At 50.0% G+C, this 459994-nt stretch overlaps 7 protein-coding genes and 2 long non-coding RNA genes across 32 annotated transcripts; 6 read left to right on the plus strand and 3 right to left on the minus strand.

Annotated features, from left to right (window-relative positions):
* Positions 1-4034: 4034 nt before the first annotated feature.
* On the minus strand, positions 4035-261241 carry MSI2 (musashi RNA binding protein 2). 15 transcript variants are annotated; one of them, XM_075440219.1, is made up of 15 exons: positions 261126-261241; positions 260876-260916; positions 260646-260727; positions 260201-260285; positions 255849-255890; positions 173423-173515; positions 106741-106789; positions 63152-63234; positions 54280-54394; positions 47118-47192; positions 32184-32207; positions 31067-31129; positions 13003-13157; positions 10943-11020; positions 4035-8751 (listed from the first exon to the last, which is right to left on the minus strand). In XM_075440219.1, the coding sequence occupies exons 1-14, from the start codon at positions 261185-261187 to the stop codon at positions 10979-10981; spliced, it is 1011 nt and encodes a 336-aa protein (XP_075296334.1). In that variant the 5' UTR covers positions 261188-261241; the 3' UTR covers positions 4035-8751; positions 10943-10978. The 15 variants fall into 15 exon arrangements, with proteins under 15 accessions (XP_075296334.1, XP_075296329.1, XP_075296330.1 ...); XM_075440214.1 differs by having other exon boundaries at positions 13003-13211; XM_075440215.1 differs by having other exon boundaries at positions 31022-31129.
* A 27666-nt stretch (positions 261242-288907) lies between these two features.
* AKAP1 (A-kinase anchoring protein 1) lies at positions 288908-320907 on the minus strand. 2 transcript variants are annotated; one of them, XM_075440201.1, is made up of 12 exons: positions 320814-320897; positions 320168-320274; positions 301966-303781; positions 299821-299954; positions 298269-298395; positions 297573-297703; positions 295028-295205; positions 294178-294328; positions 293455-293522; positions 291524-291597; positions 290668-290733; positions 288908-290527 (listed from the first exon to the last, which is right to left on the minus strand). In XM_075440201.1, the coding sequence occupies exons 3-12, from the start codon at positions 303755-303757 to the stop codon at positions 290468-290470; spliced, it is 2781 nt and encodes a 926-aa protein (XP_075296316.1). In that variant the 5' UTR covers positions 303758-303781; positions 320168-320274; positions 320814-320897; the 3' UTR covers positions 288908-290467. The 2 variants fall into 2 exon arrangements, with proteins under 2 accessions (XP_075296316.1, XP_075296315.1); XM_075440200.1 differs by lacking the exon at positions 320168-320274 and having other exon boundaries at positions 320814-320907.
* Positions 320908-321415: 508 nt separating this feature from the next.
* LOC142363721 (uncharacterized) lies at positions 321416-330019 on the plus strand. 5 transcript variants are annotated; one of them, XR_012765911.1, is made up of 6 exons: positions 321416-321609; positions 323195-323264; positions 323883-323997; positions 324218-324366; positions 327335-327643; positions 328612-330019. It is a non-coding gene; the product is annotated as an uncharacterized LOC142363721 (long non-coding RNA). The 5 variants fall into 5 exon arrangements; XR_012765908.1 differs by having other exon boundaries at positions 321416-323997; positions 328612-329335; positions 329429-330019; XR_012765909.1 differs by having other exon boundaries at positions 321416-323264.
* A 46-nt stretch (positions 330020-330065) lies between these two features.
* On the minus strand, positions 330066-425935 carry NF1 (neurofibromin 1). 5 transcript variants are annotated; one of them, XM_075440099.1, is made up of 58 exons: positions 425716-425935; positions 415644-415787; positions 413003-413086; positions 410692-410882; positions 408283-408389; positions 407955-408022; positions 407637-407712; positions 406974-407131; positions 406140-406313; positions 405836-405958; positions 405463-405537; positions 404160-404291; positions 401048-401182; positions 400379-400492; positions 398196-398275; positions 396710-396833; positions 395091-395234; positions 394161-394407; positions 393760-393833; positions 393565-393648; positions 392501-392941; positions 391929-392068; positions 391232-391354; positions 390719-390802; positions 390011-390127; positions 389288-389469; positions 388971-389182; positions 388177-388338; positions 387040-387143; positions 386019-386154; positions 381391-381453; positions 379297-379455; positions 378361-378458; positions 378068-378214; positions 377530-377676; positions 377079-377189; positions 355208-355640; positions 354627-354967; positions 353687-353889; positions 352470-352663; positions 350763-350903; positions 350255-350534; positions 348929-349143; positions 348649-348710; positions 348407-348521; positions 347671-347772; positions 346578-346718; positions 346348-346474; positions 345665-345796; positions 345006-345141; positions 344012-344169; positions 342970-343092; positions 342142-342269; positions 341326-341426; positions 340008-340150; positions 339120-339166; positions 338114-338330; positions 330066-331767 (listed from the first exon to the last, which is right to left on the minus strand). In XM_075440099.1, exons 1-58 carry the CDS (start codon positions 425773-425775, stop codon positions 331625-331627), a joined length of 8502 nt encoding a protein of 2833 aa, XP_075296214.1. In that variant the 5' UTR covers positions 425776-425935; the 3' UTR covers positions 330066-331624. The 5 variants fall into 5 exon arrangements, with proteins under 5 accessions (XP_075296214.1, XP_075296215.1, XP_075296216.1 ...); XM_075440100.1 differs by lacking the exon at positions 381391-381453; XM_075440101.1 differs by lacking the exons at positions 330066-331767; positions 338114-338330; positions 339120-339166; ... (12 more) ...; positions 348929-349143; positions 350255-350534 and adding an exon at positions 351590-351840 and having other exon boundaries at positions 350822-350903.
* On the plus strand, positions 356903-360586 carry EVI2A (ecotropic viral integration site 2A). The gene is made up of 2 exons (XM_009933004.2): positions 356903-357058; positions 359202-360586. Exon 2 carries the CDS (start codon positions 359218-359220, stop codon positions 359977-359979), a length of 762 nt encoding a protein of 253 aa, XP_009931306.1. The 5' UTR covers positions 356903-357058; positions 359202-359217; the 3' UTR covers positions 359980-360586.
* On the plus strand, positions 362860-365485 carry EVI2B (ecotropic viral integration site 2B). Its single transcript, XM_009933011.2, has 2 exons — positions 362860-363001; positions 364216-365485. The coding sequence occupies exon 2, from the start codon at positions 364247-364249 to the stop codon at positions 365108-365110; it is 864 nt and encodes a 287-aa protein (XP_009931313.1). The 5' UTR covers positions 362860-363001; positions 364216-364246; the 3' UTR covers positions 365111-365485.
* Positions 367079-371030, plus strand: OMG (oligodendrocyte myelin glycoprotein). Its single transcript, XM_009933003.2, has 2 exons — positions 367079-367350; positions 368091-371030. The coding sequence occupies exon 2, from the start codon at positions 368097-368099 to the stop codon at positions 369408-369410; it is 1314 nt and encodes a 437-aa protein (XP_009931305.1). The 5' UTR covers positions 367079-367350; positions 368091-368096; the 3' UTR covers positions 369411-371030.
* Positions 425936-426357: 422 nt separating the features above from the next.
* LOC142363725 (uncharacterized) lies at positions 426358-430732 on the plus strand. The gene is made up of 3 exons (XR_012765915.1): positions 426358-427159; positions 427703-427878; positions 430265-430732. It is a non-coding gene; the product is annotated as an uncharacterized LOC142363725 (long non-coding RNA).
* Positions 430733-447595: 16863 nt separating this feature from the next.
* On the plus strand, positions 447596-456366 carry WSB1 (WD repeat and SOCS box containing 1). Its single transcript, XM_075440127.1, has 9 exons — positions 447596-447736; positions 448266-448434; positions 449390-449658; positions 450501-450632; positions 451035-451135; positions 453297-453469; positions 453711-453824; positions 454549-454656; positions 455206-456366. The coding sequence occupies exons 1-9, from the start codon at positions 447697-447699 to the stop codon at positions 455363-455365; spliced, it is 1266 nt and encodes a 421-aa protein (XP_075296242.1). The 5' UTR covers positions 447596-447696; the 3' UTR covers positions 455366-456366.
* Positions 456367-459994: the final 3628 nt, after the last annotated feature.

Raw genomic sequence — 459994 nt, forward strand, 5'->3', positions numbered from 1 at the left:
CTCCCAGCGCTGCCGCGCACGGATCGATAGGGCCAGCGCGGCATAAAGCGGAGAGGCTGCGTTTACACAGTGTCACGACTGTCAATATTGACAGCTCGGCCGCGCGTCCTTCGAACCGGCGTGTGCTGTCAGCACCGGGTTATTAATGCCCCAGGAGCCCCCCATGCCCTGAGCCCTGCGGTGCTGCCAAGGGGGTCACCGGCGGCAGGAGCCTGGTGCCCAGGCAGCGATTCTGAGCCCGGCTCTGGGTGCTGCATCCCTCCAGGGTGCTGCATCCCTCCAGGGTGCTGAGCCCGGCTCTGGGTGCTGCATCCCTCCAGGGTGCTGAGCCCGGCTCTGGGTGCTGCATCCCTCCAGGGTGCTGCATCCCTCCAGGGTGCTGAGCCCGGCTCTGGGTGCTGCATCCCTCCAGGGTGCTGAGCCCGGCTCTGGGTGCTGCATCCCTCCAGGGTGCTGCATCCCTCCAGGGTGCTGAGCCCGGCTCTGGGTGCTGCATCCCTCCAGGGTGGTGCATCCCTCCAGGGTGCTGAGCCCGGCTCTGGGTGCTGCATCCCTCCAGGGTGCTGCATTCCTTCAGGGTGCTGAGCCCGGCTCCGGGTGCTGCATCCCTCCAGGGTGCTGCATCCCTCCAGGGTGCTGAGCCCGGCTCTGGGTGCTGCATCCCTCCAGGGTGCTGCCCTCCCCGTAGCATCTCGGCTCCGGCATCCTTCGAACGGGTGCTGTGCTACCCAGCCACCGGCGCGGCGAGGAGGGACAGGGGACAGGGCTGTGGCTCCGGCTCCGGTTGGGAGAGTTGGGAGCCCACAGCCCCATTCAGGCTCACTTTTTCCGGATGAAAGAGAGGAATTCCCCACCCATCAGAAGGTGGTGGAAGAACGGTAGGAAGCGCTTTGGATCCTCAGATGAAAGGGGCTGAGGAGGACGAGCAAAACACTGCCTGCCTTTGAAGATGCAAAGCCCTGTATAAATCCAGGGCAGGTTTATTAGTGGCTCAAACGAACCGCAGGCTTTAAAAAGGCAAAAGTACCCACCTTCCCGTGCTGATTATTCTTGCTGATGTTCACGCTGCATCAGTGCCCGCAGTCGCTGGGTGCCCTTCGGCTGCCGGAGGTGATGGAGCCCAGCTGTGCGGGGGCTGCGGGGCTCCAGGGCCAGGGAAGGGGCACCCACGTCCCGACAAGGCGGGCGCAGGCTGGGGTGCTGCGGGGGGAGTTGAAGCTGGACCCGAGGCCCCACGGCTCCTGGGGCACCCGGGCAAGGCGGGGAGGAGGGAGGGCTGTGGAGCATCCTGCCGCGGGGCTGTGCCCGGACCCTCAGCAGCGCTTGGGAACCCCCTCGGCACAAAGCTGTCAGGGCAGGGAAGAAATACCCCAAATTGGTGCAAAACGGGGTTCAGCTGGGCCCATTCTCAAAGCCACCAGGAGCTGCGAGTGAAGCGCAGTGACCAGGCAGAAAAAACAATTTTAATTCAGATGGTTTTTGGAAAGCAGGACCCAGCGAAGGGCAGCTCGGGTGCCGTTTCCCAAGCAGAACAGAGTTCCACCCCAAGCAGAGGGGCTGCCGGGGGGTCTCCCTCCCTTCGTTCCCCCTCGTTCTCCATTTTTCTGCAGGAACAGCTCTTCCCCATGGCTCACCCTGCACCGGGGCGGCTGGCACGGCCGCTGCGCACGAGGTGCCGACGGGTGAGCGGGTGAAGGAAGGGAGCTCGTTCTGTCCAATTTTCCAAACCACAGGGCAGACTTCTTCAAATTACAGGGTGAGACACAGCAGGAACAGCCGCGCTCTTTATTTTCCCGTCGAGCGGCAGGCGGCAGCGCCCTTCCCACCCGGATCACCGGGCAATGCCGCCTTGGTTTGGTGCCAGCCTGGAGCTGGGGACAGAGCTGTTCCCACCCGGTGACGTGCACACTCGTGTCGGTTTGTTATCACGGGGCTTCGCCGCCTGCCCTGGGCTGTGGCTGGGGCGGGAGGGAGGTCCCGGGCAGCGCGGGGTGTCCAGGACCACGCGCGCACCCCGGAGCCGCGAGGAGCGGTGCCCTCCTGCACTGTGACCCCCCCTGGGCTGCCGAAACCCCACCCGGCCACATCCTGGCTGTGCTTCAAGGGGCAACGGGCACAAACTGAAGCAGAGGAAGCTCCAGCTGAACCCGAGGAAGAACTTCTTCCCTCTGAGGGTGACGGAGCCCTGGCCCAGGCTGCCCAGGGAGGCTGTGGAGTCTCCTTCTCTGGAGATATTCCAGCCCCGCCTGGACGCGGTGCTGTGCAGCCTGCTCTGGGTGACCCTGCTTGGGCAGGGGGTTGGGCTGGGTGACCCACAGAGGGCCCTGCCAACCCCTACTATTCTGTAATTACAGCCACTGCCATGGAGGTAAACGGCAGGGAAGGCAGCCGTCGAGCGGTTCAGAGACGCAGTCGAGCGTGGGTGCCCTTTGCAAGCAGCCAGCGAACGACGCGTGTCCCTGCACACGGGAGCTGCCATCACCCCACCAGCGACGGAACGCCCCGGCCAGGCGCCCTCAGAACGCTCTGATGGTTCATGTCTTATGATATTTAAAATAATTGAATGCAGGATGGTATAAAGGATTTGGGTTTTTTTTTTGGGGGGGGGGGGGTGGGGTGTCACTGTCATCAGGGTTTCGGTGCTTGGTGCTCTTACACTGCACACTGGGTGGCATCAGGGCTCGCACCCACCACAGGGATCAGCACCCTGCGGAACAAATGAGCTTTAAAACCCCTCTATTTTATTATTCTTTATTAATAACGAGGAGGCCCTTGTAAATAGCCATGAAAGGAAGTGCTTAAGCTCGTAATTAATAAATGCTGGCTGGGTTTCTGCTGCCGAGGCGCAGCCTGGAGATGCCCGGCGGGGGACACAGCTCTGCCGAAGCGGCGGGCGCTGCTTCCGTCCGCGCCGCAGGTCGATAAACCTGGGCAATGTCACCGGCGTCCCCGGGAGAGCCGGGACGTCTCCTCCGCGGCAGGCAGGGCGCGGGGGCTCACCCATCCCATGGGTGCTGCGGTGGGGGGTCCCCCGGGCTCGCTGCCCGCCGCATGCAAACCCCAGAGCCCCGCTGCCTCCCGAAACCCGCCGTTACGGCTCGGTCGTAAATGTTTATGACAGGAGGGAAAGGAAGTAAATCACATTTATACCCCTTGTTTTCTTTATCGGGGCACTAATTCGACAGGGAAGGGAAATTTTTGCTTATTTTACAACTCTGCTTTTGGCTGCAATTTGATTTCAGTAGCTGGGAGGCGAACACAAAATCTTATTTTTATTCCGGAGTCGGTATAAAAATTTACATTTTGACACAGACCCCCGCTAACATTTTAGTGCAGATATAGCGGGCCTCCGGGCCTTTCGCAGAACACATAACCCAGCCTGTAATACACTCATAATTCACTAATGTTTGCTGAATGACAGGGTTAAGTGGCTGCTATTCCCGGCCTCCCACCACACTAATGCACTCCAGACCTGCGCTCCTTTTCTTCTGGATCGCAGTCAAATCGTTTCCTGCAGCCCTCGCAGTGGCAGCTCCTTCCACCCCGAATAAACACCACTTCCAAAATTATTTTCGTTTGTTTTTCTAATCTAATTTTCCCCTTGGTGCTCCACTAATCATCCACCCCATTAAGGGCTCGATGTGTTGACTGCTTTCCAGAGAGGAGCCCGTCCTGCATCCCGCCGCGCGCTGACCTTCGCCGGCACGACGCCGGCTGAGCCCCCGGCTGCCACACGCCGGGACCCCGCGGCGGGGCCGGACCCGGAGGCGATGCCCGTGGCGGGGGCTGCCGGTGTGGAGAGGTTTGTGGGTGCTGGTGGGGCTGGGTGGTCCCCTCCATCCCAGCCCAAACCCCGATCCCGGCCTCCCGGCCGAGCCCCCGCCTGCGGGAGCCCCGTGCACGGGGACAGGGACGGGGAGGCGTGGGTGCAGCCCCACCACGCGGGAGCAGGGGGGGTGACGGGCGACGGGGCTGCGCGCTGGCCTCCCCCCAGGAACCAACATTTCACCCCCCAATGAAAAGGACGCCCGGGATCTGTTCAAAACAGTTTATTGTATTTTTTCGTCAGACAAACACATTGATTTCTGGACCACAGTAGAGGATGGAAACCTTTCACAAACTTATTTATTTGAAAATACAAATATAAAATTATACTTTCCACATCTGTGATGTGAGAGACCCCCATCCACATAGTATTTTACAACAGGGCTTTAGAAAGCCATACACAGAGACCTGAAAGATGCTTGATATATATAGATACATATATATATGTATATATATAAAAAAAAAGTCACTACCAAAGTTCTCATCAGTTCATACTAAAGTATAAAAGGAAGGGCTAGGCCTGCCACTGTGCCATAGTTTATTTAGGTACATTTATGACCACCTGAAATGCTTAGACTTGCATCCTAGTACTGATGGAGTTCAGACCTCGTACAACAGAGAATGGCGGGGATTCGCTACCTACGACGGTCGACGCGACACACGAGCCCACGCGCGGTGTGACGAGTATGTACAGACCCGAGAGGCGGGCGCTCGGCGAGTCCCGCGGCCCCCCCGGCTGCCGGGGCTTCGCCCTGCTCGGGCACCGAGCTCTCTCGAGACAACACAGTCGGACTGGTTGGGAACCGAGCACGAGGATTGACTTTCTCGAACTACTATTTTTTTTTTTTCTTTTTTTTTTTTTTTTTGGTAATTTTTATTACAGTATTAAAGTATTGCTTAGCTTACAGAATCTCCTCACGTAGTGTTCGCACACGGCAACGGGTTCGCCTTGGATTCTGTACGTATGAAACTCTACAGTGTCTGTGCGCAGACCGGGATCTGCCGGTGTGTCTTCGATGCATCCTGTCTCTTCACCTGACACTAACTTCAGCTTTCTGTTTGAACTATTTCGCTTAAAAAAACAAACCAAACCACTAAAAAAAAGAATTCGGAAAATTCCACCCAAGAGACATTTCCATAGCATAAAAGACAGCTATGAGTTAGTGTTGTTTGTTTGTTTTTTTTGTTTTTTTTTTTTTGTAAACAGTTTCATATGCAATATCATACATAACCATGGCTGGCCTTCAGTAAAAATGTAGTAAACTATATTGCTTTATTATTGATTATGTTGCATTGAGTGAACGGCAGAAACGAAACGGGAAGGTGACTGTGGCTGGAGTCGCTAGCCCGCGTTCACGCTGCGGATGCAAGCGGCATCCCAGGCTTCAGAGCAGGGCAGAGAGCGACCCGAACCCCTTTCAGGCCGTCACCCGACAATCGCCCCGCGGCTGAGCTAGCCTAGCCAGACGCGTGACATGCACCAGCGGCACGCTGCTGTACAATGGAGAACAGAAACACCAAAGAGAGCCATGCTACCTTAAAGTCCAAGCTACAAGTTCAACTTAAAACGAACAGTTATGAAGGATAAGAAAAAAATAACCCCCAAAGGACAGAGCAGGCTTCATTTTAATCAAGCCAGTCCCCAAGGACGTGGTTATTCTGCGCTGGGGAGGGTACCCCAGCTCCGCTCCAACCACCCCCGGTCTCCGGGCACGGCCGGCGCGGTGCCAGCCCTCCGGGCAGGGACCAACCTGCTGGGGCGGGCGGTGGGCGCCCGCTTGGCACCGCGGGGTGGGAATCGCCCTCCTCTCGCTCACGCCGGGGGCAGCGGGGCCGTACGAGGTGTTTGGGAAGCAAAGGGCAAGAGCCCTGGGGCCAGGACCCCTCGCCCCTCGTGCCCGACTAAAACAAAGGCGGAGCCGGACCTCTGGGCTGAAAAATTTACAAAAAACCCCCAAACGAGGGAACAGAGGAAAATAAACCCCCCTTCGAAATGGACTTCTAGATGAGCGGGGGACTAACGTGAACCTCAGTCTAGGTAGCCACATCGAAACATCTCGGATTCCACGACATTTGTGCTATGGGCCACGGGGACTTCTCAAAAGGTATATAAACATCTAAAACATATTCACACAGATTAGCAATTTCTTCTGAGCATTCTTAAAAAAATATTTTTTTTTCTCTTAGTAAAATCGTTTTAATATACCGTGCCTCCCTCTTTTAAAAAATAAATTAAAAAAATCCAGTTTTGCATATCTAGCGTTAGCATTTAAGGTAGTATGGCACATCCCCCTTTCAAAGTCAAGGGTGGGGATCTAGAAATGCCTTCGAGTTTGCCAGCATTTTTAACATTGTGAGACCTTTGGTTAGTTGAAACCGCATCAGATCAGCAAAAGAAAAAAATAAAAACCAAGAGAAAAAAACCCAAAGTAAAGAGGAAAGAAAAAAAACCAGGAAAACCTTCCCAAAAGTATTAGCATTTTTTTCTTAAATAAGAGAAAGTTCTATCCTTACTGGTCCTAAATCTGAATAACTACATCTAAATTTTTAACCTTAATTACGATACACCTACCAATATGTACTAGAAGAGGAAGAGAGAAAGAGGGGGGGAAAAATTCACTACACTAGCATCAGGACAGCACTCTTACAAGATCGCCATTTTGTACACTATTAACATACAACAATGATCAACAAAGAATATTCTATGAGGTGACAGGGAATGGAGAGGAAAACCAACTGGTAGTACAGTACATCATCAACATCGACAAAAGAGCGATAAAAAATTCCCCGACCGTACACTGAATTCCAGGGAATTTGGTTCGTCGTCTTTTTTTTTTTTTTTCGTTTTTGTTTTTTAAAGAATTGTTTTGTTTCTTTTATTACTTGATCAAGTCTCAATATTTAAAAAGCGTCCAGCATTTTGCTTAAACCTGGTTGTTCTGAAATAAGAAAAAAACCTAAAATATTACATAAAAAGCATGATTCTTTTTTTAAAAACAAGAAAAACAAGGTTCTCCCCTTCCGGTTAGCAGTATGGTGCCTTGTTTCTGTTAAAGATGCCTTGCTCTACCTTGTCTATCGAATGTCTACGTTAGTCTACTTGTTAGTAAAATTTACAAAAATAGGAGTGCAGCAGCTCTTTTTAACAAATGTCGCATTCAGTGTCTTATACTGGCTGTACCTAAAGTACCAAATTTATAAACGTAACAATTTAAAAAAATATTAATAAAACTTGTCAATATTACGTTAAAAAAAGAAGAAATATATCCACACTACAGTATGTTCTTAATGCCACCTACCATGTTGTACTTCTAGTTTGCTGTTGCAGGCCTATTTACCAATATTAAAAAAATTAAATTAAAAAATATCCTTCATAAGTTTCCTCCCCCGACAGAGGACCATATATATAACAGCCAAATATTAAACATGTGCAAATAGGAAACTGTCAGTTTTTCCCCTACCAGTCACAGTGCAATGATGTTTTATACTTTATTTTTTTTTTTAAATTCTGTTTACAACTACAATAAATTAAAATCTTCCGTTGCTTCTAGGGTGAAACTTGTAGCACTGAGGTATTCCCAAAAAAAAATTAAAAAAAAAGAAAAAAAAACCAAAACCAAAGTCGCTTTCCTAATTTGTTAATACGGAAAATAATGGATAAAAAAGGTAAGCACGTGAGCGTGCGAGCCGCTCTGCCGGCGGCGGGCGGGCGCGGGGCAGGACCCTCGCCCTGCCCGGGCTGCCCGGGGTGCCCAGAGCAGCTGAGCTGGCCGGACAGCACATCGCTCCGGTCTGAAAACAACCACCAAAAATGAAATAAAACAAAATACAGGTGTGCTTTGAACCGTAAATGCGTTCAATAGGAAAATTGTAGCTTCTTTGTCAGTCTTGGGAAAAGCAGGTTTGAAATGCAAATAATACCACTCGCCGGTTGCCGTGTACGCTGCGCCCGGCCGCCAGCGCAGCCGCTGGTCCGACGCGCGCCGGGGCGAGCGGAGCAGCGCGCACCCAGCGCCGTGGACCAGCTCCGGCAGTTGGCCAAAAAGTCGCAAACTTCCTTTTTTTTTTTTCTTCCATTTTCATAGAGAAACTGCCTTAGGCTGACTCCATCACAAAAATAGGTTTGTATTTCTCTTTCTTAATAGTTTCTATGTAGTTAATGGAATTGTATTTACAGTATTTTTTTTTTTTTTCAGAATTCACAATTTCAAAAAACCTTATATCACCTCTTTCAACAAAAAAAAGCACTTATAGAAAAAGGACGCACAAAAAGTTTGTAGTCCTTGCCTTATTGCCGAAAATAGATAGAATTAGGTTAACGAAGACGCCAGAAACGAAAAGAAGGGCTAGAGAACCCGCTGCTCCCCCGCGCCCCGCACAAGCCCGCCCCAGCCCGCGCCCGCCGCCGGCTCTGCTCCCCCGGCAGCGGCAGGGCTGGCGCCGGCGGCCGAGACTCCTGTCACCATCTCAGCATCCTTTAAGCAATGACGACTACGTAAAACAGCAGGGAGAAGGAGGGGAGGCGGGAAAGAAAAACGAAAGAAAACTCCTTACTCTCAACAGTTACGCTATGGTTAGGCTCTCGCTAGGTACACAAAGAATGAGAACTACGTGGCTACGAGACTATGTCAAAACGCTACGAAAAATCGGGGTTCGGAGAGGTTTAAAAAGAGGGGGGGGGGAACCCATCAAGAAAATAAAACGAACCAGAAATGGATTTTATATACATACTTTTAAAAGCTGTTGTTTTTATAGTACAGCAGATTCATGAGATGATGAGAGAGATTCTAAAACAACCTAAGTCCACCGAGTGCCACCTCCAGTTTGTTGGCGTTAGCGGTGATGATGTCAAAGTCTGATGAGATCACCCCAACGTCGGCCCGGTCAGAAACTTCGCCCCGTCTTGCCCGGACATCCAGAGAGACTCTGTGGGGAGGAGAAGGCAGAAGAGGACACAGCAGGCGGTCAGAGCCAGCTGAGGGCAATCGGGATTTTTAACCAACCCCCCCCAAGCGTTTGCCAACCTTTGGCCACGCCAAGATTGACCTGCACCGGCGGCGAGCCCGGCTGCAACGCCGAGGCACAGCGGTTACTGGTCCCCTTCCCAGCTCCATCCCGGTGGGAAGCAGCCAGCCGGTTACTGGTCCCCTTCCCAGGCGGGCCATGCTCAGCCCCGCGCTCGTCCGGCTGAGGAGCAATAAAACGCGACTTGATCTATGGGAAGGACAACAAGTGCTCCTCAGGCAGCTGCCGCGCCAGGAATTTACAAGGCTTCGGTGAAATGAGCTTTTTCTAAAGGCACAGCTCAAGTACTTGAAAGGTAACAACTCCTACCCAGGCGCGCAGCAGTGGCGGTGATCGATTTGATAACGGAGGCTCCAGCCACTAACGCTCTGCTCCCGCCGGCGCTCAGCGCCGGGATGGGAATCAGCGTCGGGGGACCGGTTCTGCGGGCGGCCGCTCGCGGGGCTGCCTGCGGCCGGCAACGTGCCCGGCTCGCGCGTTTTTGGGGGTCAGCTCCAGAACCGGTCCCCAGACAGCTGTGCCGGGGGTGAGGTCCCACCGGCACCCGGGGACCCGCAGCTCAGCCCCACTCCTCCCTGCGGCCGCATCCTGCCCGGGGAGCGGGCCAGGGAGCAGCGGCCTCGGGATGCGCCGCCGCAATGAAAGCGTCAAACTCAGTGGTCCTTGAGGAATTAATAATAAGGCTCATTTCCTCCTCTCAAAATGTATTTTAATTAGTAACGAGCAACATTAAAAGCACTTTCTGTTTTTAAGTCATTAACGGTTTGAGCCTTCATACTGGCCAGTAAATGATGGCTACAGTTTGACGTGTTGTGGAAAGTGTAAAATGATTACAGGGCATTAATCTGATGAACGCTGCCCTCATCGCCGCGTTCCTAGCGTGAATGATGATGTTCTGCCTAGGTCTCCAGCCGGCGTCGTGTGCCTCCTCGTTATTACAAAGGCTGACGGCCCAGAAATCGAGGAGGACTCGGACAAATTGATCTGTGAACACACACCGATACGTGCAAGTAATAACGGGGATCCAAGCCGGAGCGCTTAGGCCACCTTTTTCTTCCCCATGAAAAATACTGCTTGGTGGAGCAACTCAATTGATGGAACAATTTCAGGTAATCTTAGGTGTGTGTGGGTAGAGGAAGAGTCAATAGAAACCCCCTTTATCCCCTAGTATTTAGGTGCAGATCTATTTTTATACAATTTAAAGCCTCCAAATGTTTCCCGCAGTTCCCAGCCCCCTGACTACCTGTAATTCTAATTTCATACACCGATTTTGAACGCAAGCCATGTGACATTGACCAGGGAGAGCTGGGCAAAAGGCAGCGAAATAAACTCTGTCACATCCGTTACGTTTGTCTGTACGGAGGAAGAGCTCCAGAGGTAAACCCGTGCCGTTTCACCTCTGGGTTTCATCGACTGGCTTCTCTAATCTACGCTGTTCTCGGTGTAAGAATATTTGTTTGCAAAGATGAATATGTCGAAGGCCAACAAAATCATAAAAAAATAAATTAAACATTTAATTAACTTGAGCTCAGTTCAAAGGGTAGGAAACTGGCGGCGATCCAAGGATGCATTACGCAGGTAATGTCTGTAATTTAATTTGCTTAGGTTTAATTTTTTTTTAATCTTGATAATTGCTCTATGGTTACTAGTTACAATGTTATCTTTTAGCGACAATATTTGGTGCAGCACTTCATTAAGAACGACGGCTTCTCTGCAATAGAGCAGTGGGGCTCATCGACCTTCAGCCCAGCGCGCTGGTAGCAGACCTACGCTCCCCATCGGGACGCTGTCAGCTGGCACCGGGTCCCCTCCCCACGGCGTTCTGCCCTCGCTGGTTTTTCGGTGGGGTTTTGGCTCTCCACATGACTGCGCTAAGGGCCGTGAACATCAAAATGGGACTTTTGGGGGGTTCAGCTCCCGATCTGCCTCCCAGTTTCCAACCCGTGAGAGCGATTTGGATAACACGAATCACAGAAAGGAATGATTAAAGGCCAAGGAAAGACGAAATGAAGATAAAATAATTGTTCACTTAAAGTAAATATAGGGGAGATGGTAGTTTAGCACAAAGTACAAATGGTATATACTGCAATACCTCCAAGTGAGATGGCAACCAACCATGTGTAACGTTTCAATGGTATCCATTTGTAAAAGCCGTTGCAATCAAAGGTCCCTAAAATTGTACAATTGTTAAGTTCATCAGTGCTCTATACATGGGAACAGATGATTATTAATTTTGGCAAGAAATTATCAAAGGACTTGAAAGACTGTGTTGCCAGCATGAACAGGTATTTCCGAGAGCTGCTCTGGTCGCCTGGGCGTGCTGAGCCCTGCGGTTACCTTTCCAAGACCATCATCGTCTCATTCCCCCAGGTGCAAAAATGAGCTTTGGCTTTGCCCTTCTTTACTTTCCATCCAGGGTTAGTAAATGGACACTGTTAAATAAATATACACGTAAAAAAAGCTAGGGGATTCTTTGCAGTTATTGGGGGAAATTAAGAGGCTGCCAATCTGCAAGTCAAATGCAAAAACGTTCTTTGGAGCAGTGTTAGTGCAGACAAATCCGGACACCCAGGCTTGGACCTCGGACCCCGCTCCTTGAAAAACGGGGCTGTTGCTGAAGCCAAAGCGCCCAGGATTGCAAGAACAAACAGGTCTTTTTCTTTAGGTGAGAAATGGAAACAAGAGGTGTTGCAAGGGGTGAGAGATAGCAGTTTAAATTGACGTAGCTCTTCGCAGAGCGATAATGTTCCGCATTCGGCACCAGAATTGATCCGAAGGGATTGTCACGTCCCCGGTGTGACCACGGGAGGGGCAGCAGGGCTTTTTGTCTTTTTGGGTACTGGCACGCAATCGAAATAACACAATCTCAGCAACTTTGTCTGCACTACGCTCCTGCTTCCCCCGCTCGTCCAATTTGGCCAGAGTGAATTTCTCCGCTCGGTTTGCGGGATCTTGGGGGAGCCCTCGGTACTTCGCCATCTTTACCGTACCAGAGGGAAAAAGTCTCATCATTTCACTACGAAAAGGGGGAACCGCTTCAGTTGCAGTTCTTCTGCGTGGGAGACTGACGGCCACCACCGAGGTCCAACCACATTCATGCTAACGCACACAGGTCGAACAGCGCGATCCGCAAACCAGCATGCAGCTTCGTTAAGCCAATCTCCGTCGCCCATCATTAGCCGGGCTGCGGAGCCACGCGGCGTTAAAGCGCGGCTTTGCCGATGACCTGATGACAGAACGGGAGCGACTTGCTGGTACCCTGCGGGTTTTAGGGACTGTCGGCGACGCCGGAACCGGCCGGCAGTGACCCGGGAGGTCAGCAAGCGTCAGCGTCCACCCCCCGTCCAGCGCCGCAGTTATGGGGACGGGCGGTGGGGAGCGGCACGGCCCCGTGGCCAGCAGCTGTCTGTCTGTCCCCTCGCCAGGGTGGCCGTGGGCAGCCTTGGGTCCCGTCAGCCAAATTAATGAGCTGCTTTTTGCTCGTTGGGGTGGGAGCAGGGACTGGTGCGTTGTCTGCACACGGGCGCAGCAGCCGGGACGGGCGGCTGTGCTGATGTAAAGCCCGTAATTATTAAATATTTCCCTGTGAAATGTGTCAAGTTGAGTCAAATGGCCTCAAGTTGCGCCAGGGGAGGTTCAGATTGGATATTTGGAAAAATTTCTTTACTGGGGGAGTGGTCAGGCACTGGACCAGGCTGCCCAGGGCAGCAGTGGAGTCCCCATCCCTGGAGGGGTTTAGAAATGTGCAGACATGGCGCACCGGGACGTGGTTTAGCAGGCATGGCGGGGATGGGGTGACGGTTGGACTTGATGACCTTAGAGGTCTTTTCCAACCTTCGTGATTCTCCAAGTCTGGACTGCAGAAGGTGCCAGACGAGCGCTTCCAGCCACGCCGGTACTGGAGCAGCATCGGCAGCTCCCGCGGGCTGGGCACAGCTCCAGCAGGCTACGGCAGCAAGGCGCTACGCTTGCCATCAGGTCATAATTAACCAAAATGCTTGCCATCAGGTCGTAATTAACCAAAATGCTTGCCATCAGGTCGTAATTAACCAAAACACCAACAGACCACCCCCTCAACGTCATTAAACACCCTCCCCTCCCCACCCCTGCCCGGGAAGCGCGGGCGGCGGCCGCGGCGCATGCGGTACTTACGGCGATCCCGTGGCCGAAGCCGGAGCCCGGCTGCGGGCTGGCGGCGCTTATGTAGTTACCGACGCCGGAGTCCTGGCTGGCCGTGCCGTAGAGGTCCGCGACGGGCCCTGGGCTGTTGGCCCCGGGGAAGCCTCCGGGTCGGGCTGGGTTGGAGCCTGCCGGGGAAGCGGGTGCGCCAAAATTCGGTTGAGCACTGTAGCTATTCAAGACTGGTGTGCAGAGAATAAAGCTGGGTATGAGGCCAGACGCCGGGCATGCACCGTTATTACAAAGCCAAACACCAGAATAAACAGCCTAGGCCCAACTTCTAACACTTAACCAAGGCCATGCGATAGGAGAGCAAGTACTGGATAAGAGTCAGCCCGTACTACTACGAAGCTTAGAGCTCCAAAAATATATATATGGAGATATATGAAAAAAAAAGAACAGTCATTCAACACACTACTGCAACCAGAGACTGGAGGTGCTCATTTTCACCAAATTATCACAAAATATAATAGATATTTTTCAACATCTGACTTGATGCTCATGCAGTAGTAACAAGTTCTCTAGGTCTGGGCACGCCGAGACAGCATTCACATCCCATGCAAACTACAAAGGAACTAGTTTGAGACTACACATTGTGGTAATATTGATATTAAAATGTTGACAGCAAGTAACTTCAATCGCGTCTAGGAAAATCGTTTTTGGATCCATTCAATACTTTTGAAAAAAAACCCGCCCTTTTAAATCAGTGAGCTGTAGAAATAGTTCAACAGTTGTTGTATTTTCTTTTTCCTTAAATGGTATGGAATGGAACAGTTTGGAATTTTTTTTTTTTTTTAATATGACCAAGGAGAGTGTTAGTTTATTTAATTTTCTTTCCTTTTGATTTGGAGAGCGAAGATCTACCTTCGTCTCCAAAACCATGCTTGGGACATCAACCAAAACTAAACAAATAAATAAAGATCAAAAGCAAAAAAGAATTCCAGAGGGTGTATGACAACTCACCTCCTAATGTGGAAGTAAATGAAAATTTTATTTTTTTCCTCCCTTTACATTTTTTTTTTTTGAGACAGAAAAACAATGTAAATAAGAATGAGACTAAAGAATAAATTTAGATATTAAAGCATGTTAGATGGTCAGGCTTCTGGCATTTCTCACATTGCTCTTGGATGTAAAATTTATGAGTAAGAGGTTTCAATGGGAAAGAAAAGTTAGCGGACTGGGAGGAGCTGGATGGAAATGGCTTGCGGGAAGCTGGAGCTACACCTGCGTGGCACTCGCGAGGTCCTTCGGGAGCACACGGAGCCCGGCCACCCGCGCCGACTACCGTCCCACCGCGTCCCCGCCGCGCCGAGACGCGCCCTGCAAACCGCTCCCGGCTGCCCGTCGGCCCCCCGCTCCCCCGGGCTGAGCACGCTGCTGCACGGACGCCCGGGCCAACGCACCCACACCGCTGCGCCCGATCCCACCACCTCCGCAGCCGAGGCTGCGCCCCGACTCCCGCAGCCTTTTCCTCTGGCCGCAGCTTCCCGCGTGTCTCCGTTAGGCACTAAAAAGGGGTTATAAAGTTTGACAGCCTGCAGCAACCCCGGCCGCACTGAGCTTCACTGGGGACGGACACCAGCCCGGGAGAACGCCCGAGAGGAGGCTGCGGTGGGCTCAGCCTCTCCTGCCCCGGCTCCTTCCCGCTGCACCGCCTGCCCAAGAGGTCCCCATTTATCAAATGAATTCATTTAACTGCTCAAAAAAAGTCAACGCGGCAGCTGTCGGCTCTGCAATGACAGGAAAGTAAATTTCACAAAATAAATGATTTAATGCAGCTCTGAACTGGTAGAAGGGGAAAGTAAGTAGGATATCTAAGCTAGCAAGTTAAAAGAAATAAGGCATGAGCGAGTAAACAGATTTTGGAATTCACTGGCAAACAAAGCACCTTTTTCTATTATTAAAGATTAAATGTCAAGATAACATTTGGCCTTCTCACGCATGAAGAAAAATACCCAGCTGAGGTGTTCAAAAGCCTTTATTACTATAAGCTAGCACTTTTCTTCCCTTTTCTTCCTCCTGGTTCAATCAAACGGACGCGAGTTTCACTGCCAGGTCCCACAGCCAGCCCAGCTGGCCGCAGGCAGGAGTGGGGCAGAGGGACACGGCAAGGCGAGGGGACCCGTCAGCGTCCCCCTCCTGCAAGCCCCGTGGCAGCGCCAGCAGAGCCCAGCGCACCGGCACCGCCTCGCGCCTCGGCCCCGGCCAACTGCCCACGCCATGCCCAGAGCCGCCGGTCACCGCGCCCGGCGCGGGGAGGAGCGACGCACGCGAGGCGGTGACGAGCCGCGGGGATGCCGTGGCGGGCAGGACGGACAGACACACACCGCGGCAGCCGGAGGTTGGTCGGCATCATTAACCCACGACCACAGAACCGCGTGCGAGGGACAAGGGGACACGCGTGGCCGCGTCCTGGAGCCTCGCAAAGAGAACGGCAAATGGAGACTGAGGAGCCACGGCGAGACACCCTGTCCCCCCAGACATCCCACCCCGGCCACTGCCACGTCGCCAAGAAGACTGGGAGCGCCGGCTCCCATGCATGCAGAAAGAGCTGGCAGCTGGTTATTCCAGTGTCCTGACTGCGGGTATGTAACGTGAGAAAAAGGTAAGCTCACGGCAGCGGGCACGCCAGACGCCGCTCCGTCACCCGGGACGTGCCACGGGGAGGCTGGGGATGCCCCGGCACCGCTCCACGCCGCCTGCTGAACGGCACGGAAAGGGCTGGCAGCTTTTACAGAGCCGACACTTTGCTCTGGACCCAATAAATGAAATGGAAAAGCTCTCCTAATTACTAGGCGGCTACGCACGCCGCAGAAAGCTGTATTTTAGCGACTCACTCAGCCGTGGCGAGTTGCTGAGTACTTGTCTTCCTACAAGAGCTGCCCACGAGCTCGCCGGGAGCCAGAGACCATTTTAACATCGCTTTGAAACAACAGCAAAGGGACCTTGAACAACCTTCCCAACACACAAAACGTGATGCGTTCTGGTAAGAAACACCTGGAAACAAATTTGTTTTACACAAACCTGTAATAATCTGAGACTAGAAAGAAGAAGGAAAAAAATCCCCAAAATAAAGGCTCTTTGGAGATGTGTATCTTTCTGACAAAGTTCTCGATGTCATCTCTGCCACCGGAGGAGGCAGAAGCTGTCCAAGAGCCACGGGAACGCTCCAGGAATGCTGCAGGGATCACCGAGTGCTGAGATCAGTGCCTTGCAGGCTGGAAGGAATTTCCACCGGCCACCGACATCCCGCAGTCAGAACGGGAAATAATTACGGGCAGAAGTTCAGAAGCACGTTGCTGAAAAACTCCGGGGATGGCACTGTCCCGGGAGAGGGGAGGCAACCGCTGGCCATGCCGTGAGGCCACCCAGCAGAGACCAGGAGCAAAGCCCGACCTGCTGCCTGGTCCCAGCAGAGGTACTGGCCGAGCCGACCCACCATCTCCCGGCTCTGCTCTGCCAGGAGGACCTGGCTGACCGAGTCAGCATTGCCTGGGGGTTGGCAGGGCCATCTCCTCCCATTCCGAGGACTGCCAGCACTCAGTGCCCGTTTCCAGCATGCTCCAAAAGGTTCAGGTCCAATTTACAAACCAGCTGCGCAGGAGACTATCCTGTACCGGACCTTCCCACAGCTCTGAGACTGCGGCTAAGTGCCTCCAACTCCAGGGGTTCCTCTGCATACAATTTACAATCCCAAGGGTCACCGGGAAGCCCTGTGATAGTTCAAGGTCAGAAGAGATACGGAAAAGAGGAGATGTGTCTGTAAGTCACAACCACGCAACGTTCATCTTCTGCAGCCCCCACTGTCCCCCACCCTCTGGGTTACAGGAGCTCCTTCCTGCGCCTGTGGAGATGAGGAGGCAGCAGCCGAGGTGGGGCAGTGATGGGAACAAGGAATTTAATGCAGTGCTTGCTTCACTTTCAATTTGCTCAGTTTTTTTTTTATGGAAGAGGCTCCCAGCCCGTGAAATTTGCTCAGTAAGCGAACGTTTTCCTGCTGGCTGGAGAGACAGGCGCTGGGGAGCCTCGCGGTCTACGCTGCCCCGCACCATGGTGGCTTGGGGAGCCCTGAAAAGCAACGAGGGAAAGCGAGACGGGGCAGGAGACGCTGAAGCAAATGTGGGTTCATAAAGCAGTCCTGGAAAAGGGTCGCTTTTAATGCAAAGTGTTGGCGATGGTGGAGCGGGGAGCTGCTGCTCGCGGCTGACACGGCGAGAGCCGGACCTTGTCCGAAGGGATGGCTGGCAGAGCCCTGGTACGCATCGGCGCTGTCTCCATCCTCCAGAGGCGATGGGAAGAGACAGGGAAATGCCACTGCTGACAAGGCTGGAAATGGATAGAAGGACCTCACACTCGGTGCCTTGCCACAAACCTCTGCCAGCGTGCGGTATTCACAGCCGCCAGGTTTTGCTACGGGAAAACCAGGGTTTGCTGCGCTTCCCTGCTGCAGCACGCGCCCGCCGCGGGGTCCCGTCTCGGGGAGGTGTTTGGTGCAGCCACGCACCTTCACTGCACCCTCTCCTCTGCCCAAGCTGCATCTCCTCAAAGGAGAAGCTGCTGAAAGGCTTTCTGCTAAAATAAATAGGAATTTGGAGAGAATTTTAAAACACATCCATCAGCTCAAGACAGTGCTCCAGCGAGCAAGGCTATTTTATTACTAACTCATCTTGGCGTCCTTTAGCAGAGTCATCTTTATCCACACGGGTGTAAGATGCTTCTCAATGCAACGTCTGGACAAGTGATTTGTGCCGAGGAGCCGAGAGCCGGAGCCCGAAACGTGCTGGGGAGCGCAGGCTCAGGCCGGGGCAGGAGGCTCGGTGCTGCGGGATGCTCTGCCGGGAGCAGGGACGGAGCTGCCGGGAGCTCGCGCATCGGGCGCCCGCTCCTGCGAACCGCCGCGCTAACACCGGCCCTGCCCGCGCATTAATCCGTCTGCAACAAGAAAGGTCACCACTGGAAGGGAAACTCTCTTCCGATGAACTCTGGAGAGACTTCCGAGTCGGGATTCATTAGGACATCTGCCTTGGCCAACGGCGCATTACACTAACGAGGATCCAAACGCCTCGCTGCGGGGGCGGAGAGGGCAGCTGGGTAGAGAGCACAAGTCGGATGCTGAAACCCTACCCAAATAAACTCCATTCAGCCATGAATGACAAAGGGCAAGAGGGAGGGAACGGGAGAAGAAGTGTAAGGATTCAGATCCTGCTGTCCTGGTGCCGGGCTGATGGCCAGTCCCTTGGCGCCCAGTAAGTTCGACGTGACGACAAAGCGACACTGTAAGCACCACTACAGTACGTTGTATTTCAAAGGAAATAAAAAATGTGAAATACATACAGAGGTGTGAGATGGGCACTGCTCAGGGATCGCTGTCCCCCGCAGGCAGCCCACGGGGAGCCTGTGGTGACACCACTTTGTTCTCTCCTACGGCACCAAAACCCAAAGACTTCAACACGACTGTGGGGGAGGACTGGCTCCTACGGCGTTCTCTTCACCGTTAACTACTGTGGTTTTGCTTTTTTCTTAACACATAACAAATAAGAGTATTTTAAAAGTGAAAAAAAAAAAAAAAAGGTGAAGAATGGTGAAAAAGTTGTTAGAGGAACTCGTGGCTGCCTTCCCAGCCACAGTGCACAAAAAACCTCAAATTTAAAAGAAACCACCACGTGATTTACTGGATTTCCTCCCTGAGAAGAGGCAGGATACTTCAGGATGAAATACAGTGCCCCATTTTCACAGCCAGAAATACATTTCGCACCCGAGAGAGCAGCCGAGAGCAGAACGGAGCCACCCCAGCTTCTCCCCCTCGGTGGGCGCCGGCGTCCCCAGCCCGCACCCCGCGGGGACACGGCTGCGGGCGACGCTGCGACCCACGACTGCAGGCGCTCGCCCCGAAGTGCGCGTCGGTCGGTGCCAAACCACAGCCCCCAGCGACCCGCCTCGGGACACTGGCCTGCTGCCTGCACCTCCTTCTCCCGTGGCAACAGCCCGGGTGGGCGAGCGGCTGCGCGGTGCCGGCACGGCTGGAGGCAGAGCCCGGCCCCAGGCAGGCTGCTTCTGCACGGGGACGCTCCCCAGAAAGCAGACCCCGTTATCCAAATGCCACTCGGGGAGCACAGTGATGTGTGTAAAGAAACTTGCTTTTCACCTCTTGCCTTTCTACACCCGGCGCTGGCCGTCTCCAGCACTTCTTTCCTCCAAGGCCCTCCCCACTGCCGCCTGGCCCCGCGGCAGCTTTCCGTCCAGACACGCTTCTCGACAACTTGTTGATCCGGCGCTCCGATTGCTGCACGACGCTCTCATCTACCACAAACAGCCACGCACAATTTGGCAGGCATTTCCGCCATCAATGTTTATGATAATAACTACACGTGCTTGAAAGCAGCAGGAAACGTTCAATATAACCATCATTAAGACAAAATGCTTTAAATCAAAGCCATTACCCACCACCAAGGCTCAAGGCTCGCAAGATTAGACTGCTTTTCTCTCTTTATGAAAAATTCATACAACACGCTGCAAACATCATCTTCCAGCTCGAAGGAGTAAATGATATAATAACACTGCACGCTGCTGGCAGCGACGGGAACGGGCAGGGGCTGGGGGGCAGAGGGCGGGGGGCCGCTGGCAGCAGCAAGCCGAGCCGGCACCCCAGTGCCGCGGGCAGCGGCGAGCGGCTGGTGCTGGTCTGCACACCCTGTGCCCACGACGGGCTCAGCGGAGCTGCAAAGCAGAGCCCCAAGCTGCGATGGGGAACACTCTGAGGGCATTTCATCCCAGTCTCTCGGGATCTACCGCTGGATTTTAAGCGGGGTTGCATGGATTTTCGCAAAAGGAGCATCACCCATTAGCCAAGCGTTCCGGCCTCTGACAGCGCGAGCGCCAGCGCTGCGGAGGACGCTGCAGCAAAGCCACGGCGACGGGCGCAGGGAGGGGACGCCACGTCTCCTGCAGCAGGAGCGCCAACGGCCGCGTTGCAGCCTGCGTGACTACCAGAGCAGCAGTCACAGCGTGACGCTGACACTTTAAACAACCAGCCACGGTACGGACTGCGGGAAAACTTCAGCACCGCGTGCAAATCTTACATCATTAGTGCTCAGAGCCTTACAAATATCATTAGCTGGCACTGCACCCACGTTACAGATAGCTTGGCCAAAGCTAATTCTCTGTGCATCCATGGCTGAAGTTAATGGGAGCTTGTACCTTGCTTTTCAGAGATGCTAACAACCAAGATGTGATTTACCCGAGACTGGATGTACAAATTAACGCCAGTCTGAAAGGAGATGTCGGCGCTCCGGGCTCTTGGTTGCCTATTCAGGCTGCAAGCATGCACAGGCACAGCACTGAGAATTAAATGCTCACCTTCAGGCTCTTTTTTTCTATACCAGTCACCGCACACAGCTCCAGCCAGAGGCACAGAGACGTTCGTTTCTGATCAGGCAGCGTCACCTCCTCGGAGCTGCGCGTTTACGGACAGTGTTGTTTCATGGCCGAGGCAGCACGCGGCACACCTCCAATTCAGATCAATGCCCAAACTCAAAAATCTCTCATAAATACTAAGCTGGGAGCACACAGCTATTCTGGAGAGTACCAACATACCAAGCACCTCCCAGCTAGCTGAAACAGAGAGTGGGAGAGAAACCAGAACAGCAACCAACGCCAGCGTCCCAACCGGAGGTGCCACTCCGTGCGTCTCCGGCAGGGACCCGCAAGGCGCAGCGCTGCGCTCCGGCTCGTCCCGAGCAGACTCGAAAGGCAAAGACCTCTCTGGGAGCAGCCTGTGGCAGACAGAGCTCCTCTGAACATAGGATGAGCTGGAGATATTTCGCTCGCGACAGCCAGTTCAGTCCTAACTCTGGAAAATCAACCCGCGAGCTCCGCGCCTTCCCCGTCGGCCCTGGCACGGCTCTGCAGCGGGCGGGCAGCAGCCATCCCTCCCCTGCAGCTATATTGGCCCCGCAAGGAAAAAAAATAAAATAAAACAACTGTTGGGCTCATCAGTAAAAGAGGTGGTGATGAGGCCAAGCGACACTGGCAGCAGCTATCTGCCGTAACAAGGTACTATTTGTACGTTATTTTCTATCTGCAGTCACACTTCAAAAGGTTGCTCTGCCGCCGCGGCCGCTCTGGAAACGGCTTCACACGTGGAAATCTCGCAGGGCTAACGACAGAACGCAGCGGGTGGTGAGCAGGCTCCTGGCTCAGCAATCACCGCTGGCAGCACGCAGAGCCCGGGGTGGGAGCAGTGCCCGTCCCTGTCCCCGCTGCCGCCGGCACCCAGCCCCTGCGCGGGCGGCTGCCAGCACCCCCCAGCCCCCTGACCCGCTCCTCGCCGGCAGCCGAGCCGGACACGCCGGCGTGGTAACGGCACTTGGGATCTTGTGGCAACTGCTCCTCCGCAGTGCAGCACCGGGAGTCCTGCTCCGGCACCAGCGCGGATGCCGAGCGGCGGCACGGACCCAATGCGCGACTGCTAAGCTGCCTCGGACGAGCAGGGAGCAAGAGCTGGGCAGTTTCCAGAAGCTTCCACTACAAAGGCAGCTGTGTAGGTGTTTCACGAGCCCCCCACGGTCCCTCCCGTGCACGCCACGGGCACGCGAGCAGCGCCTGCTTCTGCTGAACGCCGCGGTTACCGCACCCAGAGCAGCAGCCGCGTCTGGAAGCTGTCGGCGTGCACCAATTTGCAGAAGAAAAGACACAAAATTCCACGTATTCAAGCCCAGCTTTTTGAAGTCCCGCAGTTGCGTAGCAGGACAAATAAATGCACTTCCCAGCTCGGCTGTAATTTTTCGCGAAGGATCAATATTTATCACCTAATCGCATTTCCCATCTTGCAGGTTAGCGGTGTCACTCTCGCGCCGGAGGCCACGCCAGGCTCCGCCTGCAGAAGCTGCAGTCAGCGAGCCGGCTCTTGTCACTGCCATACAAAAGGATTTCCTCTCCAGCGGCTCATCTTTAATCATTATAAAAGCACAGAAGTTTAATCCATTTTTGATGTAAGCGCTAATAGCTTTGTGTCCTTGAAGTTCAAAGTGGTCTTCGTGCATGTCGCTAATTAGCCGAGCAAGCAGCCATTCAGCTCCCTCTCATGTTTCTAATTAGATCCTTAACAACAAACAAATGTCGACCTTACAAAGGCTCTGCTACGTTTCCCTCCATTAGTTAAACAGTTTGGGAGGGACGCGGTCCCCACGCGCCCGCATCCCCCCCAGCACAGCCCTCGAGGCTTCGGGCTGGGGGCACCCGGGTGCCGCCCGCAGGAGAGGTCCCACCGCGCTGACGGCGTCCTCAGGGGTGCTGAGACCCGGGGCTGCGGGGAGGGGGTGACCACCCCACGGCCCCCCGTGCCTACCGGGCCAGCCAGGACAGCTAAATAAACTCCACTGCCAGAGGTAAATCAACTCTGTCCCGTTAGCCATCTTCCTAACAGTTTTCTCTGTCAATTCAACTGGTTTTACAGTTAATTTAAAAAATTTAAAATCCGGTGTGCTTTCACGTTCACACACTTCCCACCAAATGCCGGGGGCTGCTTGCTTCCGCTCTTTTCTGAGGCTCCATGTCTGTAACGCGGCGCGCCGGAGCCGCTTCGGCAGCACCGCCCTCGCACTTCCACGCGCTCGGGTTTTCGGGCAAGCGCTTTGCTCAAGCCCTGGCTCCGCGGTGGAGCAGCCCCGGAGAGGGCACCGGCACGGCCCCGCACCCTCCCTCGGGGGGTAACGGGGAGCCCTCTGCACCAGGGAGATCTCTGCGTCGGGGAGCCGCTGCCTCTCGCCCACCCCTCGGGGGGCTGCGGCTGCTCGCTGTCTCGCGGGACCCGACCCCGGCGCTGTACCTGCCGCCTGGGTCTCCGCATGATGCTTTAACACTTATTACCACCCATCCAGCTGGCAAATGTGGGGCAAAGCTCGCGGCGCTGTGCGAACGCAGGCCTCTCTCTAATAATTTTTCTATTTAAAATGACGGAAGAGCTGAGCCAGGCGACGCCGTCGCTGTCACCTCGCGCCGGGTAACGCGAAAGCTGTTGCTACTCTTACCACGGGCAACCACATCTGCATTAATTGTTTACCACAGCCCGGACAGGTCTTTTATTAATATTAATGAGTAACAGGGAACAAAAGGCCCCTTTATTTTTAGCCTACTCTAATTGCGTAGTAATTACTCATCTACAAAACAAATGAGCCGAACTCCATCGCCATAGCAACAGAAACTCCGGCCTCCCACTGTACCACATTAACTGGCTATCGCTCCGGTTAATTTTAAATTGAAGCCTTTTGTGCAATAACAGACAATAAGGGAGGAAAATGAAAGCAAACCCGGGTCTTTGTTTCACTGCGTATTTTAAGCGGCGGTCGCAGGAGGGCACTGCCCGCGGGCACCTTCCCATCGCTGACGGACGCCCAGGGGCTGGATGGACGGACAGGAGCAAGGGGGGTGATCCAGCCAACAGCAGAGGAATCCAGCCCAGAGACCCCGGTGCGTCCTGCACACCGATCCCCTCCCGCGCGAGGGTCTGTGCCAGGCGCCGGCGCAGAGCGGGGTGCTGAGCACACTGAGCAGGCGGCACCAAGGCCATGTCCGAGCAAAGCGTCCTCCCCAGCTGGTACCAACCACCCCCCAAACGAGAACCTGAGCTCATCGACGAGGAGACACGGAGGGAAGCTGGCACCCAGCCCGCGGTGTCTGGGGCCGAGCCGGCGGCACCAGCCCCGCTGTCAGCAGCCAAGACCCCAGCCCCTCGGCAGGGGAGGATTCGGGCACAGACACCCCAGAGTCCTCATGGCACGAAGCTCTGGGCTCTTGCTTTATTTAACTGGTGGGAAATACCCTTAATAAGACCCAGCTGCGTGAATTCATTATTTTTAAACAGCTCAAGTTTATATACCTGCAGACCAATTTTGCATTCTCTGGCAACTACTAATCCAGCACACTCCTCAAGCTAATCCAGAGCCAGATGCACGCTAACATCTGCTGCAAGGAAAAACTCCACCGCTTCTCCTTCAGTTTTCTATTTCAGAAAGGAGAGAGAGCAAAAAAAACCCCAGCTGTAATTATGGATTTACTTTTGAAGCATTTGGGGAGAGAAGCAGCATGAAAATGCTCACAGTAGTATGTCAGTACGATGTGCGCTGCGTCACGTTTAGTAGTTGCTCCAGTAATGGGTAACAGCCTGCGAGTGCCACCAGACAGGCAAGCCGCCCCTCAGCTCAGCGAGCTCCTCACGCCTTCAGTGATTAAAATGCACCAGACGTGCCCATGTGCTCAAGTGTCTCCTTGCACTGGAGAGCTCCCGCTGAAGGCCCCGCTGCCAACTCCGCAGCGACCCGCCCGCGTCTCGCCCGGAACACGGTCTGACGACAACGGCCAGGAGCTCCATCCCTCTGCTTCCGCCGGGAGAAAGGAATAAAACCCCGGTCAACGGCTGCTGGGGGGCTCCGTGGGGCTGGTGCGTGGCTGCCCGGCGTGGTCCTGCGCATCGGCGAGCCGGTCCCTGCCCGCGGCACGAGGCAGCGGCAGCGCCCGCGCCGTCACCGCTCGCCAAGGGACGCTGGGGTGAGCGCTGCCGAGGAGTGTTTTCCCATCGAAAATCATTCTCCTGATTGAAAGGACTGTTAAAAGTTAGCCGCTAAATTCGTTAAAGATTAACTTCCACTGTACTTCAGTCTGCACTCCAGAGCTGGTCACTAATTGCACTGGAGATGATTTATCAAGCGCACAAGATTTTCTATTACAAAATTATTGATTCAAGCTGATGTATTTTAACCACAGCAGACTCCAGCCAGGAGCTCTGCGCAGCGACCGCCGCCGTGGGCAAGGCCGATCAGCGGCAGCACCAGATTGCTTCAGATCTGCTGCTCGGCGCTGCAGGAAGCTCCATCCCTCATGGACCAAAGAAATCCCATGGTGGCAGCCCACAGTAGAGCACGGCGAAGCGTTTTCGCGTGCAGCCAGCGCTCTGGAACCCGGACCAGCACAGCCCCTCTGACCCGAGTCAGGAACGACTCCCCTCCCATGATGTTAACTTTGGGGCAGCAGCCAGAGAAGTGACGGCAGCGCTCACCAACGAGTAAGAGGATATTGGCAGTAACGGGGCCAACGCCACGCAGAGCCGTGCAGAACGGCCTCCTCCAGAGCCGCTGCGCTTCCCGGAGCCGCACGGTGCCTTCACCGCTCGGGCAGAGCCCGGCCGCTGCTCTTCAACACGCGGCGCTGGTCCCCGTGCGCACCCCTCGCCGAAGCCCCGCGCCGCGCGGCGTCCCCCCGCCTCACCCGTCCTGCCGCGCTGCCCGCAGCTCTCGCCGGCACAGACCGCACAGGAGGAGCAAAAGACAAAATCTGATGCAGCCATTAATTTCCCGACGTTTCAGCCACCCAGGCTCTGTCACGTAATTACCGGCGGTTCCAGCGGAGCGAGGAATTTCAGCCCGCGTGCTGCTCCCAAGCGGTCCGCTTGTTAGGTTCTGGCTTTTGAGATTACATAGCTCGGATTAAACTTTATGTACTTTTATATGGTAGAATAAAAGCAGGAGAGCAGTTCCATCAGAGCTGCCGTGCCACAAGGGAGCCCTCTCCGCGGGCCCCATAAATCGCAAACTGGTTCACCGCTGGATCTCGGTAACGCTCCTCCTCACGACGTTTCCGCGAGCCACGCCGGCTCCTCTCCCTCCGCACACACAGACCAACCCTGCCCGCTTTTTTACGGCCGCAATTCGCTAACGCTACGGGTGCCTAACGAGGCGATTCAATTTTTAGAGCACCTTCTCTAAGCGTAAGACAAGGCTTCCGAAACCCCACGCAATTTTGTCGCTCCGCTGGCTGTTAGCCACGCTCCTCACTTCACCGTGTGCCTGGCGCCTTAACCAGCGGGTCGGGTCCCCTCGTCGCCCCGGCGGCTCGAGATCGTGGGGGGAAGCCGTTCTCCCCCCGACGCAGAAGCGTCTCAGCTCCCTGGCAGCAATAGGGACAGTAACAGGGGTGGCTCCGATCGCCTGGCGCAGGCTGGCACTGCGGCAGCCCCATCCGAGCGGCTGTTTGGTTGATTTACTTGATGTTCTATTAGAGGTAAGGAGCGGATACAAATCCTTAATTACATTTTGAAAGCCCATTCTGGATGTTTTATTTCCTTTGAAAGCACTTGCTGGAGGAGCGCGCTGGAGGCGGCCGTGCCTCTCCGCAGCGGAGCGGGAGGACGCTCCAGCCCAGCGCGGCGGCCGGGCGGGGAGGGGGGAAGGTCTGACCGTGCCTCACCGTCGCTTTCCCAGTTTCCCACAGACATTTTCTGACAAGCAACACCACTAAGCAAATCACCAACAGCCGACTTCGGGATCTCAGCTACCGTCTGTGACACCTACTGACTGCAGCTTCGTCTGCACGAGACCTCCCGAAGCTCAGCACCGAGACCCGGGCGCACGCAGCACGGACACTTCGACAGCAGAGACGACAAACGTGCCTCGACCTCCTCACGCTGATATTTATGAAATGCTAAATCTTCATTTAAAAACGTTCCCTCGAGCTGGGTGACATGGCAATGAGTAGGACCCACCGCTAGCTCCGAGCCTCTGCTGCGTAACGAGATTTCAGGTTTCTGACCGAAACCCGGCTGCCTCGTGTCGGAGCGCAGTCGGCGGGACGCGGCCTCCCACACCCGGCGTTCTCCGGACACCCACACGGAGCGGCTGGCGCTTGGCACATCTGGTCTGCGACTGCCAACGAATGATTCTATGGGCTAACATGGACGAGTAACAGGCTGATGAGGAGACCATGATTGTAAAATGATTTAAAAAATATCTTAAGCTCTTTTTAATACAAAATAAAAAGAAGAGTCATCTTAGTTATGTAACGTAGTCAGCGTTTTAATTCCTAGGGGGTTTAATTTGAGAAAAAAAAAGGCAAATTTACTCTCAGCGTAACAGCATGTGCGGGTTCTGGTACCAAGGGGGTAGGTTGCCTACGGTCGGCTTCAATTGAAGCTTCCAGATAAGGGGATTTAACAAATGCGGTACTGTGGATCCAAGCCGTCAGCAGCTCCCTGCTGCGTTGGCAGCCCTACGCTCTCGAGCAGACCAAGGCTCTGCCGTGCACTGCCACGCTGGCTCGCGTTGGTGATTCCTATAATATCAACTCAACAATGCATGTTCTACAACTACATCTACTGCTACCAGTACGACTACTACAGTGCATGCATTTAGTTCAGTCCCACAGATACATACACTCTAAGAACAGGCAAGGGGAGATGTGAAATGTTTTACGGGACGACAGGTGTTTTGCTTTTTAAGTAAGGGAAATTAATAAAAACATCAAAAGAAAGAAAGTGTACAAAAAAATAGAGACATTTCTCGAGAGTTGATATGAGTCGTTTCTCGAACCGTTTCGTCCGAACAAGCAAAAAACATGCAACCAGCTGCTACTAACAAGAAGCTGGACACTGAGAGAGGATTAATAGGTGTGGACAAACCTTCCCGCTGAGAGCGCTCAGAAGAGTGTTTGAGAGGAGGTGTGCACGTCCGAGTGTAAGAGAGGCCGGCAAGTATGCCTCAGAGACACCCTCTCTCACAGCAGCCCCAACCAAGCAAGAGAGAAAACAACAGAACATAACTGCTCACACTCACCATCAAGGTCAGTAGCTCACGTTACGAGGTTTGTTATAGCTGGCAAGTATAAAGTACAGTAAGGGGTTGTCAGGGCGCCGGGCTCAAAGGCAGCGCTGGCAAGCCGGGACTGGCGCCCAAAATCCAGATGTGCCGGGGGTCGGGGTAGGGGGGGGGAGCAGCTCCGGCGCCGCGGCACCGCGCTGTCCCGCCGCGCCGCGTGCCGCCGGCCGTCTCGGCGGGCAAAGCGTGCCCGTGGGAGCCTGCGCCGCTCACCTGGCTCCTCCCGGTGCCGAGCAGCGGCGATCGGGCTGGGTTACGGCGGGCCTGGGCGGTTTTGTCTCCAGTCCTCAGGGAGGAATAGCTGGTGGCAACAGGTTGGGAACTGGAAAAATCTCAGACTGGTCAATGAACCAAAGAGGAAGGAACGAAAACCCTCGCCTGCCAAATTTTCCTTGTCTCGCTCTCCTGCCAAATGAATCCCTCCCGTGGCAAATGCAAGATAAAAATGTGTCCCCCCCTGCCCATGATCGTATTTTAAAAAAAGCACTTACACGACAAAAATGTTTTACACGTAAAAGATGTCAGGTGAGTTCAAAAGAAAGGTGACACTGATAGTGAAGTTGTCTAGGAGGAGTTTGCAGCAGTCAGGCTTTTAGGTTTGCTCGTTTTCCGTGGCTCAGGTCCCAATTCATTAAAAAAAAACCCCAGGAACGGATGAGGTTGTCAAAACCAGCTGAGGGATCCGGCAGCTCGGACCCACCCGGCGTGAACGGAGGTGGCCAAACCCCCCGGTCTGCTCGAGGGCCCTCAGCTACCGCCTCACCGCCGGGACGTTGCCCAGGCACGTGCTTTGTGAAGAGCAGCATGGCTGCGGTCACCCCGCCGGCGCGCGGCGGCTGGGCTGGGCGAGGGTCTGCGAGTGGCACCGAGCACGGGCAGCGGGAAATGTCCCTGTCTGCCGTGACAGAGAAGAGGGCTCGTTCCTCCAGCAAGGCAAACTGGTGACTGCGTCCTGACGCGCTGCGACAGCAAAAGAAGGGGTGAGGGCAGGGAAGACCGGGCTGCAGCTTCCTCCGAAGACCAAGACGCACATCTGGAGGCCGACGCTGTCCCCGGGCGCTCGGCCCCGCCGGCAGGCACGGGTGCGCGGGGCGAGCTCCTGGCCGTGACGCCGGGGAGGTGGGGAAGAGCCGGCGGGACGGGGTCAATTTGGAGTGAGCTGACGGGGCCGGCGCGCTGCGGAAGGGCGGCAGCGATGGGGACGTCCCCGCAGGCTGCGGGCAGAGCAGTCCCCGCGGGCGGCGGGACGCCCTGCCCTGGCGCTTGCCAGCTCTTTTCCATTCACCAGCAGAAAGGGGCCGGTAAGGGCCGGCTGTGCTGCGCTCTCTGCGTTCGGCTTCGGCAGGCGTGAAGGAGGGGTGCGCAAATTTGCAAAGGAAAAAGAAAAACCGAAAAGAAGAAGAAGAAAAAAAAAACCCCAAACCCCAGCCATTTTTCTTGTAATGAATGGGGCCCACACACTGCAGCGCGAGATGGATCGCACTCCTGAACACAATTCACTACCACTGCCGGATGGAAGCGGCGAGCCCAGGGTGTCCCTTCCGAAAACCGCCTGGGGATGGCAATGACCCTGCGTGACACAGCGCTGCTCCCACTGCACGTCGGGCCGGGCGGGGGCAAACCCATCTTCCTCCTCCTCCAGCTCCCGGGGCCGGGGCGGCTCTTTGGATTCAGTTTTGGGGTTTTGCCAGTTGTGTGCACAGAGGCAATTTTGAGGCTTGAGAGGCATTTCCAAACACCATACTGCTCTTTAGACTTGCCAGGAAGGGTGTTGTTAATCTAGGGTTAGATTTAGTTTCGTATTGCAAGTTCAAATAAAAAACAAACAGAAAAAAAAAACGAAAAACCAAAACGAAACAGAAAACCCAACAGAAGGAAAACCAAAAAACACTCAAATTAAAGACAAATGATTTTCAGGCACAGAATTGTTCAATGCTCAGTTCAGTTGTAATGGGCACCAAAAGCACTCCGATTAAAAAATAAAAATAATAAAAATAATCAGGGAAGCAACGTTAATCCAGCCAAACCCTCTGTGCCTCGCTAAGGGGCAACTCACCAGGTCTGTTTGCACCAACAACGGAACCTGCAGGGCAAAGCGTCAGCGAGAGGCAGGGACCATGCCGCCTGCCTTCCCGAAATCGCGGGCAAAACCAATCTCTTTTTTCAGTTTTTGCTTGTTTTCTTTCTCTTTTTTTTTTTGGGTTTGTTTTTCCCCCTCCGGGAAGGGGCAGAAGGAAAAGCCGGGAGAGGGGGGATCCCCACAACCAGTCTGGCAAGTCACCCCTTAGGCGCTCTCTACATGCCACGAGATGGAACTGGTACAGAAAATCCTTTGTAGCCTGCAAGCAGTGCCAGTTTGCATGGAACGGAGTTCTCCTGGTGTCTTTCTTTGGCCTCCACGGCATCGGGCTCGCACTCGAGACACACCCGGGCCTGCGCCCTCCTCGAAACCCCTCGCGCAGCGGTTTCGTCGCGTCTTTTCGGCGACAGCCCGGCCAACCCACCGGCGCTGCCAGAAAAGCCACCGAGAAACCCCCGCTTCAGGACTGCGCCATGAGCGTGCTGGAGACCCCCGCCCCGGCGCCGCGCACGCCAGCGAGCCGGCCCGGCGAGGGGCTGGCAGCGGGGCCCGGCGAGGGGCGCGGGGCGGCAGGCGCGGGAGCCGGGGCGGCGGCGGGCGCTGCCGAGCCGACAGCTCGCTGATGGCCGTGCTGAACACCGAATTACCTGAGCAAAGCGCTGACCCACGTGTTGAGCTCAATTTAAAACCTGAGGTAATCACGGCAATTGGTAACGATTTATTTATTTCCCTTAAGGGGAAAAAAATAAAAGTTTTCAGCAGGACAAAGAAGAAAAGCTTTGACGCTCCCCATGGCAGCAGGCCGGGCTGCGAAGCGCTGGCCGCGGCGGAGGAGGCGAGAGCGGCTCCGGGCATGGCGGGAGCGCCCGGGGCCGCCGCCGCCGCCTCAGCCCGGCCCCAGCTTCCCATGAGAAACGAAAACTTTTTTTCAAAAACACGAATTAAGTTTTTTTTGGGGGTGTCCTTTATCACCTCGAATTTAAACCAAAGAAACAAAGAAACCAACGTAATAAAGGAATAAATAAAGAAACAAATCGGAATATCTACCCTGCTTTTGGCAGTTCCTACGCCAATCTCCTGCAAGGTGCTCCAGGCCCCGTGGCCTCTGCTTGTAGTTTGGGTTTGGTTTGGGGTTTTTTATTTTTTATGTAACTTTTAAATTTTTTTTTTCTTTCCGATCGTTTGTTTTCAGGTCCCCAGGATAAGCGTGAGGAAAATCAGAGAAATGACGGAGAGCTGCAGCCACACAGAATACCGACAGAGCGTTTACCTGACCCTGCACTCTGAGGGTTTGCTCTTCCACGGGCCCCCCTACCTGATCCTCTTGCTGCCGCCACGGCCGCCGCTGCTACTGGTCCATAAGCCGCTGCCGGAAAACCTGGCCGTGGAGAAAAGGAGAAGGGTAAAGAACGAGGCCAGCGGGTACCGCCAGTCCCTGCGGGGCGCGGGCGGCCGCCGCGGTGTTCCAGAGCTCGCCGTCCCGGCTCTCCATGCCCCGGCACCGCTGCTCCGAGCCGAGGGACCCGCTGCCGGTGGTCTCTGCCGGCGCAGAGCCGGCCCGCAGCCCCCCGCCGCGGAGGTGCCCGGCCACGGCACGCTGCGACGGCCGCGGTGCCGGCGCGGGCAGAGCCTGCAGCGCTTGGCTCGGGTCACACCGCGCCGCCAAACAACGAGGGAGTTCTGCTCGTTGCTTATTTGCAAGTGATAATAACGTGCCGATGTACAGACGTAGCAGTAATGGGAAATACGAGGAGGTCCTCACGTCGAGATCACAGATTTTGCTGGGATCAAGCAGAAAAAAGTCACTGGAATGTAATTTAGAAAAAGAAAGCAAGGAAGGAAGCGTTTGAAAGCAAAACAGCCGCAGATCAAGGAGCGCTGAGACACGCACCCTGCTAGAGGGGGACCAAGCCCGTGCAGAGGAACGGAATGCTGCTAGCGAGAGTGCAGGTTTAGTTTCTCAATTAATATTCAAAAGCTCTGCCAGAGGCTCTGACTTTAAATATATATCTTTTAAGAGGGCAAAGGCAAGGTCCAGGTGACCAGCAAGAAGCCCAGCCCCCCTCGCTGCAAAGTCAACAGAACCCTGGGAGGCTTTTGGTCCCCGGGGAGCTGCGATGGCTCCCGGTGACAGGGACATCCCTGGGGCAGCCACCACCGCGGGACCTGCCCCGCGAGCGGGCTCCGGGACTTTGATCAGAGCTGCTTTGCAGTGCTGAAGAACCACAGAAAAACACCCGAGACAAGAGAAGCAGCGAGCAGCGAGCTGGAGGAACAGAGAGAGAGACCCCGAGCGACCGGCAGACTACGAGCCCGCTACCTCTAGCACTACCGTCTCAGCTACAAGAAGTCTACCAGGGGGAAAGGAGCAGAGAACAACTAGGCTAAAGTGACTTGAAGCTACTGAAAACATCAATGAAAAAAAGACATACTTGCATTTAAATATGGTAATAGGGCTGTTGGGGAAAAAAAAAAAAATTGTTGGTAAATATATGCACAGCTACCCCAGGCTGGTGTCTGCTGCCGCTCCCCCTGCGCAGAGCCCACGCTCCACACGGCAAACGCTGCTCCTCAACGCCAGCGTGAATCTGTTTGCATTCTGTTGCTGAGCTGCTGCGATCTCTGGGGAGTGGGATGCAGGAGGGAGCGCAGCCAGACCGGGGGATGCTCTAACCCAAAACCCGAGCGCGGGATTCCCTCTTGCTGATGATGGAGCCATCAGCCCTGGTTGGGTCCCCCCACCGTGCATTCAGGGCTGGAGCTGAGATTTCCAGGAGCGAGACGACCTCGGTGTTTGAGTCAAACCAACGTCCAAAGAGCAGGGAAAGCATCTGCAGGACAAGGGCTGAGGCTCTGCGGCTGCGTTCTCACGCCCAGCCATGCCTGGGCCAAGCCCCGAGCCCTCCCGTGGTGGGTCAGGAGGGAGCAGAGCTGGCTCTGTCCCTACGGCCTCTCCTCCTCCGCTCCCTGCCCACCACAGCACGCGTCCCGAGAGCAGCGTCCTCAGCATTCCCACGGCACGTCCAGGACCAGCTGGCCACCAGCAAACCTCGCGTTTGGAGGCTCCAGGGGCTCCCTAAACCATCCATCAGGCATCACAGGAGCTGTGGATTTTCCACGGAATAAAATGCCTCCGCCAAAACCAATCAAACACCCTTCAAATCACCAAGCATCCCCTGAAAGCAGCATAAAAAGCAGCACTGCAAAGTTTGTTTCTCTTGTTCAGCTGCCAGAGCAGCTCAGTGTCTATTTGAAATGCAGGACGAGAAGTTTTGCTACGCAAAAGCAGAATGAAATAACAAGGGTGGAGAAGGCACTCCACAGAAAGAGCCTGAACAAAGAACCTGGTACCGCGTTCCAGCAGACAGATGTGTGAAAAATTAATCCCTCCACCTCCAAAGAAAGCTATTATCCCAGTTCTGAGATAAAAGCATCTGTGCGACATGGCACTCCAAACAACTCAAGCGTGATCGGCTGCTCCTGCTCTGCCCGGGAACGCCGTGGCCGGGCAGACGCTGAGCGACAGCGGCACGGCCGCTGCGGGGCCCTTACGGCTGCAGAAGTGGGAGACAGAAACAGGGATCGATTACTGAGATCGGCAAAAACCTGCTCGCCGACAGAGACCCAGGGGCTGGCTCCACCACTGCAGGACCCCCGAGTCAACCCCACGTGCTGCAAGCCATCAGCCCCCCACGCCGGAATTGGATTTCCAGGCACCGCATCGCTCAGCCGAAGCCAGATTTCCCCGTCGCCACGCTGCTGCGCGCACTGACGCCGCGCGACGTCTCTCAGCCCTGATCTGGCTGTTTGCTCCCGAAGGTCTTGGCAGCGATCGGCAGCTGACGCTGTCCCCATTTCACAGACGGGATAAAACGAGGCACAACGAAGCAAAACGACTGGAGAAAGACACCTGCGGCCAGCCAAGGGTGCAGCCGGGCTCTGGTGGGTTCTGGTCTCAAGCTCCACCGCTGCAATTCCCTCGTACCAACCCCCCAGCGCTATTTAAGCACTTCTGTCACACTGTACAGCTCCCTCCCGCTGTTCATAATCCTCGGCACCAGTGAAGCCCTCACAGAACAGCACTACACTGACAGTACAATTCATACTGAACCCGTTTTGCGTACCACGCGGAATTTCTGCCGCTCTCCCCGCTCTGCCTGCGTGGTCACACCACCCCGTCGTCGCAAAATTCGAGCGCTGCGCTATCTGCAGCTCTTTAGCGAAGAGGAAAGCATCCGCAGGCACTTCTGCCGGTTTCCAGGCCCCCAGAAGGAACCTGCTTCTCCATGGAGCCCGGTCCCCCAGGCCACAGCGGTGCTTCGGTGAGGCTGCGTGCCCGCGGGCATCCCCTCCCCTGGCACCAGGGTGTAACACAGGGCGAAATCACAGAATCACAGAATAGTAGGGGTTGGCAGGGACCTCTGTGGGTCACCCAGCCCAACCCCCTGCCAAAGCAGGGTCACCCAGAACAGGCTGCACAGGACCTTGTCCAGCCGGGGCTGGAATATCTCCAGAGAAGGAGACTCCACAGCCTCCCTGGGCAGCCTGGGCCAGGGCTCCGTCACCCTCAGAGGGAAGAAGTTCTTCCTCATCTTCAGCTGGAGCTTCCTCTGCTTCAGTTTGTGCCCGTTGCCCCTTGTCCTGTCACTGGGCACCACTGAAAAGAGTCTGGCCCCATCCTCCTGACCCCCACCCTGCAGATATTTATCAGCATTTCTAAGGTCCCCTCGCAGCCTTCTCTTCTCCAGGCTGAACAAGCCCAGCTCCCTCAGCCTCTCCTCGTAGGAGAGATGCTCCAGTCCCCTCATCATCCTCACAGCCCTCCGCTGGACTCTCTCCAGCAGCTCCTCATCTTTCTTGAAGTGGGGAGCCCAGCACTGGACACAGTACTCCAGATGAGGCCTCACCAGAGCAGTGTAGAGGGGAAGGAGAACCTCCCTCGTCCTGCTGGCCGAGTCCCAGCGGCACCTTCTCAGCTGCCGTTCCCCATCGGAACGGATGCGATCCACCCGCCCTGACCCATGGGGACCCCAGCACGGGGACCCCCCCGAGGGCCGGAGCAGGGGACAAGGAGCCCGGCGTGTGACATGCCAGCACCGCCGCTTTCCCTTAGCAGCGCCGGGAGACGCGAGCGGTGCTGCGGGGACGCGGGACTGCGGGGCGCGGGGGACCCCCGGGGCCGCGGAGGGCTGGGGGGTACCGGCAGGCTCTGCGCACCCTGCAGCCAGCTGCTGGGGGGCTTGCACGCTCCCGGTTCCTTCCTAACAGGTAACTGGGTGCCAGGGACGCCTTGAAGGCGACGGAGCATCGACCGCAGCGTGCTCTGGATCCCACCCCCAGCCAGGCAGCCCGGCTCCCTCCGAGCCCTCTGCTCTCAGAAGTCAACTGGGAAACCCAAAGGGGCGCAGGGGGAGATCAATTAATTCACCGTGTTTGCTTTCGGCGCTCCGATCCCTGCCGAAACGATCCCTGCCCCGCTTTGTGTATCCGCTGCTTACGATCGCCCAGAGAAAACAAGACACCAGAGCTGCTCAAAAGGACACAAGTGCCCACTTTCGGCACTGCAATTAGAAGATATTTTACAATAAATGTTTTGCAGCGGGCTTGCACGCTGCCCAGGAAAGCCCTGAGGATTCACACCAATTTCATGCTCTCTTATGCTCTGAACGAGCTAAAGCCAGTATTTGGAGTTCAATTTTTCACAGATAAATTTTTCTGCTTCCTGCATCAATAGTTCCACTCCGAATCCTGAAGCAGCCTCGCAGGAGGGAAGATGGACACATCTGTTTTTAAATGCCTCGCCCTAAGGTCGCAGATTTAGCCGAGGGCTGGCTGCAAGCTACCGCCTTCTCCAGGGCACAGAGGGGTCTGGGCGAGGGGGGATTGAGGGGTGCCCCCCGCCCCGAGCAGCAGGGCTGGAGCCGGGCAGGCAGCGCACAGCCCCGCCGGGAGCCCGGGGTTTAGCAGCTCTGCCAGGGATTTGGGAACAAATCTGGCGAGAGCTACGCTGCCCGCGCAGGGCCAGGGGTCCCTGCCCTGCTCCATCTCCCGCTCCGGCGGGATCGCTCCCTCCTCAAATCACCGATTCCTCCCTTCGCCCCGCCTGAAGCCAGCTGCAAGGCAGCCAGGAGTGAGTGAAGAGCACAAGAACCAAGTTACAGCCCCTTCCTCCACTCCAGCTGCCAGGACTCCTCGCATGCAGCCCTGGCTTCTCTGTGAGAAGTCACTGACTCATTCTGCAGACCCCAAATACCCCCAAAGGACACAAGACCCTCTAGAGCCAGCCAGACAACAGGAATCAAACCAAAAAGAAGTCACAAAGAACACGAAATTCGTTCTTCTATCAAAGAATATCACGCAAAGAATTTTCTCTGCTCCTAACGGCTCAGGCACTGGGGGCACGGGAGGTCGTACGCCCAGACTTCAGCAAGAAGCACAGGGATTCAAAACCAGAATAAAACCAGAAGCCGAGATTCTCAAATCACCACCTGACTCCAGCACCAGACTTCAGAAAATCACCAGAATTACGGGACACGCGTGGAGAATAAAACCAAAGCCACCACAAAGCCACCCCTAGCAAGCAAAACCCCTGCTCTCTGTCTCGGGGTGCCAGGAGCCTCCGCAGACGCCGGCAGCGGGGCTGCGGCGCGGTCTGACGCGGGGCGTTTCGGAGGGCCCTGGGCCGACGGGACGGAGCTGGGAGGCTGCATCCCCCCCGCACTCTGCCGACGGCGCTCCCCAGCGCGCCCGACGCCGGTCGTTTAGGAGGTTCACTTGATCTCCCAGGAAAAAAGTGCCAAGTCTGGAACATAAAATCGTCTGCAAGTTGAGGGGGAACAGGAGCAGGGGAACCCGATACCCTCTTTTCAAAAAACGTTACCAGCTGCTTTGATCAGCGCAGCGAGGCTTGGCGAGGCTCACAGCTGTCATTTCAAATGGGCTCTCGCTTGCATTATTCTTTCCATTAGCCAGTGTTATCCTGTTTGTAGGATCTTTCGGCTTCATTTCAAAAGTATCAGAGACTCAGAATCACCAAGCAGAAGAGCCTGGTCGCTTTTTTTTCTTTTTTGAAGGCAGGCAGGCGTGGGTCCAATTTACTGGACAAAAATGTAGTCTTCCATGGTGAGCACGCACAAGGGAAAGCTCCATCCCAAAACAATCCCTTTACGTTCCAAACCTTCATCTCTCAGACTGCTCTGTCTCAGACTCCCCCTCCCTTTCCGTAAGAAAACAAGGACGAGAAAGAAAAAAATCTGCCACCACTTCAAGCTTTAGATTAACAACGAAATGCTCAATATTTAAAGAGTATATACCCAGAGAAACCCCATTTCATCTAGAACTGATGGAAGATCATGATTCTACCACATCGCTCGCAACCCGTTACTGCGGTTTAGTGGCAATTAACTCTGGGATTTGATTGAAGACTCTACCAAAGCTCTCCCCAAGTCCGTCGGAAGCGAACGCGGAAGTAGCTACCAGCCCTGCTTGAAATGTCTCGTGTTACCCACCAGTGACCCCAGTTTGTCCGTCAGCAGTGGGGTAGGGCCGTCCAGGCAGCAGCAAACGGAGGGCACCGAGCAAGGCGCCGGGCAGACCGCCACGGAGATGGTGGAAAATTTCTTTCCCAAGCTATTGATCAAGTCTATTAACACTTCAGCATCTCCAAGCCCGCTCTGAGCCCTTTACCGTGACAGCCCCATTAAGCGTTTCCCTTTGTCTTTATACGCTGTGTTACACCAAGCTTATTAAAATCTATTTCACCAGGTCAGAAAATTAGCGAACTTCAGATCCAGCGCATCGCGCATCCCGGCAGCCTCATTAAGCAGCCCGCTGCGTTATTCAAGGCACACTCATCTGCTGCTTCAAATGTGCGGCGCGTGGCGAGATGCGGTGGGAGGCTCCTCCGCGCCAGACACCCGCGACGCGCTGCACACCGGACGCCTGTTTGCGGGCGGACGTTATTGCGAACAAACAGTTCTGCTTCGGAATTTCAACAAAACAATAAAACCCTACAGTTCATTTAAAATTTGGCACTTCCACTTTACGTACAGTAAACGGCTCATTTTTCAGCTGTTTACCACTCTCAGGCCACGGTTTTTAAAATGAGAATGATGCACTTTTGCCCAGTAATTACTTTCTGCATCAGTGAGACAAAGCCCTGTTTGTCTCCAAATTATCATTCTGTGTCGTTTGGAGTGTAATAACCCCTCTGCAGTTATTTCACCGTACAGAAAACTGGGAATCTTCTCAAAGGCAAACAGTTTATTCTAAGAAAACTGTTCTAAATTACCTGAACCAAAACGCCAGAGCTGGTAGCTCATTTAATTTATTGACTGTACTTAAAAACTGCTCCTACTCTGCAGCAGCTTCACGGCGTCCGCTGCACTTCTCCAACGTGTCCTGCGCAAACTGCACCTCCCACCACCCACCACTCGAACCCAGTATGTCATCTGGATTCTCCCTAATTTAGTAACTGGTGAAACACAGAGAATTATGAGCTTCAAGCGAACGCAGCTGATGTGGATGAAAGAGGATCTCAACCAAATCGCTTCCCAAAAGCAAGTATTTCTCTTCAATACTAAGTTGATGGCTCTGATGAAATCATTTCTCATTTTAAAGCCCAAAGCCAAACATTTACCATCGATTTTTAATAAGCAAGGTAAGTACAAAGGAAAGGATGACTGCAGGGGGAGGACCACCTGCGAGCTCCCTGCGCCCGCGCTGCCAGGCAGCGCAGCAGCTCCGGGCTGCGGTCACCTGCTGCCGCAGGAACCAGCGCAGGTTACACGGAGCAGCGCTCGGGCACCTATTTAAAGACCAGCAAAGTGGCGCTGATTTGCTTCAGGCCTCATTTCAGTTGCTTCGATGGTACAGAAAATGAGCTATTTGGTTAAACTGCTTGCTTAAATTTTTATGAATGACCTAAACTATCTGGGTAAGTATTATTAAAAGACAGATCCTTGACGATGAACACAGGCATTAAAAGAACTCATGTCTGGAGGCTGAAGCTGGAAAAATTCAACGCAGAGAAGCAGTAACTAGGCAAAAGAGAAGGTAATTAATCAGAGGACAAGGTTATCAGAGGGTAGGAAATTCTCCGCAACCTACATGTTTCGAGGTGGCGAGCGAATGCCCCCCTCGGAGAGACAGCGCAGCTCACCGGGCACGGCAGCCGTCGCGGGCGGAATCGGGGAGCTTCCCACCGCCCAGCTGGGACCGCGCCGGGCACTCCGTGAGAGCAGAGGGCTGTGGTGCTGAGCCCGGACGCCCGGAGGGCATCGCTGCAGCAACGACGCATCGCTGCGCCGGGGCAAAGGACAGCTTGGAAGCTGCTTAATTCTCCGCCTGAAATCCCGCTACCGAGCGTGATCGAAAACCACTCACGTTTGAACATTTTTGTGCTGGAAGGAGGCTCATCTCTTCAAGTTCTTTGCAACCCCTAGCACCCAGGTTTACAGTTCAAAATTGTATCTACAGAGGCACAACAGCAGGCCAGCTCTCTCGCTCCGGCTACCTCGGACACGTCGAATTCCTTTCAGCAGAACTGGCGTTACCAGATCACGTTCTCCTTTCTATAGGGTTATCTGTGTTTTCTTCCATACGTGCCTGTTTGCGTTCTGCCTCTTTACTCTTGTGAATAATTATTCTCATCTCCCTTCCCTGCTGCTGCAGCTGTGGCCTGCTCGCAGCCGAAGCGATGGCTCGGGAGCTCTGCTGCTGCAGCAGCACCCCGAAATGCAGAGAGATCCTGAGACTGCCAGGTTTGGGGTGTTCTTCCCCTTTCTCTCCTCCCTGACTCTTGAAGATCACTCCGTTTCAGGGCAACGAGCCTGAAGCTTTAAAGCCTGTCTCAAACTCCACGCACGGATCAGCGAGCAGCTGAGAACAGGACAGTCGGCATCTACGTTCGATGTTCAGGATGTTCCTACTGCTCAGGCAGTCACGCGAGGTACCAGCAGAGAAGAACCTCGCGGGGATCTGGGCAGTCGGGTCCTCAGCCAGACGTGCGGACGGGGAAACCTTCAGCGCAGCCTCTCCGGCGCAGGGGTGACGGGGCACGAGCTGGAACCGGCGGAAGCTGGGCCACCAGCTCAGGTCAACAGCTCATCTCTCAAAAACCTCACCTTAAATTCAATATCCAGGAGATTATTTCAAGGAGTGGGCAAAGGGGAGGTGCAAAAGGAACTTTGTGCAGTTCTCTGCAGCACTGAAAAAAAGCAACTCTTCTCAGGAAAAAGGTGCCCAAGAGGCAATGGTGCTCCAGCTCTGCTCGGATGCAGGGAGCAGCTCCAGACACCATTTTTCCCTGCGTCAAAACAAAAGCTACTGTCATCTAAGCAGAACTTGAAGGAGTACCTTCTGGCTGGAAATTTATGGGCTCTGCTATATTAATTTCTCAGCTTGCTGTCTGCAGTTCCAGCTGCTCCTCACTCCAGGGATGCACCTGCAATGCGAACAGTCCTGCCCTCCGCCAGCAAAAGAAACCCAAAATCTTAATTTTAAAACAGGTCCAGTCTACAGTCTTTGTTTTCTCTGATGGAGGCTGAAACGGAGAGGTTTGAAGAGCGGTAATTAAGGTGGTTCTAGCAGATTTCAAATGCACTCTGTAAACGATCTTACGCCATGCAGACGCAGTAACGTGTTCTAGGTGGAAAAAAGCAAGCAGCGCAGGGATGAGGGGAGCAGATTTTAAACAGTCAAGAAAGGGTTAGACAAGGGAGCGAGAAACATCTCCAGCTTCGTGCCACATCTCTTACGGTTACGAGGTTTAACTAACTGAATAGACAATTTAAAATATATTTTGTACTTCCTCCTCCTATTTTGCAGCTGCCAGCAATTTCTCCTTCTTTCTTTATGTTAAGTTTGATCATTCAAGTATCATGACCAGACAAACTTTGCTCCCACTACTAAATATTCTACAAGTCTTAGACTTCACAGCGCTTTAAAAGACCGTTTGACAGCGTTGACTCTTACTGATGCCAACTTCGTTGCTCCCCACCGGTAAAGCAGCGACGCGTAGGCAGCATCTCCACTTTCAGATCGCTTCACATCACCAGAGCAGACAGCTGGGTGCTCGCGTACACGGGAGCGTGGCTCGGGGTCGTCGAAGCACCGTGCACACCGCGCTGGGAGCCAGCCCTTGGCTGGTATCACCTGGCCACGTCCTCTGGGGGGGTTGGGTTTGGTTTGGCTGCGTCTGCTGCGCTGAGCGTGTCGGCTCCCCGGCCGTGCCAGCCGCGCGCAGGTGGCAGAGCCGCAGCTCCCCAGCAGGGCCACCGCTTCGCCCCGCCGCAGCCCGCTGCAGGGACCGGCCAGCTTCGCAGCGTGCCGAGGCCACGGACACGCTCTTCTCCTCGCTCCCACCACGCTCCCCTTAGCAGGGTACCGGGAGCGACGCAGCCCACAGCTCCCCAGTATCGCAGGGGGTCCTACAGAATGGAGACGAGACCTTCCTTACCTCACCTCCTTCTCTCAGACACTACGAAGAAACACCCTTAAGCATGACATTCTTACAACAATTACCCTTGTCTTTGGTACCAGCTCCTTTTCCTGAACCAGAAAATAACTATTAGCCCTGCCAGGCAAGCATCACAAATAACTTTCACAGAAGAACACCTTCCTGCCCAGAACCGGCGGCCGACAAGTGAACAGTCTGCAACCGGTATCAGGAAAGAAGCTAAATTAAGCTCTACAGAATAACAAAAATTTGGTGTAAAATGCTCTCATAACAACAAAACCCATCAGTTCAGACTTTGAACTGATCCGCGTTGCATTTCCACAGCACCAGGCAATGCAGGAGCGCGACCCACGGCTGGGCTTCGCGGACCGTGGAGCACCACTATTAATAAGCAAGTGCATTTCCCTGAGCTCTGAAAAGTTTCTGAAAATATTTGTTTTCCCCACCTCTTCCCACGTACAAAGGTTTTAATCAGCTTTAACAAACATGCAAGCAAACAAACCCTTAATTAAAAAGAAAAAAAAGAACTCAATTCCTGAGCTGAAGGCTTCTAAGTAACTTTGACGCTCCCCAACCACCCCGGTAACGATGGAAGGAAGCGGCACCGAGACACGGGCAGCGACGGGGACCTCGCCGTCCCGCCGCGGGGCCGCCCCGAGGGCACCGGCCGCCCCCCCAGCCCACGACCTCCTCGCAGCGGCACCGGTTACCTGCTTCTCCTTTCCACTTCCAAGGAGCAGCCACCGCCTCCCGTGCGCCCGCGCTGCCGGCTTTGCGGCGCTCCCCCCGCTTACAAGCGCACTGCGGTCTTTTTTGGGGTTCAGTTTTGGCCGCAAACGCACCTCGTACGTCACCGTCCCCCTGCAGACTCTTCAAACACTGGGTCACACGCTTGGAGTGAGGGTTGTTTTATTCTTTTATTCAGTTGTCATTGGTACTGGTTATTTGGGGCGTCCAAACCAAAATATTCAAACTGCAAGCTAAGAGAGCAGCAACACAGCACATCCGTTGTAAACAATTTATTATTATTTTCTACCTCAGTTACTTACAGGAAAAAGGTCATAAAAAAGAAAAAAAGAAAAGCACAGATGGACTATTTACAAAAAAATGAGAAAATTCACAATAGCCGAAATGTTTGCAAATCATGCACACTAAGACAAGTTCACAAAAGCAAAGCAATTCATAGCAAAAGAATCCAAACAAAATAATAAGAAGCCATACAGATTAAAAAAAGCTATTGCCTGCAGAAAGTAAAAAGAAAACTAACCAATTATTACATCAAGCATCTTTAATGAAATGAACAGCACAGCCGTGTATCGCAGAGCCTTTGACACCGACATTTTGAACAAGCGGATTAACAAACATTAAAATGCATTACAGTTCTACTGTAAGCATGCAGTTTACTTCTCACAAACTTATAAAACGGGTAGAAACACTTCAAGAAAAGCAGGATTTAAATACAAGGCGTGTTTTCTACCCCAAAGCTCAGAAGCTGGCCGTGCCGAGGATCTGGCCGGCGGGGAGGCAGCGCCCGCAGACCTGCGGCGCGACGCAGCCGGGGCTGGCAGCGGGGGCTCGCCCCGCTGGCCCCCAGCTACGCGGTCTGCCCAGGACCTGCAAAAGCCAAGTCTGGAAGCAGAAGCGACCGGCCGAGCGAGCGCGAGCGTCGCGGCTGCCGGAGGAGCGGGCGGCTCGGCGCCGGGGCAGGGATGGCGGCGGAGCCGCGGGAACCGTCCCAGCCTGTTTCTGGGGGCTTCCAGCCATGGCCCTGGCACGATCGCGGCGACTCGGGGAAGAGCCACCAGCCCCGAGCCAACGGAGCAGGACAACCCCGCGGGGCCGGCTACGCCCGCAGCCGCCGCAGCGGGACACCTGCGGACGCAGGGAACTGGGTTTAAATTGATTAAACCCCGCGTCGCTAACGATCCGAGTGACCGGAGACGCTAGTCTCGCTCCACCCTGATCACGATTCGTGCTGCTGCGGAACGTCCCATGTCACAAAGCGCCAATGTCTCTCTTTGGGGCCGCTTGTGAGACCCACCCATCATTTTTGCTTCCTTGATAAAATTATTTCTAAAAAGTTTGTGAGAAGTCATGCCTTCGTAACGCCCCTAACCCCAGTCCTTGTGAGTTACATTCCAAGTGGGCATTAAAAACTCATAACAAAGCAGAGGAAAAAAAAAAAAAAACAAAAATAAAAAAAATAAAAAGCAAACTCAAAGCAGTGAGGATATGGAGCCTTTAAAAAAATAAAAATAAAATAAAAAGTCCAGTCAATCAAACCAGCCAGTAAGAGCAGCAATTTTTCAGTGGACATTGATATTAAACATGGACCACCCAGGCTTTTTCTGTCTCTCTCTCTCATTAGCACTGTAGTAAACCCCGATTAATTTGTTATGCATCTTTAAGAACTAGTTGATAAAAATTATGTCTTGTGAAATCGGCAAATAGTCTGCAAAGTGAAATAAGAACAGAAATTAATAGATTAAACTGAAAAGATAAGTCCCAGAAATTTAAAAAAAAAAAAAAAAGACACAGAAAGGGAGCGATTGCAATTAAAAAAAAGGCTGTGTACTGAGTTCTGAAGGCCTAGGGGGAAAAAATAACGTGATGGGAGAAGACAGAGCAGTCGCCAAAGTGATTGCGTGTGTCTCGCCCGCGAGCGAGGGGCCGTCCCGTGCCGACGGGAAACGGCGGCGATGGGGCAGCGGGTCCGGCCAGGGGACCCTGCCAGCAGCTCCGGCAGCCCCGGCGCAGAACCGGAGACGCAAACCGGTGCGTGGTGACATCCGTAGCTCCCTTTCGCTGGGACAGCAGCAAATACCAACGGGACGGTCCGACTCACGGGCAAGGGCAGAGACCCTGGGACGGCGGCTGCTGGCACCGCAGCTCGGCCACGGCCCCCGCGGGGCCCACCCCGACCCACGGCAGCGCCGGAGGACGGGCTGCACAGCTGTACCACGCACGCAAGCGCTGCCAGGGCTCCTCGTCGCGACCCGCAGGAACCCAGCGGCGCGTTCACGCCGATCGCACCCATACGGACACCGGGACACGCGCAGCGGGGCCGCCCCACCGCTGGCGAGGTACCGGGCAGCCGGGGCTCTGCGCACGCTGCCTGCGAAACGGCCAAGCACTTTTCTTTTCAAATCACGACACCGAGCATTTCGGCACGACAACTTATTAAAAATCCCGACTCCCCTCCACCGGGCTCGCACGTGCTCCCACGTCACGTTCACGACCTCAGGCTCCAAGCCACCGTTGTACCATGGGCCCCGCCGCGCTTCCGCAGGCGTCACGACGCGCCGAGGGAAGGGTGGGGGGTTCGGGCTCTCCCGAGGAGGGGGGCTCTACGGGCTGGAACCGCACTTACGTCTGTCCCACGGCACCAAATGCCTTTGCCCACGGCTGGTGGGTCAGGCCGCCCGCTCGATGCCTTCCCACCGGGGTGTGGAGTAGCAGCGAGGGCGGACGCAGCCCCCTCCGTCTGCGAGGGGCGAAGGGGGCGCGGGGAGAGCCCCCGGGACACAGCAGCACACATGGCTGCCATCGCCATTCCCACGGCGGGAGTGAGCAGCCGACGCTGGCACATCCCCGTCCTCACACCCCGACCCGCTGCCGCAACGCTCCCCGGCACCCCGGGCTGTGCCCCCGCGGCACGGGGTTCTTTGCCCCCCGAAACCCCCTGCCCCAGAGAGAGCATCACCCCCGCACACGGGGCTCCGTGCCCACGCCGCTCCGATGGGTCGCGGCTCTGGAGACGGGAGGGCCAAGCCGTCGGAGAAATCGGCCCAACACCTCCACCAACCGCCCGGCCGCTGTTGGGGAATAAATTATCCGAGTGCAGCAAGGGCTGCGGGCAGAGCTCGAGGCAGGGAAATCCAGGCAAGGCGACGGAGGACCCCGGGCATCTCCCCTTCGCCGCCCTGCTCCCAAAGGCACAGCTGGTGCCCGCCGTGAGCTGCGCCTGCGTTCCCGTGGGGACAATCCACCTTTTCTTCTGCGCATTCAATCTCTGCAAGGGACTGAAGATAGAATCATAGGAAGTTTGGGGTCGGAAGGGACCCCCAGAGGTCATCTAGCCCAACCCCCCCACAGCGAGCAGGGACACCGCTAACTGGATCAGGGTGCTCAGAGCCCTGTCCAACCTGGGCTTGAATGTTTCCAGGGATGGGGCCTCCACCACTTCTCTGGGCAGCCCGTTCCAGTCTTTCAGCACCCTCATTGTAAAGAATTTCTTCCTTATATCCAGCCTAAACCTACCCTGTTTTAGTTTAAAACCATTACCCCTCGTCCTGTCACTGCTGTCTCTACTAAAAAGATTGTCCCCATCTTTCCTGTCGGCTCCCTTTAAGCACTGAAAGGCTGCAATCAGGTCTCCCCACAGCCTTCTCTTCTCCAGGCTGAACAAGCCCAACTCCCTCAGCCTGTCCTCATAGGAGATATAAGATAATATAATATATATAACATAACTGGCAAGTAACTGGAAGGCCTGTTTGGAAAACCGAAGCCCTTCATAAAAATATATGTAACGAGGACTAAAGTCAAACGGCACCTCTGCTGTCAGCTGGCAGACACGTTCATTTCAGACATGTTTATAATTAATCTAATGATTTTCATCATTTAACTCCTCAAAGGTGTCTCTCATTTAGCTGTCTTCACACCAATCAGCTGGTACAAGAGCCGTGAGGACCTGGGGGAAAGCCTGATACCAGGAGGGTACGCCCGGGTGGGGAGGGGGCAGAGGACTTCGCAGCAGAGCCCTGGCACTTGTGACGTTGAGCAGTTGGGAAAACCAACCCTGAGAGCGCTGTTCCCCGTGGTGTCAACAGTCCCACGACAACCAGCGCCACGGACACCGCCGTCCCAAGGACGCTCTTCGTCCTACAGATGTTCCTAACACGCAACGTGGCTTCATCCTGACGACCCAGTGCCGAGCACAGGGCTGTATCTTCGCCCCAGTGTGCCGCAGGCAGAGCCCAGCACCCCTCCGCATCGCCCCGCACCCCAAGGGACCTGCCCGGGAGGGCGCTGGGTTCTCCTCCCCGCGGCGCTGCTGCCCTCCCGCACCCGCCGGTGCTCACCATGGGGGGTTTCACCATGGGGGGCTCCAGCCCTCGCTTTCCAAGCCCCCAAGGAGCGTGGCAGCGGGCGGGGGGACGGCTTGCGCGTGCGCCCCGTGATGAGCGCGCTCGCAAGCCGGACGCAGCGCCCGCCGGGGTCTCCTTGCCGCCGCGGCCGGGTGAGCCCCAGCCACCAGCAAGCCCTCACCACGGCAGCGTCGCTTCGCCCGCCCGGGAAACCCGGCGCACACGGAAAGGGAGCTCTGTCCTGCGCGGTGCCAGCCCCGTGGCGTGACGTGCCGCAGGGGGGAAGGGCTCTTCACACCCCCGCCGTGCCCCGCGCCAGCCCGCCCCGACCCGCTCCCGTCACTGAGATAAAACCAAACCAAAGCCAAACCGAACGGCCGGCACCCGGGTAAAAGCTCTCCCCGTGAAGGACGGCAGCGACGCCGACGGCGGACACAGCGGGGCTGGGCAGCGCGGGAAGGTGCGTGCGAGTCTCTGCGCGCGTGTGTGTCTGCCTGCGTACGTCTCTGCAGTACACAGGAAAGGAGAAAACCCATCAAAGGGAGGGTAACAGCTCTTATTATCTCTGTTGCTTTATGTTTTAATTTAAGAAGTTCGTTTTCAAATAACCAGTACCAATTTACACGTTAGTAAAAACATATTTAAAATATGTATATATAAATATCTATTTTAAAATTGTAAAAAAAATTGTTGTTGTGTGAGATGCTCCCTGCAGACTCGCCTGTCTCAGCTTGCAGCTATGGACTGAAAAAAAAAAAGGAAAAAAAAAAAAGAAAGGAAAGAGGGGCAAAAAAGTAAAACTGCAAATGAAATGTACGTACCTGGGAACTGATAGCTGTAACTTGGGGCAAATCCAGGGTATCCTCGGCCATACGTTGCGACAAAATTTGGGTAACCTTGATCACAGAAATGTAAAAAAAAAAAAAGAGAGGGAGAGAGAGAAAAAGAGAGGTTTGAAGATTAATAAAGGCTTTCTGTTTTTCAACACAACACAAAATGACACGGGGGATGGGCGAGGCGTGATTTTACAGCAGGTATTCAACCCCCGGATCCACACAGCTCCCGCAGAACCGCAGACGGGTTTCGTCGTGATCTCGCGGAGCGACGCCCAGAGCTGCCGCCCGCCCGGCGCTGCGCTGAGACGCTCCGGTAATTAACATGCGCTGCGGCACCCCGAGCCCAAGGACTGCGCATACTTGTTAGCTGGCAGAGTAAATGCCAAATGCTAAGGCTAAACACATAGCGCAGGTTTGCTCTGACATTTGGAGAGCTTACGATGAATGTACTTTGCTCCAGAGCTATTGACAGTCGGAGATTAAGGCAGGAGTAATTCTTTATCCCGGGAGTGTGAAGGACAACAGTTAACACATCAAAGAGTTACAGGCAGCGACAACCACGAGCCAGAGAGTCAAAGAGCTTCTAATTTTTCAGGAAAGTAAAACCCAGGTAGGAGCAGCGCTTCCCACAGCGATCTCCGAGGGACACGCAGAGCCGCGCCCAACCTCGGGCAGCTTCTGAAGCTTCACCACGAGAAAAGCCCCACTCCGGATCCCCTCGGTGAGAAAGATGCCCCAGTAAATGCTCTACGGGGCAGCTCTGCCACGTCCGACGCCGCGGCCGGAGCGAGCGGCAGCGCCGGCAGGAGGGCAGAGCGCAGGGGGTGGTGGGCACGGGGTCTGCCCGCGGGTGCCCGATGGATGGAGGTACCACCGCTCAGTGGCCAGCCCTGCCAGCTCTGCCAGGGAGGCCAGGGGAGAGGGCTTCCCTCCCGGCGGCAGGGGGGCTCAGCTGGGCAGAGGCTGGCAGCAGCCACGGGGTCACACGCTGGGACCCCCCCGTGTTTCACCTTCCCAGCCTGCACGCGAAGCAGCTGTCCTCTCCGGGCCCACCACGGCTGTTTGCTGCGACTGGGATGGCCGATGCCACCAGCTGTCCTGTGCACCGAGACCTCCTAAACCTGTATCCTCACGTCTGATCCCCAGCACTTCCTTGCCTGGTTTTCCCAAAACCAGGAATTCTCCTGGGCAATTCCGGCTGCTGCGCAACCTTCCCGCGGGCTGTTAGCGTCCGCCCAGACTCCACCGGTCTCCAGGAAAGACCTCTCCAGACCAAGCAGCCATCACACAGGGTTGGCTCTCCCTCTGCCTGAAGCCACTGGGAGTCTCGGCAGCAGCGACAGAGCAGCGGGGCTGTACCCCGAGAACAGCTTCAGCAGCCGAGGGGCTCTTCTGGGGGTCTCCTGCCGCTGCCTTCATTTATTCCTCAATGCGCTCCTACTTCGTACAGCCATTCTGCTGCCACAGCAAGTCCCTCCATTTCTGATTAGATTTATATATACATATAGCATACTATTAATCATAACCTAAAACTGGAAGATAAAAACGCTCGGATGAATTCTGATTATGGGATTAAGCAGTGCCAGGGGAAAGCAGCCCTGCGATCCCCGGACAGCACGCTGCGGCTTTCAGCGCTATGTACACACCGCTTAGCCCTTGTGTATTTATTTCACAGCTCAACAGCTGGATTCCCTTAGAAATTAATCACCTCTGTCATTAAATCAGATCTTTCAGAGTTAAGCTTAACAAACCTTTTTTCCTTTTTTTTTTAAGAACAACACCATTGATAAATGGATTGTTTGCTAAGTAAGTAGCGCCATGAACACCACCGCGAGCTCCACCGTGAAAAATCGCTCCGCGGCGTCCAACCGCAGCCCCTCTCCTTGCCAAGTGGAAACAAGGAAGTTTTCTCCCGATTCAAACGACTCCGACGCAGATCCGACTGCGGGGGCCCGGCAGCGCTGGAGGTCTGCACGCTTGGTCCCCGGGTGCCGGCCGGCCCGGCACAGCGGTGGATGGCAGCCGCCCGCGTGCCCGCGGTGTTTTTGGAGCCGGCAGCTCAGCGGTGGATGCCGTCTGCTCCCCTGCCCTGCCCCGCGGGGTCAGGGATGCCCCTGCCCTGGTGCGTTTGCCTCCAAAGCCAGGGCAGCAGCGGCCAAACCCGGCTGTGTCCGATGGCACCGGCGGAGCTGCCCGGGGGGCTCTCGCCGGCATCGCCAGCGCTCAGTGCTCTCTAGGTCAGGCAGATGAAATCATAAATTTATAATACAACATTACTTCAATTTTCCTCTTCATTTACCGCTGCAGTGCCCAGCTCTGCTCTCACGCGTCAAAGCCTGATCTGCACAGGGGAAATTGCCAGGCTGAATATCAACAGCGCATTAACACCAGGCCCACGTGGGTGCTTCATCAAGCCAGATTACAGCCATGCCGACCTACCCACCATTTCCATTAGATGCCGTTCTCTTCTGGCATCGGGCACCTAACAGTTTATTTGCTTCACTAGTCCTGGGGCATGATCAATCTCTCTAATTATCCCTCGCTGCTAAACCAAAAATCCAAGTTTTGCCTGGGTCACCTCCTGCGAAGCGAGACCCTCCCGTCCACGGCAGCAGAACTCAAACCAACCACCAGAACTGCTTTCACACCACCACCTCCGCCCGGCTCCCGCCCCCGACATCCCCAGCGGGTCCGACGCTCTCGCCCTGCAGCCGGGGTGAGCTTCCAGCCGTGTGCCGGAGCCGGGCAGCAGCCCAGATCCTGCCCTACCTTCCGCTCTGCACGGGGGAGCCGCGGCCCTGGAGCCCGAGCAGCTCGCCACGGCACACGCACAAGGTCACTGCAAAGGCCGGAGACCCCAGCCGGAGTCCCGACCCCCCTCCGTGCCACCAGCACCTCCGGAGGGAGAAAAGGCTCCTCTGCTCCAAGCGGGGAAGGGGCCACGACCACTGAACCAGGCAATGGAAATGTCCTTTTGTTCTTAAATTGGGTGATCCAAGATGGACAAAGCTCACGGTTAACACACCGGAACACCGAGCACACCGGCGCCTGGGGACCTCGGCAAAATTAATTCCAATGCTCCACTAAGTGTAAGAAAAGCATCGCCTCGCCGTGCTGCTCAGCGCAAAGCATGGCCAGGTCCTTTGCGAGGAAAGGGATGGGCCTTCTGCCAAAGCACAGCACCACGCTGCGCCAAAGCTGCTCCGGGTCTTTCTCAAAAGAAACGTGCCGTGACCTTGACATAAACACCTGCGGCACGAGCGAACGGAAACCAAAAACCCTCTCCTACGGACGCAGGGGGTGGTCACCTGCTAGGGAGCAGCTACGGAGAAGAAACACGTCTGCTGTAGAAGGTTCTCCCTTGGTCCAACGAAGTCCTGCTTCCACGGAACCGAAGAGCTCAGCTGCCGCTGGCCGCGGTCGCTGCACCAGCGATGGCGACGGCGGCCGCTGCTGCGGGAGCCCGGCGAGGCGTGGGAAGCCTCTGCGCACGGAGGGCTGCCCTTCCGAACCCCGCTACTCCGCTGAGCAGAGCCTGACGGAAAACAGGAACGGCTTTCTCCGAAGGGCACGAGCTCCCCTGACGCGTGAGCTGAGCCCGCCTGGCCTGAACGCGCGCAGCGCAGCGGGGCCGCGCTCCGCCTCGCGCAGGACTCCCGCACCCGGCGCTCCCGCCAGACGCCGTTTCGGCGGTCTGGGGGTGTCAGCTTCACGGGCCAAGCGCTCCTGCCTCTGCAGGGGTTTGGAAGTTAAAAAGAGCCCGACTTTCATATTAAACACCATCCCTGGAGGGGTTCAAAAAGCGTGGAGATGTGGCACTGCGGGACGTGGTTTAGCAGGCATGGTGGGGATGGGGTGACGGTTGGACTTGCTGAGCTTGCAGGTCTTTTCCAACCTTAATGATTTTATTCTATGATTCTAAGTCTCAGACGCCCACTGGCAGAAGAAACGAGTGCTGCAGGGCAGCGTGACAGCCACCTCCAGAGACGGACATCCCCGCTGGGACCACCGCAACGGCAGCGGCGACGTCGCAGACGCAGAGAGCTGCTCCAGACGGGAGGGCAGGCTGCTATGACTGCTGCTCCTCGGTTGCTTTCTTCTTTTCTCTCTTTTTTTCAAGTTTTCGGTTACAGACCTGAACAGAGAGCAAAAAGGCACAGGGCAACACAGCACCGTCCACACGCTCGCGGGTGACGGGGCTGCTGGTCTGCACACCGGGACCAGGGGACCGCGGGCAGGCTCCTGGGTGCGTGGCAGCTTCTCGGCCACCGAGCTGCTCCCAGGCAGCTCCAGCCACGCGTGTTGCCGGCTGCGGGGGACACGGTGCCTGCTCACACGCGTCCCGGGGCTGGGGGCAGCTCCACCGCCGGGTGGGCTGCCCAGGAGACAGAGATCACTGGAACGGAGACCACTCCGGCCCGCTCTTTATGTGGAGCGGCTGATTAACGTCCCTGATCTCGCCCGCGGCCGCGCGTGTCCCGCCAGCAGACCGAGCCCGAGACAGCCCAGAAGCAGTCCTGGCGGCAGGCTCATCCTGCCTGTGCTCTCGAAGTCAAAAAATCCTTTCAGAAGAACACTTTAATTTTGTTCCAATCAACCAAATCATGGCAGAAGCGGCTGCCGACGCACCTTTAGACCCCGGCTGCTGCAGGCTCCTCGGGGAGGCTGTGATTAATGAAAAAGACCAACTTCCTTAATAGCTTTGGAGGGAGTCGCTCCCCGCTCTTTCCTTTGGGTTGTCTCGTGCGTTCGTTCCCCCGATTCCCTCCTCTGCCCATGAACAGCATCTGGAGAAGGTGACCTTGAACGAGGGCGTCTGGAAACAGGTACAGAAATCCTTCCAGAGCAGCCCCGGCCGCCCTGGTTCAGCCCAGCTTGGCACCTACCAGGAGGAGCAGGGCAGGGCAGCCCCGGCCGCCCGGGACCTCGGCATCCTGCTCGGCTGCGGCAGGCGCTGGCCCAGGCGGTGCGTGGCTTCGTGGGTCTCGTCGTTTGACGGGTTAATTACCCCCCTCTCCCCACGGGGATGGGGCCGGCGAGGAGCTGCGGCCTCGGGAAGGAGCGATTCGGGCTCCCCGCTGAGCCCCTGCCCGTCGGCCCCTGGCAGCCAGCTCCTACAGCAGCCCGTGCCAAGGGGATTCATAGCGGCCCTCCAGACCGCGTCGCTCTCCTGCGCCGCAGTTCCCTTGTCCGGCACTTCAATATTGAACACGGTGCCACCGCAGCAAGCAGGAACGGGGAAGATAAAAAAACCAGCGAGAGCAGATAATGAAGCATCTGGCCTTCAACACGAATCAATCATTAATTCTGAGCAGGTCACCCTGATTTGAAGCCTAACAGGAGGGTGTCGTGAGGCCGGCCGGAGCAGAGCCGGTCGGGGTGACCCGACCCACCCCACGGCAGCGGGACGGGGATTTGCCAGCAGGCGCCCGTGGCCCTTGCTCTGCGTAGAAGGAGATCCGATCGCTGAGGGCTTCTTCCCTTACTTCTTGCGGCTTGAGGCCATCTTCTTCCAGAGAGGCAGTCCCAGTGGGAACGGATCACGCCGCACCGAGGGCTGAGTTCTCCCTTCAGGTCGCTGGGGTGGACCCCGGCACCACTCGCTCCTTGCCCGGCTGCGAGGAGCAGGGCTGGGCGGCTCTGCCCGGGGCGAGCAGACGAGGGGTGCTGCCTGGGAGCGTCTGCCCACCCAGGGGACCCTGGCTGTCTCCTCCAGCAGCCGGGTGGGACGGGCCGGCACGGCTGCCCGCACCACCTCCACCACCCCAAACCTCGGGCACCGCAAGCGGGACAGAGCGAAGCAGCAGAAGCACGGTACCTACGCTGAAGCGCACTGCGAAATCACAGACTGACGAGAAGAAGATCCGTATTTTAAGACTAAAACGTAATTTCCAAACGCTATGGGGCAGGGTGGCGGTGGAGCACGGGGACAGAGAAACAATAACTGGATGACACGTCCCAGAAACGGGTCGTTCCAGCCACACAGACAGAAGCACTCTTCGGTCAGAGATACAGCAAACGTGGCAGGGAAGTTTTCCCTCTCAAATCAGGTGGGGCCTGAAGTCAGACATCTCGGCGTCAGAGCTGGACCCCCACAGGAGCTGAGTCCTCTGGCCTGACGCCCGCTCCAGGAGCCTCGGGGTCCTCCAGCGTCGCAGACAGCCCAGGGACCCGCTCGGCAGAGCTCGGGACAGCGAGCACCAGCTTTCAAGGCCGGTTTTTGCGCTCAGTTTCTGCGATCACCTAAACCCAGGACAAAAAATTCCAGGCGTCCCGGAGAGGCCACGTACCGGGGACGCCAGCCCGGGCAAGGCTCCTTTCTGCCTGGGAACACCTCCAGACGCCCTCTGGTTCCTGCGTGCTTTAGGGACACAGCAGGTGACAACCGAGGGAGAGGCCAGTGACACAAACGGAGCAGAAAGTTGAAAATATACAGAGTTTTAAAAAAACATATTGGCAATGGATCAGCAGGATTGTGGCTTAGTAAACCTGAGGACAGAGTATCAAGAGGTTGCCACGTTATATAGAAAGAAGAACTATCTAGGCAGAAACAAATGAGAACCAATTATAACTAAACAGACCTCATGCACAAACAGCCATTAAATATCATTTATCCCATTTAATTAGTATTTTCTGGACACAATACTCTGGACTAAAATACCATTCCATCTCCTTGCAACTTGTAATTATTGTTGCGACCTGTACCGTTACACCTCTCCCTGCTTCCTCCATCTCACATGCCATTTAAGAACCGGCAAGATTTTCAATTATCTATGCTGAACTGTCAAAGATACCTTTAAAAGAAGGGGAATAATGTGTGACTCAATTCCTCTAAAAAAGGGGAGAGATCATTTTTAGTCAGAATGAACACACTGCATCTTTCATCATTCTATTTTTGCGAGTAAAACAGGCTATTTAAAACACCCATTTAAATGCAAATTTTTATATTCCGGGATGGGGGGGGGGGGAGGGTTCATCATTTACCACAGACAGGATTCTTTTCCCCACTCCACCCCTGCCGAAGTTTCAGGCTCGCGCCCGCAGAGGTGCAGGACGTGCTCCCCCCTGCGCCCCGGGCGTTTGGAGATCAGGGAGCGGAGACGGGAGCCGCTGGCTGCGGGGGACGTGCGGTGGCGACGGCACTTACCCAACATTCCCATCCCTAGCATAAAAGCGTCCATGGTATACGGTAATCCACGTGCCCTTCCTCTCGTCCCTGGTGGAAACATCACTTCTTTAGGTTGTGCTTTCTTACATTCTACCTATTGAGCAGAAACATGTACAAATGAGATGCAAATGAATTCCATGTAAATGTCAAATGCAGAACTGATCTACTTAAGGGGGGAGTTTTATTTTTAGCATTTACCTCCCCACACCGCCTCCCCCTCAAAGGTGAACTTTAAGAATAGTGTAAAGGGATTGGAAAGAGCACGCGTGCACGTCTCCTTAACCACACAGAGCCAGACCCCGCTGGAGGGTGACAGAAACGCTGGCTGCAGCCGCTGCCTGGATGGAAACGCTGCGCCGCGTCCCCTCGCCATGGGACTCGTGGGCGTGGGATGAATGGCGGGGGGTCTCCAGCACAGCAATCGATAACAGAAAACGACCCCCGGTGATCATCACAAAAAGCTCCTTTTAGAATAGCAATCAAGAATCAATATTTCTACCCAGCAGAAAATTTCTGTAAACCCTATTAATAAAGGATCTGCATTCTTTCACTCCCAGTCGCTCCTCCTGCCTTTTGCTGTTGCTCTTTGCCACCCGGCCCCCGGCGCGAGCCCCCACCAGCACCCCGTGCGAGGCAGCGAGCCAGCCCAGCCGGCGGTGGGACCCCGGCCCCCAGCCACACCGCTGGGCGCCGGCTCCCAGGCTCTTTTTTGATGGGAAAAGGGAGAAATAAAGCACTTTTCCACGTCCTCCTGCTCCGGCGCTGCCGACTCGCCCCCCAGCAGACCTGGTGCTATGGCCGTGCCGGTAAGCCGGCCCGGAGCCAGCCGGAGCTACCCCAAGCCATTCCGATGGCTCGACACCGCGGTCCACGCTCTGAGCAAAAGGAAAACGCGCAGACAGGTCGCGCGGCCCTGCATGGGGAAGCCCTGAGCTGTGCCACCGCCTGCCCCTCCCGCACGGTTTGCACGACAAGAATCGCTGGTCTGAGGGCCCAGGTCCCGGGCTGGATCTAGGGGTTTGAGCTCCGTGCCTCCAACTTCGTTCTTTAACCAGTTTCTCGCCCTCTTTGCACATCTACGCTCCCCCCAGCCCCTGGCTGGCCAGACCGGCGTGGGAGCAGCCGTGCCGTGATCCGGGGCAGCCGCAGTGGCACAGCTGCTCGCAGCCCCGCTGCCCACAGCCCCCCGTCCCGGCCGGGGCACCGCCAGCCCGCGGGCAGGGGCTCGGCCACAGGGCTGCCTGTCACGCTGGCCTGGGAGGGCTGGCTCCACGCAGCGTCGGGTCCCCGCATCGCCTCCATCGCCCGCTCCAGCGGGCAGAGGTGGGTGCGTGGCGCGCGGGCAGGCAGCCGCCCCCGGCGCACCCGGGGGTGTGGGCTCATACGGCTGAGCGTCGCGGTGCGAACAGCCCGGGCGGTGACTGCGTGTTCAGTGTCTCATGAAAACCAACCGCCTGTTCCTAGGCAACCCCATCAGCAAAACTTTCGGGTTTACACAATTTTCATTTAGGTAACATAAAGGTTAACTGGCTGTAATGGGAGAATTTGAAACAAAACCACCCACTCCTCCCCTTTGGGCTGCCAGCCGCCACAGACCGTATTCACCCAGCTTGCTCGCAGCACCTCCCGGAGCTGCAGGGCTCAGACACTGCCAGCGTCGTGGAAACAGGCGCGTCTCGCAAACCAGCTGCCCCATCCTGCGAAGTCTGGAGAGAAATCCTCCCCGAGTTCAGCTTCTGCTGCTTTGCTGCCCAGCAGCGTCTGGGTCCTTGCAGGAGGCAGTGGGAGCAGGGCAGAGCGGGAGCCGGGACAACCTCCCCGGGCAGCCTGTTCCAGGGCTCCGTCACCCTCAGAGGGAAGAAGTTCTTCCTCATGTTCAGCTGGAGCTTCCTCTGCTTCAGTTTGTGCCCGTTGCCCCTTGTCCTGTCGCTGGGCACCACTGGAAAGAGCTTGGCCCCATCCTCCTGACACCCACCCTGCAGATATTTAGAGGCATTTCTAAGGTCCCCTCTCAGCCTTCTCTTCTCCAGGCTGAACAAGCCCAGCTCCCTCAGCCTCTCCTCGTAGGAGAGATGCTCCAGTCCCCTCATCCTCGCAGCCCTGCGCTGGACTCTCTCCAGTAGCTCCTCATCTTTCTTGAACTGGGGAGCGCAGAACTGGACAGAGTTCAGTGCTCCCCAGCGAGGCGTCACCCCCCGCCTGACAGCGGGTTTCGCAACACCGAGCACCAGCGCCAGCCTCCCTCCCCGCGCAGCACCAACGCCCTCCCAAAGCGTCCTTTGCTTCTTTTTTCATCGCAGGGGCACTGAGCAGGATGATGCCAACCCCGTGCCTCGAGCCGGACGGCCGGGGCTCAGCCCCAGAAGCGTGTCGCTTCATTCCGCAGCCGCATTTCTCGGGTTCGCCGCCGCTCCGCGCGTCACGGCGGCATCGGTTACACCTCGCGGCCGCCCGCGCTGCCAACAGCCAGGATGATAAAAACAATCTAGCCTGGCTCGACGGACAATTAACAGGAAAATGAAGTCTGGATTAGCGCCGTTAGAAACAATAACCCAGTAATTAGCTTCTGCAACCACAAACCAGCCTACCGCTGCTCTCGGAAAGACGAGCCTAATTTATGATTTTCACAGCACACGAGGATATAAAGGGAACGGCAGTGAGCTGCAAAGAAGTTTTAACTGGGATTTCAAGGGGAAGAAAACGCCCCCAGTAGGAAAGAAAAGTAATTCCTAAAGCCTTTGTAAACAAATCTACCCCATATCGAGGGGAAAACCATTCTCCGTTACCAGCAGAGCCTCCCTCCCCTGGGCGGGACGACGTGCCAGCGACGGCCCAGGAGCTCGGCCATGCTCGCGGTCCCTCGGCAGGGGCTGGGTGATGCCGGCCCCGGGAGCACACCTCGGGGGTCCGTCAGGCTCCCCGTCCAGCAGCGCCAGGCCCCGGGCTGCTCTGCAGAAGCTGCCCAGGCACCATCCCACCAGCACGGGGGGCAAACAGAATCACAGAACCCCAGCATGGCAGGGGTTGGCAGGGCCCTCTGGGGGTCCCCCAGCCCAGCCACCTGCCCAAGCAGGGTCACCCAGAGCAGGCTGCACAGCACCGCGGCCAGGCGGGGCTGGAATATCTCCAGAGAAGGAGACTCCACAGCCTCCCTGGGCAGCCTGGGCCAGGGCTCCGGCACCCTCAGAGGGAAGAAGTTCTTCCTCGGGTTCAGCTGGAGCTTCCTCTGCTCCAGTTTGTGCCCGTTGCCCCTTGTCCTGTCGCTGGGCACCACTGGAAAGAGTCTGACCCCGTCCTCCTGACCCCCACCCCGCAGATATTTATCAGCATTTCTAAGGTCCCCTCTCAGCCTTCTCCTCTCCAGGCTGAACAAGCCCAGCTCCCTCAGCCTCTCCTCACGCGGCCGCGGGAGGTGAAGCACCATGGCAGCAAGCAGAAGGGGGAAAAAAGTGGCCAGGCTGCTTTCCTGCCAGACGCCAGCCTGCTCCTCCACAGGGAACGGGATGGTGACAGCCGCCACCTCCCCGCAGCCACCGTCACCGGGAGGGTAAAACCCCGGCGGCAGCAGGGACGCCACGCGTGTGCCGGCAAAGCGGGACGTGCAGCGGGGCTGCTCCCAGAGGGAACCTCTCTGGATTTACGAGTCGGTTGCTCAGCTCTGTACCGCGTCACCCCCGGAGCCCGCCCGACGCGGGTGCTCTGTACAGAAATCTGGGTCTGGCACAGACTTTCCGCTCAGCACTTCTGCACACCTGAATCACTTCCAGATTTTTTCCGCCTCCCCTGACCGAGGGATGTGCTTCGCTTTCAGCAGCCTCACAAAGAAAGGTTTAACTCTAAGGCTAAAAAAAAAAAAAAAAAGGCAGGGAAACTAAAATTCACTATTTTTGTTTAGTCTAGTTTGGAGAATTAACGTTACACTGGGGTACTCTTGCATCAAGCGGAGCGGTCAGAGCCACCAGAACCCCGGAGGGCTGAGCCGGGGAGGGCAAAGCCACCCCCCCCCAGCGCAGCAGAGCGGGCTGCCAGCCCCCCGCCCCGCAGGCTCAGCCCCGCGGCCGCAGCCCGCCGGGGAACCGCGGCTCGGCCCGGGACAGCGCAGCACGCACGCCCACAGAACCCCATTTCACCGCCCAAAGACAAGGCAACTCTGTCTTGCCAGCAGCGTGCCATTCGCACGGAGACTCGACCACCTCGGCGACGCCGCGTCCCTCATGCCACGGCCAGCCCAAACTATCGCTCCTCCGACGGAGAAATCTGCGTTTGTCAGGTCCTGCCAAAAAGGCAAGAGGAGAAAGGTTCTAACATCTAAAAAAATGCGTTAGATCACAAAGGTGGGGTGGGGACAACGCGACGCCACGTCCTCAGAGCGTCAGGGAGACATCGTCAGCTACGGGTGAGCAGAGGATTCTGCCAGAGTTTCTTGCGATTTGTCAGCTGAGTTTGTCCCCAAAACCCGGTGACACCCAGCACCGGGCCGCTCCTTGTCCTGCATGGGCTGGAGAACCCAGCCACCCGCGGGGAACCTGGCAAGCTGTACAGCTCCCCAGCGACATCGTTTAAAGCATTTTGAAGGCAACGCTGCAGGCGTGCATCCAGCCTACGAGCGGCCTCAGCGTCCTCCAGCTGGGACATGGGCTGTCCCAAGCCACCGCACCTCCTGCCTCTCCCTCACCCCAGTGACACCTTGGGTACCTGCCGCCCCGCGCCGGTCCCATTGCCCTCGCTGCAACGGGTTCTCCGCAGAGCACCCATCACCACGGCCATCGGCTCTTTGCACGGCAGACACGCTCCCCACAACACCCCGCCGCGTGTCCGGTGTCCTACGAGCTGCGAGCGTGATCCCACAGGAGGAGACACGGAGCGGCGGCACTCTCCTGCGACCTGCTGGCAGCCAGAGTCCCCAGAGGCAGGGCCACTTCTAGCCTCGGTGACACACACCTCGGCCACGACGACAGCTCCTTTTTGGTAGGTCCTACAGATGGGTCAAACGGAGGGACAACCCCAGCTCCACAGAGCTTCCCAGGGACTGCAGTAGGGTCCTGGAACTGGAGCTGCTGCATTTGGCTTCTGGCCACTGGAGGTTGTTTCTCCACAATCTGGTTACTGGCTTTGAGGGTAAGACAAGGGCTGATGCCCCCACGGTGGGCTGGCAGAGCAGCAAGGTGTGATGAGCTGGTGTGCTCTGCAGATACGGCACAAAAGCATCAGACCATGCTCACGGCACTAAAACCATCTCTCCACAAGGAGAAGGGCGATTTCCAGACCCAGATTAAGCACATGCCCACAGGAAAATCTCTCATGCCCTAGAACTTTCCCCTTTGTCCCCTGCCATGCCTTCTGGGCAAGCCAGTGCCACACCTCACGTTCAGCCCTGCAGCCACCCCCCGACCCGGGTGCTTTGTACGCAGAGACGGCAGGCTCGTTTGCCCAAGCCTCCCTGAAGACATCTGCTCCAGAACCAGCCACCTCCAACACCCCGAACGCCTGCAGACACCCGCGCAGCACAACAAGCGTTACCCCACGCCACGCTCCACGGATCCCCCCAACACGGCCAGCAAACCCATCACCGCCGCCAGCAAGACACCAGCTGGAATCACAGAATCACAGAATAGTAGGGGTTGGAAGGGACCTCTGTGGGTCATCTAGTCCAACCTCCTGCCGAAGCAGGGTCGTCTACAGCAGGCTGCACAGGACCTTGTCCAGGCGGGTCTTGAATATCTCCAGAGAAGGAGACTCCACAACCTCCCTGGGCAGCCTGGGCCAGGGCTCCGTCACCCTCAGAGGGAAGAAGTTCTTCCTCGGGTTCAGCTGGAGCTTCCTCTGCTTCAGTTTGTGCCCGCTGCCCCTTGTCCTGTCACTGGGCACCACTGAAAAGAGCTTGGGAGAGGCAGCAGGACCATGTACGAGGTCCAGAGCCACATCTGGGGCCTGACCCCTGCCTTCCACAGCATCCAGTGGCTTCCCAAGATGCCTGTGCGAGGCTGGGGGTGGTTTGCCGGCTGCACGCCGTGTGTCCTCCGCTCCTGGTTACTGCAGGGACCTTGGAGACCGGTGGCCCCGTGCGCCCTCCCGCACGTGGCGCACGCTTCAGTCTTCCCAGGGATGAAGGTGCCTCAGAGTGCGAAATATTTGCACAAAAACCCAAGGGCACGTGGCACGCGACACACACGTCCAAAGCGTCACCGCACAGCGAAGGCTGCCCGTCCGGGGAGGAGCCTGAGGAGTGCTGCTACGTTAAAAAACCCCGCAACCAAAAACCCGCAAACCCCACAAAATCCCACCACGAGAGCCAGAACCAGCCACAGGTGCTCTGCAGCGTCCAGGCCTGTTTCAAAACCACCCAACGCTTTTGTCAGCTGCTCCAGAGCTGGACTCGAGATCCTGGCTCCCAGTGCAAAGCACCCGGGCCGGGCTCGGCGCATCGCACCGCTCACCGGCGCCTGGCCCACCGCACCCGCGACGTGAACAGCTCCATCACAGCGGGGTCTAGAGGAAAAGAAATTACTCCACTGCATTTCTTTTCCAGCTACTTTCACACCCCCTTAGAAAACCAGGAGCTTGCAAACCAGCCTGCTTGTGCCAAGGGAACAACATTCTGGCGATAGCTTGTTTGGGTTTTATTTGTTCCCTCCGCCCCCAAATGTTTGGAGAGCATCTTTGGCCTCCCACGTAAATTCCACGTTTCATTTATTAAATACCTCGCTGGCATTTTCTTTTCACTTTCACACTGCTCGTTTAATATCGCATTTGACATTCTCAGCTTTACGGATGGCAACAGCAGCAGAACGCACGGGCTAAAAATAGCCTCCCAGGGAGACGGAGGCCAGAAATAGGCTCGTGAGCGCGCGCAGCCCCGCTGCCCTTTGCCTGCCCCCGCGCTTTGGGAAGTGACGGCACTCGGGGAGACAGGCAAGAGCGAGCTCAGGGCGAGCCAGTGCCCGCGGAGCCGCGGATGCCCCAGCAGAGCAGCCCAGGGCTGGGGACAGGGATGGGGACAGGGTTGGGGACGTCCCCATCCCAGCTCACCGAGCGGCTGCAAACCCCCTCGCCCCGCGCTGGGGCTGCGAGGAGCCGTCCCCTTCGCAGCTCAGCGCTGGAGCGGGACACGTTAAGGACGAAGCAGGGGTGGTCGGTGTCCAAGGGTGCTGCGGGAAGCACCTCCGCGCCCGACTCCGACCCAGCCAGCCGTGTGTCACCTCCGGCCACCGCACCAGCTCACCGCCACGCGTGCACACGCTCTCCTGCCCCTGCACGGGTTCGGTAATTAATCTGCAGACCCATCAGCCACACGATGAGTCAGTCCCAACACAGGATCATGTCTCATCTCCTCCCTCGTGGGCTGCTTTTAAAGTCAGTGCTGCAGAAGGAGTGACAAGAGGAGAATGCTCAAAGCGTCCTGGCACCCGGATCGGGCACCACGCGAGCTCCGAGAGCCGCAATATATTTTAATTATCCGCAACAACAAAACACCAACAGCCCACGTGGTTCTTTTGCTCTTTGTGATGTTCCCCGAGTGTTTTCGCCCTGTCCCATCCTCCACGTTCCCTGCACTGCTGCTACCTCCCCACGCAGCTTTTCATCCGCGGAGAAACCCTCCCCGCAGCTCTCCCCCCACCCCTACCTTGTTGCTGGGTCTGGCGTCTGGGTGCCGGGGTGGGGGCGGCTGGGGCTCGTTCTTTTTGGTTTGATTAAGGCAGATTAATCAGCATTTAGTAACTACGCGGGGGAGAGAGCCTCCCCACGAGCCCCCCGTGCCTCGGGCCCGGCGGGCGCAGGCAGGAGGCGGCTGGGGAAGCAGCGCGATGCTCGGGCAGGGCAGGGGCACAGCCCGCGGCGCCCACCCGAGCTGGAGCGAGGGGCTTCCCGCAGGGCACGGGGAGCGGCCCCAGCCCTGCCTGCCGTCCCACCACCCAGTTTGCCAAGGGAACCCTTCCTTTGATTTCCGATGCATATTGCAGTGAGGAACAATATGAAGAATATTATTTCAGTGCCCTGGGAAAAATTAGCAAGTCAAATATTGAATCAGGCCTCCAGCATATGCCAAGGAGATTGCTTTGATCTTATCCACACTAAAAGCTCTATTATTGAATTTAAAGCCTGTGAACACATATCAGACCAATATACAATGCATATCTGAATACATATTTAAGAAGCAAAGGATGTTTTGACAAAGGGAAAAAGAATATTTTAGCTGAAAATATCAAAGTTACTGCGTCAATTGAAACACAAATGGCCTTTTCCATCTGGCTCACGGCTTTCCTGACAGGGCAACCCACAACCTGGGACCCGACTGTCGTTGAGGAGAAACCTCACCCCGGTCTGGCCCCGGGTGGGAAGGGATTGCGGCTCGGCGGCAGAGAGCCACCGCTTCCCAGGGGACACGGTCCAGCGGGCAGCGGCAACCGCAGAGCCGCGTCGGGCTGCGGGAGCTCGACCAGACCGGCGATCTGGGAGCCGTCCGTAACGGCCACCCCGGCCCAGTCCCTCCCGAGCCTCCCAGCGCAGCCGTTCGGCGGCTGCCCCGGCCCCTCCCCACGGCAAGGCGAGGAGGTGGGCTCCTCCAAGGCCCCTCGAGAAGCCGAGCGGGTCCATTCACCCCATCTTCAGCCCCTGGGCTCCCCACTCCAAAACCCAAGGCCTGAGCTCCCGGGGGGACAGACCCCCGTCCTGCTGGTGGGGGACAGGAGCAGGGTCCAGGCACCACTTCACCAGCACCGGTGCCCAGCACCCAGTTAACCCCACGGAGAAGCCTGTCCCGAAGGGCCACCACCCAGGCGCGGCACAGATCTGTGACAACGGGCGAGAGCTCGCTGCCACCGACACGCGCTGTGGAGCAAAACCGACTTACCATTTTATTATTGATTTCGTGGAAATGAATTTCACAGACTTTTTCCACCACGTCTTCATTTTCAAAAGTTACGAAGCCAAATCCTGTTTCATAAAGAAACAAAAAGGGGAGGGGGAAAGGAAAATATTAGTTAAGTAAAGCAATTTCATTTTAATAAAGCATTACTTAGCCACTGGGACTTTGGAAAACTTTCACACAAAACTGGCACGTGTGAATACACCTGCTGCCTGCGAGCCGTGGCTGAACACGTCACAGAGCAGCGGAGGGAAGAAGCATCGTCTCGGGGAAAATTCATATGGTTCTGTTCCAGCTCTGCCATAGGATTTAATAGAGAATTAAAACCTCCTTATAGATTTTTTGAACCATCCTGCAGAACTTAATGGATAGTTACACCCCGGCTACATGTTGGCTCAGAAGCTACAATAAGGCTGTATTTTCTTTTACACCTTATAGGTTTTTAAGAGCAATCTCTACAAAACCCAATTATATTTCTATAGAACCATATTGATTTTATCTCTTGTTTAATTCCACGGGACTTCTCCATTAGAGCTGACTCATTACACGACCCACAAAAATAAAAATCCGGGAAGACAGGAGATGATTCCTCATTTAGCCCTGGCGAGCCAAAAAGTGCCGATGTTTCCCCGAAGACGCAGCAGCGCGTGGCGTTTCCACCTGCTTGGAGCAAACGCCCACCGTCCCCGCCGCTCGTGCTCCGTCCCGCGCGGACGCAGCCGCCCCGCGGGTCAGCCCGGCTCCGGAGGTGGTTATTTGTCCCCTGCTTCCTGAATTGCTTCCTCTAACACCTCATCAGGACATCCTGAGGCCTCTGAGAAACCACGACGTTGAGGCCTCTGATCTAATCACTCCTCTCTTCCCCGCTGCTGCTTCAAAGGAGCCGGGGATTTGGGCTGCTCCGGGGCCGCTGGACGCCCGCCGCCCGCCCGCAGCCCTGCGCGCATTTGCTCGGCTGGGGCCAGGCTGAAGGTACCCGGTGGCCCATCACAGCCACGCGCGTGCGTGTTCCCTGCTCCTTCCTTAATCAAAAAAAAAAGTCAAGCTGACAAATTAAAAACAACCTAGTGCGCTACGTTTCTGGCAAAGGCTTGGTGAGTCAACACCACCACCGATTAAGCTCATGAAATCTTGGATATGTAACAACAGAAGGAACCTCGTCCCCCGAACTGCACCGAACACTCGGCGCTGGTGGGACGGCACGCGCCGTCGCCATCGCACCGGGCTCCCAGCCAGCGAGCCGGGGAAGCCCGGCAGCAGCCCTCACCCCTGGCTGGGGCCACGGGGGAAGGAAGAGAGAGGGGAAACCAGCGCCGTGAGGCGTCGTTTTCCGCGAACAGCTTTGCCCGGCGAGCATCCCTCCGCGCAGCCACGCGCGGCATCAAAGCGGTGTCTGCTGACGCCGAAGGAGCCGGCTCCCGCCCGCCGCCGGCCGCCCCCAGCCCAGCCCCCGGCAGTGAAGCCTCATCTCAAACCCACGTTGCTACTGCCACGTCCCACCCGGCACTGGCAGCTCCCGGCGCCGGGTCTGCTCCCGCCCCAGCAGCGGTGCCGGGGCCACGTCGCACCGGTCCCGAGTGCCGCCCGACCCGCTCCCCGGCCAGAGCCGCTGCTCCCGGCGGGCGCCCAGCCTGGGGTCCCCAAGCAATACACCATCATTTTAAACACACCCTAGATTTCCTTTGATGGGGCACAGCAGAAAATATTAAAACTACACCAGATTTTTGGCACCCTACAGGTACAAGATACATTTTGCAGCCTCCAGTATTTGAAGTTGTAAAGTGCATTTCAAGGTGAGGTCCGAGCGGCTCCCAGACGGCTTCTTTGGGAATGCACTGGACATGCAGCGACGAGGAATGCTCCCATCCCTCACTGGACCTTCTTAGTGGGGTAAAACCCACCAGAAATGGTTCCTAGATCTCCTCCAAGGCACAACACGTCATCTGGCAGCACAGCAGGCTCTCACCCAGCGCTCAGAACACTATTTTACTTTGTACTTACAGCATGTAGCAGCTTGAAGTATTTTACTTAAGTCTTTCATTTGCCTTCTAAATCACTCCATTTCAATCTACCTTAAACAGACCTGTAGTTAAAACCAAGATTTTTGTGGTTAACTGGCTGAAGGCGGCATCCCAGGAATCCCAGCGCACGCTGCGTCGGGCGGTTACCGGAGCTGGGAGCAGCGTGCCGCGGGGACCAGCTCTGCCCGGCGCAGCGAGACGGCCAGTCCGGGTCTACAAGTCGTTAATTGTTTGAGCACCAGCAACATCTTCATCATTAGTAATTCATTAGCGAGTACTGCAGTCGAGGATTTCTCTTTCAACTTTTGTCAGGTCTCATTGCCAGGATGGAGCAGAGAGAGGGAATTAGAGGGGATTAGCCTTAATATGCATAACGCAGTGAGAAAGCCCAGCGCACGTTTGGGCTCGGGAGCAAGTTTCCCACTCTCATCCCACTCCGTACGGCTTCAGCACAGGTTTACCACAGAATCACAGAATAGTAGGGGTTGGAAGGGACCTCTGTGGGTCATCTAGTCCAACCCCCTGCCCAAGCAGGGTCACCCAGAGTAGGCTGCACAGCACCGCGGCCAGGCGGGTCTTGAATATCTCCAGAGAAGGAGACTCCACAACCTCCCTGGGCAGCCTGGGCCAGGGCTCCGTCACCCTCAGAGGGAAGAAGTTCTTCCTCGGGTTCAGCTGGAGCTTCCTCTGCTTCAGTTTGTGCCCGTTGCCCCTTGTCCTGTCGCTGGGCACCACTGAAAAGAGCTTGGCCCCATCCTCCTGACACCCACCCTGCAGATATTTGTAAGCATTTATAAGGTCCCCTCGCAATTATTTGTCTGATCAAATCAGATAGGCACCCAGCTTTCTGTATTCACAGACTTTATAACAATTTTATAATGTTACTATAAGAATAAAATAACAATCCACAGGTGTCAACACTCATTTGCAGGTTTTTAGGAGATCTGTGTCGTTTCGCACAGGCCAGTCTGGCCACCTAGGCAAGACAAACCGGACGCGATCTGGTGTCCCAGCAAACCCACCGCCCCCCCGACTCCTCGCTCCCGGAGCCGGCGGGCGGGCAGGGGCTCGCAGGATCGGGCCCAGAGCCGACGCGGGGCACGCGACCCTCGCCGCAGGCTCACGGTGTTTTACCTTCACGACTACCGACAGCCTGAACTGCTTGGAAAGCAACCAGGGGACTGCAACCCGCACACGTCCAGGCACTTCAGACCCACAGGACGCTCTTCAGGAGATCCGATCGCTGCTGGAACCAACAATCCCCCAGAGACCACGCGCCCCAGAATTAAAAACTTCATAAAAGTGACCGGTAATGGGCCCTTTTATTGTTTCCCTTTTTGAATATCCGATTCCAACTTTTAATAATTGCACATAGAAAAAAAAAATTATTGCGTGCATGCCTTATTAGTTAGCATAATGAATACAGGCTCATTTTTAAATTACCAAAACTCTCAGAAACTTCCTGGACTAAATAGACAATTATTTCTTCTGAGAGGTGCTAAGAGTCAACAAAAAACGGTTCTCGGAAAGTGTACGAGAAAGATTAACACAAAACAAAGCAGGCTGTTCAAAATGGTGACATAAATAGGATTCCGGTTGTCAAGGAGCACACATTTTAAAATGAAATTATACTGCATCCTTCTGAATGAAGCTATTATTGGAAGCTAACAAGCTCTATTTAAGAGATAAGCATTTAACAGAGTCAAACGGTTGGGTTTTTTATTCAAATGAATAAAACTGAATATTCATTTGAATAATCTTTTCTGTAAAAGAAAAGACAAAGAAGAGGGAAAAAATAAAACAAGAGGCAAACAGATGCCCCCGAGCGCGAGGCTCCGAGCCAAGCGCCATCACCAAAGGCAGCTGAGACGTATTCCTGACCTTCAGGTGAAGCCCCCTCCTCCAGCATCCGCTCAGAAGAAGGAGCCATTTCACTCCATTCACCCACCAGTTAATGGGTGCCAGCAGGCACTGACACGATGCAGGAGGACCTCCCGGCCGGCGGCGAGCAAGCTGGTGCCTCCAAGGGAGAGGGTTTCACAGAATCACAGAACGGTAGGGGTTGGAAGGGACCTCTGGGGGTCACCCAGCCCAACCCTCCTGCTGAATCAGGGTCACCTACAGCAGGCTGCAGAGGACCTTGTCCAGGTGGGTCTGGAATATCTCCAGAGAAGGAGACTCCACAGCCTCCCTGGGCAGCCTGGGCCAGGGCTCCGTCACCCTCAGAGGGAAGAAGTTCTTCCTCGGGTTCAGCTGGAGCTTCCTCTGCTCCAGTTTGTGCCCGTTGCCCCTTGGTTTGCTCGGCTCCTCCAAGGGAGAGGGTTTGCTCAGCTCCTGGAAAAGGCTCTGGTTAACGCCAGGCATGACTGGGGCAAGAGATGGAGACGGAGGAGCCCGTCCAGCAGAGAAGCTGCTTGGCAACGACCGGAGAAGGCGGCCCAGCACGTCCGTCCAAACAAGCGCTCGCAACCAGCGCGCGGGTGGCCCCTCCATTCTTCCCCCCCCGCCCACCAAAGCCCCTTCCTTCCCGCTCCCCAGGCGCACGTCAGCGTGGCGGCACTCAGGACACCCAGCAAAGCACCCTGTTCCACCTCCAGCTCCCCGCAGCCCCCCGCCACGACGCGGAGAGGCCACGGCTCCGTTACAGAGCCGCGAGGATGAAGACGGCAGGCGCTGGGGAGGTCCCCTCCGCTCGCAGCTCGCGGCCTCCCCGGCAGTGGGTCTCGGCGAGGGGACGGCTCATTCCAGCACCCCGCAGCGGCTGGTCTGCTCCCGCCCGGTCCAGCCACGCGCCCACCCCTGCCCACGCAACACGGGGCGGGCACCGGGGCCACCCTTCAGGGGACTTCTACTGCCGGGGACTTTCTGCTTCTGCTAATCGGAAGCTCAAGCGTTTGGGGTGGAATCGCCCGAGGATGCCAAGCGAGCTGCGGGCACTGGGTGCCCCTGCAGCCCAGATGCCCTCCGGGGTGGGCGGCTGACACAGCGGTGTTCTCTTAACAGTGACTCACAACAGGGGATGTTTTGCTCTAGGCAACAGATGCAGGCGTGTTATTCACAGGGGAGGGAAAATCTGGCGAAATATATTTCCCAGTGCAAGGCAAGATAGCGTCAACTATCTGAATAACCCTGAGTTCCCCTGGAAACCCTTCCAACGCACCCGCAGATGCCAGCCCAGATGTCTGATGGCACAGGACGCATCCTCCGACGCGCCCTCGCTCCACCCAGAAGCCTCCTTTGATCCAGAGCCTTCGTCGGCCAAGGAAGCTGCCCAGGCCTGGGGGTGGACAGCCCCGGGCAGCCAAGCAAAGCTCGGCTGCAGCACTTTCTGCCATGGCATTCCAGAAATAAGAAGAAACATTGTTCAGAGAAAGCGACTGAAACCATAAAGAGATTAAAATATTTAAAAAAAAATCGGTAGAAGCCATAAATAATATTAAGCAGCCGTGCTGAAGATACCAAATGTCAGTGCTCCCCTGTTCTGCGTTTGGCTTTTTTCACACTCGAACCAACGATATTTCACACCTTCGTTGTCACTCGAGAGGTTTTATGCCAACCTTGGTAAAATACAGCCGAGATGCTGACACCGTTGCTGTGAAATATATCCACTTTCTCTTGCTAGCTGGCCGCAGCGCTCCCGCAGCCGGGGCTTTACCTGCGCGCACAGCCGTACGCGCCGCGGCTGCGGCTCACGGAGGGGACGTCGCTCCGCAGTCGAATTGCACGAAAGCAGCTCACCGGGTTCAAGGTCTCGCTGGGGTTAGGGCTCTGATGGGCAAGCTGGGACCCCTGCCGCAGCCCGGCGCCCGCCGACCCCCAGCCAGGGCAGTGCCACGGGGGTCGGCTCCTCCAGCGCCGGCTCGCAGCCCGGCACCCCGGCCAGAACCGGCGGCACCGCTGCCCCGGGACGGGGCTCTCTCATCGGCAGCGGAACGAGAGCCGGAGGAGCCTGTCTCACCTCCCAGGCTGTCTCGGGGTCACCCGATGACGTGGAGCGCGTCACGTCACCTCCTCCGCGGCCCCCCTCCTCCCCCCAGCAGGGTCTCTGCAGCCTGGGGTGCCCCTCAAAGCACCGGGGAGCTCCATCCTCCCGCGCTGTCGGATGGGAGCACCCAGCCCGGCGCCCGCTGCGGCACCCAGCAGCAGAACGGGGACACGTTAGCTGAGGTGGGGTCCCAGGCCCCGATCCGCGCGCCTGCTCCACACCTCTTCGCTGCTCCCCAGACCGCAGTTACTCCAGCTTGGGAACAGAGGAAGGTCCGGTCCTGCTGTGGCTTTATTTCTGCACCTGCTTTCTTGTTTATACCAATAGTTTTGGCAGCTGGTCCTGTAAACCATAATAAAACGCCTTTCAAAAAGTCAAAAAAAATTAAAAATGAAGAAATGTGACCAGACAAGCCAGGCATAATAGCATTAAAGCCTGTGTCAATTAATTTTTCCTCTTCTTGATAAACAAGCCCCATTCCATCCATTAATAATGAGGGAAGAAACAAGAAAAGTTGACACCAGTTTAATTCATTTTCTCAACTTGCCTGGTCGTATTTCTCCCTGTTGCAAAGCTTGTTGGTGCTGCTGGGAATTGCACGCGGCTCCCACGCAGTCGATGCACAGATTGGTGTGAATCAATACCGCGCCGCTTTATTCACACATCCCTTCTCATCAGAGGGGAAAAAGTTACTCAGGAAGCTAGCGCATCCCAGACTGCCACACCACCTTGTAATAATAATAATAATAACAACAACAACAACAATAATAACAACCTGCTGGGGAGGGGAGAGAGGGGGACATGAAACCCAGTCCCGTGATCGCTGCCACCGAACCTCGTCTTTATGGATAAACAGAATGACCCGAGCGAAGGGGCCAGGACATTTTAATTGCTCAGACATAGAACCACGGACGTTTCTAACATCTTGCTGCCCACGAAGGCAATGCGAGTCACTGCCCGGAGAGTCTGGGAAGCTGTGGGTCCAATCCTGCCTCTGGGAACAGCCAGGACTGGGAGACTCAGCCCCAGCTCTGCCGCCTTTTGATTTGGTGTCTCTGGACAAGTCGCTTCAATCTTCCTCGCGGTCCAGGTCCCACTTTTCTTCCCCCCACTTGCTCGTCCCTTCCCCAGGTTTTCATCTGACGTACTGCATCTCGGCTCATTAAAGCTCACAGTCATCTGGGATAAAAGCTGCCAACCCTGACTTCTTATTTCTTCTCACTCCAACTTCCTCTGCTGCAGACACGCGGAAGCAGAGGTTTCGGCTCCCGACGCAGCTCTCCCCAGGCTGGCAGAACGCAGCCGCACTCTGCGGCTCACGCTCCCCGGATTTTGTCCCCTTACCTCTCCGGAGGGCTTTGCCGGGAGGAGTGATGGCCGCCCCTGAAGGCACCTCCGGCAGGCACCTCCCGCTCCCCAGCCACCAGCTCCCACCCACCCTCGTCACAGCCGCGCCGGGAGACGCAAGGGGAAAGAGCAGGTTAACACCCACGGGCTAGGCTAGGAAATATCGTCCTCATTTAACTGTAAAGCGTGCTCTCGAGCGGCGCGTCTGCGAATGACGCTCATCAAGACCGATGATGAGCCTGCCCTTCCACCCCGTGCTTATGTGCATCTGGGGCTGGGCACGGAGAGCAGCCAGGCTCCCCGGCAGACACCGCAGGTATTACTGCTGCTTAAAGTGTCAATATAAACGCCATGGCAGGAGAGTAAATTCTCAAAATTAAATCAGCAGACAACCGCCTCGCATCAAAACCTCCGCAGAAGGTGCTGGCGTTTCGCTGCCCGCGCGGCAGGAGAGCCAAGAGCCGAGGTCAGCCGCGCAGCGGGAGAAAGGGCACCAGCAAGACGCTCCTGCGCTTCTGCGCCGGGGAGCTGCGGGGCTCAGGCTCCTCGCTCCGTCGCCGCCGCGTCTGCCAAGGGAGCACCGTGCAGAGAAAAAGGCACCTTCGGACACGCAGCCGCTGCGCCACGTCGCAGCCTGCCCCGGGAACCGATCGAAAGCCACCCGACCCGCTGCTGGGGAACGACTGTCCCCAGAGGAAGGATAAAGGGCGCAAGGGACTTGTCCCTCTCTCTGACGACCGACTGCAGCCAAAGCCCGCACGGTCGCGCCGGGCCCCGGCAGGGAACCCCACCGCGTGTCACGGACCGCACTCCTGTAAGCGGTGCCTGAACTTACCGTAATAAATTTTTCATAACAACAAATCTTCATTAAAATTTTATTCTATTAACATTCTGAAATCAAACCAAAGCACTGAGTACATAATGACTGCAACGCACACTACACAGCAACTCACTAAATGCCAGTTTTATCATATTGTTAATTAACAGAAACCATTAATGCATTCACAGATAATTTAGAAGCATTAGCGGTGACCTAAGAAAAATTGCGTGTACGTGTGATACACTTACGTCTGCAGTTTCTGCATCTGAATTTTCCACGCAGGAGCTCGCAGGGTTTGCTCCCAACTCCGCTCTCTCCGTTGGAGACTCCGTGTCTCAGCAGGCGCGTGTTTGTCAGCGGCCCGAGCACTGACGCGCGGGGCTGGAATAGCAGACACTGCAGGAGCAAGCTCTCTCGGGCAGCGCTGGGTTTTCCATCGGTACCTAACTCCAGCTCCTCAGTCGCGTTGGGAGCAGACCCCCCTTCGCTCCTCACCGCTCCGTTCGGTTCAGGTACGGATTTCCCAGCTCTCTATCGAGCTGGCGGTACAGAAACGACGGGAGTGCAGCTGGGCGGGGAAGCGCGGCATAAACCACAGGCCTTCTCTTTGCTATCAGAGAAGAAACCCCCAAACGCCTGTAAAACCCAATTACCCGCCCACAGCCAGAATGGGAACCTCACGCTTCAAGCAAACCCTTCTGTCTGTTCGTTAGCGAGACCCGCGGCACACAGAGCCAGCCACAAACCCAAAAGCTGCTTCCCAGCACCAAAACGAGCCCTGTCCCCCTGCCCCGCGGCCCCTCACCGTGCCACGAGGCGAGCCAGGACTTCCAGCACCGCTCCTGCAGCCAAAGGGTGCAGAGCTGCCCGCGGGAGCCAGCATCGGGCCCGGTCCCCTGCCCCTGGCTGCCAGCCCCGCAGGGCAGCGGACGGGGACACGCAGCAGGCAGGGACGAAGGGCCACCGCTCCCCGGGTGCCAGCTGCCCCGTCCGAGACGAAAGCTGCTGCTCACGCGCCTGCAGCGGCCGCTGCCCGCCCAGCACAACGTCCTGCCATCTTCCTCTGTTTGCCTACAGGCGTCAAGCACTCTCTGCCTGTCAATTCTTCCAGAGTTTATTATCAAATTTCTAAAATATTACATTTTTTATTATATCCAAATTCACTTTATTGCGTTTGACAATACAGATAATCACATACCATATGCTCCAATGTTTTGAAACCAATGCATGTTGACAGCAGTTTTTATTCATGATGCATAATTCCATCCGGGGCTGACAAAGGCAGCGCCGCGCCGAGCCCGGTGGCACGGTTTCGCTGGTGGGGGGACCCTTTTTCCATTTCCTTCCCTCCACTTTAACAACGGGTTTACGATACTGGGAGGAAAGATGCTTTGCTTTCAGCAGAAATAGGATATCGGCTGAAAAGCGGGCCTTATCAAGGAGATGTCTCCAAAATATTAATAACGGGTGGGGGTGGGTTATTGTAATTACTTGCATGTGAAACCTGCTGCTGACGGGGTGAGGGAAGCGTGACGGCCCACCCACGGGCGAGCAGAGGCTGGGGCAGCACGGTGGGCTCCAGGCTGGAGCCCTGCTCCCGCACACCGTCCTACACCTTCATTTAAGCCCCACCGATTTGAAAAAGATGTGAAATTAAACGGGATCGTTCATTGCCACCACTCCTTCCTGCCCCTTCCCCAAATCAGCGCTCCCGGAACCCACCAGCGCAGCCCCTCGTCCGCTCCCCGCCGCGCCGTCCCCACGTCCCCGAGCCCGAGCGAACGCCCAGCCCCTCGCTCAGCTGCCGGGAGGGGGAAAACCCGAGCAACCCCGGCACCCACCCACGGCACCCACCCATGGCACCTACCCACGGCATTCCAGCAAAGGATTTGACAGCTTGAAAGATGGCGACACTGCCCCAACAAGCAGGACGCTACGTCTACCCCAGGCTGTACCGTCCCGCTCGGAGGTCTCTGTTACCCAGGTCATGCTCACTTAAGAGGAGGTTCCTATCTTGAGCCAAGGGCACCTCACGCCACTACTGAACTTGTTAAAACCTGCCAAGCAAGTCATTATTTCTAAAGTTATTTTCTTTTTCACACGCTGCATGGACCGCCGGCAGCTCGGCTGTGCCGCGAGGCGCTGAACCACTCCCCCAGCCCCCACGGATTCTGGGGCCGGGGAGAAACCGAGCAGCTTCCGAGCCCACGCGGGGCCCACCCGCCTGGCGAGAGGGCACTGCTCAACCCCACCATGGCTCCACGCCAAGAGCTGCCGGGCAGCGAGGCTGCAGCCAGGCCAGGGCAGATCTGCTGCGGACTCTGAGAACGACAAGATGTTAACGGGCTTTCCTTCTTGCCCTGGTTATGCCCAGGAAAATAATACTTCATCCCCTCCGTTCCCCTTGCCCATCTTCAGTCCTACAGAGGCTCAACGTAACGAAAAGAAAAAAGAAAATAAAACCCCAAATCAAGCACGCAGCTGCTCTACGACTGCAAAAAACCCTCACTGCGTGCTTGCACGCAGGGCGACCCGCTCGGCCGGAGCAGCGCAGGGTCCCGCCGCGGCCGTGGCTCTGCCCCGGGCATCGCCCCCAGCTCCCCGCACTCTGCCCCGGGACGGAGAGGGTCCGGCGCCCGGATCACAGAATCACAGAATAGCAGGGGTTGGAAGGGCCCTCTGTGGGTCATCTAGTCCAACCCCCCTGCCCAAGCAGGGTCACCCAGAGCAGGCTGCACAGGACCTTGTCCAGGCGGGGCTGGAATATCTCCAGAGAAGGAGACTCCACAGCCTCCCTGGGCAGCCTGGGCCAGGGCTCCGTCACCCTCAGAGGGAAGAAGTTCTTCCTCATGTTCAGCTGGAGCTTCCTGTGCTTCAGTTTGTGCCCATTGCCCCTTGTCCTGTCACTGGGCACCACTGAAAAGAGCTTGGCCCCATCCTCCCGACACCCACCCTGCAGATATTTGTAGGCATTTATAAGGTCCCCTGGCGACCCCGGCTGGGGAGGAGTCGAGGCGGCTGCGCTGTGCTGTAACCCAGCGTGGACAATATCCTGAATGACACCAGCGAGCCGCCAGCTCGGGAACTCATTACTGTCAAGGTACAGCGTGGCTGGCTGCCAGGCCCCCAGCTCTCACTCTCGCTATGCCAGAACATCCACACACAATTTAATTGCATTATAATTTCAAAAGTGCTTTTCAAACTGGAAAAAGGCATTCACTGATTAACCAGCGAAGAGCAAAATTGTTTATGAAATTGAATACAAAAAGCTACAGAAATGTAATTGGGTCGTTCTAGCACCTAATTTTCAAGCCATTTTCCCACTTATTTAATCACGAGATACAAAAGGAACTAGTGAATTGACTTCATACTAATTAGATTACTCCCCGCGATACTCCAAGCCCATATTCCAACTGGTTGATAGCGCTGCTTTAAAATGAAACAAAAAATGTAGCAACAGCTTGTCTGGGGCCATAACGCATTTGTTTCCCATCCACCCTCTCCTACTGGAGGGCCATAAACTCCAGGCCACGTTCCCCTAACCTGCCGCAGCTCGTCCCCCCGCAACCGCTCGCCTTCCCCGAAAGGAACGCGGAACCTTCGCCAAAGGACGGGGCTGCTCCCTGGCGCTCGGCCGAGCGGGGCTGAGCCCGGGGCTGCCCACCACGCCGGGCATCGCCAGCGCCCGCGGCCAGAAGTGACGGTGTCCCAGGTGACGGAGCGGGAGCGGCTGCCCGAGCGGGCTGGGACGCGTCGCCCTGCCCCGGGACGGGCTCCTCGCCCTGCCCCGGGACGGGCTCCCCGCACTGGGAAGAGCCGCTGAGCCCTGCGCTCGCTGTCGGGTTGCTCCCACTGAAACCCCAACACGCAGAGCTGAACTCCGGGTCTGGCCACGGCGAGAAGGTCCCTGCGAGGCCAGCTCAGCACCGCTGCCAGGCCTATCCGAGCTGTTATAAAAACGCGGTGCAAGGTCATCTCCTGCTAGAAAACGCCGGAAAGTCTTCCGGCAGCAGAGGAGGAGAGCGACGGGGCAAGCTGCGCGTGACGACGGTTTCTGCTCCCTCCTTCCTCTCCCCCAGCCACGCACCCCACCCCGGGCGAGAGGAACCCGGGTGCCGGCCCCACGCTGCCGGCCAGGAGCGGGGCACCGAGACGGGGGCTGCCCAAGCTGCACTGGGCACCGACTGCACCGTCACGTCTGCCGGGCAGCCCCAGGGACAGCAGCAGCCCCAGGCACTGGATTTGGTTTTAAATCAAGTCACCAAATTAACCGGGAGCGGCTGTTCTGAAGAGCCACGGCGCGCACGCGCGCTCCCTCCCAGCAGAAGTTTCTTTCAAGCTGCCCAAGGCCCGCTCCGCACCTGATACAATCTGCTCGTGGCTTTTTCACTGATTTTACATTTTATTAGGTGCAACGTAATTGATTATATAATCAAATGTAGGACGTACATTATCAAGATATTGTAGCACTTCACAGGCCATTTAATCAGCATATCTGGGACTGTGCCAAAATGAATTAGCTTGCATTAAATTTCAAGTAGATATTATTGGTTGTATTTGTCTCCATGTTTAAGCAGGCGCCTGCTCTTACAAAAGAAATCTGAAATCCTTCAATTACAGAAATAGATAATGAAAAAAATGGAAGAACCCTTTCCCAGAGCTGTTTCGTCTGCGACAGAGCCCAGAGAAGCTCCCTCCCTTCCGGACAATCACCGTGATTGACCAAGGGAGTGGAAGTTTTTAGTGTTTTTAGTGTTTATTGACTTTGCAAAAGTAAAACATAAAAACTATGCAGTGCCTTTGTATTCTGAGGATGCAGTGAGCAAATACAGGGGAAGCAGAGGCCGGTAATGGCACGAGGAACGCGATGGTTTCTACGTCAGCACAGCAGCGGTTCTGCTTGGGGCTAAAGAAGACAAAACCAGAGCACCCACAGTGCTGCATCTTGCTGTGACCTCGCCAAGGGCTTTGCACCCCCACCCACCCGCACGCCGGAGCCCCCCGACCCTGACCGTCCCTTCGAGGGAGGAAGGTGCCGTCCTCCCCCTCCTCACCCCTGAGAAACGGAGCTGAAGGCAGAGCTCGTGCAGATGGAGACCTCCCACCCCTGTGTCCCCCCCACCCCGAGACCCTTTGGCTGGGCTCCGTGCAGCACCGGGGCCAACCAGCCTCAACAGCTTGGACGAGCCACGTGTTCCACAGCACCCAAAAGCACGCACAGCTCCTCTTCCTCCCAGCCGTGCCCACCGAGGAGACGCACCCGGGGTCCCCGGCACGGCCCCGAGCAGGAGAGCCCTTTCCACCACTCCAGCCCTTGCTCCAGCTGTGGTGGGAAGGGCCGCTCCAGGGGCTGGGCACGGCGGGGACGATGGGTGCCCACCTGCAACAGGGGCATTTGGTGGTGCCCCGCGGGGAGGCCGGCAGGGACAGAACCTCTGCTTGCCCCCATCAAGGCCCATTTGTGCCCCATGTCAGCAAAGGTCCAATTTCGGGCTCTTCCACCAGACAACCCGCCACACCAGCGTCCCTGGTGCGGATCCAGCCCGGGGTCGGTGACGGGGCCGCGGGTCACCACCACGCCGGGCACCCAGCGCCTGCCGAGCCTGGCAGCCCCTGCCTGGTTCCCGCGTCCTCGAAGCCAACTCCAGACAAGAACAGGGATTTACAAAGACAGGCGTTCCTGCTCGATTTCAGCAAGCGGAGGAGAAGCGAGAGGCAGCTCCGCGGCGAAGGAACGAAGCCAAAACCCACCGCCAGCACTCCTCCTCTCCAAGGCACCAGCCAGCCCCAGAACCTTCTCCTTGTTCCTGCCTCCGAAATCTAATTACCACTGCCGGAGAGTTGAGGGGCGCAGCAGCTGCCGGAGGCGCCCCGAGAGAAATGACGTGGCTACAGAACCGCCTTCGCGGGGGAAATGTTTCACGCGGCTGAGAGGCTGCGCTCAAGGTGACTCCTGCCCACCTGGTTACTGCAGCGGCACGGTGACAGCCCAGGGCTGGAGGGGACGGACCCCCCACGCCCCCAAAACACCGTCCCCGCATGTCAGCCCCGCTCGCCGGGCGGTCTCCTCTTCCAGTCCTCCCTCCCAAACCGCAGAGGACGCAGCACAAAGCGAAGGATGCTTTCCCATCAACGTGCAGGCATCCTCGTCCCTCTCGTTAACGCAGAAGCCCCAGGTCAGGTAGGAGGGAAGGCGAAAGGCCAGGCCTTACCACGAGCGCAGTCCCCAGCGGGCTGGGGCGATGCTGCTGGCAGCCGCTGCCGCAGTCCCCAGGCCGAGCACCCAGCCGGGGCAGCTCCGGCAAGGACGTCCTTCCCCTTCGGCCCCGCACTGGGGGGACAGGAGAGCTCACCCGAGAGGGGTACAGCCCCAGCATGGCAGCCCACAGCAGCCCGGTGCTCCTCCGAGCCGCCGTGGGAGCTGCCAACACGCAGCCCCCGTGAGCCAGCATGCCAGGGCACGTCTGCACAGGCTGCACCTCCGCGCAGGGACCCTCCCTGCAAAAAGCCCCCGGTCCCCGTTAACCTGCTTCTCACAGCTGCCGTTTCCCTCCAGTGTTCACATCGCGCTTCCAAGGCAAACCGCAGGCGAAAACCGAAGGCAGGCTGGGTGACAGGCTCTGCTGCGGGCCTGCGGGCTGCCCGCACGTTCTGCCCACGCTGCGCTGCGTCCCACCGAGCTGCCGGCCCTGGACGGGAAGGAGAGCGTGGACTCCCCGTTGCCCTGCTGCCTCTATACATCATAATGCAAAGGAATAAAGAATTAGGCACCAAACAACGAAAAGCTATTCAAGGGATTGAAATAAATACCGACTAGGGTCAAGGGAAATACCAGCAAAAACAAGCAGCTTAGCCTCAGGTTACAGTAACACCTCTGAGCTGTGCAGAACGACCCCTCCAGGTACCGCTTCAGGCAGACGCTGCATTTTGGGGCTTTATGAATATCCCCGGCCAGGGCTCCGTCCCTGCTGCTCACGCACCGGAGCAGCGCTTGCCTAAGCAAACAGCACGGACTGCCGTGAGCGGGAGTGTCTGGCCACGCCAGATGCTGTGAATACACGCACCGTTCGTTCCTCCGGATACACACGTGAAGAGCGAAGTATTTGCTGAGCTATTCCTGGAAACCAGCGCCGAGGAGCGGCCAGCGCACGGCAGCCTGCCCGAGGGGGCGCGGGGGACAGCCTCCAGCACCCCGCAAATGCTGAGATACCCACGCTTTTCCCCTGTGTGCATGGGTTAAAAACGGGAGACAAGTTCAGGGCTCTCTGGTGTGCCGTTCCCAGGAAAGCTCGGATCAGGAGAACCAGAGAAGCGGGGGGAAATCGCCCTGTTTTAGTATGAGATCAAAGTCTGCTTCCTTGCTCAAGACCATGGGCCTTTAAAGAGAGACACCATCAATTCCTTCAGTACATAAATGCTCATCAGAGCGAACAGGTTCAGGTTTGGAGTGCACTTGGAGCAAATGATGAATTACACGAGGAGAATCACTTTCTTACATCTATATTTAGAGTTGGTGTATGGGGGAAAAGCCCTCTTCACCTACACTAACACCATTTAGAAATCCATGTCAGCGCTTCCGTGACACCTGGGGAATCGCCTGCAGGTTTCACTGAGGGGCTTGTCCCACAGAATCCCAGCATGGTCAGGGTTGGCAGGGCCCTCTGTGGGTCACCCAGCCCAACCCCCTGCCCAAGCAGGGTCACCCAGAGCAGGCCGGGCGGCTGTGCGGACGGTGGCCGTCCTTCCCGGCTGCCGGCGAGCGTGCCGAGCGACGCGTCCTCACGAAGCGCAGGCGTCTCCGCGGGGCGACAACCTGCCGAGAGCCGAGACGCACGCAGACGCGGCGGCATCGGCGGCAGCGGCGCAGGCAGGGCTGCTCCTCAGGACGCACACAGCAACGCTCACCTGTTTACTCCTCCTTTTCTTTTCCCCCGGCGACGTCTGTACCAAAAGGAGACAGGCTTTTCTGAAAGACCCCGCGGTCAATTTGCAGGGCCCTTTATTGCAGAAAGCCGGGCTTTGATTTCAATGGCACTACACTTTTTTTTTTTAAAGGCACTATATAAAGCAGAAATCTTCAACCACCGCACACAGACTCTTTTCTTTCCCAGGACGCCGGACGCAGCCCGCTGCGGAGATGCACCGTTTCGAAGCGGCAGGCACGCCAGCCAAGGGCCGGAACAAGCACCTGACGTCTGCAGGAAAACAAAGGCCGCATAGTAAAGCCCTCCAAAAGAATTGACAAATAAATAAAAATATTATATGGCACGTGCACTCCCGAGGCAAAACCCTGTGTGTTCCCTGAGGCTGCAAAGCATACTCTGCGCCAAGGCACAACCGCCGACACACAGCTCTGCTCTCCTGTTTGGGGGGTTTTGATGGTTTTGGTCGGTTGCTTTTTGAAGAATGTCACAAACCGAAGGACGCTTCTGGAAGCGCTGTCTGTGGCGGGCGCCCGAGCCTCCCCTACGCTGAGCACCGCACGCCGAGCAGCGCGGTGGTCTCCGCGCACATCGAACGCGTGGACGCGGTGCCGGCGCCTGTGCCCCCTCCCCGTGGGGACGCCCAGCCCTGGGGCCCCGCAGCCCCTCGACGGTCCCCCGGCTCCGCTGCCGGCCGCCAAGCAGGACCCTTCCCGCACAGCCACGGGGTCCTGGGCAGAGCTCCCGCTCGCTCCCCCCTCCCTGCCACGCTGGCAGGTATTCCTGCGCGCTCTCGACGCCGCGGGCCCACTTCGCAGCCCTGCCTGCCGCTGCAGGAGGGTTTTTAGCATCTTGCAAGGTGGCTCCCTTAAATCAGCGCTACCTAACGCAGCACCGGGTCCCAGGCAGTGCTGGTGGCCGTCACAGTGTCTCCTCAGCAGCACCAGCGCTCAGCCCCAGCATCCATCCAAAGCCTCTTCTGCCACAGGGCCAACAGCTTTGGTTTTACAACAATCGTTAAAGATAGTCAGGAGCCATCAGGTTTCACGCATGTCCAGGGGGCAAAGACTGGCAGTGGCCATTAAAATATATTTATACGAATTCTTAATATGGCATATATATTTTTTTATGTGGCAGACACACTTACCCTGACATCTGTTCACATGGAAAACCCAAAGCCCGCACCCAGACACTACGCAAAGCTCAGTTCACGCACAGAGCAGCACTGGTTCCACGTCTCTGCTCACCCTCCCCTGCTCCCCGGCTCCGCACAGACGGGAAATTGCATCTCCAGGCCACGGCGGGTGCAGTCACTGTATGAGCAGCGACCACGCACGTCGGACCGGTTGCAATCACCCTCCAGTGACCTGCCACAAGCCCAGCGCCATCATCTTTGCCTAACCCGGTCTGCGCTCCATTAAATCGCGGCTGCTTTCTGCTTCTTCAGCTGCCTGTCTTGCAGAAAGAGCACGGACAGGGCAAGCACGCATCGCTTCAGCCTTGCTGGAGCAGAGGAGCTAATCCATTTACTGGAATCATTTGTTGGTATTACCAGTCTCCCGGTGAAGTGACCACAGTAAACCTAACACAGCTTAATCATTTTTTCCACTGTCGGAAGCCAGGCATAAAGACACAAGCCACGAGCGTATTTTGGGAGCGCTGTCGGAAAGACCCCGTTGTTCTTCGCCACATCAATAAAAGCAGTTTTGCTGTTTGATAGTATAAAGTGTTCAGGAACCAGATGCAACAAAGGGGCAGAATCACCCTGGGAAAGAAAACTATTAATAGGGACCACCCAGAGCCCACCAGCTCTGTAAAACGGATCTGCTGGTGATGGAAAAGGAAAACAAGACTCGGGCAGGCTCACTGCGGGCACAGAACCAGAGCCCTGGGCCAGTAACCACGTCTACGATGCCAGTGCGCCTTCTGACGCTCCTCAGCTGCGGTGGGTGCTCTGCTTCCTCCACAGCTGCTCTCCGAGACCACGCACCTACCGGCAAGGCGACAGCGAGGTGCTGTCTCTGCTGAGCACCAGACCTCAAAGAACCTCGATTTTGTCATCACTGGGTGCTTAATGCCACCTTCTAACGTCCCCTGACAGCCGGCCTGGGGCAGCTACGAGCTGCTCCCTGCTGTGGATGGTTTCCTTCACGTTTGCTCCCCTCCGTCTCCTCCCCACCCCCACCCAAGCACAAGCACCTTCCCGGGGACGGCTGCTCCGCTGAGCCCCGGCACGCCGGGGAATCGCACGCCGGAGGACGGCCCAGCCGAGCACCTACGGACTGATGGGTTTCTGCCAAAGCTCCCCCGAGAAGAGCGGCCCGTGCTGCTTTCTCATCTGCCGCCTTCCGAGGTGACCTTCTCCAGCGTCCTCCCTCCCGTTGGAGCTCATCGAGCCCAGCTCCCAGGTGCACGTGCCCAGCAGGGCGTTATTAAAAGCCGCCTTCTCCTCGGCGTGTTGTGGTGACACCGCTTTATGGATCTCCCCACGCGCTCAGCCTTTCCTCAAACCATCGCGGGAAACGCTGAAATCTTTATGCTGAAAAACAAAGGTGCCACAGGCAGAGGAAAAGGTGAACTAATTACAGACCCCGGAGCGTTCCCTGAAGTGTTTTCACCGCCTGGGTGCCACCGGCCCGGACCTCCAGCTCTCGCCTGCTGCATCCCCCCCGCCGCGCTCATACCCAGCCCGCCGGGCTCCGTTCTCGCCGCCGCGGGAGCCTGCGCACGCTGCCATTAGCAGCCAAATCCCCGCGGATCGCGCGCTGGAGAAGCTCGTGACCCGACGATGTGCTCGAGAGCAGGACGGGGCGGCGGGGGGGGGCACTCCCGGCACCTCGAGCAGGCAGCGCGGCTCACAGCGGAATACCCTGTGCTTCCCGGCCTTAAAAACAGACAAAGCAACTGCCTTTGGAGAGGTGGTGTTTATGCAGTGACCTTTTCCTTTTGTGTCTGCAGGCACTTGAGAACAAAGCTGTGGCAGAATCTCACGGCAACTTCTGGGTGAGGAGGAACGCAGCCATTTCATCGCTGCCGTGGCAGCCGGGGAGGCGGTTCAGGGTCTGCGGGGTTTTTTCGCTGGCGTTCTTTTGCTGGGTGATTCAACCAGCGCTGAGGACGCGACACCCACCGCAAGGGCTCAGCCTCACGGCCCGCCCGAGCTTCGCACGCTGCTTCCAGCAACCGGCTCCGTGTTTGTGGCACTCGGAGCTTCTCAGTGCTGCTCTCCGGCTTCTCGGCTGGCTCAGATCGCGTTTTGTAAGGGGTAACGCAATCCACAGGGATCCGCGCGCACTCAGCGGGAGCAGGAGCTGCTCATGGTGCCGCTCCAGCACAAAGGCACTGGGCCAGGTCCTCTCTGCAGGTTTGCACTTGCGCAAGGATTCACCGTGTCGGAGCAGGGCACTGCCAGCCCACGGGCTTCCGCGGACCAAGTCCTCATCCCCTCCAACTCATGGGCTGCAGCCGAGCAGCGCAGCTCCCGCTGCTGCCTCAGCACACGCAGCCACCCCGCTCAGAACGCCCCGTCTCCAAACTCTCCTCTGTGAACACACAGCCGGCTCCCCAAGCCGAGAGGCAACACCAGAACTTTCAGGGCACAGCATATACGAAAGCAGCCCGTCTTACCAACGCAGTAAGGGCTGGTCGCTCCCGGGAGGCCACGCAGTGGCACGGGAGAGGCGGGGAGCCCATCCCCATCCCTGCCCTGGTCCTTGGGAAAGGACGAGAGCCGAGGGACCAGAGGACGGAGCTGCCAGTGCCCACCTCGTTCACCCACTAACCCCCCTGCGTGACCTTGGGCAAAGCTCTGCAGGCGCTTCCCTTCCAGACCCGGAGCGGGAGCAGTGCTGTTGGTAAAGCAAGAGGCATGAACAGACCTGCAGCACGTATGGAGGGGAAAGAAGAAAACCCAGCAAACCAAGAAAAGCCTTGCGGCTCTGCGAGGCACGGTACAAAAGCCTTCTTGCCAGTCAATGGGAACAGACTATTTATAGCTGAGGATCATTAACTGTATTAAAAAAATTTGATGTTCTCTAACGGTCTCTGTCATTTTAAAACGCCGGCCTTGCCCCTGACGGCCGGCTGGTAACTGGAGCGGCAGGGCGCAGGGAGGTAATTACACGCCAGTTCAATAGGCTGAGCCCACAACGGCGCCGAGCCCCGCTCTGAATGCGAGCGCGTCCTTTCCCCAGGGCTCTTATTTAAATATTATGCCAGCTCCCACAGCCTACCACGGGAAGAACACGACTATGTATACTCTCATAAAACTGCATAATTATGAATAATGCCTTGGGTTTTAACAAAATAAATCACCACACACCAAAAAAGTGCTTATTCCAACCTAGCGCTGGAAGAGATTAAACTGCCAAGTGAAGCGAAGCATCCCTCTCCTGAAACACCAGCGCTCAGTGCTATTTATTTCTGCTGGCCACACCAGCTCCCCAGCCATGGGGTAGGGGCAGGGCTGGCAGGGCCACCGGAGCCCACCGCCGCCGGAGGCAGGACCTGGACCAGAGGGGCTGAGCATCGCCCGCAGCAGCAGTTCCTGGGCTGCTCCGCTACCAACCCCCCGGCACGCTCCTCCAGCCCCGATCCAGACCTTAACCTCACTGGATTCTCACCCAGCTCAAAGTTTATCAGCTTGCAAGAAATGTACAAGCGAGAAACCACAGATAACGCGCTGTCGATCGTTATCAGCAAGAATATAAAGCTCTTGTGATATGACACATCGAACATATGGTTTTAAAGACTTAGTGTTTTGATCCACTACATGATGCCACTGTCATCTCAGCCCGGTAAGAGTGACACCCGCCTGATGCCAGCTTTCACCCGTCACGGGATGCAACTTCATCCCCTGCTGGGGAGCGCAGGACCCGGACACAACGCAGCCACCACGGACGCCTCTGCACGGCTCCCGCTCGAGCCGAGCGGTGAAAATCACCTCCTTCACCGGGCCGCGCGACCGAGGGAACCGGTATGAAAAAAGCTATTGATCATTCTGATGATTTCAGCATCTACCGAGCCCAGCTGATGCTATCTCCGCTCTGCCAGAGCCCGGCTAATCCCACGAGCCGCCCCCAGCCCCGTCAATCCAACGCCCGGGAAGGCTGCAGGAACGCACTGACCCGGCACAGCCGGCAGCACCGGCTCCCTGCCAGCGCCCGCTCCGCGCCTGCTCCTTCACCACCACCGCCCCGAGCCCGGCAAGCGGAAGCCGTCACCATCCAAGCGCTGGCTGGCAGCTGGTGTGAAACACAGGCCACGAAGCTGCGCTGGAAACGGGCGTCACGCACGCACAGCACGGGCAGGGAAGTCACTGGCGACCTTGCCAGAAGCCGGAGGAGGGAGCGGGAGGCTGCCGGGGCGGGCAGGCTGTCTGCTGGCTCCTCGCCGCCACGCTCTGCGGCACGGGCAGGGCAGGGCACAGCAAGGCGGGACGCTGCTGGAGGCTCTCTGTCTGCGAGCAGGATGAAAAGAGGGCTTTGGTCCCTTGGCCGTCAGTCCAGCGTCCCTCACCAGCACTGATTGCACTGCACCATTCTGGAAGATGAGAGGCAGAGGCCAATGGTCCTTTGCTTTCGGTGGAAATCACCCCTTCCACCCGAGCATCGCTTTGCTTCTCCTTTAACACAGCCTGGCACCCGCACGCTGTGAAAACCCTTTAAGGAGCTCCAGGCAGATGGCAAAAAACGAGCGCATCGCCATCAGTCACGCAGCACAGGCAGGGAAACTGAGGCACGGAGCTGCGAGGAGGTTTGCCACCGGCACGGAGAGAACCAGCAGCGAAGCCGGTGCCAGAGCCTGCCCCGAGCTCGCTTTCGGCTGCCTGAGCAGAGCTCCGCAGGCGTGGGGGCACCAGGGACTCGGCGTGACCGTCACACCGTAACTCACTCACCGGCTGCATTTTGACTTCCAGCGTCTGCACTGGGGCACCAGGAACCCGCGGCGCGTGGGCAGGTGGGCCCCAGGGAAGTCTGGAAACCACCGGCAACGCCGAGCTCAGAAGCAAGCTCCCAGCTAACCGAGCCCCCGACCCGGTACATAACCATGCTCCTGGCCCCCGGACCCGGGTGCAAGCTTTAGGCTTTGATCTGTACCGTATCTCTGGCTGAGAAACGACGAGATTTCCCCCCCAGAGCAGCAGAGCTGGGGTCTGCAGCCACACTAGGCAGGAGACCGGCTAACAGCAGCGGCCAGACCACTAGCGCAGGGGATTGGCAAGGTGAGAGTGCAAACCAGGAGCTCCACGGCAGAAAACCCTCCGGTGTGGGCACCATCCCAGCCTGGGGTCTGACATCCTCCTCTTCTGAGTGGTTCTGCATTTTCCTGGTTCTGTCTTTTCTCCGCGAGAGGCCAGACGCGCCGGTAACGCTCTGTGCAGCCGCACATTCCACTCTGAAAGCAGCCAGCCTAATCACCCCGCCAAGCCTCTCCGCGTTTCTAAGCACCTTCCCTTTAAGCTCTCCATAACAAGGGCTCTCCTTCCAAATACTCCACGCAGCTCTGGCTTCTCCAGTTGCCATCGCTACGGAGCACGGTTGGCGGGTCCTTCCAGCCTGGCGCGGCTTCCTTAGCGCCCGGCTGCCCGAGGAGGAGGAGGAGGAGGGAGCAGGGGTCTGGAGGGCGCTGATCCCGAGGGAAGGGGCACGCTGGCTTCTGCCGCCTGCCCAAGCTGCGAAAGGGCCCTCGCCACCAGCCGAAGACTCGGCCAAGCCCCACGCGTGCTCCGAGGGGGTTTCAGAGCACGTTTTGTGGCAGATCCTCCCGCTCCGCTCCCCGTGCGGAGAAAGTTTCCAACCCATCGTCGTGGCTGGCCTGGGGCTCCTGCCTCGCCACGCTGCTCTCTCCAGATAAACATGGTGCTTTTTAAAATTATCTTTTGCCCATGAGCGAGAGACGCACAAAAGCAGCCTTTCTGCCAGTCAATAATGGAAACTTTCAGCAGATCAGGAACAGAGATATTTTCAGCCTGTTTTGAGTCAAGTTCAGAAAGACAGCTGGGGAAGGGGGGAAAAACATTCAGATATTTGGAGGTTTTCCAGCATTTGGGTAATTTTTCCACCTTCAGCACAAGAATAAAGGTTTGAGGGTTTTTTGTAAACAAACGGCACCTTTACGTTCTGTATTTTTCTCCTCTCCAAAAGACTTTCCCCCAAAGCAGAATTCAGTCTGACCAGAAAACGCAGGGAAGTTGCTGTTACCTGTTCTCTGGAGGTCAGTACTTTCTTCACGGCCACGCGTACACCCAACACATCTACCCTGGCTACCCAGCTCCTCCAGCTGCAAGGAACTCCAAACCCTCAGGAAAAGGGAAAAAAAGACAAAGCCAATGGCTGCCGAGGTGCCCGGCCGCCGCGCAGGGAGCACGGGGCTCGGGGACAACCCCGTCGGCCTCTCGCTTGCTGGCAGCAGCCCCCCGCGCCCCACCGAGGTCTCCCACTCGGTGCTGCTGGTCTGAGACTTTGCGGGAGATCATTTGGGGCTCAAGGCCCCCAGTAGCAATGCCTGTCCCTCAGCTCATCAGCAGGCAATTAGCGGGAAGGATTCAGGACGAAGCTTCAGACGGAGAGTAAACCTTCAGCCAGTAAATTCCATCCTCAAATGATGAGAGTTTAATTTCACAGCGATAATATTGTACAGCTTCTCCTCCTCTTATTTACCCCTAGGAAGTAACATTAGCATTAGAAAAAAAAAAAATTAAAAAAAAATTTCCAGCAACCAGCTTTCACCTATTCCTACCTATCACTCATCATTTAATTTGAGAATTAAGCTCTGTTAATGGATGGAAACTATCATTTTGAGAGTGTTAGTATTTGAACAAGCTAACAACAACAACAAAACATAGAAGGCTAATACATGCACGGTCATTCTTTCTAACAGGAAGGATTCAGTTCTAATTTTCACAGAATATTAAACCAAATTTTAATTAGATTGTACCAGTGCCTTCCTAATAAGCGCTTGCCAGGGGAACTTCATTGTGCAGAAACAGGCTCCGCAGCAGAGGAGAAAAACTTGCCCGTTAAGTGGCTTAATCACCGAAGAGCTGGGAGGTGGCTCCTTTATTTTCTTCATCGTAGCCTTCTCACACTTTGCAAAGAGGTTGTCAGAGATGTTTAGTCATAATCATCTCCCCGGAAAATGAAAAGTGGGCTTGACAAACAGGAGTGAGATCAGAAAGAGAAGCAAAAACCCTGCCAATATGGGAAAGACGCCCTGTTCCTTCCCAGGGACCCAAACCGCCAAGGTTTGCTACTTTAAACAGTGAAAAAGGGAACAGTCTCCGAGGAGCAGCGCGGACGCGACGGCGAGCAGCGCTGCCTCCGCTGTGCTGCTCTGCAACAGCTCGCGAAACCGCTCCGGCACCGACGCTACGAAGGAGAACTCAAAACCAGCAAAGCACTTCAACGTGTAGATACAGCATCACCCTGACGCGAGCCCACCTCTGCCACGGGGTCAGAGCTCCCGCCGCAGCCACGCGGCGCGAGACGGGCCAGCCAGCCGCGCAGAACATGGCTGCTCGGCGCCTCCTCCTCGCTCCGCCGCGGTGAGCGCACGGGGACGACCCGCTCGCGCCTCGCGCTCAGGGCATCCTGCAGCTCCTGCTACAGCGGGCAACTCAGCACATCCCAACCCCAGAACCGACCCACCACCGTTTGATTTCCCACCTTGACAGAACGAACCGCGTCCGCCGAGCCCTCGGCCGCGGGCCCCACGGGGCTGGACCTCTCCTGGCGCGAGGACGGGCGCAGGCGCGACGCGGGGATGTCTCCGGGGACGGCTCCTCAACCAGGCAGAGCCACAGCGGACTGCGCCTGGGGAAACGGAGATCCCGCCAATCTCCTTTCTCCATCATGCGGGATAATCAGGAAAACAGTTTAAAAATAATCTCTATTTTTAAGTGTTCCAATTCTAATTAACGAAGCCTCAGCAGGACAGGGGGCGGGAAGCCATTACGCGCAGTCCCGTGGTGACACAGTCCTGTGGTTACAGGTGCAGCTACCAAACGCACGCAGGGACTAGAAACCTCTCCGCTCCCGTGCATCCCCTTCCAGAGCAAGACCTGGAAGCCATCTAACAACGGGGAGTCAGGGCGAAACCCAACCGTTACTTTGCCAGCTACACTCGCGCAGCTGCTCCTCTAACGCTGCTCGGAAGCTGCCCGGTCCCCTCCCGGGCTTGGGCAGGCGATGGGTGACGTCCCGCTCGCCGCAGAGCCGAAAGGCGAAGGCAGCGGGAGGCTGGTCCTGTGCTGAACAGCAGGATGGAGAACACACGGAGACACGCCGAGGAGGATGGAAAGGCAGGATGCAGAGCTACGGGGTGTCAGGAGCACAGGGCCAGACTCTGTTCAGTGGTGCCCAGCGACAGGACAAGGGGCAACGGGCACAAACTGGAGCAGAGGAAGCTCCAGCTGAACCCGAGGAAGAACTTCTTCCCTCTGAGGGTGACGGAGCCCTGGCCCAGGCTGCCCAGGGAGGCTGTGGAGTCTCCTTCTCTGGAGATATTCCAGCCCCGCCTGGCCGCGGTGCTGTGCAGCCTGCTCTGGGTGACCCTGCTTGGGCAGGGGGTTGGGCTGGGTGACCCACAGAGGTCCCTGCCAACCCCGACCATGCTGTGATTCTGGCTCCGAAGAGCAGGTCTGGGGACACGTGGAATGAGAGGGCCTTTTCGCCACGAGGCGCAGCATCGCACGCTCCCCCAGGGCAGCAGCGGGGAGTTCACTCCTGCGGCTGCGGCTGAGCTCCACCCCGGCACTGCGCGAGGCTCGGTGCGTGTCCCGGGCTCTCCGGCTCCGCAGAGGACGCAGGGCTGCTCAACCCTTGCAGCTGTCCTGAGAATGAAGGTGTCTTCACACATAAGCACCCCACATGTCTCAAGTTTTCAAACACAGTGAAGAAAAGCTCTGAAAGCTGCCAGCCGACTTGGCAAGCAGACCAAAGCGGTGAGGAGCAGGACCCAGCCCTTGGCCTGCTAAGAACCAGCTCCCTTTTCAGCTCCTCGAGTCGAGCATCCTGAAAAATCACAGCTGACTTCCAGAACGCCTTGGCCGCCCGCTGCTCCGAGGCGGGGGCTGCCGGCGCGGGGGGAGGGGGCTGCTCCTGCCCGCGGCCTCGCCAGCCGACGCAGCGGGACCAACGGCTCTGCAGGACGGGACCGAAGCCACGGGACGGCCGCAGACCTCCGCGTTCGCCTCTGGTTAGGACACACTGACGCCACGGCCCGGCTGGCACACGGCTCCTCCAGCCGCAGCGCCGGCCCCCACCGCCGCTTTCTGTCCCCGACGCCGGCGCAGGGCAGTGGGTGCCGGACCACGGGCACCCCGACAGAACCAGCACCCGATTCCGGCACGTGCCAAGCTGGCTGCGGGTGACACGGCATCGCGGCACGCCCAGCCCCACGGGTCGGGTACAGGCTGCCCCACACAGAGTGCATCCCCCTCTCCATCATACAGACTCGTGACCAGTGGCCTTTTTAACGTATTTTTCTTCCTTTATTTTTTTTTTCCTTTCCACTTTTTACTCAGCCAGCCCCCGTGTTTACAGCTCACTACACCACAAATCCTGATTTCATGTCACCCACTGGCCCAAGCTGTCCCCACTCACTGTTTCTCCTAGACAAGTTAATAAGACGGAAGGCTCCCCGGAGGCCTGGAGCCAGCAAACATTATCACTTGGAAGCAAGGCAGAAATACTGACACATCGGAAATGACTTCAAGCCTATTAATTACCCTTTCTTCTCTGGCAGATCTTTGAGAGAGCGCTTGACAAATTGAAAGGCAGGAGAGATCATCCTTCCCTGCCGCAGAAAGAGCCCCCACCCACACCAACAACCGCAAAGCACCCCTCCTCCCCCCCAAAACCCTGCTTCGTTTTGTTATCAATTAATGCATCAGAAATCGGCTGAAGCGGGGGCCCGAGGAGGCGGGATGCCGAGGCGCAGCCCCACGGCAAGGGGCTGGGGGGCTGGGGAGCCCCGCAGGCACCACGGGCCATGGCACAGCTCTCCCAGCCATCGGGGACACGGAAAATCACCGGCTGCACCGGGACAGCGGGTCTTGGCTTGGAGCTTCCCATCGCTGATGGTCAGTAATCCCCATCGGTAGGATCAGCCCTGGGCTGGGACCCCAGATGTTCTTCAACACCTCGGTGAAAACCCCTCAGCCCCTGCTTCCCCTCCCTCAAAATGTACTTTAAAAGCCTTGCTGGCATAACTGATCCAAATTATTACAAGCATTAGATATTGAATGCATTCCTCCACGCACCATAGCTTCAGCTGCAGGCTTTCAGCAAAGTCTACTGTATAAATGAATGACTGGATTTCTTATTCAAGAGCTTCACATTTGACAGTATTAATTTTGATGCAAAGTAGCCACGCAAGTCTAGATGAAGTCACTACCTTCCCGTACAGCTTTATTTTTAAGGTGATTTTCATAATTTCTGGTTGAAAAAAACCCTACAAAATAACTTGAGCAAATATCTTCAAGCCATTACCTAGAAAACTATCATTAAAGCATTTGTTCATTTTTTATTAGTACCATCGTAATTAAAGAGAATCATATTTCAAAAATGTATCTTCAACAGCACTTATCAAAACCCATCCCCGCAGCCTATCAATTAGTATTACAATAACCTCGCTCCCTCGTTGCCGTCGCTATTAGCATTTTGATTGAACGGCTGTTGCAAAGTGACTGCTGACAGGAGATTGTGTTCGGAAAGCAATGTTTCTTTCTCCGCTTTCACTGAACCTTGTCTAGTTGTCTCCAGCTCCTACTCAAAAGAGACACGACAGTTCCAAAAGCAGTAATTTTGATGCAGGATTATTTTTTTTTTCTTCTCTGCGAGGTGAGCTAGATTGGGTTAGGCTGGACACAAATGCCATTAAATCACTTGACAGCGGGCTCGGGGTCTGCTGTCGGCTCCGACCTAAAGGCACCTGAACAGGCACCACCCGCCCGCGGTGTCACGGCCACAGCAGCCCAAGAACGCGCCCCAGCAAGCGGGGCAAACACATCCCATGGGTCTTCGCCAATGACCTTTCAAAAGATTCAGTAATAATAATAATTAATACTGCATCAACTACTCAGGGAAGTTTTTGGCTATGTTTATTACTAATGGCGTTGAATGTAAAAGGAAATAATTTGTTAGCCAACCCTTCGCGCTTTGGGAAGGTGTCACTGCAACTTGGAGAGAGGGAAGCTCGCCAGCCGCAAGAAAGCCTCTAACGAAGGACAGGTCTGTAACCAGCACCATTACGGAGAGGAAATGGATGCATCCAGCAAGCACCATGAATTATAAAGACAGGAGTTCACTAAATCTACTACATGAAAACAAAACTGATCTGCCATGCCAGACAGTTGCATTTACTGACGCTACGCCCACGGCTGATGCCTTCCCCTGACAAACCCCACTCCGCAGGCGCAACCAGCAGCCACCCCACGACACCTCAATCACTTGGACGCGCTGGAGACTCGCACGCAACGTTGGGTTGCCCTACAAAAACGCCACGATCCCCAGGTTTGCTGCTTGTAGGCCTTCGAGGGGAAAACAGACCGAGCCCACCGCCGAGTCACCCTCTCACCTCTCCCCCAACACGCTCCCTCGGCTTCCAGCACTGCGGCGACGGCAGGCAATTAGACTAACGAGCAATCTAGCAGGGAGGAAAGAGAGGGAAGCGTTCAGCCACCGTTGGCATCGCCGGGATGGGGCTGGGGCTGGTGCCGACCCTGCTCAAACATCTGCCCCTGCCACAGCGCGGCGTCCGCCACGCCACGCCGAACGCGACGGGCTCGGGGAGGTCTCCGCCGCGGCCGGGGGCTCCGAAGGCAACGGCGGGGCGAGGAGAGGAGCCGAGCCCGGCGGCAGCAGGCAGCGGCCGGTCCTGCTGTGCTTCCTCCCCTTCCTCAGCCTCCTCCATCCCACCTGCAAGCTGCCCAGCCCCTGCGCTCCCCGGGCTGCGGGGAAGGCTTCCCGAAGGCAGCACCCGTCTCCGCTGGCAGGCAGCCAGGAGCGCGTAATGGTGTCAGGTAGCAATTCCATTTTTAAAACGCTCTTATCAAAGATTTAAGGTGAAAGATAAGAAGAGCGTACTAAATCATCATAAAGGAAACATTGTATGAGGCACGGTATTTTACAAATCAAAACAGTTCTCAGAATGAAAAGGTATGAATATAAAAACAACCGGAGCCGGCGCTGGGGAGCGAGGGGGGAGACACTGAGCAGATCGCGGGTTTTCTTGGCAAGTCTCAAAGCCTGCGAAGAGCGGGAGCAGCGACACTTTCGCTGTCATTTTAGAACAGAAATAGATGCCAGGTACATTTATACATCAGCACGTCCACACACACCTCCATACGCAAACACGCGCTTATTTATATGCCTTTTCATATAGATTGATCTATAAATATAGATACATATTTTTCATACCATTACCCACGGCTGTTGGGTGCTTTTATCAAAGTCACCTGACCTGGAAAGCATCTGTTGTTAATACCACTGTTTTATTATTTATCAAATCCATTTCTTCATAGAATGACTAATTTCATACCCACAGCTGCTCCCCTCTTCCCTCGGCAGCTGCTCCTTCCCCGCGCAGCCAGGCAGGCTGTCAGCCCCTCCATCCCCCCCAAGCCCCCCGCACCCGGGCCGGGTACAGCGCCAGCGCCCCGCGCTCCCCCCTGCGCGGGGCCGAACGGCCCGGAGAACCCCGGAGCGGCACCGCCGGGAGCAGGGAGGGGGCTGCTGATTCGCAAGCAAACAAATCCCACGCTCCTGTCATCTGGGGATTTTGTCGTCCTTGTTTTCCTGCGTTTGCAGGGAAATTCCAGAGACTGGAGGAAAACCGAGGTTTTCGCTCCGTGGTGCCCGCAGGACGGAGCTCGCCAGCGGGGGGGAAGCAAGCCCTCCGCTGCGGGGACGCGCTGGCAGCGCGAGCGGAGGTGCAAGCGGAGGGCAGAGGGCTTGCAGGAGCAGGACTTGGCAAAAGCCAAACCTGCCTCCAACACACCCAGCGATTCCTGCTCATCCGAGCTTCCTGCGAGCTGACGGGGGAATATTCGTAGCTCCAAGGACGCCGAACGCCTGTTCTCCTGCCAGGGTTCTCCCTCCGGATCCTGCCCCAGTTCCGAGTGCGCTGCTGAACACGTGCGTTCACGCGTGACTCACGGATGGGTGAGGAGGGCGGTTTCCATCACCGGAGCCTTGCTGCGACGGAAGCCAACCACACAACTCTCAAACGACTTACAGCGGGGCCGGCGACGGTCCCACTAAGGGGAAACACGGCGAGCTGGGGCCGTGCTCGAAGTCCCCGCTCTGGCAGGAGCCGCCGGCGAGGCAGCTCACTGCCCCGACGCCCACCGCCCCGACGCCCACCGGGCCGCGGCCGGGCTGAATGCGCCTCGTGCCTGCGAAGAGCTGCGCAGTCGCTCACGGGAGGGCTGCGCAGGGTTCGTGGCATCTGCTCGCTCCTGGTCTTCTTCCAAAGCGGAGAAATAATGAAGCTGCTAGCGTGGACGGGCGTTTTGAAATTGAGAATAATCTGCAAATTACGACACTAGTTGAAGGTACTTTTTCTGGTCCAGAAAACACTCCATCAATTAAAACACCAAATCCCCACGGCCCAAATCTGTTGACCTGCAGTTCTCTGAAAGAAGCTGTTTTTCAACCTACTTATTCTATCGGACCCAGCAATAAAAGTGCCAGATGTTCTTACTTCAGCTCATATATACAAAAAACATACGGAATAAGCAAAATGACTCCTTGCCAGTACCTATTAATCAACCTAATTAAAGAAATATTCAGTCAAAACTTAGTGTTTTGGGAAAAACGCTATGGAGTACAGGTAAGAGGGCACCGCCGTGAACCGGCGCGGACTCCACGAGCTCCGTGCGACACAGCCCACCCGGCGCCGCTCCGCACGCACCGGCAGAGTCCCGACGCCTCGTGCGAAGGGAGGAAAGAAAAGGATGAAGAAATGGGGGAAGAATGACGCTTTTTGGAGGTGTTCTGTTCTTGTCTTGCTGCTAACGCCGGTGGGGAGGCGAAGACAGTCACAGAAATCGACCCTGGCCCTTTCCAGCCAGGACGGGGGAAGGAGCCAGCGCGGCCAAGGGCAACGCCAAGCGCAGGCACAGCCCGGCGCTCAGTGCCACCGTCACCTCCCGCCATCGCGGCGAGTCAGGGCCCTGCCGCTCGCAGCCGCTTGCCACGGGCTCATCGAAGCCACCAGACGATTTACAGCAGCAAACCATCTGCCCTCGCAGCTCCTGTCTGCTCAGTCCCAGTGTGGGAGCTCGGCTCTAGCTGTGGTTCAGGGCTCCTGCTTTCACAGAATCACAGAATAGTAGGGGTTGGAAGGGACCTCTGTGGGTCATCTAGTCCAACCCTCCTGCCGAAGCAGGGTCACCTAATTCCTCTCTCTGGTGGAACAGCCCCTGAGATGCAGGGTACACGGTACACGGACGCAGCCGAGCGCTCGCGTCACAGCTGCCGGCTGCTGCAAGGAGCGGCAAGACCCAAGCCCTCCGCGTGTCCCGGTCACCACCTGCAAACCACCGCGGTGACACAGGGCAGGGACGCAGTGTCCCCGCAGGCTGGAGAGCCGGCAGAGACACCGGGGCTGCCGAGAGCTGCAGCGACCTGAACCTTCTCCCACCCACAGCAGTCCGACGGCTCCCGGGAGCACCGAACACCACGGACCCTCGCTCCGGCACAGCGGAAAACCAGAGCTGTTATCAGAGGAAACCAGAAAAAAGCAGTGGGCTTTCTTGGCCCCCTCTCCAAGAGCATTTTCAGCTGTGAAATCCTGAAGAGCATCCCATGGGAAAATCGCTGCCCGGACCAACCGCTGTCTTGCCCTGCGAGATGGCTCCTTCTGCAGACACTGGGCTCACGGCGGCACCGAGATCCCGGGGCCGGAGCCGCAATGGTGCTGGCTCTGTGGCCACCGAAACCAGGCGGAAGAGGACGGTGGACGTGGTGCGGGTCAAGCTGTAAATGCTCCAGGGAGCGAGCGGGAGAAGGGGCAGAGGCAGCCGCCTGCCCTTCGCTGCCCAGGCAAGCCAGCCGGCAGCGAGCGTGCGCAGGAGGGGAGCAGGCTACGGCGGCGGCTGGCGAGAGCCGGAGGCGAGGAAGGCTCTGCGGGACCTGCCCGGAGACCCGACACCGTGTCACTGCAGCACACGTTCTGCGTATCTAAGCTAGTAATTTTAACAGCTTCTAATTTCCTAATACAAGAGGATTGATTAGGTGGAATGTATCCACCAAGAGCTGTAAACCGCTAATTGCAGGGTAGCAATGTTTCTGTTTACACACCCCACTGCCGAGCCCTCCTCCGGGCAGCAGAGCCACTCGCAGCTCTCGCCTCGCAAAAACGACCCCGGGAGCAATTCCTGCTCCGCCGGCGCAGCGCGGGGCCCGGGTCAGCCTCCGGCTCCAGCACACGCACCCCGTCAGCAGGTTCCTGCACCCCACAGCTTGGACCAGCAGCCCCCACCCGAGGTACCAACACTCAAACCGAAACCCCCAGCGCAGCAGAAGCGCAGCCGGGAGGCGAGGACAGCAGAGAGCCCACCCAACAGCAGGCTGGGGGTCAAAGCCTTTCCTTCTGCTAGCAGCATTCTTTGTGCAACCCGCGTTTCTGCTGAGTCTCCAGGTTTTGGGGATAGGGGATGTGTTATCTGTTTATACAGATCACCGGGAGGCTCCACACACCGCGATGACCTTGGAAAATGAAAGGCTTCGGCACCGCCCCAGCAACGTCCTGCTCACCTTCAGTAAAAGCCTTATGATCAAAACCAGCAGATCGAAAACACAGATATTAAAAAAAAGCCCCCCTCCCCCCCAAGGCGAGGACTCGCCCAGTCTGCTTTCAGCAATCCACTGGGAAAAGCAAACAGCCCACCAGGCAGCGCAAGCCGCTCAGTGTCGCTCCGTATTTCCATATCACATTTTTGGGCACAGCCATGCTGCGAGTAGCTGCCTATTTTCTCAAGGTCACCACGCTGATTTTAATTCTGCTCGTTGCATTAAGACTGCCTGTCTATGTAAATGTTGCATTTTGTTCTCCTCCTGTTTCTGGCCTTTCCTCAATTAACATTTTCAAACGGTCCCCCAAGACCTGAGGCGCTACCTGCTAATCACTTCGCTCCCGCGTTCTGGGAAGCAAAAGGGGTTTGGTTTCATCAGCTGAAGAGATTCATAAGCAAGAACTTCTTCGCAGCATTGAGGGTTTCTTTCCATTCACAGATCATCAGGATTTTTGCTAATTTATCTGTCACTCAACCCGGCTGCTCAGCAGCGACAACCACGCTGGCAACCCGAAGCCGCACTGCGACGACCTCACCGTCTTCGCGGCACAGCTTCAGCCCGCTCCCAACGCCCGCGCTCATCCCAGCAAAGCTCCTCTCGCGACTTTCTGCAGCTGAACCACTATCACAATTGTTAAAAAGTTCTTAAATATTTGCACAACTCTTGCTTTATGCTTCCTGGAGAACCCTTCAGAGCTGAGCAAGGCTCCACCGATTTACTTTGCGCTCTCCGACACACGCGTAGTCCAGCTGCATGAAGTCATCGACACTGGTCGGTACTAAGCCAACAGGAAGATTTTTTCTTTTGAAGCCAGCGACCCTTACCCGTGGTGCTACGGGAAGGGAACGCCCAGCGCTCCGCGCGTGGTCCTGCCCGCGCCGAGCCCCGGCTGCCACACCGACACCTCTGCGCCCCGCGCTGCCGTCGCCCACCTCTCTGTGCTCTGCGTCTCCGCCCGCGGCGTCGGGCCAGCTGCAAACCCATCGCTTGCTGCACCCCAGAACGCGAAACTCTTCTCTGAAAAGCTGTTTAATATCTTCTGCGCACAGGCGCCACGGAACATGCTAAACCTCCTCCTGCGCGCCGCTTCCTCCCTGCCCGTTTTACGCTCTGGCCCTGACCCTCCCGTCCTGCAGCCCTTTCCATCACGGCGACGAGGGCAGGACGCTGGCCCCCATCCCCTTTCCCAGTGCCTGCCATCCGCTCTGCAGCCCCTGTCCCTGTCCCCAGCACCTGCCATCCGCTCTGCGGCCCCCATCGCCGTCCCCAGCGCCTGCCACCCGCTCTGCGGCCCCCGTCCTTGACCCCAGCACCTGCCATCCGCTCTGCGGCCCCCATCCCTGTCCCCAGCACCTGCCATCCGCTCTGCAGCCCCTGTCCCTGTCCCCAGCACCTGCCACCCGCTCTGCAGCCCCCGTCCCCAGCGCCTGCCACCCGCTCTGCAGCCCCCATCCCCTTCCCCAGTGCCTGCCATCCGCTCTGCCACCCCCGTCCCCAGCACCTGCCACCCGCTCTGCGGCCCCCATCCCTGTCCCCAGCACCTGCCATCCGCTCTGCGGCCCCCATCCCTGTCCCCAGTGCCTGCCATCCACTCTGCAGCCCCTGTCCCTGTCCCCAGCACCTGCCATCCACTCTGCAGCCCCTGTCCCCAGCACCTGCCACCCGCTCTGTGGCCCCCGTCCCCAATGCTTGCCATCCGCTCTGTGGCCCCCGGCCACCCAGCGCCGGCCGTCGGGGACGCCTGTCCCCCGCTCGTCCCCCCAGGGGGGCTGCGCAGGGAGAGCGCCCGGCACCGAACGCTTCGCTCTGCGGCTGCTCCTCGTGCTACCTGCATGAGGGCTAATCAAAAGGAAGCCGGAGAAATGAAGAAGGCCAAAAGGTCTGGCTGTGTGGGGCTCTCCAGCCGGGGAGAGGGAATGAGATAATTGGTTTACAGGCGTTAGCTATGAAGACAAGATACAAACGAGTTTCACAAACCTCCGGTCCTTTACGATGTACTTTGAAGTTGATATTTACCTTAAAGTCTGATTGTGTAACTGGAGACTTCCAAACTAATTGTTGGGCTGCGTTTGCAACCTTTACCGGAGGCTGCCATGATAATTTTTTTCCTTATTATTACTGCATTTGTTTGTTAAATAAGAAAATAAAAATGTCAAGCCATCTCCCAAGCGCTGCTGGCAAGCCCCGTCTCTCCTCTTCTTCAGAGCATCCACTCCTTCGGTGCGTCCCGGCCAGGGCAGCTGTTCGCTCGTTCTCCTCCTCTGGATGCAATTTTCATTACTGGTATAAAATTAAGCAATAAGGTATGACAGACAGTACATAGCCGGGCAATTATTCCAAGCCTCAGGTGGCGTTCTCCAGCGCCAGGCTGGGGGCAGAATGACTGTAACCACCCGAGACGTTCAATAATCGCCTTGAAAAGCGTGGCCGGGAGCCTGATTCGCTATTCTGCAGCCGAGCCTACCGGGACGCGGGGCTCACACTGGCTCGGACGCGGTTATTTTTACACCTCACGTCAGGTGCCCCCATGCAGCAGCAATAGGCGCTGGCCAGGAAATTAAAAGACAAGGGAGACGGATCCAAGAATTGGCAGCTTTTCCTTTTTGCTTTGTGTTTATTAACACCGAGGCAGGGAGCAGGACCAAGCCTGGCGAGCTCGGGGCCACGGGCACGCCGTCGGGCGCAAGCCACCGCCCCGGCAGCGGCTGCCACCCTGGCCCGGGGGGTGACACCCACGGTCCCCACCGCTGACACAGAGGCTAAGGGGGAGAAATTGATGCCAAATGGGAAACTGGTGGGACGCGGCCGGCCGGCCCCGAGAGCGGGGCTGAAACCACGAGCCCCCTCCCCACGTTCCATCTCGCCCGCCGCAGCCGTGCCCGCTCCCACCTCGGTTCCGCCCGCGATGGAGGGGGACTCGCGGCACGAAGCAGGGAGGTGTGAACACCGCTCTTCACCGCGCAGCCCTTCATGTGTTTTACCACATGAATATTTATCAGTGAGGATGTAATATTAAAAACATACACATATAAAATATTAATATGGCACATGTCATAGCTGCAATCTAAATAGCTCGGTATGACTGACGGTATCATCGCTTAGCCGTCACCACGCTCACCGACAGGTCTCTGAATGGTAAATAATATTAACTAATGAACCTTCACAGCCCTCACGCAAAGTTTTGTAGCAAATATTTGTTTAAAAATCACTCAAAAGCACCCAGCCTGCAGCTCTCCCGCCTCCGCTCGTCTGTGCCTCCGGCAGAAGACGAACACCCTCATCCCTGCGCATCCAGGGTTAAAGTCTCTCTGCGCGTTGCCAGCCCCGGGTCCCTGGGATGGATTTCACCGGCGAGGCCGAGCCGAGCGAGCGCTTCCCTCAAAACAGCCACGCTCTCTGGAGTGCCATTGATGAAGTGATACAGCTGACAAGGGAATAAAAGCCCATCTCGTCGAGGAAAGCAATAACAATAATACCACCTCCGTTTTTATCTTATGTCGCACTTCTCATCCAAAGCCCTTCAAGCACTTTATGCTCTAAAAAAACACCACCACCGCATTTGGGGATGCTTTTCCCAAACCCTCTGGGTCAGACAGCAGCCCTCCCTTCAGCCCCGTCCTTCTAAAAGCAAAACTATGTGAGCAGGCAAAAGCTGCCCTCCGAGCTGTCCTCAAAGCGCTTGGGACTATTGCTAGGCTGCTGCCAAGACAAGCTACGCTGAAAATGACCAAATGAGGCAATTATTTCTATATATTTTAAATACTCTTTACTCAAAACTGCCTGGGGATGTATTTTTAAATGCACACGACCTTGCCTTACTTGAGGGAGATGGCAATAAACAAATAATTGCAGTGACTCTTAATTATATTTATATCTCATCTATAAAAATGTCAATTATAACTTCAGAGGTCAACTACAAAACGGAGGTTTTGGCAGCCGGACAGAACACAAAAGGCTATTTTTCTCCTAAGAAAAGCACCATCCTTCGCCGAGGCACAGACAGTATCTCACGAACATCACCCCTGTCTCTTCCAATGCACACAACCCTTACGCCAGCTGCTTCCACCTGGACAATCACTCTTCTGCACTGAAATCTCCTGGATGGGGACGGTGCAAACACGCAGCACGACCCTCGCGACCCCCCGGGAGAGGAGACCCCGCGCTCCCGCCTGCGGTCTCGGTGGTACCAGGCGCACAAATCCTTCCCTCTGATTTTTGCAGTTTTAGATCAAGCCCACACCTCAGGCACAGCTCTCCACGCGGCTGCGGAGCTCCCACGGCCCCACCAGAAGGTGCGGGAGGGGGCCGGGAGCGTCACTGTGCCCCGCTCGAGGGCACGGTGGGCAGCCCCCGGGTGCTGCGGGGGCTCGGGGGAGCAGCCCGGGGAGCCGCCAAGCTGAGGGGATGCTGAGCTGGAGGGGGGGGGGATGCTGAGCTGGAAGAAGGGATGCTGAGCTGGAGGGTGGGGGGATGCTGAGCTGGAGGGTGGGGGGATGCTGAGCTGGAAGAAGGGATGCTGAGCTGCAGGGTGGGAGATTTTGAGCTGGAGGGAAGGGAGATGTTGAGCTGGAGGGAAGGGATGCTGAGCTGGAGGGTGGGGGGGATGCTGAGCTGGAGGAAGGGATGCTGAGCTGGAGGGTGGGGGGATGCTGAGGTGGAGGAAGGGATGCTGAGCTGGAGGGTGGGGGGATGCTGAGGTGGAGGAAGGGATGCTGAGCTGGAGGGTGGGGGGGATGCTGAGGTGGAGGAAGGGATGCTGAGCTGGAGGGTGGGGGGATGCTGAGGTGGAGGAAGGGATGCTGAGCTGGAGGGTGGGGGGATGCTGAGGTGGAGGAAGGGATGCTGAGCTGGAGGGTGGGGGGATGCTGAGGTGGAGGAAGGGATGCTGAGCTGGAGGGTGGGGGGGATGCTGAGGTGGAGGAAGGGATGCTGAGCTGGAGGGTGGGGGGATGCTGAGGTGGAGGAAGGGATGCTGAGCTGGAGGGTGGGGGGGATGCTGAGCTGGAGGAAGGGATGCTGAGCTGCAGGGTGGGGGGATGCTGAGGTGGAGGAAGGGATGCTGAGCTGGAGGGTGGGGGGATGCTGAGGTGGAGGAAGGGATGCTGAGCTGGAGGGTGGGGGGATGCTGAGCTGGAGGGTGGGAGGATGCTGAGCTGGAGGGTGGGGGGATGCTGAGCTGGAGGGTGGGGGGATGCTGAGCTGGAGGGTGGGGGGATGCTGAGCTGGAGGGTGGGGGGATGCTGAGCTGGAGGGTGGGGGGATGCTGAGCTGGAGGGTGGGGGGATGCTGAGCTGGAGGGTGGGGGGATGCTGAGCTGGAGGGTGAGGGGATGCTGAGCTGCAGGAAGGGAGATTTTGAGCTGGAGGAAGGGAGATGTTGAGCTGAGGGTGGGGGGATGCTGAGCTGGAAGAAGGGAGATGTTGAGCTGGAGGAAGGGATGCTGAGCTGGGGGTGGGGGGACGCTGAGGTGGAGGGACCCTCAGCGCGACGCAGCCCCTCGCACAGCACCACGGGGCTCCCAGCCCAGCCCCTGCCCGAGGCAGCCTCCTCCCAGACACGGGGAACGACGGGGAGGTTTGCAACCACTGCAAAAACCCAGCTCCTTTCAAAGCTCCGCCACGATCGATGCCCGTCTTTTGGAGATGTTCTAACCTCTGACACATAGGATATTGTCTGCATCACACAGCCAGCCTGCCTTCCTTTAATTTTGTGGAGTTTCAAGGAAAAAAAGGTCCAAATCACCTGCTGTCACTTCCCTCCTCTCTCCCCTGCCATTCCTAACCATGTGAGAGAATTAATTGATATGAAAATAACTCTGGGGGTGTATGGCTTCGGAAAACATACAGCATTACATTCAATACCGGCAATTACAGCTTGGGGGATTCACTCGCTCAACATCTTTATTGGTCTTTTCGCAAGTCGAAGACGCGGGACCGCCGCGCTGCACGCCGCGGGCAGCTTCTGGAGCGGCCGACGGCGACAGGCAAGCACGAAGCAGCGACGTGCTGGTGGCGAGCGGTGCAGGCTGTGACCAAGAGCAGCCTATTACAGCAACCAACGAACACGTCACCTTCTCTCAACTCATCTCTACCCTCCTGCTTAGCAGTCGCAGAAATAAAGGGGAGTTGCCAAACAAATTTATCAGCAGACACTGCACTCGCTGCGCTCTCCTTTCCGCAGCGCGGGAAGGGCTGAGCCCGCTCCCGCACCCCTCGGTTCAGACACCTCCGCCGAACCCTTCCCTCGCTCCTCCGAATCCGCCCGCCGTGTTGCCTCAGCTCGGCTGGACACACCAAACCAGACCCCGCTGCCGGGGGCTGCGGCAAAGCACAAGGGCACGGCGGCCGCCCCGGCCGGCTCGGCGGCTCGCCCTGCTCGCCAGCAAACCCGGGTGCTTGCGGGAGCTCCCTCCCGTAATCAAGTTAGAAGGACATCAGCATCTTGCCAGGCTCCCTCCCACCCCAAAGATCAATAACTCATGCTGAACTCCAGATTTTATCTGCACTTTTCAAGGGTAACAAAATAACACCACCCTGGGTTTTTGCTTTCCAATTACAAAATCCTTTCAAGATTGACCCAGTAATTCTCAGCTCTATGAAATTCCAGCCAGCGAAGCAAGTGATGAAAGTGATCTTCCAGAGTGCTTGGAGAATTTGTGTGCGTGGTTTTGCTCGATGGGCAGAAGTGTAAAAGCACAGCAGAGGGCACAGAAACAGAGCATTACCCACACTTTCCTTCCAAAAAGAAACGGTGCCCTAGCTAAGCTGACCGGAGATATTCGCGTTCTAAGCGCGGGCTCGTTGCACGCCGCTATCACAACGAAGGGGCCAAGCCAGAAGGAAAACCCTTGCAGGCAGACACGGCACCCCCGGGATGGCTTTACCTACAATACTCTAAAAAATAACCACTCCTCCAATGAAATTCTCACAGCTTTTGTAGCCTGCCTTTAATAAGCTAAGCTGGACAGACAGACATGAAACGCAACAGCCCAGAGTCTTCTTTTCCTTGGAGAACATCCACGAAGAGTGGGACACCAAAACAGAAAGAGCCACCAGCAGAGGCACCACGTGGTCAGCTTGATGACATTTTCAATGTTCTAAAAGTTCTGTGCTCCACTGGCAAGGCGTGAAGTTTTGTTCTGGGTGGGGTCCTGAAGCCTTCCCAAGGTATTAATAAAACTGTTCAAGGATGAGCGGTTCTGAAAATCCCTCTTACCACGCCCGGTTAAACCTGTGCAGCTCCACCAAGTGCTCGGTGCCGGTCCGGCGCCGCGCGGGCGGGCGAGTCACACGCGCTCGGAATACGCACCCCTGCGCCAGCAGGGCGAGGGAGGTTCTCCTTCCCCTCTACACTGCCCTGGTGAGGCCCCATCTGGAGCACTGTGTCCAGTTCTGGGCTCCCCAGTTCAAGAAAGATGAGGAGCTACTGGAGAGAGTCCAGCGCAGGGCTACGAGGATGAGGAGGGGACTGGAGCATCTCCCCTACGAGGAGAGGCTGAGGGAACTGGGCTTGTTCAGCCTGGAGAAGAGAAGGCTGCGAGGGGACCTTATAAATGCCTACAAATATCTGCAGGGTGGGGGTCAGGAGGATGGGGCCAAGCTCTTTTCAGTGGTGCCCAGCGACAGGACAAGGGGCAATGGGCACAAACTGAGGCACAGGAAGTTCCGTCTGAACATGAGGAAGAACTTCTTCCCTCTGAGGGTGACGGAGCACTGGAACAGGCTGCCCAGGGAGGCTGTGGAGTCTCCTTCTCTGGAGATATTCCAGCCCTGGCTGGACAAGGTCCTGTGCAGCCTGCTGTGGGTGACCCTGCTTGGGCAGGGGGTTGGACTAGATGACCCACAGAGGTCCCTGCCAACCCCGACCATTCTCTGATTCTGTGATTCTGTGTAACTGCGTCCACAAATATTCCCCAGTTGCTCGCAAGGAAACTGATCTCGTCCCACAGCAGCAGAAGTGAACGGTCACACTGCCTTCCCCTCGCCTGCACTGAGGACTCCAGGCCCAGACCAACTATGGCAAACCACAACGGGTATTTTCTCTGCCGTTTCTCCTTCCCTTGGCTAATTTGAAGACACAGATTGCAACCCGCGAGTGGTTTTAAGAATTGCCATTAACACCGTTGCTGCACGCTACTGCATTCTAAACATGTTCCCAACACAATCAGAATGTCACAATTTGTAAAATCTGGGGTGATTTTATAAACGATCGATGCAGCAGACCTCGCTTCATCACCACAGCTACTGGCCAGCTCATTAGCCTGATTAGTGGTAGCTGCCTGCACAGAGAAGGAGAAAACATCAGGAAAGACTGGATAAATTCAAGTGTGAAGACGAAGAGGACTCTCTGCTCTGCCTTTTACACCTCTGTCTTCCTTTCATCTGTACTTGGCAGAGCTCAAGAGCGGGGCTCAGACCTTCACACCCCGCTGGCAGCAGCGCAGCCCCTCGGCACCGGCCGGGCTTCACCCGCCCGCAGGAGTCCTGGCTGACCCCAGCGAACAGGCAGCAGTGTCCTGCACCCAGCAGAAGGGCACGCCTGATCCCTGGGAAGCAGCCCCACGAACAGAGCCGACCCTCCCGGGAGCCCCAGAAGGAGCCCCACGAACAGAGCCGACCCTCCCGGGAGCCCCAGAACTCCCTCATCTGCCCGGAGCGGGGAGGGGGCTCCAGCCCACCCTGCCCCGGACGGCACAAGCCGGGGGACAGAGCCTGACTCCGGGAGGTGTGGGAGCATCACCTCCAGCCAGCTGCTCTGCAGGTGACACGGAGACAAGCAGCCGCAGGCCAGGGACCTGCGTGCTGGGCTGCAGGAGCCTCAGGAGAGGGCACGGAGCTGAACGCCAGGACGCACCGCCAGCCTCCCCGATGCACACCACGTGAACTTGCCGGGTTAGGACACAGGTTAAGAGAAGAAAACGAGGAGTACAAACAGAAGCAGGCAGCAGCCTTGCTGAAACACCTTCACGGGGCCAGATCTGCCCAGTGTGTGCCTTGCTGGGACCAAAGCCCCCGGTAGCCTTTAAGCCCAGCTCCCAGCAGACCACGTCAGAGCGGGGCCGCTGGGACCTCGTGCCCAGCACAAAAGCAACAAATAACGCAGCTCTTCAACGCCACAAACAACGCGCCCAGATCCTGAACGGGGATGGGTATTTACGGCCCGTTTCAGGGTGGTTACAAAGAGAAGGGTGGAAAATTCCCTGGATATAGAAGGAAGTTGTCAGGCATTGAACTTTCCAAACTACGCAGGAGTTTTGAACGCTTGGTTCCTGTTACAAAACTGCTGGGCACTGGCTGCTCCCGCGCCTTCCCCGGCTCTGAGGAGCTTCTCTTTCCAAGCAAGCCTTTCGCTCGCTGCTGCTGGACCTTCCAGGGCACTCCAGTCCCCGACCGCGGAGCGGGACCCGTGCCTAGGGCGCTGCTGGCGGCAGGGCACGCTGTCCTGGAGGCTGCCGACTCGCCCAGCCATCTGCACGCCCGAGGCTGCTCGTTGAGGCAAACATCAGAGCAGGGAATGATCCGGACTGCGCTGGGAGGTCAGGTCTTCTGACCCTGCCGTGCGGACGACGGCGAGGCGGCAGCGGCCGGGCTCTCGGGGCTGCTCCCCTTGCCCGCTCCCAGGGCTGCCATCGCTGCCCGGCCGGGCGCAGGCTCCTTTACACCTTCTGGCAGCCGCCCTGGACAAACGGGCCACGTGCACCACGCCGAGGAGCTGAGACAGCAACTGCACCCCCCAAGAGAGCCCCCCCCAGAGGCCGGAGCGCGAAGGGGCCAGTGACAAACCTCGGGGCTCGCGTCCACGCCGTGGCACGGGGGCAGAAGCCACAAGCTGCGCTGGCTTCCGCGCCGCCCCCAAACACACGCTGTCCTAAAGCAGGGGGACCGGGGCATGAAATCCATCTCGTTCGGAGGGAAGGGTCTCGGAGCCTGAACCCAGTACAGCTTCTGGTGCTGCTGTGAGAGCCTGGGTACGTTTTATCCCCTCCCAGCTGAACGGAGCGGCTGCCAGGCTGCTCGCTGCCTGGAGCTCGGCGTCTCTGCTGCAGCGATAGCGTGGACCACTCGCGAGGGACAGAGGAGCATCATTTATTTCCACTGAAAGGAATGGCCGTAACACTGGAAATAATCCTCAGCTCATTCTCACAGAACTGTACAAGCGGTGATGGAACCTCATCTCTCTTGTGAAATATGTGGAGGGAAATTCCTCGTCTGGAGACCCCGCTTATTCTGAGCTACCAGCACCTGAGGACGAGCAGCCCTCGGCTTCAAAGTTCCAGCATACTTGAAACCCCAGCAGAGGGGCTGAGCGCCGCAATGTCCTGCTGCCTCAGCCCAGCTGGCCTTGGGCCCAGTTTAGTCTAACGCTAGCCACCGTGGCACAAACCCCCCGCTTCCCTGCAGCCTCCCCACACAGCTCCCCGGGCTCTGCTACCTCCAGCGACTCCGCGGAGCCTGAGAATGGTCCTCCCAAAGGTAAGTCATTAGACCGACCAGAAAAGTCATCTCTAACACAAAAATCCAGGTGACACGTAGCGTTATCTGCCGAAGAGAGGCAGGACAGCGGGATTTAGCCCCACGGGGCTCAGCCACCGGCTCATCGCGTTGACGCTGGCTTTGGGCTGTGCTCACCAGGCAGAAGCTGTCGCAAAAGGTGACGCCTGAGCTCCCGCTCTCTTACCTCTATGCCTGTTGGTCGTCTTGTCAAACATCAGCATGGCGTCCTCTACCTGCAAGAGAGAAGAGGGGAGATGCATGCTTTAACACACCGCCTGCACGGTCACACAGACACACCGGACAGACTGCGGAGGGGAGACAAGGGCAGGGGCTGCCTCGGCTCGGGGACAAACGACGCGTCGGATCTCCTTGCTTTTGCCCAGTCAGCTCCTCCTCCGGAACTGTGCTGCTTTCAGCCCACGTCCTGCCTGACATTTGATCCTCAAGCGGAAAAGCGAACGTTCTGCTGCCCTGCAAAGCCAGATGTGGAGGCAGCTCTTCCACCTCTGGCCGGTCCCTGCCTGTGCCTCTCTCCCAGGCTCCTTCCCCTTTGCAGGGAGATCAGGAAGGGCCAAGAGAGGAATCATGGACGCAAACCAAGCCCATGACTTCTCCATATTAAGAGTCGCTGTCTTGGCTGAGAATTAGATGGTTACAAGAAGTAAGAGCAGGGTGAAATCTGGTCAGCCAAGCAAGGTATTCAGAGGTTTTCCAAAGGCCTTTTGAACAGCTAGAGGAGAGAGGGGAGAGGGAGGAGGGAGAGAGTTTAATTCGCATCAGGCTTGGCATTTCCACTTCAGAAGAGAGATGACTGATGAAACACTGAAGTGCAACCAAATTGCTTTCAACTTTCATTACTATTTGCATGATTTATTCCACCTCCATCTAATCTGTGCAGCCACACCTAAGATTTTACACTTATTTTAGAAGGATGTTGTGCCGGGGTTTATTTTCCAGCGTTATCACCCTTTCCGTGCTGCTCAGAGCTGCGGGAGCCGGGCCAGGTCGGTCCTGCGTGCGGCGGGCAGCGGCCCGGGCAGTCTCTCTGCGGAGAAACGAGACTCGCCACTCCCCGCTCTAAACGAGGGGCTGATGGAAACCTGCACCACTGCGAAACCGCAGAAGACGCTGGGGGAAGGGAGCAGATCTTTAAAGAAAAGGTTTTATTCTTTAAAGGACTCCACTGCTTATCTGTGGGGGTGGGTTTTTTGTTTGTTTAGCTTTTTTTTTTTTTAGTTTTTTCCCCCCAGTAATTTTTACGATACTTCCACATTGTGTCTTTCTATAAATCACTTATTCCAGGAGCAGTGATTTACAATGCAGTTACATGCTCGCTTCACCTCACACCGTGCCACCGAAGGGCCCTCCTTTCACCCCACCTGCCCGTGCCCGCTGCGCGCTGACCTCCTCCTCCTCCTCCTCGCCTCCCCGCCTGCGCACCAGCCCAGGCCAGGGAACCTCTCCAGGTTAAAACAAACCGCCGTTTCTCTCCCAGCTCACTCTGAAGTCAGAGCAGTTTCCCAGCACGGCCAAACCAGCGCTTGCGCTGAGGCCAGGGCCAGGCTGCTGCACCTTCTGCGAAGGTGGGACCGCCTTCGGTGGCTGTGCCGGCTTCTGCTGCCTTCACGTGATCCCAGAGTCACAGCGGGATTTGAAAGCTCCCACCTGGATAAAATTCAGGGCTGGGGGAGTAGTTTCACTGTAGCCCTTCTATGCACGCATCCAGCCCCCTTCTGTGCAGGGCTACAGCGTCAGCCTTGGCTGGGCAGAGACTTGCTTTGGGAAGTTGGTAAAACCACGGCTTGAACCTCTCTTCACTACAGCACCGGAGTCTGTTCCAGGATATAGTAAAAAAATACACTGCAGCAAAACCTTACATTATGCCTCAACTCATCTAAAAACCTGTCTCTGGTTAACTTGTTCTTGACTTTGAAAAAGTGGTCTGCAAAGCGTGTTAGCAATGGCCCGAGATGGAGGAGAACAGCATGCCTCCTTGACACCCATCTTGAATGAGACCCAAAGCTGCTGATGCACTGAAAAATCCAAACCACACTAAGCACAGAGCCATATGTCCTGCTGTCCTCCTTCACTCCAAGGAGGAAAATTCACCAGTATGAGCAATATCAGAAGGCAGATAAGGACAGAGCTCCCCTTCACCGTACCACCACCGCTTATCTCTGCCCTGGGGTTATGTTTGCACAGCAATCTTTATTTTTCATTCCCAGAGGTCTTGGCCTCACTGGAACCAAAAATTACACATCGCACCTAACGCTGTCTCCTAGAGCATCGCTGCTTCCTCCGCCTCGGTCCACGCGCGCGTGCTGCCCACCCTTTTGTCCCCACGCCAACCGCCGCTGCTGAAGCTCTAACACGCGACTCTTCCTTCTGCCTCATACCCCGTACCAAAGCGGGCTTGGACACAGCGCAGCACAGATCCCACCAGCCCAGGGAGGTCCTCTGTCCCCCGACCCGGGGGCTGCCGCTGTGTGCAGGCTCTCCTGGCTGAACCCGCACCGAAAGGGCTGTCATTTCAAAATGACACCTCCTCCTGCAAGAACATCCCTGGGGACTTCAAAAAGCCTGCTTTGTATTGCTGTTAGGGGGAGAAAAGACACCAGACGAGGCACAACCCAGCTGTAACCTTGCTTTGGCATGGCCACATCCAGCCCAAAGCCTCCCAGCAGGCTGAAGCCGGAGCTGCAGGGTGCAGAACCCTCTCCTGGGCTCAGCTGTGGCCGGCAGCAGCCCCAGCACGGGGCTGGACCTCTCGTGCAGCCCCATCCTGCTCCTCCCAGGGCTGCCACCACGGAGGAGGGACAGCTCCAGGCACAGGACCAGGCGCTGGATGGGGTGAGGGGCTCTGGGGACGGCTCCTGGGCATACTGGGGAGCTGCGCTTTGTTCGCCTCTCCCACCAGTACAACGCGACGCAGCATCTCGTCCACCAGATCCGCGTCCTCCGGGTAAACACCCGTTCGTGCCACGGGCGCTAAGGCCCCGCTGCGCTGGAATGATGGTCTTGGCAGAGATCTTTTTTATGCAAATAAATCCTTATTAGCAGTGACAAATGCAGCCTGCATGGGCTGACCCAGGAGGTTTCCACGGTGCTGGCGGGGACCCCGAGGGGCGCAGGCACCCTGGAGGTGGGTGCTCCAGCCCTCCGAGCAGTGGCACCGACTGCCGGGATCAGCGCCGGGCGCGCAGCCGCCTGCCAATGGGTCAGCCCCGCCGGTTCACATCTGAACACCGGCAAGGGGCGAAGCGGCTGGGCAGCCGAGTGTCAGATGCGGACCAAGCACGCCTTGAAGAAAAAATAATCAGTGGGGTGTTCTTTAAGCCAGCTGGTGCCCTTTCAACAATGTCTAATTGGTTATCTTTTCTGTTTCCTAAGGTCAGAACATTTTATCTCCGTCTCTGCCCTTTCTGAGTGTACCCCACCCTGCGTTATTTTTTAGGGCAGCCATTGTAGCAGAAGAATAGCCGCTTTCCTCCATAGTCCAGTGACACAATGAGACTTCTTGAAACCTCCTGAATAGATAAAGTGCAACGGCAAAAGGAAAATTCTATTAACGCTTTGCAAAATAAAACATCTAAGAGCTGGTTAGACAAGCAAGAGAAGAAAATCAATCTGGAGAGGGCAGCGCGCTTCGAAAAACTTTTCACCAGTCGCAAAAAGGTGGCGAGGGTATGGGAGGGAGGGGGAGAAAGCAACTTATTAATTCAGAAGCCCCATCAATGGTATGGAAATCTGGCAGAACAGCAAGAACTGAAACTCGAAGAATCTGAATATACAAAGGGCTGAATAGAATGAGAAAACCACACTGCCTCACACACACAGCCCCTTTCTCACGGTTCTCTGTGAATCAAACACAAGCGGCTTGTTCAAGTTTTCAGCAAGGAGAAATAAGGGACACGGCCAAGGTAACCGGCAGTAAACCCTGTAGTAAGCAACTCGATCCCTGTTTCAGGGGAAGGAAAAAAAAACCCACCCTAACCCACAGAGGAAGCTCCAGGACATGGCGGAGCTGTGACTGTCCGAAAGCTGAAGTTCACCCCTCCTCCGGCGCGAGGCTCCCTGGCTCGCCCCGTCTTTGAGAGACGCCCGAACCGCAAATTTTCCAGGTCTCGACTCCAACCATGCCACCAGCACCCGGCTGACGAAAGGGAAGGAAGTTTTTTCCGGGGTTAGAAACGGGACTGGGAGATGCAGCTGGCGCCTGCGAGGCCTGGCTGGGCACACCGGGGCTCAGCACCCACCGCGCGCCGCAGCGGAACCCTGGGCACGGCGAGAAACCAGGCGGGAGCTGGATTTCCTCCCCAGGAGAGCCGGGAGACGCTGCGCGGCGAGCCACCTCCCGCCCAGCGCGCTCGGAAAGCTCCCCGCAACCCAACAATTCACCTCTTGTCAGATGCAGCACGGCTCAACACGGAGGCTTAACGGAGCCGATGAATCTAAACTAATTCAGGGCACCGAATGAGAGTGTATCACAAAATCAACAGTCTTAGCACTTAAGATAAATTAAAAAAAAAAGAAGAAAAAAAGACTTGCCAGATAATACCAGTTACAAGCAGACACCTAAGCCCAACCGACTTCTCCTCTGTCCCAGCATACCCCATACAGATACCCAGTTTAGACCCAGTTTCTTATACAAAGTCTAACTAATGGGCTTTAGTTTATTTAACTTTTTTTTTCCAACCCATTTGGGGCTCTGAGAAAAGGAAGGGCCACACCACTTCATTACTCACTGCCTGGAAGGAGGAATAAGGGAGAACAGGAGGAAAGAAAAAAAACTGGAGGAGCCAAGGGCTTTAATAATCCTAACAGTTCTCAGGGTTATTTAAAATATGCCCAACCGTTTCACAAAAGGCTCCGCAGAGATAAATGTATTTGATTTTCTTCCACTTTAATGGAAGCATACATTTAAAGCAACAAAACCAGGGTGACCTAAATAAAACGACTATTAATTGTACTCAGAAAGGCTCTGAATTTAGTGCAACCGATCCAGCCCGGCGCAAGCACACACAATATTCTCCATCCGTTCCTCCCGCTTTCCTCCCCAGGACTTCCAGCTCCTCTCTTCTCCACGGGGCAGCCAGGGGTGACCAAGCCAGGTGCCAGCCCATCGCCGCTCGCAGCGCGTCGAGCGGGCTGAGCCCTCTGCTAGGGCCCTGCCACCGCCAGCCGGGACGGCCGAACCGGGGCGGTTCCTGGAGACTGCCCACCTGGTCGGGTGTTTCTGCAACCGTGAGATGTCCGCACGGAGCAGCGAAGCCAAGAGGGGGTCCGTGTACACGCAGCCTGCGGAGCCGACACTCATTTGCCAGCTGCTTGCACGCACAGCCAGGAGGAACAACGGCCACGATCCCACATCACAGAATCCCAGCATGGCAGGGGTTGGCAGGGCCCTCTGTGGGTCACCCAGCCCAACCCCCTGCCCAAGCAGGGTCACCCAGAGCAGGCTGCACAGCACCGTGGCCAGGCGGGGCTGGAATATCTCCAGAGAAGGAGACTCCACAGCCTCCCTGGGCAGCCTGGGCCAGGGCTCCGTCACCCTCAGAGGGAAGAAGTTCTTCCTCGGGTTCAGCTGGAGCTTCCTCTGCTTCCGTTTGTGCCCGTTGCCCCTTGTCCTGTCGCTGGGCACCACTGGAAAGAGTCTGGCCCCGTCCTCCTGACACCCACCCTGCAGATATTTATCGGCATTTATAAGGTCCCCTCGCAGCCTTCTCTTCTCCAGGCTGAACAAGCCCAGCTCCCTCAGCCTCTCCTCGCAGGAGAGATGCTCCAGTCCCCTCCTCATCCTCGTAGCCCTCCGCTGGACTCTCTCCAGTAGCTCCTCATCTTTCTGGAACTGGGGAGCCCAGAACTGGACACAGTACTCCAGATGGGGCCTCAGCAGGGCAGTGTAGAGGGGAAGGAGAACCTCCCTCGTCCTGCTGGCCACACTATTCTTGATGCACACAGCGGGGTTGTGTTCCTACCCGCTCCGTCCCAACTCGGAAACTTCGCAGGTCTGTCACTTCTTCTGCTCTCCCAAGAAGAGCATGCTGGATATTCTGCTTTAACTCCTCAAATTATTTACACAAACTGCACAACTCCTCCAATATTTTCCTTTCTGAAGCAGAAAAACCTCTTAGCTGCTAGTAGACTGTCAGGTGCCATTACTTTCAACGCGCCTGTGAAATCTGAGCGCCAGCAAAGCGCTTCTGCAGATTTACAACCTCCCCCCACATAAATTAAGACAAATGCATATCGCACGCCAGACTGTTAGAAAACACGGTTCCCCCACACCAGGCCTCCGGGTTGGATCACAACGGAATTAAACAAAGAAACAAACACATCAGCCATCTCCCCTCTTTCTGTCAAGCACGTCCCCCCTCCTGGCGCGGCTCCTTCCCGCCCCGGGGCACCCTCGCCATCGCCCTCGCTGCAGGGCCGGCTCCCTCCCGCCCCAGCCCGCCGGGTTTGCAGCACCGTGTCCCGGCACGGACAACGGCACCGGGCCATGGGCTCCCTCCCGGAGCACGGCCGGTCCCCGCTCCAGCACCCCATGACGGCCAAGGGCTCGCTCCTGCGCTCGCCGCTGCCTTGGCCACCGCGGCCGGGAGCAAAGCGAGACCACTGGAACATCTCCCCTACGAGGAGAGGCTGAGGGAGCTGGGCTTGTTCAGCCTGAAGAAGAGAAGGCTGCGAGGGGACCTAATAAATGCCTACAAATATCTGCAGGGTGGGGGTCAGGAGGATGGGGCCAAGCTCTTTTCAGTGGTGCCCAGCGACAGGACAAGGGGCAATGGGCACAAATTGAAGCAGAGGAAGCTCCATCTGAACATGAGGAAGAACTTCTTCCCTCTGAGGATGCCGGAGCCCTGGCCCAGGCTGCCCAGGGAGGCTGTGGAGTTTCCTTCTCTGGAGATATTCAAGACCCACCTGGACAAGGTCCTGTGCAGCCTGCTCTGGGTGACCCTGCTTCGGCAGGGGGGTTGGACTAGATGACCCACAGAGGTCCCTTCCAACCCCTACTATTCTGTGATTCTGTGATTCTGTGACCACTGCGGTGGGAGGCACGAGCCGCGGCAGCTTCACCGAGCAGCCCCGGCCCCCGCCGCGGCGAGAGCTCGGCGTCCCCTGCGAGGCGGCACGGCTTGCGCAGCGCTCCCCGGGGCTGCAGGCGCGCGGCGAGGGCCCTCGCTGAGCGCGGTGATGACTTGGCAACCCAGGACTGACATCTGACACACCAGGGTAATCATCAATGCCGTACTGTGCAAGAACAAATTCCAGCGCTAGTGATTTTCCCCCCCAGCAGTCAAGTCTTTAAAAAGTCTTCTTCAGCAATTATAGCTAATAAAACCACAATTTTATTCCACACACACATATCATTGTAACTAATTTTGCTCCATCAGGGCTGAAATTAAAACAGTCATTCAATCACGTTAATCTCGGGGCTTGCTCTCCAGCCGTGACATGGCAAAGAGCATCCCAAGCGCTTGCCAAAAAGCACAGTGGCTACTCCTGGACTTCAAAACGCTCCTGCAAAACACCAACACGTTACTCAATGTTTACTCGACAAGGGGGACGTAAGAATGACTAACGCTCTCCAGAAATAACAGCTTTCGACACCAGGACAAATTAAAGATGACTCCATAGACGATTTCTCATGAATTCCTCCTCTGGCATTAATAACATGAAGTCCTGATGAAAGCACGGCGCTCTGCCACGCTCAGAGCAAGTTACAAACTATGGGAGGGCTCTTGGAGCTTTCCTCTGACCTGCTGTTCTGGCTGAGAACTTCCCTTGTCCTCATCAGATTTCCAGCACACATTGGCCAACATCGATGAGCGGGTAGACAAGGTTCTTGCAAAAAAAAAAACCCTGAAATCCCCAACCAGCAAATAAACAACCTGGAAACATAACGACAGCGCTTTCCTCGGCATGGGGGGCTGCCGTGCCGTGCCAGGACCACCAGCAGCGAAGGCAGTGAACACGGGAAGGAAGAGCAGCAGGGCCAGCGCCAGTAAGACTCGGGCTGGTAACGACCTCCAGCCAGCAGCAAGGCTGGCACGGCACGGTTTCTGCACAAGGCACGCCATGCCCACGCAGCCAGGACCCCACCGGCGCGAGGCATGGGGGTCCCTGCGAGGCGCAGGGGTGCAGAGCAAACCCCCCCGGAGGCAGCCCCAGCAGCTCATCGTGGAGCCGGGCACCGGCAGCGCCTCGCTCACCTCCTGGTTACCTGCCACGCTGGGTACTCCAGGGATGCTCTCATGGTGGAAACCAAGCTGAAGGCGACAGCGACAGCGAGAGCCAAGCAAAAGCATCCCAGCGCTACCCTCCCCTCGGCCGCAGGGCGCGTGTCTGTCTGCCCTGCTTTCACGGAGACAGCAGGGCCTGCCCCGTCGGAGCGAGCAAGCCTCGGGCTCGGTCCGATCCGCGCAATCAGGTCCTGCAGCCAGGTCTAATTGCCCAGAACAATTTATGCCCGCCAGCATGCAGGCAGCTGTCCCCTGGGTCTCCTTAGCTCGACGGGAAAATAGGTTCCAGCGCTGCGTATCTGAAACGGAGTACGAGATTCGGAGGAGCCGACACGAGAGCGCGCCTCGGAGAGCTCACCGGAGCCAGCGAGACCTCCTTGCTCCTCCTGCCCTTCTCCCAGGCCAGCAGCGCTGCAGCTCAGCGCGCCGAGATCCCGACGGGAAAGGGCACAGCGGGTACACACGCCCACCCTCCAGCCGGAACCGCAGCCGTGACCCCAGGTGGTCACTGGCAGCACACACAAACCCCAAACGACGGGCCAAGCACAGCTTGCTGGACGCTGTGCTGCTTACAGCCCCGCGCCGATCGAGTATTTCACCAACAAACTTCAGATTTCACCGCAGAAGAGCGGCGGCGTTTGCTGAGCAGGGGCAGAGGGTGGCACTGCCCCGTGCCCCAGCGCTCACGGCCCCGGTGGTCTCTGGGGACAGACGCAGGTCCCACTGCTCAGGACAGCCTACGCGCTGACGTCTCTCCGGACGGCAGCAGAGCTGACAAACGCCCCACCAGTGAAGCCAGAGCTGCCACGATGACCCTTGCTGTGCCCCCCAGAGTAACGCACGCACCGACCTGGCCCAACGTTGTGTGAAGTCCCCTCGGCCAGCCCAGCGAGGCCGGGACACACGACCACCCCGCGGCGGGGCACGCAGACAAACACGTCCAACTCCGCAGCCACGCAGGTCTCCACGCCACCGAGAGCGGCTGCTCTGCGCCGACAGAGCCCATCGCCCGCGCCCACCCCAGCTAATCCAGTCCTGCACTGGTGGGTTTTCACCCACGGATGGGGTTCGAGGCAAGGGCAACGCGAGCTGCAGCCGGAGCCAGCTCTGCAGCCTGGGGCGTCCCGGCGAGCCGCTGCCCAGGCCGGGACGCGGGGTCAGCAGGGGAGGCCCCCGCCCCGGGGCCACGTCTCCTGGGGCAGAGCTGCTCCCCTCTTTCCTCCGCAGCGTTCCAGACGCCTGCCGCCACGCACGCCATCGCGTCCCCGTCCCAGACGGGCTGCCTGCTTCAGAAGAAGCACAAGCTAACCTAGCACGGGACCGAACGCAGACACCCAGACTTGTGTCCGGCAGCAGACGGACCTCCTGCCACGCGATACGCGTGTTTGCACGAAGCTGTAGCACTTGGTTAACAAAATGTATTTGTGAATTAGAGCAGCGCTTCCATCCCTGCTATAATAAAGCTCCAATCAACATTTCTGCCAGAAATCAGTGCCACAGAAATTTCTTCTCTGATCAAAGTTGGTCCATGCTACGTTATGAACCAGGGAGCGATCGATAACTCTAAAAGATGTGTCAACAGCTAAAAACACGTCAGTATGCCCTAAAAAACGAGAGAAGGAGCATATTCTGGCCTCGTTCCAGCTGAAGTCAGTGTTAAACCACGGCGCTCCCGTTGCCGCCCTTCGCCGGAGAGGCAAGAACAGCACCTAGTTCACAACATCTGCTGGAGAGCCTCCAAACTCTCGTACAAACATTTAATTCACCAGGCCTCAAAACACCTCTGTGTTTCAGCCATCCAACAGGCGAGGCAGAGGGTGGGAGCAGCAGGGAAATTCAGCTACGGGCACGCACGTGGCCCCAGGGCCAGCCTGGAAACCTTTGCCTTCGGGTCCCGGCCGGCATCAGGAGATCCATCTCCCGTACGCGTCCTTGTGTATCTCTTGACTCCAGACATCTTGTCTCCCTGTACACATGCACATGCACGTGCCACACATTATTTTCTACAGATTTCCCCAACAACTGACTTTTGATCGGTATTTTCTTGCAAGATCCACAAACAAAGAAGCCCAGCTCCATCCGTCCTGCTCCAGCCCTGTCCCCTCACCAGCCGCCTGAAGGACTTCTCACCAGGTAAAAGCATCAGACAGACACACACAAACTGTACTTCTTTAATGCACACACAATGATTTTAAAACCTTCTTTTTGGCGCTGGCACGGGAGCCATTAGGGTTTACACGTTTCAGCTGCTGCAACGTTGGAGAGCTTTTGCTCTTCTGCAAGCAAACGCCAAGAGCTCCACGTAACCACACCGCTGAAAACCGAGCTCAAATACATCAAACCTCCCAAGAACCACGGCACAACCACAAGAGCCGACAACACCGAAGCTCCTCCGGGCTCCTTCGCTCCCCCGGGAGCTCTGTCCGGGTTCTCCCGCGCAGGTCGATGCCGGGAAGGGGCCGCTCTCCTCCCAGCCATGCCACCGCGGGGATGCTGGGGGAACATTGCTCCTTCAGCATTTCACCAAGCCAGGTGCAAGGCGGATGGCGATCTTACTTTCACGGAACATTAGCTGCCGTCAGCAGAAATAATTCTTCCTCCCTTCACAGTGCTCGTTTGCATATTAGCACCGCAAAGTTGCAATCTGTTTTCCTTTCCAGACAATACTTCAGGGGTGCCCGGCGCGGGTTTTGGAAGCCACGCGGCTGCTACGGACTCCACCAGGAGAGGCAGCTCCCGGCGAACACGCGGCTGCACGCCCCGACAGCCGACGTGCATCCCCCTCTCCCTCCCGACGGGCTTTCGCCATACTGAGCACCGCAGCCACCTGAAAAGCCAGCAGACTTCAACATCTGTCCTCCCTTCTGGGCTGCAGCACGTGGAACGCGGTCACGTCATGGAATTGCAGCGTCGGTTCAGGCTCTGCCTACCTCCGCTTGCTTCGCGGCAAAGGATGCGGCTCCCAGGCCGGGCGGGCACGCAGTGTTTTCCCTACAAAAAAGTCCGGTTTTACAGCTGGGGAGCCAGTTAAAGCCCAAGCTGGCTTGGACCTGGACCCCTCTGGGAGTGCCATCCTGCTCCAGCCCCCAGCAGCCCCCCTGCCCATCCCACCACCCCGCTGTCACGCTCCACACAGGCAGGCAGAGGATGTCTGAATTAGTGGTTTTCTGGGAAAAAAAAAGGGTGAACCGCACAGCGACAACCCATCAGAACTGTGCAAGGGACCGTCTGGGGCCACCAAGAAGCCGTGCAGCAAATACCTCTGGCCAGAATCACAGAATGGTTTGGGTTGGAAGGGACCTTACAGATCATCTGGTTCCAACCCCCTGCCATGAGCAGGGACACCTTCCACCAGCCCAGGTGGCTCCATCCAGCCTGGCCTTGAACACTTCCTTCGCCCGCTCCCCCGAAGCCTGGGAGCCTGACTCTCTGCACGAGGCGCCGGGCGTTTCGGCTGTCGGCCGCTGCCGGAGCCGCTCTCCCCTGCGGCACGCGGCGAGGAGCTCACGCGAGCAGGAGACCAGGCTCCAGCAGCCCCGGCCAGCAGCTCCCGCACCGGCCCTCAGGCTCCGGGCAGGGCCCAGGCTCTGCCAGGCACACGTGGAATAGGGACCCAGCAACACCCAGGACTAACCAGGCTACGGCCTCTCTCCGCGGAGAAGGGCCTTCAGATGTCTGCAGAGCACTCGCAGGCCCTCGAACGCAGCGTGCTACACCAGGGTGAAGCCTGCCCTTCCCAAACCCAGCATGCTCCCCGTTGACGCAACAGCAAAACGTGAGCAGCTGGGTTGTCTCCCGCAGGCAAACACGCAAATAACGAGATGCAGAGAGACCATTCAAAGCCACGTGCCAGCACGGGGAACAGGACCCATCCCTCTGAACACCAGAGCGTGGCACGTCGGACGCCCAGCCACGCGCGGACCCTTTCAGGAACAACCCCCAATAAACCAGAACTACCATGAAGCGTGGCTCAATTTCAAACACGGCGTTGAGTCCAATTGAGCCCTTCCAAGATGTGGTTTCTGAAGACAACAACGGCGTTTTCACATTTTCTTTCTGGAACCAAGGCCTAAGGGACCCACTGGTCCGCACCGCATGATTCAGCGCGTCCCTGCGCTACCGCGTTACTCCGAGCAGAAAAGCAGCTCCCGCTCCCGCAGTGACGAAGCCCACAGAGCAGTCACCTCACCACACACCTCTCCCACGTCTGAGAGTACAAACTCACGGCATTTAGAGCGCAGGTCTTCCTCACCCGCTAAACAGACCTCGATAACCTGTGGGTTTTCGTTCCGTGCCCTTCGGCCGCACAGTGAGACGAGCTCGGAGCGCGGCCCGGCGTCGAGGACGTTCCCCAGGAGCCACGGGGCTGTGCTCGGCTGCCGTCGAGCAGCCCCAGGGCAGGACGGCCACGGGTGAACGGGGCTGATGAGGAGACATCCCGGCAATGGAACGGGACCGAGTTCAAAGAGCTTCCTCCTGCCCTTCTGTAAATACCTGCTGAGTAAGTGTGAAGATGATAAGACAAGCATTGCATGACGATGCTTCCTGATGCATGAAGGGCTTTTTTATTGCCCAGAGTTTAAAAAAAAATAAAATTTGAACAATTGCCACAGTCAGCTTCAGCAAAAGGCTCAGCTGCAAAATGAAACAGTGTAGTTTATTAGCAAAGAAAAACTCATCTAAGTTTCCCTTGACTGTAATGAAAAAAAAGTTTCATTTTATTTCCTGCTAGATCCTTTCTCCTTTTATTGCTCTTTTCACACACTGACTTGCATATTAAAGAATACTTTTCCAGGGCTAGTTCTTCTAAGCAGAACTCTCTCCCCCCTTTGTCCTTCAAACCCAAATCAAACTGAGCTTATATATCTACATTTAGGGATCTTTTAATTTATGGAAAAACCACTCGCAACGCAGACGCCTGCTGTAAGCAGTGCTGCATGGTGCTGCGCTCGAGAACGGTGCCAAGCCATCGGCTGGGGAGCAGCGGAACGCGAGCCCCGGTTCGTGCTGTTCCTGGGTTACAACTCGTCCTCCACCTCTCTTCAAACATGCCCACCAGTCTTGACGAGGAGACAGCAGCCCAAAGCCACCTGGGGGAATGGGTCTTTTCTCCTGTTCACGGCAGAAAAGCATCATTTGCAGGAACCGCAGGGGCAATCACCGGCCCACCGCCCGCCCGAAGCCCCCAATCCCGGGGGCTGCGCAGAACGAGGAGCGCTGGGCACGGTCTGCCCTTGGCATCACTCCAGACCCGGGGACGCTGGCTGCAGCCCGGCCTCCTTCGATCTGAGCTCAGTCAGGGAGCTCAGACGGGAACGTCGGTTCGGGCTGTCAGGATGGATGGTGAAAGCACCACCTTGATTCCACTCCCTCCAGCTCCAGCCCTTCCCGCTCCCCGGCCGGGCTCCGCAGCGCCCGTGTGAGTGCTGGGAAAGGCAATCCAGCAGCGGAACGGGCTGTTAAGGCTGAATGCAATATTCAAAAGAAAGCAATTAGCGGGGCTGGCTGCGGCTCGGCACAGCTCCTCGCACACCCCGGCCCCTCGCCGAGCCCCGCGAACGCGTGCGTCCCGCTGTGCCCCAGTGTCGCATTGTTTGGAGAGAAATTTAATGCCCACGAACTGCGGTTATTGGTGGGTAAATTGAGTTTTACACGTGTCAACAACGCAAGCTCTCATCAGTTTGACAGAGCCTCACCCAGTCACTCGGAACCCAGGTTCAGCTGCAATTTTTAATTACCCCTGGACAGCACGGGGATTACCGGCATAATCACCGTGCCCAGATTGCTGGAACTACGTTACCACTCTCTTACAGCCTAATGCAGAAAACCCATTGCTTTCTGCTGTGAGGGTTTTTCTGTTTAAAACCACGCTGAAGCCATTCAACCTCCCAGAGCAACTCAAATCATCAAAATGATTTCTGTGAAAAACAAATCATTTTCTTCAGTTTCTAAATGAAAATTAAAGCAAGGATCCTCCTCCGCCCTGACGATCCAGACGAGGGGGATTCACGGCACAGGCAGGGAGTGAACTTCCCGTGCAAAGTGCGACGGCCGAGTAACGCCCGGCACGTGGAGACGGCCACCGAGGGCTGCCCGGGCGGGCAGGCGGCACGGCGGGGCCGCGGGCAGCGCAGACGGGCGCAGGCTGGGCAGGGGCACGCTGTCGCTGGGGGAGGCAACCCCGCCACCGGCGCAGCGCCGGGCCCCGGACACCTCTGCAGCACCCGCTGGGAGCCCTGCAGAGAAGGGTGCTGGTGTCTTCCCGGGGGACAGCGACGCGCTCTGCGGTCCCCGCCGTCACGCACCGCGTCTTCCCAGGCTGCGGGGCAGCTGCTCACGGCCAGCTGAAGCTGCCTCAACCCATCACGCTGACCGGGGCTAAAAGCAGAAAAACAGCCCAAACACCTTAACCAAAACCCCCAGTTCTACCCCCAAAGAGGGCACTCTGGTTACTGAGGCAGCATTACACGTGGGCGCAGTGTAAACCCACAGAACTGCCTTTCACACTTTGGTCCAGTTTATTTTTTTTTAAAGGATAGCTTATTTTCGCTGCTGACCAAAACAACACATATTTGCAGTGGTTTTCCACAATAAGGGGTACCTGTAAGCACTGCCCAGAGCTGCCGGGGCCCCCCGCCCCCTCCCCGGGCACGCACGGGACGTCTGCCCGCTCCCCGCGCAGCGTTCCCCCGGGAAGGGCCGGCGAGCAGCGGGTGTCCCGAGCACCTCGCCCGCGCCGGGGGAGCGGGACGGGGAAGGCAGCTCCCACCTTTGGGCTCACTTTCCCCCCCCTGAAGCCCTGGAGAGGAGCGAAGCGCTGCCGTCTCCTCCCGTACGGGGCCCAACAGCTGCCCTTGGGCGTGCTGCTGGACACCTCTGGGCGTCAAACCCGCCACACTTCTTGCCCAAAAGCTGCTTGAATGGATTATGCCCCAGTGATGAATCTCTCCTAGAAACGTTACAGGAGACTCTTGAATCACGGCAAACAGGCTCGGTAAATCAAACAAACTGCAAGAACTGGCAGAGAGAGGCTTTTGGTGCCAAGAAGAAGGCGACAGGCCCACCCATCAGCCCCGCAGGTCCGACAAGACGTCCTTCGGAGCTGCGTACATGGATTTTTTAACTTTGCTTCACTGACTACACTTTATGACACCAAAATAATGCACGATACAATAATTGAGCTGCGATCTCAGCGGATTGTTCACACTGATAATTCCACCTTTGCAATTCAGCTTCAAATGAACCCCCTTTGTTCTTTCTTCTTACCCAGATCCTGGTATCACTCAACTATATTAACTGCAGCCCATTACTGTCACACACAAATGCTCCCTGAGCCATAGCAAAAGGCTCCCCAGACAAAACTTGATGTCATGTTAATCCAAGCTTTCATAACTATGAGGATATATAACTGTATTCTAATTGTGCTTTGTGTTTCTGCACGCAAAAACCAGATCTCCAAAGAGGCAGAGGCAGCCTTCCCCCCGCCCAGCCCCAGCCCCTCGCCCCGCATCTCCCCGGCCGCATTCCCACGCCGAGCAGCGGGGCTGAGCGCGGGGCTGAGCGCGGGGCTGGGCAGCTCCGGCCAAACCCAACCTCGGGCGCCGGGGAAAGCCGGGCCGGCAGCACGAGGTGCGGCGGCTGTTACCGCAGCAGAGATGAATGCCCTCTAAAACAGCACTTCCACAGGGATGATCGGTATTATGGAAATCGTACATATTTAATTCTTGAGTGTCTGCTAAAAACATTGCATGATAACGGACTGTAGAAAGCATTCATTTTGTAGCCAACGTTTAAAACAGGCAAAGGAAAAAAAGAAGGAAAAGGAAAGAAGGAAAACCAAGCTGGAAACCAGCAACGGGAAGATTCACAAATTTCTACTAGTGCATTTTCAAGTGCCGGCTGCAAGCTGGGAAATGTTTTTAAGAAAAAGTGGAAGGATCTGACCCACCCCCACGAAGCTGACGCAAAAGTGCTCTCTACTGTGTTCTGCTCATGGTTTTGCTAATCCGGTTTTAAGTGCCTCGAGAAATGAGATTTATATCCCTTCTTTATGTAAGGTTACAGTGCTGATCTCGCAACTAAATCCACGGCGGGCTACAAGTGGCCAGATTTTAACCTTGCTGCTCAGCTGTAGGACACACACGTCCTCCTCACCCTCACCCTCTGCTCATCTTCCCCATTTTATTCCTGTAAAATTCGCTTCGATACAGTAAATCCCAAGCTAACCTAACAACAAAGAAAAAGCGGACAAGACCAAAATAAATCGGGAGGAGGAAAGGGGGAGCCGCGACTTGCTCCGGGTCAGACGGCAGAGCGGGGCCGGCAGTAAAACCGCGCCGACGCGCGCAGCGTGCCGGGTCTCGCTGTCGCCCTTCTCCCCTCCCGGAGGTGCCCGTCTGCTTGGCCTCTTCTGCAACCTCGGCAACAACCCCCTGCCACCCCCTTCCTCCCACCCCGCTTAGTGCGAGCTGGGGGGCCTCATTAGCAGAACTTCGATAACGATTAGCCAAAACCGAAGGAAACACGACGGTTTTCCTTCCTGGGTGCTCACCATTGCCCCCCCCGAGGACATTCCCAGTGCTTCAGTGCCAGGAGAGGATGGGTAATGGAAAGAAATATTTTACCTTATTTACCTGCTACTGACTTATAACACTTCACTACCACAAAGGTCACAAAAAGAGACCCCGTACTTCACACGAAGCTTACCGACAGCCTGGGTCAGGTTCTACCCCTCTCTGCCCGAGGAGCTCTGCAAAGCGCCGCGTGAAAGCAACCGCAGCGCTGTCCGTCAGGATGCAGCCCTTTCCGCGCTCTCAACTTTGCACCACCCAAACCTATGGAAACATTATTTCCTATTATTTTTTAAGTTATTCTGGATCGACAGTCTCTCCAGCAAATTACTGCAAGAGAAGCTAATTTCAGGGACCGAGGTACAGAGGTGTTAGGGCTGGCTCCGCCTTCTCAGGTCTGGTGCCGGCGCTCCCCGGTCCTACACACAGCAGTTGGGTTTGAAGTGCCCGGCCCGTTTCATCGCTCTGAAGGGCACATCAAACCAGGAGGAGACTTACTGACAACTCTGACCAGCCCTTTCGGCAGTGGGCTCTCCAAGGTCTTTCCTCAGGCCAGCAGCAGCGAAGCTTCCTCACCCGCACCCCTCTCCGCAGGCACCCTCCCACCCCCGTTTGTCACTGACCTCCTCTCGCTCGAGACGGGATTTGCAGACTTTCCAGATCTACACATCGGGCCCCCCGGGAGATCATAAGGATCAAATCCACATCTGTCTCGAGTGTCAGAAATTCAAAAACAGCTCCTTCAGCTCCCCAGACTCTAATTAGGTGGCATCTTCCAAACGTTTCGAGGAGAAAGCCCAAAAGGTATACAACGCTGTCCATTTTGGCGACAGGAGGTTCTGTTTATTGGTGTGAATTAACCTGAGACAAACTTGGAAAACTTCACTGGATATGTTAAAAAGAAATACAGGTGAGTTCAAATGAGACTGAAAGAAACCACGAGAAAATCCTGGGTTTACTCCTGCAGACGCAGCGTCCACCTCGGCTGAGCAGGGAAGGGTCTGCAAGCGCTGCGGCTCGGGCAGAGCTGGGTGCGGGGGGCGAAACAGCCCATTTCTCAAACCCTAGCATTTTAATATGTCCCACCTTGAAAGAAATGAGCATTGAAGACAGAGCACGGAGATGGGACTGGGGCCCTTTGAGGGCAACAGCGACCTTTCATCTCCCCAGAGCACCAACGCGGACACAAAGGGCTGCAGAGATGCGGCAGCTTGGTTTTGCTTGGCCAAAAGCAACAGAGAACACGAGCAGCTCTGCTCCTGTGCCCCCGGGACGCTGGGGGGAAGGCCAGCACACCCCCGGGCACGGCGTCCCCACCACCGGCGCCCGCGCCGCTCGGTAACTGCTCTCACCGGGAAACCAGAAGCAGCATCAAAAGCAAGGAAGCTCAGAGGGAACGGGAGAACAGGTCGGATGGACTTACCTTGTCCTTCCGTGGACATGATCAAAATAAAAAATACACCCAATAGCCCTGAGAAGTCAGCCCTCTCCCGGTTCCCAAGGACTCTGACACTCCAAAACCCCCCGGCTCCAAACCAGGAGCTGCACTTGAAAAGCCACCAGGTTTTAAACGCAATACAGTGGAGGATTTCATTGGCCTGCTGACACCAGAGCCTCTCGATTCCGTATTTTGAGGCTGTTTTCTACAACATGTTTTAAAAATGAAAATGAACAATCTTGTGTAAATCACAAGGCTCCAGAAACTGGAGTATTCAGAAGAAAAAAAAATATCACTGAACAGCCTGGAATTCTTGATAAATCGCAAAATTTGGCAGCACCCATCTGACAATGTTTATTTTTTTCCCCTCTAAGTTGTACTATGCTGAACATCAGAGCAAAACAGTTTTCTTTGGCAGACACAGGTTCTGCTCCGCACTCCCCTTCTCCTGACACACCATATGGACCCCTCTTAATGGAATGTGTCTGGAGAGGGATACCGAAGTAGCTCGGCGCTGGTGTCAGCGCTGCTTCTCTGGAAGCCAGAGACTGAAAAACATCGCGCATTTTTTGAGCTAGCACTTTTGATTTGAAAGTCCTTAAAAGTGCAGTCAGTAAGCCCAGATTAAAATACCAAATAAAGCTTCAGTAATATAAAACACATGCACACATATATATATGTAAAGTAAAATAACTGCTATTTTTACAAAATGCCTTAAAAGTAGCATGCTACAAAAAGAGCTCAATGAAATGAGGAAAAACTGGCTTGGACAGCTGCAGTACAGAAGAGATAACACAAGCAGAAATTCATTAAAAAGCGAGAGGTGTTTTCTTCTGCAGCAAGATTGGAAGGGTAATTCCAGGCTTTAGAATATGTTCAGAACATAGGTACAAGGCCAACGTACAGGCAGCTTCCAAGGAAAGCTCTACAGCTCCAGACAGGTTACTCGGGGAGCTCACTGGCGGTTCATTTACTGGCAGATGGTCAATAACCCATGGGTGCTACAGGTGCCCATGGCAAGCGCGGACCCTGTCCGGCTGTGGCACCCGTCGCTCTCGCAGCCCCCCGCAGCCCTCCCCGCGCCGGATGCCCCCGGGACCAGGAGCAGGACCCCCGAGCAGGCCGGGGCTGGCAGGGCTGCAGGCGACAGGGTCCCGGCCGAGATGCTGCCCTCCTCCTCCTCCTCAGCTTCCTGGTGGAAACCAGCAGCGCTCCACAAACTCTGGCCAACCGCCGCTGTGAAACCACGGAGCCCTGAGCCCCCGTGCCCGGGCAGCAGCCGGGGGTCTCAAGGGGAGCAGGGGCCAAAGCCCAGGGCAGCTGGGCACAGCCTCCCCCCGACCCGCGGGGCCGCACCAGCCCCTGGGGAAGGCACTGTGCACCCAGACACACCGAGCCAAAGGACAGTCTTTTTTTAGAATGACCAAATTATCCACCCACGAGCTGGGCAACTCCCTTGGGATTTCTACTGACTTGCAGGAAATCTGCCAGTAATCCAATCTGCAGCAACACGGCAGGAGCCTTGCAGCAGAACAAATCTTTTAAGGAGTAAAGTGCTCTTATTTTGGGGAGGAGATGCGTGTCAAGTTGCTTTTAGTTTCGCATTTCCTCCCTCCCTCTTCTTTCCTCCTCCTCGAGCAAGAGGCAGGATGGACAAGCATTATCTAAAAAGAATCTTGCCGCGTAATGTCAAGATCGATACGTTGACCTAACGAGTAATGCCAGCTTTAGTAGCGTCTTAATGATGTGATCATTATCTTCTTACCTGAAGTGCAGCAGCGGCCAGCACGTGTGCCAGCAGAAGACTTGAGACTATTCAGTGCAGAAGACCACAAACACTTCCCCACACGCACACGGATACTCTGCATGTGGTGTCTCGGGGAAGAACCCTGGGCTACCCGCGCTCCCGAACATCCGCAGTGGGCTCAGTTAACCCAGCACAGCGGAAGAGACACCACTGCTGTGGACCCGCCGCCGTTTGCCTCCGGGTGACGCAGCCTCGCAGGCTCCTGGTCATTCGCACCGACGTCCCCCAGGGTTGCTTCAGGGATGGCGGGGAACCGGCACGGCGTGCGGAGGCAGCGGGGACAGGGACGGCGCCAGTCTGGGGTCCCCTCTCTCCGGCTGAGCGTACCTGGCTTTTGTGACGCTGGTGGACTCGCTCCACCCGACGTCCCGCTTCTCTAGGCAGCGCTCGGCGTTTTTGTTCACACACAAGCACACTGCAACACTCATCTTGCCGGGCTGCTGTACCCAGGTTAGCCCAAGGGACTCACACTTTCCAAAAGCAGTGGGTTTGCAACGAAACGGAGTCTCCGTCGCAGTTCCAAGCTGCTGACTTCACCCTTGTGAACGTTACAGGCCGGTTCTGTGCCTGCCCTTTCCACTCCCTGTGCATGGTGCCAGCCCTCACCGGGCAGCTTGGCTGCCCGAGCACGGCATCCCCATCCGCCGGACAAGGGCACAGTCAGTCCAAGCCCCTTGGAAATGCCCTGGGAGCGAAGGTGCAAGTGTCCAACGACGCAAGGATCAAAGACAGAACCCCCAGAACAGACCCCTGCGGCTCTGTAACCAGCAGACAGACCAAAGAGCCCGACCAACGTCTGTCAAAGACGATATTAACTCAACCCAAGCTCTCTGCTGACCACAGGAGCATCTTCCTGCAGCAAACGCCTCCAGGAACAGCTGCCACACCAACCAAAAGATACGACCAGCACTCGCAGAGATCCCTTCCTACCACCACCCTCCAAGCCCCAACCAGTCCTGCTGTTTTGCCTGCAAGTTTAACGTGCTTGAAAGGCTAAAATTGCATCTGACAGCGGCGCATCCAGCGCTGCCGCACACAGCGAGGGTAGCAAAGCGGTACAGGCAAACATCTACGGATTAGCAGGAAGCCAGCATTCTCCTGTCCATTAAAATATTAATCCAAAACACTCCCAAAGCCAACAGAAGAGAATGCCCCCCTCTTAAAACAGCAGTTAGAGGAAGATCCCTTTCCCACAAGAAGCTTTCGCTGGCCACCACCAGCAGCAGGGAGTGGCAATGCCCAAGCATGGAAGCGGCCCCAAAAGTTAGGTTTCAGACTGTTGTGATTTGTCTGTCTCCAGAGACAGACTGAGAAGAGATGCCACTAAGACAACGCATACTTAAACAGATTTCAAGACTGAAATGTGTGATTTTTGGTCTAATTCCAAAAAACGCTAGCTAGTGTGAAACATCTCTTTCAGCTGCCTGCCTTGGATCTCCCTGGACAACGCTAGATAAAGAGGCAATTTATCATTCAGCTGAAGGTTGTGTGCAAGGCGTTATCAGTCTTCCACAAAGACCCGCGCGTTTCGTGCGAGCCCCGTGTTTCGCCGACTGACCTCCCCCCTCCATTCTGAGGTACCATAGCAACATGAAATTAGCACGCACGGAACTGTTAAATGAGTAATTTACTGATTTCATAAGAACCTGTCTTGCAATTTATAGTTCTATTATCTCTTATATCCGTGTCTTAACTCCTTTTGTAAGAAGGTTGCAATCAAGCTAAATAACATTTGAAAACCTAATAAGCAGAGGCGGAGTCCCCGCGCCAGGGCGAGGGACGTGCAGCCCGATCTGCCGGTTCCCGTCTGCGCCGCAGGTCGGTGCCCCCGGCGAGAGGGGCACGGGGAGGTGGCCCCCGAGGAGCGGTGCCGGCGTCCCTTCCCCTCCCGGGCAGGGAGATGGTTTTCCCTTCCCACCTACTCAGGCCCAGCCAAGGACGCACCAAGCCGCACTGACACGTGTCTCCACCTCCAATCTCCCCACTGTAATTTTCAAAGCCGCAGCCAGCGCAGGGCAAGGCGGGCAGCGAGGGTACGTACGGCTGCAATGACAACTGGGGTATAAAATATATCTGAAAAGGCTTCTCCAACGCTATCAGAGATGCTCTTCTAGCCACTCAACCACTTCTTGTCACTCACACTCAATTTAAAAGATATTTATGAAGACAGCACGACAGGAGATTTATTTTCAGACTTATTTATTTGGGTGGAATAGGTTAGATGATTTTTGTTATACGCTCTTCAGCAGAACGGATACCTCCATTCGCTATACATTACAAGCCACAGATGAGTTTGAGAGATGCTGCGGGCTGCAGCTTCGCAGCCTTTCACGCCGCCGAGAGGCATCAGTTTAAAGCACTGGATTCAGCGTCCCCCGAGATGCCGCTAACCAAACATGCCCAGAGAGCAGGACAGCTTTCCTTTGATTGCTTTGTTTTTCAGTTTCTATTCCTACCGGAGAGCTACTCACGGGGTTTCAAAATTAAGAACAGTGCAGCTATTAAAAACAGCGTTTCTGAAGAAGGTGGAGATTTTTTGCACCAGTACAGGCTTGGGGTGGACCTGCTGGAGAGCAGCTCTGCGGAGAGGGACCTGGGTGTCCTGGTGGACGACAGGTTAACCATGAGCCAGCAGTGTGCCCTGGCTGCCAAGAAAGCCAATGGGATCCTGGGGTGCATCAAGAAGAGTGCGGCCAGCAGGACGAGGGAGGTTCTCCTTCCCCTCTGCACTGCCCTGGTGAGGCCTCATCTGGAGTACTGTGTCCAGTGCTGGGCTCCCCAGTTCAAGAAAGATGAAGAGCTACTGGAGAGAGTCCAGCGGAGGGCTACGAGGATGATGAGGGGACTGGAGCATCTCCACTACGAGGAGAGGTTGAGGGAACTGGGCTTGTTCAGCCTGAAGAAGAGAAGGCTGCGAGGGGACCTTAGAAATGCCTACAAATATCTGCAGGGTGGGGGTCAGGAGGATGGGGCCAAGCTCTTTTCAGTGGTGCCCAGTGACAGGACAAGGGGCAATGGGCACAAACTGAGGCACAGGAGGTTCCGTCTGAACCCGAGGAAGAACTTCTTCCCTCTGAGGGTGACGGAGCACTGGAACAGGCTGCCCAGGGAGGTTGTGGAGTCTCCTTCTCTGGAGATATTCCAGCCCCGCCTGGACAAGGTCCTGTGCAGCCTGCTCTGGGTGACCCTGCTTCGGCAGGGGGGTTGGACTAGATGACCCACAGAGGTCCCTTCCAACCCCTACTATTGTGTGATTCTGTGATTTTCACAGGGAGATCCAGAGATCTTCCCGCGAGGAGGGGTGGGTAGGAAGCCCAGCGAGGACGGGGCCGACGAGCACACCCGCCTCGGGGCCCGGCCTCGCCTGCCCCTCCGCAACAACGTGGGAGCTGCCGGGTGCCCAACGGCCCCGCACGGCCGGAGCGGGACCCTCCTGCCCGGCACAGCCCGGCGCCGGCACAGCCCGCTGCGACCCCGGCCACAGACACGCGAGCCCGCAGGCATCCAGCAGCCGCTTGGAGATGAAATTTTACAACAAGATGAAGAAAGGGATAGCGCCATATTACTTACTTGGTACTTATCTGAAACAAAAACAGTGAGGAAATTTTCTTTTATCACCCAGGAGCCCTGGGATTCTTAGTGCAGGACGGAGCAGAAGGCTGCGGCCGCCGGCCTCCCTCTGCTGCCTCATGCCCAGGGATGCTCACCAGCGCGCGGCTCAGCCAAACAAAAGATGAAAGCTTACACGGAGAAGGGTTTAAATGGGAAAGATTTACCTCTGTGTGCCTAAAAGCTGGCTCATACAACAAAACCGGCCGAGCAATACTGCTCTCTGCCAGGTTCCTTCATGTTCTGATCAACAGCGTAAATTAATCGCCCTGCCACGGAGAAAAGAAAGGGGCTGGGGCTGAGAGAACAGCCCACAAAAATACAGGAGGCCAAATGATAAAAACTACGGGGGGGGGGAAATTTCAAAACAGTGACCTGAGACAGCAAAGTCTTCTTGCAGACATCCTTACAAGTCACATTAAACCAACAGGCAAACCACTCACACCAGGGTCTGAACCCAGGTTTAATTGGTAGAAAGCAGAAAAAAAGTGAAGACTTTGGTGTCTGCTGCATGACTTGGAGACAGGACCTTCCAAGCAGCCTCAGACAGGAAGGTGTCCAGCTTCCCACGGAGCTGCAAGCGAACAAAGTGGGTATAAAGCAGCCACAAATAACTCGGGTGGGCTTGTAGGCCTCGTGCAGTGGGGTGTCAAACCGGCTCTCAGCAGTGCTAGGGCAGGGACGAGGAGCGGGCGCCTGCCAGGAGCCCCCCAGGAGCTCAGGGGAGGCTGCGGGATGGGGCTGTCCAAGCTGGCCACAAACTTGGTGCCGAAGCCCCTTCGAGCACGGTGCTCCCGACAGCCCAGGCCAAACCACTGCGGCCCGAGGGACCGACGTTAGGAGCAGTCGTCACCAAATAGAATTGCTTCTTTTTCAGCACCTTCAGAACGTGCAGACCGCCCCAAACCCACGCACCCACACACGGAGATGTAAGCATAAAAACATTTAACGAAACCCGCAACTGCTCCGAGCTGTGCCGAACGCACCTTGCCTTGTTATTCTCACTAATCCAGTTGGGACTGAAAACCAAACTGTGTCAGATTCCAGGAACAGCGGAACAGGAAGAAAAGAAACAGTTCTGTTTCAAATCCCTGCTTCCTCTCACTGCTCTTGTTCCCCAGGTCTGTTGCTGTCTCCAGCACAGCTGGACAACAGCAAACAAAGGCCTGTTAAACCCTGCTCGTCGCCTTTTATTCCCCAAATACCCATCACCTACACGAGAGCAGAGATAAAAGCGAGGAGTTTGACCTGACCACGCTCACCATGCAACTGCTTCCCTGTCTTCCGAACAACATAAAAAGGATGTCAGGAGAGCAGATGGATTGGAAGGCAATTTGGAAAACAACAAAAACAACAACGAAATGAAACCCCAGACCTAAAAGCTGTCTCCATCCAAATAAAGCTCCTCGCTCCGTTCCGCTCCCCCCGGACCGTGTGGCGGACGTCACACAGCACCTTTATTGGCATCGGGAACCCGGGCCCGGGCTGTCACAGGCCCCCCACCACGGGAGGAAGGCAGGGGTGTAATGGGACCCGAGCATTCGCCTCAGCCACTTCTGAGCACTTCACCAACACCGATCGCGTCACCCCATGCTCCGGCAGCGCTGGCAGCTCGCCGCGACGTTTTCTGGCTGGGAGACTGGCACCGCAGCGCCGAGTGCTCCCCCACCGCCAGCCAGCCCCCCGACCCCCCGGCATTAACCATCGCCCAGTGAGGTCCACGGTTGAGGAAGAACTTCTTTACTTTGCGGGTGACAGAGCACTGGAACAGGCTGCCCAGGGAGGCTGTGGAGTCTCCTTCTCTGGAGATATTCCAGCCCCGCCTGGCCGCGGTGCTGTGCAGCCTGCTGTAGGTGACCCTGCTTCAGCAGGAGGGTTGGACTAGATGACCCACAGAGGTCCTTTCCAACCCCTACCATTCTGTGACTCTGTGGTTACTCAGGACACAAGCAGTTCCTTTAGGTAAGGTTTCACATCTTCCCAAGACCACAAAATTAAATGATTCTTAATTATTTCTCGAAGAAAATAACCTAGGAACACCAAACGTCACCCGCTCCCACTGTTCAGCTGAAACAGCAACGCTTTGCTCTCAGCACAGGACACGCTGCTGGTCTGTCACCCAGAGGAGCCCCACGTCGACAAGCCTGGAGCCCACCTAGCACTGCCATCGTAACGCAACACCGAGAGCTTCCACAGAAGCACTTCCCTCGGGGCTTCCAAGGAAAATTCTCAACCACTGGTACCGAAGCACCCGCCTCTTTAGAGGGGGTATTTTTGGCTGATGACTTCAGGGAGCGTTTCACACCGCTCTCACCAGGAGACGGCAGGAGCAGAGCGAGCCACGGCTCAGGACTGAGGTGCTGCTCCCCCCCAAGCCCTTCCCCGCAGAGCAGCCACCCGGCATGGGGACACCTGGGAGCACAGCAACACCCAGGGACACGCAACGCAAGCTCCAAGCATGGTGGTGAGGAGGACTTGGCTCCAACCCTTGGCTATTCCACCAGGAAGTTTTAATTCTGTGCTACGAAGCAGCAGAAGCCGAACTCACGGCGGGTGCCCTTCCCCCCGAATGGCGCAGTGGCAGCAGCCACCGGCTCCGGAACAGTCGCGGCGGGAAGGCTGCTGCGCACTTCAGCGAACCCGAAGGACAGGTCTCTGCGGTTACCAGCTAACTGAAAGCTTACGCCGTGCTGCTGCGTGGCTCGCAGTAAATGGCCAACCGTCTGGGCTCTACAGCTTCTCCCAGGAGCTGCTCCCCGCCAGCCGTCGCTCCGCTCCGCCGCGCCGGAGGACGCACGCAGGGACACGGGGCGGCCCGTGCCGTGCTGCAAACAGAACACGCAACGCTTGCACAGGGCCTGGTGGGCTGCAGGAGGGGCTGCCCGCGAGCTCTGCGCGGTGCCAGTCACCAGACGCCCACCCGCGCTGACAGCGTCGCTCCCATCCGGCTGCCCGGCCGGCGTCCCACCGACCAGCCCGGGAAAGAAAACCCCGGGAAAATGGAGAAGTCCCCGCAATTATCCCAAAAAGCACCAGTGCACACACTCAACGCGGAGGAAAGCAGACTGCCACGGAGCGGCCGCTTCCCCACAGCCCCGCTCCACAGACGTGCCGCGGCCCCAGCGCGCGCTGCCTGTCCTCTCCGGTGTCCTCGGCTTTTCCCTCCGACGCAACAGTGCCAGCCGGGCCTGACCCGCGAAGAGTAACAGCACTCCGCTCTCTCCTTGGGCTTTTACTACATCATCAGTGCAACAACAGGGAGTAGAAGAAAAGGTTCAATTAACATCTTGGTGGAGAAGACCGCCTCGGTTTCTGGTGGGTCTTCGCCAGCATTCACACTGAACGCTTTGGGCTTGTGCGATCCCACACAGTGCTAGGCTGGCGTTGGTGCTACCCCGTGACAGCAGCCCAGCACCCTCTCTCCTCTCTGGGGGGGAGGACAGGCCAGGACAGCCCCCTGCCCAGCTCCCTTCTGCCCCTGCAAGGGCTTCGTCCATTGCTGAAGGAGAAACCCCCTGCTGCTGCAGCACACGGCTTCTTACCAGTGTTCTTTTCTCTTCACAAATAAATCGAATTTTAAAAAAGGTTTTGAGTTTAATTACCTGTGCGCTTGCTCAGAGCCTGTTTTCAAAGCAGAGGCACAAAGCAAACCAGGCGCCAGAAGACGACTGGTTTCTGACGGCAGTGCCAAGGCGCGGGGAGCAGAGCGCCCACGGACCCCCGGCTTCGCAGCCGTTACCAGTCCGTGGCGGCTGCAGGTTCCACACCACCGGGGATCCAGGGCTGCCTGTGCGCAGCCCTTACCACGCGGACACCGCCCTCACCCTTCCCGAGCCTCCGCTGAACCACGCGAGGCTGCGCAGCCTGGGACGGTCTCGGCTCTCCAGCCAGGAGACAGAACCCCGGGAAACACTCCGGAAGCAGAAAACAATGTTAAGGAAATACACCCCAGTAACAGGCCAAAACACCATGTTATACACGAGATACACAGCAGAATTTAAAGGAATTATTGTGAATTACTGCAAAAAAAAAAAAATTACATAATGGAATTCTTTCATTTATGAAGCTTCTTTGCAAAAATCAATTTCTTGCTGCTTTGATTCAATTCAAGATGCTCCAGAACATCCACATGCTGATCAAAACAAGACCTGGGGGTTTATGATCTTCAGAGATGCTGGGGATGGGGAAAGGGAATGGCACGCCACAGGCCTGGGCTGTAGCTGAGACAGAGCCCGTTACCGTCGGGCTCGTTAGGGCCTTGCCCGTGGAGCGCCTGCACGCCAAAGGCAGCCCCTCGCCCGGACGCAGACCCCACGTCCAGTCTGCCATCACCAGCCCAGACACCAGATTTCTGTTAAGAACGCTGTGGCTTGCCAGGACAGCATCAGAGAGGAGAAGTGTCCTCATTAGACGCTCTCTCCATGCGCTGAAGTGACTCCCTGCACCGAGCAACGGCCGAGACGGAGATGCAAATCACGGCAGATAGCTCTATGTGTTTCCGAGCCGCAAACAATCCCAGCGTGTTTGACATCTCTTCCTGGAGAGGAAGCTAAACTGCCCTTTTGTGCCAATTAAAGACTCACCAGAACAGAGTCTGAACCTACACTATTGTTTAATAAAAAAGGGAAGAAACAATTTTGCTTCCCTTTTAAAAATATATATAAGCGTCTTGCAGAGGATTCTTCTGACAGGGTGTTTTTCAGTTCATTAGTACCCTCAGACAATAACCAGGAGAACAGACAGCTCCTGCTCCAGGCAGTTCAGAGGAAGGACCCTCCTTTTAGGGCCCCCAGTCCACCCTGCAAACACCTCCGGCCAGACCGGGCTCTCCAGCCCTGCGCTGCCGACACCTGGAAAGCCAAGCAGGACAACGCAGCCTGCGCGGCCCCGTCCTCCCCACCACTCGGCGCAGGAAGGCACCTACCAAAGCGGGCACTGCTTGATTACGCCAAGGGAGGAGCGGGGAAGCAAGACCGGGGCGAGCTCTTCCCATGCCCCAAGGGAGGGGAAAAAAGAGAGGAGAACAGGTCTGCGTGTGGACATGACTACCTGTGAGACTCCAGTTTGATCTGTGCTCCCTCCAGCTAAGAGAGTTGAAGAAAGAAACAAACAAATAAAACACCCCATCAGCCCGCAGCGTGACCAGAAACCCGACAAAACCCGCCGCCCCGAATGGCCCAGTCCCTCGCAGCTCGGCAGCTCCCCCGAGCAAACCACACCAGCGCCCAGCGGGCACGGGGCCGGCGAGGCCCTCTGCGCAGCGCCCGCCGCTCGCGGCCGTTCCTCCCCTCCCAGAATCATGAACCACAGTCAGCCAAAACATATTTTTCCGTTTCCACAGGGAGGTCCTTCCCCAGTGCCCCGCAGCTGGCCGGGCTTCGCACAACCTCCCCATGCCAGTGCCCTGCACCCTCGGCCCCTCGTGTGCCCGGGCACCGCTCTGCACCCACAGCAGCCGCTCGGCGCGGAGCCCGGGCTGCCTGCCGGCCCAGGGCAGGTGATGTGGAATGCCTGTGTGTGCATGGATACCATCATCTCCTTTTTTATACAAAGGAAAATCATCCATTTTTTTTACACACACACACACACATATATATACACATATATATATATATATATATATATATATAAAAAGTAATTCCCACTGGCCCACAGACAAAAGTGCCCCATCTCTGGGAATGTTTGTTTTTATTTTTTTTGCTGTCAATGAATTTTGCTCATGGCAATGATTTAAAGCTGGACATATTCCATACAGAAGCTAACCAGAAGCATTTGTTTCTCAAATAAAAGACTCAATTGGGAATAGGCTATATAAAAATATTTTTAAAAGAAAGGAAAAAAAAAAGGAGAGAGAGAAAAAAAAAGAGTCCTTTCTTAGTGTTGCAAGTCAAACACTGAAAAAGAGGGATGAAATGTTAAGTGGGAAAGTCATGGGAAGGCAGCACTGGAAGGGACGTCCTGTGGCTTACAGTCCTTCACTGTCCTAAGCCACAGTGGACATTATTCCTTTCACTTACTGATAGTCTGAAACTTCAACCTCCAGGCGAAATCTCTTCCTCTCCCTTCCCCGGGGCCTCTTGCTGACTCCGCTCCTCGGTCACAGGACCCTCCGTCCGGCGCTTCACCCCGCGCACCGCGGGAGAGGCAGCGGCCCCGCCGTGTTGCCAGACCAAACACCCCTTCCTCCCTTCTTCCCCAGCCACCCCACAGCTGCTGCGGGAAGGCCCCGCGCGATTCCTGTCTCCACCGAGGGCTCAGCGAGCGGAGGCACCAGCACCTGGAACCAGAAACACCCGGGCACCGGGCAGCGTCGGCTCCCCTTCACACTCGAAGCCTCCTCACACGCTTCTCCTAAAGCTATTTTTTTTTTAATGAGTCCCTCATGGTGCTTTATTCCATTAATTTATCACACTTTACCATTCCAGCCTTCGCTGTAATTTCCAGCTGGTCCTGTGAGAGGGCTGGATCCTCCTCGGCAACAAGGATGCTCAGCAGCTCCGCGTCACCAGAGCCCTCCCGGCACACGGCGGGCGCCGCAGACACCCACGGTGACTGCCGGCCCCGCAGAGCTGCCAAAAACACAGCCACCATTAAAATGCATTTTAAAAAAAAAAAATCATAAAATAAAAGTAAGTTTTTGGATTTGGACCGTGCTCCCCCTTGGAAAGCTCGCAACGCAAACGCTGCTCCCCAGCAGCGCAGCCCGAGCTGGAAAGCAAAACCTAGCAGCGACACGTGAACGCAATGCAAGGCGTAAACACACGGACTCCGGGACGTACAATCAAATTATCAGCTTGCTGGATGGAATCCAAACTTAGTAGCACAGAAGGAAGTGAACGTTGAACTTGCGGATTTTTAACCTCCAGTGTCTGCTTGATCCTAAAAAACAGCTGCTGGCTGCATATTGGCACGCGGCGGTTCCACGCACGCGGCCTGCGAGAGCCTCCTGCGCGGAGCAGCGGGCAGACGGGGCCGACTATCACCAGAAGGAGAAAGGACCTGCCCGAGCCGCCGCTCCCCGCGCAGCCGGGCAAACCCTCCGGCCGGAGCCCCGTGTCCCGCTCTGCCTGCCCGCAGCGTCCCGCGAGCGGGCGGCAGCTCCCACCCGACGGAGGCCACGCACGCCAGCCGTCGCCCCATGGACGCCCAGCTCCCCGCTACGAGCCGTCCTCGCCGCGAGAAGGGCTCCGAAGGCTCCGGAGCTGGACCATCCTCACCCTCCCGGCAGCCCCTTCCGCCGGAGCGTGGCCACGCAAAGCCCGGCACTGCCTTAACCCTTCCTCGTCCCGCCCTGGGGACACGGGCACGCAGAGCGCCGCACGGAGAAAAATATGCTCCAAAACGGGCCATCTATTCCGTCCCCTTGTTATTTGCAGCTAAGTATAATGGAAAAAATTGACTGTTTGCTTGGTGCAATAGGGCATGACTCTGTTTACACAGAAATAATAGCTAAACAGTGATGGATTCTAAATCTCCATTACAGTGAAAGATTTGAAGGAGTAAAGCAGTTAGAAAAATAATTGGTTTTCTTGTTTAGCTTTAAAAAGCCTCTACACACTGCCAAATGGAGAAGACTTCTCACTTTATTTTGTTTTTTCCTTGGAGGGGTTGTGTCTGTGTGTGTTATATTAACACAGGGAATAAGAACCACCCCCCAGTCTACTTCGGGGAAAAGGCAGGCCTCTGACCTTCACCGTCCATCCCGAAGGTCGCCCAGGAGACGCAGGACCACAGCCCACGCAGCCCCGTCCCCGACGCGCCAGGAACAAGACGATAAACACGGCTTTGCACTCAGGCTTGGGCTCTTGTTGTTCCGGGGTTTTTTTTGGATGAAGCAAGCGATTATTACAGCAACCTGGAAACCTTTTAAGTTTTCAAGGCAAAGAGAAGAGAGAGATTTCACTCCAGCACCCTCAGCCCAGCCCCGAACCAGGAGAGGGAGGCAGGAGTCTGTCTGTCCTGGAGGAAGAGGCGCAGTCGGAGACCTCGGGAGACGGACAAAGTCAGGTCCAGCTTGAAAACGGAGCCTTCCCAGCACCTTTCCTTTCAAAGCCAGGCTGGGAAACAAGCGCCGGCTAACTGGAAATAGTGTGATAATCATGGCCATGAAAGCCATGCAGGACTGCTCTGTAATGGAAGAAAGCAGACACTTACGAGTTCAGAGCCCTCCAGGACGCTTCTGAATATTTCAAACGCTAAAACGAGAGACTTTGTGTTTTCTGAGGGCAGAGATCTTTCCTCTGCCCCCAGCTCCTCGGAGGCAGCTCTGTAAATTATTTAGCAGCAGGGTGATTACGCTTGGTGCTGGCGGAGACGGCGGCACCCACACAGCAGGACGGGGATACAGCTGCCGGTGACATTTGCAGCATCTCGGCGGAGCGTCTCGGGGACCCGGGGTGACAGCGGCCAAGGGCTCCCCACGCCGCGTTAGGTCACATTTACACACAAAAGAGCAGCTGCTGTGCAGCCGTTACGCTGGGAACTTTTCAGCGGTGACCCGCGGTGGGTGCGGGCGAGGGGGGAGCAGCGGACGCAAAGCGCCCACTGAGGCCCCATTAATTTTTCAGGAATTCTCAGGCTTTGGCCTTTACAGAGCGCGGCAGGAGGGGGGAAGAGGAGAAAGAGGCTCCAGCCAGGGGGAGAGTCTCCCCCCAGCAATCCCCCTCCCCATCAGACAGCTCTGTCAAAACAGAGAAATGAATAGAAGCTGCTCTGAACCGCTCGCACTCGCTAATGAGAAGGGAGAACTCCCGGGCGGTGACTGCAGCGAGACGCGGCCCCTCGCAGGGGCACGGCTGCGAGCTCACCAGCACGCTGCACGCGCGCACAGAAAGAAGTTTCTCTCTGCGGCCCAATTTCCGGAAATTTATTCCAGTTGTAAACCATTAGGTGCCAATTTTTCAAATCAGCCTTACGATTCAATAGCACTGGCTGCCTAATAGACTCTGAAAAATCTTCTGCCGGCTCGCAGCTGAGCAAACGTTATCTAAAAACATCTTAATAAGGCTCTTGCTATTCTTTCACCTGGCTGCTTGCAAAAGGGGAGACAGCTCCAGGCAGCTGCGGGGAGCAGGGACGCTGGGCAGGGGGTGACGGTCCACGCCAGCCCGCTCCGAAGGGACGCCGTCACCCCGCAGGACCACGCGCTAGCGACGGCCGGAGGGGGGGAAAGCCCACGGCCCGCCCCGCACAGCCCTGCCGCCCGCGTCTCCTGCTCTCTGGTCCTTACCGAGGGGCTGGGGAAAAAACCCACCGTTTCTTTGCAGTGTGGAGAAAGAGGGTCTGGAGAAGCACTCGCCTCTCGTCCCACTGTCAGCCATGAATTACGGCCCAGTGAATTACAGAAAACGAAAATCAGCATCGGTTTAGTCTTCATGTTCCTGGCTGTGGATTTTCAGCGGCTCAGTGGCTCAAGGTCACGCTGGGACGGAGCAGACCGGGACCACAGAGCTCAGCTCCAGCCATGGAACATCCCTCTCCCCAGCTCTCTCCTCCTCCGAGGGGCAGCTTGGCCAAAAGGTGCCCAAAGTTCTCACTGGAGCTGTTGTTTAAGAACCGCTATATGAAACAAGTCACATTAGGCAGGCTGGAAAGCCAGTCAGCAATGACCTTGGCTAACTCAAAGGCCTGTGCTCAGGATGGAGGACAGAGATCCAATATCCTATCTGCAGCTATCTGAAAATTCAGATTATGTGTCTAATGCACCTCCTGATTTTTCTAGCTATCCCTGGGGCAATCCGACAGCACGCATCTTCCCAATACTTTTATGTTTGAATAAAAGCAAATACTCTTATTGGATTCCTTTATGAATTCCTGCACACAACTTAAGGAAATAAACGTCTCATTCCAAAACCACCCCCAGGCTCAACCTCTCCTCCCTACTTTGCATGCCATTTATATTTAATTGCCTCCGCAAACAATGCCAGGTGGGTCAGAGCAGGGGTTCGCCGCCTTTTGTAGCAAGTTCTGCTGGCTTCACAGAACAGCACACACACACAAAGCTGAAAATCAGAGCAGCCCCAAGTTCCCAAATTTGCTCCTGTGTAAATGCCATGGCTGAATGCTTTTTGAAGAATGCACGGAGAGAAGAGAGAGCACTTGCCATGTTTTAAGCTCTGAATTCAAAGCCCCAAAAGGGGTGGAAAAAAAAAAATTAGGCTTATAATGTTAATGCTGACAGATTTCCCTTCCCTGTTACTAGAACATCGCCGTACTTCGGACGAGACGGAGCCGCACACGGTAACCAACGCCTGCACAATATCCACTCGACTGCGTGAACATCCCAACTCTGCTCCTCTGAGCAGCTTACAGGAATTACAAAGGCTGAGCTAGCGAGGAGAGAAAGGATTACTGAGGGCCACAGTTCATTCTATTTCTGAATAAACAAAATATGACCTTGATTAAATTAATAATCAAACTTAACATTCCCATTAAACTGTTGCCGGAGAGCAGCGCAGGCCAGAGAGATAACCACCCCCGCGTCTCCAGCCCCAGTGGACAAATGGACACGCTCGGGCTTTCCATCTCCAAAAAGCCTGAACAACCGCTTAGCAGGATTAATTTTTAATAACTCAGCACTTTGTTTTTATGTACTTATTAAAATTTAAGACACCGAGTCATTGACCCCTGTAATTTTTCAATTGTTCCAACCACCAAGTCTGGGCTGGCTAATTACGCCTGAACAGCTGTTGGAGACGACCTTGTGATCAGTGGGGAAAAGTGATGCAATCCTATCGGTTTACGAAGCTCCACAACGGTTCCTCTCCTCCTCCCTACCCCGTTATCATTTTAAATAAGTTCATGAGTTAATTACACAGAATAATGCAGAGGGTTATTTGGGAAAACAAACCCTCTTGATAGCCTAATAACGGCAGCCGCAGCCACATGCATCTGGGGTACTGGCAAATTTCACCTTCACCGACACCACGAGAAATCCGGTACTCGCCTGCCAGCCCTCCTCTGCAATGAAGCTGGAGCAGAAGCGAGGAGCCAGCGGTACCCAGACCCAAACCCTTCCACGCAGAAACGCAGCAGCATCGTGGCTGTCGGTGTCTGCTCCCGGCCCTGGGGGAGTGTCACAGCATTTTGTCAGGGTAGAAACAAAAGCTGGGCCTGTGCAGATGGCCCAGCAGAAACTGGAGAACTCCCTGTGACAACTGCCGTAGCGACTGAAGAGTCTGGGGTAAACAGTCACGACTTCTCTCGAGGCATCGGTCTCCAGCAGTTTCTGGACTGACTTTCAGGAAGAGGGAGAACACAATTCCTAAGAAAACAACTAGGAGGAATTCTCATCTCCGGGCAAAGGGAAGAGATCACTGAAATGAAGGAAAAGCTGGAAGACAGAGGGGCAAAAGAACAGGTAATTATCACACGCATAAATAACGTGCTGCGTGTCCACTTACCGTGTCTGCCTGGGGACAAACACAGAGCGACGTGAGAACCCTTGATGGCGACGGCCCCAAGCCAGCCCGGGCCAGCAGCCCCTGCTCTGCCTGCCCGCCTGCCTCCAGCCGCCACCACCGCCCACCGACGCTCAAGAAAGCTTTTATACACGTTTTTCTTTCATGTCAGAGGACCCTTCTATTGCACGCACTGCGGGCTGAGACACTTTCTGGAGGAGTCGCTGGGTTTAAGATGCCACCTTAAGCTGTTCACCTTGCTGCTGAGCCTGACAAAGAGGTTCCCTTGCCCATCGCGTCCGACCATCCTCCCCCCCACCATCCAACACGCCCAGCCCCACCACGGGTTGCTGGCGACCAAGCCGAGTAAAAACTATTCGGCCTAAAAAAAGATCTAGTTCATTCTCTTCATTCTCAGCTTTTGGTCAATACGCTTGCAGTGGCTGAGAGCACATCACCCCGTCCTCCTCCAACAGCAGCACCCACACAACGTCCCCACCAGCACCCATCAGTGCTCACCAGCTCCCGGCTTCCACTGCTGTAACCAGAGCGAGTTATACAGCCTCAGGCCACTGCGACGGCCGTCAGGATTCCTCACGCTCCTGGGAGAGGTAAAAACGCCTTTGAATCTGCAAAGGCCACTGAGAAAGATGCTACAAACGCAGGAGGCGATCAGCACCGGCAGCTATAGGTACCGGAGACCAAGCAGGAGCACTAGGCAACGCCCAGCACCTGGCACCAAAGCCCTCCAATTCCATAAAAAGTTTCTTGCTATCCACAAACAAGCCACCTAAAAACCAAAAATCCCCCACCAAGAGCTTGGAAGTGACGGTTTCTAAAGCAATTAACAGCCAAGCACTAAGCAAGCAGCGCTGGGGCCCAGGCGTGCGGGGAAGGCAGACGCTGCTGCTCCGACCGCGGACGCGTGAGCAGGCTGCCTGCCGCGCTCCTCTCCGACGCGCTGCCCGCGTCGCTCCCCAGCAAGGGCCGCAGCCGACACCGCAACACCCGCAGCCGGGGGAAACGCGCGCAAAACAGGCGCAGGTAGATGGGAATTCCTTCTGGAAGGCCGACAAAACGCTGCGCTTACGGTACTGAGCGCATCGCTGCGTGCATTCCGAGAGCGTTATTTCACAGCAAAACTTTTGCTGGAGCAAGTCTATAAAAAGCAGAGGGGTTCGCTGTTTAAATTACTCCCGCTCCCCGGGACGCGTGCACGTGGTGGGTAAACGCATTTAAAAGATGAGAAGACCAAAAGGGAACTGAATAGACAAGTGCTGCAATCAGTAGTCCAAACGATCGACTTTGAAGTTTTCCATTAAATCAGAGAGAAAAATTACTGCATCGAGACGCTGGAAAACACATTTCCTCTTCTGCAGACAGCAGTGTTTATAAACACACACAAGCACCGCAAAGGCCTTAGGGTTTGTTTCCACCAAAAATAGCAATTGTCAACAGAGACACCATATTTCAGCATCATGAGCTGTTACAGATTTCTATTAAAAATTAATATGCATTTGCTATTCTTACACACAATTTGTAACTGCAGACAAACCCAAACGTGCAGTGCCACGACCACACATCTGGGTGTGACCAGGAGCCTGACCGCAGAGCAGCTCGATGCCCTCTGTGAACTCCTCTCTGGGTTCAGCTGCAGTCAGGCGAGCGGGCTTTCCTTTGCAGCTTTCTTTTTTAAGCTATGCATTAGCAGATGTTCTTTCCTTTTTCCTGTTTTTTGGAGGGGTGGGCAGGGGTGGCAATAAAGCAGAGCTAAGTACTTGCAAGCCGCGCGCACGGCAGCGGCTCTGCTCAGCTCCTCCCGCTGCCCGAGCTGCACACGTGCGCGTTGCTTCAGACCCAGGGCCCCGCATCTGCCACTGCTGAGCACGTGTGTTTGTCCTGGAACAAATGCACGCAAATTTTATTGTGTTTTTTTCAAATGTGCCTTGTTTAAAAGATTATATCCTTCCAGGCGGGCAGATTCTTCTATTCTTCGCTGTCCTGCGTACAAATACACAAGGCAGAAAAAATCCCGCATTCGTCTGCTTTGCCCGGGTTTCTCACCACCACCGCAGGAGCGGGGAGCGGGGCGGTGTCTTCGCAGCGCCCGCGGCTCCCGATCCTCCTGCAAGCCGAGAGCTGCCGGCGTTGGCAGGGGCAGGCACTGCTCCCCGGGCGAGCGCGGGCGGCTGCTCCACGCCTCCACGCTCCCGAGCCCACGGAGGTGCCGCCCGTCGAGTCCCCGCCGCGTCCTCGCCAGAAGTTAGCCTTGAGTCCCAGTTCGCGGGAGGCTGAGCATCAACACACATCAGTGCTCCTTACGGTCCCAGGGTCCCTCAAGAACTCATAGAGATTTGGTGTGCATTTAGGTTTTAGGGTGCTGAAGCCATGAGCGAGGCCGTGGGGGGCGGAGGGGAGCTGCGCTGAAGCTACCGTCAGAAAGAAGTCTTTTGTTGAAACAGAATTAGTCAGTTGTTTTCAAACACTTCCAGAAAAAAACTGGGTAATTTTCTTTATCTCCTATAGTTAGGAGAAATTGCAGGTGTCCTGCAAAAACCCTTCTGATCACTCTTAGCCACTTGCTCCTCCACTCTAATCCCTTTCTTATCCAGGTGTGGCAAAGGGGCCTCAAGTTCTTCCCTCTCTGCTCAGCCAGTGCCTCCTTTGGGGGCAAGTCTGTAACTGTTGAGAGAAACCTTCAGCTCCTGCCATTCCCCTAAAACAAAACACAAGCTGCCGCCCAGATCACTGACCCGTTCGTGGACTTCTCACAGAGATTCCTCTCCTTCCCTGGCATGGAAACCAGCTGGCCGCAGAGCAGCTGCTGGGAACACTGTTTCCCTTTTGCAGTCTTCATCACCCCGGGACAGTCACTGGTCTGGAAATGTTCGCCATTTCCCAGGAACCAACCAAGTGGAGCAATGTTCCTTCCTCTGCACAGGTCGAGCTGATGGATGGCCGTTGCCGGAGAGAGGGATTTCTCTCGGAGACGCTGGGACCGCACACTAAAACACCCCAGGCAAGGAGAGCAGACGGCGGCACAAGGCTGACCAGCTCAGCAAACCTAACCTGAGGGTCTGCTGCAAGCCCAACTGTGACCTCAAACCCTTAGAGACCACCAGGTCCAACCCCAGCGACACCGCGTGCTGGACAGACCCCAACCCACCTGTGTGCAGCGTCACACCCCGCAGCGGGGCACTGCCCCGGGTGCGTACCGTGGCTGCGGCGTGCCGAGCGCGCAGTGCTGCTGCCCGAGAGGCTCCACAGCCACCAGCAGACCTGTACTCGGGGTCACCCCCAGCTCAAGCGGCTGTTAAAGAGGAGGTGAGAGGGAAAACAAGTTATTAGTCTCCTTTTGCAAGTGAAGCTGTAAAATCCAAAGCAGACAGGCTGAAGTTTGAACTCGAATCAAATTAGGCTGATGCCAGGGCAGCAAGGGGAGCACCTCCGTCGCACACGGCGGGCAGCGCTGGCCCCAGAGCTCCACGGCCTGCTCTCGCCCCGTGCTACAGTGGCCAGAGGAGAGGTCCAGACAGGGCCAAAGCTCCTCTCCAAAACCTGGGGACGTCACAGCAGCGATGCCAGAGGGAGCGGGTGCGGCCCTGGTCACCCCTGCTGTCTCGCAGTCACGTCGGCGCGGTCAGGGGAAGGGCTCCGGCTGCAGCGCAGCTCTGACTGCTGACGAACGAGGCAAAAGGCAAGCTACAAGATAAGCAAAAAGCACCTAAAGGCACTTAAATCCAGTCGCCAGCAACCGGCTGAGTGACAGTGGAGTACAGGGCGGAGACTGAACCGCAATCAGGAATCAATTTCAGCACCCTAACTAGACAATTCTCATTTCTAATACAGCTGTAACGAGGAGGAAGGTCCGTATTTCAGCAGCCTCGCTGTGTCCCACCCTGCATCATGGTTTTCCCACGCGAAAATTGACTGAATTCAGGATCCTGTTCAAAACATTTAATTTTTCTTCTCCCAAGCATCCATCCACCCTGCACACCAAATTTCAGCTCCTGGCTCCTGCTGCTACCAGAGAGCGAAGCAGGGAGCCGGCCCGAGCACAGCTCTGGGCTCCGCAGCACCAAAAGCGACGAAGCTTTTCTGTTTGCTTTCGGGAGGCCAGACAGATGCGACTCAGAGGAAACAGCAGCCAAACCCTGGCCGGCGGCTCGGCCCATGCACGCCAGCGAACCTGCGGCCAGGAGCAGGGAGCAGCGAGCGCAGCCCGCCCAGCCGCCGGCTGCCCTCCAGCGCGACGCACGGAAAGGCAGCTTGGCAGAGCGGCGCGGGCAGGGGACACGGGGACAAGTCCTTGGAACAGCGGGGGAAAGCTCCACGCCCTTCCCCTACCTGCATCACCCAGGCCAGGCAGATCACTTGGGTTATTATACGGGCTAATTTGCTGGTGTGCTTCAGGCTGGGCCAAATTGCTGTAATGCGAGAGCGCTGGGCAAAGGTGTGCTGCCCTCAGCCCTGCTTCTCTGAGCACCGGTCACCTCTGGAGATACTGCACTTGCTAAAAGAGAGCGCAGGACAGAGCAGGGAAAGCCAGAAACCATCACTCATCCCCTCTGCCGACTCCAGGCAGTTTAGCATGAGATAAAAAGCCCTCTGCTCAGCAAATACGCAAATAACAAAGGATGCTCAGGTGACAGAAAGAAAAACGCCATCCAGAAGCAGGCCTCGGATGGCACTGCCTAGGAACCCTGAACGCCTGCGCCAGGCGTGCAGACCCCAAACCCTTGAGATCCATCGTAAAACAATATTGTACAAGAAAACAGCAACATCTTCAACAAAAGCCGTGTATCCGGGGAGCTTTTCAGACACCTCTCGGCTGGAGTTTGCGGGTGTACTCCAGACTCGGGACCCTCTGCCTGAATGCAGCCCCCTGGAAGAGCAGCCAGCCCTACCCGCCTCTGGGAACCTGGGCTTCACCAGTCACACTCACCACCTCCACGCCTCAAAACACATCGCAAGACTCTGTCCACCCATAGTTAATATTCAACCCCGCTCACTCCTAAACACTTCATAACCTCCAACGCACGTGCCTCCACCGCTCTGCTGCAACACAGGCAGGGACACCTCAACCAGATCTCACAGTCGGGAGGCTGACGCAGAGAAGAAGTAAGTGACTTGCTCAAAGTCCCAAAGAAAATCTGTAACAGTGCTGAGACTTGAATCCAAATATTTTTTCTAACTCCTAGGCACTTCCAAGCTCTCAGTGAGCCCTTGGGACCATTCCTCTCGCCATCTGCACAAGCGAGGACAAACAAGCAAGTACCTTTTTTCCTTTGAGGCCATCTAACGATGATGCATTACTCCCCAAAGAACGCTTCCCAACCTTGAAATGACCAAAAAGCTTCTTACCAGCTGCCTCACATACTTGTTTTTGCCTCCATTTATTCTGCAAAAAACGCTGTATTTAAAAGACTTTTTTTAAAATGCACTTGAAGACGACAGCTTAACTGTCAAAGGGATCAAGAGCAAAAGCTCCTGCACCTCCATTAAACTCTAACTGCTCAACAATTCTGGCAATCTGCTCTGAGGACTCCTGACAAGGGGGCACACATAAACCACTCAATCCCATCTGCTTTTAAATCACCCAGAAGCAGCATGTTTCCATGACACTCCTCCTCCTCCTCCTCCTCCAACCAGATTTAAGTGGTAATTCCATAGGAAGGGTGATTATCACTAAAGTTTTAATGAATCGCCATCTGTACTCTGCACTCCATAAATGGAGAGCGTTCCACTACCGTGCTGTCCAGGAACATGAAGTGTGGCAACAAAGCATTACAAGGTGATCTAAAATCATACTTCCCTTCTCTCAAAATTAATGGCTTTAACTTGGCGAAGAGATAGGCTGCAGAGAAGAAAATGAGGACTGCGTTTGGAGTCCTAGGAAATGTATGAGAAAGCTTTATTTAGCATCATCAAGACTCATGGCTCTTATTTGGCTGGATCTGAACTTCAGAATGAAATTATTAAGCATTAAGAAACATGATAAATTTCATATGCCATCGGAGATGGAAACTGTGTAGTGAGTTACCAAAACACGTCCTGCAAACTGGCTATGGACAATGTAATAACCACATGGGTAAGAGCCGCTCCTGGTTTTACGGCCAACACAAGCCTACCCTTTTGTCCCCTGAAAGTTCAAAGTCATACATCACCGAGGCTGGCGTGTTTGCTCCTGAAGTATCTCAACTGTTGCAGCTGTCTCAAAGGATTTAGAGAACCAGGAGCCAACAAGGAATTTTTCATTAACCACGTGGAGAGCAGAAATCAATGGTCCCCCAGTGTCACGTCTTTTCACCGGGGAAGGGGAGGAGACAGAGGGAGAAGGAATTCTGAGGGTCCACGTGCTGCAGGCAGGCTGCCAAGCCGCGGCGCACACCGTCCTCCCCTGCTCCCCGCAGCTCACAAACGATGTGCAGAGCAATCGCTCCCGGTCAGTCTCCTACCTGCCTACGGATATCACGACAGCTTGGCGCGTCCACTTGTACTGTCCCACATGCACACTGCTCACAGGAGGATGCTACTGAAAAAAAGACCAGCGGTGACATTTTCTTTTCAAGAGAGCTGGCCCAGAACTCAGCCTGGAAAGAGTCCGGGAGGCTTCAAAGCACCTCGTGTTCATCCCACTGCCGAATCCTTCAAGCTGGAAATCACCTGGCCTGTCCTAGGGGCTGGTCCCCCCAGTCACTGGGCACCAGCGGGAGGAGCAGGAGCTGCCACAAGGCAGCGGAGCAAAGTCAAAGCTCTTTGCAGGCTTTTCGAGCCCAACCGATATAAAATTGCCAATTGATGTTTGTCATGGAAGTAATTCCTGCTTTGAAGGAGAAGTGAAGAGTGATTTTGATTTCGCTTACTCTTTCCACAAAAGAGAACTCCAAACCAGAGCTTGCATGTCCCACTCGACCTCCACCGCGCAGCCAGCGCAGGAGCGCTGGCAGCGTTTTGCTGACGAGGAGCGGAGCTCCAGGGCGCTCAGCACCGCACGGCACCGGCCGTTCAGTTCCACGGACTAAACCTGGCGTCACGCTCGGGTCTCCAGGCCAGCCCATGGCACTGCAATAAAGCAGAGCCGGGACTGCTTCCCCCTCCGTGCCAGGAGGAACGCAGAGGACGAGAAGGAAGAGGGCAGAGGATTAAGCTTGTAGAAGAAATACTGGAGGCAGCCCAAACTCATCCAAGTCAGCAAGAGTCAGTCCTCCGTTAGGATTACATAAAACTTGCTGAGTGTTAATACGTGCTGCCTCCATTCTCCAAACAGTTTATGAACACTATAATTTTCCTCACTAAAACGCTGTCTAAAAGCACCAATCCCCCCTTCTAATTATAGACATCTCCTATGCGTGATAATCTTTATACAATTAAGCCCACTTAAAAGAATAAGATTAAATAGAAAAGTGTTTAAATAACACATAAGGTTGTGATAAAAAAAATGACAAAAGCTCAAGAGATTAAAAATCCACGCAGAAACTCTACCCTTAAGTGTATATTAGTGAGTGAAACAGCAGCCCCAACTTTCCATGCTGAACTGGCAGTCCAAAGTTGAAATATTAATATAAAAATTACCCTTCCATTAAAAAAATAAAAATAATAAAGAACTCACAACTGCCCTTCTATGAATTTTTTACTGGAAAGACATTTATCTCCCCTCGATACGCTCTCTGGAATAAAACCAGCTGGTTTCATTTCAAGTGCAAAAAGCTCCCTCACAAAACGTTACTGAAACTTCACATCTAATTCAGGCAAAGGGTCCGCTAGGTACAAATGTATTTAGGCAGAGTCTCAACGCTTGCTGGGAAGACTGGAGCAACCAAAAACATCACCTCTGCCGGACAGGTCCTGGAATTTCACTGAGCATAAACATCCAGATAACGAACAGAGCATTCCTGGGTGCTGGATCGACAATCTCAAAGGAAACACTCCCTAGACACGCTTTTTTCCTTTCTTTTTTTTTTTTTTTGATGTATGTAAAAAAAATCACAGCTTTGCCCTCGGCCCTATATAATTAAGATTTAATTAGATAAAGTTTCAACTAGGAGCAGATACTTTTATAAGCAGGGGTTTGTAATGGAAGCAATGGCACAGGTTTCCTTTTAGGAAAGCAAAAGCTCATGAGAATACACTCTCCCAAACTCCCTCTAATTTAGAGTAGGAAGCTGAAAATAAATTGGAGGAAAAAACCCCTCACAATTAAGAACAGACTGTACGTGAAACACATTGCCATCTCTGCCCTGGTCAGTGTCTGTGCTAGCAAAGAGGCGATCTGGCTTCCCAGCCAACGCAGGGGACGGGGAGCCGCAGCGTGATCGCGGCAGACGCACACGGGCACTCGCGCTGACAGAATCACAGAATCACAGAATAGTAGGGGTTGGAAGGGACCTCTGTGGGTCATCTAGTCCAACCCCCCTGCCCAAGCAGGGTCACCTACAGCAGGCTGCACAGGACCTTGTCCAGGAGGGTCTTGAATATCTCCAGAGAAGGAGACTCCACAGCCTCCGTGGGCAGCCTGGGCCAGGGCTCCGTCACCCTCAGAGGGAAGAAGTTCTTCCTCGGGTTCAGACGGAACTTCCTGTGCCTCAGTTTGTGCCCATTGCCCCTTGTCCTGTCACTGGGCACCACTGAAAAGAGCTTGGCCCCATCCTCCTGACACCCACCCTGCAGATATTTGTAGGCATTTATAAGGTCCCCTTGCAGCCTTCTCTTCTTCAGGCAGGACGACCCGGCCACCCGCCGCGGACGGCTTCTGCTTGCTCCGTGACGCAGGGCAGCTCATGGGGCTCCTTGTGGGGCTCTTCCCTCCATCCTGCCATGCCTGTCCAGGCGACGCACCGAGCGCGCAGCAGCAGCTCCCTGGGGTCCAGCGCCTCGCCAGACCCAGGGACAGCGCGTGGCATCACCCCTGCGGCAAAGCGGCGACAGCGGCTGCAGGCGCTGCGCAGCTCCCCGGCTCTGCCAGCCTTCGCACCGAGGGGTCCCCGTGTCACCGGGCCGGGCAGCAGCACGGCAGGGAGACAGACACCAAAATACGCAAGCCGACACCGCGCTCTGAAGCCACAGCAAACTCTCCCTCCCGTCCCAAGCCGTGGGTTTCCCACTCCACCTGCCAGCCCGAGCCATCTTAAGGGTCTCTCTCCGCTCAGCCGCCACCTTCGCTCTTCCCAGCGAGGTCAAAAACGTCTCATTTTCCACTTACATTCAAAAAACCCAAAGGCAGCTCAGAAACTATCGAAGACAACACAAAACCCTGCGCAGGAACAGAAGGAAGGGAGGGATGAACCAGGAACACAAACAGCACCGGAGCCGCGGGGCGAGCAGCCTCCCGGCCGTGGCACGCCGAGCCACTGCGCTGGCTTTTCCCCAGCCCTGCTCTGCTGCTAGGCCAAACGCCTCCCGGCCACGAGGAAACACCTGGAGAACCGGGAGCGACGTGGCTCTGCCCCACTGGAAAGAAACGCAGCCGCGAGGGCGTGCGTGGTAACTTGCGTGGCCGCTCTGCGCGGCGGGTAACTCCGCTCCTGCCCTCCTTCCTCTCCGAGGCTGGTTAACGGCGCTGAACCAACGCCGGTCTCTGCTGTTGGCTCCGTCTACAAACCGGAGGACTCGTCTGCGATCGACATGTGGCAATTAGACGCGTGTTTACATCACACCTCCCTCCTTGCCGGCAGCAGCAGCGCAGGAGGCCACCCACACGCTAGCTGGGCATCTCACAGCACAGGCGTACAGGAAAACGACACCCAAACGGCTCGCGCCAGGGCGGGAGCACCGCGAACCTCCGCGCTGCCAGCAGCTCTGCAGCACGGCCCACGCCCAGCGCCGGCCCCGGGGACGGCCGCGCCGGCACCAGCCATGCCGGTACCCACAGTCCCGCGGCACCGGCCGGAGAGGCGCCTGGCCGAGGCACCGTTGCTGCGGAGGGGCTGGGGAAGAGCGATGGAGCAAGGCCCCAGCGCCCCACGGCTCCGGCAGCAGCGTCCCGCGGGGCGTGCGGCGTGCCCCGCAGCGCTGGCGCGTGGTGCAGCGCACCCAGCCCCTTCTCCGGCCGGCGTGCGCCCGCGACGCGTGCGCATCTAGCGGGCGCAGCGGCAGACAGGCTGCAGCACTCGCCGCCGGGGCAGCAGCGGCCTGCCAATGCTATAAATAGATGGGTCTATTTTTAAGTTGACCATCACTTAGCGCAGTCAAACTTCCTCCCCTTCTGCTCCCGCTGTCACCGCTACGGTTTACGTCCTCGCTCAGCTGCGCACGCAGCTCCGGGCTCCAGGACCAAGCACCTCTGCGCTGCCTGGCCGCACACCGAGCTCGCCTGGTCTTTGGTAACCGACGCCGCGTCGCTGGGCGGCTTCTCCCCCAACAGCAGCCTGCGAAAGCCGCGGCACACGGCAGCGCTGGGCCCGTTTCTGGAGGTCCTGCCACAAGCACGAGAGCTCCCTCCTCTCCAACCACGTCGCTGCCCTGCTGCGCACCTACATAGCAAGAGAGGTTCAGATTCATTTTTTAGTAGAGCTACTCATAAGAGGGATTCCCCCCTCCATTCCATATTGTAACGAATATTATATAAAACCCAAAAGAAATTCAACTACAGCTTTTATTTACCATTGTGCAGATGGGCCGATGGCTGTGGCAGGCTACCAAGTTTGCTGCCAAGCTGGCCAAGTTTGCTTTTATTGCCTCACTCCTCCTGCGCCTCTCGCTTCCGAGCAGGGGCTGCTCCTGACGGCAGCCCGCGGGCGACGGCAGCGCTGGACGGAGGGCTGCGCTGCCGCGGCCGGTCCAGCCGGCCGGCTCCTCGGGAGGGAGGCAGCTCCCCTGCCAAGGACGGCGCAGCGTCACCGCCGAGCTACTGACCCCACCGAAGAAGCGACAGTCCCACCCGTGCCCTGCAGCACCCACCCGGGTGAGAGCTGTAGGGATTGATACGGACCCTTCTGGAACAGCACCCGGGCTGATGCACCTAAGGTTTCTCTGGGGAGGACTGGATGCTTCTAAGGGATTAATCCAACAGCAACAGCTTACCTGGGTGATGCCTGGGGACCTCTTCTTCATCAAGGTTTCATCTCCTGGGATTGCCGAGATTGCAATAGCGTCCGAAAGCAAGCACCAGGCACAGGAAAGGCCGCATCCCAGGCGTGGGGCTGGACAGACACCCCCACAGCCACCGCCCGTGGAGAAGGCACCGCACGAGTGCTGCCACCAGCCCCTTCGCGTTGGGCTTGGTGTGAAACGGGCACGCTATAACTGCGACAGACACCAGCAAACGCAGGGCCTTGTACAGAAAGGCGGCTCACAGCCTGCTCCATTGCCAATTAAATCCTCCCGTTCCTTGGGTAAGCCCATGCTGCTGCAGGTAACTGAAGTCTCCCAAGAGATCTGGCACCACCCGAGAACCCCGCCGCAGAGATGCTCCGAGGCAAACACACGCGACTCCGAGAGGCTCAGGTACCACGCGCCGTGTCAGACATTCACAGCCCGACGGCAGGACGCCTCTTCCAGCAGCTCCCTCAGAAAAAAGAGGGGGTAGCACCAGCTTCCTTCACGAGGAGGTGATCCTACAGCTCCGCAGCAGCCCCAGCACTTCAGGCCGCTCACTCGTGCCAATAACGACCTCCCCCTCCTCGCAGAGCGCAGTGTTTCCCACTGCCTAAGGCTGCCATATTGCTTGGCCTGGGCACGTTTAAAAAAGAAAAAAACAAACCAAAGACTGACCTGTTGGTTACTTTTTTAAGCCAAGTTGTGCTTGCTAAATTGTTATGACCTTCCTCCTTCCCCTCTCTCCCCTCCCAGTCCTGAGCAATAGGAATTAAATTGATTCAGTCTATCAGTGTTCTGCATCTAAGTGATTAAATTCAGCCACTAGAAAAATCTGTTTTGTGCTGCATCTGAGGAGCAGCAGCGCTGCCATCGGATCCAGCCCCCGCCTCCGAGGGAGGCCGGCGGCAGCGTGCGGAGGAGAGGCACAGGAGGAAAAATACACACTTGGTCACTGTGCTGATATCACAGGCATCATCTCCCCCTCCCCCCCCCTTTTTAAGCTGGATCAGTTATTAGATGCACCATTAAAAGTAGCTCCACAGCCAGAGACTCCCGGGGCAGAGCAAAGGGGCAGCAGCGCTGCCAGGGCAGCGGCGCCAGCAGCAGCACCAGCACCTCGGTGGTTCAGACCCGCGATCTCCACGATCAGCGAGTTATGGATTCCCAGACGGATGCTGGAGGATGGAGCACGCAGCCTCCCCGGCACCTCGGGCACGTTCCCATCCCCAGCACAGCCTGTCTCCCGCAGACACACAGCCCAGTCCTAGTCCTAATTGATCCGGCCTGATGGCCAGGCAGCGCTCCTGGGAGACAGATGCCGTGCTCTCGGGGCTAGTGCCGGCCCTGCCAACCAGCTGACCATCTATTTTAAGCTGCTCAGCTGGGATTTTACTTTGGGACATCCAAGCTGAGAGGAGCATTCTTCCTCCTTCCCTTTCTTCCACAAGGCAATTAGAGAAATTAAAAAGGCTGGAGTATTTAACACATCTGTGTTACGCCCTTCTTCAGAAAACAAGCTGCAAGGAAGGAGACAGACCCGAAGGGGCTGGGAAGGAGGAGACGGGCAGGCAGGGCTGCAATTTGTGCGCATCTGCGTAAGCCTCGAGCCACCCACCGGACAGGCTATGAGACCCAGAGAGACTCCAGCTCCGGCGCTGCCGCGGCGTCCTCGCCCCCTGCCCCTTCCATCCTCCGAGCGCCGTCCGCGGGGACCCCCCACCCCGCCTGCGAGAGGCAGAGGCATGAGCTGACCCCGCGCTGCAGAGGAGCCGGCCCTCTCTGTTTCAGTTCAGTGAGAGCACGAACGCAGACGGGGAAAGCACAGAGCGCAGTAACTGCCTGCGCAGCCCGCATCCTCCAGAAGTTCCTGGCTTCCTGCGTCTGTGGGATTCCTGGCACGGCCAGAGCTCCGACCTCACCCGACCTCCCCAACTGCATCAAAGGCCTCATCTCAACAGGGCACTCCGCGCAGGGGGAGGAAAGTTCAGAGGAAGCCGAGAGACTTACCGGCTGCCTTAATCATCACACCCCCCTCCACCACCTCTGCTGGGAAGAAAGAGAGAAAAGAAGAAAAAAAGAAGATATCCACAGTGGCAGAGACAAAACGCTATAGAGAAGAGAATGCGGATCTACATACTGTGGCAGCTGAATTTTAAGCAGTACAAAGTCTGAGGATACATCTGGAAACACACATGCAAACTCTTCATCGCTAAAAATAAATGTCTCTGCTGTACATTACTCTCCAGAGTAAGAGAGAAGTGCTAATATTAATTGCAGGGTTTTGTTTCATTTGTTGTATTTTATTTTTATTCAAGATCAGTGCTGATAAATTATTTCTGTAAAATCACATAGATTAAATTATCCAGATAATTTAAAGAATTAAACACTTAAATTAATATGACTTATAGCAAACTACCAACTTGCCCCAGGCAAGCCACATTACCAACAGTTTCACTACATTTTTGAAGTCAATATGCTTCGCTCTGGAATCAGGTGTCCTTCAGGTCACCTCTGCAGAACGCCACATCCTCTTTCCCCGTGTGCTTTCAGGGTTTAGGACCAGCAAACACAAACCCACCCAGACTCACGAGCCAGAGCTCTGCAGCGACGGACCCAGCGCTGACTCACAGCAGCAGAGGCTGTTGCTGTGTTTTCCCCATCAGTTCCTTAGAGGAAAGCTTACAAACTTAATTCCCTCTTTACATTTGCTTATTCAAGTTCCAGCTGCATCTCCCCCTAACGTCCCATTAGGGCTTTCCTTTTAATTACTTTTTCATGTCATCTGCGCATTCCTTGCAAGGCCCTCTTTCTAGGAACTCGGCTCTCTCCCCCCCCGGCCCCTTCCCTTACGGATGTTTTCCTCCCTCCTTCACCCTTCCCACAAGCCATCGCCCGGCACCGCGCCTGCACGCTCCGCGCCCTCGGCACTGCTCGGTCCGACACCCCGGGTCCCACCCGCGCGAGGAGCAGAGCGCAGAGACGCTGAGCAAAGAGAACCAGGGCCGGGCGCGGAGCATTTCTTTCCTGAGCGTTACGCTCTTGGCTTCATGACAATTCTGCATTACACCGACTGTCCTTGTGACTGTCATAGGAGATTAAGGAGCATAAAAACAAACCACTTAATTGCAGGCAGGTGTGCAAACCTATCCCCCTGCCTGCACCTAATGCTCTTTGGAAACACCTTCAAAGGAAAGCAAACCCTTGGAGGGATTACATCAGAGAGGTGCATGGCAGAGCTGCAATGGCCGTCCCTGTGCCACGCAGAGACAGGCAGCCTGGGCACGGCCCGACAGCGTCCGGGCTCCTCGGGGGCCGGGAGGACCCTCGTCCGACCCACCCCGTCCTCGCAGCGACGAGGCGCAGGCCGGCAATCGCAGGGAACGTCTCTGCCCCCAGTGCCCCCAGTGCCTCCAGAGCTCGTGGCGTGCTGCCTGCCCCGGTCCCCACCCCACGGAACCACAGAAGCTGGTTTTGCCAGCAGAGTCCAGGCTGAAGGCAACGAACCGTCCCACGGGCAGAACAAGGAGGGGTTCACCCCAATTAGCAGGAAACAGCAATCACTGCAGCCGCCATCAGCTGCACCCGAGCACGCCAAGCACGTACTGAGCCAGCGCGTGGCTAAGAGTCAGCAAAGCCATTCCACAGGACAAAAGCACACTCCTTCTAAGAAGCTCTAAATTCATTTATATGTTATACAGGCTGAGAAAAAGAACACCCTTTTTCTGTAAAGCTGTGCTCATCTTTATTGTAGTGCAATAGGCAGAGAGACATCTTTCTGCACCATTCTGCTTAAAGATCATCTTCGCTACCCAGATGAAAGACTGAAATCAATGTCAAGATACACAGGAGAAATCAGTTCACTCTCACAGTACGAAACAGCAGCAAAGTAAATTCACCCACAGACGTGGCTGATAAACTGCTACAAATTCAGGCCAATATCCTTCAAGTTTAACTACACACCGCTGCAAAAGACAAGACAGATCAGCTACTTGGACAGCACTTTGAAAATGTAAAGTGCCATGTAAGTATTATTATTACTAGCAGGCTGATGAGGATGTCTCCTGTATTTACCATCTGGGGAAAATAACGGCTTCAAACCGGCTGTTTGAAAAAGCCCCCAGAGCAGTTAACATTTTCCAAATATCCTCCCCATCAGCCACAGACGACACAAAATAGCGAAGCTCCTTTTCCCATTTCTCCTTAGCTCCCAGGAACCCGGGGAAGGGTTCAGGACCGAAACTTTCCCCACTCCCATGCCCCAGCAGACCCTCCTGCCCACCCGACACAGCCAGGAGGATTCAGCCGCCGCAGAGGCGCGTTCTCCCTCACAAACCACGGAGAGCATCGCACACCATTTCTCTCTCCTCGGTCTGATGCTCGGTTTAAACCAGACGATTTGTTCTGCGTTAATATTTCAGCAACCCTACAAGCAAAGGGAGGGATTCCTTCCTGAGCTGTAAGCAAACAGGCACGCGTGTGGCTGCCGCCGCGCCTGCGTGCCGACACCGCTGCTTCGCTGCGAACCCCTGCTTGTCGAGGCCACGACAGCACAGAGCGGAACGAGCGGGGGAAGAGTGCGGGCCGACCCTTCATTCAGCTGGGACGTTTTTTCCAGCCCAACATAAAGCCTCCAGTTCGCAGCTCGTGTGAGCCAGCGCGGGCTGCTGGCGTGGGGACCGCGCTCCTTCGCACCCGTGGGCGCCCATCAGCACAGCTCCGCTCACCTCCCGGGGCTGTGCCAGATCACATGCACAACCTGCCTGAAATCACCCACTACTTCCAATTCTTTTATTTTTAGAGCACTTCCCTGATCACCAAAGGCCGTGGCAAAACCGTGCCACGTATCAGGGTTTTTACGCAGCGGTCTCACCGCGATGAGGCTGAACAGCCCCGACACACGAGCTGGCCTGTCCTATTTCCACAGCTCTACTCCAGTTTGATTTACATCATGTAAATAGAGGTCAAAAGCAAGCCTCCAGTCCCAAAAGATGCGTTATCTCAGACTGCACATTCTCTACATTTTATGGAGCAAATTTTTAGGTCAAGGAACAGTATATAAACCTACCCGCTTCAACAGAACAGCAGGAATAGAAAATGTGACCTATGAGTCAACCAAGCACAAAGCTTACGTTTCACCGAGAACTCCTACTCTAATTATTGATGAACAAGGTGCAGTTCTAGCATCAGAGGTTTTCATTGATCCTCCGCAGCCGTTTTGGGGGTGGCAAACAGCCAACATTTACTACTTATTCACTTCAGAAAAGCCACCACAAACTGCAACCTGCTAAAGATGCCTCTGCTGATGCCACGGAGGTATTTAAGCAAGTGGCACTCAAGAGGCTTGTCCGCCAACGGAGCCAAGCCACAAAGCCTCACGCCTTGCACCGGCCAGCTGCCAACAGCTGTGGTGCCTGAGGAAGAGAGCCCAAAGCCACCCAAACGGACTCCAGCGACCTGAGCACGCCCATGTCCGACCCAGCCAGTCAGCAGTGCCGCAGCCGCTCCCGTGAGAGCTCTCGGGCTCCATTTTCAGCCAAGCAAACGCTGAGGTTAGAACCAACGCTCTGGCCACTGGCACCAGGAAGGCTCGTTAGGCTCCCCGATTCACCAAAAAGGAAAAGCAAAACGTGGTGTGCTTTGAAACATCCGACAGCAGCAAAGCAGAGGACGTCCTTCCTTCAGCTATGAATCTGATTGCTTATTCTTGCTTTACGAGTACAAATCCAGCACCTTAGTCAACCTGCAGGAAAAAGCAGCTGAACTCTTCACTAAAAGCAACGCTTGAGCCCCCTTCTCGCTCCCCCCGAGGACAACCGCCCGCCCCGGGACAGCCGCCGGCCGCCAGCAGTGCCGGGAGGTTGGGGAGCAGGGGGACGCCCCTCGCTGCGCTCCCACCACGGCCGGCACCGGGGACCGCAGCACCAACAGACAGGGCCACGTTCCAGGCTGGGCGCGAAGACGGAGCGATGTTTCTGTTGATTCACTTGCTTTCGCCACCGCCGGGTGTTTCATCTCCGCGGCTCGTTTGCTTTGACACAACGGGCTCCGCTGGAGCCATCGCAGCCTGCGGAGCCCAGCACGGACACGAACCCAGGTTTCACAGCCAGCCAGCACAGCTCGCTCCCACGCTGCCGACCCGGCAGAGCTCACCTCCGTTTTGACCGGCGGGCTTTCCAAGCTCCGAGCTGCCGGCATTTCGAGTGGCCAGCAGGTACACGCACAGTGAAAGCTCACTGACCCCCGCAGCACGGCCCGCGGAGCAGGCAGGGTGGGAGCACAGCGTGGGCCCCTGCGCTCTGCAGACCCTTCAGACGGCAGGCAGCGGTTGTCACGCTTCCTCTCTCCTTCGCTCAGAGCGGCTGTTGCTGGGCTTGGAAGTGATGCAGCCTGGTCTTTACCAGGTATTTTTACGTTCTCAAAGTCAAAATACAGTCAGAAGGTCAAACGAAATACAGCTTTTCCCTAGCACCCACCCGACTTTGTGAACTTTGGAGCATAGATCTAACTGAAGAAGATGGAGGGGGCAGGGGGAGAAAACAAACAAAATCAATAACTGTTACTTCTAGTATTTTACTGCAGTTCTCTTTTATGATTGTTTTCCGAAAGTAGAGGAGGGAGGAGAGTTTCAAACCATCCAAAAATGGCAAAATTTGTGTTACGCTTACACAAGCCTCTGGTTTAAGTTGCTGTGAACTCAAGATCAGTATCTGCTCTGTATTATCAGGCAACGTCTGATTTTTGTTCCTTCTCTTTTGTTTTCCTTTTTAGAGGTTTATTTTTGCAAGAGGGCTATGTAACAGGGCCTCTTCCATTTCAGGAAAAGTAAACAAAACCCTTCGCAGGGAGGATCAGGGCTGAAGGAACACAGCCAGCTAGACTAAACTGTATGAAGGTGAATTTATTTGTCATCATTTGGTATCGCAGCAGCACTGTGACTTTGATCAAGGTCACGGCAAGGTGCTGCTCACAGACATGCTCACTCCCCCTCAGAGCAGCCTGCAGTTAGGGCAGCAACAGGAAAGCCACGCTATTAGTCCCAGATTTTGGGGGAGGACCTGAATGAGACCAAAATAACACAGGAACTCAGTGCCACGTCCACAAAGTGAAGTTCCTAAACAGTGGTCCCAGCACAGCCATAACTCCGTCTTTCTCCTCTTTACTCCGAGATTCACCTGACAGACCACACCAGCTCAAAACACCATCTTTCCTCGGTACTAACTTCTCTAAACTCAGCTAAAACCATCAGCAGTCCAAAGCCCCGAAAGACATCTTCCCAGGGCAAAAAGCAACCAAGTCACCATGGAGGATCCACCAAGTCCTGAGCAGTTTTAGCACTAATACCCAAGGGCAAAGAAACCACAAGTGCAAAGGATTTGGTGGGATCTCTAGGGCTTCTGGGGCTAACTTGGCTTTCCTATCTGGGATAGCTAAGGGCTATGCACTGCTGCTAAGACCAAGGTCCCTGCAAGAGTCCAGGTGCTACACCAAGGCTAATCCTCTGGGTGCAGACATGCTCTTCAACACAAGAAATATTGGGGTGGACTCTTAAAACCAGAGTAGGAGAACCCTAGGAAAGTCCTCTCAGCAGGAGGACTGGACTCTGCCAGAGCTGGGCTTTGTCCAGAGAGCTCAGGAATAGGAAATTAAATGGACAGGAGAGAGGCCAACAACTTCTTCAGCCTGGTGGGAACAGCAGGCAAGCATGATAAATATTTAAGTTCCTGCTTATTAGGAAACGCTTGGCAAATAACGTGAAGCCTGAAGGGGGTGTTAAAGAGAAGTATATTCAGTGTTATGGGAAAGTTAACGAGAAGCTGTAACCATTATGTATGTATCATATATGGAAAACTAGGTGAGGCCCCTATGGACCATTATATACTGCATGAAACTTTATGGACACTGCAATGCATTATTTTTAATGATTCCCTTGCCTACTTCAGGCCCTGGAAACCAAGAAGAGCTTGCCTAGTTTCCTGGTGGTGTTTTAGCAATGACACCTTGCTTGTTGCTAGATTTCTGGGTTATTTTAATGAGAAATAATTGGGTTACTTTCCAAGATTCCACAAAGCTGATACGCACGGAACAAACTCTGAGGAAGTTGCTGCCGTGTTGCAGTGCTCTTCCCATCCTCTGCCTTCCAGAGGGCTGCCTCCCCTGGCAAACCATTTATCTACAAATATGTCCAGAAAAACACTGGCACTTCTGCTAGTTCAAGTTTGCATTGTCATCATCCATCTCTCGGGAGAGCCAGGCCACAGAAATAACCAGCTGCAACATCACAACGATTGCCCCTGCAGGAGATGTATATAATGAAAATTGAAAGCTGCAGGATGAACTTCTTACATACTTGTCCTTTTGGTTTATTCATCAGAAATAATTATCTGTGCTCGCATTCGCAGGAGCACATACTTTATGATGTACATTAAAATTTAATGGATTTTTAATAATACTGTAACTACAGCAGAAGCAGAAAAAAAGACAGCCATTAAACCATATGGGCTGCGTTGGTGGGTAAGAGGTGTTGAGCAAACATCATCAACAGCAACCAGCTTAGCATCAGCGACGGGAAGAAGGAACTGTTACTTCCAGTATTTGAAAATCACAGTGATCTCCGACCCTGGACGTTTAGCTTCATCTCCCTCCACCACAGAAATTAGTTTATGCGTGAAAAGCCCAAACGTGAGTTTCTGAATTTCAGGGCCCTGCAGGTGATACCCTTGGCCTTTGACAACAGTCCCAACTTCCCAGCTCAGGTTCTCCACCCCTGCCACAGGGAGAAGCAACACGAATACACCCCACGACAGCGGCACGGGAACGCGTCTGAATTCCGACTTCCGTCGTGCCAGCTGAAGTACTCCCAGTATTTTACGAAGCCATTGATGTCTATTCCTTAAGCATCAGCAGAAATTACTGCTCTGGCAGGAGAGACTGACACTCCAAACTCTTCCCTCAGAAGCCACTCTGAAGCTAACGAGTCAGTGCAAAGCATCACCATGTCACCAGTACTTGGACTGACATCTATTTATAGACTAAGAAATTATATACGTGGTGTCCCCACCAACAGTGACACATCTTCATTCAGGCATGAGTCACCTATTCACAAGCACGTTTCCAAAAATAAATCCTATTTACCAGAACGAAATTCCACACGCTCAGGAGAAAATGTGTCCTTAAAAACAAAGCAACAGGGAAAAGGCATGTTAGAAACCCAGACAACAGCAAGCGAGCGCTGAGGTCTTCAGCCTGCAGGTCTCCACGTCTCGTACGCTCGTGCTGAGGCTGGAACGTTTAAGATCCAACAATGAAGACGGTCGTACGTTGTCATTACAAACCCCTGCCAAGGTCACCCGAGCGCTACCGTCCAAAAGGAAGTATCCAGAATATTCTTGGCAAGTCGCGCTTTGCAGAAATCGTAAGTATATTGCAGTTATTAGAGAGAACAGACAGAGCGAGCGCCAAGTAATCCCAGAAAACGTAGTGTTAAATAGAGGGTTCAAACCACAAAGCTGTTGATGGGGAATGTTAAAAATGTCAGCGTGGCTGAAAGACACTCGCCAGTGGTGAATGTCAAGTAGCGAGCTACTGTTCAGCAGATGCAATAAAAAATCGTCAGGGTACTTGGGTAATGGGACCAACGCTACAGTTGTTGATACAAATTATATCCAGAAAGCAAAGAAATAAATGGATAAATAAATAAATAATGCAAAAATGGAACAAGTTCAAACTTCTTTTATAGTAATAGTCTCCAGTTGAGCATAATCACCAAAGCTATAGTGATAAGATTGCCAAAACTAGACAAACATCTGTGAGATGAATTCATCTCCGAGGGGAAGCCAACAGCTTGTTATCATTAAAGAGGCAATGCTCTCTCTGCGTTTGAACTGCAGGCCGCCTTGTTACTGCGTTTGCTGCGGCAATTGCACCAGATGTTGGCAGCTATCTTCAGATGGATGACAAGCACCTGCTGTTGGGGAAATTAAATGCTCGGCGGCCTCCTATCCTTCAGGGGAGGGTGGGCTGGGAGGGGAAGAGGGGGAGTGCTGACGGCTGACCCTCTGAAATAAACCTATTTATGCAAAGTGACAGTAAGTGCTGGTTTGCCAAGCAGGGAAACAGAGTGGAAATTCATTGGATCTCTTCCATTGCCCCCGGTGAAATCTGCTCCCACCCTCCCAGTCCTGACAATTAACATGGCACCAATCTGAACTCGCTAAACCACTCATCAGAGTAATAGAGTCAACAGAGGGACCTTCTCCCGAAAAGTCACCGCTCGCGCAGCAGCTTCCCCAGAACGGAGCATCGCCACGGCGGGGGCTGCCGCACACCCTCGTTCCCAATAAACACCACGAGAACAAGCCCACAGCCCGGCGCCTTCAGGCAACACCGACCCGAAACACCTCGTGATGCCAGCGTTAAAACACACAGCAGCTCAAAGTGGAACATTACACACGCTCGTATTTGCTCAGATTTAAAATCAATGCGCTGGAACAGGGGTGCAAATGTAATCTCACTTCCACTGCCAGCCGGCGGTGGGTGAACGTGCCTCACCAGCTCGTTTCAGACCAGCCTCCCTCAGTATCAGGAGCAGCAGGAAAGGTCAGGATGAGCACTGCAACTCATTTTTAAGAAGAAAACACATAGCAGCTTCTTCTCCGACAGACTTGCTAGTGTTTTCAACTTTCTGTGAAAAGAAAAGCTGCAAAATGTGAACTCCTTTTATGTGAGCAATCACTTCTTTACGATAGATCCAATACTCCGAGCTGTTCAAGCTTCCACGGTGACGACACCACAGCAAGGAGGTACACGCTGTGATGTATTCTGCCAGCAGGACCCATCCGAGCCCGGACCGCTATTTCAGCAGCGCTTTGCCAGGACAGGAAGCTGGAAACACCGCTGTCAATTCCCACTCACCCCAAAGCCCTGGCGAACGTCCCCGACAGAGACAACGTTCGTTTGATGCAGACTGGCCACATGCACTTTAGGTATCCTTCAGATTATGAGGCAGTTAATCCTCATTCTGCTTAGATTATCTTAATTGGCTCTTCATTTGAGCTACTTCGCCCTTGTCCCCGTTCCTGCAGTTACATTTATAAATACACACACCGCACCACGCGGGCAGCGCACCCACACGCGCCGCTCCCTCTCAGCGCCGGCAGGCATCGCCCGGCACCGGGTGATTATCGCCAGGGCTGGCGCAGACCAGCCTGCCGCGCTCGGCTGCCACGCCACTTCTTCCAAAATACGCTCAGGTGCAGTTTTTCCCCAGGAAAATAAAATACTCCGTTCTCCTAAGAGAGGTACACATGAGCAAGATGGACGTCACATGAATCCATGTTCTACCTCTGCAGAATTAGCGTGAGTTCAATCAAGCTGGTCGCACCTCAAAATCACACGTGTGAGCAAAGCTCGGTTATTTCACCTCCAGCACTGACTGAAAATCACCTTGTTGATTTTTAGCACCCTGACAGAAAAACCATAGAAACAAATGAAAGAGAACAAGCACATAAAGAGAACAAGAACCGTCAGGCTCTGCACAGAACCCTCACTTTGAAGACAAATTTTCCATCGGAAAAATGTCAGCCTTTAAAACCCCAGCCGCAGCCCACAGGAGGCATTTCCTTCACGCTCTGCAGCAGGGCGAGGGGCCGGCACGGCTGGAAGCAGGGCTCGGCGGCGGCTGCTGAGTGCAGGGCTGCACCCCCGGGAGCCCAGCGAGCTCCGCGCCGCGGGGCTGGGCACGGGGTCCCCGAGTCGCGGGGCCGGAGGGGAGGGAGCGCCTGGCAGCCCCTGCTCCCCAGCGCCGTGCCCGGTGCCCTGCCAGCTGAACTGGTTGCCACGGACCAAGTATGGCCATTCATTTCCATGTGGAAAAAAGTTATTGCATCTCTGCCCAGTAATGTGTGCTCTTTTTCCACCTTTGGAACAATTTCCGTGAAGTTCCTCACAGATACTTTTAAAAGCCCGTCTCTTCAGGGCCCGGACTCAGAGCTGCATTTAAAAAACCCCCACATTTCACATCCTCTCACTCAGTGCTGCTGTATTTACTGTGTAGTATGACGACAACCATCAAACGCTTACTTGCCCATCAATTACATTTTAACTCGCTCACTTTAGCTGACGAGCCTACCCCAAATGTATGAGCGGTATGGCGCAAGCTTCAGTTACACCATACAAAGTTTTAAATAACTGCTGCTATTTCTTCCTTAGAGAACCCATGGTAAAACCTGAGTTACCCCAAGGCAAAGCTTCAGCACCCTCAGCTGCACCGGGGAACAGGGGCACTGCTCCGGGCGCCGGCTGTCCCCTCCGAGGCTGCCAGGAGCAGCACCGACGTTCACGGACGCCCTCCTGGAGAGTCCAAAGGCTGCACTTCCAGACGAGTGTCAAGGTGGGATCTGATGCAGTTTCGCAGCATATATTGGAAATATCCCTCAGAAAGCGCTGCCTCACTCCCATTGCTGCGGTTTAACACCACTACCTGCTGCTCCCAACGCAGCTTGCCGGGGCCAAGCTCATCTCGCGGCTGCCTTCCCGCGCAGCAGCCACCCCCCGGCCCCGCTCCCAGCTCCCCCCACAGCGCGGCAAAACCAAGCACTCCCTCCCAGAGCAGCCCCACAGCCCCAGGCCCACTCCCCCACGCCAGGGCTGAATCCAAGAACACTCCAGGGGTCATTTAAAGATGTTACCAAACACGATTAACCAAATTTGTCAGGTGTTTTAAATACCCTATCGCACCTGCATAAACTAAAAGTGGGGGTGAAAAACCAAACTGACTTTCTTGTGGCCTCAGCAGAGATACAGGTCAGGAGGATGGGGCCAAGCTCTTTTCAGTGGTGCCCAGTGACAGGACAAGGGGCAATGGGCACAAACTGAGGCACAGGAAGTTCCGTCTGAACACGAGGAAGAACTTCTTCCCTCTGAGGGTGACGGAGCCCTGGCCCAGGCTGCCCAGGGAGGTTGTGGAGTCTCCTTCTCTGGAGATATTCAAGACCCGCCTGGACAAGGTCCTGTGCAGCCTACTGTAGGTGACCCTGCTTCGGCAGGGGGGTTGGACTAGATGACCCACAGAGGTCCCTTCCAACCCCTACTATTCTGTGATTCTGTGATTCCAGGGGTCTGGCTCAGGTGCAAAACCAATACGAAGACACTACAAGCAAACACACACATGGTGAAGGAGGAAATGTATATTTTCTTACAATTTTTTCTCCCCAAACAGGGCCCCCAGTTGATCACTGATTTCAGCTGGGCTCTTGGTCTGCTCCTGGGTCGCCAGCGGTGCATCACGCTCTGCAAGCTCAGGACCACACTGCTCCCCTGCTATTTCTTAAGGTACGTGAGAGAGAATACAGGGCACCAGCCGTAACTTTATGCCAAAGAAATCAAAGGATGTAACAGACTTGTCTTAAAATAAATACATTTGAAACGAAGGACGCAGGCCCTGCCCTCAGGGCTGCCGGGAGCCGGGGACGCCCAAGCCGTGCCTACGGCCGAGCTGCCGAGCCCAGGCCCCGAACCAGCCCGGGTGCTGCCAGCCCCGGCACGCTGCTACCAGGGCGAGCTCTCCAGCCTGCGCCAAGCCCACGCTGACGACGGCTGCAGGGGCAGGAGCATGTTCACAGTGCCCATGCCCTCAGAGCTCATGAAGCAAGCAAGGCAAGGAAGCGCAAGGCGAGATAAAACAGCTTGCCCAAAGGCAGGCAGCACGTGGGTGGCACAGTGGGAAACAGAAGACAGATGCTCGGGGCCCCGACTCGCCGCCACAATTACCTCATCTCACGCAGGTTACGGCGCTACAGCATAAAAGCTTCCTTGCCATTTCATTTAACCGGGGTAGAAAAGGAAATAAAACGGTACTTCAAGCTTCTGCTGAGTTCTGATACAGCCTTCTTGCCCACAAAGCCTGCCTCAACATTTCCTCTTTTCGTAAAATCCAGGTAGAAACCAACATCTAATTTATAACAAAACCACTTCCACAAAGCATGTGTCTTGTTACAGACCACCTAAAAACTGACTTCCTGTGTACGACTTCTCATCGACAGGATGAAAACACGGGCTGCTTTTCAAGCAACGATCGAGTTTCTCAGTTTGTTTAAAAAAAAAAAAGATAAGAGTATGCGTGGGAGGGAGAAGAAATAACAAAAGTGCTTCAGGCCATGAGGGACCACTATATCCCAGATGCCTTTGTCACATGCTGAATCAAAAATTTAAAGGGACATTCATTATCCTTTGGAATATCATGGACGTAACATTCAAATAAGGAAATCCAGAAATACTGGAACTTCAAAGCACAAGCAGAGGGCAGAGGCAGCAGCGCGAACGCGGCTGGATGCGGCTCCGTGTCGCTGTACCGGAACAGCCCCCACTAATGGTGTTCGCCACTGTCCCAGACTCACCAGAAGCTGCAAACGATGACGTATTTGTTGCTCGTTCTGTTTTAAGGAGGTGCAACGGGTTCAAGTTAAGCAACTTCTCCCAAGGTACACCCAGTTAACTTGGATAGAAAAAAGAATATCATGAGCTACAAGCTATTCAACATCACGTCTGGAGCTCAGAATCACTTTGGAAGGGAACAGTGAGGTTAGCATCAGTTAAAAAAAGAAAAGCCAACGCATTCTCCATTTTATGGCAGATTACAAAAGTTTCAGGAACTCCGGCTGTGACAGACAGAATGTAAACAAGAGTCTCGATCTGTCTCTTCGTTTCATAACACGTAACCAATTCACAAATATTGAATCTGGAAATACCGTGCTGAAAAGTGTGGAAGGCGAACAACTTGTCAAACCGAAAAATGACTTTTCTGCAAACCATCCGTGTATCCTATTGACCGTTAAATCTACATATCAATGTCCAGCAGATGCAGCAATACAATTCCGACTGTACGCCAAGTCTAAATTAACGAAGTTTTCACTTTCAAGCAAGCAAAATCCCGTGCACCTCCTGACTGACCCCAGCTCCACACAGCCTTCGAAATCCCCCCAAAACGAAGCCATGGCAAGAAAACCCCCTTTTCTCATGCTAACAGCTCCATTGTAATAACATCTTCAGAGGCCATACTCCAGGTCTCAGGCAAAAGTAAACCACTGGAGTGCTTAATACCGCAACAGCGCATTAACTCGTTCACACCCAGGCAGCCTGGCCAAATGAGGAGGAGCTCTCTCTCCTGTTTTCCTGATTTATATTTTCACAGCTGTCAGAGGGAAGCATGTAGGAAGCGAGTTACGTAAAGCACGCGATTCGCCTGAACTCCTTCGGTGCAGATGACACCTCCTTCCCTCTCTCCCCTCCCAGCACACTTCCACAGAGAAAGCAGAGAGGCTTTATTACAAAAGATTATTTTTTCAAAGGTTAGACTGGCCATTATTTGCATTGCTGTCTGAGTCACAAAGCACGACATCGTACAACCAGCGAGGGAAGCGCTCCTTCTCGCGTCCCGCGGCCCCGCCGCTCTCCGCGTTCGCCTCCTCGCCGGGCAGCAGCGTGGCCCTGCCCAGGCGCCTGGAGCGGAGACAGCGTTTGAGAAGTTCCCTCCTCTCGCGTGCCACCGGGCAGCAAGTCATGGCTACAGAAGGGAGAGATGAGAGTCACCATCGTGCAAAGGCTCAGCAGCTGCACAGGAGAAACACAACATCCGAAGCGAGATCTTACGACTCCGCCGGTCTGGTTTGCATCTCACAGGAAATAACAAGTGACTGTGCAAAAGGCTCCAGACCCAGAGAGGTAATTCAGAAATCCTGTCTTGTTTCAAAATCTCCAAATCTTACAAGGCATTCTGGAGGAAACAGCATGTTCCAAGCAAAGTGGAAACACGCCTACGATTTGTCTGAGGGACCTCGTGGGAAGCCAGAAGAGAAAACAAAATGAATGCATACTGGTTTGTTCCAACTGCATCTGAAAATTTTAAATAAAAAGCAAATGCCACAGCCCCCTTCCCCAAAAGTCATTTGAGGATTGCTGTGAAAGAAAAAACGTAGAGCCAATGCTCCTGCTTCGAGATTTTTAGAAGTAGTAAAACCGCCAGGGCCACCAGCACCAATGCTGCTTTTCTAGAAGTTGGAAAAAACGATCTGCAAAAACATTGTTTGTCCACAGAACCGTTTCTCACACCTCCTTTAAAAACCACCATTCTTTTTCAAAAAAGGTATAAATTTAAAGGTATTCTCTCCCACACGAGAAAACAGGACTCTCCTACAAGAACAGCCACACACGGGCTGATCTAACAGCTCACGACAGCCGCAAGGTACCTCTGACTTCCGCCCGTTCCCACCGCGCCGGAAGCAGGGCGGAAGGACACAGCGGCCTTTTCATTCACAGGACTGTTCCCAGCAAGCCTGATTACGGTATTTACAGTAAGAAGGTTTTTACTCGGAATTCTGTTCCAATAATCGGGTCAAAAAGCGTACGTGGAGCCCAGCCCCGTTACCGCAGCCATTAACGACCGCACGCAAGCGTTCAGCAGCCGTAAGCTCACCAGGCAGCCCCTCCAACCCAGCGCTCGAGCCTGGCCCGCCCGCGCCGAGGCAGCCGCGCCCAGCGGCACCGCAGGGGTTAAGATCCCGTGTCGGACAGCAGGCCCTGGCTCCAGACCAGAAGGGACATGGGAACCAGGGCAGCTGAGTTATAAAGGCCGTATTGTAGCAGCCCACTGGATTGGAAATGACTTGTAGGCCTAATGAAACAAAACTTTGGCAGTAAAACAGAATGAAAGGAATGAGACAATAAAAGAGAGGAACAAAGGGAGCAGAGTTGTTTCAGCTTAGGAAAATAAGCTCACTTTGTTGTTGGGAAAAGCCAAAGCCGATTAGGATAAACCAATGACTAGGCATAAGTCTTCCAAACTAATTACACAGTTCGCCATGTGAAGTATAATTGCAAGTCGCAAAATAAGGACTACACTACTTTCACAGGAGCTCTATAAAGGGAGCATTACCTAGTAAAAAACAAACCCTAAGAAGTCGCTTATCATCCGTTGCTCGCAGCTTAAAAGGTGCAGAACATGCACGTCCCGAGAGAAGTGCAATTCATTAGCGTTCGGGGGCTTGCCGCTGCTGGTCTCAGTCCTGCGGGTGAGGCTTTAAGAGGCTGCTGAGTTTTTTTTTTTCCTTTTTTAAATGATACCAGAAGCCTTAAACGCTCCAGCATGTCCCGATCTTGGAGAGCCCCATTCTGCTTACGCTTTCAGAAAGCCATAAAGCAGGCAGCCCTGCAGCCACAGCCCCGCTGCTGGCTCAGGGCACCGCTGGCCTCTCCAGAGGGGAGGAAAGCGCAGCCCCACCACGATTCCCTTCGCGTCTCCTCACTTCCCACGCTTTGGCATTTACATTTTTTTAAAACTCGGGTCTTAACAGCCAGGTTTTTGCACAGGGGCAGCGCTGCAGACCCTGAATGGGGCAGCCCGGCCAGTGAACTTGTTTTGTTTGCAAGAACGTTTGAAACATCTTCAGCTGAACCAAGAGAGGCTCACAGAAACAACTGCATTAGACTATCAGGATTAGGTGGTAAGACGATGGCTTTTTTGTTTCCTGCCGATTGTAAATGGCTATGGTTTAGTTTGGAGGGATGTTTTCCCAGCTTAGCCTCCTTGTGTCGTCCTGTGGATCCTGAAACCCCGGGAAGGAGAAGCCTCAAGCCCCCACGCTCGCCCAGACATGCCTCCCACCAGCCGCCCTCCCCGACGGCTGCAGCGGGAGCGTGCCGGGCCGCGTGCCGGCATGGCCGACGGGCCCCGCTGCCGAGCCAGAGCCTCGCCGAGCTGCCCCGGGGAGCCCCACAACACCCACACTGCACGGGCTGAGCATCAGCAGCTCTCAGCAATCACCGGGCTGTTAACCACGCTGCTCCGGGCTCCTTCTGTTGAGCCTTTTGGTCTCAAACAGGCGATTCTTCTTCCCAGCCTTCCTCCGCGCCGTACAGCAGCTAGGGATGCCCGTCTTTGCGAAACAAAGCTGGGACACTTACAGATCCCAGGCTTTACAGAGAGAAAAAATAATCGCTATCAGAAACTTCACAATCAAAGTCTCAGGAGTTATCATTACCACTTATTTTGGTGCTCTAACGGGCAGGCATTTTCAGTGGTGAAGTCAGGGAAGAGGGTTTATTAAAGCAATTTTCTTTTTACTGAGGAAAAAGGTTCTGGCATTTACTTTTCAAAAAGCTGCAGTTTCAAATTCAACACTTTAGCCCTTCCCTGCCAACTCCAGCTAAACGAGCGAGCCAGCCTGGTCCCAAAGCTGGTAGCTGTTCTAACCACGTCGTGTATTTTGAGTGCTACCTCCGGTTACCAAAACAACCTCCCCTGGTTGCAAAGCTCTTCTCTGCAACAAGTACAGACAGGATTTCAAGAATCACAGCAGTAGGTAAGCAATTTTTTCCACACCAATAAATAAGCTCAGTGTTTCAAAGAGCAAGTCACCTGAGATGCTCTTATCAAATATGGACGGCTCCTCTACCCGTTAATGATGTAATGCAATTTTCTTTATTTTAAGCGCTAAGCAAACGCAAACCTTGCCAATCGAAGATGATGCGCTGTTTGCAATGTAACGGCTTGACTGGAGAGGGAGGCTCAGGTGCTAAGCAGTGCGCAGACGTACCGCCAGGCCCTGCCACCAAGAGCTTCCATCTCAGCAAGTCGAGGGAAGGGAGGAAGCGGCAGGGACACGGAGAAGGAAGCAGCTCTGAGAAACCTGCTCTGGTGGAAGGTGTCCCTGCCCATGGCAGGGGGGTTGGAACCAGGTGATCTTTAAGGTCCCTTCCAACCCAAACCATTCTGTGATTCTGTGAAGGAAGCAGCTCCTACAAGGTCCCACAGGGCCAATCCTGGGTTACATCTGAATGCAGCATCCCACCCACCACAGTGGATTAACTAGGTTTCCAATTTAGCTGAGCCACAAGTCCCCATTTCCTAGAGTCATTAACTAGCTCTGCATCTTCTCACAACCAGAGCCTTGGGGAGAATCACCTCAAAACACCCCACAACCCAAACAGTCTCAGCTGATAAACAGCAAAGTGCAGTGGAGAGAACTTGAACGCCAGCATACGAGGTCGAGTCACGGTGACCCAGCTGAGAAGGGTCTTCTCCAGAACACCACCGACTTACCAAACTCATCTCCTTTCATCTCATCTCATTTCCTGCAACTGGAAACAGCCACCCCGGTACCACAGGGACCAGGGCCCATGAACCCCAGGTCCTACAGGAGCTGAGCTCTCACGACCGGACCGCCCAGCCTGGGCAGGACATGTCCCAGCCCTGCTGCCAGAGGAACGGGTTCCAGCCTTGATCACAACTTGTGCAATTGTTTTTAGTGCCTTGATTTCCTAGGCTTCAAACTAAGACACTTGAAAAAATATTTAATTTTCCGAAGGTGTTGCCTCTGGAAAGCCAGATCTCTTTCAAGCTATCTCCAGCAAGGCAGAGCACGGAAGCAGGACTGAAGCGTCCCGAATCACTAGTCAGCACTGCAACGCGCAGCCTCGCTGGCTGCGTTCTCAGGGACTGTAAAATTGCAAGTATGAAACTACCAGATGGTGAAATTAAAAAGACTATATTAAGACAGCATCCAGACAATATGCAAAGCACTTATACTGAAACTATTATTAACTTCAAAAATACAGGTTAGAGGAGTTCTGCAATTAGAAGTAACTACAGAAGAAACATCCAAAAGCTCATGTAATCCTTTAATAAAAGGCTCAGCAGGCTGTAAACATCCTGCCGGAATCGAAGATTATTATTGAAAATAAAATGAACGGTTTGCAAAACAACCATCAATCCAGCACAGGAACAACTTATAAACTCCCCTCCTCACCCCTCAACAGAATCCTGCCTGGCCACGGCTCTTCGGGGCAGATAAAAGAAACAAACCACCTCCAAGGAAGGGGAGCTGCCTTGCCGTGGGACATCCTGCTGTGGTCTCATGCAATCCTGCATTTACATCGCCAGCCGCTGCGTTCCACAAGAGAGGAATCGAGCTGCACGGAGCCCACGGACACGGGTCTCCGCGGAAGGTGGTACCACGAGCTGCTGTCAGACAGACGGCTCTGCAAGCTCCTCACCCCAGCGGAGTCCCGACCAAGCCCCCAGGAGCCCTGGGGATGCAGGGAGCTCCAGGGCACTCAGTGGCACTAAGCTCCAGCTAGGCAGAGCCTGGACTGGGGGTCTGAGCTGGCCCAGCACTGCAGAGACCATTCTGGCAAGGTTCAGGTTTCCTTCCTTGTATAAACTTAAAAAAAAAAAAAAAAAAGCCAGGATTCTACACATTTCCAGAGGATCTTGCATAACATTTTTTAAAATAAGAAATTAAATTGATATTCTAGTGACTTCCATATTATTCTTGCTATTCATGTGGTTCCTTCAAGCATTTTTACAACTTAATGAGCTCTCTCCGATACATTTATCTGCTCCTTTTGCCACTGGAATCAGGAGTACACAGAGGGCTGATTTTGTGGAGAAGACAACTCCCTAATCACTCAGCTAAGGGTCAAGTTCTTCCTGAACATACACAAATTCACCTCCCAACGATTCTTTTTTCTCTAACGAAGGCAAACATTGTTGGCAATGTTGTACACTTACACATGCAACAAACAGAAAAGGAATTCCAGAAGCGATTCCAGAGGCTTCAAGAAATTACAATGAAACGCAAAAAAATGTGGCCCTCCTCTGAGCATAGGCCTCACTGCACTTTTGTTTTTCAAAACACACTTTAAAAAGAAAGGAAAAAAAATAGGAGGAATTCAAAATATGTAGTGCTCACTAGGGCAGGAACTTACCTTGCCAAACTGTTCAAAGTATTGCTTTACGTCTTCCACTACCGTATTAGCCGATAATCCACCTACAAATATTTTCTTTGTTCTTGTGACCATCTGTAAGAAATTACAAGACAAGCATACGGTTTAACCAGATTATTTCAAACAGTATGTGGAAAAAGAAATATTCTGCAGATGCCATCCCTAACCCAGTTAATGAGAATATTTCTTTACAAAAGCAATTCAGATTCTATTTGATTAGATACTTTTTTTTTGTCTTATTTTGTTTTTCTTTGAGAAATGGCTGAGTAAAGGCACTCAATAACAACTCTAGCCCCCGGATATTTTTTTTTAATAAATGATTTTTATTGTGCTTCTCAATGCAAATATAAGTGAAAGAGCAGTCCAAGCGTTGCATCCTCACAGCTACTGTCTCACAAAGATGTGCCATTCCCCCCCCTCTTTCTCCTAAAGACAGAGTGCGTGCTCTGTGGCAGACGTAGGGTAATCACATCAAAATCAAAGCGATGTGTTATGCTTAATAACTCATGTTAAGCTCATGTTAAGCATGAAGTTTCCATGGGTCAGTTCAAAAGGAACTTGCACAGTTCCTTTAAAAATAATCAAATGACAGAAGACAGCAAGAGCTACCGAGGCAGTGCGCTGGCTGCCATGAACCATGCTGCAGTGAAATGCTCGCAGTATCGCCAGCCGTCAGGGGCTGGATCGGGCCCTTCAGAAACCCCTTCGTGTTCCCCAAGACCCCAGCTAAGCACCCAGCTCTTCCTCCAGACCCACGCGCCCCCAGGTTTGGTCCGTACGAGGTGACGGGACAGTGCTGGGCTTCCTGCGTAGGACGTACCACCAGACAACCCATTACCCATAGCCTGGAACCCCTTCAGACAGGCAGGATCCAGCCTGGAGACCCAAACCCCAACGGTGGCAGGGGAACCTGGTGTCTTTGGTGGGCTGACCCCAGTTCACTTGAGCCTTGTGGGCCACCTCAAACCCAGGCAGATCCAGGACACGGCTGCCAGCACGCTCCGAAGGGGCAGGCATCCTCCCCATGTGCTTGGACAGCAACTGCTCAGCAGCCCACCCCACCACATAGAGATGTTTTTTAAGTCAACGTTGCATGTTAACTCAAGAAACCAACAGACACGTCAACAACAAATTCATGCATTAAAATGCTGGAGTTTGTTTTCTGCATGGCAGAAACTGGACGAAGCGGCCAACTTCCAAAAGCAGAAGGGAAAAACCACCCCATACCTCCAGAGCCAGGGCTTCCTTGGTTAAACAGAGACCAGCAAATGCCGGAGCGATGCAACGGGAGCAACCCCGGGCAGCTGCAGCTGCTGAGCACAGGGCCTGGCGGTTTCTCACTTGTGCACCGAAGACGAGCCGCGTTTTACAGTCGCTACCGAAGGTCGCACGGTGCAGCCCCACGCGGTCTCGGCCCCGCAGGTCAGCACGGCCACGGCGGCAGCCACGCGGCTCTGCCGCGGGACCCCGGCCCGCACGCCGGCCCCGCGGAGCGCGGTGCTAGGCGAGCGGAGCGCGGTGACAAGCCGTGCCGCGCGGCGCTGCCAAAGCCTTCGCGCAACTGAGACATCGAACAAAACGCTTGGAGGGGCCCCAGATTCTCTCAGCGCAGAACAAATTAAACATCGCTCCCATCTCCACCGCCACTCAAACCAACCAGGGCAGGCGCTGCCCTCAATCAGCCCCTGACCATGCTTTACAGAGCTTCACTATTTTTATTTTTTTTTAATTTAGGAAGAAAAGAAGAAAAAAAAAACAGGGTAAAAATTCAATTATTTTTTTCTGGCTGCAATCTAGGACTCCAAAATTGAAGCCCAAGCATATATTTTTCTGTAGAAAATTGTCATTTACAAATAAAGAATTGGCTAAAGCCGACTTGTAACTAAAGGATTTTGCAGGGCTGTCAAGAGCCCTCCGCCTGCCAGCATCTGATTTAAGATCAGGCCAAGCTTCTGTTGTCATACAAAAGAGGGAGGAAAGCAATTATTCTAAAGCAATATTTGAAATTATCATAATTTTTATATTTGACCAAGAAAGAAAGAAAAAGAGCGCTACTTCTTTTAGCAGTGAGATTGAAGGTTAAAGAAAAAAAAAAAAAAGACTACTTTGTTTCAATAGCTTCAGACAAAGAAAATATTGGTAATGACAAGCAAATTCACAACTTTCAATGCCTAGAGACGTGTTGTTAGCTGGGAAATGGTTTCAGAAATCAGCTCTTTGGTACGAAAGTGAAGCACAAGATTAAGTCTGCTTTTACAGTCGACGTTCTCCTGAAGGGCCGGTTCCATCGCTCTGCTGCACGCACTCCCCTCAGCACAGGGCCAGGAGCGACGCGCAGACCCAGCAACTCCTCCCATCCGCCATTCCACCCGCCACGGGGCACCGCCGGGCCCCCATCCTCGCCCCGGGCCCAGCCAGGAGCCCCCTCCCCGGACCCAGAGACCACCGCAGCCCAGGAGACGCGGCCGAGAGACCCGCGCAGGTTTGGAAACCGGCCTCTCCCCCGTCCAGGCGTGGACACGCACAGCGGAAGCGACCGAACGAAGGCCGCTCGCTGCGGTGCCACGACGGGCTGCCACGGCCGGCGACGAGGCCAGCACCGTGCCCGGCTCAGATTCAGCCTGGGGCGCCCAGGAGAGCCCCAGCAGCCGAGAACAGCTGCTGGAAGCACCCATTTCCTTCTCAAACATTAACTCAGGGAAACTGCTGTATGCCACCGACTTGTCTGTGCTGGTACAGCCTCACCAATTTTCAGTTATTAGATAACTGCAGCAGGACCAAAGCCTCCAGCTCCTGCTCTAACCTGCAAACCCTCCGCCGCCAGCGCAGCAGGCGAGCTACGAGGCGAGGCTGCGTCGGGGTGAAGCCGGAGAGCGCTGTGGCCCGGCTCCGCGCAGGGCTCCCGTGCAGCAGGGCAGAGCTCCGCGCCGGCCCCGCAGCCCGGGGACGCAGGACGCAGACCCCTGGCCTCGCAGCTGCCGCCAGAGGTTTGCCAACGTCGCAGCCAAACGCCATGGAGTGTTCAAGAGACATTTAAGCAAAAAAAAGTATTCACTAACTGAGGGATTTTACTACACGAGGGACACTGCTGGTGCAGATCAGCCACTGAATCACCAATATAAAATATTTTAAAGCACATGGGGCTGCCAGGAGCAGGTGCATTCACACACATGATTTCTGAGAAAACTCACGTTAAGCAGAAACTCCCCAGACCTCCCACTGCCGATGGCTGGCAGGCACGTGACGAGAGCACCTGATTTCCCACCAAGCCCTCTCAGCTGCCTACAGTACGGGACAGGGCACCGCCACCGATGGGCTTCTGGTTCATGCTGGTTAGGGATGTTCGCACTGTCTGACACGGTAGCCTCCTCTGTCACCTCCCCACATCTGTGCTTGTATCATGGTGGAAAAACAAGGGGCTAAAAAGCATTTAATGAAGTACACTTCAGGCTGTTCAGTAAACATAAAGATGACAAATGATCATGCAGAAGTGAGGCAACTGAAGTTTCTCTTCACAAAATTAAAGTTTTTTAGATCAAAATTTCTCCTTTGGCTGTTAAATCAGCATATCTTTAACAACCCCACAAAAATTATGATTTCATAAAAGCATTTATGTATATATCCAAGAAAAACACCCATTATTAAAAAAAAAAAAGCCCCAAACCTAAGAGCCCCCAGCGTGCAGTCCCTTCGGTGACGGTCACTGAGGATCTGCACCTTTCCCTGCACGTCCCTTCAGAGCCTGCTTTCTGGAGGCTGCTGACAGCGGGGACGTTCCTGCAAATGGCCTGCTGGGGTTTTGGGGTCGGTCCCTCAGCCAGCCGCTCCGCCTGCTCCCTGCCCGGGCTGGAACGGCAGCGCCTGGGCAATAAGCAGTGATTTGTGTGAATCAATCCCAAATCCACGCTTTATGAATGACTCCGAGAGGTCTAGGTCACTCAGAAACCACAATACTTCCAGCCTCGCGTCTGTGTTTTTAATCTGCAGTATAATATATCCATCATTCACTACTGCAGGGCTCCGCAAAATGAGATATTAAATGGTTTTGGAGCTTTTGGATACTGAAGGTGTCTGTCTCTCACCGCAGAAGGAATCGGCAGCAGAGAGTTAGTTCTAAGGCTGGTTATAAAGTCCGTTAATTATAAGTACCGGCAGAATTGCTCTGTTTGTCTACTGGGTTGGTGTGGCAGTTAATCAAAACACATGTGACTACTACTGCGAAGAGTCATTCAAGGTTACAATCTCTCCAGCGCTTGGCTTTTGAGAAACACCTTCACCTTTGTGTTCTGAATGGGAGCAAACACTTAGGTGGTGCAGAAGCAGGAAAAAACCCACCCTGCGTTAGCGAGACGAGTCCTCCGATTTTCTGCCATTTTTTGCAAGATTAAGGTTGTAATTAGACCAGTTTGGGGCATGTCAGGTAAACATTCTCCCAACAAGAGGCCGAAGATAGAGCCTCCAGGAACAAAAATCCTGTCCCACTCGCACACGTCAAAGCCCTGCGCGAGCCGAAACCAGCCGGCTCGGGGAAAAGGCAGGAACTGCAGCGGTGCGGTCAGAGCCTCCCGGCCAGCGCCCGGTCATCTGCTCGCACTCTCACGTACCAACGCTCTTTGTGTTCTTGGCGTTTCCCCCTCCCACTGAAACTGTCTTATTATCACAACTATTAAAAAGGAATAAAGGGGATTTTTAATCTCATTAAATATTTTGCAGAATTCCCAGAATTTCAAGACCTCAAGCAACAAGTACCCGCCGCTCTCCTCCGGTGAGCCGAGCCCGGCCCATGTTTAACACAGGAGCTACATGTTTGACTTCAGGGTAACGGCCTTACGGGTCACTTCCCTACGCAGCCTTCGTCTGCTGCTCCCCCCACCAGCTTTAGCGAAGCGCTCCTGGCTGCGGAGGCACGGACGATGAGGTGGGGAAGGATGAGCGCTCACAGCCAGCCAGCACCGGGAAGAGACTGCGCGTGTCACTGGCAGGTCTCGCTGCAAAGCAGAACGCACGTGCTTTGAAACGGGGTGGCCAAAGGTGCAGTTACGAGTGACCTGGGCCAACGCAGACGGCAGCAGAGTCAGAAACGCCGGGATATTCTGCACGCCATCGCACCTCTGCTTGAACCAGGACTGCTTTCTCAAGGGGCAGCCGGCCCCTAGAAGCAAGAGACAGAGACCCAGGGCTCAGAGAACCAAACCCCGGGCACCGGTGCGTGCGCGCCTGCCTGGACTCCATTAGGGCTTTGCACCCTCGACTTCTCAACAGGGTGGAAGTGGACTAGAGTACCAATAGCCAATCTGCATCACAAATTGCTGAAATTAGCATTAATTTCAGATTAAACTAATTATGCATGTATAACTGTTTTCCAGAGCACATTCGACAGCGTGCATGCGTGGGTGCATGTGTATTCCAGCTTGCTCACCTAATCTGCAGTTTGACATTTCATCATTTCTAATGTATCCGCCTTCTAAACAGGTTTATAATTGGAAAAATCATCTTTAGTATATATGCTGAACTGCATTTTATACCCCATTGTATTGCACATTCAAACTACAGCATTACCTCTAATTAAAAACAACAATAACTCATGTAATAGGGGAAGTGATCTTGTTAACTAAATTGCTAGGCTTCTTTGGCAGAGCACAAACCATAAGCAAGAATTCTCCAGTTTGGTTTTTTTTGCCTCCAGGATCCTCACAGCAAGTTCCAAAAAGCTCAAGTTCCAAAAAGCTATTAAAAACCAAACTGAAACACCTCGCAAAGCCCACGATGAAAAAGGCAACACCCACTGCAAGCTGCCAACCCTTCCCCATCCACCGAGCCGGAGAACCCGGGGGACCGTCCCCATTCCCAGCGCCGCTGTCCGGCTGCCAACCGATGGACACGGTTTGCTGAGCGCTCCACACAGCAAGAGGAACTCAACCCTGTGCAAAGGCAGCGTGGCTCTGTGTGCCACGTACTACACGCCGAAGTATTCAAAATAGGATTTCAGCAAGCCTTAAATGGTGCAAACCCCTTGTGCCTGACCCCCGTGCAAGCTAACGTCGCCCTGCGAGCAACCAACCCAGCTGCAGAAGGGTACGCAGCAACGCAGGAGCTCTGTCTAATCCAAACAAGTGGCACAGATTTTGCTTACAAATAAATGCTTATAAATATCTGCAGGGTGGGTGTCAGGAGGACGGGGCCAGACTCTTCCCAGTGGTGCCCAGCGACAGGACAAGGGGCAATGGGCACAAACTGAAGCAGAGGAAGCTCCAGCTGAACCCGAGGAAGAACTTCTTCCCTCTGAGGGTGACGGAGCCCCGGCCCAGGCTGCCCAGGGAGGCTGTGGAGTCTCCTTCTCTGGAGATATTCCAGCCCCGCCTGGACACGGTGCTGTGCAGCCTGCTCTGGGTGACCCTGCCTGGGCAGGGGGTTGGACTGGGTGACCTATGGAGGTCCCTTCCAACCCCGACCATTCTGCGATTCCCAGTGGCGTAAATCACTTCCCTTGATTTCGGTGGAAAACACAGATGGATTCCCTTCTCCCGATCCATTCGCAAATGAAACTGTTAACTTCCTCCCTGCTGTATTCCTCGCTTTTGGCTGCCTCTGGTTTTGCTGCTGACTTGGGGAGTGCCAGGTTTTGGCTGGTGGTTTAGTTTCTCCCTCCCTCGATGACTACGGTATCAGCAGGAGGCAGAACACACAAAGTGATTTTTATACGACAGATCGAATTGGCAGCAATCGCCAAAACCGTCCTTGGAGTTTCACAAGCAAATCTGGCCTGGCTCCAGAGGAGCCCTTCCCGACCACCCCCACACCGCACCCTCCCGCCTGCCCCCCTGGGAGGGCCAGCCCCTTCGCCCCTCGTGGGGCAGCCCGTCAGGGGCCCTCCCCAGCGAAGGGCTCGCTGTGCGGGCAGGAGCCCCCGCAGATCCCCTCGGCACCCCGCAAACCAGCCCCTGCTCTCCAGGCACAGCAACGCCTTGACGTGCCCCACCACGAAGAGCTAGCTCCCCGCACGGGAGATCCGACCTCCGGAAAATTAACCCCAGCTGCGAGAGCTCAGCGTTTTTGTTGAGCAAAATCTGGCTTCAAGCTTCGTATCAAAAGGTACAGTAAAATTCACCAGAGCCAGACCTCACACCCTCCGGAGAAGAGGAACAGATCACAGCCCCACAGCCTGGCTGCACGCCCGTGTACCGTATCCCTCAGGGCTGCTCCTTTCTGCTGTGCTCTCGTTAACTCTTTTAGGGGCTACAGAAGCGAGGTACAGGGGCAGGCAGAGGGGAGCAGAGAGAAAATCCATCTAAATCCCGCTGGTTGCTCTAGCTTCTCACCCACGGCACGGTAAGGAAGGAAACCGAACGTTCGCTGAGTGCAGACAACTTATTTAACATGCCTGCCTGATTACTGTTCAGCAGTGCTTAAAAAATGCATTAATACATTTAAATGAAGATAATTATTTTTAAAGGAACACATCTCTGGACCACAGGTGGAGATCACCGCCCAATGTGACGATGTACTAGGGGTGGGATTTCTGCAATTCCCATGTCATGTAGGGACAAAGGTCTCAGTGGGAAGCAATTAAGACTCTGCTCCTAAATCTACAGGCTACTGGCCAAACTCCACCTTGGAGAGGGAGCGAGAGAGACAGAGAGATGGCATTCTGCCCGGGGACCTCACATTCAAAGCCATGGCAGCAATATTTGATGGGAACACAGCATTAACTGACCATTACAGCGTTCATCAATTCCCCCATTTATATTATCCTGCCTCCTGGAAAGAAACGTCCTGTGCCATATCCAAAATACAACCAGAAAACTTGTGTTTTCCAGCAGGGCATACAACTGTGAAAGAACACGTTTACAAGGGCACGTTCAAGGTCGATTTAGAGTAGGGCTCTACAGGTGAAGCAGCCCTTCTGCCAGGGTGGACTGATGCAGGTCAAAGTGGAAAACCAACCTAAGCAGCTTCCCCAAATGTACCCAAGTCCTCGTTTTTTAATCTGGAACAACACAAGAAGGTAACACAGCCACCCAGCCGCCCCTGCTTTCCCAAACCCAGCAGGGGTGTGCAGTGAGACAGACCATGCATGGAGCCTGGATACAGCGGTGAGCAGCATGTTCTTCTGTCCTCCCCAGGACACGCCGCACTGCTGCAGATCTGCTGGAGGCAGGAATTTGCGTGGGGCTTCCACAATTAAGAGCGGCCGAGGGCCGGCCCCAGAGGACAGCTGGCCACGGAGGCCAACAACTTCAAAACTGTGTGTCTGGAGCTGGATGCCAACCGAGGCAACCTAAGTGGTCTAATTTTTCCAGGTCCTGCAGCTTCCATTGACTTAAAACCCTCATCCAAGAGTCCTCACAACATTTTTGTGGTTTGAGTCATATCATCTCAATTAAAATCTATAAATCTGTTAGAGGAAGAGCAGTAGGCAACGTCGAGTAAGTACCTTCGATTGGTGCCGTATTTGCACGCAGCTCTGGTTGCTGGTGGAAGCGTCGCCAGCTCCCGGGCGCTGCAGGCACAAGGGCAGATGTTTCCACCAGCTTTCCCCGAGGGTGAGCACCAAACAGCTCATGGAAGCTCAGGCAGAGCCACCTTCAACCCAAAGCTGCTGCCTACAAGCCAGGCGGGCTGGCCAAGGCCGCGAAGCCACACTGCCGCACCACGGCTGCCAGCTGGGAGCCGCAGCGCGGGCCCTGCGCTGGCCTCTTCCATCAGCTGCTGGAGTAACTGTCGCAGGGCCAGGCATCAACCAGTCTGCAGGGGACACGCTCCTATCCTACAGGCGAAAACTTCTCCTTCTGCGCCGCACGCTTACCTCTGCCGTCAGGGAGCACGCACAGGCAGTTACGCTGTCCAGCCAGCCGTAGCTTTTAGCATGCAAGCGGCTTGCTCTGTCAGTACGCCCCAGAGCACGCGGTGCTGCAGCTAGAATGGCTTTTATGGGGCTGTCAATGAACCTTTCTTTAAGCGTACACTCACAAAAAGGAGAGGGAAGAAACGTAACTGGAGGTTTAAGACAGCGTTCAACAAAAACCAATGGCACAGCCCAATTCGGGGACTAAGAGAAGTGCACGTTCTGTGAGAGTTTATAAATTCTTCCAGCTCCAAACACTGAGGTCGCTCCAAAGAAAAAAGTTTATTGCCTCTACAGTGCAGAGAGCAGAAGTAATTTAAATACTTCTAAGTTAGTATCAACTAATTTTTCATTATAACCCTGTCAAATCAGTGATGAGAGCTCTCTGTTAAGACTCTAGATAATGTTCTGCTAAAGCAAGAAAAATTCACAGGAAGGGAAAAGAAACGTGTAAAGCAATTTACCTCCCTCCCAGCACACTCCAGATGATTTCTCCGAAAAGAACAAATGGAAAACTTTAACCCTTAGCCGTGATTAATTTCATCTACATAATACAGATGCACATGGCAATCAGTTACTGATGAGCAAGTTTTACCTCATCTGCTGAGTCAAGCTCATGTCTATGCAACACGCTGCTTGGCTTTTTCGTAAGGGTGATCTCTTCCTCTGATGCGAGACCAGTGAAATCTTGCCAAATGTCCAGATTTGCTTATTACTGCTGTTGAAATACTTTCACAATTTTACGAAATGCCGCATTTTCTTTTATCCTCTTCCCCACACACAAATGGGTTGGTGAATTGCAAGAATTACCGTACTCCCACCTTCATCTCACAAAAGAAAGATGTTTTCCTTGCCAGGGAAGGAACCCACCAGCCATTATGGAAGCAACATAGCTGTTGCTCTAAAGCAGATCAAATAACCCTTGACTAGGAATAAAAGGGCCCCTGAGGAGCAGCATCGAGAATGAAGAGTGGAAGCAAGACAAGAGAAAACATTCATACTTTTTCCAAAGGAAGACAGCACCTCGCAGCTACAAGAGCTCGTCTCCCTTGTGTGATGTTTACTCACTTCTTGACCACAGGGCAAGTCCTTTCAATCTCCATAGGGCTGATGCGTCAAAGAATCTTGGGAGAAACTCAGCTGGAGTCTGCAGGGCTCAGCATTTAGGCATACATTTTAACTCGCAGTGTTTGTGGAAGCCTCATTAGGTTGAGTAGGTTGCACAATCAAGTGCTATGTGCCTTGATTTCCACGAAAAGAAGAACAAAAATATATCCCCACAGCTCACTGGAGCCTCTGAGGCTTCACTCATTAAATGTCTGACCCACTGGAAGTCTGATTTGAAGGTGCTGGAATAGTGCAAGACATTGTTACCGACATTATTGTTATTAAAGGAGGAATAAAAAAAATATTATTCCTAGCTAGGAAGGTCACACCAAACTAGCAAGCAAGAGATAAATCAGCCAAGGTCTCCAAAAAAAGGCATTATTTCTCCTTTACTCCAACATCTTAATGTGCATGACTTTTTTTGTGCTGGAAATATATTTCTATAAATCCTCCTCTACAGAAAGCTTTGCTTTCAGAAGGGGAAAAGTAGCAGATAAAATACTACCCATCAGAATGAACTCAAGTCTCTAGTAACATAACTAAATGTGCAATGTTACAGATGTTTTATAGCCAGGATGTCAGATCCATTTAGATCATTTTTACAAACCCAGCAAGAAATATCTCCCCGACGCTGGAAACCATGCTAACAGGTCTTGGACCAATTGTTTACCCAAACAACGGTGCCGTCAGGGAACAGCAATAATTACTGACCAAAGCTTGGAGGGCTCATTCCTCAGCCTTGTTCCGGCCAGATGAGAGCCAGAGAAGGATGCTGGGCTGAAAGAGGAGCTACATTAAGACAGTGGCAGGAAAGGGGGGAACTGTGAGAAAAAAGTGGCAAAGGAGTAAGGGTGGATTACCACTGAAAACAGAGAAAGCAGTACGGACTGAGGGCAACCGCTACGTCCCGGAGAGCGCAGGGGACAGAGCACGCAACTGCAGCCCGAGCTATCCCCTGCCTCTGCTCGCGGTCACAGCCCTTTGCTTTTCCAGGCTCTGAGTCCCAGGAGCACCACTGAGCAACCATTCCGTAGGGGACAGAAGACCAGACGGATGGGAACCACCTCATTTTCTGCGGGCGCTCCCGTTGCGAGGCCGGCCATCACCGCCGCCCCGCGCAGCAGGGCCCGGAGCCTGAGCACCGGTGGAGGCAGGGCCTGGGGGAGAGCACGCTCCAGCCCAAAGACCACCCTGCAGCACTCCGAACGCTTTCAGGTACCACCCACACCTCATCTGGTGGCAAACACAGCATCACCAGTGTGCTGGAACGGCCTCATCCAGCGCCAGTGCAAGCTCTACCTGCAAAGGGCTTTCATGGCTGTAGGTTCAGCAGCTCCAGCTGCTCCCCCTCGGCCGGACCCAGACCTCCTCCACACAGATGCACCCCACAGCCAGCACACCCTGAAGCCTCAAAAGAACTATGTGCAAAAAGTAGTCCTTTTCCAGGAGTAACTAAGTAGATACAACTCCAGCTGCTGCCAAGGAAAACCAAAGAAAAGAGAGGAACGGCGCGATCTAACTCAAAACCTTAGGTAGCTTGATCTGCCTCCAGACTTCACGTAGCCCTTGTTGTACGCCAGCAGCAGAATCCAAATGGCTCATTTGCCCACTGCACGCTGAACCCCGAGCTAACGTACTTCTCCTGTTCATTTGAGTGAGGAAAGCAAAGCCCCACTGCCCCTCTACTGCTACCCCCACTAAAGCAAACGGGTCGCTGGTTCCCACGCGCGTACGCCCTGCCGAGGCCAAGGCGTGCGGACACAACGCGCAGCCTGTCCGACGCGCCGTCAGCGCGCCCAGGGACACCCGCGCCGGAGCAGGGACGACTCGGGCACGGCTGCGAGGGGTCGCACCGCACGGCTGCCTCTGCCCCGACACAAACCCGCCGTCCAACGCGCGCCCGGGTACGCACACGGGCGCCGCATCCACAGCCGTTACACCACACGCACCCACGTCGTCCGCGCACACGCTGCCTGCACCCTTCCACTGACGTATGGTTCTACTTTCAAAGCCCGTTAGCAAGTGGTACCCAGCACTGAAAGATTTATTACCCAGAATGATAACGGCCTCATGCTGCGTTGTTTGTTAATTGTGACTAGCTTTGCCTTCAGAAGGGCAGGAGCCTAATAAATCAGTTATCTCCAGGAAGAATTTATTTAAAGCTGTTAACATTGTAAACCCGAGTACTTGGCAAGAGATTCTGCGAAAACGGATGTGTTTATACGTTGGCATTTGGATGGCAGAACCCACAGTGTGACTCAGCACCCAGGCTTTAATGAGACCATCTCTAAGCAAGACCTTGATGGGTTCAGGCGGACTTCTGTCCACCAGAACAGGCCAACTCTCACGCACGTGGGGCTGTGCTGGGACAACCACAACCACGCACCGCTGGGCCTGGACTTACAGCATGCCAACTCCCCACAGCAGCTCCGGGTCCTTGTAACAGCGAGAGGGAACTGGGCCCGGCCCAACTTCAAGCACACGTAACTAAGCTCGGGCTCACCCTCGGCCTCCCAGCAGAAACAGCAAGGCACACTGCCAAGCTCTGTGCCGCTAACCAGGTTGCAACCACAGAATCACAGAACAGTTTGGGTTGGAAGGGACCTTAAAGATCACCTTGTTCCAACCCCAGTGCCATGGGCAAGGACACCTTCCACTAGACCCGGTTGTTCAAAGCCCTGTCCAACCTGGTGGCCTTGAACACTTGTCATAGACAAAAAGCTGGTATTAAAAGAACTGTGCCAGAAAATGCAAGCGCAAGGGTAGGAGACAGTTCAAGTTTACACTCAGCTATAGGGAAACCACTACCTCCATTCTCAGACGATCCGGTTGTTCCTAGTCGCAGTGCTCATTAGGTGTTGAAACCTTCGTAGATCTCGAGAACCATGGTACATTTGATCCTCAGCACAGCTCCATCACAGCTCCCTGTCCAAAGTGAGGATTTGGGGGAAAGAAACGCATGACACGGAAGTGGAGGCTCTGGGACAGGAGGCAGAGAGCCAGCAAACCACACCGCAGCTCACAAGGACTCCCTGCTGCCTCTCGGCCAAGCGTGCAGATGATCTGCACATCTCACCGGGCAATGCCTCCAGCTCTGAGCCCGCCTGACCCCAGCAGGTCTCACTTCAGAGACACGCTCGCCTGCTCTCCAGGAAGATCAGCAAGAATGAGCTCCCTGCACATCACATCAAAACCACAGGTTTTCACACTGCACCTCTCTCTGTTCTCAAATGCGAGGCTCCCCTTGTTCCAGCACTTGCAAAATTTGGCACAGATAGTGGATTAAAAGAAGATTGTTGTCATGTTGACAGGCCTGTCATTTCTTTTTCTCCCTAGGGCTGCAAGACCTGCAGAGCTCAAAGCAATCACTGAATTGTGGCATTTCGGTCACTAGCTTAGCCTCCTACCTACTGAAGGATAAGAGGGGCTGCTGGTTTCTTCCTTCCCCATCAAGGCTCAGAAACACAGTGCTGCACTGCATAGCTGCCTTACGGGCTCCCGGAGCAACGGCTGCTATGGTGCAGGGACTCTTTCCTACCTGATCTATAATACCAACAGGCCTCTAATAATAATGACATTACTGAAAATAAGCAACTGGCTGGAAATACACACCTTCTCCATCTTTCCCTGTACAAGAACTCCGCTGGTATCAAAGACTATCACAGCTCAACGCACTTACAGACCTGAAAGTGCCTAGATCGTTACAACACTGCCAAAAATCTCACATAAAAAGGCCAAGTCACTGAGACGACTGGATTTCCAGGTCTGGCAGAACATGAAAAGCTGGGACAACATCCCATGAACAGCCACTTGTGTAGTTCGACTCAAGCCAAATCTGAACACCATTAGCATCTGCCTCCTGCCTGACACACGGGGATTGAGCTGAAGACCTCTAAAGCTAGCTCCTGCAATTTGAGCTTGAACTCTTATTGCAGGAGAAGAGATGCTCAGAGGACACAGTACTGGGAGGAAAGCAGCAAATCCCTCGCCTGCAGGTCAAGAGACAGACGTGCTGTTGGCACTGGAGAAACCTACCTCAGCTTGAAGTCCCAACTGGCACACTAGCTGAACGCCGCTGCCCGGCTAGCTGCAGGGTGGTGGGAGAAATCATTCCTCCCACGGAATCACAAGGTCCGTAACTAAACTGGAAATTTTAACATAAGACTAGCACCAGGCCTCGACCTGCATAGTTATACACAGGGCTAAAGACCACTCCAATGTTTGTAAGAAATAACCCATGAACCATGTGAGCATCTCTAAGCCACACATGGCTCCGTACAACAAAACAGTCTGTACAGGTGAACAACAAAATCTCTCAGAGGTTCATCTCCCACCTGTCCAGCCTCGTGTCTTTAGAGTGATATCAAGTACGTAAATACGCTGTCCAGACTGAATTAATGCGGGGGAAATGTTCTCCTTTTACATGAAGGCTAACATCACCAGAAGTCGTCTGGTGCAGCAGAAGAACATCACTCTTTTCAGTGGTGCCCAGTGACAGGACAAGGGGCAATGGGCACAAACTGAGGCACAGGAAGTTCCGTCTGAACATGAGGAAGAACTTCTTCCCTCTGAGGGTGACGGAGCCCTGGCCCAGGCTGCCCAGGGAGGTTGTGGAGTCTCCTTCTCTGGAGATATTCCAGCCCCGCCTGGACAAGGTCCTGTGCAGCCTGCTGTAGGTGACCCTGCTTCGGCAGGAGGATTGGACTAGATGATCCACAGAGGTCCCTTCCAACCCCTACTATTCTGTGATTCTGTGATTCTGTGAAGGGGGTCACCACGAGCTGCACCCCCAGCCAGATGAAGCCAGTGGTAAGCCAGGGGCAATTCCCTCCCGCCCTCCAAGAGAACCTGCAGCCCTAACGCAGAGCCTCAGAACTGTGTGGCAGCCAGACACCTTGCTTGCCTCTTTTCGACAGGGATTTGCTACCCATTTTTATGAACCACGGTCTGCCAGTCTTTCCAGCTCCAAAATTCTGCCCTGAAGGCAAACGCGCTGCCAGCTGTGGCAGGGTTTTGATGGATCTTCTCCACAGAGAAGGGGAGAGGAGAAAGCAAAGGGGCTGCAGGTTTGAAAATTTGAGGTTATACATTCAGCTCAAGTTCAGCAATCCTTCACCCATTGTTAAATCACAGACCACACGCTGCGAGTTAAAGACTTCTATAGGACTCCGGGGACTAATCGAGGAATGATTTCAGCTTCTAACTGTGCTCTAACCAGGCACTTAGGATGCAAAGCACAAGTTTGTGATACTATTGTACACTGCATCAAAATGACTTTTTGATACATTTCTGCAAATAACTAATAAGGAAAAAAAAAAAACCATCACCCTGGCATTTAACTTAATTCTTCCCCTCCGTCCCCCATCCTTATATTCACGTTTGTGACAAACAGCCTCTGTCTTCAATTAGGTCTACTTTATGCATGCATGAAGCCCCCAAAATATGAAAGAGCTTTTATGCAACACCGGATTATCTAATGTGCACATATTTTGCAAAAGAGCACTTTTAAAATACCTAGTCACAGAGAAGGGGAGAAAAAAAAGCACTCCATTCAGCAAGAGAGAAAGGGGAAAAAAAACCTACATAAAAGCTGCAAAAAAGAAACTGAATGCATTTTTATATTAAGCAATCAAGTGCTGTCACACACTGAAAACACAAAGCATTGGAAGTTTAAGTGGGCATACACTAAGGGCCTTACCATGGGACACACTTTTTCAGCAATACAGAAAGCGCTCCCTTATCAACCTAGCACAGTAAGAAGCAGGATCTCTGCCTGTTTGAAAAAAACCCAGAGAAATAACTTCTCTTGACAGCCTGACAGCTGACATTCTTAACTGAAAAAGCTATGTGCCAAGAATTATCAGGCCTGGCTTTTCTCCCCCTGATAGATGACAGAGCAAAAAACAACAACGGCCACACACATCTCATAAATCACAACTTTTATTGAATGCCTCGCCACATAATGGCAACAGTCAAACTGAATAAAGACGCTTTTCAGTGCTCATCTGTAAAATACTGGGGGAGAATAGAGATCATTCCTAGCACTAACAGCCTACCCCAGACAGAACAGGTATTAATATCAGTGCTGCCGTATTTCTTATGGAGTTACCTGAAGAGTTTGGAGGGGGTTTTAATCTTTCATTGTTTTTCTGGGGGTTTTTTTTGGTTTTTTTTTTGTTTGTTTGTTTTTTTTAAGCAATACAAAAGAATGTAGAGAGGAAAAACAGAAATTATGTGCATGAGGGACAGGGGCAGAAGGAAAGACCACAAGCTCTAAACAGGTAAACAGAGGAAGTCCTGTTGCTGACAGTAATGTCTGCACTGAGAATTACAATCTGGCCTTCAGGATAAAGCCGGTCCACAGAGACACAACCACTTGTTGCAGAAACTGCTGTCACGTGCCAGGGTTCTTCCCTCTGAAGCACCAGGCATCTGCCGACAGACTTTCAAGAACTGAAGAGACAGGCGAACAGAGAATACGTGCATGCCAGATTAGGAGAAAGCAAAGGTGGCAGCCCCAATCAAGAAAAATTAGCATGATCTCCCAAGTCAATTAACTGGGAGGAAGACTGAAGTGACAGTAAAAGGAGTTGGGACCGCAGATGAATACTAGATGGACCAGTAAAGGGGAGGAGGGAAGCAAAGGATAATTCCCTAAAATAGAAACGTTATCTGACAGGTCCTGATTTAAGAGCACAGCCCCCTGACTACAGCACCAGCCGGCAGAAGCCAAGTCCTTCCGACATCATCTGTCAGGGCGTCTCAAGTGAAACAGGTCCCCAGGACCAGCGCTGTACCTCATAAAGCATCAAAGGCAACACATCTCCCCATCCCAAAAGGGAATTTCTAGGCACTCTGGAAGACAAGCAGCTTAATTAATGGCCCTTTATAGAAAGATATGGACAAGAGCAGGTCAAATTTCTTTCTGGCAAAGTCCTGTGATCTTGGGTTTTTTGATTTTTGATGTTTTCTTTTTTCCCCAGAAAAAAATGCCATCCTTTACATGAAATTTTGTGGGAAAGTAACAATAAAAGAAAATCCCATAATGTTTTGAAGGAAGAAAAAGGGAAGAGGAAGATTAACTTCTGAAACCAGCTGCATGTTAGATACACCTCAGCCTTGGGATCTCCCGAGCAGCATCTCGCCAGGGGCCATCTGCAGGAGGACAACTCCCCAGACAAGATGGAGGCGGCACTTGAAGCTAAGGCCTCTTCAAAAGCAAGGTACATTGGCTACAGTAGCCCTTTACAACACACACAAAATAGTTCCAGGTTTAGAGACACAAAATATTGGGGGGAGTTCATTACATTTTAATATTAGCTATGAAATGTCCCTTCCTCGAGCAGCTCAATTTTGCCTTCTGACAACTGTCTGACTCTTCAAAGTTTCCACATTTGATGGCGAAATTACCTTATCAGAAACCACGACGACTAACTTTGTTACCCAGGGCACTGTCCCTCTAGGGACAGCGAGTGTAAAACCTGGTAAATGTGTTAACCACCAGCAAACCCCCCAGCAGCACACGGCCACAGCAACGCTAGCACAGCCTGCTCGCTCGGGACAGCGCTAAGAGCCGCTGCGTTCACCTCTCCGCAGTCACCCGAGACATCACCGGGAGAGCGGTGCTCCTGCTTCAGCTCTCAGGAGCAGGAACGCCCGCGACACGGACACCACGCTGCATTTCACAAAGAGGATGCCACAGCCACGAATTCCTGCTGCACGCAGAAGACGAAAACACTTTATATTCCGCTAATATAATGTGTGCTGTAATGTTCATGGCAAGAGGATGGTGCTTTGCAACTGGCTGAACCAAAGAGCACTTGGATTTGTTGAGTCACCTCCGACTGCGTAAATTCCACTGTCAGTGACTGGTTCCATTAAGCTAATAATGATAACAATAATAATATTTTCTCCTTTTATCTGAAATATTGAAATATCAATAGTAACTTTCATCTGAATAGTTTAGAGGCACTTCAATTTTTGATTTCAAGAAAATCCTAAAAATGCATTTTAATCTCCCTTGTAATAGAAAATTTCTAATACAATCTTTCCAGCACATAAACCAAAGAAAGCAGAAGGGCATTTGTATATTAAATCAATTACCAGAACTTCCCTTCCCTTCACCCAAGCTAATTAAAATTTCATGTGATCCATACCAATAACAGTATAGAGGATCACAGCTGGTGTTTTCAAAGCCAAATGACAAAATAAAAATACAAGGGGATCTTGGTCTGCAACCCTACTGCTATAAGACAAAAATAGACACCCAGCTCCTACTGAAATTCAAGTCAGTGCAAGTTTGACACCTAACTCCTTTGAAACTTTAAACCTGAGTGTAATATCAGAGTGCCTCAACCCACTAGGCCAGAGCCTACAATTCCCACCACAACAAGGAGCCTCCAAGGACCCATGGCCAGTTTTATGCAAGCAATCTGGGCTCCAGGACCCTCCAAGTCTTGTTTCTTTCTGCGTGTGGCTGCACCACACACAAGCACAAAGCATTTTCTAGTAAGTGGAAGTCTGACACAAGATTCTGCTCAAGGCTTTGCAGGAACAAGAAGAATCAGTTTAGGCAGAAGATCACTGAGGTTCACCTGTCTTCTCCTCCTTAGCGACAAGTCCATAGAGGAAAATCCCTTTGACATCTGGAAGGGCCTGGCACACTTGCTGAAACCCAATGACTTGCATTACAGTTCCACGAGATCAATCAGGCTTATAAAGAAGGGACAAGGTTACTTCGATGGGAGGAGGAAACCCAAGTTCAGAGGGGGCCATGACAAAGGACCAGCGCCCTCGCTCCATCACCAGGCCGGTACCTCCTCCATGCATTAGCACTGTCATGCAACTCAGGAAGGAATACGCCGAGCGACACTGCCAATGCAGCATCTGCTATCCACAACTCACCAGTGGTCACCAGTAAGGAGAAAGCCTTCCAGTCTGTATGAACATGTTTACAAAGCAAGCAAGCACCAATCACTCGCCAAGTCCACAGGGTTTGAGGGTATAGAAAGACATGAGCTGAACCTGGAGGACAGCAGATGTAACTTAGACATGAGAGAAAACTTGATAAAATTACAAGATTATTTGGAGAAATTGGGAAACCACTTCAAGCCTCCAAGACCATGTCACACAAACACCTGTTGGTTTGATGTTGTTATAACCAACCTTACCTTTTCTGTGACTTCTGAAACAAACTGCCAGCACAGAAGACCACAGGTGTATCTCCCAGCAGCAGAGCTACGAGGAGGCTGTGCACCCAGCGCGTGCTCTGCAGCTCCAGCCACAGCTTCCCACCACCCGCGGCTTTGGCTCGGGACACCGGGTTAGTGCCAGGCGGGTCCCCACGGGCTGCCCATCCCCGTGGCCTCGCTGGAGCCCCTGCACAACACCAGCCCACGCGCAAGCGGCAGCAATTGCTCCCAGGACACACCAAGCCTTCTGCACAAGGCACCGACGGCTCTGCCCTCACACTCTGCAAGGCACAGGACGCCCCAACACGTTATTGCAGGTCCTCACCACCCGACTCGAACCAGCTGGTGATAAGCAAACGGTGGACATCCGGCTTCTCTCCTCATGTATTTGTCAGGCTTCGACAGGGAGCACAAAGAACGACTTGCTTGGTCTTCCCCTGCACCCCAGCTTTATTTGCTGCGTGTCCATCCCATGGTGACTTCTGCAAGCTGCCCAGAGAGCCTTCAACTGGAACACCGAACCAATTCCACCTTTTTCAAACCAGAGGCCCTGACCTCCAATTTTGTTAAGTGCAAACCCTTTCTGTGTCTGTTTCCAATATCACCTTTTTTGAGGAAACAGACTGAGCATATGCTCCTGAGGATTTTGCCCACACGGTGGGTGGGTGTTACGATAAACTTCTACGCAAGAAGGCTACCAAATGTGTCTAAATACCTAAGGTGAGGGCTGGTTGGTTTGTTTGGTAAGTTCAGCATTAATAGATTCAGGCCACTATCAAAGTTAATGAAACCACTTCCAGGCTAAATCTGAGCCCAAACTCCCAAGCGAGCTCATTTTCCCTACAGCAGCCCCAAAGTTACAAAAGGCAGGGCATTCCTCTCCCTGCCCTGTTCCAGCACCCTGACGTTGTCAAGGCAGTGCTGCCACAAACTCGGGGAGCACGCTGCACCCCAGCACTTGCTGCTTATTCAACTGCACAGCAGAAAAAAATTCATGCAAGTTATGCCACATGCTGGAAGATCTGCAGAGAGAGACGTTATGAGAAGGGCTTTTATTTCTTTCGGAAGAAGCGTAAGAAGGCAAAGGGAGGGGGTGGGGATTTTGTTTCCAATATCCATCTGCTCCTGCTGCTGTTCTGCATGTAAAATCACACTTCTGAATTTGTGACATCCTGCCCGGTTGCTGTGGAAATAGCTACGCCGTCACCAGCAAGGCCAGTTCCTTCAGTTTGGGAAGGAGCGGCAACAAAGATAATGTGCTCACTTAAGTGTTGCTCTTAAACAACCAACCAGCCAAAAAGCCTAGATAAGGGGAAAAAAATTAAGAGAGAAAACAACGACCAGAGCAGATTTGCCTCTAGACCAAATGTTTTCTATGTTTCCCAGGAAGGCATTAGCATTTCTTTAATTTCCAGTGTTTTTCCTTTGTTCCATTAAAACCCACCATTAATGAAAATTCAGGAATGTCTCTGTTCACTAAGTGTGTAGCCATAAACATCAGCAGGCATTGTATTATTTCTCATCTGCTTCATGGGAAGGAGACATATATTTGTCTAAAGTGCTGCATCATTCTTTCTATACAAGGGCCCCATTACCAGACTGTACTTATTTGCAAGTCAAATTACGATGCCACTATTTGAATACATTTTCAAGCCCAAGAAAACAAGCCGGTAGTTCAGGCTATCCACAGCTAACTCGATCTGACAGCCATAGCATTGATGCCTGCCAGTGCTGATTGACTGGGTGGATATATTTAGGCACACGAGGGGAGAAAGAGGGAAGGGAGCAGTCGAGTTACCGAATTCAAGTACACTGTTAGTAACCAAAAATAACAAGCACTGATTCAGCTACATCCCTCATAACGGATTCAGCGCTATCATGCAGAATCCGGCTAACGGAGAATTTACTACCACAAGGGCAATGCCAAAAAAGACACATAACGCTTTCAGATCTGCACCCTGAGTTTACAACATCTACAATGAAATGGTCACTCTCCTCTTGCATCCATCTTCTAACACTGCCTAAATCAAGACAACAGTATGAAATTGCAAGTTCAAAAATTTTCTTCTTTTTTTAGCAAGGGAAAAATGAATATTGCATATGCAGGTGTGTATATACATATATACTACGTAGATCTATTATGTAGTTTGATAGTCCCTCTCTCTCGACTCCCAACCTTGTTCAAAACACTTTGAGAGGGCAAGTGCCACTAGCTTCAGGAAAAGGCCCTCTCCAGCATTAAAGGACAACATGCAAAGTGTATTTGAAGAGCTGGAGTCAATTTTTTCTGTCCCCTTCTCTGAAGTGCTCTGCCAAGCCTTGGAAAGGGAACTGTATTTACACATGGAAATCAAAAACACAGAGACAAAATATCCCTGATCTATCTTCAGTTTAGAAAAGGGGAAAACAGGGCTGGTTTGTTTTACTAAACTCTACAGGCATCCAGAATGTCACGTGAAGCTGTTCTCGGGTCTGCTGCAGGACCCCTGGAGATGTGCTCTCGGTTCCCTCACACCAACACAAAGCGGTGGGGAGCTCTCAGCAACACGCAAGCAAGGGGACAAACATAAAACCAGCCCAGAACCCCCTAAGAGAGATAGTCAATGCATGCAAGCGACGGCAGCAGTGAGATGTTACTCACCGTCCCTCCAGGCTTGGTTCCCAAGGCTGACCAGCCTAGTGCTAGGAAGGACTTGCAAAGGGGAATACAGAGCTCTGAAGGATTGGCATTTGCCGATAATGTGGTCCAAAAGTGGACAGACAGCTGTAAAGGTACAGACAAGCAAGCTGAAAAGCTTTTCAAAGCTGCGAGGGATTATTTCACTACCTGCCCCAGCACACAGCGGAGGTCCACAGGGGCTGAGCTCTAAATACCTGAGATTCCAGTGAAGTGCCTACCAACAACATACCGCATCTTTTCTGGAACGAAAGGCAGACAAGGAAAACACAAACCAAACACCTTCTCCATTTAACAGGGAAAGAGTTGATCTCTCAATCCAAAAAACACAGGACAGCTTGTTCTGTTTTCAGAACAGTGACGAAGCCTTAAAATTTTAAGGTTTTGTTTAAGAAAAGAGAACCCTTGAACGTAAGCAGAATCAGGCACCAGAACCTTAATTTATCAATTAGACGCCATCTGTGGATTGTGTTCCTTGAAATAATTGTTGAATTTGACAATGCACTGCTACTTTACAAAGTTTCTGCCAGCCTTGCTACCATTTAATTAAATTTCTGCACTTAACTTTGATTGCACTGAAAGCACTGCTGGTTTCTGTCGATGGAGTCCCTTAGCCACCTGCTGTGTTAGAACTAACCCTGTTTCCACAGTTATATCAAAAATTATGGCTTTTATTTTTAGTCTTTGTCTTTTTTCAGTCTTCACCAAAAGGAAAAATAATAATAAAACAACCCCAATAGTTCCAGCGTGCTAAAGCCCTAATACCCAATATGTATCGAAGCAGCAACTTTCACCTCTCCCAACAAAAGCCAGACGCTTCCCTTTTTGTTTTCCACTACGAAACAAGTGTCAGGGCATGATAGCTTAATGTGCTGCGTTTTGTTTAAACAAAACGAGCTTCCTGGGCCTCCTCATTATATTTGTATACATCTCTTGTATTTGTATCTAGAGATAAAGGCAAACATACTAGCAATTTACATACATAAATATTGCACACACAAATAAAGATCAAGCTGTCATTCCCTCCTTAACCCACAGCACGGGTTGGGAAACAGAACTCCAGTAATGTGAAATCAGCTGAGTGAAGAGCCCTGAACGCCGGCAAACACCACCCGGCCAGGTCAGACGTACCTGGGCGCAACGCACCAAGCGGGGCAGGCGGCACCGCGGGTTCTCCTCCCACCCTTCTGACTTCAAACGGCAAAAGCGTTTCCTCAACTCTGATGAAGGAGTTCATGCTAAATTAAGGCATGCTAAGTATTTTTAAATCCATCACTGTAAATATTGTGTGAGTACAAAAATATATTTTACCTAATCATGTTAAAAAAAAAAAATCGGGTTTAATGGCAGAAGAAATCCAAAGCCAGCAAGAACAAGCCTGTGTTTATGTAGGGTCTACACTTCAGGGCATTCTAATGGCACGCCAGGAGAGGAGAGGTCACAAATGAACCAAAGTCTGCTTCTGGGCTTTGCTTGAGCCAAGGAGAGCCAGTGATTTAGATATTTGAATTATTTTAATAATCCTTCATAGAAGGTTATGAAATATTTATTAGCAACCTGTGGGGCTGACTACCATCGCTCCAAGAAAAATAGATTTAGGCAATTTCCTAAAGTGTGTATTCCACAACTGGAGAGGCTGGAATAACTCTTTCAAGCCAATATAAGGCATGAATAGGTTTTATTATGCATTTTATAGAAAATTACAATTGCATAATTAAGTCACAGTAGCAACCCTCCAGTTGGTACCTCTGATTAAGACCACACAGCTAATTTAGTGCCGAGGGATGCAGCCGGACTGCCCTCTCCGCAGCCGTGGCGCGGAGGCGGAGGGATGGAGGACGCCTGTGACTCCTTCAGCCCAGGGCTTGCAAAAAGACTTTGGAGAGAGGTTCCAGCTAATGCTACTAGGGGAGGAAGGGAACCATGAGGAATATGGCAGTGGTGCATATATAAATACAGTAAGTTGTATTTTCTCTTCCACAAGGCTGAGACCACCCCGGATTTCTCCTACCTATATATTTATACAAACCCGTTCTTCTCTCCGGCTTTGTGGTATCAAAAGCTTTTATCAATCTCAGCAGTGACAAGAGCTGTCCTAGGGAAAATCCTGTTTCCATGACCACAATCTGAATTAATTTGTCCTCTTTAATAGTCTGCTATGCCCAAAGTCAGCATGAGACCAAAGTATTCCTGTAAGAGACAAGGACACAAACCAACTCAGAGCTAAGACTTGGCACCGGCACAAATTATGCCTTTCAAATCAGCCCCCATCCCAGCTGGCCAAGGGGACTGCCACAGTTGGGGCGCAGCAGCCTTCTACAGCTCCCAGCCACAAAGAACATGGTCAGCATTCAGGCCCAGTGGCCTAGAGGTTCTTCAGTCCTCATGGCCAGGTACCCGCTTACACCCAGACCAACCAGCGACGGGCTCTGAACCCGGCTGTGGGCTGGGGCCGCACTCGCTCCTCTAGCCCCGTGCGAAGCAGCCTGCGCACCGCTCCGGCTCACCGCTCCTGCTCAGCGCTCCCAAGCAGCCAGCGGCATCTCCCCTGCTGCCCACGTCCAGCACCACACGCTCTGCCTTCGACGGGAACATGCCTTACCAGACCTGCTTCAAAACCCCTGAACACAGCAAGTTTTACTGCGCTTGGGCAAACCCCTTCCGCTGTGTTAGCGCTGCGCCCCTGGGCAGTTCGCTTCCGCTGCCCGAGTGCCAGATCTTGCAGAGGTATTAGGGGTCAATTACATTACAAGGAGGTACAGGAAAATAAGACACTTTTCTTGGTCTGCAGTTCTGCCCTAAATTAACTTTTAATACGGAACAGAATGTCACATTTGCTTCTTCCTATAATCTAAAAATTTCTCCCTATGCAGCAGCAATGAGGGCTTTTAAAAATTAAAAAGACCTGAAAACCACACAAGGGTATATTTCATGGCTGTAACAAAGCATCTAAAATGTAGAGTTAAAAAGGTGTTTCAAGTGTTTTCATCAAAGGAGGGTGAAAACAGAAGGAAAAATAGGATTTAAAAAAACGCCCATTTTCTTTATCAGCTTCACCAGCCAGAGCACGCAGAAACCTTTTTGCCCCTGTGAGGATCCTGCATTTACCCCCAGCCAGCACTGCACCCAGTCTGTTTGCTGAGCCCAACACTGCAATCGTCAGCGACGCGCTGCTCCTACGGCACAGTCTCTGCTGCCGCAGCGGCCGCGCTCCCTGCTAAAGCGGGCCTGCTCACGGCCCTTCCACGCCCACAGCAAACAAGACACGGGTGCAAACCCAAAACCCCAACATGAGCTGCGAGCTCAGCCCAGTTATCAAGCACAGGTTCCCCTCCTCAGGAGCACCCTCCCAAGCCAAGCCGCCGGGTCTCGGGTACGTCGCAGCGGTGGCTCTGACCGCGCAGTAGCTGCGCGGAGCCTGGCATCCAGCTTGGCACGCCAACACGCAACACGGCCGGCGGGCAGGAAACCTGCTCCTTGTGTTGGGAGCAGACAGGGCAGCCTCCGCGGAGCTCCGTCTGCAACTTCCACTCACCAGCAATTACAACAACCATTATATCAATAACAACAACAACAATATTCAAACTACCCATGTTGGTGAGGGAACTGCTCCAGAGCTCTGGGGAAGGCAGCATCAACCAGGACCCAACCCGCTGCTCTGCGCCGTCACCATCTGCAGCCCTCGCTGCACAGTTCAAATTTAACCTGACACCTCTTTGCAGTCCCATTTTATTTTCACGTGTTTCAAAACACAAACAGTGTATTTGCCGTTACCAAAGTTAGAACACAGCCAACCCAAGGCCACCGAGGCGCTGGGAAGGATGCTGTGGGCAGGACCCAGAGCCACTTCAGGATTGTTTAGAGGTCTCTTTGTCCCAGCATGAGGTCCTGGCCTGCCACGAAGCCACACGGTAGCTACAAAACACACAGAGAACAGCAACCAGGATATCCCACCAGCTCTGGAAGGGAAAGCCCAAATTCAGAAAGTAGCCAGAGGACACGTTCTCAGGGGAGGCTTCAGAATCACGTGCATCTAACACAACCATGGGGCAGGAGCGGAAACCTCTTACCTGGGCTGGCTCATCTTGGGCAGGTCTCAATCTGACAGATTCCAGGACACACAAAACTGGTGCAAAGTAAAAAAGCTTTATACTGGTGCTGGCTGGACACTGCCTCGGAGGGCTCCCCTGCTTGCACGGGTTTTTTTTACGCACACTGGCCCATGACAAGATGCAGTGGCACCAATGCAGCTCTACTGCAGAAACAACAACAACAATCCTCCAAGTTCAGACAGGACTCCACGGCCTGCCAACTAGTCGCTGGGAAACAGCAGACTGGAATTTACTCATCTCCCCTCCCAATACCTATCCCCCTCCGATCTTGATTTTGTTAAAAACCACAGCAGACTGACCAGCATGACCTGATACCTGGAGACCGGTATCTTTTCAACAAAGCGAGCCCCTGGGATCCGATGGCAGCCCCTTGGAGCCGGCTACCGCAGGCACCGGCTGCCATGCAGCGGAGCTCTGGAGATGTCCGAGCGTTTGCTCAACACCAGGTGACACGTCATGCTGCTACTCAGCAGTGCCCTGTAGTGTTTCTTCCCTTCCTTCATTATTTTCAGTCAGCAAACCGCAGAGTTTATTTTCCTAAATTTTTGCAACAACTCTTAAAGTAATACCCTTCAGCTCACCATTTTTGATCCCATCCTCCAAGCGCCTCAGACCTTTCCCACCAAACCCCAAACCAATATTGCAGCTGTAAATCAAGCCAAGCAAGCTCCCATTTACCTCTCACCTTAAACCAACAGGATATTACAACAAAAATATCCTGGTTTGGTTGCCTGAAGGAAGCAAAGCATGCACGTTACAATCAGCTAGTACTAGCACCATATGTAAATCCGCGTACGCTGCCACTCGGACCTTCCCTCCCTTCAGCTGAGCAAGTGCAGCTGAGCAGCGCTGAAATGCAAATCACCCACAAGAGAGTGCGGGGACACGACGGAAACATAAGGACTTGGCGTCTGGACGCAGGCCAACCTGACGAGTTGCAAACTAAAACAACATTCAAGAATGCATATGAGGAAGCTTTTATTAAAAAAAGAATCTGCTCTCTTCAGTTAATAGTGGGAACGATGCAATTACAAGAAGGAGCCAGCACACCCTCAGGCCCCAAACCCTAACTACAGAGAAGGTAGAACAGAAGAACCAGAATCGTTCTGATCATTCCCGGAGCACCACAGGGACCAAGCCCAGCAGCCGCTCGGCCTTCGGGCACAGAAGGGAAACGACACTCGCACGCGGCGAAGGTGCGCTGCAAACCGGAAAGCTCAGTTCTGCCCTTTCATTACGAAGAAATTCCACCAGACAACAGCAATCAGACCCCGTAAATCCACGCAGCGCAGGCCAACGCCACACGGATCTTCGGAGAGACGCGCTCGTGTGATTCCAACTGTCTCCACCACCGGTTAATTGATTCAACGGAGAGTTATCTATGGTTTCAGTAGGTTCCACGACCCAGATTTCTTCATCAGGAAGAAACCACCATGTAGGGATGGATTAAGAACAGGAGAGACTATGACGAACTCCCCGCTGCTTCGGAAAGACATCAGATGAAATTTGCAGCAGAAGGGCCGTCCAAGGAAACGGTGAATCAGGAATACTTCCTGCATTAAATATAACAGTAACCATAATTTTTGACCTACACCGAAATGAATTTGCGAATGACTAGTAACACACAAAACGGAAAGACAGGGCCTCAACTGACTGCTGATCTTCACTAAATAATTACATTTACATGCAAATGTAAACATACGTACATATCTACATCAGTAAAAAGCTTATAACAATACAACTGTAAAGCTCTGTCATTCCTTTCAAAAAATGAAGTCAAATTCAAAGACCAAACACTGTAGCATATCCAATACAAACAGTGCAAAGTGGCTTCAGCACAGATATCACTCACTGCAGATTAACACGTATTTTTTCTTCCCCCTTTATAAATCGTTTGTGTATTGAGACACACAGCCAAATCAGCTAAAGCACAGATCTAACTGTAAAACCTGGAAACTGATTACTGAACTATGTAACACATCAAGGGGTTTTTCTTCTTTTTTTTTTTTTTTTTAAAAAGAAGGGTCTGGCCAGAAATCTTATCAGTCCCACACATGCCAGAATTAGTCCCTGCTTCTGTGTCAGATGGAAAACGCATCTACAAGTCATGGAGCAGAGCTCATGCTTGAGCTGAGCAAAATGCAGCTGTCTTCATCTGTTAGATTATATTCTGTGCTTTCCACCATCAGGAGACAAACTGCAGGTGTACTGCTCTTCAAAGCCAGACACCAAGAACTAAAATAGAAATACAAGTGGTTAAACTGAAAAAAGTTACATGCCTGTTTCTCTAGGCCAGGTGTGAAGACCCGGGAGCCTCTCTGCTGGCGTGGCAGGGGCGGCTGGGACACACCAGAGGTAGCTTGCGCTGTCTCCCTGCTCTTCTGACTCGTCAGGTTTCACAGAGCTGCTGCAAAGCAGAGCTCTTTTGCCCGTGTGCTACCACGTCCTTGGTCTGGCCTTCGACAGCTCTTACCCTCGCGGGAGCACTAAATAAAGTTCCATTCACACCTGCCTTACCTTAAAAGAAGAGACTTTTATTTTTTGACCTTAACTGCCCAAAGTGCCCAACTTCAAGGAGCCCTGACTCCCCCCCAACAGACGCCTGGGGAGGGATTTCAGCTGTAGCTTTCACTGCGGGCAGGAGGAATGAGGACGCAACTGGGCCAGCGGCTGGTTTTATGGACCGGGGCCAACGCCAGCAGAGCAGATGCTGGCAGGGGGGCCAGGGGCACAGAGACAGGAACCGACGTGCAGGAGCTTCCCATTTCTGCTGCAACTGTCAACAACTTATTAAAAAGCTAATCAGGAGGACGGTCTGGTGGCAGCGGCCCCTTCACCGTGCATCCTCCCTGCGGCGTCACGGCAGATTTCTCCACGTGTACGGCGCTTTCCCTCCGGCTCCCAAGGAGCTCAAACTGGGCCACGCGGCCTCGCTGGAGGGGGCACCGGGAAGCACAGAGCCGGAGCCCACGTCCCGCTTCCACCCACTCGGCAGCGTGAATCACCAAGCGCTGTTAACTTTTCAGCACCTTCGCACAGCTCCCAGCCTGTACCAAGACAGGCAATTTTCTGTCTCATTCCCAGGAGCATCTCAGCCTCTCGCACGGCGCTCAAGGAGTGGTGGGATATGCCTGCAAGAAGTCTCAGCAACTCCCCCCTGAACGCAGCAGCATGGCAGGCTTTGTGCTTCCAGTCAGTGCAGTGTCAGTTCATCCCAGGAAGGCTTGGCTTACCTGGGTACCAACCCCCTGACTCACCTCTCCAGCAGAGACACTTTCCCCAGGGGGAAATTCACGGACCTGCTGTGGATGCTCAAGGCAGTCGCCACCAAGGACTGAAGTGAAAGGCACTGGGACATTTTTGCTTTAGAGTATTAACTACTTAATAACAAATATATCTGCCATAGCATCAATTTGTTCTGAAGGACTGGCAATAAGTATTAAGAAATGATCCTTCCGTAGTTCCCTGCACTCTGTTTCCACCACCCCCGGTGTCCAGGCTGGAACCACCCACTGGTGACAGATGAGGGTCAGGAGCAGCGCGCGCGAGCCCAGCACCAGCGATCAATAGGATCCAAAGCCCTGCCGGATAAAACCCCTCCTTCATCCTGCCACTGCTCCTAACCACAGCACCGGGGTAAAGAACCTGTTCACTTCTGACAGAGGGAAAAAATGAATGGGTTTACGGCCCCTCTTTTTCTCAATTAGACACTTTCGATTCATCTGTTCTAGACTGGCTTAGCACAAAAGCTGATGATGATGGCCATTAGATCAGACACGCTTTAACACCATATATTGCCATTTTAAAACATGTTGATGCTGCTCTGAAATAACATTTTACACTTACACCCTAATCATCGTTATGGCTTCTGACAGGTTTTAAATACAATAGTATTAACTGCAATTAATTCATTTGAAATTAATGCGGATATTGCAAGCACTTCAGCAAGATCTCCACTGCAATTCACCATTCATTATTGCACCATTATTTTTTAAGTGTTATCCATAAAACAGGCTGCCAGGGCATTTGCATTTAGGTGACAGAAGTAGGAATATAGAGGAGCAATAAATTAGTACAAAAATTAAGCAGAAGGAGGCAGGAGAATTACCACAGCCGATTGTCTGAAGTTTTAATATTCCTAATGACTTTATGATTCACAGCATGGCAGCCCTGCAAGAGCAGGCGGTGGGCTGCGCACCGCTTCCCCCCGCGCCGGGCACGCACGCCCAGCCCAAAGCCAGCACACGCTCGTGCTGCTGCTTCAGTGCTCTGCACTCTTCGCATCGCGCACTCCAGCTGGCTGGAGGATCAGTCATCAGCAGACAGAAAATAAACAGGTTTTTTCCAACACAGCCATTAGAAAAAGCCAGCATATCCGGAAGGTAAGGCAGAAATAAAACATATTAGACCATTAAATATGGTGCACAGCAGCAGCCCTCCTTGGGCAAAAAAAAATGTCTTTGGTGCAGTTAACAGCCATTTTTAGAGCATTAATGACCTCAGGTGAAAACAAACTGGTCATTAAAAACACCTTTTAAGGGGATTGGCTATCATCAGAACATACGAGTTACTTAAACTGAAGTAGTTCCATATGGTTAATTTATAATTTCCAAGGTATTAATCGGCAAACAAATGCTGATGGTTCCCAGATAAAGTGTAAAAGAGGGAGATTCACACGACCTCCTCAGAGCAATCCTAACTGGAAGTAGCGCTGGCAGAACTGTTTCGTTTTTCAATTTGCTGGCTAAACCGAAAACAAAACAGAACCAAGAAAACAGGCGGATAAATTTGCCTATGATTAAACAAACATGTTTTCAGTTTGCTGGCAAAACTTAAAAGAAAAAAAAAAGAAAAATTTCATTTTGAGTCAATCCATAACATCTTGTTTTAACTCTGAACGGAAATACACTGCGGGTTTTTTCAGTGTATTTAACCCCTTCTAAACTTTTTGTCTTTTAGGCCCGCTTTTAAATAAGGCGAACCCACAATCAAAACAAACAAATAAAAAGTTTGTTTTAGAAAATATCAACATTGTGGCTTACAATTCCTGTCTGGTCGTTTAAGCTTCACTTCCTACCCTTGTCCTCCAAGCTCCATCTCACAGAGACGCTGTTTATGAAAAGAATTCACCCAGGTGCACTCGGGGGTGTTGCTGGGTGCCCCAGTCCCCCGGAGCAGGACTTGGTGCCACTGCGGATATCCAGCCGTCAGCCAAGAGGAACGGCGTGCCCACACCGCAAACCTCGCTGAGCCACCAGCGCATTGTACAAATGCAAAATATCAGAGTGTTAATGTACAAGCCAGCTAAATAAAATACTCCATCTTGTTCGGGTTAGTGTCGAGCGCTGAGCAGCGGGCACACAAGCGGAGCCAGCGCCCAGGAGCGGCACTGCCTGCAGCCAGCACTGCAGCCAGCTCCGGCTAACCCCGTCTCCAGGCCCATCGCTCTGCGCCTGCAGCCTGAAAAGCCCCCGGCTGGCGGTCCAGCAGGGAACGATTCACCCCACAGGCAACACGGGAGACAGGGGCTGGGAAGGCTCCCGGCGCCTCGGCCCCAGCGAGCCACGGTGCTGGGGCTGCCCAGCCGGCAGACGCCCGCCATGCCGACATGCCCAGATGGAGGGGGAACAGAGGCTGGTGCTGCAGGAGCAGTCTGCAGCCAGCATTCACGCGTCTGCGCTAGGAAAATTCTACTAACAGACAGCTCCCCGAGCAGGGGTGAGCCACGTGGACAGACGGAAACGCTGCACAGCAGAGGTCCAAGGGACACCAGTCAAACGTCACTGAGCAGTGCCTCGCCACGGGCCTCGCTGGGACACAGACACAGTCCAGCCTCAGCGGCCACCAGTCCTAATCCAGCGTTCTAAGACTTGCAACGCAGTTCACAGAATCCCAGAATCCCAGCATGGCAGGGGTTGGCAGGGCCCTCTGTGGGTCCCCCAGCCCAACCCCCTGCCCAAGCAGGGTCACCCAGAGCAGGCTGCACAGCACCGCGTCCAGGCGGGGCTGGAATATCTCCAGAGAAGGAGACTCCACAGCCTCCCTGAGCAGCCTGGGCCAGGGCTCCGGCACCCTCAGAGGGAAGAAGTTCTTCCTCATCTTCAGCTGGAGCTTCCTCTGCTCCAGTTTGTGCCTGTTGCCCCTTGTCCTGTCGCTGGGCACCACTGGGAAGAGTCTGGCCCCGTCCTCCTGACACCCACCCTGCAGACATTTATAAGCATTTATAAGGTCCCCTCGCAGCCTTCTCTTCTTCAGGCTAAAGTTCAGTGTCACCTATGATACCTAAAAAGAAAGATATCCAAGCCATCTAGACACTTGCAGTGTCTAAAGATAAAGCCTCAAGACACTGAAGGGCACTGAAGCTGTAGCACAATAAACACACAAACAAAGCTTAAAGCAGGATCCCAACTTTCATATTGACTTGACTTACACTTGGAAAGCAGGCAAGTAAAACCACTCAGAAAAGGCACAAGCGTACCCGCCACGAGAAGCGAGAAAAGACACACCTGGGAAGTGAAGAAAACCACATTTTGTTGATTGAAAGACCGAATCTATTTAAATAACACATACACTGCTGAATACATACTCCCCAGAACCTAAAGTCACTTTAAAAAGCGTTCCCACTGAAACCCTGGGGGAAATTTTAGAAGTTCTCTTCGTTTTCATAAAATAATTTTATTAAGATGATTGTATGGGGCTCTGCAGAGAGCCAACAACAGGTTTGAGACTTCAATTTGTAGCACAAAACACTAGCTATATCAAATACACTGAAATTCTGTACAGCTGAATCTTTACTGCTCAGTTTATCTCTCCGTCTAAGAAATGCATCTTCCCTTACTGAATTTCCAGAAACTCCACTCACTCCAAACCCACCGAATGCGTAGGGGATGCAAATCCGAAGGCCCTCCAGTGGGCCTGTCAACGGAAAGACTCCCCCAGCAACTCGAGATCCAAACAGTGTGTCTGAAGCGAGCAGGCAGTCGACACCTCCCCAGTGTCTTCACCATCAGAGACAGGACGGAAGATTCTGAGCGCAAACACTGGCCAAAGAAAACATCCTGCATGTTTCCAGATCTGCCTCCTATTCCACTCAGCTCAAGAACTACATTTGTTCTAATCTTTTCGTCAAAAAAACAAAACAAAAAACCCCAAACAAGCAACAACAACAAAACCTTTCCAAGCACGCAGAAAGGCAGAAATCCAAACCCAGTTTAGCTCAAATCTCTGCTTTACTAAGGTCTGAACTAAGTACTTCTTTGGAAAAAGAGGGGCTAATCTCCTTCCAAGGTCATTTCAAGGTTTTCACGTCAGAGAGAGAAGAATTATTTACATGTGGCAATGCATCCCGTGTATTCAATTGGGAAGGTAAATATGGGTTTAATAAATCAAAAACCCAAAAGACAAATCCCTGCCTCAAAGCACCTGCTTCTGCAGTTAAATGGGAGTACAGGATGTCCATGTCCCAAGGAGGTGTTGTGCCAACATCCCTTAGAGCTACATCAAATATAATTTTCAAACCAATTAGCTCAAAAAGCATCAACACCAAAGCAATGCCTTCCACATTCTAATTACTAGGCCATCCTATTCAATTCTTAATGAGAGAAGAGACAAAGGCGGTATATGTATTAGGGTCTACTTCAAGAATTCTTTTTCTTTTAGCAAACAGATCCTCTTTTGTTCTGGTTAAACACCAATTACTCCGTTCCCTCTAACATGCAAATCAGCTGAAAATAGGGCATGATGTATCTCGATCCTGCACCACTACAAGTTTGAATGAAGGGGGAAAATAAAGCAACCCTCTAGGGGCTTTCAATTCCAAGTACTTTGTACTCTGATAAAGCTCTTTTCAAAGAGCTTTTTGTATTATCTACGGCAGTTCCCATAAGCAGCGATTTTGCCATTATGCCCAAAGAAACAGCACATTTAAGGTGTACAATATAAGCAAGGCAAGTAAAAGTAGCCAACAAAGCTGTTTACATGTAGCTTTCAGTTGTTATGTCCCCACTGCAAACAGCAAAACTCGGAAGCATTATGAGCATTGCCACACCTAGGGAAAGAGCTCCGGCAGCAGGTAGGGAGTCGGCGCCCACCTTCCCAGCGCATGGCGCGGACAGCTCGGCCGACAGCTCGGCCAGCGGCCCCGAACAGGGCTGCAGGCTCAACCCCAGCCTTCGCCCCGCCGCCTCGCCACAGCCCCGGGCCTCGCTGGCATGAACCACCCTGCCTACGCTCCACCGGAGAGGTTTTAAGAGAAGTCTCTGCTGTCCTGGAGTCCGTTTGTTCACCGCAGTCGTTGGCTTCCGCAGCGCTCGCGGTGCTCGGCCGATACCTTCAAGGCTCTGCTGGCAGCAGATGGAAGGCGTCTTCTTCTCCAGAGCTGTCGCTTCCAAACCCAGCAGCCACGCCCGAAGGGTCAGCCTGAAGATTTATTTTGGAAACCAAACTGATAACTGTTTTCACATCTTTCGTCATTGCTCCAGTCACTTGTAGTTGATAGTTTTTAAGTGTTGCCCTCTCTTTGTAAACACTTCAAGCAGTGTCAGTAACAATTTAGGACCTGTTACATACACTGACGTGCAAGCATTTCTGTACAGAAAGATGCCTTTTAAAAAATGGCAATTTGTAGATCTCTGCAAGATGACCCTAAGTTTGCAGCTGAGTTTCGGAGCGCAAACTGTGCCAGACAGCGTCACTGCAGCGACCAGCGTACGAGGGTTTAAATCTCTTCCCCTGCAAAGCTTCAGTCTCCACGCTGGGAGAAAAGGGGAAAAAAAAGGTATCCATTTTGTATAACACACGTCTCACAGGGCAGCGACGGTACCAGACTCCCAGCCTAGAAGGAAGGGTGATAGAAACTTTTTGAATCCGAACAACCTCCCTAGATTAAAAGTAAACGAGCACACACAGTCCAGAGGGTGACTGCCCTTGCTCGAATCCTCAGACACATCCTAGAAATCAGAGGCAGAAGGCCAGAGCATCAGAGGAGGAAGCAGTGGCTTTAACTGATTATCCCACACTACGGCCTTTGTGGTGCAACTCGGTTACACAGAACACAACCACATAACTAAATTTAAAAAAGCATTAAAAGGGGAAGAAACATGTCATAAAAAAGTTTACTGAAGAGCAAGCACACGCAGAGCCAACTCATTGTGCTCCACTTGGCCTGATCGCTTCCATCCGGCTGCTCCGAGAGACAAGGCAAGCCTCAGCAGCTCCTGGCTGTCCTCACAGCCCCTGCCAAATACTGGATGGAGCGGTTCATCAAAAAAAGGCTGAGCACACACATAAGGTAACACACGTACGCTTCACTAGAAGCACGTTATTCTGTCTACAGATGTGTGTACATGTATCAGAGAGAAACTCATCTACACGAAAAATTATGTACTGCCAGCCCTGCAGTCAACAAGTGGATACAGAATTTCTTGGCTGAGGTCAAGATATCTATGAGCGATTGCACTACAAAAATAACTTTGTAATTTAATATTCTATGTAAAGTTCTAATTGATTTTACAGAATGTAGTATATATACTTCACATAAATTACACACACGCTAACAGATATGTTATATACACACACAAGTAACCTCTGCTTTTTTTTTTATATAAATACATAAAATACATAAAAATAGCTCCTTTCAAGGAGATGGACCCTGGAGTATTTCACATTTATAAATTCAGCCAAAAACCACAGCACATTAGTCTCTTCTGCCAAACATCATAGACAATCTTCCAAAAAAGTTTTCATCTGTTATGTTGGCCTTTAATATATTTTTGATTTATGTCATTTTGAAATTTTTTCCCTTCTGTAGCTTAAGAGAAAAAAGCATTCTTCTGATTCCAGATTCAGGATTTCTTTAAAGAGAAACCAAAAGTAATAAATCTGAAGTGTCATGCTGCTACTGTATCACACGAGCGAGAAGTATTACAGCATGTGTTGACTATAGCTTCTAAGCAAAAAATGTACTAAGTAACCATGTTTTCTTACATTACACATTATTTTTCTTGCCTGGAGAGTGTATTTCTTCAAGTTTTCACACAGATGTTCTTCATATACCAATATTCTACACACACAGCAAGTTGCTAATGCTCAGGCTCTCTCCCATCCCCATCTTTCCCCATAAACACGTGGTAAAGCTGCGGGGCCAGGCGTGGTAACCCTGCCTTGGGAAGCACCAACAGCTATGCTCTTACCCGTTTCATGGTGGCCACAACCACAACAAGCTCCCCAGCATGCTACTCTTTGTACGGTTTCCACCTCAACTCCAAGACAAAGTGTGGGAGAGCAACAGGGCACAATTAGTTCCTTTTAAACAGAAAAGGAACTGAACTGGCATTAATGCTTTTACTTCTTACAAGTACCAAGAATGCCAGTTTCTTAGCGAAAATCCTTATGCCAGTCCAAACCCAAACATGTATGCACCAATATCTTACACAGCTACCTTATCTTTCTGAACATGGCAGTCTGCTGCGATACACAGATTTATTTGTACAGTACATCAAGTGGGACAACTTCCTCGCTGAGAAAAGTCTTGGGACATAGCGAGATGAAGACCTGACCAAGCTCATGAGCAGCTCCAACAAAGTTGGCACAACTCCCCTGAGCTTACCGGCATGCCCCTAGACACTTCCGAGTCAGTGAACTCCCTGCAAACCCCAGCCTTCCCCCTCCCGCTCCTCTCAACGGAACAGGGTCTCTCAGCCACCTCCAGTCCTGGCAGCAGAGTAATACAGTCAAACGTTGAGTTCTACAGACCACGTACAGGTATCAGAACTCAACTGTGTCCAAAATCAGCTGCACTAACCATAATATTCTTCTTTGGGGGTCACTATGAAAGAGGAGGGAGAACAGCCTGAGAGAAGCCTGGAAATGGAAGAAAAAATGAGCAATAAACCATGTAATGCAATAAAAATGGCGGTTAGTCTAGTGAGTACATAGATACCAGGCTTATTTCGGTTTACCACCGAAAACTAAGGATAACTGCAGGGCACTGTAAAAACATTCATTCCTTCGCGTTAATTGCTGTTAGAGTCATGGTTCAGTATATCCTACCAGCCTCAGCTTGCTCTAATTCCTTATCCCATTTGCTTTAGCCAGGACACTTGAGAAAAAAAAAGAGAAAATGCTTTTAACAATTATTCAAGGCGGTACGTGAAAAGGTATTACTGAGATGTTCTGCAAGACACAAGGATGCTCCTCAAGGCATCCACTTCCACTCCATAAGACGTACAGCTGACAACACAGCTTTCGCATGCACACAGCAAAGTCGAGCAGAGCCTCCTCCCACACACCACAGCTGAAGATGTTGGGCCAAGGATCCGCAAACCAGCTCTCATGGAAACCTGCCTGGACGAGGTCCTTTGCAGCCTGCTGTAGGCGACCCTGCTTGGGCAGGGGGTTGGACTAGATGACCCACAGAGGTCCCTTCCAACCCCTGCCACTCTGTGATTCTGTGATAAGCAAGCGCACGTTCGAAAGCAGGGCCAGACGCACAGAGCACTGTGCCCATGCCCGGCAGGACACACTTCTACACCAACACCTTCTGCTACCCTTGAAAACGGGCACAAGCTTGTACACGCACACCTACACGCAAGCGAAAGGGCCCAGGTCATCGGCCCTGCCAGGGCTGAGCACGCCGAGGGCAGCGGAGGGCTCTCCCCACAGGGGCAGGGCTGGGGCTCCCCGGGAGCTGGGGACACGGCCGCCCTCCTGCCTCGCCGTCCCTGCCGGGCCCGGAGGCTTGCGAGCGAGACACAGCTCTGCAGAGCCACCAGCAAACTCCCTGACACAGATCCAGAACACAGAAAGAAACAATGGCAATTAGGCCCCAGAATGAGTATTTGAATTTAAAAACAACAAACAAGCAAACGAGCCCACACACCAACAAACCACACAGACACAGAAAATCAGATATCGCCAGTGCTGATGGTATCATCCCTGGCTTCACAAGTGATTGACACCAGTCAAGTCTCTCCATGTTCCTGGGGAGGGAATATAGCACCTCTGTGCCTCAGAAGAGACAACCTAGACACACAAATGCAAAGCAACCTGCATTAAAAAAAAAAAGGCAGGCAGAGGCAAGAGCCAGCTCATTTCACTCCTGAGGTATGAACACCCAATACAAGACATAAGAGCTGGCATGGCTGCTTCAGAACTGGGTTGCCAAACTCCAGCAAGAGTCTCATTACCAAATAATTGAAAAACAAAGCTTTGTCATCTTCTCTTTCTCTGAGGTTAGCCCCTTGGTGCTAGCACACCTGCCTCCCCGGAGGGCACGGGTTTGGTGCGTGGTTTTATTTGCATCGCTTTGCAGCGGAACAGGAACCCTCTGACCACAGGTCAGGGCACACGCGTGGCATGGGGCCAGCACACTGCAATCCAGTTCAGCACGCTGCCTACTGCTCAGCTCGTGGAAAGAAAAATAATTGGTGCTTTCTATACAACTTCATACCTATATTAATTTAATGTACATAATCATACAGATTACTTAATAACTGCATTATAAATATATTTACCTATACACAAATCATTAAGAATCAGAAAAGCACTAAACAGAAAAAGGGAAGTAAAAGCTTTTACAAAGCCACAAAAGTTAAGTCACAACTCCGCACAGAAGTTTGCTTCCTCGAGACTAGAATTACAATGCACATTCATTTTGTATCCTTTTATATGAATGATATCTCTAAACGCTTTATGATGTTAAATAACACACAGCTGCACAATTTAATGAGCTACAGCAACAGGGAAAAGCTGTATTAGGAAGTAAAAAGAAAAGATAGGGAAGCATCTGATTTTCAAGTGAAAGTCAGTGAAATGAAACAGCAATGTAGCAAGCATTATACAGCGAAATCATTCAAGATGGCAGGGTCTTCTAAGGTAAAAGCTCTGAGAAAACAGAGCAACAAAGGAAGCAGATTCACTCACTGGGTGGTTAAAACCAAGTGGGTTTTTGAACTTGGAGTGAAGGATGACATCTTGGTTAAAGGACTGGATTGTGAAAAACAAGAGTTTCAGACCCTGGCTTCATCACAGACCTCCTGGGTGACCTCAGACAAATTTCTTCACCTCTCCCCAGAGTTCAGCTCTCCCTCTTCTAGGCAAAGATGATCTTGTTGATCCGTTTCCCCAAAACATTTCCTGCCCATTCTATTTACCTTCAAAATCTCTTCAGCGAGGTCCCATGCCTGGCAGCTGATACATACCAGGCAAAAAGGGATTGAAAAGGCAACACATCTTAAGGGCAAAAACGAGCCTCAGGTTTCATCTTAGGGAGCTTTTTATGACAAACAGACTTTCAACAGAATACAAATAAATCAACAAGTAAGTTGTGTCAGTGGTCGGCAGTGTTACTGGACTGAATACTCACTAAGGGTCTCATTTACAGGACATAGCTCCTGCACTGCGTATGCCCTGCAACGAACTGGAAACTCTAGCATTCACCCTCTAAAGTCATTATTCAACAACAAACGAGTACTATATTTAGAACTTTTTCCATGAAGTAGCAGTATCCAAGGGCCAGAGAGCCAAGAGGCATTCAAAGGTTAAACAAGCCTACCAGGCTCTCCCCCCACGCCTCAGCTTCTCTAGGCAGGTTACACTTCAGCTCTCTCTTACACGTGCATCTCAGTTGTATAAAGCATCTTTGATCCAAGGAGTGAGATGCTGCACCAGAAATTATCCTCTCTGGTGCATGTGTCTGGGTAGTGACCTTACAATTACAGAAGCACATATACACAATTACTTTGACTTAATTTAAAAGGTTTCGCTAGCAAAGATTAGTTCAACGCATTAAACAATCCAGAAAAAAAAAAAAACATAAAACCCCCTACCTCCTTTTCTTTCAGCTACTTCAGTCAATATTTCAGCTTCTCATGCTGCTCTGAACAACACACATTCTTCATTCTTTGATTTTGTTCATATTTTAGGAAACAACTGTTAGATCATGTAGAGATTTAGATTTCATTCTCTGCAAGGAAGTACGGCCTAGCTACCGAAACAAGCAGAGAACAACTCTTAGCTCCACTGGAGTTATAGGTAGTCTTCAGGAAATTAAAACTACTCCAGCACCAGTCATCAGCAGGGCTGGAAAACTGGGACTTGCAGCTCCTTAACACAATATCCCATCACTTGAGCTAAAAGAGCAGCATGACTACATCGCCGTAGGAGTTCACTGCTGTCCATGTACAGAAGCCATGTGGGAGGACGGGGCATAACGCAACACATTTTAGAAGTGTGTTACAAGGACAATTTCTCTGTGCATCATTCCTCTGCCTCCCCCTGCCTCCAAAGGGTAAGGCTGTGTTACTTTTCTTCCAGAGATGACACATGGCTTGAACGATGTTTGCAAAGCTCTTTTGCACCCTGCGATAACCAACATAAAGACACATAAAAGCTCGAGACAAACAGATGAAAGTTCAACAACAGCTGTGGTCTGCTAAACTGAAGTAACGGATAAACCAGTCCGATCATGTTAATAAAAAAACATCCACCTTGCTAAACAGACCAAGACAGAAAAGCAGTCTTGACCAATCAGTGTCTTAAATTGTTGATTGTGTTTCCCCCCAAGCTCTTACGAAACCCAGCCAGCAGGGCTGGAAGACTCAGCATTCAAGGACAAAGAATCAGCAGGCATGTAAGCACCAACATTTATGTAGCGTATGTCATGTTCACAGCCACAATGAAATCATTGTCTTCCAAGGGGGCTGGTATGTTTGCAGCACTTGTTTGTTATTTCTAAGGATGCAGGAGGCAAAGCAGTTAAAAATAAAGAGGTCACTGCATGCAAAATTAATCTTTAACTGCCTACATTGCTTTAAATGACTTGTAAGGATTATAGTGCTCTCCCCAAGCTGCAAGTACCTTTGTTAACAAACAACTCCTCAAGAGGTGGTAGAGGGTAGACCACTAATAAAAGTCAGCTGGCATGCTCCATCAGCTTTATTTACTCCCAGTGGCTGCTCTTTCCCTGTTTTCATTCGGTGGGAGCTCTGCCCCCACACGCTGCAGCGAGCACGAGGATGGGCGCACTCCAGGAGACCTTCGAAAGGCCGGCAGGAGGGGCATCGCTTGAGAAGCGGGCAAGGCAAAGCCTTACCCAGCCTTACCTAAACCCATGCTTAAAATGGAAGGAACAGAGTTTTAAAGTAGTCTCATTCCTCCTGTGGGGAGACAGCAGAGGATTCCTTTAAAATGCAACTTGTGGCAACAAGAGTTGTTGAATGCTTAACACGATGTTACATGCAGCACGACTTTAATGCTACGCACATAATCCAACCCTGAAGAAAAGCAGGAGGCGGCACACGGCGGAGATGTTGTTTCTTCCCCCTGTAGCAAAGGATGGTTGTTAAGTACGTGGCTATCAGCAAAGAAGAAACTTCAGCATTAGTTACCAAGGTGCATCATAAAAATGTAACTTCAAAGAATTTAAAACCTGAACCTATACTTGGCATCTCCAAAGAGGAGCCGCCCAGCTCCGAGATTCACGGCCTGCAGTATAAATCCACAATGGACAGTCTGGAAAACTCTCTTAAAGACAGGTATTATAAATATATGTTAATATAAACACAGAAGCCTGTTTTTAGTCTAAGAGGTAATCCCTGGACGGCCTCTGGCAGTTTCCCACAAGTCACAGTGCCATGTCTCAGTTTACCTATCTGAGAAACAGGAACAGCAGCTTCCTATCTCCCAGCGCCTTCTGAAGATTCACGTTTCTCAAAGCACTTCTAAATCAGGACAACTCTCTTCACGTCACCTTTTCGAGCACAAAAGAGACAAAGCAGCAAACTGCTGCAAAATTCACCAATTCAAAGCAGCCTCATCACAGATGCAACAGTTGGAAACTGCTTTTTCTGAGAGGTAAGGACCAAGGATACAGCCACCCACTTTGTTCACTAAGAAGTGTCTAAACCATGTCAGCTGTATGTGAAGTGGCTTGCTGCACTCCAGACAACTGGCAGGGTAACAAACTGTCACCTAGGTGACAAAATAATGACCCTTCTGTGAAGCTCTTGCAGCGTCTCCTGGCCATAATTGGACACTGCTGTTCAAAACGCTAAGTGTGGGAGGGAACGAGATGGTACGACCATGGATTTGGAAAGGCTGCAAGCTAACCTTTGGCTCAGCAGGCTAAAATGGACTGCTGCACGACGCTGTACTCAAGAGATCGTGATGAGGGCAGTGGAGAGTCTTGCTGCATTGGCAGGTCTGCAAAATGCTGGGCAGAATCAGATGGCGCTTAGAAGGCAGGTCTGGCCTCCACCAGTTCTCAGCCACCAGCTCAGCCTCCTTCCGCACCGCAAGGCGATGCGACCCGTTGACACACCTGCCACGGTTGTCATTAGAATAACAAAAACATTAAACGTGAGACACCACTAAGTATTTTTCCCACTCTGTAAAACACTCATCATATATTTAGCATCTTGTAAGCACTATATCCATCTGAGAATAGCCTACCTGAGCTCCACAACAACAGGAATGCTGTTCTGCAAGATCTCAGAAGCTACACAGGCCTATCTAAACACAACAGCAAGAAGGAGGGGGCTAGAGAATTTGAAGAAAGCAATAGCAGGCTTTGAACTCCACAAATTTTTAGTCTTCCAACATACAATCCTCTAAAAACAGTACAGCTTTAGCTGGCATGACGTTAACTACATTGATTTCCAGCGAAAGTATGAAGGGCTTTGCCAGTCCAGCAACAGCCTGAAGCTGCCGTTGCAAGAACTGAAAGCGCAAGTATTCCCTCCACACTCCTGCCTAGGGCAAGCAGGGCTGTGCCTGCCACCAGCACGTTGAACAAAACCGAGCTCTTCAAGAACTCGGAGGAAATGCACTGAAGAAAGCAGAGACAGATATAGCCGACAGCTCCACACTCAAAGATCAGCGCAGGTGGAACGTAAGCTACAGACACCGGTCTGTGGTGGCAGAGGGTCTCCCACCTCTTGGCCCCAAAGGCGGGCAGCCAACAAGACAGAAGCAAGCTGGCTCAAGTTAATGGAGTCTAATTCACAATAAAACAAACAGCAGTAAGACTTCATGGGTTTTGTTCCCAAATGAGCCTTACACACTCGGTTTTCCTCAGGAATAAGCAAGTTCACTCACGAATTCAGGAGGCATTACTGCCCTCTGAAGAGGAGCCAAGGAGTGAGGCCACCAGGTCTTGCACAGATAGCCATTTGCAGCTGAAAAGTCATTCCAAAGAGGTCTGGCCTGGAAAGGGTTACAAACCACCTTGCTGCTGGTTTGTGAGGTGGCACAGAACCAGCTTCCCAGCTACCTACCACTTCCTTAACGCAATGGGAGAGGAAAACACAGTATACAATTCATCTATTTGAAAGAATCAGGTTTAGTTACAGGCTTGCTGTACCAGCAGACTTGCTACAACTTCAAGTCAAGTACATCTTCCCCTCAGGTCTGTTAGATTGATTCTAACATTTTAAAGTGTTGAAATACATTTGCTAAAGCCATGTAATGCACATACTTGAACTCTTACTTTCTACAGAACCAGCTCCCTGGCAGCAGACGGTGTCTGAACTCATCAGGCTGTCACACTTCATTAGAGTTAACTGAAGAAGATAAGCAACCTGGCTGTAATGACAACCGCTTGGTCAAGTGGGCTAGGCATGCTATCCTCATCTGAGGAAACATAAGCTTTGGCCAGTCACAAAATAAAAGCCCAAGAATACAAGTTTAGGCTCATTAACCTGGAATGCAGCGGAGCAACCACCGCACCGGACACGGCCTGCCCCGGAGAGCTCAGGAAAGCCAAGTTTCCACCTGAGCCTGGAGCGCATGCTGGCACATAGCCATGTCAGGTAAGGAGGAAAGTGAAAAGTAATAAAATAATACTAGGTGATAAAATAACGTAGAATAAAAATATCACTTCCCGTGGCTCCACTGAAGCAGCACTTCACAAGAAGTAGGGCCATTGCTTTTCACAACCCTTTGTTGCACATCACAAATCCACAGTAAATATTAGACACATGCAAAGAAAAAGCATTTGCTTAGTGGAAACTCACTGCCGTTCAGGACCAGGAATGGCCCAGGAGAAGTCTGACTTCAGAAGAAAAAGTGAACTGAGCACACTCATTTCTGTTCCTCTTGGCTTACTCCTGTACGTCAGCTTCTAAACAGCCAGGAATAGTTTCCACTGTATTTCCCCATAAATTCTGCCCTGATCATTCAGATAAGCATTTGTTGCCTTCCCCCTGAAACAAGCATAAACTTTTCCATTCCTGCTCATTCCAAATCCAAACATCTGAGAAATGAAGGCAAAGAATAGAAAATATTTATATGCCCAGGAGTAGGTACGGCTCCTTGCAGCCATCGGGGTAATGCAGTAATGGGGGTTACATCAGAAGTTTAAGGAGGCAAGCTATAGCTTGACATGAGCCATGGAAGCCCAACATAACTCCAGATGAAATGGAAATCACCCTCTGACTAAGAGGTTTAACCAAGATTAAAATGGCAAAATAGGAAAAACGCATTGCTCAGCTAATCTTGCAACCCTCTTCAAGTCCTATCACATCTGCACTGGCACATCTGCACATACCACTAGAGCGGCTCCAGCCAGGTGAGCTACGGCAGACGCAGGAGAAAAAACCGTCCATGTGCCGAAAGACTTCCTGCGCTCAGGTCAAGCGAAGATGAGACACCCAATGCTGGGAGGACTACATTTCTTTCTCTAAAAGGGGTATTTCCATAACCAACATTTGAGAAGAGTGTTTTGCTTGTTCAGGGACGACAAAAGGTTGGCTCCTTTTGATCTTTCCCTTTATCCTCCTCAATAGAACTTTTTTAAGTCATTTTCTTTGGTGAGCTACAGATCTACCCGTGAACTACATTCCCAGGTGTCAGCACGTCAACTCATAGCCTCGACGGGACGACATCAGCTCCCAGGTGGGTACAGAGGAGAAGACACTGTATGATGTGCAGTGTTTCTAATCCAGGTCGTAGGTAAAAATAGTAACACATGCCTTGTGTTTCCCGTTTCCTTCAAGCAACATTTCCTATGGCTACTGGCAAGTTTAATTGTTTTGTTCCTTGATTACTCAAGAAGGTCCTCCTTCCAAAAGGCAGAGCTGGAGACTGTAATCACTAACATCTAATCCAACAGTCAATCTCATGAGAGACAATGAGAAAAAAGTGAACTAAAAGGCAGCAGGTAAAAAGACGACAGCGTAGGACTCTGACAGTATTTCTGTCAGTGCTACCAGCTGGCAAAAGAACAGCCTCCAAAGCGATATTGTCTACTCTCCCGTTACTGTTATGGACATTCACACACCTAAAACTTCCCTTTAGCCATTAAGAAACCAGTGGTACGACAGCAGGACCCTTGTGACCGCTTGCTCAGGACTGGCCCCCCAGGGTCCTGCGCGTGGGTTGGCACTGCCAACGCCACTGTCACCAAGGAGTACACGAGGGGGGAAGCCTGCAAACCATTTGCCCAGAAAAGCTCCAGAGTAAACTACGTACAAGATGAACAAATGAGTTATCACTAGGTACCTATAATGCATGACATGCTACTAAATGAAGGAGAAGAGACACGTTTATACAGATTTCCTGCCTACATCCTGCGGCAATGCTGTAAACATCAGAAAATTTACATTTAACAAATCAGCATCTAAATTTTAACCGGAACAGGTGTTCCAGCCTGTAAGAACCCTCTTGAAAGCCTTACTGGAGTCTTAATCCTTCACGTCGTGCTCTCTTGAGGTGATGAGACAGCAGCTTGTGGATTTGGCAGGTAGAAGGCGTGGCTGCAGACGGGGTCCGCTGAGCAACCCCTGCAATAGCAGCGGTGCTGTGCGTGCAGCTGTACCCACAGAACGGGCGACGGTCTGCGCCAGGCTCAGGGCACCTCCTTGCTGCCAGTAATTTAGTCACACGTCCAAGCTCTTAATTTCTAAAAAGGCATCTTTCAAAAAGATTTAGCAATGCCTCAGTTATTTTGAGGCTCCAAAAAAGAGATTCACTAAAGCAGATAAGCCCATTTTGTTTATTTTTAAAAAACTGTTTTCTTGACCTTGGATTTGAATGGAAGATTTGACTCCTGGAAAGCCTATGAAGTGAACGAACACACAAACACACACACCAGGCCCCCCAGCGTTACAGCAACTTTGGACAGCCAGAGCTACAACCCGGTCACCTCCTGATGGAAAGCCACAGCTTCGGAACCGCTTGCTCTTGCAAAGACCTGCAGTTAGCTCCTGAAATACAGATATCGTTATTGTCTCTGGGCTCCCCATGGTAGCAAAGACTTTGCTCTGAGAGCGCCCAACTGGCACAGTTAGCCAGGTCCTCTGAGCCCCAGAAATCTAATTAGATAGACTAAAAACCACAAAAGCCTCGAAACACACCAGCAAATGAATTTGAGAGGAACTGTAGGGAAATAAATGCTGCATAACCTTTGAATCCAAACTGTATATCCAAAACTGGATTTATTTTTTCTTTTAAATAATCACCAGTCAGAAAGCCAACATCCAAGGGTAGGTAGCAGAAAACATTTTCAGAATGTTGCAAGAGTAAAAACTTTCATGCACATCTAATGGAGAACCTTCAAATATGAGGATGTTGATAAAAGTAAGAAGGATGCATCTGTAAAATCCCATTTAGGTGCAACAGTCACAGCAAGCTGCAGACTTGATCAAATTTTTTTCTACTCTTTGCTTTTTGGACAAATACTCAGGTTCTAGAGCCACAGAGGGACAGTTCTGTCTCCAGTCTTTATCAAGGGCTTGGCAGTCGGAGGGTGAGATTTCCCAGGAACTGTTCTACCAGCCAGCCACACAGCAAAGGTCACTTTGCCATCCAGACACCCCTTGTAACTCCTCCTGCCCCCAGGTTTTCTGCTCTTGTCCTAGGGAGGGAAACACAGGGGATAAGAATCCCATCTGTCTGGGGACACGGAGCAGAGGGATCAACGTCTGCTTCTCCTGTGGGCTGTTGCATTCCTCCACAGCTACTGAAGAACTGAGCCTTGTCCCAAGCCCCAAGCTGTTCCTCTCACAAGCTACTGAACTGAAGCCACATCAGGGCTAACTGGTAATGGAAACAAGATGGTGGCAGTGCCTACAGATACTAGTTCAACAGGCTTCGTTATCTTTCAAATTAAGTTTACACATGAAATCTGACTTTCAGTTTCTTTGGAGTCCCCCGCTACCCTCCGAAGGAACCAGAAAATAGTTTTCTACCCTTACTGATCCATCCGTCATTCATTTACGGAAACGTGAATTTTCTCTCCCCTGCATTCTGGAGAGGAACCAAGCCAACAGGGTTTTCATGCACTCCCTTCCCTGCGTGCCAGAACCTCCCAAGGCGTGCAGAAGGGCGAGCTGAGCACACAGCAGGGCTGCTCAGAGGGTGCCTGGGGTTTGTCTCTGCAGGGGGGTTCTTCTTGACGATCACAGCTAACTTAGGTTTACCGGCTGGCGAAGGATCGGCTCAGACGCTCATTACTTTCCAGCCAATTAATGAACCAGGATTTACAGGAACATAAAAATTCACAAGGAAGCTTCACAAATCTCAGCTAGTGTGTAAATTTACATCCAATATGTTTGGAACATGTCAATAAAATATTTACCATTACATTGTGCCTCTCCCAACTGTTGTGTTTTCCTCTTGGCAGAGGTTAAAATGACTCCCCCTCACCATCCTGTGTGTATGTTATAGATACACTTTCAAAACTGACTGCCAGCAGGGAACAACAAATTTGGTTCAGGAGCATACTCTTTAACATTAAACTTTCACAGAACAATTCAGATTAGGAGAGCAAGACTAAGTGTTTAATCTTCCCCTGCAATTCTTGACAATGTTCCTTCAGGGGGAAGAGAAATGCATAGCAAATCAGTTTTTCTAGTAAGCGTTTCCTATCACCAAAACCAATTCAGGACATGGAAACCTGACTGCTCAAATCAGAGTACAGCTGAAGAGTAATGGAAATCTGTATCGATACAAACCACCTGCACCTCTGTGCAACGTTGCAGGTTTGGCTAGTGACACTCACCCACAACAGCTTGCTACTTGAATGCTAAACAGCATCCAAAGAGAAGCGGGCACTCACATCAGCACCGCACTCCCAACACCCACTCGTTCTGTAAAATGCCCCTTTAAAAAGCCTGAAACCATCAGGTACGAATTTGTTAAGAAAAAATTACAAACACATTGACAGACTTACACACATGAAGTATACACACATGCACAAAACCAGAAAATCCCATTTGTTCAGAGACTTTTAGCCCTAAAGGATCCCAGTTGCTTTCCAAAGTGCAGGAATTCATCGGCTGCAGCACGGTCAGATCTACACAATCACCTTCCGAGCAAAACACCACCACTGCTTTAGCGATAAACGAAACAACTGGAAACAAAGAAAGGACAACAAGGAGTCATTTCAGGTAGGCAGTTTCTTTTATCAAAAAAGTAAAATGAAAGCAGGCCTGAGCTTCAAGTGCCAGGGAACCCTCGGCGGCTGGTAGCTTACGTCTTAACCTTGCACTTCAGTAGCACCAGAATTAATATTCGTCACTTATCTCCTCTGGCTAATGTCACCAGAAGATGTGCAAAAGGAAAAGGAGGGCAAATATCAGCCTCTTTCACCCTCACCATTTTCCAGATGTGGGTGGTTGTGGGAAGACACAGATCTCCCGATTCCTCTTTTCAAGCAGGCTTATGCCTCTCCTCCTTCCCCACAAGTGCCCCGTTCAGAAGGAATTCCCCTTGTGGGCTTAAAAAAAAAATCTGCCTGATACAACTTGAACTTAATTTTCTTTGGGCAATTTTCCTGAAAGAAAATAATAATAATATGGGAGTGTCCTGCTGAGGTTAACCACTAATGTGGTAAAATAAGATGGAAGGCAAACGGTGTAAACCTACTTTGAATTCCAATCAGAAGCTGGGGGAGTATTAGCTGTCAAACAGCCCGTGGCACTTACATTGCTCCCTCCCTTCTTTAACTGCTACCATAAGAGAGCAACAAGCTTTTACTACTCTACATATGGCTTCAAATACATATGTAACAAAGCCTGAGAAATGAGAGGCAGATGAGCTGTCTTAGCCCAGAGGTAGGAGGTTAAAGTGACCTCAAATCATAAAGTCTAGTACAAGTTCAATTTTCTTTGAAACTAGAAATGCTTATAAAAGTCAGTATTGATCAGCTCTTCGTGCTGGCCGCCCTCCTGCTGCAATGGAGGCACTTTGCTCCAAAGCAAAACCAAGGAGCAAAGGCTCATCTGTGGAAGAGGAGGAGACTGCTGCTAACGGGGACATAATTTATAAAAGTCAACAGAAGAGAAACATCATCCAAGTTTTCAAGATATAAAATAAAATATTAGTTTTACAGGGTAGGGAGGAAGATTTGCTTCAATTTGTTCCATTTCACGCTGGTTAGACTTGGAACTCCACTTCGTTAATAAATACATGCAGTGAGCCATGTTCTGGTAGCACACGATCTCCGTTACTGAGACTTTGGTGCTGCAAAGCTGGAGCAAGAAGAGTACAACTATTACGGTGGCTGAAGACGGGAAGGAATGAGAGACAAGACTCACTGCACTTGAACTAAGTTCCACTGGCCCTGTCACCAAGCTCTTGCTTTTCACTAGCAATTTATTTAAAGGAAGCACTGAAGTTGCTCCTCACATTTCATTAAAAGAGGCTCAAGAGATTCCTTTCAGTGAGAACTTCCCTTCAAATTTCATTAATAAGAGATGGCCTTTATGCTGCAACATGTTTAACAATCTTTCCCTCCTGATCCAGGAAAAACTTCTCCTCTTCCGGACTACGCAGCCTGTGCACCAAGGAACATCCTTGAAGAGTCAGGCAGGATCCCAAAGCTCACGCTACGAAGCTCTGACAGCGCTCGCACACTTGGCTACGCACAGTCACAGCCATATCTCTGCTAGCAGAGACCTCGTCCTCCCTGGCTCCTTGAGTACGGGCTCCAAAGCCCAGGGTCACTGATGTTTATATTTTGGCAAGTATTCAGATCTCCCAGCAAACCAGGATTTCAGTAAACGTTTATTTCAAGTATCCATTCTTAAACAAGGAAAAGGCCACAAAAAACAGCAAGCAGAAGAAAAGTTATTTGCTTAACATCATACATACGAAACAGCAAATCATAGAATCACAGAACCGTTTGGGTTGGAAGGAACCTTCAAAGGCCATCTAGACCAACGCCCTGCAGTGAGGAGGGACATCTGCCACTGGGCAGTAGCAATCTCAGTATCAGTGCAGACCTTCCTTCTCCCAAGAGCTCACCCTCCAGCACTGCCGAGCTAAGCTCGCAGCTCTGGGAGTTGCTTTTTTCCTTTTGTATGCTTCAAACCTGAAGCCGTCTCTTCGGGTTCAGACTGTTATAGGACAGAGCCTCTGAAGTTTCTAAACAGCAAGGCACATCTGAAATTTCACACGTTGAGCTTCCAAAATTACAGCCACTTGAAAAAAACCCGCCCACAGTCTTCAGCAACCCTGAAACGGGGGACAAGCTACGCCCAGCTCAGACAGCAGCAGGCAAGTCCCCTTGCCTTGCATTACCACCATTCGGCGTGACTTCGGGGGACTCCTCCATGAAGCCAAAATGCATCTTCCCCCTTGCTGAGGGACTTGGCATTTGCTCTTTTTCTGGAGATTGCTCTTACTAGCAAGCCCTTGCCCCTACTCTTCCCAAGACACGACTCTTACATGAAATGCTTAGCCATGCCAAGAGCACTACACAAATGGAAGTAGAACGGGCCCCGTTACCACAACCACCACCTCTGCAGGGTACTCAAAGGGTCCTTGGACCTCACCCGCAGGGAAAGAAGAATTCTCAGTGCCCAGAAAAGGGAATGCATCATATTTTCCAACAGCAGTCCTGCTGGCTCAGGAAGCAAGTTCTTATCTGTAGGATGGCAGCTGCAAGCAACGTTACAAGATGCGAAGGAATGACAGTGATGGCTTTAAAGCTGCTTTGCCCCACAAACTTTAAACTCTGTCAGAGAGGAGACTGGAAGGACAGAAAACAACATTAACATGCGCTTCAGATTCATTTTTCAGGGAAAGAAAGCTTTCTCTCTCCTCAGTATCACCCAAATATATCAAAGTGATGGAAATCGTATTATGATAGATAGATCAGTCACTATGATATATATGTTTATCACGTAAGTAGCTAATTGCAAACATTCCCTTCTCTACCCTTAACTTCCACTCCTGGATCAACAAGACTGCTAAACCTGAAATGACATCAGCAGGTGACCTAAACGAAATATAAACAAAAAACATGGGAACCAAACTACATACAACTTCTCTCAATCCCAGCACTTCCATACATCTGGAACCAGTGGCTCTTTACTGCAATATTTTTAAAACTCCCTGCCACTGTACTGCATTACGGATTAAATTGCCTACAATATTTTCCTTTGGCATAAGTGGGATTGGAGTTGCATGCGTGTCAAAAGGCATTTAAGGACGCTTTCATCATCCCTGTTATTCTCCTCATGTTCTGCCAGCACCCGCAGAGGTCCAGGGGAGAGCAGGGCCCTACCCCATTAAGGCACCGCACGTAGACAGAGCAAGACTCCCTGCTCCAGAAAGCTCACAACGAGAGCAGACAAGATACACAGAGACAGCAAAGCACTGGAGGCACCGAGAGGACACGGGACGAGCCCTAACCCATGCAACAGCAGGAGCTGAGCACAGGTTAGATACCCAGTACAGCAGGCTGACCACTGGCCCTGGCTGCTTTTTACTGTTTAAGCTCATCTTTGGCAGTCGAGCCTTCTTTGCAAAGTAGTCTGAAATCCCTGGAATCTGACATGCCGGACACAGGAAAGGAAAAACTCAACAGTGAAAAGACACAACTATTAATACACACAAAAAACTACAGCAGCTCTTCAGCGTGAGAGGGAGAGCACGCCACGTGTTTCACTATCTGAACGTTTCAGCGCAGCCCAGAGCATGTCAATACGCTGCATTACCTCACACAGTTGTCACAGCCAGCTTTTCCCAAGGACTTAAAAATACCTACCAAAAATACACAATTCCACAAACATACTACCACGTCCAGCTTTTTCCTCTTGCATGGTAACTTGTACCCAGATGATATAAAATCTTGAGTCTGGACAGCTGAAGGCAATGGCAGCAGAACACAATTATTTTTTATTGTCTAAAATCCCGCTTTGGTCAGTAGAAGCTTAAAATAACTGCTGCCTTCTACCCTGCTCGGTGCCCTTGCAAATGGAGTCTGAATGACCTAATGTTTTCTCCCAAGGGATGGGTGAGGCCAGCCAGAAACACCAGCTGGAACCTTCAAAGACACCAAAGACAAAATAGTCTGTAAAACAAAATTTCTGCATCGACTTCAAGGCACAGCCATTTCCTCAGCTATCAAGCAGCCAGAAAAGTAAGGTCAAACTGGGGATGCGCAAGTTCCCCCCACCCCGACAATCAAATGAAAGCTCTTTGCAAAAGGAGACCACCTTTCATTTCCGTGTGTTCCTCCTCTGGTGCTGAGCCCACAACCGCAGCTCCTCGCCACTGCTGCAGCACGAGCAAACGCAGCAAACCCTCCTGCACCGCACCGACCACTGCACTCAGCATTCGCTTCCACGACCGATTTCACACTGCTTCCTGCGCACAAAGGATCTCAATGTCTTCCGACCCCATGAAAGCATGAAAAGCAACACAGAAAAAGAGAAGGAAAAACCTCTGAAACATCAGGTGTTAGGTGTTGGGGAAGCATGCCATTGTTCCTGCAGTCCTCCAAGAGAAAAGAATGGGAAGAGGGCTGTATCATGCTTAATTAGCATGATAAGACAACTGTGTCATCTGCTCCTCACTTTTTTGCCTTCAGCTCTGACCACAAATTCATTGCTTCAAGAAAAGGCAACTAAAGTTTCCTATTCTGCATCTATACAGTGTCCACTGATCCATTTCTGCAAGAAACTCTTCCTGTTTTCTGCTGCCTATTAGTACACCTCAGCTTCGACCAGCCATGTTGGGTTTTTAGCAAATAATCTTACAGAACATGAGTTTACACATGACGGGGAGGGAGAGAAGGTGGTTTGTTTGAACTCAGCCATAGCACTGGTCCCAAGCTCCCGTGGCAGGAACTTCCAGCCTGTCCCTCTCTGAGCAGAGAACAGGTCTTTGATTTCAGTTTGACTATTCTTGATCTTCAAAGTACTTTCCTACTGTCATATTCAGTCACAGATCTGAAAAGAAAACCAGAGACCCCTGAATAGCTTTCAGTAGGCCTACCAGTTTTGATTAGCTCAAGCCAGTACTCACAATGCAGTCTAGTTGACACAACTTGGGTTTCAAGACTAGGCATTCATGGAAACATGGCTCCAGCACCAACCGTCAGGCGCTGTCACCCCTCTACCAGCCTCCACGCCTTCGTTTTCCACATCTGCACTACGGGTAGCGGTATTTCCCAATGGAGGATTAAACGATTGCATATTGCTTTGGAAATTGAAGTTGCTAAGCGTGCACTCACCATCTTTTCATCCCCTCCTCCGATTATTCTAGTCTTCACAGCATCCCTGCACGCCGCGCCCACCCCAGTGACAATCACAACTCCGACCTCCCAGTCCATGCTGTACCTCCGCGGCAAGGCAGGCGCAAGTGCTGTCTTGTAAGATAAAGCTTCTGACTCCAAACATTTTTTCCTTGAGCTTTCGTAATGACTGCAGCAGGGTGAGGCAGGGACCATCCGTGTACCAACATCCCTGTGTTCCAGGGCACTTCTTCTCCAGCAGCTTAATCAACACTGTCATATGTAAATGGCTGCAACTCTGGCCTAGCAACTTCTTGTCAAAGCTGCCTTCCTTCACAGTGCTCAATGAGCAAATGGCTTATCGAGGTAATGGCCCTGCATCACGGAACACCAACCTCTGAAATTGCAACAGCTACCTGAAGTTAGAACCAATATGCTCACATATTGCCAACTCCTCCTTTCCCCTGACGGAGGTGACTTCAGACAGGCCACCCGACGGCTCTGGGAGCACCTCGCCAAGCCCACAGCTGGGACGCCGGACAACCTGGCCGCATTTGCCTCGCGGGGCATCTCCCGACAGATCAATTTACCAAACCCTCCGGGCGGCTCCTTGGAGAGGTCTGAAACCACCTCCAGGTGAGCACGTTGCTATGGAAAACCACACAGCATCTTTATTTACCTAACAATAAGCGTTATTCATGCCTTTCCCATGAAAGCTAATAACAGTCCAAAGCCAAGAAAGTAAGGCTACTGCATTCCTCAGACATGAAAGGCAACACTGAGAGGAGTGGAAGGAGAGAGCAAGAGTGCAAGCTTACAGCACGCAAAACTCTCACTGTAGCAACTGGGTAATACAATAAAAGAAAAACTAAAAACAAACTTCATTGAAAAATTCACATACATTTTTAGAAGCAGAATTGGTTCAGTGAAGTAAGAATTAAAACAAACTTTTCCTATTTCCAAGTCCCCCTAAAAGAAATTTTGGTTTGTAGATAACCAGTCATTACTGAGACCTGTAACAAGTAAACTCCTTTTTAAAGAGAAAAACATACAAAACAAAAATATATGTGGACTATTTGTATAGTTTTCTCCCTTTTTCAACTACAGCCTTTCTCTCTGTTGTGCCCTATCCTTCCAAATCAGCTGAAAAAATTAAAATCCTGGCTTTGCATAACACTGCTCCCTCACTAAGCAGAGCTGGCAGCGCTTCCCTCCGGAGCTTGCAGTGAAAATTCAGGTTGCGAAGCACAGAGCACACTGTTCACTGCCTGTCCCTGTCACACGCCCTCCGAAAAAACAAAACCTCAAAGCACGCACAAAAAAAAGCTCCCCCCCTTGGGCAGAGCAGCCGTCCCTACGTCACCAGCCATGACAGCAGCGCTGGCGCGAGCGAGCAACGCGGTGCCCACCGAGCCCAGCGTGATCCATGAGCAAGAGCCGGCTGGCCCCGGCACAGGGGGCTCCCTCTGCCCACCAGCCCAGCCTGCCCACCCCACCCAGGGAGCGTGGCCAGCGTCACGGAGGCTGCCCAAGCCCACGCAGGAGACCGTGGGCTCCCGGCTCGCAGTGGAAAGGCTCCACGGAGGTGACCGGCACAGAGCCAGCTGCCAGCCAGCTCCACAGAGTCCTCCAGCACAATCCCACGCTTTTTTGCTTTTCTTAGTTTAATTTTTATTTTAAGAGGAAACATTTATGGTAAGTATATTGCTCTCAATCACAACGGGAAAAGACTCCAGCTGGCAGGAAACCAAGAGCTGCGACGTTAAAACACACCACCGCCACCAGCTTTGGCAGCTGAGTGCACCCACATCATGGGCTAGAGGATGAGAACATCTGCCCGGGACTCGGGATCCCTCCCGCAGCTGATGAGCGCTGCAGCCTTGGAGAGCCGCTCTGCTTGCCGTGCCTCACCTCCAGTGGCAGACGGGGACACGCCGGCTCTCCGCAGGCATCTGTGGCCGTGTCCCCCAGCAGACCAGCTCCATCCACGGCCCGGAAAGCCACCACCTCGCACGTGAGACAGCGCTGTGCTGCTTGCAGCTGAAAAGCCTCCCCTTCTCTAGACAACAGTCTGACACAGAAACTAAGATTAATTGAACAGCTGCCCAACAAAGTCTGCTTTAAATAATCCAGATGGAAGCTTGTGCAGATGATAAATTAAGAATAATAATCTCTCCCTCTGTGGTGTGCACAGAAAACACGCACGCACCTTTCCTTCACACCCACCTGCATGTCTGTGTGAGCGCTCACAGCCCCGTTCCCAGCAACAGGCCCTTACTTCACAGGGAACTCCAGTAAAATCTGATTCTTGACAGTCAGGATTCAATAGGCAGCCTTGAAAGAAAGCCATGTTATTCAGGTGGATCTGCCCCAAAAGGCCATTTTTAGGCTGTGAAAATAGAGAGACATCTAAAAGAGCTGGTAATTGTCCCCAGAACTCAAAACACCACTACAGTTGAAAGAAATTCAACCACTGCAACAGAATAATCACCAGCCCCAAGTCAAATTGTTGTTCTCCTCCCCTACAACACGCATGCTAACTGCCCCCACAAGAGCATTTACCAGAGGCTTGCATTTGGCAAGTCAGCAAGCAGCCCTGCTACAGTTCGTTAGCTCTCCTCTCCAGACCGGTTTGGAAAGGTTCTTACTCATTTTGGTGCTTGTGGCCATCCTATCCAAACCCAGCTCCTCAGCAAAAAGAAGTCCTCTCCTTCATGGTACGCTTCACTATCTTAACTTCATCATCACATCATCTTGAAAAAGAATTTGCAGAATCTGCAAACAGCCATTTGCAGGTTGTTTTCCCCTTGGAGGAAAAGCAGGAACTGGAAAGGGTGGGAAGCGAGCGGATCCTCATTCCAAATTGCTAGAACTCCGTTTCAGCTCTGCCGTCACCTCCCCTGTGATGTACAGAGCACATCCGTACTGCCCTTGAGGCTCCATCCCGAGGAGGGGTGTGCACCCCTCGCACCTCCCAGGTACAGCTTCCACCCCACCGTGGGATTAACCCTCCTCGATTTCAGGTCACAGGCAGCAGCACTGAGGACTGTAATAATCCTGGCAGGATTTGAACCAACTCTGTCACTGATGGCTTTGGACAACAGACAGACAAGCACAGCAGAAAATGTCTGTGATGAAGGTCCCAATCCATCAAAGCAGCAAGTTTAAGCATGTGGTTGGACCAATTTTACTGGAAAAGCTCAAGCACTTGACTTCCACACACACAAACCTTGGCAAAAATGGAAATTGTTTGGTATTTGTGGGGTGGGAGGGTGTTAACAGCCGCTCCCACCTGGCTTCTAACAGAGGTTTTGTTATTTCTGTCACTGTCATCAGAATCGAGCCAAATATCCAAAAGGCATATTGACATGAAATGAATGGACTGAAAGAAGAACAATTCAAATGCTATTTTAAAATAAGCTTGAGAAGTACCTACGTAAAGATTTCAAGGCTCCATCACGACACTATCCAATGGAGACAAGGGAACAAATGTTAATCTAACACAAGATGTATGCACAGCATAAATCTCCACATTCATTGTGCAGAGACAATAACATCTTCCCACAGCATATAACTGTATTTAAAATTCATTTATGTAAATTACAATAGCACACATATGCTAAAATTGTTAAAGCAGAATGAGCCCTTTGCTCAAAACAAAAGGACTGACAAAAAAGATATTTTTAATAGTAATAAAAAAAATATCTATTTCTAGTTCAACTTGAAATATATGCTCTCAATCACACACTATTAATCTCCCCAATTTATTATGAAGCCAAATGCAACAAATCGCTGTTGGGGAAGCAAAGACAAAAACCACCATGTAGGGGGTGGGGGGAGAAAACAGGCATCAAGCTGGCAGTCAAGTTTGATGAACGACGAGAATGAAGGAAAAGCCTGTGATGATGTGAACCGCGAAGTGCGAGTTACAGCACTAAAGACAGATAGCAGAAAAAGTGTTTCAAGCCTTCCTGTAAGAACAGGCATTGTGGCAGAGTGTCTGTGCTTAAGGCAAAAGCCAGTTTTAAAACTAATGTACTGCTCACATTGTTGTTAGAGCACAGGAGAGCAGAACCTGTACCATGAACCAGAGAGGAAAGAATGGACTTTACTGTGGGAGATTTCATTCAACTGTGTTTAAAAATGAAAACGCACAAAGCTCAGGAGATAATGCCAAGTTGTATCTGGTTCCAATGAATCTCTGACTCTGAACTCTAAAGCAAGATATTAACTTACACCACACTCCCCCACAACATTGAAAATAGAAGCATTATGTAATCAGAACGTGGTCACACTGGCCAACGATGTCCAGACGCAGGCAGGACACTGATTCCAGTCACTTCAGCAACTAACTCTTCCTTTAGAGCCATGAAAGCTGGCTGGTAACTGAGCGGAGTCACTTCTTGGTATGTGCGTTCACCAGCACGCAGCGGCTTTCTCAGAGACTGACAGCCTTACCTGCAAACGAAGCAGCTTTTAGGAAAACTCCGTGGGATCCAGTAAACCTCATCGCAGTTTCTGAAGAATGTGCATGTGCAACTGCTCACACCAAAATTTTCCCATTAGCGTCCAAATCAGCAAGAATAACAGCATACATTAAGAACAACTCTTACAATGTTTCATCCGCACGAAGCCGCTTCCCTTCAGACTCTTATTTCGATTATTCTGCATATAGTCACGACCTAAACGCAACTTAAAAACACCAAATAAGCAGTTAGTGCTTGATGGACATTGCTGATTTCTGATGGTACTGGAGGCAGCGACGGGAAGCGAGAGAACATCAGCCAAGCCCAGGCTTCTCGCTAACCTCTTCTCAAACGTCACATCTCTGTGGGACGAGGCACAGGGATGTACACCCAGTCATGCAACACCTTCCCTTCCTCCCACCGCTATTCTGAAGACAGATTGGCATGGGGCAGATTAATAACGACAATTACGCTCACCAGATGCTAAGGAGACGCGTCTCTGAGTCACCAGACATGCTCAAAGACGAACACGTCTCCTGAAGCATCAGCTGAGGGAACATAATCAGAACTACAAGTACAAGAAGAATTAGTACAGCACAGAAGGGCAAATACTGGACCTAGTTAGAACACAGTGTTAATTTTTCCATGGGAAATTAAAACAAAGTTAGTATTCCCACTCTCGGGGAAATTGTCAGAGAATTCTCCCCCCTCTGCCCAAACCGTAAAAGGAACCGTACAGGTTTCAAAAACTCAAGAAAAGCTCCAATTCTGGCTCCCAAGCTCTCAGCTCCCTTCAACACCCTAACACAAAAAGTGAGTACAGAAGAGCAAAAGACAGAGGGAAGCAATAAATTTTGCAATATTTTCTCAAACATGACTTGGATTAAAATAAGTTTTTATGGAAGCTCTCAAGCAGCCTTATCGAATGCGACATTTCAGCCCAGATTTCTCAAAAGCACTTCACAATAGAATCCTTGAGAAGTAAGATTGTTACTCTATCCATTGAACAGATAAGAAACTGAGGCATGGAGAACCTCATCCAGAAGGAACAGGACTACACAGAATAAGAATGAAAAAAAAAAAAAAAGAAAAAAGAAATCAGAAATGTTCTCTCCAATGGCACCACCACATCAACCAACAAAGCAGTCGCATTCCTGCAGCCAGGCCATCGGACTTGGTACTTACCATCAACTGATGCTAAAGTTTTGACAACGACATGAAAATACATAATTTCTAGGCTTTTAAAACAAAAAATCCATTTGCATTTATACATCTCTCCTGATGCAAGCACTATGCAAATACCAGAGATACAAGACTGGGGGAATTTCCTGTGACACACCCTGGAAAAGACATAGGAGATAGCTTTTGTTTCCTTTTGCTTCGGAACACTGTTTATTTCGGAAAAGTGTTTAAAATAGCACATTTTGCCAGTTTGCAAAACAGGTATCTCTGGGGCTTTTCCTCCTCCTCCACCTCAATCCACACTACCCGGTTCACCTCCGCCACTCGGCTCTGGAAGCACGGCCATCGCTCTCTCCCCTCCGCCAGGCGCTCAGGGCTACGTGGCCCCCCGTCCCGCTCCGCGCTCAGCCTCAGCACACGCCTTGCAGATCCTGCCTCTCTCCACGCTTCCCTCACCAGCTTCTCACAACCGAAAGCCCGAACCCTAAACAGTGACTAACTGAAGTGTTGGACCAACGCTACGGACTAGAAAGATTTATTACAAAGAGTTGCTGGACTTCTTCCCAGTAGTGAGGGATAAAAAGGTCAAACAGATATTTGCTTTGTGCTAGGAGACACCAAGCTTTGCACGCCCCCCCCTCCAGTCATGCCCATGGACACCCCCCATACTCCCCCAGTAGCCGGAACGGCATCTGCTTCAGAACTGAGAACTGGAGCGTTGACGAAGAAACACACACCAGACTCACTCCTCTGCCTCCAGCAAGTGCTGGATGAGATTTGTTTAGCACAGCATGCATCAGGATACATGTGCCCACATGAATGCCTGAATTAGAAAAAATTAAGCATTCATATGCATACCCATCTATTCCTAATACGTTTTCTTCGCTGATTACATATTCCAAATGAAGGCAACAGGGGGAAGGAAAACTCAGAGAAAAATTAATCAATCAGCTACTTGAGCCTTTTACGCTTTCACAAATAATCAAGTAATGGTGGCAAAGTATCATAGAGCATCTTCCCCATTATGTGCAGGGAGAAGTATTCAGCTCCACATCACGATGAGCTGAGGAGGGCTGCACGGGCAGGCAAGCTCACCAGCCCCTGCTCGTGTGAAAAATACAGCAGCGGGAAGCAGAGGAAGAGCTTAAAGCCAGGCTAAGGTTGTATTTTTATGCATACTCACACAGATACCCACTTCAACTTTTTTTACTTTGTTCATTTGAAAAAAGAGCGGAAGGGGATTTAAAAAACCAAAACAGAAATAGCAAACATGCAGACAAGCTAACGCAGAGCGCTGCCTGTGTACACCTATGCAGGGGCTCTTCTACCAGAGAGGTTTTTTTAAACACAGTCCCCTTTTCCAGTCTCGGAGGAGGGATGAACAGAAGACACGCCACTAGCAAGTGGAGAGGCTCCAGGGAACTATGACTTCTTGTTTGTTATTTGCTCACATCCCCAGGGTGAGATCCCACACCTTCAGAGCTCCAGTCCTCCTCCCCTGCACGTCGAGCCATCCCCAGCACAGCACCATGAAGTCAGCCAAGAAAGTAACAAGCTACATCTGCTGTTTTACAGAAGCTGCTGTTAGATGATGAAGCAGAGATGGGATAGCTTGCATCAGTATATTAAATTGGACTTTGTTATGGCATAAGTTGACTTAAAGTGGCATTAATGGCTATGGAATAATACCCCCTCCCCCAAAAACAAGAGAGGCTGATCAGACCAACGAGAGCCCTGCTTGTAACGCTGCTTATTTCACTTAAAGCCTTATTACAGTACCACAGTGCTGTGCTGCTCTTAGAGAGACATCTTTACAGCATTAAAAAGGTCTTGTGTTTAATTAAATTAGCTGCACCTGTATATATTATGTGCAATAAATCAACTATAATTTGCTACCATAGAAAGCTATTAATCTTCCCTGTGTTATTTATTGCTCGGCATCATTAGTACAAAGGCTCTTCCAGGATACAGTAAGAAACAGCAGTTTAGGGACCAAAAGCTACAACTCATTTTGCTTTCCCCTCTCCCTTTTTCAGTGGTGTCAATCACATTTCTTGTACACTTGAACAAATAGAAATATGTAAGAGACTCCGGCATCCATTATGTGTGTGTGCTCATACATACATTCATATTTAAAATAAAATTAATGTTCCCCACACAACTTGGACTTGACTTCTACTTGGACATGTCTGCTAGCAAAATGACACAGCCCAAAATGTTAAGCTGAAATTTAAAAAAGGAAAAAAAAAAAAGCAGCCCACAAAATGAAACAACAGTCCTGGATTCTTGCTCCTTCACATTACGCAGTGAGGTAACGCTGCAGCACTCCACCTGTGCCATACACCACCTCTGAATACACTCTCGAGACTTACTCACCAGGGATCATAGGCTGCACTCCACCGCTTCAGCAAACAGCAGCAGCCAACTGTACGACCAGCACTTTGCGATTTATTTGGGGTTTTTTAGACACAGAAACACACTACCAGATTTTGCACAACGTGGCTCAGTCACGATCATGACGGCATTATCAGTTTCGCTTCGTTATTTACTCGCAGGCAGTTTCGGAAGTACTAGCTACTGGCGTACGAGGTGGCAAGGGCAATACTTGCCTACGTTTGCAAAAGAAACTAAACATCTCTGCCCTGCCCACCTCCCTACCTTTTTTCCCCCTCACCTAGCTCCTGCCTCACTCGTAGCTAAGCCATCATTTAAAGTAGCAAAAACAAAGCAAGGACCCAGGACATCAAAAAACACCCAAGCTCAGAATCCTCTACCTCGGTTCAGCACGCTGCCAGCGTGTCTGCAGGAAGCAGTCTCTGTGTACGGCTCTGAAGTTTATTACTTTCTTGAACAGCTGCTACAATGCACTGACGTTCACAATGCATTAAACACTTTCCTTGCAATATTTTTCAACTGCTTTAACTGACACGAGAATGTTATGCAACAGCTAACGTAAGAGAAGCTGTCTCAGTGAATGCAAAAGTTATTCCGAGTGCTTGAGGCTCCTGCTAAATCACAAGTCCGCTCTAAACACACATATTTTGCGGTTTCTATTTGATTCCTAGACTTGGATCTGAAATAACATCTCAGTTCCTCCTCCCCCTTACAAATGTATGTGTGTATATATATGCATACACTCTTTTAATTATGTTATTCTTTCAAATAAAAATGACGGCTGACACTGACATCACCAGTGCTAGGGCTTTCAGAAAAACATCAGACATCAGGACACACACAAGAAATTAGTGACAGTCCTAGCAGGAGTAGAGAATAACTGCAAAGGCACCTACTTATGGAGTTAGGGATGAGGGACAAAGCACTGGCATCCCAAATCACACAACCCTTCAGCATCCAAACCCACTGCTGCTCTGTCTCCACAGAATTGCTGGCCTTTACTACACCCAAGAAAAACAGTGAAGAGCCTGAACTTTATTTACAAAAACAAAACAGCCCTTTTCAAAATCAGCAAGCTAAGTTTCAAAAAAATTTAGTCCATCTGATAGATCTGTGGTTGCAATGAGTAGGACTCCGTCCAGGTGGAGCCAGAGCTTGCCAGCTGTGGTCTCTCTTATCTCACCTTCACCATCAGCTTCATCACGTTACCACCACTGTGCTGGTCTTCTCCAACCGGGCCTCTGTTCTCCAAGAGGGCCTCACGAGCTTCATCCCTGAATGAAAACAGCCACCTCATCGTGCAAGCTCTGTCCTTGGTCACTCCTCCTGCTTCCTTCCCCACAACATTTTTTTCAAACAAGTCTCTGGAACTAGCAAAGAAAACACATGTGAAAAGCTCCAGGCTGGTGGAAGAGCAGGAAGCATGGGCGGTGGAGACCTCAGAGAGCAGAGGAACGAACTCTGAGGCACGCATACCACATAAAGCCAGGGAGAGAGCACACTACAGTAAGAGAACTATTAATAAAGAGAAAAATTAAAAGGACATTCAGGAGTATTACGAGCCAGATTGGAAGCTGGCACTCGATGGGGCTCGGGGAGGCCTGACATTAAACCCAGGAGAGATTATGTAACCTAAGCTGCCCAGCGATCATCTGTTCCTCCGGTCTGGCTTTAAAGCGGCAGCGCGGCCGGCAGCCGCCGCAGCAGGGACCCAGGCCGGGACCACTCGCTCAGCGTCCCCGCGCTCCCGAGACTCACGCCACTGTCGCCCGCCTGGTGCATCGCCAACACGCGCTGCGTTGTTCCCTTCTCCACTCCAAGACCCGCTGACGCACGTTTCACGCAGCGAGTGACCGAAGAGCACGCGTGCAGGGCTGAAGCTCGTTCTGCTCTGCCATTTCAACGCTACGTCCTGCTTGTAAATCCCTGCAGCAAGCACTGGAAAACGCAAACCTGTTTCTCCACCTGAGGCATGCACTGCCCTGCGCACAGCGCCGGCTCCCATCCAGACGGACAAAATGAAAAACCCTCGTTATTTTTGCAAAATGCTTCAGTCAAAGCAATATGCTCGGCTTCTCCACCTGCAAAGCAAAGCAAGAGGATTTGCCCTGCTCTCCTTGACCCAGCAGACCAACACCTACAAAAAAGACATGCCCCATAGCTAATGGGGTCTTCCTCAGCAAGGCTCTTATTTCCTCCTGTTTTTTCATGGTCCGGGATCAACTGCTGTTCTACATCAAGTCATTAGAAAAGCCTGCCAGCCATGATCACCTCTCGTCCCTCTCTCCACAGCCTCCGTCGAGCCTCAATCCAGCCAGGCAAGGCAACAGGCCTGATGCGCGCGGGGTGGTTTGCTGAAGTGGACACGCAGAGAGCAGAGCACCCGCACACAACGCGCCACGCCGACGGGACAGGACACTGCGCAGCAGTCACTACAGAGCAGCAGCCTCCTCTGCTCACCCCTCCTGACTGAGCTAACTGCAGGACGCAGACATTTTCATCAGCCCCTGCTTCATTTTGAACAGAGTCTGCAGAACCCACAGCACACAAACGCCCTCCCTAACTGAACCCAGAAGAGGAAAGAAGTCCATCTGAAAAAAATAAAATAAGAAGCAACTACTGCACGGGTTCAGAATCATTTCCGCAGGCCGGCGCAGGCAGACAACTGCTTCGGACTGCACTGACTGGCAGGAAGGGCTGCGAAGGCCCGTGCTGCCGCAGCTCTCCGAGCGCTCCCTCTTCCCCCAGACCCAGCGGCAAGCCTTGCCCTTCGCCTCTCGTTTTGGCGGGACAGGTCAGGGGTACAACAGCTCCCTGTTTATCAAGCCTGAATACCAATAACTTCGTCGCCTCCGAGAATTAACAATATGAGAGCTCAAAACGCACTTTACTAGTTACGTCAAAGGCTGGAAGACGCTGCCCGAATCCTGGTGGAATGGCAGAAAACAAAAGTGGTCTCAGCGTGAGCAGGGACTTGATTATCTGCAATTAGCGAATCGATGATTCTCCAAGACACTGATTTAGGCCAGCATTTCTTATTAGCAACAGTCAAGGAAAGCACAAGGGCAAACTGCATCAGCGCCGAGCCCAGCTCCCAAATACCATCTCGTTTAAAAATTAATATCCAAGCTTGCAGGAACTCAAATACACACACACAGCAGCATTGCTCAGACCAGCCCGCCAGATACACGCAGAACCCAACCATCAGACAGGAGGCCCGACTCACTACCACCACGGACACAAGTAATTTGATTATTGTGCTCCACATACATCAGTATCTCGGGGAGTCAGACGTGAACCGCCCGCTCCTGAGGGCACACACACGTTTGAGCAACTTTGCTGCTGCTACAGGCCGGCACCCTCGCTGCGGGCTGGAAAAGGCTGAACGCGAAGCTCGGCGAAGTCCGGGGAAGGCACCCGCTGGTTCTGGGTGAGGCCCTTCTGGTTTTAAATACTTGATCTAATTTTGTCTTGTAAAATTACACAAGAACACAACTGTATATTTAATCTCAGAGTTAAACTATTAATTTGCAAATTACAATTTAGTAATACTCCCTATTAATAATGCCATTACATGGGTTATGTTCACTTTCTGTCTGGAAGTTTAAACACAACAGGTCTCGCTCACACAGCTTAAAATTAAACCATTACATCCATTTGAGATCAGGCACAAAGACAGGTATGGTGTAAAATATACAACAGCAGACAGCTCGAATATACATTTTACTTTCATTTGTCCGAGTCGCTTGTGCCAAGAATCCATTTGAGTCTGCTCTTCACTCAGTTAAGGAGCAAAATTTGTTTTTAAAATGATTAAAAGCATAACACTGCCCAGTGTCACGTACCCTCCAATAATCTTCAACTTGTGTGACTGTCTTTGAAACTGTATCAGAGCAGTTTTATCACTCGCAGCGTGTATTCTCGGTTTACTAATCTCTACGCTTCCAGAGGGAAGAAGAGGAAAAAAAACCGTAACGCCTTTATTTTAAAATAAAAACAGAAAAGCCCCAACATTTAGATATTTTAAGTAAGAATCAGACAGGCTTCAACCCTGCTGCAGAGCAGCAAGAGAAGTTTTAATTTATACGCTAACATGATAAAATTAAAAAGGCCGAATCGGATTTCAACACCGTTCGCTACTTAGCCGGCTTTCTGCACAAACACCTCCGGAACAATGCGGCCATTTACAGACCCCTCGCACCGCTCCGGCGCAGCCCCAGCAGGCCTCGCTGCGCAGAAAGTTGCTGAGTTCTGCTCTTATCGACACAAAAGGACAAGCGCCTTCGTTCTTCCCCTTCGCCAAGCCCAGATAAATTCCAGCCCTGAAGTACAGGAAATTAAAACAGAGTAATAAACGAAGCAGAAATTATTCCACCGCGGAAGGAAACCCCGACGCCGTGCTGGTGCCCCACAAAGAGTTAAAGCCTGCAGCTCCAGCCATGCCTCCCCGGGCTCCCGGCCCCAGCCCCGCTGATTTTAGCGCAGCTGCTACCTGCAGCCACGTCCCCTCGGTAGCAATGCACAAGGGGAAAGTGCAATTTTGAGCTTCTCTTTTCATCTCTATGGTGACAAAAAGCTCCGCGGAGGGAAATCAGGGTGCCTTCCACTCAAAAGGTTTCTCATTTTCAATGACTGCCTTTCACAATATTTTAATTAAATCTCTGGTGGGGAAGCTTTAAAGAAAAAAATTTTTTTTTCAGATTCTGGGGCTCACTTACAACAACAGTTATAGTAAAAAGGGGGGAAAAAAGGTACTTTAAGCATTTTTAAAATAGAAAGATTCTCTAGTTGAAGACATAAGAATAAATCCACCAGCTGCAAAGTTTTACAAAACCAGCATGCGGAGGGGCCATCCCGGGGAACATTCAAGGCCAGGCTGGACGGGGCTCTGAGCAGCCTGGTCTGGTGGAACATACCCCTGCTCACTGCCGGGGGGCTGGGCGAGATGACCTCTGAAGGTCCCTTCCAACCCAAAGCATTCTACGATTCTCTGAAAAGTCTTCCGATAACAAAAACATTCTGTTGCATGCAACACGTCTCTTGAATTTTAGCAGAGGTTGAAGGACCACATGGGAAAGTGCCCCTTCCCAAGGGGACCGAGCACAGCCCAGGACGAGCGAGGCGTCAGCAGGACGGTAGGTTCTGGAGAAGCCCCTTGGTTCCCCTGAAGCCATACCACCGTTGCACTGTGCTTGGCAAGTCAGAAGACACACCAGACTGACGGTGTTTGAAGACAGCAGTATCAAAGCAAGGTTGTGGCATTTATCTTTGTTTTTCAAAATCTCGGCTCGCTGCTACCGACCAGACACAGAGAACAGCCACAACCTCAAAGGAAGAGGCAAGCCCGTTCTGCAAACCGGTGCACACCACCGCCGAAGGACAGTATGTACAAAGTGCTTTCAGTTCTTCCCCACAAAACATGTTGATCATCAGTATCTTCTCCCAGCAGGACATCCTAGAGAACGCGGTATGCCCGTCGTCCCTAGGCTCGGACCCAGCCTTTCTGCAGCCGCCCCACTCTCCGCTCTGTCCCGTGGTGCGTGACCTTGGCCCCCGTGAGCTGGGGACAGCAGCCGAGCCTGGTGCCCTCCCGCCGCACCAGCCTGGAGACGGCAGGGCTTGCATGGGCACTGCGACGCGTGCCAGATGCACCCCAGCCCTGCAAGCAGCCCGAGCCCCTGAGCTCCCCGCAGAGCAGACCTGTGGCCCCCGCCATCCACAGAGCGAAAACGGGCGAGTGCTCCCCAGGCCAAGAGGAACAGCTCTCTGCGACGGCCCATCTAGTGCAAGAGGGACGGAACCACTGAAGAGGAGCTAGAAAGTCTGGGTAAAAACAACTGAACACATCTGGAAAACCAGAACGCAGGAAGGTCAGCTTGGGCAGCCGTGGTTCTGCAGGACAGCCCTAACAAAGGTCACCAAAAGCCTCACAGAGCAGAACACCTTCTCTGCAATGCCCGTTCCAATAGCACGGCAGAAGCGGTTTGGTGTGCTGAAGAGGGACAGCGTAGAAAAACGGATGACTCTGCAATTAAAGCCTACAAACGGCGCCAAGAGATCCAAGTGTGTTAACAAACGTGAAGCTCTGGAAAAGCACTGCAACTCTCATCCAAGCTCTCTTGTACAATGTGGCAATCACACCGCCTCTTTATTGACTCTAATTGCTAGAAGAACATACTCCTACTGTAGGTACGGCGAACTTCGAAAGCAGGCTCCGCAACCGTGCAAAGCTTTCAGGCAAGACACAAACCAGGACAAGCATGTTGCTAATTTTTTTTTTTTAAAGTTTAACAGTCTACTGAAGTAGAAAGCAAAGTCTAACTAGTCATAGGAAAAGAAATACTCTCATTTTATTTTTAAAACTCAAGTTTGGGCGCAGGGAGATGCAGTGACACGACAGCCTGTAACAGACCAGCCCAGAGCCCCTGAATCCCAGACCGGTGCCTTTGTCACCACGCTCAATAGAAAAGTTATTCAGCCAGGCTGGCCACTTACCCAGCATCGCCGCCTGTTCGCTGGAAATTGCTATTCTAGGAGCTATCCAATCTTCAACGGCTTCTGGACTTGCCTGCCATTTGATTTCTGGGCAAAGGCCAAGCCAAGAGGGAGACCCTGCAAGGAACTCCTCCCTCCAGCTCTCCGTTCATTTTTAAGGCTGTCTCCAAGATGAAAACAAAATGTTTTAGTGCTCACAGAGGCTAAATATCTAGAGCTCTAAAATGAAATACAACCTCCTTTCAAAGCTACTGATAGGCAAAAAGTATGTTCTTTAAAATAAAACGCTGGGGCAGGGGTGGGAGTCATTCAGGACCACAGGTTTATTTTAAACTGACACAAACAGAACTGCCTATTTTTCCACGTAAGTTGTTATTTTTTTTTTAAATCATAATCACTGCTGCAAGTCCAGCTACCCCTGTACGTAAAACCCTTTCCACATAAATATTTTCCTGGGGGAAAAAAGGCTTATCCCCACAAAGGAGTATGAAATAAATTGCTTTACTGAAGGTTAATAATATCCTGTCGCCGTGGTAAAAGACTCAATTACAAAACCTTCAGAAGAGCTCCCAAGGAACTCATCTGCCTGCAGTGACAGAGGCTTAAATAGCCAAAATACACAGAAAGGCTAAGCACTTCCCAAAAGAGAGAAAAAGGGGAAAAAGATGGGGGGGTTAAGTAAAAAACCTGGAAACTGGACACTCAAGGTTATAAAGCAAACCCAAACACACACAACCACAATTCCTCTCTGCACACACAATTCTCTATAATCTCAGCAAGAATTATGGCCTAGGGAGACCAGCACTAATTTTAGTATCAGATTTATTATGCAGCAGGGAGCAGAAATCAGTCAGGCCCGTCTCTCACTCCTAATGGGCAGAACTAGATCACGCTTCGGGAAGGCTCTACTGAAGAATAGCTCAGGCCTGGTGAAAAACAAAGCCCCTGGGGCTCCCCGAAGCACAAACACACTGCGTTCTTAGAAGCCACAATAAAACACAATGATGCTCCTCATTTCTACAGCGCTGCCTGCCAGAGGATCCCAAAGCACATGAATTAAAGCTTCCAGCACGCCTGGCAGAGGAGCCTGCGGCAGCGAGGGACGACAGCACGGTCTTCAGGGTATTCAGCCTGGGACCCAGAAGCCCGGGCTGCAATTTTTCTTCCTCTACAGACGCGCCATACAGGCAAGTCCTCCACGTGCAGAAGGGAAGCTCCGCTCCCCGGGCAGAGGGCTGCTGAGCGCGTGCAGGGCGCTCGGAGCTACGGCAGCAGCGGTGGCCGTAGAAGCAGCATTTCACAGCGACGGAAGCGGACACAGCAGCTGAGCACTGCTCCGAAACTAGCATGGAGCACCGACTCCCACACGGCCTCCCCTTACCACGCAGACAGCAAAACCTCTCAGCACTCGAGTCACCAGCACACCTTCGTGCAGCGAGCCCTGGGTTTCAGCACTGCCACGCGCTCACTCGCGCAGAGCCTCCCCCAGACATGAACCAAGCTCCGGCAGGCAGCAGTTCTGTACTAGTTCCTTCCCTTCCTTGCCCCATGCTACAGTAGCTGACTGCAGGTTTTGAAGCATCCGGCAGATGGGCACGCTGCATTCGCTCTGTCCTTCTGGGCACTCGCTCCTCCATCTTAAACCTTCTATAGCTTACCCCCGCGTCTGCTCGTGCCCCCCTCAGACTTTGAGCACCACTAGCACCATTCTTAAGATGCTTCAAATGCCCAGTGAAACCAGGCCTATTCTCAACAACTGTTTCTAATAAGCCATTATTAGCTGCAACAGCCTTTTGCAGAGGGTTTTCATGACTGGCTCAGACCCGTCTCCAATGATGCAACACTAAGGCAATCATCACACATAGCTTCGGCACCTTGTGGGGACTGAAGAAAATGCAGAGTTACTCACACGGCGCTGGCCGTGGCACAGCCGGGACGCCGGCTTCTCAAACCCCGCGCCTCCTCCAGCACCCACAAACACGCGGCACGGCTCGCGCAGCTCCAGCTCCGCATCGGGGCTGGAATCGCCCTCTCCTGAGGCACCAGCGATTCCCACCGCTTCGCGTGCTGCGGAACACGTGAGCAGCACTTCTGTTTTCCACACCCGTAAAACAAAGGTGATGACAATCACTTACCTCATCTCCATATGATAAGCATAAGGGTCAGATTTAAACTAGTTTAAGTCATTTCAGCACGTAAGTCTTTTGCAGAAGTCGGATGCTGATGTCTCCGGCAATACACGTCCCAAAGACTTTCAACTACGTTTTCAATAAAACTTTTCCAAGAATCAATTTTTCATTGGCAGCTCGCCGAGATGAACATCAGAAACTTTCAAAACATTGCTATCTCATTTTGATTTCAAATAAAGTAATGGCAGGCACGTGCCTCCAGAAACTGCACTGCCTACTACTTTGTGTATCTAGGTATTTCACTAGTAGTTTTCTGGTTTTGTTTTTAAAATGGCCTTGAGCCTATTAGGCAATTTAGCAGCTTTGCTTTGACCTGCTCTAACTGAAGTTAGTGGTTAACTCCTGCGAACTTCAATGAAAGCAAAGACTACCATCACTGAAAAACGCAGAAAAGTCCACCAAAAACATACCTGGTCAGTTGTGTTTTTTACCTGGTCCTAATTCAGTGCTAGAGCAAATAAAAACAGATTTAGAAGTTTTGGATTCCTCTGCATCTATTTCCCTCCCTCAAAATAGCTGTCTTTTTGCCTCCAAGTTTCAGAAAAAACTTGAAGAAAGTATAGCAAGCTTCCTGTCCAACAAGTACCTCCCCTACCCCAAAACCATCCACAAAACTGTTACCTTCTTAAGGTCCAAGCTCAGCCCCGGACTATTCATGTACTGTTCTTTAAGAGATCCCAGGACTTGTGGCTCCTGTCTCCTCTCTTCCACTGACCTCCCCACCTCACCCGGAGCAGGTGACTGCAATGACAATTACCAAGCTTACAAATTGTCTTCAGGCAACAAATACACCTGCCTGGAAAGCACCAACAGCAAGAGAGCAAGGGGTAGAAGAGACAGCAAGCAGACTCTAGTACCACTGGCCTGGATAAAGCAAACTCAAACCATCTCAGCCTGTGCTGACCTTGGGATTACCAACTTCAACGCAAAACACCAGAGCTCTGCATATACTGCTCCTGCTACCACTCTGGCTGCCAAGCAGCAGAAGGTCTCTCACTCCACTTTTCTTAGGGCAGCGGAAACTTAAAAGCCTCTTTACAAAATGGGCACCAGATTCCAGTTCAGGAATGTCACGTTAGGTTTAGTCACTTGATTGTACCAGCAGTGCAAGCTCCCCTTCTGCAGAGCAGCACCAGGTCCTGTACGCAGTCCTCTGAAGCGCCCAGCAAGTTCACCAAAAGCTACCAGGCAGTTAATACTGAGAATGTGAGATCTTTCGGCCTGCCGAGCAGCAGGAAAAGAATCTTGCATACAACCACCAAATTACCTCTTCCTCTTTACAGCCCAGAGCACGTTTTCACCTGCATAACCAGCACCAGTAATCAGGCCAAGCAGTTCAGGACTTGCTCTCTGATCTCTGTTCCACCTCAAGAAGCACCTGGCAGCGTCCATTTGTCTGCCTTGATCCAATGATCTCCAGTTCTCAGGAATGCACGACAAACAGGTGCTGTTGTCCTTCTTTCAGCTGGAGGAAATTCAGAACATTTCAAGGAAAAAAAAAAGGGAGGCACCCTCCATAGATGAAGGGCTGCACCTGCCGAAGACCTACAGGAACACTAAGAAACAGCAGAATTTCTTTTCCCCACATCCATACAAGATGATTACCCTGTCAACTGCGTTCTTTCAGCTGCAAAATGGATGAAACAAGGTTATGTTTTCTGCAAGGACACTTGTCCTCTCCCACCCTTTTCTTTCCCCATCATTTTCAAATGAATTGACACTTTATTTTACTTTCCACATACTGCAAAAGATCACAATTACACAGCATCAGCCGAGTAATGTTCTGCACACACTCTCAGCAGCTTCATGTGTCCAAATGACAGTGATGGGGACTATAAAAGTATGAAGACAGATAATCACTGCTTATGTCTGCAATTACAGTTGCAATAAAGTTTCTTCATGGCTCTTTAGCATTAAAGCCTTCGGACTGGTAACTAAATTGCTTTAATTTTTTTCTTTTCTATTCTGTATTTTATTCTTTTCCTATTGCACACACATCATTGAGAGAGAAGAGAAATGCCCCTACTGAAATATCCACCAGAGATACCTGCAAAATAGAAGTCCAGAAATCTAAACTGACTTCTAATAACTACAACATAATCAAAGCCATGCTCACAAAACTTTGGGGGAATCATAATTATGGAGGACTTTCAACTATCATTTTATCTGATCTGGAAGATTAATGACACAAAGGATGTGACCAGATGAAAAACAGGGGGAAACAAAATAAAAATTGCAGCAGATGATCCCAGCTCCCTCTTCATACATAAATTGCCGGGCACATGGCCTGCACAACCTGCTGCTTTGATCACAGTTCACCGGATTAGGTGCGCCAGGAATTTAAAGCACAAAGCTACCGTGGCAGGAGACTCTCTCCAGGTGCTTTTCACCACCATCCACCCAGCCCCGGGATCCCAGGCCGGCCAGGGCAGGAAATCCCCGCTCAGCAGGCAGAAGAGGGATGGAGGCACGCAGATACGCTGCAGCCTGACCCGTAGGTGCAGTGCAAGCACGTCAGGACACACTCCTCAACCACCGCAGCCACCCCTCCGAGCTCCAACAGGGAGGAACGACAGGCCACACAGAGAGAAGTGGGTACGGTCCTGCAGCACAAAGGAGAAAGCCAGCTCCCAGGAGCCGGACCATGGGGGTGGAGGAGCGTCCGGCATGGCTGAGCGCCCAGCTCTGCGGGGAAGAGAGGAGCCAACGCTTATCTGGAGGCCGAGGGACTCCAGGACACCTGCAGCTTAGCATGCTTCCTCCTCTCCTCCTGTTACTGAGGGCACCAGGATCGACCCTGCATTGCAACGCGCTGCTGAGTCCAGTTCAATCCACTGCCAGGCTCCCCCCCCAGCCCCCACGCTCGTTTGTAACCACCACGTGACCGGCCTCAGCCATAATTCACACCACAAACTACCTTCCACACGCTGCGGCCCAGCGCCCTTATCTCGCTTCCCCCTCCCCGCGACCTCGCCTCGCCGCGGCTGTTCGCAAACCCCAGCGTACGGCAGGAACCTCGGGACCCAGCAGCTGCAACCTCCGCCACACAGCAAAGCGCTGGCACTCCAGTCAGGGCCTCCCTTAGAAATTTTCCAAGCAAAAGTTGTTAAAAACAACAAAAAAAAACCCCACCTCAGTTTAACCCCTCAAAGACAAGTCGCATCAAGAGTTGGCAGCGTATGATACTGCTTTGCTTCACACGCTTCCTTCCCAGCATCCAGGGCTGCTGCCAACATCTCTTTCAGACAGGGGCGGCCGTTTACCACCAGGCATCAGGAAACGACCGTGTTCTCTGCCACACTGAGATGCTCTGGGTAAACCCCCATGGGCCTTTTCTCCTCCAAACCTCACCTCTCCCGGCTCAACGGCAGCATCAGCACCAGGCCTGCCAGGGCCTTATTTGGGTTCCCACACGCTGACACCAAGACAGACCAAACTCTTGCTGACTGCGACGCCGTGCTTCCTCGGAGGTCAAACCCAGCTAACAGCGGTCCCAGGACGTTGTCACCGCAGGTTTCACACGGGGCTTTTTCACCAAGTCATATTTGAACAGGGTAGGGCTCAGCTGTCAGCCACGCTGTGTATTCTGCAGGCCACCCATCCAGGGCTGGAGCTGCAGAAAGCATCTGGGGAGGAAGGCGAGCTGTCTAGTGCGAACACGTCAGTCAGAAAAAACCCCAAACACCTTGTACTAGAGACTTTTGGAGTAGAGGGAGCCCCAGCCACAAGACGCCGACATCTTTTGCCATAGCTGGCTCGGAGGGGCTCACTCGGACTCACATGAGAGATCCCAGGGATCCTCAGGACAGGGCAGAGAGCAACGGCCTCACGCCATCCAATACGACGGCCGGTGGCAGCCCCGCACCAAGATGTGGGGCGATAACCCTGTGCCCTCAGAAAATGCCTATCACGTTTCGCCTCTCAGCATTAACTCCAGATTTCTTTTCAATGTTTTCTGTTCCCTTCCACAATTCAGTGAGCACACAGCTCTGCTATAGGCTTTGTGGGCCTGCCAAATACAACACCAGAAGTACGCGAAATCCACCAGCAGATGAACACCTTTATACTCATTTACAGCACTTTGCAGACCTTTGGCAAAAGGATAAACGCTCTGTGTGTGTATCGGGCTCTGTGCACAGCTTGGGATCAGAGCAGGGAATAGCACCAATGCATCTCTGAACATAAATGACCGATAACATGGCTCAGTGGAAAACTCTACAGAAGTTTCACTCCTTCAGTAAGCACTGCAGAAAAATCACTAGCAACGTCCCCTTCAGCAACACCATTTTTCCAGCAGTGCAACAAACAGCAAACCTGCTGCCAGTGCGGAGGGTCTGCAGCTGACAAGCTTTTGCCACAAGCCAAGCCTCCGACTTGAGCGATACCTCTCAGCCCAGTGGGATTTACGGATACTTGGGACAGATGCTCAGGACCTTGCAACCTCTTTACACACCACAGCAAATCACCCTTTGGGAAGATTCCTGAACAATGTTTACTCAGCAATTGTTATAAAAACCTCTACTGACTCTCTATCTAGCAGGCATTCTGTTTCCACCAGCATTCAAGAAGCTGAAAGTCTTGCTGGCACTTCACAGTCCCTATTTTAAACAAACCAAATTTTCAAAACACTTCTTCACTCGGTGCCTCTCACCTTCTCTTTGACACAAACCTGACCCACAGAACAACACAGAGGTGAGCTCAGAGTCAGGAGTACCAAAACACAAATCAAAACAGCACAGTGCAGGTTTGGGGACACTACAGCAGAGTTTTGTATCCCCTGGACAACACCAGCACTCCCAGTGACCCAGCCGGGAGCCACAAGGACCGGAGCTGCACCAAGACGCTGCCCGTGTCCTCGGCCAAGGAGGCCTTGCTCCAAGCCATATCTCGTAGTAGTATGGCACATACAGAGGAAAATAAAACCAACAGGACTTAACAACGTCAAACCCTGGGAACTACTTAATGCACTAGATATTAGTTTCTTTCCCCCTCCCCACCATTTTCCCTCCCACCTGCCAGGCCACCTCATTACTGTCACTCCACATCAGTTCTTGCTACAGTAGTTTTCTTGGACCTTTGCCCCTTCAGTCAGCTTGAAACCTCTTCCCTATTGTACATCAGAGTCAATGGGAAATTAATGCAAGTCTTTGCTGGGGGGAGGGAAGGGCAGAGGGAACAGCGCTTTCTGCTGCTGTCAATACTTCTCTTCCTTCACCCTTCTTGCCACGTACACTTCACCAACATACTAAGAAGCCTTGTATGCATTTAACTGCGCTTGCTGAGGTCTCTGGAACTATTCCTCGTGCAGAATTGCGTAAGTCTTAGCAGGGTAGGGACCTTCTTTATAATACAAAGTTCCCAAAGTACAATTTTAATATTTAATTTAAGCCTACTCCGCCACAACAATACACCCAGCAGCAGATGTCCCAGCACGAAGAATGGTTGAGCCGCGGAGAAGAACTTCCTAACATTCTTCAGATTTTCTCTGCACTCAAAAAATAACGGAAATATTTGCAACAGGAGAACAGCAAAATGCCAAAGTTTAGAAGTAACTTATTAATACCGCATGCTGATCTGACTACAGAGATTCACATTAACTTTCAAATTACTCAGCAAACCACAATTTCTACAGCAATAATATCTTAGAAACTTAAGCCACGTTGAACACTGCTCACAGTTTACAGAATTATTTCAGTGACTAAGGCAAACAGAATGTGTGATTGCAGGGCTAGAGACTAAATTAAGCTTAGACAATGATTTTTAAAAAAAAAAGTCTGATGCTACACTGACCTTGCAATCATTTTTTTGAGGAAACGGCAGATGAATAGTTTCTTGTAAGTAAGATCCTCTGGTGGAGGGGGGGAAATAAGAGAGAGACGAAACTGGCTATCTCTGAAAGAAGTGATGGGACTGACCATATACAAAGTACTGTCAAATATACAAAGTAATCTTTTAATCTTTTTCTGCTACAAGCTCCACAGTTCAACAAAGCATTTAATAATGTGCTTTTAGTCCATCCTGATTCAGCAAAGCTCTTACCCACATGCTTATGCCAACTTAAGTATATGCTTAAGTGCTTTCACACAATAGGGACAGAGAAGATTCAGGCCCTGCATATGAGCCATTTTCTGAAATAAGCCATTTTTTACCTAAGATGACTGGCTCTATTTACAGCTTCTCCTCCCTTTAGAGCATGACCCAAAATGCATTTAAAGAGAACATTAAAATACAACTGAAAAGCCAAGTAACTATCAGGAACAGCAAAGACATGTATGTATAGCTTAATGAAACAGAGGAGGTGTTCTTTTTCCTTCTCAACATAACAAACACCTTGATCTACACACACCACGTTACCCTGTTCCGATGGCTCTCCTCTAAAAATAAGTTACAAGTTCCCTTAATGCTTTGGATTTCACAACATTTATGAGACTATCACCAGAGTCAACAGTCTAAAAAAAGAATCCATTAGCATTAACTGGCCTGTCACTGGCAGTGACAAATAAATGAATTTGATGGTTTTAGATCAGTCATTAGTAGACCTACCCCCGGGCTGATAAAGGCTCAGCACTTTGCAGATGAGATGTACTCAATCTAGAAGCAGAGAGGAACACACAAGGGTGTTAGCATGCTGCTGCTCTTCCATTTCCCTGACCTCCCTCATTTTGGACCCTTTCCTGGCATATCCAAGCAGCAAGGTCTCAGTGCAGAGAAGTTGCCAGATAGATGCCATTAAAAATAACCCAACAATACAGAAAAGCATGGGGAATGTAGAACGCCCTTTAAAAAATAAATCCCAAGTTAGATGATGTTCAATTTTAATTTTTAGTTAGCAGTAAGTCAAAGGGAAGGAAAATACATTAGGATTATTCTTAACTTGAAAGACATCCTTAGGCAATGATAATGGAAACATACACATTTCACACAACTACAAGATAGTCTGTGGGGATTAAGGACAACCTGAGCAACCTACCTGAGTGGTTAGGGAGAAGAAATAAATGTTTACATCTCCAAAAACAATAAAATTACAAAAATCCAGCTCAGCTCTTGCTTCTGACAAAACTCACTGCACTCCACAGAACGCCTTGCACAGTCACTTTTTCCCCCAGCTGCCAGCATCCAAGAACAGAGACTATGCTCTGCCTTGAACAGATCGCAGAGAGCAAGAACCTGAGCCCAAGAACTGCGGGTTTCAAATCCCTGATCCTCTGCTACCTGAGTAGACTTGGGTTGATTAGCCAAGACTCAGACTCATCAACTTTTCCATCTAATACAGTGCCAGAGGGAGACAAGTTCTAGGAGCAGCTGACCCTGGACCACAGATCTACATCAAGCCTGGCTGAACAAGATACCTGAACACTGGCCATCAGCCACAAAAAGAAATCCCTCATACTGTCTGGTAAGGACTTCCTAGCACTCTGTATGAAGAAGATATAGCAACATTATGAAGGTACACATCCATACCCAAAGCCAAGAGCAGGAAATACTTCTCTCTTACTCCATGCAGACCCACAGAGGAATAATAAAAAAGAAAAAGAAAGAAAAAAAAAAACATAAAACAGAGAAAAGGTTTGACCTTGCTGCTCTTCACAGCCTGGTGGGGAAGGAAGGGTGGCAGGAAAGGAAGAATCCCGAGTTCTGCTAGTGTGTTCAGTTCACATTCCTTTGAAAAAGACTTCAAAGTCTACGCAATACTTAAAATACGATGGGAAGTAGTGGGACTAACCTGGAGGAGTTTACGGGCAGAAGCAGGGGAGGAAACAAACAACACAGCTCTTGATTTTCAAGGTCCATCATTTGCTTTGGAATAAAGTCTCTGCTACTCTGGCTCAAGCTTATCAGGCAGCCAAGGGACACAGACACCCCACCCACAGTTAACTTAATTGGAATCAGACATCCAAATCCACTGGTTAGCTTTAAAAAAAAAAAAAATCCCAGGTTAGCCTGGCTGTTATTCCAAAAGGGCATGCCCTCCATTTGCTGCTCTGGAATAGCCAGCGTCACCTGGGTTTAACTAGGGGCGGCTCAAATGAAAGGAGAGTTGTTGACACTGTTTTTCACCAAAGAAGGAGGAACAGATGTGCACAACTGCACCTCTTAAAGTCCATGTGCCTGGTCAGACAGGAAACCAGCTAGTCCACAGACAAGGTACGCACAGTTCACAGATACACTGATGGACTGAAGCAGAGATGCCAGAACCAGTAATCGATCCTGCACTGTGCTCTGCTAGAATAAAATATGTCTAATGAAAACATCAGTGTTCACCATCAGCGTCTGATTATCAGACAAAAGGCTTCCCTCACCGAATAAAGACCTTTTGCTCTGTTGTGACCACATGGTCACCAGAACACTGTACCCAACCTACGTAGATCAGACCCCAAACTAAAATATGCAATCTTGACAACAACCAGCTCTGCTCCGGGCCATCAGCAGACCGGATGCTGGACATCCAGCACACGCCACCGAGCTACAGGAACAGCTCCCGTAGCTAGCAGCAGTAGCTGGCTTGCCCTTTTTATTTAACAGCTGCTGAAGAGGATGCATAGAGACTACAGTCAGCAGGGTCACATACACAATGCCATGAACGCCACCGAATGCTACAACTAGTTCCAGCTTGTTGACTTGCCAGAGCAATCCCCAGCCACATGCACTATGTCCCTGGAGTAAGTGCCGGGAAGAACAGGCCCCTCAGTCCCATCCTGGAGGAACCCGAGCACAAAATACAGCTCGGTGGGTAGCCTCACCAACTGTACACTTTGACTTAAGTTTTACCTGCCTTTATTTCATACGTGGCTTTGCACTAGAAAGCACCCAAATTTCTATACTAGTAAGTCACACCAACATATTTTCATGGCCAAGGAGCTTCTTCACGGACTGAGGCTGCTGTCCTTTTGCTCTTCAGGTTTTGGTTTTAAATAAATCCCCAAGGCAGGGGGGTGAGAGTGGAAATTGCTTACATTAGAAAATATCTAATGAACGTGCTAAATTTGATAAGGCTTCTCCAACCTAACATAGCAGGCAATGCCAGAACTGACAAGCTATGTATATTAATAAGTCAAATTATTGTAGCCTTCAGTATTCAAAAGGGGGTACAAAGCTACTACCCCCCCCCATCACTGCTGCTTTTTAAGGATTTTTAACCAAGCAGAGTTATAAATGATCAACTGTTACAGAGCGCCTTCCAGCACTTGGAAGCAAGACAGATTTTTATCAAGGAACAGCAGCCGCGAGAAAGCATACGTATATTTTTTTCATCTCGCTGTTAGCCATCTACCAGAACCTCAACAAGTTAAACCCCTGCAGCAAACACCCTGAAACAATGGCTTCAAGTCATCCTGCACTTCACAAGGAGAGCAGGATTACACATCATGGCGTAATCCACTGGAGGCAATCACCGAGGATTTTCTGCGAGGGTCATTCTAAGAAAATCAGGGAAGAATGCTCTGCTGTTACAACCTGCCACTTGGTGCTCAGTAACCAATTTGCATCACCAGAGAGGTGTCAGATCATGGAGACGCAGTTTAAAAAGCCCAAAAGAAAGCATTTTACTGGGCGATGGTTTGAAAGGGGAAGACGAGCCAATTAAAATGAATCAGAAAGGAGGAAGGAACGAGCACAAATTATTGTGCGCGCACAAATAAGCTGAGCTTGACCCCGCAGCCCACAGCGAGCATGTGATCTGGCACGGGAGGCGAAGGCGGCCCGAGAACCGGCGCAGCCGCTGCCCGCTGAAGAGTTCATCGCGCCGAGGCAGGTCAAGAGGGCCACCGAAGGAAGGGGAGGACGGAGGGAAGCGCTGCCAGGAGGCCTGCCTGCACAAGAACGGGGAACACGCCCGCAGCCGGACGGACTTCCACCTCGGCACCCAGGCGCTGCCAGGCAGCCCACTGAAAAAAGCCCAATGCTCATTTTGCTAAACACATCAGGAATGAAGACTGGGGGGGGGGGGGGGAATCTCCTTTCACACCTAGAGAGACAGAGACATTTCATTAAATGCCATTAATCGCCACAGACCCAAGCATTAGCTAGTTAATTAGACTAAAGTACAGTCACATTTTAACGCTGAGCATTTGCTATTCAACTGGGATAAATGAAAAACTGAAGTCCAAAACCTCAATTCGGTCTCTAATTAAAAAACAGAAAACAAAAAATTCGGATTATGAAATGCAGTCCAGAATAATACATCATAACTGATGAAAAAAATCTGTTCTTTATTGCATCTGATTTTCTCCAATTTCCTAATAAGGCTCCTTTCAATCTGAAGATTTTTTTTTTTTTCAAGTGCCTTGTAGAAATCCCAACACTTTAAAAAGGACAAGTGTGTAAAAAGCAGAAACAGACACTGCTGACCCCTCCAGAGAGGGCGAGTTCCTGCTAAGAGTGGAATCCAGCGAACGTTCCAGGATTTGCCCCACAGTTGAAAGATGTCTGTTACCAATAAATAAAACAAACAAAAACACACCCAGAAAACACCACCCTACGTGGAGAAAAACAAAATCCCCTTTGTAAAAATAACCTGATTTTGCATTCTTTAACATGAAAGTTCAAGTCACCGATATCCTCGGCATAAGACTTGCCCTGGTTTTTTTAATTGTTATAGAAGAAATCACATGGGACAGCTTAACAGCTCTATTGTAAGCATTATAAACTTTTACAAATAACACTGTAGAAACAGATAAGTGGTAACTGAAGACAGTTTAAAATGTAAATAAGCCTTTAAAAGGTATTGGGAAGGGAGAATGGAACATCAGTCACAGTGCAAAATTATCTTCATACTTTAATTATGAAACCCTTCAAAATTCTGATAACTTGTAAATTGTATCTTAAAGACAGCATTAGTCCAACAACGGAACGCAGAAGCCACAAATCCTACAAAATATAAACTCTTTGCTTAGCACAGAAGAAAGTCAGGCATGCCATTATTCACTAATCAGTTATTAGACACGTCCTATGAAGAAAAGAACCTCTAAATATTTGACTACGTTAGTTTGGTTTAAAATTCTGCAAGTAGGCTGTGGGATTTTGTTCTTTTTTTTTTTTTTCCTCTTTTAAAGAAATCACTAGCACCTCTCCTGCTATATGCCCAGGGCTTTTAAAATCACACATAATTTTTCCTAGATGCAGGTTTTGTACAATATTCAACATTATGGTTCCACATGCTATTAAACTGCTTGCTTTCATGAGGAGCTATATGCAATAAAATTGCTAGGCTGAACTTGTTCAGGTAGTCTCTTGCCACCCACTTTAAAGCACTTTTCCTTACTGACTTGCATCCACAACTTTGCAGCCTTGTCCTTCCATTTTTCAACAGAACAGTGAAGTAACCCAAGATGATTAGAGTGTATGCAAGTGGCATACACCAATTAAATTAAGTTCTTCCAATACACTCTCAAAAACAAATAAAAAACTCAAAAAAAAGTCAATTACAAAAGTTTTCTTTCAGCCTCTGGCTTTCAAAATTCAAATACAACTGACCACATGTTTGGATTTGAAACTGATCTGTTGTTTTCATTAGGCACAGCCTGAAGAGCAACAACCACTTCCATTCCATAAGCAACCCCTCCAGAAGAAAGGGCACCCAGTGATATTTCAGAGTAAGCATGCACACAGAAGTCTCTCCGCACATTGCGACAGCGTCTTTGTCCCAACGTGGAAACCGGCCTCACTATAGCAGGAGTGGCCTGGAAGAAGGAGGTCACGTCTCCAGCCAGCCCGATCGGCTAAGAGACTTAAACCTCATTGTTTCACTGTTCTGGCAAAATAATACCCTGTGGCCTGAAGAGTTCAGAGCTTCATCAGAAACTTGCTATCCGATGCTTACTAGTCTCCAAACACAACTCTGAAGTTATACAAAAGAAAATCTGCAAACAATGAAGGCAGAGATATATTCCCATCCATCACGACCACAGAACTGAAAGCTCAGCTCAGAACAAGCCTGAAGTCTGCACTTAATCCAAACGCTCTTCACAAACACCAGGCAAAACATATTGTGTAAAATAGCACAACAAACGCAAGTAATGCAGCAACAATCTCCCCCCCGAACTAGAGCAGTCTCTGCTTTTCAGCCAGCCGCAGCTGACCGGGACTCTGGGAGGAGACGGTTAAACTGGAGACACGCAATATCGCACAAAGCCGCTCTCCTGTAGTTTCACAGCCATACGCTGATACCCTTAAGACGCCATGCACTCCGGCTTTAAAAGCTTTCATTGCCAATTCCCTGTTTGAAACCTGAACTGCCTGGCAACAATGATTCTCTGTGTGCCTAAAATCCTATTATCGATCCTCCTACTTACCTTAGGCTGTGCTCGTCGGGGAAATGCAACTTTAGGGTCAATCTGAGGAAAAAGAAAGGGGAAATCAACAAGATAGCTTTTGTTGTCAATTTATTTTTTTTTTTAATCACTGAATTATTAATCCCTCATTTCTCAGGCTTATAATTCAGCACACTGAGTCATCTAGAACTACTCTGGAACTGACGGATCGCAGTCTGGGTTTGTTTGCGGGGGGTTCTGGCATGGGGAAGGAGACGGGAAGAGAGGAAGAAAACATCTCTTCTGCACACCTCCTACATCATCTGCTGGGCAACAATCTCCGCTGGTGCCCAGGGAGCTCTGTATTAGTCTCTGGGTGCTGCCTCTACAACCAAAACTGAGTGTTAAATGTTATCTGCATCCTCTGGAGGTTACCCAGAAAGATGGCCAGCATTCCTGACCGAGATCTTAACCTGTTGGTTTTGACACCTGCACCTTCCTTCAGCTGGGTTTGGGGTTACTTTATTTTTCCTTTATTTTCCTGTTTTGTCAACTGACTAGCAACACCACATAAAAAAGAAATGCAAAACACAAAGTCAAATTATTCACATTTCAAAGACTAAAACTGAAACATTAAAAGGGCTACAAGATTATCCTTGATAACTAGATGCCAAATTGATCCGGTTTGCTCACCCTCAAAAAACATACGCGAGCAATGAAAGACTACGAAGGGGCATTTATGGGAAGGGGTGGGAAGAGGGGAGAGCAAGACACAAGCAAAACATACAGGCATTTAAAAATAGAAGAAACCACGTTCTTAAAAAAGATCTTCCGTAAAGGAGTTACCTAAAGTATTCTTGGATGAAGCATGCCACCAGAGACAAAAAGGAAGGGGGGTGGGAATATCTTTGTTTTACCCCACGCTCCCTTGTTTCAAGATGCAGCATTGACTCCTATTGCGCTGCATAAATTAGAAAGCGTGTCCGCTCTGCAATTCCAAAATGCTAATTCTGCAATTTTAAAAACAACTTCCACATGGGTCATCTTTAAAAGCGACTCTTCTCTACCATTCAAAAATCACTTAAAAAGACACCACCGCAGATGCATGTCTGCATGCAAACAAAAATCATACCTTTTAAACAACTGCCCGTCTTAAATTGCCATCATTAAAAATGACTGCAATAAAATGTCTATGTGCTGCTGATTTCACCTCCGTTTTTCAGCAGCATCTGCATGCAGACATGTTCTAAATAAAAGACTCTGGAAAAGGATGTTTTAAAGGACTAAATCCTACCTAAATCCTACCTGTGCAACTTGCAACTGCTTTCAGCGTAGTCTGACTACGTAAGAAACCGACGAAACTAATCCTGATTGCATTAAGGCATATTTAGAAGTAGAGGCTTTCTTCAATAGTTTGGGTTTTGTTGGTTTCCCCACCCCCCCGCCTCAAGCTAATCCTGATTCGAGAAAGGAGATATTTCCATTTGGTACTGTTACTCCTGTGGTGATAAATACTCCTGTCACTGATAAATAATCATGGGCCTCTTCTAAAAAGCAGTTTTACTCAATTAATTTGTCAAAATTGTAAAGAGCACAAACATTCGATGTGCAACTGATAAAGTGATTTGTCTACATCAGATACAAATGCAGTATCTTTTTTAGGACATACCTGAGAAATGAGCGATTACATGCCACTTTATTGTTCAAAAAGCATAAAATGTAAAATTCTTTATCTAGAAAGCTAACCTTTTCAGAGATTAACATTATCTACAAATATATTCAGCACCGACTAGGCATTTGTCTACTGGGGAAATACAACAGGTACGGATTTTCCACAGCAATACCCAAAGGTGGAAGCAAATATGCACGTTTCTACATTTGCTTCAAAAGTGAAAGTCTTCTCAACAAAGAACACCAGTCCCACCAGAAGGGCATCACGGCAAAGTCCCACTGGTAAAAAGTTGGAAGAGCCATTAACTCAAAAGCAACGCATTCATTTTTGAAGGTCAGTTCAAAGAGCGTGGAGTTCTTTGCACCACAGCGACAGCCCTTCTTAAATAACTGAATTTTCCTTCACAAAACCTTTTGGATAAACACCATCAGCGTTTGAAGGTGAACACTAGCAATCAACGTGGCAAATCCATACCTTTTGCACATCCCTGTCAACTATTTAAACAATAACCAAAAAAAAAAAAACCAAACGACTACCAAAAAAAAAAATTAGTTAGTTAGGTACAATTCTACTTACTGTATCTACAAGTCCTCTAGGAAATGACTATAATACTATTTCTGATATGAATGGCCATTACCTAAACAAAGCTTTTAACGTAACTGTAAACAAGAGCGACGTTTCCATGCCAATACCCAACCGATCTGCCTCCTGTGCTGAACGTTGAAACAGAGTCAAATGCTATGTTATACTAAAGAACAGTTACTATAACACTTCTACAAATAAACGGCTGAAAGGGAACCTGGCTAGTTTCATGCTTTACTTCTAAGCTGCGCTACTGATTCTCAGGTCAGTTTCTTGCTGAGACTGATCCGATCATTATCATACAATCAAAACTGAGGCAAATTTGTCCTGGTCAAGCTTTTCACCCCTCCCCCAGAGAAAAGCAAATTAATACATTGCAGGGACTAGACTGTGACACAGGAAAAGAGCTGGGGGAGGACGTAATTATAGTCAGAAATATGACAGGGTGTCCTCCCGTGATTTTTTTTTTTTAAACCCTCGTTCAAGATAGTGTTTGCCTTTGTTCTTCTTATCTAAATTTATCTTTAAAAACACATAGAGAATATAGCTGTACATTAAAAGTCTGGTGAGTTTAATCTCAGAAGCACAGCTGAATCAGTTATCTTACCATCTCTGATTAAACCTAAAATCAAATTATTAAGACATGTGAAAGCATGGGCTACGTGTTCAGACAAGCCCAGCAGAATTTGTAGGTCGAATTAAAACACTAGATTCCACCTGCTTCTATGAGAGCTTTGGGCTTTTTTTTTTTGCATATAAATGACATTTTTTTGAAAAATCATACACTCGGGTTTGCTCCCTGCTTCTTCTATTTGTCATGTAACTGTAATCTCACGCACACAAGGCACCCACGAGATGTTCCAGCACTGAGACAGGATTCCTCCTAACACCATGCTCACGTCAAATAAAACCTTTAACATCCAGAACACATACTATAAAGGACAGTTACAGCAACGAACCCGTTCGATAGGTTCAGCAGAAGCTCTCTGCCAGACAGTTAAACCAACACAACCCTTCCCTTCCCAAAAACACGACCCCCTTCAGACCGACCAGGACCAAAGCAACAATGACCTCTACCAGTGTCCTTCCCCCCCCTCCCCTTCCAGGTTTGCTGAGGCTTAAAATTGCCACAAAGTAAGCGGCACAAAAACTTCATCTTTTTGCACGGCCTTGATTGCAGGGAGGAAAACAGGGCCTAAAGCTACACATGCTTGCTATCTTTTGTTTGACCCGACACTGAAAACACTGTATCAGGTCAAGGGGTAAACTTACATGCGGGTTGTTTTTTAGTTTGGTTTTCTTTTAAAAAAAAAAAAAAAAAGCAAATGTAACATTTACTTAAAAAAATAAATAAATAAATAGATTGGCTGAATCCACTTTCCTTATGTTATCCACCGGAGAGCGAATGTAGCAAAAAAGCTCTGGAGAAACAACAACAAATCAGGACTCGTGATTCTCTGCTCTCCAGCTCTCCGCTAGCTCGCCATAAATCCAGGCGCACGTTTCGTAAGAGCCCTGCCATCACAGGTGAGGGGGCTCTCTCCAAAAAATGACTTTGGGAAATGACACCAGAAGCAGCTTTTATGATCTGACAGTAAGTCACTCCCACCTTGAAACGCGTGCACTGATAAATAAATAATCAATCAAAAGAAGCAGAAAGTTCCCTGCAGAAAGCATTCTGCAGCCGAACACCAAAAAAAGTTGGATTTTACTCCACAGTTTTTTTGTCAATGTCACCGCTCAATAAAACATAAGGCTGGGGGAGGAGCCATCGGTCACGATGGGTAAATTTGGATTTAAAAAAAAAGGAAAGTTACCGCTTTCTTTGAGTTAAAGGCAGAATGGAGGGGGAAAAAAAAAACAAGGAAGAACCCCACCATGCAAAGTCCCGGTTCAATGACAGCTGGACACCGCCCCGCAAAGCGACCGAAGCTCCCCAGGCAAAGCGGGCGAGGGCAGGGTCCCGCGGCGCGGGGGGGAGCCCCACGCAGGGTGGGCAGCCCCACGCAGGGGCGAGGGCAGGGTCCCCGCGGCGGGGGGGGGAGCCCCACGCAGGGTAGGCAGCCCCACGCAGGGGCGAGGGCAGGGTCCCCGCGGCGTGGGAGGGGTGGGGGGGGGGGGAGCCCCACGCAGGACCTACCGTCTTGGAGTCCAGCTCGTGGTGGGGCTGCGCCAGGACTTTGTCTACACTCGCCGGATCCGCGAACGTAACGAACCCGAATCCTCTGCGAGAGACAAAGAGCGAGGGGATGGGGGGGGAGCGGGAAGAGGTGGGGGGGTGATGAGAACCAGCGACCGGGAGAGAAGTCATAAAAATAAACGGCGGGTTCCTCCCCCCTCCCCTTCCCCGCAGCCCCGGGGTCCGGGGGGGGGGGGGGGGGGGGGGCGGGCAGCCCCTCTCCGCCCGCCGCTTTGTTTCCTCCTCCCGGCTGAGGGGATGCACGGAGAAACCCCCCGAGCCCACGCGTGGGATGGCACTGGGGGGGATAGGGGGGTGGTTTGGGGGGGATAGGGGGGGTCCCACCCGCCCCGGCGGCAACTCGCGAAGTTTGTCAGCGCGACTCGGGGTGGGCGGCGGTTTTTACCTGGAGCGCTTGGTGGTGGGGTCCCGCATGACCATACACTCTCTAATTTCTCCGAATTTGCTAAAATAGTCTCTAAGGCTGTCTGCGGAGAGAGGGAGAAGCGAAGAGGCAGAGGAGGGAAGGGGGGGGGGCGCGGGCAGGCCCCGGCGCGGCGGGACGCGGCCCACGCGGGGCGGGACGCGCGAGGAGGGCTGTGAGGTGAGGTGAGGGGGGGGGGCGGCTGCCCTTACCTGGTGAGGTTTGCCAGCTGAGGCCGCCGATGAACATCTTGCTGGAGGGAGAGAAGAGAGCGGAGTTGAACGCCGGTGCGGGATCGGCCATTTTGACGGGGCACCTCACGGCGGCGCGGAGAGGCGCGGAGCGGAGCGGCGAGGAGCGGGGAGGGGAGGGGGGGGGGGCCGGCCGACCGGCCGGCCCCCCCCCCCCTCCCCTCCCCGCTCCTCGCCGCTCCGCTCCTCGCCCCGCCACCCGCCGACTTACCCGGGGTCGTGCTGCGCCTCGCCGGGGCTCCCCGAGGTAGCCTGGCTCCCGTCCGCCTCCATGGCCGCGCGGAGCCCTCAGCGATCCGCGCCGAGCGAGAGCCCCCTGAGAGGACCCCCCCCCCCCTCTGCCCGCCCGACCCGCCCCCCCCCCCCCCCCCGGCCCGGCTACGGCTCTGTTCGCTCCGGTTGCCTTTCCCCTTCCCTTCCCCCCTCCTCCTCCTCCTCCCTCCGCTACCGGAGGATCTCACTGGAGAGGCGCTGGGGAAGCAGCCAGATCCGTCACACGTGGGATCGGCTTAGCTCAGCGCCGCGCCGTCCCTCCCCTCCCTCCATGCCGCGCCGCCTCCCTCCCCTCCCTGCCTCCCTCCCTCCCCCCCCCCCCCCGCGACACCGGGGCGGGGCCCGCCGCCGTCGCGTGGCCCGGCCGTGACGTCACCGCCGCGCGCGCGCCACCCCCCACCACACCCCCCCTCCTCCCCCCCCCCCCACGCGCGGCGGCAGGGGGAGGCTCCATACGCCCCCCCCCCAGGGCCGACACGCGTGGCCGTGGGCAGGTTCGCAGCGGCGAAGCGGACCCCCAACCCCCCCCCCCTCCCCCCCGCACACACGCGCGCGTGCGGGGGGGGCTCTCGGGGTGAAGGTGGCGCGAGGTGTGGGGTGTCCCGCCGCTGCCCCCGCCCTGCGTCCCCCTCGGCGCCGATGGCGGGTCGGTCGCTCCAGGGAGTGGGGAGGGGGGTCCGGGGGGGGGGGGGCAGCAGGGGCAACTGAGAGCGGCGGGTGCCGGGTGCCCCCGTGTCCCAGTGCCCCCACCGCCCTGCGTTTCCATGCACCGGAGCCCCCGCACCCCGGGCTCCTGCGTCCCAGTGTACCCCTGTACTGGGGCTCCCACATCCCAGTGCCCCCACGTCCCAGTGCCCCCACATCCCAGGCTCCTGCATCCCAGTGTACCCCTGCACCGGGGCTCCTGCACCCCACGGCCTCCGCGTCTCAGGGCTCCCACATCCCAGTGCCCCCGCGTCGCAATGCCCCCACATCCCGGTCCCCCCGCATCCCAGTGTACCCCTGTACTGGGGCTCTTGCATCCCAGTGCCCCCGTGTCTCAGGGTTTCCATAAATTGGTGTCCCCTAGTCCTGGGGCTCCTGCACGCCTGTGGCCCCACATCCCAGGGCTCCTGCATTCTGGTGCTCCTGTTTCCTGGGGTTCCTGCTTCCCACTGCCCCTGCATCCCAGGGCTGCCACATCCCGGTGTCCCTGCGTCCCAGGGCTCCCACATCCCAGTGCCCCCATATCCCTGGGTTCCTGCATTCCAGGGCTCCCACATCCTGGTGCCCCTGCATCCCGGGGCTCCCACATCCCACTGCCCCCATGTCCCTGGATTCCCACATCCCACTGCCCCCGTATCCATGGTTTCCTGTATTCCAAGGCTCCCACGTCTTGGTGCCCCCATGTCCCAGGGCTCCCACATCCCGGTCCCCCCATGTGCCAGGCTCCCACCTCCCACTGCCCGTGCGTCCCAGGACTCCCACATCCCAGTGCCCCCGTGTCCTGGTCTCCCACATCCCAGTGCCCCCATGTCCTGGTCTCCCACATCCCGGTGCCCCCGTGTCCCGGGGCTCCGGCAGCGCCGCTGCAGCCTTCGGCCCCAGCAGGGCACTGCCCGGCGCGGTGACAGCCTTTACCCTCTGCTCCTTCATTTTACGCCCGGGGTTCGAACAGCGCTGCGGCGTCAGACGGAAGCGGCGACGGGGCTGCCGAGCGTTGTCGTAATTCTATAAGGTGAAAGCAATCAGTTTCACCCAAATTAGTAAGTGCTGAGCGGGAGCGTGGGCCGCCCACCCGCCGGGACCGAGCCACGGTGCCCTACATTTTCCGAACCATCCACTGGTTTTGAGGACCTCAGCTCGCCCAAGACCGCGTGCCTCCTAGCTGAAGCCCTCCCGGCTCCATGGCCGTGCCTCCACGAGCGATCCTGGGGTCACCAATGATTTCGAGCTCAGGAATTATAATTTTTGTTGGGGGGGAGGGGGGGATGAGGGCAGGGGGTAAATGTGCTTTCCAGCAGCAGCTAATGAACCGGGTGTGAGCCAGAGGACACGCGCGGGTCGGGTGGGTCAGGCCTGCTGGAGAAACAGTCTGCATCACCTTTTGATGCAGACCACTGTAAAAACCTGATTAAATGCCCTTTACTGGGCTTGTTTCATCACAAAGTGCTGACCGGTGGTCCAGCAGCCTGGCAGGCGCCCGGGGGGTCTCCGTGCTCCTCCTCAGAGGGGCTGCACTGGCAGGCAGGGAAGACCCCGGCTGCTCCGGCCGGGACGGGAGCGGACCTGGCCCTGCCCAGGTGGGGCGAGCGGCACCAATGTGCCGAGTAAATGGACAGGGGGGATTAAAGAACAGTGTTTTTCTCCCTGCTCTGAGTCTCCTTTAGATCTTAGCTATTTCTCGTAATAATCACCGGGAAATTGCTCGTCAGGAGTGTGGTTCCTGGGGTTATATTGGCTCTTTAATCTCTCTGACCGCGGCGCAGAATTTTAAAGGGGTTCCAGAAAGAACAAGCGTGACGTGGATTTTGCTGATGGACAGAGGGAACTTCAGTGGAGCTGATTACAGCTCAGGAGAAAAAAATTTGGATTTCTAGATATTAAAACGAAATCTCCACTGTAATCCCTTACATCAGTGAAAATTAGGGGTCAAATGGCTGGTGAAAGACTTTATCGGCGCTTTCTCTTTTCCGCCTTTCTCAGCGCTGTGGCCGGGTTCAGGCAGGGGACCAGTTCCAATCTGTTCAGTCAGTTTTGCTATTTCTCCTGCATGGGCTGCTGAGATTTACAAATTCAGCTCATTTTCAGCCAGCCTTCCATTACCGTGTGTGTTTTTGCCCTCGGTGAGGTTTGCAAACCTGAGCAGTTGATGTACGTACACTAAGCTGGAAACACCCCGCACCCTCACTCCGGGTGTTTTGGCAAGGGCCATTCGATGGGGCTCGCAGGAGGAAAATCCCACTGGTGACCGATTTTGAGAAAGCCCGGGGCAGCGCAGCCAGGAAAGCGGGTGCAGGGCTCTCCCCTCTCTTGGGGGCTGCCCTCGCCCCTCTCCACGCCCAGCCCAGCCGCCGGTGATCCTCTGTAACGTCACCAAACACCAGTGAGCCCGTTCACCCTACCGGCCACCTCCACTCACATCCCAGTCAGCGCGCACCCACGGCAGGTAGTTACACCCACCTTTCTGAGGAGCGAATCATTCTAATATTACCTAGGGCAGAATTTGGCCCAGGGAGTTACTAAAACCAGTAAAACGTCTGGGCTACATCCAGAAGAAACCAGTTTCCCCGCTGTCTGGCCCGAGTACAGAGCACCCAGGCACCCACTTTGCTGCCCTGCACGCAGACGTAGCAAGAGGCGAAGGGCTCACAAGCGGGGTCAGCACTGCCATGCTTCTGTCCCCAGACCCTCCGCGGTCAGCGTAGCCCTGAAACAGGGACTGACCGCGTCGCTGCCCCGAACAGCCGCCATAACCACTTCTCCAGGGATGCTCTGGGGCCGCGCCCAGCGCCTGAAGCCCACGGGTGCCAAACAGGACCCCCTGTCCCACTCCCCGCAGCAGGCAGCCAGCAGCGCCCGTCTCCAACGGTGCTGTTCCAGCCCCGGTCCCCAGCCGCTGCTCCAAACCAGGGAGAGCCTGGAGCCTTGCCCTTTGCTCTCCTCTCCGAGCTCGAACATTCATGCTAAAAATCTGAAGTCCCAGCAGACTTTCAGGAGTAGGTAATGAACCGCAAAGCTGATATCTGTAGCTGCTGGTCAGGGGTAGCATTCTCCCTGGCTGCACAATTAAAAATTGGAGCATTTGTTCCAATAACAAGGAAAGTTACTGCTCTTGGTGCAAAGAAACCCAAGTTCTAGGCGGCAGCTCTGTAGGCAGAATTCAGGAAGACCGCATCTGTCCGTGTGCTCGTACAGCACCTAATTCTCATTAACGGGTTTTAGCCTTTCTGGTTTCCTTCCGATATACGGCAACTCTGTTTCACCGATCAGAGGTTGAGATGCCGAGTTTGTTAAGATAAATATTTATAAGGCCTGAGTAACATGTCACTCATCTCAGTGAAGATGCCTGGGTCCATAAACAGACCTTGGGCTCCTAAACCAGCCGGGCGCTTTTGAAAGCACTATGCCAGGCGAGGAAGCTGGCAGCTGAGCGGGGTGTAGGTCCTGATGGCCCGCGTTGCCGTCGTGTGCCCCAGCTGCTTGGACATCTTGTCTATGCCGTGCAGTGATGCGGAATGGCTGCATCTAACCCACGCTGCCTGGAGAAGGAGTTCATCTGTCTGGTGCGGGAGAGATCTGCATTTATGTGTTGTATGCTCTATAAATTCAGTGTCGTAATAAAAAGGGTCTAAATCTTTACTGAATAATTCATTTTTGTGCATAGGGAAGAAATAATGACCTATATTATATTCCATCTATCATTTAGTGAGTTCTTGAGATTGATCGGCCAGTGGGTTTTGGAAGTCCCCGATGACTAACAGCGCGCTGCGGACTGGCCTGCCTGTTCCCCAGAGGTGGCTTCACCTGACACACATTATTTAGACAGCATTACGGAGCGGCAAGACACTAGGGAGCTGCCAGGATATCAAAGATCATTTAAAATGCAGAATATGTCGTTGCAAACAATTGTTCTTGTTGACACAACTCTGCCTTTGGCGTTACCCCCAGTGTCGGCAGCAAGCTACAGCAACACGCGGGGAGATCAGCTTTGCCAACCCTGCCTCGGAGGAGATACGGCACGGAGGAAGGAAGCGACGTCTCCAGGGCCGTGGTTTCAGACCGGTCGTGGGGGTCTGGGAGGGTTGGCCAGAGACGGTCCACATCTCCAGAGAGCTGGGAGAAGGCTTGCTACACGTCACCGGCATTCGTAACAGAGGACAAGCTTTCACCTGCACAGCCCCCAGAAGTTTTGTTGTGATACTCATAGGCATAATTTCAGCAGAGCGCAGGCTCCGTGGCTCAGATATTTTTTACTGTGGTTTTTTTTCCGGCTGTCCATCCTTTAACACCCACCTGCATTTCCTAGCAGTGAGCTCTACACGTCTTCCCCGGTCCTTCTTGTTGTTATCAGCTGCCGAACTGCGTGAGATGAAACCACAACGCCCAGCACCCGATCACTACCCTTCTGCGGGGTCTGTGGGTGCCCGAGACCGGGCGCTGCCCCGGCCCAGCAGCACGCCCGGGCAAAGCTAGCAAAAGCCCCTCCAGTCTGGCTGTGCGTACAGGAGTTATTTCAAACCACGGCGGCCAGTCCCCAAACTGGACTGGGTTATCCTGGAACCAGCAGCTGTGGGGAAGCGACGCCGGCTCGCACACAGCGCCAAGGTGGCTCCGGACTTTTTGGGCAGGCACTGAAGTTTTTGCCAGTGGAAGTTCCAGACCTGCACCAAGTTACTTCAGCATCTTGCTAACAGAGACATTACACTGACCTTCTTAAAAACGTTGGGATTTTCATCTTAATTGAGAAAACAGCATTTTTCAACTGTTTCAAAAGAAGAATAAAACCCCAGTGTTATCAGGCCCATCTTTTAGATAATTGGGGGGGGGGGGGGGGGGGGAAGCTCTGTGAGGAAAGATTTCAAAGCCTGCTTTGTTTTCTTCAGCTTTGAAATCGACAGCCAGCCCTGAGAATTTTGTTTTTCAGAACTGCAGTGTTTAATTCTATTTACTACTTCCAGGCAATGCTATATATACACACACTGAAAAACCCAACCAGACCACTTTCAACAAATCCTCCTGCCTCCTTCAGATGTGTCATTTCTCCTGTGGGCAGGAGTGCAGGATACCGATCAATTCCGTTAAAAACAAAAACAAAATGGGGAGGAGAAGTAGGGGAAGAGGAGGGCTGGTTTCGTCCCCGTGCAGCTCTCCCTGCGTGACCCAGCTCAGGCGACCATCTCGCAGACACCTGCACTTCATCTTAAGGAAGGTTTTAATGCGGATTTTTTTCGAGGAGCTTTCCTTGACTACGCCAGTTGATAGCAGCTGGAAATCCAGGCACCCGTTTCTGTGCTTAGCAGCCTTGGAGCAGCCGGAGCTGTCCCTCGCGTTGCCTCTCGCCGCGGGACAGTTGGGTGCTCGCTTGGCTGTGCCGTGCGTGGCCGTGCCGGGGCAGAGGCCGAGCGCAGGACGGGGCTCCAGCGGCGCTGCCAGCGCTCCGCCGGCACCGTGCCCCAGTGCAGGCCACGGCAGCTGCGTGTGGGACATCCTTGTGCCGCTTCTGTGCCCCCGTCCAAGAGAGCACCCGGGAGCCTGGGCCGTGGCACCGCCTCTTGCCGGGGCTGCTCGGTGGGGAGAAGCACTCTGTGGGCCACCAGTACTCGTGGCTGGAGTTATGGCAGCAATCCCATCTCCTTCCCTCTACCTAAATGAGGCTGTCTACCTTGCTTTTCTGCCTGATTGATTGTAACCAAAGGCCTTTAAGATCCTCTGACAAACCGTGCCTGAAGTCCAAACTAATATTATTAACTATGAATCTTCTCCTATAAATAATTCCCAAAAGTAGATCAATGCTACAACTGAGTCAATGGATTCACTGGAATAATTTCTTCCTGCTACTCCTGGATTTTTTTTCCCTGTCTCCACTAATCAATTATGATGATAAAACTGCCCTGGAACACCCCCAAAATAAAGATAAACAGTGTGTATTATCAGAGGCTGGGGATACGCGCAGCTCTGAAGATGTGTTACCTTCTCTGTGGCACATTTGTTTTCCCCTACAGACAGTTAAGGGAAAAAAAAGCAGAGGCACGGTAAATGAATGGTCTGGATGTAACACAGCATTAATTCCCTGACCTTCTGCATTGAGTGACTAAGAATCTCAATCTCAATTATTCCTTTCATGATGGAATCTAAAATAGACACAGCAAGTCCTCACATTCTTGCTCAAAACTGGGAGAGGTGGAATGAGACGAGCCGGCCTGATCATTTGGTACTGAAACCACATTCATTACCAGTTCCGTGTCATTCAAAAAAATTGACTGCAGGAGAAAGCAAGAGCATCCAAGGAGAATTGCTGCAAAGCATGCACAGGCAGTGTCTGTGTAAATACAGACACACAGCTACATATGCAGATGCACTGAAAAGTCACAGGTCCGAGGCTGAATCGGGGGTAGGAAAAACAAGTCGCTCCCTAGAGGGCATCACCGCTAGAAATTCCCAACAGGCAAACCAAAACTGATGAAAACGCCCTGAAAGGTTGATAAAAAAATCGACTCTCTGTAGATGGTGGGGATCCTTGGAACTATGCGAGTTCACCCCGCTAACAGGGACCATCTGAGGGACCCCGTCCCAAGGTCTGGGCACACCACGCGACCTGGCAAGGCTCGAGGATGGGAGACCCGAGGGGAAGCCAAAGGGAGCCGTTCACTCTGCAGGGTTAATTGCTCTGCAGATCACCTCTGTTGCACAGCTATGTCCCAAAGCATCTGCGTGCAGTGGCTGATCTAATGGTGAGAACAAAGAATTTTTCAGATCTTGCCTGGCTGTCGGGAGTGTGGGAAGGACACGTCCCACCACGTCCCCTCGCCCAGAGGAGAGGCACCGAGGTGGCGGCTGCTCTCCCTCCACAGTGCTTTGTCCCTGGAGCTGTCTGAGCCATACCCTCCTCTGGCCCATGGTCCCGTTTCGACATCTTGGCATTCCCGCCCCTCTGGCAGACTGGAAATGGCAAAACTACCAATTTCTGGTGTTTCTTGCCTGACTTCAGGCCAGTTTATTTACTTCTCCACAGTTGAGCCAATAATTCTTATTGCTGGTACAGCAAATATCATCACCATCAAGTTCACGTCAAAGCTTCCATGAAGCTTGAGACTACCTCAGCACAGATCTTCAATGGGTATAAAACTGTCGTGGTTAAGCAATGTAAATTGGCTAAAGATCAACCGCTCACGCACGCACCTTTGAGGCACTTTCCTGCAACTGAAAAGCGAGGATAAAAAGGCCCCAGACCCAGCTGTGCCACCCCCCCACGCAAGGGTCTGCGTCCTCAGCCACCGCCAGCCCTGTCGCAGCGTCGCGGCACGGCAGTGCGCAGGCAGGAGCCTCGCCCGCTGAACGCCGTGGCTATTCCCAAGGCTCACAGAATCACAGAATCACAGAATAGTAGGGGTTGGAAGGGACCTCTGTGGGTCATCTAGTCCAACCCCCTGCCAAAGCAGGGTCACCTACAGCAGGCTGCACAGGATCTTGTCCAGGCAGGGCTTGAATATCTCCAGAGAAGGAGACTCCACAGCCTCCCTGGGCAGCCTGTTCCAGTGCTCCGTCACCCTCAGAGGGAAGAAGTTCTTCCTCATGTTCAGACGGAACTTCCTGCGCCTCAGTTTGTGCCCATTGCCCCTTGTCCTGTCACTGGGCACCACTGAAAAGAGCTTGGCCCCATCCTCCTGACACCCACCCTTCAGATATTTGTAGGCATTTATAAGGTCCCCTCGCAGCCTTCTCTTCTTCAGGTTGAACAAGCCCAGTTCCCTCAGCCTCTCCTCGTAGGGGAGATGCTTCAGTCCCCTCACCATCCTCGTAGCCCTATGCTCCTTGGTCCCTCCATCCTGGAGTTACCTGTAACGTCATTCCCTGGCTTTCCGGCAGCAGAAGCGACCTGGACTCCCCAGCTTGCCTCTCTGGCCAGGGCCTGGCGCAGCGCGTGGGAAGTCTGCGACGAGCCTGGGAGACAAGAAGTCACACGCAGCCTCTGGCCATATCTTAAATTCCAGCACTGTACGTCAGGAAGAAATGTGCCCGGTAAATGTAGCTGTAACTGCATTAAACCACCATAATTTAATTCTAACCACATCATTACGGAGGCGCAGATCAGATAAGCACGAAGAGCTCAGGAGAGATGAAGCCGGCGTTTGCCCGCTGCACCGACCGCACCAGGAGCCGTGCCCCGCCGACACCCGGCCCAACCCTGCCCACCACCGCACCCGCCACATGGACCCCATTTCGGGCTTGGAGACCATCGTGCTTCTTCCTCGTGGGATGTCGTGCGCATTTCAGCTGCAAAGCCGCCTCTGCAGAGGCATCCCCGCTCCCCTTTTCTGCTCCAGCCTGCCATTCGGCAAAACCGCTGCTCCCAAACCGGGCAGATCTCTGCACCCCCTCACCTGGGAGGGTGCTGGGATCCACAGACCTCTGCCAGTCGCAGTCCTGCCCGTGTCCGAGGGGCTTCGTCAGTGCTTTCAGTGGGAGGGAGCACGGCAGCCCATCGCTGTGCTCCTGCCCCGGCACCCCACCACGCTCGTCACTTCGTTGGGCTGCCCAGGGATCTCCAGCATCCCAGCCTGGAGCCCAGAGAGGAGGAGTTGCTGCGTTCCCCCCACAGCCTCTTCCAGACTCATCCGTCCCCACATGCTGTCACCTGAATGTTGTCCTTCGTCAGGGCGTCGGTGCCCTGGCCTAGATGACACCAGACCCCCCCGTCTGGCCACGGACCAAAGCCCAGTCTTTGAGTCAGTACCAGTAAACATCCTCCTATCAGGAAGAGCTCTTCTTCTTCTCCTTTTGTCCTCTTCCAATATTTAAGAAATTCCTCATCTCTGAGTGTCCTCTCCCCTGAGATTTAAAACACTGCTGCACCGACTGTCAAGGTCCTGGATTCCCTGCCTGACTTTTGGGCAGCCATGAGATGAACTCTTTTGTTCCACATCATCTTAAGCAGAGGTTAACGATGAACTTGTGCTTGTGCTGTTGCTGAATCAGGGCTTTGCAGACTTCCTGCTTTATTTATTTGGCTTTCTGCGATTGCAGAGCCGAGGCGGCAAGGATCCTACCTTGAACCTCCCCTGGGACTTCTTGTGATAGAAAGCAAAGGCTGCAAACACTGTGGAGTCTCTGCTGCATTAGGAGAGCAGTTTCATGAAGATTCATGTCTTTCATATTCTTCTATGAAATTAAAGAGCAGAGGAAAATCATTCTCGAGGAAGTAACGATCTACTGCAGCAATTTAGATGTAAACATAATTAAGCAACTGGTCCTGACATACATGTCCCTTCTTGGCCAAAGTTAAAATGGAGCTTTCATCGATGTAAAGATCAAGCTATGCAAGTAATTTGAACAGGCTTCATCAGGAAAGTAAGACCCAAAACAGATGTTGGGTGGCAAGATCTATAGGAACGCTCCCCTCAGTCCTTCTGAGCCATATCCAGCTTTTTGGGTCCTTTGTTTCTCTTCTTACTTCCTCCACCTGCCACATCACGGATTATTATTCACACTTCAACACGTATAAAAGCCTGTGCAAGCCACAGCTGACAACACAGCAAACCCGGTTTTCAGAGCCCAAATCAGGAAATGCTGCGATCACACTGGGATTACATCCCTCCATCCCACCCACAGCGGTTTGCCTTGGCGTGACGATGTGGGGTGCAGAGCCTGGAGCTGGGGTACCGCACCCCGGGAGAGGGAGATCGTTAAACCTTCAATCCGTTCAGCTACGACTGCGGGAGCCACGCTGTGAGCTCCCGGTGTTGGATCAGAAACGCTACACCCCCAAGCCTCGAGAACCAAACCAGTACAAAATCCTCCCTGCCCAGTTAGAGTCCGTTCGAAGCACTGCGTAGGCATGACTGCGTCTAAGCTGCCGTTGTGCCAGATTGGGTGCGACCTTTTTTTTCCACAGCCTCAGCACGATTAACACGCACACCCTAACTAATTCAGCCGAAAGCAGGCTCTGTGTTTACCCCGGTGCAGACCGTGCCCGTCCTGCCCAGCAGCGCTCGGTCCCCGCACGAGGAGCTGGAGACTCAGCTTCAGGCCAGGTCTGCGGGGCTGCGCCTACCGAAGCAAAAGAGATTTAAACCCAGGTCAGCCAGGGGATTTTCTGTGCAAGCTTTTCTGAATTAGTTTAAACCTGGCCGGCACAGGGTTAGTTGTACATTTAACAAACTGAAGTAAGAACTGAGGATTTAACATTTGGGTTTGGTAACTTGATTTCAAACAGGCACAACTACAAATAGACAATTTATAAGTGTAAATGCACTTAGAAACTGGTTATAGGTAAGCAAAATCAAGCTGCTCTTAAGCTGAGCTGGGAGCATCGAGCTTTGGCGGTGATATTTAGAGCTTTCCCAAGTCCCTGGGTGTGGAGTGATTTCCTAAAATTGCTCGTTTTTTTCTTGTCTTTTTGTTTAATGTAAATGCATAGTCTTTGAAGCTCCAAGGGAGGAACTTGAAAAATGTGACCTTTAGAGCTTTGATACTAGATGACAAATAAAAAGAATCCAAAGGACAATCGCTTTCAAAATATACATGGCTATTACTTAGCGAGCAGAGAATGGAAAGAAGGATGACATTTTTTTGCCTGGAGGCTAAGATTGACAGCAGGTTCTTATTTTATTCTTAAAATATTGGTGGGATAACATGGTACTGGCAAACTTCTGCTGTGTGCGACGTTGCCTGCCCCATCTTGCAGGACCAGGTGCTGCCTGGGTTCGGGGCTCGCTGGGCTGAGACCCCAGCCCTGCACAGACCCGAGCAGCGTTGGTGCGTTCCCAGCAGAGCTGGTGCCAAGTTACCTGAGAAGGCTGAGGCTGAAGGCACGGTGGCACCCTCGAAGGTGACATTTGTTGAGCTGGCACCTCAGAGCATTTCAGCTTCACCTTTCCAGATCCAAATCTCGGCGTTGTTTGGGAACCACAGCTGGAGGCCCACCAGTATCCTCAGCAGCTGCTCTTTATGTTACTTCTTACCAGGATGCCCTTTCAAGAAAAAGAAAAAGCTTGGAAAATTTGGGCAGTACTTAGCTGGGGTGGACAGGGTCTCCTGGACTCGTTCTTCCTGACTGAGGCCGTTTTGGAGTAATACATCATTAAGGCTCTGTCGCTCTCGTGGCGTATTGGTGTAACGCATCACCAGAGGAGCACTGCTCCAGTGACGCATTGCTCGTCACGTAACGTCAGCCTCTCACCTCCCGAACCTCCACCAGCAAGAACATGCTCAGGACAGCCGGTACATTTTAATTTACTATTTTCAAAAACTTTTGGAAACTTGCACTGTTTATTTGAAACTCGGGTTAATTTCCTTCTGGGTACCCAGCTGGGCCCAGCGGCACCGTTTTCAGGTCCCTGGAGAAGAGCTGCCATTCCTGGAGAATACCCTGCAGGCTTTACCATGCCAGGCTGCTTAAAAGGCGAAAACAATTTCAGGAACATACTGAAGCCAATGGAAACCCCCTAGGGTTTCTTCACATTTTACACTGCTGGCGCTAGCAGCCCAGAAGAGTTCTGTTTGCAGTTATCCAAAGAGCAAGTACTGCAGGGACTGCATTCCCACCGACATCCTCAGACCAACCCCCCCAGCTGCCAAAAGTAGGTTGAAGACAAGATTCAGAAAACCTTACAAGCTTAGGGTTAATTTATAGCCAGATTCTCCACCCAGACACCAAACTCCTTGTGCTGTGTTTCCCACGGACCATCTCAGAGCCGTCGGTGGTACCTAGCTGGTGGGAAACACCGTGCACGAGGAAGAGCTCGGTTTGCATCGTCCGAGCCCACGTGCCTCAGTTTCCGTGTTTAAGCCAGCAGGCTTCTGCTCAAGATTCCCAACATTGTTCTCTGGAATAACCCAGCAACCTGACTCGGATACAGTGGGATATTTAAGCCCCTGGCTGCTGTGTGTACAGGACAGAGGAACGAGAGAGAGCAGTGCCATGCCTGACTTCCACCTCTTCCCCATCAGCCGGCTGCCCCAAGGTGGGAGCTCCCGCCAGCCCCCACCGGCCCCTGCCCGCCTGATCCCCCCAGCCCGGAGCAGCCCTCCGCAGGCAGCACGGGCGGGAGAGCCCAGCCCCAGGCGGAGGGGACGCTGCAGACGGGAAGGGTGAGCATCACCCCAACGCTTCCCCCCTCACCAGGGCTTTGCTCCTCTCCCCTCTCCCCCCGGCGCAGAGCCGTGGCTGGAGCTCGCAGCGAGCAGGGCTGGGGACAGCCCCGCAGTGCTGCTCTCCGTTCCGCATCTGCCCCGAGAGACACCCGACAAACACCAACTGCACGGGACGGACCCCATCCCGGCTGCCGGTCTCTCCTTGGGAACCAACCCCGGCACGACGCCGTCTCGCCGGAAAGCTCTTCCTCGCTCATGCGGAGGAAGCACCGCAAACACCGAGGGCTCTCCGCACGCTGCCAGGTGTCCGTGGGATTTGTTATAAAACCATCACCCAGGTAAACAGGCAACAACAAAGCTGCTCAGCAGACTAAATATAATCTGATGAAGAAATCCGGCTTGAAAGTTTGGTCACAGCAGCTCATAACACTATTTTGGAGACAAATTTCTGAGCCTTTCCCTTCAAACACGCTCCTCCAGCCGTGTGTGTGTGGCTACTCAGCACAGCAAAGCTTTTTGCCAGAAAATGAGGGCTGGCTGCTGCCTTCGAGTCACCTCCCTGGTGGCCAGCAAGACTAAATATCTCCAAAGGCGAAAAGGAGAGTTGTTTCCCAAGCTCTTTGCTTTCTAACCCATTTCGCTTCCATTTTAGCACCGTGCACCCCTAAGACCCACTGCAGACGGTGCCCGCCGTCGCGCCGGGGGATGGACCCGAGGGAAAGGAGAAACGCAGGAGCTGCCACCGCAGAGGAGGACACCGATCCGCACGGCTCGCTGTCCCGTCTGGGGACCGTGCCAGGACCCGCTGCTGCTGCCGGCAATGCTGTCCAGAGGCACAAAACCCCTCACCTTAGGGGAGAGAGCCCTGCAGCCTTAGTGCTCGTATCCCTTTCAGATCTCTGCCTTTGTTTTTTTAACCCTGGTTGCAACTATCCAAATATCCCACGTTTCCCCTGAGAGTTTCTCATCCTCCTCTGAAATTCCAGCCCAGCACAGGGAGTTACTGGAGACTGAAAAAGAGCAGGGATTTTGGCATGTCCGTGCCAACCCATCTCTCTCTGCGTCCATTTTCCCGTGGTCAGAGCACACAGCAGACGCTGGCTGCAGCAGCGCCCGCGGGGCCCGAGCCGGTGGACAGCTATGGTGGCACGGGGATGGATGGCACCCAGCCTGGCATAAAACACAAAGCCATCCCATACATAACAGGCCCTTCAAAATATTTTGAATACGTGGTGGATCTGGATGATGAGTTTATATCTGAGCACTTCATATCCAGATTTACTCTATTGTCACACCAGGACTGGAGAAAAAGTCCTGTAAATACCACGCGGTCTAGAGGCTGAGGACCTCAGTTCTGTTTCAGGTGTTGCCTTTTAAAAGTTGAGACATCAGGGAAGTCCCATTTTACCTTGCTGACTCCCTGCCTTCCTTATTGCTCCAGTTCCCTCCCCGGGGCTGCCCCTCTGCGCCCAGCCGAGCCGCTGCGGGCAGCAAACGGCTGCTGCACCGGCACGAGAGCCGCGGCGCGTCCCTGCCCTGCTCGGCAGCCCCGTGCGTTGCTTTGACAGCTCTGTGGCTACAACCCCACTGTTAATACAAATCACTCCAAGGAGCAGGTGATGGGAGGTGACAATTATCAAAACTTTATCTCTTCTAGGGGCTTTACTTTTTTGAAAGACGCAGAAGTTTTTAAAACTTTTTACAGTTACTCCTTCCTCCGCTTTTTGCTCACCTCTCTGTCCGCTTTTTGCTCACCTCTCTGTGTCGCTGTGGTTTACTGTAGATATAACGTGGCTGGTTCGAATCAATAGGGGGACAATATTCAGCTGTTCTGTATCAACAACAACAAAAAGAATAAAATTAAAACCAACACAAACTCAGCTGAGAAAGTAATAAGAAAGGAAACTCAATTACTGTTTCATTTGGCATTATTGTAGCTCTGCTGCTCTTTGTGAGGGACTTCTTCCAGGCAAAATTGGAGAGATTATCTTGTCTGGATGTTATGAAGTAGCTAATCCCTCCCGCAAGCGGAGGAGAGCCAGATGCTTCACGTTGGGCCAGCAGCAGCGTCAAACGGTGACAAAGCGCTGCCCCGGCTCCCGGGCTGCCCCTGCCCTCGCCTCCAAAGGCAGCCTGTTGCCAGGGCTTGCCACAGCCCGCAAGATACCAAGATCTCTCCAAGACAGCCCCAGAGATGTCCCCTGTCCCCGCACAGCCCCGGGGAGCGAGCCGCAGCTGCGCAGCCTGCCTGCCTCTCCGCCCCGGCAGACAAGCCCCGCGCACGGCCGCGCAGAGCCCTCCGCGCGCGTCACCCCAGCAGCTCATCGCCAGCTAGCACGAAGGCAGCAACCGGCACCGCGACGTGCAGAGATGCCGGGGCCGGCAGCGAGCAGAGCGGGGCTCACCCGGACCCCAGAAGGCAGCTTGGGGCGAGGGGTGCAGGGTGGGAGCCCCTCGCGTGCCCCAGCACCGACACCCATGGCAGGCACGGCTCCAGCCGGCGCGGCCCAGCGAGGTGTTGGGGAACCGAGAGCCACGGGCAGGGACGGGGTTCGGCAGCGGGTGAGTAAATCCCCCGCAGCCAGCTGTCTCCTCCTCTGCTTGCGGGGAACGGGAGGGAAATGGTATTTTTAGAAGAGAGCAAGGCTGCTGTTGGGCGTCGCTGTGCCTGGTGAGGTAGCTCCAACATCCCCGCCGGGCAGCGAGCGCGGGTGGTGGGCGGCAGGGACTCCCCTCCGCAGGCCCCCCGGCACAGTCACCGGGCCCAGCTCCACACCGCTTCTGTGCCAAGTCTTCCTGACGAAGAGCTGAGGGTTTGGTCCTGCTGCGATGGGAAGGGAGGCAGAAGCCCTGCCGTTCCCACACCACGCTGCTGACCCCCGGCAAAGCCGAGCTGGCAGCCCCGTCCCTGCTGCCTTCCCCACGGCAGCACCCTCGACCCAGCCTGGACCACCCCACCGCAGCCGGCTCATCCCCGGCGTTACCATTGGTCTGCGTGAGGAAGACGACAGCATGAAAGGACAAGGTGGGCCCGGAGAGCTCAGCTCTCTGCCCCAGCAGACTGCAGCGGCTCCCCCTCCTCACTGAACAGAGATGAGGATGAGGATGTTCCTGCCTTCCTCCGTCCAACCAGCTACAGGACACCCCGCGGCAAGGCATGGAGTAGAGACCTCAGAAAGCAACGTAGCAGAAACAACCTACCCACCGGTGTTGTCTTCACTGGATTTTACACGGCACTTCTGATAAAACTCCAGGGCCGTTCTTTCCAGTAAAGACAAAGTCTCATTCTCATGTAAGAATAGCTATTTTTTTGTCACTTCATACTTAAACGTAACCAGGGTAAAGTTGCCTCAAACAGAAATTCATCAAGGTCTAATCTTTAATCACGCTGTACATTAACCCAGAGCAACGTATTTACGCAGACAGCGCTGACACAACCAACACCCATCAGCTCAGGGAGAGGTCTCTGTTACAGCCCTCAGAAAATGGCAATCACGAGCCCTCAGGTCTCACCAGCTCCGGGACTAAGCCCGCTTGCCCTCCCTCTTCCGTAAAGATAACGGAGAGATAAAACAGCCTCTCCCCTGCCCATCCCCGCCGCCCCTCGAGCCCCGCCGCGCAGGCAGAACGCGTTGGCGACGCTGGGGAAAGGCAGGAGGTCGCTCGGCTGGAACAGCTGCCCTGCCCGGGTGGCTGCGGCTCTGTCCACACACACGCACACATTTCATACATGCATACATTTAATGATAATTACTTCTTTTCAGCAGCAAGCAATGTGCCTGTTACAACCAAAAATGATTTTGCTATTTCAGCGTTGGGAAATCTGCAAGTCAAAGGTGAGGGAACGACCGCACAGAGCAGCCAATATTAAAAAATCCCAATCTGGCAGCCAGCAGTGGCCTGCGATTCCGGGAGAGCTGGATTGCCAATCATCCTTCCACCTCTGCGCTTTAAATAGCAATAATGTGTTGAATGTGAAATTGCCTGTGCTGATGTGGTTTGCTTCATGCTATTAAAATACAAGCGTTGGGACACATCTTACACAGTTGTGATTCCTCTGAGACATTGTTGGGGGAAAAATACAAAATCCAGTAGAAATTGGGGGGACCAAGAGGTGAAGGGGAGGGAGAAGCGGCCCGTCAGGTCTCTGAGAGAGCACAAGTGTACAAAAGGAAGCAGGGAGAGCATTGCTGAGCTCATCTGGATATGCCCAGGAAACAGCCAATTATCTCAAAGTCACTGGAGTACATTAAGTGACAGAGATTATTTCCTATAATATTTATTCCCTGTTTGATTTCCATTGGTTTTGCCAGATCAACACTCGGCCCAACACCTGAGCCCCTGGGTTGGAGCTGGGCTGCTGCCGTGCTTCCCGGCAGCATTTTTCCCTTCACAGAGACGCAGGCACCAGCAGCAGGCGCCCGCTGCCCCGCGCCCGTCGCACGGAGGCACCGAGCGGCTGAGCCGTTTGCCCGAGAAACGGGCAGCCCGGCCGCGGAGGAGGGGAGGGCAGGAGCCAGCTCCAGCAGTTTGTGTGTGGAAGGTACCTGGTTTTGCCAGCAAGCCGAGCAGCGTCCGCGTCCCGCGCTGGCCGGTGTTCCCCTCCCGAGGGGCCTCGGGGGGAGCGGAGGTGATGCCCGCACCGCAGCATCCCTCCACGCCCGGCTGCGAGGCTCCGTCTGCTTGCAGGCAACTCCAGCCGGGTCCGTACGAGCGGGGTGGGAGCTGTTGGGCTGGTCCAAGAGCGAAGCCGAAGGCAGGATGAAGCACTGGACACCGCACAGGTAACCTGGCTCCAACTGAATTTTGGGCTCGCAGGAGGTGTCCCACGGGTGCCTGCTGCAGTGTGCCTGACCCGGCGTCTTGCGTCAGGGAAAGCAGCGCAGGCTCGTGCAGGAGCTGCGGGACGCGGGCAGTTGGTCAAACCGCGCTCTCGTGTTTGGGTTGGTCGCCCAAACCACGCAGCAGCGTTCCATCGCACGCCCTCCTCCGAGCGGCCGGCTTGGCCAGGGCTTTCCCGCGCCGTCAGTAAGGACACGGCGCGCTGAATCCTCACCAAGCACGGCGCTTCGCATCTTCGTAGGAGCGGTCTTCCTCCTGAAGCAGGTTGTCATTACGCACTCTGACAGCCACATAACTCTTTTTGGGTGAACAGATCCCTTAATCTATCATTTTACAGCCTTACTTATATACAAGTATCCACATATGATGCATATCTGTGTAAAAAATTACGCAAGCCATCTCTGCATAAACAGCTATACTGCTGAAAGAGGAAAGCACTGTGATGGACGCAGTCTCATTTCCGTCCATCCAAGAAGTTATTGCGTGGTTCAGTAACCTCCACCCCTCTTCTCTGTCTACACGCACTGAGCCGTTTCTCAGCCACACCGCCCAGGAGCCCAACCTCTGCAAAGCCTTTCAAGGCCATTCCTAGCTCAGATGCACGACCATGGGCTGAGGGTGAAGAAAATAAACTTAAAAATGAGCCTTTAATATTCTCAGGATTTATTTAGCTACAGCACTGACTAGTGTGCGGGCCAGGCAGGGCGGCCGCCGTGCCGGGAGCTGCACGGAGCAGCAGCGGGATGGGGGTCCTGCCGTCGGCAGACGGGCGAGACATGGGAGCGGGAGGTGGAGAACCGGGATGCACAGCGTACAGCTGGGGGGCAAAGCAAAGAGATTTAAGGTCCTTGAGAGTTTTATTAGTCCATCTGCAGCAGATCTAGGACTGAATCTTTTTATGAATATTTTTTAAGAGAATAGGCATACCAGTAAAGTCCTAGCAATAAAAGGTGCCAGGATGGAATAAAACCAGAAGTATCTCTGTTCATCACACTCACGGAGCCCACGCTCTTCAAACAAGGTCACACAAAACCAGTGCTCGAACCCATCTTTCTCCAGCCCCTTCACTGCCGAGCTGTCCCAGGGCCCTCCGTCCGGCCCCGCACACAGCACCGCTCCTCTCCCCACCACGCTCCAACTCTGCAGGTTTGTCCCTCGCAGCCGGCGATGTCCCCTGGCACGGCCACATCCTCCGTCCACCCTGCAGCACCTCCACCGGGACCGCAAACCCAGCCGGCCAGAGAGCGCAGCATAACCCAAACCAAAAGGCCAAGAAAATTAACTTGAACACGTTAAATGAGAAGAACAAAGGCCTTTGAGGCGAGCTGGAAGAGGAGTTGTGCAGAGAGGAGAAAACAGCCTGGGCAGTGAGGTGCAAAGGTGCCGTGCTTACAGCGGTCGCGGCGCAGAGGAGATGGCGAGCGAGATATTGATCTGATAAGCAGATGAGCTGAAATTCTGAGTGCATCGGAGACGCTGATAGGAAAGAAGAGGTAGCTGGAGAGACAGGGGAACGCAAGAGAAACAGCTGTGTACACTGAGATGCATGAGATGTTATGGAAAATAGAAGGTCATCGTGATCCATGAAATTCTCAGAAGAAATAGGAGAAGTGGAGATCGCAGGGAGACAGCAGATGTTTTCATGCCAAGACAATGATGGAACCGTAATTACAGCGAGATAGAGCATCCTGCACAGCCACAGCAACGAAGAAACAAAACCCAGCCCCAAACCAGACACGTCTGATTGGCATCTGCTAAAGGCTGCAAAAAAGTAATAAGCATTTAGCCCTTCTATTACCCCGGAGTCAGAGAAGTGGAAGGAGGAGGCCACCTCTTCGCCGCGGAGCACGAACACTGCCCAGGAGGTCGAGCTGCTGACAAAGCCGTGTATTTGTACGGCCGTCACACGTGGCAGAGCTGGGGGCTCGGGAGCTGGGTTTTCTCCCCGTTTCCAATAAGGGGGAGACCAGGCACGCACGGCTCGAGGCTGGGACGTTCAGCAGGCAACGGGGCAAGCGCTTCTCCCCGTTCCTGGGCAAACCCGTCCCAGGAGTCCTGCGCAAGGGCACGTCCCCAGCGAGCGGCAGAGCCAGGGCCCCGCACACCCCAGGGCTCTCGTCCCGTGGCGAGGTCCAGAGGAGGACGAGCGTGGTCTGAACCTGGGGTCGGGGTTGCGTGCTGGGAGCGCGGCTGTCCCTGCGAGCTGCCAGCCCTGCGGCGCGGTGACAGCCCTGCGAGCCGCAGCAGCGCTGGGACACCAGGGGACCAGCCCCTGTGAGACCAAGCAGAGCCCAGGCAGGCCCAGCAGATGCCATGAGCCCGGTCCCAGGGCTTTGAAAGCATCACTGGGCACAAAAATTTACATCAAGCAAAGGCAACTAATGGAGGAAAAATAGAAACTCACGGGCAGTGGAGCAGCACAGAGCACCACAGGAGGTAAAGAGAGCCCTCGGGTACCTGTGTCTGCATGACCATCAGCAGAGGTTCCCAGCTTCCGACTCAGGTCTGCGCGAGGGCCAGACTTCTTCTGCAAGAGGGTTTGCCCTCCAGTTTGCCACCCTCTGCGTCTGTTAATGCACAGCTCACGAGGTCTGTCCGAGTAGACTACCTGGCGCTCACTGCCTTCGGGAGGAGGAGGAGAAGGGAAGGGAGAGGACCAAGATGTACTTCCAAACACAAAAGTGGCCACTGGTACAGTAAATCTGCACCATGCCTTTAAAATCCTGGGCTGAGGCAGCAGCCGGACAGCCAGCACAGCCCCGCTGCCTGCGTTTGCTCTGCACGACCTTACACCGGCAGCGGCTGAGCCTTCGTCTGCACGACGAGTCTCCGAGGAGACCTTTCCCCCTGCTTCCCCAGGGCAGCACCGTGCCGTGCGGCTCGCAGGCAGCCGTCCTGCCTGGCCCACGGTGCTGCTCCCGCGGCACCGGGCTCCTCAGGAGCACCGGGAGAGGCAGAGCTGGGCCCCCTGAGCCCTCGCTTCCTTCTCCCTCAGCGGTGAGAACAGGCTCCAATTATTTTTGTCAGGTCTTAAACAGAACAAGGTGACAGTCATGACACATGGCATCTTTCGCCGACCGAAAGGCTCCCGGACGCGCCAGTGCTGCCTGCGCCAGCGTAGTGACACACGCTCAGGTTGTGAACCACCTCTGGAATACAAATGGGCTTGGAAAGATAAAAATAAGGTTTGAATTTATTGCTGATTAAACAAATTAAAGACACGTTCCTGCACCACACCTGCAGCATACCAACTGGGACATTTTTCCTGGCTCACTGGCACTTGCTGGGTTGGTGCCTCTCTCCAAGAAGCAGACCCAACTGTGCTTTTCAGTGTCCGCACCTACAAGTCCATTTTTCAGTGCGAGCACAACCAGCTCGCTTCATTTTGGCTAGGGGGGGGGGAAAATTATCTGACTTAGGATAAAGAAAAAAAATCTTGCTTCTGTGCGCGGGGGCAGCTCTGTGCGGAAAGGCACGCCGCAATCTCAGGAAAAAACCGCAAGCAAATCGGGGGTCAGCCTCTGCCAGCGAAGAGCAACACTTCTTTATCACCCCCAGCCCAGACACTGCGTAAGGACAAATCTGCACAAGCAGAGATAGGATCTGGACCTGCGAGCAGAGAGGAACATCCAAAGCATGTAAATCAAGGTCCTATAGATGCGTCTTATGGCTCAAGATTACGCGTCTGCCGTCAAGGACTGGGAGCCCGGCGCGCTGCGCTTCTCCCGCACCGTTCAGGCAAAAATCATTCCGACTCCCCGACGGGCTGCGGCGCTCGGCTGATGCTCGAGTGCCATCTGCTGCTCTCCCCTCGCTCCCAGGGCCCAAAGCTGGGACGGGACCGAGCCTGGGAGCTGAGCTGTTGTCCCTCAGGTCACGCTGGATGTGGGCACTAGACGCTGGCGGTCTCCTGGGGAAGGAGCAGAACCCGGGGGCTGTGGGATGGGGACAGGGCAGGTACAAAAAAACCAACGCCAAACCGACTTTTCTCCACCACGGCTCTTTCCTCACTCATTCGTGTTTGGTTTTCTGGCCTCAGCAGGCGTCTGGGGCAGGACTGGAGACCTGCAGCGCTTCGGGCTGCAGCTCCTCGCCGTGTGCCTGCGTAGAACACACCGCCGGACGCCGCAGCAGCGCAGCCACGCTGCCTGCGCTGGCAGAGGAGAGGCTGTGTTCTAACTTTCGGAAACACAGGAGAAGAATTAGAGCTACGGACTTGACGAGGCAGCCAAACACTTTTTTCCTGCTCTGACAAAACAATCCTTCCCGTGGAGAACAAGCATCTCTCAAGGAAGGGCTGGGCTCCCTGGTGTCCCTCCCCAGCGTCACTTCTGCGCCGGGGACAGCACAGCCGAGGAAGACCAGGCGGCTGCGGGCAGCACTGGCAGACCCGCTGGGCGATGGTGGGCAGCCGAGGGACCGCCGTCTGCTCCCCTGCGACCGACAGCGTCCCTCTGCGACCGATAGCGTCCCTTGGCCACCCAGCCGCCATTCCGCTCCACGTGCTGCTTGTGGCAGGAGAAGGGGAGCCACGCGTGGGTCGTGGCAGAGCTCTGGGCACTGCCAGGCCCGGTGCTGCCCGGCGAGGGCTGTTCGGCAGCGGCACGCGAAGGGAAGGCAGCCAGCGGAGAGCAAACCAGCTCCGGGAGAGGAGTCGTGCAGGAGGGCAGAGCCCCAGCGCGGGAGCCAGCCGGCCCCTTGCCCTCTGCGTGTGCGTGGGGACCTGCGAGCACACAGGAATCGGGGAAAGACCCGACATATTTCCTACTGGGATTCTGGCAGCTTCTCTGGGCGCTAGCTTCCAGCAAGCATCGAGATGGCTGGAGCAAACCTCGGGTCAGCCGCTGCCGCAGCCCTGCGCAGAGCTTCGCAGGGGAACGCGGTACGACCAAGAGATGCTTCTGCTGCTATCTGCAGCTACAAACGAAAGAGCGCTTCTTGAGAGGGCCAGAAAAGTGGTTTAGGAGCACTCAGAGAGAGACACTCTCGACCCAGACAACACACAGGAGAGAGGCCCAGATCCACAAATTACTCTGAAAGTGCTGTTTTCCAGAAATGAGGGCACCTCGCTTGAAACAGCACCGAAACACCTCGTCAGCATTCTTGAATCCAAACCGCGGAGCTCGGGTACAAAAAAAGAACCTCACACACACCACGCACAGCGTTCTGAAGCTGGGACACCAACCGCACAAGGCAGCGAGAACGTCTGATCCCACTTCCCCTCTCCCAGGGGAAGGCTGAAACCTCAGCGCAGTCACGGCTACAGCACCACGCCTGCCACCTCCTCCCGCTCTCCGCCAGGACGGACAATACCTTTAGGAACATCCAACCCCGTCCTTGACACCAAAACACACACGTGGGGGTCTGCTGCAGCTCTTCTACGTTCTTGATTCAGCAAAAGGAGGAAAGCTTCCGGCACGCGTTGGCCTCGGCAGAGGGACAGCAGGGCGAGGGCAGCGCCAGGGCTGGGTGCAGGGAGGATGCGTGGTACCCACCAGCTCCCACCTACGGAGCTCAAGAGCTCTGATGCCTCAGCCTGGAACAGACAGGTGACAGAAGAGAAGTCTGTGAACTGGCAGGCAGTACAGACCAGCCAAAGCAGGGGCCATTCCTCACCTTTCTGTGGCAGCAGGGTGATGGATTAGCCAGGGCTGCTTTCAGGCAATTTAGAAAACAAACAGGAAGCCCTTTTTCCACTCGCACATAATTAGGTTGTGGGACATCTTGCCACAGGACATCATGAAGGTCAGGAGGACAAATGGACTCAGAACACCACCACACAAACTCACCAGAGGTGTTTATGTGTCTGTGCAGTGCAGCATCTGGCTCGGCAGCCCCTGCACTGCTCGTAGCTGGGAACCGGGAGCGTGCCGGGACAGAACTGCTCGGCAGGGCATCCCTCTCTCCTACCTTTTGCTGAATTACCCGGGCTGCCAGAGCGGGCGCGGGCCAGGCAGCCCTCCAGTCCGACCGGCTGCGGGGAGCGGTCTCACAGGGCAGAGCCCCGTCCCCCGGCGCTGCTGCCGCACAGGAACCGCTCACAGTTCCCTGGCGCAAAGCCCGAGCCCCCGGGCTCTCCTCCCAGCGCCTTCATCCCCGCTGTCGCCCAGTGCAGCCAGAATTCTTTCCTCTTGGGTTGCAGGGTTGCTGGCTGCTCTGTTGAAGGGGGCAGGGAAGGAGGGGGAGAGGAAGCAGAGGTGGCTGAAGCCAAAACACAGCCCCTGAGGCAACGAACCAAACGCAAGACACGTGTTCTTTAATTTTAGCTCAGCAGCCTCTGACACGCAGGCTTCCCAGGGACAGCACCGAGACGGGACCCGGCAGATCTGTGTGACGCACTAGAATGAAAGTAAAAATAAAGCCTGCATCTGATTTTTTTCTTCTTTTTAGGAAAAGCCTGCTGCCAATGAAGTTTCCACTGCAGAACCTGGTTCCCTGCCGCGCGGGGAGCGGCTGCAGCCGTGGCTGCGAGAGGCCAGGACCTGGACCGCTCCCAGTGCCGGCATCAGACAGGGCCACCATTATTCTCCATCTGCTCCAGAGCCACCCTCTTCGCTCCTCCCTCCCCACGGAGCCTTCGAGTCCTCCTGCTGAAGAACTTTCCCCGGGCTTTGCCAAAGGACTGGCCCCGGTGCTCGGAGGGTCTGGCAGGAAGGTGCCGCTTGCCCCGCGCCGCTGCCCAGGGCAGGAGGACGAGGGGCAGAGGCTGTGGGGTGCGGAAGCACCCCTCACCCTTGGGAAAAGCCCCAGGAGGGGAGGTCTGGGCTTCCAAGGGGAACGCCGGAGCGTGCCTCCTGGCCGGCACAAAGCTCTCCAGGCGGAAGTCATAAATTAGGCATCTCCAGAGACCTCATTCATTTTCCCTGTAACAAAATTACCACTTTTCAAAGGGGAAAGCCCCTTTGAATGGCTTCAGTCAAACCAACCCCGTGGGACGGCTTAGCTCAGACGCACGTACGCTCAGCCCCAGGTTTGCAGCCAAGAGTGAGCAGCTGCTCTGGGGACGTGGCTGGTATTACGAGCAGCACAACCCCTGCGGAACCCGCCCCGGCTCCGCTCCTGAGGTCTGACGGGGCTCCAAGCACCACCGCTGCATCTCGGAAAGGAAAACAGAAATACAACTGCATTGCTTCAGCCTCCCCTGTTCCTTTTTTGACCTGCACCTCTTCTCCAGGCAGTCCATATTCAACTCTCTCCGTCTCAGCAAAGCCATTGACCCTTGTCCATAGCATAAAACAAAACAAAAAAGCCCCACACCCCTGGGGTGCTACTGAAGCTATTAATGTATCTATACAGGCTGAGACTTGTGATTTTAAAGCAAGAAGAGATGCCTGTTTGTTACTTGCCAACACCTCCCTCTTTTGGTTACTCTCACCCTACAATGTTCTATTTACTACAGCTGAAAAGCCCCGGCAGCCTACCACACGAGTGAGGAACAGGATGTTTTTCCATCTCAGGAGCCAGACGAAGACAAGGGACAGAGAGCAGACACGGGGAGAGCTCCCTGCGCCGGCTGCCAGCAGCGGCCGCAGATTCCTGACTTTGACGCAGCCCTCAAAGCCAGGGAAAACACCAACGTTAAGATGAATTCAACTTTGTCATGAACAGCAAGTAGTAACACATTCATCCCCGTGGGTGCAGACTAAGAAGTCTGGGGCTATTCTAAGCTCCTCAGAAAAAAAACCAGCCACCACTTCCACACTAACCTGCATTTGTTTGAATCTGATGACCGTGGACTGTATCTCGGGAAGCGCTCTCAGACACGGGGACAGAGCTGAGGGAGACCCGTTTGCTTCCAAACCCTAAAACTGCAGCGTCTGCGTTCCCATGGGATGGTGCCACCACCTCGGGACTGTCTGAATTAAAATTATTCCTCCTCTCCTCTGACTTCTGGTGAGCAAGCCTCCTGCACTGCAGCCACCCTGCCCCTGCGTCCCATAGAGACAGCGGCAGCCCCGCTCCACCCGCCCAGCAAGACTCCAGCGTTGGGACCAGCTCCAGAGGAACAGCAGTCTGTAGAGAATCACAGAATGGCAGGGGTTGGCAGGGCCCTCTGTGGGTCACCCAGCCCAACCCCCTGCCCAAGCAGGGTCACCCAGAGCAGGCTGCACAGGACTTTGTCCAGGTGGGTCTGGAATATCTCCAGAGAAGGAGACTCCACAGCCTCCCTGGGCAGCCTGGGCCAGGGCTCCATCACCCTCAGAGGGAAGAAGTTCTTCCTCATGTTCAGCTGGACCTTCCTCTGCTCCAGTTTGTGCCCGTTGCCTCTTGAGGTATGCAGTGAGGCAGAAGAGCAGAGGTGTGAGGTGAAGGGCTACGACAGCGCCCGCACCGAGCCGTGCTCGTGAGGGCCCAGCACCTTCCCAAGAGCGAGAGCTGCGCTGGCCGCCTCGCGTGGAGCTGCAGCTTCCCCGGCAGCAGCTCACTGCAGCAAGCAAAGCCCCGGCCCAGCCGCTTCCACGCTCTGATTATTTTATACTGCCAGGCTGGGGCAAGGTTGCAGCCAGAGAAGGCAGCAACAAGTCTCCCCTCCTCGCACAGCCACCGACAGTTCGCAGTTCTGTGTCCCCGTGTGAGCCTAGCACCAGGGGACCGAGCTTCCCTGAGCAAAGAAAAAGCCCTGGAGACAAGCTCAGAAGAAATCACAGAATGGTGAATGCAAGCAAACTCCTCTGGGCACCGCACGCGCCCGCATCAGACTGACACCGGAGCGCAGGGGGTTCATTTCCTCCTGGCCTCTCACCTCCAGCCTGTCCACCACGCCGGACGCTGGCAGGAGAGAGCTGCAAGGTCACTGCCGTGAGGCTGAAAGGCAAAACCCTGCCCAAGAGGCTGGCTCCTGCCCAACAGAACGGGTTTAGTTAGGGGAGACCTCGCCTGGCAGGGAAGGTCTCCAGTCAGGCATCGCTGAGCTGCTGAACCTTGCAAGTTATGTAGCAGAGGGACAGACAACCTCCTGCACAGCTACAGCACAGCTTCTTCCCCCCTCCCCGGGAGGGACAACTGGCAGGCGACCTGAGGCAAAGTCACCCAGGCTGCCTGCGACAGCGGCAGAGAGGCTGCGCACGCACAGCCCAGCACGCCTCGCACCGCGCTCAGGGTGCCAACGTGTTACCCACCCGCACCGCAAGCAGCCAGCTACCAAATTTCCACCGGGAGATCATGCCCGATGGCGAAAGCCATCCCTCGGCAGATTCTTGAGGCTAGCAAGGCCGGAGAAGCCCTGTGAAGTGAAACCCCCCTTCCTGGGGGGAGAACAAGGAGGGACATTGCCGAACATTGCTGACTTCCAACCCCGCTACTCCCCCACCAACATCCCCACGTTTTGTTCTTCACCTGCTACTTGCCTAAGCAGCACAAAGTTGTAGTCCAGAGCATCTACAGCTTGTGTGTATAACTCTGCAATGAACCCAATGGATTGGTTTCAACCCTTGAGATCAGGCAGACTGACATCTGGAAGCCTGAAGAACCGCGTGCGCACGTGCACGCATCCCCAGACCAAAGGCAGCACTCGAGTCCAAGGCCTTTTGCTCTGTGCAGCCCTGGCGCAGCCAGCCCAGCCCACGCCTTCGCTTGTTTTCCAGGCGGAGAGCGTGAGCACGTCCTGCTGCAAGAACGGACTTTTCCAGCTGGGAGGCTCTCCAGCACCAGGGGGTAAGGGCAAACTGCTCACCGGGACACCACTTCACAGCACTGCTGGGCTTGGACAAGAAACCCGTCAACACTTTAAAGAGGGGATTTTATAGCCTGCGCAATAGAAAGACTCCCAAGTTTCACTTCTCAACACAAAAGTGGGACAAAACGGATGTCCTGGGTCCAGAGTAAATGAATTCCACAAATACATAACAGTTTCAACAGCCTTGAGCACCAGTGCTCAGACTAAGGCTTCCCAATAAGCAGTTCTTCATAAAAATAATCCCAGTTTTCAGCTGGAAGTAAAAGGAACCCCCGGCGATCTGAAGCTCGACCTTTCTGCGCCTGCTGAAAAACCATCAGGATCGTCTCACCTGCTCACCCCAGCGAGCTCCCTTCCCAACTCTACATCGCAGCAAGTCGGGAAATGAAGGCTCTCAGTCATCACAGTTTGATTAAGACAGCTTAAAATTCGAGCTTTAATTGAAACGGAAAGACACATTGCAAGAGGATATATGTTTTATAGATTTAACCGAGTAACCAAATTTAGTTGTCATTGGATGTTATTGCAAACATGAACATTAAATCATAAGCGCCACATAGGAGAGAACTCAAAAAAGGATATAACCATACTGTATCAGAGATCGGACCAAATGCTTTTGTAGGCAACTCCCCAAACGTGTGATGCACGGACGTGTCAGCTCACAGGATGTAAGGACATCCTTGAATCCACCTGAAAAAACTTCTCAGGACTGACTACATCAACATTTTCCTGGCAAGTATCTTCTCCGCCAGCAACAAACCCCAGCTCCACACATATCCAAAATGATATACACTAGAGGGGCATGAGTTTAAGAGTACTAAGTCAGCTTAAATTACTGGAGCAAAATTTTAAATACGTGATAGAAATCTAAAAAGGAGAAAAAAAAAAATGAGAGAAAACACCACCGCAATATTAATGCCAAATTGTAACTTTTTTTTTTTTTAAACAGATCTGTACAGCAACATAGCAAAGAATGCAGTGCTCACGATTCGAACCAGACAGCAATCCAGGGGAATGCTAATCCTGCATACAGCAGAGCTGAAACACTCGCAGCATTCAGATGCTCCAAGCATGTCGGCTACCCTAATGCACTCCAAACCAGTTCTACCTACATCGGACATTTTGGTATGAAAAAGTTTCTGTAAAGTTCCCTTTGTTTCCAGTGTTTTTCTTGTACAAAATATTACAATGTTTTTTTATATATATTTACAGACTTGCACAGCTAGAAAAATATAAACTACAATTGGGCTTGGCAATCAGTTTTTTTCTTTAAATACATGACATTTCAGAGGAAAAACCGTAGTGGTAACATCCTGCCCTTCGAGCTCTGCACAGAGAAGCTTTCCTCCTCAAGTGCATCAAGCCTAAAAACCACGACTGTGGCGAGACACGTGCCACAGCAAGCGCAACGAACGCAATTCATCTACCTCCCGGCATCAGAAAGACGCAGATGAATGTTGTTTGTGCAGGTTAGTGGCACAATACCAAAAAATCCATAATTGAACATTAAATTCCTTAATTACATTCATTAATTTCATAGGCAGAGCCTGTTAAAAACAGGACAACCGATGTAACTTTCAGGAAAAGCAGACACGAAGTTCACGGGGCACGGGACATCTCGAACAAAAACGCGACCGCAGTTAGTGTTTCAGGGGCATTTGCTGGCTGCAGGCAAGCCCCAAGGTTTTTCCCATTCCGCTTTTGAGCGGCCAGGGAGGATTTTTTGCTTTAAAGCTACAGTATCTGTCATTATGGCTTTTAACACCCGCCCTTCACCGAGATGAGGTATGTGTTTCTAGTGACATGGTAACAGCTGAGCAAAACCGGTTTCAATGGACCACACAACTCGGGACACAGGTGTAAACAGGTCGTCTACGAAAGGTTGCCAAACCAAATTGTAACAGTGCAAAACAAGACTTATTCTTTTGTTTTTCTCTGCAGAAAGCGTCGAGGCATCTAGGACATTGCTAGTAGTCAAGCCACTGAGCAAATCCTCTTTCCACCAGAGTTCTGTTTATGGACACCACCTGAAGGGAGGTGAAAGAAAAGTAGAAAGGTGAACAAACCACTAGCAAGAAACATCAGCAAGTTCCTAACCAACAATGAGAAGTCTGCAGAAACATAAACTTTAACAGTGCTGAAAAAATGCGTATGTTGACATACACACCTCATCTCCCATCAAGTTCCACAGCTGTATCAGCGGCAGACCTGTCGCACTGTCATAATTCGTGACCTGGAAACACAGAAGAACATCAGCATGCAGCAATTCTGGTCTCAGCCATGGCGGATGGGGGCTGGCATCATTCACCGCCTAGCAGATACTCCGTACTTCAACTCACGTGGAGGCTAGAGGAACAGCAGCTGCTGCCACCAGGCAGCGGGGACACCGTGCTGCCAAGCTGGCTCCAGTCACTCAAAGCCAGGCCCTTGCCAGCATCAGCGACGCATTTGAGCACTGCATCAAACCAAGCCGTGAGACTGAGCATCACAAACGCTGCCAGCTGCCCCCTCCTCCCAGCTAGCTCACGTGGACAGCTACAGCCACTGTCAGGAGCCCTTCAGAGCTAAAGGTCTCATCAAGATCACGCACTGCGTGCAGAAGCCTTCGGGACACTGCCAGCAGCCTTACTTCTCCCTCTGGCCAGCCCAAGGCCAGCACCTGGCCAATGGCGTTGTAAAGGCAGCAGAGACCAGCAAAGCAGCGCAGACCCAGGCGAATACTTGATCTGTGGACAACGGGCTGCTTTGTGCTCTGCAAACCCACCCAGGTGCCCTTCCTCCCTGTCCGCACCCCTAACAAGAGGCAATAGTCCTCCCTTCCCAGCCACAGTCCCAAACGATGCTGGTGCTACACGAGGAAGCCCTCCGCACCAGGATTTCTCGACAAGAACCCTGCCCAGCTGCCGGGCTTAAAGGCTCTGGCTTTGCTTTCAGTTTTAGCATGCACAGCGTGCTCGGGGACAGAGAGGGTACCAGTAGCGGTCAACTCAGCAACGAGGCTTTTCCAGACAGCTCTCGCGTACCTGTGCCACCAGGACTGCGCCTCTGGTCATCTCTCTAACAGCCGCGTCAGCTTCAGATGAAAAGTGATCCTCATCTTTGGAAAGAAAAGAGAAGAAAACAAATGAGATTCACAGGCTTTAAAGGCCAGAAGGGACTATTAAGCTCATCTTGCCCAACCTCCCACATCAGTTAGGCCAGGGAACCCTCACTGTTGCTGTAGGCATTGGCCGAAACCGGTCTATTCAGCTGGAGATCACGCAGCACCATGCCCGCTGCGCTGCTGAAGGCAAGGATGAAGTACTCTCTAAAGCCACTAGCTAAGCTAACGTTGATGCAAGTGGCTGCTGAATTAGGAGGCTTTGAAGACAGAAGAGTATACTTCCGCAGTACCTTTGAGCTGCCGTTAGTGTTTTGATCCTTAATAAGCTAAGCTTAGGGCTCTCAGGACTTTACTGACCCTGCACAGAGTGCAATGCTGTAAGCAGAACTCAAAGGTGTTTTTGTGGTGTTATGGTTCGGCTGCGGCCGGCAACAAAAGCGCCACGTGGCCGCCCCTCCCCCTGCCGGGGTGCGGAGGAGAATGAGAACAAAACAGGCAGAAACCGGTGGGTTGGGATAAGGGCAGTTTAACAGAACAGCAAACAGAGGGAACAGGAACAACAACGATACAGAAAAGGGGAATACGCAAAACAAACCCACAGAACAGAGCCGCTCTCTCCTGGACCGGCGCCACGCGCTCCCGAGCCGCGAGTGAGTTCCCGCCGCCCAGCTCCCCCCCACCGGCACCCAGCATGAGGGCACATGGTATGGAATACCCTGCTCTGTTTGGCCAGGTTGGGTCAGCCCGCCTGGCTGTGCCCCTTCCTGGATTCCAGTGAAAATTAACCCTGTCCTGGCCAAACCCAGGACATACAGCAGGCTGGCTGGCACCCGGACAGTGCCAAACGGCGTCTCGGCAAGCCCTGGCAGCTCTAAGCTCTCAGCCTGCACAGCTTACGTGGGTCCCGCTGCTAACTCCATACCTCCTGCTGCAGGAAACCCCTGTGTCCTTGGCAATACAGTTACAGCCTACACTGTGGACCGGACATAAGTGTTTTCATTTTGGAGGAAAGTTGCTTATTTCCAACCAATTTGCTGCAAATAAAGTTTCTCCTTTGTGCTCTCCACCCTGAGACCACCTCCAGCAGCAAGCGAGCTCCTGACAACCCCACAAATACTGGCAGGAGCCGATGACCTCAGGGAACACGCAGAACACTGACTGCGGCTAGAAGCAGCCTAAACCTTGTGTCCACCAACAGCAGAGGCAGAACCTGTACCTCCCGCAGTGCCGCCAGCCAAAGCCCCGCGGCGAAGCCTGGCCGGACCCCTCGCTCCTGCAGCCACCCCTTCCACACCCAGAGGGGTGGTGTCAGACGCCAGCACAGCACGCGGCCCTAACACCACTAGGAAAGGGGAAAAATGCATAACAGAAAGCATTTCTAGGCAGTGACTGACATTCTTCCAGTGCCTGGAGGGTAGTCTTTTGAACACAGAACTATACACCTCAGTCAATTTAGTAGGAAAAATGTCAGATACTTCTCTAGCAGATTAAAAACTAAGTTTGTATTTACAGCTACTCTATGACAGAAGAAGGCAGAGTAGTTACAGCTACTTCACCTACACTCTGCCAGTCCTGCCAACTTGCTGTTTCAGAAAGTAATTCACTCTCTCCTTCATGCAGGAAAAAGCCTGGACGTTTTATCATCTTTCCCCTGGAGTCTGACAGCTTATGCTGTGCTAGCACATCTAGAAGAACACAATACAATTTTTCCAGTCCTTGCTTTAGTCACATCAGAGGCTGTGGTTGCAATAGTAGGGAGAAAGTTTAGACAGAATTATTGCTTCAACACAGTTGGCAACCATTTAAATCTGCAGGAGGAGTGCCAATGGTACGTCTCGAGAGCTCCATTACCTGGAAGCGGCACCACGTTGTCTAGTAAAACTTCCGCTCCTTGGAAAGGTAGTGATAAAAAGTCAGACCTTAAAGAAAACAGAATCAGAATAAGAACATGGCTTTAAGTTACTCTCATATTCTTTAAGGGGACACTGATTAATCAATTGTTCTCATAGGAAATCAGTTTAAAACTGATGACAGTCAGAAAAAAACAAAAACAAAAAACAGACTACTCTCCCTGCACTCCAAGCAGCAGCAATAAACCATCCGATGAGGTGATTAGCATGCTGAGCTGGACTGGGCTCCAAGCAAAAAACACCTCCGTAACGGAGACCACTCTGCTTTTCTCCCACCTCTGGGGCACAATCAAGTATTCAGTGGCCTTGTGTAAGAAAACCCTCATCCAATATGGCTCACCCAGCCAAAGAGGCCAGGCCATAGCGAATCTGAATCCTGTTCCTAGCTCAATTAACTACACTTTGGGCCTCCTGAAGGCATCCTTTTGTTCAGCTTCCATGCTGAAGTGGCAGCAGTTGCCATTTCCTTTCCCCTCCCCTTCAAAAAAGCCTTGCAAGAGCTTGCTGTGCTCCCAAGGAATCCACAGCCGCTGCCGAGACAAACTTTCCTACCATTTCCCACTTCAGCTGTGGAAAAACCCATAAGCAATGCAAATGACATGGATGGCTCTGATGAAGATTCAAGCCAGCTATGGCCTCAGGCTATGGAAGAGGAGCTACAGACCTGATTTGTCTGAGTGTGTTGATCTTCACTTTGTCATATCCTCCATAGTCCACGTATCTGAGCTCCACTTCATCAGTCTCTTCGAAGTAGCTAATAACTTGAGCCCGTAACCACGCCCCATCCAGGCCTGGAGCCGCGCAGATAATACCAACTGCAAAACGTAAGAGTACAGAGGAGAAAGGCTCAGTATAAGTGGATTTCCAGAAATCAGCACTTCTAGCATTAGTAGTGCTGCACAGTTATCTACCGAGAATCAACAGCTTTTCTTACGCTGCTTCCATCTTCTTTCAACGCCACCCACAGCCCCATCAGACCAGGCCTGCAGCTGGGACACCGGAGAGGTGGGTTTTACTCTCAAGTCTGTTTGCCAGTACCATGCTGTCCTACCCAGGTGTCCAGTTCCCTTCCAGCCTTTGGGCACTAATGGTGAGGTCTGCCTCCGAAAAGGAACATAAGCGCTAACAAACCCTTCCATGTGATGCCCCCTCTGCTTTACACCAAGTGCAGACAGTGCCACTATGAAGATCTGGGAGTAGTTCCACACTTTGTTAACAATCACACACCAAATGACAAGCTGATTAGAAACAACCTGCGATGGACTTTATCTCATTCTGAATTTCAACATGCAGCTAAGTGGCTGAGCAAGCACTCCAGGGATGGTCGTGGGGTAAGGAGGAGCAGAACACCTGTACTCTGGCAGTGACTTAAAAAAAGATGAAATGACAGGTCATCTACCCCATTGTCATCCACTGCAAAGCTTCCCAAGCCTGACTCAGGGGCACCAGGCTTTTGCATGACCCTAAAAGAAGGGTTCTCAGCTGACCAGTCTGTAAGAAGTCAAGTTACTTGCCTTCTACTGGAGTTGGTAGGGTTGGAATTTCAGGTTGAGAATAGCAGACACACATCTGCTGGTCCAGGCTACGCAGGACGTGGAACGTGGGGTGTGTATGCTGCTGTAGAAACATGTGCCCTGCATCAACTTGGTTTGCCACGACCACCTCTATAGTGACTCCATCCGGGAGGAACAGCTGTCGCGTGGAGGAAAGAAATTCTCATTAGTGTTCATTGCAACACAAGCTTCATTCACAGCAACTCCACGTTCCACCAGCAGCTCCTGAGGCTTACAGCCATGGGTGGAAGAGCCCTGGCACACTGGTATTTTCACCTCCAAAGGCCACTTTGGATCAGGAGCAGAAAGCTACTCACTGTTACTCCATGCTGTTCTAAAGGAAATCAGACTTGGGGTGGGGCCCATCTTGTACACAAAAAGGCTATCGCCACAGAGCAGCTGTAGGACCGACTTACCCAAGAGATCAGTGAGCAGAGTCAGACGCGATGCAAGCCAAGTCACGCTGCGCTATCAACACAGTACAACTTGCAAGAACTCCCTGCCCACGGGCTTTTTAAAGATCAAGGTAACCTTTGCAGAGATTGTCCAAGATTTGTCACAGAGGCCTCATTTTCAAGTAATTTGCCCTGGCTGCTAGAGAGCCGTTGTGCTGGGCAGCTTCCAAGCATTACTTTGCTTGGGATGCATCTAAAATGCCTTTAATTTTTTCTCAGGAGGACTACAAGGATGTCATGAGGTTATGCAAGGAGAAAATCAGAAGGGCCAAAGCCCAACTAGAACTTTATCCAGCTACTGCTGTAAAAGAGAATAAAACATGTTTCTGTAAATACATTAGCAACAAAAGGAGGGATAAGGAGAATCTCCATCCTTTACTGGTTGTGGCGGGGAAACAGTGACAAAGGATGAGGAAAACACTGAGGTACTCAATGCCTTCTTTGCCTCAGTCTTCAATAGTAAGACCAGTTGTTCTCAGGGTACCCAGCCCCCTAACCTAGAAGACCGCGACGAGGAGCAGAATGAAGCCCCCATAATCCAAGGGGAAATGGTTAATGACTTGCTACACTGATTAGACACACACAGGTCCATGGGGTCAGATGGGATCCACCCGTAGGTACTGAGGAGCTGGCGGAAGCACTCACTGAGCCACTTTCAGCCATTTATCAGCAGTCCTGACGAGGCAGGCAGGTCTCGGTTGACTGGAGGTTAGCAAATGATGCCCATCTACAAGAATGGCCAGAAGGAGGATCCAGGGAACCACCAGCCTGTCAGCCTGACCTCGGTACTGGGGAAGGTTATGGAGAAGCTCATCTTGAGTGCCATCAAACAGCACATACAGGACCAACCAGGCAATCAGGCCCAGCCAGCATGGGTTCATGAAAGGCAGGTCCTGCTTGACTAACCTGATCTCCTTCTAGGACAAGGTGACTTGCTTAGTGGATGAGGGAAAGGCTGTGAATGTTGTCTACGTGGACTTCAGGAATGCGTTTGACACCGTTTCTCACAGCATTCTCCTGGAGAAAGTGGCTGCTCATGGCCTGAATGGGTGTAGTCTTCGCTGGGTAAAAACACTGGCTGGATGGCCAAGCCCAAAGAGTTGTCGTGAGTGGAGTTAAATCCACCGTGCAGCTGGTCATGAATGGTGTTCCCCAGGGTTCAGTACTGGGGCCAGTTCTGTTTAACATCTTTATCCACTATCTGGACAAGGGGATGCAGTGCACCCTCAGTAAGTCTGCAGATGACACCAAGGGGGGCAAGAGTGTTGATGCTGCTTGAGGGTAGGAAGGCTCTGCTGCAGGGTCTGGACAGGTTGGATTGATTGGCCCAGGCCAAAAGTATGAGATACAAGGCTAAGTGCTGGGTCCTACACTTCGGTCACAACAACCCCACACAAAGCCACAGGTTTGGGGAAGAGTGGCTAGAAAGCTGTCTGGCAGAAAAGGACCTTGGGGTGCTGGTTGACAGCCAGCTGAACATAAGCCAGCAGTGTGCCCAGGTGGCCAAGAAAGCCAGTGGCACCCTGGCTAGTATCAGGAACAGTGTGGCCAGCACCAGGGCAGTGATCGTCCCCCTGTACTCAGCACTGCCGAGGCTGCACGTCGAATAGTTTTGGGCCCCTCACTACAAGAAGGACATTGAGGTGCTGCAGTGCGTGCAGAGAAGAGCAGCGAAGCTGGTGAAGGGTGTGAACAACTCTTATGAGGAGTGGCTCAGGGAACTGGGGTTGTTTAGCCTGGAGAAAAAGGAGGCTCAGGGGAGACCTTATCACTCTGCTTGGACTTGATGATCTTAGAGTTCTTTTCCAATCTAAATTATTCTACGATTCTACATTTCTCAGCTCAGGCAGAATGGAAACAGTAGTGAAAGAATAGGTAGATAAATCTGATCTGCAACAGTCACACAAGCTGGACGACAGATAGCCACACAAAATCAAACTGGTTTTGAGGGCATTTGTGAAGCAGCCACACAGATCCAGCACACCATGACAGCAGTGACCAGCAACAGCCTTCCCCCCTAATATCAGCAAGGCCAGCAAGCTGGGACTTACCCAGGCAGTCATAAGGAGGGAATGAAGCGTCAATGGTGTCGGCGGAGGTAGACCGTAGATGTTGGTGAGACACAGCTCTTTGAACTTCTTGCCAATCAGGCTCAGTGCTTTTTCTACTTGATCCGGGTAGCCTGGAAGACAAAAATTCCACAGAAAGTCTGTAGCACACATATGCTGGGGACACTCCCAGCATGCAAAGCAATACAGCTAACAGAAGCCTTCTGCACTACATCAATAATTTCAGTTTTAATAGATTGGCCGTGTAACCTGGTATCAGACCAACATGAGCAGCTCAGACCGCCAGGCCCCAGTTTCAACAGCTTTAGCCTCCGGTATAAACCCAATTCACTGGCAGATATTTTTCAGCCACAATTAATCTAACATCCTTCCCAGTCAAGACTGCAATTGCTGATACACATCCCATAGCTCCTCCTTCAAGCCTGTGATCCTGCAAAAGGTGTTGGTTAAACTGCAGCAGCCAAAGATGCTAAAGTGCACTCTCACCTCTAGAACAGAGGGTTCACATGCCAAGGCACAAGCGACTTGACATATACCTCTACTGTAACAGCATGGAACAGAACAGGTTTGTAAAGCACTGGACTTACCAAGCCACCAAATCTGTCTAAATTCCTTGCCCATCCAATTAAGGCCCCCAAGCTACATATTAGACCATGAATAAAGAGACATTCCACTTACCTTCGATGTGACAGATCTGGGAGTCACAGAAATAAGGCAGTGTTGAGACATAAATTTTGGCACCAGACGCTTGCCTCAAGAAGTTCATATATCTTCCTTGTTTGCCAATCAAGCGGCCAACTAACTCCTTGATGAAAGGGACAAGAAAGCAACAGTCAGGAAGAGAAACACCGATCAAACAACACTGTTCTCTGGAGCTTATTTCACCCATGTTCCCAGTTCCCGTAGTGCAAGGCCAGGCAGGACAAATATAAGGCAATGCTGGACCAGTGCAGAGTTCAGCTGGTCTGTGAGAAGTCAAGGCAGATAGAGATCAGCAAGCACAGCTTATTTTGATAGATCCATCTTCATATCTTGCAGAATGACACAAAGACACAATGGGACAAAACCAGGCTACTGTCTTCCTACAGTCAACTGAAGTCACATCCTCTCTCCATCTTCCACCATTTTTTTTTTTCAAAAAGCATGCTACATGCATTTTCCATTCAAATACGAAATACTAAGTTTTGGCAATTTTTAAACAAGCTAATTAGATTAGAAAGGGATTGGACACATACACAGGAGAGTAAACCAGGCTACCATGCCCATTAGACTGCAGCGTCCCCGGACAGCCATGCGGGGTGATGAGGAGATGTCTGTGGTCTGTGCAAGCCCTGCCACTGACTCCTCCACTGGTACCTGCCACCACTTGCTCTCAGAGCCCAGACTCCAGAAGCATTGGGCCCGAGTCAGTATGGGTAACCCTGCGCAATGGGAAGTTAGCTACTTCAAGAACAGTGCCAGCCTGTCTGCACTAACCACTGAAATGTACATATCTGCTGCAGAGCTGCTTCCTTAGCCTGTGTTTTACTGACCCATTAAAAGCACGTTACGTGCCTTCCCCGGGCTCACAGCACCCAAGCACCAAAGCAGCGTGCTTGTCCTGCTGGGAGCTGCTGTCTCCTGGTACCGGCTGTCAGCATTCGGGTCGGCTGAGAAGCAGAACTGCAAGAGCAATGCTGTGCAGGACAGCCACTGGTGATTTTACATATACAAAGACAGGAAGAAGGTATAAACTGGCCCAAAAATCACAAGCTCTCTCTCAACCCAAAAGAAAGCTCACTATGAAGACAGAGGTACAGCAGCTCCACAGAATAGCTCAGATGAGCATTCAGCTTCCGAGGAAGGGTTTGGATGGGCAATTGAAACATAACCCTCCTGCACACTGGAAAGAAAAAAATTATCATCTGCTCTTAATAACTGTGTACCCTCAAAGCCTTAGTCTGATGCTTTGAAAGCATTCTGAACAGATTGAGGTGGAAGATAATGGGCAATAATGAGCCCCACAACCAACATTAGCCTGGATGCAGCCCTGACATGCCTCTTGTTTGCAGCTGCGTATTGGCTCTTCATTCCTGGCCTAATGGGAGCTAAATGCTAAAATCCTCCTTGCTTTGTTGTTGATCTCCCTGGGACGGCACCGAGCCAGTACCAGACTGGAAGAACCAGAAGATGGCTGTGTAGGGCAGGGCAGGGCAGGGCAGGGCACGCGAGCAGGCCAGCGGCTGGTTACCTTTGGGACCTCTATTTCCCAGATAATGAAGTCAGAATTGCTGGATTTTCTTCCTAGCTTACAGTTCTGGTGAGTCACTGTCTTCCTCATGGCACAGCCACTGTCCACAAATTCCACGCTATTTATCTCCAAACCTACAAGACATGCAGATGGGTCAGCCTTCAGACAGCCCACACAACCCAGCTACCAGACACACTGCCACGAAAACACGTCATTTCATTGAGAGATTACATTGAGCTCTTCCTGTGCATTCAGTTGGGATGTTCCTGTACCTGGTTCGTCAGTATTTCAGAAAGGGTAAAGTCCTGTCACACACAGCCTACTGAAATCTTCCCTTCATTCCTGGAGAAAGACCTGCATGCCTCTGGGAATGTGACAGAAGGGGGCCCATGTTCGGCAGGAGTCCTTCCGACACCTCACACAGCCGCAGAGACAAGGCACTAGAAGTCAAAGTTACCAGCTGAACGAGAGCTATGCTAACACCAACACTGAGCTGCTGCAGCAAGGTATTCTGCTTTTTCCCCATGGCTTACCCGGGGCTCTTCACAGGGAGTTCAGCAGGCAGGGAGGGACCTGCAGTCTCTTGCCCTGCTCTCTGCTCTGCCACTGCCTGTCCCACGGGCGTTGCGCAGGGACCCGAGCGCCCATCACTAGCCGTGGTAGGTGGTGGCCTCTTGCCCACATTTCTCATATGCTTCAAGAAACAAGGTGCCAGAGCTGAGCTGTTTGTTCCCAAACCATCAGCCAACACCAGGAACATTTCCACTCGGGAAGGGGACAAACTCAAGCAGCTTCCTCCTGGTCAGATCCCAGACAGTCCGTGCAACACCAGGTTGATCCTTACTCCAGATTAACAAGCAGAAGCATGAAGATCCTCACTTGCTTGCAAGTATTCAGACCATCCAGCGTAAGACCAAAAGGGAAAAACAAACCAAACAGCTGCTCCACGTTTGCCACATCTTAAATAGCAGCACAGCACAGAAGCCCTGAAAGCCAAAGATAAACAGTGCAGCTGTTTGCCATAGACTTCCTAGACGAGGACAAAGACTTAAGTCTCACAGCCTGGGTGTGAAGGTCAGCTGTAGGACCTCTTATCCAGCATAGCCACATCATCAACTTTACCTGCTAGATCCCCTGTCCCTACCCTTCAGCTGTCTCAGTGCAGAGCTTTCAGCCCTTGTCATCACCTGGCTCCACAACACACTCTTGTACCTTGTTGCCACACCAGCATTCACAAGAAGACAAAACCATCCTCTTCCTCGGTTACTCTCACTAGTGAAAATGTTCTGTGGGTTTAATCCTTAATTGTTGGCACACTCAATCCCCACGTCTTGCAACAAGTAGCGTTCCAACTACTTTGTAGCAATTACAAAGACATCCTGTCATTATGGTCTGTTGGCACCACAGGGTCCTATAAAGGATTTTCACATCCACCCCCAAGGTCACACAGGTTAACATTTGCCCAGGCAGCTTTGTATTCTGCCAGGCACACAGCATCCAGGACCTAGAAGGCAAGAGCAACACAGAGACAGATGGAGAAACTCCACGAACGTTGCTCCCTGTTGGGATTTCTTGGCATGCACCTACCCTTCCAAGCTAAAGGGCTTCAGGGTAATTGGTCTGCAACCAACTGATTTTATCACAGTTCATCAGAGCACTTCCCGGGTTCGTCCAGCAGCACCTCAGAAGCCTGCCTTACAGCTTCCTTTCAGCAGCAGCCCACAGACACAGATAAGAACCCAGTACTTACTAGAGGCTGCCTGAACTTAAGCAGAAACCACGTGTATTAGCAGGTCTCAAACCAGCAAGGTGCTCAGCAGCCTGGCCGACATCCAGGCACCGTCCATTTCACTGGGCCACTCCAGAACATGGTTAGCTTTGGACAGTACACTTTGTGCCGAAAGGGGACCGGCCTGTTCACCCCCTGCAGTACACCCTGAGGATCACCGGGCTAACACTGGATCCTACAGAGATGCGAATTCCCAGAGCAAAGGCACACCCACCTGCACCAGAGGGCTACCTACTCATCCACTGGGGCAGTTAACATGAAGAGGATTTATCCAAACATGTTCTGAAGCAGAAGGGTTACAGCACGTAAAATGCACATTCACCACGTTTTTGTAGGAAGATTTTCAAATCCCTTACCTCCTGAGTGATCTTCATCCATCCCTGCTGCCCTGCTACACCCATGGCACAAGTCTGGACCATCCTCTTTCAGTATCCCATTACTGTACGGTACTTCGCTGTCTTCAAGTAGCTTCAGAGTAGGAGGCTTTTCACCCGGTACTAAGTTCTGCTCAGCAGACGTGTCTTGGATGGCAGATATGCTCAGCGAGACCAAATGCTGGCCTGACGCGACAGCCAGCATCGTGTTCTGCAACGCGTCCTCAACACTTGTGCCACCTTCGGATGCATACAAGCTGCACACAGAGTCCTCCATAACCAAAGGCAACTTTTCCAGTGCCTCTCCATGGTTTTCCACAAGAGTCCTATCAACTCCTCTGGACTCACTGCACACACGGTTCTTCATCCGACAGTCTTCTGTGTCTCCCTGAGCAGGGCCAGATAAACAGCCGTGTGTTAAACAGCTGGAACCTGCCACACTCTGAACCTGTTCCCCTGTCTGCAGGGATGTCAGTACCACAGCATCACTCTTTACAGCAGTGTTCTCATCTGCTCTCGTAGCCTCCTCCACAAGCACCTTGGAGGAAACAAAGCTGGCCATCTCCAGAGGTCTCTCAACTCGGCCGGCAGCAGCCTGGCAGATCCGAGTGGACCCATCGCTTGCAGAACCAGACAGCACCTCCTCGCTGCACACGCTGTTCTCCATCCGACAGTCTTTTGTGTCTCCTTGAACAGGGCCAGATAAACAGCCGTGTGCTGAACAGCTGGAACCTGCCACACTCTGATCCCATTGCCGTGTTTGCAGGGATGTCAGTACCGCAACATCACCCTTCGCAGCAGCGTTCCCATCTGCTCCCGCAGCTTCCTGCACGAGCATCTGATCAGAGGAAACAACACTGGCCGCCTTCTCTCTTTCCAGTTCATCTTCTTTTGGCTGTGCGTCCTCCTCCTGACACACAGGTACAGTACTGGCAATTGGCTCAGACATCTCTTCCTCCCTGGACAGCTCCAGACAGGCAGGCTCCAAGCTATCCGGTAACACGCTCACGGCAGAATCCTTGTGACTTGATACAACTTCAGTTTCACTATTGAGAAAGGCTTGTGGGGTACTGGCTTCCTTCTCCCATCCCAAGCAGAGGGCTGTCACAGAGCCAGGATCCGACAGCACAGTTTCTGGCATCTTGCTTTCCTTAGGGGGCTTAAGTGAAGAATCATCTGACTGCTCTGCATTGCTGTTCTCTGTGATTCCCAAGGGCTTTTGCGTCAGTGTCACCGATGCTGACGGCCACCGGTCTTGGTTTGCACTAGAGCCCGAATCCTGTACGAGGCTCACTGCTGCACTGCCGTGACACTCTGCGCTCTCTGAGACCAGAGGGAGAGAAACACAAGCAGGGATGCTGCTTTCATCTTCAGATCCTATTGTTTCTAGTTTTTCACTGTCGTCTTCCAGGGTGCTGGGCTGAATAGTCGTTACTGACAGGTCTGGAAGGTCCTGTGAGAGATCTAGCCTCTCGTGACTTCGACACAGAAGAGAGGGTGTCGTCGACCCTGCTGACAGCAGGGAGGTCGAGGTTTCATTCTCTGGGCATTCCTCTTCAGATGAGACAGGCAGTCTTCGAGGAACATGTGCTTCTGTTCCGGCTGTTGAATCATTCTCTGGTACTTCTTCCAGGTGCTCTTCTTCAATGGCTATTGCCTGTTTGTCGTGATAGCTTGCATGCTTTTTTCTATGGGAATAGATCCACCAGCAGCTAAGAAGTGCCAGCACTCCAGGTATGGCATATGGCATGAAACTGCGGAAGCGTAAAGCCATTTTACAGAGCCTCAGCAATTATATCTAGAAGGAGAAACAGAAGCCACGTTAAAGTAGTCACAGGGAAAATAACAGGAAGGCTAAGGTTTTATAAACATCTTGGGCTATTTCTATTAGCATGGACAGGCTTGTTTTCTAGCCACTCTAAATTCGTATCTCTGCCAGCAGACCACAGAACAACATCCCCACCTAAGACTCGAGGTGTCTGGACATTTCTCACCATTGCACTCATCAATTTCACCTTACTTCACCTTTACACTTCAAACAATTTCACCATCTTTCTCCTGGCTCACCACTGCAGGGCAGTACTACGGACCAGCACAGCACCCAGCACCGCAAGCTCCTCCAGCATCGGGCTGGCTTCACAGCACGGCATTCCCAGACACACATTTGCTGCACCGCAGCTCTCCCCAGTTCTCCTCCTGAAAGGCAGCACCGCATGCCGGAGAGTTTCAGAGGCTGACAACACACACTCCTCCAAAACAGAACAGCTCGCCGAAGGTGAAGCACTTTGCAAACGCTCTCACCCACGGCGCTGCGAGAGGCTGGTGTGCAGGCACACGACAGAAGTCTGCAGTTGTGCAGGAGCCAGACAGCAACACGCAGCCACTCCGTTCACTTTTACGCACACAGCTGTCTTGGTTTCGGCTGCCGCCGGCAACAAAAGCGCCACGCGGCCGCCCCTCCCCCCGCCGGCGTGCGGAGGAGAATGGAAAGAAAGAGGCAGAAACCGGTGGGTCGGGATAAGGGCAGTTTAACAGAACAGCAAACAGAGGGAAACAGGAACAACAACGATACAAATAAGGAGAAAAAAACCACAACAACGAACCGCAGGAACCAGACAGCACCGGCACCGCGCCCCCCCCAAGCCGCGAGAGCCTTCCCGCCGCGCCGCCCCCCCCACCGGAACCCAGCGTGACGTCACACAGTATGGAACACCGGGCTCTGTTTGGCCAGGTGGGGTCAGCCCCCACCCCCCGGCTGTGCCCCTTCCTGGATTCCGGTGAAAATTAACCCTGTTCTGGCCAAACCCAGGACATTATCCACCCCTTATTCCATACCATCTACGTCATGCCCAGGTCCCCCATTGTCCAGTTGATCACCACCACTTCTCCTGTCTCCAGATATCATTCCCTTAGTCTATGGATCATCACTCTAAAGTGTCCGTTGAGTTCATTTAATCCATGACTTCGGGCTCCATCTGTCGTAATGGTCTTCCGTGGCAGGAGAGGTGATGCGTGGTGATGGGCGGTCACTTGCTGCTTCCGGAGCTCACGGCTGATGTATCTGGTGCGGCCCGTGCCCACAGTCTGCAGGAGATGTTGATCTTGATGAAGTTGCGGGATGCCAGTTGTTGAAAACCAGGTCCAGTTCCATCATCGCTGTGCTCTGCTAGGTTTTCATCGAAAAAGTTCATCCTTCTTTAATCTGGACAATTCTTACTATGCTACTACTGGTACAAAATATAACAATTATAACAGTGATAACAGACAGTGACAGGGTTATTTAACAACTAACTTTGTACAATTTATTTATGGACTATTCTCGCCCAAAATTAAATCCCCATGAGGTACACATCGGACTTCCCCATCCTTCCGCATTACCCACCAGGTACACCCAGGTCCTTGAGCAAAAGCAATCCCGCAGACGGGCTTGCCTTTGCCCGAGGCAGGACTAACCCAAACCGTCTTCCCTAACATGTTCCGCATGTGCACTACAGGGACTTTATCCCCTTCCACGGGGCGCTGAGGTTTTGACTGGGCAGGACCAGCCCGGTTGGTGGACCCTCTGGTGTTAACCAACCAGGTGGCCTTTGCTAAATGGGTATCCCAATTTTTGAAAGTCCCACCCCCCACTGCCCTCAAAGTGGTTTTTAGCAGCCCATTGTAACGTTCGATCTTTCCAGAGGCTGGTGCATGGTAGGGGATATGATACACCCACTCGATACCGTGTTCTTTGGCCCAGGTGTCTATGAGGCTGTTGTGAAAGTGAGTCCCGTTGTCCGACTCGATTCTTTCGGGGGTGCCATGTCGCCACAGGACTTGTTTTTCCAGGCCCAGGATGGTATTCCGGGCGGTGGCATGGGGCACAGGGTAGGTTTCCAGCCATCCGGTGGTGGCCTCCACCATTGTGAGCACATAGGGCTTGCCTTGGCGGGTCTGTGGCAGTGTGATGTAATCAATCTGCCAAGCCTCCCCATATTGATATTTTAGCCATCGTCCTCCATACCACTGAGGCTTTACCCGCTTGGCTTGCTTGATTGCAGCGCATGTCTCACATTCATGGATAACCTGTGCGATGGTATCCATGGTCAAGTCCACCCCTCGGTCACGAGCCCATCTGTATGTCGCGTCTCTTCCTTGGTGGCCCGAGGTGTCATGGGCCCACCGAGCTATAAAGAGTTCACCCTTATGTTGCCAGTCCAGATCCACCTGAGCCACTTCAATCTTAGCAGCCTGATCTACCTGGTGGTTGTTTTGATGTTCTTCAGTGGCCCGACTCTTAGGGACGTGGGCGTCCACGTGACGGACTTTTACAGCCAACTGCTCTAGCCGGGCAGCAATATCTTGCCACAATGGGGCAGCCCAGATGGGTTTGCCTCTGCGCTGCCAGTTGTTCCTCTTCCATTGCTGCAGCCACCCCCACAAGGCATTGGCCACCATCCAAGAGTCGGTGTAAAGATAGAGCACTGGCCACTTCTCTCGACTGGCAATGTCTAAAGCCAGCTGGATGGCTTTCACTTCTGCAAACTGGCTGGACTCACCTTCTCCCTCGGCAGTTTCCGCGACTTGTCATGTAGGGCTCCATACAGCAGCCTTCCACCTCCGCTGCTTCCCCACAATGCGACAGGACCCATCCGTGAACAGGGCATACTGTTTCTTATCTTCTGGCAGCTGGTTATACAGTGGGGCCTCTTCAGCACGTGTCACCTCCTCCTCTGGCGATGCTCCAAAATCTTTGCCTTCTGGCCAGTCCATGATTACCTCCAGAATTCCTGGGCGACTGGGGTTTCCCATTCGGGCGCGCTGGGTGATCAGCGCGACCCACTTACTCCACGTAGCATCGGTGGCATGATGCGTAGAGGGGACCCTCTCTTTGAACATCCAGCCCAGGACCTGCAATCGTGGAGCTAGGAGGAGCTGTGCTTCAGTGCCGACCACTTCTGAAGCACCTCGAACGCCTTCATATGCTGCCAGAATCTCTTTTTCGGTGGGAGTATAGCGGGCCTCGGATCCTTTGTATCCCCGGCTCCAGAACCCCAGGGGTCGACCTCGAGTCTCCCCTGGTGCTTTCTGCCAGAGACTCCAGGTTGGGCCATTCTCCCCGGCTGCGGTGTAGAGCACGTTTTTAACATCTTGCCCTGACCGGACTGGACCAAGGGCTACGGCATGAACTATCTCCCGTTTAATCTGTTCAAATGCCTGTCGTTGCTCAGGGCCCCATTCAAAATCATTCTTCTTCCGGGTCACGTGGTACAGAGGACTTACAATCTGGCTGTAATTTGGGATGTGCATCCCCCAAAAACCCACAACACCCAGGAAGGCCTGTGCTTCCTTTTTGCTGGTTGGTGGAGACATAGCTGCTATTTTGTTGATGACATCCATTGGGATTTGACGGCGCCCATCCTGCCACTTTATTCCCAAAAACTGGATCTCTTGTGCAGGTCCCTTGACTTTACTTCGCTTAATGGCGAAACCGGCTTTCAGAAGGATCTGAACTATTTTCTCCCCTTTCTCAAAAACTTCCTCCGCTGTGTCGCCCCATATAATGATGTCATCGATGTACTGCAGATGTTCTGGGGCTTCATCCTTTTCCAGTGCAGTCTGGATTAGTCCATGGCAAATGGTGGGACTGTGTTTCCACCCCTGGGGCAGTCGATTCCAGGTGTACTGGATGCCCCTCCAGATGAAAGCAAACTGTGGCCTGCACTCTGCTGCCAAAGGGATGGAGAAGAATGCATTAGCAATGTCAATTGTAGCGTACCACTTGGCTGCCTTTGACTCCAGCTGATATTGAAGTTCTAGCATGTCTGGCACGGCAGCACTCAGCGGTGGTGTGACTTCATTCAGGCCACGGTAGTCTATTGTCAGTCTCCACTCTCCAGTAGATTTTCTCACTGGCCATATGGGACTATGAAAGGGTGAGCGAGTTTTGCTGATCACTCCTTGACTCTCCAGTTGATGGATCAGCTGATGAATGGGGAGAAGGGAGTCTCGGTTGGTACGATACTGTCGCCGGTGCACCGCTGTGGTTGCAATTGGCACCTGTTGTTCTTCCACCCTCAGCAACCCCACAACGGAAGGATCCTCCGAGAGACCAGGGAAAATGGACAGCTGTTTAATTTCTTCCGTCTCCACAGCAGCTATGCCAAAAGCCCACCGATACCCCTTTGGGTCCTTGAAATACCCTCTCCTAAGATAGTCTATCCCAAGGATGCACGGAGCCTCGGGGCCAGTTACAATGGGGTGCTTCTGCCAGTCCTTCCCAGTGAGGCTCACTTCAGCCTCCAGTACACTCAGCTCTTGGGACCCCCCTGTCACTCCCGAAATGCAAATGGACTCTGACCCTTTGAACTCTGATGGCATTAAAGTACACTGTGCACCAGTGTCCACTAGAGCTTTATACTCTTGTGGATCTGACGTGCCAGGCCACCGAATCCACACCGTCCAATAGACACGGTTGTCCCTTTCCTCCACCTGGCTGGAGGCAGGGCCCCTCTAATCCTCGTCAGAGAATTTGCTGCTCACCTGCTGTAAAAATGACTTGGAGGTCCCCTCCAGAGGATCGGAATCAAGGTCAAACTGTCTACCTGGTCTGGAGAGCTGGCTGCTGGAAACTGGAGCGGCACTTTTCCTAACAGAATCCCCTTTTGTGATTGTTTTACCTCGCAACTCACGGACTCGTGCCTCTAGACTTGAGGTGGGTTTTCCATCCCACTTCCTCATGTCCTCTCCGTGGTCACACAGGTAGAACCACAGGGTGCCCCGGGGTGTATAGCCTCTGTATTCCCTCTCCTGAGCAGAGAAACGCCTGCCCCTAATAGCTGAGACACTGGCCCGTACAGGTGGGGAGTAGGACATATTCCTGTCTAGTCGCTTGACCAGTTTCTCCACGGCTGAGACAAGGGAAGAAGAGAGACTTTCCTCATATTGGCGGAGTCTGACAGCCACCTCGTCCACTGTTGGTGCGTCTTTACCTTTCCAGTTTACAACTGCCAGTGAGTTGGCATGCGAGGAGGGTGCACTCCGCACAAACTTCCTCCACATGGATTGTGAGCACTGGAGTTCATCTGGGTCTGTGGGTACCTGCTCATCGTCTGTGTCACAGTAAACCAGCTCCCGCACAGCCAATTCCCTCAAGTACTGAATACCCCTTTCCATATTGGTCCACTTGCCAGGATAGCATACAAAATCGTCACTGAAGGGGTACCTCTCCCTCACGCCTGACAGAAGTCTCCTCCAGAGGCTGAGGATTTGTTCCTTTTTCCCAATGGCCTTGTCAATGCCCCCATCCCTGGCCAGGGATCCCAGCTGCTTGGCTTCCTTGCCCTCTAACTCCAAGCTGCTGGCCCCGTTATCCCAGCACCGCAGCAGCCAGGTGGCAATGTGCTCTCCTGGGTGGCGGCTGAAATCTTTCCGCATGTCTCGCAGCTCGCCCAGGGACAGGGACCGGGTGATGATCTCTGTCTCTATCTCCCGTGATGACCCTGGCTCATCGTCATCCCTCCCGGAGCGATCTGCTCTCTTTGCATCTTTCTTTAGTTTTACAGGGGCGACTGCTACCGGCACAGGTTGGTCATTGGGCTCAGCTGCGATGCCTGCAGCTGGAGCTGGGGCTGGAGCAGCTGCTGTGCCTGCCAGGGAAACCGAGGCAGACCCTGCAGCTGTGGCTGCAGCAGCCGTGGTGCCAGTTGGGGGGGCTGTGACTGCCTGCTGGGCTGGAGGGGCTGCAGGGCCGCCTGGGGGGGCAGCGCCAGCCGCAGTGCCTGCTGCTTCGTTTCCCCCTCTTTCCCCTTTAGGGCACTGAACAGTGTTGAACAGGGCTCGGTAGGCGTGGGCCAGACCCCAGCACGTTGCAGTGATTTGTGTCTCTCTGGAGTTCCCCGGGTGGCAGCACACTTTTTGCAGATATTTTACTAGACTGTCTGGATTCTTTATTTGTTCAGGGGTGAGTTTAAAAAACACCGGTGGTGCCCACTGCCCTAGGTACTTGCCCATGTTGTCCCACACACCCAGCCACTCACAGCTATCCGGCCCCGGGGCAGGTCTCTGCACGATGTTCTTAACGACTTGCTTAACCCTAAACAAAACCTGCAACCCATTCAGGAGGCATAACAAAAGGAGAGTGCTGCCCTGAGCATCCCACGGGTACTCGAAATTCTCAAAAGCAGTTAGGACCAGCCTGAGGGAGAGAGGGGGGGCGAAAGAGTGGGGGAAGGTATCCCCTTCGGCTTTCTCCACAGGCTGGGTTTGATTATTAACAAATTCTAAGACATAGGATCCAAGGTATGGAAATGACCGTAGTGCCGCATGCAAATACAAGACTAATTTCATGCACAGTGATGTTATCATATCATAAGTCGATATCGTAAGGTAGAGCAAAATTATCATCCTGATCTTTTTCCCAGCGATGATGAACAGCACGGCATTGAATACATACTGCAAATAAGGATTCAGAAACCACAGCCATCTGATCAAAGACAGAAACATTTTTACCGGCGACTATTTAACACAGAAAAATGCATATAACAAAATTTAACAAAATCTAAGAAAGCTGTTTTAACACCTGCTGCTCAGCCCTGCCGTTATCCCTGCCCCACGCTTGGGCGCCAAATTAATGTCTTGGTTTCGGCTGCTGCCGGCAACAAAAGCGCCACGCGGCCGCCCCTCCCCCCGCCGGCGTGCGGAGGAGAATGGAAAGAAAGAGGCAGAAACTGGTGGGTCGGGATAAGGGCAGTTTAACAGAACAGCAAACAGAGGGAAACAGGAACAACAACGATACAAATAAGGAGAAAAAAACCACAACAACGAACCGTATGGTCCAGACAGCACCGGTGCCGCGCCCCCCCAAGCCGCGAGTCAGTTCCCTCCGCGCCGCCCCCCCACCACCGGAACCCAGCGTGACGTCACATGGTATGGAACACCGGGCTCTGTTTGGCCAGGTGGGGTCAGCCCCCACCCCCCGGCTGTGCCCCTTCCTGGATTCCGGTGAAAATTAACCCTGTTCTGGCCAAACCCAGGACAACAGCGTAGGAACTCCTAAACAAAGAGCAACTACAGCCTGATGAAGCAAAAGTCTCCCAAAACCAGAAGTCTCTCTAAAAGATTTTGCAGCAGTGAAGATGGGATATATGCTATAACACCCTTATAACTTCGGTACTTGCATACCAAAAGCAGCCTGGATGGAGACACTACTACTTAGGAACCCAGCTCCAAACTTTGTTCTGCATCTAGTTTACTACATTGACAGCTGCTACACCTCTGACTTCCTAGAGTTGAAAGAGCTGTCCCTTCTACTCTAGGAAGTGTGTGGACCCTTCCCAGCCATGCTCCTCCAGGTACAAGCCTCACCTGGGTTACACGAGGCAGGGCGGACATGCCTTTCCTTTTCCTGAAGGGAAGTCTGCAGCTGGAACACAAAGCTGAACAGTATCCCCAGACAGCCCTGCTGCAAAGCACTCCCAGTTTATACTTTCACTGGGCAGGAATTAAAGCAAAACACCACGTGCCTGACGATGCTTACACACGACAGGCTTTTCTCCAAACAGGTCTCAAGACTTTTGCCAATGAGCAACAAAAATAAAGATTGTTTTCAGCAGATAGCAAAGTCCTAGAAACGGGAACCACCCACTGGAAAAGAGTATTATCTAGCTCCTCTTCAGAAGCACGATATTTCTTAGACAGGAGAAGACAATCAAGTCAGTCTGTCAACTATGCTTAGTCTGGCTCAACTGGAAAAAACCTTCTGTTATCAGAGCAAGTGTTCTGACCACTGCTTCCAAATACAACTCTCCTTCGGGGCCTCAATCTTCACAAGGAGCTGATTACATTCTAGCTAGGGGACACAAACATGCCTCCCTCCGGCTCAAACCGAGTGCCCGAGCCTCAGATAGTTTCATATTCTCTCCAGATTCCTCACCTCCCCCAGCTCCACGAGCAAACACACAACATTATCCAAGCCAGCTCGGACACCAGCCTTGCTTCTGTACTGTTTAACGCAGAGCCCCAACGACGGAGGCAAGTAAATCAATGCATGGCAAAACCAGTGACTAGACAACTGCTTGCTCAATCCCAAATCACAGGTCAGCTGCAGACATGATCTAAGAAATCCAGTAGCATCTCCAGTATATCACGAATGAGGTATTTAATTTGTTCTACACAGGAAACTTCAGTCTGCATTCATTGGCCATTCATATCCGATACCTTCTAAATACAAGTGACTTCCAGCTGACTTTATAGAGCAGGGCTCACTGCCGACTACGAAATTCCACTTAACGACAACATCTAAGATTTGGAATTAAAAAAAACCCCAAACCTACGCAATAACTTGGATGCTTGGTTTTTGGAACTCGGTAAACAGCAAGGGTGAAGCCCGTGCATTCCTGAGACACAAGGTTCACGTTTCTGCTCTGCAGCACAATGGCACACTGTGAGCCACTGCAAGCACTCATCTGCTGTCTGCTGAAGCTGTTCTAATTAACGCAGAACCACCCCACAAGCTGTCTCACTGGCGTACCACAAACTCACATTGAAGTAGCTCACAAGTCCATTCCCAGCGAGCTTTCCTGATTAAACCGACAGCCCTATTATTATCCAGTTCCCTGTTCAGCTGCACCCACTGTACAAACAATGGTCCCACCGCGTTCTGTGGCACAGGAGGGCAGCAGCAGGATGCCCCGGAGAGGGACAAGCCTGTCACAAAGCCTGCCAGACAAAAGAGTTCCAAGAGTCACTTTAAACACTAGTGTCATTTAAGATAAAGATCTCCACTCTTCTAAGATATTTAGATCAGTGAGGGCTGGTGGACTAGCTGACTACTCCTTGCAAAGCTCATTTGATGTCATGGGGTTTATTTGACTAGTTTTAGCAAGAGCTGCATTCTACTACCAGTGATGATGTTAAGTGATCAGCTAGCAAGGGATAAAGGCCATGGCTCTGCACAAGATGCCTGCAGACATCCTAAAGCACTGGGCTGGCTAGGGCTAACGCCAACAAACACCTCCTTACGTCAATACCACAGGAAGACTTTGGTGGCCTGATCTTGATACGCTGGGCACAACGTCGCTTTTTATGTGATGCCAAGGAGATGGACGATTTTTAACCTGCTCAACCGAACAGCTGTGAGATGCAGCACATAATTCTCTTTCATTTCCTCCACAGGACTGCTCCTATATGCGTTTTCCAACATGTTTAACAGCAACAAAACCCTCCCTCCATCGCCAGTTTGACAGCCAGTTCGGGACTGCAGCAGCAATGGGATCCTTTAAACACGTGGGGGGAGGAAAGCCTGGGATTTTCCTGCCAGCAGCAGAACAGAAGATGGCACCCTGTCAAATCACGTGGCCTTGGGCACTGCCAGAGCGGCGGGCACCCGGCCCGACAGCCCTCGCGCTCTCCAGGCAGGAGCAGCCAGCCCCTCCAGAGGCTTTGGACCAGAGACGAGCAGTTTGCAAAAGCCAGGACCAGTGCGAAGCATCCAGCTGGATGCCCAGCGCCGTTTCTCAACACGCAGGGCCTCGTGCAGTCCCGTACCAGAAACAGAGCTGAGCTAGTGCCGAGCTCGCACACTGTACACGCTCGCCCCGCACCACCAGCCCCTGCCACTTCCCTCTGGCACGTCGGGAATCCCGTCTAAATGTCACACCTGATGTCAAGGCACGGCTGGAGAGCTGTAGCTCGGACATGAGACTTCTCCAGCTTGCTAAATAATCCCCATGGTAGGTCAGAATTGGATTAAGACACCAAGGGGAGAGTAGGGGTCAGTCGGCTCTCCAAATCTGTATCCTGACTTGATCTACGGAAAACTCCTATTAGAAATCAGGGAGATGAGGACAAGAATGAGTGTACTCACTTCTCCTATCTTAAAAAAAAAAAAAAAAAGCCAAGGACATTCAACTTACTCTGCTTGTTCACACTGTTGCACTGGGGTCCCAGAGCAGTTTTCAGCCACCTTGTTTCTCTAGCCAGGACAAACAACTCCTCAGTACACACATCCTTATAAGGTTAGAAATGTTTGCAGCACGAGGTTCACAGAGAAGCCAGATAATTCATTCTCAAGGTCCGAGAGGAGACTTCAGCAAGCACTCGTTCCAGATTTTCAGGGCTTTCTACACACGAGGAGGTCTGTTCTGGGGCAAGCTGCTTCAAGTCTCTACAAGCAGAGTGACGAGGACAGACCCCACGTGACTGAGCCCCACGCTCTGCAGGGACGTACGCCGCAGTGCTGCTGGCCCCTGCCGCCTCCGCTCCCCTCCTGCCCCAGCACTTGAGAGGTTACGCTTCCAGACGCCAAAAGCAGTAGAAATCAAGGCTGGAATTACAGATCATCCTGAAGGATCACAAAGCAAACAAGCACACAGCTAAATTGGAAATGTAGCTTCAACAGCAAGGCCGGGATGCCTGCCTACAAACCCTATAGTTAGCAATACAGCACACGGGAAATAAATATTCTCTTGGTGAAAGAGAACTGGACAAGGCTGGCACAGTTAAAACTACATCAGACCACGTGTGCTCTTAAAACTTTCCATGCTAAAAATAACCAGTAGCACATGCTCTGCCTTACAGAAGGCATAAGAACAGGAGCTGAAAAAAACCTAAAGAACATGAGGCCCTACCATTAAGATTAAAATAAGAGAAATTACTGCACAGAAACAGACGTAGAAGGACTTACTTGACCCCACCCTTAGCACAGCACATATTTCCATCGAAAGCTGAATTGGCATACAGCATGGCAACATCCAAACTGCAGCTTCGCTGCTTTTCATGCAGAGATAAAGGAGGTAGAGCGTCCACAACGGAGGAGCCACCTGCTTCTTCCACGTCCTGCATGGAAGCCTCTCTGAAGCATCGTTCACAGGTGGGATCTGCGAGGTCTCCGCGGCTGCAAGCCCTTGCCTCGCACTCCTGGTCACCAGTGTGTCAGCACGACCCAGCAGCCTTCCCCACGATCTTCTCCTGGCCAGCCTGGTGTGCCACCAGCAAAATCAGCATCGCCCGGAGGCGAGAGCTCCGCAAACAACACTGCGTAGCTACAAACACCCAGAGCCAGGCAGGAGCCAGGCAAGCGGCACGCCAAACTGGATGGCACTTATCTCAAAGAAGCAAACAGGTAAGTTTCTCTGTACTTAAACACTTGAAGGTAAGTGTTCTGCACCAATTTCTGCTTCAAACACCAGTACTGAGAGGCAGGAGCAGCAAGAGACAGCCCTTTTGGCAATACCACCTTCACACAGCCCAGCTAACACAGGCTACAGAGATCAAGAGTCTTCTCTGTGAATGCAAACTACTGATGAAGCCACTCCACAACCTTCAATATTTCAGAATCAACAGTCCTATTTGCAGAGGGATAAATCATGACAGAAGTTAAAGGCTGGAAAAGCTGGTTGTTGTAGAGCTAAACTGGAGCTCTGGGACAAGAAACACCACCGACACCAGGCTGCCTTTTATCTCCAAGATAAAAACTGCTTGCGGCGTAATCAGCTTCCCTGATGTTCCTACAACAGCTCAGTCCCCTCCTTTGCAGCTGAAGCTGCTACACTGATGGCCCAGGCTTTATTAATATTTCATTTTATGGTCGCTGCTTCTGTGGATTTTCTCCCACTCCGGAGCCAAAGAGCAGCCCAGTATAGCCCCGCACCCCACCAGCATCGCTCCGAGGCCGAAGCATGAGTCGGAACAGTTCCTATTTGCTTTTACTGCAAACCTCTGCTTTCTAGCGTGTATCAGCCCAGCCACACTGCAGGGGAGGTTGGTTGGTTGTTTTGCAGATGTCTTGGCAATCCCCAAGCTGCTCACATACACGCAAACACCGACCACCAGCAGCCCTCACCCCTGCACTGCCTCCGGGATCAGCGCAAGGCACCGAGCCGATCACTCCCGCTATGCAATAAGCCACAGGTTACACTTTGTAATTAACATTAACCCTATCAGATTATCAAGCTCCTTACTGCACTTTGTATCTTATTACCTTCCTGCTCCCAACCGTTTCATTATTTATAGTTTCCTCAACCAAGCCAGTGTCTCCCTGTGAATCCCCTATGACAGAGGAAGGCAAGGCCAGTTTTTCACGGCGTTGCCAGAAAGGTCTCTCAGATACAGAAGCAAACTTCAGAAACGGCTTCTGCACCACCTTACCAACACCACCTCTAGCTTTCTTGGCTATCCCTCAAAATTTGGTGGGGGTTGGGTTCTTTGCCAGTTTTGCAGCCCACTCCAGAAACGGAGCCAGACCCAGTGTTCTGCTTCCAGCTAGCCAAAAGAGTTCAGCACACAAGCCAGAGACCACACGACCTTTCGCTTCCCAGCCGGCTTTAAACTGCAGAGAACGTCCTCCGGCGCAGGCGAACCCACTCCGCGCGCAGGTAGCCCTGACCGGGGAGTGAACACCACTTCCACAGCCGAGAGGCTAAGCCAGCCGTTGTCGGGACTCTTCCTGGACAGCCACCTCCTCGACACACCTACCAGGCCAGATTCAACTCTCTTAAAAGCATTTTTCACAGAAGACTAAAGAGAATCGGTCCTCCACAGTAAAGGCAAAGCAGCTTTTATTACACTTATAATCCACGAACACATTACAAAAATTCTCCCCACATTCAGATTCTTTCTGCATTTTCACCCAGGTTGGAGTGAAATTACTTTCCAGAATTTCTGCACAAATTATTTTCCAGAATTTCAGAAAAACTACACCCAATGCATAGCATTTTGTTTGCTTCTGTACCAATGAAGCCAATGCAGCCCTGGCTATGTGGAACACAGTGCAGTGTCCACTACAGGTGCAGCTGATAAATTAGAATTTGAAATCATCCAGCTAAGTCAGACGCCTGGCACCTGCATTAACCTCCACCAAACAGGCATGCACAACACTGGGGAGCAGAGACCAAGCTAACCAGAGGCTTCCAGTATGCTCTGCACACAGGACAGAAAACAGGCGTGAATTCTCAAGGAGACAGAAGCGTGAGGTTTACATCACAACACACTGATATCGCTGTAAGAGACGGCGAGAAAAGAGGCAGCGCTGAGACCAAACAGGTATCTGGAGGACAGCATCAAGACCTGCTCACCAGGAGGTTTACTGGGCCCAGCAACAAGACCTTGATAAACAGCTGCTCAAAACAAAAGCTGGACTAGACTTAAACAGAAAAGCAAAAAGGAGTGTTGTTCAGTTGGAAGCCTTGTGCCCAGAGCTTGGCTTGCTGAGAACGAGCCGCAGCAGCACAGAGAAAGGAAGAACAGAGAGGAAGAATATCAGACATTTGTGGAAAAGGCACTCGATATCCACCTGCCCTAGGAGGGAACGGCAAAGGTTTTGCCAAGAGTCATTCAGACTGAACAAGAGCAGGAAGATAACTTGTCTGCTTTAACAAGCTTGCTACAAGAAGCTGCACAACATACTTGCGAGCTCACCAGGGAGAGACACGCTTCGCTTTGATCCCCAGTCGGGCAGCACCTACACGCCCTCGCCCAAATTACGCTCGGGGCTGTTTGACACAGAACAGCCTCCCCCAGAGATTGCAGGCTGCCTCCTCTCCTCAGCCCTTTTGTTAAAAAGCAAAGCCCAGACTCAGATTAAGTAACCTTCCCAGAGTCACGTCGAGTTGGAGGAAAGGAGTAGAAAATGGGTACTCCAGCTCGAGAGACGGGAGCCCATTCTCTTTACCAGGCAGCAAACAGAACACTATACTCCATTCAACCTGAAATATTTCAGGGAAGTGATGTGCAAATCTCTTTCCTGCACCCCTGAACACCAAAAAATATCTCCTGGCCCTGCATTTCAACAAGAAAGGGACTAAAAGTCCGAGCTCCTAACAAAAGGGGCCCCTCTTTAAGGAAGGGGAGGCTGCAGGGTCACAGCCCTAAGATTTAGGGGGATACACACCGCAATCCTTGTTCCAGAGACTTCAGGCTTCCAGTTCAGAGCTTTATGCCCATGCCCAGCTAACGGCCCGAGACAAGAGGCACATGCAGATCACGAGCTTTTGCCAGGAATCCCCGCTATTTATACACAGGGAGTCAAAAATCAGCTGGAGCACACGGCAAGCTCCTCCTCGCCATTGCCAGGTGGCAGCGGAGGTCAGAGGCAACCCGGACCTCTTTGGGCCTACAAGCAGTGATTTGTTTGCTGAAGAATGTTTTTAAATGATCTTTTTATGAAGTGTTCAACTCCGCTAACAGTAATGTACAGGGCCTATAAATTCAGAGTCAGCTTTCAGCCAGGAGCAAAGTTAAGACAGAATCCATACAGTGGACAATAAAACACTCACAGTAAAACAGCCGAAGACAGACCATTTGCAAAAGCTGTGAGTGACATACAAACACATCACTTTCAGCAACCCCCACGAGAAGCAAACCTGACAACTTTAATTTCCAGGAAATATTAAGTACCTGCTGAATAAAAAAAAAAGCTCCTTCCAACTATCTGAAAGTGGCCACCCGAAGTTAATCATCACTTCATAAAGTTTAACCAGCCATTTGCATTAAGAGCTCCACAGAAACACTGTAGTTAGAAATCAGAATTTAAAACAGGCTAGTCATTAGATCTGAAACATTAGAAAAAGTAATTAATGTTTGAATTAACGTTTTTATTGCTTCTAGATGTTGCTAAGGGCACCTGGGATACCAGCCCTGATCTTATTACAGTCTCCCTGGACACTGGAAATACCTCAAGTAATTTTTGCCCATCAGTTACGCGCACCTGAAAGAGGAGAGCCATAGGTAAGCGTGGTACGCTGCTTTTGAAGCGTTATGCTCTTCAGGTGACTGCTACTGCACAAGTACACTCGCTCTCAAATGCCCCCGAAGTCAGCCTGCGCTGTTTCCAAAGTGAGCACAAGAGTCTCAACACAGCCATCAACTGCTGCTGGCTCGGAACAGCTTTGGCTGCAGCCCTCCAATAAACAAACTCCAGCCACGGCTGGCTCCCAAGGGAATCTGCACGAACTGGGAACCCACGCACCGTGGCAGCCCCGAACTGCAGGTACCTCCACCTGGCACCCGGGGCGGCGAGGGGAATTCCTGTTGTCTAATTTCAGGCATGGGGGAATGTCTCGGTTAAAGCCAAGGCTTTCTAGGCAGCTGATGATCGTTAGCGTTAGTATCCCAAAGCATCTCTGGAGATCTTTAAGGAGGAATCTGGTTCCTAGGAGGAGTAGCTGAATTCAGTGTGAGTAAGGAGAGCACACCTTAGTGCGGGGCAGCTACCACAACACGCAACATCTGGGCACCTGCAGCACCCTCCACACCGCATCCTTCACTGCACATCCCAGAGGAAACAGCCCGCAGCCCCCTTGTACAGCAGACTGCTACAGCCATGGCGAGAGCCACCCGCCTACATCCCCAGCGCTGGTGTCCCACCAGAGCTCTTAAACGTCCTGCAAGAGCTCAGTGGAACACTGAAACAGCAGCTGAGGGACTGTCAGATGAGTGGTACCAGGACAGCAGGCGATGCAATTAGAGCTTCAAGCACAGCTCAAGTCCTACAGGCTTCTTGCTCCTTTTAACTTACTAAAAGGTTGTCATTTCCTTCAGCGCACCACGCGCCAGCAAAGCAGTTAATCAAGAACTAAACTGTACCATCAAGACACATGCAGTAAAGCTGCACTATCCTTCCTCAGAATCACAGGGACCCTGAGATTACGAGATGACAGGTACAGCAGCTCAGCAGACGCCCGCAGAGTATTCCACCCCTTACAGAGGAAGCTCATTAAAGAAGGCAGAGGTTAAGCGACTCGAACTGGGTCATGCAGTGACCCCCGGCAGAGGAGGGAGCTCGCTGCAGTTGCTCTGACAGCTCTGGTCCACACGCCACCAAGAAGTGGCCGTAGCAGCCTCGGGAGCAGCCGTGCCGCACTCCAGCGTGCCACGTGCTCTTCCTCGGCTGTACCGCGCACACACGGAGGGCTGTAACACCAGAGAGCAGTCACAGGCACAAAACAAACAGGAGAAAAGTAAAGTTACCATCCCCTGCTCCTACTTTCCCCAGCAACGAGCCGTTTCCTTTCACCTGAGACAAAGTCCACAGAGGCTCTGATAAGACGCAGCGGGTGCTAGCACGGCCGCCGACCTGCCCTCGGCAGCACCGCTCCCGAGCTGCAGCCCCTCACCTCCCCGCAACGGACAGACTGCGGGGTCCGACGCAGCTTTTGGTGCCGTTTCCTGCTATTACGGGTAACTTTCACGAGCAGGATGCCCTCACCGAAGCGTCCGTCCATTTGGTGCTCCAACACCCCAGCCTGCAACGCAGACCTCAGCCAGACACGGACCAGGCTGCCCAGTTCTGGAACGTCACTGAGCTCTTACTCCCTTCGAGGAAGGAGAAGAAAAAAGAAAGAAGGGAAAAAAGTCAGAGAAGGAGGATTCTTCCAGGAGAGCGGGGCTACTGGAGCACGGCTTCCTCGGCGCCTAGCTGCGGGCTGTCCCCCGCGCCGGCTCCCCGGACAGCAGTCGCTGCCGTACGCAACGCATTCGCTCTGGACGGTCTGTCCCAGCCCTCCCCGCAGCGGGAGCCGCGCCGAGCCGCCCCGCACACCGGGGCACAGCGCGGGGCCCCCCGCCCCTGCCCGCCGAGAGGTACGCACGGAGACTCCCGAGCCTGGCAACGGCCCCGCCGAGGGAGTCGTGTGTCCGCCCCCCCCTCCCCGGGCCCCAGTGCTGCGGGCGGCCCCGCCGGGGTGAGCTCCGGGCCGGGCCGGGGGCCGAGCGCGGCGGCGCTGACCTTGGGAGCGCTCCCGCGGCCTAGCGAGCGGCGGGGAGGCGGCGGCGGCCAGCACGGCAGCCAGCCGGGGGCAGCGGGCTCCGCCGCTCGACCGAGGGCCCTGCCGGGAGCCCGTCGCGGTACTTACGGACTGTCGGGCGCGGCGCCGCTCCCCGCGCCGGTGCCCGGAGCAGGCCCCGGCCCCGGCCCCGGTCCCGGTCCCGCCCGCCGCGCCGAGCCCCACGTGCAGCCCGGCCGGGCCGGGACATGCAGCGGCTCCCGCCGCCCCGCCCGCGCGCCACGCCCCTCTCGCGAGAGCCTCCTCCCCGCGCGCGGCGCCTGCGCAGTGCGCCCGCCGCCGGTAGCTGAGGGGAGCGGCGCGCCCGGCTCCGGGTTCCGGCCTGGTCCCATTGGCGCGGCTCGGGGCGGGCGCTCGGTCCGCCGCCCCCTTCCTCCGCTCCTTCTCCTGCGCTCGGTGGAGAGGGGGCCGCGCTCTGCCTGAGGCGAGCGGAGCTGAGCCGGGCCGCCGAGGCCCGGTCAGCACCTGCCGCGGCGGCGAGGCCGGGCCTTGTGGTTTTCCTAAGTCCCCGGTCCAGCGCCTCGCCCGGCGGCAGAGCGCGGGCTGCGGTAATGGCGGGTTCGGCCCGGCCCGTCTGGCGGCCCGCTCCGCCCCGGGGCCCGCCGGGTGCCGCGCCGCCTCCCCGCGTAGCGGCCGGGCCTGCGGCCTGCCCCGCTGCGGGGCCTCGGCGGGCTGAGTCACCTCCCCGCAGCGCTGGGAGCGGCTCTCAAGGGCCGCGTCTGAGCACTCTCCTCCGCCCCAGCCGCTGAGTCCTGTCCTCCGCCGGGATCACCAGGTTCCTCAGCCCCGGAGCCAAAGCTCTTGATCTCCTGACAGAGCCCGACACTGCTAGCTGCCACCGTGCTGGTCAAACGAGTCAACAGAGGTGAATCTGCTTCATAAGAAGTTCCAGGCAGATGCTGCGAGCGCTTAGATGGTGGCAAAATGTCAGGCAGTAAGCAGATGGACTGGCAAGCAGCCGCAGCAATGCAAGTTTGGAGCTGCCGTCTGCCCGGGCTGCACCAGAACGAGAGATGAAAATCTGTGTTCAGGCGAGGTTACTGCTTAGCTGCAGTCACACAAAGTTGAAGTTAATGGAGACTTTTGTTTTCATCTTGTTAAATACTTGCAACGTTTCTCCCTAGAGCTTTTTTCATCCTTAAAGAAAATATGGTGTGTAAATGATTTGTGTCCTGAGGAATCCCCAGGGCTTGCGGGGGAATACGTGGTAGAAAAGCGTGGTCTGTCGTTGCTGGCACTGGCACGCGCTTTGGGGTGCCAGGGCCTGTTTGACAGTAGCTTGAAGGACAGCTCTGGGCAAGTCACTTGGAGGAGACTGTGGGAAATTGTTGTAGTTATTCTAAGGAGCCTGGGAGGTGGCACAGCAGGCTGGTACGAAAGAGGAAAAGGATGTGGGGTGTGGCTCGAGCAATCTGAGAAGCAGCCATGCCCTGGGAGAAGTTCTGCGCTGACCTTGATGGGGAATCGTTGTTGATTTCTGTGTTAATAACCTGGGAGGGGGGAGTTTGGCCCCCGCACGTGGTGTGTGCAGGAAGAGCAGTTGGGGAGTGGCGTGTCTACTCCGCATAATCCAGCACGGTTGCATGGAAAGGCATGAAATCACAGGAGTCAGCTGCGTCTGGGTGCTTCTCCTTCCCGGGCAGCCTGGCACTGTGTTGGCATCTGCTGCCTCCGGGCCCTGGGACGCTGCGGAACCGGCACCTTTCCAGGATTCGGTTCTGCGGCGACGAGGACGCTGTTCGTGGTTTGTCACTGGACCTGTGTATTTTGTGGTGACAGAGACGGCTCTGGATTTCCCAGCGGAACAGCTTAGGTTCCTGTTGTATCTTTTGGAAACTTGGAGGCAAAGTCAGGGGGAAGAAATAGGCCAGGGAGAGATGGCTCATGCAAGCATGCATAGGGGCAAGAAGACGTAGCAGGGAACAGCAGAGCAAGGTGAAGTGAGGCTACAAACCGGAGTAATTCCTGGTGGTAACCAGTGGGAGCTGCAGCAGTGTAGGAAAGCGTCGGTCTCCTTGCAGCCTGCGTACCTGTGAAAGCCTGATCTTCCCTTTCATCTAGAGTTAATAGATTACTCCAAAATTAGCCTCCTTTTTCCAGTAACCAAGTCTTTAATTCTGCAGAGCCTTTTCCGTTCCTCTGAGCTTGCCCGGCTGTTAGCAGCATGCTCTGCGCTATGTAGTGATGCAGGAAATCTCCTGTTGTAAACACCTTACCAGCGGGGCACCAGGGCGGTTTTATTGGCCTAACCAACTGGGCTGGCTGGAGCTGAACCTGCTCAGTTGTTTACTTACACATGTATGCAGCAAGCAGTTGCTACATTAGTGTAAATGAGTAACTTGGAAAAATCACAGCATCATGTCTGAGCGGGGTTGTCCTTCCTAAATTACTAATTTGTGTAAGTATTTTTCTGTGACAAGTTCCTGATGTGCCTCAATCTTTTTGTCTAGAGCGGTGGGAAATGGGTAACAAATATCTGCTTAAAGACTACAAACATGAAGCAGAAAAAATACAACAGCGGTAAGACTTTGCCCTTTTAATGTCTTTAATCTGAAGATCTCAGGAGTTTGTCTGTTAAGAATTCCCCCAACTGATGGCCATCCGGGACTGTTACAGTTGGGCAATTTGGGCGTTTATGATGCCTGAGCGTAAGATGACGAGAGATGTGTCCAAGGTCACAGCCAGCCCGAGGCAGACACGCGTGGTGACCATAAACATTTTAAGCTCTCGGGGCAAAACCAGTATCTTGCTCTGTGTGCAGTGCATAGCTGAGCTCTTACAGCAGTCAAAGTCCATAAGCTTTACTATAAAGAAAAATATATTCTACTGAGTAATAACAAAATTATACCGATGTCAAATAAAACAAACACTGCTAACAGAACGATGAACTGCTTCCATGGCTGACAAGCCACGTTCTTCTTACAGAAACAGTTCATGTCTCTGAATTTTTCATGAGTGGGAAGCAGCTTTCTAGCCTGCTAGTTCAATTTTCGTGATGATTTAAAAAGCAAATAAATGTTCCCAGCAAGAAAAATTGGCACCATACAAATTAAAGGGATGACTGAAAAGGAGAAGAGAACAGGTAAGGTACGTCAGCATCCCCGAGGCCAATTTATTCTTCTTTGTTGTAAATTACAGGTATACCCATGAACATCTCCAACAGACCTGGAAAATGAAGGCCAGCAGAGGTGTACTCGTCGAGCTGCTTTGCAGGGTCTCTGATCCAGTGCTGCAGTAGTTCCCAGCGCTCGGCGTGAGTCTGGTTTCGTGTCTGTACGCTCCTCCTGCGTCGCAGGGGCACGTGGCTGCCAGCATCCCGCTCCACGGCCAGCGCTGGGGCAGGGAGCTGCACTGGCGAGGGCTGGGTCGCTTCCGAGCGCCGCGCCGGCCTCTGCGGGGCTGGCTCTGAGCAGCGCGGCTGTGTTTGCACTGCAGCTGGTGCAGCAGGTAGCAGCGATTTTTCCCTCTCTCAGGAACTGTGTGAGACCAGGGTTTAAAAACAGGGACGGGCCCAGCTGGAGGCAGAGCGGAGGAGAATCGGCCCTTGGAGACAAAACGACGCAGCGCAGCCTTCGGAAGGACCGAGCGCGCAGAGCTGGCGATGGCCCCTTCTCCCCTTTCGGTGAGCGTCTCTTCACGTGAGTACTTCAACATACAGCGGGATTCGGCAGCACAGAGACAGCCTTTGCTTCTTGATCCCTGCTGCACGGAGACTTGGATGCTAAGAGTTTTGGGAAATGCAGAAGTTCCTTCCCTCGCTGTGCTGCGCTGCCCCACCCACCCCAGTGGCCTCCCTCGCGTCTGTGGTGTGGGGCCTTGAAGCCGTTGTCTGTTTTGCATTTCTCCCAACCAGCCTCCTGTTTGGCTCTGCGCCGCTGTTCTGCGCTGTCTCTGGCCCACGCTCAGTCATGCCTGTTCCTGACAGCTGGGTGGGTCTCTCACACCACGCAGAGCTTTTCCTTGTGCCCTCTTTGCCTGTGCTACCACTGTGAGCAGAGCCGAAAGCCTCCTTTTTTCCTTGCCTGGTACTGCACGAAGTGGACTCCAGGCTTCTCAGAAATGAGAAGGGCTGTCAGGCCGGGAGGGGCGGGGGGCAGTTAGGAAAGGGAAAGGGGAAAACCCCACGGCTGATACTGCAGGGAGCTGGGGAGCACAGCCAGCAAGTGGGGGAACTTCACAGAAAGCAAACAAGGGCAAAGGGAACGGAGCCCGGGGCGGGTGAGGCAGAGGCACCCGCTTCTGTCTGGAACAAATGGAGCTGCAGGGAGTGGGGCTTGGAAAACTCACTCCCCGCCAGGCCTGTCCCAGATCCGCCGCTTCTGGACCCATTTCGATCGCCTGTGTCGCAGGCGCAGAGGAGGTCTGGATGACCAGCTCTGCTTGGGTTTATGCCATGTGTTCTACTGAGTGCCCGGCTCTCCCAGGCAGACCTCGCTCTCTAGGTACGCTAACCAGGGGTAGAAGCAGTGGAACAGGTACCTCGAGTTTTTCTGAAGGACAGTATGCTATGAGGAAAAAAAATTAAAACACAATTTAATAGTTCCGTGGGATTTTCTTGAAAAAAGTTATCACTATTTATAGCACTATCATTTGAATATCCCTAAAGATGCAGTCATCAGACTTTTTTTCATTACTGCTTTGAAGAACAAACCTGTACTTGTTCCAACAAGTCGCATCATGGGAGATGTTGTTCTGCACTCTCCACCCACACAGCCCTGGGATTTATTGTCATCTGAGAGCTTGTTAAACACAGCCGCAGTCACTGAAGACACCCATGTTCCAAGACACACAGGATTCGCACCTGTAAATCATGAACCATAGTAGTGGGAAAAGACCATCATGCTCTGAGAGGGGTCGGTGGCACTATTCACAGCTGCAAGAGGTTGGCTTTAGTTTTTAGTTCTGCAACGCTGAACGACTGGTCACATCGTATCTGTTTCGGTTCGGGGGTTTGCTGTCCACCTTCCCTATAGGGATGGGCCTAAGGGGCAGGTAGAAAAGTAAAAAGCATTTGGCAGTCTCGGAAGGGACAAACTTGCAGAAGAATTGAATCCTGTGGTAGGACGGAAGGGACCAGACATGGTCGCTGGAGCAGCAGTTCACCGGTGACAGCGTGCGGGCACCCACAGGGATGGCTCCAAGCCCCTTGGGGGGCAGCCACAGCCAAGAGGACATGGTCTCCCTCTGACCGCGCAGCATCTCGCTGTGACACAGGGCAGCTGCTTCCCTTCACGCCCCATGCATTTTCCTAAGCCCGCTGCTCGGCGCGGCGGCCGGAGATGCTGATGCTCGCAGCGAGGCATCGCGCTCATCCCAAGATCCGTGCCGTGGTTTCCCCCAGGGGCAGCATCCCACCAGCCTCGGGAGAGGCCGTGCACTTCTGCTGTTTGTGCACGGTGGTTCAGTGTGCTTAGTAACATCTCCTATCAAGGGAATTACAAGTTTAGTACAAAACTTCTCGGATATCTAAAATCTGAATATTGTGAAGACTTATTATTCCAAGCCAGAGGTATTTGGAAATATTTATGCCAGTCAGAGAGAGAAAATACTGAACTCCTAATATTTAGGAATTACCCACTCACATTATGGGTCAGCCTTACTGCCTGGGATTAACAAGCTCCTTTCTCTTCCTCCTCGTGCAGTTTTGCCCTGCTTAACTCTAGAACAGAATTTATGCCCCCACATCAAGAAAGTTCCGAGTTTTTATTTTTTCCCCTTTGTAAAATACTTTAGCAGCACCAGCGTCAGCTAGGCAGGGATGTTGAAGCTGTCATTCTAAGACAGAACTGCTGGCTCCAAAGGTGCATTTTTTCCCCTAAGTACAGCTTTTCCAACTGCATAAAGCTGTAACTAAAATAGAATTCTTTCTCCTTTCATTCCCTCCCTGTGGCTACACTGTATTTTGGTGATCTCCAGTAGCCAGGAAGCTCAACCGTCCAAAAGAGGAACTCTGAGAATGTTTGTAGCAGCAGTGATTTCACGCTCCCGTAGGGCTCCCCGCGCTGGGCAGTGCCGCTATTTCTGATTTAGGATTAATGAACATTTCCTCTAAGGTAAAGAAAATGTGCTCCTGATATTTAACAGTTCGGGAACTGCAGCTCGTCCGTTCACGCGATCCCTGCCCGTGAGAGGAGCGCTGCGGAGCCCCCGCGCCCGCCTGCCTTCAGCTGCGCAGGCCTAATGCTGCGGTCGGTGCGCAGGAACAAGACGATGTCGCAGAGGGAGTCAATGCAGTCACGCTTTAATGTGTTTTTACATCCTTTCACGATTCGCAAAGCCAGAATATAAGTACTTATACATTTTTTAATAGGAAAGTAATATATTCCTTTAAAAGAAAAATAGATTTGATTAATCATTTGTCATAAAAGTTGCCTGACAGTTGAAACTTGTTCAAGCTTCTAAGCTAGAAAAGCTCAAATAGACAAATTCTACTGAAATGTTCTTTAAAGACCAAGCAGCTGTTTTATTAAAATATTAAATTTACATTTTAAAAAGAAATACTCTGATGCATTATTCAGTTACGATAATCTTATTGAAGTGACACGAAATTCATGACAACGGACTTTACTCATTCCATGCTCTGTCCTCAGTTATCCACAGGCAATCGCTTCTGCCATTATTTGGAACTGTGCAAGATCACGCACGCACTCAGAGAAGCGCCCTTGGGAAAGACCAATCCGAGACCCCGCATTGCAACTCGATTCTGATTTTCCCCAGAGAAAGGGGCTTTTCAGGTCTGGGACGAGCGCTGGATCCAGCGCGGGCTGCGCGGAGGCCCCTGGGTCGGACCCAAAGGACCCCCCCCCAACCTCCGGTCACACGAAACGGAGAGAGGACTGCAGAGCACACCGACCTCATCCCGCAGCACCAGTGAATGACCTTCGAACAACGTGAAGCAGGTTGAATTTACATTTTACTTCAAAAAAAAAAAAAAAAAAAAAAGGGAAAGTACATACATGAGGGGAAAATGGGGCGAACAATTCTCGGAACCCAGGCTTCCAGCGTTTGCACCCCCAGGCGCCAGCTGCCCCGGGGCAGCGGGGCTCCTGCCAGCTGTCGCACACTTGCTCACAACAGGAACAGGATTCTGGATCAAGGAAACATTTGCAAAGTGGAGGCCCAAATGGAAATAGTAAGATATACACAGTGTAAGTTTATAGTACACAGCATTTTTTTTTTAAATGATGTAACGCAACAGCAGGAAGGAGTAGTAGTAGTTAACAGTTACTAACACTAATCAAATTTGTATGTTATACATATACAGCAACTAACTGCTTTACAAAAAAAGCAAAATAATACAATATATTGTCACATGTATTTACAGTGTAGTAAATATACTTTTCTGTCAAATTTTACACAAAAACTATTTACAGGTGAATATACTGCATTAAAAAAAAATTGTGGGACCAACACTAAAAGTGACTTTCTGTGGTAAGTTTGTTGCATAACAATAAGACGTGCTTCATTACATTAAAAAAAAAAAAAAATTAACCTTAGAATGAAACAGAACAAAGCCCTAAACCCTACAACCCAGTTAGGAATCGAGCACTGGAAGGCTCCTGGGTGCTCAGTCCACAATACTCACCGACAGGCTTCCCGCTCGTGGAAACCTCATGCACGTTAAAGCAGAAACATTGGCATCATTAACAGGTAGGTTATGCACTATTCAAATACTACTGAATTATCTTTAAGTCAGGGAAAATACAAACACAAACAAAACGTTAATCATCTTTACAGTACTTAACTGTGGTTAGTGCGTAACGGTAACGCGTTCTGAACAGGGGTGTCAAACGTACAGTCCCCGTGACGTAGCCGTCTGGTCCACACGTTCAGATCGGGTGTTTCTACATCTAAGTTCTCCTTTCAGCGCACGCAGACTCCACGGCTGCAGCAGCGGCTGCCCCATCGTCCGCAGGCTGCCGGGAGCAGCGACACGAAGGCCGAACTCCCGGATCTCTCCCCCTCGCCAGGTCAGGTCTCACCTCGCCGTCACCGGCAGCGACCCGCTGCTCCCGGCGGGAATGGAGCAAGGGGATGCGGGGCAGGCGGGAGCGGGAACGGAGAGCGGTGCTCCGCGGGACGGAGCGGAGCAGCATGGAGAATACTCAAAAGAGGAGAAGGGAACAAACAAAGGAGGATGTGCGAAAGAAAATGGAAAGGCAAACCAGTGGCTGCGGCAGGGAGCAGGCCAAGTGACGAGCGCGACAGTAAGGCACCGAACACCTACTCACTGACAGAGGGCAGTCACTAAGGAAAGGCCGTGCTTCCCCCTTGGTCTGAGCACACGCTTCCCAGCGGCTGGCACTGCGAGACAACGGTCCTGCGTATCGGCGCGCACCTGACCCTGAATTGGACCTCGGCCACCGACTGTAACTACACCCAACCTCAGCCCCCGCTACCCAACGTGTGTGACACCCCTGCTCTAAGAACGCTCAGGTCCTCTCGCTGAACCACACAGTGAAAACACCAAGTGACTCTCCCTCCTTCCAGGAAACAGAATAAATTCAATTTTGTCGACTTGCTTCATGAAGATAGCAGTTTTTGTCAGCTGGGACTGAGAGCCTGGAGTAGTTCTAGTTCCCATGTGAAAGGTAATTTTAATCACTGCCCACTCTGAGTTCACATTATATGTATTTCAAAGAATGCGTTCCTTCTAATTTAGGGACACTTATTTTTTTATACAGGTAACGCAAAACACTGAAAAAGCTGCTCTCAAATGCACCCAGGCCAAACAAAACGGATTTGGTCATTCATCTGGAATTACTACTGTTTAAAGAAAATCTGCTCGTAGCAGAAACAACGGAAAGCTGTATTGTTCTAACAGCAAATTATGTTTACAAGAAACTCCTTCCTCCTCCTACCTACAAATCTTCAGGCTTCTACAATTCATTGTCTTCAGCACCACAGAAAGGGCTGGAGTTCGCTTGACTCAGCAGAACCAAGCGCAAACCGCAGCGACGCTGCAGGCGGCTCCCCGCAATCTGACGTACGAGGCGAGAACGATTTTACCTCGGCGCCTCCCCGAGCTCCACACGCGCGGCAGCGCAGGGCACGGCCCGAGTCGCTGCTCTGCTCCCACACTCACTCCGAGCCTCCCAGTCCCTGTCAGAGCTCTGACCAGCCCAGTAACCACGCTTCCACTGCAGCTCCTACACGGCCAGGAATAAAAACGTTTGGTTAATTGCACAAGTCTTCGTATTTTTTCCAAAATCTCCAACTCAAGACTGCTAATTCTAAGTTTTCCTCTTCTGGCAAACTATTTGCATATTAAGTATGTGTTCATAGTTTTTCCAGGACTGTAAACAAATTAAAGAAATTAAATTGTTATTTTATGAATCAATACAATAAAGGTATTTTTATTTACATAAATGTTACATTGTTACTGTGTGGATACATGTGAATGATGTGCTCTATCAATGAAACCGGAACACTTCGTTGTACCATTCTCTAATAGTTTAGCTGTGGAGTTTGATTTACTGACAGCCACTAACACTAGAGGGTTTTATTTTACAGAGCGGATATACTTTTTTCCTTTAACACCACTCCGGGACCGTTAGTTTCTGTCATACAGCAGGGATCTGAAATGGGGCAGCTGGAGCGCTCCTGAGCAGGAGCCCACGCAGCCTGGCGCAGGCTCCGCTCGCCATCGTCTGCGGCACCCCCGGCGCAGCCTGTTCTCGTGGTCGTCCACGTGGCTGGTGAGTCCTTCACAGTGACAGCGATTTCAGCTTCGTGCAGCCCTCGAGTGCGAGCCCTCCCAAACCGGACCCCCGGAGAGCTCTGCGAGGCGGCCATGGCTGCCGCCGGCTGCGCGGGCGCTGGGATGGCGCCGCAAACCTGACTGTGACACAGCGTCAGTTATTTTCAAATTCATGTACCTTACGCAAACGTTACTGTTTTCGTCTCACCACTTGGGCAGCACAAAAGCAGCTTTGCCAAACACCGTGTCCCAGAGCTGGAGGCCAATTCATCAATTCTCCGCTCCGCGCCCCGCGGGCTGTTCTGCCGAGGCGGCTCAAAGGCGCGTACTGGCAGGAAGGGCAGAACTAAAGGACGTGCGAAGTGGAAGAAAGAAGCAATAGATCTTCAATTCTGCTACAATGACAGCTTAATAGTCAGTTCTCAGCGACTTTCTTTCCACTACACAACCTTTTTTAGTGCAGGTAACGTACAGCAAAAAAAAACTGCTTTGGAAAAAAGCCCGTTAGTCCAGTCTGGTAGGCATACGGTCCAAGTGTGTGGAGCTACGGTCTGGGGAATGGAAGGGGCTCATGCAGCCTCCTTGTCCTCTCAAATTTATTGCTAATTACTCGGAATTTAATCTAATCAACCACTTCTGGTTAAGCTCCTTGTACTGTGGCTATCATAAGTTGCTTTTAAATATGGTAAAAAAAAGTCCACAGCTAAAAAACTTACAGGTTTGAAATAAAACCAGGATGACGGTAACTTCCCGCGGCTCACACAGCCACCACCTCGCCAAGGGCACCAACAGGCCTGAGGACGAACACCTTCCCGAGGAGCAGACACGAACGGGGCAGGCAACAGCAGCGAGGCAGAACCGTCCGCGGGAAATGGCTTTCGCGTCTGGGCAGGGGACGGTTCTGCAGCGCTAAAGGGCTCCACACCTCCTTCGGCTACAAAGTCTGTCAGGGTCTACACGAGCGGCTCTGAAACACCGGCTTAAACCAAGAACAGAAGGAAAGAAATGAAGGCATTAAAATTCAGGTCATGTTTCAGGAGTTGATCATCTGGCAACATGGCTGACAGGGTGGGTACTTTAAAAATTAAGTGCAGCATCACAACCAGGGAGGGCCCTTTGCGAGAGGCCCGCGAGTGTCAGTCAGTCTCCAACATCAACAAAAAAGAATTAAAATAAACAGTCACACAATCTTTTTGATGCTGTGACGTTTGAAACTGCCCGCGCTGCGCTGCTTCTGCACTTGGCTGGCGGAGCCGTGGCGCATCCTCCCGCCGCTGGCGTGTCCAGCGCTGGGCGAGAGCTCCACGTTCTCCTTGTCGATCCCTGCGGAGACACAAGCACCGGTGACCCACGCGTGGCCCGGAGGACGCTGCTCCCGCAGGTCGGGGCAACAGCCCCGCAAACCGGCGTGCTGGCCGGCAGCGGCTCGTCCAAACCAGCGGTGCCGCCCCGCCCGGGAGAGCGCTGCCGAGCCGGGGCCTCTGCAAACCCCGACCCAGGATCTGCAGGAGCGCCGCCCCGCAGCGAGGTACGTGCCAGGCACCGCTCACTCTTCCCCCCACCCCAGCGGGGCTGGAGTGGAGAGGAAGAGTCAAAAGCAAGAAAATGGGGGCAAAGATTAAGAAAATGATCTAATAAGTGAGGAGCTCCCTGCCCTGCGCAAACGCTGCTCGGCCCCACTCTGTGCTGGTCACGGAGCGGAACCACAGCCCCACGCCAGCCGCTGGAAACGGACCCCAGCGCAGCCGGGCGCGGGACACTGGGTTAGCCGACGTCCTACAACCTCACTGCTGATGGTGCCTGACAAACGGCAGATCTGAGGCAGCTGTTTTACTGCAGCTCTGTGGTGTTTTTTCAGGATCTGATGTACAATCTGATGTTCAGTGGAAGCCTGGACTTTGACCAGATACGACACCTCCCCAGGTTACAGCGCGATGCCGGCTCACGCAGACGTATGCACTCACCTACACACAACGTGACTCGCATGACGCGTCTGAATACTCTTCCCTGCCCCCCCCCAGTTGCAGACAGAGTTTGATGTTAGTTTAATCTGCCTCCAACAACAAAAGACAAAATACTCTGGCCTACAGGCACTGGCTGATCTATTTCAATCCGTGCTACTTCCCTGAAACCATATGAAAATAGAGAGGGGTATGAACTGTTCACTGAGTGCACCTTACAGCTCTTGAAACAGAAATAGGAATTTTATTTCGTATGGGAAATAGCACTCAAAAATGTTCACCTGGCAGATGAAGGGTTCCCCTCCATCCGCAAAGCATTCGCACCAGCACCCGTACCCACGGAACACACCAAATGCAAGCCCTCCCTTCCTGACGCGTTCTGAGAGGACCAAGCAATGACAGAGTTTGACTCCAGGCTCTTCCAGCTGTTGCGCTCTCTAGGAGGAAGAATCGACAGACTCGGATCTGTCTGCTCCTTCCAGCCAAAAATCCACGACTGCTACGAAACAGGGGAATGGCGGAGTGGGGAAGGCTCAGTTCTGAACCCGCAGAACTCTGCTGCAATGGCAGAGGCTGATTCTTGCTACCAGGGAAGATCCGTATGTATTCGAGCACCTAAAACTCCCCTCCACGCTGAATCTTGGCTCACAAACGAAGATCAGTACAAGTACAGAACGTACAAATCAATGTCTGGAGGACTCTGTCTCATTGCCAGGAGGCAGGAAAGGCTCAGCTGGCTTCTTTTGCACACAGCAGAACAGAACTGATGCAGGTATTCACTTCCAGAGTGAAGTGTCCAAGTGCAGACACCAATTGCAATGATGTAAACTCTGGCGAATTGAGAGTAAAAAAAAAGAATCAACATTAACTTCTAACAAGGACAACTACAGAACCAGTTGTCTAAGCAGGGTGTTAACAGGAAACACAGCGGGAACAGAGGAGTCTGGAAATCCTTCCAAGATCTGCTGTCGCAGAAGTTCAGCTCCACCAAAAGCAGGAGGCAGGTTATGGCGTACGAGCTGTGGATGGAACCTGACGGGCTTTATATCGCAGTGCACACTCTTTTCTGTGAAGCTTTGGACGTTCTCTGCAGGACAAAGTAACTCTATTATGTTTTGCTGAAAGAACAACACCAAACCAACCTCAAAATGAACTGCTTTAGCCTAAGTGTCATGCTGACGTGACGACAGCACCCGAAAGCCTTGCTGTGAGCCATTAACTCCAACGCTTTGGACACGGGAACCTGAAGATATAAAAGCTGAGACTTCCGTCTAACACAGACATGCTTCCAATCAATTATTACTTCTATGCTCACGCTACCATGAGTTAATTGTTCCTGCAGCAGTATCTCAGTGTAGCTGTCACACTATTTCTGCAAAAAAACGGGTACGTTTGACGTGTGTTTGGCAACACTCTCCACACTTCTGGTACATGTGCAGCATCAGAATGAATAGCAGGAGGGGTGCTTTTATGCGAGAGGCTAAAAGTACCATCAGCAGCAAAAATTACAATGTCTGACAGTGAATAAAGAGGTTAGAACAAAATCCTATTACTGTAAATGACATATCCCACAGTTATGTCTCGTTCCCATAAGAAACTGATTCTGACTGGCATTAGCAAGAACAAAGACCGCTCTGCATTGCACAGACGTATAGGGACAATTCCAAAGCTCCAGCCAGAAGCCGGCTGCAGGCTACATCGTCCTTCCCCTCCTCGTATGAGCTCACAAAAACCACACACTATGATGGGAATAGGAAGCAACCCACAGGTGTGAGCAAAAAACCCTCTCCTGCAGCTTTTTCTTATTTCTCCATACAGCAGCAGAAATCCAGCGGTGCTGAGTACCCACTTGAGTGAGCTTCTGTCTGCTGCAATTTCGTCCAAAGAACTCCTGTCTGGTTGCCGGTAGCGGGTCACTGAAGTTACAGCTGACTCCCTGTGAACCTAAAGAGCTCACATGAAACAGTTCTTCATTTTAGCTTCACTCCTGCAGCGGAGCAATTTCACACACCAAGCAGCCAAATCTATTCCCTATTGCCAAATCTATGTCCTCCTTACGCATCTGACTGACCTGCTTTGCCCGCACTGTCATCGGCTGTTACTAGCATCACACAAGGAAAGCCACAGCTTTGCACTTACATTGCAGCCATTCCCATCTCAAAAGATCAGTGAACCACTTCTCACGCCACAAGCCCGACCGTGAAGCAGCAGATCAAGCAGTATTTTGTGCAAATACGATGAAAGTAGTGTACCTTGATGAGGAAGCTGCATGAAAGCTGCCTATTTAGAGCAAGGCAGAGAAGCTTCACAGACACAGAATGAAAGAAAAAAATGTAAGTGAACCATGTCCACGACAAGGGGAAGGGAAAGGAGAAGGGACGATGACAGACAAAACATTTCTAAAGAATGATCTCACCTAGTTGCCTCCAGATGCAAGAAAACATTTTTTCATCTATCTGCAACTTAATATATTTGTAACCATAATAAACAACTCACTTGGCTGAAACTAACTTGGTGTGAAGAAGTAACTCAGCTAAATACTTGATTCTCTTGCCCAGCAGCTCTCACATCCGCGTAAGGGGATGACAGATCTGCATCCCTTATTAGTCCCACAGCTGCCTTGCTGTTACAACAAATCCTGTGGCCCACCTCCACGTTCTGTGACTCTTTCAGCAATGATTATCATCTTGGCAGGCATCAGGTCTTCCACCGCTTCCTCCCTCGCTCTCGTCTCTACAGTGTAAACATGACAGCAACGACAATGCCATCCCACACCTCTGGGCACAGCTAATGAGAATGCAAAATTCATGTACGCAGCCATAGAGCTGTACGAAGTGCCAGAGACCAATTACATTTTTAATACAATTAAACAACGTAAGCAGCAAAGCATGTTTTATGCTAAGTTGCACTGGTTAACGTACCAGTTTAAACTAGTGAAACTGTACTTGGACTAAAGTGGAGCAGTGTGATAAATATGGGATGAAGGAGCAGAACGAAAAGCTCCGTGTCGTGACCTGGTCCACAGCTTGAGAGAGCTGGAGATCCTGATCAAACCCCAAGGCTTTGTATTCAAACCGCTAGACTGACGCGAGCATGCTCAAGGACATGGGCAAGACACTAATGAACCGCAAGCGATGATGGGCAAACGCCGCTTGGACTGCACAGCAAGAGCAAGGCTTTCGTAGAGCAGTCAGCACTCCAGGCTGTTCCACACCAGCCGGAAACACCTGGCAAGGCCGACTCTGCATAAAGATGCCTCCAGTCTGGTTACAGAAAAATGGAACCGTTCGTAATCTCCTGGCCTTCATATTGGTCTTTCAAAATTTAATTTCCAAGCAAACCATGCCCAGAGCGTCACAACTGCATTGGCACAGACCCCACAGTCTCCTGAACACGCTCACTAGCTCCTAACTCCAGCCATGGGCATGGGTTTGTAACCAGCGTTTGCTAAAAGCCATCTGTTTGCAGAACACTTAAAGAAATTTTTGACGAGCTGGATTGTTTCCTTCCTCTTAGCTAACAAAGGAAGAAGGAATAGAAAGTGAGGCATAAGGAAGGAAGACATTCACGTAGTGAAGCGCTTTTTTCACTAGTAGAGGGCCTAATTCTGCATCACCACTTCATCCTCGCAAAAAGAACCGGCAGAGCTGCCGCCGACACCACGTTCTGAGTGGAAAGATGCTGCCATAACGTGCCTGCTTTCACACTGACAGCAAGGGCTATTTTTTCCCTGTTTAATTTTATCCTTCTCCCTGTTCTAACATCACAGATAATTCTTAGCTGTATATTAAATAAGAAAGTTTCTATTGCACCACTTTCCTTTTCCATAACCTTGGTTGTTATCTGTACCTGCAGTCTGTTAGGAGTTTTAATACAGAAATATTTCTATATACCAGACGAATTGCATGACGATATAATACAGAGGCTGCATTACATATTCATAACATATAACGGACATAGTGAACTGTTAAGTAGAACAGCAGTCTGTAGAACTCCTTCAAACTCAGCTTCTGCCTGTTCCCATCACCCAAATCCCACGGGATTCCCGGACGGCCCCAGGAAGCCCCTTTCAGGCCAGCGCTCCCGGTGTTCTCAGGCAGGAACACAGGACAGGGAACAGCAGCAACAGCTGTCTCCTTCAGGCTACAAAGTAGCAGAGAAAGAGGTAACAACTGGGCAAAATATGCTTCATCCCACTTTCTCTCCTCACTTTGGATAATGGTATTTAATGGAACAAATCATCTTGAATTGGCAGGAAACTGGAAAGCAAATCCTGGTTTGAGTCTATTTAGACCGACAGGCATCTTCAAATCGAAGTCTAGAACACAGCACCAGTGTCAAGAAGGCGATCTCCCCAGATCTGAACTGTTTAAACTGGCTTCTCATACTGGGAAATATCAAGTAGTAATCATTTTTCACTGCATTAAACAGAAATCCCTATTCCCAAATACTCGCACACAGAGCACTGTCTCCCCTCTGCACGTGCCTCGCGCCTGCGCCACCCACCACAGCGCACAGAGCACACGCGCAGCATCTCTGAGCAAAGCGGTACCCAGAGGAGCAGATTTCTCGCAGAGAGCTAAATGAAGCTCAGCAGAGCTCACTGCAGGGCCGGCAGAAACCAGCGAACAAGAGAGTGAAAAAACCCAGCACCCTCTGTAAATGTGACCCCTAAACACAAATGGTTTCCAGCCCTCCATCGAGGGTAGCAACAAAGCAGAAACAAAAGTCGACTGACTTCAGTGTTTGGAACTGCAACAGCTAAATCATCCTTTAAGAAGTATCACACAGTATAACTTCTATGACAAAGAAGAGTAAAGAACCTCCTCAGTATACCAGACACTAATCCAAAATCACTTCAGGAAGAGTCTTCATGCAGATTTCTTTGACGTAAATTCCATTTTCTTCCTATATTTAACTTCCTCTAGCTTATGCCTCATCTGCTATACTGAGTAATTTTTACTCTCTTTTTTTCATTTTTCACCCTGAACGTTTATGCTGTTGAATTTAACCCCTGCATTTCCCTGGAACCCCCTTCTCCCCAAGCCAGAAGGAATTTAGTGGGTTTTTTCATTTACCACCTTTGATGGCTATTGTTTTCCTGAATGCCTTCATTTCCTCAGCAGCATGTTTCTGACAATCCAATAGTCTGAACTGACCCAGCATTCCACACATATCCCCATGAACACTTTTCTTCCTTCAAGGGAGAATACGACCGCCATGGATGCTGCCTACAAGAGCCCTGGCATAAATCATCTCGTCAGCTGCCACCGTGCCAGCCCAGACACCCTCTTCCAAGGCACAGTGCCGCACTATTTTTCCTACTATGTGCTACCTTGGAGTGCCCAGACAGGTGTTATTCTCCTTGCAAAATATCGTTCTTGCATATTTATATTTATCAGTTTACAAGGCTCCACTGCTGCATATGTTCCACATCAAGATGCAGTTGCCGTTCGTTCTGATGCATTGAATGCTATTTCTGTCACGTGTAACGACCTGGAAGACAGCTTTGGTGCTGGACAAAATCCAGCATCGGAAAGAGCAGTGCAGCAGCTTAGTGAACAGTTTGATCTTCATTTGACTTCAGAATGCAGTGATGTTTGATGCACAAACACACCCAAAGAGACGAGGAGACTAAGTGTTTGGCTACAAAACCAGTAAATTCACTACGTTTCCCTCATGGATGTAGTACCAGAAGAGCTACTGACCTGGGGAGTGCTGGGAAGTCGCGAGCGAGGTCATGGAATTGGAAAGGTTAAGGTTAGCAGTAATGCTAAGCTGGCTCTGCACTGCAGGAGGATACGGAGATGTGGGCGTCAGGAGAGATTCTTCACTGGTCTCCTCATCAATTCCAGGCAAATACGTGTCAATCAAGGCATCAAGAAACTTCACTATGAGCTCAGCATAATCTGGGATTTGTGTTTGCTGTGGGTGACAGGACAGGGAAGGAAAAAAAATATTACATCTTTTCTTTCTACTTGTCTGTCCATATGAGCTTCGCCCCAGAACTCACTCTAATACCGCACTGGTTTTCCGTGAAAATTTTAAGAAGCATTTGGTGTGAGTATGCGTAAAACCTGATCTGTGGTCTTTGCCAGATTAATCTAAATGCACAACTAAAGACCACCTGTAGGCATAATTTCAGGAGTGCGTGGAAGGACGAAGCCAAAAAGCAGAGACTGCTTGGGCCCTGAGGTGAGCTGCCACCGCCCCCCGCCCCCACCCCGCTCCCGAAGGCCACGGCCCCGTGCGCTGCCTCTCCTGCTGCGATGCCAGAGGCAACAACCGGCAGCACAGCTGGCCAGTGCTCGATGCATTGGTTCTGCTGTAACACTGAACTTATCCTTACGGAATTCTCACACCAATTATCAGCTTAATCCCCTACACTGTAAGAGGGACACAGCGAACCAAGGACTCTGAACTACGCTGCACACCCAAGGCCCCTCAGGGAATTTGGGAGCAGTAGCCAGGTGCCTTCCCACACCCGACTGCTTCCACCCAGCTTCGGGAACTGGACCTTACTGAGTCTATCAAGGTATCTGCTGCAGGCTCAGAAACTGTTGTACCTATAAAAGTGAGCCTGACATTGCTAACTTTCTTGTATAAATTCTACGGCTTGTCATTTATCAGCATCTTTCCTGGAGCACCAATGTGCTTTACACAGAAAATGAAGACAGATCACCCATGAATTTATACACAGTGTGCTGTTCTTACCTTAGAAAATGGGCCAGCGAACCTCCATAACCCATTAAATCCGAAACCTACAACAACAAATTGAACGTTAGCACAAAACCACAGTGGTCACCTGACAGAAAACAACAGAAAGTACAGGCAGGTCATCACCGGGACTCGCTTAGGCACGGAAATGAAATATTTTGAGTTGGAAACGCAACACTAGATGCTGTCCAAACCATGTAGAAGATAAAATCCCAACATTTTAATTTGTATATGAAATACGTGAGTTAGAAAAACCTTGAGATCTCAGGACTGTTATGCAAGAAATTCTGGATGGTATTTTAAAAGGTAAATTTAGCCTGTGAATACACATTTCACTTTAAAAGTTACATCAACATTTACGTTTTTCTCAGCTGTCATCTGTTTCTCATGGATCTTCCTGGCAAGTTCTTGATTAAGGACTACAAAAAAATATTTAGGTTTTAAGTGCTGACGTGTCACATGAAATTGAGCTTATGCACTGAAAAACAAACACTGTTCTATGGAATTTACCAATAGTTACATCAACCCCTAACTTACAAGGTTAACTTAAAACTCATCGTTTATCACCACCATTCATGTTCTGTATTTCTCTGAATTGGTTAGTGGAAACAGAATACTGAGTTTCAACTTCTTTGGACTCATGTACATGGTGTAATACTTTTAATTTTTGGTGCACAGCTGCAGCAAGCAGTTTTGATATTCGTGTCAGCAGGGTTTTATTAACACACAACTCTTATTTTTACTAGGATATATGACGTTGGAGAGATGCCACACGAGACTGACTGCCTGTTCTATTAGGGCTGCAATAATTTTGAAACATTTTCGGTAGTAAATCTGACTTAAAATACAGCGTTTTTAAAAAAAAAAAAACAGGAAAATATTTACTCTGTAGATAAGAAGTTTGGTACTGGGGTGGAGACTCTTCATGGTAGACAACACTCTGAACAATCCCATGAATCGGATTCAACAAATTTGGATCCTGGCACAGCGATAACAGGGTATTGATCTTGGAATCCAATAAATTATGCCTGAAGAAAAGAGAAGTGGCTTGGTTTTTGTTCATTAAACAAAATAATTCTGCAGTTCCCAACTGACTTTAGCAAACAGCAGTTCAGGTGGGATTTTCAAAACCTCCGTGATTTCAGAAGCAGAACACAATTCCTATACATGGTCAGCGAGAACTCTTACGATCTGTAATACTTTCGAAAAATTGTACCAACCAGATAACCCATTAAAGCATTTACCTAGCACTTGAAATTGCAAGTATTTTAATTGTTTTCAACCAGAAAATTATTCACTGGATCTGTGCACATGTCAGAGCTGGAATTTCAAGGCAGCTTTTTACAGGGTTCTGCCTCGTTCGAGCTCCCTTGCGGATCTCATGCACTTTTGGGGTTTTTTTATACAAATGCCAGTTACTTACAATTGTGGTTTCAATAAGTCACAGAACTTGTATGTGGCTTTGACCATTACTTTATAAAGCCAGAAAAAGGTAGCGTCATTTTTAACTCAGGCACAGGTCAGTTTTAAAAGTCTACTGATGTTAATCTCTGATAGTTGGCTTCCCCTTACACACACTGACTCCAGCGAATACTACTTTTAACTGGTATCCAAAGAAATACGTCCAAAAAATATCCTGAACAATGCTTCCAACCAGTTTTGATACACACTTGGGGTACTGATTAAAAAACCTGAGTCTGACTGGGGACAAAACAATATTCAAGCAGCAGTATATGCTGCCTTCTACGGGAAGGTACATGAACGCATGACGATGTAATCGGAGTCTCCGCAGTAAGTGCTAACGCCATGCCAGGTCACCAGCGCAGAGCAACGGCAGCAGGGATGCCGCAAGCTGCTGGACGCAGCCGGTGGCTGCACAGCCAGCTCCCCCGCCGCAGGCACAGAGCTCTGCCACCCTCTGCCACCCGCCTGGCCAGGTGACGCTGCACAGCGTGGCGGGGGACCACCCGTGGCGGGGGGATCTGAGGATGCCTCTTCTGGTAAGGACACTATATTCACTTAACACAGGGAAAAAGGATGATTCTCAGATTGCTATGGACATCTGTCTCCACCAGCCACGGACAGATGGCAGCGAGTGACCTGCAAGTCAGCAGGCACCCTGCACACGCTTGTGCTGCTCCAGAGACCTCTCGCAGGAAGGGCCGAGCACAGAGTCATCAGAAACAGAGCTCTGGATACTCACACAACAGGAAAGACCTTTGGGAAGACAACACTGGCTTCTGCCAGATACTCGTACAGAATCCGCTGGTCAAACTCATCAGTAGTGTACTTCACTAATGTTGCCTGTCATAAGGTAAAGGATTTAATTAGCACGCGTCTAACGCAGTTTGAGTAGTTACAGGTTTCTGTTCTCGTTGAGCTTAAGGTTTTAAGATTTCTGAATCGCAGAGAGCAGCATTACCAAAAGATTAATTTATGTCCTCTTTGGACATGGAATCACGTTATTTTATGTGTATGTGGGAAACAATAAAAACAGTTGGTAATAGCTTCTATTTCGGAAAAAAATTCAGCTAGTCAATTTTTGACAGAAGTGGGCAACTGAGTCTTTCTGAATTATATCAGGAGTGGTAACTGTATCGGTACACCTGAAGAAAGCATGACCATACTGTACTCGGATTACTAGTTAACCATTTTGAAATGGAATCATGCTGCAATTCCAACAATTTTCATTTCTTAACTTTACCTATATTAATACTGTTTTATTATATAAAATTGGTTCGTGATAAAAATCTGCCAGGAAAACGGGACAATTGTTGGACATGTTCTACAAAACAACACAGAATAATGAAAATTCAGTATTTGCTCTTAAAGAGCATTTAAATACATTTCTAAAGGTGATTCCTAGAAAGTTGGAAGCACAGCATCAAAAGAATGGACTTGACCATCACAGTGGCTCTGATCTATGTGAATTTCAAAACACTGCGGGGAACGCGTATGCTTCTTTGGAAGACAAGAGAGAATCAGCAAATAACAGACAGCACACAGAAAGAAAGCTTACAAGAACTGTAAGCAGCAGGGCTTGAATTTTTGGGTCAGTCAGAACTTCTTCATCTAGGAGGACATTGGACTCCGAAACAGAAACCTTTCGAAGATGTGGGTGTTGCTGCGGTGATATTCTCTGGGTTTCTGCCAGACAAAAAAGAGCAACTCATCCAAAGCAAAATACACCCAAACTCAAAACAGAATTAGCTCTTGCACAACAACTTCAGACACACGCAAACTTCAGAATTCAGCAGCCTTTTCATAAAGTAGAAAAGCAACAACTACGCTGTCAGACTAGACCACTACATGGGATGTATTACCAAATGGTAGAGAAGAACCCCAATTTCCCACTTAGTGAAATACAGGCCCAGGGGTGTAAGTACCATCCTCGGGGTCAGGCAGCAGACTGACGTCAGATGCAACAGAAGAACCCTGGTCTTGCATTGCAATTGGGGATGGGGGCACAGGAAGCAGATGTGGGAGAAGATGAAGAGAGGCATTCTAGGCATTAGGTCACATTCCATCTCCTGCAGAAATCTGCAGCTAGGGCTTATTCACTTCTAAAAAGCCAAATTTTATTTATTTCATTTCACTCCTGTATGCAGTACTTTCTAGCGGCCCTTTATTCTGCACCTGCAAACTGAGCGACTCTAATTCAAACCTCAGTTGCCAGCAATATGGCAGACTCTGCTCTCCAGAAGCCACTGTTTCTAAGAAAGATATTTCTCCCTTACCTTGTAGTAACCTAGGCACATCAACATTGAATTTTGAAATAATCCTTTGTATATATATACAAAGCATTTATAATTAGTATTACTCTTAAAATGTTAGTCCTGTTTCTCACCCATTTCATAATCATTTTCGGCTACTCTCCTCATTTTGGGAGGCGTTGTGATTCCAGATTCCATGTCTTGCCTTTTAGGAGCCTTTGTGTCCGATATCAAATGGTCAAAACTTTTCCTTGTACCTAAAAACAATTTATCAGGCAATTAAAAACATTAAACCTAAATCCATTTCCTAACTATTTCTGATTTTCTGGCCAAGCCACTCTCCTATCTACAACGTATTGATAGGAATCTGGGGACATTTTCACCATTTTCAGGGATGGTACAGAAAATACGATCACACCATGCCGCTCTCCATCACAGTTTCCAAAATGCTTCACAATACATATGAGGAAAGCATGCAATTTATTCAAATATGTAAGCTGTGGGCATGCTATGGTTTCCTGGTCAACACATCACATCAAATAAACATGCCAAAATGTGACTACTGAAAAGGAAGCAGTAATAGGATTGTCATGAAAGAAATGCCCTTCTTCTTCCACATACACCGTATAACGTAAAAGGGTAACCACAAGTTACGCAAAGCAACTCATCTCGTCTCTCTGGTATTAAGACTTTGCTTGTAAACACGATGCACTGAGAAGCCATGGACAAAAATCAGATTGCTTCCAAAACATGCACGATGTTTTGGGACCATCTCTTCTAGCGCAGGACACAGCATCCAATGTAGTAGCTAAGCTAAGGTGCTCAGCTTCTCGGTTTTGCTGAAAGAGGGCTGGTGGCAGAAAATTGGCACTATGACACTTCAGTATCTGCAATATCTTTTTTTTCTTCTTTTTTTTTTAAATTTTTTCTTTTTTCTCCACTGTAACATGCACATTTTGAGTGTCATTCTTGCTTCCCTCCCCATGATCAAAAGAACAGCATTAGTCCTCTTTAACTGTACAGTGTTCTCTGACTTGTATTTTGTAGAAAGTGCATATATTCCTCTGAATCAGGAATAAGCACCTAATGTCAGAATAAATACAAGTATAATTTTTTGCCAGTAACACTTCCTGAGGTATTCTGTAAACAAATTAGTAAATTAGTTATCTTAGTAACCTAGAAGCTTTTTAGTGTTCGCTTGTGAAGGCTGCCCCATATCCAAACTCATGGACTTTCGTGTTCGAGGGCTTATCTGTCCCACTGTCGGGTAACTGGCAGCCAGATGTCTGTCTGACCCCTTTGGTGATGACCAGGGTTGATTTTCCTTTAGTGTCCTGAAAGTGCAGAAAAATTAAATTAAGAAAAATCTTCAAAACTGCGCACATTTAGGCAAAAAACTGTCTTACTTATAACTAGCCAAACTATTCTTTGTTAAATCCTTCTTTCCTAACCAGGTTAATCTCCCAAAAATACATATTAAGAAATAGTAATTACTTTCCTTGCAAAAAAAGTCTGAGCTAGTAATAACTACCAGTCTGATATAAATGTAACGATCAAGACATAAAATATAAAGCATGGAAAGAACACAGGCAAATCAGCCTAAGAGGCAAGATAAAAGATATTTAGTAATCAGCTACTCCATACTGGATGCTAAACAGAGAGACACTGAGTGAAGTGCTCCCCGTTGAGAGCAACTGGCTCTCCACGTCACTTCTAGGCTGATTTCTTAGCTTATCGCTGTGGCTGCTTAAAGACAGGCCATGAGGTGTCAAGATTTTCCAGCGACCCGGACCAAGTGATTACTCAGCACATGCCTTGAAGCTCTTCAAAGCATAAACAAAACTTTCTTCTAAAATACAAACAAAACATGAGCTGAACTAGGTCTTGTAGAAAGACCTTAGGCAAAGACTTTAACAACCTCCAAAGCAGTTAAGCTCTGAAATGGCTTTACCAATCTCAAAATTAAATCTATAGGAATTTGACACCCAAATTTCTTTGATTCTCGATCACAGAGTAAGTAGCACATTGATCTGGAAACCGTAACAGAACATTAACTTAGCTTTATGAATGTGGGTTTCAGTTTTCAATATACCACAAGTTACCTTTAGATAGCTTACTAAAGCAAACAGACATTGAGATTTGGATAACTTCTAAAAGCTAGACAACCAACCTATAGCTAGTGTCACTGTGATGTACGGGATATGTATCCATAGGAACATTCTCCATTGAAACGTCTGTCAACAGGAGAGACTTCCTATGTTTTAGGCTGCAGCGACTTCGAACTTCCTCAGATACCGTCAGCAAAGCTAAAAATTCACAGAAAGCTAACGTAAGTTTTCCACAGCAGGAATACATTGAAGAATGTAAGCAATATTGCATCAATTTCATTTTTTACTTAGTATAAAGAAGATCTTTGAGATGTAATTACACCTTACTGAAATGTACAGACTAAAAGCAGATCATTTAAAAAGAATCACAGCCCCCACCCAGTTACAATTACGTGATTTAAACGTTTGCCCTCACATGGTCCCAATTTCTATTTCCAGACCACTAGAAGTTTGAATGTTCTAAGGCACGCACTTAAAGCAAGCAGCCTTCAGCCTCCCTGAAGTATTTCCAAAGTCGCACCGTGGGTCCTGCGCTGGAAGCCTTCAGTCCACAAAAAGCTTTATTGATGTACCCCAGCCTAGCCCAGACTCCTGTCCACCCCCAGTTATGAGTTTCCTTTACGCTGGTACAATTTTATCAACCTAAACCCACCAGGATTCCCACAATAACCCATTCCTGTTCAGTTAGCACAAATTTAAAACAATGTCTGTTTCATTTTACCTGCCAGGTAAGCCACACTCTGGGTGTTCACCTCAAACTTGTCGCAGTTCCTATGTTTGTTAACCAGAGCTAGTAGTGTATGTAAAATCCTTACTGTCCTTGCTACAGTGGTAGGAGAAGGATGCCTGTACCCTAAGAAATGAGGTTAAGAAACCAAATATTGTATTTAATTTTTAATGCACATTTATGCAGCATTAATACGTTGAAAACATGTATAAATATTTTTCAGCATGTTCTCAGGAAACCTCATGTGAACAGTATGGAAGCACAATGTTAACAGAAATTGCACACTGAAGACTAATTTTTTTCTGTCCCTCCCCTCAAAATCACTAACTTCAAATGTCTGTACATATATTGTATCTCCTAAAAGAAACGGTGAGCCTGAACACAAGCAAACATACAAAGACAGCATTCTTGGAGGAAGCAGTAAAGAACGGCAGCAAACGAAGCCACACATCCTGTGACAGTCACGAATCTGTATCATCAGCACTAAGGACCTTCACAGGACATGTCCATGGGACACCTGGCAAAGTCCTTTAGTCAAAGAACATTTAATTCTGGATCTAGTCTGTAACCCGAGTTACTTAAAATCCACCACTCATTTTTTCCCCTTTATACTTAGACTTGTTTTTATCTCTGAACTGAGAGTGTTCATTGAAACAAACAGCAAGACGTATTCTTACCTTTCAGGAGGTGTCCCACAAGTGCGAAGTTGAAGTTGGAATTAAAATTTAGCCCAACAAAATGATCCATCTGCTTGCAGTGCCATTCGAGTGGTCTCCTGATCTCCATAAACACCTCTTCTGGGCTCTGACCCAGAAAAAATAAAATACAGGAGTACCTCATAGAAAGTTACTCATCATATCTCAAGTTTAAGAGGTGACAAATCAGTAATTTAAGCGGGCTTGCTTACCTTATCATTGAATACTCGAAGGCTATCCAAGGTATGCAGATTCTGCTCGAGCAGCGCTGTGCCTGCGGAGTACAAGTTGACTTCATCCAGCTGCAGTACGGCCATCGCTACCCAAAAGAGCGCCTTGTGCATGGGCGAGTCCTAGCAGGGAAAACAAAGCTCCAGGACTGCACTTTCAGGTCAGTTCCTGTCAATGCAGGACTGGCAGTGGTTTTGTATGTGCAGCTCTGTCCTCCTCGTAGCAGGTTCTGTCCTCAGCCGCATCCATTCCAACAGAACAGATGCTCCCGTGAACCTGCAGTCTTCATGCACTTATCAGCCAAAGAGCAGAAAGGAAGCGAATTTGGAGCCTCCCCCCAAGCCATTCCTTCTCTCTTCTATTCCATCCCTTGCTTACAGAAACGTCAGGTGCATCCTGCTCTACACCAGACTGGACAGGAACGTGGCTTTTGTTCACAATTTGAGAGCACACACTGAAAATGGATTACAATTCTGCACATACAACTGGCCAGAAAATTTCTTCTCCAAATCAAAAAAGCATGCAGAAAAGAACTGGCATTCAACACATTCTGGGTCTCTTAAGCAGCACATTTGGCCAGGAACAAGTTTTATTTACTAACAGTAACTAGAGGAAGCTCTTCATTAACGGCATACCCATCGGCACGCAGATCAAACCATGAACTTGGACGTAACATACAGATGGGTAACTTCACGCCAGATCAGGCAAGACTGACGTTTGTTACAAGCCGTGATCTGAAAGGCACACATTAGCCACCAAACATTTGAAAGCCAAGACTGAAAATCTTTTGGAAAGAATTAAGCGAGCCTGCTACGGCCTTTGCCTACATCGCTGCGGCCCAGTTTGCTGGAGCGGAACAGGACATTCCGCAGCCTTTCCAACGCCTCCGCGCAGGCCCCACACGAGCACCTGTCGCCGTTTCCCACACGCAGCACTTTCGAGCGTGAGTCACAGCAGTGAAGTGTGAACTACAGATACCACAACACTTCCTTGCATTTTTGAGATTATACCCATACTTATAATTTTCATTTACAAAACATGTTCTCTGTTTACACTAAAATTGCAGTTGTTTACCTTATTCAGAAGCGGCTGCAGCTTGGTGAGTGCTATAACCGTAGCTTCTATCAGAACTTGGCTATTGTAATTATCAGGGCCTTTTAAACAGCTCTCAAGTCCCTTTTCGTTGGGAAAAAAAAGAGTAATTAAAAAGACAATAATAATTAGATTTTGCTTTGCAAAAAGACCATCAAAGCTCTAAACAATAATTGTTGCTCCTAACTAGTTTACAAAGCTTGAGCTCATTTTAAACCAATTCTCAAGAACTTTTACAAACAGGCATTTACACAGCAGTGATCCACACGTTGCTGAAAGGAACCGCACAATGTGCATTAAAAAAACAAGAGGTGCAGGACAGGGTGCAAGAATTAGAGAACAGCTCTTTTACAATTCAGATGCTGTTCAGTTCCAGCTATGGAACTCAGACTTCTTTAGAAAATATGGAACATCATTACCAAGCTAGGCAGTCTGTTTTGAAGATTTTCCTATGAATGTCCTGCTCTTTACTGTCTTACTTGTAACACATCAGTTAATTAACTTCCTTTAAAGAAAAAAAAAAAGGAAGTTGTGAATCATGTGCATGCAGCTAAATGCCTTAACAGAAAATTTCTCATTTATTTAAATACTGACTTCTGGATCAATCTCAGGATCTCACATTTTAAACTCAATATTGAAAACTACTGTTAATCCAGGAGTCTCAGCACTGACCAAACTTATCGCCACCAAATCAATTTATGGTATATGGGTCTATTACCTTGCTAAGAATTCGGATTATTTGTTTTATTTGTCCGTGAGACACACGTTTACTTATACAGCCGAAGACAACAAGTGCTCTTGGCTGCAGGGATGGGTTATATTGGAATGCAAACCTGTGAAGAGAGAGTACACTATATTAAACAAATATACAACAACTAGGCTGTGCAATGGGAAGTGGAGAATTCTAAGTGTACTACACAGGCGGGCAGGGGTTGTCACGTTTTGGGATCTGTGACATACTTTTGAGCTAGTTCAGTCCACTGGTCCAGCCACTTGCACGTTGGAATATCTCTCATACAAGCCTAAAAGGAATGATATTGTTTCAATACACATAACATTAAGAAAAAGTCCTTTTAAAATTCAGACTATACAGTTACATTAGTTCTCAGAAGTCAGCTACTTAGCTATCTACTACGACATCATGGGAGGTACAGCTCACTTGCACTGCCTGCCTGCAGAAAGTGTAAGCAGTGCCATTTTTACCCCTAACGGATAATTTCTTTTGTCTTGACCCACGTACCTCCATGATCTCCAACAAAGCTTCAGTAACAGTCTCCAGTGAAGTCAGTGCAAAAGTCTCCCTCTCATAGGACCCAGGTGAAAAGGACCTGTCTCGATAGCTGGAGCGGAACGCTATGACTGCGGCTGATTTCACTTTGCTGATTCCAAACAGCAAATAAAATTTGGGCAGAGAGAACTCAGTCAGGCTCAGCCTTAACACTTGCTTGGTCTCCTCTGTTGAAAAATTTGTACGCATTAGACTTAAACCACTGAAATTCAATCCGTATTTTAAACACTCTCAGGCTCACCCTCCCGCGAACACAAAAGCAGACAGTCATCCCATGTGCACTGGTCTGCTGCACAGACTGCTGCTACCAGTCACCAGGAAGATGCGTTCTAAAAACGGGTAGAAAGAAACTTGTTTAAAGATGTGGCTCCGTGAGACTTCTCCTCACATTGGTTCAGAAAATGGAAACCTGGAGAGTTCCTGCTTTGAAGTACCACCAACACTGTGAGCTCAAACTGCCACCAGATTCTGCTTTTGGCTCTGGCACTAAAGTGAAGAAAGCCACTTAAATCAGAAGAAAACGATGGCTGTGCTAGTAGCACTGAACATTTTTACAATTCTGAACTTTCATTTTGTTTCAGTGTACTTCAAATTCATTGTTTAAAAAGGAAGGCTTGCCTTTCTGTGCGTCAAAGCAAAGCTTTTCTTTATACAGATATATCTATGTGTGTGTGTCTTCACACACTCACTCTGTCAATATATATAGATATAAAATGAGCTTTCAGCTACTTAAAAGACAAGATTACATAATTTTTAATTTTTTTTTCCTGCACAAAATCTAGCCTGGTTTTATACTGTAGTTCTGCGGTAACAAGTGACAGCTACATATTTGCTAATACAAATTATTTTAGGACTGCTAAAATACAGCAGTATGCAAAAATACCTGTTTTAACAGTATAGTTTCACAATTCCCTTATGTAATTGGTATTTTTATTAACACATTATGCAACCCTTCAAAAGATGCACATCAGCCAGTTTTAGCACAGACGTATTTTCTCCTTTCTCTGCATTACAGGAACTCACTGGTACTTTCTTCTCTTTTTCTAAAACTCGTTATAGAAACAATCTACTTTATGCACCTGCTCTATACCAGAGTCATTTTTAAATCTCATACTCATTTGTTGTAGATCGTATCCTCATTCTGACTTGGACGCAAGCTGAACTACAACATGGTATTTTCAGACACTTGGAATAGTTTAAAGAGACAAAGACGACTCAAGTATTTCTCAAACAAACTAAGGAGTAATCAGCTTAATGGAGAATCTGAAAAAAACTTACCACTAAAGTGAAGCTGTGAACAAGTGCAAAGAGAATGAATGATGTTGATGACGAGACCATGCGTGGAAGCTCTGAGAGAAAGGGGACCAGTGGCCACCAACAAAGTAACAACGTGAAAGAGGTAGGGGAGATGTGCTGCCACATCCAGAGAATTGTTAAAGGAGAGCATCAGCATGTAACGTGCTAGAATAGCGATATCATCCCACATCAGGTGCTGTTCCAGCGTAGGAGTTGGAGACAGACAAGTCTTGTCGATTATTTTACACATCCTCCCGATCACCTGAGAAGACAGCAACCATTTTGTTGCACTCTAACGAAGAGCACAGATCAAAATTTCAGTAAAGACTATTACAGTTTAACATTGGAATTGTTCTAGTGCTTGGAACCTATTTTATCATGTCTTTCGCATTACTGCCTGTACTGAGTTATCAGGAAGCATCTCAGTGCACACGATTATGTAAGTTGAAATTAGTACATAAAAGGAAATCAAGGCAAAGAGGGAACTCACTTTGCTTGAAACCAATTTGACGTTTCCAGAAGCGAGCGCTACAGCCGTGTCTGCCATAACCTCAGCCTTGATGGATCCCAAGCCCCCCGTGGCGCTAGTTTTGATGAAACTGTCCAGCACTACATCAAGGAGATCTGTTATCTGTTAGAGAAAAAAAATCCTCTTTTATCCATCAGATTAACTTTATTTTTCCACAGTAAACCGCCTTTTAAATAAGCAATCATTCCTTTTATTAGTTGAAGATGCATAACTACCGTAAACTGAAGTATCAGTTTCAGTCATTGGTCATCCTTGTGGAAAAAAGCCTAATGTAAATTTTGGAAGTGTAAAGCTGAATTCCATCAGGTTTTACTCCAGATCAAAGTGCTTCAGAACTGTGGAAAACTATAATTTAGTTTGTATTATTTTAATTTTCTTTTCCATTTTGAAGTATTTATAAAATGCTGAACCTAAGAAGAAGAAATTGGATTTGAAGTGGAAGAAAAAAAGCATTTCCAAGAAAATAAGCCAGATCTCATCTGTCAAAGATTTTGCTTAGAGCACTAGCCACGTGTGAATATGGCTACTAGTAAAACAAAGTTGTTCTCATGTTAAACAAAAAAAAAAAAAAAGGACATGTAATATATGCAGGTAAGAACCAAATCTGTCCACGTGCACAGAGAACTCTACCACGCAGGCCAAGATTAATGCTATTTCAGTAGTGGTTCAAATTCAGCTCTCATTGCGTTATGAAAGATGACCCAGAATGGCAACCAGTTAAGTCAGTAATAACATTTCCGACTGCTGTGGAATATTTAATCTTTTAATTTTGCGTTTTCCATATTTACCTGTTAACAGCCTTTCACACTGGACATAACAGTCATATTGCTCTCAGCGTGACTTTAGCTTTCAAAACACATTGTGTTTTGTTTTCGGTTGGGTTTTTTGGGGGGTCTTTTTTTTTTGTTTTTTTGTTTGTTTGTTTCTTTCTTTCCAATTGGACCAAGTAAGAAAACGTGCTCATGCATCCACTTGACAGCTCTCCCACGTTCTCCAAGAGCAGCTTTGTGATGCTGAGCTGCATCAGTTTGGATGACAGCTAAAAAAAATTAAAATAGTAGGACAGTGAGAAAGTCGATACAAAGCTTGTGAGCAAGCCTGGCCACGGCAAGCAAAGCTGGTCTGGACTGTCTAGGCACCTCTCTCATGAATGGCACATATGACGTCAGCTTTATTTTTTCATTTTCTTTGCAGGGAGGATGAGGACAGAATTTGGCTAAGTGATAAGCTAATGACCAACAGGAGGATTAATATATTCTATTAATTGTAATCAAAATGCTTGTTTTAAAAGTGCAAACAGGAATAAAAGAGAAGCAAAATTCTTTCAATTCCACATGCCTAACACAACTCGGAACGCTAGTACTTTGTTCTTTCCATTCAGCAGCCGTACGTTCAGGGGCTTTGATGAAATAATCACTACTAATACCACAGATTTTTAATTTTCAGTTCTCCGGGCAGCCAGGAACACATTCATAGAAGCCAGAGTTCATTAATCATTTTACGAAGTATTTCACAGAACGGACACTTCAGCATAGACAGCACACTACTCTCCATACAGCTAATATACTTAGCTCATGCCAAGAAACATTTTATTTCTCTACGTTAAGTGGTTAAAAACTCTAGAATCTGCTTATAAACAAACCATAATAAATTCTGCAGAATTTGTACCTGTCCAAGACTTCCCCATATCTTAGCTTGAATGGAAGGATACATCTGCTTTTCATTTATTGTCATTGTTATAAGCTTGTCAAGAATAGCAGTGACTCGCTGGCGCTTCGCATCATCGTTGTGTTTACAGAATCGGACCAGATTGGACAGCCAGGGGGTCATATACTCCAGACAAAGATGTTTCAGTTCAATACCTGAAATAAAAATTCACTTTGTAACACAGAATCAGCACTGGTCTCTATTCAAACTAAGGATTTGTGAGCACTCTTCCTTTCAGTTTTATTGTCTAAAATAATTACTGTTGGAGCTGAGCAAATACGACTGGGCAAACAGACAACCTTCAAGAAGAAACCTACTCTAATCACGGCATCCAAGAAACATCTGTAGGAATGTGCAAGGGGATGCTGACATTTTCATATCTTCTCAAGAGATATGACATAAAGATGGGTACATTACTATTAGGCAGGGCTACTTCACATCATTTCTTTCTAATCTTGAGAATGTATTCTAAACAGCTTCCAACAGTGAAGTCAGAGCTGTATGATGCCTGGAAACAGAAGGATGACAGAAGTAGTGCAACAGAACGAGATTGACAATGGAGAGATTTAATCAATCTGCAAAGATCAATTCTGATCTGACTAAAGAACCCTGCAACTCTTCAGTGTATGCCCATTCTAGGGTTCAAACCTTCGCTGTCATGGACATCAAATATTGATCTTTGTTCTGCAAGATTCTCTATTTCTGGTGATTTAATAACAGCCTGATAGAGATCTACAAAACTATCAACAGCAATATGAAACAAATAATTTGTATTGTGATCTCTCTGAACTTAATCCTCTAAACGAATGTCTAGTAAAACTTGTTTTAATATAAATTTTGAAGTTTAAAAGGCAGCTGCCTTTTTTTTTTTTTTTTAAATCTACTTCATGAGAAAGGAAAGGGCACATTCAAATGTGGAAAGTAATGTTTTTGCTCCAACAGATGCCATTCCAGTTTGTGAAACTGCCTGGCTTCAGATTATTACACTACTTCGTTATTAAGAAACAGATACAAATGGATAAACTTGGAAACAGCTAAAACAGCTCTAGGAAGCATTTGCAATTCAAACCTACTGTGATCTAGTAACGTGAAGAAGGTTAATTGACCAAGCTAGACAGCTACCAATTTAAATCTTTTCAAATTCGTGGTTAGCACCAAGGAATACTAGTGTTACTTACTAGATTTGCTAAATCCAGAAATACACTCTTCCAAGAACTCTAAGGTAAGGTGTGGTTCGTTAGCTGCAAGAGTCTTACTAATAGATACAATAAAGAGCGTGTTGTTGGCAGGAATACACAGACCTGAAGTTTCCAGTAACTGGCCCTCAATCTTTAAATTAAAGGTACAGGTTAAGGCACATAGGAGATTATAGGCAGCAGACCTGTAACAAAGCAAGCAACATGACTTGTAATAGTTTTCTTGTACATTTTAGAATACATGCACTACACCAGGGCACCACAGTAGCAGAACTGACATTTTAACAATCAAATCAATATTGCTATATAAAAGATTACATTTAAACCCTGAACTTTTTCCCTGCACCAGTTAAGATTCAACAACTTTTGCCTTGGAGAAATTACTCCTCTACTTGCTTTAAACAATTTCTGATGAGCTTAAAGAGTATGCTTCAAGGACTTTGTACTGGACTCCTCAGCAAGGCCTTCAGTTCCAGGAACTTCTAAATATTTCCACGTGCGCCTGAGCTGCTGGGAGAGAGACTGCCAAGGGCCTGGGTGCCGCTGAGCCAGCACCCAGCCACAGCAGCCCCTCCTGGCAAGACCCAGGAGCCTGCTCTGAGAGGGGCAGCTCCCAGGTTATTAAACAAGGTCAACACCATGAAAATCAAATGCACCTAATAAAGGTATATTGCAAAGCATTAAGCACTTCTCCTTACAAAGAGAAACCAAGCTTCCTATATGCCTTCAGTTACCCTGACAGTAAGTACGCCCTTCTCCACCTACAGAAAACCCAATCATTCTTTATATTAAAAAGTACACTTTACCGAGTTGTGACGAAAGAAAAATTGTTTTGTGCAAGAGAGATCTGATAACACTAAGAAAACATTGGAAAAAATTCACATTTTTGACCAAAGTTGATATTACTTTAAAAGATCTGTACCGCAAACTGGGGTCTGAGCTTCCCAGGTTGAGCAGAGCAATGTTCAGCAGCGTTCCAGGGACGTCCTTGGGGCGGATTTTAGTGTGCTGTGGGATGGAGTCTGGTTGTGACAGCTCCCACCGTGTCCGTATGTGAATGATGGACCTAACGATGGCTTCACACTCCTGGTGCATGAAGGTGAGTGGTGTGCCTTGGTTGGCAATGGTTAAGGTAAACTGGTTCTCATCAACAAGACATATTTCCTCAATTTCAGAGGCATAGTATATATCATTTAAAAATACTGTTTGTCCCAGGACTCTTGTTCGTTCTGCTGACGTCACCTGCACAGCCGTCGATCCAACCTTAGAAAGAGAACAGAAAAACGACTCAGCACTGATTGCTAACAACACAAAGAGAGAAAAGTCTGACACTTCTAATTTTACAAAGATAAATGTATGAAATTTTATACTTCCTGAAGAGGCATACTAGTAATTTGTGGTTTCTCGTCAAGACAGCAGAGGAGAATTGAGAGACAGTAAATTCATATTCAAATCCTTATAAAAATATAACAATTAACGAGGAACAGCATTAAAAGGACTTACTTTAATAGAAACTTTGGTGTCTTTATGAGCCAGTTTGAGAGCATTGTGAAATACTTTCAAGTCCTCCTCCAAAGCCAAGGTAGCTGCTGGGAGTTTCTGCTGGTCGTGTTCGATGTGCTCTGCCAGTTTCCCCGGACAGTCTATGAAAATAAGCCTTTTGCTTCCTTTCAAACCTGTCAAGAGCCTTTCATGGTATTTGGTGTATTCTCTGACCCAAGAGTTACAGTTATAAATAAAAACTGCTGAGACATTTTCATAAGCAAAGCCTGGAAAAACTACAAACCATTTAGAAAGAAAGTCTGTTTTAAAGCGGTTACTGGGGCCGGCGTGTGTGAGGTCCACTACAATTTCATATGGCTTTGCATAGTATGGCTTCAGAGTTAGCAGCACGTGGTAGATCAGTAAATCTCCATTGATCTGACCAGTCTTGAACCTGTAAGAAAACCAGACAGACGTTGTTGGGTGGGCATTTCAGATCCATGTTACAAACGTCCGAGTGGTGCATTACACGTACTACTCCTACATTAAGCCACCCCGATCTTTCACACACTTCTAAAAATACCACCAGTCCAAAGCAGTGACCCCGGACTGGCAGCTAGAGCCTAGCGGCATCTGTTACTGCGCTGCCACGGCTCACGCTCCAGCCAAGGTCAGTGCCCAGCACGATGAAGCTTGACTTGGGATTCACCTCAACCTCATTTCGAAACGTCACGCCACCCACCACAGCCAAGCAACCTCCAGACAGACAGCAGGTTTCATCGACCACAAGGAAAAATAAAACCCATGCGGGAGAGCAACACTGCATCAATTGGATCAAAACTGGATTACAGGAAAAGAGATCAGAGTTTCTTTAAAAATGAATGTAAAGTGTAAGTCCCTCAAACTAACTTATTAACCTCTCTAGAGGTTCAAATAAGATCTATTTTTATATGTGGAAAAATACTTTTATTTCAGAAGTCCTAATTAAGACTAGTTAAGTGTCCGTACAGCAACTTTTTCAAAGGGTCTTAAACTCCTTTCGTTTGCCATATACTGCAGCATGCTCTCATGCTTGCTGGAGTGCTTCTAGGCACAGCCAGTACTCCAAGTGGTACAGAGGATCTCTCTGCAAAGCAAGTCCTTCCAGAAAAACATTCAGATAATACACAAATATTAAGAACCATTTGTTCTCGTTTAATCATTCTCTGAATTTTATGAGAACGGACAGCGCATCTGCTTGAACCAAGTCTCCAGAGTTAGAATAGCAGACAAAATTCTGCTAGGAAGAATCAATCAAAACTCAAACTCCGCCGCAGCCCGAGAACATCCAAGATGCTTTCAAATACCCATCGCTGTTTCAAGCTAGCATTAACTCAACTCTTCCAAGGCAAACCAACAGGCTATGGAAAGAGCTAATAAATACTGTCCGCACGTATGTAGCTCTGCGCGTACTGGGACACTGCTCTTGGTAACATCTGACGTAAACCACCTGAGCGCAGGATAACGGAGGGGATAAGTTTCACGAACGCAGAATATCAGTCTGCCAAAGGCACTTTTTTTCTTCCCTGTTACTTCCTGTTATTCTGAGTGCTAATTTGGGCAAGTTGGTGTTTTTCCCCCTCTAACGTCTCACAGTAGAGTTGTTACAGAAAGGAAGTGTGTCATCTCTGTGGTTTTACTTCTCCACTTAGAGTAAAAGACGTATAATTTCTGTTACAGATTTGCTTAAAAAATACCAGCGTTGTCTAAACCTATGTGCTTTATGTTAACGGTCATTTGCATCCTAAGAGCAAACACACGCACAAAGCAATTTTATTGTTAAAGGACTAAATATCTGAAACACCAACTCTCCTTTGACTACATCTTGGCAAGGTAAGTGCACATTTTCCTTCTCGCATTCTAAGTTCCATTTCAGAGTTTCTTAGATTTTGTAGAAAATTAAATGCCAAAGTATTGTTAAAGAAGTTTAAGAAACTAAAGAACAGTAATCTGTAAAAATCTCCAGCTGAATTAAGGAAGCCGATGTAACTGTATTTTTAGTTGTGTTAAAGGTTATTCCTAATCAGACTCCAAAGAATTAACAGTGACAGTCGCTGCTTCGCTCTGCTGCTGCTCTGTCCTGCAGATCTTGGTGTGCACTGATAGCAGACCCTATCAATACCCAGGCACCAAGGGTTGAACCAAAAAAACACCAAACCAGCTCTTCAACCATCAGTTCCTTTGCTCTCAGGGTTTTCAGAGAAGCCCTTAACAACATCAGTTAGGTTATTTTTTAAAAAAGCACATCTGGTCTAGATGGCTACAATTAACACTGGACTTACTGTGTTCTTGGAGGGAGTGGGCAGAGAGAGGAGCAGCTCTCAGACAGTAACATTAAATGCTGGAGTCTACCTGTACCAGCAAATGTGTCTCTGTTCTGCATGGCATGCAGAAACTTTCTGTGAAATGCTCTTATGATTCAAAAAAAAAAAAAAAAAAAAAAGGCTTTGCTTGTTTTGCTCTTTTCCTTTTTCAAGTATGCTACAAGGCATCCTCCAGGCAACCTTTACCATACAAGATAAAAATTCTATCTGAGCCATAAGATGGTTTCTAGTTCCAGCTTAGCAATAAGGATCCATCTCAGAATGGGGTCCAATGTTCTGTTACGGGTGAACAGCAGAGTGAAAGACAGGCATATCTTGCGTGGCTCCTCCGGCACGCTCCCCGGGGACACACCGGGCCCCAGCTTCTCTCCTGGTCCTGGAGCACTTGGCCAACGGAAGGGCTGCGTCGGGATGTCGCAAGAGAGGCAAGTTCACCCCTCTGATTTTTGGGAGTGACAACAGTAAGTTCTTCAGTAGGCATGCTAACTTTTGGCTATGATCAAAGTAAACATTGCCTGGAGCATTTCCAGATTACCTCACCTTGCAAACATAGAGCTATGCTTTGTTACCTTTAAACCAGTAGCTTCAAGAACAACTGTATTTATAAAAATAGCCGCGTTACTTTTGGTCATTCTCTACAGCAGTATTTACATTTGAACTACACGTAGTCTGTAGCACCCAAAGGAAACAGTTTGTTCTGTTAATAGAGACAGATGACAGAGAGACACTGGAGGGGACAGTAAGTGTCTCACACGTGCAAACCAGACGAAGCCGCAGCAGTGAAGCAGTCCATGACTCGTCTGATCTGTCGCTGTGATTTTGAGGTTATTGTCTCTGGATCAGACTGACCTAAAGATCAGTCTCCTGCCCTCCGGACAAATTCAGCAGGTGCAAATTTGAATACTACACAAATGTGAAACAGAACATACGAATGGTAATTCATTTGCAAAACGATCTCGGGCGTTTTAAAGAAAATGCCACAATCTGTAGCACGTTTGTGAGAAAAATTTTGAGAAGTACATTTGTGATAAACAGCCTTCTGTACAATAAAACAGAAAAATTAGCAAACAAAGATTCTCCTAGGCATTTATGAAATACTCCAGACAGCTGTGCTAAGAAATACAAACAATTAAAATAAGTTACAGCTGTCACTTACAGGAACATTTTTGATTAAAGCTTTTCACTCGACCATCTCTACAAGCAGGGTTGCATCTCCCACAATCAGGGCCACGCAGGAAAGTCAGAAGCAGTAATTCGTAAACTTGACATGGGTTTCTGCTTTCACTGTGTAAAAGCAGAAGTGATGAACTTGAAGTTGTAGTATGGCCAGCTTTAAAGAGGAGGAACTACCACAGAGTCTGCTTCTACACCAGTGAGTCGTTAGTAGGAAACACTTTTCTTTCTCTCTTTGCTCCATGTTCTTTTATAATCTGCACATATTTTCTATAACCTCAAACTGTCAGAAGCTCGAGACAACCTATTATTTCAGAATTCCAAGTACTTGAACTCTTCCCCCTACATCCACTAAAAATGAGGTCAAGTTGCATATTCTTCATCAAAAAGGCTGCTGCCTACTATTGCCCAAGAAGTCCAATTCAAACCTCTAAGAACTAGCATTCGCTAAACTAATACCGTGATTTGTATTTTTGCAGGTGACTAAATAGGAAGATGAAGACAAAGAGACATAGTAAACCACACTTCGCCTTCCCTGTCGGGATAATCTTTTCTTTGTGTTTGCAAACAAGTGCAAACCATACCGGCTATCCTAGGGTTATAAACCAAACCTGGAGTCCTATCAGCCAAAACCTAAGTGGAAGCAGGAACATAACAGAAGTCAACACAAATTCTCCTCTGAGCACCAATTTCAGCAGCAAAACATCTACTTTTGAAATGCAGACAGCTACCCTGCAATCCTTATCTTCAACAAGGGGCCAAAATTCAACATCTTCCCCTGCCAGAAGTGCTGTTTCTGCCAGTGGAGAATCTAGGAATACCAGCAAACCCAAGAATACGATGACAAAAGAAACATGTGAAGACAATAAGTCTCTTATATTGATTTGCTTCATTGTCATAGCAGTACTTGTGCTTATCTGCATCTTCTTACTTCTGTTGACAGTGGTAATAGCAAACAAAATGTCATATCTCAAAAAAACTAAGCAAGGAAAACGTAGGCCCAGGAGCAACGGCCATATCCTGGCAACCAACAGTTTATGGCCAACTGCAGCAGGAACATGGCAGCGGATGCCCAAGGAGACAACTGGAACCAACTTGGTAATGCAAGATTTCATATCGGGGAGAGATGCTGTGATCCAAAGCAAAACTGAAGACGAAGCTACTGAGAAACTCACAAAAGAAACAGATAATGAACAGGAAAACAAAGGTCCAAAGTTACACAAACCCATTTTAACCAATTTTGTAGTTGAGATTTAATTCATACAAAACTCATCTTCTGCCTTTTTTACGTCATTAATATATGGCAAAAGCTTAGCTTTCAAGCAATAACATGAATTCTAACACAGGAAAGCTAAATTCAGATCTTAGTTTTCCTTTTCTGACAGTGGGAATGCTGTAGCAACTTGTAGATCTAGAAGGGAGTAAGATGGTGTTAAATAGCTTTCTATAAATAGTGTCAAGAGTGGTTTTACTCCTTTGACCACAAATCACGGTGATAGGAGCTGAACAACAAAAGGACAGAAGCCTGCCCATTCTCAAAGACCATTAGGGGAACCGAAGGAAAGGACGGTTAGCCTAATAAATAAACCATACCATAAGGTGCTACACAGGTAGAACCAAGTTGTTTTTTTAAGAAAATCATAACTGAGTCACAATTTTGATGCAATTAATGAATCAGGAACCAGTCCCTCTCAAAATGCTCTTTCAAGTTTTTCTATCAAAAACTTTTTAAACCAGCTTAATCGCCTCTGAACCAGATTGACATTTGAATTATATTTATTGTGTTTTGACTCTGTGTATGAATATATGAAGTTTGTATTATATGTTAGGACATGACAACTGTTTCAATTTGTTATCTCCAATAAACTAGCAACATAAGTTTTTAAATAACTAGACTTACGTGATACTATTTCTCTAATCCAAAATATCACAAAAAATATTACACAAGGCGTTTTAGAATATTGTATTCCTATAACATCTGCTGAAAGTCAGTGAAGCTTTTCTGTGAGGACTAGCAGTGCTTTCTTGCATCACGGAAACACACTCCACTTTGTCCCAACACAACCAATTAGAACATGCCAAAAATGTCTTCAAAACCAACACAACTTTTAGTTTCTTTATTCTCATAGAGACCTGATTTTTCCCCTATTTCTGGGGAGCTGTCTATGTTTGGTCTCACTGCAGCAGAGCTTTGTTCTTTGAAGGAAAGATGTGAAGCTTTTCCCAGGCTACTTCTTGCGCTAAAGCCAATCTGTTGCACCAGGGTTACAAGCGCTGGACAAAGCTCTGAACACCCTGCGCGTCGGCAATAAACGTTTTTGACACAAGAGATGGCTCTATGAGTTTGAAAGAATCAGGACCTAAGACTGAATCCCCAGTTCACCCTCCATTACATCACCCATAAACTTCTCTGAAAGGGCACGTAAGAAGCAACAGAGAAACAAGACAACAGTACCATGGAAGCCAAGAGAGCGCAAGATCTCAAAAAAATGCAGCTGCCTGTGTCAAGTGGGTTTGTGTAGTAAGGAAGCTGAAGTTCGAAGGAGTTTGCAAGCTTGGCCCAGAACTGGGAGTCATTAGAACACAAGTTCATTGGAGATGGAGAAGAAAATAAAACCATCTACCAGGCAAATTCCAATGAATCTGCCATAAACCACAGATTCAGACCTTAGAGCTCAAGGGAGGAGGCACAACACAACACACCAGTAGAATGTGAGGACAGGGGATTATGTCAGACATTTTTAAAACATGATGAGAAAGGCCAGAAGAATAAGGGCAAACTGTGACAGATTGGTGATGACAACCCAGCAGTGAGAGGAGATGAGCTGACAGCATCTCACACTGGTGACAGTAAGGGAGCTGAAGGGCAGGGTTGGGGGATGCTGCATTGCAGTTACCTTCTGCCTCCCCAGAATGACCATATGAGCACGAGGCAACAGCAGAGGCTGTGCAAGTACTAAAAAAAGAATCTGAGCTAGCAAACGTGTGAATCTAACCTGGTGTAAAACTGCTCACAGCTATGGAGGCAACAGAACTAAACCAGGAGAACGAATTTGTATGGGGTAGACAGCCTCTGTACAGGAATACAGCAAGTTGCCAGGAGGCAGCAAATTAAAGAGGTAAACCAGTCACCGTGTCATGAAAAAAAGCAGGCAAAAAAAGGAAAGAATCATGATCATTATCAGTGGAAGGAAAAACAGGAAGGAAAAAGAACTGTCAACGAGGTGGGAACTGTGGCAAAAGAGGTGGAGAGGTGGAGACTCTGAGGGTTGAAAAGAATGTGGATGAGATGAAGAAATCAGACAAGAAACTGAGTTATAATGCGAGTGTGGGATCAGGATTTGTGTTTACTGCAGGGGTAGGGAGAGTCTGAAAACGAGAACTAGTGCAATCAGAAGACAGGCACAACAGGAAAAGCAGAAGGAGATGAAGAAGCTGCAGAAGAATCTGGCAGTAGTTCTTTGGCACTAGCAGAATACGCTTGCAAAATGCCGCAAGAACATATTTGTGCAGGTTTCTTTTTGTCAGGCAGCCTTTCTAGGCAAAAACGCTCAAGGAGACAAAGGAAAGTGGTTTGGGTGACACTAAATGGTATGGACAGAGACAGTGGGGAAACCGCTGTTCAGAGAGCACAGCCCCCCATGCGTGATGGCAGCGGGTACCGACGTCGTCCAGACAGAAAAGTAAGATGGAGAGTAGGAGGCAGGAGAAGGGCGAAATCCGTAGTTATCTGCCTTTTAATGCAACTACACAAATGCAGACGCGTAAGCGAGCCAGCATCCTGTGATCAGACAGCTTTTTCTGACTCACTGTAATGAACCTAAGGTTGATTTTTCCACTAATAGTCATGCCAGCGCACCAAACCCACCACTGAAATCAAATCAGTGAGATCCAAATCCCACCCAAACTTGCATATTTTTCGACTCGCACAGAAGTGACCGTAACTATTTGCAACAAAGACAGGAAAACGAGTATTTATGAATTTTTACATAGTATGCGCACACCAGACAAAAGCCACAAACATTTAAATAGTTGAGTTTTTACAACAACAACAGAGCTGAAAAGTTTGCTGCAAGCTCCGCGATAAGGCTCTCGGTGATCTCGCCCCTCGACGCTTCCTGCTGCGAGCGTTGGCACACTTCCTCCGCAGCTGCAGAAATCGCCTTCGACATGAAACAGGCCATTTTGAGCTGCTTGACTTTCAGCACACAGCCTGTCTCCCTAAGGCTTCACAGAAAAAAGTAAGACGATGCTTGCTTGACAGAAGATAAATGGGCAGGTAAGAATAACTTCAAGATGGAAAGGCTTAATATTTGTATTTTTTGGTTTGAACGGGAACTGCACTGTGTACAGCACTGTGTATGTCCTGATTTCAGGCTGTATTCAAAGCTCTTGTCGAATGTCTGTATCTCAGAACTATGAGGGTTTCAAACCCCTGTTGTTTGATGCTGTTACTATGAACTATCACAAACTCTACATTTAAGTATTATTTGGCTATCTTTTGAAGAGTGGAGCAGAAGCAAATGAAATGGAATCATTTGTACCTGTTATAAACCTTACAGAGCTTAGATCATAATGTTATCAAGTATCATTAATTTACTACACACAGGTGTTTACAGTCGCATCTGAAATTTAATTCTGCATATTTGTAAACCCATAAAGATTTATGCATATTAATTTCCCAGAAACAGCTTCACATGATGACCATTATAGTAACTAATAAATCAGCTCACATTGCGAAAGTCACTTCAGATATAAAAACCACTATGCAGTGGATGTGCTTTATGATTTGTTTCACACGGAGACATTCAGAGACCTGAACTCCAACCAGTACAGGGGGGTAGGGGAGAAATCTGTTTCATGCCAACAACTGCACATTAACACAACCTCCATCATTGCAGAAACTGTTCCACATGCAGGAATTTCTTTCTAAAAACAGTTTAACATTAGAATGCCGTTCCATTACAGCATCAGTATTTGGAAACTTTTTAAAAATTACTACACTCTACCCCTAACTGCTGAAGAGAGGCAAGGACAGGAAATCAAAGTTTAAAAGAACTGTAAAGAGCCCTTTACTTCGGTCTTGGCTGATACTCATCAAAACAAGACCATTTTCTTTACTTGTGACAATCCTTTTCGCCAACTCTGCTGCGAGTGTTTCACATTTTCTTCCAGGTCCATAACCATTTACATGACTGATAAATGCTGTTATTCTGAAACACGGTTAGGGCTTCTCTGCTGATACCTTTTTCTGATAGGGTAAAAAAAGTAATAATAATCAAGACCTTCTCTTCAAAGTCATTTAATTAGAATGATCAATAATGTTGAAAATCTGCCTGTTTGTAAAGTCAGCGACAAACCTGCTGATTATGCAACTCGAACAGACAAAATTCAGACATAGTATTAGCATAAAACTGTCTTGTGTCAGTAAAGTGTGACTATACCACAAATGCAGTTTTCAAGTTAATATCTTCTGTTTAATTCCTGCTATAGTAGAGGACATATTTAAAGAGGCTGCAGGAAAATGGCCAGCAACCAAGTAATTCTGTTTCTCTTCTATGGAGCAATCTGGAAATCACTTTCTACAGCAATACCTCAAAACGTTTCCATGAATAAAAGAAACATATACACCAGTGTCAGGAGTCCAGCAGAAGACAGGGATCCTCTATATCAGCCGCAAGCAGCCGGACTCGGTTTACACAAATCTGGAAGAGCACTGACTATCGCACCACCCCAGTTCCCCAAAGCACACCCAGAACCCAGTGATGGCAGCTGGATAGCAGCGCTGATCATTGGCATCATTTTGACTAGTATGATAACTGCTATCATTGTAATTCTTCTGTGGAAATGCTGCAAGAGGCCAGTTCTCGTTGATTCAAACTGGGCAGGTCGTTCTCCATTTGCAGATGGAGACACACCAGATGTCTTTATGGACTCTGACCAGTCTACCAAACGTTCATCGGTTTTATTTATGTTGCCTTGGAAATTGAAACCAGACACAAACTCACAGCAGGATCCCACCGCACCAGAGAAACCATCCCACAGCCCCACCAGTAACGATGCCAGCCCACTGCCTCCACCAGCAGAAGACTGCTCTGCAGCCAGGCTCCCCAGTTCCAGCCCGGATGCACCTCCAGCTCCCACCCCAGAAGCAGCGAGCTGTGCACGCGACTCCTGTCCTCACCCAGCCGCCTTCCCCGAAGCCCCAGATCTGCCGCCTCCACCCGACTGGCTCCAGGAACCCCCCGAAGATCACAGTTCAGATCTCAGCAGGTCCCAGGAATTTCGCTCAGAAACAGAGGAACAGTTGCCCCCCCCACCCGAGTTACTTATTCAAGAGATTCACGAATCACTGCCCCGGCTGTCGCAGCCAGAACACCCTCTGTAGACTGCCGAAACTGATTTCCAGCATACTTCACGTTTTCTTTAAACGAAGTATTCTTCAAATAACTAAAAAAAGCAGAAGCTGATGTAGGCAAGAACAGTGCGACCACAGCATGGGCATTTCCCCTGTGTTTCTTCACTTCAGCTTTCACAAAAGGGAACGACCTGCTTCTGCCTGAAGCAAATCATTTCAAGGCACAATGCAGGCTGTGCCCGCCGTGCACCTCTACCCAGGGACTGCGGACGCTGGAGCCCACAGCAAACAGAGCAGGCACACCTCTGTGCCAGCATACACCTGCGTGTAGCACACCCACTGGCACGGAGCTCTCACGGAACAGTACAGCTGCAGAGGTACTCGGATCTTCTAAACGTTGTTCCACTAGGCTGTGTAAATGAATGCTCATTGCATTAATTTTAATAAAGCTTTCTAATTCAAAGATGTTTTGGTTACTTAAAGCACAACGGAGCATTTGCTTACATACAAAGCTTCGAAGTCAAAAGCAAGCCTCAACGCCTCGACACGCGCACACACCGTCTTCCACACAAAGGCCCGTTTTCTGCACAGGACGGGGTAACCACGGATTACCGGTACCTGAAACAAACCCTCCTAAGAGCCACCACTTGTTCTTTACTCAGAGCAACGAGATTTCCTTTAGATCAAATATTGCCAGAAAGTGCACTGGTGCCAAACCTCCAGCCGCTTCCCCCCACTGAGTGGTAAAGCAGCGAAGAGGGCCAGTGAACAGTTGATACAGCGGTCGCTAAAAAGCCGAAATGGCTCCAAACCCTTGAAGAACAAGTACAAAAAGGCTGCCTTTTACCGAGGTACTTTTGGGTTTTATGGATAAAACAGAAGTAGCTTGCAGAACACCCAGGCAAATGATTAGCAGAATTGGTTGGGCGCATTCATTAATTTCTTCCTTTGGAGCAGTATTCTGAGAATGCACTCAATATTATTAATACAAATTTTAAAAATTAATTTAACACTGTGTGGATGCCAGATTCCTTTTAACTCGAGGTGTCCAGGTGTTCTACACGTTCCTTTCTGGGCCCCGAGTGCAAGCGAAGCTCACTGTCCTGTCCAGAGCCGCGCGCTGTGCTAAGCTGCCTTTCTGGTGGGAACGAGGAGGGTGGTCTCGGAAGTCTTTTTTTTTTTTTTTAACCAGTATTCAATGTTTAGATTTATCGAAAGAAGCTGCTAGATGCTGAAGCCAGCTGTTCTACGACATCTCCGCAAAATGGCAGAGTTCGTAGTGTTGAGTTTGTTTGGCGAGGAAATGCATTCGTGGATGTTGCACTGAGCACATGCTCTCACGTATTGTAACAATAAACTCCAAAATCTTTAAATTACCACTAAAAATTTACATCAGTTATGCAGATGCAATTCTAGGCTGCTATACATACCACGGACATAGGAAAAGATATTTACAATTTTTTGTACTATTTACATACGCTGTGTGATTGCGTATGTTTAAAGAATAGCATTCCAATTACACAAAGATTTTTTTTTTTTTTTTACGGCTTGTTGCATTCCGCCATGTTAAAATTAACAGCATTATAAACTATACCCACTCTTGTCATATTGTTTGGAGAAATTCAGATATAAGATTTCCTACAGAAATCTGTAAAATCCTACAAGCTGAGCTATATTCTACCTGACAATACAGCGATAGCCTGATCTGAGGAGCAGAACACTGAACATTTCAAAAATTATGAAAATATATTCTGCCAGTGTAGCTGAAAAGCGCTTAAGATAGGAAGCCTAAATTAACATTAAACTTTATTACAGGAAGAGAGGTTAATCGAAGCTAAAAAGGAACACAAACTTCATGTGACTTTTTAAATAGGAACATTTAAATGGAACCACAGCTTAAGCTAAAATAGGCTACAGAAATCTCGTTCAGTACTGTTTACGCAGGCAATCGCACACATTGCGTTCGGATGCATTAACACAGCATAAAATACAGATCCAGAGAAGTTAACTGACTGACATGATAAACCCCAGTTATTTTACTGAGTATGCTCGCCGGGCAACCAGTTTGAGTCAGCACCCACGACAGCTCTGCAGTCCTCCCGTGTAGTGCAGATCAGGTGGTTGCAGAGCCCGGCTAGCAGCAATACGATGCAGCTGAAGAGGCAAGCACAACCCACAGACAGCAACTGTAGCTACTCTCCAGAACAAGACGACCTCTAAGCTCCAATCTTTCACAGAAATGATGCGCTGATATTGCAGAAGAGATTACGGTAAGTTTGTGTTTTTTGTTTTTCATCACAAAAACCTACTCCAAAATCCGAGGCAGAAATAAGAATGAAATTATTAGTTGATGACAGATGCTTGCACCAGAAATTTGCTGCAGTGTCAGAGACTTCTTACTAACATTAATTCAGCTTTCAAACATGTGTTACAAGCTCTGAGGATGTAATTAACACTATAATAAGGACAAATAACAATGTGCATGTTAGCATAAACATGAAATCTGGGTTTCAAACTAAACTTGTAACAATTTAGGATGTATTTTAACTGATTCTACTTAAGCAAATAGCATGCATGTATGGGGGGGGGACTGCTACATTGCTGCAGAGATTTGTAACGCAGATCCACTGGACAGCCATTTTTTTCATCCTGTATAAAAGAACACATTATTCCAAACATAATATAGGCTTGAAATCACTAAAAACAAGAAGCAGACATTGTATAACATTTGGAAGAGACTTGCATTTTCGGAAGAAAGCCCTCATTTGAGCTTGAGGGGGAAAGGGAGATGAAAAAACAAGTCTCATTTTGCCAGACAACATGACAGTCTATGAAGGGATGCTTTGTAAAGTCTCTCTCGAACAATTCTAAAAAGGACCGTGCCACAAAGGGCTTTATTGATGTTTTTACTTAATTTCTCCTGCAAGTAGTCATTGCAAAGACAACCCTTCTAAAGAAATAATATATTACATGGACTTTAAGGGTGTCATTTTGGTATATTTATTTTCAGGCAACAATGGAATACCAGATATTGAATACATCTACCGGTCTGCTGGTCCTTCTGTTTTTCATACCCACTGGTTCGGGTATCTGTCCTTCTAACTGTACATGCTCAGGAAACGACAGGAATGTGGACTGTTCAGGCAGAAACTTCACCATACTGCCACACGGACTTCAAGACAACATTACATATTTAAATCTGTCCTTTAACCAGTTCATAGATCTTGATCATCAGCTAACCAGATTCACCAATTTGAGGACCCTTGATATTTCAAATAATTGGCTCAAGAATGTTCCTGCTCATCTGCCCAAGTCCTTATGGGAATTATATGCCACAAATAACAACATTAAAGTTCTTCAGAAACTCGACACAGCTTACCAGTGGAACCTTAAAGTGCTCGATGTTTCCAGGAATATGGTGGAAAGAGCTGTTCTGATCAACAACACACTGAGCAGCCTCAAGTTTCTCAATCTCAGCAGCAACAAACTTTGGACAGTTCCAACCAACATGCCCTACAACATCGAGACAGTGGATCTATCCAATAACTTCTTGTCCCAGATACTTCCAGGAACACTGCTGAGACTACAACACCTTACAAGCCTCTACCTGCACAACAACAAGTTCACGTACATTCCTGACAAAGCTTTCGACCAGCTCTTTCAGCTGCAAGTCGTAACACTGTATAACAACCCATGGTCCTGCAGCGACCAACAAAATATCCCTTATTTGCTTAAATGGGTGCAGGGAACAGCTGCCAGGGTTATTGGGGCTCCCTGTGCTAACCAGTCCGTGCTTTGGCTGAATGCCACACCATCCTCAGCGGCTCCCATGGACCCCAGCCTCATGATCAAAGGAATGAAGGCAGCAGAGAAGGCTACTCCTCCAGGGGCAACCGAACCAACCAAAGTGACAAAAATGCATAAACAGTTGAAAGCTAAGGAAGTTACTAGCTTGGCGACCTTAAGCCAAACTGTCCTGCTTACGAGCACAGACCGACCCCTGCTCCTCTACCCAGAAGATCGGACAAGCAGCAAGGTTGGTTCCCAAGAAGCAGCCGCCACACACACAATCTACGTCAAAGATTCAACCGAGGTGAACTCAAGCCTGACTCGTTCAACAGGATCATCCACTACTCCCATGACTTTAAGCATCACCAGTGGAATGCCAACAAACTACTCCAAAATGCCTCAAAGCACAACTGCTACCTTAAGAAAAGAGGAATCCACTACAAATATTTTGAATACTCGCGTGCCCTCCAAAGCAAGTATCTGTGAAACATATTTGTTTTATGTTGTGATGCTTAATGCAGTGGCAATGTTTATTGGCTAAGGGCTTGTTTCTCGTGAAAACTGAGTTTATTCCTGTGATACATAGCTGGAGTTCAGACATCCAGATGAAATAATGAATCAAAATACAAGAAATTTGAAGTTCTGACTCTGATCTAAAGAAAATAACATTTCTTAAATAAGTGCAAACTAATGTCTTGATACTAAGCTGCTACTTATTTTAATATGTCTTGAGTAAAACTAACCTATGATTTTGTTTTTAAAGATGTGCTTATTTTGTATTTAAATTTTTAATTTTACTTGCACAGAATAAAACACCAGAATTTTAAGTACTGATTTTATGTATAATTTTGTCATTAAACAACTGGGAAAAAACAGCAGGCCTGTATCATATCTGCATTGTCTTGCTTGACTTGCCAGTGAGCAATTCTTGTAAAATAGCAGCACAGATTCTTTGTAAGTTATGACAACATGCAAAGGAAGGGAAAAAATAAAGGAACTAAACCTAGCTGTTTCACTAATCAGAAGTTATTCCTGAGAAAAATCGCTAGCATGTGTATCTATGTTTGCTTCACATGTATTAGGATATTTTAAATATGAAGAACAAGTTTTGAATTTAGGAATTAAATACGACAATGCCATGATGTCTGCTAAGAGGGGGTAAACCGAGAAGGCACGGTCCAACTTCAGCATGGGAAAACTGGTAGGGGCTGATATCTCTTTTTGCTCTGTCTTGACTTCGAGACCGCAGGCAAGTTATTTCTCACTCTCCATATTTAAAAAAAAAGATAAACGTAGAGCAAAATACAAGATGTTCAATGCCATGCCACTCTCCAACAACAAGGAGTTACCTACACAAATTAATGAAATGGAATGCCTTATTTCAAGTGACATCCAAAAATCCGAATTGTTAGAATATTATCCTCAAAACAGTATGACAAAACAGCCAGAATGTATCAAACTACTACTTTTTAATCAGTAAAACTAACTATCAGCCAACTTCTAATGCAAGTTATGTAACAAATCAATTAAGCAATTAGTTCTCAAGCTGTCACTGAAACAATCCTTGAATATGGTGACCTAAACAAAAAAAAAAAAAAATTTAATTCACTCCATGGCATTGAACATGCCCAAATCCTTGCTTTATCAGGATGAGCATGAATGCTATTCTCCTTGACATCCGCACCATCAGTGAGTAGAAATAGTTGCACGCATGGTTCTGTCCACTCTAGGAAAATAATCTAAACTACGTGGCAAAGGTGCTCGATATACTACAGATGAAGTTTTGCAAACAGCATGAAACGAAAACTGAAGAACAAGTTCACTGCAAAAGTATTACTCACTTAGTATTGCAGATCTTTATACAATGTTTTCCATTCATTTCAGGCCATTTAATTTCCAGTTCTTGTAGCATGAAGGTGCTGCAAAACCCAGAAAACCTCACTACCGAGACTGGAGTCCTCCACCTACTTCTCCTAGGTGTCCATGAGGGCTGTAGACCATTTACAACCACTGGTGTCAGAGAAATCACAGCTTTCCAATTGTGAACAGTATTTCTACAACCAGAAATGTATTTTACTTTCTAACAGTAAATGTTACACAATGAATTTGTACAGTTATTTCATTGGCATTTAAGCAAAAATAAAGTTACGTTTGTATTGAACTGAATTAGTGACAGTGCCTCTTTTCAAATAAGCGCAGTAATATCACTGAATAGATAATATTTTATTACACAAACCTATTTCAAGCAGACATTTGGCTTAATCCTCATGTCTTACGGGGGAAAATGATGGTTAAATCAAATTATATTATTTTGATACTGGTGTATCCCTAATACTGTTTATTAATAAGCTGATGAGGTAGGGCCTGCCCTTCCCCTTCCTACCCTTTAGATCCTGCAAACACCTAGGGCATATCTCTGCCCATTAGAACAGCTAGCTCCTTCTCCCTCTCAAAAAATGACTCTCCAGGTTTAATAGGACAGAAAACTTGAGAAAAGAAACACCCTAAAACCAAAGACCGACATTTCATACATACATTTTCGGTATACAAGAACTAGTTATCCAAGTCAACGTGCAGACGACCTAGACCACAAGCAGTGTGTCCCCGGCACCTCCAGCAGCCAGCACGAGTGCCTCACCATGGAGTGGCTACCAGCAGTCTGAAGGAGTTGCCCACCTGCACCAGGTCCGTATATTGTCCCCAGGTTAAATAACGTGACACGACCTGATGAACCCCACTAACTAGGATCAGTATTCAAAAAATGTCACTGCCTGCCACTCTCTTTGGATAGTCAATGTATTTGCTAAGCACTGACTGACGCTAAAACAGTGTCAACCTACTTAGCACATTCAGAACCAGACATTTCCTAGAATTATCCCATTCTTATGGTTTCATCCCACACAGTTTAAATCAGCTTAGCTTGCAAGGTAGGACAGAGATCACAAAATGAGGTTTATGACTAAACTGCCTTGAGTTGAGGAAATTACATGAAATATTGCACGTCTTCACTGAACAATTCAATACACGATGCCAAATTCTACTGCACGCAAAAAAACCTACGTGGATTCAGCTTTAAAAGCTCTGAGAACGTTTCATCCATAATGAGACCATTCAGTGAACAGCAGCTCGATGGAAACTACTGCTTTCCCAAAGTTGTTCAGGGCAAACGGCAAGTCCCCAAACCAAATAACTTCCTACCCAGACTTTGAAGTCTTAAGCATGCTGATAAAGGCCTGGAAGTGGAAATGGGGCTGTGGGGTTTTCCAACTACACATACAGGATTGGGAAGCTAGGAAACAAAAAAAAAAACCAAACAAACAAACAAAAAAAAAAATCACAGAGCTGGCACTCCCAGATTCTAGGGCTGTGCTCTCTGTCCAGACCTTGCCTGTGCTGAGTGCAAGCAAGAGCGATTCTTAGTCACGCTGCTTTCAATAAGGCAGACTGAAATTCAGGTTTCCTTGTATTTTTCTGGAATACAAATGAGTTGATAATGGAGCAAGGAGTAGGCAGACAAATGTGGGAGTCATGCACTTGTTGCTTGGCAACAGTGCAGTCAAATTGAAATAAAACTGATAAGCATGGATGTGAACAAGACAGCACTGGTTTATGTTGTTTTGAATATGCTGGTCATTCAATCCATGACAAATATAAAACAATTGATTCTCAGAGAAATTGTTTTTTCCAAAATAACTATTTACCATTTCAGCACAACATTCAAAATACCCAAAAAAGGTCTAGCACACCTTGTAACAGCGGTACGGTTGCCTTTGAAAGGTTAAAATTGTTGTAGGAATAGCTGCGGTCTGAAGCAATAACTTAGAGGTTTGCATTCCTATTAATTAGTTTGGCATCAGCTTTAAAACTTAATGGCAGTACTTCAGGATCAAGATTTATTCATTTATTGATCACACTAGTAACAGTGTGGGGATTAAAAATGAAAGAGCACTGGCTTCAGAAGTCACGTTGTTGCCCAGGAAACAAAATGTGAAGTAAAATGACAGCAGGGATTAAATTTCACAGCACAAGAAGGATATAAACTGATCCAGATATATCAGTAAAATGACTCAACAATGCCCTAGCAACAAGATCTCAAACTACCAAAAAAACCCCAAACCCACAAAAAAACCCCCAGCCTGCTGCAAGCTCTCAAACACCCTGGCATCTCCAACCTAAGCAGTCTTTCCACATTTCACACCTTAAAAAAGGACACCCGGCTCAGAACCACACGACAAACACCCCAAAGAAGCACCCTTTAGCCACCTCCCTTTCCACAGAACAAATGTCAGAGCACCATTCCAGAGGACAGCCCCACCTGCTAGGTTTGAGAAAGTAGCCTCATGGAGAAAAACTGCAGAATGACGTAGCTGCTGAAGAGAAAGCAAGCAGTAAACAATCAGCATGCTTTTTAGAAACATTTAAGCTGATACATGCTGTCCATGAGTACACATCATTTTTTGAGCCTATGCAAAAATCAACTTCAGCAAAAAACAGAATCCAAGCGCGTGTAATTTCAAGTGTTCACGAGCTAGTCCTCTACACAATGCAGCACTTGAAAATGTGTCCTTAGTTAAACCCTTGAAACTTTGTGTGCAGATTCAGTGTCGAGAATCTCTAGGAAGAAACGAACTTACAAATGGAAGACAGGCAAACTAATTGCCGTTTGGGCCCTGTATACACTCACCTTACTGTCAGTCCTGTACCCCTCGGAATCTTTCCGGCATCACTGACGATTTTTCTACTGCCTAGCACAAACGCAATGTTCAGACTTCGGAGGCAATAAATCTGTTCCCAGTACAGAATCCCATGGATATCCCAGTAAAGTCACTCCACAAGTCATACACTGTTCAACGCTTTCTTCAAAGCAGAAAATGGCATTAGATGCTAGATGTGCAGCTACATGTTCCACGGAACACAAAATGATTTTGGTTTTGTTCCAACAACGATCACTGATGTTCCAACCGGAAAATTTCCAGAAGCTATCCCTCTTCTCAACCATTTTGTTGTAAAATGTGAAAGATACACAAGATAATCCATTTTAACACCGTCAGAACTTACACGGCCAGTCATACTGCAAACTGAAGTTTCACATAAGATTTTATAAAGGCCCACTCCAGCCAACACAACAGGCTCAAAGGTGACTCAAAGACCCTACACAGGACAGAGAAGTGTGGCATGGCTTTTAAAGACAGAAAATTAGGACAGAAGATAAGTGGTACCACCCATCTTGGTTTCTTCCACTCCACCCAAAGAGTTAAGGGTGTTGAAAGGCAGAAAAAGGGTCAAGTTCAAGGCAGCCAGTCTCCCACGCAACAGGAAGGGAAAGCTAACGGCCGACTTGGACAAATGCTCTCCCATACAGATTCGATTTCAGAGCTACAAATCATTGGAAAAAAGTTCAGGCAAATTTTGTCATCTTACCTAGTTCTATGTAATGAGAGACTCTGTGTTATTTAATACTCCTTTGCTTAGCATGAGCTTACAGATTTGCTACGTGCAGAACTGACAAAAAGCACGGGCACTTCCCCCTCATTCACACTAATGTTCTTTCCAAACCGTACCAGCCATATCACACTTCCTTTTCTCTCCCACCTTTGGACTGCCTTGCACTTAAAGTCTTCCTCAGAGCTAGCAGTGAAGCAAGTGAACTTTCACAGCAACAAATGTAAGAGAACGTCAGCATTTCCTCCCTACATCAGCAGCTTGAAAGCAGTTTGTGTCATTTTTTTTTAAGCATGAAAGAAAACCTTTGGCATGCCTGTACAAAATTCCAGAAGAAGGAAGCAGCTTTGAAATTCATTTTACCTTCCACATTGATATTGAACAGAAGTTTTGTTTGTTTGTTGCTCTGAAAATCAAGAACATAATAAAAGAAATGTGAAGAGATGTATTCATTTGTTGGATCGCTAATTGCATCCTGCCCAGGAAACCATATGTAAGTCTCAGAATTCAACTACCAAGTTAGAGGTTATATTTAGAAAGGCTCTTCAAAGCTTGCTCATTACTTGAGCCTCCAACCTGAATTCCAAATACGGTATGTTTATTAGCCGGTGGTAAAACAATAAAATCTTTCAATAGTTAAAATAGTTCCTCATCTGAAAATGTGTAAATTTTGAAAATTTCTGAGGGAAAGGACAAAAGTCACATGGTACAGAGCACAGATTTTCTAGGAAAGTTTGTAACTCAACTGAGAGTAAAAAGGACTACTGGAAACGATGACAAACTATGACAATTAATACAATTAAGAACCTAAAATTTTAATTAATTGAAAAAATCTTACATGCCTGTTGGGTAGGATTTTCATTAGACATAAATAAATTTGAAGAATGCCTTGTTTGCAAGTGTTTACTGACTAATGCAATTGCTGAACGCAAACAGCAGACACTGCTGAAGAAGCGATTTCCTCTGCTTGTTTCCATGTTCTGACACGAACGCCGAGGGTCTGCAGCAGGCTCCCCACTGCTGACATCCTCTCCTCAGACCACAACAGCACCTTCTGCCAGAAGCAACACCATCAATGAATGCCACCACATCCACCACGAGCAGCCGTGCCACTGCCAGCGTGGAGCACACCACGGGCAGCAGCACCGGCACCGCCGCGACAAGCTCTCTTCCAAGCCCTACCCCAAGGAGCAGCTCGAGCAAGAGCTCCCCAGGGACCACAACCATTCCTAAGCATGCCACAGGCAAGCACCTCAGCAGCGAGGGTACCTCCCGCAAGCACCCCACAGGTGCAGCAGCCACCCCGCTGGCATCCCCAACAAGCACCCCACCAGACCCAGAAGCACCAGAAGAGCCAAAGCAATCACATGAACTCCACCAACACTGACGCCATAGGCAGCTCCACCAGCACCAACTCAGCTACCACCAGCACCACCAGCAAAAAACATACTGGCAGTAGCAGCAGAAGCAAAACCAAGCACCCTGCTGGCACAGAATGCATGGGCAACCATCCGGCTACAAACACCCACCCACGTGGGAGCTGCCAGCACCCGTAAGTGCCACACTGACATCAGGACTCTCGCCACCACCATCAGTGCCGGCCAGAACTTCACAGCCCTCGGCAGCACCACCACGCACCCGTTGGTGCCAACACCAGCAGTCCCACTCTGCCAGCCCCGACCTCACCAGCAACACCACTACCCAGAGCAAAGCCACCAGCAACACAGCACAGAAGAGGTACAACAGCTCTCATCTTATTTTTACAGTTCTGTCTTTGATTGCACTTGGTTGTGAGCACAATGATTTTCCTTTTCTTAAAAAGTCTAAGAACGACTTTTAGTGATGAGTGTAATTACTACGGCAACTGTTTTGAACATGCTGTCCTCCATGGATTTTACAGTGCAGCTACTTAATAACTAGATCAAGATATCAAGTATAATTTATATTCTTACTCTAGTTGCAGCTTTACAACTGCAAACATTAATTTAAATAAAACTACCCATTTATTTAAATTTTTTAATATTAAAAAAAACAGACAATTGTGACTGATTTGACGATAAACTGACTAATACGGATCTTGGGATACTCTTCCCAAATTCTTCAATACTGCAGCATACGTTACTTGTGTTATGAATCACTATCTTCTAGAGCAGGGGAGACTTCAAACTTCCAAAATTTTGCCTTATTGGAAAAACAGGGTCTTTCACAAAGTTCACACATCAACAACTGCTTTTCTTATTACTTGATACTTCCACAAATCTCAACGACTTCCAAAAACACGGTACTATTGTCACTTAGAAGATAATGGTGAAACTGAAGCAACATCATGGTCTTGACTACAAGTGAAACTTCTAAATACTTGTGTTACTCTTTAAAATGGGATACGGGGACCATTCTGAGACAATTTACCCCATATTTTAGCTTGTTATTAATTTTATACTTCAGAAAATGAAGATGCTAAAATCACTGATAAAGGGTAAACAGTAATGTGGTGTAGAGGTAGTTTACTTGAGTCAGTGAAAAATTACTAAAATGTATTTAAAATTTTATGTATTTTTCCACACATACTCACATACTCCTGAGTGGAAAAACTATGACAGTTCTCATTTAGGAAACAACTCAACTGAAAAATACTGTCACCAAAATTTGACAAATAAGCTATTTTCAGATTCTTATTTGTTACAAAGTTGGTGTCCGTTTCTTACACATACTTGGTACTTCTGATTTTACCTGTTTATTTCAGAAAGGAAGGTGAAAGGTTCCTTACCGCCGAGCAATGTAGTAGAAAACAGGATTGCCAGCTTTTGACGTCCCAGCTTGGTAGAAAATATTTAGTGTTTTCAGCGCTTTGAACTCCTCTTTCTCATGTACCTGGTGCCTAAAAAGCAGTACAGCGACATCAACTTTTCACAACTGCATTTCCACAAAAAATTAAAAAAAAAAAAACCCAAACCCTCTTTATTTGCATCTTTAAACAAAAGCATTAAGTTCCCACAATCCTGAACCTTTGTTAAATCACAAACTTTACTGCTGTCTCCGGTTCTCAATTAATTTTTGAAATTAAAAAACTACTTAGAAACCTAAAAGGTGTATGTAGACCCAGCTTTTTAAGCTCCCCTTCAAAACAAAAGCTGGAGTCTGAGTAACTACTCATACTGCCCTACAAGCTAAGGGCTAGACACGCACAATGCGTGTCCCCTCCACGATCATAGCATTACCTTGTCATAAATTCTTCAAATTTTGAACTAGTGAGATTTAAACTGGACCAATGGGTATCTGCCACAGGTTTGTGCTCGGGAGGACCCAGATAGGCAAGAAGAGTAGCCATCTTGTCAAAAGGTCGTCTTCCAACAGCCTTGTGGTCCCTAGAAACAGCATATTACTTAAAAGAAGAGCCCTCCTTTACTCGGCAATTCCTATTTTTTTGCCCACTACCCTTCATTACCTTGAACATGCTGGATTTTTTTTTTTTTTTTTTACAATAAAAAAAGTTCAACAAAGAAATAACAAAAATGTTTTGTTACACATAGAATAATGTTTACACAAGATAAGACAACCATACACTTGCACAAGGGGCTGGCAGTAAACTAGGCAGCAAAGATGTCGGGCACGTTCAGCAAGACAGAAGTTTCCAACTGTAAGATTTTTCAGCCATGATATCCTTCTCAGTACTAATAACAATAAAAGCATCTGAAAGTATTTGCAAACATTCACTCCCCATCAGCAGCTCCCTCCATTCTACTCCTGAAGCCTTACCTGTTGCTGGACAGGTACTGGCCAATCTTCTCCTGATTGTTCCACAGCAACCGGTGCAAAGCCAGAACGTTGCCGTCGCTGATGAAAGACAGGCTGTGATTGACAGTGTCGCTAGCCGGGCAGTCAGATGCAATATCAAGGAAAAACCTGGAGTTCAAAACCAGTAACAGCCATAAGCACCTAAGGGACATCTGCCAGGTAGACTCCACGTAAATTCAAAGGCTGTGAGCACATTCTCTGCTTGCTCTTTACACACGAGACAGACTCTGCGCGCGAGTCGCCAAAGGGCCTACCTTCGTGCAGCATCAAAATTGCTTTTTACAAAATCATTAAAAGGCCGCATATGTTCTTCTTTTGTAAACAGGACATGGTTGGCAATACTCTGAAGTATCTAAATAATAAAAAGATGGTAAAGACACATAAAGGTTTAATGTAGTAACTACTGTCGCAGCCAGTGTAACTTCACTATCAGAAATACTCGTTTTAACTTGTGAAACCTCAAGACAAAAAAAGGCCAACAGGCCAACGAATTCAGAATATGTTCACTCTCAAACTATTTTCCTTCACATACTTTCAAATACAAGGAACAACTTCCCTTATATATGAACTTTATTTGGGTTTAGACCAGAAAAATAAATTGTCTTTCAAAACCATCTTTTATTAAATGCTAACTATTTCATCTGGAAATTATACAGACATGTAAAAGCAATAGCATATGCCTATTTAAAGAAAATCATAATTTCTCAACATTTAAAATGGATAATATGCACAAGCCACTGAATTTGTACACCAGCGGTAAACCTTTTTTTTAATTTTACAGAAAATAATACCAAATGAGATTAAAGACAGGAAAAATCACTTCTTTAGCAGTAGTATGAACTTCATCAGTATCCGGCTGCCATTACTGTCACTGTGCTCAAAGTGACACTGGTTTCTCCGTTTGTTTTCACACAAGGTTACAAGTTCACGCAAAGAGCCAGGAGGCATTCTGCTATCTTCGGTACCATTTTGGCATAGTGGTTTTCTCCCATACAGATGGTTCCCCACACTCACACTGCTGTGAGCTGTAACACCAGCACTGTGATGGCATGGGAACTGCACATCACACAAACGCGCTGGTTGCTACAATAAACTACGAGTTTACCTAAATCTTCTCATACTAGTCAAAGAGCAGAACTAAATCAGGTAGAACATACAATAAGGCCAAATAAAAATATTTACTGATTCACCTTCGACATCAGTTTCAATCCCCTTTCAATCCTTGGCGGAGGCTTTTTATCTAAAATCCCTGCCTCGTAAGGGGAGACGATCGCAGGGTTGATGAACCGCAGGAACATGGCGCTGCCGACTGCTCCAATGCTGTTCTGAGGAAACCGCTGACTAACAACCTAGGAAGTTGAGAATTATAAAGAATATCTTTGCATTAAAGACAAGGGAAAGCAATCTGAGAAAAGCCTCGTACGGTACACCCCCTTCCAGCATTCTTCCCACACCAATCAAGCCCAACACACTTGCGGAGGGCTCGCTTGCCTTGCCAGGTCTGGCATCGCAGGACAACCGGGAACGAGGGAGCTGAGAGCAAGGGGCGAGGGGGCTACCAGACACCGGCTAGCTTTCTGCCAGCTTTTGTACAGACTGCCCTGCGAGGGTGAAACTGCTACAACAGCCACTGGCCAAAGACAAGGCAGCGTATTCCAGAGTTACTGACCACTCCATTCCGGGCCCCTGTGCTGGCAGCAGGGCAGACAGACGCCCCATGTCTGTACTCAGGTGGCACAGTCTTCCCATCAAACACAGATCATTCTTTCTAAATTAGTGGGTCTTTTTATAATTTCACTGTTGATCAGAAGAGCCTCTCCAGCAATAAAACTTGTGCTGTAAAGTTCCAGGAATAATTTTAAATTTGTGGGAAGGAGGTATCTGCAGAACTGCTCTTCAGAACCATCACACCTCAGACTTGCCAAAGGAAAGACAGAACGAGCCAGAGCTGAGTGGCCAGTGTTCTCTGCCTACACATACGCTGCCCAAACTCTTTTAGCAGGAATCTGCCAGAAGAACCACAGATTAAAAATATTGTTCTTTGCCACCTAGAAAAAAAAATATTTTTCTGAAAATTTTGTAAGAAAAAAACCCAACCCTTTCTTTTTAGGAAATCAGCTATGTATTATTAAGACGACCATCTATTCTCAGGATATCTTTCATTTGACTTGGAAAAGTTAATGATAAAGCCCCCTGACAAAAATAAAGTTCTTAAATACGCTATATGTGGTTCCATAAAGATTCAATATCTATATGTGTATTTTCTTATGACTAGCAACGGTTAATCAAAACAAGTCAGATTCTACTTTTCCACAGAATAAAAACAGCAAGCTTCGTATTTTGAGTTGTATTGCTTAAAATAAACAAACCCCATATTACTAAAATACTTCAAAACATAACCAGTGCAATCTGAAATCATGCTTCTTAAAACAGGTAAAGCCATTAGTACATACATAATGTATCAAGAATCACCTTGGTTCAGCAGCAACTTCTTGCAGTTACCTTGTGATGCAATCACTGATAATATTTTCTTGTAAAATACTAGTTTGCACACAGATTTTGCATTTAAACACGATTACTACTCTGCTTAGACACAGCAAAAAATAAGAGAGTATTTAATAAAAGTCTAAATTTCTGTTCTGCCTCTGTTTTATTCATACTTTATATTTTAAGGTCATTGTCAATGAAAATTTTAAGTCTTAACCCTTTATAACATCACCCTATCACAATCTACATATCTAAACTCTCACACAGCAAGTAACTTAAAATGGGAAATCTTATTTTCTCAGTAAATAAAGTGCTAAACTTTATTGCTTGGTCAAGGCAAACAGACGAAACTGTATCATAAACAAGTCATGTGAGGCTCTTTTCAGGAACCCATATATGTTAACTGTTCTCCCAGGATGCAAGCTGAAGTCAAGTTACCTGTCAGAGTGTTAAAACAACTAAACAGACTCAGATTTTCCCCCAAAGCAAAGAAAACATTTTTCTTCCACTTTTTTTTTTTAATTTGAAGATGGTGGCAAGGGTAGAAGAATCAGAGTATTAAATACTAAGCAGTAATGTTAAAAATGTCTTTGTTTACTCAAATAGGCACACAGAGAATATTTTAAATATAACTTAATTCCAGTGTTAATTGAAATGAAAGCTATTTTGTGCCAGAATTAGTAGAATGATTTTACAGTGAGGTCAAATAGACTGAAGTGAAGATGTTTTGAACAAACAGCAAAAGATTTCTGTTGTGCTTTGAAAGAAATGGCTAATAAAAAGGTCTCCAAACTTACTGATTTTTTGTTTTCCTTTTTTTCTTTTACGGTAGCTTTATTCAGTAGAGAGTGGCAAGTTGCCTACAGAACAGAGATGAGCACAAACAAGTCACAGCACCAACTACATACAGCAACAAAAAACCAATGTTGACTTGTACATAAATTACACAGTAAAATGTAACAAACAGAACCAACAGAAAATGAAATATATAAATTAAAGACTGATGATGGAGTTTTTATTCCACAATTTTATTACATCTTATTTACAAAGCACTAAATACAAAACAAGCAAATGTTGCGTTTCAATCATTTCTACTATTTCTGGCTAGATTAAAAGTCAAACCACATTAATGTGCTCATGATACACAATATTGGGCATTATATGGTATATTCAGCTTTCAAATCTATTTCACCATCCCCAAATAATTTTAATAGTAAAAACAGTAAAGTGTTATACCTTTGAAATACATATTACTTTTAAAATAAATTTAGAGTTTTAAATCTTCCCAATGTTTCTCTGTGTGTCCTTCAATTTAGTTAGATCTGTGAATCATCATGGTTATTACCACTTTAACAGCTAAACACTGTCATAAACCACTCTGTGGAAAAAGGAAGAAAAAAGCCAGTGGGTCTACATTAATTTCTTACAGATCTCCAAGTCAAGACATCTGTCTCGACTGCGCTTATTTCCGCATTTCGTTTAACTGCACAGGGACCCACCAGGAAGCATCACGTTCTCTGGTGTTTCCCACCAGGAGTTGAGCAGAGCCGCAGCACGGCAGCCCTGGGCTCTGCTGCCCTGCACAGAGGTACATTCTGGTCTTGGCGCTCAAGCCTACATCCTTTGCATGAGCTGGACCAACAACTCAGCACCACGGAGACATCCCACAGCAAGCAACACTTGGAGCTCCACCAACGGCAAGCTAGCAGTATTTAGCAGCTGGAGAGCAAGCATGCACCGACCGTTCCAATCATCTTTAGAGCACCACACAAACTGGAACTAGAAGAGAATTTCTACAACGCAAAAAAAACCCCCAAGCTAATTGTAAATAGTTCAAATTTGTGCGGGATCTATTAATATTTAACCAATGGTGCCTCTGCCCATTTCTGACTTTGTGTAATGCCTACAGAGCTGGCTTCCGAAGCAGCCACCCCCCCCCATTCACCAGGCTACCGCATTTAAAGCAAGTGAAATTTCCATCTCTCTCTATGAAGAAAAACACATATGTTTCTACATTTTTTATGAAACGGCCAGCACAAATTCTCTGTACGAGTCACTCTGACCAGGCTTGCTCATGACCACATGGCACTCCTGAACATACGTTACCTGCAAACGAGCGCGGGCGAACCTGTCAGGGTAAGGAGTGCCCCGATGTAGCTCCCAGATGAAAACACTTACCAGGGCTCTGTTCGGGTACCAGAAACGCCAGCCAGCACAGACCCCAACACGCAACTAAATACATTGTTTCCATTATGTCGCTACAGTGATTAAAATTAGCTACTAATCATTTACAGAACATCCCTGATGAGTGTTTTTTGGATACACATTCACTTTATAACTCTAAGCATAAAAAGACACTGCAAAATTCAGTCTCATTTACTCTTACACTATTACTGGGGATGGAACACTTTCACCTTACAAAAAATGAAGTTACCCTATAAAAATCATCTATTTGGTTCTTATGATAAAACTGATTTTGTATTAATTCATATTTTAATTGCACTTCCTTTCAGACAAAGGCCGGACTCTTCAAAACTTGCTGGAAGTTGGAAGTACAGAATGAACTATCACACTATTTGTGACGAACAAAGATGTGAACACAAATACTGGTGTTACTCGGAACAGTTAAAGTAGTAAACATTGAAGCTGAGTATCAGTTAATACCACCTGTATATTTGCCAGTAAATCATCTCTTTCAGGAACAAATTACCCTTCTTACCAAAAAAATAAAGGCAAGAATAAAGCCAACAGACGATATGCTTCCATAGAAGAATCTCTGGCAATGCTCACTGGTGAGTACGTTTTAGTAATTCCATTTCATAAAGGAATTAAAAATGGTTTGCATAATAATAATTTCTAGCAACGTATCACCAAAATGGAAACAAATCTGATACATCCCAGTAACAGCACATGAAAGCAATTCTAGGAAAAGAGGTGGGACAATGTAACGTCCAGTGATGGAAGCAACCACCAACCCTGCCTGTGACATTTTCTGTAACACACCAGCGCACTCCCAGCCATGTCTGTGAGACTGTGGCCCTTGAAGGACACCAACTTGCCCCTCTCATTTCTCACTTTAGAAAAACAAACCAAAAAGAACCAAAACCCCAAACCATCCCCCGCCAACCTGAATACAACCCCTGTCAGACAGAGAAACTTATGACTTCAGAAGCCACGTGTAGAAGCCGTCATAGCAGAAACAAAGGCACATCATCTGCACGCCTAACGCATTCCAACAGCTCACGGTAACAACCCAAGATCCACAACAGTCACAGCATGCAATTCACTGCCTCTCACTTCCAAGTTCTGAAAATCACAGCAGCTGCATTTCATAATACACCATTCACCGCAAAAATATGACTAGACTACACTGCGTAGAATTTTTTATTACTCATAATTAGTTCGTGCAGCTCAGAAAATCTATTTTCCTTGCTTTACTTTAGACCTAAGACACAGACTGCATGGTTGAAAGGGCAAAAACAGCTCTTCCAAACCACTTAAGTGAGACCACAGCTCAAATACTCTGCCATGCACAGCTCTCCTGTGACAATCCTCCAATAGGACTGGAAATTGTATTTCCTGTGAGTCCTGAGGGCAGCTAGAGTACCCCCGTTGGAATTTTTAGCAGCAACTAAACCCATCAGAAACACATAAAGAGCAAGAGAGAGACGTACAAGCACCCAGGGCTCAGCAACCTGCTGCTGAGCTGCTCCGGAGAGCAGCCGGAGCGGGACAGAGCAGAGGAGTCGGGGCTGGGAACGCAGGTACCTGAACAGGAGGCGGCCAGGAGGGAACTGCTGCAGTAGAAGTTACTCTACAGAGGACAGTGCACCACTCAGGAAGGCTTCTTCTCTTTAAGCATCATGTCTAAGCGGTACCAGAAACAAGCAAGAGGATGGTCCCAGCTTGGTAACTTTCCAGGGTTTGTGTGGCAGCACTAAAGTTTTAGCCACAAATAGAAGTCAGTCCCTGTAATTTGCCTCATCTAAAGAGCTCTATAAATACATTCATCTCTCTCTTCCAGGTCTCTTCCTCCTATTTACCTGCTGAATTTCTCAATACTCCGTGTTTGCAAAATGTCTGGTCAGCCGCTTAGTCAGAGCCCTTTGTGTACGAGAACATACTCCAGGGTTCTGAGGCAGCAGTACCTCCATCAGAACGTGCTGCCCATAGCAGATGGAAGATATTTTACTTCATAGACCAAAATGTATTCCTGTTGTCATTCTACCTACCATATACAAGAACCTATCGTCCTCAGAAGTAGAGAGCACCTGCAGCATCCCAGCTACAAGGCTGATGTTATTTACCAAATCACATGCCAGCAGACCTCCTTCCCCGCACAAATTAACGGCTTTCCTTAGAGGTGCCCACAGCAACCTAGAGACTCCAGCTTTCAGGACATGTTTACGAGACATGACGCTGTGCATGGTCAGAATAAAGACTGAATGATGCAGTGTCTTGACCTCACCTGCCAATGATCTTCTTTAGGGAAGCACATATAACCAACAAACAATTCCCTACCAAACACAGCCAACAGCAATTTAGACACCTATTCCCTTCCATTACACTAGCTTCAAAGCACAGCTTTTAAAATCTAGGACTTGTAACTACTGTGGTCCCACTGAAGACCATACAGGTTTTTTCTTATGAGCATCTTACACCCTTTTTAACCTGCTTTTCTATCAAAGGCAGAAATTATAAGATTGTGCCCACCTGTAATGGACAACTAAAAAATATTCCTGGAGCAATGACCTGAACAATACATTTCATAGACAACTTTTGCAAAAATTTACGTCAGACATCAATGCTCTTGAAGGAATTGCCTCTATTTTTATGCAGAGAACAACTATCTAGAGTCAGTAACTTCACAAGTAGCTATTTTATTCACAAAGGTAATGTTTATCAAAGGCAAGATCCATACCACTCTTAGATAATTAACTTTATTTTTTATTTAATTGATCCTGTATAAAATGTAAACACATACACTTCTATATTGAAAACACAGTTTTGCATTCTCTCAAACCAGCAGTGATTTTTTTTTTATTTTACTTTCCCTTTTTGCTGCCTTCCTTATAGATGGCCCACAGAACAAACTGGTAAAAGCCAGTATAACCATTATCTCCTTAGTTAATGTTTAATCTCCCACAGAGATGCTAAAGCAGAGCTTATTACTGCCATATTAGGTCTGAGTTCTTAGCTGTGATTGAATTCCTTAAAAAAATAGTGTTTAGTCACCTCCTGATTGCCAACCCAAGTCTTAAAACACCATTCAGTCCCCATGTTTGGATTCCTGTTATTTAGCAAACGTCTGAAATCAGGCTTTAAGCAATGCCCCTTATGCACCCACTACTGGACCAAGCTCCAAACTGCTAGAATTATAAAAACAAACCCCAAAGTTCGGGGCCGGCAACCATTGCAGGCATACCTGGTATAAACAATGGCACACACTGCGAAGTTGTGGTGGGAACTCCGAAGAAGAATTAATGATTGCATGAAAAAACTTTTCTGTCATTTGCAAGAGACTCCGCTGGTTCTCTTCAAGGCTTTCTGTAGGCTCCAGCCTGCAACAGACCCACAAATGTATGACCAGCAATCAAATACACCACACTAACTGTACTTACATGTTTGGTAGCAACCTTATTTCTCAGGGTAAATGGAAACCTTACAAAAACATTTATGATCTTTTACACAAAAGTTTCCACGAATATTTTAAACCACCTAAATTATAAATACAAGGTCATTTAAAACTTAGTAATAAAAGACAGCTCTAAGTGGGATTCTCTCACACCATTCCATACAAAGACATGCATACATAATTCCAGCTGATAATTGGATGATGGTTTCTTGGAAAGGAATTTCTGAGGGAGACACAGATATTTGAGAGTTAAACTACTAATAAGAAGGTCTATCTTTTGGTAAGCTATGTAGAAGATGAATACTTAAAGTTTCTCTAAGAGTTAGAGATAATTCAAAGCAATACAGCAACAGCTACTAAATCCAAGTCTCGAAGTGATCCAAGAGAAATTAAAGCAAAACAAAATTACACACAACATGCACGCATTCCACCTGGCTTCTGTAATTAATTCAGTGTCCTCAAGCAGATGCTTTCTGGTACTCCTGGAAATCCCCACATTAGTGGCCTACACAAAGGTATGAAGTAACAAGTAGAAGAGGTCCTGCAAGAGGTCTCTATCTTCCTTACTCTTCTCAGGCTTAGAGGACATGCAGCAAAACCCATCTCACTGTGCTGGGCAGCTCTGTACAACTTTCCCTGGGCACGAGGACTGCAGATACAACTAATGTGTCTGGCAAAGTGAGGAGCGGAAAAGTATGAAAGTATGAGAACAAGATATGCAACAAGGAGAAAGGAATTCTATTATATTTAAAATGACTGGAAATCATGTTTACAAAGAAATGTAAAGGGCTCCCCCCCTTGAATCTCAAACCTTGTCGGATCCACCTCAAAGCTAACATGCTGCCATTCAGAGGATGTGATCACAGTCCTTAATAAAGGTTCCAAAAGCTTCTGCAAATATGTAGCACCGTATACCTGTGTAGAAAGAAAATCGGAATAGGTGGCCAGATCAACATTGCAATCCACAGGAACACTCCGAAATTCTGTAAGTGTTAAGAGCCTGAAAACACTGATTGGTTTTGGCATAAGCCAGATTTCTGTAAAATCACCATTTCTGTACTGTAGTCTCACTTCTGAAACATAACCATAATCAACTTCTAAGAGTATTTTAACTCATTTCCAATTTAGACAAAACTACAGGTCACTTTAACAACCACAATAACCAGATGGGATTCTTTCTTAGAGCACACTGACTCAACATTTCAGCTCTGTTTGTACACAGCTTATTAAATTGAAATGGAAACATAAACAAGACCTCAGACTTTGTCTCCCAACTTTAAATTCCCTGTTACAAAAAGACCATCAGGAACAGTCTTCAACCTGGTCCTAGCCCCAGAATCACTCATATAACTAAACTAGTCAGAAGTTTCAAGACCCCCACTATGACTGAAGATTACTCAGGAAAGGACTTTAAGGTAATCAAAACTTTTACAAATGTTTAGCTGTTTGTATCAAATATGTCATATTTTCTAAATAACTCATAATCTTTGTTGAAATCTAGAAATTTTGCAAGCATTTTTGTTACCGCAACCAGTTTACCTCTTTACAATGGAGACTATACAGACTAGGCAAGATGAAACATTTATTGCCTTGGAAACTTTCAAGAGGACTAACTGCAAGCTTAAGCCTGACTGGTTGAGTCATGAAGTCTTGGCAAAAGATTAGTTCCAGTAGGATTTGTATTTTTAGTTGGGCCTGAGCATAAAACATCTACAAGATTTAGCTCATCAAATGTTAAAACATTAGAAAGTAAAACTCTCCAGACTTAACAGATATGAGAGCTAAGGCTAACTTCAACCAAGACCCAAAGGCAACTCTGTACTATTTTAATCTAACCCAGTTACTCAAGCGCTTAACACCATATACTGGTAGTTTTGTATTTTTATGTTACTAAATTTTTCCTGTTATTGAAGCGAACTGTAGCAGAGAGAAAGATTAGATAATTTACCTTAAAACAAAAAGTCATTATTTTACTGGCTAAGCTGTTTCCTCGGAAGAGTGTCTGCATGGAATCTGCTAGTTCAACTTCCTTTGAAAACATATTCCAGAGTAGCTGGTAGAGCAAGTGCCGGGAGTCAAAGAGTGTGACGAGGACACGAGCTAGCTCATCCTTCAAAGAAGCAACGAAATGTTAGTCTGACTAGCAGTGAGCCAAAGCCAACATGACAGTAAGAATTGTGAAAAAAATACCAAGCAGTTTGTACTAATGCTTTAAATTTGCTATGGAGTCTTGCACATAAATATCAAATTAAGCACACACAATCTTCTCTTTACATCTTTGCTATTACTCGTCTAAAAATCTGCCTCATGATACTCAGTCATACAAATTCATAATGGTTAGTCCAGATAGATAAACAGTTATTCTGGTGCATAACAAAGTCCAATTCATCTTGCTAAAATCTAGAAGAGCAAATACAGTTCTGTTTGTCTGCATTACAGCACACACAATATGGAATAAATAACCAGCCCAAACAGATACAATTATTATGATAACTGTATATAAAATTATTCCTAAACATTCACTAAAAAATCACTACAAAAATGCAGTTTATAATCAAGATCTCTGACAATTAGATTCAGCACGCTTTTCAAGAATATACTAGGAAAGGCTAGCTATCACGAATGGTAGGTCTAATCTCTCTTTAGCAGACTGTTGTTACACCCTTAATACTTGCACTAATTTTCATTTCAAGTCTTAGTATTTTCAGAAATGTAGGAAATAAAATGCATGAATCAACTTACCCACTGAGAACAAGGCACCACATTGGCTAAAGCCATAGCAATAGGAAGCTCCCCCTGATCACCCATCATTGTAACCAACTCCACCAATCTCTCAAACCGATCTGCTAGCACTGTTTCTGCTAACGTATCAAATTCTGTTCCCTGCTGCAGAATTTTGGTGAGGACTTCCATAAACGTAGCTCTTGTTTGGAGGTCTTTATGATAGCCCAAGCCTGATTAAAAAAACCCAGAACTACTAAGGAAGATGTAAAAATAAATTAAATACTAATGTCTTCATAATGTATTCATTTATGCACAGTTATCTCTAACTACTTTACCTATTGAGTGCATCAGACCACTGTCCACATTTGCATTGAGTAAATTTGACATAGCAAGAACAGTGCAGTGCCGCAGCGAAGCCAGTCGTCGAGACATGCCACGCTTCCTGCCCCCTGTCTGGGCACTTTCATCTTCAACTTCACTACAGTCATTCAGAAGGTTCATAAACAGTGTGAAATATCTAAAGAAAAAGCAAGACTTGGATAAGCAAAACAGATTCTGCAAAGGCAACCGTCTGAAAAGATTTGCACATGCTAGCAAACAGACAATAAGCCTCCCAAAAAAACCTTTGAGCTGCCCCCAGTAACCTTTCTTGTACCGTAGTCCAAACTTTCCAATGTGTTGTAACAACCAGAAGGCACTGTCCTAAACTCTGTATGCAAAGCTTCTCAAACCAAGCAAGTGAATTTCACAGACGTGCCTTTACAAACAGATGTCTTGAAAGAGATTAAGTTCCATGGACAAAAATGTAGTATCAAAGCAAGGTAATCCCTCCCACGAGTTAGGCATACATCTGCATTAAGCAGAAACAAAGTCAAATTTTACAATTATTTTCTAAACTGTTTCCATAAACCTAAGAGGCAGAGATTTGTGAAATGTGATTCCTGTTTCAATAATAAAATTATTTCTGCTAGAAGAAAAATCATAGTTTGTAACAGAAGTCATATGGTGCATCTATACAGAGTGATTGTATAGAAAAATAGTTAGAAGTCACTATTTACTTCAGAAATAACTGAGATTTTGCTTCCATCAACTCAACACCATCTCCTTCTTCAGGCTGTAGTGGAAGCCCAGCAAGAAGAGACACCACTGCTTCCATACTTGCTTGGTCCAAATCTCTGAAAAATAACATTTTAAGAAGCTGTGAATCTGTTCAGCAGAATTAGTCTCTCATTCCCCTTGATAATTTTCCTTCTATACCTAGCTGAAAAGTACCTTTTTAAAAAAAAAAAAAAAAAAAGTTATTCTAGAAAAGTTCTGTCCGTCAGGAAAATACCTACTACATTTTATGGTACAGGTTCAAGCAATGTATCTACGAAGGACACAACTGCAAATCAAATTGGTCACTTAAAAAAACAGTTAAATATAAATATAACACTACGATGTTTGATGGTTTTATTCCTCAGAATGCATCATACAAAGATATAGCTCTAGCAGATAAAATGTTCAACCCTAATGCTAAATCAGAAGGGGTATTAAAAGGAATTCAAACTCAGCCAACTTTAAAAAAACCCAAATCACCCGTTCAGACTATGCATTAAATATCATTCTGTTGCTGCTCACCAAAACTTCAGTTTCAATTTTTGTCTTTTCCTTAAAATTACCACCACTAAAGGAAGCCCACAGGAGCCAGCTCATCTGTGGATATCAAATGCCACCTGGAACACCGTCAGCAGCCTCGGAAACAGTTTAAGTGTATTCTTTCTTACCTTGTCAAGCATTTCACATCCTCATCTGTTGCTTGATTAGATGTTCCCATAACCCAGTCTGTCAAATATTCCACCATTTTGTTCCTGTTACATACAGATATGTTGCTTTAGCTTTGGGGTTTTTTGTTTGTGTTTTGTTTGTTAACTTTTTTTAAATAGCCCTTCCCTCCAACACACACTACTGTTAGCTTAATTACTACAAATTCAGCGCAAGAACTATTTGAGCCACCACACACTGCAGATGAACTGAACTGATGTTATTCTACCAAGTAATACCCCAGTCTGTGTCACACACAAAATTTTTATATGTATTTAATATCCCCACATTCAAAACAAAATTTTAGTGCAGCACCAGGCTCTAAATTCTTCTGAAGACAAAGACAGGAGTACCATCCCTACACCAGGAACACTGGTGTGAGACAAGTTTTGGTTTGTTCTTTTAAACATGTAACCAGAAAGAACTGCATTTGTCCATAGTACACTATCCTAGAAGTCATATAATGCCATACTTACCTAAATTTCATTTCTTGGCAAAACGAAAGGTCATCTCTCCTCTCCATCATTACTTCTACTAACTGACATAGCTTCGTTTTGATCTGAATTGCATGTACCAAATTTCCAAGCACACGCACATACCTGAAGAAAAAAACCAAAAAGACTGATTGCTACTTCATAGTACAAGGCCCACACACCCCACAAACATTCCCAGCTCCGGGCTGGAACCGATGTCGGCTGAGCCAGCAGACTCGTCCAATGGGTTAGCATGTGATCGGGCTACCACCACCCCCCAGCACGCCCCCCTTTTTCTCCAGTCAGTAAGCCAGCCCTTATACCAGCTGAAGACCAGTAACAAATTTCTTCTGGCCATGGAAGTTTTCTAATAGTGTGGAACTCAACAGAAGTCTGCCCTTCAGCTGGCTTTTAACCACTAACACCATCGTACAGAAAAGAAACCAGGAATGTTTACAAGAGTGGGGCCAAGCTACAGAATGGTTAGTTCTGTAAAACAAAGTCACCCTCCATCAGCGTACTTTATGCTACAGTATAAATCACCTCCATGATTAATGAAGTTGTCAGAACCACAAAGAGGAGGATCAGAAAATCAGCTGCTGCTTCTCCATGGATGCAAGCATAAGAGATATAAACTACAAAGTCTACCGCACTTCCTAAACACGCTACTTTGCATAGGAATGTCAGCAGGATTTCTTACCTAACCAGATTTAGCATCATTGTCTCAATACTAGCTTGCCCGAGATGTTCTGAGCTCCCTTCTGTGTGATTGTCGAGCAAATTCTTCATTATAGCAATGGTTTGTTCTACAAATTGTGTGTTGGTCTCAGTTAACAAAACCTATAGGAAGAAAATCGCTGGTCTTAATTCTTTACACACAAAACCAAAAAAGGGTATTTATGAAACATACTGGAGCATTTCAGAAATCTAATGCACAAGCATTTTTCTACTTATCACCTAGCCAAAAGAATTCCAATATGTCAAGATTAAATATGTCAGTACTACCAGCCATAACGATTCTGAGAACATTCTCACGGATTCTGTACTCAGAGGTCAATAAGAATTCAAGAATGCTTTCAATTACTTGATGTTAAATATAGCCTGGAATCACAAATACAATAATTATTAATGCATGCTATCAAATACAATCACAATGCTTGCAGGTCTTTTGTACAAAACACGAACATGTATCAATTTCAATTACCTATGTGAAAGACAAGACTGATGCTTTTTAGTAAGACACAAATGTGAAGGACTACATCAACACTTTACCTGTCCTTGAGAATCAAAAAACTTGCTGATGGTATTCTTCAATTTGTTAAAGAGCATTGGATAAAGTGCTGGACTCAACTCCAAACCCACCAGATCTTTAATATTAGTCCGTATCTGAAGTCCCACTTTCTCATGGTTACAGACCATCAGAGTCAACAATCGATCGATGAATTTGCTAACGGGAGTCTCCGCGTTGCCCTCAGTGGACACCATAGAAATCATGGAGCCCTTACGCTCATTGACAGGGCCCATAGGCGGACTGTAAGTTGCTAACCCCGCGTTGCTACGATGCTGTAGGCACACTCCTCCGAGGGCACACAAGAACCCCGTCATGTTGATCCACTCCTGAAGAGAATCTGTGTCAGACAAGTCTATGGAGCCTCCCCCACTAACATGCGACATTCGTCTCTTAACAATTGTCTTATGAAGACTTTCCGTAACCTGAAAAAGAATGGCTGAAGATAACATCTCTTCAATTAAACTTAACCAATGGAGAGAGATCAGAATTTTAAAGTATTCCATAACACATCCTGCCATTTACAATTCCAGCCTCGAGAACTTTCTAAGATTCACCTTTTATAGTTCACTGTGATCATATGAACAGAAATCTGTAGAGAGGCACTGTTTTTAAGGAAGTTGAAAAAGCAAGGCTAAAAAGGACTGAAGGCGGTTGCCCGGTCAGTTCCCCAACCTGGAACAAGGCAGGGATAAAGCACAGTGAAATCTTGATAGCCAGCGGCTTGTTTAAAAACTACCAGTGAAAGGCATTCTGTAATTTCTCTAGTAGTATTCCAGAGTTTTCACTATTCTTTTTTTCAACTCCTTTTTAATTTTTAAGCTCAGTCTCCATCTCCCTTACAGCAATTTACGTCAGATTACTACATGGTCTCTTAGTAAGTACAGACAACAATTGATTATCATTATTTTTCATATATACTTTCATGGAGCTGAAGTCTGCCTACAAAACCCATTTGCTAGATTAAAATCCTATTCCTTAAAATAATTCAGCTTAAACAGTATTCTGAATTTCTAAGGGTTGAACCTATGGAAAAATTCATAGTTACCTGCCCATCTTCCATTTTGGTCTTTGGATAGTTAAGGATTAGTTTTGTAGCTTGTTCCCATTTTGTGTGTGTATCCTCCCACGCCTAAAACAAGAGACATTAAGACTTAACTTCAAAACTACTTGTAGCAACGGTATTTTCTGTTTTCAAAAAAATATGCATGCAAAGAATATATAAATTCAGAAGAAAGTTTACCTCTGTGTTGCCTGCAGTTGGATGTTCAATGCGTCTTAATAACGCCATCACTCTTTTCTGGAGAGCTGCTCTCCCTGCAAAGGGGCACAGAACACTTAACTCATTTTTTTTGAAAACCCACCTACATCAAATATGAGATCTTTGAAAGTAATTATTAAATTAACAGTGGAATATATCCCCTTAAAGTGTTTAGAAAAGGATTCTTCTTGTTATGCTTCAAAATCCTCATGAACTCAGCCACCCACATTCTCTACTCTTTCTAGAAATTGCAATGATTAAGGTATTTCAGTGAAAGCAGGAGCAGCAATCAAATCAAGAATCTCAACCTGTGTAAAGAACAAACACAGATAATAGTCGTCTTATACAGGTAAAAAGGCATTTTACGGATTCATGATTCTTACCTGTCGACATCATATTGCTAACAGATGCAAACTCCATGAAAGTATTGTAGTTTGGCAAAAAATTATGCACTGAGACTTCATCTACTCCACATCTGATGTCTGCTTCCTCACAGAGGTGACGGAAACAGGACATTGCAACGAGGACTGCCTCAATATCTGGGCTCCACAAAAACATGTATAACGCAACTTCCAATTTTGTTTGGGCTTGGCGACATATCGGTGTTCCACTGCATCCTGCTGTACTTTCCTAGGGAAATAGAGAATTCTGAATTTGGTAATACTGCTTATGAATATGACAATTGTAGTAAAATTCAGCTTTCTCCAAATTGCTCTTTAAAACTGCTTTTATTCCAGTAGGAATAAGCAATCCTAAACAAGATCAGAGCTCTATTGTATCTGCTGTTGCACAAACACAGTAGCTAAGAACCTGCTCCTTTCATAAGGACAACCATGTACTTAGGAAAATCTTACTGATACTGGAAAACTGTACATCAAAAAAACAAAATCACAGTTTTGGCTCATGAAAGGTGAACTAAAGACCCTCTTCATTTTTTTTTTCCTGCAGGTAGAGCTAGTAGTAAAACTAGGCTTGAGAAACTTGTCTGTCAAAGGGTTTACCTTACTAAAATGTATAATTTTATGATCCTGCACGGTACATTCAAACTGTGTGACAGACTAATGTGTAGGGATGCGACACCCCATTGTAAGAAAAAAATATTCAACCTTTTCACCTGAAAAAGGTATGACTGTCTGAAGACTGAAACATCGTTATTAACCAGCACATTAGATACATACTTCATGTAGGATACAGACGTCTTTTCCTCCTCAGAAATAATGATTTTTTTTTTTAAGAAAAATTACTCTCAAAGTAATTTAATTGCTACCTGCATACTGGTTTTTCTCCCCAAATGTTAAAAATAATTATCATACCATGGAAGAATTCCCTTTCCCCTTCCTGAGGGTAGCTCCTGGAGCACAGCGTATCATCTCTTCATGGTCAAGAGAAATTTGACTAGTTCCACCTCCAGAGACATCATAAAGGAAGAGAAAGTGGCAGGAACTCCTATCTGATTGCTATAAAGAGAGGGAAGAAAAATAATAAATCCACTTATTTTTTAAAAAGGGTAAAACGGATAGATTTCAGGAAGGTAAAAAGCTCTTCAACATTTCCACAGTACTTTTCACACTGATGCTCTCAGGGTTTTATAAAGTTACTCACATTAATGCTATTTCCCCTTAAGAAATTATCTGGAGAATCACCTTCAAAAAACATCACCTTGAGGTAAGCACAACTTGATGCCTTTTCCTCCCTTGCTCAGAGCCTCCTGAAAGCCCTATAGGTGCCTTGGTTTTACTCCACTGAATACATACTAATGTAAATATCATTTAGATGTAATTAAGTCTAAAGAAGCCAAGCTCGGGACTACTGCACATTTTATTCCATACATTTTATATTTGATCAGCAAAGCAAGAACTGAGATTGTGAAGCAGAACTCTAATAACAACTATTATCTTTTTCTGACCCTGATATTAATGAACATCCTCTAAGCATCAAAAGTAAAGAGATTTTCAAAAACAACTAATTACTTATTAACTGGAAGGAGAAGGATAATATTAAGCATACTTTCTATTCGAAGGACAGTTGTTTTCAACTTAGAGGCCAAATGCAGAAGTCTTCCTGAATTCACAGAAAGCCAGAATGCCTAAAGTCTTCAGCTGCAATCTGAGATCATATTTTTAAAATATATACTAAACTGAATATACCAGAGGAAAAAGCCTACTAGTCAGCATCAACACAGACAAAAAGTAGTGTCCATAAGTAACAGAGCTACCAAAGTTGAAAAGAGGAGAAAAGAAGAAAGGTGTTTAAAGGTAAAAACCCTCTTGCTGAAAGAGGACGTTTTAAGCACGCCATATACTACACGTAAGACAGTATTCTTCTGATGTCAGCACAGCTACTTTCAGGTCAGACAGAAAAAACAGAAACTCTTTTTTTCTAGTAAAACTTAAATTCAAAAAGTAATACTAACAAGGCTGGTTTTAATTACAGCAAATCTAGCATTACAATGTGTGTTTGGCTTGGAAAAAGCCTCCTGAGATTATCAGAAAGAAGCAAGTCAGAATTCTAGGACTCACATGAACATGCGATCCAAAAAGAATTTTTTATTTCATCCATGAAGCAGTATATTTTATCATAACTATCTTTCCCTCTTTCTCACCTTGTGGACTACTTCCCTTTGTATTAGGCACACAGGTATCAGGCACCAGGTTTCTGTGAAACATAATTTTCCAGGCAAGTAAACAACCCGTGTAGCTGAAGTGAAAAAAAAAAAAAAAAAAATCCTAAACCTAACTTCAGTCAACAATTCTAATCAAGGGTGCCTCACAAAGCACCATCTCAGCAGAGAGGAAATCAGAAAACAGAAAGCGTAGGTGTAGCTATTAAATCACTTCCAATCATAAATATAACCTGATAAATACAGGGAGTGACAAAACAGAGTGCAATTCTTTTTAATAATCCTAACAGATAGATGTTAGCATTTCCTTACTTTGTTTTTCAGAAGAAATTTATTCCTACAGATGAGAATCTCTCGCAGCCACTTGAGGATTTCTGTACTGCTGAGCATCTGATGACTAGTTAGTTTCTTGCAGATATAAAAAAGCATTTGTGAACTGCAGCAAAACGAAACTCAGCATTAGCTTTATCATCTAGTAATAAAACTTTTGAAGATATTACCACATTTCACACAGAAATAGGCAATGAGCATGAATATCCTATACATGTACTAGCACCATCTTATAAAATGTACAATAGATAGAATACAGGTGTGTACTCTAAGCCAGAAGCTCCCCTCTGACCCTTCCCACCACCCAGCTGGCCTTTCCAGCTCCCTGGAGGAAGTGAAGCAGTTTGGGTACTTGTCAGCAGTGCAGACTCCGGGGCTGTCGATGCCGAAGTCCTCCGTTTCTCCACAGAACAGATACAGCACAGACAGTGGCAGTACAACTTTACCTACACTGCTCTGACAACGTGTCTCAACTCTGTTCTGGAAGGAACACATCTAGGGATGTTCCTTCTTCATATCCATTCAGGCCTCAAACTCTCTGTTAAAACTGCCAAAGGGTCCAAATTAGTGTCAACTTTAATGGGTTTTTACCCCAGCCCGACCAGACCACAAACTCATTTCTACTACTAGAAATTACAGCAATGAGTTTCAGTTACTGCCCGTCTAGGTGGGGCTCAGCCCCCCACTTCTCCCTTAACCAGCCCCTCGAGCCATGTTTAGCAGTCATGCAGGCCACATGGTCCATGCTGGGCAGAGTCTGCCTGCCAGGCTGTCGCTCCCTTTCCTCTAAACCAAACATCTCTACCAATTCCGGCTAGATCACCAAATGTTTCTTTTCACAATTGTTCAGCTCATGCAATTCTTAGAAATCTGAGTTTACAGATTCCTATTTTTTGGTTTAGCATTTTGTACAATTCTGACTTTTTTGGAACTTCATTTTCCTTAACATTCTCCAAGAAATCAACCACAACAGCTGCTGTGAGTTATAAAAAGCAAGATGACTTCAATGAATACAAAGTCTTTAAAAACACAGGAAAGACAAACGGAGATCACAGGTCAGGGCAAACTACTGCCTTCTTTAGGTGAGGATTCAGAGTCAAGATTAGCAAATACACACTTCTAGCATCGCTCAGCATTACCTTCCCTCAGCCCCGAAAGGATAAAATAGAATTTAAACAAGCAATAAACATCTGGATGAGAGGGAAAAGTCTCTAACTTTTCAAACTAATAATCATTTCTACAGCTTAATATCAGGCTGAAGAGAGTCATTAACAAAGCCAACAAAATGTTCTGTTTTTGTTAAATTCGTATAGTGTAAGGACGATAAAATGTTCTCATGAACACATAAGAATTTTGACTGCAGATTCACGCTGATGTTGCTTATGTATCTCAAACCATTCACAGCTATTTCAAATGAGAAGACAACTCAAACCAGCTATTTCTAATTTACAAAAGTGAACTTACATACCTAATTTCCCAGAATGTTTCTATAGGCGCATCAGGATTCCACAAGTCAATGCTGTCTAACTGGTGAAGAACTAGCAAGGCCTGAAGCCAAAACAAAGCAGAGATTCACTCATAGTGGACATTTACAAAGTGTATCAGTGTAGGCAGAGAAATCGCTGCAATCATTTATTAATTACATTGTTTTTAAAACAACAACAGAAACAAAAAGCATTTTACCTAGAAGAACAAGAGTTCATTGTTAGTCCATGTCAAAAGTATTTAACTTTAGTCTTTACTACATATTTATAATCCATACCTAGAGGTTTTACCTTGTATTTCCTCAAACAAACCCATAACAGACACACAGACAAAATGTTTTTAAAAGACAGGTTTTGGATTTAATACTTAGCTAATGTTCAGCTGCAAAAAAAATAATGCATCCAATCCTATGGATATAAACTTCTAGTGGCAACAACAAAATTTCTGTACTTCAAGCTCTTTGCCAAGTCAGGACAGGCAAATATTTTCCTCTTCGTAACCATTTCCTGCACAAGCAACATGGATCACAACAGGTTCTGAGCACCTCTAAGAACATACCAGTGAGCTACGGCCAAAACTTCAATCTCTGCTTTTGTCAGATTAACCACAAAAATCTCAAAAATCAACTACTCAAAAATTCACTGAAGACAATTTTCAGAGGAAATACATTGTCTGATAAAAATGAAACGGGTCAGGCTATAAGCAAACAGAAAATTATTGATTAGAAGTAGTTTATCCTTAATTATACCAAACAACTATAGCAAACAAAATTTCTCTCCTCTTACGTCACCTATTATTTGGGGTTGTCTGATATGCAAGCAAATAAATTTTCACTTTGGTGAAAACACAAGTTAAAGACAGAAATGAGGAAAGTCTTAGCTATTTTTTCTTACAAATGCAAAAAAAAGTTTTCTGCAAAGGGATTGCTAGTAAAAAATGACATTTAAAAAAACTCAACCCATATTGTCCTCCAACAATATTTTAAGTAGTTATTTCAAACTGCTTCCTATTTTAAACAACTATTCCAAAACTTCTTGAGTAACCTACTCGTTAAAAACAGCCACGAGAGGCTGATCCTCAGCTCGTTAAGGCAAGAGACAGGTAGATTAGGGATTAAGATCACTAAAGAACCAAGACTGCACAGTACACCGAAACTGAATTACATCACAGCCAAAACTTTTCAACCTCTAAGTTCCTGTAAATGACCGTAAGGATGTTACCACCCAACATAAACTTCCCCAGAGACTTTCACACTGGATTATTCTTATACAAGAAATATTCTTGAATTCTACCATTAAACTAACAAGAAATATGTATTTCATACGTTGATAGGTAGCAGTATATTGACACTATTTATGGCAATTCTTGTTGAGGTAAGGTTTAACAAAAACCTTACTTTACCTACTAAAGTTCAACTATTTATGTAAAGCTTTAATAGTATATAGGTATAGTTAATCCTTTTTTCAGTCTACCTGTGAAAGCCTAAAACATGAAAGATGTCAATGAAGCACAAAGGCTACAACGCACTTCTCTGAATAGGAATCTGAAGGTGGCAGGATAATACAACTGACACCACGAATTTAAAAAAAACCCCAAACCTTTCTGTCCCCTCACGCACAAGGAGCAGGTGAGGCCAGCTTTCATTGCATATGAAGTGCTCTGGAGATGCACAGTAGTGTCACAACTGAACTGGCAAAGTCACAGAATTGGCAACTTTACATAGAAAGGCTAAAAATCAGAAGTAACTTTGGTGATTCCTTAGCTTCTTCAGTCAAAGCTGCTGGGAAGAAGATTTCAGTAGCCTTAAAGTCTCCTCTCCATCCCTCCCCCACGCAGAGCCTCCTCCGATTCACAACAGAATACAGGAGCAGCCACTGCACCCAGCATTCTTCCCCCAACCATCCAGAAAACACAGAAGAGAAAGGGCCAGCTTAACAGTGCTCTCTGCCAAGGCAGAGCAGAGAACCGCCCAGCTGGATCTGACCAAGACCAGGGATGAACAGACTGTACGCAGAGGTGCATGGCAGTCACACAAGGCAGTATGAACGGCTTCTTAAAATTTTCTTACAGGCACAGAACTTCATAGCTAATCAATACTTCACAGCTTCTGCAAAAGCCTTGATTTGTCTGCGGACACACTCGGCATGGAGACCATTTGTCCCTTACCTCCATGGCTTCTTGTGCTATATCTGGCATGCTGGATTGCGGAACAAGTTGTACAAGGCCTGTAATTAGTTCAGCCGTGCTACCTTGCGTCTCAGGCCCCTGCTTCCTTGGATTCTAAAGAGCAAAAAGGAAAGCAAGTTGAAGTTGTAAAACTTTGTAATGACTGACCATGTTACTGACCACTACAACAGCATTCCTTTAATTAAACTAGGTGGATTTCTGGATCTTTAAGAGAGTACCTCGTGTCTTTTTTTTAAGCTATGGATACCCCTTGCCTATCATATCTTTAACAGAATTGACTTTTTCTTAAACACTAAACAGACCTGAAAAAATGGAAGACCTAAGAGCGCATCTGTCTTCCTGCTCATCAGAACGATGACTAATTTCCCCTACTCCTTAGTTTTCGTCTTGTTCTGCTCCCCTCTCCTTCCCCTCCACACCCCCTTCAGAGTTACAGAGCTTCATGTTCCCCTTCGTTGTGTTGCTCTGGTTCCGTAAGATTTCTTACAGTTTCTTTTTGGTCTTTTTCCTTAGAAGGAACAGAAGCATTATAACCAGAGAAAAGAATTAGGAAAGTGTCCTAGATGCCACGTTTATGTTTTACATTTTTATTCATGTAGCACCTTCAAAAGTAAACCTTACTATGCATGATGAGTATGCTATACTTACACACAGCAAAAGCTTTGGGTCAGCATGGATCAGTTTTACCAAGGACAACAGCAAGAACTTGTAGTTTTTGGTTTCCAAATCAGTAGGTTTTTCTTTAAATTTAAGGCTTGTCATTTTCTCCTTAAATGTAAGACTCTGGTAGAAGGAAAAATCACAGGAACTGTCAGCAAGGTAGTGTACACAGGAGTTACAATTAAACATCTTATGAAGTGTATTGCTTTTATAATTTATAATTCATGAAAAAGTTTAAAAGTGTATTAAATTCACTTGAGTACAGTCGCATAGCCTTCTACTTTAAAATCCCCTTTTACATATGCATATGCTATTACTTTATTATACGTTTACAGCTTACTTAAGAATTGTTTTAATGAGCTGCATGTGGACATAAGAAAAGTTTTTGCATAAGACAAACTGTGGCAAAAGAAAAATGGATGAGAGGACTAACAAGAATTTACAGGGATTTTTCTCTGGTCTGAAAAAGAAATAAAAATTAATGTTTCCAAGTAAGCTTGAATACTTGACGGGTAGGCAATTTTTTTTCCAAAGGCAAAATATTCTCTTTATTTTCTGCCATAATCACAGGCCAGATGACAGCATTTTCATCTGTACAGCCTCCGAAAAATGCACATTTCAGTTTCTACAAGGTACACAGTGCATTGCTTAAATTAAAAAAAAAAAAATCTAGCTTCATCTGAGAGGGAAAAAAAAAAAAATTTCAACAAACTACTTCTGTACCAGCCAACTTCCACATGTGAAGCGGATTTTAACATCGGTATTGAGAGCTCACATAAGGTATTCTGGTTTGACTCCAGTGTGAACTACAGCATAGCCTACCACTGCTGTTCACACACCCGAATCCAGGCAGCAATATGACCAACACATTCAACGGAGTCACACACAGTGTTGGCCGTGAAATAAGTGCATATGGATGCTGCTGGTTGTGGGGATTTCAAAAACTGAGTTTATGTTTCAATCCTACAGTGTGCACAGCCTTTCAAAGAGAAGCACCCTGCTGTACGGCACTCCACTGCAGTTTCGTCATCTCAACAAAAATAATCTGGACGCATGCTAAAGTCTGTGAAACATACTCTCTCTCTATATACGTGTGTGCGTGCATATACATGCACACACATACAGAAATACATATATTAAAAAAATGTGAACTTGTATTAATTGGTCCCCAGTATGTCCAAAGACAAAAGATTTTCATCTCTCTCCAATAAGTTTACAGAATTTATATTTCCGTTAATTTTAGTCACATATCAGCAGGTATTAAATTAGTATTTGTGTTTACAGCTACCAAAATAGTTACGAGACAGTAGCTTGGACAAAAAAATTGCTTTTGTGGATATTCAATACAAGACAGAATACAACACTCTTCAGCACTCTTTCACTAAACAAGTTTTGAATAAAAAAATAAAACCACCTAAGTTTGAAATCATTCTCAATGTAACTTTAGAATAAATATGACATTGTATAACTAAATTCTAGAAGAAGATAGAACCTCATGCTATTTTACTAAACAGTTAGTGTGAAAATAAACAGTAAAATCTACCACATGAAAAGCATCTGATGAAGAAGCTGCGACCCCGCTGGCAGAGGTACCTAACTCTGGGCTAAACCTTCGTTTGCTACAGCGAAGGGAATTCTGAGCAGAGGCACAGGGCAAAGGCTGATGAGATTCTGTGAAGCGATTTATTTCCTTCACACAATCTAAATAAAGACTCCCCACGAGCAGAGACGGGGACACGACTGCTCTCTGCAAATACGTCGAGGGGATGAACACCGCTCTGCAGCGAACAGACAACACCGGAACAAGAACAAATGGGGATAAATTAGACATAAATAAGTTTAGGCTGGAAATTAGAAAACAGTTCTGACCCCCAGAGCGGGGAGACTCTGGAAGAGCGTCGGGATGGAAAAGCAGGGGCGGCAGGGCCAGGGGAGAACCAGGGCGCGGCCTGTCCCCCTGGGCGGGGGCTCAGCCGGCGGCGCAGGGCTGGCCTGGCCTGGCCTCGCCGCGGGGCTCTCCTCCGGCCTGCGCCCAGGCCCGCTCCGGCACCCGGCGAGGCGCGGGACGGTAACTGCGCAGCAAAGCCCGGGCGAGGCGAGGCTTTCCTGCCGTAGTTACGCGGGGTCATACTTACAGCAACAGAGGCCCACTGCCATGCAAAACAGTGACTGGTTGGCGTCTGACCATGTGAGCGACAGCAGCCAATAAGAACGGAAAATAAGAAGCAGAAGACAAAGCACCACCAATCAGAGTCGCCGTTACAACACCCCTGCTGTTTCTCAACACATCAAGACACACACGTAAAAAGCACGTTAAACACGTCGCAGCTTTCAACGCCACGTTTTTGGGTCATTTGCTTTCATCCGAGAAGCCCAACAGGACTATTCTCACGTATCATTTTAGGCCTTCTGGAACGGCCGGCCCCGTTCACCTGCCACGTCAGACGTTCTACGTGGAAAGCTCAGGAGAACGGCAACGCAGCCGCCCGTGAGCTTACCAACAAGATCTGGATCAACTACAGACTGGAATTTACCTTTTCCAAAAGACATTTCCCAAGGCAACCAAGAACGTTGACTTTATTTCATAATGCTTGAAAAATCTTTTACTTTGTTGCTGTCACCAAGACCAAAAGCCAACTTGCTCAACAGCAAGCACGCACGGCAAACGGAACGAGGAGACACTCGTGCCAAGCGTGATAAAAGCACAGCGGCTTTCAGAACTTGTCTTCACATACAGAACGCTTTTGTTTTTCAGATTAAACGAGATTGGACATATTACCTAGCTATTCACACAGCAAGAAAGCTTAAAATGAACAGTTAGCCACAGCGGACAGTTACGGAGGAAATACTTCTATGTCGCAAATTTAGAAGCAGCATGAAAACTGACACATACATCGCTAACTGACTAGAAACAGTTAGTCAACACACCAAAAGCTGCAAGCTCTACAGAGCATGTATGGCTCTCTGTTGCTTTTTGGATTGCAATGTTCTTCCCCCCTCTAGTTTCCACCTAAAGTTAATGAATAAAAAAGCTGGAATGGAATGGAGACACAGGAAAACCAACAGGTTTGTGTTTTAACAGCTTCTCCAGAAGCCTTACCGGAGTCATGCGAATCGCTGGATGTGTCCCACAGCCTTGAACAGCTTTATGCAGCGTCTCACTGAACATGCTGCGAAGCTCCATGGAATGGCAGTACACAGCATCGATCTTGGGCCACCAGTCCAACGCCGACTAGAGCAAAAACACAGACGTGCTCAAACGTTAAACTGGTAATATATGAGTTAGACTACCATTTATTTTAGACCTCTAAAAGTTACAAAAGCTGTAGTATAACTAACCTTGACATCTGAGTATTTTACACGGCATTACCACTATGTTAATTTTGCATTCTCATCATAAAACTCGTAATATTTAAATGAGTTGTAACAGAAGCATTACTCCCAACTTAACTGCTTACTATATTATTCTTCCTTCTGAACAAGCACAAACTCCAAAACCATAAACACAGGACACCATGGCAGATTTCAGAATACTGAATGCTAGTTAAGCAATACTTCAAAACAAACAATGGGCACTCAGTTCCTTGTGATACACTAAACAAAATGGAAAATTGCCATTTGAAGTGCTTGATAGTATCTGAAAAGCTGTATTACTCCACCACAGATACACCACGACATCTACAGTGGCATTTTCTCCCCTGTTTGTCAAAGTGTCTAATACTTTTTTTTTTTAATATAGCATTTTCATTACAATGTTGGGATAAATGAAATAGAAAATGTTATGCAAATTGAGTAAGGCTGGTTACTCAACACTAACTGATTCTATTTTCATACTGATCAGGAAAGTATTTCTGAACAGTATAAAAATTAAAGTAATATTTTGGTGACTTAAAGTACAATAAGAAACTGAAGATTAAAAACTGCACAAACTTTCAAAATGTTTTTGGCACTTAGCACTTACTACAATTTCATACTATTTAAATTCACACTGGATCAAATCCCTGAGCAAAACCACGAGGCCAGCTCTTCCTCTAAGTTCCCATATTAATATACTAGAAGTAGCAGAAGGTGGTGTAACTGTGCACGTCCTGAGAGTGTTTTTCATATATCAATAACCAATACCTACTATAAAACCAGAGAACATAGGTGTCATTTGTCATCCTGCAATAGAAGGTATTAAAACATATTTGTACTGAAGTTGAATAAAGCTCTCAAACTGGGAACCCAATTGGTGGACAGTGTGAACAAAAATCTGTACACCCTTCCTTGTTAGCAAGCAACTATCGCTGCATGGATACAGGCAGCAAGATTTGGTCTCCTATTCAAATTGTATTTAAGAAGCAGATATTGATCTGAACAGAAGCCACAGATTGCTGGCCTGATTAAATACTTTCAGAACTTACATTTGTGATTATTCGGTGGAGCGAATTTACCAGTACGTAATGAAAAGTTGATGGGGAATTCTGTGCCAAGCAGATCTACAATAAAAATATATAAAAGCCACTTAGGAACATTTTTGTCTTTGCCATCTTTCTTGTCACACTGAACAACATACTGGAGTCTTTTTATTATATCGACAAAGCTGTCAAATCTAAGTAAGAGAAACTCTAATGAGCTAAGAAAAGATTTATAAAAACATGCAGGTATTTAATACCAAGGGATATTTATACAGATGAACTTCTTTATGAGCTTCCAGCTGCTGCTAGCATAACTTTTATGACTGACAGGTCATCAGCAGTATGTGGAGAATGGCTTACCAGTAAGTAGTGTTCTCACCTTGAAGTGCTGGTTATTATGAGGGTTAATGCGGAAGCAGGAAACTAAGCAGTCAATCATAAGGTCTACGTCTGCATTTTGATTGCCTCTTGAAAAAGGTTTGCTTGGATTAAACAGCAAATTCTATATATTTCAAAAAAAAATATAAATACATAAATCAGACAAAGGTTATTCTTGTCTACTTTCAATACAAAACTTCCCACTGAAAAACACTATGGTATTCAATTAAGGAGAACTTCAAAGTTGATTTCAGTATTTTAAAACTCAAATTTCTTCACCACAGTTAGGAAACAGACTTTTTTACCTTAAGATCTACTACCATGGACTGCACTAGTAGGAAAATGACGGAATTATCTTCCCAGTTGATGTAGGTAGATGCTTTACACAGTTTAACACAAGCAATAGCAGCACTCTCCGTCAGCTGTCTGCTCCCACTGTGGCCTGCAAGTGCTTTCCTGAGATTGTCCAGGAACAGTTTCTGCAGAATTCAAATTAGGAACAGTTATAACTGGAGCTTTGGTGATCTGTGGTCAGGGGTTTTAGATCCCGGAATATTAAAAACAAACACCACTGCATTTTCTGATCAGAAATCACAGATATTGGGATTGCAAAAAGAACTTCATGCAGCATTCTGGAGAAACATTCTGTTTATTAAAGTCATTAATTTTGAACGATCTAGAGCAATCAGAATGGCACAAAGATCGATAGTTGTTTACTCTTCACCATAATATTTGCAGTCACATCAAATTCAGCATTTGCTACCGGTACTGCAATTCTGGAACACACTGTACACACACTGCAGAAACCTCCAACAGTCCAACACAGGTCAGTGAGCAGCAGCGCTACGTTGGCTGCTGGTGGAGGCAAGGGAAATCACCACGCTGGGATTCAAATCTTCAAGGAGATATAAAAGTTCTGAAATAACATTGTTTGGGACATACTATCTGTACGAATTATTGACAGTGAAAGAACATATGTTAGGTGAGAACTTAAAAAGGGTGCACAAATTTACATATGGAATTGTAATGTGCTTTTTAAGCAGGAAAAACAAAATAAAATATACCAGAAATACAGAGTAAGCAAAACCAAGCATCCTCTAGAAATCAGAACCAGAATTCAGGTACTTTGCTTCTCTTACCTTGTTAATTTTAGTCTCTTCTACCACATCCTTTGCTATATCTTGGATTATCTCTGGACACAGGACCAGAAGTATGATTTGCAGTGGCCAAACTGCTGCTTTGCGTTTTGTGCTTTCAGCAAAGCCATCCACCAAGTCAAACAACTTCTCCGCACAATCTGCATAAAATACAACCCCAAGGTCAATACCAATTTTAATTACACAGAGGTAAAGAATGGGTCTAAAAGAGCAGAGGGATAGCTCCACCTACACATAAAAAAAAGTTCTGTTTTGTACATTACTGGCAGGCTACTTGGGATAGAATGGTCTCAACCCACTTAAAGACATGGTTTACCTGAAAATATAAATTTTCCTCTCATTTTGACTAGTGACAAATACAGGGGATGTTCTCTTTACGTTTTTGTCCTGTATCAAGATTGAAAATATTTATTTAAAGAGTTTCCATCCTTTGGGATTGTGAACGACAAAAATGAACCTCTTTAAAAGGTGAATCAGGAGAGAAAAGAGATAGCAATATATCCATGCCTGCCCTGACAAGGCTTGACAGAAATGTGTGTCTTATTTGCAGGCCGCACAAGCAGCAAAGAGGACACAAAATGCAAGTGAATGTGGGGATGTCTGAGCAACCAGCTTTCGAACGCTATGTCATGTGTTATGCCTTACCAGCCATATCAGTCTGTGGTGTTTGATACAGCTTTGTGAATTCATCAGGATAGTTTTCCACCCAGTTCCAAAATGCCTGCAGATAATGCAAAACATCTTTACGTTCCAGAGCTTAAAAATATTTTTTCTGAATTATGTATTTAAATGAAGAAACCTAACCTTACTTCTAACCACTTGACATTTCTTGCAAAACATACATGCATCGAAGGGATGCACCAACTTCTATTTTATGGTAAATTACTGAATTGCAACTATTGCTAAATTAGAGAAAGTCTTCAAATAAGCAACGAAACAGAAGATAAATATTAAAATGCTTACCTTTTCAAGACTGTTGATAACAGCTAACTGAGCTACTTTCTTAAGGGCTTTAAACTTGAATATAGTCTCTGTAAAGGCAAAACATTTCTGCATTTAGAAAAGAAACTTGGTTCTAAAAAGCAGCACTGATTACAAAAGATGTTTGAAGTGCAAAGCAATTTTTAAACCAGTATCTTTATGCTACTTAAATATTTTTAAATATTTTGATAAACATATGACTACTTGGAGTAACATACAGCAATAAAGACATACATATCAAGACCACTGTGTCATCTCTAACTAGCCCTATTCAGATTAAAATATTTCAAAACAGAGGCTCAAATCATACCTTGCAGGAGTCGTTTCAGTTTTGAACAATCCACGCTGATGTACTGTAAAAGTTCAATATCATGAACATCAGCATTATCTTCTGAACAAACAGTCAGTTCCTGTAACCTAAAAATAAACGAAGTAAACTAACTTCTCAATCAGACTGTGTCAGCTCGGTCTGAACACATACCTATGATTCTATACATCTGAATAGCAGGAAAATACTGTATGATCTCATATAATACTATCTCCTCAGATAAACTTATCCAGGTTTCGGAATAAAAGACGGATTTTGCACATTTAAGAGTTAATATAGTCTTATTCCATCCTCAAACTGAACATGGATCTAGAAATACCAGTGCTGAGTCTCACAAGATGCCCATACCATCTGGTGATAGACTGTTTACACCCAAGATTCGCCTAAATCCTTCTGTTATCTACCATAATGTAGCAGTAATCTTGTCATCTTTTCAACTAAATATCAAACTCCTGGAATCAGGACACCTTTAGACTACTGCTTCTTAACAGCAAGTCTTGCCCCAGCTAATTTCTCAAGAGTAAAACAGTGGCTGATGGTACTTAATATCACTGAAGTGAGCTACAACCACTCTCGGTAAGCTAAAGGTGGTCCTGATTTTCCTGGCCTAAACAGGACAAAGTTTAATCACACCAGTTTAAACACAATGGCATCTTTTCACACTTTCGTATGAAATGATTCACTAAACATCTCACCAGATACTAAGCCATTAATAGCTAAATCATATGGTCTCACAAACTAAAGATGGCCACGTCTTGTTCCAAAGCTACAGATGTGTTTTAGACCTGGAATGTGATTTCTAGTACTACACACAAAAGCAGTTCTTCATCTCTTCAACGCCAGGGAAACTTCACAGCCCTCCCTGGGAATGGGAAGGTCCCCACTGCTGTGCTTTTCGTGCCAGAATCCCCCAGCTGCTGCACGAGGCCTAGCAATCTGCCTCAACAGGAAGCACGGGTCAAAGGAGCAGCAGCGCTAACTGTCGGCAAGCTGACCCCCGTGGAGATCAGCAACAACCGGTCAAACGTTTAACTAGTTACGTGCGAGCCATCTGGAAGCGAAACACAGGTCAGGGAAAAGGCACTACGTTCCAGCTCAGATGGACGGTAAGCAGGGCTTTGCAGCTTGCGAACTAAACCACGCTACGGACATAAGAATAAATACAGATCCATGGACTAGATTCCAAGACTGTCAAAAAAATTTCAACTGAAAAATACTTCCTATAAAAGGATCAAAACAAATTGTTTCCATTTCCATAAGCAACAAAACATAATCAACTTATTGAGTAAAACCACATCCTCCATGCTAGCTGCCAAGTCTATGTTCGTGAAAGAGAAGTTAAAGGCTCTGTAAAAGTCTGTCAAATACCTAAAATTTCAAATAATTAAACAATTTTAGACTGTTTTGTAAAATGCAAACATTTTCCAAAATGTTGGAAGGAAACTCTTTTTACATTATAAGGAATATATAAATCTTTGTTTCAATTAAATTGGCACACTCATAGCTACATGACAACAGAAGGCTGCCCAAAGTCCACTTCTCATAAATCAAGGACGATGTTAGCTGTAACAATGTGTGACAAGAGCCAAGGTACTTCAGGCCACTTTCAAAAAACATCAAAGTATTTCAGTAATAAAAAGCTTAATACACAACTCTAGTGGACTGACAAATGGTGAAGCATCAGGAGGATCTGGAACAGGGCAAAAAGCGCAAAGAACAGACAGAAAGTTGGGGCCCGTCTCTCTTCCTGCTTAGAATAGCAGAAAAACCAGTAATTTTTACAGTAAATGTGCTGTGAAACTCCAGTCAGTCAGAAGACAAATGGGTCTTTTCCAACAACTAACAGTCCAGCTGTTTTGTCCCTTTCAGGCATGAGAGAGATTTCAGATAAAAGCCTTCGAGCACGAAAAAATAGGAAGGAAAACAGCCTTGGGGCTCCCACAGAGCTGCAGACAATCAGAAATTCTGCATTCTAAACTCCTCAGTAAATGGACACAACCCATTATCTGCAGCATCCCTTTATTTTTTCCCAAAATACCTTGCACTCACAAGAACTTCTCCATCTTATTCAGCTGAGTTATTGTTTTCGCCCTACAACAGCATTTGACTTGTACTTATGAAAGCAGATTAGAAGAGCAATAAATGCAGCTCGTGGAAAATATGCTGGCAGTAACCTAGAATGGATATGAAACAGGTTCATTTTGTAATCTGAAACTCAAGCAAAATTTTGAAAGGCAGAGGGAGTTTCACTTAAGAACTATCTTGTTAAATATCATTTAAACAGTTAACTTCTCTGAAATTCGAAAGACTACAATTCATGACAGATGTTCTAGACACCACTATGTAGTAGATCTTCTAATACACTAAATCAGGCTACTGAAAAACACCTACCTGGTGGAAATGCGGCTGAACACAGCATTAAAGTTATTGCAGCTAAGAGAAAAAAGAACCCCAGAGGCAGAATTACGTAGCTCGGCTGCATGCTGGTTCCCCTCACGGTAAGTGTGGATGAAGTGGCAGATTTCTGGCAGCAACTGCTTTACCAGCATAGTCTCGTCTAGTCGCATGGTATCCTTTGGTTGCTAAAAATAAACGTTCAGTATTTGATGAAATTCAGTTTTGTAGGTTTGGAGGCAAAAAAATGGAGCATCTGCCACTAGTAGGCAGAGGACCTGAATCCAAATTCCTAATTCTGCCTGCAGGCTACCAATGGCTATAGCGTACGTAGTCTACGCAGAAAAGGCTTCTTCCCATTGGAACAATAGCCCATATTATTCAAACCACCTTACATTTTCAGCTAAGGCACCAAAATACGTAGGACACCAAGTTGATGGAGCTCACCAAGTCTCAAGCAAAACATCAAACTAACTAGTTTTTGAAGTAAAATACATTTCTGTTTTGACGAATGAACCCTGTTGACCTGTGCAAGTATCAGCAGTCGAGCTATCTCGGCTTTGACTGGAAGCTCAAAGAGCAAAGACCCACCCTTACTTCTCTTTTGGGCAGTATTCTAACCACTGTACTTTGACAGCAAATAATTTATTTTAAAAAATGAACTGAAAAGGAGGTGCTTCTCCATTGGCCTTGCCTGGGATTGCTCTATACGAGTCAAAAATGGCTCAACTTTCCTGCAAAAGAAAAATCCCACTTTTGCCAGTTTGCACAGTATGAGACATAAGGAAACTATTCACAAAAGAATTCAAAGTGAAACTTTGCTCTACTAAGAGCAAGTTTTAACAGAAGGGTCAGCATTAAAGCTTTCTAAAATTCTACCAATGAATTTACCATAGGGAATTGGGAAGTTTCAGAGACTCCCACTTAGTTGACCTGAGTCCTGTTGCCATGAGAACTTGATGAAACATTGAGCAAGAACAGCGAGCAAGAAATACGCCTGAAGATATCACAGAACACAACGCTCTTTGTATAGAACTTCGGCTCAGTGTTATTAAAACATATACTGGCTCAATTTGCTCTCATCTGGATTGACAAAGCAAGATGTATTCAGCACAATTTTCAGCTGTTCAAATATCATCACGTATCAGGAAAAAAACATTAACGTTGCATACAATATACATAGAAGAAATATCTTAAAGAAATTAATTTCCAAAGCTAAAACAGTTGGTTTTTTTTACTTACTTGCCACTTGACAAATCTAACCGTAATATGGTCATCACCTTATAAAGAAAGAACCTTCAAACACTGTTGCAGGGAAACAGCAAAGAGCTTAGATGCTTTCATGACATTCACCCAGGAATACAGCTTTAAAAAACAAATTCCTTTCTTGCTAAAGGAATAAGCCAGCGTAACTTCTGCTCACAGTGAAGTTTGGCTTTGCAATCATACAGTTTAGCACGGTAAATTGTGCAGCCGTTTACGTCCCAAAGGTAACAGCAAACTGCTGTGCAGCACAGCTCTGACTGGAAACCTCAGGACTGGACTCCCAGTGGAAGTTTGGACGTGGTTTACTAATGTAATCTAGGAAACACCTGCAAAAGTAATCTTCAGAACAGTGATAGCAAAGTTTCTGCTGTATATACAAGTACATAAAAAACTTCTTCACCAAATGAAGGTTGTAAGAAATTTAAAGAAAAATCAACACTGTACGCAGAAAGTTTTCTAGTATAAAACTTCAAACACTTATATTGAATTATCTGCTACTTTTAATGGGATTTACTATCTCATTACTTTTCCAGTTTAAATTGTGGGATGAAAACGTTTTGATGCATCTGTTCAAAAAAGTACTGAGCAGAACATGCCACAAGCACCCAAAGCTTCATAATCACACTTCATTCGTCATCTGGGTTTGTGTTTTCCCTCACTCCAGTTGACACAAGTCTCCGAGTACAGTTGTCTGCAATTCTTTTTAACAAATTATTAGAAGAAAATGATTTTTTATTACTCCACAAATTAGCTGAGAAATGGGAAGGGCAAATTCAAAAGTTTACTTGAATCTATTTAGCTGAAAAACATCACTAATTTTAGGCAAGAAATAAGCACCCTACAAATCCTCAATTATCAATTATATCATCTACTTGCACTTGTAGGAAGTTCTAGTATTTTTTAAATAACATTAATCCTACTTTGCTGTAAATCAGATGAGTTTTAATTTTAGCATCAGTAATAATAGATACACAAGCATTTGACTTGTACTCTCTAACTCATTTGATTCCAACTTAGCAATTCCTTGTGCAAGCCTACTCACCCCTGCCAGACATTTTTCCAGTGTATCCAAGATAATCAGCTGAGATAGATATAAATTCTTTTCAGCAGTTTCTCCAAATATTCTCTAGAAGTAGAAAGGATATGGATTCATCTGAGACACAGAAATTTGACTTGTAACACATCACAGTAATGTTGCAGAGGGGCACAGTACATTACGGCTCCTTTACTGCTCTGGTTTTGAGTTTAGAAATAAAGCCAGCAAAAGTTAGATTAAAATAGGAATTAAAACCTTATTACTGCAGAAATATCTTTGTCCAGTCAAATCGAATAAGGAACGAACAGCTACTGCAAAGTAAGACCAGAGGTACACTGCACCCCCTTACCTTCACCAGGCCTACCAGTTCTTCAGAAATGAAGGTTATACCTTTTCAAAAACTATTTTGGTATCAATTACTGCTGACTCTTTTCCAGTTATGTATTTCATTGCCAGCATCTCAATAAAACTGATGTTACAAGAAATCCATACAGACAAGCTTATTAGAGTGTTGCAAAATTTAGCGCAGACCACAGGAAGCAACCCCCGAAACCCTGCAGAAAGATGCCACGCTGCAGACAGAGGACGAGGCAGAATTCCATCCGGTGTCTGAGCTAGCACCCAGTATTACTGCCAGCAACAGCAACTAGTTCCAGCGATATTAAGACAGCAAATAAAGCAGAAAATATTTAGCAAAAAATATACTGGTACTACTGCCTACACATGGAACACATGTAGCAGTCACCCAAAGGAAGCTACATTTCAAACCTGGGGAGAGGTTCGCTCCACTAAGTATCAGCAAACCCTCCAGACTTCTTGCTAAATGTAAAACCATTACGACAGTATATTGGTCTGTTCTGTTTCAGCTACAGAAATCCTTCAAAAATAATGCTGATTCATACAGGAGCTCAGTCCATCAAACATACCAAACGCTAAGTCTTGCTCCTCAGTGCAAAGCAGAAGTTGGCTTTGTTAGTTGACGTTTTTAGCTAGGTCTTTCCTCTCAAAATCTGCATATCGTATACAGAAACTTCTTTTAACTGTATAGTTTTCTCATTAATCAGACAATCATCTTACACATCCACACATTCCTTCATGCCTATGGAGTTTAATTAAAATAAATTCTCTCTCAAAAGGGATAACAGGTAGCTTTAAGCAGACTAAAGCCCCTGGCAGCAGGACAACCTGTTTTCTGATGTTATCAATCCTTTGTAGTGTTTTAGCAGATGCACATCTCTGTACAACTGACACCCAAAAGAGCTCACTGCAAACTATCGTAGAAACCATAAAAAAAAAAACAAGCACTGCTAGAGTTTGGCCAGTTCTGTTACCTGTTTGTGGAGATTCCACAGGATCACAAATCACAGGGCTTCAAAACTCAATGAACTAAAACTTCCCTCATGACAAATTCAAAATCAGGCCTTCATGAAAAAAAATAATCAAACTGCATCTTTCTCCTTGTTAAGGATTCTTAAACCTTCCATTTACCCAACTTGAAGGTAATAGTTATTTTTCTAGAGTTGACACACTATGGTCTTCCATATTCTTTTTTTTTTTTCTTTCCAGGTTTCTCTTCTCTTTGGTTCTACTGAGATCTATTTTAAAAGACAGTTTTAGTGATGCTGATGAGCCAAATATTTTGGAGGATTTCAGGAATACTTCTATGGTTCCCTTGGAGGCAGATCAAAAAATCAGTAAGCAGAAGGAAACCATCTACTAATACACCTGGCTCTAAAGATTTCTCTCTGGGAACTCGTAGAAAAATCACCTTGGGTCTCATCCCTTCACACCAGTCCACCGCCCTCAGTACCAACATGAAGTTTTTTAATGAGAGGCTGCGATCCGTATCAAACCATAAATGGAGAGATGCGTTATCGTTCCCACACATTTTTCATTCACTTTTCTTTCTGACTGGGAAGGTACACCTTTGGAGGGATGAGTCTATAGTGGCAGCGTTCAACAAGAGATTGTTTTCAAAGATTTTTCTTAAAGGTTCTGACTGAAAATCATCTGGTTGTTAAAATACATAGGCATTTTATATATACACACACACAAATGCTAAAGCAACCAAACAGCCTGGAAAAACCAAACAGCCCAAGTTTTAAATCCTTTTCCCTTCTCCCTTTCCCAAAATGATTCCTGGCAGGTCATGCTCTGGCAGGACAGAGGGCGGGGGGGGAACCTGGTGCTGCTGCTCTACTGACTCTGCTAGCCCTGCTTCCCTAGCTAACCAGAGCATCTTCCCATGCGATGGAAAACATCCTCCCCCATCTCCTACCAAGCAGCGCATTTGACTGGTACCTAAACATCGCTGAGACCCAAGGTGGCAGAAGGCACCTTTACGTACCCCCTCCTTAGCTGGCCACATACCCTGCCCATGACTAACGGAGGGCTCCCCTCAACCACCACCTTCCTTCAGGTCTGTCTGCCACTACGGTCTCACCGCCTTTATACCTAACGTAGCTCAGTTCAGTTGATGAACTTTCGCACGTCAGGATGAAAAGAAAAAAATTAAGTGTAAAAGGCAAGCAATGACCTGACTAAATTTCAAGTGACTCTCTGCAGATTGTATAATATGAATAACAGCCATTTTGAAAAACATTTTTTTGCAAACATTTTGAAAACAATTCAAAATTGGAAAACTTACCATGTTATTAACATTTTTTAAGATATTAGTGAGACCACTGATAACCAGGGAAAACTTGTACTTGGAAATGTTTATGAGACATTCCTTGTTGTGCTCCGTACTGACTTTGGTGTGGGTATTCTGCTGGCCAGCCTTTATTGGAAGCTACAAAAGAAGATACAAGCATTATAAGCTTTTTTACATTGAAAGTTACATCTTTAAGATGGGTTAAAATTTTTTGAGATGCCAGAAACAACCTTGAAAAACATTCTACAAAAGACAACTACAAACACATTATTTCATTTTCTCTACATTCATCTTCCTATTAGTTATCTACAAAACAAAATACTGTTCACCTATTCCTTTTTCTGAATTGAAACTAAACATCTTTTTTGTGATAAATTTTCTACAAACCAAATGTCAAAGCAATCAAAAGGAGCAGAAAAACATAAGACAGAACTCTGAGAAGAAAAGTTTCTTTATTTCAAAAATTGGCTCGTTAAATATCAAAAATCTTCACAAGGCTGACACCTGCAAGAAAACAAGGGCATCTTGAAACCTGCACGGAGGCAGAATCCCCGCAGCCCACAAAGCAGGCGAGCGGGAAGGTGGCAGCAGTGGTTCCACGCGTGTCCTCCACTCCTTCCCGGGACAGAACTGGCTGAGAGGCACAACCGAGTCGCAGGAGGACCCACCACCGGCGGCCTCCACAGGCTCCAGGGCTTGGCTGGCTTGGGGTCCCCACGCGAACACCTCACCACCAGCCCGGCGGCGAAGTCTCAGCCTCCAACACGCTTCGAGCGCTCGCGAGCCCAACACAACTTGTGAGCCCCACCCCACCTACCCAACAGCCAGCGGTAAAATCTTGACTTGAAACGCATCTTTTCTGGGAAAGAGAAGATTCAGTGACTGCGCGCACCCGAGACGTTTCTCCGGCTGTGTGAACACTGGGCACTTTGTTCTGCGCTGGACCCAAATTCTTCCAGGGTCACAAACGAGTCACTTCCCAAGCACGCACTCACTGCCCTGCCCGCTCCTCGCTGGAGCCGCCCGTCACCAACCACCACGCAAAAAGGTGAGAAGCGATTCTTCGCAAAAATTCATTTCACTGAGGATTTATATTTTTAAAAAGCAAACAAATGTGGGAACAAAAAGGGAACTGGTATTATCGCCTCTTCTTATAATTCACACGTGCCGTTTGTATTTTAAAGCGCGACCTAGGAATTCAGCATCTATAGAAACTTCAATTGCTACTACAAGTTTTAACCAACTTTGACTAGAATGCTCGGTGAACGTGTACTCTGAAACACACTGAGAGCTCAAAGTAAATGCCACAATGTAATATTTTTGTATTAGGGTATCTTTTCTAAAAAAAAAAAAGAAAATAAAAGAGAGAGAGATAATTTAAGAGCGGTTAAAAGAAGGTGAAAGAAGGATTCCAAGGAATTAGAGTCAGCTTTACAGCTGCAAAGTTCTGACAGTGCAGCCTTCCAGGCTGGGGCACTGCAGACCGGGTGGGGGTACCGTCCACACTGCCATCCCGCTGAACTGCTGCCAGCAGCCACCAACACCTCCGCCAAGCATTTAACATCTCTGTCTTCACTGATAAAAGCTTAAAGGCCCCTATCTAAAATGCTAGATGAATTGTACTAAAGGACCCAGACTTGGCATACATTTTTTCAACAGTTTTGACTGCATCACTAAATGCTGTCTACTGAACCCTGGCATCTTCCATTTGCAGGGAAACGGACCTCTCTATGCACGGTGTAGTTTTCTGCCCAAGTGTCATCTCCCCTCCCTATAAACTGTGCTTCGGGTTTAAGTATCAGCTCTCCTGGTACCACAGGCTAGGCTCACAATGGAAACCGGCTGCTTTCTTCCGCCAAGCAAATGGTTGACTCTTAATTTAAGAAACGACGGAGCTGCCGCAGATCGCAGCGAAGCCCCCATGGCAACAGGAACCCCCCGAGGAAGGCATGCCCCCCACTCCACCCAGGGCCCGGTACCCCCGGCACCCAGGGCTGGACCCCCAAGGGGCTGCCCCCCGCCCGCTCAGCCTCCCAGGGCAGCAAGCTCCCGCGGGCAGGCAAGGTAATTTCCACTTCATTTTGCAGTTCTCTTGCAAGCGCTCACATTGCAACGCTTCAAAACCGTGCGATGCACTCCAATGCGCTCGTTTGAAAAACGGAAAAAGCAGAACAAACAGCATTTATGACTCAAGCTTTGTTTTCACATTAGATGTTATTTTTACAATACATTTCTGAAGTCATTAGTGGAATATAGATACATTTAATTAAAAAATTCACCATTACTAGTACTTTTTGTTTGAATTTTCAACTCTCCATGCTGACAACAGCAGAAAAGCTCAACACCACCGAGTGATAAAACACTTCAGAAGCGCCTCTCAAAGAAATTGTGTCATACGTCTAGTTCTGTGCGCTTCCATGCTACAGAAACATCACATTACCACTTCTGGAGCTTCCTGCCACAACAGCCACTGCAACAAGGTCACCTAGAAGTAAAACTGCTTTTTATACCACCATTTAAAATAGGAAACTGTATAAAAAAGGAAATATTAGCACTGTTTTGGCTTGGTTTTTATTTCTCCGCTCTTTCCTTTGTGCACTCTGACATGCTGGAGCGTTATACGTCCCCCAACGGGATGCAGTGCCAGTGCCGTGTGACCAAAATGAAACTATTTAACATCTATACAAATAGCTATCAATCAAAACATTACAAGGAAAAAAAAAAGAAAAAAGCTGACATTTTACTTTCATTGCCTTTAATTTTATTTTAGAAAAAAAAGTCTGACACAAATGGTTTCCTGTATCCCTTTTATTTGAATTAGAAACAGAAATTGAAGCACAAAGCTTAAATATCACTGGAGCTTCAACCTCTGAACACACGCACCGTTCTGCACTCATCCCAGCTTGGCAGAGGGATAGCCCACTACTCCAGTTCAGCTATTTTCACCACGGAAATAGGAAGCAAGAGCCCACAACGTTGTAACTGCCATAATTTGCCTTATTTTACGCAGTGGACAAAGACAAAACAGATAGGTGAAATCTGGAATCTTTCCAACTATCAAATTGTAAATCTTTGCAGATCAATTAAAAAAGAACATTGCTGCGAAAGACAAGGAAAAGCCATCAAGCAGCCGAGCCTGGCAGTTGCAATAACACAGCACAAGACCCAGCCTGTGCTGAAGTCGGGATACAAGTCACCCGGTAACCCGGGTGTTGCTGAAACCACTACAACAGCACACCTGCAAGCTGAAGAATCCCAGCATCGCCCAGCTTCCACCAGCCACGCGAGCTCCCTAGGTGTTAAAACACACCTTCTGACCACGCAGACAGTTTAAGTTAAACTTAGCTTCTAGAAATGCGTTTCTGACTTCCAGTTAAGAAGCCCTGCTGACCTATCTACAACTTCTCCCAAATCTGCTACCGATACAATACTGGAGCTGAACAACTCTCACAAGGTTTACTAAATGTAAAGAGATAACAAAGCACTATTAGTAGGAGAAAAAAGCAACACAATACATATGTGATTCTTATTTTCCTTACATTTCCAAACGGCATACAATAGCAGATAAAACTTAGAAATATAGATCTGACATACCCTCAAGAAGACAGGATTGTTAAAAATAATCCAGCTGAACTAGCAGCTATTAAAATATATTTATTCTTTTAAATCAATATTTATTACCCAAAATATGCAAATTCCTCTCTCGACTTGCCAAATTCTTCCATCTTTATGAAAAATGTAAATTAAATCATAATCACAAATATATTAAAAAATAATATCATTTAAGAAAAAAATGTCACTAGGCCAATTCACAGACATGCAGTATCACAGCACCCGGTCAGCTGCTAGCACCTTAGAAAACAACCCTAGAACAGTGCTTCAAAAGCTGTTTCAACACACAAGTCTGGCACCTGAAAACTCACCGCCCCTGCGCATTAATACGGCACAAGTTATTCACCATTCTGCAACGGTGCCTGGCGGGCACAAGTCACCCGGTCAGCTCGCTGCCTATGGCGAGATACTGCTGAGGAGAGAGAACGCAAAGGTTTTCCTGCGCCGAGTCACCCTTACCTATCTGTTTCTGGGCATAAGAGCGTTTCAGTCCCTTCAGACTCCAGAGACAGCAACTTCTTCAATTTAAAATTTTAAAAAAAAAAAAGCAACTACTTGGCAATTCCGGAGGAAAAAAGAAATGAAGATTTAATGTGCATTCTTAACAATATCTTTACAGTCAAATTATAAAAAATGGCTTTGAAGCTTTAAAGTAAGTGCTACTACAGAACTGCAAAGCTGTTTAAAAAGTGGAAAGCACTGTGGTATCGGACAGCACCGCAAGACTGTCGTATCTTTGGAAGCGGCCTCAGTTTGGAGGCTCATGTACTTTTATCCAAAAATGTTCAGTTAAGGGATCCCTCTTTGCTCACAGGTGTCAAAATGAGTGTTTTTCAGGTCTATAGAAGAGATACTAGCACCTGCGTCAGGTATCCTCGTCTGACACAATACAGCACGATCTTATGCTAAATGTACATGGACAGACTGGAACTTCTGCAAGATATCCCACTCAACCTGCTGAGAAAGGTGAATGTTACACCATGGATTTTTCTCTATCACCTGTAATTAATGAACACAAAGTTTAATCATCTCTATTTAGTAAAAGACTATTTAATAGTCTTATTTTCCGGAGCTACGGAGCAAGTCCAAGTGCTTTACCGCTTCAAAGTCACTCTTTCAACTTTTTTGTGCAAGATCCAACTTTGCAGAGCATGAAGAATTCAAACCCGGACAGATAAACCCCGCCGGCCACAGGATGCAGAGCGAGAGCTGTTGACACCACCATCCTGACAAACCTCTAGCAGGGGCAGCAGCCACCCCAAGCACCGACGGGTGCCCTGTGGCTCAGCACCTCCAGCATTCAGCTCGGCGGGGCTGGCAGACCGCTGGGCCCTCTCGCTGCCGCCGCTGCCTCCGCCTCACGAAAGGCACCCAGGGGTAAATCATCACCATCGGAGAGGGGAAGGTGGGAGACCATCCCAGAGGGTTTCCTTCCTCGGAGCAGGAAAATTCTCCACTTGTCTAGAATGGGCTCATCATTTTCAGTAGCAGCTGGAGATGTCTGAATGCATCTAAGCCTTGTGCCTTTGATTCAGATTCAGGAGAAATTAACACACACAACAGCTAGGAAAAAATCCCCAGTGCTATCCTTAACAGCATGGAAATCTACCCAGCTTTTCCCCTTCAAACAACTCCTTGGAACTCCTTCAGCAGACTGCAACGCAGGGATGCACTGGTGAAAGACAGAACAGTCACAAAGCACCACCCCTTCCCCAGCATCAGTCCTGCCCGAACCAGGCACAGATCTCTCAAAAATCAACAGGCATCTTCCTCCCAACTACAAGCACACACTGCATCACCTTCAGAAGAGGCATTATTTAGTACAAGAACCTCACAACTCAGCCTTCAGAAGAACACAGAACCCTGATAATATGTTATATAGGTGGCTCTAAAAAAAAAAAAACAAAATCGTATTTTCATAAGGTTAACTAAGAGTTGGCACTGAACAAACATATATTTACCCATCCTGTTAACACAGACTGCTGTGTTTAAGGAAGGATCATCAAATCCTCTCGATGCTTTTCAGCAGCTCATTCACAGACTCAGGTAGCATCTGTTGCACGTGGGCCATCCCTTCCTCTGTTCTTTCGGACACCATCTGGGCACAGCGCAGCGCTCCGTTTTGAAATCCATCACACACACAGTTTTAGGAAAATAAGATCAAAGCTGCTTCAGGTTTATGCTAGAGAAAGACGGAACAGCACGCCCTGTGCTACGTGAGCAGTGCTATGGTCTGCCTCGGTTCTTAGCTCCTGTGGAAATCTGTTTCAGAGCAGTTGTGGAAAAAAGTTCCATTTTCCGCCCAGACCAGCCTCACCTTACAGCAAAAGATCTCATTTCACTCGGGGAGCACAGTCAGCAGAACTCACGTCAAGTGCTGTAAAACACATCTTCTGACTCCTAGTGATTTCTTAACAAGCCAAGACAAAAAACAGCCACAAAAAAACACAAAGCTAGTACTTCCAGCCAGGGCTTTTTCAGGTCTCTGATTCTGTACAGGTTTCAAATGCTGCAGAGAACCAACTGGAGGAGGGAGCATTTCCTTTAAGCTAATGCCTTTTAATGAAAGTAAGAATGGAACGGTCCTACTGGCTTTCACTTTTTCCAAAAGCTTTCTTAACTGAAAGCAATCATATCTCATAAACTACAAATGGGGAGCCTAAACCATAAGCCACGTAATAAAGGGCTTCTTTCTTTAAAGCATGTCATAATCACTTAAGCTGCCACAAGTTTACACAGGATTAATACCTTTCATTACATCCGATAGTTTTAAAACAGTCTAGCTTTAAAAGGTTTAGGCAGTAAGGCTTCTCTGACTATGCTCAGAACTACTTCACTACTGTATCAGCCTTCCCATGATTTCAGTTCAGAACACATTTAAAAATACTGTAAAAATACAGCACTTCAACTCATAAGTGAACATTTCCATAGGAAAAAAGGCATAATTTTATTTTACAAAGGCCTGATTATGTCTGAAATCACAGAGAATTTTACTAAAACATAGCCCAGCCTCTTCAGGCTATGGCAGTCTAATTCTATCTCGACCACTGAAAGTTGTGAAAAACATAACAACTAGTACTACACACAAACTCAGCCCAGAGGTTTCACAAGTGCTATGTAAGAAGCGTGCTCTAGCCTCGCGTGTACCACCAACAGCTTCTTTCCGCACCAGCTGAAACCTTCACGCTGCCTTCAAGGGCAGCTCAGAGAAGGGTGCGTCGTAGGCTCAGGAGTGAGCGCAGCTGGGCGACACTGGCAGTATACTTGAAAAATGTATTCAGCGAGCCAGTCGTTGGTTAACTCATAAAGCCACGCTTGCCAGTCATTTTAGGCCCACAGAATCGTACACACGAAAGTAGATTTTGGTTAAAGCAGCATTTATAACAATAAACAAGAGTAGACGAGAACAGACTGGTTTGCACTGATTTTTCTTGTTTTCAGAACAGATTAGCATTCTCTCAGTTTGTTGTTTCATCAGTCTTAAAATGAATTCAAGCACTCAGCAAATGAATGAAAAGCCTGTCTACATCTATAAATTTGGGTGAAAGATGGTTACATTTTCCTCCTTTGTAAAGGAAGGAAGAAACCTTGAAAAATTTTGTCTTCTCCCCCGCAGAAAAGAAAAACAAAATTAAACAACTCACAACAATGAGCTCCCCTTCCTCATTCAGACATACCAACGACAGAGTAAGCAGCGGCTCCCCCAGTGCTGAATCAAGAGGTCCTGCACTTAGCAGGGCAGACAGAGTATGCAAAAACTCAAAACTGCATTATCACCGCTAAAATAATGTGCATATACTGCGGATATTTTTATGCAGTATGAAGTTGACGCTCAAGTGAGCCATCTAACACGTAACAAGTAGATAATTTTGTAACCACATGACTACCCAATAACGACACAAACGTAAGGAGTCACAAGAAGCACAGAAATAAATATCGCCACTGATCAAGAACGCATTCAGCAGCAGTGATGGTGTCACAATAACCGGGCACCTGGGTATTCACTTAAGAACAGTCACCTTTCCACCGCGAAGACCACTGTCAAACTAGGCAAGGCAGAGGAAATCACAGAATCCCGGCATGGTGGGGGTTGGCAGGGCCCTCTGTGGGTCACCCAGCCCAACCCCCTGCCCAAGCAGGGTCACCCAGAGCAGGCTGCACAGCACCGCGGCCAGGCGGGGCTGGAATATCTCCAGAGAAGGAGACTCCACAGCCTCCCTGGGCAGCCTGGGCCAGGGCTCCGTCACCCTCAGAGAGAAGAAGTTCTTCCTCAGGTTCAGCTGGAGCTTCCTCTGCTTCAGTTTGTGCCCGTTGCCCCTTGTCCTGTCGCTGGGCACCACTGGAAAGAGTCTGGCCCCGTCCTCCTGACCCCCACCCTGCAGATATTTAGAGGCATTTATAAGGTCCCCTCTCAGCCTTCTCTTCTCCAGGCTGAACAAGCCCAGCTCCCTCAGCCTCTCCTCGTAGGAGAGATGCTCCAGTCCCCTCCTCATCCTCGTAGCCCTCCGCTGGACTCTCTCCAGTAGCTCTTCATCTTTCTTGAACTGGGGAGCCCAGAACTGGACACAGCACTGCAGATGGGGCCTCACTAGGGCAGAGCAGAGGGGGAGGAGAACCTCCCTCGCCCTGCTGCCCACACTCCTCCTCATGCACCCCAGGATCCCACTGGCCTTCTTGGCAACCAGGGCACGCTGCTGGCTCATGGTCAAATGAGCTACTAAAAGGAAACAAACAAAACTGAGAACCCTGAGCTGAAATTAATAAATGAGAGAAAAGACTTCTCATGAAAAAGTAGAGATTAATGTCTCATCCTTGCTGCACTGCTTCTTGATGATACAATACTTCAACAAAAAAAACACTGGTTAAACAAAAATATGCAACAAACTAACCAAAGTTTTGTAAACAGCACCTATCACGCAAGCTACACTAGGACTACAATAGTCAGTACCGCATTTCATGCATATTATCCCTGCAACTCCAATATTTTAGCATCTCAAAAGTCAGAACAGCTTTCTCCCCATCAGGAGAGGGCTCCTCCCATACATGTATCTGTAATTATCCCATAAAATGTATAGAAAAATAATTCCATTTAAAAAGCTGAAGTTCTTAACTCTTAACAGATGTTGGCAAGCCCAGTTCCACAATATACATAACAAAGCAGACGACAAAGCCTAGGGCCTTTTAACACCAGTGCACAAAGAAACATTTTCCTGCATTATTGGGAACTTAATCAGTACCACGCTTCTCAAGCTTATGGAAAAACTGATCTATGACTCAAGATAATGGGGGGGGGGGGGGGGGGAAGGAGATAAGTTAACTATGCAACCATGCCTAAAACGTATTGGAAAAATCTGCATTATTTTAACGTCGAAAGACAAAGTTTGATATTTTCCTTCTTCAAATAAACCTCACTTGCAGCAGCTTTAACATCAACGTGGAAAAGAACAGCTTATTTGCACTCCACCAAGCCACAATCTTCCTCCGGGTTGCTGAGAGCCGAGCATCACTGAGGGACACCTGACCGTAAGGCAGGTGAAGGCATCTCAGCCTGCGGACCCAGCTTCCTGCAGCCGCCGGCCGTCACACCGGACGGGGTCTCCCCGCGTGCGCCCTGCGTGACACGAAGGCTGCGCCCACGGCGCAGCGAAAGGAGACAGCGCACAGCACCCGCTCACGCAGCCCCGGCTGCGCTCGCACTCACCCCTCAGGAGAGCAGAACCGCGGGGCCCAGGCACCGAGCTCGGCCCCGCCGGGAGCGCCGTGCCGCCTCATCCCCGCCAGCGGCTCCTGCGTGCGGAGCACAGACACGCAAACCCGAAGGCCGAGGGACCCCTCTCCCCCCAGACCACCCTTCCCCAAAGCACCGGCACGGACCGGTGCCGCAGCCGCGGCCGGAGCAGCCCCCCGCCCCGCGCAGCCGCGCTCGCGGCCACACGGGTGACACCCGCGCGGACGCCGCGGGGCAGCTCCCCGCAGTCCCCCCCGCGCCCCTTCTCCCGGCGCTGCCTCCCCTCCGCCGAGCGAGCCGAGGCACAGCCGGGGAGCGCGTCCGCGGCAACGCCTGCGGGCAGCGAAGCCCCTCCGGCGGCGGCGGGGAGCGGAGCGGCGCCGGGCCCCTCCCGGCCCCGCTCCCCGCGCCGCCGCCCCTCGGCGGGACCGGCACGGCGGGGGCCGCTCCCCCGCCAGGCCCCGGCCCCACCCAGCCGCCCTGCCCCGCACAACGGGCGCTGCCGGCCGCCGCCCCCCGGCCGGGGCTGAGGGGCGACCCAGCTCCCTCGCCCCCGGGCAGCCGCCGGCGGGGGAGGAGGCCGGGGGCAGCGCTCGGCCCCGCCGCCTCCGCCCCGGGGAGCGGGGCAGCCGCCCCCGCCGCTCGCCCCCTCCCGGCCCGCAGAGGCCCCGCGTCCCCGGCCGCGGCCCGCCCCAGCCCTCCCCTCCTCACGGCCGCCCCCGCTACCTGCTCGTCGAAGCGGTTCACCACGGCCTGCACCCACTCCACCGGCTTGTGGGCCGCCATGTCCCCCCGCCCGCCCGGCCGGGGAGGGGGGCGGATCCCCGCGGGGAGGGCGGCGGGCGAGGCGCCGGGCGAGGGGAGCGTCTCGGTATCCCTGGCGCGCTCCGGGGCCCTCAGCCGCCCGCAACCATCAGCGCCCAGGGCCCGCCATGACACCACACCGGAAGCGGGAGCCGCGGCGGCCGCCCCCGCCCGCCCGAGCAGCAGCGCCGCGGCCGCCGCGCCAGGGGGAGCGCCGAGACACAGGCGGCGGCGGGGGCGCACTGCGCCTGCGCGGCGGGAGGGGGGGGGAGGAGGGTGGGCCGCCCGCGCCGCGCCTGCGCGGAGGGGGGGGCCGAGCGGCCGGCGCGGAGGGGCCGTGGCGCATGCGCTGTGGGGCGGGGGCGCGGCGCTGGGAGGGCCGGGAGAGGCTCCGCGGGCACAGCCCCCTGCCGCCCCGGCCGATCCCCTCCGGTGCTCCCCGAGCAGGCTCGGCGCGGCGGGGGAGCCCGGGAGGTGCCGCCGGCCGGTCGCGGCCCCTTCCCCGAGCCGTCGGGCCGGGGTGAGGCGGCGCGCCCAGGGGCCTGGCGGCGGGTCCGGCTCCTCAGAGGGCAGCGGGGACGGGGGAAGAGGGGAAGGCAGGAGCCCCTCAGGAGTGACAAAGCGCTGGAGCCCTGTAAGCTGCCCTTCAGAATCGGAGGTTGTTTTAAGGGTCTCCCTCGAAGTTACGTGTTCAGCGGATCCCACCGAACCTGTCCCCTCTGACCGCGGCTGCCCGGGGTGTCCGGCAGGGGCCGTTCCAAGGCCGCTGCGCTTGGCAGATCGGCCGCGATCTGGGGATCGTAGGCAGACTGGAATGCATAGCTGTAGCTTACCTTTTAAATAAAAAAAGGTCATTCTTCAATAAATGAGTTTATTTCCGTTTAACAGCTGCTGTTACATCTCAAGGCTTCGCTGCGGAACTCCAGCAGTAACTAAAAATGTGCCATGTAGCACACCAGAATTCTTCCCCAGCCTAGTTCTGCAGTACCCAGCCGGCGGTTTACTGCTCGTGACTCAGAAAAGTAGGATACGCAGATAACAAGGCAAATAAACATCCACTTCCAGTTTCCTTCTTGGGAACGTTAATTTGTTTTCCTGCTGGGTAGACGGAAGCGCAAAATCACGTCCTTTCGTGCCAGAGTCAGGTCAGAATGCTGGCAGCATAAATAAAGATGCAACTGGAGGTAAGACCTCTGGAACATAGGATTTGAACGCAAAAAATGCCTAGTGAAGAACTGGCGAAGAAAACGGCCTTTTCTCCTGTCGCTGCCCCCAGCAGGGGCCTTGATTTGACATGGAGACTCTCGCTATCATCATAGCACATATTAATTGTTACCAGCAGCAGCAACATGAAATACATTCTGAGGTATGTATTCTTTCCTTGTAAGTAACGAACAATGAAATTCCTGTAATTTGGATTTACAGTATGAACAATTCCATTGCATTCCAGCAACAAATTCAGGAACTGGATTCATAGCAAATATTTGAAGAGGCAGATGTTTTATAAAAACATGGAAATCGATTGCAAATATTTCATTTAAGAAAATTCAATTAATTGGTTGAAGAATAAATAGTAGTTTTCTGCCTGTGCAACTTGTGGTACTATCTTTCAGGAAATGCAAAAAGAGTCCTGATTTATACAGATTGTGAAGTCTAACACTGGGCTGTTAAGTGCACTGAATTTTGTATTATTCATTTGCTGTGCACAACAAACTAGCTGTGGTGTAAAGGCTATTGATTCCTTTGCATTAGAGTGCATTACAATGGTCAGCATTAATACGCTTCAAAAAGACTTCTAAAACTAAAGGTTGTCTTATGTTCTAGAAAAGACTGCTAATGTATTGGTTATATATACTCCTATCCTAATCAAACCTACAATGATGTGTGTATATATTTGCTTAATTATCAGAATCTTCACTGAGTTGGATGGCGAGTGGAGCCGGTCCCTGGAACCTTTTCCAACCGTATTTGTAGGTCTGAGCACAAAGAAAGGCTCAGCCAAAAACCCCATCAGGAGAAGCGCGGTCTGCATCACCACATCGTTTTATAAGCGTTTGTTGCTGTCCTCAACGTTCCCTTGAACAGGTAAATGGTTGCTTTGAACTCTGGAAAATGGGATGAGGCTAGGGGTCTGCTACCCGAGACTTCCAGCTCCCGCGGGCTTTCTTCCCCATGCAGGCGTGCGGGTGTTTGGGAGCAGGGCCAAGGCCGAGTTCCCTGAGATCACAGAGTCTGGTTCACTGCGCTACGCACCCAGAAGGCGTTTGGATGGACAGAACGGGCTTTGTCACAGTGGCTGTAAGAGTGGAAACGAACACAAAACACCCAATGGATTCAGTGGAGCAAAGATCTTACCTGGAATTGTTGATTAACTCCTGATTAAACCCCTCTGAGGGCTAGGTCTCCTCCCTTCTCCTGCTCAGGAACTCCTCCAGAGGTCCCTGCTGCTGGCGGAGAGGGAGGCCAGCAGCGTTAAAGCCGGCGCAGAGCTGCATGGAGCGGGGCCTTACGGCGGGCAGACGTACGCGCGCTGCCGTCGCTGTCGTGGCTGGCGGTGGGCTCGCTGCTTGCCCTGCACCAGCACCTGCAGCTGCGAGGGCCGGCAGGATCGCTCCCTCCTCAAATCTCCTGTTTTAACTGGTCATATATTTGACCTCTCAGTGTCCCATAGCAGTCAGGCAGGAACAAGATCCACTGAAGGCAATGCAGCCACAGTCTTCATAGGGATCTCTACATTCTGCCAAAATCTAAACAACAATAATTCATGCAGGGGGCAGGAGAGGGCTTCAGCTTACTGATACGCTTATGAAAAACATGTCGCGAAAAGCCAGAAAGAAATCCGGGGTGATGAGATTAGCTGAGAGAGCAGCAGCTTGGGAACTCTTGACTGAGGTAGAAAAAGACAGGCTATTTCTTCCCTTCAAAATTTACTAAACAAAACAAACAGTGATGCTTCCTGTTTCTCACAGTGTTTTTTCCAAAGCAAATCTGTCCCCTCAAAGCAAAAATGGCTTGCTGTAGTATTCCCAGGTTTTAGACAAGGGAACACTTCAGAGGTTGAACAGTCATGGTGGAAATTCTCATAGTGTTCTCTACAAACTTTATCCCAAGCCACTGTTTGGTCAAGATCGCTCTTTCCCAACGCTCTCCGCTTCCTTTTCATTGTTTCCTCTTCTTCCTAGCTTCAATACAAAGTGCCCCAAGACTCGCTATCCTACAAGTGATCTGCTGCCCTAGAAAAAAAACACACTCTCTCTTACTATTCACTTTTGTGCTAGCCCCTGTCTGTTGGATGCATGAAAACCCACATGCCTTTGTCCTCCAAGAGGCAGACACATCACAGTTTATAGCTGCTAGTTAGATATTATTTGAAGATAAAGCAAAGCTCCTGGTAACATCTGAGTTGAGGTACCATTCCTTTGGCAGCTCTAGACAGTCTCATGCTTCTTGGTTATTTTGGTGGATTTGTTTAAGACATTCCACAAGAGCTTCTTAATGCACTTCCTTAAGCTTATATGTAAACTAAAATAATAACTTACAGCCTAAGGCATCCACAAAACCTTGTCAGGCTTTAGTGCGAATGGCAATGGTTTTTCCTCACTAACAACGTCCCATTGTGGCTGTCAGAAGTGGCACTAGTGGTAGGAGTCACATGGAAGAGGAAGGTCCCTGCTACGTCCTCTATTCCCTCTCAGCATAGGTTGAGACCTGCTAAAACCTGGAGAGCCAAGCCACTAGAAGTATGAGTTGGAAATTTGTCTGTGTGAGAACATGAAATTTCCAGACACCGATGTTTCTAGTCAAGCCGGAAAATACCAATTGAATCGCGTCCTTGGAGGTTTTCTGGCACTTCTGCTTTTTGCCTGAGTAAGAGGAAAAAGCCTGGGGAACCAGATGAGAAAGTCGAGGCACACCAAGAAAATGACCTGGCCAGATCTGTAGTAAAGTCCACACCAATTCTCAACTCATTCACCTCATCCTTTACTCCAGAGTAAAGGTGTTGATCCTAGGTTGTTAGACAGCATCATTTAACAACACAACTTCCAGTAAAATTCCGTCTAAAGCTAGAAGCCCTGAAGCATTTCCTTGCTTTCTGATGTGTTTCACCCTTGAAGATTCAGTGAATTTCTAGGTCCCACCTACGGTTCACTCGGGAGATCTGGGGCTCTTTCACTGTGCCTCACCTGGCTCTTGGGGGTGACACTTCTCTTGGCTTCTTGCCAGAGAATATGGATTTTTTTTCCCTTCCACATCTCTGTCTTTTGCTTTTCTCTACTTAGTATTTTCAACTCAAATTATTTATTTATTACGCTATCTTTTTTCCTGCTGCTCACTGAAGTCTCTTTCATACTTTGATTTCTTCTCTTCATTCCTCCCATCCCACTCTCTCGTTTACACCAGCATTTGTCAAACGCTCCAGCAGTGGCTCAGATGTGCCAAATGATGATCGTTTTTAATTTCTATTTATCAGCTTCGGTCCAGAAACCTACCGTGGCTTACGGAGGCATTCCTCTGCGAGGCACGTGTTGGGTTTCGGTTCCTGATGGATAGGGCGTCATTCTGGAGGAAATCTGCCACATCTGGGGTCCGCGTCAAAACCATTTTCCTGCTGCTCTGAAGTGAAGCTGAACAAACCCACCGAAGCAACCGCGGAAGAGAAGGACCTGCCAGGTTCTTGGTGAGAGGTGACTTCCCGTCCCCGCGGCGGGTCCCTCCGTTAGAGGGCACGAGAGGCCGTGAAAACCCCTCCGCGCCGGGCCAGCCCCGCAGAGGAGAACGGTCCGCGCTTCGCTCTGCCTTGTGTCCTGTCCGTGACATCTGTCTCCCTGACCTCTCTGACACGGGCTGGGCGGACTGCAAAACATGAAGAAACTTTTGTCTGAAGGATGAAGCCGTGGGGTTTCTTTGGTGTTCTCTGACTGGCCGTTCCCCCTGACTGCAGGTGGGTCTGTTGGATGCGAGCAGAGCACGTCACTGATCTGGCCAGGTTAGCAGTAACCACAGAATGATGGATTACACTGGAGAGAAGTCGGAGATTCTGTACAAAATACTCAACGCTGGGACTTTTACCCCAGAAAGTCTAATCAGCAAAGGATGATTAAAATTGTAGCACATTGTTTCACACAATCAATTTCTAAAAGCAAATATTTCTGTTCCAGTAGAAACCTCATTTGGATGCAAAACACCAGGATTTTAATCCCTGGTGCTTGGTCTGATACAAGAAAATTGTCCATTATCAAGACGTCATAAGGGCTCAGATGTTCTAAAGGAACTAAACGGGACAGAGTATTTTCTGAAACTGGGGCTTACGCCTCGCACTGGAAATGGGTGAAGAGGTGTTGAGCTGGTGTCTGCCGTTTTGCCTTAGGGGTAGAAAGAAGTTCTTCGTCAGATCCTAGCTGAGGTTTGTTTGATCACAATCTCTCCCAGTGTATGTCTTTATGTTCTAAAATCTTCAGAGTAATTAGGTCATTTTGTGTATCTACTTTTTTCTTCCCCTAGCAAGCAATGCCTCTCCCAGATATCACAGTAATTTGCAGATGATACGTTACTTAAATATTATAAAGCAATTATTTTATTTGTTCTGGCTGTCTAATCAGCTCAGCCTAGATTATCACATTGCCCCAAAGGATAATTCAAGGTTATCCCTTCCTCTCCCTGAAATTCTATTTCCTGTCTTGTTTATCATACAACTGGTCAAAAAGAGGAGAGATTTCACGGGGGAGGAAGACCAGATAGACCTTGTGACTTTAGTACTGACTGGTATTTTCTGACTTCTTTTCCAGGTGATCTCACAGAAAGGGCAGGAGCTTTACTCTCAGAAAGACAGCTGGAGGTCTGGAGTGTCACTGGGAGGAGACCAGGAGAGACGAACATGCGGGAAGAGCTGCAGACCAGTCGAGAAGCTCCTGTGCTCTTTCACTGTCCAGTGTTTTCATTAGATTCAGTCTTCCCAGTGAAGTGATTGTCCTTTACTTCCTAATGGCACTGAAACACTTCAGTGTTGTTTTTCTCCTTCATAACAAATCAAGAACATTGCAGATACCCCAGCTCTGTTACTGGGAATCATAGAATGGTTTGGGTTGGAAGGGACCTTAAAGATCATCTAGCTCCAACCCCCTGCCATGGAAGGTGCAGATGAACTCCCCATTAACTCCCTATACTGGAGCTTTTACCTCCTTCTCTTGGTTGTGCTGTGCTTAATTGTTTTTTATGTTTTCAGTCTTTATCTGTACCTCATACTGCTGTGTGTCACTGCAGTGTGGGAGAGCTGCCTCTAGCCCAAGCTCTGGGTGGCTACAGCATATGGTCGTCTGTGTGTGACGACCAGCGGTACTTGTTATCTTTGTTGTTCCTGTGTCTGTGGCTTGGACCTTTTGGCTGCTAACACAAACTGCTCCTCAGGGAAAGCAGTCTGGGGTTTCCAGTCTGTGAATTTCTGTTTGGGGCCATGGCTGTTTCATTAGGAAACACTGAACGGTAGGTGTTCCTTCTTAGCTGTTTTGGTTTTTTCCAGCAGCCTTTTGCCTTTGCTGCTCACTGCTCTCCTGTTTGTGACTATCCCTAGGGACAGCTTATGCTCCATTCCCATTTAGAGCTGAATTCTCTGAATTGTGCAGCAATGCACTAGGTCTTACTACCTGAATGCAGATCATAAGATACAGTAGATGTCACATAAAGAGTTTTTCTGACCATTGCTCTTGCCAGAGCATCCAGCATCCTTCCAGCCCTTCCCAGAAACTGGATGTTCCTACATGTTTAGTAAATTCACCCACTGGCTCATGCAAGGCATGGTCCTGTTCTCAAGCATTATGGGTGTGTTCATCAAAGAGCATCCCTCTTGTATCTGTCAGCATTATTGTCTGATGCCTTTTAAGCCAAATCTGTTACATTTGCACGCCTCTCTCACTTGGTAGCAAAGCCAGATAACCTGCTGGGGGCACAGCCGCCTGCAGCATGGCCCGCCTGGGGACAGGGAAGCTCCTCCTGCCTGCCTTTTGCTGGATGATACCCATTCACCCTCCCTTCAGCTCGCTTACCATCTCCATCTACTCTGCGTTCTGCAGGGTGTAACCTGCACAGTGTTTCCACTGTAAGCAATGCTCCTTCTGGGTAATGCCTTATCCTTACTCTACCAGGCAGGATTCTTTGTAAAATCAGATTATATTTGCTTGAGTGCTTGTCTTCATAAAGCTTTCTAGTGCCTTGTGATCAGCTGTGTCAAAGGCTACTCACATCGAAACCAACCTACCCAACCAGTCACAGATGAATGCCCATCACTCAGATGAACTGTGAAATTAAAACTAGTCTCGACTTACACAGTAAAAGACTGGGCCTGAGACTATATAAAATCCCGTGTAATTTCCATTAACCTCTGTGGAATTATTTCTCAGTTAGATCAGCTGATTTTAGATTATAATCACATAGTCTCAGAGCCAGGATTTGGGTTCAGTAACATCAGCACATCGATAAAGTATGTCTTTGGTTGCAGCGTCCAAGGGCTTAGCTCTGCTGACACAATGGCATTCATGCCGCACTCCTGCTCAGTTCAGTCACGACGAAATGGCTGGGATCAGAAACATACGATTTACTGCTACAGGTACGAGTCAATGGTTTAGCAAAGATCTGCATAAATTCACAGCTGGTGTATCTGTGCTGTTATTTTAACTTATTTTAAACACAGATACTTGTGCAGCATGCAAAAATGCCACTGGACCAGCTCATTCACCAAAGATTGCCTCTTTTCTTTCCTCCTGTCTCTTCTTAAGTAATCAGGTGTACAGGAGGGACTGAACAGGGAAAGGCAAGTGTCTGATGGAAAGGTAACTCTTTAGGAACTGGGAGAATCTCGAGACCAGAATTTACTTTTCTGCTGCTTAAACAACCTTTTTGTAAGCCTCATGTTAGCCTGTATGAATTTATGAATATAAAGACTCTTTGTTACTGAACAGTTTTTACCAACTGCTGCTCTGTTTCCTTCCCATGAGTCATGCTATTAGCTTATGCTGCCCTATTTAATTTCATCTGCTGCTTAAGCTCACACAAGCTTTTCTAAAATCAAATTTTTAAAATCTTATTTGAAATACACATCAAGCGGTTTGAATGGCCGATGTACGGCACTGCCCTGTGGGTACCATCCATGCTGGATCGCTGGGCTGCCAGATAATGCTGATCAGCATGGAGTCCGCAGCTGCAGTGCCTTAGAGCTGCTGAAAATTGAGAATGAAGCTTACCTAGTACAGAAAAGTAATAGTACTGCTATTTGAAGTAGTAGGAGAAACATAGGAAGGTAAATTTTAACCCCATTGAAATTAATTAGACTTGAGGGTCATCCTCTACCTGAGTTATAGATAGATAGATAGACAGATAGATAGAGATTAATGGGTATTTGCTAAATTTACAGATACTTGCTAAGAAACCAGGGGTTCTATTTTTGCTACTGTCTTTGAAACATTGCTATACTTGGCACTGCGCAACGGTTTTATCAATGGCAAATTGTGACCTGACTGGCACTAATGCCAAGACCTCAGCCTAAAGTAATCATTAACTGCCTGCCTGCTGCCTCATAGTAAAGTCCTACATAAACTCTAGGAAGCAATGCAGAGGTCTATGGTATCACCTTCCACCATCTTTTTTTTTGTACAGAGAAAGCCACACAAAGGATAGTAGGAAGGATCTGTTGGACATGTTGAGGGGTGTTTCTTGTTTCTGAGAACAGTGGGCACCTAATTATTTTCAATTCCGACAGCAACAGCATACCTGGCACTGTGAAGGACCACGGAGCCATGGCCCTCTTGTGAACACCGTGTTTACATTTGCACTTTCCTGCTGAACTCTTGGCTGGTATCTAAACAGAGCTCCAGTCTTACTTTCTTTTTTTTTTTTTTTTTTTAATGACCTGGCCACATGAGCAATGAAAATGTTGGAGAATCAGACTGCTGGCCACTAGTAGCTATAGTTGCCCTAAAGTTGAACCTGACCCTTTAAGGACCTGGGCACTCATTAACCCATTTTGCATTTTTGTAATGTTTTTTTTCATTATGGGTGTAATCTTGCAGCGCTGCAGGTCCACAGATTTCCTAAATATCATCATGTGACTTAAAAGCATCAGTGAAACAAAGACACCACCTCTGCCTTACTTGCAGTCGTAACAGGGATTAAGAAACAGGAAGAAAGCATTCCAATGCCGCAAAGGGCAGGGAAAAATGCCAAGCTCTTTCGAGAGCATGTAGTATGACAAGAAAAGCCAGCTCCAAAAGAAAGGAGAGAGAAGGCAAGAGGGAAAAATACTTCCTAGCTCAGTAAGAAAGGAAAGGAAAAGACAAGGTTACACCTGTGAAGCACAAGAGCTTCCACAGCTTAATCCTGTAATGGAATTGCACTTAAAATATTTTGCTGTGTTAGACTGGCAGAATTGAAGTGGCCAGTTCATCTTTTCCTTCCACATACAGTAATAGTTGCACTGCTATAAAAGTCTATGTCTATTCTGAAAAGTAAAAAGATTAGGCAGTCTTGTGCACTTTTACAGCTGTGTAGCTGTAACTTTATCAGAACTGTCACTGGCACATTCAGCTAAGTTAAAAAAAAGACAAAAACGCCCTTTCTTGGCACACTCATGGTAGCACAACCTTCAAATATAGACCAAAAGGGCATTGACTGAGCTGTCTTGTGAGACAGCAGGCTTTATCACGCTAGCATAGAAGACATTCTAATTGCAGTTTAAAGATTAGGAGCTGCACAGACATAAATTGAGCACGAGTAAGTCTGCCCAGCCTCCACGTGGCGGCTTTATCACCCTTACGCCAAAGTTGTGTAACACAGCTCTTCACTATACAACGTGCTCTTTGCGTTGCAGTAGCTTGTAAGGACTCGCACTGAAACCCGGATCCCTTTGTATTAGGTGCTGTATAAATACAGATTAAAAAGAAATACCTTCCTGCAACCTTAAAAGATGAAACAGGGAACAGTGAAGAGGGCAAACAGAAGCACGGGAAGCTGCTGTGACTGACTCAGTGGTCATGCAGCAAGTCAGTCACAGAGCCGTGAGTCCCACAGCGTCAGCCTCCTGGCTCCCAGGTCAGCACCCTTCCTGCCAGGAAACTGTCTCTGCACCGGATCCCCAGAGAACAGCGGAATTGTCTCTAGAAGAACGTAGGCTTGGAGCTTAGCAGCATAAGTGAGGACAAACATTAATTAGTAGCTTCTAATTTGGACACTGCAGCAACAAGAAGTGAGTTTACACATTTTTCATTTACTACTATAGCAATGGAAGGTGCTGTATCATTAAGATCTACCCTCATATTGCCGTATTACTTGACAACACTGCCTTGCGTATTCCTACAAATGCTGCTATCAGCCTTCTAATTGCACTGTAAAATGGTTTTTGATGGCACAGGATGTTCATACCGCATGACGTTGCATCGATGCCTGATGAGGCACTGTCACATGATGCCATGGCATTACGTCCTGCATCGACTCCGCCACACCAGCTGCACGACCAGCTGCTCAGCCGAGGGCCTGGTTTCTGTTACCAGTCCCCTCCTCTTGTAGCGGCTGCTCTTCTGCACGTCTGCAGCTGATGCTTTGCTGTTTCTGAAGTGACGTTGGGCCTGTCTCACAGCACAGGTTTTGCCTGACCAAGCAGGCGCCCGTGCAGTGGGCAGAAAGGTCTCAGCTGAGAGGGGCAGACCTGGGGAGGTGACGGCGGCTGCCCAGACAGGCCACCTCGCAGAACAGCCACGGCCACATCCCCCCTGTCCCCACACAGCAGGAGGGCCAGGAGCCAACCTGGCATTCAGGAACTTAGGCATTAGCAAGGAGGACAGAGGAAACACAGTCCTCTTCCACCTGCCTTGCACTGGCCAGCAATATGCAGCACTGCTGCTCACAGCTGGCCCGTGAGCTGATGCTTACAGGGCTTTTTTGCAGGAACGTTACTGATGTTTGCTGCCTTCATGAGAGAGTTACTGTCTCACAACCAGTGCATTTTCCCACAGCAGCGTGCCCTACACACGGACTCTGGCCTGAAGTGAAGCACCAGCTAAGGAGCTCTACTGAGAGCATCCAGAGCCCAGGCGATTCCACACCCTGTGTGTGAAGGTCCTGTGCCCAGCCTCAGTGGGGATAAAGTGATAGTCCCTAGGCTGAAGCCCTGGAGTCTGGCTCTGGAGGAGTTTTACTTCTTCTAGAGACTATTCCATACAAACTTCGGTAAATCCTTGATCTTCAGTTTGGATTGGTGTATTCATCTATAAAACAATGCTAATAATAACCAGTAGTCAAAGTCGTTGTGAGCTTTAAGTCTTTAATGTAATAGGTTTCTGTTTGCGGGAGTACACAGCGTTGTTACCACCGTAGCACAGGTTGACCGACTGAAATTCAGTAGCTCAAATTGTACAATGCATATTTTTAACGTACAGTGTGTTACTGAATTAGGATATGTGCTTCCTGTTCGTGTCTGGATATAGGCTTAAATTTCGGGTCTTGCAAGAATACTCTCTCTTTCCTGTGTCTTTATTTAACAGCAGCCTTTTCCTGTTCGAAACCCCAGTGACTAGACCATTCACAGCGCCAAAGAGCCAGCGTACAGCTGCTGCGAGACAAAATGTTCAGCCCCAATTACCTTTGTTCTGCAGCTGATCAGTCCGTCTGTAGGCCTCAGCATGTACATCTCATTCCGCCTGTTCGTGGTCATCAAAATGACACCTGACAAAAAGGTAAATTGTGCTCCCCCAAGATCCTGCTTTGCTTTAGTGGGGAACCTATTGCTACTGTCAAAGCTTATTTATTATACATTTTCTGTACAATCTGTGACTTCAAGAGAGGTATAATGAGTGCATAACCAGAAATCTCATCAGTCTCTTTTGGGAAAACATTTATAAACAGGACAAAATAGACCCTAGTTAAGCTCAAAGTCGTAACTGTGTACACAACGCCCACTACACTGCTTGCACAAGATAGTTGTTATGTACCAACGTCTGTATTTTCAGTCCTAATGGCAACACTGAGTTTTTATTTCTCATGCTACAGAGGCTGCTTGAATAATGGAGCACATCATTACACCCAGCCACTCTTTAGTACTCAAATTACAAAACCCGATTTCTGTGGCAGGCCTTCAGGAAGTAAGACACGGAAGGAATCTCACAAATGACCTGCAATTACATTAATGCAGGGAGCAGGTCCTCCCCTTGAAAGCCGTCAGATTCGCTGGAGTGACCCTGTCTGGCTGATCACAGAGCCAGGCACGATGCTTCAGTGGAGAAAAAAGTGATGCAGGAGACAAATTACAACAGTCTCAGTCCTGGTGCCTCTGTATCCCTGTCTGTTTAGAAGTAGATGTAATGAAAGCAAGCTTGCAGTGTGGAGGCAGTTCAACAGGATAGCTGTGGTGTTGTATTGCTATGGTTTATTCCCTTAATTTGCAGGAATGGGCTGTGCTCACATAAAGTACTTCTACATGATTACAGCTCTGCAGTACGAGTCTGTAGGGTTTTAAGGAGGATGTCTACTTCCCAGATCGTTTTACCTACAATGGCAGAAAACTGCCGGCAGAGCAGCACTCGGATGTGCACAGCCCTAGCTAAGACATCAAGCGACGCTGCTCAGCTGCTGCATTACAGAAAGCTGGATAAAACAGAGACCTGGTGGGGAAGGAAGAACTGGGGAACACGACATCACTGAGAGGCTCGACGTGGCTGGCTTTTCTTGGAACTACGTTACTACGTGTCTGCAGAAGCGGTGTTACCGCATACTGATTATTTTTAGGCCAAGAGCTCCTAAGGTAGCCCGCAGAATGCAATGTTTGCAAGAAGGGATAAAACAGACAGTGAGAAGGAAGGGAACTAAACGCTTTGTAAACACTGTTTCTACCTCTGGTTATTTATCGGTCTTTGCTCATTTGCTTGAAATCTTTGCTGCGTATACCTTCTTCGTACTTTTTTCTTCAGCTTTTAAACGTTACCCCAGTTCTTCAGTATACCTTCCCTACAGCTTTCTGTTCAGAGTGCAAAGACACCAAGAGATTGCACTGCTGGACATTCCTGCTGCTGTAAAAATGAGTAACAATCTTTTGCAAAAAAAGTTACAATAAGATACCAGGGTCATGCTTGGTAATAAATTCTCCCAAATCATTGCCAGATTTTACACAAAATCTTGTTTTTCTGATCTTGATCAATCCCGTTCCCCTAATCTGTTTTTCCTTCTTCTTCCCCTGTCACCACTTGATTCAAGACTGTAAGTGTCTATTAGCAATGTGAGTTCTGAGTCAGTGGTATAACACGAATATTCACTTTTACTCAAATGGCACTAGGTACCCTTACTAACCCCACCTGTATTTTATTCTGAATATGCCTGCCTGGAGAAATTCTGCCCTCTGAGCTGCAGGTGTGTTTGTGGGGATTTTCCTAAAAGCAATGAGAGGGATACATGTTTCCTAATAAAGAAATTTTGTCTTAGGACATTACTTATTTTTGCCTTCATATCTACTATTTATTCGAGTTCATATTCTAGTATTTACTTTAAGACTCTTTTCTACCACTCTTACTCTGTATACACTGGGCAAACACAGGTGCACATTCTCAGTATAACATAAAAGGTTCCACTGCAAATAAGCAAGTTCCCATTTTCTCCCCTCACTCTTGTACTCTTTCCAACATTTTTACAACCCATCAAAAATGGGGCCCAGAAGAGGTCTTAAGAAATTATTTTGTCCAGCCTCCAGCTTCAAAGAACCTCCATTTCTCTCAAATTCTTCACCTTTTCTGTAGGCCCTGCAGCAACAGGCCTGGATACAAGCCACCCAAATATTTTTAGGCTCAGCTCCACATCAGCTCAGGCCCGTCTCCGACCTGTAAGCAAACACCCTTTATCTATAAGCAACCTGCTCTTTCCCAACTCAGCCGCAGCAGGAATGCAGCCTTGGCTGTTTCCAGGCAGAAGCTTGTCAGACACGACCCTGTAATTCCCCAACATGCTGACTTTTTCTGTTCTTACTATTTTCTTGATCTGCTTTACAGAATGTAGGTAGCCTCTCCCTTTCGTTTTCCTATTAAACTCAACCTGCTTTTCTATAAACTGAATTTATAGGCAATTTATTGAAATTTACAATGACACCCTGCATGCAATTTGCATAATCCTGTTCGTCCAATGCCAAAACTCAAATTTCACAAAAACCAAAAAATATTCTTCCTATTCTAAACACGCTCAGCAGTTTATTACTGACTACACCCTAGGTTAGCATGAGTCACTGTACGTGTCTGCCTCAGGTCAGGTATTTAAAAAAAAGGTGGCTATTTCATACTTACACAAAAGTGCATGGGACTGGAATGATTCAGAATATTCCCTGCTATCTTGTTATCTGTTACACTCAGAGTTGGCCCTTATTCTGGCTTGTTACGTGACTGCTTTGACATTCCTCTGCTCTCACATCAGCTTCCCAGGCCCAGCCCTTTTCAGCCGGCGCACGGTCGCAGCAGGCAGAAGGGAGCACACATCCCCTCTGCACTCGCGGAGGCAGCACTTCTGCTTTGAAAGGTGCAGCTTGTTACCCACCGGGACACGCAGCTCTTCCAGCTCCTGTGCACCAAACACTCGTGGGTGCTTTCCCTCCAGGACAGGGCATGCTGCTGGGGAGCCAGGGCGAGAACAGTCTCTGCCTCAGAGTCAGCCCCAAGCTCTAGCAAGTGCTGGAGTGAGGGCTGCAGAGGCAGGCTCTGCTTCCTCATCGCCTCGCCTGCCCACCCAGGGCCGCTGGCCCAGCTTCTCCTCCCCGGCAGGCTCTGGCTGGAGTATTTAACTGCACTGTACTTATCAAGAGCAGTGAATGAAAAGCAGGACAGAAGAATAAGCAGTCGAAGAAAGGTTATTTTAAATCTGGCAGACAGGGCTTGTTGCAGACCAGAACATCAGCTGGATAGATCCTCTGCCTCCGTATCAAAGTGAAATGAGTGTTCTCCGAAGGCGAGTCCGTCTCACCTGACAGCACTGCTGTGCTGAGAGCTGTTCGATCAGCCCTGCCAGCCGGGCCCTGGCGCCCTGAAGATGAAAGTCAAATCAGGAATCTGGCATCTTGGGGAAGGAAGAGGAGCAAGTTTGTAAAACGAATGAAAAATGGAGGGGCTGAAGTATATCTCCCAGCAGCCGAACACGAGCGCAGCCACGTCGGCCTGGAGTCTGCAGCTGCGCTGGCAAAGGCAAGGGGGCCAAGAGGCATCATCTCCCAGACGACTTCGGGGCTGCCTGCCTGTGCTGCTTTGTGGCGGGAGGAGATGGCAGGAGAAGAGAAGAGGCCTGGGCTGAAGCTTTGAATTTCTTTTCTGTGCATTCAACAGGAAGCAGGCCAGGACCGGACCTTTGCTCAAGCCCTGCCGAGCACTGGCAGGAATTTGCGTCGAGGAGTGTCTCTGCATTCAGCCAAATGGCACACAGCGGTTGCTGAAGGGCGCTGTCTCCATCCTCGCCCTGCGTGAATACCAGTATGTCACCAGGCCTGATTTTCTATTGTTTAACACCTTGGCCTTGATTGATATTATTCCCTCGTAGTGCATTTTGCTTGGATGTGGGAGGCTTCTAAATCTAAAGGGTAGAAAAGAGACTGATCCACAAAGTAATTCAGTATTCAATGACAATATTTTGTAGTTTTCACAAGACTTAGCATATCTGTCTCAGAGCACTGTTACCATTCCTGAACTGAGCTGGTTATATTTAAGTTTGGTTTAAGTCTGGGTTTAATGACTTCTCCAAATTCCCCTAGGAAGCAGGCAGCAAAGCTAGGAAGACAAGTTAAGTCTTCTGATTCCACATCCCATGCTGTGGCCAGAGGCCTTGTATCCTCTCTGTTTTTAATGAACCAATTAGAACTATGTTTTTAACCCTGGTTATAATGAACGACTTGGTGTTTTGCACCATGATAAATAATCAGATGTAATTACAGAGCAGAGTGAGGCAACTGAAGCCAAAGGAAGACAAAACAGCTCAGTAACATTTTTCACTGCAGTGGAAAAGAATGTCATTTCGCATCGGAAACACTGCCGACTGCGTGCCTGCGCCTGCCAGGCATCCCACTCCTCCTGCAAGGAGGCTGGACGCCTGCAAGCAAATTGCAGTTATTGGCAGCTGAGTTCAGAGAAAACACAGGCTGAAGAGGAACACATAAAGCCAGTATGTTTTAGGCAGTATTTTTTTAAAGAAGAGCTGAAATAGCTGTGTGGTAGATGTCCGTGATGCTTGAGGTTATGCTGACATATATTAGGGCGTGCATACAGTGAACTCAAGCGGGGCTGACTGTGTAACTTTCCTTGTAATGCAGGGACCCTTTTCTACTATCCTTGTTTAGGACAGCTCAAGTTCAAAACTCTCCGATGACCTTCAGCCAGCTGAGATAACAGCTCTTGTAACTTCAGTGGGTAAATTTATCACAGATGTTTCTGAATGCAGCTCCCTTACAAGATACAATACCCATGGCAATGGTTTTGAACCTAAAAGGAGTAAACCCAAACCTCTGTCTCCCTTATTCCAGTGCAACTGCTCATCACGAAAGCATTGAATTCACCACACATGCTGACCCATCTGCTTTATTTATTATACCCAAAGATGTGGTCCAAAAATTATAAAATCCCAAAGAGACCAAAAGAATGCAGAGAAAAAATTACTGTAGTCTATCTCTGATATTCCATCTGTGCAACTTTCCACAGCATACTCTTTTAGGAGACCTTTACAGATTAACCCCTTGGGTACCAGACATGCCCCAATTTATGACCACCTACAGAAAACTAAACCTAATTTTCACGATAAGCAATGGTGAATAAGCTACAGAGCAACGGGGGAGAAGGGGACAGAGAAATGACAGCTCAGAGGGACAAGAGGGGAGGCAGTCTCATCCAGCGCGTGAGGTGTCTGTGGGAAAACCAGAAGATTATGCTGCTGGCTGCTCCATGCTGACCCTGAGAAAGTGGCCTCATCTCGCTGCTTCCCCTCCCAGCCATTGTTTGTCTTGTCTGTTTAGACTGCAAACTCTCCAGGGCCAGAAGTCCCACGCGAAGCAGCTGAACTCTGCCAGTGTTACTTGTAGTCACCCAACAAATAACAACATGTACATGAAACCAAGTCACAGCTGAAACTGTGCCAGTCACAGCAGCATTTCACAGCAAGGAGTACACTACAGCAAGGGTGGCAGGGAGAGATTGAGAGGGGCTAAGACGGCTTTGAGTTTCAAAGAAATATTTACACTGTATGAAATTGCGAAGCCTAGTACACAAGGTCTCATATACTCTTGACAGTTTCTTGCAGGGCTTGGGTGTTGCTTTATTTGTATGGCAAGTTTTTTTAATCCTTCAGCTTGTGGGGCTGTCACTTGGACAAACTTCACCTTCTGCTGAACTTTAGCGCTATTTGATCACTGCTTGGAAAGTCCATTAACCCGCTATTTTGGCCTAAAGCTTTTCAAAGAGAAAAGGGATATTTTTCACTCAATTCCCGTAGTAATTCAATAAGCACTAAGCACACAAGTCTCAGTGCTTTCGAAAAAATCTTTTTGTTTGAGTCTGACCTTTGTTACATTCTCTCACAGGTCAGTAATCCATCCTTCTTTACATTTATTCTTCTTAAGGAAGATTACCACTAAGGCCTGCACATGCTGAGCACAAGGCACTTCCTCTCACGGCCACGTCAGAGCTCGTTACAGTCCGAGCTCCTGTACTCTGCTGAGGACAGAGACGGGACCTGCCAGCAGCAATTGCTGCAAGAAAGGCCAAACAGAAAGTGATGTAGGATAGACTGCAGCTCTCCCAGAGTAGGTCTGTACCTCTAGGGTAACCCTTCCGTCATGACTGCAGTTGGCAGATGCAGTTCCCAGGGCTATCTGTCAGGGCTATACCTACCCAGCCTCTCAAGGGAGAGGTTCAAGCTTTCGCTGCTCCCCCAGGCCCCTGGAATCATTAGCTGGTCAGTGCTGAGTTTTCCAGTGTGCGCCGTGGCAGTAACAGCAGCTAATCTATTTCAGAACTCTGATGATGGCCCTTTCTCCTCTCTGACCGACACAACTTCTCTGCGGCTCACCATTCTCTTCACTGCAACCCCTTTTTCTCTTCAAACCTCTTTGCCATCTCTTTCTTTCTTCCATTCTGCTTTTTCCTTTCACCTTCTCTTTTGCCTCCACAAACCTACCCGGAACTTTCTCCATCCCAAGGAGGCTACTCAAAACAAACAGGAGCTTGTGAATTATTAACCGTGTAGACTAGAAATAGTGTAATTTTTAATGATAGCCAGAACGCCAAGATGTATGCACTATTGCATAGATCAGCTACCTTGGTCTTGGTGTGACTGGCCTGAATTGTTCCCTTACCTATCATCCGTCAGGAGTGCTTTATAGAATGACAGCTGTGAAGAGGGAGGACATAACTCGTGGGTCTGAAAAAGCACCACGGGCTTTTCTAGTACTTTGCTATGTATTTTACACTTGCTGTGCAGACCTAACTTCCAGAGGGCTGTCTGTACAACCCAAACAACCACAACTTACAGAAACCGATAGCCTCAGTGGTCCCTGAGCAGAGTAACCTTGTTGGAATGGCTTGCGCAAGCTGAATGGGGAACAGCACAGTAAGCAAAACTTGGACAGAAACTGTGATCTAAATTCACTGCTGATCTGTCCTAGGATTCGTGAATGGGATGAGCAGCCTTTCAGTGGGGGAAGCCTTCCAGCGGGAAACCGTAGCAGTGGAAATGAAGCACAGCAAGCACACTGCTGAGAGTCTTGCAAGTAGCTAGAAGACAGGAAACGCAGGAGGCAAACACCTAGGCTCATTTTACAAACTGCAGATAATATTACAAAGGGATACAAAGAGGAAACAGCACTAAAAGCAGCACAGTTCCATATCGGGGATACGCACTAGTTTCAGATGACCTTCCTAGTCCAGTCTAATGACTGACTGCGTCAAAGAGACTTCCACAAAACTGATTAAGAAACATACATCCGTTTAAAAAATCAGAGAAGAAAAAACAAATGAAATGGATATAACTAGATTAACCATGTCAGAATACAAGAATGTGAAATAAGCAGATCCTGGTGCTTCAGCAGCCTGGGGAAAAGCTCCGTAACTTGGATCTCAGAAAATATTTCCAAGATGGGCAGACAATGAAAGTCCTTTCATTTGCGAAAGCTTATTGTAGTGTGTAAAGTCTTGATGGAGAAAGATGGCACTGAGTTCATGAGCTTCCCAGCTGAACAGCACTGTGCAGACTTGGCAGCTGTATCCATAAAGGAAGATAATGGAAAATACATAAATCAGCCTTGAGTCATTCGCGCAGCCGTGCAGGCCCTCGCAGCATGTGACTGTGTGGGGCACGCAGCCTGGTGCCACCCTTGATTCCACAGCCATGCCTCACCAGTGAAGCACAGTAAAAATCATCTGAAAAATCATCCAGTGTGGTTCACTTCCAAGGAAAATAAATGAGAAGGGTGCCAAGAAAGGAAGTGTGGATTCTTTATCTCCTCAGGCTTTGACTGATTTTTAGAAACATACCTTTTACCGACCTGAACGGTTGAGTTGGCAACTTGCAGATAGAACCCAGCTTTCCACCTCTTCTGCTCTGGCTACAGACAGGAGACAACAGCCCTTCCAGCCAGGCACGAAAAGAGAAGGTGCTAGTAATGTCTCCAGGACAGCCTGTTACACCAAACAATTTCTAGTAAGCTTGCAAAAACCTGGCAATTTACATATCGCAATTTGTCTTTGTGTCCATAACACAGAAAACGTGGACTGGGAAGTTCAAAAATTGCCATTTGGACTCCAGTGTTGTAAAGGCTGAACAACAGTGTAACTGCTGGAAGTCTGCACTCTTTGAAGGTGCGTTGAATTAGATTAAATTGTATTCCTCTGTTATACGAAGACCAGACTAAATGAGGTAATCACCTGTTCTGTCCCTCAAATCTGTTACATCAATGAGCAGAAAGCACACCGAGGAAGAATCACCAACTATTGGAGCAGTACTTACAGAAATAGAGAGACTTAAAGAAATAATAAATTGCCAAATACTTTGCTTCTTTTAAAAAAAACGAGCAAGAAAGGCAGAAACGTGGTAACACTCCCACAAAGCTGCATCACTCCACTGCTATCTTTCCGTGGCTATGCCAGCCCCCAAGGTAAGCCAACGGAACCCAACCTTATTCTGGCTGCATTCTGGCTCAGACCCTCGGGAGGAATCCTACAAAGTGAGTCAGACCAGCTATGGGATGGCCTGGTTCAAACATTCACAACTTATGAGTAACTCCAAAGCGGTATTTCACAACATTCTCTGGCTACAAACCCACCTTGTTATAAGAAGTTGTTGAGGGATTCAGTGAAGATAGCTGCTTAGGGCTTTTCCATCTGCAGGCAGCAGAGGATTGATAGAGCAGGAACAGGATCATGCTGCTAAAAAGAACTGTCTCAAATTAGTGCCAGGATGTTCTAAGAGTGTTTATACAAACCAGAATTAATCCATACTAGTGCTTGGACTACCAAACATATTCAAAACTTCTTTCTGCTCCTTTCTTTGACATTGTCTCACTACATAATTTAAAAAACGCTTCGCTTGCCTTGCTTACTTAAGGGTAATTTCTGGATGTTGCTACAGCTGAATAGCTAATCCCTACAGCTGTTTCAGTGCATTTACCAGCCAGGCCACTACTTTGGAGTGAAATCATAGTTATTATCTGCAGTTAATTATCCTGCTATGTGGTTCTCTGAAGTCCAAGGAGAGAGCACGGAAGAGTCACCTAGTCTAGAAGGGGGGCAGAACTCAGATATGCAAAAGGAGAAAGAAAAAGGAAAAGGAAGGGGACAGGGAAATACACAGATATCAACACAAAATCATGCAGAGAATGAGGTGGCCTCAGGGTCTCTTTCTCCAAGTTGTTTATGGACAGCTCCATTAACTTTAACAGTAAATTCAAAACTTTATCATAAGCCAGATCTTGCTGGATTTAGATGCTGAACTATACACATTCAGAATGAAACATCGAAGAGTAGGAAATCCCCAGCGTTCTCCAGCCGCTGCTAGGGAAGATGAAGTGAAGTGCAGACGTCACTGTCCTACACACATTCCGCAAGGCAGTCGTGTAAGCTTTCACATAGTTTTTGGCTTCGTGTCGCCTTGTAGTCTCGTGGTCAAACAGACATCAAGGATGTCACAACCTGGCTTGGAAGATAACGGAGACAACCTCTCTCTAGCTGGCTGTGGCCCGGTGGCTAACTGCTGCTGGCTGGGCATGGCAGCGACAGAAGAACATTTCCTACCCCACTTGAGGACTCCGCAGTTTATCAACGCAGCCTCATCAGCACGTCCCCACGGGAGCAGCTACAAAAGGTCTTTTAATTGCAGTACTGGGGGGGGTCACCATGACTCTTCCCGACTCTTTGAACCCCCACGCTGTGAGGGAGCCGGGTCGCTACGCGCAGCCCCTCCGTGCCGGTAAAATGGGACAGCTTCGGGCACGGACGGGACTGGAAGCTGCGCTCCACGGCCTGGAGCAGCCGTGGGACCGCGTTCCCCTCCCGCACGGCAGGACCGGCTGTTTCACAGCAGCGGCTGCCGGGGCCCAGGCCCAGCGCGCCGGAGGGCGCGGAACAGCGGGGCGGGAGCGAGGCCATGGCCGCGGACCACGCACCCAACCACCGCCGGCGGCTGCGCGGGGGGCGTAGCCTGCACCCCAAGGCCCCGCCCCTCGCCCGGGGCCCCGCCCTCTCGCCCGCGGGAGGAGCGAGGGAGGGCGCGACCGCCGGAGTGGGGCGGGGCCGCCGCCTCTCCGCCCCGCGCTACACCCCGCGCCGCCGCCGCCATTTTGTCCCAGTCCCTGCGTCCCCGGCTAGCGGCGGCCGTTCTCGCTCCGTTGCAGGTCCCGAGCCGGTCCGAAGGGCGGCCCCGTAGATGGCCAGCTTTCCCCCGACTGTCAACGAGAAGCTCATCGGTGAGGGGCGGGCGCGGGCCGGTGGGGCGCGGGTGGGGGTAAGGCCGCGCGGGGCCGGGGCTGAGCCGCGCTGGGGCTGGCGGAGGCGCTGCCCGGCTCTGCGGGCGGAGGCGGCGGGGCCGGGGCCGGGCGCACGGCTGCACCGCGGGGCAGGGCGCGGGGGCTGTCCCCTCGTCCTGCTGGGGGGAGCGGGCGGCCGCGGCGCGGCTGGGCTGCGGGCGGGGGGCGGCCGGTCGCGCAGCCCCCGGAACCACCGGGACGCGCGGTGCGGAGGGGCTGCCCGCGGCGGGGCGGCCGCCTGCCGGCAGCGGGCACTGAGCTGCTGCTCCTCGGGGGCTCCGTCTCTTGGCAGCTGCGGCTTAGTCTGGCGATTGGCTGTACAGTGGCACTGAGACCGCTTCCCCGATTGCTTTCCATGGCATGAAATAAGAGCAAAGTAATTAATGCACTGCCTGGCTCCCTTGTAACCTTTTAAAATATGCTAGCTTTTTTTTGTGTTAACGGCATTTCCGCTCTGTTTCCTTTTTAGCACGCTCGCGCACGGCAGGAGAGCTCTTGGCCCCGACTTCTCCTTTCGACAAGAAGTGCGGGCGCGAGAACTGGACTGTGGCGTTTGCTCCCGATGGATCTTACTTCGCGTGGTCGCAAGGGCATCGCGTAGTGAAGCTGGTCCCCTGGTCGCAGTGCCTTAACAGCTTGTAAGACAAAACCATGTGGCTGTTCATTCTCCTGAAAAACTTCAGAATTTCAAAATAGGAGATAGCGTTTAATAGGCTAAAGCGCATGTATTGGCTTTTTAGGCTTTGACGTCTTTGGGAAAAACTGATTCTTTAACAGCTATTGTTTTACCTCTTCCTCTGTGGCCAGCAAGAGAAACAACTATTGCAGCCTCACAGAGATAGGATGAGTGATTTATTAATTAATTCAGGTGCGTTAAGATAAGAGGAAGTTAGAATGAAAAGGAAATTTAAAGACTTGGGCAGATCTGGACTTTAAAATTTCCTATCAGAAAGCTATTTGTTTTACCTTTTAAGAATTTACTTAAAGGTGAACATCTTTCCTTATCACTCTTATTAGAATGCAAATTAAGTTCCAAAAGACATTTTCTTTTCACTTGCAGGTTGCATTTTAATGACGTTTACAGTAACCAGCAGTTGCATTTTTGTAGCTGGTTACATTTCTCATCCCAGCAAATCCTGCCTCCCTTTTTTTTTTTTCCTCTTTCTGCTCGTGGTTAATTGGTTTTCACATGCTGGCCTCAGTTTCTCTTCCCAGCATTTCGCACATGTGAGTGCATTGCAGGGAACTCCTTGCTCATTTAGCAGAAAGTCTTAGAAATTTGTGATGCATTTTTCTGTAAATGCTTTAAAAATGTTGTTTTTCACAACGGGTTAATATATTGCTCTCTACGGAGGTAAAAATGTGTACAAAATTGTTAGTATTATATTGTGTAAGAAGGTTTCCAGGTGTTAGTAATTTTTGACAGTTGTAAGAAAAAGCTGCTTTTATAATTTCAAAGTAAAAATGCATCATTATGAGTCTCCAAAATGTATGTTATGGCAACTCACAGATTTCATTACATCTTAAGGACCTTTTTGTTCTATTTTTTTTTCAATATATTTTATGCTATTTGTTTGTTTGTTTGTTTTGCAGCTTGTTGCATGGCACAAAGAATGTTGCAAATTCTGTCAGTACAAGACTTGCGAGGCAGAATAGCGACAGTGGTCAGAAGAACAAGCCTTGTGAACATATAATAGACTGTGGTGACATTGTCTGGAGTCTTGCTTTTGGGTCTTCCGTGCCTGAAAAGCAGAGCCGCTGTGTGAATATAGAATGGCACCGTTTCAAGTTTGGGCAAGACCAGCTTCTACTTGCAACAGGCCTGAACAATGGGCGCATCAAGATCTGGGATGTATACACAGGTAGAGTGTGCGAGACGAAGTTGGCACTTCATTGTCAGTTTATGCAGTAGTAATATCATTAATACACAGAATGAATTGCTTGCAGAATTTTAGTTGGGACCAGAACCTTGAATACAAATTAAGTAATCTAGAACAGGCATGAACTCCTGCGAGCAGAAATGTTCAAATGCTGCTAAAGGAAGGAACAGACTCGGGTCATGCTTTGAGATGTAAGTGGTGGAAGATGAAGCCTTGTTGCTGCAAAACGGTGAAGTATGCGATTGACTGTGTGTGTTGGTTATTTACTCTAAAATCATCTGCCGGATTGTAGTTTTAATATACTTTCAAACAAAGGAAACTTTCAAAACACAAAGTAGCTCTCTGTTCTTGAGTATGGGGAAGGATTATGTTGATAAGGACTTTTTATTATTTTTTTAAAGTAAATAATTTCATAAGATAAGAGACTGAGTCTGAAATTAGGGAATCTCAGTGTAGCTGGTAGCACAGCTGCTAGGTTGGGAGAGAACTTAGTAGCTTAAAAAAATGAAACTAATGGCTATGGAGTATTTTGTTGTTATCTTGTAAATTTAAGCTTAGAACTGAGATGTCTATCAACAGACAAGTCTTGCCCTATTTCTGAGGCGCATGGTTTCAGTGCATAGATTTACTAGCTTTTCAGGAAGTTGCCTCTCGATACAGAAGAATCTAGAAGGATACGCATGCTTCTTACTGTAGGAAGCGTTTCTACAAAGAAAATGTGGCTTTACATGCTGTAATTTTGTATTCTGTATTTATATCCATAAAGCATTTGATCTGAATAAAAGTACAGTCCTTCATTTTAAACTGGTGTTTTCATGTAACAGGAAAACTCCTCCTTAACCTGATGGACCATACAGAAGTTGTTCGAGATTTGACCTTTGCCCCTGATGGCAGCCTGATTTTAGTGTCTGCGTCCAGAGACAAAACGCTGAGAGTGTGGGACCTCAAAGATGATGGTATGCATTTCAAGTTTATGTGCTGTAATACGTAGGAAAAATATCCACGTATTCTCCTCTTTTATTGCTATAAACTCAGGTCAGGATTTCTTAAAAATGTAGTTTTGTTCTATTAGTCACTCAGTCTGTAGGCTCTCTTGAAATTCTTTATCTGTGTGTAACCTAAAGGTATAAGATGGTGTTTGATTAAGTTAAAACGGTGCATGAGGTGACCTGTTTGAGTAGGGACATAGGATTTAGAGGCTGCATGACAGAATTTTTATTTCTGTGTAGAATGACTCTGCAAGATGTTGTTTGGAAAAATAGTACACAGTTTTATAGAGGAAGAACTAATTTGGAAAAGCTTTTTAATTTGAATTTGTAGTATTTAATCAATTCTTACAGGAATGTCTTTCTTTTTAGGAAATATGATGAAAGTGTTGAGAGGACATCAGAACTGGGTATATGGTTGTGCATTCTCCCCAGACTCCTCTATTCTCTGTTCTGTTGGAGCTAGTAAAGCAGTATGTGTCAGAGTTTCTTGTTCATTAAATCTACTGAATTGTGTGCATAATCATTTTAAATCTAAGTAACATTAAGCTTGTGCTCGGTGTCATGAACTTCTAATGTTTTATGATGATGTAAAAGTGCATGAAATTGAACTAGCAAATAGTGCATTAAGACACTGATCTATGAATTGAACTTGCACTGCTTTTAGTGGAAGAAACTGTAAGCATTCTTTCAGAAATAGTTCTACACATCTGCACGTGTTCATAGCATAAAACCAAAGATGACTAAAGCTTCCAGTGTTAAAAGATACTTAAATTAATGCATTAAACTATTTTGTTGCTGATTTTATCCTTTCTGTTTCCTGCTCAATGAAAAGGACTTTTCAAAGTCTGAGCCAGTCATGGTATCTCCTGCTGAACAAAAATGTTTCTACATGTTTTCCAATACAAATGGCACTCATATCTAGATCTAGAACGAAGAACAGCATACTGGTTTTGTTTTCATCTGTATTCTAATGCCCTGCTAGAGAACTGAAAGCAGTGCAGGTAAAGCACATATGCCATAAGCTGCTTTTCTTGGCACTGAAGAGTTAGATAAAACAGAAAGGGGAATTCAGTCTAGTTAAAGGAGCTTTGCAGGTAGTTTAATGAAGCCTAGTGATGCTGAGTAAAAAGCACAATTAAGTCATTGGATACCACTTTATATGGATGACTGTTCAAATGCATTTTATACTGGAAATTATCAGTGCGGATTTGATAGAGAATAGTTGAGGTCTGGGTTTTGTTTCTTCTTTAAATAGAGCAGATGTGGATGTATACGTTGATATCTTAGGCTGTGTGTTTTCCATAAGCTTCTTGCTTTCCCTGTCACAGGTGGTGGCAGCAATATTGGTGTGATTGAGGTTAAGCTGGCACCACTCACACAGGAGCACAATGGTGTTAGCTGGGCAGAAAGAGTGGCATCTCTGGCTACCAGGCTGGGGGCGAACTTTACCGTAGGACGAAGTAACCTTGCATTCGACTGCAAGGTGTACTGTACGTACGCAGGTGCTGGTTGATGTCCACTTTCTGCTTTCTTTCTTTCTTTTTATTTTTTTAATAATTTTCACAGCAGTGAAACAAACTGACTCCTAAAACTTAGTTTTCAGTTTTATGGAATGTTGGGGTCTCCTTGGAGAAACTGGTCAACGTGTTTATAAGTGATTGTAAAACGGTTCAGGTTTAGGAAGTATGTGAGGCACTAAGGCTATGTTTGCTTTGGTCAAACATACAAATTTATCCAAGATGCCAGTATTTAATTTGTGCCGTAAAACTGAGTCAGGGGAAAAATCACAGACCCTAATGAGCTCTTTTAGGGACATAACATCTTATGCTAAAGACGTACATTTTCTATAAAATTATGCTGCAGTACATAGATCGTTCCTATTAAGTAATTCTGCACAGTCTTTATTTTGATTATATATAAATGTACAACTGCATGTAAAATCCTTGAATACTATTACCTTTTATAATACAATATGCAATTAGCGGGGTAAATTGTAGTATTAATGTTGTTTTTTAGTGTTGACTTGATTTAAGATGCATAAATTCTTTCTAATAATGTGGTTAGACTTCCCTATTGTTTTGCCAGAGACATAACTTTTGGCTGTGAAAATTCTTTTTGCTTGCAGTATCTGTTTCTCTTCCTAGGCTGACGTTGGTGATCCAAGCCAATTGTAAACAAGTGATCTTAAACTCAAAGGGATGCCACTGGAGTAACAATATGTTAACCTTACATTTTCTGTCTGTATATTTCTTAAAATTTTGGTAGTTACTGAAAAGAGGGGACTGTAGAGTTTTAACCCTATTTATTTCTGCATATTTTAATAAAATAGTTTCATAATACATGAATTTCAGTAAGCTACATGGTTAAATTGTGTTGCCTTTATCTTATATTTTGGCTTATTTTGTTAATAACATTTAACAAACTCAAGTTAGAACTTGCATGTCTGCTTTAATTATTTTTTAAAAATTGATTTTAATCTGAGTATGACACTGAGCATATTTCTTAATTGTAGTAATTCATAATGCCTGATTTTAATATAATCTAAATAAGACTAGCAGCAATATTAAAAAAAAAGTAAATGCTTCATTGCATCTCTGAGCAGAGCTATAACATTACCTTATTTAATTGCAGGTTTTTCTCTGGGATATGGATAAATACTCCATGATACGGAAACTTGAAGGACATCACAATGATGTTGTAGCTTGTGAGTTTTCTCCTGATGGAGCTTTACTGGCTACTGCATCTTATGATACTCGAGTCTATGTCTGGGATCCACATATTGGAGTTATCCTTATGGAATTCGGGTAAGTAAAACTCTGAGAAAGAATTTAAGGTACTGATATTTTTAGTACTAATTTAAGCATCTTCAGCAAAGCTGAAGTGTTCAGTACTACAGAATATACAGTAGTTCAGTCTCCACTCCTGATTTTATAATTAGATGTTCAATCCGTTTTTTCTTCCTCAGCTTTGCTAGTCATGGCTGAAGGAAACACTTCCATAGTTCTTAAACATCATGCTGTTAGCTACGTGTCTCTCTATCTCCAGGCATCTGTTTCCCCCTCCTACTCCAATATTTGCTGGAGGTGCAAATGACCGATGGGTCAGATCTGTATCTTTTAGTCACGATGGACTACATATTGCAAGCCTTGCTGATGATAAGTAAGTATGAGGAAAGGTTTGTTACTTCTCTTAATTCTTCCCGTATGACATGAACTTCTAAATACTAAGCCAGCTTTTTTTTTTAATTGAGTAATGGCTTCTAATGGTCATGGTAGAAGTAGATGAGTTTTCTGGTATATGTTTATTCTTAACGTAGAAATAATTGGTTGTGTACAGAATAGATGATCTGAATAACTTAAAGCATGTAAAAGCTGAAATCAGAAAAAGAGCGGTTGTAAACAGTGAAAAATGTAAATAGAGTTAATGCAGGTAAATTATTCTGTGATCTCCCATTTGACTTCTGCTAACACTGCAAAAATATTTTGAAGAACTATTTTAAGAATAGGAAGAATGCTTTCTCAAGATGACAGCAAGGGTGTTAAGATATCTACAGGAGGGTTTTAGGTTGTTTTTTTTAATTCAGACACGCATTGTTGAGCTTTCGTAGCATCTGTAGGTCACGTTATTGCTTTCTGCTGTTGAAGGCAATCTTTTATTTTAATTGGCAGAGTTAAAATGGTTGAAGAAGTACCGATCAATATACATATCAGGAATGAAGTCGTCATAGCATTTCAGGCCAAATCTGAAACACCTTGTATGCATATTAAAATGTTTAGAAAAATTCACTGAGCTCTACTTCAGACTAGTTTCTTGTGCAGTGTCAGAAAATATCAGAATTAAATGTCTACTCTGATAACTTACTACTTTCTTCTTCCCTTTTCAGAATGGTAAGATTCTGGAGAATTGATGAAGAATACCCTGTACAAGTTGCGCCTCTGAACAATGGGCTCTGCTGTACTTTTTCTACTGATGGCAGTGTTCTAGCTGCAGGGCAAGTATATACTTTTTTTTTTTTCCTCCTTTCTAAAATATTAAGGTAACACAAAAGGTTGAAAACAGTGGCTAAGTCTCTTAAAAAGCTTCAGTTGTGACTTGCAACATGATGCTTCTGACTTGGTTTTACTTCTGGTACTGTTTGTTTAAACATGCCTGGAATACTAGTAAAATCCAGAAGCTGATAAACTCATTTCTTGTCTTTGAGAATGAATGAAGGACAGACCCACAAACATGTGGATTGGGAAGAGACCCATAGATCATCCAGGGCAGTTACTCTGTTGCAGGTGGTGTACTCAATAGCTGTTGGAAGGTCTGCGCGAGCCTGGCGCACAGATAATCGGCAAGTTGCTTATTGTGCTGTTATAGCTTAAAAGAAGAACTGGCATCTAATGTAAATGAGTCTGGAACAGCTAGAACTAAGCAACAGGAAGCTCGGAGCGCATTCCCCCAAACTAGCAATGTATGTGAGAATTTGTACTAAGTTGAAATCATTCAGGTGGATTAATTCTGGTGGGGTTTTTGGTTTTCTTTTTTTTTTGTGCAGGACCCAGGATGGCAGTGTGTACTTCTGGGCAACTCCAAAACAAGTTTCCAGTCTCCAACATCTATGTCGCATGGCAATTCGAAGAGTGATGCCCACCAGCCAAGTCAAGAACTTGCCTATCCCATCAAAAGTGGTGGAGTTCCTTTGTTACCAGATTTGAATTAAAAAAACAAACCACCAAAAACAAAACAAACAAACAAAAAAACCCCAAACTGGCAGGTGGCCCAGCTGCTGAAACTGGCTAAACACTTTAAAGAATCCTCAAACTTTAACAGCCTTTAAGCTTAAAACTCTACAGGTTTTCAAGAGCTATTTAAAGTGATAATCTAAATACTATTTTGTCATAATGCCTGACAGGTAAATTTTTCATATTTATAGAAAACACAGTAGAAGTATTCCTGGTGTTCTCAATTTTCTAAAATATAACTGTGAAAACATGTACATATATAGACATAAGCTGCTACATGTTATCAATGTACCTTTAAAAATTGCTTTTATTATTTTTAATGTGTATCATGTATATATTGCTTCGGTAGAGCCATCAGATGCGTCTGTGCTGTAAAGTGGAAGGATAGCTATTCTGGGACACTGAGTTAGAAAAAATACTGACTTAAGGAAACTTGACTGCTCTGTATGTATGTACATTGGTTGGGGTTCAGGAAACTGATCCACAGATAAGAATTCCTGCTAGTTTATTTCATGAAGAGGTACAGCTTGGCTTTTTAGAGCAATGTATGGTGATGACAAGTAGGCTGAGGTGAGGGTTGGAGTATGTCTGATGTGAACCCAGGGGTGTTGCCTGTGTGTCAGCTGAAGAAGGCCTTAAGTTCCATAGCAGCAAATCAGGTTAAATTTCAGTATTGGGCAGTGTTAAAGAAATATTTCCTTACATTTCTGAAAATCTTAACTACTGTATTACTGCCTGACACTTTGTCTGTAATGGGAGAAATTTACAGACGGTTTATTAATCTTTAACCCTGTAATATCTCTTTGGGGGTGATCATTGGTTAATGGCCAAAGATAAGCAAGATACTTGGTTTTGCCTTCTGTTATTTATCTGTACCTGCAGATATAAAGAATGTATGCATTGCATAAAATGCCTCATTATATATATTTTTTTGTTGATTTTTTTTATTAAAAACTTGTATAAAAGTTTCCTGATGTTGCATCCGGTGACTGATTTTTATCAACACTATCTGCATGCAGCAGATCTAGTGGGAATCTGCGATTGCAGGCCTCCGCAGTTTTCCTTTTCAGGACCACAGTACAATAATCTTGGTGAAACTTACTGTGGGGAGCTACAGCAAGATCTTCAAACCTTTTATACGGGTGACAAGGTCGGAAGCACAGGCGCTGTCAGTGTTGCCCTGCTCCTGCATGGTACAGAGCATGGAAATGGGGTTCTGACTGCAACATGCAGCCATGGTGGCCACAGGCTGCAGAACTGCATACCCTGAACGTAGCTCTTTACTCCCTCCTGCTTCCAGAGCTCTGTTTTGGTAAGCCGCTTCCACGTCATACCAAGCACTACATAAGTCGTATGATGTAGCAGGCAGGGATTTTGCAACTTGCAATCGAGACCCAAATTGCTTTCCTCACAAGGCCAGTGGCTTGTTACAAATGAACGGTGCTACAGAATTGCCACTACCCCAGTTCTGGGCGGGTGACAGGTATGGTGAGGGCTGGAGATCTCTGGGAGCAGAGAAGCTTTTGCTTAGGAATGAGAATTCCTGTAACTGGGTACTAAGCCCCAGGAAAGCAGCCAGCACAAGGCTGATCTGGACAAGGCCACATGCTGAATCATCACAGCCTAATTAATATGTGTCCAGTGCAGTTAAAATTGTCTAATGATCATGACATATGTCTTCGCAACCTTCGGTAACTCACTTCCTTTGCATTTACAAATTTGCCAATGATAGACTGAGGTTAGTAGGGAAGGAAGATGTGCAACTCCTGCTTATCTATCAAAAATGGAAGGGAGATTCCACTCAACCCCATTTGACCAAGTAATGCATCTTTTTACATTTTGTGTGGACAATGCTAGGTCTCTTCCTGGCTTCCACCACTTTAACTGCTATATAAAATGAATATAATGAAATAAATTATTCTCAGGCATGCCATTAGCATTTTAAGAGCCTAGAATGCCTTGGAACTGCAAAGGCACTTCTCTGTCTCAACAATCTCATCTCACTGGCAGATGTATTTTCTGATTGTGTCCTTGTTTTCTTGGGTGAAGTACAAAAAAATCTATGACAAGGCAGCAAGAACTCTTCCTGAGTACAGCGCAGCAGGCCTTAGCCTGAAAAGACTATAAATAGCCCTGCCGCTCTGTGTCTATTGCTATACTACTGTCAAGTGGCAACACTTGCATGTCAGATTCAGTGAAAGAGAAATAATATGGTATTTCAGCCTATTTTCAATGTAACTTACTTTATTTGCACATAAATGAGAGACAATCGCTAATAGCAAGCAAGCAATCTTCTCTTCTAGAAAGCTCAGCCCAGACACCCAGGCTTACTTTCCAGGAAGTTTTCCCTGAATGCTGTTTCCAAAAGCCATAAATCAACTTTCCACTTTCCAAGGAGTACTACAGAACAAAGCCAATGGGACAGAACTTCCTCAGAAATTAAAACCCAGCTAGCAAGGAACTAGAAAGTATACATGTTGCCATGCTACTTAATGACTCACTCATTTGGCACAGTATTTTTCATAAAAATATTACACCTAATTGAAGCAAGTATTTCCTTCCTTTGGTTTGTTCTAAATATGTGTATCATTAAGATAAGGCTTCTCGTATATGGCCCAGCTGAAGGAAGAACTGGTGAGTTCTGTACCCCCTAGAACATCCCATCTCAACTTGAGTGCAGATATGAGTGAAGAATAGCGACCAGACATGAAGTTTTCTGCCAGGGAGCTTCCTAATTTATAAACGTGCCCTCTCTAAATGCAGAGTCACTCAGAGCACTGTGTGCTCCATTCTGCACTCTCCACTGGGAAGTTTGTCCCTAGGCAGCAGTAGCCCTTCCCAAGCCCCAAAACCAAAAAGCAAGTGGCTACCGGTATCTCCATATCAGCAAAGATTAAGCAGATAGCTGCAGACAGCTGTGTGATTCTAGAGTATGCAGTTAACAGCCCTGCCTGGTGAAGGAAGGAAGTATTCCACACCCCTGGGAACAAGGAATTTTGCCGAGGCCATTACCATTGAGTGTACGGTCACGACTGAAGGGAATAAACTGCAGCTCTGGAATGTTATTAAGACAGGTGGAAGTGGTTTGGAGACTAAGTATGCTTCACTGTTCTTGCCATGCTGTCAATAGACCAGCCTAGTTAAAAACAGCTCATGAAGAGAAAAATTGTACTGAGCAAAGTAGCACTTCTGTGGTGTTGAGGTGCTGTTTAGCTGGGGCTGAGCAGAACTGATTTTAGATCTGTTCACAGCCATCTAGAAACATTCTGTACGGTGAGTATTTCTGTGGTGAGTGTAATTAATGTCTATAAACCCTTTTGCAATCCTCTACTGAAGCGTGCCGTGGGTATTAAAGTCAATAAAGTTGATGGGAACTGAGTCGAGGGAGCCAGAAGCAGAGCTACTCCTGCAATATGCTGACGCGCTGCTTGCATTATCCAGCTATTGCAAGCACAGCCTCGCCAGGGTAGGCAGTGAAGACAATGAACAGGAAAAAGGGATGGTGCAACAGCTTGCAACATTTCCTGACGAGAGCAGAAATACCAAGCCAAGGAAGACAAAGTGACACAAATAAAGAATTGAAAATCAGTGGGTCAGAAGCTCTATTAAAAGAAGGAAGGCATGTTAACGACACAAAAGCAATAGACAGAGGTAGTCAAAATAGGCAAGAGGAAATTTCTGAATCACTGAGGAGGACTTTAGTCCTTTACTCTGTGGCTGGGCACTGGTATTAGAAAGGTTGAGAGGGTTTTGCGGTGTTGCTGTGATTGTTTACTAGTCCCACGCAGCAATACCGAACAGATGTTTCTACTGGGGGCAGGACGTTGGGCTACATGGAGTACTTTGTGATCTACTCTGTTCCTCTGTGCCTGAGCACAGTAAAGCCTCAGTATCCCATGATAGTTGACTCTGCTTTCTAAGACACCTACGCCTCAAGTCCTAAGTTGGCAGACTTGAGTGTCCCCGAGCTGAAGGAAGGGCCCAGACCTGGTTCCAAATACAAATTTGGCTCATTTGTGCTTGCTCACGCTGCAGAACCACCTCTCTGAAGCACTGGCAAGAACGATGGCTCTGTTGCACTAGGCACTACACAGAGTTGTAGGAAGATTAAAAGCTGATCACGAGTCCAAGATGACCCAGAATAAATTTCCTTTCACAAGTGTTGCCAACTTTGACAGATTTTTTTTTCTTTCCATTTTAGAACACTTTGCTTTTCAAGCTGTACGGTCTCTGCATTTCTTCCCCATCCCATGTTCGTATCAGAGCTAGCACGCTTGGGTCTTAGTCTGCAACCAGAGCTTCTTGTGGCTGCCACAGATACAAACAAGAAAATAACTGAAATATTGTAATTCTGTTTGTTTCCTTATAAACAAAGGGTACACTGGTAGAGGCTGGCCTGCTGCTGACTATTTTATATTTACCAGTCCCTCATTGTCTACAGCATACAGTTAATGCTTTTCATTTTGCCATGCCTGTCAGCACAGCATTCAAGGCTGATGCTTACGGAGCTTTCTCAAAAGGCATGAAATTATCATAAGCATGTGTGAGCTGGAAACATGCTTGCTTAAGCACCTCGATGAGCTGAGCTAACAGCTAGGCTTG

This window comes from Opisthocomus hoazin, chromosome 20, assembly GCF_030867145.1.
Source record: "Opisthocomus hoazin isolate bOpiHoa1 chromosome 20, bOpiHoa1.hap1, whole genome shotgun sequence".
NCBI classification, from domain to species: Eukaryota; Metazoa; Chordata; class Aves; order Opisthocomiformes; family Opisthocomidae; genus Opisthocomus; species Opisthocomus hoazin.

Excerpts from the sequence above, each read along its gene's own strand:
- MSI2 (XM_075440212.1), bottom strand. The coding sequence starts at position 261,187 with ATGGAGGCGGACGGGAGCCAGGCTACCTCGGGGAGCCCCGGCGAGGCG. Across the intron at positions 63,235-106,740 it reads GACGACCAACAGGCATAGAG|GATTTGGCTTCGTAACTTTT; the intron begins GTAAGAGAGCGG and ends TTTATGAAACAG. Across the intron at positions 54,395-63,151 it reads ACGAAATCAATAATAAAATG|GTAGAATGTAAGAAAGCACA; the intron begins GTAAGTCGGTTT and ends TCTGCTCAATAG.
- AKAP1 (XM_075440200.1), bottom strand. The coding sequence starts at position 303,757 with ATGGCTTTACGCTTCCGCAGTTTCATGCCATATGCCATACCTGGAGTG. Across the intron at positions 297,704-298,268 it reads CCAGATCTGTCACATCGAAG|GCTACCCGGATCAAGTAGAA; the intron begins GTAAGTGGAATG and ends TTTGTCTTCCAG. Across the intron at positions 294,329-295,027 it reads CCTACCAACTCCAGTAGAAG|TTGGTATTATCTGCGCGGCT; the intron begins GCAAGTAACTTG and ends TACGTTTTGCAG.
- EVI2A (XM_009933004.2), top strand. The coding sequence starts at position 359,218 with ATGAAGACAAAGAGACATAGTAAACCACACTTCGCCTTCCCTGTCGGG.
- EVI2B (XM_009933011.2), top strand. The coding sequence starts at position 364,247 with ATGGCCAGCAACCAAGTAATTCTGTTTCTCTTCTATGGAGCAATCTGG.
- OMG (XM_009933003.2), top strand. The coding sequence starts at position 368,097 with ATGGAATACCAGATATTGAATACATCTACCGGTCTGCTGGTCCTTCTG.
- NF1 (XM_075440099.1), bottom strand. The coding sequence starts at position 425,775 with ATGGCGGCCCACAAGCCGGTGGAGTGGGTGCAGGCCGTGGTGAACCGC. Across the intron at positions 408,390-410,691 it reads TTCAGCCGCATTTCCACCAG|GTTACAGGAACTGACTGTTT; the intron begins GTAGGTGTTTTT and ends GTTTATTTTTAG. Across the intron at positions 348,711-348,928 it reads CTTTGTTGGAGATCATGGAG|GCTTGTATGAGAGATATTCC; the intron begins GTACGTGGGTCA and ends CATTCCTTTTAG.
- WSB1 (XM_075440127.1), top strand. The coding sequence starts at position 447,697 with ATGGCCAGCTTTCCCCCGACTGTCAACGAGAAGCTCATCG. Across the intron at positions 450,633-451,034 it reads GTGGGACCTCAAAGATGATG|GAAATATGATGAAAGTGTTG; the intron begins GTATGCATTTCA and ends CTTTCTTTTTAG. Across the intron at positions 453,470-453,710 it reads GTTATCCTTATGGAATTCGG|GCATCTGTTTCCCCCTCCTA; the intron begins GTAAGTAAAACT and ends CTCTATCTCCAG.